General features: G+C 42.2%; 2 protein-coding genes, 1 non-coding gene and 1 pseudogene across 3 annotated transcripts; 3 read left to right on the top strand and 1 right to left on the bottom strand.

Moving 5' to 3' along the window:
• Positions 1-102307: 102307 nt before the first annotated feature.
• Positions 102308-151539, bottom strand: LOC124607493 (pro-corazonin-like). The gene is made up of 3 exons (XM_047139873.1): positions 151472-151539; positions 105931-106183; positions 102308-102613 (listed from the first exon to the last, which is right to left on the bottom strand). Coding segments are annotated over exons 1-3 (402 nt in total). The 5' UTR covers positions 151474-151539; the 3' UTR covers positions 102308-102466.
• On the top strand, positions 148277-148360 carry Trnas-gga. The gene is given in 2 exon segments: positions 148277-148316; positions 148326-148360. It is a non-coding gene; the product is annotated as a tRNA-Ser (tRNA).
• Positions 151540-151955: 416 nt separating the features above from the next.
• On the top strand, positions 151956-473878 carry LOC124606228 (lateral signaling target protein 2 homolog). The gene is made up of 12 exons (XM_047138204.1): positions 151956-152189; positions 397782-397928; positions 410735-410866; positions 416650-416960; positions 418629-418800; positions 418883-420735; positions 437451-437531; positions 440543-440662; positions 441106-441302; positions 449736-449881; positions 455344-455486; positions 472116-473878. The coding sequence occupies exons 1-11, from the start codon at positions 152154-152156 to the stop codon at positions 455482-455484; spliced, it is 3336 nt and encodes a 1111-aa protein (XP_046994160.1). The 5' UTR covers positions 151956-152153; the 3' UTR covers positions 455485-455486; positions 472116-473878.
• Positions 340724-340841, top strand: LOC124607657 (annotated as a pseudogene).
• Positions 473879-533926: the final 60048 nt, after the last annotated feature.

Below are 533926 nucleotides of genomic sequence, written 5' to 3'. Positions count from 1 at the left end.
TTGCTAATTGGTGCCTTGGTATATCCAAATCAGCCTTAGCTCTGGTGTTGTGTTTACAAATTTCCCCATCCCCCCCCCCCCCCTCCAGCAGCAAATTTTGGAAAATTATTTTATATAAATTTATAATTTTGAGTATTCTGAGCCTGAAAAAAAAGAGGACAACATTGAAATGAAATGAAATGGTGTGTGACGACGGCCTCCCGTCGGGTAGACCGTTCGCCTGGTGCAAGTCTTTCGATTTGACGCCACTTCGGAGACTTGCGCGTCGATGGGGATGAAAGGATGATGATTGGGACAACACAACACCCAGTCCGTGAGCGGAGAAAATCTCCAACCCAACCGGGAATCGAACCCGGGCCCTTTGGATTGACATTCCATCGTGCTGACAACTTTTTTTTATAAAAACATTTATTAAAAAAAAAACAATGTTACACATTCCAAATACATACTAAGCTATACATCTATGAAGTTATTTAAACAAAACGGTTTGATCATTTCAATTACGCTGACGTTAAGGAAAGACAGCAGAAGATTGTGCTACTGACTAATTACCAGAAAGAATTAAGTTAAACATCAAGAAAAAAAAAATTTAAGACATTCAAACATCAACCTGAAGAAGTAAAATCTGCACTTTGAATTACATGAGCTGCAATCTTCACATAAGTATAATTTCTTTATGATGGATATCAGCAAGTTGGTGGGATAATTTTAAATATAAAACAATTTAATAATCATATTAGACTATTTCTGAAATACTTGAGAATGGCGGAAAGGAGATATATAATAAAGTTGACTAGCCTTCCAACTACACTTTCTGGACATTAATTGAATCTTAAGTATCTGAAGTGATCAGATCTATATAATCAGTCTTTCACTGCGAAACTGACTTACGCATCACAGTGCAAAAATGAACAGGGCAATGTGCCAGCCATTGAATATTACATTTATCAGATAGAATCTTATGGTTTTAACCAATCGATAAGGACATTTCTATAAAAACTGTCTATTTCCAAATTTCTAGTATAAGCCAATAATGCACCTTTAATGGTTTGTGTTTTGACACTATTAGACACACAATCTCAATGTCACATAAGTTCTGTGCATTAGCTTATAAATATCAAACTACTCTCTGAAGTAGAAAAAGCACACATCATAAATATACTGTAAAATCTTAAATAGTATCCTTAAGGTAACTACAATACATCACTGTCAACACAGTCTTCCTTTTTATATTAACCAATGCCCATTCTTTCAAAAACAATTTTTAACATATTACCGAACTATTTCTTGTGATTCGAATAGCTTCTAATTTTGTGGAACTCACACAGCATGTGTACCTTAAGCTCTATGATGCTATTGGATCCTAATTTGTTAAGGACGTAGTTAAAATTTCCCAGCAACCAGTACATAGCGTTATTTTTTGCTTCTGGGAAATAGCGTGCTTCAGGCCTGTGTATCAATGACAGCGATATATACTCAGGGGATGTTCTTGTAATAAGAGCTATTTCCCCCCGGATCCACTTCCAACGATTCATGTGACCACTGCAAGTATATATATATGAATTACTGTGTCAACTAGATGGCATTGTTGACATCAATTTGTTTCACAGAGTCCGATTGCATGCAGTCTTTCATTGGTGCTAACTATGTTGTTAACTGTCTTCTACCATGACGTTTTTATATTAGACGTGAGCACATTAGAACTAATGTTTTTTCCAAATCTCAGTCCACTCAATGTTTGGAAACTGTCGTTCTATTTTGTTTCTTCCTTCGCTTTTCTTTCATTCCCGCATTATGGCTCTCGATGTTAAGTGTCGGGACTGCCTGAGTTCGACACTGACATAACTAAAATCAACATAGAAAATCCTCACATGCTGTAAGCGACTGTTGATATTCTGCACGTCAATCTGAGGAAGCAGGCTCGGAGGTTTAATGATCTCGAAAAGTTGGCTGGTTACACTTTCTCATGAGTCTCTTATTAAATTAACTTGCCTTTTGATAAAACGGGCAGAGGCTTTATCTGTTATATCAGTTAATCCTAGTCCACCATTTTTAGGATCTAAAGTGGCTACTTTAGCAGGTACTCTGAACACTTCACCTCTCCACAAAAAATTGGTGATTTTGGACATTATTCTCCTCGCTATCATTCTTGCTATTGTAAACAGCTGGGCAGTATAATAAGCCTTAGTAAGGATGCATAAGTTGATATACTGTGATCTTTGAACTTGGTTCATATATCGAGTTAAATTCTCTACAATGGCTCCTTGCACTTTATCTGGTGCAGCTTTCCAATTTAAAGCCGTCATTTTCATAGGGCATGCTGTCAGAGTGATCCCAAGTGTTTTATGTCGTCAGACTAATTTTGCCCACTCGACGTTGATATTATCAAAACCTCTGAGATTTAATATCTTACTTTTTTTTCATTTGCATTGGCTCCAGATGCTCTACAGTACGAATCAATCACAGTTGCTAGCATGGTTACCTTGTCATTATTCCTTATAATGACCCCTATATCGTCAGCATAGGCTCTTATAACTGTTTTATTTCCTGATATGTTAAGCCTTTTAATCTATCATGGACATGTCGGAGGAAAGGTTCCAGTGAAATGGCGAAGAGCGACATGGACAGAGGACTTCCTTGAGGAACACCTCGTTGTATTTGCATCGGCCTGGATTGTTGACAATTCTCCGCTATTTTAGCATTTATTCCAGCTGCTATGTTCTTAATCAACTTTATGACTCTATCGTTGAAACCTATTTTCTTCAATGTCTGTAGAAGATATTCATGATTTACTACATTGAACGCTTTATAAAAATCTAAAAACAATAAAGCACACTTTATGTTTGTTACAGAAGTTATTGCAATGATATCCCTGAATTCTGCTAGATTTTGAAAAATGTTTCTGCCTTGTGTGCAGTTCTGATGTTGACTAATAATTTTATCTGTAAGGCATAAAATTCTCTTGTTTATTATCCTAGCTATTAATTTATAATCAGAATTTAGCAGTGAAATTGGACGAAAATTATTTAAATCTTTCTTTCCATTATTTTTTGGCACCAGAACAATTTTACTCTCCTTAAACTCAGCAGGAATCATTTTACCCTGAATAACCTCATTTACAATGTATGTGATTTTCGCACCTACTGTTGGCCAGTAACGGATGTAAAACTCTGCTGGCAGACCATCCAGTCCTGAGGATTTTTTTGGTGGTGAGGTGCACAGAGTCTCATACACATCTTCTTCACTGACAACCTCAAGAAAATGTTCGTTGTCATCTTCTGTCAGCTGTGGGGCTAGGAAGTCAAGGAATTCTTCCGAGGAAGCATCTCTACTTTGATGTACAGAATATAGCTCGCAATAATAGCGATAAATCTCATCCATGATATCCTGCTGGGTTCTGAGAATCGTACTGTGTTTTGTTCGAATTTCATCAATAAAAGTCCTTCTCCCGTTTTTCGTATGCTTCACTAAATGATATAGGGAAGTAGTTTCATCTTCTGACACCGAATTTGCCTTCGATTTTATTTTCAACTCTTCCATTTGACTTCTCTTGATATTAAGTAACTTGGCTTGGACTTTTTTGATGTCTGCTATCCGAAGTGAGGAACCTGCTGAGACTTGATCATATAGATCTCTCAAAACGGAATAGTAATACTCTATAGTGCATTTCATTTCCCTTGCGCTCTGGGCACTGTATTGAATAACAGCTTTCCTCAACTTTGGCTTTGCCATTTTAACCCACCAGTCAATAGCAATGGCATATCTACTACGGGCTCGCAGGCATATTGCCCATGTTTCTTTAATCAGATCTTCTAAACCATGATTTACTAACAAGGAAGTGTTCAAATTCCACTGATTCTTGAATCGGCGAACTGCCTTGTTAGATTTATGCAAGCTAAGACACTTGAATGGTCTGAAAAGTACGTAGGAATGGTTTCTACTTTGGTCACAGAAGTTTCAAGATTTTTAGAAATATATAGTCTATCAATCCTGCTACGTGATGTTGCCATGACGTAAGTGAACTCAACAGTGGAGGGGTATTTGATTTCCCATATATCCTTTAATTCTAAACCAGTAACTAGTTGTTTTAGTTCACTTGAGAAATTAAAATTAGGTAACTGATCTTTTCGATTTAAAACACAATTAAAATCACCTCCAAGTAATAACTGTCTTGGCGATTTCCTTAACAAGTGTATCAGCTCGTCTTTGAAGAAACGTGCCCTGTCAGCTCGATGAGAACTTCCTGAAGGGGCATACAAGTTGATGATAGTCACATCATAGATATTTAGTCCTATTCCCCTTCCGGATTCCAGTCGTTCCACCTCGCTTACTGTAATCCCTTCCCTATCTTTCTGTTCATTATTTTCCATTCGCATTTTGCCTTCAGGTTCCTCTGCATCCTCATCGCACTGTTTTACTTGCGAAGTGAGGGACAAGACAGCTCGTCCTCTGAACAACTATCAGTTACCTCCAGAGGTCGTTTTCTCGGTTGCATTTCAGTTTCACGAGTAGTGGCAACAGGGTTTCCTTTTGTTGTTAACGGGGGAAATTGACTGTTATCGTGAAGGGAGACATCAGCTTGGCCCGCTGCGTTAACATCCTCCACCAGTTGTTCTGGGCTATTCTTTGGTAACAGATCATGTAAGGTAAGCTTCTGACGCTGTATCAAATTACTTTTAAGAACAACAGTTCGCCGCGGACATTCCTGTCTGAAGTGGCCGGTTTCGTTACATATATGACATGTAGCTTTCTGACCTGTATAAACAATTTGTGCCTTATACCCACAAACAGTTATGTGAGACGGAATATTCGTCTTAACGTCCATCTCTACACAGCGGACCCCGTTAAAACACTGCAGTTTAAAGCGAGGTGACCATCTTTCATTTGCAATTGATTTAACGTCTCCGTAGTTTGAAAGAGCTTCCTTAATCTTATCATTTTCAATTTCAGTGGGAAGATTCAAGACACGAATGGTTTTGTAATGAATGTCCGCTCTACAGATACCCACAAACAGTTATGTGAGACGGAATATTCGTCTTAACGTCCATCTCTACACAGCGGACCCCGTTAAAACACTGCAGTTTAAAGCGAGGTGACCATCTTTCATTTGCAATTGATTTAACGTCTCCGTAGTTTGAAAGAGCTTCCTTAATCTTATCATTTTCAATTTCAGTGGGAAGATTCAAGACACGAATGGTTTTGTAATGAATGTCCGCTCTACAGATACCCACAAACAGTTATGTGAGACGGAATATTCGTCTTAACGTCCATCTCTACACAGCGGACCCCGTTAAAACACTGCAGTTTAAAGCGAGGTGACCATCTTTCATTTGCAATTGATTTAACGTCTCCGTAGTTTGAAAGAGCTTCCTTAATCTTATCAATTTCAATTTCAGTGGGAAGATTCAAGACACGAACGGTTTTGTAATGAATGTCCGCTCTACAGATACCCACAAACAGTTATGTGAGACGGAATATTCGTCTTAACGTCCATCTCTACACAGCGGACCCCGTTAAAACACTGCAGTTTAAAGCGAGGTGACCATCTTTCATTTGCAATTGATTTAACGTCTCCGTAGTTTGAAAGAGCTTCCTTAATCTTATCATTTTCAATTTCAGTGGGAAGATTCAAGACACGAATGGTTTTGTAATGAATGTCCGCTCTACAGATACCCACAAACAGTTATGTGAGACGGAATATTCGTCTTAACGTCCATCTCTACACAGCGGACCCCGTTAAAACACTGCAGTTTAAAGCGAGGTGACCATCTTTCATTTGCAATTGATTTAACGTCTCCGTAGTTTGAAAGAGCTTCCTTAATCTTATCAATTTCAATTTCAGTGGGAAGATTCAAGACACGAACGGTTTTGTAATGAATGTCCACTCTACAGATCGAAACCTTACTTTTATAACCATTTCTATGCACAAACTCTACTTCATAGCTCCACTTTCGTAACACTTCATCAACAGTCGAAGCACTGATTAACTTCACAAAAACACAGTATTTTTCCTGATCCAGTTGCCAGGTACGAACAGTTTCAGAATTTAGACCAATTACATGTGTAATCCAGGCATTTATTTCCAGGGACGTCGGCTGAACAGGACGGGATTCCTTGTCAAAAGCAAATACCAGAGTATTCTTCCTTAGGTTTGTAGTCATGGTTAATCCAGCGAAGCAATTTCGTTTAAACAACTGAAATTCCAAGTAGCAGCAGCAAGACCAGAAAGAGCGATCAGATCACAAGGAACAGGAACGAACACGGAGATTAACGGACAGACGGCACTCGGCGAAGCACAAGTACAGCGATGTGAACATTGAAGTGCAGCGCAACAGTTAACAGCGGCCACTCGCGAGCGCGGCAGAAACGCAACTGCCACTCAGCTACCGGGGCGGACGGAGGACGACAGTGCTCCATAAGAACTGTTTTACACATTATGTGTAAGCCTCCTGTCTCTATTTTTAAAATATTTTTGATGTGAGGGGAGTGTCCCCATACAATCAGACAATATGACGTGTCTGACTGGAACAGTCCAGAGCATGTCACCCTAAGGTAATCCAAGCTCATTACACTTTCAAAGAGATATGACACACAAGATGTTTTTCACATACCTATCTCAGCTGTTGTATTTTCCACTGCATAGGATTGAACTAACTGGATCAAGACTCTCTTTGACTTTCCAGCCAGACACATTATAGGGCTAGGCTATATTCATAACTGTGTCATTGCATGTAGAGCTTTGTTGCAACCTTTCAAGATGAAAAAGTATTCAACATCTGGAGAGGACATCTTTTCTACCCTGAAATTTTAGTTTGTTTTTTAGTTTTAGTAGGACTACAGAACGACATGACAATTTTTTCAGAGTCTACTATAATTTTTCGTCCACAAAAATGCATGAATATAGTCTCAAAAAGCTGTCACGAGTCTAGTTTGTCCATGGACAAAAAGATAAACTCCTGTGATGATTAACTTGGAGAGGAGGTGTTCTTGTGGGATTTGAGGATGGATATCCGACAGATATATTACAGCCTTGTGTATGTACCATACCACTATTGAGGAAAGGGTTGGGTGTCCTGCTAATTTCCACTGGACTCTGCACCGACTTTCTATCTAGTACTTTTCTACAGTCCAATACGGGCTGTATGATCAGGAGAGGGATGAAAGGTTGGGGGCTCTGTAACGATGTTCTGAAAAGATTTACAATCTCATTGGTTGTAGGGCACGCTAGAAGTGCAACTGCTCCAAGGGAACGGCATATTTTCCTATGAACAGAGTGACAACCAAATAAATTTAAGCTGCTTAGTGACTGCTAAATCTACAGATTTCCCTGTGTGTTTTTAATGACAAATCTGTGGTTATGTAGAATCACAATAGTTTCTAGAAATACATCAGAAATATTAAATGAATGAGAAGTGGAGATTCCAGGAGGGGGAAAGTGCCACCTCTTGCCCGGCACAGATCTATCCCCTTCATGGATGCCTATGGTCGCCATACCTGTGTAAGTGGTTTGAGGTGGGATGGATCCATAGGCTTTATGTAATTATTATGTCTACATCTACACTCTACAAAACCACTCTATAATGCATAGCAGAGGGTATTTCACACTCTGTCAGTTATTAGGGCTCTTTTCCATTCTGTTCACAAATGAAGCAAGGGAAGATTGATTGCTGAAATGCCTCTGCTTGATGTAATTAGTCTAATCTTATCTTCATGATGACTATGTGATTGATACATAGCAGGTTGTAGTATATGCCTAAATTCATCCCTTATAATTGGTCCTACACAGGAACGATTCTAGAAGTTGATCAATGTGGGGGGGGGGGGGCTAATGGCAAGGGGGGGAGGGTTGAGGGGAATGAAATATCGCTTAACAAAAGGAGAGTTGGGGTCCCCCACAGACAAATTGGAAAAATTTGGTGTTGCTTAAAGTAGTTTTCGGTAACTGTTTTCGAGTTCAGGGTAAAAACGTGTCTACAGAATGTGTGTGCTTGGGAAAATAATACAATTTGACCCAGATGTCAGTGATTTCAAAGTTTTTGTCTGGAGTCAGCAATTTAAGTGTTGGTACACATACCCAGCATATTCAGCTTTCTTGATTTTTGTAAGTGGTAATCGTACATTAATATACATTCAATGCCACTCTTATTCTTTTATTAACATGTATTTGAAATACATTGCAACCTATATTGCTACATAATTATTAAAAAATGATTGAATCTGTTGAAGTAATATATTCCCTGATTTCTGAAGTCATTTCATCCAGTGTAATATGAAACTCCATTTGGTGGGGGGGGGGGGGGGGCGGGCTATAGCCCCCATTGCCCCCCCCCCTCCCATTGCCACCGCCCCTGGTCCTACAAATTTTCTAACTAGGCTTTCACAAGATAGTTTATGTCTATCTTCAAGTGTCTGCCAGTCTAGTTCTTTCGTCATCTCTGTGACACTCTCCCATTGGTCAAACAAATCTGTGACTATTAGTGCAGGCCTTCTTTGTATAAGCTCCATATCCCCTGTTAGTCCTGTAGGGTAAAAGTCCTAAACATTTGAGCATTATTCTAGGATGGGTCATGCGGATGTTTTGCATGCAATATCCTTTTGCAGAGTGATTGCATTTCCCCAGTATTGTACTAACGAACTGCAGTCTGCCACCCATAGGATTATTTAGGCCTACACAGACTAGGCAGCTGCCTAGGGCGACGGATTTTAAGTGGCGGCCGATTTTAATGGGAGTCACATAAGCTGTTACTGTTTCTACAAAACATTTTACTCACAACTCTTGAAAAAAGAATGGAAGCTTATCTCACAATGGATTGGATATTAATAACATTGGCAACAATTCCATTATGCACTTTATTCAGTGTTGTGCTTTCTCGTGTAGTATATGTTTGGAACGGTATTCTCTTTGCTCGCAGTTACACTTTGTGATGGGAGACGCCGCAAACGCTATCATAGGAATAGCTGGTGTCGACACTCAGTCGTGCCCATTCGAACTTCCGATTTCAAAGAAAATACCGCCAGTCAATCTAACAGTGGGCCGCTTGATTGGCAGTTCAGTTTAATTCAAAACTGTAAAGAGTGCAGTTGTTTAGTGTTTAGTTTGTAATTTATATTTTAGTATAAATTATTTAATTACTTTAGGTGACAGACAGAGAAGAGAAACTGTTTCTTGGTACCAAAAAGCCCCGAAAGATAAGCCAGTGAAGAAAGAGGAAATTACGAGAAAGAGCGCAAAAATCATTATTTAAACATTATACACAGCCAGCTAGTTACAGCTCGAGTCTACAAACATCGGAGTGTGCAGTACAATAATGTGCTGAACAACAACGAAAATAGTGCAGCATGTGGTTTATCACAGTCAAACATATCCGATATTAGAAACAGTAATAGTGACACAGAAACAATCAATTCAGTTGACTCAAATGACGCATATAAAGCAAGTGATGATAGTGATTCTGTTTCTGACGATCCTGCGAACTGGATAATAAATTAATTCCTTCGCAGTCATATTGCTAAACAAAGTCATGTGGCACAGAGTAGGGGTTGTGATTTCAGTAATTCAAGCTGACTTCGCCAAGTACTAAAATAAAGATTTGTTCTTCAGAACCTTGAGGAATGGCGAGAAACAACAAATAGTATTTTTAGAATACTCTCAAAGCAAGGGTGGTGTATTTTGTATCCCATGTTTATTATCTAATGGAACATCACAGTTTGAAAAACCTATGGATGATTTAATGACTAGAAAAATAGTCATTCCCAAAGGACTGCCTACGAAACATCTGCTGATCACAGGAAATGTGAGTGAACTCTTAAAGCTGGGGGACAAATCACAGGGAGAATAGATAAGGAATTAATGTCACAGCTTATGACTAAGTAAAAATATTGGAGGGTCTTGTTGAAATGGATTGTTGCCATTCTCAAAAACTTCTCAACACAGGGCCTATTTTTAGGGGCTACAACTATGGGTTTGGATAAACACATTGCAGAACTTTCTAGATTGAACTACAGCTGACAGGAGAATTCTATTCTTTTGTAGCTAAACATATAGAATTTCATGGAAACAATGGAAAAGGGAGCACATCATATCTTTCTTTTTAAATGCATGAAGACTCTATATCAATCATGGCAAGAGGTGTGGTGAAGTAGTATGCTGTAGATGAAGTGAAAGAAACTAAGTATTTTTCCACCGTATTAGACTCCACCCTCGATATTACACATGTGAATGAGCTCCCTTTTATTCCAGGGTATTTATCAAAAGACAGATTCCTGTTCAAAAATTTATGTGTTTTACCTCAAATTCAAGGCTCAAATCAGAAGAATTAGCTGTTCATTAATAAATTTATTAAGTACATTTGATTTGGACATTCACTTAAGCAGGGGTCAGTCATATGAAGCACAAGCAATAAAGCTGATATTTGGTTCTGCTAAACATAGGGCCATAAAGTACAAAAAGAGATCGACATGAAATTGTATAAAGTATTATCAGTTCCGACATTATTCTACGGAAGCAAAATCTGGGTTACCACAGGAAAACAAGGAAATAAAATTCAAACAGTGGAGCTGAGCTTCCTGAGAAAGAAGAAGGGCTGCACAAGAAGAGACATGATTATAAATGAAGATATTATAACACAATTAAATATTATCAACATCAATGAAAAAATTCAAAACTACAAAAATATCGTGAAATATTGGAGAGAACACCTCATGAGGATGCCAGATCATGGAATTCCCCAGAACATCCTGAACTACAACTCAAGTGGGAAAAGAGATATTGAAAGACCTAAAAAAAGATGGGAATGATTTTGTTTGTGAGTTCAGAATAGGCAGCAGCCTAATCCCTGAAAGAAAGATGATGATGATGATGACTTACTCTGGTCTCCAAGCTAGAAATTTAAAAAAATCTATCCTCTTGCCAGGCTTTATTTCTTCATTTACTGCGACAAATTTACACTTCCTTCTCTGCTTCGACGAGCCATTTAAATATTTGCAGTCAAAATTTAATAGTTCCGTTTCTGTATAATGACCTTAGAGGAACATGATGGTCTGGGAGTCATGATGCCTGCTATCGCCTCAATGTTAATGGGTAGGAATAATATCAACTCTGGAAGGAAGCTATTCGGGATCCTGAAACTCAAAAGCCTTCACTAGGATGCGAGATAACTGGAAGGGTGAGCAGTCTGCACCGTCTGGAAACTGTAATAATGTCAACATCTTCGTCACCGATATTGAAGAGCTTTAATGCTAAAAATAAATTGCTGCAAAGTGTTGATGCTGGTATTGGGACTGTAGTAAAGTTGTATGATTCTCCAGTTGAATACATTCCAGAGAATCGTTCTATGTGTGACACATATAGAACTCTGGCGTCGAAAAGAGGAAGATAAATAAGCACAAAAAGACACAAAAAGGAAAAAGTCAAGAAAATTAAAAGTGACAAAACAGCCCAACATAATATTTCTGTTGAGGAAAGGAAGATTTTGGACCGAACACATTTCTCGTTATTACAGACATGTTGATATCTGAATAGGAGAAAAAAACTGTTGGAAGAGCTTTATAGCAATTTTGAATTCCTAAGTAATTTTCCTGGATGAGACAACACTGAACAACTGTAGTGTGCTAGAAAACTGCAACAGCATTACAAAGATGAGTTGGACGAATTTTTGAGTGATGAGATTATTCATTAGAGCATTATGTGATTTGGAGATTGCACTATGAGTATCTTTGTCAACTGCTGCAACTCAATTAGTCTTTAGTCAAGCGCTCTTCCTCATTCTTCAAAAGATGCAAGAATTACTTGCGATCATGCATGTCGCAGGATCAAGTTAACAGTCTCGCCATCTTCTCCACGAATTCTGACATGACACAGCAACTAGACTATGGAGATGTGGTAGATGAATTTGATACAAAGGAAGTATGCCATGAACATCTTTGCCTGATTTGAGTGTGGTGAGTTCAATATTTGTGTATTTATTACTGTTATTTTATTATTCTTGTTATTTTATTATTGTTGTTATCATCAGCCATCATAGTATTCAGTTACCTACAGATGTAAGTTAGTTAGTTGTGCGTTATGTCAGGTGAGGGGTGGAAGTATTTTTCTTTATCTAAGGGCAGCAAAAAGCTAAATTCTCCCCTGCTGCCACTTGCTTTACCTATGACTGTGCCTATGTGATAACTTCATTTAATAAACTTACAAATTGTCACACCCACGTATTTGTACGATTTGAACAGTTCCAAATGTGACTCATTGATATTTTAGTCATAGAACACTATGTTTTCTCGTTTTGCCCAGTATACAAGTTTACTTCATGCTCACTTGAAACAAGTTGCAAATATTTGAATTGCTCCATGCAGAAGGGGCCTCAGTCCATTATACCTAGTTTCAAGAAAACTAAAAAAAAACAATTTAGGCACTAGAGTATGAGATCAAAGCTAAGAGAAAAAAATATATGTTGTTTATCGACCGAGTATAAAGGTCCTTACAGAGTTTACAGGCATTTAAAGGGTTTTAATTTAGGAAAAAATGTTTTTGGTGATGGTATGAAGTCCTTTCTGCATTGACCAAAATAGATTTTCAAGCTTTTAGTAGTTTATTGAGGAAAATATAATGATTCCTATATTACTTTGAGGATATGCTTATAGTTTAGCAATGTGAAAGGATCATAAGCATTAGATAACGCAAAACAACTGGTTTTCAATCAATATTTAGTAAGAAAATGACTGAGAAGAAAAACAATTCAATACATCATTTTAAGTTTTTTTAGTCAACTTGCTCTTCACTGTTAACAACGTCACTTGTGGGCCAATGTGTCAGTTTGTGGTAGAATTCTTCATGCTCATTCAGTGTATAAGGTAGTAATCTAGTAATGTCCTTTATTTTTGCTCCTTTTATTGGAACTTTCCCCATGGGATATGCACAGTTGGGTAGAAAAGTAGAATGTGACATATGGCCAGGTTGAGATAGACTGAATGTGTGTTTCACAATACCATAAATACAGTGGGATGTTATTATACATCCATAGATTTGGCTACTGTATGAAAAGTGCATTATTGTACTGATTTCAAAATGTACTTTCTGGTCTCGTGGTATTGACTTCGGTATAGTTTCTTCTGATACGCAGTTTCTTTTATAAAAAATTGGCCACCAGTTCTCGAAATCCAAGATATCCTCTGTTTTAAATTCACATACTTCAAATTTCACAGATGCACTACTTTCTATGATCAGTTTTGTTATTTCATGCACACAACATAATCGATCATGTCTTCTAAGGGTGCATTTGATTGTAGTAAAATCCCTGTCACAGAGCAGAAAAGAATGACCTCTGACTGGAAAGAATTGCTCGATTTGTTTAAATCGGCCAGGGTTTCTTAAAAATAGAAGCTGCCTTACTAAAGTATGGTTCTTATTCTGCCCTGCACAGTTATCGGAATACAAATGTAGCTCTGTAATTTCAGCAGGAATGTCCTGCAGGTAATTATACAAGAAAGGACATACCTCATTACATCCTTTCCTGACAATTCCCTCGAGATAAATGTATATTTTAGCTTTATTTTTCTCGATATCATGAATGCAAAACACATTAGTAGTCTGCTGGCGCATGTAAAAAGTTTCCTGGACAGGGATCACTGGTAACTGAATGTTCTGCATAAAATCTATTACCAGAGATAATACACGGTGTTTATCTTTAATTTCAGTTTCCGCTTCAAGTTTATTATAGAATTTTTTAGCCTGTCTCCTGTGCACCATCAACTCAGCTACTGCACACCATTTAGCCGTATCATTAAGTGGGGATTTCGAATCTTAACTTTTAATTCTTCACGCAAGCAGCATGCATCTACCTGAGGTCGCCCAAATGACAAGGAGTAGTTTTCATTGAAAAACAAAGCAAATGTCTGGTAGCTACATTTAACGTCAGTATGTTTCTCCTTGAACATTTTATATATCAACTTAATATTGAGACTTGCATCTAAATACTTAGTTGTTCTCCTACTGTAGCAGCTGTCTCTTACTGGGTAGCTATTAATGTGCTCTCTCATGAGTTTATTTATTTATTTATTTATTATCATCCCAATAATCATATTTGTGATATAGGATTTGTCAGGGTACATTTTAACAACTATATAATAACTTTACAAAATTTGTATCTGTGCTGAATTCATATTAATTTATGTTATGTTTAATACAATATACAACTAATAAGTGTTTTTATAACATATTTTATTATGCACTGATGTAATTTCATTTGTCACATTAACTTAAACATATATTTTATACAGTTGCGCAGAGATTTTCGCTTATGCTGTAATAGCATTTGTCAAGCATGTGGTTCTTTAGAACAGTTTTAAATTTATCCTCATTTTCCAGCTCTTTGATATGTTTTGGTAGTGCATTAAAAAGTTTGATGCCTTGATTACATGCATGTTTCTGGCTTCGGGTCCTTGTTACAGCTTGTATGTGGAGATCTTTACATTGCCGTGTATCGTAATTATGGAAGTCTGTATTGGCTTTCATTTTGTCCTGATTTCTTTTGATCACCAACAGACATTTCAGAATGTATAATGATGGAATTGTTAAAATTTTCAATGCTTTAAAAAGGGGCCTACAATGTGTTTGAGGTGGGCTGTGGGTCATTATCCGAATAGCATGTTTTTGTAACTTGAAAATCTCATTTAGACGACAATTTGTTTTTCCCCAGAATACTATCCCATAGGATGCAATGGACTGAAAATAGCCAAAATATACTAATCTGGTACAGTCATTACTACAAACTCTTGAAATTATTCTAAGCACAAAACATGCTGAATTTAGTTTTAGTGCTAAGTTCATCACATGGTCCTTCCAATTAATCTTCTCATCAATGTGCATACCCAGGAATTTTGCACACTGTACTCTTTCAAGTTGTTTGCCCTCCATGGTGGGATTCAGGTCGTCCTGTTCACTTATTTTTCCATATTGCACAAAATTAGTTTTTTTTTGCATTCAGTGTTAGCTTGTTAGCACTAAACCATTTTTGTATATCTTGTAGGACATGGTTCACAGTACTGTGCAATGACTGCTTCGTATCACTAACTATTAAACTAGTATCATCAGCAAATAACATGATTCTAGCTTTTCTCTCTGACACCTGAATATCATTAATGTAAATGAGGAACAGCAAGGGGCCTAATACACTTCCTTGGGGTACTCGTACTGTGACCTCCCTTGGATCTGATGTTAGTTTAATTTTTTGATTAATATTTGGTGCTGGAATTTCAACCACATGCATCCTCTTTTCCAGATAAGACTCAAACCACTTTTCTACCGGTTCTCTGATACCTATAGCTTCAAGCTTTTTCAAAAGTATGCTGTGGTCAACAGTGTCAAAGGCTTTTGACAAATCTAGATTTATCCCAACTACACTATTTCCCTCTTCCAATTTAGTGATTATTTCTTTTGTGTATTCTAGTACAGCTGTTTCGGTACTTCTCCCAGCTTGAAATCCATGCTGATTACCATTTATCAGGTTGTGCATATTAAGATAATGTGTGACTCTATATTTCATTAGTATCTCTAAAACTTTAGAGAAAGTTGAGAGGAGTGAGACAGGTCTGTAGTTTTCTATTTTAAGTTTATCACCCTTTTTTAACAGGGGAATGACTTTAGAAATTTTCAGTTTTTGTTGGAACTGCCATCATACTGCTGGCTGCCTTGGGTGCTTCAATCTTAATCTGCTCCCCAAGATTCCTGCTTAATGTCTGGGGTACATTTAAAAAGTAATTGTTTATATAATTAGGCATGGCATATTTATCCACCATTTTATTCTCCTCATCTTTTAGAATAATTTCCTTGTCTTTGGTAGGTACCCTGGTTTCTTTTCTCACAATTTCCCATGCTATTTTAGTTTTATTTCTGGACTGTTTTATTTCCATATTATTACTTAATAACTTTGCATTTGCAATTACTCTGCGGTATATTTTCCTATACCTCTTTACATATTCTATAAAATCAATATTTGTACACTCCCTCAACTCTGAATTTAGTTTTTTCATGTTTTCACATGATTTCTTAATTCCAAGAGTCATCCAAGAACTTGATTTTACGTATCCAGTAGACTTGATTCTGGTCAGTTTCTTTGGAAAACATATCTTAAAGTTCATCATATAAATCGATGCAAATACACTATATGCCTCATCTGTACTTGACTGTTTCATAACATCTAACCAATTTTCATTTTCTAAGATACTTATGAACTGATTACCACTGTCCACAGAGAAGTTTCTTTTGTAAATGTTATTTACACCTTTATCTTCCTTCGACCTTAAAGGGATTTCAATGGTGAGAGCATTGTGGTCAGACAATTCTAAATCTATGTTTGTTACCTCTATGTCAGTTTCTGACATATTTGAGAAAATGTTATTTATGAGGCTATTGGAGGTGTTCGTTATTCTAGTTGAATTGTTTATGTGTGGTGACATGTTGAAACTCTTTAATATGTCCAAAAATTGCCTTTTTTGTTGACTTTCAACTAGAAGATTAATATTAAAATCACCACAAAGAATAATCACAGTTTCTTTTTTGTAAATAGTATTTAGCAACAATTCTAATTTATCAAAAAAGACTTCTATGTTTCCACATGGTGATCTATACACTGTTATGACTATGACTTTTTTCATCAGGCCATATAGCTGGACGGCACCTGCTTCAAAACACTTTTCACTACTTAAGTTCTCTGCTTCACATCTCTTCTTAAATTCTAACTCTTGTCTAAGGTAAATACCAACTCCACCACCTTTTGCAATTTTCCTACTATAATTATTTGCCAGTTTAAATGGATTAATATGAATACTACTAATTTCTTGGTCCTTACACCAATGTTCAGTAATACACAAGACATCAGGTTGGGTGTTACTTACTGCTATTTCAAGTTCACAATATTTGTTCTTGAGGCACTGCACATTTAGAGTCATAATCTTTAGAACAGGGGAGTGAGCACTGGTGGTATTTCTCCTTTCGTTTAACACTGTTATCTTGGAGATTTCATTATGGCTGGATACCAAAAATCCTGTTGTACCACAGGTTTCTTGTTTCTGTTGCTTTTCCTACTTGAAGTGGATGATGCTGATTGATTGTTTATACTAGCTGTGGCAGCTGATGACATTTTAATATTTACAATAGCAGATGATGATGTTTTTAGTGCTTCAGCAAATGTTGCTCTTGTTAAGGTTTTCATTTCTTCTGCTTCTGCCCTCATTTGGAGTGGGATTTTAGGGAACTTTTCTACTGTTATGCAGCTTATTTCTTCTAGTATCTTTTCACCCATCATCTTTTTTCCATAATAGTTCCTGTGCTGTCCATGCCTCGTGAAATGATTTCTCACTGAGCTGTTTGCATCCACAAAAGTTGCACACTTAAAAGCACAGCAGATCTTCCTGAATTTATTATTTGTTGACTTTATTTCTTTGTTTACACATGATTCCTCGATTAGATCATGTCTATGTGGCACACTTACAACGAGAACCTTTAAATTTAGATCTGACAGCTTTTTTAGAGTTGTTTGAAGTGCCCTTGTCGCTAGTTGGCTTTCATTTTTGTATATGTCATTTGCTCCACCTATTAGTACACAGCATGTTCCAGTCTTAACTAAGTTTTCACAATTATTTACTATTTCATTAAGGGGAGCAACAGGTTTGACAATGGCTGTTACTCTGAATTGCGAGTGCCGATCATTTATTATTTGTGCCACACCCTTTGCATGACTATCACCTAATACACAGACTTGATATTTGTTGTTCTCCAGGAGCCCTCGTTCTGTCGTTTTTATAGTACACTTTGGAGAAACATTTCTCTCGTTAGAACACACAGATGATCTAGATTCACTTTCATATGTCTTATTTTTTGAGTTCACATTTCGTCCTGTCGTGTCTTTATTACCCGTTTTTCTTTGCACTCTATTTACTGACGATGTCAAACCGCCTAAAAGATTTCGTTTACTACTAGCAGAAGTTTTGTTTGAAACGAAAATTGCCGGTATGTTTTCATTACACTCGTTTTTTAAATCGTCATAATTCCGCTGCTTTATCAGTTCCTCTAACTTACTTACGTAACGATTTGCAAGCACAAGGTCTTGCTGAAGTGATGTAGTAACACTTTCTTCTATGCAGTTATCGTATCTTGACAAAGCTACCGTTAGTAGATCGCAGCATTCCATGCCACAGTCACATTTCGCGTCCCATTCTTCCGTTCCCGCGAAACACTTTGTATGAATCCATTTTTGCGACACTGCACATAACTTGATACCTTTCGCGATGTAGTTATTGCACTTTATACAATTTATACTCGATATGTAGCCATTTACCGTGGAACTGTTTATACACACTTCGATATGCGACGCCATCTTCATTACTGTTGGCTGACAAAGCGTTTATCCTGGGACTTCTCCCTCTTTTATCATGTGGACTCTGATCTGATACAGACAGCTTTCTCGGTCGTTTCACTCTCTTGTCACTTAACGCTAGAAGAGCCAAAAATGCTTTGTAACATACATTCCTTTTGGTGTTACCCACAATTAGATGGTAAGTAAATACTTTGTCGACTTGTCGAATTGAATCGTCTTTTCTAGGTCGACATCGCTGGACGTTATGTTGTCTATAAGAGACTGAATGCAAGTTGTGAAGCCATACTAAAATAGATTCCATTTCATCTGCACTGATGTCTTGAAAGCACTTGATCCTCTTGCACCTGAAAACATAAAAGAATCCTATTTAGAAACATATTCTAATTGACTGCCATACTAGCAGAGGCGATGCCAAAATGTGCGTGGTCAACTAGAGCAGCGTCATGGACGATCCATAATAAAGTTTAGCCAAAATACTAGTTACAGTGTTCAAAAAACTGTCAGTAACATCCAATATAATTAAAAATTACCTTCAGTCACATCCTGTAATTTTAGCTGATATACGTTGTCCTTTATAGTTAATATATTCTTGGCCTTTTAGCTTTGCTGTTTTTGAAATATTCGTCTTCCATGTTGAAGGATTCCTTTTTCTTTTCTTCCCTTGTGTACTTCCTTCTTCTCGTGATACAGTGGCGCCTTCCATCGCTTTTGGAAATAAAACTGGAAATATTGTCAACAAACGAATGTTTAGGTTAACAACGTACACTTTCAGCTGTTCCCCTCAACTGAATAAGTTGTGCAGGTTAGCCAACATGCTGTGCACATTGAAGTTAACATTTCTGTGTGAAGTGTTCAACTTCGTGGCTGAAATGCAGTTGCTTAGCTAGAAGGGCTTCAGTGCTGGACTGTATTCCTTTCTGCATGTAACTCAAAACAAGAAGCCTCAGTTTGTGTATTTCCAAGCACTGGACGGAATACATTTTTGCTCAGAATGATGGGACCAGCCATAAAGATACGAGTTCCATCATAATCTCATTTTCACAATTTTGTGACTGAAGCATGCATAGAGCGATTCGTTTGCACTTCATTGGAAACATATCGAGACGTGACTGAATATCTGTGCAACTTTTTCAGACAGTACATTAGGGGAGTGTTATGGGACCATTGCTTTTCACAATATATATAAATGACCTAGTAGATAGTGTCGGAAGTTCCATGCTGCTTTTCACGAATGATGCTGTAGTATACAGAGAAGTTGCAGCTTTAGAAAATTGCAGCGAAATGCAGGGAGATCTGCAGCGGATAGGCACTTGGTGCACGAGTGGCAAATGACCCTTAACATGGACAAATGTAATGCATTGCGAATACATAGAAAGAAGGATCCTTTATTGTATGATTATATGATAGCGGAACAAACACTGGTAGCAGGTACTTCTGTAAAATATCTGGGAGTATGTGCACGTAACGATTTGAAGTGGAATGACCATATAAAATTAATTGTTGGTAAGGCGGGTGCCAGGTTGAGATTCATTCGGAGAATCCTTAGAAAATGTAGTCCATCAACAAAGGAGGTGGCTTACAAAACACTCGTTCGACCTATACTTGAGTATTGCTCAACAGTGTGGGATCCTTACCAGGTCGGGTTGACAGAGGAGATAGAGAAGATCCAAAGAAGAGCGGCGTGTTTTGTCACAGGGTTATTTGGTAAGCGTGATAGCGTTACGGAGATGTTTAGCAAACTCAAGTGGCAGACTCTGCAAGAGAGGCGCTCTGCATCGCGGTGTAGCTTGCTGTCCAGGTTTCGAGAGGGTGCGTTTCTGGATGAGGTATAGAATATATTGCTTGCCCCTACTTATACCTCCCGAGGAGATCACGAATGTAAAATTAGAGAGATTCGAGCGCGCACGGATGCTTTCCGGCAATCGTTCTTCCCGCGAACCATACGCGACTGGAAAAGAAAAGGGAAGTAATGATAGTGGCACGTAAAGTGCCCTCCGCCACACACCGTTGGGTGGCTTGCGGAGTATAAATGTAGATGTAGATACGTAACTGCAAAACTGCGAGAAGTCTCACGTTTATGGTTACTAGCAGAATCGCTATGTTGAATATGAGGAACAGTTCAAGCTGCTGCCACTAGTTGGTGTTGCATTAGTCTAAAAGTACAAGATGGTGATGGTGCAAAATTCAAAAACAAAGATGGATTCGGCAGGAAACTAAATGATGCGAGATAACGTTGGCAAGAAATCCAAAAAGGGGCAAGATGGCAGTTGAGTATAATTCAAATAATGAAGGATGGGGCAACTAGCCAAGGTGTGCTAGTGGGATATACAAAAAAATACAAGATGGCAGCAGTAACCCACTTGTGCTACCAGCCGTGATCTGAATTCTGTGTCATGTTCAAAAGTATCTGAAAGATCTGAATTATTTATCAACAACATGTATAGGGTGCGACTTCCAGTATTTCCAAGTCTATATTATTTATACTTTTATCAATCACCTCAGTTCTCTCGTAATGTAACCGAAAAATTTAGTTTGCTTATAGGTAAGCTCCCTCCAATAATACAGCAGTCGTCGGAGGAGACTTAAATCATCCAAAAAGCAGATGGGATAATTACAGTCTTGTTAGTGGTGGGCATGACAAGACATTCTGGAAACATTACTGAATGCCTTCTCTGAAAACTACCTGGAAGTGTGGTTCTTAACCTCACTAATGATATGAAGGGTGCAGGATAAGTGGTGGGGCAGAAGTCTTTTGTGGAAATGATTTTATCAACTTCAACACATGATGTAGTGAGGCAACAATGCCTCTCCCTGTTGTCTTTGGCCAGTGCTAGTGCCTGGGTGGTAGCATCTGTCCTGCCTGACTACAGGCTGTGGCAGGCCAGCAACATTTAGAGGCCACGGCCATTGACGTCAGTGGCGCGCTATTTGCATTGGGATTGTGGAGGAACAATAGCCCTTCGCCCCATCACATCACTATGACTACATGTAAAGACGGTTGTGTGCGGGTTGCGACTCGCTGCCCTCTGGCAGGATCAGATGGCGCCAAGTCCTGCTTAGAAACTCAGCAGGCATGATCGGCAGGTTAGCAGGGCTACGGCAGCTAGTCCCGTGAAGTACTTAGTGCTGGCAGCAAGTGCAGCCTGGTCTCGAACCCATGGCTGCTGCTGACAGAGCTTAGTCATCTCGCTGTTCAGCGCAGCTCTGGCGTTGTGGTGGCGCTGCTGGTTTCTGGTGATGAGGAGTGATCCCTGCCTCAAAATTCAGACTTACTTATATGCCTGTTTCATGCTAGTTTATTAGCCGAAAGATAGGCAAGAAATGTGTAAACCGACATACGCAAAAATCAAAGTGCTTTTCTGTTTGGGAGCCAGTCCATGGATCCTCAATCCACACCTGCAGATGCAAATCACCAGAAAATTCACTCCATAAGACAGAAATAGAATTTAGATACAGAGAAGCTACTGCAGTAAAATAAATAGGAGTCGATTAAGAATCAAAGTTTGAAACTCGGTTAATTCGGTGGGTGATACAAACATGTAAGCTGTGAAGCAGTATGGTTTTACTTGGCGCCAAAGACATTGCTTAATTTTCTCTCTCTCTCTCGCTCTCTCTCTCTCTGTGTGTGTGTGTGTGTGTGTGTGTGTGTGTATGTGTGTGTGTGTGTGTGTGTGTCTGAGGCTGTTTTTTATTTCTTTATTTTATTTTTTTCCCTGACGCTTACTGCACTGTAAATATTGTAGTAAATTGCCTATGTACTGCCTTTTATACTGATTAGAAGGAGCCTCGGTTCTGGGGTAGTGCACTGACTCTCCTTTTACCCCTCGCTAAATACAATACCTGACCCTGAGGGGGATGGGGAGACATACTGGAACTTCATGGGCTGAGAGGATACGTGATGTTTTCTTGGTGATCAAAAAATCGAGTCAACTTTACAAATAACATGGCGGTATGAACCCACTTATCAGTATGACATTGCACCCCTTCTGGCCTGGATACATGTGCTAAGTTGATTGGGAACGGTTCCCTGTAGCCACCGCGAAGGCCCACGTTTGAACTAAACCCGTGCGTCTAACAGGGATAGATTTGGGGCTCTTACTGGCCACGGTAGTACCTCAACATCACACAGACACTTCATGGAGACACACGCCACATGTTGATGAGCATTGTCCTGGTAAAAAAGAGTTCCCTCAATCACTACCAGCTGTGGCATGAAGTCACACCCGATGGCTCACCTCACCACGACTCCATGAGCAACACTGTTATGTCTTTCCAAAAAATAGGGAGAATGGGATTCTCCCCAGATCGTTGCCATACTCACTGACGATGCTTATCTGCAGTAGTGCAGAACCACGATTCATCGCTGAGCACAACACAATGCTCCATGTTTCTCAGTCGCAGCACCACTTGAAACAGCCTGTGTCGTCGTGTTGACTGTAGCCTACGCATGGGATGGTAAGTCCCTAGTCTGACTGCTGTTAGTCTCCGACCAGTGGCGTGGGATAACACAGAATGTTGCACGGATTCCAATACGTGTCTTTGGATGGCAGGCACAGATGTGAATGTGTTACTATGTGCTCGGTACACAATATGGCTGGAACCTTGACAAAGAGTACGGCTGACCTCAGATTCCTGTACAGTCCAATATCAGTACACTGTTGCACCTGCATGCCCCCACAAACCTGGTTACTGAACGACTCGATCAGCCAGCCAAATGGAGACCGACAATGAGATCCCTTTCGCTCTCCGTCAGGCACTCATAATGCTGTCTTCAGTGATCACTCAACATCTGGTGCTGTTCACGCCCCTTGTATACCCTGCCAGGCCCAATAATAGTACTAAAGATGAAGGACACTAATATACTCTGGTGGCTGCTCTCCCTGTCACAGAGGATTGCTTCTCTAATTATTTACAGGCAATGTAGGCTTCCGCCCGTGGTGTCCCCAGTCCTTTTGCAGGTGCCACAGGTGCCGTGGGACTTCCGTTCAAGCAGTTTTCCGAACAGAACCTCCCCCACTGCTAATTTACGCCAGTCGTTTCCCAGCAGCAGACTTGTGGTCAGGTAGTGTCCCCACCGAAAGCCTCCGTTTATGTATAGTTTAGTGGACCTAAGCTACACGAAATCTATACGCTGTGAGTAATGGAAATAATTACAATAACGAAAGGAAAACCGTGTCTTCTCAAGAATGGATATCGCTACCAGGTACACAAAAAGTGTGATGAGCATACGGACTGGTTGTGCTTGAATTCCGAACGGAGTACATACTGTAGGAAAAACAGTCTGCGAAGAACAGACAGAGCCTATTTTCCAAATTTTTAAAGAGGAACCCAAGATTTGAAATATAAAGGTTTAGATTTACTAGCAAATATGCCAAATTTTGAGATCTCCAAGACTGAAAATGAGCGTATGGCATTGTTGGCCGGGAGGCCCCATGCGGGCAAGTTCGGCCGCCGAGTGCAAGTCTTTTCAGTCGACACCACATTTGGCGACTTGCGTGCTGGTGATGAGGATGAAATGATGATGAGGACAACTCAACACCCAGTCCACGAGCGGAGGAAATCTCCAACCCGACCGGGAATCGAACCTGCACTGTGTAAAGAGAGAAGAGAAGCTACTGGGACGACCCAGAACCCTCGCACTGGTTCAGAGATTCAGCTCCCCGAAGGCATTTTGAAAGTAACAGAAGCTAATAGCCTTCTGAAAACTGACGATGTTCCTGTTCCTGGCAAAAGAATCCTTGGGTCCAGTTTTGAAGTATCCGAAAAAATCCTGTGTGAAAATGGAACTGTTCTTGCGGACAGGGCCTTTGACAGTTGTTTGAGATAACTTAAGCAGCTGCACACTGTACATCTTGACATCTGAAGCATAGACAAAGGTATTTCCTGTTTTATTTGTTCTTCTCCCAGATAAAAGTCCAAATACACATGAAACACTATTTTCTGGATTCAAAAATTATATGTCTGGATGGTCACCGAAAACTCCAGCGCTAGAGTTTGAAATGACTATAATTAAAACTGTAAAAGCAGTGTTCTCTGAGACATCCATTTCCGGTACAAATTTTCGTTTCAACCAACTTCTGCGGAAGAAAATATAAAACTGAGAATAACTGATGAATACGGGGATAGGAAAGAAGCCCGACTGTTTTGCGCCATGTGTGGTGCAGTGGCGCATCTTTCACCGAACAGTGCCGATGAGACGTGGATGGTAACAATGGAGGAAATGCCCAGTGGAGCATGAAATTCACAGACTGTACGGTCAGTCAGTGGACGGAAAATCGTATTATACCAATTGAAATGTGAAATGTTTTAACCAGCGCCACAGGACTACGAATGCTGCCAAAGGCTGGCATAGGAAACAAAACTCCTCAATAAATCAGAAACATCCAAAGATAAACTTTCTGATAAATAAGCTGAAGGAGGAAGCAGTAAAAGCTATAAGGGGTGATCAAAAAGTATCCTTTCGAAGGTCGTACAGTCCAAAATCGGTGTGCCAATGAGGCAAAATCACCGTGTACACTGAGGATTCTTCCCACCCACACACCAGGTTGAGGCACAGCCGTTTGGCAAAACACTGTGTCCTGCTGCGTGATGAAGTACGTGACAGCCTACTGCACACACTCGTCCGACAGGAATCGCCGACCCTCGAGGCCTTTTTGAAGGGATCGAAGGCGTGATAACCACATAGAGAGAGATCAGGACTATGGGGTAGGTGCTCGAGTTCTCTCATTTGAGTTGGCGTAATTCAACATTGCGACATTTGCGATTGGGGATAGCATTATCGAAAAGCAGTAGCACCCGTTGGCGCACCATTCCACAATTGTAGTTTTCGGCAGACATGCTGCCTATAAACAATCTTCATTCTACTAGTATTCGTTCTTCTGGAATCGAGAAAATACACGTTGGTCCTGTTTGGTCGCATTTGGTAATTATAACTCCATAGGTAACGTTCCCTCATTTACCGCATGCATGTCGGAAGGACACGTCTACCACACTGACCCCTTGCCCAGACGTCGGTGCCTATATTTGCATCAGAGTAGTTCCACATTGCATATACGCTGCAGGAACGCCCTCAAATGGAAATATTTTGATCGCCTCTTACATATTTGAAATGAAAAACAATTAGACTGGCGTTCCTCTTCAGAAAATAAGGAAAAGATACGTAGATCTTGACAAAGGGTTAAAAGAAATTATAAGGATGTAGCAGCTGGTCCACGCAAGCCGTCCTCTGTAGTTTTGTGTTCTCCGCCTACGACAGTGCAACAAGGATTGCCTCGTCACAGCTGTACAAAGGGAAAGTGCACGTACAGGCGAAACTCCACCGAGCTGTGCCGCCATCTGCGTGTGTTTTCCTCCTGGTTCCGCTCTGATAAGGTCGCGTGGCCGTCTATTTACAGTTCGTGTCAGTGAAACAGGTAACAACCGCAATGTACTTCAGCAAAGACTACACTGATTTGGTACCGATCTATGGGGAGACGCACCGCAAATGCACCTGAGGCGCGAAGGCTGTATCCATAATGTAAAGCGACGTCTACCTTCTGCACATGTTTTTAGACGTACAGCGATGCGTTTAAGGACCGAGGCGGAGCTTTCCTGAAACAACGTGTCATGGAAAGACCAGTCTGCGACGCACCTGATGTTGCACGGAACGCTGCTGAGTATTTTGCAGCATATCCCAAGCATGGTTTAAAGAAAAATAACGCATTCGTACAAAGTAGTATAAACGAAAGTCTTATCGTGCTGTTGCATTTAGGTTATTTGTAGCTATAATAATAACAATAGTAATAATAATGCTGTTATAGTTATTATTATTAACATTATGAAAGTCACTTGACCTCCCCCATACATACCTATTTCTCAGTAATTAGGACAAAGAAGAGCTGCATCGGAACTGGGGATATCGAAGTCTTCGATACAAACAATTCAGGAGGAACAAAAAAAGGGATCCCTTTAAGCTGAACCTACATCAACAGCTACATGGAAACGACTTGCAAAATCGGGTGTCGTTCTGCTGACTCTCGTAAATAAAGTAGCCGTAAATCCGAACCTCATGAGGAGGATTTTATGGGGAGATGAGTGCTACTCCGCCAACAATGACACTGTCAATAGACACAATCTACATTATTTGGCTCCTGCAAATCCTCGCTTGCTACGATCACCTCGCATGCAAGCACACTGGGGCGTTACCGAATGGTGCGGCATTTTAGGGGACAACATCACTGGACCAGTTTATTTCACTCCCAAACTAACTGGTCGGATGTATCTGCAATTCCTACAGAATGATCTAAATCTTGGGCATCTCCTAGAAGACATCCCACTAGTTGAGTCTGGGGCACTGGTTTTAGCAGGACGGTTCACCACTCCATTATTGTAGAAGGGTTAGGGAATGTCTCAACTGTGTGTACCCTGAACGGTGGATAGATCACGGTGGTTGCATTCTATGGCCAGTGAGATCGCATGATTTAACGCCCTTGGATTTTTTCTTATGAGGTTATAACAAAGCTAGGGTTTACGAAACGGAACCGGAAAATCCAGATGTGTTAAAAGAACGAATACATCATGCTTGTGCTTCAGTATCTGCAGAAATATTAACATCTCTCCACGCCAATACCGAGAGGCGCTTACTTCAGTGCACCCAACAAGGCGGACTGGCATTTGAATATTTTATTATGAATTGGAAACGGAATGACAGAGCGTAGGGGAACGATGCGGAAGACCCGCACTGCTGTACTAGGCAAGGTCCTAATGGAGTGGTTTGCCGTTGCCTTCCTCTGACGGTAATGGGGATAAAGACGACACAGCAATACCCAGTCATCTTGGTACAGGAGAAAGTCCCTGACTCCGCCTGGAATCGAACCCGGCACCCCGTGCCCGGGAAGCGAGAACACAACTACGAGACCACGAACTGTGGACTACTATGAATTACGCATTTATAATGATCTGTCAGTCTATAACATAGGTTTAAAGAAACGTGACGGGATTGCAAAGCCTATGGGTGGATACTCCATAACACCCAATTACGTACCCACTGATGGTTTATGTATGTAGGAAGTTACATTAACATCTGACCCTGTCTTCTGCGTGCTTCACATTTTTGGCAGGCGATGTATGGCTACCACCACACCTTATGTTGTACAGACGACTAGGATTTCAATAATAAGGCTAATAATATTTACGTTTTAATGTAATAACACCGGTAATAATCTGTTAACATTAGATGCTCAATAGATCACATTAATATAATTTGCAAGAAATTACAACAAAAATAAATAAATAATTTGGAAAGTATTCTTCTGAAAATTTTAGATTGATATGCGCTGTTATAGAAACAAACTCTCACAACTTTGACAGTGCCATAATTTACACAATAAACATCAGTGTTCACCCAGCATTATAAGTACTTCACTTAGCACTAGGATTGTAAATACAAGTCTGTAGGCTACGGCTGTGTGAGCACATAGATGGTGGAAAATGCTATTTCTTTTAGTCGTTTCCATCTGTTGAGGAAAGTTGGTCTTTCTTCTTTCCCCCTTGATGGAGGAGCCGTCCACTTCTGTCTTACCTTAAGGCTTCCATTCACAGCCCAGCTAGTACGCCCAACCATCTGCCAACCCACTCACTAACCTATCCGACTGTGGGTGGATTGGTGACTGCTTGGCAGATCATACCTTCCTGCACTGATGGAGTATGACCTGGTAGGCAGCAGTCAGGCAAACAGGTGGAGGTTTGCAAGTCGATCTGATGTACACACACTGTGGTTCTGATAGGGTGCCCATCACCCTAATACAGGTGAACAGGCGCGGCAGACCCACTCAGCAGATGAGTTGGTGGACTTGTCCACCTCTGAATGGGGGCCTTGGATTCCTGTAGACAACTAGTTCTTAGTTCTGCTTGTGGACTAAAGTACTGGGCTGGACTTGTAGTTGACAGCAGGTACAGTCATCCTGCGAAGGCCCCAGTGCACAGGTGAACGACACATTCTCTTGTGTGTGGACATTGGGTATGTGGTCAAGTCCGTGGTCTGGATATCTACCTGCTTAGCCTGACCGCCACCTGCCAACCCACACTTCCTGAGTGTGGGCAGACAGCACTCATCAAAGCAGTCACCAGTATCCACACACACAATCGGACAGGTCAGCAAGGGGTTTGGCGGACCACTCAGGCTGTGAATGGTGACCTCTCAAGCTGATTGTGTGCCATTTCTTGGCTGGAATGCTGCACCTGTATGCAGCATATCAACACAAAGACCCACTCACGTGGGCTAGCCCTCAGGTAATTAACTGAAAAGAACTCTTTGTCAAACATAGCTTGTAATTTTACAGAATCCTTGGCATTTTACTGAATAAAGGCTATTCTCGGAAAGTTAGTTAAGAAATTTGGAAACTTATATGTGTAAAGATATGAACTTCGTGTGAAATTTTCTTGAGGGGGGGTTTATGATCATTATGATCACTGAGACCTCCCTCTTGGATCCGTAACCAAAAAAAAGTGACCACACCTATGCCATTTTTGTAACGAGAATAAACATAGAGAATGTTGCAAGGTATCTCACGCCATTGGGTTCAAAATGGTTCAAATGGCTCTGAGCACTATGGGACTTAACATCTGAGGTCATCAGTCCCCTAGAACTTAGAACTACCTAAACCTAACTAACTTAAGGATATCACACACATCCATGCACAAGGCAGGATTCGAACCTGCGACCGTAGCGGTCACGTGGTTCCAGACTGAAGTGCCTAGAACCGCACGGCCACACCGGCCGGCACGCCATAGGGAAAGATGAATACAATTAATAGGGAAATTTAAAGGAAGAAGCCTGCATTAAAGTGCACGAGATGTTTATCGGTTCATGAACCTACTGTCGATAGAAGTCATCACTCTTCTGTCTCTTTGCAAACTGTAACCGAGCAACGAGTACAACCATGTGACACTACAGCGCGCAGCATGCCACTCCTTCCCAATTTAAGAGCTTTGCATCCGCATTCTCGGCTCACAATGGGACAGCACCTACTCATTATCACCGATTTTGTCCAAATTTTCGGTATCTGTAGGGCTTGGCCAGAATTGGAAGTGACAGAAGTGGGAGCTCCAGATGGTAAGACGTCTAGAAAAAACGGAAAAAAACGCGGGTTGGGCGAGGCATGGTTTTTTTAGATTAGTGTACTTGCCAAGCAGCACATGGCGCAGCGGGAAGAGTATAGAACGGTGAAAGTGATGGGCTCAAAACGCTCTGATGGAATCTTTCTTTTATTCTTAATTTTTATGTTACTTAGACTGCAAATAAACCGAAATAATGCCCAATGTAGTGTACTTTTACAATATTTTTAATATTTTTAAAATATTTTTTGAAACATTAGCATAAAAGACAAGAAAAAGGAAAGCCAAAGGCAAATCTGGGATTGCAAATAAATTTCCAAGAAAGCATTGTACTTACGGCGTCCACAAGGACTCTGTAAATAACTTTCTAAGAAAAGTATCTAATTAGTGATATAGTTTCATTTTTATCTTCGAGCAGCCCTCAACAGCTACAGACGAACAACGGGTTCCAAATGCAGGTAAAATCGGCCCATCGAATGAGAAAAGGAAATTACATCCCTGGAACACTGCATCAAAATACATTCAACTGTACATCACCAACTGTCCTCGGCAATATTTGGCGAAACGAGGTGTAAGGCATAGTATGCTGCCAAACTACGCGATGAGAGAAAACCTTTTATGAATGTGAATCAAGTCTGTTTTTCTATAGAAACTTTCAAACAACCACGTAATATTAAAAATGTGGTGTTTATAAAGTGTGGAAGATTCCAAGACAATTGCTGCTTTCCCTGTTTTACGATGAACATTACCCCAGCAGTGTAAACCAACTGTAAAATAGTAAAAGGATCTAATTTTATACACTAAGTTCTCATGTACGACATAAAATCCCTTCCTGGAATTTTATTTATGATCCCAATTTTCCTTTTCCTTTCCTTCCCATGCTTTTAATGAACCTATTAATTAATACAATGTCTTAATCATCATTTAGGTTTATTTACAGTGCAAGCAACGTAAAAACTGAAAATAAAAAATTGCTTTCCCCAGAGGATCTCGACGTCTCAGCTTTCGTAGTACCATCGTGTACTCTTTCCGCTGCGCCAACCAGTACACAGTAACTACGGTAACATAAGGACTAACGCCTCACCCGACCTGCGCCAAAAATGCTATTTTTTTAACGCTTGGTCATCTGTTACTTTCATTTCTGGTCAAGCCCTTTATACAGCATAAATCTGGACGAAATCGGCGAATACGAGTAGGCGCGGTCCCCTTGTCACTGTGTATTCCTCACTTAGCGCCTTTGAGTGTAGCTAGCCGCGAAACTGTTGGCAAATGCGATACAAGCGCTTCGATGGAGACACTGCAATGTTTTTGTTTGTATTGTATGTAAACGCTGACACCCTCTGCTGTGAACATGAGGCACACGGATTCGATGCTTCCGCTTTCCGATCCGCTGGAGTAGACGCACTCGATTTATTGCATCTTGGTATGAACATGCTATAGTCTGAAGGGTCAGTCTGCCTTCGGCAGGGAAGCAACTCAGACGTCTTGTTTACGTCCCTGCCTCGGTATCGTGTCCGCAGTGTTGTTGTGTACCTCAGCCGTCGTTCTGCGCTAAATTTACATAGAAGAATAATGAACTATTTACACCACAAAGAGCCACTAAGTTCAGTTTCTCTAACGAGATGCAAGGCCGAAGGCACTAGAAGTAGAACAATTCCCATGAGATCAAGTCCGGATTGATTGTAGGTTACAGTACGCTTGTTCGCCCACTGCTTGAATACTGCTCAGCAGTGTGGGATCCGTACCAGATAGGGTTGATAGAAGAGATAGAGAAGATCCAATGGAGAGCAGCGCGCTTCGTTACAGGATCATTTACTAGACGCGAAAGCGTTACGGAGATGATAGGTAAACTCCAGTGGAAGACTCTGCAGGAGAGACGCTCAGTAGATCGGTACGGGCTTTTGTTAAAGTTTCGAAAACATGCCTTCACCGAAGAGTCAAGCAGTATATTGCTCCCTCCTACGCATATACCCGCGAAGAGACCATGAGGATAAAATCAGAGAGATTAGAGACCACACAGAAGCATACCGACAATCCTTCCCACGAACAATATGAGACTGGAATAGGAGGGAGAACCGATAGAGGTACTAAGGGTACCCTCCGCCACACACCGTCAGGTGGCTTGCGGAGTATGGATGTAGATGTAGATGTAATGATCTTGTCAGCATCCGTCTCTCAATCATGAGCTCTGTGGTGTACATGAAGATGGTCAATAACACGGTTTTAATGCGACGCAAGATGGTCTTAAATTTCGACATTTGGACGGATGTATAAGTAATGTGCAGGTGGAACATAAGGAGTTCAGATAGAGGACTATTTGGGCCTTCGAATTACCGTTTGAAGCTCCTGCCAAGACGGTGGTTACTGCACTGAACGCCTATGGAAAAGTGATTAGCCGTATGGGCAAAAATGGGCGCACTTTATCAGATACCCCATTCTTAACAGTGTGCGAAAGATTTGTATTGAACTCTCCAAACATGTCCCGTCCTAATTGTACATCGGCTCCACTGTCATCATCATCATCATCATCACCATCATCATCGATGACGGTCAGCCAAAGATATGCTTGGGATGCGGACAAGAAAGTCACATATGTTCCAGCAGTCTGCAACGTCGTATTACCGAGTTACTTCCAGATGAGGAACAGGTAATGACTACACCATCACGTTCCCATTGAAGTAGATCCAGGCTCTTCAAGTCGACCACCACCTATTGACTGCGGCGTCGTCTTTGACAGGACCGTCACTATCTCTGGATCAGCAGCGGAACGATGCAGAAGGAATGGAGACGTCGACTGACTTCCCTCCAGCTATGCCTTTACCAGGAGACAGTGAGGTGACACAGGAAATGGTGATCTAAGTCGCCTCCATCGCTGTGCCAACTGAAGCTTTCGCCCCTTGCGATTAGGACCCTTAGGCGTCTTTGGACACTGACACCCAAGTGTGCAAACAAAGGGTTCTGAAGCGGAGGAAGAAACGCCAGCTGACCCAGTCGGATTCCTGCCAGACACTTTTTCAGGAGAAAGATGATCCCAATGGCGACTATCCTTACCCACAGGATGAAACAGTCACGAAACTTTCAGTTCGCCCTGTGAAGGGGACATCAATGGCAATGCATATGAACAGCAAAAAACCTGTGGATGTAGAATAGCAGTGAGAGCCAACTCACAACGCCATGGCGAATGAAACACTGACCGCTACAGGTAGAGTGCTTCAACGGCATGACCATGAATCCAGCGTGATGGTGTGGTCCGATGAAGTCGATGAAGGCGCAGATGACGGGGTGGCTGTGGCAGCTGCAACCATGTCATTCTGCAAATTCTAACTGATGAAAGTGGTGGAGCTATTTCAGAACTCTGTGGCTCTTCTTACTCTCATGAGCGCTTCTAACATCGCCATTCAGATGCAAGTTTATCGGATAGGCACCATTAATCTCACATCATCAGTACATGGGTCAAGATCCAGATGTTCTGTGACACGTCGAGGGCAGCGGACCTCGATATGTCCCTCCTGCAGGAAGCTCGCATTGATCTGCTCTCAACTATTTACAACCTCTACTATTCATTGTGCATGGATAACGGCTGTGGAACAGCCATCTTTTTGAAGTAAGGTATCGAGGTGGACAGCGAGATCTACCTCCCATCAGCTCAGGGCCTCTCCATCACCACTTGGAGCGTCAGTACTATCAGTTTATATGCGCTGTCTGGTACTGATAAACGAAGAGAAAAGACCCAATGTTATATGGAAAAGGTATTGCTATTACTTGGGGAGCATTATGACTAAATGCCACACTTCACCACATATTCAGTATTGAACTAGATGGTACATGAACTGCATCTCATAGATACGTGCGATGCACAGTGACAGGCAAGGATTCGCTTATGTCAGCATCCACATGGAGAGCCACCTGGATCATGTCTACATCTCCCCAGGACTTACAGCATCGATGCTTGATATGGAGCTATGGCCGAGGGCATTCTCCGACCATGTTGCTTAAGTCTGTGCATTGCCTTAACCCTGCAGGAGTTTTGGCGTGAACCGGGCTTATGGTGGTGGTGGTGGTGGTTAGTGTTTAACGTCCCGTCGACAACGAGGTCATTAGAGACGGAGCGCAAGCTCGGGTTAGGGAAGGATTGGGAAGGAATTCGGCCGTGCCCTTTCAAGGGAACCATCCCGGCATTTGCCTGAAACGATTTAGGGAAATCACGGAAAACCTAAATCAGGATGGCCGGAGACGGGATTGAACCGTCGTCCTCCCGAATGCGAGTCCAGTGTGCTAACCACTGCGCCACCTCGCTCGGTCCGGGCTTATGGAAACTGAATGTTGCGTCCCTCAAGGAACCAGAGTCCTAGCAGTTGATAACTGTAAAATTATGGGAATGTGAGAGGCGCCTACCGTCATATCTGTCCACGCTTATTGGCTCGAATGCACCGCCAACACTGACCCAACACAGCCGTGAAACAATACAATGCTGGAGTATTATTTCATGCTGCCATGTGAGATCTCCACCCAAGCACCATCTGATGCATGTCAGGTGGAATTACGGTGGATAAAGGCGAAGATCATCACGCTCACATGACACCAACTGGAGGGCACACTCAGTTGGGCACATTGTAAGGAATGGGTCGGAGGCAAAACCCCATAAATGCACATATCAACAGCAAGAAACAGATACTGGAGACCATTGTCACAAGCCCTTGACATGCCAGACGGGTGACACCTGACGGCCCAAAAGGATTTTGCAGATGCATTAGTGGAACGCTACCGGCGGTTCTATGAATCAGAGTATCATGACGCATCTGCAAAGAACGACGTTCTTCATTCTCTGACTAGCGTTCTCGATGAAGTGGCTACAGCGACGTTAACAGATCCGATCGCGACTGATGACATTGAAGATGTACTTCTCAAAGGGACTACCAACAAATCACTGTACCTGGATGGTTTCCCGCTAGAGTTTATAAAGGCACATTTGCATGCCGAGCGTGAGTTTCCTCGGAAACGCGAAATATTAATTAAATAAATAATCAGTGACAAATAAATAAAGCCTATGGCACACAACTGCAGCGCTGTGTCGCTGATAAAACAAAAGCACAATTACGTTACTCTTATGTTTGTTTAAGAAAGGGAGAGCTCTGGGTGAAGTGGTGCGAGAAGCACGTATTTTATTTTATTGTCTGGCACACCGCCATATTTCGTGTTATAGAAGAATACTGCGAGTTGCAACCACACTAGGCACTCGATTCTGTAAAGAATTTATATTTATAAAAGTAAGTAGGATTATGAACTGTAAGCTTATTCATTGAATATATCTGATTTAACTAACTGTGTAACTTTTTTATGTTTAGTAGACAATCACCTCTGTACGACGTATTGGCATGGCTGGCAAATTATTGTAATATTGAGATTTAGATTATGAGTCCGCACCTACCGCAGCAGTCTTTGGAAACGATTTAATTACGAAGTCCGATTATTCAGTTTTATTTCACGGTCAACTACGAGTAACATTGCCTTTACGAAAAAGCCATTGTCAAGCGTCTGATACCGAATAATTAAACGTCCACGTTCCAGATAAGCAAATACAATTGCAATCACAATCGCCATCATACAGATAGAAGAATTAACATATTTAAAATAACAATATATATTTTTTTATTTATTTTATTTATTTTATATTGGCGACTGCGTGTCGGACTTGTTATTTTGTCATTTGTTACATTGTTCTCTTTGTTTCATGTAAAAAATCAACTTTCTGGACCTGGACGTCAATGTATGAGAGATAACAAAATCTGAAGATATTTTCCAATTCTGAAATTTTGCGGGAAGACGCAATGAAACTTCCAGCAAAATAAGGTAAGACGCAGCATCTTTGCATTGGTAGGCTTGACCAGACGTATAATTCAGTGTATTAGCTTTTCAGTAAATTCTGTAGTGTTTCTTTTCTGCATAACAGTTTCAGTGATAAATTTCATTCTCAGTACTTTTCCCTAAACAATAACGTATGCAACAATACCAATACACGAGTGTACAATATGGCCGACTTCTGTACGATATCATGTAACATGGCCAGCAGCCATTACCAATAATCTCAAATTCAGTTTATATTTTTAAATTAACAGACAGCCATTGTTGCTACGAGCGATTCATGCTCAACTACACTTTATTTTAAAATCAGTGTCAAAAATTTTCTTGAAACATATATCACGTGTGGCATGGTAATAACTAGAAAACAATACGCAAAAATGGAACAGCAAGAACGTACTATTCAGACGCAATCCGACTCGGACGTGAGACAAGTGTTAGAAAATGACTTTACGACAGCAACCGGTAGTGACGATTCATCAAACATTGACGCAAGTGTTGACGAAAATTTTGACAATAGGCCGTCCACTACAAAAATTTCAAAATCTCAATCAGAGCCCATGTTAATGCATGACGTCACGTCTAATGGCGCGGCGGGGGCAGAGACCTTGCAAACGGTAAACATTGCCGACATGTTACAAATGCTAATGAAACAAAACGCCGAAAACATGGCAACCTTAAAGGCACAATTAGAGACACAAAATGAACAGTTAAAAACACAAAATGACGAAATCAAATCTGATCTCATAGCAATCAAGATAAGTAATGACACTTTGTGTAAACGTGTGGAACTTATAGACGCCACACTGACCAAACAGATGACCGAACTCAGTACTAAATTTTCCCAGCTCAATACGAGACAAGAAAAGACTACAACTGACGTAGCACTTTTACAGACACAAGTAAAAAACCTTAATGTCACGTGTGAAGTTCTTACTGAACAAATTCAAACATATCCTTCAGTACATGACAATCTTGAAAAACGAATTACTGACGTACAGAATAAATTTGACAATGTTGAACAACACCTGACTGACATCTTACAATCAGATGCCACAGCTCATTTTCAAAATATTAATAAAGAATTTCATGATTGGGTTGAGAACAAAGACAAACATTTTGATAGATGCTTACGTGAAAATTTACCAACAATTGTGCACGACTCCGTAGCGCAATACATTACTAATAACAAACAGCTGATCAGTGACGCAGTACAATCCGTCACTGCACCCATGAGACAATTCACCGATCAACTACAGTCTGAATGTAACGAAAATATCAGTCAAAATGTACAGTTCAGAAACCAATATACATTCGAGTATGATACACACATTCCGCACACGACAAATACACAAGAACAAAACACACCACGACTACAACACATACCACGATGTGGAAACACAAACACAAGCTATTATCATGGTAAACCACAGCAACATTATCGTAATTACTCGCCAGCTGAACATATCAGTAATTACAGTGGAATAAATCCATATCACAATGCGAAGGAAGATGAAAGCTTAATGAAACACAGGCAATTTCAGATTTTTATCCCAGAAAAACGAACCATTCATCCGGTGATTTTTCTTAAATCTTTTAGTAACGCATTTCCACGCACTTGGAGTGACCGGAAAAAGATTTCATATATTGTCGGTTACATCCAAGGCGATGCAGCTGTCTGGGCATACAGTCAAGCTGACGTATGTACCACGTACAGTGAGTTTGAGCGTGCTTTTCTGAACAAATTCTGGTCGCAATCCGCCCAGGAGCGACTCAGAAGACAAATTTTAGAACCTGAAACTTTTAACAGTAAAAATGGTAACTTACGCAGATATTTTGAAAAATACTTGAACATGGGACACTTTTTAGACGAACCAGTCGCAACGCGTGATATACTCCGTGCGTTGAAGGCCAAATTGCCTTTCAACATTAAAGAAAAACTCCTACATATCCCGGATGACGATTCAGATTATTTTTTAACAGCTTTAGATTCGGTTGACATGTTACTTGAAGATCAGCGCTTCGCGCGGCAAAACAGCAGCCACAATGTTTACACTAGTGGTATGCAAAACATGCAGGCTTGCCAACACAATTCTGGCGCGCCCACAGTTGGATACGCGGTACAACAAAAACAGCAAACTCACATGCCGTCTCAGTACGGAAATCAAAATCAACACGCGTATTCCAATACAAACAATAGTTACAACAGTAATAACATTTCATGCGGCAATCCATACAAAAGGCACCGCGGTAATAACTACAACGGTAACAACGGATACAAAGATAATAACAAAAACACAAACAGAAATAGAAATAATAGTAACTACGAGCCAAGACAGCATCAAGGTCGGACTCGTAACGATCAGTACTTTCATTCAAACTCTGCTTTACCACAGCAGCCACCAGGACAAAATTGGAGCATACCTTACGACCGACAGGTAAGTTATAATGCGCAACAGCAACAACAACCGCAAAAGCTTGGAGATCATAATAGGCAATATCCGAATGTGAATATAATAGAAATGACACCTGATGCACAACCTCAATCTGTGTCAGTACCTAGTACAAATGATAATCCAACAAACTAGAAACAGTCACTACTTTGCCCCAGGTCGTGGCTGAAGAATTCTTGGGGGGCGACTTCAATGTTAATCAGTTATTTGACACCACACTTGAACAACAGAATAATGATATGCCGAGTAATTCTAAACAAAAACTACCTGTTTTATTTATAAGATACAACCACAATAACAATATATCAGATGAACTTTTACAAGACAGTACACAATGTCGTTTAAACACAAACGAAATTGTTTTAGCATCTACTACTGGTGTAGTAGGTGGGATTCCAACTACTATTATCCTAGATACAGGTGCAGCTGTGAGCGTTTTGTCTTTTAATTTCTATAAAAAGATGTGTGAATTGGAACCTGTGCCTGAGTTTCCTGCCCAAAACTGTAAAGTAACTACTGCACTAGGTAATAAGTCATGTAGGGTTACGAAGCAAGTTTTTGTAAACATTAAAATAGGTAATGGAACCGTACAATGGCCATTCCTGGTTGTACAAAACCTTGTGACAAATTGCATATTAGGAATAGATATTATGAGCGAGAAGGACTGCATTATAGACTTCTCCAAAGGTAAATGTATTTTAAATGATAAAGGCAGTGTAATTATTATTGATTTGGACAGGAGAACTCTAAAGCATGACAAACACTGTACAGGGTACAGAGTTCAGTTAGTACTTGACAATGACATTCAAGACATGCAAACACACTCATCTGACACAGAGCTAATGGACTTGAAAACATTGCTTGATCATAAGATAAGTGAAGCTACAGCTCTCAGTGTACATGAACGTATAAAACTACAGGAAGTGTTATCCAAATATTTACAAGTTTTTACCAAACGATTAGGTGTTATCAACACGTATGTGTACAAGATTGAAGTTAAGCCTCACAAGATCTTCTACCATAAGACATATAACGTACCGTTATCTCAACGACCCGCTGTGTGGCAAGAATTAAAACAAATGTTAGACTGGAAGGTCATTGAACCATCCACCTCACCTTATTGTAGCCCTCTACTTGTTGTCAAAAAATCAAATGGAAGCATTAGGTTAGTGTTAGACGCACGAGCTATTAATGAAATAATTTTACCGGTTCACACAAAACCTGAAAATTTAGAAGAGCAATTACAGAAATTTCTAGATGCAAAATATTTTTCCACAATAGATCTCGCTAATTCGTTTTGGCAGGTGGGTATCACTCCTGATTCTCGGAAATATACTGCATTTATGTTCGGGGGGCGAACCTATCAGTTTTGTGTTCTACCCTTCGGACTGAATGTCAGCTCTGGGGTATTCATTACAGCCCTGGATACCGTGCTTGGCGACGATTTAGTTGAGACAGTCACACACTATGTAGATGATATACTGATAGCTACACAATCTTGGAATGAACACGTTGACACTCTTCAAAGAATTTTAGAAAAATTTGCACAAGCTGGAGTCACAGCCAACCTAAGAAAATCAAAATTTGGTTGCAGTGAGATAAAGTATTTAGGACATATCATTAATTCACAGGGCATACGTCCGGATCCCAGTAAATTAGATGCTATCAGAAACTTTCCTAGCCCTCGAACTAAAAAGCAGTTAAAATCATTCCTTGGGCTATGTTCATTTTTCAGACGTTTTTTGCCACAACCACTTTTGAACAGTAAACATCTGCTAAATCTACTCAGAAAGAATCAAGTTTGGATCTGGTCGGAACAGTGCCAGAATGACTTTAATACAATTAAACATGCTTTAGTGAATGCTAACATATTGAGCCATCCAGATTTCAATTTAGATTTTTGTATGACTTGTGACGCTTCACGTACTGGCTTGGGCTGTTGCTTATTTCAAGTTGTAAAGAATAAAGAGGAGGAACAGATAAGAATTATTGGGTTTGCGAGTCGCACTCTAACTGAATGTGAGCGTACATACTCCACTACTGAGTTAGAAACACTTTCCATAGTATGGGCATTCAAGAAATTCAATTATTATTTATTTGGAAAACATACGGTAATTTACACCGATCACCAGGCCCTGACATTTTTGTTAACTTGTAAACTTGTACATCCTAGACTATCACGATGGGCAGTTACACTTCAGAACTACTCTTTTGAAATTAAGTACATAAGAGGTAAGGACAACACCATTGAAGACACTTTGTCTAGACTTCCACAAGGTATGAATGATACCAACAGTGACTTAGAAAATATAAATGACTACAGGATTCTCTTAATGCAAGACAAGCAGTATCACCAATATTATATTGATATGTGCAGAAACATGGCTGAATTACAAAAATCTGATCCTCACTGGTATAAGATAATAACATTACTGGTAGAAAAACACAATCATCCTTTGACTAAGTATTACAAGTTACACAATGATGTGTTATTTTACCGCCGACATCCAAATGCTACTAACTGGTGTGTATGCATTCCCAAAGAGTCTGAACGTAATTCAATTTGGCACACACACTTAGTTTGGGGTCATTATGGGACGAAAAAGTGTTTGGCAAAGCTCAGTACATACTGTTATTTTAGCAATATGAGAAGAAAAATTTACAGGGAACTAAAAACATGTGTCATATGTCAAAAATCAAAACCTCAGAATTTATCCACAAAAACAGATTTACATTCTATTTTACCAAGTAAACCCCTGGAAATTCTGTGTACTGACATCAGTGGACCGCATCCAGCAAGCTCTGGAGGCGTCAAATATATCTTAGCTTTTTACGATATATTTTCTAAACATGTAAAACTTTATGCTTTAAAATCCGCCACTGCAAATGCTATAATACGAAGATTCTCAAGTGATTACCTGACGCACGTGGGAAAACCTAAAGCAATTCTATCAGATAATGCAGCATACTACTCTGGGTACAAATGGAGAAATTTCTTGAAGGACAATAACATCAAAAGTATATTTATTTCGAGGTTTAGTCCACAATGTAACGCGACTGAGAGACTTTTCCGAGAATTAAATCGATTCATGAGGACCTATATTTCATCAAAACATACTAATTGGGTGTCCTACCTAAGTCTTTTCGAAGACGTACACAATAACTTAAATATTTACGATACGAATTACACACCTAACGAGATCATGTTCAATTGCAAACAGAACGATCAGTGGATAGAACCATTAGCTAAGTTCTCAGACAAGGAAATCACACCTGAACAGAAAATAAAAGAAGTATTGACTACGTTGACACATCACGCACAAATACGAAACAAGCATCACAGAAACATAATAAAAAGAAAACAAAAATTCGAGGTAGGAATGCTTGTACTACTTCGTACTCATCATAAATCTGTAGCACTCAAACGACGCAACGCTAAGTGGCGTCTGCTATATGAAGGACCGTATATAATTGTTAACATACCGCATCCTGGTGCGTATCTGTTACAACATCCTAGAACTAACAAAATTATTGGGCTATACGCACACCGAGATCTTAGAGCATTTCATGCTGAATAATGTCAAAGTCATACCCATCAAAATATTGCTAAGCAACTCGAAAAACTCTGTTGTCACAACACAGATAATAAGTAGTATAGAAATTTTCATTTCAGCGGTTCCAGTGACGCAGTTGAAGACAGAAGAACTCTTCTTTCAGCGCGCGCCTCCACCTGAAAGACGGAATATTAAAGTAAAATTTATGATTACGTAGCAGTGGATGACATATTAATTTTTCACGGAACATTTGTTACTGAAGGTACCACTGACTTGGTGTGACACCTGACGAACTGACAGACGTCATCTGTGAAGCGATCTTTTACTTTGAGAAATAGATTAGACGCACATCTCTCAACACGAAAAGCATCTATCAGTAGTCAAGGCCACACAGACACTCTACACACACGCACAAAACGCGAGGAATCGAACATTTTCTCTCTCTTACTATTTTGAATATTTATTGAGTAGTGAAAACGCCTGGTCTTGCCTACTGATGTAATGAATGTTGTGTCTAACCTATCTTAATTTCAGATGACATCACAAAAAACATCGATAATATCCCAGCAAAACCGCTAAAGAGGATGTAAATATCGACAATTCATGTAATCAAATGTGACACAATGTAATAACCTATAGCGATGTAATGATGATGTAAACATGTTTATGTGCAACTATATTATGTTTATGCTAAGAAAATATGTGATGTGTGTATGTATAATTACTTATTTTTTTAACTGATGTATAGTGCAACTGTTACTATGTAAAAATTTGAACAAAACGAGTGCCAAAAAGACATTGCATAGTGAACCACTGTTCACGGACATTAACGAACATTACTAACTCTGCAACTACGCGGAAACCTATGTGAAAGAAACTGTTAATGCCATTCATTATGCAGCGTATCTATGTAAACGCGATGAACGATTTCCTTGATTAATAACTACGAACATTTAGGTGAGCTATATTCAGCAAAAAAAAAACTGAAAATGTGAAGTGCATAATTCGTGCATCGTCTAGTGATATTACTACAGTACCCAACTTCAAGATGTTAACTGGATTAAATGGACACAAAGTGCCTGTCCAGAAAACAACACGACGGGTGGAAGAATTTTGGTTGGAACTTCAGGGAATGAAATGTTCTCGAAATGTGACGGACACTCTTACCTGGACTGTCCAAGGATCGACGCCAGCTATGTGCCGTCCGAGGTTCTGCAGCCAAGCTTCCACGGAATGTAAAAAACGAACTGCACGTGGACCAATTACTCGACGGGTCACGTCTGATCTGTAATAAGCAATGCTTTTAGTCACAACGAACTGCATCACTACGACTATAATGGAAATGAGAAATGGACACGCTTATGTATTAATCACGTTGTTATACAACGATGTTACTGTGATCAAAAAACTTTACCACGACGATACTAACCTGTAAAAAATTATTGTGCAGCGGATGAATATGAACTGTAATAACGACGCGATGTGTATAGGTCAACGCACCTGAAAAATACGGACATTTTTCTTTGAAGTATTTCAAAACAATACTATGTAACTAAGAACATTCAACAATCTAAGTTGTATTGTGTTATAACAAATATTGTAAATTTAAAACTAAGTTACCTGTCATAGAATGTAGTCTTCATATGTAATCTTGGTTGAATATTTTCTTTGTGCAACGACTGAAAAACGCGCGCACACGAACAATATGATCTGCAATACTGTGCCGCGTGATCTAACTGTACGATATAACGGCAGTGCCGCAGTTACAGAGACGCTTCTGCGCATGCGCGCACTCTATCTGCCAACATTAGAACTTTTACGGCGCACCCGCGTCATTCAAATTTTGTATATAATGTGTAATGTAAGTCATGTAAATAGTTGTAGATAACTTAGATTTTCTTGTGCCTTTAGGTGAATTGCTCGCCTGCAGGTGTGTCCTTTCGCCTCGCAATTCAGGGGGCAATATAAAGGCACATTTGCATGCCGAGCGTGAGTTTCCTCGGAAACGCGAAATATTAATTAAATAAATAATCAGTGACAAATAAATAAAGCCTATGGCACACAACTGCAGTGCTGTGTCGCTGATAAAACAAAAGCACAATTACGTTACTCTTATGTTTGTTTAAGAAAGGGAGAGCTCTGGGTGAAGTGGTGCGAGAAGCACGTATTTTATTTTATTGTCTGGCACACCGCCATATTTCATGTTATAGAAGAACACTGCGAGTTGCAACCACACTAGGCACTCGATTCTGTAAAGAATTTATATTTATAAAAGTAAGTAGGATTATGAACTGTAAGCTTATTCATTGAATATATCTGATTTAACTAACTGTGTAACTTTTTTATGTTTAGTAGACAATCACCTCTGTACGACGTATTGGCATGGCTGGCAAATTATTGTAATATTGAGATTTAGATTAAGAGTCCGCACCTACCGCAGCAGTCTTTGGAAACGATTTAATTACGAAGTCCGATTATTCAGTTTTATTTCACGGTCAACTACGAGTAACATTGCCTTTACGAAAAAGCCATTGTCAAGCGTCTGATACCGAATAATTAAACGTCCACGTTCCAGATAAGCAAATACAATTGCAATCACAATCGCCATCATACAGATAGAAGAATTAACATATTTAAAATAACAATATATATATTTTTTTATTTATTTTATTTATTTTATAAGTTCTACAACGCTTTTAATGATCTTATGACTCCTCGCTGGGTAACGATGTACCAGAAATTGATGACCCCGGACGTCCCCCTACCACCTGAATTCGTTGAAGACCTCGTTCTCCCGGTTGCCAAGCCTTCACGCGGCAGAGGCATGCTTTCATCTGCCGAGCGTGCAGATGATGTGGTGCTTTAGGCACGATCGACTGATGAAGTGAATTTCCAGATATGGGACTGCTGCGGGCTGCTGTATGAGTTTAACAAAGTCCAGAGCAATGGTAATTTGCAGTGGTCTCCCAGAAGGAAGTGTGGCCCTGTTCTGATTACTAATTACACTTGAATTTTGGGTCTGGCTTTACACGTCACGTCAGGAGGATGATGGTCATTGATTAAACCCGACTTATTCAAGGGATACTCACGAGCATTCGAGGCAATCTACTGCAGACGACAGACATGATTCAAAGGGTTGCTTATGTCAATAGTCATCTGACGTCCAGAATACCCCACTTGGCTACCATTATACCGATGCCGAAGATGATGGCACACAGGTTGATGGCGGTCTTTGGTTCCGATACACTTATCCTACCTACCAGCGACTTCAGCATAGTTCGCGTCAGATCCAAGTATGAGCGGCGGCCCTCTATTTCAATATGATGATAATGATGTTGACCCGATGTCAGCACAGCTTAACGGGCACCCTGGCAAAAGAGCTGGCTCCCACCTCCCAATTACCGCCCATTGCAGTGGCGCATATATACTCATCAGTTTCTCACATTACGACCTTGAAATGTCGTGTGGCTAGGGGCTCCCGTCGGGTAGACCGTTCGCCTGGTGCAGGTCTTTCGATTTGACGCCACTTCGGCGACCTGCGCGTCGATGGGGATGAAATGATGATGATTAGGACAACACAACACCCAGTCCCTGAGCGGAGAAAATCTCCGACCAAGCCGGGAATCGAACCCGGGCCCTTAGGATTGACAGTCTGTCGCGCTGACCACTCAGCTACGGGGGGCGGACTTTTTCTGTTGACTACAGTTACATTTACGTCACTCTCCCATACACCAGGGCGCCTATGGTGCATGACGTTTACCATCTGATGACGAAAGGATATAACTGGAATGTGATGGAACGACGTCAACCTACGATACCTTGGCCCGAGTTGTGCGTGCAGTACACCATCCGCTTCTCGACTTGAAGACCGGACAACCTGGTATCTGGTGGTCAGCCAAAAACATGTAACAAGGCAATGGCTCCATGCCATTACTATGGCCAACTCTCCACTTTGCCGACAGTATCGTTTGCCAGACGTGGTTGGTCATCGCATGGAATGCGGATCCCGTGTAGAGGTGTGGCAGTTGATAAGAAAAATGCTTGTCTTCTTCTTCACACGATCCCACTCACAGTGGACCGACAGTCCATTTTGTTCCTGGGTGAGGCGTTTTCCCCTCGAATATGACTAATGCAGTAACATGGATCAAAGGAATGTCAGTATCTTATCTGTTCCATAACAGTGACAAGAGCATTCTTGATTTTTAGGATTCTCTAGAGGAGCGTTTTACCCGTCTTCAGCAACACCCGCGCTATAGGCAGTACTGCCTCAATTTTTTGGCAATGTGTTCTTGGAGCCTGTAATAAAAAAAAAGGAATAAATAAATTAGTTAAATATTACTAAATGTTATTGACTAAGCGTATGAAGACACAGTTTTGTAGGGTATAATACGATTGCGTTGTTAAAAAATGTTCTGTGTCTATTTGTATCTTTTGGCTATCGGACTTCGCTTACATTTTAATTATGCGGCGGACTCCGGAAACACTGGCGCTTGTCGTAATCAATAAAATCCTCCTTATATGTTTCTTCATCTACTTCAATAAATAAAAAAATACTTGATATTGTTGTTCAATACAATATTATTCACGTACACACATGATACGTAGAGCTCGCAATACTTCGTATCTAAAATCGCACATCTTCATCGTCCTTCTACCTACGAGAGAGTGTATGAGTAAAACACAAAAAATTGTACAAAAATTGAATGTTTTTTCTTTCATTTGTCTGCGCCTTATCGAGCACTCATAATTAATGTCTTTGCCAACTCTCTGGTCGCTCGGTGTTTCAACTTACTTTTCTTTTTTTTTTTTTTAAGAAATCTTAATTCTGCGGCATCCCAGGGCCTTTCATCATATACCTACACAACCCTCCCCGCGGCTGGGGGTGTGCCTTGCATAAGGAGGTGAGTGCGTAGTGAATGTCTAATTCTCAGCACATGAAAAGTGAGAGGGACCTACGGCACTATTCGAGACGTCGTTCCCGGACCTTGTTTGCAGGACAAGGGGATCAACTTGTAACCATCAACATACAGCCGCGGGTGTGCGGCCTTTTTGTTTCTTACGCAAGGCGAGCGGTTTATTTCTACTGTTCATCATTGTAGAATGGGTTGATTTTGTTTTCTTGCGAGAAGAAACCAACTGTGCAACATAACACTGAAAAAGAAATGATCCGGCTAGTGGGAAACCTATGGCGGCGGCGCTTGATCGCTAGCAATTATGTACTTCGTTTATTGCACCAGAGGACCGAAGTAAATGATATCCGGTGAGATTCCTGTCTGTCACAGTCGAGCGAAGTGCAGGGTGTATACGACCCGAGACAGCCGGGAGATCAGGGAAAAACCTGGGAATTATTTCGTCCGGTAGAAAACCGGGAAAAACCCGGGAATTTTTCATTGTTTTTATTTTCAGTTAAATTTTTATAATTTTGACTAGTAAGAACCAATACGCTAACAAAGGATATTACTGTATCCCGTTACCGGAGAATAATCGCGGGATAACTAAATCGATTATTCTGGCAGAGTTAGTGAAGTTAACCGACGAATAAGCTTTGACATTGGCAGGAATAGTTACAGAATTAGTGACGACAAGACCGTTTGTTAGAACGAGGAAGGAGAGGAAACGGGAACATCACACAAATTATGGAAGAATATGACGATTTCAAATTTGTATAAAAATTTTGTACTACTGCTTTTCGACCTCATGCTTGAGAAACTGGAGCGTATGAATGAAGTTTGAAACTATTCCTAACGTCAAGGCCTAATAGGCATTTGATATTGGTTCAAAAATGGTTCAAATGGCTCTGAGCACTATGGGACAACTGCGGAGGTCATCAGTCCCTTAGAACTTAGAACTACTTAAACCTAACTAACCTAAGGACATCACACACATCCATGCCCGAGGCAGGATTCTAACCTGCGACCGTAGCAGTCGCGCAGTTCCGGACTGAGCGCCTAGAACCGCTCGGCTACCGCGGCCGGCGACGAAATGTAAGACATGTTGTTTGGTCTTAAGTGTGCCAACGTGCAGTGCCATGCCCCTTCACACAGAATTCTTCTATTGCACGTCACAGTATTTCGCTCTGTGGAACTGAAACGTGTGTATTTTGTAATGGATGCCATCAAACTATATTCAAGACAGTGGAAATTAAATTGTACTGTGGTGCCTCTCCTGCTTCCAGTCGGCCGGTTTGACATCCTGCCGTTGTTCTTCTTCTTTTATTTTTTTTTTTTTTAATAAGAACTCTTCAGAAAATTTGCACCCTTTATTCCCTATTAGCTAACAACTAGCTACTTTGTGTGACATAAAATTAAATATAGGATACACAAAAACAAGTAAAGACAAGCTAGACAGCACACATTTCTTCAATCCTTAGCTCCTCGAATTTTTTTTTCTAATCTTGCTACAGCTTTACATAGCGTGCTTTCCTTTCTGCGAAAGAATCTGTTGCTTCATCGAAGTTCGTTAAACGTTTTGCTACATGAAACATCGAAATATCAGTGTCTAATACTGAGAAAGCTGTTAATACAAATAGGACCCAAGAGTGGTGTGGGTTCTCGATCTGATTACATGTATTTTGTCACTGTCTGCTGTATAAAACAAAATAGGCCTTTCTAATACTGCAGCTATTGTAACACCAAATAAATGAGGCTCTTTTGGCAAAATGGTCATTTTTATAAAACGACAGAATATAATTCACCAAGTACCAATATCAAAGCCGGCTTGAGTAGCCGAGCGGTTCTAGGCGCTACAGTCTGGCACACTATCTACTATCTCCCCGGTTCAGAGTAATAGTAGATTCGGGGCTGTTGCGCAGAGCAGTCTGAGTTATAGTGGGGAAATGGGTAGTCTCCACGTGACCCGTGTTTACATTTAGTGGTTTCGCTGTTTCCTCTTCGCTTAAGCTCTCACGCCAAATGAAAACGAAGCGGTTTTCTGTGGTCGGGAGCTATCAAGTGAATACATTCACATAATTACGGAAGGCTAAAATATGTTATTAGTTTCAGATTTTATTTTATTTCCATCTTTCTGACAGTCAAGCATTAATTCCTTTGCAGAACAGTGAAGTTATTTTCATCAGTTTGAAAGAAATTTTCTTTTATTAATCTTTTCCGCTGAGGCAGTCAATATATTTGAAACGAAGTGTTTAATTCCACTCTATTGGTTAGTTTCAACTGTTCGCTGCATTTCAAGTGCACGTTTTCATCTTATAGCACGTATGGCATTATGCCACAATAAAGAACTAAACATGAGATAACAAAGTACTGGCACTCCAAGAAAATTTACATCCCAAAAACTCTTTGATGACGAGTCATTTAGATGAATTTCGAGCCCAGAAGATCAGACATTTATGTCGTTATTGAAATTTTACTGGCGCATTTGTGTGATATATCTTAAAGTGTAATACGCACATAAAAGACCAACATTATATGTGAAAGCTTAGCTTCTCTTGCAGCCTATTAACCTTAGAGACCAATATTATATGTGAAAGCTTTGCTTTTCTTGTAGCAACTCTATGTATATTAATTTAAACCATTAACTTTTCCTGTTTGTGTGTTCGCGCTACTTAACATTGATGTTGCTGTTGGCTGACTACATCACGTGTCCTAAGCTCTGAATATCCGCTGTCATCGGAGTGGTCGCTAACATCCGAAAAGCTAGTAAGGGCATTGCAGGGTAGGTTGTGCTGAGAAATAATTGAGAGAAAAAATTCGATACGTTCGCGGTTTCCGAGTTGATTAACATTGAAGTTAGCCAATCAGGCCTTTGTGCGTGTAAATTCAGTAAGCTTTATTTCTATTATTTCTAGTATTCTATTATTTCCAGTAGTATTTGAGATTAAGTTCTGTTATAAGCATGTTCCGTTGTTAGCTTGGAATTCTCTGCTTTCATATTTCTTATATGTTTTATTTGCTTCCATGTTTTATGAGAGGTTTTCGAATGTTTGAATTGCTATGTATGGACATTTAATGCCTTGGAAAAGTGTAAAATTGCATCATCTTACGAGGCGGTGTACAGGTCAAGACTGGTCCTGACAGAAGCTAGCTGCTTATTGCAAACAGTGTGCATTGACGCACGTTTTATAAATTCCTTTAGAGCTTGTGGAGTACATTATACTAATTCTTATGATCCTATGTTAAGCCTGACGCCAATAACCTTATGCAAATTTTATTGTTTTTGCAAAGAGCAGCACTGACATCGTGTCAAACAAAATCAGGCGCTGAGAATCGTGGAGGCCTGAAGCACACCGCCGTCGATTTTGAGATCGCAGTATGTATGCACGTTCCTGACATCTGTGGATCTTGAGGTAAACAAGTTTTGTCTGTACTGCTGGCACACAAGAGCATATGAACAGTCACGAAAATTTGTGTCAACGATTTCTCTGACTTTCGTTTCCATATGGTCCCAAAGCACAAAGCATAATATTGTTGCCCTGCACAGCTGAGTTGTCATACAGGATTGCGAACATAATTTTGTATCTGCACCATTTACTTAGTAGCCGTACTTCGTAACTGGAGGTATATCGGCATTTTTATCTGAACCTCAAACCACAGAAGACTGTTAATGAAAATGATGATAACGAGGAACATGAAGTGTTGGAATGCGTCATAATTGTGTGCGTGGTGAATTTAGCATCTGTTCTTTAAGTTCTGATTCTAGTTTCACATTAATTACAAATTTTACAATTGCCAAAACACACAACTGTCACTAGCCTGTATATGGAAATATTGTGAATTAACGTTAATAATAAGTATAACCCTAAATATTAATCAAAATTCATAATGTAAAGAATGCATTATTTTTTCCCTCTGTATATATAAAAGGCAACGCGCTGACTTACTGACTGACTTTTCATTGCCCAGCCCAAACCGTTACAAATAGAAACTTGAAACTTGGAGAAGGTGTGCACCGTATACTATTCGCGTCGTTTAAGAGGGATTTTTCGAAATTTCAACCCTAAGGAGGCGAATAGGGAATGCAGTTTTTTTTTTTTTTTTAATGCCGCTTTTAAGGCAATTCTGAAGCTAGATCTACGAAAATTGGTATTTAGATTCCTGTCAGAAATACAGAAGTAGTGGTTTCGGTGAAAGCTTTTTTGGAGACATATCATTATTAAAGAACTACTAAAGTATTTTTAAAGATACATCTACGAACATTGGTATTTCTCAGTTTCACATAAAAATACGTGTTTCAGTGTTTTTGGAAAGTCAACGACAAAGAGGGTGAAATAGGAGATGAGGTTTCTTATGAAAATATTTTATTACGAAATCATTTTTAAAAGCTAAAGCTATGAAAATTTAAATTTGGCTTCTCAGCTAGTAATAAAAAATTACATGTTTCACTGTTTTTGGAAATTCAACCCCTATGGCGGTGAAACGGGGGATGAAAGTTATTATGGGAATATTTCGTTGTGCAAGCATTTTTGAAGCTAAATCTACGAACATTTGTATTTTACTTCTCTGTTAGAACTATGCAAGTCACTGTTTTGGAAATTCAACCCCTAAGCGGGTGAAATAGAGGGTGAAATGTATTACAAAAATATTTTATCGCGAAAACATTTTTAAAGTTAAGTCTTTGAAAATTGGTGTTTGGCTTCTCGGTTAGAGATGCAAAAATACGTGTTTCATTATTTTTGGAAGTTCATCCCTACGGAGGTGAAATAGGGTCACAATGATTCACTGATTCATCATCGCCAGCCCAAACCGCTAAGTATAGAATCTTGAAGTTTTGAGAGGCTGTGGATCTTATACTGTGGTCATCGTTTAAGAAGGAGGTTGTCCGAAGTTCGACTCCTAAGGGGATCAAATAGGGGATGAAAAGCTTTTTGAAAGCCTGTCGCTATTAAGGGAATTTTGAAGCTAGAACTAAGGGGGTAAAGTAGTGGGTGAAAGTGGTTTTTGAAAATAAATAATTACTAGAGAATTACTACAATATTTTAAGACTACATCTATGATAACTGGTATTTAACTTTTTGGTTAGAAATTTAAAAAAAAATGCATGTTTCAGTGTCTCTGGAAATTCAACCCCTAAGGGAGTACAACGGGGCATGAAAATTTTTAAGGCAATATTTAGTTATATTAAAAAAAAATTGAAGCTAATTATGAAAATTGGTATCTCACTTCTCGGTTAAATATTTAAAAGAATATTTGTTAGGTGATGAAAGTTGCTATGGAAGTATATACACAAGAACGCAAAAAGCGTGATTAACAAAAACTTTGGACTCCAGCAACCAGAATAGCTTTTTGGCCAGATGTACATTTGGAAAAGACCAAACTTAGATGGCCTTAATTAGAGTGAAAAGTTTAGCAGGTTTTGCAATTTGTGAACAACTTAAAAATTTGGTTAAATAAAAACAGAAACAATCTCTACAGCCCACATAGCTTAAGCAATCGAAGCAGCGGGCGTGAAGGTAGTAGGAAATAATAGGATATTGGGACCCCGTTAAAAAACAAGTCAGACTGTTGTTTTGTCTATAAATTTGATTTTCACAAAGATCTGTTTTTCTTAAATTTTGGGTCTGTGATTTGGACCCTTACGGTTCTGAGTGCCCTGAAATAATTCCGGTTTTTTGGTTAGATGAGTTTACCACTTCCAACTGCTCGCTCTTTACCTTTCCAGTGTGGTTATGAAAGCAAGGTATCTGTTTCCATTTCCCAGGTTTCTGTTTTCGCCAATTACACCGTTGAAGGAGGTTGAGTTGATGGATTAGTGCTTCTGGAACTGCGGCTGGAGAGAACACAAAGGCGGGGATTTCAGTTTCAGCAGCACATAAATTATATCTGGGAGAAGAGGACTGACGGTGTGTTTTGTAGCCACGGAGGCGGTAATCGCGGAAACAAGAGCCCGGAGGCTGCCGCATTCTCCGGTTGTTGCGTGACGCTGAATGGACGCAGAGAGCACAGCGCGGGGAGTTGTGGTGGCATCAATCACGCCCGTTGCACGGCCCGTCCGAACCCCTGGACCCGTCGGCTTCGTTCCGCGAATTAGATGCCGGAAGTACAGTGTGATTATAATTATATTTAAATTTCCAAAACGCTCTAGAAATAACACCACTCTCAGAATGACGTCAAATTGCAACGGAATATATTCGGAGAGGGGGGAAAACGTATGGCAGAAGAAAAAAAATAGTGCGAAATTTGATCAATAGATGGCGCTGTATGTAGCAGAATACGTAAATGAAAACACCTGTCATGCGCACGACCCAATGAAGTTGGTATAAACACTCTGGGTACACGGCTTTTCCTCCTTTCGCGTTTGCGACGTTCACCATGCAGGATCGCCTTTTCCTCCTTTCGTGTTTGCGACGTTCACCATGCTGGATCGCGCTCTGCTCGTAAATCTGTTACAAGAATGATGACTGTGCACACGTCGCTCTGCAGAAGTTCCGTGCACTGAAGGGTTTGGAAAAAGGCGTTGTTCCGATGACTGCCCTGGGTCTGGAGAAAATGATTCGGATACTCGAAAAGACGGATTCTTTTGGTTTCCAACATGGTAGCGGGAGGAAACGAATTGATTCGACGTCAGTGGAAGCAGTGGCCACAGCAAAGCAGGAGGAGACGAGTGGTGGTGTGCAAATGTGTAGTGCTCGGAGAATTGCCCGAACATTGGACATACCCGTCAGCACGGTGCGTAAAATCGTACGAAACATCCATCTTTGCTATCCGTTCAAAATTACCCATGTGAAAGAGTTGCTTCCTGTTGGCCTGCCAGCAAGACGGACCTTTGCTTTAGAATTTCTTGCTCGCATGGAAGTGGACAATGATTGGCCGTGGAAGGTTTTGTGGACAGACGAAGCCCACTTCTATCTGATAGGATATGTCAATACACAGAATTGTTGAATATGGGCAAACGAAAAATCCACACGCAGATCAACCAGTACCACCTAATCCTGAAAAGGTCACTGTGCGGTGCGGGCTTAAGGCATCATTTATCATAGGGCCACATGTCTTCGAAGAGACAGGTGTTTTCGGTCTTGTTACCTATACCATCACTGGTTAGCGCTATGAGTTCCTTTTGCGCAACCACGTCATTCCAGCTCTCCAACAGCGTGGATGTGTGGATGGGATCATTTTTATGCAAGATGGCGCTCCTCCGCACATTGCAAATCCAGTTAGGCAGCTGCTGAAGCGCCATTTCGGAAATGCTAGAATTATCAGCTGCCATTTCCCTACAGCCTGACTGTCCCGATCACCTGACCTTAATTCGTGTGACTTCTGCTGTGGGGCTATCTGAAAGATGTTGTGTTCAGTGTTCCCATTGCAAACTTAGCTGGATTGAAGGCACGCATTGTGCAACACATTCTGAACCTGACCCTGGAAACACTCCGAAGAGTGTGAAACATGCTGTTTCTCGATTTCAACTTGCAGAAAACGGTGGACAGCATATTGAACATGTTTTGCGCCAGTCATACGGAAATTAATAACAGGATTTCATTGATGCTTTTATGCGGTTTCTGGCCTCAGGACAATTAAACACCAGTTTTTCCCATTCGATGTGGTATGACCTTGCTGTGGTGGATGGGCTTAATAACTAACAGTATCACACCTGTACACTGAATAGTACAGTTTGTTTAACGTCAAACGTACACCTTAGGCATTGTTGAGTGATTCATTTGTCATTTGCAGTCGACCAATATTAAATTATGATGCTTAGAGCGGCATCTACTGCTACATTTAGTAAATATTTATTTTTCTTCTGCCATACGTTTTCCCCCTTCTCTGATAGCATTCCGTTGCAATTTGACGTCATTCTGACGAGTGGTGTTATTTCTACAGCGGTTTGAAAGTTAAACTTTAATTATAATCACCCCATATTCATCTAATATTGCCTCCACCAGACTTTCTCCAACGCTCCGATACAGAGTCCTTCAGGTTCCTCAATGCTTCGTTGCAATTACGGATTTGACGGATTGTACTTTGGTAAGATTTTCACTCGAAATTTGAGACTGTATTAGAGATTTCTTGGCAGAGACGACGTAGTATGTTATCATGGTTGGAGAGTCATCGGCAGGAATAGTAATAGTAGTAGTATTTTCATTTGTCCATACATAAGTTTTACAAGGGAAATTGTATGTGTCGTGACATTACAATGTAAAGGCATCAGTAATAAAATAATTCATATATACAGGCATTTCGTACTTACATGTCTAGTTTGACAGGCATGGGGCAGATAGCCGGCAGTAGTGTTATAGTAGGAACGATCCAGATATTTGCTTGAAGTAATTTATGGAAACCACCGAAAACCTAAATCAGGATGGCCCGATGGAGACTGGATCCTCCACCCTCCAGAATAGAAGGCTAATCTGTTTAAATCAATATTACCTCACTCGGTTTGCCCCTAGTAACTTCAGGCGTGATCCACGAACATATGTTGGGAGCCTTGCTGTTCGTATTGTACACCATCCTGTCACATTAGTGAGATCGCTTGTCAGAAGTCTGAGTAAGCACATTTCGCAGCGCAGACCGCTGCGAGGCGCGCAAGATGACTGTCAGTGAGGTTCTGGAAGGTGCCGATAGCGACGTGGAGCCATGCCGACTCGAGCGCCATGCTTATCAGTTGAGGCTCCATGGCGCAAACAGCTCGATCGAGATGCTCACACAGATTCTCGATTGCGTTTAAATCCGGCGAGTTTGGTGGCCAGGACAGTACAGTAAATTCATCCTGATGCTCTTCGAGCCACGTGCTTATACTGTCTGTAGCGTTGTTCTACTGGTAGATGCCATCGTGCCAAGGAAAAACCAAACTGAGTGCAGTGTTGGACATGATTCCCAAGGATAGATGCATATTCATATGATCCGTTGTGCCTTCCAGAATGACGAGGTCACACACGGAATGCCACGAAAATGCTGCTTCCTCCGGCCTAGACCCTTCCAACGATTGTTGCGGGGCCATAGACGCCAACGGCCCTCTGTACGATGGAGCACAGAATGTGATTGATGTGAAAAGGCTGCCCGGTCGTCCAGTTGCGATACTGGCGTGCAAATTTCAGCCTTCGTCGACGATGAACAGCAGTCAGCATCGGTGCACGAATATGCCATTCTGCCACGCATGTTACATTTTAGCCACGGTGGCACACGAACAGTTTTCGGAAATACTTCCACCTTGGTCCCGAAGCCAATGACCATGCCCTTTTGAAAGTGAGATACATAACTCCATTTCTGCATTAAGACAACGACTGCACTGTTTCCCGCACCCGCCCTTCCTCTGCTCTTCCCCCCCCCCCCCCCCCACGCCGACACGCTACTGCTACTGCTGCCACCTGCCGTTTGTGAGTTGTTATTGCACGTTGACGTCGAACATGGCCTGTGGTCACATTAATGTGATTGGACCGTGTATTTAACAACTTTCTTGTTGTAAGGAACCACACGGGCGCTAGATTCAGCAACAGTAATCCAGTATCAAAATCAGAGTATAGGTACACAATAACTCAACAGATCAGACACATTGACGCTATACAAGACGTACAAAATAGTTAGGCTAAACTTTGAGGAGACATTCCTCAAACGATAATATCTGTTTTGGACCTGGGCCAGGAAACATTTCATAACAATGTTAGAGCTCGTTTTCTATATCTGCGTCCGCATCTACACTATGCTAATCATTTTTGCTCCATCACATTCCACTATCATTTCTACCATTCTCTTGCTAACGTATGTGTCGTCCCGTCTCATGAAGTGTCCCTACTGTTCTAGTCTTCTCTCTTGAACCTTCCTTTATATCTCTGTCACTTTAAAGCTGCGTCTTATTCTCTCGTTTCCGGTTCTGTCGGATCTAACAACGTCTCAAATCTTTCTTGACATTCTCAGTTCAGCCACATCTACTTTCGTCAATGTCACTTAATTGGCGTCCATTTCTCTGCTCCATACAACATTGCAGATCTCTCTACTGACCTTTAGATTTATTCCTCGATCGCACAATACATCTGACGATCTTTCCCAGTTCATCCAACCTATCTGCTTTCTACGGGTGGTACCATATCTGCATTACCATCCCTAGACATTGTTGGTCCTAGGTACTTAAAGCTATCGACTTTCTTCTAGTGTTGTCTATCCACCTGGATATTTCTCCTCCCCCCCCCCTCTCTCTCTCTATTGTCCTAGGCATATGTACTCCGTTTTCATCCTGCTGATTTTCATACCTGTGTCTTCCAATGCTGTTCTTCAACTTTCTGATCTGTTTCCAACTCAGCCTTGTTGGTGCTTCGTAGCACCATAGCGTCTGCGAACATCATACACCAAGGAGCTTGCTCTCTAACTTCTGATTGTACATCGATGACCAGATTGAAAATATATGGGCTCAACCCTTCATGCGACTCAATCTTAGGTGGTATCCAGCCTGTTAGAGCTACACCCCTTCTTACCCGCTTTGTGGCATCGCTATATATGTCCTGTATTAGACGTACATATTTTTCTGGCACTCTCGCCCCTCTCGTACACCTCCAGATTTCTGGCGTGGCACACTTTCGCAAGCCTTTCGTAGGTCTGTACGTCTTTGCCTAGTTTCAATATCCGCTGTCAATCCGACTTGAGTCAGATACACTTAAGCAGAATTCAAACTCGAGCTGTACTAGTGTTTCGTCTGGAATCTGTTTTGTAGACATAGTACATTTTCCCAGTATCTGACCAGCGAATTGCCTTTTCTTTGTCTACAACTGAGCCTATGATGTCGTTCCAATTTATATTTCCAGATATTGTGAGTCCAAAATATTCGTATGACGTGACTGACCATAGGTTTAACTTATTGATCCCATACACAAAGGAAACCCCGCTTTTAGATTTTGTGAAATGCACAAGTTTTCATTTCCGTACATAATAGCTTCTATAATTGCATTTTTACACCACGTTGAATTTTTTCCGAGACCTAACAGGGCATTAGTATTTTTACAAGATGAAATTTGCCCATAAATCACTATATCATGTACGAAATGCGTGAAATTGCAACTAATAGTATTTCCAAATCGGTTAATATCTGTCATGACACAACACATAGTACTTCTGTATCTGTAGGTGTCTTCCATACATGATAACGTGCTGCGTCCCGCCTGACACGAAATTTTCCATCCAGTCGTAAGCCTGGTTAGATACCATGTGGGAATGAATTCTCTTTCAAAAGGCGTCAGTGTGATAGTACTTCAAAATCTTTTGAAAGTCTAGAAACATTAGATCAAATTGGTTTCCTTTTCATGGAAGTGGCAAAGACAAAAGGAACAGCATATCACATGAAACTCTTTCTGCCGGCCGGTGTGGCCGAGCGGTTCTAGGCGTTTCAGTCAGGAACCGCGCTGCTGCTACGATCGCAGGTTCGAATCCTGCTTCGGGCATGGACGTGTGTGATGCCCTTAAGTTAGTTAGTTGTAAGTAGTTCTAAGTCCAGGGGACTGATGACCTCAGATGTCAAGTCCCATACTGCTTAGAGCCATTTGAACCGTTTTGAAACTCTTTCTTACGAGGAACGTTGTTACCTCTAGTTTGGTTGTAGCTGTTGGATTCAGTGGTAGTTTATCTAGTTTCATAGCACCGAAAATAATTCCGACTTACTATTCACATCTCGTGGGTTGTTTCGAAGTCTAACAAGATCGCCTCGTCCTTGCTCAGAATTACTCCGTGATGTAAAGTGCAGTAATGACCCGCTGAACATTTCGTCACGTGAAATACGGTGTTGTGGATGTCTTTCGGCGTGACAAGGGTCTATCGATGAGCATCATTGGCCAAACCACTACTTGATACCATGTCTAACATTACTGGCCTGCAACAATGTTTGCGTTGTTCAAAAAAATGGTTCAAATGGCTCAGAGCACTATGGGACTTTAGATCTGAGATCATCAGTCCCCTAGAACTTAGTACTACTTAAACAAAACTAACCTAAGGACATCACAAATATCCATGCCCGAGGCAGGATTCGAACCTGCGACCGTTGCGGTCGCGAGGTTCCAGACTGAAGCGCCTAGAACCGCTCCGCCACACCGGTTGGCTTGCGTTGTTCGCACTACATGAATTCATCTTGTTTTGATACCATCGCAACAACACGGTACAGTCGCATTAATACAATCATCGTCTGTGTTCGACATCAACATATAATAACCACTCCCAGACGGCAGGTGTCAGCGCAAGCAGTGGAGAGTATATAAAGTGTGTCTGGGGAGCGCGGTCAACTGTGTAGTCGTTGTCATAAAGCAGAAACGAAGTGATGTATCCGACTACAAAAGGCCATGATCATTGGCTTTCGGGCAAAGGTTCAAGTGGCTCTGAGCACTATGGGACTTAACATTTGTCGTCATCAGTCCCCTAGAACTTAGAACTACTTAAACCTAACTAACCTAAGGACATCACACACATCCGTGCCCGAGGCAGGAATCGAACCTGCGACCGTAGCAGTCGCGCGGTTCCGGACTGAACGCCTTAACCGCGAGACCACCGCGGCCGGCTCGGGCAAAGGATGGAAGCGTTTCCAAGACGGCTAACTTTGTAGAGTTTGCGTGACGCCGTGGTTAAAGTATACATTGTATGGCAAACTGGTGCTATCCAAAACCGGCGGTGAGGCAACTGAGGTGCACGACGAGCCAAAAATGGCGGGTGTTGAAAAACGGCTGCGGAGATGTGTACGGACGAATAGACATGCAACTGTTGAGCTGCTGACGGCCCAGAAAACCAAGGGGCTACCAACAGAGTCTGCTCAACGACCGTTCAGCGGACATTGCTGCACGTGGGATTGCACAGCAGGCGCCTGGTTGAAGCATCCACGCTGACTGCTGTTCATCAGCGACGAAGGCTGGAAATTGCACGCCAATAAGAAACACAACTGAATGCCCACTGAGTGGCGACGGGTGGCTGTTTCAGAGGAATCGCGTTTAATGCTCCATCGGACAGATGGTCGCTGGCATGTTCGACGTGAAACGTCTGAAAGCAAACGCTCAGACATGCGTTAAGGCCTGACGAACGTTTTCGAGGTGTTCCCTGTGTGATGTTGTCATTCTGGAAGGTACAGTGGATCAACACAAGTAAGCATCTATCCTAGGGGATCATGTTCACCCCTACATGCAGTCTTTTTTCCCCGGCACAGTTGCACCTACCAGCAGGACAATGCAGCGTGTCACGCAGCTCACAGTGTACGTGTGTGGGTCGAAAAGCGCCAGGGTGAGTTTACCGTACTTTCCTTCCCCCCAAACTCCCTGGGTTTAAACCCAATGAAGAATCTGCGGGACCACCTCGATCAGGCTGTTCGCGAAATGGAGCCTCAACTGAGAAACCTAGCGCAGCTGACCATGTCACTGGAGTCGCCAGGACTCCTCATCCCTGACGATACCTTCCAGAACCTCGTTGACTCTCTTCCTGCACGTCTCGGAGCTGTCCGAGCTGGAAAATGTGGTTATTCAGGCTTTTTGACAGACAGACACATTAATATGACTGGGCAGCGTATAATACGTGAGGTACGGAACTGCTGATTTGGGAGCCTGTTGTACCTGCTACAATTGACATTAACAGCACAATTATTCAACTATGCACGGAGACAAAGTCACCCAACAAGAAACGAGCATGGGGCTTCAACAGGAAGACGTCCTGCATCTCTGAGTAACAACCCTTCTAGACACAAATAAAATCGTCCGTATTGTAATACGCAATTATCTCGGGTTGTTAGCTTACAGCTTATTTTTCCCCTTGTTTTGACAGGTATTGTAGATTAACAATATGCTAATTTTTTTCCTTGTCGCTCTGTCTGTCTGGCAGCGGTCAACCGTTGCTCCCGCCTTACTTGCACAAGTACTCACGTGTAGTTGTTGGTAGAAACCTATATTGACGCTGTTTTGCTTGAGATCCTCGATGGATGTTTTCAGTACTAAACTCATATTAGTTGGGCGAGTAGTTCGCTGTTATTTGAATGTCTGGTTAAATTCTGTTATCTTGTTTTGGCTACCACGTTCCGCACCGTTCGTTCGACGATATCACTAGGGTCACGCACCCAAATTCAATTTGTTTTCTTTCTTTTCTTTTCTCGCTTGCGTAAGTGGCGGAGATCTCGTAAGTACAATACCCTGCAACTGAGGAAGAATCAATAACTTAATAAACGTTGTCTGGGTCACGGTTTCTTTCATTAACGGCTACTGGTTTCGATGTACCTTGCAGATCATGTGCAAGTCTAAGTTGGAAAAGGAAAAAGAGGAGACAAAAAGTACAGAGCGTACCGTAACAAACAATACCATCAAATATAGCACAAATAACATCACGAAAACCGTGTATGCCCGGTGCCGCAAGATGCATTTTGTCAACAGAGGTATGAATAACGTAAAACAAATGCAAATATACAGAAGATGTAGTGGGGAAAAACATGTATAGTCAGTAGCGTGACATATGCACAAGATATTGGCTAGCTCACTGATAGAGCGTAACGCAGATTCTTCCGTCATAAAATGATATAATAAATAAAATTAAATGTTTAAAAACGCGTTAGCCTAACACGTTTTTGTGTGTGTGATGCGTTATGAAGTAAAATATAAGATACAAATACAAGAAATAACTTCACAGTAAACTGTAAATCGCATATTTTCGTTCTTGTTTATACATTGCGTAAGACAGATAGAAATTAACAAACACGTCTAATCTGCATCATTTCAGAGAAGCACTTGCACACCACGAGCTCAGTTACTTGCTGGATGTATTCCAGTCTCTGTCTCCTCCCACAATTTTTCCCCTGTACAGTTCCTTCTAGTAGCATGGAGGTTATTCGCTAATGCCTTAACACATGTCCTATCATTCCGTCCCTTCTTCTTGTCGTTATTTTCCATATATTCCTTTATTCGGCGATCTGCGGAGAACCGCCTCATTCTCTATTAGTACATCTGATTTTCTGCATTCTTCTGTAGCATCATATCTCAAATGCTTCGATTCTCTTCTGTTCCGTTCTTCCCACTTTCAACGATATAGCACCATACGATTCTGTGCTCCAAATGTACATGCTCAGAAATTCCTTCCTCAAATTAAGACCTATGTTTGAGACCAATGGACAGGAATTTCCTCTTTGCCTGTGCTAATCTGTTTCTTATGCCCTCCTTGCTTCGTCCGTCATGGGTTAGTTTGCTTCCAAGGTGGCAGAATTCCTAACTCCGTCTACTTCGTGACGACCAATTTTTGTCGTTAAGTTTCCCGCTGTTCTCATTTCTTCTGCTTCTCATTATTTTTGTCTTTTTCTCGTTTACACTCTTTCGATGTTCTTTACTCATTCAGCAGATTCTGCAGTTCTTGTTCACTTTCAATTAGGATAGCGATTTCCTCAGCGAATCTTATCATTGATATCATTTCACTCTGAATTTTAATTGCACTCTCGGGCCTTTCTTTTATTTCCGTTATTGCATCTTCGATGTACAGATTCAACAGTAGGGGCGAGAGACTGCATCCATGTTAAGACCCTCTTTTAATCCGACCACATCGTTCTTGGTGTTCCAGTCTTATTTTTTCCTCCTGGTTCTTGTGCATATTGTGACCGTCTTCCCCTATAGCTTTGGCCTATTTTCCTCAGAATTTCGAACATCTTGCACCAATTTACAATGTCCAACGCTTTTTCTTGCTCGACAAGTCACGTGAGCGTATCTTGATTTTTCCTCAGTCTTGCTTCCATTATCAAACGCGAAGTCGGAACTGTCTCTTTTGTGCATTTACCTTTTGTAAAGCCCAGTTGATCGTCATCTAACAGATCTTCAGCTTTCTTTTGCATTCTCCTGTATTTTACTTTTGTAGGCAGCTTTGATCCACAACGATTTTCGATTTCCGACGGAATGTTACCTATCCCTTCTGCTTTATTTGATCCTAGGTCTTTCAGCGCTCTATTAAATTCTGTCTCTAATAATGTATTCCCTTTGTTTTCCTTATCGACTCCAGTTTCTTCTTCTACCAAGTCATCAGACAGCTCCTTCCCCTCACTGAGGTCTTCAGTGGACTCTTTCTACCTGTCCGCTCTCCTCTGCGTTTAACAGTGGAATTCCCATTGCAGTCTTCATTTTACCACCCTTGTTTTTAATTTCGCCGAAGGTTGCTTTGACTTTTCTATATGCTATGAAAGTTATTCCGACGATAATTTCTTTTGCGTTTTCTTCGCATTGGCTGCATCGCAATACCTATTTGTTTTGTTGCTACAGATTTTTTACTTCCTCCTTTCGCTGAGGAATCGAAGTACTTCTGCTATCATCCACAGTTCTTCTGGGAGTTGCCTTCTTTATTCCTATGTTTTTCTTTCCAATTCCTTACCTTACAACTGCATTTCAGTCGTCCATGAGTATCAGTTCTACATCTCCCTTTACGTACTCAATTATCCTTCCGATGTCCTCATATACTTTCTCTTCTGCTTGCGACGTCCGTAAGTATATCTGGACTATCGATAGCGTTGGTTCGCTGTAGAATCTGATGAGAAGAACCCTATCAATGAACTCCCTCTCTGCCCTACTTTCCTGTTCAGAACGGATCCCACTCCCGTTATATCATTTTCTGTTGTTGTTGATATTACCCTACATTCGTCTTACCAGAAATGCTTATCTTCTTTCCGTTTCACTTCACTGACTCCCACTATATCTAGGCTGAGCCTCTGCATTTCCCTTTTCAGATTTTCTAGCTTTCCTACTACGTTCAAACTTCCGATATTCCATTCCCTTCGTTGGTTATTACCCATCTTTTTCTCATGGTCACCTCTCCTTTGGTAGTCCCCTCCCAGAAATCGGAGTGGGGGACTAATCCGGAATCTTTTGCCAATAAACAGATTATCAAGATACTTTCTCAATTACAGGCCGCATGTCAGGTGGATACACATTATGTGTCTTTAATGCAATGGTTTCCATTGCCTTCTGCATCCTCATGTCGTAGATAACTGTTGATTCTTGTGCATTTTAGGTGCAGTTCCCGCCTAAGGGCAAGAGAGTTTCCTGAACATCTGTCCGCTCCTCCACCCGTTTGACAAGGCCGCTGGGAGAATGAGGGTAACATGCTGGACGATTTTTATTGAAAATTTAAGTAGTGACTAGGTTCGGACCTAGGACTCAGGATGCTTTGATTACTATTGAAAAGCTTTACCCCTAGACTATTCGCTATAAACCGCTTCGATTTTAACTACTCCTTTTTTTTAGCAAACAGTATTACGACATATAAATATAGGTGTTGCATGATAGTAGTGTGGAGAACCCGAGTGCCTGCTAGAATGCACCACCTTCCATAACAAGTCAAGTGACGAGCGACGCACTAGTGTGTTTATGCGTGTCACAGGATGCAGCTTATGTTGACCACCTTCTACCTACTGACAACACGATCAACACGTTCCTGTTGGTAGAACGAGGGATAACATCAGGCATTGTACGTTTACAGAAGTACGTCATCGTAAATATTATAATAAGCACTACACGAAAATTCATCCTGTTCATTAACCCTTTCGGTCATGAATTATTTTTCTCCTGAAAAAGAATCATGGCTTTGCTATCCAGTTCTTCAAATTAAATTATGATTTTTCAGGTGTATAAACTACTCCGACGTGGCCCCCAAGGGGGGATAGAACGCGTCCCCAAATGAGGACACTGTGTTCAAGTGGGTGCAGTCGAAAAGTCAAAGTGTTTTATTTGAATTTATTTCACCAAAATGCATAAATTACGCGATACTTACTTAATGATTATATACATAAACTGATATTAAACGTGTGAAGAATGATAATCAAAGAAACAATTTTTTTCTATCCAGACATAATTGAATGTTACATTTTACACAATAAAATGTGGTTTTGCCTTTGCAACCCAGTTTCTTGCACCCCCAAATGATTTTTTGCCTCTGACCACTGGAAGATGCCTTGTTGTCCAAATGAACATCAGCTTCTGGACGAACTTCCGCATTGGCTCGTTTCGAAGTTCTTGGAGATGGCATTGGACTCTCACAAGTGGGACGCCCCCTTTTCCTGGCTGCTGGCTTATCTATTTTTGTCAGTACTTTGGCCACACATGCCCTAAAATGAAGCAAATCAAGGGAAGACCTAAACCTGATGCGTTTTTCTTGTACTCAATCCATGAATTTACACATCCAATATCAACTGCATGAGTGATCATGCGAAGCGTCCACTTTCGCGACCTGATGAATGTGCGATAAATTGTGATCAGAAAATCCATGTTGTTGACCCCTCCCATATGTTGGTTGTAAACTTGAATAACTTCTGGCCGGTAGATTTCAACATATTTCTCCAGAACCTATAATAAAAAATACTATTGCGAAAATAAAAACACATAAAAAAGTATATCTGAGTAACCCAGGTGAAAACGCTGCTAAATTATTTGTATGTCGATTTTGAGGTGGGCACACGGCCGTATAGATTTTTTCAGCGCCTAAGTGATGGAATATGTTTCAGGCTGCAAAACCTGAAAAATGGCTGTCGAAAATCGCGTTCGGTTTCAAAAGCAGCTAACTGCTGTCTTCGGGTGCAAAGCCCGCTAAATGCCCAATAGGCGTGCCTGTCGCCCTGCCATGTCCGGACGCAAAGCACGTGTAGTGAACAGACAGACTTACCAATTTGGACATTCAAAGTTACCTTTCAGTCTGTCACGATTAGAATAGATATTTCTCTTATTCAGCTTTAGGTTGGCTACGCTGTAACAAATTCGCACGCAACAATAACACTCTCGCTGCCAGTGCATAGTCGTTTGGATGAGACAAGTGTTCTGTGATTATCTCAGTGTAACTTATCATGCAGTTAGCGGGCTTTGCGTCGAGGCTACTCAGCTTACAGTATACTGTATGGTATAAAACGTCTTACATTACCTCCATCATTGTCCTCTTGTTCAAAATTATCCCCAGGATCATCGGATAGCCGGCCGAAGTGGCCGTGCGGTTAAAGGCGCTGCAGTCTGGAACCGCAAGACCGCTACGGTCGCAGGTTCGAATCCTGCCTCGAACATGGATGTTTGTGATGTCCTTAGGTTAGTTAGGTTTAACTAGTTCTAAGTTCTAGGGGACTAATGACCTCAGCAGTTGAGTCCCATAGTGCTCAGAGCCATTTGAACCATTTGATCATCGGATAGATCGTCAATTTCAGATGAATTAAGGAGCTCTATAACTTCTTCTTCTGTAAGTGGCCTTCGTCTACCTTGGAGTCGGGGCATTGTGAAATCACCTAGATGGCTAAAAAGACAGCGAAATAATGTCCTATTACAACCTTTCAATCACAATGTCCTCATTTGGAGACATGTATAAAGTTGTAAATACGTCACTTACCTTTCGTTCTGAATGACATCTTTAGTTTTCACCTTCAAGAATGCACATTTCCACGCACAAATAAATTTTTTTACCTAAACTCAGAAGATATCAACCGGCTGATGGAAGGTTCAAAGATTACTGGGAAGCGCCCATGTGACTGTGCCCATTCAGTTTTGTTTTGTTTTGTGGTACCCCAAATTAACAGGAGATGTCGACACTGTTCTCAAATAAACTCTCCGCTAGTGACAATATGAGGAAAACAATCACAAATGGTAAAATTTGATGAATTTTAATATACTAAGCATTTATTTAGTATGTCCTTATACGAGGACGCCATGACCGAAAGGGTTAAGATTCGTGTATGGTTCTTTTATTTTGGCAGCATAAATCTCAAGCACGTCAATATACCATCTTTTGTTTGCTTCATCCAAAATCTTCATGTTATTGCAGATACCAGTGATTTTATCGTAATGTGTTAATAAATGTGCATCTAGTGCAGTTTTACTATATGTACGAGTGTGTTAATTGAAACGAGTTCTTAATGTTCGATCCGTCTCTCCAGCATAGTTCTTTTAACGGTCATCGTGTGTCATCTTTTAACACCGAAATGTAAATACTTATTCTCTCGCTGTTGAGACCTTATAATGAAACATGTAACTATGTAACTTTTTCCCCCTACATCCTTTGTATTTTATGTTAGTTTTCTGTCTTTCATACCACTGTTGACAAACTGTACCTTGTGACACCAGATATGTGCGGGTTTCATGGTTTCATGGTGTTTGTGCTACTTTTTATGATATTGTTTGTAATGTTACACTTCTATAATTTTTTGTAACTTTTTCCTTTTCCAGATCTATCGTAGATCGAGACTGGTAGTCGTTAATAAGTGATATTATTATCCAGAAGGTCTTTATTTATTTACTGCGACATCTGAGATCAAAGTTCTCGAGAACTGCCGTCAGTTGTGAGACAAAACTTACTGAAAGTGTGCATCTGGTGCACAGCACTGAATGTAAGTGACACGCAGACCATCGGAAATTAGGAAAAAAACTATAATCGATTGAAGTGTGATGCTGTCGAGGTATGCTTAAAAACAGAGCGGACCTAAATTGCTATATAAAGAAATACTAAGAAGTGCAAGCGAGGAATGAAATCTGTGGAAGAAATCTAAGCAAGTTTTAAATCTGATCAAAAATCATTGGACAACTCCTTCTATTCCATGGACGAGTTTCTATTAAAAACTTGGTAGTACTGAAAAATAATGTATCTTTAATGTTAACACTAAACATATATATACACAAGTATCCTGTAAACGGACTTGTTCCACATCATTTCGATAAAAGAAACGTTCAAATGATCTATGAAATATGTAATTACCTAGTACTCGGATCAGACGTCCAGAGAGACTTGAAACTTGTTGCGGGAAAAGCAGATACGAAACTGAGACTCGTTGTAAGAAACTAAGGACGTGTAATTCAACGACGAAAAGATTTCTTACAAAAATCCCTGTTCGACCGGTTCTAGAGTATTACTTGTCAATTTGAGTGTGTTGCCTCACCTAGAGGTTTAGTAATGAAACTCTAGAACCGTACGTTGCTAGAAGAGTGAGGCCATATGTTACTTCTTCTCACGTATATCTTAACAACTGATCACAGTTAAAAAATCATTCGACTTCAATGTCATAGGGAGGCATCATTCTTTCCATGCACAGTTTGCGATTGGAACTGGAAAGGGGATAAATCGTAATAGCTCGTAGGTACCCTCTCTCATTTAAGGCGGCTTGCCAAGTATAGATCCAGATATTGAAAGAGGCTGTCTCTATTCGTCTTTCGTTCAGAACTTGTGTAGCTAACATGCCAGAATTAGTGCAGAAAAGCTGATATTAATGAGAAAGAACGCGTATCTCAACATTTATTATGCTCTGTAGCCTCCTGAAAGATAGACAAGTAGCAAAATTCACCAGATATCATTGGGCAACGTAATCAGAATAGAAACGACTTGAGAAACATCTGACGCACTGATAATGCTATACAAAGGGCAAATTCCTATCTGTAAACACCTCCTGCGGAATGAGGAGGTGGCAAAGGCCACGCACTTGCTCAGATCGGAAAAAAATCTGGGAAAACGCGACACAGCACGCAAAACTTTGCACCTGAAACGTCACTGACGCTCTGTCTGAAGATGCCACAAGCAGCTTACAAAGCGAAACTTTGTTTGTTACACGGACTGTAAGACACACCTTTCGATAGCCGGGAAGACATGCAACGTGTTATTTGTACAGCTCTTGGAGCGTGATAGTAAGAGATAACGCTATGCTACGCACTAGCCAGTACTCCTCAGCACTAAATCTTAACTTCCCGTTCACTACTTTCAGTCTGAATATTGCGATCCATTTTCCTGTTCTGCCTGCTCTGACATGGGCAAATTACTCTGCTTACCAGTGCTACGTGACAGGGGAAAATTTTTCTGCTAATTGTGATAAGTGCTCTTTATATGTGGATATCAAATGATACAATGCTGTCATACAATGTTTACGATAATGTCGTATATTTCAACGATACGTCTATATACGTTCATAGAGCTGTACAACTACAAAATATGGGCTATGAATGCTGCTACGCACAACTATGTATTTTACTGAGGTCAGTGAATCTCCAGTCGGCCTGGTGATTAGTCACAGCAATGTTTGTCTTATTTGATCGGAAGATGGCTAACCGAAACTAATTATCAGTAATTATAAACAATTTTTGAGATCTTGACTAATAAAGGATTATTTACAAGAATCCAGTAACTTTTACCACTTTCGTGAGATTTCGTTGGACTTGCCGAAAAATCGATGACGAGCGTACTGTGTAAAGTTTCATGTACGTCACTGTGATAAGTTCTTGCTTTAGTGTTGGTTATTTTACAGTTTGAATTCGCTGATGAGAGGTGAAAGAGGCAGATGAAAATGAACTGAGTGTGACGTAACGACGTGAACAAGGCTTAAAAGTCCAAAACCGAATTGTGATGAACACATCCTGATCAATGAGCATTTGTACAAGCCCAGATACCCTGTACAAAAATCCACGTTCGAGTCCCGATGTGCCAGTGATCTTCATTAATCACGGAAGGCTGTGTTCGAGTTCCGATCTAGCACTGATGTTCATTAATCACGAAAGATCTGTTGTTTATCTTGTTTTTTCTTCCTATTGAGCAACTAGGACTACGTAACAATGCCAATTCCTATTCTTTCTTTGATGTTGTTTCATATTTTTCCGGTAATCCTTCACCACCTACCCATGTTGTGTTTTCACTTTTCGTTTCTTCTGTCCATGTTGTTCCCGATTTCTAATTTCTTTCGCCTTGAAAGACTTCTACGTTTAGTATCTTTCTCATAAAAATATTTCTTTATGTTAATTTCGATTCTTTGTTGTTGTTTCTTTCTATTTTTTTTATTTCTTTAATGCGTACCGCTGTTCATTTCTTTCCCTATAAATACAGAAATATTTGTTTCGTTAAGCTGTTTCCATTTATTCGGTAGAGATTTCGAACGCTTTGCCATTACTTCTGATGTGTTCTGTATATTTATAATAGATCTCGTATTTACTTCTCGTTTTCCAACCATCTGTAACTCGTACTGCACCCATTATTTTTGTAAGGATTCTTCTCTCAGGTATGTCTATTCTGGACAACTTATAGCTCATCGATAAGTATTCACAAGTACGGGGTGGTTATAATTAAACTTCCTCTATTTAACACGTTATAACACGGAAACTAATTACCATGCGAGTACCGAGCTTGGCAGCATTAATGCACAGAGTAGAGGTGCATGATTTCCATGCGTCACAGTGCCACCGTCCAGTTCCGACTACGGCCACCAGGTGCCGTGATCAGTCAGCGCGATTCATAGTCTCACAGATAATCGCAGTGCACTTGTTGACCTGTCAACATGAGCTTGGACAAAAGGAGCAGGGCATTATTGGTGAAGCTCTATGATCAAAACAACAATAATGCTGCAGCTGCACTTCGAGAATATAGCTGGATGAAAGGATTACGTACGGGTCCTTTTCCTCCACCGGATGATGAACGATTCAACTGTAGAACTGGGCGTCAACCCAGGAAGAGGCCTACGACCGGTTGCACCACTGGTGGTTGATGAAATCGCTGTTGCTATGGCAGACAACGCTACACACAATTCCCGATCGTCAAGCAGTGCGCGTACTGTGTCACAACAGTTGAATATCCCGTGCTCCACTGTACAGGAGGTGCTTCGAACCATTCTGGAATGGAATCCGAACAAGATCCATATCGTACAGCGACTTGCATCACAGGACGCACAACGACGTGTTGACTTCGCTCTCCACTTTCTCGCAAGGATTGAAGTTGACGAGGGCTGGCCCTGGACCGACCTATGGACAGACGCAGCTCATTTTTCTCTGACGGGTGAGATGAACACACAAAATTCACCTCCAGTCACTGTGCATGGTTCCTCTGTATGGTGAGTGTGTCACCTTCTAGTGTGTATTCACGGCTACGTTAATCATTGGTTCATCCTTTTTTGACCAGGTTGGCGGCCAAGGACCAAAGACGTGCAGTGTAACTGGCCAGCGCTACTGCGATGTGCTTGGCCAGCTTGTCATATCCGCCCTACAGGAGAGGGACGCGTTGAACTCAACAATTTTTCATGCAAGATGGCGCCCCACCGCACATTACTCGTGAAGTTCACCTGCTTCTGCGAAACACATTTGGAAACGATCGTTTCCAAATACTTGGCCGGCACGATCACCTGATCTCACCCTCTGTGATTTTTGGTTGTGGGGCTACCTGAAGAACAGGGTTTACCAGGGGAACATTCACACATATGCTGGTCTGAAGCGCAGCATATCAAGAGAGGTAGCCAGCATACCTACGGAAATGCTTCGTTCTGATGTGCAGAATGCACTGCTGCGATTTCGGATTGTTCTGGACACTGATGGGTACCATACTGAGCCCCTTTTGTAGCAGTAATGGTACCGGTATGTAATGGTATGATGTACCGTAGCAGTACATTAAAAGTGTTTCAATTCAATTGATTCTGCATTATTTCTCTTCCCCTAGACATTATGTTACCAAGTTTGCACCTCGTACGGTAATTAGTTTCATTTTATAACATTTCAAACAGGGAGAGTTTAGTTATAACCACCTAGCACATAAAATTCTGGATTTACTGCTGTAGTATAGTGTTTTAGTTTCATATTTCTATTAGGTTGATGCGTAAGTTCGTAGCGTTTTTATTTTGGATGTTGGTATTCAGGTTGCTATGCGTTTATTATCGATTGTAATTTTTTGTTTGTAGTTCACTGTTGTTATTTGAGTTACATGTTGTCATTTTGTCATTTATAGGTAGTGAGTGGAGTTGTGGACGCTATAAAATGAAATGCCAAGTGGAGAAATCGGAACATTTCCAACACATTCTTCTATTTAAGTTAAATAGAGGGGTAACAGCAAAGGAGGCATCCAGAAACATTTGCGGCGTGTATGGGGACAATGTCACTGGACAGGGGACGGTAAGAAAATGGTTTTCTCTTCTTAAGAAGGATCTTTTTTTTGTTGACATTAGTGACTCTCCACGTTCAGGAAGACCTTCGGGATTTGATGAAGATCGTTGAAACACATAAATTCAAATGATTCACGTCAGTGTATTCTTGAACTGTCAAGTGTGATGAACTGTGATCATTTCACCATCGTGCGACATTTGCATGCAATGGGGAAGATTCAAAAATCGGATGTATGGGTATAGCATACTCTCAGCCAAGATCACAAAATTCAGCGGTTGGCCAGATGTGCATCTCTGCTTGTTCATCATCAACTGACTTCTGAACAACACCGACCTTTCCTATCCCGTACCGTTACTGGTAACGAGAAATGATGTCTGTATGCTAATATAAGGAAAAGAAAGGAATGGTTGAGTTCAACCAAAACAGCAGCTCCCCCGTGCAAAGACCTGCGCACATCCACAAAAAAGCATCTGGTGGAACAGCGAAGATGTGGTGTACTACGAAGGTATAACCATCAACGCTGACATTTATTGTCAACAACTGAGACGTCTTGCATTCGCAATCCAAGAACAACGACCAGGCAGACTGCGTGAAATGATGCTGCTCCACGATAACGACCGCCCACATTCTGTACTGACAAAAAACACTATACAGGAGTTGGGGTGGGAAGTCATCCGCACCCATCTTATGCCGGCCGCGGTGGTCTAGCGGTTCTAGGCGCTCAGTCCGGAACCGCGCGACTGCTACGGTCGCAGGTGGATGTGTGTGATGTCCTTAGGTTAGTTAGGTTTAAGTAGTTCTAAGTTCTAGGGGACTGATGCCCACAGATGTTAAGTCCCATAGTGCTCAGAGCCATTTGAACCCATCTTATTCACCTGGTCCTCAGATTTTCATCTTCATGGAACTTACTTTCCGATGAAAATGCGCTCCGAACATGGCTCGACGAGGTCTTCGCCAAAAACTACGTGATTCACGGAGTCTAAAAGTTATCCCATCATTGACAGAATGTAGTAAATAGTGAAGGAGAACACATTATCGTTGACTAAAGTCTCTATTATGTGTATCTGTTGTGTTTGTTTTTAAACTTATGGAAAAACGCTGCGAACTTATGCACCAACTCAGTAGATATGCATTTATTGTTGTAGATATTATTTGTCAAACCGTGCGCTTTTTCCATTTTATTAACAATTACAACTACTGCAAATTTTTCTAGTGTATTATGATGCTTGGTTTCTCCAAGATATTAAAAGTCATTAACTTGCTCTGTCTTACTATTGGTCTTACAGTGTATTTTGGTACATTTCTTGTTTTGTCATTAATTTTGTTTTTTCAGTTACAATTCTAATGCCAAATATATTTTCTATTATTCGCACAAGGTTTATTTGAGCAACTACTTCTGTCAGACTTTCTGAAAGCCTACGTAATTATATTGCAAAGTAATCTGCAAGAGTTAGACCATTAACGTTAATTCCATTTGATTTCCTTCCCAGAAGTATTGGTTCTAGTTTGTGATATTTTAGCTCCAAATTCCAAAACCTTAAATTTTTATATTTAATTATATTTATATTTAATGTTTTACAAAACACAGTTAAACAGTAAAGATGAAAATCGTCTCCTTGTCTAAGACCAATTTGTCTCGGAGGGCTGAGATATTTCTCCCATAAATTTCACTTTAAATATTGTAATTATTACAGTTTCACGAAAATACGTGTGCTGAAGATTTTCTGTTTTTCTCTGCCTGCAAAATCAAATGTTTTCTTGAAATCAGTAAATGATACTATTATACTTCTGCTACTTAGCATTACGTGATGAATTATTGATATTACGTTAAAAATCTTTCCTGTGTAGGAGTTTGTATTTCAAAAATCATACCGATACTCGCCAGTTATTTGTCAAAATGTCTTCAACCCTGTCCAGAAGAATTTTTGGTAGCAATTTGCATGCCACTGGCAGCAGTAACAATCCTCTATAACTGTTGACATCTTGTTTATCTCCTGTTTTATATAGTGGGTGAAGTAAAGTTGTTTGACACCTTTCTGGAATCTTATTTTTTCCCTGGGTCTCCATGGGGTCATGAGAGTCAACACAATTCAACAATGAAATAATTCAGAAACTCGTTGAAAGAAATATTATAAAAAGGTTTAGAAAAATTAAGAAAATTCCAGCACAAGATAACAGAAACAAGTTGGTAACACATTACAGCGAAGAGTGTTTTATAAGGTAATCCTTCAAGATAGATCTTTCAAATATTTCAGTTTTACTGGAAATCTGCTGGAAATGAAACCTGGAAGAGTAGTGCACCTCTTTCTACACAATTTCAGATAACTGTTATCTAAGAGCGAACCGTTTGGTTAGGGTGCCACATTCTTAAATTATTATTATGAAATATTAAATAAAAGCTGTTAGGGTCGATCATAAAGATCTACTTGGCAGATGATTTTCTCAGTTTTTTTGTGTCTACAAAATCAAATGTTTTCTTGAAATCAATAAATGATACTATTATATATATGCTGGTTAGCACTGTATGGTGAATTTTGATGCTTACAAGTACTGACTTATTATTCTCCAGACGCTTTAGGGATAGTCAGCTCTAGGAGACATCTCCATGTTGGGCAGCAGAACAGTGAATATTAATTATAACAAATATTAATTATAACAAAGTTCTGTCTGAGAAAAAACAATTTTCTCAAACTTTGGCTCACTATGTCGTATACTACTTTGTAACTATATTTATTTACCGTTCGGCCGAGTCTCGTTTCGCTACTTTTACAACGCTTTGCTCCGCTGAATTCTATCTTTTGTCGTCCATCGATTATAAAAAGACCTCACGATTTCCGAGTGACGTAAAATTTTGCACGTCATAGGCGATGAAACTTACGTGAGTTGTGCTGACAAATTTCCAAAAATTCGATTTGCATTTACGGACTGCTTTTATCTTTCGACTGAGGCAACCTACTGGAAAGAGTGCTATCACTGTGAGTTTGCGTTTTTGTTGTCAGAAGTACGTGTGTTAGACTATCACTCAAGTTAATCTGATCTGCATCTCACAACAAACAAACATTCCTAGTGCAAAGTACACTTGTTCGCATCGAGACTTGGTAGATGCGACATGAAGGCAGCAGCAGCAGCACAGCAGAAACGACCATCTTCTGCGGCGAAGTGGCTCGCACATTTTTAAACTAGTTGCTATAGATGCATTTCAGGCCCTGTAGAAAGAGGAGGAGTATATTTACAGCTAACAGAGGTATATAAATATGATAAACGCGTTGGTGCACATCGCTGATTCATAGCATAGCAGTGCAACATTTTTGGCGTGCCTTTAAGTTCTGTACTGACTTCCCCGTTTGTCCAAATCCCACCGTCGTGCTATTATTTCGAAACAAAACTTTCTGAGAGGTTAGAACTGTGGTCCAGTTATGAGGAATCTGCAAGTCACCGACGTATTTTCTGTCGCGCGCACGCATTCTATGCGCTGTCACTTTCTCATCGTCCTCCTTTCTTCTTTATATGTTTTGTCTTTTACTGTTTTGCCATCTCTCAGAATCTTGTATTTTTCTTTTCAACTCAGCACATCATTACACCGAACAGCTGACTTCCATCTCTCAGTATCTTGTGCTTTTCTTTTGTACTTCATTTCATTACACCTAACATCATCGAAAATCTGATTTATATATAGAGGCCGAACACAAAATGGAAACACTATAAATACAACACATTACCGTGCCTAATACAGTGTAGGAAACCCGCTGGCGTTCAAAATAGATTTCCGGCAACTGTAAGTCCCGGAGGAACTTCTGCTTTTTCCCAACATAGTGGGCTGCTGCTCCCACACTGTGCATTGTACTGGGGATATACAGGTTGTGAGTTAACGAGCATTGCGCTCTCATTTAAATATATGGCCGAAAGAGTCAGCCTACAGGAACTGCGGCGAAACGAACCCTGTTGTCCAAGACCATGTGCCACAAAGGGCGCAGATTCACCACGAGATGGGAAAACTCACAGATGTCTATTGAAGCCTAAGCGCTGTAGCGTGCTAGTGAGACAGACGAGAACATACGTCATAGGGAAACCCAGTAGAAGGCGTTTGTGGCCAGGGAGACGTAGCAGTGTTAAAAATGGCGGACCTAAGATCGGCCATAAAGAGAATCATTTATGAAAACTATTTAATTCTGTAGTAGTGCAGGGAATAAAGCCACAGTAATTTTAATCTGCCGTCTTGTATAAATTTTCATGGTGATCCCAATGAAACTTCAATATTGATCATATCGATAATAGTTTAGGATTTACTGTTAAAGTGAAATTAACAAGTTTCGTAACAAAGACCTGAATGCTAAAATCTGAACGCTTTGGTCGATTCCCCGATTGACTTTTCATATAGAAGCGCGACATTAAAATGACAAACGTTATAAATATCAACTTTGTAACTTTATTTGTTTAAAATACACAGTAAATTTAAATTATCAGTATTTTCAGTTAAGCATCAGATCATCATTTCCTCCACACAAAAGACATTGAACTATGACAGCATGACACCTTATTGAGTCTTTAGGTAATAGTATATTTTTTGTAAAGTTTAGTGCACAATAGTGACTTTCGTTCTTTATTTTTTATCAGAAAGCACATTAGTGCAAAGCTACTGACCGTGGCATTCAAAACTAAGAAGAAAATTGTATTGGTTTCATGTAAAAGAATTTAACGTTATTGTGTAGTGGATATTATTGCTACTGCGAAAGTGGTCAAGCTCTGATTATTTAAATATATTAAAATGTAAAATAGTATAGAATAAGCTGTAGTCAATCAGATGAACGGCTTCAGGAATGGGCACTGCGCCAGTCAGTTGAGCGAGGATATTAAGCGCTCTGGGAAACGCAGCCGGGGACGGGCAGAGGGACAGTGCTGTTGCAGACGCGAAAGCGGAAAGTTCGGCTGGAGACACCAAAGGAAGCAGTTCGGATCGAAACGCGAAAGCGGACAGTCGGTCTATAGGCAGCTAGGAAGTGAAAAGTCTTAGAAAACTTCGCGTTGTGTGGTAACGTGGGGCTTAGTCTCTGAGAGATGAGCAACCGCGCGCCTGGTGTGAACTCTTACTTTTCGTGTAAATATCGAGGTGGTGTATTGGACTTTCGTTTCGCAACGAGATTGTGAATGATCGAATTCTGTCAAATGGATATGCGATCGAGTGTAATAGTAATCCTAAATAAGGCCACTTTCGCTACTAGTTTTCTTTCTGAATAGACACTATTCTAACCAAATCGCAACTGTGTGGCCTATATCATTTATGGGTCGTTAATTTAGTTCCCGATATTATTATTACTGTGCTGTGCAGTTACTGTCGTAATGCGGAAACAGAGTGATGTATCTGACGTACGAAAAGGCATGATCATTGGCTTTCAGGCCAAAGGTCGAAGCATTTCCGAAACGGCTAAGTTTGTAAACTATTCTCGTGCTGCACTGATTAACGTATTCCCCGCGTGGTAAAATGGTGCTATCCACAATGTTTCCGAGGCAGCTGCGGTGCAACATGGGCCACAGATGACAGGGGTGAACGATGAACCAAGTGGTTACCAACAGTGTCTTCTCGACAACCGTCCAGGGCCTCTGCAGCAGGTGCCTGGTTCATGTACCCATGTCGACTGCTATTTATTGGCGTCGAAGACCGGTATTTGCAAGCCAGTACCGCAACTGGATGTCCGCTGTGTGGCGACAGGTGACCTTCACAGGTGAATCGCGTTTTATTGGATAGATGGCCGATAGCGAGTACGGCGTGAAACGCCTGAAAGCGAACACCGAGCAACAATCGTCAGAGGTGCGTTATAGCCTGGGGCTGTTTTCGTGGAATTCATTCAGTGATCTCGTAATTCTGGAAGCCGCAATGCATCTTTCCTTGGGCACCATGTCAAACCCTAGATGCAGTTTTTTTTTTTTTTTTCCTCGGCACGATGACATCTACCAGCAGAGTAGTGCAACGTGACATGCAGCTCTCAATCTATGGGTGTGGTTCAGAGAGCACAAGGATTAGCTTAAATTACTGCCCTGGCCACAAAACTTCCTGGATTTTCAACTTAATCGAGAATCTGTGGGACTACATCGATGGGGCTGTTCGCACCATGGATCTTTGTCTCAGAAACCGAGCCCAGCAGGCCGCGGCACTGGAGTCGGTATGACTCCAAATTCTTGTAGCTACTTTCGAGAACCTCATTGACTCTCTTCCTTCACGTATCGCAGCAGTCCGCACTGCGGAAGGTAGTTATTCAGGCTTTTGACAAGTGGACACGTTCATGTGACTGGACAGTGTAACACAGCGAACCGTGACACTTGCGGAAATGGCAAGTGTTACACAATGAACACTTTGACCGAATCCTACCAAACGGATACCTGAGTATTTTCGTGCTTGTGGAAAACGTGGATTAAAATTTCCTCCTGGTGTGAGGTTATTTCAGTGCAGAAAACAGTCATTCCTACAGGTGAAGGATGGTGTGGGCCCATGATCAGTATTGAGTGTAACATTACTGGCACTTTTCAGGTGGAGATCGAGACACAGCATGTCCAGACGACGTGCACATGCACCTTATCGCCAGCTTTCGGACTCTGAGATAGGTGAAACCACTGACATGAGAGACATGCGATCATCATACTGATAAATCGCACATGACTGCAGAATGGATGGTGTTGGTATGGACAATGAGGTGTCACGAAAAGCAGGCACTGTCAGTTCCGCAAATACCACACCTTGAAAAGGGCGTAGGACTGTTCGACTACATCTTCCGAATAGACGAATGACAAAAGCTCAAATCCCGGCAGAGACTACAGGCAATGTCACCACGAACCTTTTGGGAGCAGATTACTGGACGCTGTGGTTGAGGTCTCGAGTTGCCATGCCTCTTTTATCGCTTACACTTCGGGCAACAGAGACTTTCATGATGAAGTGCCAAGGTCTAATGGGTCGCTGAGTGGCAATCTACAGTGTTCAACGGAGAGTTCTCCTTTGCTTATGGCGGCCACATTGGCGCCAACGTGTACCTAAGCGATATGGTGAAAGATCACAGAATGCAGCGATTTCGAGAGCTAAATGTCTCCAGCTACTAGAATCATGGTATGGCTGGCTTTTCTACACTCTAACACAAAATAGTCGCACCAAGAAGGAGTTATGCAAATAGGTCACAAACTGATATTCGTACAGGAGCCACGGAAAACTGTAAACTTTGGCGACCGATGGATGAATGTGTGACGCTGCAGCGCAGTTTCACTGCGCAGCTGGCAAAGATAATAAACAGGGGACGTGTCGATACCAGGCTATAATTTTTTTGCGAATTTCATTCTGTGGACTCATTTGGACAATAACTATACCCCCCCCCCCCCCCTCATGAACCATGGACCATGCCGTTGGTGGGGAGGCTTGTGTGCCTCAGCGATACAGATAGCCGTACCGTAGGTACAACCACAACGGAGGGGAATCTGTTGAGAGGCCAGACAAACGTGTGGTTCCTGAAGAGGGGCAGCAGCCCTTTCAGTAATTGCAGCGGCAACAGTCTGGATGATTGACTGATCTGGACTTGTAACACTAACCAAAACGGCCTTGCTGTTCTGGTACTGCGAACGGCTGAAAGCAAGGGGAAACTACAGCCGTAATTTTTCCCGAGGGCATGCGGCTTTACTGTATGGTTAAATGATAATGGTGTCCTCTTGGGTAAAATATTCCGCAGGTAAAATAATCTCCCATTCGGATCTCCGGAAGGGGACTACTCAAGAGGACGTTGTTATCAGGAGAAAGAAAACTGGCGTTCTACGGATTGGAGCGTGGAATGTCAGATCCCTTAATCGGGCAGGTAGGTTAGAAAATTTTAAAAGGGAAATGGACAGGTTAAAGTTATATATAGTGGGAATTAGTGAAGTTAGGTGGCAGGAGGAACAAGACTTCTGGTCAGGTGAATACAGGGTTAAAATACAAAATCAAATAGGGGTAACGCGGGAGTAGGTTTAATGATGAACAGGAAAATAGGAATGTGGGTAAGCTACTACAAACAGCATAGTGAACGCATTATTGTGGCCAAGATAGATACGAAGCCCACGCCTACCACAGTGGTACAAGTTTACATGCCAACTAGCTACCCAAATGACGAAAAGATTGATGAAATGTATGATGAGATAAAAGAAATGATTCAGATAGTGAGGGGAGACGAAAATTTAAAAGTCTTGGGTGACTGGAATTCGATAGTAGGAAAAGGGAGAGAAGGAAATGTAGTAGGTGAATATGGATTGGGAGGAAGAAATGAAAGAGGAAGACGCCTGATAGAATTTTGCACAGAGCACAACTTAATCATAGCTAACACTTGGTTTAAGAATCATGACAGAAGGTTGCATACATGGAAGAACCCTGTAGATGCTAAAAGGTATCAGATAGATTATATAATGGTAGGACAGAGATTTAGGAACCAGATTTTAAGCTGTAAGACATTTCCAGGGGCAGATCTGGACTCTGACCACAATCTATTGGTTATGAACTGTAGATTAAAACTGACGAAACTGCAAAAAACTGGGGAATTGAGGAGATGGGACCTGAATAAACTGAAAGAACCAGAGGTTGTAGAGAGCTTCAGGGAGAGCGTTAGGGAACGATTGACAGGAATGGGGGAAAGAAATAAAGTGGAAGAAGAATGGGTAGCTTTGAGAGAAGAAATAGTGAAGGTAGCAGAGGATCAAGTAGGTAAAAAGACGAGGGCTAATATAAATCCTTGGGTAACAGAAGAAATATTCAATTTAATTGATGAAAGGAGAAAATATAAAAATGCAGTAAATGAAGCAGGCAAAAAGGAATACAAACGTCTCAAAAATGAGATCGACAGGAAGTGCAAAATGGCTAATCAGGGATGGCTAGAGGACAAATGTAAGGACGTAGAGGCACGTATCACTAGGGGTAAGATAGATACTGCCTACAGGAAAATTAAAGAGACCTTTGGAGAAAAGAGAACCACTTGCATGAATGTCAAGAGCTCAGATGGAAAACCACCTCCAAGCAAAGAAGGGAAAGCAGAAAGGAGTATATAGAGGGTCTATACAAGGACAACATCATAGAAATGGAAGAGAATGTAGATGAAGATGAAATAGGAGATATGATACTACGTGAAGAGTTTGACAGAGCAATGAGAGACCTGAGTCGAAACAAGGCCCCGGGAGTAGACAACATTCCATTAGAACTACTGACAGCCTTAGGAGAGCCAGACCTAACAAAACTCTACCATCTGGTGAGCAAGATGTACGAGGCAGGCGAAATACCCTCAGACTTCAAGAAGAATATAATAATTCCAATCCCAAAGAAAGCAGGTGATGACAGATGTGGAAATTACCGAACTATCAGTTTAATAAGCCACTGCCGCAAAATACTAACACGAATTCTTTACAGAAGAATGGAAAAACTGGTCGAAGCCGACCTCGGGGAAGATCAGTTTGGATTCCGTATAAATGTTGGAACATGTGAACGACTTATCTTAGAAAATAGATTAAGAAAAGGCAAACGTACGTTTCTAGCATTTGTAGACTTAAAGAAAGCTTTTGACAATGTTGACTGGAATACTCTCAAATTCTGAAGGTGGCAGGGATAAAATACAGGGAGCGAAAGGCTATTTACAATTTGTACAGAAATCAGATGGCAGTTATAAGAGTCGAGGAGCATGAAAGGGGAGCAGTGGTTGGGAAGGGAGTGAGACAGGGTTGAAGCCTCTCCCCGATGTTATTCAATCTGTATATTGAGCAAGTAGTAAAGGAAACAAAAGAAAAATTCAGAGTAGGAATTAAAATCCATGGAGAAGAAATAAAACCTTTGAGGTTCGGTGATGACATTGTAATTCTGTCAGAGACAGCAAAGGACTTGGAAAAGCAGCTGAACGGAATGGACAGGGTCTTGAAAGGAGGATATAATATGAACATCAGCAAAAGCAAAATGAGAATAATGGAATGTAGTCGAATTAAATTGGGTGATGCTACAGGAATTAAATTAGGAAATGAGACGCTTAAAGTAGTAAAGGAGTTTTGCTATTTGGGGAGCAAAATAACTGATGATTGTCGAAGTAGAGAGGATATATAATGTAGACTGGCAATGGCAAGGAAAGCATTTCTGAAGAAGAAAAATTTGTTAACATCGAGTATAGATTTAAGTGTCAGGAAGTCATTTCTGAAAGTATTTGTGTGGAGTGTAGGCATGTATGGGAGTGAAACGTGGACGATAAATAGTTTAGACAAGAAGAGAATAGAAACTTTCGAAATGTGGTGCTACAGAAGAATGCTGAAGATTAGATGGGTAGATCACGTAACTAATGAGGAGGTACTGAACAGAATTGGAGAGAAGAGAAATTCGTGGCACAACTTGACTAGAAGAAGGGATCGGTTGGTAGTGCATATTCTGAGGCATCAGGAGATCACCAATTTAGTATTGGAGGGCAGCGTAGAGGGCAAAGATCGTAGAGGGAGACCAAGAAATGAATACACTAAACAGATTCAGAAGGATGTACGTTGCGGTAGGTACTGGGAGGTGAAGAATCTTGCACAGGATAGAGTAACATGGAGAGCTCCATCAAAACAGTCTCTGGACTGAAGACCACAACAACAACGTACCTTGCTAACAGGCTCACGAAAAATATAATCAGATGTCAGCATTTAAGAAAGGACGTGTAGCTGAGCTCAATGAAGCCGTTTGGGTAAATCAGAGAATTGCTCGACATTTTAATAGGAGCGACGCCACTATTCCGTGATGTTTCGAGGAATGGGTGAACCATGGCCGAACATTGCGTCAAAAAGGAAGAGGTCGACCTAGAGAGACCACACAGTTTGAGGACCGAGCAATAGTCAGAGAGGCACTCAGAGCCTAGGGTTCATCATTATCATCGATCCGACGTGCAACTGGTGCTTCAGGGAGCAAAAGGATTATTAGCAGGCGGCTCGCGGAAGAGGGGGGCTGAGTTTACGGCACCCCATGCGGCTATTACCATTGACCTCTGAACACCAACAGGACTGTTTACAGTGGTGTCGAGCACATTCGGCCTGGAATCTCACTGACTTGAGTTGAACCGTCTTCAGCGATAAGTCCCCCTTCGAACCGAGCCCCGATGACCGGCGAGGACGTGTCTAGAGACGCCCCGGATAGCGGTGGAATATCAACCTCACTGGCGTCTGTCACACGGCCCGACAGCCAGGAGGGATTTCATTTCATAGCGGGACGGCTTTGGTTGCCATCCGCGGCACCCTGATAGTTTAGCGGTACGTGGACGATATTCTACGCCGCGTTTTGTTGCCCTCTGTGGAAGCCTCCCTGGGCCTACATTTCAGCAAGTTAATGCCCTCCAGGACACGGCGAGAGTTCTACTGCTTATCTTCGTGCCTGGCAAACCGTACCTTGGTCAGCAAAGTCACTGTATCTCTCCCCAGTTGAATACGTTTGGAGAATTACGGGCAGGTCCCTCCAAAGAGCTCGATATTATAATATCCCGAGAAAATCTCTGTTGGTCTGAGATATTTTATTCGTTTGTCATTTTCAAGCTGACCCGATCAGTTGATGGGTCAATGAACCTTCTATTGTTAACGCTAAAACTGGTAAAATACGTGGAGTCAATTCGCCTGCGGGAGGGATACGTTTACCCCGAGAAATGAAGTTTCTCCTTGGCGCGCGGTCGGCTGTAATTAAAATTTTGAGATCGAAAAACGAGTCGCTGTAGAGATGTGTTAATTAATAGACCTATAGGACTCAGAGACGCATAATTGTCGATTATTGAGCACCATCTCGTAAAAGAAGTTGTATAAAGAAGGAGAGAGAGAGAGAGATCTGAGACTTTCTCATTGTAAAACTGTGCGAGAATATATGGAAATTCTATAGAAGGTAATTCAATCGATCTCATTTATTTCCAGAAGTGAATTTTGAGGAAGTAAATTGTGCCAAGCTTCTATAGGAACTTCGCATGTTTAGTTGATGAAATTTTCTGGTGGATCTGTACGCACAGCCATGGGAATTTAGAAGTGTTTTCTCTTGGAAACCTGCTGACGGCTACGCATCGTATAACCAAATGTGGACTGAGTCGTACAGAATCGGTATCCAAGGATCCTGTACAGTAAAAGTTTTACAGTCCATCAGACGATATAAGCAGTCGCTTCTGCTCTATAAGATTAATGAGATTTCGCCACTAGAGATTAATATTGTTTCTAGGTTAAAATGTTATCGCCGGACGTTTTTTGACGAAGGCTGAATGATATATGTTCATGTTCTGTAAAACTGTGGAGGTACAATAACAACAGTAATTCCCGTTCTAGTAATTGAGAGTTTAAATCATAAGCAAGAGAAATTTTCCTTACTTACGACACAAACTTTCTCAGCGTAGAGCACTAGACACAGATTCAGAATTGGTGCATCTCTATTAGCTTCAAGTTATAATTACTTCAGTCTTAATTGTTTTCTTTTCACGATTAACTGAACCTTCCACACAATATAGCCGCACATACATAAAACAATACACACAAACACAATAAGGGATATACCATAATACACTGACAATCTAACGCTCCAGTTGGGCAGAATATGGCACGATTTCCGTCAGGAGGACATGCAACAACTCTGTTAGTCAATGTCAAGCCGAATAACTGCTTGTATAAGGGCCAGAAGTAGGCCAACGCGTTATTGAATTGCTAAGTTAGTGAAGCTCTTTCTCTTTTTCTGAAATTGTAATCATTTGTTTGTCTGTGCAAGTAAATCACAACTACCGATTTTCCTCCTATTCGGATTCTTAGCGCGTCGTTGTTTTGTTTTAGGGTGTGTGTGACAACGCGACTTATTCGGTTATTGTTGAAGGGAGGCTGGATGTTTGCCGGTATGGGGCAAGAACCGTAAAACCTGTTGTCATAGCCTTCATCACTAGAGTACAAATGGCATATTCCAACAGGATGTGGCAAGACAGTCTGCAGTTCACTCTGTAAACTTGAGTGAGGTAAGAATCGTTGACTATCCTGTCAGTTTTCCTGATTTTCACCCAGAGCATATGCGTAATGTGATGAGAAGACGCAGAATTTCATAACAGCCCACTGCTAGCAAAAAAAAAAAAAATGGTTCAGATTGCTCTGAGCACTATGGGACTTAACTGCTGAGGTCATCAGTCCCCTAGAATTTAGAACTACTTAAACCTAACTAACCTAAGGACATAACACACATCCATGCCCGAGGAAGGATTCGAACCTGCGACCGTAGCGGTCGCGCGGCTCCAGACTGTAGCGCCTAGAACCACTCGGCCACTCCGGCCGGCCACAGCTAGCAACCTTCATCAATTGACACCGTTTGTTTAGGGAATGACAAGAAATTTCTCAAGATGACAATGTGAGGCGGTTTGCTGGCATGGTCACACGTCATGTCGATGTTGACGATGGACATCAGTTCCTAATGGAATGTAAGTTCAATCACTTAGTACCCAATATTTTAAGACATCTACAGAAAGATCAATAAATGTTTGACTGGTGGTTCGCGGCGTAACACCTTCATTCGCGTCAGTTTATATATGGCCTCTGCGATCCCTCATAGATGTGAGCAGAAAGGCCATGTTGCTACAGAATTATTTGTAATAATCATATCTTGGTAGTTAAACTGACTGTTGACCGCCAGGATAAATTTTGTAGAGTAACGCGCAGGACAGTCACGGATTTGGTCTCGGCCGCAAAAATGTTAAGGAATATGTATCCGAAACAATTTAATATTCACCTCTAGGGCGAGTAAATTGTGTAGAAGTCGTTATGTCAGTTTGTTAATTGAGTGAAAACTCATTATATGAGTAGACACATAGTTTTTCTACTACCTTTATGAACACTGTCGTGAAGACAGCCTTGGGGAGGCATTTAGAACAGATGGGTATTCCTAAAGCTGCTTATTTGTCTGTAGCAAATATTTTTGATAGGCAGTGTATACAAAAGATTTCCATTAACAGTGTATCATCCATACATAATAAGAGGACTCAGTGTCACTTTGACCCTTGTTGTGAGCCGTTGTGCAAAGATGTACGGCGACCTACGTCACCAGATATAAAGACACCGTATGCTTTGACGCTCGTGCAAACAGAGTCTTACAAGGGAACCTCCCCATCGCACCCCCCTCAGATTTAGTTATAAGCTGGTACAGTGGATAGGCCTTGAAAAACTGAACACAGATCAATCGAGGAAACAGGAAGAAGTTGTGTGGAACTATGAAAAAAATAAGCAAAATATACAAACTGAGTAGTCCATGCGCAAGATAGCCATCATCAAGGACAGTGTGAGCTGAGGAGCGCCGTGGTCCCGCGGTTAGCGTGAGCAGCTGCGGAACGAGAGGTCCTTGATTCAAGTCTTCCCTAGAGTAAAAAGTCTGCTTACTTTATTTTCGCAAAGTTATGATCTGTCCGTTCGTTCATTGACGCCTCTGTTCACTGTAATAAGTTTAGTGTTTGTGTTTTGCGACCGCACCGTAAAACCGTGCGATTAGTAGACGAAAGGACGTGCCTCTCCAATGGGAACCGAAAACATTTGATCGGAAAGTCACAGGTCAACCGATTGCTCCACAGGAAAGCACGTCTGATATTTTCTATACGACACTGGTGACGGCATGTGCGTCACATGACAGGAATATGTTGTCGACCCACCTAACTTGTACACTTGGTGAATGGTAAAAAGATTCTTCTACCTTGCCTGATTTAGGTTTTCATGTGGATGTGGTAATCACTCCCAAAAAAGTAATGCAAACATAAGGGTTTGTCACATAAACTGAAAATAAAAAATTAAACTTTACACTCGAGGGAAGACTTGAACCAAGGACCACTCGTTCCGCAGCTGCGCACGCTAACCACGGGACCACGGCGCTCCTGAGCTCACATTATCCTTGATGTTGCTTATATTGCGCATGGACTACTCAGTTTGTATATTTTGCTTATTTTTTTCATAGTTCCACACAACTCCTTCCTGTTTTCTCGATTGATCTGTGTTCAGTTTTTCAAGGCCTATCCACTGTGCCAACTTATAACTAAATCTGAGGGGGTGCGATGGGGAGGTTCCCTTGTTAGTAAACTCCTTACACCGTCGTCAACGTTGCGTCAACTCGGACAAGAGTCGGATGAATAACGCCGAACTGACGGTAGTTATGACGTGGGTAGTATGGCAGCAATTTAGAGCAAAACAGGGATCTAAATTTCAAACGGAAATCTGCATTTTCGTTTAAGACTGACTGTTTACTGTACTAGTTGCCTGTGTAGCCACAGGCACTTGCGGGCGACACAACAAAGGCGCAAATTTCGTAGACAGTTGGAATCTTAGTGGTGGACGAAATTATCATCGCCTGTACGTAATGAACCTGGTAGTCTAGTGGGAAAGCGCGTCCCTGGAAACCGAAATCTCACAGGATCGAATCCCGGTAGGTCCATGGAGTACTGCCTTCACCTCTCAGCGATATGAAGATTCGTCAGGAACGGCACGCGCTTCGTCTTCCACGTTAATAAGGACTTCTCTGAACGGTAGGATCGCTGGGGTAGGTCGGGGACACACAAGTCGCCGAATTGGCGTCCAGCTGAAAGACTTTAACCAAGGCACTGAGCCACAAGGAATTATTAAATTTCCTATATTTAGCCCAAAGCTGGACTCTAAATGAGAGCATGCACTTCTCATAAGATTTTCACCTGCCTCGAGATGATTGGATGTTTGTGTTGTCCTTATCATTCTCGAATGTGGCGACATTGGACTGAGCACAGTTTGGGAATTTGTACGGGCGCTGATAACCGCGCAGTTGAGCGCCCCACAAACCAAACATCATCATCATCAACTTCCCCATAAACAGGAGGTACATTAGTTTTTGCCGTATTCTAGCACATCGCTCCCTCTTAGTTATTGTACATGTTGTGTATCACCCACATTTTCGCTATAGCGAATACCCATTTTTTCTGTGGATTTCAAATATATTACACCATTTTACGTTGTGGAACACGACCCGGTGGATAAATCGTAATAACACATCTCCTACTGAGTATCTGTAGGATGCCATCCATTGATACACGAGCCATTTGGTTCCAGCAGTTGACTGTTCATGGATCAGACTGACGCCACAATGCTTTTGGGCCGTGCGGGGTATCCGTGCGGTGTGAGGCGCCTTGTCACGGTCCGCGCGGATCCCCCCGTCGGAGGTTCGAGTCCTCCCTCGGGCATGCGTGTGTTTGCCCTTAGCGTTAAGTTACATTAAGTAGGGACGATGACCTCAGCAGTTTGGCCCCATGGGATCTCAAAAAAAAAAAAAAAAAAAAAAAAAAAAAAAAAAAATGCTTTTGGTCTCTCGTGCAGTCCTTGCTATGAGGAGTTTTCACCGTCGTCAGTTCGAAATGGGCTGCTAAACGTTACTAGATAGCTGTTGCTATCCATTTTCCTGTTGTTCTTGTCGTTGTAGTTGTTATTGTGTTAGTCAGTCTTTGGTGCAACATGCCATGCTGGTCTCTCCTATGAAAGTCTCTTCACCTCTAAATAACTGGTGCAACCTACATCCATTTGAACCTTCATACGGTATTCATGCCTCGGACTCACTCTGCTATTTACTTCCCCCCCCCCCCTTCCTATACATGCATTTCTAATCTTCAGCATCCTCCTGCAGCACCGTAACATTGGAGATAGAATTCTGTCTCAGTCCCTTCTGAATTATTGTTTCCCTTCCATGGCATTCAACCCCTTGAACTGCATTACGATTTCTGTAAAAGCGCTAAATAACTTTTCGCTCCCTGTATGTTATGCCTACAGTTAAAGGAAGCGAAGATTAGTGTTTAAAGTACAAATGTTCCAATGTGTGTGAATTTCTATGGGACCAAACTGCTTAGGTCATCGGCCCTAGATTTACACACTACTTAAACTAACTTATGCTAAGAACAACACACACACCCACGCCCGAGGGAGGACTCGAACCTCCGGCGGGAGGGACCTTGCAGTCAGTGACATTGCGCCTCTAACCACGCGGGCACTCCGCGCAGCCTCTAAAGTTCGTCGACAACGAAGTCATCGGAGACGGAGCACAAGCTCGTATTAGGGAAGGATGCAGAAGGAAAGCGCCTGTGTCCTTTAGAAGGAATCTTTCCGGCATTTGCCTTAAGCGATTTAGGGAAATAACGGAAAACCTAAATCAGGATGACCGGACGCTGGTTTGAACAGTAGTCCTCCCAATGCGAGTCCAGTGTGCTAACCACAGCGCCATCCCGCTCGGTGCTTGCTACTTAAAGACTTTCAAAGAGCGTAGTGCAGTCAAAATCGTTAAAAGATTTCCCTAAATCATCTAGTATTATAAACATAGGCTTGCCTTTCTTTAATCTAAGATATGTCGTTGTCAGTATTGCATCTAGTGATTCTACATTTCTCCGAAACACAAAATGATCTTCCCCGAGGCCGGTTTCTACCAGTTTTTCCATTCTCCTATAAACAATTTGTGTTAACGTTTTGTAACCATGACTTATTAAAGTGATCTTTCAGTAGTATTCACACACGTCACCAACTGTCTTCTTTGAAATTAGAATTATTAAACTTTCATCTTGCACACTATGTGGATGGTTTTGCCAAGGTGGGCTCTTCGAAGGATCTCAGTAAATCTGAGGGAATGTTGTCTACTCTAGGGCCCTAACCATTTTAGTGCTCTGTCAAGTTCTGCTTGTAGCATATGTTCTAACCATCTCATTTTCGTTTACTTCCACTTCTCGTTATATGATACTACCTCCACTTCCCTTGCACGACCCTCCTGTATATTTCTTTTACCTTTCAGCTTTCCCCTCATTCCTTGCCACCTAAGCTCTTGGTATTCACACACATCCTTCTTCATCTCTAAAGGTCTAACTAATTTTCCTCTAAACGAATATCCACCTTCCCTCGAATTCTGTGTGCTTCTACAACCTGTATTCTCTGTTCACCTTCTTCATTTGCTGCATTTTTATGGTTTCGTACCTCGCTCGATAAAAACGGAACCCTTATAGAATCACTTCGTTGTCTGTCTCTCCGTCCGACTTACCCTTTTTCTCAAGGGTATGAAGTTTATAAATTTGCGTCAGATACTAAGATCTATTGTATCTTGGCGGTATAAAACGTTTAAGCTTCTAAGTCAATGCTGTCGAAAGGTACGGGGCTTTGTGTCACATGTTTTGACTCTCGCAAACTCATCCATCAAACCTTTCAGGGTACTTTCCGTTGACCTAGAATTACGAAGTTTAGCAAGAAGCAAGATTTTACAGTGAAGTAAAAAAAAAAAAAAAAATCCGAAAATTATTAATTTGTAACTATATCACAGGAAAAATTTTTTTTGTCATTTGGTATCAGATTTTAATTCGTGCGTTTGTTAGATATGGATATTGGTAAAAGGCAAAAATCGTCGAGATTCTCAATGAAGTATCCATATACATGATTTTCGATGAACTGTCTATATACATAATTAACTTTGTACGAAACCCTGAGAGTCGTACCCACGCTTGGTCAGTTTTTATATTTTTTCCGTCCGTCAAATGAATTCTGTATCACCTGTGTTATCCAAAGACTTGTACTAGGCTTTATCTTTTTACCTGTTTGATCCTCAGCTGGCTTCGCTATTTCATCTCTCAAATCTACCCATGTGTCTTCTATTGTATTCCTCTCCCTGTTTCAGTCAATCGTTATTTAATGCTCCCTCTGAAACTCACAACAATCTCTGGATGTTTCAATTCACCCAGGTCTCATTCTCTTAAATTTCTACCCTTTTTACTAATTTCTTCAGTTTAAATGTGCAGTTCATAGCTAACAATATTATGGTCGGAGTACACGTCTGCCCGTGGAAATAACATACAGATTAACATCTGGTTTAGAAATCTCTGTAACTAATGAGGAAGTACTGAATATAACTGAGAAGAAGAGAAATTTTTGGCACAACTAGAGTAAAAAAGGGATCGGTTGACGGGACACGTTCTGAGACATCAGGGGATCGCCAATTTTGGAACTGCGTGACCGCTACGGTCGCAGGTTCGAATCCTGCCTCGGGCATGGATGTGTGTGATGTCCTTAGGTTAGTTAGGTTTAAGTAGTTCTAAGTTCTAGGGGACTGATGACCTCAGATGTTAAGTCCCATAGTGCTCAGAGCCATTTGAACCATTTTTCTCATCGCCAATTTAGTGCTGACGGAAAGTGTGAGAATTGTGATAAGGGGGGGGGGGGGGTAAAAATTCTGGAGAGAAACCAAGAGATGAATACAGCAAGCTGGTTCAAAAGCATGTACGTTGCAATATTAATTCGAAGATGAAGAGGCTGCACCGGATAGAGCAGCATGAGAAGCTGCATCAAACCTATCTCCGGACTGAAACCCACAAAAGTAACAACGATTCATTATAAAATAAATATGGAACGTGCTAGTGTCTCCAGGTCTTTTCCACGTACACAACCTTCTTACACGATTTCTAACACAAGTGTTTGCGTTGATTGAATTATTCTCTGTGCAAAATTTTGCTCTTTCAGTCTTTCCCTCCAGTCTTTGTTTTCATACTCTTTTTCGTGTCTTTCCTTTCTCCAACACAAATTTTCCCGTCCCTTAACTATCTGCATAATTTCTTTTATCTCATAATATATTATTTCAATCTTTTCGTCATCTGTGGAGCTAGCTGACATGTAAACACACTACGGTGGTGCGTGTTGGTTTCATGGCCATCTTGGTTACGAGAATACGTTCACTATGCTGTTCACAGTCGCTTACCCGCATTATTTTCTTATCTATTGTTAGCCTACTTCTTCATTGCCACTCTTAGATTTTGTTTTTATTAACCCCGTACGCAGCTAAATAAACTATTCTTTCTGCCACCGCACTTATTAATTCACACTACATCTAACTTCAGCCTATCAATTTCCCTTTTTAAGTTCTCTAAGGTATATACCCGATATAGGAATCTCACATTCCACGCAGCCATTTTCGTTTTTCCAGTGACGACACACTTCTGGGTAGTCCTCTCCTAGAGATCCGAATCGGGGATTATTTTACTTCCACAATATATTTCCCAAGAGAGGATGACATCATCATTTAACCGTGCAGTAGAGCTTCATGCCGAAAGGAAAAATTACGGCTTTACGCCATTCGCAAATGCCGGCACAGTAATGCTGGCTAACGTTACAAGGCCAGATAAGTCAATCATCGAGACTGTAGCCCCTGCAACTACTGAAAAGCCTGCTGCCGCTCTTCAGAAACGACACATCTGTATGGCCTCTCCACATGTACTCCTCCGTTGTGGCTGCACTGAAGGAACGCCATTCACCCCATCTCGACAAGGTCCATGAATCATTGGAGGCTGGGGTGGGGGATTACTTAGCAGATGTTTATAATTTATTTGCCCGCAAATGTACATCTAGCATATACGCAAATCAAAGGAAGGTTTGGGCAAACCGTCTGTACCAAGATATTATCAAGGAAGCCGTGTGACTTACTCCACATTGCTATATCTTTCAGTAATGATTACGCTTCAGTTAGTCAACGTGTTTTCCTTATAAACTTCCATTAACAATACACGGCCAATTGGAGCTTTACTGCAAACCGCAGTCTAGCGTCACAGTGACGTGACCTACGAACCAAGTAGGACCACGTGACCTCCGTCACGATAAAAACTTACGAGTCCCAATTGTCAAACCGTGTCTCCCAAAACCAAATGCAATGACGTTAGTTTCAAAGAGTGAACAAGTAAAATATCTGCCAGACACACAGTTTCCGATACAGGCACAGGAAACCTTGCGACGGCGCTCGACTGGTTCCATTTGTTTACCAGCGGCGTGAGTGTGACGTCAGAAGGGAGAGAGAAGCGGTTACCACATCGCTCTCCCGATCGTTAACGTGTTTTTCTGAACACGTCCTACTTGTATTCATATAGCTCCCCAGTCTCCCTTCAGAGTCTGTGTCCACACCAGCCTCTCAATAACGGAACTCTTTTTGCCAGTATGCATGAATTCGACCGCGAATCTCGCTAGTCGCAGTCTGACGCGTTGACCACACAGCTATGCAGCTGGAGCAGGAAGTGTACACCATCATAGCAATTCGTGATAAAATGAACTGACAGATATCGATCGGTACTGCCAGCCGTTGTGGCCGAGCGGTTCTAGGCGCTTCAGTCTGGAACGGCGAGGCCGCTACGGTCGCATGTTCGAATCCTGGTACTTTTTGCCGATGATACAAGTATAGCTATCACACCCAACAGTCAAGAATTAACTGGTGAAATTGTAAATCATGTTTTTCAGAAAATCAATAAGTGGTTCTCTGCAAATGGGCTCTCATTAAACTTTGATAAAACACAATATACACAGTTCCACACAGTAAATGGAATGACACCATTAATAAATATAGACTTTGATCAGAAATCGGTAGCTAAGGTAGAATATTCAAAATTTCTAGGTGTATGCATTGATGAGGGGTTGAACTGGAAAAAAACACACTGAGGATCTGCTGAAACATTTGAGTTCAACTACTTATGCTATTAGGGTCATTGCAAATTTTGGCCATATACATCTGAGTAAATTAGCTTACCACGCCTATTTTCATTCTCTGCTTTCGTATGGCATCATATTCTGGGGTAACTCATCATTGAGTAAAAGAGTGTTCATTGCACAAAAGCGTGTAATCAGAATAATTGCTGGAGCTCATCCAAGATCATCCTGCAAACACTTATTTAAAGAGCTAGAAATCTTCACTGTAGCCTCACAATATGCTCAGAGCCATATATATAATTTGTTGTTAACAATCCGAACGAATTCAAAAGTAATAGCAGTGTACATGGCTACAACACTAGGAGAAAGGATGATCTTCACTACTCAAGGTTAAATCTAACTTTAGCTCAGAAGGGGATAAATTATGCTTCACAAAAGTCTTTGATCACTTACCTAATAGCATCACAAGTCTGACAGATAGCCATATAGCATTTAAAAGGAAATAAAAGAATTTCTTAATGGCAACTCCTTCTACTCATTAGATGAATTTTGGAATATAGTAAGTGGGTAATTTCCCCAACCCCCACAAAAAATATTGAATATCATGTAATATTTTGTGTAATATAATATCTTGTATAGACACCTTTTATTAACCTGACACGTTCCACATCATTACGAAGTGTCGCATTATGATCTATGGAACAAGTACTAATCTAATCTAATCTAATCGGTCATGGATGTGTGTGATGTCCATCTGAAACATTTGAATTTCGATCGGTACTGGGTTATAACTTGCAATATCCAGAACTAAAACAGCTACTAAAAAAAAAGAAAATAAAAAAACTACGTGAAGAAGAAGCTCAAAAATAAAATTTCATCAAGACTCTTCTTGAAGAATTGAATTTGTTTAGGAATGTGATATACGAGATCCGGCTTTTGCCTTTCTTTTGGCTTTTACAGTTGAATTTCTCAGCTCGACACTTTCCTTCGCGCTTAAAAAATATCGCCGTCCGGTGTGGCCGAGAGGGTCTAGGCGCTTGTCTGGAACCGCGCAACCGTTACGGTCGCAGGTTCGAATCCTGCATCGGGCATGGATGTGTGTGATGTCCTTAGGTTAGTTAGGTTTAAGTGGTTCTAAGTTCTAGGGGACTGATGACCTCAGATGTTAAGTCCCATAGTGCTCAGAGCCATTTGAACCTTTTTTTTTTTTTAATATCTTGCGATCAGGCTCAGAGAACTGCGCGATGCTGACTGGCCGCCATGCGGTGACTTTCCATTCGCATGCGGTACGATGCGGCATGGGCTCAGCACACCGCTCTCCTGCCCATTGTCGCTTTCCAGACCTTACAGCCATTACTTTTCACTCAGATAGTTTCTCAACTTGCATGACGAGGGTAAGGGGACGGCGCACCATTCCTGCCACCAAAGAAAAACACCGGCAATGACCAGAGCTGAGCCCTGATCCTATGAAAGGAAGTCAGGCGCATTGACTACTCAGCTTCGAAGGCGGACGCCTCTCCTTCTGCCAGAACAAAATCTCTCTTCTGCTTTCCTATACTTGTAGCAGTTCGGTGGTGTACCTAACGATCCAGTACCCCCGGAAGAAAAGAAAAAAAGTGGAGAAAGAGATTTGAATAGGGTCGTGTGGTATTATTGCACGGGTTAGATAGTAATGCGATGTACGCGAAAGCTGAAAATTCCTGTTCGACGTTCTGTCTGGAGCAACCTTCTAACTCTCAAGAAGTCTCGTTAGGCCAGTCTTCGTATTGTCAGGGAACACCGCTCCCTATAAATGCGGAGTTTGTGCCATTGAGTATTCCCTGCCTTCCTCCCCCTCGAGCATAGACACGTGTTTTAAACTACCTGTTATTGTGTGTCGGTATGTTTCCTGACAAGCGAAAAATTAGAAATGACATAACTGAGTATGTAGCAAGATGATTTTCAACTACGGGAACAAAGTGCAACCGATTATCTTTGAGTGGAAAAGGAACCTTCAGGTGTAGTGAGCACATGTCTAGAAATGTATCGTTTACGCGCTGCAGGCCAGTTTTAGTGATAACATGCAGCTTGCTGCAATACCTTCACTTGGTGGGCCTCGCAAAAATTTTGGACCTGGGAGTAATCGGCTGTACCGAGACACACTGAGGTGTCAAAAGTCATGGGATACCTACTAACATCGTGACGGACCATGATGGATCAACTTTTGCAAGTGAAATGATACAACTTCCGAGACTTTACTGGACTCATACAGATATGACTTTATGTATGTAGACCGAAGCGGCGAGTGAAAATTTGTACCAAGGGAGGAAATCGAATCCGAGTCTCCTGCTTACTGAGGTGTGTGCGTTAGTCACTGAGCCATCTTGACGCAGCGGTTCACACCACTGCACAGATTACCCTGGCACGCCTCCGTCCTCTATCAAAATTCTCATTGCCATCCCAGTCTACTGCAAATTGCGTGTGCCTCTGTGCGAAGGTGGCTTGGTGGCTAACGCACCTCTCCAGTAAGCAATAGACCTTGATTCGATTCCCAGCCTTGGTACAAATTTTCACTCGCCGCTTCAGTCTGTATAAACAGGACCAACTTTTACCCAGCGTAGTGCAGCAGCTCGACGTGGCTTGGACTCAACAAGTCGTTGGAACTCCCCTGCAGAAATACTGAGCTATATTGTCTCTGTACACTTCCATTATTGTGGAGGTGTTACCATTGCGGGATTTTGTGCGCGAACTGAACTCTCGATTATGTCCCACAAATGTTCAATGTGATTCATGTCTGTCGATCTGGGTGGACATTACTATTATCTCGACCTGTCCAGAATGATCTGACATCGCGGTTTGTGATCCATAAAAATTCTGTCGTTGTTTGGGAAAGCGCAGTCCATGAAAGGCTGCATTTAGTCTCCAAGTAGCTGAACGTAACTATTTCCAGTCAATGATCGGTTCAATTGGACCAGAGGACCCAGTTAATCCTCTGTAAAGACAACCCACACCATTATCTAGCCACCACCAGCTTGCACAGTGCCTTGTTGACAACTTGGATCCATGGGTTAGTGCGGGTCTGCGTCACGTTCGAATCCTACCACCAGCTCTTACTAATCTGGACTCATCTGACCAGGCCACGCTTTTCCAGTCGCCTAGGCTCCAACCGATATGGTCACGAACCCAGGAGAGGTGTTGTGGGCGAAGTCAGCAAGAGCACTCATGTCGGCCGTCTGCTGCCACCGCCTGTTAACGCCACATTTCGCCGCACTGTCCTAACGGATACGTTCATCGTACGTCCCACATTGATTTTTGCGGTTATTTCAAGCAGTATTGCTTGTCTGTTAGCACTGACAACTCCACACAAACTCCGATGCTCTCAGTCGTTTAGCGAAGGCCGTCGACCATTGCACTGTTCGTAGCGAGAGATAAGGCCTGAAATTTGGTATCCTCGGCACACCCTTGACACTATGGATCTCAGAATATTGAATTCCCTAACGATTTCCGAAGGGAATGTCCCACACGTCTAACTCCAACTGCCATTCAGCGTTCGAAATCTATTAATTCCTGTCGTACGGCCGTAATCACGTCGGAAACCCTTTCACATGAATCACCTGGATAGGAATGACAGCTCCTCTAATGCACTGCCCTTTTACACATTGTGTACGCGATACTACCGCCGTCTGTATATGTGCACGTCGCTATCGCTTGACTTTTGTCACCTCAGTTTAATGCAGGCTGTATAGTCGACCATACTCTGTATACTGGCAGGTTCATGTGTTAAAACAACTGCCGGCCGGTGTAGCCGTGCGGTTCTAGGCGCTTCAGTCTGGAACCGCGTGACCGCTACGGTCGCAGGTTCGAATCCTGCCTCGGGCATGGATGTGTGTGATGTCCTTAGGTTAGTTAGGTTTAAGTAGTTCTAAGTTGTAGGGGACTGATGACCACAGCAGTTAAGTCCCATAGTGCTCAGAGCCATTTTGTTAACTAAGTTTTTCGGCTCATGATGATGGACATAACTGGACATTTAAGTGCTGGGCATCAGCGATAGGCAGTATCCTACAAAAAATTAAAAGTTATGAAGTCTATGTTTAATCTATAATGGTGAGGCAGCTAAAAAGCGCATACTACAGATACATCTAGAACGAGTAAATGATCGGGATGTGGTTTTCGCTGAGCTGTAATGAAAAATATGGCGAATTTTCTGACGTATGCAAATAATTTTTAAACTTAACAGCTGCCGGATTATGCCAAAGAGTTTGTTTTATTTATTCATTTATCCGAATAGCCTTCTCACAGATGGTTCCTTTGAAAGGGCACGGCCGACTTCCTTCCCCATCCTTCCCTAATCCAATGAGACCGATCACCTCGCTGTCTGGTCTCCTTCCCCAAACAACCCAACCCAACCGTTCTCACAGAGGACGTTACATGAATAATTCAATTTTTGCTGCATGCAGTTGTATTCCTCTAAGTTCACCTTCGTTTTATATATTGTGATTTCTACTTAAGGTGCTGTGCGGTGTTACGAGGCTGTTTTAATTTTCTTTCTTAGTCGTCCCTGAAGCCCACTTTCTGAATTTTGCTCCTAAATCAATTCCTGTTACGTGTGTATGTTATGTTGATGTTTGTCATTTAGTGCCTTTGGAAACCACGCTGGCTGTCCTTTCAACTCCATAGTCATCACCAATTTCAGCCAAATGTCCTAAGAGCGACGTTCTTCGTTTGCGCAGTGTGTGTAGTACCTTCTCAACATGTACACATATTTCTGTCTTTGGTCGTGGCATTGTATTGAGTTTATGTTGCCTCGGACCTCACAACTATATTACAATATTTAATTTTGGTGTCCCACGATAAAACTCCCTTGCCGTATATGTTTCTGGTGTTGGCTCTTATCTCTACTGTCCTTCTCATTGTTGTTTATGCTTGACCATTTACCTAGATATCTGAATGAGCCGACTTTCTCCTTCTGGCTTACATTTCGGCTGCGCTCAGTGCCTCCGCAGATCACTGAAGGAGATGTCTTATAGTCTGAAGATGATCTATTTACACTGAAACCAATCACCGTCAATAAAACATATCCTAGATTGCGATTGTGACTAATTATTTTACTACAATTGCGTTTAGATAACTGTTGTTGCATTTTGTCTTTGGGAAAGATAATCGTAAGCGAATTTTTCCGGCTTGTGCAGTTAGGTTTTCTATCTTGATTTCGGCATTTTCTGGTTTGTCTATTATTAAGGCAACGTCATTCGCGGATGCAGGTAGTCCACATAGGTATATGTCGCAAAATACGTTAATCCTGCAGAACACCGAAGTTCGTGTTGATACATATGAAATTATTCTACTAAGTAATGACGGAAGAGTCCTTTAGCATGATTAAGTTATCGTGCATTCCAAGGAGGGCCTGCGCAGAGTGCAGATACCGAAGTACTTCACTACAAGCAGCAGGACGACATCCCGTCGGTCGCTTGGCAACATTCGTGTCGCACGACCGCTCGTGGCCTGGCTGTCCTCTTCTACCTGGCTTTCATCGGCACCACTCAGTAACCGCCGCGACGCACCGTGGATCCATGGAACTGCTTGCTGATAAAGGGTAGTAACATTCTGTAATCCTCGTGGTGATTTGTGTCATTGTCTACCTGCCCTCCTAATTATTTTCTGGTTTGTACCCGACCCTCAGAGTTTTACTCGGTCGGCTCTTTGGTGGTAAATACAGGCCGTGGTATTGTACTAAGACTCTAGTTGTTTAAAAATTTGTCCTGCTTTTATATTGTCTTTCCTCTCTGGTTTATACCGATCATTAATGTTCTAATGAATCAGCTCCTGGTCGTAAATACAGCCGGAACAATTGTACTAAGGCACAGGATTCCGTTAAACAAAACAGGAGTCTTGTGGTTAGATTTAGATGTTAACAGGTTCAATTCTTTGATTGTAATTGCATTGGTAATAATCTGAACTACCTGTTGTACTTAGCAGTGCGTTGCTGTCTTTGAAAGAGCGGGTCATTGTTGATGTATTTTTAGCTGGATCTTGTGGTTCCACCGAGCGAGTTCTCTTGTAATAAGTGTTCAAAAGTAATGTTTTAAGACGTTTCTTCAGCGCTATCTTAGTAACTGACATTCAGTTTAACTTTGAAAATATTAACAGATAACTGTTATCAGGGATTTAGTCAAAATAAGATTGTCAAAAGGGACGGGTTGAGATCCACTCGTACTTTGGTTACCGATTGAAATTAAGAGGTTTATTGCTTTGAAGTAAGTCTTATCATTGTCATATTGTTTTCTAATCTGTTTATTCTTAAAGCACAGGTGCACATCTTAACCCCAAACCTTTCGACATACAGCTTTCAAATTAAAAGTTACGTCATCTGTTTTGAGTAATTGAATCACTCTTGTCATCAATGGTGCTTATATAGTTTTCATGTGCTGCAGAAGGGGATTTAGTAAGAAAACTGTGTCCATCGTCGTAGTAAACACCCCTGTTTCAGCCGATAACGGGCGGGCTGCAGGTAATTATTGTCATATTGTGTGCCGTTCTGATTTCTCTTGCAAAAGCTTATTCATTTGCAACTTCTGAAACAGCAAGTGAATATTTTGTAGGAAAAACAAAATTTATAGTTATACAGGGTGATTCAAAAAGAATACCACAACTTTAAAAATGTGTATTTAATGAAAGAAACATAATATAACCTTCTGTTATACATCATTACAAAGAGTATTTAAAAAGGTTTTTTTTCACTCAAAAACAAGTTCAGAGATGTTCAATATGGCCCCCTCCAGACACACGAGCAATATCAACCCGATACTCCACCTCGTTCCACACTCTCTGTAGCATATCAGGCGTAACAGTTTGGATAGCTGCTGTTATTTCTCGTTTCAAATCATCAATGGTGGCTGGGAGGGGTGGCCGAAACACCATATCCTTAACATACCCCCATAAGAAAAAATCGCAGGGGGTAAGATCAGGGCTTCTTGGAGGCCAGTGATGAAGTGCTCTGTCACGGGCTGCCTGGCGGCCGATCCACCACCTCGGGTAGTTGACGTTCAGGTAGTTACGGACAGATAAGTGCCAATGTGGTGGCGCTCCATCCTACTGAAATATGAATTGTTGTGCTTCTTGTTCGAGCTGAGGGAACAGCCAATTTTCCTGGGCTGCGAACAAATGCTTGCTGGATGCGTGCTACATTTTCATCACTCGTTCTCGGCCGTCCAGAACTTTTCCCTTTGCACAAACACCGATTCTCTGTAAACTGTTTATACCAACGTTTAATACACCACCTATCAGGAGGTTTAACACCATACTTCGTTCGAAATGCACGCTGAACAACTGTCGTCGATTCACTTCTGCCATACTCAATAACACAAAAAGCTTTCTGTTGAGCGGTCGCCATCTTAGCATCAACTGACGCTGACGCCTAGTCAACAGCGCCTCAAGCGAACAAATGTACAACTAAATGAAACTTTATAGCTCCCTTAATTCGCCGACAGATAGTGCTTAGCTCTGCCTTTTGTCGTTGCAGAGTTTCAAATTCCTAAAGTTGTGGTATTCTTTTTGAATCACCCTGTATATTGTTAAATCAACAGGTTGTGTGGAAAGAAAGTTATACTGGTGGGTCTTCCCATCCACTTTTTCCTTAATTCCAGTGACTACCACGTTTCACTAGTAACACTGTAACCGAACATTACAGGTTTGTTCTTCCTACTTCCTTTGTCAGTAACGCACTGATATTGGTAGCGGTAAGGGACTGGTAGTATTTTTTCTTACTATACCCTTCTCGTATCCAAAAAGTGCAAAATTTGCAACTTCTGAAACAGCAAGTGAATATTTATGATGTCAAAGGCAGTAGATGACCCTAAATCGAACTTTATGGTGCGCCATGTCTGGTTGCTTCAATTTGTGCGTGCCTGTCGTTATGCGACTGACATCGAATCGATATATATTGCTTTCCGTGATGTAGAAAATCGGATAACATTAGAGAAAGAGCGTTGACCAGAAAAAAGGACAATGGCAATATACACAGGACGGCAACTTTCCGCCTTTCAAATGTTCAAATGTGTGTGAAATCTTATGGGACTTAACTGCTAAGGTCATCAGTCCCTAAGCTTACTCACTACTTAACCTAAATTATCCTAAGGACAAACACACACACCCATGCTCGAGGGAGGACTCGAACCTCCACCGGGACCAGCCGCACAGTCCATGACTGCAGCGCCTGAGACCGCTCCGCTAATCCCGCGCGGTTTTTCGCCTTTCTCATTGTTTTAAGTGAGGTGACGGGCGGAGAAGAGAGCAGGAAAAGAAAAAAATACATTCACTGTGGGCGGAGAGGCTGTAGTGACGGGTTCTCCCTCCACCCCTAAACCTCCCAAAGCGCCTCTGCTCTATCCGTCCTTCCTCTCCCAAATCGCCGCTGCTGGTCAAGATGTTCTGGTTAATCAGCGTATTTAAGTGGAGGCGGTGTTTCACAACAATATGTAAGATTTGGCTGGAATGTTGCCTCTATACATGATTGCTGACAGCGGTGTGTTCGGTGTACGGCTGTGGCGCATCGTACTGCATCTGCAGCAGTAATTTGAGCACCATTTGGCACCACGGTCACACAACGAATTGTTACAAACCGATTACTTCAAGGACAGATCCGGGCCAGACGCCCTGGAGCGCGCATTCCACTGACCCCAAACCACTACCATTTGCGACTTCAGTAGTGTCAAGCGAGAGCTAATTGGAGGGCAGGGTGAAAGTCTACTGTATTTTCTGATGAAAACTGGTTCTCCATCGGTGCCAGCGATGACAGTGTATTGGTCAGGATGAGGCCTGCAGCCAACTTGTCTGTGTGCTAGACACACTGGACCTAGACCTGTAGCTATGGTCTGAGATGGAATTTCGAATGATAGCTGGAGCACTCTTGTGGCTACCCTATGCATCCTGACTGGAAATTTTTGCGTCAGTGTGGTGATCCGACCTGTTGTACTGCCATTCATGAACATTCCAGGGGGTGTTCTCCCGCAGGATAACGCTCGTCCACATTCCTCTATTGTAACCGAACATGCTCTACAGGGTGTCGACATGTGGCCTCGACCTGCTCGATCACCAGATCTGTCTCCAGTCAAGCAGATGTGGGACATCGTCGGACGACAGCTACAGCGTCTTCCCTAACTAGCTTTATTGAGATACCGAGTGCAACAGGTATGGAACTCCAGCCCACAAACTGACAACCGGCACCTGTACAACACAATGCATACACAATTGCATGCTTGTATTCAACGTTCTGGCTTTTACACCGGTCATTAATGTACCAGCATTTCACATTTGCAATGGCTTATCTCGCGCTTACATTAACCTGTGATCTCGCAATGTTAATCACTTATATGTGTTACCTAGACAAATGTATTCCCGAAATTTCATTTCTCTATTTTAGTTATTTTTTTTCTGTTGTGATATTTTTTGCGCCAGTGTACCTTCTTTTCTACGAAGTTCCAAAACATCAATTTGAAACTGATTACCGTATACCCTCTACAATTTTTACCCCGCACACTTTACTCCACTACCAAATTAAGTACTCCGCTGATACCTCAGCAAACTATCTCTTCTTTTGGTCCTGATATAAGCCCCTTTTATCGTCAGTTCCACTCAGTATCTCTTCATTATTTACGCTGTCTACCTATCTAATGTTCAGCATTCTACAGTAACGTCACAGAAGTTCTCCTCTTGTCCGCACAAGCTGAGACTCAAACATCGATGCGCTGACTGCGATCACACAGTCAAAGACTAATTAAAAGGAAATTTGATTACCGAATATACTCCAGTATACCGTTCTGGGAATTTCGCTATATTACGTAATTAATGAAACTTAAAAAATAGTTGTGTAAAGAAAGGGCCTTTATTTTCATTAAAAATCGATACATGAGAACACATACTGGACAGAAATAGAGATCAGCGTGTCAGTCGAGAAGTGAAGCGTGTAGCTGAACGGTGGTACTGCTGCTGTAGCGTGGAGGCGGGCGTACTTGCGCGGCATCACATGTCCTCGTCAGAGTCGACGGCGGCAGCCGCCCCTGGGGGTGGAAGTGCATGCCGGAGGCGGGCGCCGCCCCCGCGCTGGCGCGCCGCCATGTTGTCGCCCTCCTCGTCCACCTGCTGCCACAGCTCGGGCGGCACGTACAGCTGCAACACCACCAGTGTGTCAGCCCACAACACTCCCATTGTTTACTGAACCGTGACCGGAGTGTGAGCCCACATAGCACTCATCTGTGTATGGTAGGAAATTACACTTCACGATTTTCTCATGTGATCTTGCATTTATACAAGGTGGATGAATAAAATTTGCGGTAGGGGGGGGGGGTTGATGTTGTGTGTTCACCGCGGACCTAGAAACGACGGAGAGACTCCGTCCCCGCTGCAGCCCCAGTGGTCCACAACCCCACGACGACTACCGCAGTCCACCCCTCTGCCACCCCACATCGAACCCAGGGTTATTGTGCAGTTCGGCCCCCGGTGCCCCTCGCCCCCCTCCGGGAACGTCTCACACCAGTCGAGTGTAACCCCTATGTTTGCGTGTTAAAATGGTTCAAATGGCTCTGAGCACTATGGGACTTAACTGCCGAGGTCATCAGTCCCCTAGAACTTAGAACTACTTAAACCTAACTAACCTAAGGACATCACACACATCCGTGCCCGAGGCAGGATTCGAACCTGCGACCGTAGCGATCGCGCGGCTCCAGACTGTAGCGCCTAGAACCGCTCGGCCACACCGGCCGGCTTGCGTGTTAAAGTAATGGTGGTGTACGCATATGCGGAGTAATCGCCAACATAGTGTAGCTGTGGCGGAATAAGGGAAACCAGTCCGCATTCGCTGAGGTAGATGGAAAACCGCCTAAAAACTATCCACAGACTGGCCGGTTCACCGGACCTCCGCTGGGCGGATTCGTGCCGGGGACCAGGCGCTCCTTCCCACTCCGGAAATCCGTGCATTAGACCACTCAGCTAACTGGGCGGGTCGGGGGGGGGGGGTAATGCAGGGTGCAAAATTGTAGTACAGGCAGTTGCCACCTCTAGCAGCAGCAATGGCTGGCACTAAGTCGATCGGGCTGAGAGATACGAGTATCTCATTACTGGCTATGCGAACCTGAGGTTGTCAAATTCCCAATAGCACACCATGTAATTACGCTACATGCTGGGCTCTTACTATGATGATAAATGCAATCTGAAAGCGTTTGTGCTTCCCGTAGAGCTCTTGCATACACCCATCGTGATGCTACACGCCCAACTGGAACTCGGCTGAAAAGACCGTGGTGCTGCTCCTGTGTCTGACATCATCATAGAGCTTCTTCGACCGCACCTGTTCCTGTAGACAGTGCAAAGGACTGTTTCAGCTTTGTTTGGAATACGCTTGTCCGCCTCCGTAGCTCAAGGATCAGCGTGCCAGGCTGCTACACAGAGGACCTGGCTTCGATTACTGGCACTAGCAGGGACTTTTCCTTGGTGACAGTACTTGAACTGGGTGCATTCAGCTTCGTGAGGCCAATTGAGAAGCTGCTTGACTGAGAAGTAGCGGATCCAGGGTCAAGAAATCCGACATCGACCGGGAGAGCAGTGTGCTGACCAAGTGACCCTCCATACCGCATCCAAATGATGCCGTGGGTCTGCTGGTGGTCTGCTGGTTCCGATTAGCCCACCAGAGAGGTTTCTATACTTGTATTTCTGAGTAGTGTCGCGGGATGATAAACCGCAGTCTCGATGCTGCTGTCGAACTCCGACACATGTTTCTCCTTCTCACACGAGGCATACTCATAACACGATCTCGTTATAAACAACAAATGGTCAAATGCGGTTTCTGAATGAGGAACCTGCGCGTTATCGTTCCTCATATGCAGACTGAATATGGCGTTACTCCTACTACCTTTGTGCCCTTGCACCAAAAAGCTAATCTTTTGCACATCCAAGAATGTTGTACTTATCGTACCACTTTGCCGTTTGTTGCATCCCCCTCAATACCCAACAGTGTAGTTTCCTTAGTGCACCAGTCCTTCCACCAAGAAAAAAATCCTTGGCAGTATCGGTAATGGAGCCCCTGGGTCCTCCGCGCTGCAGTAGAATTTTTGAACATATACTATGTTTGAACATTATGAATAACCTCAAAAAAAAGATTTATTAATGGCCAACACGGATTCAGAAAATATCGTTCTACATCACACCTACATCATACTTCACAAGCCACCTAATAGTGTGTGGCGGAGGGTACTTTCGGTATCACTATCTGATCCCTCCAACACTGTTCCATTCGCGAATAGTGTGTGGGAAGTATGATTGTCGGTAAGCCTCTGTATTGGCTCTAATTTCTCGAATTTTCTTCTCGTGATCAATACGCGAGATGTATGTGGTGGGAGTTAATACGTTGTCCGACTCCTCCTGAAAAGTGCTGTCCCAGAACTTCAGTAGTAAATCTCTCGGTGATGCACAACGCCTCTCTTGTAACGTCTGCCAGTGGAGTTTGTTTAGCATCTCTGTAACGTTCTCTCGCCAGCTAAACGATCCCGTGACGAAACGCGCCGCTCTTCGTTGGATCTTCTCTATCAGTCCTACCTGATAGGGATCCCAGATGGATGAACAATACTCAAGAATCGTGCGAACATGCGCCTTGTAAGCCACTTCTTTCGTGGATGAGTTATATTTCCTTAAGATTCTTCCGATGAATCTCAGTTCGGTGTCTACTTTTCCTACTATCTGTTTTATGTGGTCAATGTACTTAACATCGCTCTGGATAGTTACGCCCAAATATATTACGGCAGACGCTGTATCCAGCTGTTTGTCATCAACAGTGTAACTGTACAGTAGTGGATTTCTTTTCCAATGTATGCTCAATATTTTGCATTTATTTATATTCAGGGTCAACTGCCAGAGTTTGCACCATTCATGATGCAGGTCGTTCTGCAAATTCTTACTGTCTTCTGGCGTTGCTACTTTGGTAAAGACAACTGTATCATCTGCAAATAGCCTTAAAGAGCATCTGATGCTTTCTACTAGATTATTTATATATATATTGTAAACAGCAACGGCCCTATCACACTTTCCTGTGGTACTCCGGATATTTACATCTGTCGATTTAGTTCCGTTAAGAGTGACGTGTTGAGTTCTGTCTGCAGTCTATCTTGTGAAAAAGGACTAGCTCATTATGCTCACTAAGTAATGTGTGCTATCCATAGGGGATAGCAAATAAAGCCCTTATTTTAAGATTCCAGAAGGCTTTTGACGCCATTCTTCAGAATCGACATCTAATCAAATTACGTGCCTACGGGTGTATCGTCTCAGTTGTGCGGCTATATTTGTGACTTTCCTGTCAGAAGAGTATGAGTCCTTATCAATTGACAGAAAATAATCGAGTAGGACAGATGTAACATCTGACTCTCCCCAAGAAAGTGTAAGCAATACCGTGAACTTCAGCGTGTACGTATGAATGTGTGCGCTTGTGTGTGGCTAGCTACCTGAGGGACTGCGCCTCCCTGAAGCAGCAGGCGCAGGCATCGCACGCGACACGGCTGTGCGTCCATGTCGGAGGCGGCAGCTGGAGGCGGGAGGCGGCCGGGGGGCAGCAGGGCGCCGGGGGCGGAGCTGGAGCCGGCTCTCTTGCGGCCGTTGGTCCAGCCGTGCGAGTACTGGAAGGTCTGGCCGTGCACCAGCGCACCCAGGCACCAGCACGCCACCAGCAGCAGCACCACGCTCACCCACGGACGCATCCTGCAACGCCACCTTCACTTCAGCAGGACCGCTGGCGGACGCCGAGGCTATTAGAGAGGTCTTGCGTAGTTGGAGGGCAGGCGAGGCAAAGGTATTCACTTTCGGTCGACTTGGAGGTAGTTACGGTAGGGACGAATTGAACGAGGGTACTTGAAGGAACTAGGAGAGGTTTTTCCAAAGTACTTGTGCCAACATTCGCTTGAAGGCGAACAACGGAGCACCAAAATTTAAAACTGGGTCCTTCTGTATATAGCGAACCCGAATTCCGTCGATAAAATTTCGGAGGATATTCAAGCATATTTTCTGAATACACTACCTAACAAAAAAACTTAAACCTCAGAAGAGTAGGAGGAAACTAAATGAAACTTCACATGTTGAGGGGTATGTGATGTTATTTGAGAGACTGCAAAAGCATTATCAGCCCAGTTACCAATATAACGTTGGGGAGTACGCCATGAAGCTGTTACAGCCGCTCCTGAGGTAAGATGGCCCACAACTATTGTAAATGGTCCTTGATATCCTGGGTACTGCCGCCGGGATGGAGTTGACGTCCGAGTTGGTCTCAAACATTTTATTTCGGGGGCAGGTTCAAAATGGTTCAAATGGTTCTGAGCACTATGGGACTTAACATCTGTGGTCATCAGTCCCCTAGAAGTTAGAACTACTTAAACCTAACTAACCTAAGGACATCACACACATCCATGCCCGAGGCAGGATTCGAACCTGCGACCGTAGCAGTCACGCGGTTCCGGACTGCGCGCCTAGAACCGCTAGACCACCGCGGCCGGCTCGGGGGCAGGTCTGGGGTTCTTGCTGGCCACACCTGAAGGTCAGCCGACATTGTCCTATTGAAAAATGGCACCATGATACTGTTGAATGTGAGATACTATTATGCTGACAGAATTCCACCAATCCTGCCAGCCGTGAACTGAAGTCATACCCAACGGACCCCCACGCAATTACGCCAGGAGTAACACAGCTGTGCCTCTCCAAAACATTCAAAGAATCGGAGCTCTCCAGGTCGTCGCCATACTCGCAGACGATGTTCATTCATGGTAGTGCAGATCTGCGATTCGTCACTGAACGCGAAGCACCACTCCAAACGTAGCCGTTTATGTTGTTGTTTTTAATGGTAGTTTACGAGTGGGAGAGTAAATCCCTAGAGGATGTCAAACTAATCACCTTTCAGCCGTCAAGTTTCCAACCTTATTTTTTGTTGACAATCAGTTTCAGTGGTTTACTACGCCACCTTCAGGCCCCTGACCGACGTGTAGGAAGAGTCTACCTCGGTTGTGATCACAACGTCCCTAGGTCGTCTGTTGCTAGTCTTCGACCAATGATGCAGGATGACGTAGATTGTTGTAGTGTACTTGTTCGCGGTCGCCGGTCTGAGATGTAAAGAGTTTACGATCTGCTTCGGGCGCAATAACGATCCTTCCTTGTAATGGTGAGACGTGATCGAGCAAAGCCTTACGACGAGTTTGCCTACCTCACGTTCCCATGCAGTCCAACATCAGGGCACTGTCACATCCGAATGCCCCACAGATTGATATATTGCACGATTCGACGAGTCAGCCAAATGGTTACTCAAAATGAGACGGTTTTCAAACTATGTCACTAGTGATACCACTGTCTCACACGACTACGCGGCATTTCTGTGTCCTTCATAGTGATCAATCAATATCTGACACTGTTCACGCCCCTAATGCAGGGTGGTCCATTGATCGTGACCGGGCCAAATATATCACGAAATAAGCGTCAAACGAAAAAACTACAAAGAACGAAACTTGTCTAGCTTGAAGGGGAAAACAGATGGCGCTACGGTTGGCCCGCTAGATGGCGCTGCCATAGGTCAAACGGATATAAACTGCGTTTTTTTTTAAAATAAGAACCCCCATTTTTATTACATATTCGTGTAGCACGTAAAGAAATATCAATGTTTTAGTTGGACCAGTTTTTAGCTTTGTGATAGATGGCGCTGTAATAGTCACAAACATATGGCTCACAATTTTAGACGATCAGTTGGTAACAGATAGGTTTTTTAAATTAAAATACAGAACGTAGGTACGTTTGAACATTTTATTTCGGTTGTTCCTATGTGATACATGTACCTTTGTGAACTTATCATTTCTGAGAACGCATGTTCTTACAGCGTGATTACCTGTAAATACCACATTAATGGAATAAATGCTCAAAATGATGTCCGTCAACCTCCATGCATTTGGCAATACGTGTAACGACATTCCTCTCGACAGCGAGTAGTTCGGCTTCCGTGATGTTGGCACACGCATTGACAATGCGCTGACGCATGTTGTTAGGCGTTGTCGGTGGATCACGATAGCAAATATCCTTCAACTTTACCCACAGAAAGAAATCCGGGGATGTCAGATCCGGTGAACGTGCGGGCCATGGTATGGTGCTTCGACGACCGATCCACCTGTCATGAAATATGCTATTCAATACCGCTTCAACCGCACGCGAGCTATGTGCCGGACATCCACCATGTTAGAAGTACATCGCCATTCTGTCATGCAGTGAAACATCTTGTAGTAACATCGGTAGAACATTACATAGGAAATCATCATACATTGCACCATTTAGATTGCCAACGATAAAATGGGGGCCAATTATCCTTCCTCCCATAATGCCGCACCGTATATTAACTCGCCAAGGTCGCTGATGTACCATTTGTCGCAGTCGTCGTGGATTTTCCGTTGCCCAGTTGTGCATATTATGCCGGTTTACGTTACCGCTGTTAGTGAATGACGCTTCGTCGCTAAATAGAACGAGTGGAAAAAATCTGTCATCGTTCCGTAATTTCTCTTGTGCCCAGTGGTAGAACTGTACACGACGTTCAAAGTTGTCTCCACGCAATTCCTGGTGCATTGAAATACGGTACGGGTGCAACAGATGTTGATGTAGCATTCTCAACACCGACGTTTTTGAGAGTCCTGATTCTCGCGCAGTTTGTCTGCTACTGATGTGCGGATTAGCCGCGACAGCAGCTAAAACACCTACTTGGTCATCATCATTCGTTGCAGGTCGTGGTTGACGTTTCACATTTGACTGAACACTTCCTGTTTCCTTGAATAACCTAACTATCCGGTGAACGGTCCCGACACTTGGATGATGTTGTCCAGGATACCGAGCAGCATACATAGCACACGCCCGTTGGGCATTTTGATCACAATAGCCATACATCAACACGATATCGACCTTTTCCGCAATTGGTAAACGGTCCATTTTAACACGGGTAATGTATCACAAAGCAAATACCGTCTGCACTGGCGGAATGTTACGCGATACCACGTACTTATACGATTGTGACTATTACAGTGCCATGTATCACGAAGCGAAAAAAGTGGTCCAACTAAAATATTCATATTTCTTTACGCACTACACAAATATGTAATAAAAAAATGGGGGTTCCTATTTAAAAAAGCGCAGTTGATGTCCGTTTGACCTATGGCAGCGCCATCTAGCGGGCCAACCATAAAGCAATCTGGTTTCCCCCTTTAAGCTAGACGAGTTTCGTTTGATGCTTATTTCGTGAGATATTTGGCCTCGTCACTATCGATGGACCACCCTGTATACCCCGTCACGCCTGGTAACAACGCTAAACACGAACAACGCAAATGCACTCTGGTGGCTGTTCTGTCACAGGGAATTGCAGTTCTAATGATGTATGTACCTGCCGATGGTGTGTACGTGTACGAAGCTACGTTCGCATTTGGCCGCGTTATCTGAGTGCTTCACTTTTCTTCCCACGCATTGTACTTTTATATAAGGGACCCGTGATCTCCAGCGGCTCGTTACACGGAAACACGAAACTATGATTAATCGATTTGTTACCCCACTCACTTTTGTATCTGTGAAAACGCCTCTCGAACAATTAAAAAGCACGTAATGCGCAATCATCACACCTTCACCATAAAAAGAAGAGTAATGCAACAAGCCTTAGATGGAGAAGTACTGTGATGTGGTTGCAGTCGCTGCAGAAACACCTAAACTCGGCGCAGTTGTTCCCCTCTTCCATTGTGTTCAGCAACCCAATCACGGGATACATATAGGCAAATTCTTTATCAATAAATCTACCCCTAATGATGTGTATCACCTACAGAAAAGCTCCAGAAAGAACCGAGTAGCACAGAATGCAAGATTGAGGGCGTAGGGTAAACTAGGTTTCACTGTTGTCAACAGAGAGTACCGTGAAATAGATGGAGAAAGTTTGTTTCCCCACAAGACACACAGCGCCCCTCCTCAACACCTGTGCAGATGTTTACAGTACAAAGCAGGTACAAAGAAAAGGGGGGGGTGAGAAACCAAACTAAATGCAATTACTCTGGAACGAGCCAACGCTGAACATGGGTTCCTCACACCAAAATACTCAGAAAATATTCCTAGCCAATGCCCGAAATTTTGTAGCTGGCGTTCAGATTATCGCTGTACACAAGTCAAATTACTACTTTTCTCATCGCGCTAGGGAGCAAAATTTGCCTCTTTCTGCATCTGTCTGAGCAAAATTTTAATATGCTGAGCGCATACACTGCTTCCACAGCATGATTTCAAGACATGGGGGTCATCGTCAGGGTCCATACCATCTCATGGCTTGCATATTGGTGGATCATCCGATTGGAAGAGGAAGTTGTGTGTCAGTAGAGAGTGTTTTTCATTCTTAACTTGTTGACTTCACTGTCTTCCACCGGTGTGCCATACGTCTCACAGACGGTCCAGTTACATTGCGACCACTGCCTATGTTCAACGTTGACGTGCAACGACTCATAGATGATAGGTGATAGCACTAACAATGAAGGGTATATAAAGCGTGTCGGGGAAGAAGGGAAGCGGAAAACACTGCAGTCCTTGTTGTAATGCGGAAACGGAGAGATTTATCTGACGTCCCAAAGGGCATGATCATTGTGTGTGTGTGTGTGTGTGTGTGTGTGTGTGTGTGTGTGTGTGTGAGTGTGTGAATTGCTAAGGGACGAAACTGATGAGGTCATTGGTCCCTAGACCTACACACTACTTAATCTAACTTAAACTAACTTACGCTAAGGACAACACACACATCCATGCCCAACGGAGGACTCGAGCCTCCGGCGGGAGGGGCCGTGCAATCCGTGACATGGAGCCTCTAAGCGCGGCCACTCCGCGCAGCTCATGATCATTGGCTTTTGGATCAAGGGCGGAAGCATTTCCGAAACAGCTGGGTGTGTAAACTGTTTGCGGGGCGTCGTGGTTACAGTACATCACATATGGAAAAATCGCGCTATCAAAAACTGGCACTGAGGCACTTGTGGTGCACCACTGGCCATAGGTGACGGGGCTGAAAGACGGCTGTGGAGATTTGTAAGGACAAATATATTTTCAACTGTTGAGCCACTGAACGCCCAGATGAACCAAGACGTCAGTAACAGCGACCCCTCGACATCCGTTCAGAGAAAGTTGCTGCACCTGGGCCTCCACAGCAGACGCCTGGTTGGTGCAACCTTGCTCATTGCTGTTCAACGGCGACGAAGGCTGGAATTTGCACCCCAATACAGCAACTGGAAGTCCACTGAGTGCGGACAGCTGACCTTTCCAGCCGAATCACGTTTTATGTTCCATCAGACGGCCGGTGGCATGTACGGCGTGAAACGTCTGAAAGCAAATATCCTGAAACCAGGAGAGAGCATTGTGGTCTGTCGAATGTTTTCGTGGCATTCGCTGGGTGATCTCATCATTCTGAAATTAACACAAGTATGCGTCTGTTCTTGGTGACCATGTTCCCCTCCCCCTCCCCCCCTCCCCCCTACACACACACATACCCATGAAGTCTCTTTTTCCTCAGCATGATGACATCTACCAGAAGTACACTGCAACGTGTCACAGCTCGCAGTGTAAGTGCGTGGTTCGAAGAGCATCAGGATGAGTTTATCGTCATATTCTGGCCACCAGACACCCTCCTGTTTAAACCCAATCGAGAACCTGAGGGAACACATGGATGGAGCTGTTTGCACCGTGGATCCTCGACACAGGAACCCAGCGCAGGTGGCCGCGGCATTGGACTTGGCACATCGGCACCCTCCAGAACCTCAGCAACACTCCTCCTGCACGTCTCGCAGCGGGGACCGCCGAGAGAGGCGGTTAATAACGCATTCGACAGGTGGTCACATTAATGTGATTAAACAGTCTATATTGACGTAAGGGGAATCCGCAGCTTGGCTGGAGGCCTGGTCACCTTCCAGGCATACAACAACTGTGTGACACGCATTTTAAAATTTTGTGAATTTTCACACCTCATACGTACGGTGTTGGGAGGGAGGAAGTCAGTCAGCACTGGGTAGATGGCTTGGTCCCTGTATTTTTGTCTTATTATTATTATTATTATTATTTCTTTACTTTCTCAGACGTTAAGTCTGGTTAAAAATGGAAAGTGACGCGGACCTTGATCAAGCGTCACTTCCTTTTAACTGTACAGTATATGTTATATTGCATTTAGGAACTTTCGGGTAATTGAACATGTATCAATAATTACGGATTTCTGTAGTTGTATATATAAGTTTGGATGTAGCTGTATTGTATTGATGTGCTGGTAGATATTGTGTGGTATGACTCCTGTAGTTGATAGTATAATTGGTATAATGTCAACTTTATCCTGATGCCACATGTCCTTGACTTCCTCAGCCAGTTGAATGTATTTTTCAATTTTTTCTCCTGTTTTCTTTTGTATATTTGTTGTATTGGGTATGGATATTTCGATTAGTTGTATTAATTTCTTTTTTTTATTGGTGAATATGATGTCAGGTTTGTTATGTGGTGTTGTTTTATCTGTTATAATGGTTCTGTTCCAGTATAATTTGTATTCATCTTTCTCCAGTACATTTTGTGGTGCATACTTGTATGTGGGGGCGTGTTGTTTTATAAGTTTATGTTGTAAGGCAAGCTGTTAATGTATTATTTTTGCTACATTGTCATGTCTTCTGGGGTATTCTGTATTTGTTAGTACTGTACATCCGCTTGTCATGTGATCTACTGTTTCTATTTGTTGTTTGCAAAGTCTGCATTTATCTCTTGTGGTATTGGGATCTTTAATAATATGCTTGCTGTAATATCTGGTGCTTACTGTTTTATCCTGTATTGCAATCATGAATCCTTCCGTCTCACTGTATATATTGCCTTTTCTTAGCAATGTGTTGGATGCGTCTTGATCGATGTGTGGCTGTGTTAGATGATACGGGTGCTTGCCATGTAGTGTTTTCTTTTTCCAATTTACTTTCTTCGTATATGTTGATGTTATGTGATCTAAAAGGTTGTAGAAGTGGTTATGAAATTGCAGTGGTGTAGCCGATGTATTTATTATTATTATTATTATTATTAATTACATTTTATTATTATTATTAACTGTTCAGCCACCTATATTTAACAGAAAGTATTAGCTCTTTTATTCAACTGATTTTCATTCCATTAAGTAACACCTCAAGTGGCGTCGCAGCTCATGGTCTAGTGGAGTCCACAGTCAGTGTGTTGGCTATCCTCCGTCACAAAAAAACTGAGTAAAGTACTCAAAGATCAACTTGAAAGGGGTTTCACGTGACGTCCGCCCAGATCAAACGCCGAGAACAATGAAGGGAAAAAAAGGTGGTTAGCGTCGCTGCCTCTAGATCGCGGAGTCGCTGGTTCGATTCCTGGCTGGGTCGGAGATTTTTTCGCTCGGGTGCTTGTGTGGTCCTAATCATTTCATTTCATCTCATCTCATCGATATGCAAGTCGCTGAAGTGGCATCAAACTAGAAGCCTTACAGCAGGCGGCCGAACAACTCCCGGCCAGTAATGCCATACGATCAGTTCATTCGTCTCATCTCAATCCAGTGTCAGTACAGTCGTGTTCAACCATAAAGGCGTCAGTCCGATTGGAGGCATTAATTAACCATCCATCCTGGAAACAATGAACTGAATGTTTTAAGTGTCATAGTTTAGTATGGCATAGGGAGATTTTTCCAAACGGTTGCTGGATTTTAATACGTGACAGGATAACCGATAAATTGATTTTATCAGTGAAAACCATGTGTTCGTATAGACGCAGCTAAACATTTTGGACAAAGCTGCTAATGCGTATTTCCGGAAATCGTCGCAGCAGTGTCGCTTGTGAGAACAGACGTTATTCAAATCACGATATATGCCTATCGATCTACAGTAAGAGCGCCAACAACCATCCTGTTGAGGGCCTTATCTACATCATAAGCAGCATTACAAACAGAGTGAAGGGTATTCTTATCACCAGAAAATGTACGGCTGAACTTCTTGCACACTATAACTTTTATGTGGAAGCACTTCCGACAGTGACTTGCAGAAATGCGCCGACACAATGATCATGATCTTTTATCGTTATTATTGTTATTGTGATTACTTACATCAATTCGTTGAGGAATGTACGCAACAAAAATATAGCTTTCATTTGATTACATCAAGAGTTCATAATTGAAAGAGGAGTTAGGCAAGGGGACTCCATTTCACCAAAACCATTTTCTACAGCCTAAAAAGATGTCTTTAATCATTAAACTGCGATGAAGAAGGAATCTGCGTAAACGAATATCATAGATGGAGGAAATGAACACAGTAACACAATAGACCTGTGGATTAATTAAATTAATACTATTACGTACAATCAGTACCGTGTTAGGAAAGTAAAGATTAATGACGAAATTATGGAGTAGATAAAGTTATAGAAAGTATAGAAACACTTCGCGAATCTGTGTATTTAAATGAAAACAACAAGCGCATAGATATTAAATGAAGTGAACAGAAAGGTGAAGATGGCTTGGAGTTTACGTGGGAAACTGAATGCTGCGTTCCGAAGTAAATTCCCAATGTGCCCTCCAGGAAATGAAACACGGACGTTAAATGCTCAAACTATTAGAAATTGAAGTTTCCCAAAGACAAAAGGAAAGATGCCTGTTCGGCATAACAAGAAGGAACACAAAAGCAAAGAAATAGGTACATGAAAAGAAAGGGAGGACGTGATAGCGACTATTACGAGACTGAAACTAGCGTGGGTCGTGTATGTAGCCAGACAAAACGTTAGGTTCCTCATGATAAAAAAATCTAGAAGACGACATAGCTGAAAATGGATTTATGGCACGGAAAACAAGCAGGAAAAACTTGGATCCGAAAAGCTGAAGGTTGCAATGAATGGAGAAGTCTGGAACAGGCCTATATTCAACAGTGAGCCTATACCTAAGAGTGCGTAATAACTGGCTCGCTATACTGATTACTGTTATTATTATTTATGACCACACACATTTTTTACATGGCATAGATAACGAGGGAAGGAAGGGAGGAAGGAAAATTAATGTTTGCCGTTGGCAACTAGGTCATAATAGACGAGGATCAAGCTCATATTGAGGAAGAATGATAAAGGAAATAGGCCTAGCCCCTTCAAAGGCACCATTCCCACGTTCGCCTTAAGTGATTTAAGGAAGACACGGAAATCCTAAATAGGGACGCCCGGGGGGTGATTTGAAGCGTCGTCCTCCTCATGAAACTTCCTGGTAAGTGTTCAATCACTGCCATCTGTTGTCGCCAACGGAAATAAAAGATACTAAAGCTCGCTTTTCTACTCGAATGTGATGCGGTTTGAAGTCTAAGAAAATTTTATACGAGACTGCCATGGTAAAAACTTTCGAGTCAGTAATGCAAGAGTGACACAACGTCACAGATGAAGTTGTTGCTAACTACTTCGCTAACCTTATCTAATCGTCGCTCATGTTAGCAGACATTAATTTTCGTTGCCTACTAATACGACAAACACAAAGTGCTTGTATTTTTGAAGGACATAGGTGATCCAGAGTTAGAATCAGAATTTGACAGAGGTTTAGAAAACTTATGACCAAACATGGCAGAAGGGAAAGATGGCACACCACCAGAATTTCTAAAATCGTTGGGACAATGACAACTAAAGGATTATTCAAGTTAATGTGTACAGTTTATGAGACGGGACACATGCCACTGGAAATTCAGAAGAACATAATTCAGACGATTCAGATTAATAGCTCATCCATCCAAGTTTTCTACCAGAATAACTAATAAGAAATACAAATACTGAAAGTCTGTTAAAAACGATTAGTTTAGCTCTAGGGGTAATAACGTCATGTTACGCTTGATAATGGAAGCAAGACTGATGAAATATAATGACACCTGCGTAGTATCTGCAGTTCTAGAAAAAGCATTTGACAATATAAAAAGAGTGTAACGTAAGGTAAAAATTTTATAAATGTGATACCGCGTCATATTATAAAACAACTGTCACAATAAAAGATGACGCGTTACCATATCCAGAAAACATTCATGTTAATTGATCCTGGTGGAGGAAGTCTTTGAACGTACGGGGACCAAGATGTTTGAAATCCTTAGGCGAACTTGCGAACACCAGTGAGAAATACTGGTAATGTACGACACATAGAAGAATCAAAAGGAAAAATAGGAATAGTAGAGCAAAGGACAAGAACTCAGATTAGAATAGGTGTAAGACAAGGTCTTTGTCTTCTACTGTTCATTCTGTGTACTGAAGAGCATTGAAGGAAGTGAAAGAAAGATTCAGTAGTTAGATTAAATTGAGTGTGAAAGAATATCGATGGTAAGATCCACTGTTCAAATTGCTGTTCTCTGTGAAAGCGAGCGAAACCTGTTGAACACGTTGAACATAGTAGTGGGTACAGAATAACGATTGAGAGCAAACCAAAGATAGATGGAAGTATTAAGGAGCAGCAGAAATGCGATTAGCATAAACTTAACGTCGAAATTAGGGACCATGTAGTGGACGAAGTGAAGGAACTCTGCTACCACGGAAGCAAAATAAGATATGACAGATGAAGGAAAGCAGTAGAAGAGGTAAAGAGGACAGTCCTTGCAAAAGGAGGTATCTACCACCGAATGTCGACCTTAAAGATACTTCTGATAATGTGTGCCTGCGTATAAGTGAATCAGAGACTGAGGGAACGTCTGAAAAGAAGAGAATCGAAGAGCTTTACAACGGTAAGATAAGAAATGAAGAATAATTCCAAAGAATCGCCGAGGAAAAGTAATTACAGAAGAAGGTGTAGGATGATAGGAGATGTGTTTAGGCATAGGGATAATAGCTTCCATGGTACTAAAGGAATTGATAGAGGGCTCAAACAGTAGGTGAAGATAGAGATTAATATATCCAATAAATAATTGTGGACGTTGGGAGTAAGTGCCACTCCGCTTGCTCCTCCATTAGCCGCCGCCTTCATTGTAGGCAACTTGTTTTCCACTGCAGCTATGCGGGCACCTTACATTCAGGGAATTACATATAGCTTGAGTGCGCTTGGTGGCAAGCACAACTCACTTCCAGCAGCTCACCGTTTTTCGTGCCGACTTGTATCGTAAAAACTAAACATAACGATCACTGTTCACACATACACATATAAAAGATGTGTTATTGGCCACAATCCTGAATTTAGCTATTACCCCTATCATTATAAAGCTCCTTCCGGCTTTTGCTGCAGTCGTGATCCTCCGTAGCGGTTTTTTGTATAATAACCATATCAATCTATTCGTGAAGGACGTTTTTGTATAATAACCATATAAATCTATTCGTGAAGGACGCCAAACATATATTTGTAGGTGAATTCTAAGGATCCACACCACTTGAAAAACAATCGTTCGACCAATTCTTGAGTGCAGCATGTTGGTCTGGAATTGCTCTCGTTACTGATTATGCTATTGAAATTGATTTAAGATAGCTTCAATTTAGATGAGACACCATGTTGAATTAACGGAAGAGGGCAGGGAACGTCCAAAGGAAAGCTTTGTCAATGCAAGAGCGCAATAACTGCTCAACAAACTGCGAACGAGAGGCACTATGCTCCGCTAAAAGCCCTACCTGCGAAATTCTGAAAAACTGTTATTCCACGACGGTTAGAGAAAGATATATCTCGCGTAATGACGACGAAGAATAACTCCGGCATATAATATGGTACTGAAAATGTAGGCTTACCGCACACCATATCCCTGTAGAATTGGAATGGGATAAAATTATTCTGATACCCTCTCTGCGACGTTCATGACGTATTATGCTGTTTCAGAGTATGCTTCATTGAGATGTAATATCTTGGGCAGGAGTCACGCATTTGCAGCGTGATGAGACACGTGCTCTTACTTTATAAGTTAATAACGCTTTCCCTTGGTGGGTGAAAATAATATGAGGCCATAGGAACAGACACATCACATTACCTTGCAAGAAAGGATTGCTTTTCCAGACTTGCAACGGTCTGACGAAGAAGGAGCAGAGGCTCCTGCTAAGTTCACGAAAGACAGAGACTACATTAACTTTGGCGCTCGTGGGGTGCGAACTTACAATGCTGACGAAAAAATTAAATACCTAGAAGATATGGTCTTATGTCAATGTTACTTCATACAGGTACACACAAACAGTGGATTTGTAAATGATTTACAGTTCTCTGTGACAGGTAGAACGGCCACCAGAGTGTATTACCGTCGCTCGTGTTTAGTGTTCTGATCAGACCTAGTAGTGTGTATAAGGGACGTGAACAACGACCATATGTCGAGTGATCGCTGTGAAGGACGCGGAGATGCTGCGTACTCCCGTGAGACAGCGTAAACAGAGTTCGAAAGGGAATTCATTGTAGGTCTCAAATTGTCCGGCTGGTTGAGTCCAAAGTCGGATTGCATAGGAACGTGAGGAGCAGGCATACTCGTCTTCACAATCAGCTTCTGTTGGAGCGGTGACGTGGCCGGGAAGCATGGACTGCTGATGGCTGACATCGCATTGTGTCGAACGATGAATCGCCTTCCTGCGCTAACCCAGATGGCGGCTACCTGGGGAGAGTTTGCGTTCTTCCAGTGTTTTGGAAAAGCACAGTGGTGTTACTCCAGTCGTCATGGTGTAGGAAGACACGTGTCTCTATGACCTGACTGCGTGATGTTGAGATGATCGCGTTGCCAGCATGATCCCCAGATCTAAAGTCTGAAAGAACTTTAGTGGAGCCAACTGGGACATCAGCTCCGTCTCCGTACCAGTGCCGAAGATATCAAGGGCCAGTTACAACAGTTATGTGTCAGCTTGCCTCCGGAGAGGATGCAATGGCTTTATGACACCCTTTCCAACCGAATCAGTGTACGCACCTAGGCCAGAGGTGGTGTGACGTCATACTGAACAGTGGAATCGTACAACCAAGTTTCTCGAAAATTTGACTAGTTATTGCGATCACTGAAACAACGTCACAAACCATATCAAACTGTAATGTTTCACTTTGTTTCTTCCTTCCCTGCTGGGCGTTTTTTGCTTTTTGTTCTTTGGTCAGGCAGTGTACTAGGTGTGATCGCGCACCTGTGAACATTGAAGATTATTGTTCAGAGGAATATTCGTATCTTGAGTAAGGCTACTGTATCATTTTCGGGGAACTTGTCAGTTAGCCATCTGAAATGAGTCAGAATGGAATGGTTTTATTCCCAGAGTAGCTGTATGGGCTGTCGTTCTACTCAACAATATACATTGGAAGTCTAAATCGTTAGTTAAAAGATCATTTCCGACTGCAATCTAGCGCACTTCTTTGAAGCAACCAGTGTAGCGTCAAAGATGAGCGATCAATGATCCGCTGACCACGGGTTGTATAACATGACAAGGGGCATTGTATGAAGAATCGAGGTGTCTGCAAATTACTATCCTGCACTGCGTATGCCAACTTGCCGACAGACCACGTGAACTGTAAAACTGTTGCAAGCAGCCACATTCTCATGTACCTGTCAGTAGTGTCATACGGAATCATTTTACAGAAAGCGTCACATCTGCACCTTCCAAAAGTACACCGTCCAGTAGCAAGCAGAGTCCTTTACCACATGTGGTTTTCCCAATTTCTCATACAGCTTATTTGGTTTCCTGTCTACTAAGTCTTCAAACAGTAGTAGCATTTCTATTAATAGAAGGGATTTTATGACGTGACTACACTACGTCGTTCCAAATCATGCAGAGCATACTACACATACAGGCAACTAATACAGCCACAAAATGGTAGGTGCACAACTCTCCGGCTTTCCCACTACGTTGTATCATCTGGAGTGAACACAGCATTCTCTTTTAAGCCTTGCGCCCTTCAACCACAATGGGTCGCATTCGTTATGGCGATGGTTCAGATCTCAGTCGTCCACTTAAGGCAAACCCCAGGTTGATTTCTTGAAAAGGATCTGACCAATTTTCTTCCCAAACCTTCCTCTATCTTTGTTTGTGCTCCGCCTACGACGGACAAAATTTATAGATACGCTATCTGAGAAAACTCTCCTTACATCCTTGTGTAAGGCGAGGGCAGGAAGTATTGTGTTTTCAATAGAGAAGCTGTAACGGCAACTTGGGTCGGTCAGCAGAGCTCAGTGACTTCGAACGTGGACTAGTCACTGGATGCCACCTGAGTAACAAATCCATCGTGAATGTTTCAAACCTTCTAAAGCTGCCATGACAGCTTTGTTTGTTACATACTGTCCTTATACATCCGATCACCAAGATCTTCATGGCAATTTGATTACGGATTCTTCCCGAATAAAGTCACTGGTTTATGAACTGGTGGCTTCTTATTTAGTGATGAAAACAGCGATTGTGCAGTAATTTGCAATATTGTCGCACTCTTCTTGCGTCACAATTACAAGTTAATTTTGTGTTGTGAGTTTAAATATTGTAGCAATGTATCAAATCGTCTAGTGCTTTTGTCATTATATCATCTCGATTAATAGTGAAGGTGTCATTAGTGAAGGTGTCAGACTGGTATTCCGGAGGAGAAGGATTCAGATCTCCCTCTGGCCAGCTGTGGGTTCCCTGCACAGTTATGGTATGGCTTCTAAAGCAGTCCCTCAGCTCGTTTTCTTTCCTGTCGTTGTCCAGGTGAGATAGTGGCCCTGTCTCTGGTGTTCTGAATGTCAACGAGACGCTAAACTTCGTTCTTTGGTTCGCTGAACTCTTTTGACACGAAGCGATGTCTGGCCCGTTTGCTTCTGAGAAGAGGTACGCCACCTCGCAGTGGAGCGAGGCAGCTACTGCGTCTCCCTATTACTGGCGCCAGTGAAGCGGAACTGTGAACGGAGGATCACGCGTCGCTGTCAGCGAACGCACCGGCGACCCCAAGGATACTGCGAAACGGCGCGGCCCGGGGGTGAGCTTGACGCTTGTGGAAGCGCTGGTCACATGCACGAACGGACGCGAGCACACGCCGTTACTGGCCGCATAGAAAGAGAAAGGAAGAAGGTAAGGCGAAACCAGGCACCTACCAGCCGACTGTCAACACTGCGAACGGTTCGTAACTAAAGCACGAAAGACAATGAAGACGAAGAATTCTAACGCGGGCGAGAAGCCATTGACATCAAAAACATTATGACGCTTGTAGCACAGTATTTGCAGCACAGTACTAAAGATGAGGTGCAATTAAACCACTAACCATTAAAATTTTACGAGGGATTGTCAAATGAAATCTCAAATTTTTTATTCTTTTTTTTTTTGTTGAACAAAAGTGGACCATAAGTGTATCATCCTTCGACACCTTCGTCGTAATCTCCCTGTCCTTCAAGACACTTCCTCCAGCGCGAAGAAGCGCACGGATTTCCCCGAAAACAAAAAAAAACAAAAAAAAAACTTTTGGGCGTCTGCAGACCTACTCGTTCACAGCCTGCTTCACCTCTTCATTGGAACGAAATTTCTTTCCTCCCATCGCCCTTTTAAGTGTTCAAACTGTAAGTAGGCTGTTTAGGTTTTTATATTGGTAACGCCACGTAGCGCTCTGAAAATCACTGGCTGTGCTGTGTGCAGTCTGTGGCTGGTATGCACTGTTCTTGGCCATTGTAGTGTTGGGCAGCTGGTCGTTAATAGCGCGTAGCGTTGCGCAGTTGGAGGTGAGCCGCCAGCAGTGGTGGATGTGGGGAGAGAAATGGCGGAGTTTTGAAATTTGTAAGACTGGATGTCATGAACTGCTGTATATATTATGACTTTTGAACACTATTAAGGTAAATACATTGTTTGTTCTCTATCAAAATCTTTCATTTGCTAACTATGCCTATCAGTAGTTAGTGTCTTCAGTAGTTTGAATCTTTTTTTTAGCTGGCAGTAGTGGCGCTCGCTGTATTGCAGTAGCTTGAGTAACGAAGATTTTTGTGAGGTAAGTGATTTATGAAAGGTATAGTTTAATGTTACTCAGGGCCATTCTTTTGTAGGGAATATTGAAAGACAGATTCCGTTGCGCTAAAAATATTGTGTGTCAGTTTAAGCACAGTCTTGTACAATTTTTCTAAGGGGACGTTTCAAAACATGTGGTTATCACTCGGTGCGATGTCTGGCGAGTATGGTGAATGTGGCAGAGTATCATCTACATCTACATTTACATTTACATTTATACTCCGCAAGCCACCCAACGGTGTGTGGCGGAGTGCACTTTACGTGCCACTGTCATTACCTCCCTTTCCTGTTCCAGTCGCGTATGGTTCGCGGGAAGAGCGACTGGCGGAAAGCCTTCGTGCGCGCTCGAATCTCTCTAATTTTACATTCGTGATCTCCTCGGGAGGTATAAGTAGGGGGAAGGTCATCGATGGGCAGTAGGAGGCCAAGAATTGTCGTGTTGCAAAATGACACCTGGAGTCAGAAGTCCACGTCACTTTGATCTTATTGCAGCTAAGCTGACTTTTTTAATACGAGAATGGTTGATAAGTCTGGTAACATTCCATAAAAGAATGGAGCATTTTTGTTGCTCCTTCATGGTTGGTAAGCTTCATTATTCCAAGGATCGTATAAAGAATTTCAACCATTTACAGCACACAGTTCATTGTTGATAGTCGCCTAAATTGATCAATGTGTCGACTGCGATCGAAAATGGTGAAAACTGAGTTTCTGTCTGTTACTAAACATTTTCATTTTAATTCTTTGACTACCATAAAAATTAGAACAGAAGTGGAAGAAGTTCACATGGACTCTGCACCATCATTGAAGACCTTTTACATTGGTATGAATGAATTTAAACGTGGCTAGACAAGCACCAAAGACGAAAAGAGCTCCGGCCGTCGAATTGATGTCATCACAAAGAAAACCAGTGACGAAATCCATGATACGGTATTGCAAGACAGCCAAGTAAACTAGTATGAGACTGCTGAGACTATAGGCACCCCAACTGAGCGAGTGCATTATATCCTGCACGGAGAATTGACTATGAAGAAGCTGTGTGCGTGGTGGATGGCGCGATTTCTCACAGTTAACGAAATGCGCATCCGGCAAAACATTTCAACACAGTGTCTGGCGATGTTTGATCGCAATCCACAAGGCTTTTTGCGCCGATTTATGACCATTGATGAAACCTGGAGCTATCATTGCACACCAGAGTCAAGGCGTCAGTCAAAACAAATGCCAAAGGCTGGTGAAAGTCCACCGAAGAAGCCAGACACCACTTTGTCAGCTGGTAAAGTGACTTGTTTAATTTTTTTAATTGCCACGGAATAATCCTCATATATTACTTGGATGAAAGCAGAACTATAACTGGCCCCTATTATGCTTCATTACTGGATCATCTGAAACTTGCGTTGGTGAAAAAAGCGCAAGGTTGGCACGCAAAAAAGTACTCTTTCACCAGGATAATGCACCATCCCACACATCAACGATAACAATGGCGAAAGTGCATGAACTGGGCTATGAATTGGTTCTTCATCCATCCTGTTCACAAAACATAGCCTCAAGTGACTTCTTCCTGTCCACCAACTAGAAACTTTGCGTAGCTGGGAAAAAATTTTCATCGAATAAGGAAGTGATAGTTGCAGTCAACGAGTATTTTGCAGAGTTTGACAAAACCGATTTTCTCCGATGGGATGAAAATGCTGGAGGATCACTGGACCAAGAGTATTTCCCTCAAAGAAGAATGTGTTGAGAAGCAATGGAAGTTGTTTACGAAACAAACAATTTTACTCCACTCATACACCTGCTGCAGTGATACACATGCATCCCATACTGGACCTACATTCGACGATGTATTTCCATTGGTTTCGTACCTCAATTGCTCAGAAAACGTGTGACAGACGCTGTTCTTCCCTGCAGATGGCTGCATCCAGAACTTCTTGGCCCTTGGTGATCAAATATGGCGCCTTTCCTTGTTTGCTCTCTTTGTTTCGGGCTGGTGGTGGTGCACCCAGTTTTCGTCTTCTGTAAAGACTTCCGCGAAGAAGCTTCTGCTTAAAATCGCCGCTAAAGCCCACAGACTTCAATACGGCGCTCTTTCAGTTCTGAAGGGAACTGACGTGGCACACGTCTTGCAGACACTTCGCAGAACTTAAGCACTTCATGAATCATGTGAAGTGCTGAGTCATGATTAAGTGTTCGGATCAGCGGCTGTTTCATCCACCGCTAGACTGCGATTCTCCAGCACTATGGTTTCAACTGCTGCAATAGACTACGGTGCCACAACGCAGTTAGCCCGAGCCGGGCGCTGAGCGTCTGTCACAGAAGTCACGCCATTTCCGAATTTTCTACTCCACTCATACACTTGCTACAGTGATAGACATGCATCACCATACTGGACCTCCATTCGCCGATAGGTTTCAATAGATTTCGTACCTTCATTGCTCAGAAAACGTGTGACAGACGCTGTTCTTTCATGGTACATATCGTTAGAGGGGCAGCCATTTTGAACTGCTATAGTGTCCGCGTTACGCTTGTATGTCACTACGTTTACATGGGGGCTCCCAAAACCGGATTTCGTAAACCGATTTCCCAATTCCGCTCTGGGTGGTCATGTAATCACTTCAAAATCGATTCTGGAAATCCGCTTCTGATTGCCGGTTTTCCAAATCCGCATCGATTTTCGCTATCATGTAAACGCAACCGGTTTTGAAATGTGTTTGGGCGGTCTGGTTTCGTCTTGTTTTTAAAAATTTTCGGCTAATGTGGAAGGAGTGGCTTTTAGTATAGTAAAGGACAAGTAGAAATATTAGATTGAAGCTGTTTACATCTAGTCTAACTGAAAAGAAATAGCGATTGTATAGAGTGTTTTCCAGGCGCCGTATTTAACTGGGCTAGAAAATCCGCTTCAGACCTTAACATGTAAACATGACAGCGAAAAACGGTTTCCTAAATTCTGTTCTCGTCTTTCGGAAGATGTGTTGTATGTAAACGTAGTGTATAGGGCATTCCTTACGTCGTTGGTAACAGTACTGCCAACTTAGGCCGAACAATGGTGCGAAATTACATTTTTATTACATTTTTAAGGTTTTCATTTCATTCCTCACGTAGAACCAGGAAAGATACCAAATAACGAAATTTTGCTTCTTGTGCGAATAAACTACAATAGCGATCAAATGTTTAGATGGTTTAGAGAAACACGCGGGTACCAGATTAAGCGCCCTTCTGGCAGCAACACTGGCTCTAATGACCTTGGGTGTTGAGTCGAACTGAACTCGGTTGACATGCTGGGAACATCATCCCAAGCTATTTCAGCTCTATGTCAGAGTACATCAATTACGGTGGCTGGCGAATGGTGTGCGCCAACTTCTCGGCAACTCATGACCAGATGTTTTCAGTGGGTGAGGGATCTATAGAGACCATGATGGCCAAGACAAAATTCGTATATCCTCCATATTTAGGTAAGTCAGGACCGCATGGGCCATATAACATGGTTTCGTATTATCTTACTGAAATACAGGGCACAGACACCAGTCTTAACGTGTCATAAATCTAACGGCTGTTGTCTAAATTACAGCCAAGTGAACCAGAGGAGGTCATCCTGTGTAGCCAGTAACATTCCCCTTCCATAACACTAGGTGCTGCGCCCACACGACGATGACGAATGGTCTAGCAACGTTCGTTCTCCTCGAATCCCTAACTAATGGCGCAAAAGCGTGAAATGAAGTGTTCATTTCAAAAATAAAAGCAATCTAGGCTGGACAGTAGCTTCCCTCATGAAACTGACAGCGGTTGTGGTCCGATATACACAAAAGACTATTGAAATTATTAACAACTGCACGTAGTTCCAAATAACTTTTAACTGCTGAATTCCATCTAGTGGATACTTCTTGAATTAATTTGAGATCTGATTCGCTTCTTAGCTCTCCATGTTCTACTACACATCGTTTACAGACGTGTTAACTTACGTAATTCGAAGTACCATTTCCAGCAATTTCAAAGCGCTTGAGAAGATTGGAACCCACAACCTTCTGCACGAAAATGGAAATGTAGAGCAGGCAATGGAATTAAGATGACAGAGGAATACCTAATGTGCTTCTGTTTGCAGATGATATTGTCATTAACGAGAGGAATGAAGATGACCTCTAAAGATCAATATACCAGTTGAAAGTAATACACAAAAAATAGAACTTAAAAGATTCTGGTATTAAAGCGAAAATAACGTTATTCCGAGGAAAATATCCAGTGAGATTAAAAATTGTTTTAGATATTTCCGTTTTATTTGTGCTGTGATATAAGTTTTGATTTTACTCTCATATTGAAAATAAAATACACGATTCCTAGCTGCCTGTGGTACCATTAGCAAAACAAAGAGATCATCATGGCATTCTATACACTGATGCCGATTCCTGTGCTATCCTATTACAGAACAAATAAATAAAATAAAATAAAATTCAAACGGCAGAGATGAGGTTCGTAAGGAGGACGAAGGGCTCCACAAGAAGAGACGAAGATATTAGAACAGAATTAAATATTTTCAACGTAAATGAAAAAATTCAAAAGTATCATGAAGACTGGAGAAAACACCTCATGAGAATGCCTGTTCACAGAGTTCCAAATGAGATCTTAAAATACAAGCGGACTGGGAAAGCGATCTTGGAAGACCAGGGAGAAGACGCAAATGACTTTAGCAGTGAGTTTCGAACTGACAATAGCCTAATCCTTGAAAGGAAGATGATGATGGTGAATTTTAGCAGTTAAAAAAAACTTCCAAGCAATACTACTTGACACCTAGAAACCATAAACCGAATGAACGATAAAACACATGAGTCCAGTCTTAGCTACAACTACAGTCAATGTTCCTACATTAGTTCGTTCAAAGATATTGTATAACACACACTTCCAAGACGCATTAGCATGACTATGGGCTATAGAAACTGCCACAGACTTGTTTCCAGCTCTTGAAACGACACAAAGAATGGTTAATTTCTTCATAACTTCCTTGTGTTTTTCAATATGTTTGTATTTTTCATATAGATGGTCGTAAAAGGTTACGTATCATTGGGAAACAATCTTTGTACAGCTATAAACTCTCGCAGATGTTGTGGGGACTATCTGTTTAGCCTTAAGTTGTCTGAAGATGACCTAAAAAGCCGAAAGATGTTTGACAGTGAACTCTAAAATATTATTGTGGTACATCAACACTGTGTATTTCACTTTTTAATACGCTCATTTTTTTATATTTAAGTCACTGTCCTACATGGTTATCTGTAAATGGTCAGCACGTAGCTATACGTAAAAATAATGTACACTTAGGTTCTTAACTGACTCTCTCTATACAATTTCAAAAGAAATAGTCAGTGAAGTATGGATTGTGGATATAGCTCAATAACCACTAAGAATTAGCCGCGTAGCTGGTCCTAACTAGTCATAATATACCGTATTGACATGGTTTCCGCAGCAGATCAACGGTGAAAGCCTGGAATGGAGAATATCAACCTTTTTTCTTTTTTTTTAAGCAAGACTTTTTATCTCTTAAAATAACTGCAGGAAGTGACGGAAGAGGGTGACGGGGGAAAGGACAACAAACAAGGGTTTTATTTTGAGAGGGGGAACGGTTATTGGAAAAAACTGAGCAGCGGTTAGGAAAAAAATTTGCCTGTAACAACGAAACACGATGAAGGGCTTTGTGAGGCGTTGAACGTGTCGCCCCTTCAAAGGCGTGGAGCCGATGCGGGGGCGTTCTTAGGCGAGCAGGCGAGGAAAGCCGCAGGCCGCCCGACTCCCGAGCCAGCTGTGTTCTCTGTGCCGACGGCCGCAACACGCTTACCACCGCAGTATCTTTAAGGGATGTCTTCGCATCGTAGAATCGTACCTAACCTCTGCCAGTAGCTATAGAAGATAACTATTTGGTAAAAGAACAAAAATTTGGCAGTTCCACTGCCGCAAGTACGCTGCTCTGCAAAACTTGAGGACGAGACAGATAAAATAACACAATACATTAACAACTCAGTGGGAATAAATAAAAGTGCGACAGCATTTTGCCTGATATCTCTCAGTCATGCACAGAAATCTGGACGTCACATGGCGTAAGTTCAGCGTGACTACAGCTCAAAATGGGCCTGGCCCCTCAAAGCGAGGCAGTTGAAGGAACGGGAAAAGACAGAATGTGTGTGTGTGTGTGTGTGTGTGTGTGTGTGTGTGTGTGTGTATGTGTCCGTCAGTGAGCACTGTGATGGTGTTCTTCATTACAACATGACCTGGAGATAGCTGTATCACTTCACAGGAGAAAGAATCATTTAGAATCTGGAAGAAGGACGAAGCGTGACGAGATTAGTCCATGAGTTTGGTATTGCCCGAAGCATTGCTCATGTGCACAGAAAGCATTCCAAACCACAGACACTGCTGCCCGAAGGAGAGGAGGTGGTCGACTGCAGTCAACAACACGAACAGGTGACCACTACATTGTGCAACAAGCAAGAACGGATCCACACCAAACAGAGAGTGCAATTAAAACCACATTTAACAGGCTGTAAGGGTCCCAGTCTCATGCTCCACAGTGCCACGATCACTGGATGGGTGGGGGTCCCACTGCCCGATGACGAGTGCGTTGTGTTCCATTAACGCATGCCCATCAGTGGCATCGTTTGCATTGGAACCAAAAGTGTAGGAACTGGATCAGTGAGGCTTGGGGTCACGTGCTCAGTTCGGATGAGGCCAGATTCAGTTTGAGTAGTGATTCTGGAGGTACCCTCATATGACGAGATGTGGGAACATGTAAAGTATCCAGGAACATTGTCGGGCATGATCGTTTGGGTGGTCCAATTGTTGTGGTGTGGGGAGGCAAACTGGTAAATGAACGAACTGATCTCTGCATCTTTGAACACGGTACACGCGCTGTTGTGACGTTGTACTCCTTCCCCAGGAATGATTTTTCAGGGGAGCATTTGACCTTGATTCCATTGTTATGGATGACAATGTGTGACAGCATCGAAGAGCGCTGGTGGAGGTGCTCTCGGAACTCGAAGATATTCGGCGAATGGACAGCAGTGCCCATTCCCCTATCGATGACGTGTGGGATGCACTACGGAGGCAAATTGCAGTACGTCCACATGCACCAAAGACCGTACAGTAGTTGTGAACTGCACCGGTGAGGAACGGAACTAATGGCTCTGAGCACTAAGGGACTTAACTTCTGAGGTCATCAGCCCCCTGCAACTTAGAGCTACTTAAACCTAACTAACCTAAGGACATCACACACATCCATGCCCGAGGCAGGATTCGAACCTGCGACCGTAGCGGTCACGCATTTCCGGACTGTAGCGCCTAGAACCACTCGGTCACTCCGGCCGAGGAACGAAACGCCCTACCACGAGAACTCCTCACCAACCTTGTGGCCAGCATGGGAGGGCGTTGCAGAGCATGCATTGCCGTCTGTGGTGATCACACACTCTATTAAGAACCTTGTTCCGCTATTTGTAATGTCCAAAGGACCACTATGAATCGCGATAAAGTGAATGTAATTATTGTTTTTGAATAAAAGTCTTATTTGTGTTCGTCCCAACGCATATGTCTTTCTGTTGCCTTCCGTACTACAGTGCAGCAGTTCTTTCTACACGTGTGGTCCAAGTTAAATAGAGCTATGTTACTTGGCAGCGACATACCGTGCGAAAGTTAGTTTCACCCTTAATTTTTGCATATCAGAGTACTTCAGAAAGCCACTTTTATTAGCATTTACACTCACGGAGATGAAGGGAAGGTCAGGCGCAGTTACGCATCGCTTTAGAGCGAGATAACATGAAACCAAAAGCTGCCCAATGGAGACGGCCACGTTCATTGCAAAGGGCGAGCTTTTAGCATTCCACACAATCCGCGCGATCAACTAAAAAGAGGCGAGCGCTGCGAACACTTTGGCGCTGCAGCTAATTCGATGAGTACGGGCTGTGCGAGGTGGAGGAGCTGATGGAAACAAGGGGCAGCCGCCTCGGGCGCGCATTATCCCCACCGGCGTGTTTGCGAAAGAGATTCGGCGGCGGAGAGCGCGCGAGGAGGCCCGAATATTAACACGGGGAGGGGATGGGGAAGGCTGGCGCCTGCTGCTGATTCTCTCAACACCTCGCAGGGCCGGAGTGGTTTACTCACACTGGAGTCTGTACACCAGCACCGACGATAACGTGCCACCTCGATGGCCAGTACGTGTGGCAAACACTAGACACGATGTTTCAAAAAGAATGACCTGATTTCAAAATTCCGTTGTTGTTGTTGTGGTCTTCAGTCCTGAGACTGGTTTTATGCAGCTCTCCATGCCACTCTATCCTGTGCAAGCTTCTTCATCTTCCAGTACCTACTGCAACCTACATCCTTCTGAATCTGCTTAGTGTATTGATCTCTTGGTCTCCCTCTACGATTTTTACCCTCCACGCTGCCCTCCAATGCTAAATTTGTGATCCCTTGATGCCTCAAAACATGTCCTACCAACCGATCCCTTCTTCTAGTTAAGTTGTGCCACAAACTTCTCTTCTCCCCAATCCTATTCAATACCTCCACATTAGTTATGTGATCTACCCACCTTATCTTCAGCACTCTTCTGTAGCACCACATTTCGAAAGCTTCTATTCTCTTCTTGTCCAAACTTGTTATCGTCCATGTTTCACTTCCATACATGGCTACACTCCATACAAATACTTTCAGAAACGACTTCCTGACACTTAAATCTATACTCGATGTTAACAAATTTCTCTTCTTCAGAAACGATTTCCTTCCCATTGCCAGTCTGCATTTTATATCCTCTCTACTTCGACCATCATCAGTTATTTTGCTCCCCAAATAGCAAAACTCCTTTACTACTTTAAGTGTCTCATTTCCTAATCTAATACCCTCAACATCACCCGATTTAATTCTACTACATTCCATTATCCTTGTTTTGCTTTTGTTGATGTTCATCTTATATCCTCCTTTCAAGACACTGTCCATTCCGTTCAACTGCTCTACCAAGTCCTTTGCTGTTTCTGACAGAATTACAATGACATCAGCAAACCTCAAAGTTTTTATTTCTTCTCCATGGATTTTAATACCTACTCCGAACTTTTCTTTTGTTTCCTTTACTGCTTGCTCAATATACAGATTGAATAACATCGGGGAGAGGCTACAACCCTGTCTCACTCGTTTCCCAACCACTGCTTCCCTTTCATGCCCCTCGGCTCTTATAACTGCCATCTGCTTTCTGTACAAATTGTAAATAGCCTTTCGCTCCCTGTATTTTACCCCTGCCACCTACAGAATTTGAAAGAGAGTATTCCAGTTAACGTTGTCAAAAGCTTTCTCTAAGTCTACAAATGCTAGAAACGTAGGTTTGCCTTTTCTTAATCTTTCTTCTAAGATAAGTCGTAAGGTTAGTATTGCCTCACGTGTTCCAACATTTCTACGGAATCCAAACTAATCTTCCCCGAGGTCCGCTTCTACCAGTTTTTCCATTCGTCTGTAAAGAATTTGCGTTAGTATTTTGCAGCTGTGACTTATTAAACTGACAGTTCGGTAATTTTCAGATCTGTCAACACCTGCTTTCTTTGGGATTGGAATTATTATATTCTTCTTGAAGTCTGTGGGTATTTCGCCTGTCTCATACAACTTGTTCACCAGATGGTAGAGTTTTGTCATGACTGGCTCTCCCAAGGCCATCAGTAGTTCTAATGGAATGTTGTCTACTCCCGGGGCCTTGTTTCGACTCAGGTCTTTCAGTGCTCTGTCAAACTCTTCACGCAGTATCTTATCTCCCATTTCATCTCCATCTACATCCTCTTCCATTTCCATAATATTGTCCTCAAGTACATCGCCCTTGTATAAACCCTCTATATACTCCTTCCACCTTTCTGCCTTCCCTTCTTTGCTTAGAACTGGGTTGCCATCTGAGCTCTTGATATTCATACAAGTGGTTCTCTTCTCTCCAAAGGTCTCTTTAATTTTCCTGTAGGCAGTATCTATCTTACCCCTAGTGAGACGAGCCTCTACATCCTTACATTTGTCCTCTAGCCATCCCTGCTTAGCCATTTTGCACTTCCTGTCGATCTCATTTTTGAGACGTTTGTATTCCTTTTTGCCTGCTTCATTTACTGCATTTTTATATTTTCTCCTTCCATCAATTAAATTGAATATTTCTTCTGTTACCCAAGGATTTATATTAGCCCTCGTCTTTTTACCTATTTTATCCTCTGCTGCCTTCACTACTTCATCCCTCAGAGCTACCCATTCTTCTTCTACTGTATTTCTTTCCCCCATTCCTGTCAATTGCTCCCTTATGCTCTCCCAGAAACTCTCTACAACCTCTGGTTCTTTCAGTTTATCCAGGTGCCATCTCCTTAAATTCCCTCCTTTTTGCAGTTTCTTCAGTTTCAATCTGCAGTTCATAACCAATATATTGTGGTCAGAATCCTCATCTGCCCCTGGAAATGTCTTACAATTTAAAACCTGGTTCCTAAATCTCTGTCTTACCATTATGTAATCTATCTGATACCTTTTAGTATCTCCAGGATTCTTCCAGGTATACAACCTTCTTTCATGATTCTTGAACCAAGTGTTAGCTATGATTAAGTTACGCTCTGTGCAAAATTCTACAAGGCGGCTTCCTCTTTCATTTCTTCCCCCCAATCCATATTCACCTACTATGTTTCCTTCTCTCTCTTTTCCTACTGACGAATTCCAGTCACCCATGACTATTAAATTTTCGTCTCCCTTCACTACCTGAATAATTTCTTTTATCTCGTCATACATTTCATCAATTTCTTCATCATCTGCAGAGCTAGTTGGCATATAAACTTGTAATACTGTAGTAGGCATGGGCTTTGTGTCTACCTTGGCCACAATAATGCGTTCACTATGCTGTTTGTAGTAGCTAACCCGCACTCCTATTTTTTATTCATTATTGAACCTACTCCTGCATTACCCCTATTTGATTTTGTATTTATAACTCTGTAATCACCTGACCAAAAGTCTTGTTCCTCCTGCCACCGAACTTCACTAATACCCACTATATCTAACTTTAACCTATCCATTTCCCTTTTTAAATTTTCTAACCTACCTGCCCGATTAAGGGATCTGACATTCCACGCTCCGATCCGTAGAATGCCAGTTTTCTTTCTCCTGATAACGATGTCCTCTTGAGTAGTCCCCGCCCGGAGATCCGAATGGGGGACTATTTTACCTCCGTAATATTTTACCCAAGAGGACGCCATCATCATTTAATCATACAGTAAAGCTGCATACCCTCGGGAAAAATTACGGCCGTAGTTTCCCCTTGCTTTCAGCCGTTCGCAGTACCAGCACAGCAAGGCTGTTTTGGTTATTGTTACAGATCAGTCAATCATCCAGACTGTTGCCCCTGCAACTACTGAAAAGGCTGCTGCCCCTCTTCAGGAACCACATGTTTGTCTGGCCTCTCAACAGATACCCCTCCGTTGTGGTTGCACCTACGGTACGGCCATCTGTATTGCTGGGGCACCCAAGCCTCCCCACCAACGGCAAGGTCCATGGTTCATGGAAAAAAGAAACATACTACAAACATAGGGTACGTTGCAAAATACTCTTAAAATCTTAAAGTTATTACAAACGCTCTACATGTCCACCGGCAGCAGCACGAACAACATCTAGACGATAGCTAATTCGTCATAAAATTTATACAATATATCTCCTTTTACAGAAGTTATGGCAGCTGTTATTCTGTTCATCGCTTTTTCTATATCACGAGGTAAAGAGGAGATGAACACACTTTCCTTTACATATCCCCACAAGAAACAACCGCATGGAGTCATGTTTGGCAATCTTGGGAGCTAAGAACACAGAGCAGGGTCTCAGGTTCCCACGCATCCTATCCAGCGTTGAGGCACAGTGTCATTGACAAACTGACGTATGTTGTTGTGCCAGTGTGGTGGAGCTCCATCCTGTTGGAAAATGTCATCGGAATCCTCCTGAAGTTGTAGAAAAAGCCAGTCCTGGAGAATTTGAAGATAGCTCATTCCAGTCACGATGTTTCCCTAAAAAAAACGAGGGACCCTACAATTTTTCAAGAGAAATGGCACAAAAAACTTTCACTTTAGGTGAGTCTCTTTCGTGCTCAATAGTTTCATGAGGGTTCTGGAGGCCCAAATGCATACGAAAAGCACGCTGTACTGAAATCACGGACTCACTCTTTGCGAACTGCGGCACACAAAACGCCTTCCGTCCTTCCGTTGAGTGTAATCCATCTTACTCTTGACTGACTTCAAACTGAGGAAACGCATTGACTGACATCTAAAGGAGATTTTCTGAAACTCGAGGCCACGCCCATTCAAACAAGACACATTTCCTTGCCGGCACGTCCCATATTTCGCCATTCATACGGTTCAAAATCAGCTCATTCTTTTTGAAACATCTTTTGTTTTAAAGTGTTGTTTCTCCCCACCAGTACTCCTTGCAATGCCATTGGCCTGGCCCTTAGGAATATAGAATTCTCTAGGTTGAGCACACACACACAGTATTCTCGTCGAAACGACTTTTACCTTTACTGCGTGGCTTTGCATTTCCGCCCTGATTCTCGTGATATCGCCCATCAGTCTTAATGGCGGGTCTCTGGCATTAGACGGCGAGTTTCATTTGGATTTACACTGATGAGCGAAAACATTATGATCACTGCCCACAGCCAGTGTTGTAGTCGCGTGACGCGCTACAATATTGTCCGGAAGTATTCAGTACTTGAGCTCCATCTACATCTAAATAGATATTTCGCAAGCCACCGCACGGTGGTTGGAGGAGCGTACCCTGTACCACTACTGGTCATTTCCTTTCCTGTTCCACTCGAAAAAATTGAACGACGGAAAAACGACTATCTGTGTGCCTCCGTACGGGCCCTAATTTCCCGTGTCAGTGGAAGAAGATTCCTCAGGCTAGACTTGTGGATTCTATGCCATCCAGGTGCTTCGCATTAATACATGCAAAGGGCTATGCAAACAAGTATTAAGCCAAGAACACCATGGGTGAAGATTTCATTATTGTTTTTTACTCTGTTTACTTTTAATAAATTACGTTTGAGCCTATGTAATTTCTTTCATTCGCGTTTTATCGTTGATGCAAAAATTAGACTTGTGTAATATGTGTAAGAAAATAAAGTACACATTATAAAGATTTTGTAATTAAGTTCTTTCACTTAAATTTTCTCCTAAATAATTTGTTTTCCGAATGTATTATATCTGCAAAATACTTTTGAGTGATACCGTATAAGCGCAGCAAAGACGAATGAGCAATCATTCTAGCGACGATACAGTCAGAAAATAAGGATATCTACTGACTTAAACGACTTTGACAAAGGGCAGATTGTCATAGTTTCGGGACTGGGAAAGATCATCTCGGAAACAGCGAAGCTGATCAGTTATTTGTGTTTTACTGTCGTGGACATATATAGACAGTGCTTGAAGGACGGCCGAATCACGATCAGGCACGTCGTACGTCCATGCCTCACTCATCACTGCGTACCGAGGTCGGAATCTTGCCGTTCTGTTGTCAGCTACTGGACTTACGGGTAAGTTATAATGGACAAGTTTTGGCAGGCTTCCCCTGTGTTCCACTGGGGGTTGAACTGCACAATAACCTTGGGTCCGGTGTGGGGCGGCGGTGGGGTGGGTGGACTGCTGTGGCCTGTTGTGGAGTTGTGAACCACTGAGGGCTATGGCGGGTCGAAGTCTCAAGGTCCCCGGTTTAATGCATACATACATACGTGCTTGTGATCGGGATTTACAAGTTTGGAATTACCAAAAAGGAAACATGACACAGTGTAACCTCCCCACCGATAGTTCACAGTACTACAGAAAGCTAGGAAACACATTTTGAACTGTCCACAGAAGACACATTTCTTTACCTTTAGAAACGTCTAAACTCTTTTTATAAGAAATCTGTAACTGTGAAAGAAGAAAAATGGGCTGTTTCATAATATAAAATATTTGAGCACACTTTTCACTCAAAATATGTCTCTGTTATGTCGAGTAGCAGTGAAATGGTGAAGAAATTGATTTCCTCTGGTTAAGACTGGGATAGTTCCTCATCTTCATAATTTGTCGAGATCATACATTGACATCATACCCCTGAAACCTGAGAAACTACAGGATGTTTCAAGCATGATTTACTCTATCCCTTCGTAGTTTCGTGAATATTTGATCATATTCTAAAGAAATGTGCCATTAATAAAGTGACTGCTGGAGAGGAAGTCAGCGAATCCGAAAGTGAAGTTTAGGACAGTGATCAACAGTGACAAGTTTATGAACATATGTGTCTCTCAAAATAAATAGGGCTATTTCATACGTAACAAAATTGGAATTAGCTGTCCCATGTTACAAGTCAAGGCATTAAAAACGATACTGATTTCCATTATAATGTGTTGTTTAGTTATGAATGTATGTACAAATAAAAGGAATGTTTATAAACATGTTGAAATTATTAAAAATAATATTTTGCTTGAATATATACTATTTTTCGTAGTTAGATGATATTTGTGATAAAATTAATGTTGTTTAAATCAGAAGGGAGATATCTCAGTCATTATCTGTTACCATTGTCTATATTTGCCTTTGTTCTATGATAACAGATTTTGGTGTACGATTTTATTCTCCCTGGTGAGTATGTAGAAATAAGCACAAGGTTTGGGAATAACACTGTTCAAGATTATATGGTTTGTTCAACATATCTCAAAACTACAGTTGAGTGAGATGTCTCCCTTTTGATCTCAACACCTCAATTTCCCATAGCATTTGAGGTATCAACGAGCTATTAACAGTACATTCTGCAGCTGCATGAGCTTGACTCAAACAGTCATATATTCTAATTTTCCGCACATTTGTCATTTATTCTGATTTTGCGCACATTAATATGCATCCGTTGTGGACTTAGCATTTCAAACTCGATTTATTTTTGAAAGCACATTAATTTCTTTATGCTTAAAATAAACAATAATTTGAGATGCAAATGCGTGAATACATATTCACTTCTTTTGCACAAAGACAATTGCACACTACCCAGTTGTGATACTAATCTGAGGAAATAAACTGACCTTAAAGCTTAGGATTGTACTCCTTTTTTTTCTTTTTTGGTCCTACAACAGCTCAGGTCAGGCGACCCTCATAAAAATATGGATATGACCGATTTCTTTTTGCATAACTAAATTCTGCTCTCACCGTGATGGTATTCCATTGCAAAACAGGCGCTCCTACTTGGAACATGTAATATATGTGGTAACAAATTTACTTCATTCAAGTTACTACTAATTAATGATAATTTCTCTCATTTGTGTTTACCACAGTGTTGAAATCACAGAGAAATTCATCTACTGCAACTAGCAGTTTGTTGGTTTAATGTTGCACAAGGCACGCAGTAGCTTGTATAACGTTTCTGTGTTGAGTACTTAAATGTGATAGGTTGTTTGCACACTCTACTGTCGAGACCCAGCACGTCAAACTCTCACACACCTCAATGCATAGGGCAAATATTTCACCGCTGTCATGCATACGAACGACTGCTCGGTACGAGGACCACACTACAGACGCAGCCTGGTGGGGACAGTATTATGCTATGGGGGACAAAAAAAATGTTCAAATGTGTGTGAGTTCTTAAGGGACCAAACTGAAGAGGTCATCGATCCCTAGACTTACATACTACTTAAACTAACTTACGCTAGGGACAACATGCGCACCCATGCCCGAGGGAGGACTCGAACCTGCGGCGGGAGGGGCAGCGCCGTCAGTGACATGGCTCCTCCTACCGCGCGGCCACTCCATGCGGTTATGCGGAACAATCGCCTGGGTTTCCACAGGACTTGTGGTACTAAGCGAAGGCATCATGACTGGTGTGAACCGAGTTAATGTTGTAGTAGACCTCCAGCATCCGTTCATGCTTGTCGTCCCAACTTCGGTGACATCTTCCACAAGGATAATTGCCTCTGTTAAAAGAGTAGAATTGTGCGTCAGTAGTCCTAGGGGCATGACGATGAACTCAGTGATATCTTCGCGACGAAATTCACCTGTTCTAAACCCAATGGAAAACGTCTGAGATAGTATTCGGGGGGTAGGGGGGGGGGGGGGTTAGCACCAAATGGCCTGACCTGTGCTTAGATATCTGATGCCACATACCTCTGGAAACCTATCAAGGACTTACCAAATCGGTGTCACGAGGTATCGCTGCTATATTACTTTAAGCAGATGGTCATAATTTTTTGGCTCATCAGTGCAAGTTCCTTTGACAACGCGACTTTCCAACATACCCCAGGATGTTTTTTTAAAAAAGGGTAGCACTTATTTATAGGAGATTATGTCACTAGTCAGTTCTTCACGCCCATGAAAGAGCACATTGGTTGTTGAGTAGCGGAGTAGATGGAGTGCATGTGGTAACAGAAGGTCACATCACCCTCCAAGACCGACAAATGTTGTGGCGGTGAAGTGATGTGTATGTAATTTTTATTTAATTTTCTCGATCGCACAGTTTTTTTGATTTGAATTGCCGGTTTCGCCTATGCAACAGCCATCTTCGGACTCTCTTATTCTGCTGAACAGCAACAACTCATTCTAGTACTCTACTTAATCAGTAATATCAGGACACCGTCATGTATTGCCGAATTGATCACTAGATGTCATGAGAGGCGGATCCGACAGCATAAAAGGAGGCGGGAAGCATTATATTGTTAGTAGAGCAGCAGTAAAAGCAGAATTGGTTGGCTAGGAGCACACAGTGACTCCGGATATGGACTAGTCATTGGACGTCACCTTAATAACAAAACCACCCACTTCTAAAGCTGCCCAAGTTGACCGTTGGTGATGTGGTTGTGAAGTGGAAAGTCGAAAGAAGAATGACTGCTACACTAAGATCTGGCGAACAGGTACCTTCAAGCACTGTGAAGAGTCGTATAAAATCGCCTCGTGAGTGCTACGAGCAATCCAGCTAGCACTGTGACAGAGCGCAGGAATTTAAAAAGAGTAGGGTGCAGTGGTCGAGCAGCTGCTCATGACGAACAGATTTCTGTAGTCAATATTACTTTGCGCCTCAGGTGGTCTACCCTGTGACGATCCGATGGTAGGGTTCAGGTGTGGAGAATGCCTGGAAACTTTACCTGCCATCATGTGCAGCGCTAAAGGTGAAGCATGGTACAGGTGATGTTACGGTGTGGAGACGTTTTTCGTGGTTGGGTCTGTGGTTCCCTTTATTGCGCTTAAGAAAGCGGTCAATGCGGAACACGTTCTCCAACACTGCGTTCAGTAGAGGAACACGGAGACGACGAATGTTTGTGTCGGCATCACAGTACACTCATTCATAAAGCAGCATCTGTGAGCCGCAGATTTGTGGACAGTAACATTCCTGAAATGGACTGACATGTGCACAGTCCCGACCCGAACCCAATGCAATACCTTTGCGATGGTTAGAACGACGACTTCTCTTCAGATCCTGGCGTTCAACATCAACACATTCTCCGGCTGTCATTCCTCCACAGATATCGAGACATCTCAATGAATTTGTCCCCCGGCAGAGTTAAAGCTGTTATAAAGGCAAAAGATGGACACATCACACAGTAATGTTTACTGATAGGTTCCAGATACTTTTGCTCAGATAGTGTGTTTGTAAAAAAATAATTATTAATGCACTTATGTTCCACATCTCCTCCTGAACTACTGGATCGAAACTACTATCTGGAAACAAGCAATGTTGAGGTAAGAAAAACCTACCTCTATGGGTGGCACTGGGCGTGATAAGCAAGTGACTTAGAAGCATCTGGGGAACGTCCAGGGAAATTTCAACAACTTTTTTTTGTATACACGACTTATTAATTGTATAAGAATATTGTGGGGTTCTATACCTCTACTATATTCAGGGATAGTATGAAAAGCCGTGAAATGTAAAAATTTTCAGTAACGACTGGTATTATCAAATCCCAAGTTTTCGGTGTGGCTAGTTTTATTGGTGACAGTAGCCATGACGTTTCACCACTAAGATTGAGGGAGGGGTGGCGGGGGAGGGGGGGGGGGGGGAGCTGGGTCGGTGTAGGGCACAGTGCCAGTGACAACACGGCAATTCTCTGTAACGCCTGAAGGAATTTCAACGAGCTCGGAGCACGCATGACTTGCTGCATGGAAAAAATACTGCGACAGTAAGACAACTATAGCACTCATGTGGCTGAGGGTGGAGGTGAAAAGGGATTATATAAAATTCACCAAATAAGTTATAAGGAAAATGATAATTTTAGAATCTTGCGCCGTCTTGGGTAAATTTCTCTGGACGTCCATGCCAGGGCAGTCAAATTCTAGTGCTGAAACTATCTTTCCCCACCAGTGTTTGAACTGGCTACGTTCAGGTCAAAAGTCAGCACGATTTGAACTATTCACGGAGGCAGATTTTATAGCTCGCGCACACCTCTGAACTTCACTCTGAGTTCTACTGGTGCACTGTAGGTGCTATCAATAAACAGCAAAAGTAGTTTTGTTGTCCCCACAGGCACCGTCCGTCCGTACACCCAAACAGTTCCGAAACTGATTTCATTCCCGACGTGAAAGCCACTTAGCGCAGTAACTACAGGGGCAGATTGAAGTAGCAACTATAAATTACGGGCGTGGATTCGACCAGTCAGTTGTGAGCGGGCAGTGTTAAGCAGCGGCCGTCGTGTTCCAGTGTTATGTCGTTATGGAGTGACATCTCTTAATCACCATATTGCAGTGCCTGTGTTACTCCGGGTTACGTCACAATGTTCCTTCGGACAAGCATCCGTGTCCGAAAAACATGTCGAAGTTGACCACATGCATGAGGCTGCGTCTGGCTGTGAGTCATGCAGGGATAACCAAATGGTAAGGAGACCGCTCGCGATAAGCGGCAAGTCCGGCTTCGAGTCCCAGTCCGGCACAACTTTTCACTGTCGTCATTCCATTATACAGCTGATGGTTGTCCATATCCGCAGTTGCGAGTACATCTCATGTATCTCTTAATCAAATGTTCCAGACATTCCACGGAATGTTTTGAAGAAGTGTGTACAGAATTTGTCCTGCACACTTTGACTGCCGACCAAAAACTACAACGCGCTGACACGTGCCGCGAACTCATTGAAATGCAAGACACGCGCAATTCTTTTCTGGAAAAACAAGGCTCAGTGTTATTACTACGGACATACCACAAAACCACGAAGTACATAAATCCACGTAACGGCATAATCGACATTCAGTACAATGAGACGAGCGAACTGAACACATCCCAAAGGACTTCGCTCACAGTTTCACATAATTGTACAATTGTTCTATGCGTTGTACTCAAGTTGGGGGGAGGGGGGGGACTATGCAGGACACCTGAAGCGTAAACACCATCTTAATTTTTCTATACTTTTTATTTATCCAGTAGTGAAACTTACTGGACTGACGGGGTATGAAAAAATTCTGATCGAAGGAAATAATTATTTCAGTAATATTATTGCCACTAATGAGTGTTCAGGCAGGTGTGAGATTTACACTATTATGAGAACGTCCGTCCGTTGTTGCTTCCAAACAGTCCTTACAATGCAGTCAGACATAGTGAAAACGAAAAGATCTCCACACTCCACAGAATTGCTTCACTATTTTCAGCTTCAGGAAAAAGACGAAAATTGAGAAATCACCCATCTTGCTGGGATTGGAAGCTCATATTGACACTGTTCCGAAAAGCCCAATGTTTTCCCTTTTTATTCTTTGCTCAAACGTGTATCGGCACCTACGCGTCAGTTTCAGTGGGTATTGTTTTATTTTTGAAACAGCGTGTCGCGGTTTCCGTTTTACTGTATGTCCTTGGAACATTTCTTTGTGGGCTGTAAATACATTTTAACACATTTTTTTACTTCGCTGTCTCCTGGTACTGCGAGTTCTCGCGCACAAAACGAAAATTTAGGAGAATATGTGTCTCCACGCTTAACGGGAGATGTTATGTTACTGTCTCATTTTTTAAAATTAAAGCAGTTTCAGGAATAAAACGAGACCTACTGATAGACAGGTGTCGAAACATGTATGAGCAAAGTACTAAAAAGGGGAACTATTGCGTTTTGCAGAAGAAACCAAGTGGAAATTACCTTTGACTTCCACAGTAATTTGTGATCTTTATGTTTTTTAGAAAATTATTACAACGCAAGATTTTTATTAGATATCAATAATGACTCACGTATCAGTCAAAATTATTAGGGAATGGTCGAGATACTGTCAGAAATCCTGGGGACAACGTTGAATGTGAGACAGCCTGGGATACAACCGCTCAGTATCACTACAGAAAGGGGAAGTTGTCCATTACAAAAACATGTTCAAGTGAGTGTGAATTCCTAAGGGACCAAACTGCTTAGTTTCTCTGTCCCTAAACTTACACAGTACTTAAACTAACTTATGCTAAGAACAACGCACACAGCCATGCCCGAGAGAGGAATCGAAGGCTTGCCCATTCCGCACATGTGGAATGGTAGTCAGCGGGCAGGGTAAATCAGTGGTAAGACATTGGACTCGAATACGGGATGGCGATGATTCAAAACCGTCTCAGGCAATCTAGATTTAATTTTCGGCGAATTTCCCTAAGAAAATTGAGAATATGCTAAATAATGATTAGCTTGACTTTAGGAAAGATGAAGGCAGCAGAGAGACAGTTTTGATGTTGAGCATGCTAATAGACAGAAGAAGAGGCAAGAAAAGTCGTAATACATTCATAGGAAAAATAAGGCGCGTTCGAAGACGAAAACGAGTGCATAAAGAAGTTCTAAATTCTCAAGAAAATAGAGAGTATGCTATAGGGAGACTTGATAATATATAATGCATGCAACAACCAAGAGAGGTGCACGTATTGGAAAGGGCATAGGGAAGTGATACAGTCCGCCTCTACACTTCAATCTCTGCATCGAAGAAGCAATAACGAAAATGTAAAAAAAAGTGCAGGAGTGTATAAAAGTTCAGCCTGAAAAGATAACAGCGATAACCAGAAAGAAAAATGCTCCTCTCTTAGCACCAAAACAAGGCGAACATATCCTGGGCAGGCTTACGAAAACAAAAGAAGGGAACTAGCTTTTCGACTTCTGGCTGCTTCAGAGACATTAAATCGAAACAGCCTGACATATCCGGAATTTTTTACTTGTCAGTATTGGCACCCATATCACGTAATATAAAGCATCGTGCCAAGTGAAGTAACATAATACATGATGTTATGTCGTACAACACGATACGCGCCATCATGTCATCCAACATGGCACTAATCATGTCGTACAATATGACACAAGGTGTCATTAAAGTTTAGGATGCATGCATTCCCACACTGAAATGCTTCCTGTTATAGATACACCCCAATCTCGGATACGTCCTGTTGTACATGCACCCCATTCTCTAGAAGAACATAAATTTGTGTCTGATTGTCCTTACACCCCCCACCATACATGTAATAGGATTGGTCTAAGGGAGTTCACTTTGCGGGAAAGTAAGGTTAACTCGTAAAAAAAAAACGCGAATATGTCAAGGTGTCTTTAAAGTTGCCAGACAGTCGAAAAGCTAGTTTTCTTCTTTTGCATCCCTAACTCTGCCCAAGACATATTCGCCTTTCTTTATGCTACGATAGGAGTATTTTTGGTCTGGTTCCTAACTTTACTCTGCCATAACTTTGGCATTAGACCGCCATAACTTGGCAACCCATGTAGATTTTTGACTCGGGCGACGACTGATCCGGTACAGGTTTCTTTGTTGTCTTTTGAACCACGTTGCTTATACTGTGGCAAAGGATAAAGCTTTCAAAACACAAGGGGACAGCCAATAATGACATGTATTTTTCTACCATCTTACAAAATTGTAACTGATTCGCACAATTTTGAAACATAGAATTGGTAGGCATAAGAAAAACCCACAGAAAACGTGTTTTTTGCATGTAAAATCCGAATGGAACTAGATTTTTGAAAGCGAATTTTCAGTTGTCGTACAAATGCATTTTTATTTATTTGATTCACTTTAAAGTTTCCTCGCTTTCAATTCACGTAAGAACGAATTTTAGGTGTAACATTCAGCTCGACTTCAAACCATAGTATCTCGAGAATGGATAAAGTTTATAGGACGAAAACATTTCATTTTGACTTTATCCATTTATCTACTTTTGTGCAAAGTTTGAACCGATTCGTACAAATTTAAAGCATAGGAGTGGTGCTCTTCAAAAACCTCCCAGGAAAATATTTAGGCGTCGTACGTCGACAACGGACAAAAATAAGTGGATATAAAATCGTTTTGACTTCATCCATTTATCTAACTTCGTGCAAAGTTTGAACCGATTCGTATAAGTTTAAAGCACAGAAATGGCATGCTTCAAGAAACTCCCAGAAGAAACGCGTTTTTTTGCGCCTATAATCCAAACTAAGCAAGATTTTTTTCAAACGGTTAAAAGTTATCTTACAACAAGGCCCGATACACCGATGGACCAAATTTGAACCATCAGTCTCGCTCCGGTCGGAGTTATTTAAGGGTGACTGTTTTTTTACACGTAAAATCCGAACGGCGCACATACAAATGGTGCCAACAGCTGAATAGTAATTTCAACTCAATTAAAATCTTTTGAAAGAGGAATTAATCGACTCGATTTGCCTGGACGCCAGCTCCAGTTCGTCGTTGAAACGTTGCTTAATGTACCTTAACATAGCTACAGCAAGACCTTCGAATGGCTACAGAAATGGCCTCTGGTCCGGGATAACCAAAAGATTTCACTCCATGTTCCTAGCTCAAATAGGGACCGGACACCAAGACCACCCCAAACCACAATTCTGCGCTCGGCCTTTATCCGCTGATGACATTGCTATCCTTAGCGAAAGTGAGGAAACTGCAGGACCTGCTGACTGGAATGAACAGTCTAATCAGAACACTGAGAGTGCTCCGAAGAAAGAGTAAAGTAGAAAGCAGTCGCAAATATGAGATTAGCGATAAGTCTAACACCAAAATTGGTGACCACGTAGTAGAAGAATTTAAGGAACTCTACTTCGGATGAGAAATAATTCATGATGGACGAAGCAAGGAGGGCATAAAATGCAGAATATTATAGACAAAGCAGAATATTATAGGCAAAGAGTACAAACCTGGCCAAGAGAAGTCCGGTAGTATCCAACGTTGGCCATAATTTGAGGAAAAAATTTATCACAATGTACACGGTGCTGCTCTTAAATGCGGACAAATGAAACTTTTTTTAAAAGCAAATTTATTACAACAAAATCCTTTTACATGTAAGTAGTGTTATCTTTCAAGAGTAACATTACTCGATAACCCCCTACCCCCTTCAGCCACAATGACCGCCTTCAATCTTGTCCTGAAGCGATCGCACGCACTCTTTAAAATAGCGCTGTCCATATTCGCGAATGCTGCTTCAATCGCGGTGCGTAGAGATGCGACATTACAGCGCCTAGTCTTAATTGGAAACTCTTTCGACTACGCTCCTAACGTAGTAGTCGAGGGGGTTCAAATCCAGGCTATTCGGGAGCCAGAGCTCCTTTGACCAGAGCCGGCAGGAATGGCCGAGCGGTTCTAGGCCCTACAATCTGGAACCGCGCGACCGGTACCCTCGCAGGTTCGAATCCTGCCTCGGGCATGGATGTGTGTGATGTCCTAAGGTTAGTTAGGTTTAAGTAGTTCTAAATTCTAGGGGACTGATGACATCAGAAGTTAAGCCCTATAGTGCTCAGAGCCATTTGAACCATTCTTCCTTTGACCAGAATATGTCAGTTTTTGACTAAATGGCTCGTACGAGGTCCTCCTCTGCCATCCGACGCATTGTTCGCTAGCTGACATTCAATACTGACGCCAAATTCCTCAGCGATTTCCCCGGGTCCTCTGAAATCAGTGCCTGAGCCTTTTCTATGACTGCCGCAGTTCGTGACACACGTTTCCTCGAATAAGGTTTCCTCGCCGGGTTAGCGGACCATCCCACAGACTTATTCGAAACGTTGTACTTGGCCACAATATCTTAAACAGTCGATCTCGGGAACCCGAAGAATCGAAATATTTCAGTGGGCGAACGCCCAGTGCGATGACCAATAATCGCGGCTCTTCGGTTGTACTTCGCACTTGTCCGTAACAAATGACTGTTTACTAGATGCCTATGGCTTTCAAGATCACCAATCGCGACTCCGGCGGAACTACGACATAGGGGGAAATTCAAATTGAAATTTATCCGGATTTAAACGCCGTGTCCTGTGCGTTTGGAGCACAGCATCGTACGAGTATTATAGTTAATTATGGGCCATAGAAAAACCCATAAAAAAGAGAAGCGAAGCTTTTGGGACGTGGTACTGTAGAAAGACGTTGGAAAAACGGAGGAGGTTCTCTGCAGAAGGCGGAGAGGAGAGGAACCTGCGTAAAACACTGACAAGAAAGAGGGACAGTATATTATGACATGTGTTATGAAACCCAAGATTTCAGTCCCATGTTATCTGAGGGAGCTGCAGAGAATAAAAACGGCAGCGGAAGAGATTCTGGAATAAATCCAACAATAAAATAAGGATGTTGGGTGTAATATGTATCTGAGATGATGCACTGGCACAGGAAATGAATTCGTGACAAGCCGTATCAAACCAGCCAGAAGACTGATGACAAAAGGAAAAAATCCCTGTATCGCTTTAGTTAAGTGCCGAGATTGTTCAGGGCCGATTTCCTTCCCAATCCGATCTTGCACCCAATCTTTGATGACCACACCATTAATGGGACGTTAATCCTTAATCTTTCTTCCTTCTCTAACGACAACCAGACCTGTATCTCAAAGTGAAGCAGTATCAAGTTCTGAACGTCTGGGACTGGTGTTGTGCTGGTGTCGATTTGGATACAAGAAAGCTAGTACGACGTCTTGGCGTTGCTGTTTAGTGGAATCTGCTCTGTGAGTGCTGTAATATTACTAAGGCGCTGTTTATGCTAATAAAAACGCTGAATAATTATTTCCGACCATTAGTTGACCTTAAAGTATTACTTTTAGGATGCTCTAATTTTTCATAATTTTCACAAGTTGCGTCATTGTCGCGAATACAACAGTGACCCGAATGTAGAATAAATTGCCTTTACCTTACATCTATGGTCACGGACTTTTTGTTAATTTGCATTTTTCATTTGACGATGCCACTATGGCTGCAGAACACTAGGACATTGTTTTTATAAAACAGATCTGAAGATGGTGATTATAGACCGAAACTGGTAATCTGTTGACAAAAAGTTTGTGACCATAGACGTAAAGTAAAGGAAATTTACTCCATATTTTTAGCCCAGAACATTTGGGATACACTGTATACAACGTGGATATTTTCCAAACCTCCACTCATCAGTTGTGAAGACAGAACTGTTAATATACGTTAGAACAGAAATCATTTTCTGCTGTATGCTTTGTCGTGATTGGCAAAGTATAACTGTTAATACAGATGTAAATGTTACCGTAGTGTAACGCCTAACAATCTGAAACGACCGCACTAGCAGGGGTTCTTTTAAAATTCCATGGACAAATCATCATATGGTTTTTTTGAAAATCTGGTGCTCCTTCCTACTCACATAAGCCAATGAGATAAAGCTCAAAAGTTTGCGGTAAGTATAAGTGTGTCGAGTCAGTTATTCTGTGGTGCATTCTTGAATGAAAGACAGTTGGATCAAACCCGAAATTTATGTCATTGATATTTATCGGGTCTATCTGGGTGTATGGGTGTATATTGAAGGGACGGGCTAGCAGGGGATGGCGATGGTGTGCTTGTCACAGCAGACAAGAAACTCAAATTCATCTAGATAGAAATTGAGGCCATGTGGAAGCATGTCTGGGCAAAAGACACTATAAAGGTAGTCTAATTGAGTCATTCTATTGACAACCAGGCTCAACCCCAGGGATAACCGATAACTTAAGAAAGATAACTTCAGCTCTCGAGAATATTTTTCATCCATACTGTCGTCAGTGAAGGTGACTTCGCCGGCCTGGGTGGCCGAGCGGTTCTAGGCGCTACAGTCTGGAACAACGCGACTGCTGCGGTCGCAGGTTCGAATCCTGCCTCGGGCATGGATGTGTGTGTTGTCCTTAGGTTAGTTAGGTTTAAGTAGTTCTAAGTTCTAGGGGACTGATTACCTCAGAAGTTAAGTTCCATAGTGCTCAGAGCCATTTGAACCATTTTTGAAGGTGACTTCAGTCATCCAACAAGCGGTCTGTAAGTCATCCTATGACAACATACTAAAATGATTGAGAACAAATAGTCCGTAAGGCAAGTCATGACGAAAATATACGGGTACTTCATCTAACGGCAACAAACAAATCTGACCTCTTTGATAACGTTCACATTGTAACTCGTATCAGTTTCCCTGAACCAGTTGTAACAACACTGATTTCATCGTATGAGTATATTTAGTAAATTAGACAAAGAGGAGCTCGAAATATTTAGCTCTGTGCAGGTGCATGTAGACGAACTAGGCTGAAGTTCAGAAAAGTAACTGACTAAGCACTGGACTGATATGTATCTAACAGAACAGTTCGTTCTGCCGCAGACCCACCATTGTATACAGTGTCTGTAAGGGAACTGCTATTGTAACAGTGACTACTGCACAATAACTATGAAAAAAATCACACAGTTATAGACAGAGATACCCTAAATGCAAGGTATTTGGCTGTCGTAAGTGCAGTGCGATAAGCCTTCAACAACTGCCGCAGGCAAGAACTCTCAGAAAACTCAAAGAAATTCTGATTGCATTTAAATGCTGGATTTGACGTCAGAGTAAGTGTACATACACTTACGGATGACAGGAATTGTAACTGAGAGTAGCAAAGTAAAAGCAGAAGTACTGATCACCGTTTTCAAATGCTCCATTACAAACGATGATCCATGATTACTACCCCAATTTTAATTCTCGCACCATTGCAGCAAAGGCGACCGATATAGCAGGGTAAGTGTGGTCGAGAAACGATTAAAACCGCTAAAATTGAACAAGGTTCTTCAGCCCTATGGAATCCGTAGCATGTTCTGTAAGAAATTGCTGCTGAGTTAACTCCTACGTTGATCACAGTATACCATACACATCTAGAACGAAAAACTGTTCCCAGCAGTTAGAAAGAAGCCTGTGTATAAGAATATAAGTGAAAGTGGCCAACTGAACTACTCTCCAGTATCTTCAACACCCCTCTATTGGAGAATCTTAAAACATATTTTGAGCTCAAATGAGGCACATGGCCTTCGAAACCATAGCTCATATGAAACCCTACTCTCCTTTTTATCTCATCACGTTATGCAAAGTGCGGAACAAGAAACTCAAGTAGATGCAGTAGTTCTGGACTTCCGAAAACGATTTGGTTCAGTAGCACATCAACGCTTACTAGCGTAATTATGATCGTCTAAATAATCTAATGAAATTTTGTGATTGGAATGCGAATTTACTGGTACGGAGGACTCAGCATGTTATCGTGGATGAAGAGTCGTCGATAGACGTAGAAGTAACCTCAGCAGTGCCCCATGGAAGCTCGTAAGGAACCTAGTTGTTTATGTCGTATAGTAATGACCTAGCAGGCAATGTTACTAAGAACCAATAGTACTAAGAACCTTAAATTTTTCGCCGATTATGTGGTACTATCCAAAAAAAAGTTGCAAAAATATTGTCAGATCTTGAAAGGTTTAAAAAGGCTACAAGGATGGGCAACTCGCCTTAAATGTTCCGAAATACGTAATTATACACTTAACAAAGGGTAGGAACATAAAATCCTGTGGCTATAATATCAGTTAGTCACAACTAGAATCACTCCACTCACACAAATACCTCTACGTTACAATTTGTAGAAATGCGAAGCAAAACGATTCCATAGGTTCAGTCATGGGTAAGGCATTTGGCAGAGCTCATTCAGTCCATTGGTAGAACACCAGAAAAATACAGTCTGTCTACAAAGAAGACTGGATACCTCTGTGCATCAGTCCTAGAATATTCCTCAAGTGTATGGGACATATACCATACATGAACAAAAGATGTCGTTGAAGGTATATGAATAATAGGAATATGAAAGGTAACAGGTGATATTGAACAAATATTAAGTAGTACGAAGAGCCACATGCTTTTATTTATTTTCATTGCGCCAGGATATCACTGAAATGCTGAAAAATCTGGTCAGACAGATGTGTGAAACTAGATATCACTAGATACTGTATTTGCTCTGTATCTTTTTGCAGTTCATGTTAGTTAAACTCGTAGTTGGATCATTTCTTTACCCACAGTGCACTTTAAATAGTTAGCATACGATACTTAAGGACTTCTAGTATATTCCCAAGTTCCTTACTTAATACTTTTTCTAGAAATAAGTAAACTCACACAAAGATTGACAAAGTTCATGTTGCCGCAGGTGCTGTTACAGTACCGAGTTAAAAGAAAGACAATGTTTACAGAGAGGTAGATGGATTAAAGATGGGTCAGACAATATACTTATCAATAAGTGAACAATAGGAAGAAGAATTTGGAGTAACAGAATTTTGTACTCAGTACTGTTTGATTAGCCCCTGTAAAGTCACATTGAAATAAAATTGCCGAAGTAAAGTCGTTAAGAAGCGAATTATATACTGGTAACCCAGTAGCTTCCAACTCGAACTTTCAATGCCTCTTTGATCTAAAAACATAACTGTGTTACTGTACAATGAGCAGCACACATATCTTAAATATAATGTGCAATACACAGACATGTGAAGCAAAATTAAAATAGAATTTACAGTGCTCAGTTAAATTTATTTCTATAGATTTCATACTAGACGAATCTAAATAGGTAGGTAGACATTCATGAATTAAAAAATTGGACGATAGTAATTTAAAAGAAAAATTAAAAGGTAATCAAAATTTGTAATGTAACATGAACCTTGATTGAAAATTGTCATTCAAGATTGGTAGCAAAATAAAAAGATAAAATACATAGACAAAGTAGAACCAACGCAGATACTCTATATTCTTTTGAAAATTAAAAACGATTTAAAGTATTAAAATGAAAAGAGTGTGCAAAGATGTAAATAGTGATAAATATTGAAACACACATTTATGTACAACACAGCAGGCAAGTCGCAATGCAGGATTTTCAAGTCGCAATGCAGGATTTTGGTCTGAAACAAACAAAATTAAAATGCGTTGAAATAAGTATAAATTTTTAAGTGCTCACATTATCTATGGCGCTCGTGAAAGAACCGCAAAACTAGGGGTGTTGCCCAGTAGATGATGATCCCCCAGCAGTGTTTTTCGGATATCTGATGCGGCAGCTGCAAACTGCGGCATTTTATACCCCCGTTTCGTGCATACCGCGCATGTTAAAGACTGCTTCGCCCACCCTTTCATCCCCCACCACTCGGCCAGCAACCCTTTGCAACTCCGCCCCCGCAAAATGAAATAATCAGCAATGGTTTTCTTTGAAAGTCCTCAAGATACCACGCACTTACAGGCACATTTTTTATGAGGGAGATAACTATTTCTAGGCACTAGAAGTAATCAGGATATTTTTTATGAACGTAAATTCACTAAGTTCGAAGCTAATTTTTCATCTTTGGGCATGGTACTCAAAGCGCTAAGTTGCTGCGACCATCTGGCAGTGCGGAGTACCATGGAAAGTCGCACCAGGCAGCGCATGCGCACAGCGGCAGAGTGTCATTTGTTTGTTAATTTCGCTCCGTGACAGTTTTCATTCGCGGAAGTTTTCAGGTTTTACAATGGTATATGGGTCAGTCGAGTGTTTTGTTCATGTGATGTGAAGTGAGCGGGAGGTGTTAGTGTGGAGAATGCCTTTCAATATTTCATTTTACAATAGATAGACGTTTCACTGCCCCTGGCGCATCTGAAATATTTAGAAGATGGAATCCATAAGGAAGTGGTTCTACAAACCGAAGGTATGACTTAAGCTGTTCTTTATTAACAGACTATTATTTATAAGAGTTTGTGCTTCATACGATGACAGTGTCAGGTCGAGGTTAAGGACGCTGCGGCAACTTCTCCCTGTAGAGTTGTGTTCGCTGTGATGTGTCACTCTCAGAAGATAACACTTCATAGAGAGAACATTGTTGATAGAAACACCTTTTCTATCTGTGACAGCATATTAGATGCCACAGTAATGTTAATCTTCACGTTTAGATGTGTTTGACCGCATTTATTCTTTAGTTAGTTGAAACAGAAGTGTCAGACCTATCAGAGATTTGTTACATAGGCCTTCTCCGACAGACAAAATATTTTATGTTGTTGCAGTACGTTTGCAGTCATGAACTTATATCTGATCCTCAACGTATTTAGCATGTTTGGTGATAGAAGTCGAAAGCTGACAGTTCTTCATTAATATATTATGACAAATTGACTGTCGCACTTTCTTTTTGTGGATCACTACTTCCAGACTGACTACGTACGTTCCTTTCGTCAAGTTGTATGCTGAGGTTTACGATCTGTTGCCCGCTCTTGTAGCACACAAGTAAGAGATCTTTTATTTTTTATATTTTTCGTGGCATACCTTTAAGTCCAAAACGGAATGTCTGTTGTAATGAACCTCCAAGAATTTTAAAAACTTGAACGAAACCAGTATGGTAGCTAAATACAGTAATAGTTATGTTTTTTTTTCGGACAACACTCGGCAGTTAGAGTACACATATCGTCGCGATTCAGTGATAAAGTCTTCCTCTGCCTACATCCATCTTTTATAAACACATCTAATGTGCTCTTCTGCACACATTCCTACTGTCTGCTTATGGTACAGCTTTACCTGTGATTTGTTCTTTTTTCTACCAATGTTCCTATGCTGTAGGGCAGTATTTTGGTTATCATTATTTTGAATATTTTGACAGATCATGGTTGTTACTTGAGGTTTATTGTACTGAGTATTTATTGAGCTTCACATTAAGTCTCTCAACAGCTACCCAATAGCTTATACAAACCACTATGAAAAGATACACATTGGGAACTATGTACTAGATAGGGAGCATTTATCACAACTAATCCGTGTGGTAAAACCAAATCATGATTAACAATGAAAGAACAAACTGCTGATTTTCAACAAGGTTTTTGGAAAAAAAGGGATTACTGTTAGATTTTTGTGCATAATACCCACATTTAGTCTGGTGACATTTATGAAGTATTATGAAAGTTCTACATCTTAGTTAGTGATTGGGGTAATACTGTGTATGGCCCACTCTCCTTAAATGGAATATTTCTAAGTGAAGTTGTAGAATTGTATTTGAAGGAATGTAGAAAGTACATCTAATTGGTCAACCATTCTACACTTATTTCCTATATGTTTATAAATTTTGATTATCAAACTTATCCAGCAGATTACAACATTACTTTGATTCTTTCACTCCACTCTTTCTTGTAATACACGATGTAGAGAATGGCTTTCTAATGTTTCTAATTAGATTTCAGTTTAGCACAGATCTGTTGGGCCTGACATCTCCTTCTCATCAGTGTCTGTTCAGTTCTGGTGCAGTCTTCCACATGTCAGCAAAGACATGTTTACTTGACAAATTTTAATCTTGCACATAAATTTGGAACAACAATTTCGTTTAGTTATAAGTAAGAATGATATATTTATATTATTTGTTTTCTAATTATTGTGATTACAATCATTTTCAGTCTTGTTGATTTTTTTTTTAATAGCTGCTGAGTGACTAATAAGAACAGAGCACACTATTGACATTAATGCAAGACTGTAGTCTGAAATAACAGTGGTGTTGTTTGATCTAACTAAACAGTAAATTTTACGAAAAAGCCAGATTGCCATTGATTACTGTATTTTGAGGAGAGCAATTGAGCAGGTGGAATGCCTCTCATTCTTTCACTTGGTTGTAGTTCTTTGAAAGTTGATACTGTAGAACAAATTGACACATAGGTGTGCTTGACAATAAACAGGTAACTTAATGAGGTTAACACACTAAAAATTCATTTTAAATTCAAAAATTGCTTTTGCTAAAGTATTAAACACACATCACTAAATGTAATTTACTCCTTTGTGTTAACATTCATGAGATACAGTATCATTTAAATACACCTCTTTATGCTCTGTGTTTTTTTTTTTTTTTTTCTTCTTCCATGTCGGTAAAGCTCATAGCTGCATCATTTCTTTCTCCACAGTACGCTTTATGTAGTTAGAGCACAGTACATCTCAAATTTTACCACTATCTAATTGACTGATTGCAATGGCATAATGCCTGCCCTAGAAATCTTGACTGTGGTAACATAGTCGTTGCTCTGAACTAGATAGGTAGGTGACAGTTTGGGGCCAAGAGAAATATTTGATATGAATTGTTGCTCTGACGTCACCTTTTGGTGCTTACATTCGCAGTTTTCTTGTTAGTTGGCAAAGTCAATGAATGTGAAAGAAAACCATGAATGTGGTGGCAGAATGTACTGTAGCTCTGACTGAGAACTAGGTATCTTGGAAAGTGACAGTTTGTGATTGGGAGAATGCAACAAACATGGAACTGTAAAATTCTGGTTGTGGTGACAGATTGATTTGCAGCTTAGATCATTTGAAAGTCTCCACTGATATAACTTTATAGTCACAATGTTGTTCAAGGCATTTGTTGAACATTTCCTACATCACTGGTCAAAGACAACAACTTGTATCAAATATTCCTCTGTATGATTGTAATTTGGGGAAGCTAACAAATGTAAATATGCAGTAAAGGTTGTGGTTAGATATTGATCTGAGCTCAGCCTGAAATCTACATCCATTCTATGTTTAACACACTATTGTTTAAAATTAAGTAAACTGTGAGGTTAATTCTGAAAAGCTATATTGTATTATAGAAAAAGTTGCTACTGGTATTTTGGTGTGCGTTATGTACATATATCCTTCATCAACTATGAAAAATACTTGGAAGGGGGTTACTATGTGATTTCTACCTATTAACCCAATTGCTGATAGTGCAAGATGTAGCCTACTGTGCTTAGCTTAAAGTGGAAAAAGTAATGGAATGCTGTTTATGATGGAGTGCATGACTGAAGTAAGACACCATTAATCTAAAACTATCTGAGTTTTGTTGGCTTTAAATTTTAATGTTAGCATTTCTAGCCTAGTAGGTTTTTCTTTTCAAATCGCTGTCCCCGTGTTACCCACAAAACAACTTTCACCATGCAGTAGGAGCAGCAGTGCATATTTTTAATTTCTGCACTATTCTGTGCAAATATTAGAAGGAAGGCTAGATACTGTTAGTTATTTCTGTTGTTGATGAGCTTGGGCATGACATTTGATGCTTCATCTGCATTTAAAATGAAGTGACTATACATTTTTACTGATTTCTTTGAAGAAGAAACTTGGTAAAAGTGTGTTTTTATTATTACTGTAGGTAGTTGTTAGGGTTTGGACAGTTTCTCTTATTTTAGCCTGATTAATTTATAATTTAGTTCCAATTTGTAATACATTTTTTTCCACTGGATCTGACTTTCTTCTTTTAAATTTCTTACTCCTATTTTGGTTCCCAATATTGGTAGACCTTATTGCATGAAAACTTTCACTTGAAGAAGGTAAAGTGGCGAAAAAGATTAATTCACTCTAGTCAGTTATTGCAAGAAAATGTAATATGGAGCATTGTAGTAGAAAACACCGTCAGCTGCAGGATGATGTAGTGTTGGAAAAGCTGAATTCCTTAGTGGATATTGATGAAAATATGAGACAGACATCTCTCTCCAGGTCATAAGCAGTTTCAGATGCAAAAAAGGGAAATGATGAAATTTAGTTGTTATCTGTTATTGTTTTGATCTTGGTTTGCTCTTAATCAGTTCTATCAAATCATAATTTTCACTGTTTGTTGCTTTGCCATATTGCATGCAGTGTGTGGGATTCATTGTTACTGGAAGAACCTTGTTCATCTTACTTAGCTACTGTGTAGATTTGCATAGTTCTGCAAGATCTGGTAACTGACTGCTCACTTGAATATAAAATTTTCCACACACAAATATTATGCTGTAAATGAATAACATTGATTTTTAATGTGTGTTTACTGTCACCACTCATATAATCTACGTATGTTTTAATTTTATGTATTTTGTAAAGAATCGTACAGTGGTACTAGTGTATCTTTGGGCATTTAGTTACGTGGAACCTAGGAAGCTGGGATCAGATGCTGAGTTGGTTGCTGGATATTTTCTTGAAGCTGTGTTAAAATCGCACATACAATAAAGCTCAGTGTATTTGTGGCAAATGCAAAGTATTCTCCATTTTTCATTGTTCATTGAACTCTTCTGTCCAGCAGTTCCTCGTGCTGTCAGAACAGAAAGGCACCCATCGGTCATCTTTTGCAACAACACATAGTGAATCTTTCACAAAATTATTACAACAGAATGTTAGTACATTTCTATGACTTGTAATTTTGTTAATCCATTTCTTATCTTTCAAATTAATAGAGAGATACCTGCTATTAGGTATATGTTGAGAACAGATGCTGGGTACACAAACAGAAGTTTGAATCCATTTAGTTGGTTATTCTCTTCACTTCTGTATCCACATAATTATAAAACTCAGCAAAACTGTTTTACTTACAATGGCTCGAAAACTTTGCAGCTGTTGAGGAATGTTGCAGTGAGAGAGGGAAAGAAGGCAAAGAGAGTATTGAGGCAGTTTTTTTTTTCTGTATCTATTTTTGTGCGAATCTCATCTTAAGATAACAGTTTACATTTCTTTTTTTAATTTCATCTGCTTCACAAAAGAGAACAGGTACTTGTTTAATAATTTATACTCTGTGCTATTTTAGATAAAGAACATGCCTTGTGAAACTTCCTGGCAGGTTAAAACTGTTCACTGGATGGAGGCTCCAACTCGGGACCTATGCCTTTCGCGGACTAGTGCTCTATCGAGTGAGCTACCCAAGCACGACTCACGACCCTTCCTCACAGCTTTAATTCCACCGGTACATTGTCTCCTACCTTCCAAACTTCGAAGCTCTTCTGCGAACTTTGCAGAACTAGCACTCCTGGAAGAAAGGATATTGCGGGGACATGGCTTAGCTACAGCCTGGGCAGTGTTTCCAGAATGAGATTTTCACTGTGCAGCGGAGTGTGACGTGATATGAAACTTCCTGGCAGATGAAAGCTGTGTGGTGGACCAAGACTCAAATTGGGACATTTGACTTTAGCGGGTAAGTGGCCTACCATGAGAACACCTGCCCACGAAAGCCAAAGGTCCCGAGTTTGAGTCTCGATCTGGCACACAATTTTAATCTGCCGCTGCACACTGAAAATCTCCTTCTAGGAACATTCCTTGTCATGTGAAACACACAAAATTAGCATAAGAAGTCTATGCTATCATGTGAGGTTAATCTGAAGTTTGGAGCTAGTTACAGAAAAATTGTTTATTAAATGGAATTGTAAGCGCTTGGTGTGTTTCCTTCCCACCGTTACATCAGTAAGTTCTGCTTTCTTTTCCATCTGGTATGAAGTGTGTAACATCGTGTTTGAGTAAATAGTGAGTGGTGCTTCTATTAAAATGCAATTTGAAAACTGAATTATTCTTTGTAATGTAGTAAAGGTACACCCTTAAATATGACCAATAGCAAATCATGCTTTCCAGACTAATCTTCAGTTTGAGAAATGGTTCATTTTGTCCTTAATAGGGGTCGACAGAAGCTTCCGATCCAACGCGTCGGCTTTGACCCGTGACGTAAGGGTGTTGTCGTGTGTGACGTCATGACGGCACAGAGTTTGGTTTGAGTGTGGCTGTCTCCAGTTCTGTTTTATCTTATTTTATTTACTTTTCTGATCTGTTCGTTCTATCTCGTGAGATTTTTTTTTTAATTTAAAGACACTTATTACTTATTTTAATTATCTGTTTCCTCGAATTTCTGTTTTAGATTATTATATTTATCTTTCTGATCTGTTCGTTCTATCCCGTGAGATTTTTTTTTTTAAAAGACAAAAAACACTAATCAGCTACTGAAGCATCTTTATCTTCTATGGGTTGCAGGGGTTACGACCCCTGGGGAGGTGGGTGGGTATTCATGCATGGCTGTCTTCACTTACACGTTGTAGCTACTCAAGGCGTCTAAATTTGTTTATATCTAGTTTGCCCCCCACCCAAAACACACCATTTCCCGCGCTTGTCCCGTTAGTGTCATTAGGCTTCTTGTGGAAAGTGTGTGTGTTTGTTTTTGTTTCCGCCATATTTGTGACGTCATGGGTCAAAGCAGACGGGTGGGATCGGACGCTTCCGTATTTCCCTTAATAGCATGGGTCATGTAGAATGGGCCTGACCAGCTTTGTTCTTTCTTTTATATTACGTGAGCTCTAGTCTGAGTGGTTTTTTTTCATGCGTAGTTGACTCCTCATGCACCCATAAAGCAAGCCATGATTTTAGCAAAATTACAAGTCTGTGTTATCAATTTTTTTGTTGTGTGTATTACATGTGGATCTTTGGTCATTGAAATGTTGAACATTATTAACAGATCTCTCGTCCTCTGTCAGATTCATTTAACTGCAACTTATTTTGAACTGTCTCAAATAATTGTACAGAAAAACAGCATTATGTCACAGGTGAAACAGTTGAATTGTTTTAAAATTTTATGGACAAAATAGTCTAAATCTTGATTCTTTGTTCAACAACGAGTTAAGGAGGGGGTCTGCCTTTTTGCAAGTGTACAAGTTATTGTTTTGCTTTAACACCCAAAAATATTTCACAACAGTTGTGGCCTGTACAGTGTTTCTTTCTTTTTTTGTTTCTAAAATACATACGGACAGATTATGTTTAGGATAGGAAATACGTTGCATCAGATTTTGTTGGTTTATAAATGCACTTCACCTTTTTGTTTTAAATTGTGTGCGGCCTGTACTTGCCAATCCAAGTAAGCCACAGATATAAATTTAGTACACCATGTCACCTGCAAACATGAGGGGATTTTAGAATATTGTCTGCATTGAATTTTTGTTTGTAATCAAAGCTGTAAATGTATGTTTATGGAAGAGTCATGGCATATGCACATTTTTGGTCTTACCATTTTAGTATCTGCCTAGTCCTGAGCTGTGACAGGTTTGTTCTTGTGTGCAGAACATATTTTCGTTTATCTTACCAAGCAAGGTGTCATAATTGTTAGCACACTGGACTCATATGTGGGAGGATGACTGTTCAAACCTGTGTCCGGCCACCTTCATTTAGGTTTCCCGTGATTTCCCTAAATCACTTCAGGCAAATGCTGGGATTATTTCTTTGATAGGGCACGCCGACTTCCTTTCCCATCCATCCCTGATCCGATGGGACCGATGACCTCGCTGTTTGGTCTCCTCCCCCCAAATCAACCAACCAACCTTTGTTGTTCTTGTGTAGTGTGACTGGCATGTGAATGTCAGTAAAATCTTTGTGAATCTTAGGTATGGAGAACTAATCTCCAAGAACAGAACTGAGTTGAGATTACCATATGATAGTCTGTATTTAACTGTAATTATCTGTTTCATTCGAACAGGGCCATCTTCAGATCTAAAATATAGGAATACCATTACTATCACCATTGTGATGACATGCACCAGATGATGCTGGTGGTAGGAACCATCTTCTTGTATTTAAGATCTGCCAGTGACCTAATTCTGCTTAAACTGGTAATTACAGATAAGGAAATAGGAAAAATAAACATGCATATCAAAGGAAATAAGCCAGCTGATAGAACAGCCAAAGCAGTTTCCACAACTCAGCAGTGTCTCTCTGGCAGTGTTAGCAAAAGATGAAGAGTCAGGAGATAAGTAACACAAAGTTGTGACTGGTGATTCACATCCTTCTGACATGACAAGTGGGTTAAAATAATCTTCAACTGTCATCTGTAATTAGGAAACTTACTAGTATGCAATGCACAATACCAGTACACTACACTGACAAATGCATTATGTTTCCTGTTGATACAGCAGGCCGTAGTTTGACGAGAGACATTCTTAATCAAAATTAGCATAAATCAGTACTAGAAGTTTTTGAAAGACCTTCATTTCAGTCACGCTGAAGATCAGCAGTGCTTTAGTGTTTTAAAAGTAATATATTTTCCAATGCAATCACACTAATTTCAAATGAAAGAACAGTTCTGGCCAGCATCGGCCATCCTCAATATGGTTTCCGCTGCGGTGGGACTGAACCACATCTTAATTTCCAGTGTCAATGAAATTCACCAACAGCCATGTAACTTAAGATGTTATTGTATAGGCTACCAGTATCAGCAATTAATTATGCCATCTTCAGGGCCCTTATGCATCTCTCCAAACAAAGAAGTCATATACAACCATAAATCACTGGATGTCATGAATTTAATTGTTACACTAGTGCTTCATTCGAAGACTTGATAGCACCAAGTCTTTGAATGAAGCATAACTGTAACAATTGAATTCAGAATTCATGCCATCCAGTGATTTATGGCTGTATATGATATCTTCATTTATTTATAGAGATTCATATGGGGCCTGGAGATGGCATAATGAAATGCAGAAACTGATAGCCTTCAAATTAAATAAAATAACATCTTAAGTTACACGGCTGTTTGTAAATTTAATTGACATTGACAATTACTTAACCAGTCGATGTCCCCTGTCCATAATAGGCCAACAGAGATTGAAACACATCTTGTGTTTTATGATGTGAGGATGCCCAGTGCCAGCCAAAACCAGTTATTTTGTTTGAAATTACTGCAACTGCACTGGACAAAGATTTCTTTTTAGCACTAGGGGATATTTGAGTCTGTAGATTAATATTCTATTTTACTGCTGTTATCAACATTACAAGTGAAGATACAAAGTGTGACACACTCATCTGCATTAAATTACATTTTTCTACATTTAGAGCCAGCTGGCATTCATCACATCAACTAGAAATTTTGTCCGTTATCTTGTATCCACGTACAGTCATTCAATGATGACGCCTTGCCGTACACCACACCATTATCAGCCAATAGCCGCAGATTGCTGCTCGCCCTTTCTGCTGGGTGATACATAACAGCGGTCCTGCCCTCGGGCACTCTTGGCGATACCCTGTCTCTGATGAACACTCTCGGTCGAGGACAGTGTACTGTGTCCTATTACTTCGAAAGTGTTAGTCACTCACATACCTGGGAATTTATTCTGTACGCTAGTACCTTTGTTAAGTCGGTTTTGGGGCACTGTGTCAGATGCTTTTCGAAAATCTGGGAATATGGAATCTGCCTGTTGCCTTTCATACATAGTTTCCAAGATATATTGTGAGAAAAGGCCAAAGGGAGTTTCACACGAACAAATGCTTTCTGACACAATGCTGATATGTGGAAAGAAGCTTTTATGTCTCAAGGCAGTTTATTATAATCGAACTGAGAGAATACGTTCAAGAATTCTAATGGCACTTAATTTGCTATGTGGGCGCCCTTCACAATGCACCAAAATTTGTTACATCCATCCTCGTTCATAATCCATTACTGTTAGAAATATCTCGTCCCCTACTGAAGTCAGAATTTTGTTGCTAGTCTACTGTACCGTATTAATCAATTTCGATAAGTTCCTGTGGCATTGGTCATGTATTAGACATAATTTTCACTTTTTTTTTAAATCTTCCGTAATGTTACACGGCAAACGACACCGCAGTTTTGTAACTTACATTCGTGATCTATTGAATTAGACGTAGGTCCAATGTTAAAGAGTGTCCTTTCCTCCACGGCGAGTGGAATAATTCGGCATAATGCCGACAGACTCGCGGCGTACCCAACGATGAGCAGGGTAGGTCAGCTACCTACCTACCTCCCTTCCACCACCAAAGTCATCGCAAACAGAACTAGTATCGTGCCCCGCCGGCCAAACAGCGTATCATTTCAGTATCAGTTTGAAGAACGCCAGACCACGTCATGGATATTGACTAGTAGTAGATGTACGCAGGCCGCAGCTCGTGGTCGTGCGGTAGCGTTACCGCTTCCCGCGCCCGGGTTCGATTCCCGGCGGGGTCAGGGATTTTCTCTGCCTCGTGATGCCTGGGTGTTGTGTGATGGCCTTAGGTTAGTTAGGTTTAAGTAGTTCTAAGTTCTAGGGGACTGATGACCATAGATGTTAAGTCCCATAGTGCTCGGAGCCATTTGAACCATTTAAATGTACGCAGAGCTATTTTCGGTGAAATCTCAAAACTGTTTCGTCACTCAAAGAGAAATTGACTTTAGTCCAGCCTTACTTCCTCACCCCCCACCTCTCTCACCCCCCGGGTACGCTCTTGCCCATACTTTGAACTTCTGTTGTGATTACAATTATGCAATATCAGGGTATTTTTGCGACGAGATCGTGGATACCTAAGGCATCAAACAGTCGGTTTCATAAGTGCTTTCTACGTGCAACCATGTTAAGGGCCAGAAATCCATTGCCTCCTGAATCAGCAGCCGCTGGCAACCAGCATCGTGTTGGTTACAGCGATCGCCGGCGGCTAGCTTAGATCGTTGCAAATTGCAACTGATCAGCGGCCCACAGTGTAGCAAAGTAACTGCTCCCCAACTGCTGCACAACCATGTGATCGTTCACCACTTCACTGAGACACACACGTACCCACTGTGCTATACGTGTACCACTGCCCACCCATGTCATACGGCACTGGTTGCAGCTCGGAATTTTTCACATTAAAAAATATTGTCAGAGTTGAAAGAAATAATAAGTGGCAGCTCGGAGATCGAACCCGATACATCCCCCCCCCCCCCCCCCTCGATCAATACCATCTCACTTTACCACTGGACCACCAAGCCACAGTCTTGTAAAGAACATCAAAATTTTCTTGTTAGTGTTCCATCTTACTTCCAGCTGTACTCAAATCTTAAACAAATAGCCATTTTTTCCCCGGAAATGTCATATTTAGTTTGCCCAGATAGACCAAAGTGATATAATTAGTATAATTTTTTTGTTTTATGTTTGCTACACACAAACCAACACATTATTTGCAGGATATAAGAAAACACTGATAAGCTTCTGTGTGTTGCAGTTTCCACGATTCAGCCTGTAACCGATATCATGTTACGGAAGGTCTCAATTTCCTTCGGTTGTGGAACGTATATGGAAACATTAATGGCTCGTGGAGGCTTGTTAATACATCATTAAGCAACCTATGTAAAAATAACAGCTGCAACAAGCAAATAATGATACAGATAACGACTGGTAAATATGTGCTAGGATCTCGTATCTAGCTCTTTTTCACAAAATATCGTTAACTGTTGAAAAATGTTTACAGTTTTTTTTCTCCATTAATAAACTCCTCTGATAAGCTTTATTAGATCGAAACGTAAAACCAGACACCAAAACATAAAACCAAGTCTGTTGAGTGTAAGTTCTTCATCCGAGTTGTCCCGCAGAACACGAGACTTCAATACAAGAAGCACGTTCGAATGGATGAAGAGTGCAGTAGTTACAAGAAAATAGATAAGTTAGATAGACGGGCAGGGAGAACAGCATCAGTCAAGCCATCGGACTGATGACAGCAACAGCTGATCTGCCTACCATGTCGGAAAAGCATGCAGAAACTTAAAGACCTTGTTGCAAGAGCATACGAAGGCCTCCAGATTAAATAGCTTCCAAAAATTAGCTATAGCGCAGCACATGGTCTCTACTGAAGTCGCTGTTAACGATGTACAAGAAAACATTACCGTACTACCGTTGCAGTCCCAGTGCTAAGAATTTAAGATTTAAAAAAAAAATAAAAAAATCCAGCGTCTGAAATGCTGCTAAATGAAGAAGTAGATTTCGTTAGCCACGGATATTTTAGTAATTCTAAAGATGTAGCTGTGCATTTAAAAATATAATGTAAGTGGGATACACACAGGGGTTGGACAAAAATACGGAAACACCAAAAACACAACACATTACGATATGTAGGAAACCCATAGGCATTCAAAATAGCTTCGAGTCGCCTCGGAATTGATAAATACAGAACCTATATGGTTTTCAAGGGAATCTTATCTTGGTTTTCCTGAAAAATAGTGGCAAGTTCAGGTAATTGTGATGGCGGTGGATAGCAATCAAAGCAGAGCACAAAGGCATTGAGATCTGGTGACTGGCGACCAGGGGAGATGCGACAATTCATCCTCGTGCTCAAAAAACGAGCCCTGGACGATGCGAGCTCTGTGAACATTGGCACTGTCATCTTGGAACTCAGCTATCGCTATTGGAGAACAAACATTGTACCGCTAGAAGAACCTGGTCAGTCAAAATGGTCTCACAGTGCTTGACAGTGATGCGACCTTACAGATTAACCACGGGGCTGATTTAATACTACGATATGTCTGCGCAAATCATGTTTCACTCTTGACAGCAAGCAGTATGCACCGTAGGTTTGGAACGGCGTACGGTGGACGTATACGTTGCCAGAAGTTGGATACAGTGAGAAACAAAACAACCAAATGAGTTCCTTCCATTGCACCAGACACCAGGTTCTGTGGCTTGTTGGCACCAGGTTTTCCTGTTACGGGCATTTGTGTCACTGGTGAGCAGTCTGGTTAGTGGTTTCGGAATTCCATCTCGCCCTGTAATTCCTTACTTCTGGAGCTCCTTCCGTGTTGTTTTGGCGCTGACAGGGTTCGCGCTTGCGACACTCAGTTCTGCAGTGGCTTTTGCAGCTGTCGTTCCTTTACTTTTCGTCACGGCCCTCGTCAGTGACCGTTCGTCACGATCACTGAGCACGCACTTTCGTGCGCTTTGTGACTTAAATGGATCATGTTCTTCCCACTGAACACTTCGCCTATCTTTGATACGGAAGGACCCATCATGCGAGCACAAACAATCTACTCACATTTTAATTCACCCAGCTCCGGCATAATGCGCTCACAACTGTGCGGAATGCTGTTCTGACCACAACGGGCACTCATAACGTCTTGAGGACACTGCACGGGCGCCTTTCATTGTCAGATAGAGCAGCGTAACTTGGAGGTTTGAGTAGCATCTGCATTTATGTTCAAGCACCCATTTCCCGCCGTGTTTCCACATTTTTGTCCAATCCCTTATGTCCACATATTCTTTAACATCAGATAAGAAGGTATATCAAATTGCGGGTCTAGTGTAGCAGGGGATACAACCCGTCGGCTTTGGACAATGACGTCACAAGTCGCCAGAGGGCAGTTTACCATTTTCGCTTTTACTCTTATGTTTCAGTTTCGTTTTTTTACTGATTGCTTAATAAAGTGGATCTGTTTATTCTATCTCGTGAGATTTTTTTTAAAAAGCCAAAAAACACTTATCAGCCACTGAAGGGAGCTACAACACTAAGAAGAATCGCTTCTCGATTGGCCACTTGTGACGTCATTGTCCAAAGCCGACGGGTTGTATCCCCTGCTGCACTAGTCCCCAAATTGCAGTGTCGCGAAATAGCGGAGAGAGTGTCACGGATATGATACGCTGGGTGGGGAGGCAATCTTTAAAACAAAGGCGTTTTTCGTTGCAGCGAGATCTTTTCCCCAATTTTTTTACGTGTTCTTTGATTCGCTATTTTCCAAATATAATACGTAAACTTCTCGCACTAAAAACCCACAATTCTACAGTTCCATCACGTACAGGAGCAAGAGATGTAATGTAAGAATCAAACCTACAGGGGCCGAAATAAAGTGTTTAATATATTAAAGTGCTAAGCTTTACTTGCCACACTTTCCTTACATCGAACTTTTTGTTGCATAAGGATAAGTATTTTAGTACCTGAACATAAAAATGGGTATTGGTGAATAAGAAGGCGTCGTTTTGGGAGAGAGAGAGAGAGAGAGAGAGAGAGAGAGAGAGAGAGAGAGAGAGAGAGAGAGAGAAAGAAAGAAAGAAAGGGGGGGGGGGAAGAAAGGGACAAGAAAAAGAAACTAATTTAAATTACTGACTAATTATTTATAGAAATTGTAAATGGTGGCTTGTGCCATTTGTGGTTTCGGAATCCACGTAGAACCTTGCGCATGTATAAGGAGAACTCCATGAGATTTAGTAAGGCTTCAAGGTGATCACACTGCTCAGGGAGGATCGGTTTCGCAAATTTTTCTACGGTGTGTTGCCTAAATAAGCGTAATTTCTCCACACGATAGTCGTAAATGTAGAGAGAATAGGTGATTCTTAGGGTGACATTAGCACAATTGTTGGCGTGTGCAACTCACAGTATTACTGTCCATTCACAACCGGAACTCTACTTCGACGATCAGATGGTCATTGTGGTAGAGTCTTTCCGCTTTTTGTTATTCGATGCCCGGCTGATGTGGCTTCCCCGCCTTTGCCAACTTACGCGAAAAGTCCTGGTCACAAATCAATACACTTCGTTGCCTCAGTGACACCAGCTGGGGCGCAGATCGCTCCACTCTTCTGTGGCTTTATAAGGTCTGATCGTGTCGCTCTTGATTATGAGAGTCTGGCATATGGCTTGGCATCGCCTTTGACGTTGCGAGTACTGGACCCTATACACCAAAGTGGGGTCTGACTTGCTACATGCACGTTTTGGACTAACCCTGTGACCAAACTACTCGCGTAAGGTGGAGTCTATCTTCTATGGACCAGGCACCAATAACTGTTGCTCCGTTATGCGGTGCACATTCACGGCGTTCCTGAGCATCCAGACTGGAAGACAAGTTTGACTTCGGAGAAACGCAGGAACACGCGAGACAGTACTACCCTACGATTTATCGTAGAAAATAAGTTGAAAAAGGCAAACTTATGTTTATAGCATTTACAGATTTAGAGGTCGCTTTGTAACAACCAGTCCACAGCAATCGGAGTCCCTTGGTGAAGTCCTCAGATCAGCGTTTTGCCGCGGCAGTTGGCCTCAACTTTCTTTTAAGTGTCGTGTGGATGTCTGTTCCACAACTGTCGCCACTATGACACGTCGAAAAAACTGACACTTTCTGAATCAACGCTGAGTTTCCGAAATCCCTTCACCAAAAAAGATGGTGTTCCATAATATGAATTAACAACAGCTGCCAACAGCAGTACCTCAGTAGTAGTATCATCGACGTAGTGAAGCAACTAAAATAACTTAGTAAAGGCAAGGTCCCTAGTCCAGATTGTATACAATTTAGGTTCCTTTCAGAGAATGCTGATACATTAACTCCACACTTAGCAATAGTATACAACCGCGCTGTAGTCGAAAGATCCGTATGTGAAGATTGGAAAGTTGCACAGGTCAAAACAATACTCAAGTAAGTAGATCAGATTAATCCGCTCGATTACAGCCCATATCACTAACGTCAATTTGCAGTAGGATTTTGGAACATATACTGTGTTCGAACATTATGAATTATCTCGATGAAAACGATTATTTGACAAGCAGTCAGTACGGATTCGCAAAATATCATTGTTGTGAAACACAACAAGCTCTTTATTTTCACGAAGTAATGAGTGCTATCGGCAGGGGACGTCAGATTGATTCCATATTTTTTGGTTTCCAGAAAGCTTTTGTCACAAGCGATTTCTCAACAAATTTCGTTATGCGACTAGATTCGTGATTTCCTGTCAGGCAGGTCACGGTTCGTAGTAAATGACGGAAAGTCATCGAGTAAAACAAAAGTGATAACGAAGTGTTACAGGCCTTCTGCTGTTCCTAATCTATATAAACGATTTAGGAGACCATCTGGGCAGCCCTCTTAATCTGTTTTCAGATGATGCTGTCATTTACCGTTTAGTAAAGTCATCAGAGGATCAAAGCCGATTGCAAGATGATTTAGACAAGGCGAAGAGTGACAGTTGACTGTAAGTAATGGAAAGTGTGAAATCATCCACATGAGTGCTAAAAGGAATCCGCCAAATTTCTGTTAAAAGATAAATCACACAAATCTACAGCTGTCAGTTCAACTAAATACCTAGGGATAACAATTACGAACAACTTATATTGGAACGATCACACAGCTAATGTTGTGGGGAAAGCGAACAAAGACTTCATTTTATTGGCAGAACACCTAGAAGATTCAATAGGTGTTCTAAAGGGACTGCCTACATTACCCTTCTCTGTCCTCTTCTGGAGTAATGCTACGCTGTATGAGACCCGCATCAGATAGAATTGAGGAAGCATCGAAAAAGTTCAGAGAAGGGCAGGTCGTATTGTAGTATTGCGAAACGGGGTAAAGAATACCACGGATATGATACGCGAGTTGAGTGGGCAATCTTTAGAACGAATGCGTTTTTCTTCGCGGCAAGATCTTTTTCACGAAATTTCAATCACTAATTTTCTCCTCCGAACGCGAGAATATTTTTGGCGTCCACCTACACGGGACGAAATGATCATAGTAATAAAAGACGAGAAATCAGAACTCGCTTGGAAATGTTTAAGTGTTCGTTTTTCCCGTGCGCTGTTCGAAATTGGAACGGTAGAGAAATAGGCTGTAGATGGTTTGAACCCTCTGCCACGCACTTTATTGTGAATTGCTGAGTAATCATGTAAAAGTAGATGGTTCGCGTCATTTCAGTCGAGTTGTTAGTGGATGTGATTGATGGAATTAAAGAGACCAAACTATGACGCCTTCGGTTCCTCAGTCCTATACGCAACAAGCTGGGGACAGTCCACAGGGAGAGAGGACACAGAAGACAAATGCAGATGAATCCGATTACAACTGAATATCAATAAAATCAAGAGACAGAAGCAAGTATGGATGAGAGAGGGGTGAGGAGGACTAAGGTGGGGAATTGCTCCACCCAGAAAGTACCTGGAGGCTCCCGGGACATGTGCAGTGTGAGACGCAGTCTGCATCTGACCCTTGTTTCCTCAACTTCCATTTCCACAAGAAAAATAGTAATGCGGACAATTTGATAAAATCTCAGGAAAGTAACAATGAAGACGAGACATTAAAACGACAAATTTAAAAGAGTTAGGGCAGGAGCCATGCAGGACCGAAAAGCAAGAGGAGTCATGGGCCTTCTGGGTCAGAACAGACGACGGGGCTCTCCTCTAGTCCATAAAACGGACGACGAGACCAAATTGCCGTACTTCACAGAAAGGAAAAAAAAGACATTCATGAGTGACAAACGTAAAATCAGGTCAGTCACTTTGGTGTCGTCTGCTAGCGCCGGAGACAGCCTATCAGTAGGTTTAAAATTTTGTCGTAAGGCAGCCAACTAGGGCAATCCACTAGGACGTTGGCCACAGTCAGTCAGGCAACACCGCCAGCACAGCAACAGCGTGCAGTCCTGTAGGGTGTGACCATAGGTTATCAGAGTGTTTCCAGTGCGAAGCCGGCAGAATAGTGGATTCCCTGTGAGAAGCACGAGGGGAAGACTGCCACATGGTCATGTTCTCTTTATTGCCGACAGTTTGTTCGGAGAAGCCAGGGCATATCATTTTGTGTTCCGAACTTCCAACAACCGACAGTGCAGTCAGCTGAAGGTCCGGATCCGGTAACCCCACCCCCTGATAGCCAACTTGCCCAACTGGTCATCCTGTTTGTACCCTGGGATCGCAAAGGGACCAGCGGTTCAGACAGAGAGGTTCCAGATGAAGAGTCACTGCCGATTAAGAACATCTCACTAGTCCAAGAACGAATGTGACTGAGGGCTTGAGTGATGGCCGCCACATAGCTTGTAGGCAAAACTAGTGCATCAGTCGACCATCGAGCCATCAGTGTGTACCACTTTCGAACCCGCAAATGCATCAAGGACAGCCAAGAGCAGGTGACGAAAAACCATGGAATCAACAGTCTTTTGGGCCAAAGATGTATCGAGACATGCAGAGACATGGTGCACGCCATGGGAGCATAAATGATCGCTTTCTGACAAGATATGACAGTGGGGGAATGTTTTAGGAGCAGGGACACTGTAAGCGAATTGCAATCATGACCCTAGTCCTGGGCCTCTGTGGCGAGAGATGGGATCCCTACCATGAAAAACCCGTACTAATATATAATCTCAAAAGTGATCTCTAATTGTGTAATAAATGATATACACGTGGGTTTGCACTTCTTCAACTTATCTTATAGGACAAATTGTAGGGTAGCATTGTCTCGCATTTTCCTGCATTTCTCCAGACATTTCCCCTGATCATCTTGTATTAGATTTTCCCATTTTTCTGTAAATAATTCCCGTCAGTTTATTCCAGCCATGGATTATTAAACGACGGTTCGGTGATATCACACCTGTCTGCACCTGCATTCTTTGGAATAGGAATTACTACCTACATTCTTCTTAAAGTTTTATGGTATTTCGCCTACCACATACATGTTACGTATCATGTGTAAGTTTTGTCATGGTTGGCTTTCCCGGACACACGAATATTTTATTATCGTATGATGACAGAGAAATATAAACTATTTGCAACAAATATACACATTTCTATGTAGCTGTCCACACTGTCAAGTTTGTAATGGGTTCGTAGCTCTAGAAATCCAGTCAGAAGCTTCTGCAGACAAGTCATGAATGTCTTCCATTGTCCCTTTGAATGCTCAGAGAAAACATTCAAATGTTGCGTGATGTACTGTTTGCTGCTCTCCACTGCAGTCACATTGAGGGGAGGACTTCTGTTCCCATTGGTGCAGCAAAGCTCCCCATCTGCCGTGGCCAGTTCTCATCCGATTGAGTATGCAGCAGTGTCGACGAGGTAGGTGAAAACTTGCTGGTCGTTCCAAGGGAGTTTTGATTAATCAGTGATGGTTCATGGAAAATTGCTTCTGCCTTCAATGGTTCCATGCTTCTTACACGTTGAAGTCTGCAGGCTAATTGTTGTGCGCCACGATGATCGTCCCATTGGGAATTTCAGTCCCCACTTCTAAGCCAGAGAAGCGTAAGTCTTCTTTGGCTCCTCTCGACAGGAAGGGGTCCCTTGTGTCACTCCCTTACCAGGTTTCTGCTAGTGGGAAAGATGACACCCGCCAGTTGCTGAATTTTCCTACAGGCGGCGTGTATGTCTTTGCCTTGTGCGTGCTTCATTTGCTGCATTTTTTTTATTTTCTCCTTTAGTCAGTTAACTTCAAGATCTTGTTTTTCCCTTGGGGATTTCTACTGGGCCTTGCCTTTTTGCCTATTTGATTCTTAGCTGTTTTCAGTACATCATCTGTTGAAGCTACCCACTCGTCTTCTGTTTGGTTCTTTGCACTGTTTGAAGCAATTGTTGCCTAATGGTCCCTTTGAAACACACTACAATTTATGGTTCTTTCAATTTATCAAGGTTTATCAGGTTTTGGAGATTTTTCATTTTTAATGTGCAGTTCATAAACTATTATTTGTGACGAAGTTGTCGTTTAATAATCCATGGCTGGAATACATTGACGGGAATTATTTACAGAAAAATGGGAAAATCTAATACAAGATGATCAGGGGAAGTGTCTGGAGAAATAAAGGAAAATGCGAGACAATACTACATCTACATCCATACTCCGCAAGCCACCTGGCGGTGTGTGGCGGAGGGTACCCTACAATTTATCCTATAAGTTGAAGAAGGGCAAACTCACGTTTACAGCATTTGTTACACATTTAGACGAAGTTGTAGTGAGACTCCAGTAAGCGAAACCTCATTATTTTCCGAAATGGGCTCATCGTGAATGAGATAAAATATAAACAATTTACATGGCAGTGTAGCTGGCTATCATTCATAATAATCATATAATTAAGATATATTTTGCACTGTGGGGCCCAAAATATAAAAGTTACGGAAATCTCATTGACTACACAGTAAACTGGTGACGTATTCTGACATAATATTGTGATCTGATAGAGCAGTGGCCCCCAACCTTAGGATAATTACTTCCTGCGAGATAAAATAAAATTTTCTGAGGGATAAAAAAAAGGGGTTAGAGCTCGTGTCGGACACGAAACTAAATTACTTATTAACGCGTGACACGATGTGGTGGAGGATATAGCTTGTGAAACGAATGCATGAACATGATCTTCTTACATGGTCCACCCACTCCACACGTATTTTGTGCTTTGTTCCATGCATATATGACAGCAACATTAAGACATGTACTTCACATACGCTGAAGTATCTCATGAAAATGCCTTCTCAGAGTGGTTGGTGGTTCCAAAACTGGACCAGTAATCGCTTCATTATTCTTTTCGCAACAGATAAACGAGGTAAGTGATAGCCAAACATAAGAGTAAGTCTTACTGTATATTTCTGTACGAGTATCATCATCATCACGTGGCGCGTTCACTAAGCAATGCAACACATTATTTCTCGGCTAATTTCGGTTGAAAAAATGCGGAATTTGTTGTGAGTCGTCGTGGAATACCCAGTTTCAGACACCATAGTTTCTTGACGTTCCGATAGGTGGCGGCGCTGTACATAGCCTGCAAAATGGGGTCTGTAACGGAAGGGCGTTTTAATCAGAGAGCTGTCACTGAGTTTCCTTTGGCAGAAAACGAGTGCATCGCAGATAGTCGTAGGCGCTTGCAGAACGTCTACGGAGACTTGGCGGTGAACAAGAGCACGGTGAGTCGTTAGGTGAGGCGTCTGTAGTCATTGTAACAAGATCACGAGCTCCCGCGTGCTGGCCGCACACAGCTGCTGACTCCCGAAATGTTGGAACGTGCGGACACTCTCATTCGAGGTGATCGACTGATCAAACACCTCGCAGCAGAACTGGACGTCTCTGTTGGTAGTGCTGACACATTAGCTCACAAATCATTCATCCTACAGCCCGAATCTCGCAGCTTCCGACTTCCATCTGTTTGGCGCAATGAAGGGTTCACTCCACAGGAAGCAGTACGTGGATGATGGGGAGGTTATTGATACAGAAGGACATTGCCTTCGACGTCGACCAGTAGAGTGGTACCATGCCGACATGCAGGCCCTCCCAGCAAGGTGGCTTAAGACCTTCGCATTGAACGGAGATCGTATTGAAAAATAGGATTTTATGGTGAAGAGAGTGGAGAATAGTGTGGTGTGTTGGAATCCTGGAAAAAACCAACCCACTTTCAGAAAGAAGTGTGTTGCATTACTTACTGGATAACTTCGTATTGTTTGCGCCATTGGTCATATACAAAACGTTGGCAGTCTGGTGTGTTCCCATTTGTGACAGTCCAGAAGTACTGTGTCCAGTAGTCAAGTGATAGCAAACTATAGTGCATACATTTTAACTCTGTTGATTTTCAATGACTGTACAGGTTATAGAAGAAGCAAGTGTCGCTAGGGAGAGAAGTGATGCAGAATTACATTTTGTATAGTGTGTACTCTGTGTGGATAGTTAGCTTTCTTTTCTGAGTAGGAGTTGTAGGTAACACTTGCGATGCGCTGAGAAGTGTTTCATCATTCTATAAAAAGTGTTACTTGAATAGGTAGAACCATTGTCTCAGTGGCTTATTGGGTCCTAGTTCAATAAAACACCTACATAAAATATCGTTTACCTTTTGTCATTTTAAAAATAAAAGGCTTCAAAGACAATTCTGTTTCATTCTAAATTGTATTCATGTGCTAATGTTGATGATTTGGGGGGGGGGGGGAGGGGGGAGTGAGTGAGTGTTGGGTTACTAGGTAATAATCATTTTATCTTGAAACTCTTCCACTGTTCCTTGTTTGCATCGAAACAATAATATGGAACTGTGGGTCCATCTTTTTGCAAAACACTTTTGTTTTTAATTACTTATACCTAAAGTAGTTTCAGCGACAATATCGCTATCGTCTGTGAGTTCAGTAATTCTAAAACATACAAAAAATGACTTAATTATAAACATTACAAAACATTTTTACATTTGTACCGTTTTATTCCAAACATTGTGTTCTGTGAATAGTTTCATAATACCTCGTTTACTTTGTCACTGTATGGTTTCTAAGTTTGTTACCGTTATTTCGTCATATTTTTTGTTCCTTCGTTGCCGTTTCTTCGGCGTACAGCACATCATGAGTGGCTATTAGTAAAGAAATATGAAAAAGTGAACGCACATACAGCAGCGTTATACTATTGGGATTGCGGTAGTGTGGATTCAGTTTTGATGTGCGCTAGTTTGTTACATAGTTTCTCATTTACTCACGTTCGTTGGTCGGCTTTCAGTTGCTTTTAAATATGTATTAAAAAAAGCCTTTGCACCGTGGTCGTAATCCAAAAAATTGCGTTATCTTGCTGTTAGCACATGTCGCGAGATTATATCGCATTGAACATTGTAGTGTGAGTTCTGACGATTTATGTTCCTTATTTATGACTGCCTCAGAGCGGTAAAGTGTGTATTTTTGTTACCAATGTTGTTTTCATTTATTACGTTTTCCCCTTCCATCACAGTCTTTTGTATGCAATAATTTTCTTCTGTCGTTAGTTCATGGCATAAACTGTTATTTTTCAGAATGTGTAGATCAGTTTCGCTATTAGTGGGGTGGTGGCTTTTATTTATTAGTTGTTGAGAATCTAGTTTGGGAAAAAATAAATTAAAATTTAAAAAAGTTTTCATCAAGTTGGACTGCAATCCCATATTGTCTAGGTAATACAGAGGGATCCAGAAAAGTGTAAACCCTCTTTGATAGTTAATACCTTCGTTGCGATTTTGCGCGGTAGCGTAATCCACAGTTTCGTCAAAACATCTCTTGGCCGCGCGCAGTAGACGACAGAGCAGCAATGAATGAAGGAAGATTGTCGTTCGAGCAACGCAAGACCCTATTGAATGGTACTGGAAGTACGAAAACGTGGAGGCACAACGGCAGTGGCGTAATGTGTACGGAACTCAGCCACCAACACATACAACAATTTATCATTTTCGGGATAAATTTTGAAACGGATGGTACTGTTCATGTTCAGCATGTGCCCAAGAAAAGATGTAGTTGATCAAAAAGTTCAACTTCCAGCGCTGCTGTGTTGCAACATTTTACTAGGTCGCCTCAAAAATCTGTGAAGCAGGGTGCACGTGAAAACGGGGTTAGCCGATCAAGCGTACGACGAATTCTGAAGGCTGCAAAGTCGAAAGTGTACGTTTCAAGATCTCTGCACACTATGAACGAGGAGGACCCCGATCGGAGGATGGAGTATTGCGAGTGATTTGAAGGCATGCTTCGCGAAAATGAACGGTTTTCATGGATGGTTGTGTGGTCTAACGAGGCGCAGTTCAAACTGAACGGTACTGTAAACCGACACAACTGTATGTACTGAGCTGCTGAAAATCCTCACGTTCTTCTGGACAAACATGTTAATCTACCTGCTGTTAATGTGTGCTATGGTCTGCCATCGTGCAGTTTGATTGACCCATTCTTTGGTGAAGGTAGCGTAACTGGTGAGATGTATTTTCATATGCTGCAGAGCGTACTCGTCTTGACTTCTACCTATGCGAGTACCACGAAAAATTAATTTCATCAACAGAAGCCAGCTATACAGAATGAGGTACTAGAAACCACCGAGGCGATCTGTGAGGTTATCACCTCAGCAACAGTGACAGCCGTAGTTCGGTCAACAGTTCAGCGGCATCGACGTTGTTTGGCTGGCAGTGGGGATCACATTGAATACACGAAATAACCCTCCCTCCATGCAAGAATTGTGACTGTATCATTTTGTTCCATTAATACTGGTTATCAAAGAGTGTCTACGTTTTTCTGAACCCCTCTGTAGTTGCTTGGGCCAAGAACTAATGGTCTCAGAGAGGTTGGGAACCAGTGCGATAGAAGCCCGTGCCGTGAGAGATTAAGGAGTGCGTTATTTTTTGCGCCTCCCGGCGTGGCAGCAGCAGCAGCGCCGGTGTGGAGATACTTATTAATTATTATCGAGCGGGTGCGCGGGCCGCTCACTTGGGCGGCTTCCGGCGCGGCCAGGTGTCCCCAGTTCCCAGTTGTGAGGGAATGGAAGGGGAGGAGCGTGGCTAGACTTACACATCCGGCCGACAGGGCCAAGGGCTCCCCCCTTCCTCGCCTTTTGTTGGGCCGGCGTCGCGTCGCCCGCTGTTGACATCGCCCCAGCCAGCCTGCCGTGACGGTCGCTGCCTGCGCCTCCGGCCCGGGGCGCGTTCGAGTGCGCCGATTCGACGGCGTAACCCGTAACGTATACTGCGGGAATGCCGGGCCCGCCGTGAAGACCCACAGTAGATACGGACGAAGAAGACCCACAGATGCGCAGAGGTATGCAGTCTGACGGCACAACGATGGTGCGCTCGGGTCAGCTACGGAGAGAAACTTGCCTTCAAGAAGAAAAGTTCTTCGTCAGCGCCTGCCAATGTACCGTAAGCCATCTTATTAGGATTAGGCAAGAAGAAACGTTCTTCGTCAGCGCCTGCCTATGTACTCCGTAAGCCATCTTATTAGGAGTAGGCAAGATATCAGGCATCTCTTACAAATCACAGTGACTGAGAAGTCGAAGTTTCCACGATAAAGCCTTTATCTAGCCGCGGTTTGTGTCACAACCGTAGGCTCTGTACCACTTTCAAAAAATGATTCTGTGATGCGACTACACCCCAGGTTTTAGCAACGCCGAGTGCGATTGTAAACACCGTGGCTGAAGCAGGTGCTACATAATGCCCGTTTTACACCAGCGACTTTCTGGTTAAAAGAGACTACTCAAACTGCGTGCGCCCTTTGTGTCTGCATGTAAATCAGCAACCAACCAAACGTGTGCGTGTCTAGGACGCCAGTCAGCAGCTGAATACTGCGCATCGGTGTCGCTAAGCAGCTCGCACGTGGGAAAAGTAGATGTGGTGCTAAATCAGATGATGTGAATAATAGCTAGAGCTATTAAAACCACTCCACTCTACTGGCTACCAGTCCTCAGTAGCATCGACCCGCCTTATATACGACGATGCGTAATACTCATAAGAGAGTTTAAAAAGATCTCAAGTAATACAGCCATGCCAATCCACCAGGATCTTACTGTATTTAGACGACTCAAATCCATAAATCCCCCTGTGAAGACTGCACAGCAACTTCTGAGCCAAAACTCCAATGGCGTTGAAATCTGGCGAACGGACTGGAGAAACAGAGCCAGTCCAAGACAGCATACATTGAGACTCCCAACCATCCAGCGGGCTTTCACCTCCCAAGGAAATCCTGGGCAACACTGAACAGAATACGCACAGGTCATGGCCGCTGAGGATCCTCGATGAACGGATGGAACTTGAGGCCTGACCATGTGTGCAACTGTGGTGCCAAAGAAGAAACCATCCACCACATCGTCAGCGAGTGTCCACTGATGACTACTTTCTGAGGGCAACACCACAAGCTGTGGAGTGGCTGCAGAATCGAAGTGTGGAATTGTGATTGCTAAAAATACTGGAATCTGAACTATAAGGAATCTTATTGTTTTGTAATGTAGTTATATATCTATTGTAATGTGCCAATGTTCAGTTTACATTGTTTTATTATGTTTGTATCCTATATTTTAACAATGTATATTCTTTTTTATGCTGTTTCCAATATAGTTTGTCATGCCATAAGCTAAATAAATAAATGTCAGTGTTCGGTAGATTGTGCAGAGTGTGGAGTTCTAAATTTACGAATATGCTGCACTCTGCGCATGTGTAGAATCAAGGAACATTGGCGGCGTCTGCTAAAATCTGAAATTAAATATTCTAGCCGACCTTACTCTTTTCATTATATTACTGTTTGTTTCGTCTTCGTGGAATTTTGAAAAGTTCCACTAGGTCTTGATACTTCCTCCTACTAATGTTCTCTTAAAAGATAGTCGTAATGGAAGTATTAAGAGGAATAGCCTATACTATGCAGAAATAAAAGCGAAAATACGTAAAGTCTTTTAATGAAAATTATTCCAACCGGAAAAAGGTCAGTTCTCTGACGAGAAAAAGAATTCTCGATGTTACTTGGCACTTAGCAAGAAAACAAGATGCCATTTACAGCTTTCTGGATATCGTTTCATATGTGTGCACTTTGGAAGTATATATTTTCTCTTGCAAATAAATGTATACCGGTGTGTTCTGAAATGTTTGGATGTCACTTTTCCTATTCTTTCAGTTCTCAGGAGCATAAAGAATTTATCACCCGACCTTCGACAAGAATTTCCACTATGGTTTTTGCTGTGGACGTTGATGAACTGTATTATCACTGCTTGTTCCAATATTTCCGTACTATATCTCGACTTTTTCGTAAAAAGGGTAGTCCCTCATAACCTCGCTTCCACCGCACAGCAGACGGCTTTCACAACACACGCAATTTTGGCGCTCATTTGTAAACGAAAACGACTACTCGAAAGGGACGACTCAGCACAGGAGTAAACGCCAGGGGCGCTGCAGTAGACTCATGTGTTTCGAGTAGCGAGTGGAGACAAGAAAGGCTATCATTCGAAAGGGGCTTAACTTTGCTTGTCAGGACGTTCACGAAAAAACATAGCGTTTCCTCGGTGCGGCGGCAGCGATTTCGGCGCTACTTTCAGTGATGGCGGATGCTTACCTAAAGTGAACGTTTCCGAAATATGATACCCCAGTCTTCTCTACACAGTGCAACATGCAGGCATCGTGTTACCAACTGTGCAGTAAATTCGATGTGGTTGCACGATAACGTATGAAACTGAGCAGACGACAGTTGTATTGGTTCAGTCCAGGTTGTTAGCTCTACCGGTCAGTTTGAGAATTGTTTCGGGTTTCTCACGTTATCTGTCGAATGCTGGCCTTGGGTTATATTTTACTCAAACAACCCGAAACACATTTTGTTGAATTTTAATTACGTCAATCAACATAAAAAAATAAAGCAATAAAAGTAACGAAATAAATCCAATATCATGATCAGAAGTGAAGTTTTGTAAGCAAAAAAGTATAATAAGCTTTTTTAAATTTTATTTCTTCTGTCTGTTAGAGGAATATGAAACAGAGGCATCCTTTGCTGCTTATTTTTGCTGATATCCAATAGGATTTCTTCAGAGGACCTGTTTTTTACTTTAGATTTTTTATTTTCAGTGCCAGCCTACCATTATCGACTTATGAACAAAATTTTGCAAATATTTTCGAGTAGTATTTCATAACTCGCTGTATTTCGTAATGTTAAAAAAATGTTCTTCTCAGATGCTACTGAAATAATATGGTTGACGTTTACGTATGAAAGTAATCATGTTTTCAAAAATACATTAAATGGCTACTGTCAAACTTCTGAGATGCAAGATGTTTTGTTACTTCCTGTCATATTAAGGTGTCAGGGAACAACACGTTCTCAAATGGTTCAAATGGCACTGTGGGACTTAACTTCTAAGGTCATCAGTCCCCTAGAACTTAGAACTACTTAAACCTAACTAACCTAAGGACATAACACACATCCATGCCCGAGGCAGGATTCGAACCTGCGACCGTAGCGGTCGTGAGGTTCCAAAAAATGGTTCAAATGGCTCTGAGCGCTATGGGACTTCACAGCTGTGGTCATCAGTCCCCTAGAACTTAGAACTACTTAAACCTAACTAACCTAAGGACATCACACACATCCATGCCCGAGGCAGGATTCGAACCTGCGACCGTAGCAGTGGCACGGTTCCGGACTGCGCGCCTAGAACCGCGAGACCACCGCGGCCGGCGTACGGTTCCAGACTGTAGCGCCTAGAACCGCTCGGCCACCCCGGCCGGCCACGTTCTCAAACTCGCAGAGTCACTTATACAAAAATGGCTGTTTCAGAACCTTGCCCCCTCTTAGATAAATTTATGCGGACACCAAGGGTCACAACGAAAAGTAGCAGGTAGAAACGAAATGCTGAATGTAACCGAGGTCTCACATTGCATTTAACATTCAACGCCATGTGCCACATGTTAACAACGTTCCAAGAACCTCGTGGCTCGGTATGGTTGTATAACATTACCTGTGGTACACTTGGTGTTTTACCTGACACCAGCTGTGAAGTTACAGTGCGACATTGGACATTGCTGGTCTAGGTTTGGTTGAAAGTTTACAGTACGGCTGAGAATTGAAGCCAACGATCGTGAGTGACAAATAGACTACGTGGTCACAGATTGACCTGTAGCGTTCCCGTCGTATTTAAGCATACCTACGGCACTTTTAACTATGCGAGTAAAACCATAATTGCAAGATAAATTCAGAATACTGTTATTACGTAATGGACAAGCCTCGGACGAGTATTTTGATGCTTATAATACACATATATCATATTAAAAATACGAAATAGGAAAACGTTGAGGGGGAGGGGGGGATGCGTACTACATAACTTTCACCAAGTTTTCAGCGGATTCACAAGGGCGATATTTTTTCAGTACTACATTTCACAACTAAAGTTTTGTCAATATCTTCAACTATTCCTCTTGAACTATTCTCGATTACAACTTTTAACTGGAGGACCCGTACTTTGCACTCTTTTCCCTTATATATCATCAACCTTAAATTTCGTAATCAAGTCTTTTTCACCAAATACTTGGCAGAAAATTTAGGGGTTGGTACGGCTTTAACAAGGAGGGAATGGAATTTTCATTATTCACTCAGAATGTATTTCACATGTATCATCTCTTTCAAATCGTACCCACATCAAAAAAAGCTTTGCATCAGCCCGGTTCCCAGAACCCCTGGAGATAGACGTAGACTGTGGATATTGTATCACAGACACAGGCCCTTTGACTGTTCAGAGATGTCGCTAAACCCGCCCAAAGATGTAAACAACCATGCATGAGTAACGCTTATTAGACGGAGAGGGTCCGACAGCCGATCAGTTCCAATCATTCTACCAGGAAGGATGTACACGGCTCGATAGCTACGGATTATGGCTCGGAGGAACCCTGACAGCATCGCCACCATGTTGAATAATGCTTTTCGCTCAGCCACAGGACGTTGTGTTACTACTCAAACTGTGCACAATAGGCTGCATGATGTACAACTTCACTCCCGACGTCCGTGGCGAGATCCATCTTTGCAATGACGACACCGTGCAGCGCGGTACAGATGGGCCCAACAACATGCCGAATGGACCGCTCAGTATTGGCATCACGTTCTCTTCACCAAAGAGTGTCGCATATACCTTCAACCAGACGATCGTCGGAGACGTGTTTGGATACGTGGATGCCATCCTCCAACCGATAGTGCAGCCATATCGGCACCATATTGGCGAGGCATTCGTCTTCATGGACGACAATTCGGGCCCACATCGTGCACATCTTGTGAATGACTTCCTTCAGAATAATGACACCACTCGACTAGTGGCCAGCATGTTCTCCAGACATGAACCCTATCAACATGCCTAGGATAGATTGAAAAGGGCTGTTTATGGACGACGTGACCGACCAACCACTCTGAGGGATCTGCACCGAAACGCCGTCGAGGAGTGGGACAATCTGGACCAACAGTGCCTTGATGAACTTGTGGATAGTATGCCACGACGAATACAGGCATGCATCAGTGCAAGAGGACGTGCTACTGGGCATTAGAGGTACCGGTGTATACAGCAATCTGGACCACCACCTCTGAAGGTCTCGTCGTGTGTTGGTACAATATGCACTGTTTGGTTTTTATGAGCAATAAAAAGGTCGGAAATGATGTTGATCTCTATTCCAGTTTTCTGTACAGGTTCCGGAACGCTCGGAACCGAGGTGATGCAAAACTTTTTGTGAAGTGTGTGTAATTATTTCAGTGACACACTGTTGAAATATTCGCTTTGCAAACTTTACAGGCGAGAATATATCCGTTCCGTTGCATTGACGCATTTCACCTTTCCAGAAATACCAGTTAGCAGATATACCTGCCTGTGTCTGTTAGTTGGTGCTTCTGATCAGTCACAGTGTAACATCTATGGTGATAAATCGCAGAAATCACATTTTAATGCTGGTGGAGTGCGGTGGGATATAAATAGTGAATTCGTAAAATGTTGTTTTAAACTGGCACTAATCGCAACCAACAAAAACAGTCACGGAAAAGTAGCATTCACAGAAATGACTGATTTTGGAAGTCAGAGTGTAGCCCGTCCTTACAACTAAGGGACTGCGATGGGAGGTACTATGTGCACCAGTTACTCCTTTCTCCCATGTTTTCTTTCCTGTTCCAGTCGCGAATAGGGTGCGCGAAGAACAACTGCTGGTAAGTCCCCGAACAAGCTCGGATTGCTCTATTTTAACCATATTCTTTTCGCGAAATAAACGAATTATGGGAAAAACAGATGCCAGGTCGAGAGTCATTGGAAGAATCTTCAAGAAATGTCATTCATCCACAAAATAAATTTCTCACGAGACACTTCTTCGGCCCATTCTGAGTATTGCTCATCAGTTTGTAATCATTGCGAGGTTAGAGAGAGAGAGAGAGAGAGAAAATAAATGAATGAATGACCAACGAAAACATAGAGCGGCTCGAGAGGACTACAGAGATGCTCGACAAACTCCAGTGGCATACTTCCATATATATGAATTAAACTTCTATTTGGCATGATGCTCGGATAGAAAAAAACTAACATCAGATAAATAATTTGTGCTCGTGGCAGCTTAGGGTGTTTCGATGATGTCATTCCTTCGGTTATTCGGAGTGCAGCCATGGAAAGGTATTGTCGCGCGTGTGTGTGTGTGTGTGTGTGTGTGTGTGTGCGTGCGTGCGTGCGCGCAGGATTTATTTCTCCATGCTGTTGACATGAGTTATCGAAAGATGTTATCTGCCCAACACACATTTTATTAGTCGTCACTTCAGAGCCAGAATATTCATTGTAAACTTGAAATGTGTTCAGTAACGCAGTCAACACGTGATATTATTTATCTATCGGAACAGGTTAAAATTCGTGTCAGTTTTAGTTCGGATTCGTATCTCGTGCTTAAGGCGAACTGTCAGCTGCCCAACCATTTATGCTCATTAGGCCACGCGTTCAAGCTTCCGGGATCGACCGAAATTTTCAGTGACAGATGTTTCCATCCTGTTATTTCGAACACCACGGCCAGTTCTTCCACAGCTAAAGGGCAGGGTTTGCAGAAGGGGTTACGTTCTTCCACAGATCCAATGATGATCATATTTATATGAACATTGAATTCCAAAAACACCACGAAATCAGTTCATTGACGATTGAGACTTGGCGGCGTATTTTGTTGGTCTCATTGGTTAAGATAGCTACTCGCAGCAGGATATCCGATTTCCAACTGCCGCGATAGATGAGTCAGGCTCAGAAGTCAGGGATGGTGTTTCTTCTTCAAGTTAGAGGCTTTTAAATAAAGTATTTCGGTCTTGTTGCTAATCCATGTTTGACTCTGAAGACTTCAAAAGACAGTAGGTTTCATCTGACAAGGGCACATCCTCCTGCGTATTTCTAATGTATGTAAAGCGGGCGCTGTAGTGCGTCGCGGACGTCACAGACGATGGGTTTTCGGTATGACGACTCTGTCTTAAGTATCGGCTCTGTTGAAACGTTAATCTTATCTCATGCATTGGTGAATAGCGTGGGGGGACCAGAAATTTACATGAGAATGTGGAAGCGTAAACCCAACGCTGACGTCATCTGGCCCGCCAGTGGAAGTCTACTCGCAGCGGTCCACTAGAAGTGTTCGCTTTACCCATGGTCGCAAGAGTTGGTGGAGCTAACTTACACACAAATTACTGCTTCTTTTACGTTTCGTTATTTCGTTTGGTTCTCTCGTCCATTGTCCACAGCCTTCTGTGCCAAACTGTTTCCTATTGCGGTTAGGATTTATGGCTCAAATGGCTCTGAGCACTATGCGACTCAACTTCCGAGGTCATCAGTCGCCTCGAACTTAGAACTAATTAAACCTAGCTAACCTAAGGACATCACACACATCTATGCCCGAGGCAGGATTCGACCTGCGACCGTAGCGGTCACGCGGTTCCAGACTGAAGCGCCTAGAACCGCACGGCCACAATGGCCGGCGGTTAGAATTTATGTTTACTCACCAATCTTCTCGAAAGCCCAAGACAAGTTTCAGCCGAGTAAAGAGCAAGAGTAACTGGTTAAACAGTAGTATTTTTATTGACTAATTAAATCCTATTACTTACATTCTGTATTCATGAATTCCCTCGAAATTTATAATATTCTTTACATATTAGACTGTGCTAATATCTCTTCACTTTTTACTTGAAATGTTTTAAACTTTATTGATAGCCTTTCTGGAAACACTTACTCTACTTGTTCATTGTGATATTACGTAGCTTAGTGACTCGATATTAAGACAATGGACTTGATTGCTGATTCATACCTCCATCCGGCTATCCAGATATAGGTTTTCCGTGATTTCCCTATATTATTAATGTGGTGTCACCGCCAGACACCACATTGCTAGGTGGTAGCCTTTAAATCGGCCGCGGTCCGTTAGTATACGTCGGACCCGCGTGTTGCAGACCGAGCGCCGCCACACGGCAGGTCTAGAGAGACTTCCTAGCACTCGCCCCCGTTGTACAACCGACTTTGCTAGCGATGGTTCACTGACAAAATACGCTCTCATTTGCCGAGACGATAGTTACCATAGCCTTCAGCTACGTCAGTTACTACGACCTAGCAAGGCGCCATTGATACTGAGTCATGTACAGTCAAGCGCGACGCTCATCATTAATGGATTAAAGTTAAGTATTCCACCAGCTACATCCGTTTTTCTAAAGTCTTAATTTACTTGTCCTGTTCCATACCTCACGCCAGCCTGCGTGAGCTAAAACGCGTGCCTTTCGGCTTCCTCTAATAATACGGTGTTGGCTCTCCTGCCAACCCACAACAATTAAGGCAAATGTTGCCGTAGTTCCCTGGCACCTATGAAAAAGATGCGTTCTATTTCCTGATGCATCATTTTCCAATGCGAGATAGTGCTCCGTTTGAAATTATCTCTTCCTGCCAAGGTCGGAGATTTTCTCCGCTCGGGTACTGTGTGTTGTTATCCTTATCTTCGTACTGTCATAACTGACACGATAATCGCCTGCACGGCGTCACATGACAAGTCTAAGTCTATGTAACTTTGTACTGGGGTATGGCTCGACCCTATTGTGAAGTGTCGAAACACACCGTCGTATCATCGTCCCATTGTTGAGATGGCTGCATGGGCACGCACCGGAAGCCAATAAAAAGTAATTAAAAAAAGATGTCGTCGACGGAATGTTGAACCCTAATATTGCTTTCTTTCTTCCTTTCTTCTTCTTCTTAGTTGCCTACTACGTTATTCTAACTGTCAATACATATTTGAAAGTTTTCCCTAATGGCGTAATTACTATTTCTGTTTGCCTACTTATATCTTTTTTTAATGCGTAAAAGTTTCATTTTTTAAATATACATTTTTTTCTTATAAGATCCTGTGACTTCCGTGTAGAAGTGTCAGAAGAGCAGTCGTTGATGCTACGGTATGACTTTTTATGTGACCAACCAAAGACTTTACTCTGTATAGCTGAACGTCTCTCACGTGCGTTACATTTGGCAACCAGGGTTCGATTCCCGGCCGGGTTGGGGATTTTTCTCTCTTCGGGGACTGGGTGTTTGTGTTGTCCTCGTGATTTCGTAATCATCATCCTCATCATTCGTGACAGTGGCTAGACTGGACTATGAAAAAAATTGGACTGAGAAACAATTGGGACTTTGTACGGGCGCTGATGACGGCGCAGTTGAGCGCCCCACAATCCAAACGTAATCAACAGAAAACGGCTACATAAATTGCATAAGTTGCAATTAAGTCTTCGAATAAAGCACTTAGGATACAGTTTTGAATTCACGACATCCAGGAATATGTGGCTCTTTATGATAATATCGTTTATTTTTTAGAGATGCATATGGGGCCTGAAGATGGCATAGTGTAATGCCGAAACTGGTAATCAAAGTAAATAACATTTCCATTACACGGCTGTTGGCGAATTTCATTGATAATTACTTGACCAGCTGAAGTCCCCTGCCGATGGTAGATCTACAGATGCAGGAAGAATGGCCCAAGATGCCTGCAGAGAGATGCTGTAAATTCTTTGGGAACTATTTGTAGAAGGGTAACTGTCGTCATAGCATCCGATGAATAACCCTCAGCTTGATGTCTTAACTCTTACAGGTAAACAGTGTGCAGAGAATATCTAGTTGCAGTGTATTGCATTTCTAGTAGCAGAACTGCCGAAACGCTCTGTAATGGTTCACACACAGGGTTAACCGAACTGTGCGATCCTTTGTTTACATTGAAGGTGTGTTACCGACATCGGTGATCTGTTCTGAAAATAAATCTGTGTGAGAAATACATCAACGATCTCTTGAATTAAGGACATCTCCTGTGTTGGCGTGAGAACGCTGCTGCCGCCGTGGCGAGGCGGGTAACGTAACTGGGATGCCGCCATGTCATGCCATGCTTTGTCTTAGTCAATCACAGTATCATGGCACCTTGGACTGAGGGTGCTTCGGTCGGCTTATCGTGAGTTTTTATCGTGATATGTCACAAGGACACGCTGAACCACTTGACAGTATATGCACAGCTGTCCTGAAATCATTCACAGTGCGATGCGTTTTCCTTAGTCACCACTGTACCTGTGTACTGCAACGGTACCGCTTGTTTCCCACAACGACCGTGGGAGGCCAACTGCAGTAATATCGTAGTCGGGTAGTACCGACTGCCGAGCACAGAATAGGCAAAGCAGGCGACATCAACGCATCGTGGTGCGGGCCACTGCGTCAGGGCTGCAACACGAGTACCTCGATTGGGAAAACAGCCGCTACCATCATCAACTGCTGTGGGCAACAAAGCGTTGGTGACAGAGGCTGCCGTCGCCTGCCATGGGTTATAACTGGGAATAAATGGACCACAGTGCCGTAAGCCACTAGGCAGTTCAGTGTAGGACAACAAGAACCATAGAAACAACACCATGCAAAAAAACTCTTTCGCTACAGGGTGCAGAAATTGTCAGCACACAATTTACCGTGCGCCACGGGGCTAACGGAATGGTGTGGTTGTCGTAACACTACTAATTCAGGCCCGGAAAACGATTTAAGGTCGCCGTACGGCACGTCCGGGTAGACATCGCTGGTGTTGTGAGAGTACAAAGGCTAGACATAAACTTTTAATTAGCACCACAAGACATAGTGATGTATTGATCGCACACTTTTACTTGGTCCCTGAGCGGAGGATGCTGGAGGTTGCAATCGGCTCGTAGCACATTGGCTACTGAGACAAACCACGACTCCTTCTTCCAGAACAGCCAGCTTATAGCGTATGAAGAATTGAACTGCTAATGGATTAATAAGTCACAGAAGTGGTATGAAAGTTGATGATGAGTCGCTATAAGGATCCTTTGACAGCCGGCCCTGGTGGCCGAGCGGTTCTAGGCGCTTCAGTCCGGAACTGCGCGGCTGCTACGGTCGCAGGTTCGAATTCTGCCTCGGACATGGATGTGTGTGATGTCCTTAGGTTAGTTAGGTTGAAGTAGTTCTAAGTTCTAGGGGTCTGAGACCTCAGATGTTGAGTCCCATAGTGCTCAGAGCCATTTGAACCATTTGATCCTTTCACTCATTTCTGAAAGTAGTATTAAGTCACTACGCAGGAGACCACAAATGAATCACCACTTCATTCACAACGGCTGCTTATCAATACTGTTACGTAGCTAAGGTTGTCAACGATAGTAAACATTCTGGAGCGGCACGAAGTCAGCAAACTTTCATCGATCGCAGAGGAGCCAAGATACTGTGAGGTGACAAGTCACGGGATAACGATATGCACATAGACAGAAGGCAGTAATATCGCGTACACACGGTATAAAATAGCAGTGCATTGGCGGTGCTTTCATTTGTACTCACAAGGGAAAGTTGCCATCACGCCCCCCTCAGATTTAGTATTAAGAGGTACCAGTGGACAACCCGTCAAAAATTGAACACAGAACAAGCATGAAAACAGAAAGAAGGTGTACTGAACTGAGAAAAAGCAAAATAGGAACAATGAATAGTCCAAGGACAAGAAGTGCAGTATACAGCAGCGTGAAACTGCAGCGCCGTCGTGGTCAAGTGGTCACAGTGTTGGACTACCAAGCGGGCGAGCCGTGTCCGAACCTTCGCCGCTCCATTTTTTTCCGCTGTTCCTCGTATTCAAATTTATGTCTTTGTCTTGATGTAACGTACGTTTGCAACAGCGATATGTAAGGCAGGGACCTATAATGACAGTTGAAAACAAGTGGTTTTCTAACGGGAAAGGCGACAAGTCAACCGAATCCTCCGCCGGAAAACACGTCTGGTGTCATATACGACTTTAGTGACAGTACGTGTGTCATCTGATAGGAATCTCTTATCGACGCACCTATTTCGTACGCCTGGTAAGTCAGATATGCCGCCTTGCCCGATTTAAGTGTTCGTACGAATGTAAATGTGATCACTCCAAAGGAAATGATGAAAATATAATAGTTTGTCACATAAGCTGCAACAAATGAGCGCAACAGTTTCACAATCACGCAGTTTCTGTGTGCTCTGTCAAAACATAAGTTTTTAACGTTTTTGAAGCTGCGTTCCGTTTTGGAAATTTTGACTCCTGATTTCATTTGTTGTAACACAGTGCACACCCGTTTGTCTGTTGTTTTTTCATTTCTGTGAGACGTTGTGTAGTATGTTGCCTGTCCTCACTTTTACTTGCGACAGTAACGTATTCCTACCACATAATTCATATTCTATTACCAGTGTATAGTATGACACCTGCCAAGACAACAGAAAGAGAACAAACATTTCAGTGACCGGATGGACAGTTCATAAAGTTCCGTATAAAAAAATAAAAAAAATAAAATAAAATGTTAAGAGAGAGTTTTGAACACAGCTCGTCCGGTTTACAGTCCAGCACCGTGACTACTTAACCACGACGCCGCAGCTGTTCAGTTCCTCTCGATATTGCACTCTTTAAGCTCGGACAATTCACTGTTTTTTAATTTTGCTTTTTCCACAGCGCAGTACACCGCCTTCCTGTTTTCATGTTTTATCTGTGTTCAGTTTTTGATGGGCTATCCACTGCGCCAACTAAATCTGAGTGGGCTGAGATGGAGTTTCCCTTGTCAGGTGATTCATCTGAAAAAGGTTTCCGATGTGATTTTGGCCGCTCGACGGGAGTTACCAGACACTGAACGAGGAAAGGTAGTTGGAACTAGACGCATTGGACATTCAGTTTCGGAAATCGTAAGCGAATTTTATATTCCGAGATCTACAGTGTTTAGTGTGTGCGGAGAATACCACATTTAAAGCATTTCCTGTCACCATGGATAACGCAGAGGCCGCCGGCCTTCACTTAAAGACTGAGAGCAGCGGCGTTTTCTAGAGTTGTCGGTGCTAGCGGGCAAGCAGCACTGCGTGAAATATCCGCACAAATCACTGTGGGACCTAAGACGAACGTATCCATTAGGATAGTGCGGTGATACCGGTTGGACCCTAGACGACTGGAAAACCTGGTCAGATGAGTCCCGATTTCAGCTTGTAAGAGGTGATGGTAAGTGTGCTGCAGACTCCACGACCGAAGTTGTCAACAAGGCATTGTACAAGCTGGTAGTGGCTCCATAATGGGGAGCCGAGACAGGACGCCCATAGACCGCGCGGCAGGCGATATTGTTGTCTCAGCAGTGCTGTACCAGTTCTTATGCCATGAGTTTGTTGCTCGTTTCTGTCACCGGTGTCGTTAAAATAGCACTGATCGCTCTTCCCATTTTCTATAATAACGCAAGATTTCAAACCAATGCGAATTTTGTGAATAAAAACTGCTCCTTTTTTGAAAAGGTTTATTTAGTCCTGCTGCTAGGTCTAATTGATGTTTCGGTTTTTTACTCTTGTTAGTAAAAAATCAAAACACTTGTTACAACCGAGACCAAACAAATACCAGTTAGTCACATCTAAAACACCGGTATCGGTCTTAAGCAGTCTCCCTACCACCCACAAGGTTCCAGGACTGCTCAGGCCCATTCAGAAAGATTTTCCCCCCCCCCCCTCCCACCCTTCACCCCCTTCGTGTACTGGAAATGTTGCAGCTGTGTCTGATCAGTCTAGATATATCTTATTTAACCGTCTCATCATCGTTTATGAGTGCGAGGTACTCCACTTTGAACTAGGGGCAAGACAGCAAAACAAGCAGTGGAAAAATGTGAGTTCACCGCCGCCGAAAAAGGCGAAGACTCAGTCGTAATTGGACAAAGTGATGCTTATGATTCTTTTTGGGCTTGTCCGGAAGTGGTGCAAATACAATAGTGGAAATCAGTATAAGGGCAGGGTTCCTACGAAAGTAAAAATGTTTGAAGCATACATGTATCAATTTTTTTATGAAAGTTGTAGGATACATACAAGAGATAAACAGTCATGGCCGAATTACATAATTTCTTTCATAACACAAGTAACAAAATTAGGAGTGTGCATATCCTGGATGGAAATTGGTATAAAGGCACTTACGGTTCTTTTGCGTTATTGCTTTTTTAGTACTTTGTCTAAACAGTGTTCTTTCAAATTATTTGAAAAATTCTGTTACGCTTTGGTTTTGTTAAATGTTTGTAGTTTGTGCAGTCAGATTGACGCCGTCTCTTGTCGCATCGCTCTTTTCAGCTCACATACGACCTCACGCCTTGCTAGTATTCCCCAAAGGCTTTACATGGGTCTCAAATCTGTACTACGTACAGGCTAGGGCAAGACATCGATATCCTTATCTTCAAACCACTTCCTGCTTGTAGGAGAAACATGCACAGATGCATTATCTTGTTGACACACAAGACTTTCGTCCCCTAGGTCGTCATACATTCTAATCAGTTCCGTCCCTCGGATCACAGTGTACTTATTAGAGGTCGTTCTAGTGTTCAATTAAGCAATAAGTGATTTATATTTAGCACAGAAGGCTGCGCAAGTCACACTTTCACCACGAAAATTTCTTGTCATTCTGATCTGCTGCTCTGTTCTAAGATTGTCAACTGTATCGAAATCCATTTCGCCCATCTAAATTAAACTAGTTCTCATCACTGAAGATCACTTTATCCCATTCTAAATTCCATGCTATATGTTTTTCAGTAAACTCCTGTTTAACCTGTTCATGTTTGGGTGTTATAGCGGGTTTCTGCAGCTGTTTCTTGAATGTAATGTGTTTGTCATTTGATAAAATTCATCGCACACGTCTGTCACTTACTCGCAATTCTAAATCAGCGACAAGTTGAGAAGAATAATGGTTTGTGGCTCTTGCTTTGCGGAAAAGTAACCGTTTCGGTGCCTCAGATAATTTTCTACTTCGCCCATATTTTCCATTCTGTCCATATCGTGCGTCCAGTCTAGTGAATTTATCAAACATTGTGCTTGAACGGTTCAGCTTCTCGGTAATTTGATGATTAGATAGTCCCATTTCATTGTACACATCGATTTTTGCTTTTTTATCACATGATGGCTGTTTTCCGCATGGAATTTGCACGATCTTGGTTTATGTAAACAACACGCACTGTTACTAGTGTTGTCTGTTTGTTATCTGCAATAAATGCACGTACACACACGCTAATACCGCACAGAGCCGACTGTTTTTATACAGAGTTCCACCTGAGTCTATGTCTTGTCATAAGCTGCACTACAGGCATCAAATGCGATGCCATTTTACTTGAGTTGGGCAGTATGCTGGATCTCGTTATTGCATATATACTGTGCACAACTATTCCAACCAACAACTTTAATTTTCGTACAAATGTCCATGCATTTATACTGATTTCCACTAATTTAGATTATGGATAGAAGGGACAAACCATGTAAGACACATACTACCGCAATGGTCGGACGTTGCGGTCGGTTGTCAAGGCGAATCGTCGCGGGAAGCTGGCCAAGGTGGTATTTTTGCTCCAGGACAACGCTCCGACTCATTCTGCACAGTACACAGACAAGCTGCTCCTCTGTGGCCCTGTGACTTCTCCGTGCAGAACTCTGCAACACAGGCGCCCGCCGAGTAATCTATCGTTTGGAAAATGCAGAGAAGGGCTAACACCATCACAAACTTTCTTGTTCACAGCTTGAGATCCCTGGTTCGAGTCCCTGTCGGGGCATACATTTTCAGCTGTCCCCATCGAGATATATCAACAACACCTATCGGCAGCTGAGGGTTTCAATTAATTATCATTTATTCTAGAGAAGCTGCACGGTCATCAATTGTATCTATTCTTTCGAGAACAGTTATTATCTTCATATACTTGCATTTATAACACATGTTACCCATTTTATTTCAGTAGATCATTTCATGCTATAGCCAATCTATATTTTACGTGTTCTGCGACCGTCTGTCATTTCGCTGTCCAAATAGTAAAACTTGACATGTACGCTTAGCGTCTAATTTCCTAATTAATTCCCATTAGCATCGCGTACAACATCTATGTACATACTCCGAAAGGCACTGTACTGTGAGTGGCAGAGGGTACCTTGTGCTCCTGCTATTCATTATTCCCTTCCCAGTTTCACTCGCAGATGGAGCGAGTAGAAAACGAATGTTTCCGTGTGAGACCTGATTTGTCTTACGTCGTCCTCGTGAACCTAACAGGAAACGTATGTTGGTGGCAGTATGTTCGTTCTACGTTCTGTCGCAAACGTCGGCTCTCTAAACATTCTCGGTCGTTTTTCATGGAAAGAACGTCGTCATCCCTCCAGGGAATGACATTTGGCAATAATAGCTTGTCGATCAAACCCATCGGTAACAAAAAAAAAATCAATGTCTCTCGGAATTGCTTCGACGTTATCCTTTAATCTGACCAGTTAAAGACCTCAAACGCCCTAGCAATACGCAAGAACGGGTCGCTCAAGTGTTGTATACGCAGACTCTTTTACAGATGAGCTACACTTTCCTAGAATTTCCCAATAAATCGAAGTTGACCATTCGCCTTTCCTACCACCAGTCTGATGTGCTCGTTCCATTTAATATCGCTGTTCAACGTCACGCTTAGATATTAAATAGACTTGACTGTGTCAAGCAGCAAATCACTAATACCGCATTCGAACATTATAGAAATGTTTTTCTTACTCATTTTCATTAACTTACTTTCTACATTTAGGGCAAGCTGCCATTCACGACGCCAAATATAAATTTCGTCGAAGTATTACACTTCAGCACCTTCAGCAGACATTCGCTGATCGCTGCTCACTCTAATCGTCAAATCATTTATATATGTAAAATGAAAAAGTGATCTTTATCATCCTTCCGTGGGGCAGTCGTGACACTACGTATTTCCCCAGTCTCTCCCCGTCCTGGGCAAAGTATTAGTTTATGTTACTTTAAAGTCTTTTTACCACTCACATCACCTCAGAACCTGTTCTGTATGCTCAGACCGTTAACAGTCAGCAGGTGAAGGTAGGCAGGCAGGCATGCAGACGTGTTTGTTAGTAGTTCTACTGCTCAAGGGTGTTTCTCGACATTCTGCAGCCTCTTCCTTGTTGGTCGAGAAGTTGGTTGCCGGGAGCGGTGTGCTGTGATCGGTAGGGCGGTTTATGTAAGGCAGAGACGTAATGGAGGCTTCGGTCACGAGACGTGTGTTTGCTTTTGGCGTCGGGCTGCGAGTTTATCGGTGAACCGCGAGCGATAAGGCTGACCGCCTGAGGCCGCTAGAGGGTAGCCTGTCTGGCTGGCTTTCAGCGTGAGAGAACCTGCCTGCCGACGCTCGCGCGGGTAAAACGCTTGATCTCCCGGGCTAGTGTACGAGCTCCAAAATGCTGCAAGTTGAGGTTAGCAGACATGAGTAACATGGCTTCTTAGGAGTCATACATAGTTGAGGCGGCCACACAAGTAACTTCAAGTTCAACAAGTTCGCATGTGCAAGGTACTCAACTCAGTACAAGTGTACTTCCACAGGCGTCAGTTTGTGCTTCTAATCCGAGGAAATCGGACGACGATTCGTTCATTATGGCCATCTTCGCCGTTTTGATGCGGAAGAAAAGAACATATGCCAAAGAGGAAACGTGACGTATGGCGTTAAGGCTGGTTAATGAAACTTTTTCTGACGTTAACTTGTTCTGTAATCCACACGACTGGTACAAGTATTTCAGGATCAGTACAGCAACATTTGTCAGTCAGCTATCACTCGTAACACCGTTGCTTAAAAAGCAGAATAAAATTGTGACATACGACATCGTCACGCCAAAGTCCGATTGCAATTTTCCTTGCAAGGTAAAGGTGCTATGAACCGTCACGGCTATACCCATTTGCCATGTGCGAGGTATAATTAAAAACCTCATCTCTTCCCGCGCGGGTTAATAAATACCTGTCTCCCTTTCTTCGTGTAGTTTATTCTGGGATAATTTATACTTTTAATTACGACATGTCTCTCTGTGGTATTTTATTCAGTGTCTTTAGGTATATAGCATGATCTGCAGAAACTCCTAATATATTTAAAGTTAAGTACGAGGTCATGGCGAAAAACCAGCACCTGATACAGCTGCAATCGTTGATCTTAAGCAAGGAACAGCCTCTCGAAAAAATATTAAAAAGTTTCACATTTGGTCTACAAGATACGATGTAAACTATCCGGTTATAACTGAAGCTAGCTTACTTCCCTTCGTAGTGTTGTCTCATATTATCAGTCACCCTGCACGCGGCACGGTATGGAATAAACAAGCGCAGATTTACATTTCAGCGCCATTTCTGTATTGTTCACATTTCGTCATCCCAAATTCATGTCACAAATAATCTAATCTTGTGCCTACGATCCATATGGAAGCAACATGTAGGGAGTTGTAGTATATTTTTATAGGTATGACTTAAAGCCGGTTCGTGAATCTGAGTAAGTAGGCTTCCTCGGGATAGTTTACATCCATCAAGAGTCGGCCAATTCAATTCTTTCAACATCTGTGTGACACTACCACGCTTCTCAAACTAACTCGTCACTGCTCATGCTGGCCTTCTCTGTATACGTCCCCTATTCCCAGTTAGTCCACGTGTCACGGGTCCCACACACTTTAGCAGTATTCTACGACGTATCATAAGAGTGATTTGTAAGCAATCTCTCCTGCGGACTGATCTAATTTCCCTATTATTCTGCCAATAAGTCAGTCTACTACCTGCTTTACCCACGATTGAGCCTATGTGATCGTTCCATTTCATGTTCATCCAAAGTGTTACACCATTTAACGATTCTGATTTTGATAACATATTTTGGTATTTGATATTGTAGACATCGTTACGAAGTTTTATTTTGAGAAGTGCACAATTTCACGTTTTTTAACATTTAAAGCAAGTTGCCAGTATTTTGCACCGCTTTGAAATCCTAGCAAGATTTGACTTAATATTTGTGCAGTTCCCTATAAATTGGGCTTACAGACAGCTGCATCATCTGCGGAAAGTCTGAGATTACAATTAATATTATTCGCAAGATCATTAATATAAAGCATGAACAGCAAGGGTCCTAGCGCACTTCCTTGGGACACACTCCAAGTTATTTCTACATCTGACGATGATTCTGTAGCCAAGGTAATATGCTGCATCGTCCGTACCAAAAAATCCACAACACACGAATTTCGCTTGATACCCCGTATGATCGTACTTTTGACAATCGGCCTAGACGTGGTACTGAGTCAAATGCTTTTCGGAAATCAAAAAATACGTCATGTACATTAGTGCTTTTATCCAAAGCTTTCAGTATGTCATGTGGGAGAAGACCGGGTTGTGTTTCGCAACGTCAGTGTTTTTCGGAATCCTTGCTGGATGGTATGGAAGATGTTATTGTATTCGAGAAAAATCATATTTGATCTCAGAAAATAATATTCTACACCACCTCGATGTCAAGGATATTGGACGGTAGTTTCATGGATCACTTTTATTACTTGTAACCAGGCGTGACCTGTACTTTCTTCAAACTATTGGGCGCGTTTTTTTGTTCGAAGGATCTACAATAAATTGTAATTAGGAGGAGGACTAACGTAGCCGCAAATTCAGTATGGAATCCGATAGGGATTCCATCAGGTTGGAGTTTTGTTCAATTTTAACGATTTTGGGTGTTTGTCTACACCACTGGCACTAACACTTTATTTCACATATATTTTCAGTGGTACGAGGGTTTAGTTGGGGGAAAACTCCCTAGAGTTTGTCTTTGTAAAGGAATAGTTTGAAACGAAAATACGCATTTCACCTTTCTCTTTGATATCCTGAATTTCGGTTCCTGCCTCTTGACCAGAATTTCTTTGGGTATTTTGAAAGATCATTTGACAATATTCTACGACGGTAATCACTGAAGGCTGCACGCATTGCTCTCTTGGCTGCCAAACGCGTTTCATTCAGCATCTCTCTATCTCTGACCACGCTTTGTTTTACAGCTATTACGCATTAGTCTCTGTTTCTTTAGGAGTTTCTTTACAGTGACTGTATACCATGGAGAAACGCCGGCCGAGGTGGCCGAGCGGTTCTAGGCGCTACAGTCTGGAACCGCGCGCGACCGCTACGGTCGCAGGTTCGATTCCTGCCTCGGGCAGAGATGTGTGTGATGTCCGTTAGGTTTAATTAGTTCTAAGTTATAGGGGACTGATGACCTCAGAAGTTAAGCCCCATATTGCTCAGAGCCATTAGAGCCTACTTGCTACCAACGTGGATGGCGGAAACTCAAGTGTCGACGGTATTCGTACTGTGATTGCTTCGCTCACCGCCCACGCTCGCATTCCGTTAAGTTCATGGACAACGCAAATAACAACACAGGGGCGGATTATTAAGAGGCTTTTCAACGAACGAAATAGGCGAAAGCGTGGGAAGCGGGTGCCCAAGTCTGTAAACCATACTCCACAAGAACATCCTATGGTGCATGGCGGAGGGTACTACCCTGTACGACTACTAATCACTTAAGTTTCTGTTCCATTCCCAAGTGAGCGATGGAAAAATATTATATATATGCCTCTGTATGAGCCGTAATTTCTCTTACCTTCGTGGTCCGTACGTGAAATATACGTAGGCGGTAGTAGAATCGCTCTGCAGTCAGCATCAAATGCTGGATCTCTAAACTTCCATAGTTGTGTTCCTCGAAAAGCACGTCATCTTCCCTCCAGTGATTCCATTTGAGTTCACGAAGCATCTCCGTAATACTTTCGTGTGACCGAACGTACCTGTAACATATCTAGCAGCCGCATCTGAATTACTTAGATCCTACATGGTGCGGATCCCAAACACTGCAGCAGCACTAATGAATAGGTCACACTAGTGTTCTATACGCGGCCATCCCCCCTTGCAGTGAACCACGCTCCTAAAATTCTCCCAATAAACCGGAGTCGACTATTCCTCTTCTCGACTACAATCCTTAAGTGATCATTCTGCTTCATATCGCTGTGCAAGGTTACGCCTAGATATTCAATTGACGTGACTGTCAAGCAGAAGACTGCTAATGCTTTATTCGAACTTTACGGATTGTTTTTCGCCGACCGCTGTGGCCGAGCGGTTCTAGACGCATCAGTCTGGAACCGCGCGACCGCTACGGTCGCAGGTTCGAATCCTGCCTCGGGCATGGGTGTGTGTGATGTCCGTAGGTTAGTTAGGTTTAATTAGTTCTAAGTTCTAGGGGACTGATGACGTCAGAAGTTAAGTCCCATAGTGCTCAGAGCCATTTGAACCATTTGATTGTTTTTCCTACTCATTCACATTAGCTTCCTTTTACAGCTAGCTGCCTTTCATCACTTCAACTAGAAATTATGTGTAAGTCATCCTGTATTCTCTTACAGTCACTCAACGACAAGACCTTCCCGTACACCGCAACACCATCAGCAAGTTGCCGCAGATTGCTGCTCACCCTCCTATCGCATGTCCTGGGGGCATTCCTGACGATACCCTTGTCTCTGATGTACACTCGCCATCGAGTATTACAGACTGGGTGCTACTGCATAATAAGTCTAAGAGCCTCTCACATATCTGGGAACCTGTTCCATACGCTCGCAAATTCGTTAACAGTCTGCAGTGGGCCACTATATCAGACGATTTTCGGAAACTCAGAAGAGTGAAATCTGCCAGTTGCCCATCTTCCCTGGTTCGCAGGGTATCATGTGAGAAAGGGCAAGCTGAATTTCGCACGAGCGATGCTTTCTAAAACCATGCTGATTCGTGGACATAAGCTTTTCGGTCTCTGGAAATGTATTATATTCGAACTCAGAATATGTTGTAGACTTCTGCAGCAAACCGATGTTAAGGATATTGGTCTGTAATTTGCGGATGTGTTCATTTACTCTTTCGTATATGCGGAAGTCACCTGCGCTTTTTTCCAGTCGCTTGTGCACAAGTTGAAGATTAAAAAACAAAATGCCACAAACCAAACCAGCTTGCCAAGACACATCAAAACTAAGAGATTCTTTTTAGTTTCCATGTGTCTTGCCAGATTGGTTGGGCTTGTGGCATATTACTTTTTAATCTTCATCTTGTGAGCATTATTCAACGATGGCTATTTTATACGCCATGGTGCATCATTTCTTTGTAAACCAGGATCTGAAGATAGTTGTTGGAGGCAACCGAAACTAATCATCAAACTTTAATTGTGTAACGTAAATTGCGGTCAATGCAGTAAGTTTTTTTGCATTAGAAGTGTTTTTTATTCAGTAAGTTACGTTAAGACCGTTGTCTCCTTTCTGACAATGTCAGGCTTCACCTACTCGTATGTCGTAAAGAAAAGAAAAATAGACTGGTCTGTGGTTTGCCTATTTTTAAGAGAGAAATCGTCATGTTGGCGAGGAATGCTGAGATCAAAGTTTGTAAGATGTTTAGACCTGCGTCGAGCTCAGGATGACGCTCGCTTAGAAGTACACAAGACCCAGAATAAGACGAAGAAGAGGGCGCGAGAGGAAGAGACTTTGATTTTTACAGTATGTATTCTGAGGAGTTAGGTGACCTGCGCAGTTCAGGGTATTATGTACTTGCTGAAATATCAGGGCAGCAGGCAACGAAGATGATATTATACTACCAACGAGTCAATCATTCGGAAATCAGAAAGCTGGATTGTCATGGTAAGAAGTTGAGGGCGGACGAAGAGCGCTGTACAGCTTAAGTCACCTATATACGTGCATACTTCTGGTTGGTACGGCATCGTATCGTCTGTAAATTTCAAGTATCACATGTTGATAAAAGGTCTGGAGTACATTTTCTTATATGTTAATTTTAAAATATGCTGTGTCAAGCATGAGAGAGATGATTTTTAAATGCCACGTTTGTAATTTTTGTTTTCCGTTGTAGTTTATGAAGGTCCGATCATAAGTAAAAAATTTTCGTGATTACATCAGACAGAAAATAAAATAAATGAGGATCACTTTAGATTGTAGAAGTTTTCACGTTACAGTTCTTGTTCTAGAACCTCCAGTCCTCTTCATCAGGCCCTCGTGTCATCTGCCAGCCGTGCAAGTTGTGGAATTCGGACGGCGGGATTCGTGGAACTAACTTCGACTTTTTCAGGATGCAAATTCCGCTGAGTGAATTTTACAGGACAGCGGGCCAGGATACCGAACAATTTTCAAGAATCGATCAAACTTCAGTTTAGTAAATGTCTGATTTTTGTTTGAACTACTCTTTCGTAAGACTCGCCAAATCTCAGTTTGTCATCTGTCTTCCTCAGTGTTAGATTAATGTAGCCTAACAGTCTTAAAATCTCTCTCAACAGATAGTGCTAGGATCTTGACAGTTGCGACCGGCTTCAGTAACTGCTTACCGACCACACACTTAGACGACATCAAGTGTTGTCGGCTGTTTTCACTCGTTGGATGACATTTATGTTAGGGGTCAGGTGCCATTCTTGCTCAGTAGGTGCTGATTGTTGGCAAGTATCTGCATTTCGTACCAATTTCTTAATGAAGTTCTCTACCTGTACACAACTGTAGCGTATGGAAACAGCCTCATAAACTTGCAGACGTTGTATGCCGTTTAATAGGTAATTTTATTGAACCTTCCGTCGGGCGCGGCTGTTCAAATTGATACACCTCGAAGTTTACTGTAAATTAATTGTCAACGAGTGGCAGCACTGGCGCCTACTCGCTAGTAGCTAGCCTTTTCCGAACGCTTGTCATTGTTGTGTGCTTCAGTGTCGGTACGACTGCTCTGTTGTCGATATATGTGCTGATTGATCAGTTGGATACATTGCGCCCGTTCGTGTTGCATTTCAACAATTCATTTCTTTGCTTATCAAATAACTTAGTAAGTAGTACAATGTTAATATACAATGTGTAATGCACTTATTTTCTTTTTGGGCCGTTTAATCGTCAGTTAAGAATGTTTGAGTATCAGGAATCAAATTGATACGTGTGAGACACTTGATCATGGCAGGCTAAAGTAAGACGTACAACCTCCTTGACCCAAATCATGTTGCAGAAATACAAAAAATGTTGTTCGAAGAGGATAATGATGAAGTTCAAGAGGATTTTGAAGATGAAGTAGACACAGATTGTGATGACGCAGTTGAAGTTAGGCAGGAAGATTCATAAACAGAGGAAAACGACGAGGAAGTACTTGACGAAAGCCAGCATTATTATACTGGAAGGGACAAAGAGACAAAATCGAATAAAGTTCCACCATCGGAGAGAGTACGTTTCAGGGCCCACAATATATTCGAAAGTTATCTGGTCCTATAGGTGCGGCGAAAGCATTGAGAAAGCCTTTGGAATGTTGGAATTACCTCATAGATGACATTTTGTCGATTATAGTTCTGTATACCAATCAATATACTGAGAGCATCAAAGCTTCTTTTCAGCGAGACAGACGTAAAACCTATAGATATTATTGAATTAAAAGCTTTCATTGGTCTTCTGTTGTTGGCTGGTGTTGACAAAAGTAACAGACAAAGCTTAGAAGATCTGTGGGGAAGTGATGGGGATGGAATTGAAAAATTTCGTCTCGTTATGAACATAAAACGTTTCAAATTCATCATGCGGTTCCTTAGATTTGACAATCGTGTGACTCGCGATGGAAGGAGAAAATTAGACAAGGAAACAGCGATTCGGGAAATATTTTCTCTGTTTGTACAGAATTGCCAGAAATCCTAAACCCTCGGAGAAAATGTTACAGTAGATGAGAAACTTGAAGGATTCCGCGGAAGGTGCAGTATTCGCCAATACATACCAGCAAACCGAACAAATATGGAATTAAGATATATGCTCTTGTGGATTCCCAAGTATTTTATCTCTATAATCTGGAAATATACGCTGGGCGGCAGCCAGAAGGATTGTACCACGTTAGCAATAAACCTTCAGATGTTGTTCTGCGACTATGTGAACCAATTTACCACTCAGGTCGAAATGTGACAGCAGACAATTGGTTTACTAGTAATGGTATGATAGAAGAGCTAAGAAGAAAAAATCTTTCTTTTGTTGGGACGATGAAGAAAAACAAGCGTCAGATTCCTCTGGAGTTTGCTACCAGTAAAGGCAGGGCTGTCCATAGTTCACTTTTTGGCTTCAAGAAAGGCTGTACTCTAGTTTCCTACGTTCCTAAAAAGGGGAAGTGTGTTATCTTGGCATCAACTTTGCATGAAGATAATTCAGTAGATGCTGACACTGGAGATAAACAGAAGCCATGCATTGTAAGATTTTACAATAGCACCAAAGTTGGCGTCGACACTACAGATAAGTTGACCGCTTCATACAATGTAGCAAGAAATGTGTGCCGTTGGCCCATGGTCATATTTTGTGCAATGATCAATATGAGTGGAATCAATTCATAAGTAATTTACTATGGCAACAACGAGAATTTTATCGAAAGAAAAGGATTCCTGAAGCAACTCTCACATGCGTTAGTTCTACCTCACTTGGTTCGTAGATGTTTGGACACCTCAGGAATTCACAGAGAGCTTCAACTGCGGCTACAACAATATAGGACAACGTGTGAAGAAGAAGCAGCAGAAGACACAAGCAGAAACGAAGAACAACGGACTGGGATCAAGAGGAAAAGGTGTAATACCTGCACAGAAAAAAAATACTAACAAAATATTGTTGCAAAACGTGTCAGAAGCCTATCTGTTTGATACACATTGAACCTTTTTGCTCTGAATGCGGAAAAATTCCGCATTTGTTACTATAGTCAAAAAGTGACGATGAAACAAATGAATGAGTTGTAATATCATTGCTGTTCTGCTCCAGTGTCATAATAGCCTCTCTGTAAAGATAATTGTCATTTGAAATGTATTTTATTAGTGAAATATAATAAAGAAGCAAATGAAAAAGCGACGTTTTTATCATTTGTTACTAAAGTCCAACATTGACGATAAGAAATCTGAATGATGAATATTTCTACTCCAGTTGTGATCGTATGTCATCTTTGTGTTTCTTTAAATATATTTGGCACTCATATGTTTTGTAAACAGAATTTAATACATGATCACGTGAATAAACGGAGTGATCAATTTGATACACCGCGCCCGATCTCGCTGCGACAAACACCGCGCCCGACAAAAGGTGATGTTGCAGTAATGGATCGAAGGCTCTCTGGAAGTCAAGAAACATGCATTTTGGATAGTATAATGAAACAGAGCAAGCTGGGTTTCACACTATGAGTGCTCGCAGAAACAGTGTTGATCCCATAGGGTACAAAGTCGTCCTATGCGGACACAAATCATGTTGCATAATTTTACTACGTGTTGACGTCCATGAGAAAGGGCTTTTGGTTCTACTCATCTGTGCTGCGACCCTTCTTATAAGGGTCGCATTTTTCCAGTCACTGTTCCACAAATCTACAGTAAACGTTTGCTTGAAGTGGGAGCAGTTGCCGGCTGGGGTGACCGAGCGGTTCTAGGCGCGTCAGTCTATAACCGCAGCGACCGCTACGGTTGCAGGTTCGAATCCTTCCTCGGGCATGGATATGTGTGTGGTGCCCTTAGGTTAGTTAGGTTTCAGTAGTTCTAAGTTCTAGGGGACTGATGACCTCAGATGTTAAGTCCCATAGTGCTCAGAGCCATTTGAACCATTTTTTGGGACCAGTTCTTCCCGAATATTCGATGTAGGAGCTTAATGGGCACCCTGTTAGGCTCAGTGGTCATTCCTCTATCGAGTTACTTCAACTGATTTTCCATTGTGTGCACGCTTATTTGTGCATTTTCTTTGTCGCAGAAATTTAGAAGCGCAAGATTTGGTATTTCATCCGTCATTTTATCTTTGGTGACACCATAATCATTTTTTGGCAACTCGTCAGCGAGATGTTGCTTTTCAATTCGTTGATTGGTCGCCGCATTGCAATCGTCTTATTTTGACTTCCTTCAGGCCGTCAACACAGCCGCGCGGGATAGCGGCGCCTTGCCACGGTTCGTGCGGCCCTCCCCCGTCGGAGGTTCGAGTCCTCGCTCGGGCATGGGAGTGTGTTTTGGCCTTAGTGTAAGTTAGTTCAAGTTAAGCGTAGTGTGTAAGCCTAGGAACCGATGACCACAGCAGTTTGGTCTCATAGGAACTTACCACAAATTTTCGTCAGCAGAGAAACTGTATTTTAATGTAATACGCAGCTTCGTTGGTGGCTACTGTAAAACACATGGTTTTGTTATGTAAAAGAATATGGTTCGATGAAATAGACTCAATTATGCGACATCTCCCTGTATGCGTAAAGGCCTGTTGTGAAGGTTTTTCTTATTGCGTAGTTCCTTGCGGCGTCTTGTTACTATCGTCGCTGGCCAATAACATAACTGCCTAAGATTGTTGTTCCCTAGGGTAAGTGGGAAGGGCATCTGCCACCCATTCGGTACCTCATATCCGATTGAGTAACACACACACACACACACACACACACACACACACACACACACACACGCGGCCGCGCACCCCTACAGTTGTTTTTTATACCCAGGTCTGAAAAACGCAATCCGAATAAACGACTGTTTACCAAGGTGGCTTTATAGCGGTTTTTGCCTTATCCCATCGAGGCTTTAGTGATCCATCCGCAAATAAATACATATCGTACTGTTTTGCAGAACTAACACGTTTCTCTAGTAAAGAACATCACGGATATACACCGATTTTGATAAATTGGATGTGTGTGGTTCATCCCTACTCCCTAGTAAAGCCTGTGGTACCGCACGGAAGAAGAATGTCTTCTAGAAAGGTAGTGATACTTTCGGATTTATATAATTTAGTGAAATGTCATAAACACTTGATGTCTACCTAGAGTACGTTGAAGTGCACTGTGTCTTGGTGCATTTTCGAACTTACTTCCTTAATTGACAACTTAAGTGGCATTCGTTATATTGGACGTACACGTTAGTACTATTGGGATATAAGTCTAGTTGTTATTCCACTTCTTCAGACTGTTGTTTTTAAGAGCACCTCCGTGACCTTGTTAGTGTTTGTCGTTATTCAAGGTAATTGAATTTCATAAACTGCTTTAATGCATGCAAGGCCGCTGACTGCTCTCGTAAAACGAGTTTTTTTCCAAGCGCAACTGTTCCTTCTTTGTGTGATTGGTTTTGTTTCTTACAACTATCTTGAGACAAATGGTTGAGAGAGAAAAATTTTCAGAGCAACAAAAGATTTTGAGAAGACATTCAGCAGTCAATTGCATTCTGGAAGAACGAAATGTGGTTGCGGTCAACTGTTGGTAGGAAACTGCACCTTTGTAGAGTAAACGATGTGGATTCCATATTTCGATAGGTGGTATAAACTGTTGGCACGTGATTAATGAAATAATTTTACCGGTACCTACGCCTTTTAATAGTACAGCCTTTTTTTCGGACTTATTTTACATGCGGCTTGTGGCACTATGGCGTGCCCTTTGTAATTTGACAAAGGCATGACTAACTGGCTGACGAAATATGTAGTCCACGTCTACATTTAGGTCAACAGTCTACAGTTTTCATCACTATGATGCTACCTTTGTCGCTTCGGTTCAGAACAGAAGGCATTACTATTCACTGTGTATTCTTCACTCATAAGTACGTCAAAATCATGGCCAAATTAGGGTAGCAAGAATTGCCGAAGCCGCCAGCAAGATTCAGTGGCAAACGTGACATAAGAAGTTTGAAGGAGGAGCTGCCAGACCCAAAGCTTTAAATAGTTACCGTCGAATGAGAGAGTAGAAGACACGAAGGCCCTTCTGCGACGAAAGGAAATCAGCCAGTAACTTCGTCACTCGTAGGTCATCGGTCCGTAGAACACGAGATGGCAATGTTTTTGTTGTCAGACCCGCACGTAGGTTAGTCACAAGAGGTTGAGATTCCGGGTGTCAACAAGACTGTATATTGACTAAGTTTAGTAAGCATCGTACATCTAATTGTTTATGAATATTGATTGGAGAGCATTCACTTCCGAGCGTAAAGTGAACATCGTGTCAAAAGGATGAGATCATCCAGCAGTGTAGTTCACCAGTAGATAGAGCGAGAGAACAGCGTATTTTAGTTAGACTAGCATTTTGAAGAACTTCAGACCACGGCCTGCGAACTGCGTTCAGGTATTGTAAGCCCATTTAATCATTTACAGCACTTGGAGTGACAGCAGCGGGTTATGAGCAGCTAATGAAACACCACTCTTCCTGCAGAGCCGAGAGGACTTCCATCAGGCTTCGATGTAGCTCAGATGCCTAATTTCACATTAAAATCGTCCCTGTGATGGATTCTTACACAAGCCGTACATTATCCGACGTTCACTCTAAAAGAGGCGAGAATACGTTATTTCGAAGCATGTAAGTTTTAATTTTTCAAAAATGGTTACCGTGACGGTTTGGATCCGCCTTCATCCTTCACCCCTCCCCCATATCTCTCCCCTCCCCTCCACCCCTCCCCCCCCCCTCCACTCTGACGCTACAAATTTTTATACCTGCTTTGTGGGAAAACTGAAATCATGAGCCCTTGGTTGTACGAAAATACAGGCGTTTCTTTTTGAAAAAGAAGAAGAAAAAGAAAAATCAGCAAATGTTTCTTTCTTGCATTTTTCGTAACAGTACCGTTTCTGGCGCCGTACCTCTAGGGTCGTCCTCAGATGACAGTGTAAGTTTTATTTCATGCCTGAAGCGAAAGCTATCGTCTCGAAACCACCTACTGCCCAGGTGTTACAAATTTAATCTCTTACGGTGACGTCACGGTGAGAATCTTTGGCAACGGTTTTGCCCGAACTACTGTTTTGGAGTGAAACCGTTCGTTGATTGTTTTGTATGTCGATACACGAAGGAATGAATTAGTAATAAAAATTGACTGGTTTAAATTTTTTTCTTGAAGTGTTTTGGCTGCTGAGTGCGCCAGTGCTTTTACCTTCTTGCCATTCGTCGCAAATAGGCGCTCCACCAAGTTATACGTAATCTCTCGAACAACCAGGAAGTAACGAAGCAGTAAGCCCCTGCCGTTAGGAGTTAATTGATAATTTGCGGTGTTAGTTCCAAATCGTTTCTTCGGTCTACTGGACACTGTATAGTAGCATTTATGTTACAGGTGTTCTTAGCATGTATTTTAGTTGCAAAACAGTAGGAACATAACATTGAGCACAAATTACATCCCTAACTGTGTCAGGATTTCACAGTGATAACACATAGGTCAAAGTAATATCATCACTTTGTAGCTTGGGAGACTTCTGAAGGTGTGGCAGTGAGATGCGTTTACAGTGCGCGGTGTTACGCTAGCTCTGACATTCATAACAACTCGCAATATTTTTCATCTACTGTCACTGTGATGTCCAAGGGTACATCCTGTCTTTTTCGCTTATCGTCAACTGTAATAAATTTAGTGCCTTTCGGTGACGTCACTGCTCACTGTCAAAAAAGTTGGCGTCGGATTTGTTCGAACTGCTGTAGTGATTGTTGTGTGTGTCGATCCACGACAGACATTGTTCTGCGCTGTTCCATCAGCTATACGTCTGCGATCCGTGCATGAAGTTCATTCCCAATTCAACAATTGTTGTTATCGCTTTATCTGTTCAATTGATAACTTGTATGACAAATAGTTCCCACGAAATGCTTACACTCCGATCACTGTTGGCTGGTGAAACATGTTCGGCGGTTAGGAATTGCATTACAATGTAAGTATGAAGCGTCGCGTCGTCTTTGGTTTGCTTGTAACCTCCCACATCCTTCGGTATGCGCCGCATCAACCTTAAGTGTGTCATGTTAATGGAAAGGCCTCAATTCCGAACAAAATAAACCGAAAGGATGTGGAATAGTAAACAAGTAATGGCTAATATGGCATGTGGATACGCTACCCAAATAACGGATGAGTGCAGACATGCGTAATTACAGATATTAATATTGAGTATTTAGTCGAATTTGTCATTAATTAAAGAAACCGCGATTGAATGAAAATTTAATTATGGATGCAATAAGACTGTCGCTTGTCCTAAAGTGGACAATTTATTCCTGAAACTAGTCGGATTTGATTGAATTTGTGCTTCTAAAACACTTAGTAATACGTGTATGGGCGACAAAGGTCGTTACTCATTACTCTTGCGGGAGATTGTTTGCATAGATAAGCAATCACAAGAAATCGTTAGTCAATTACAAGTACATATTCGAAGCGCGAGAGTTCATTAAAATCAAAACTGAATTATTACATTACGCGACGTGGTAGTAATTAGGTAGTGTAACCTTACGGTATCTATACTGTTACTGATTTTGACTAACCAGCCTTTCCATATATTTATAATTCCTTCTCAGGAATGACATCAAAACAAAAGAAAAATACAAAGGCAACGCTAAAATACCACAGCCAAGAAATCGATTTATAGATTTATTTAAACACAGAAAAGTGACTATTATAGTTTAATAAATCTTGAAATCCACAATATTTTGGTAGATTCAGTACTTTCAGTAGTTACTGAATATTACTTTCAAAAGTTAATTGAAATTTTTGTAATACAGAAATCAGGCAATGACTTTGATTACTTAGCAAGAACTAGTCGTTCAATTTAAAGGATAATTTTAGCTTTACTTTCTGGCAAAGTTATTTTATATTGAAATATTTTTCATTCATAATGCGATACTCCTTACTTAGGGTACTAGACGAAGGACCCTGCGTATTGTGACAATGATTTGATTTAATAATCACTGTAGGATCATGATTAAGTTTCATGTAATTAATGTAGTATCTAAAGAAAATTGATGCACTGGCAAGACTTTCAGAGAACTGAGTGTCGGAAGTGGTTCAGTCCTGCTTTCTCCGAAGCTGCTGGCTTGTCGTATTAGTAGTTCGGCGACAATCGTAGTATTAGCCATGGCTCGGCTTCCATTTGTAATTCTATTATGCATGTTTTGGTCAGACAGTACTCTCTTTTGATAAGTCTTTTGAAGTCTCTTCATACATAAACATTGCACTGTGATCTACAGGAATTACATGATACAGCCATAAAACATTGCTACACGCAGCCGCGCGGGATTAGCCGAGCGGCCTTAGGCGCTGCAGTCGTGGACTGTGCGGCTGATCCCTGCGGAGGCTCGGGTTCTCCCTCGGGCGTGTGTGTGTGTGTGTGTGTGTGTGTGTGTGTGTGTGTGTGTGTGTGTGTCTGTCATTAGGATAATATAGGTTAAGTAGTGTGTAAGCTTAGGGACTGACCTTAGCAGTTAAGTCCCGTAAGATTTCACACATTTTTGCTACACGCATCCACTAAGCCGGAGCCACACACATTCTTGCGCATTCTCTTACTCCCAGTTACTTCGTGTCTATACTCTTTCACTGCTACCTGCCAACACACTGCTCTCCGCTCGTACGCCATCGAGTCTATCGTAACTTTCAGACAATATCATCAACTAAAGACGGCAACATCCCTGACATTGCCAGTCCATCTACTGCATAAAAATTACAAAAAAGTTTTCAGTTACAAGAAATCATTACAATATTGAATTAGATAATATATGACAAAGAAACAACGAAAGCATTTACATTCGTGAAAAAAAACTAGCTCTGAATAATACAGAACCATATTGTATCATATTATGACTTGTGTAACATATGCGATTGGTCAACCTATTCCATTAATTTTTGGCTTTCGATTTATAGTTAACTTGAGTGACCTGTGATGTCTTCCGGCTCTGGTTCGCAGCGTTACTGCAGCGTGTCCGGTCTTTGGTGAAGAAACTGTTACTGTGTGTGTGTGTTTGTTTTGCGTTGGGCTGTACTTGTTCACTGTCTCAGACCGTGATGACCTTCTACCCATTGTGTCAAATTACCGCCTCCGGATCTGTCATGATTCACAGCAACGGCTAATATCGCTTCGCAGTAGATTGATTAAATGCGTGTGACTCAGCAACGCTGGAAGGACATTAATCTGTCAAATGAGTGCAATACTTTGATGTAAGGGCTTCACCATCATAGTAAACAAATCCCCAGTCAATAACTAAAGACCATGTAGTGGCCTCCAGAGTGACAAGCCCCCCTGCATGTCGTAAATTACCTGTGTACGCTTGAGGCTTATGACCGTTTGCTGTTCACATTTAGAAAGAGTGGGCTGTACTACGCAAGAAAAGTTAAAAGTATTCCAGGATCCGTAATATGAAGCTGTAGCAGCAGATGAATTAGACTACCAATTCTCTCTTCCATATTAGTGCTGTCGAACACGTTTTTAGTCAGCAATATGGTATCAAGCGAGGTAGCGTGAGGCAATAGACTTGCAATCGAGAGGAACAGGACTGATAACCCAGACGGGTCGTAATGCATTACATTTTCCGAGATTTTGCTGAATCACTTTCACACCTGTACGTTAAACGAGCAGTAGAGGAAAGTAAGGAGGTTTTTGGAAATCGAATTGAAAGTTCAGGATGATAAAAATAAAAAAAGCTAAGACTTGTAGATGACGTAATTTTTTTAGAGACTAGAAAGGACATGGAGTATTAGTTCAACGGAATGAATAGTGCCTGGAATTGTGGTTTTAAGATGAATATCAACAAAAGTGCAAGGATAATGGGATGTAGTAAAAGTAAGTTAGGTGATGTTGAAGGAAGCTGATTAGCAAATGACACTGAAAGTAGCAAGCGCGTTTTGCATTAAATGCAGACTGGTTGTAGCAAGAATAGCGTTCGTGAGAAAGAGATAGTATTTTTAAATCTAGTATAAATTTAGGTGCCATGAAGACTTTCCTCATTTGTTATTAGTGTGGAGTGTAGCCTTACACCGAAGTGAAACGTCAACGATAAGCTGAATGGACAAGGTGGTCGAACCTTTTGAAAAGTGGTGCTACAGTAGAATGCTGAACATTAAATGGATAGATAGCACAGCTGATAGCGACGTCTGAATCGAATTGAAAGGAAAATTGTGGTGAAACTTGACTAAGGTGTCAGCTGACAGTACACTTCCTGAGGCAACAAGGAATTGGCAATTTGGTAATGGATGAAGGTGTGGACAGTGAAACTTGTAAAGGTATGCTTACGCTTGACTACAGTAAGCTGGTTGTGGTAGATGTAGGTTGCAGTAGCTGTGCTTACGTGTACTAGCTTGCACGTGATAGACCGGTAGGGCCTCCGCGAGGACGCAGAAGTGCCGCAACACGACGTGGCATGGACACGACTAATGTCTGAGTTAGTGCTGGAGGGAACTGACACCATGAATCCTGCAGGGTTGTTCATAAATTCGTAAGGTAACGAGAGGGTGGAGTTCTCTTGTGAACAGCACGTTACAAAGATCCCATATATGGTCAATAATGTTCGTGTCTGGAGAGTTTGGTGGCCAGCGGAAGTGTGTAAACTCTGAAGAGTGTACCTGGAGCCAGTCTGTAGCAATTCTGGTCGTCTGAGGTGTCACATTGTCCCGCTGTAATTGCCCAAGTCCGTCTGAATGCACAATGGACATAAATGAATACAGGTGATCAGACAGGATACTTATGTACGTGTCACCTATCAGAGTCGTATCTAGACGTATCAGCGGTCCCATATCACTCAAACTGCACGCGCCCCACACCATTAACAAAGCCTCCACCAGCTTCAGCAGTCCCCTGCTGACATGCGGGGTCCATCGATTCATGAGGTTGTCTCCATACCCGCACGCGTACATCCGCTCGATATAATTTGAAACGAGACTCGTCCGACCAGGCAACATGTTTCCAGTGTTCAACAGTCAAGTGTCGGTGTTGACGGGCCCAAGCGAGGCGTAAAGCTTTGTGTCGTGTATTCATCAAGGGTACACGAGTGGACCTTCGTCTTCGCACGCCCATATCGATGATGTTTCGTTGAATGGTTCGCACGCTGACACTTGATGGTGCCCCAGTATTGAAATCTGCAGTAGTTTGCGAAAGGTTTGCACTTCTGTCACGTTGAACGATTCTCTGATTCTCTTCCGTCGTCGGTGGCCCCGTTGCAAGATCTTCTTCCGGCCGCAGCGATATCAGAGATTTGATGTTTTATCGGATTCGTGATCTTTTTGACACAGTCGTGTAATGGTCGTATGGGAAAATCCCCACTCCATCGCTTCCTCGGAGATACTGTGTCCCATCGCTCGTGCGCCGTCTATAACACCTGTTCAAACTCACTTAAATACAGATAACCTGCAATTGTAGTAACAGTAACCGATGTAACAACTGCGTCGGACACTTGTAGTATGTAGGCGTTGCCGACCGCAGCGCCTTATTTTGCCTGTTTAATTATCTCTGTATTTGAATGCGCATACCTATACCAGGTTCTTTGGCGCTTCAGTGGATATTCATCGTCAACAGGACTGTAAATATCAGTCTTCGGTCCATTGAGCAACGCGAACTGACTTTAATGGTTGGAAGTCTTGCAGCTGGCGTGCCCCATGCATGTTGCTGCCGTCCGTGTTGCGAGCGTGAGCTGCGGGGCTGGTGGGACGTCACGCGCGCCCGCAGTTGCGCGGACAGCTGCGGCAGCTAACGGGAGGAGCTCTTTTTTGCCAGCCTGGACCCGCCCATGGGCGACCTGCACAGTGGACGTCCACGGCGTGAGCCAGCCCTAGCGAGCGGACACTGACGCCAACGAAATGACACCCGGCTTAAACTCCTTACTGTGGAACGGAGCGCCTGAGTCATTTCTTTACTCAGCGTGGAGAGCACATGCTGAGTAGTCAAGTGGAATGGTACTACGTAGAATGTCAAGGAGACGAGTACGTAGTTACGGAGAATCGATAATGCCAAGAAATGTGAGGTCGCACGTGCCTCGTGGAAGTGCGCAGAGATTCCTACTGTTCGCAGGTGCTAAGGCTGTTTTGTAGTTACGAGCTTGCAGCTTCAGCGAATTCTAACATCGGAAGTAAATGCGACAGCTATCAGGAAAGTAACTTCTGTTTTCATGTTGCATGTGAAGTAACGAGTAGAATGAAATGTCTTGAGTTTGTCGATGACATCTTAATTCTGTAAAAGACGACAAATGACCGAGAACATTAGTTGAATGGGATCAGTGTCTAATGTCCAGAAAAGAGATTAGAAGATGAACATCAACGGAAGTAAAACAAGGGTAACGGAATGTAGCCGAATTAAATGAGGCGCTGCTGGAGGAATTACGAGGGCGTGCAGAACGGTAATCTCGCCGAATATTTTGTTAAAGCACTTACAGTTCTTTAAATATAACAAACGTTTCAACATTCTACATCATTATTCTTCATATCTAATATTTGCTTACTGCTGCCGCTAGACGGCTCCAAATTGTAGTGTGTAACATGGCGGTGTGTAACGTAGCTATTTCGGCGTGGGAGAAACAGCCTGCTCTAATCGAGTTTCGAATTCGAAGAATTCGTCCACACATACAGCACTCTCTATTTCAGCGTGACAATGCCAGACCATTCACGATCACTGCGATACGTGTAACAATCCGACGTCTTGGGTTCGCGGACATCGATCATCATCCATACAGTCCCGACTTGGTCCCATCAGTTCAAATGGTTCAAATGGCTCTGAGCACTATGCGACTTAACTTCTGAGGTCATCAGTCGCCTAGAACTTAGAACTAATTTAACCAAACTACCCAAAGGACATCACACACATCCATGCGCGAGGCAGGATTCGAACCTGCGACCGTAGTGGTCGCTCGGCCACAGACTTTAGCGGGTAGAACCTGCATGGCCACTCCGGCCGGCAGGTCCCATCGGATTATCGTTTGTTTCCAAAACATAAAAAACACCTTTGAGGTCTTCACCTTGGTAATGATGAAGCAGTGCAAGCAGACGTCCATCAACAAAATCAACATTTCAACAGTGACTGTATCAATTAACTGGTCTCTCGTTAGGACAAGTATGTTCGTCACCAGGGTGACTATGTTGAGCAATAAATATGTAGATATGCAGAATAAAGATGTAAACTGTTAATAAAGTCTGTTTTAATTGAAAATATCCGTAGTTTTCATATATTTTCGGAGGCATTATTTTTCAGCACGTCCTCATAGATTAAGTAATGAAGCACTGAAAGTAGTGGACCAATTGCCGGCCGCTGTGGCCGAGCGGTTCTAGGCTCTTCAGTCTGGAACCGCGCTGCTGCTACGGTCGCAGGTTCGAGCTCTGCCTCGGGCATGGATGTGTGTGATGTCAGTAGGTTAGTTAGGTTTAAGTAGTTCTAAGTTCTAGGGGACTGATGACCTCAGATGTTAAGTCCCAACTGCTTAGATCCATTTGAACCATTTGAAGTGGACGAATTCTGCTGTTTGGGCAGCAAAGCAACTGACAGTGGACGAAGTACGGATGATACGAGAATAAATTCCAAACTGGTAATAGCAGTAAAAACGTCTCTGAGAACAAATTCGTTCACATCGAACACAAATTTAAGTGTTACGAACTATTTTCTGAAGTTATTTGTCTGGCTTATAACCACATACGAAAGTGAAAAGTAGAAGATAAACAGTTCAGAGGACAAGAGAACAGAAGAATGTAGAAATTTAGATGGACAGTTCGAATAACTAATGACGTAGTTCTGAATCGAATTGAGGGGGAAAACTACTGGCGCAGCATTACAAGAAAGCAGTGGTTGGCGGAGCACATCATGAGGCATTAGTGAATTGACAGTTTTGTTGCTTGCAGGTCCTCAGCCATTGAGAATATTGTAAATGCGAACTTCATTAGACAGCTTGCTGAATTTGTAACCTTTTTTTGTGCTTCTACAGTTCCGGCTTGAAGCCTACTTTCATACAAGTAGAAATGTAAGTTTCGTCAACATACAGTTCAGTGAAAATTACACACCATTTACAAATAAAGAAAACCTAAGATGGCAAATGTTGATTGAACTTTGGTAATGAAGGGAAGTGTGGGGAGGTGAAAATTGTAGTTGTGCAGATTTGAAGGGGGTTGAACAGGATAGACAACGTGGAGTGCTGCATCAACGTTGTGAAAACGACAAAATGTACATGGTTGATAGGTAAGAGATACCTAAAGACTGGAATTGATTCATAGCCCGCCTTTAAATTTTTTCATTGTGTGTTATATGTTAGGTTGACAACAGCACACAGAATTATGATTGTTTGATACGATACTGCCCAAGCATATTTGCATGTGTTGATATCACTAAACGAATCTAAATGACGATTTTACTTTAGAAGTTAACAAATTCATCTTCTACTTAGTGTCTCATTTCCTAATCTGATTCTCCCAGTGAACTAGCCTATTAATAAGGCAGAGACCTCACAAGCTCAGTATGTAGCAAGCACCTTTTCTTGATAACGTTTTCAAAAATAGCAGACTGGAGCTGCAGCACGACCGTTGCAGCGAAAGATGATTTCGTCTCCCCTGCAGGGAAGTTGGCAGTACGTGACTGTGATGATAATTGATTCACCTTCAATGCTTACACATCCAGCCAATAACGTAACCTTTCCTTTTGTTGTATCGCAGATGATGAAATAAACTACAGATTGCTTTTAGATACAAATGCCGTTACCAGACACTGTTGTTCATGACTTCAGTATGCAAAACATGTTATGAACAGTAGTATCTGTAAGGCGATAAACGGAACTCGATTCACATTCGTCGCAGTCATGTCGATTTGACGAAACAGTTTAAAAAATCGTAATCTTTTACAATCATACTTTTTGAGCTAGAGAGCGACATTAACAAGGATATAGTCTTATCACAAATAAAAGTATAAACAACAGAAGTATAAAATCGCAGCATTCGGTGATGGAGCCCACAGATACAGCTGTGATACTCTCATTCTGTTTTTTCTCCGTGACAGGACAAGACCCGACGCTGCAGCAGCATCCACAACCATTTACATATCAGAGAACAACATTAATATAAGTTATTGCCTGTTGTGAAGCGATTTAAAATGAAATGGGCATGTAATTGAAGTTACAGAATCTTTGGTAGAGTTCTAAAAAGAAAAAAAGACACTCAAATCTCCGGTGCGATAAATATGAATTATTTTTTTCCTTGCCAGAAATGCTTGCGGAACAGTATCTACAGTAGAGGTTCAAACAGCAACTGTGCGGTTCACTGCAAGTCTGTTTAATCAGAGTGAGAGCTCCTGATAATGCTAAAGAAACCGCACTGGGACCTGCAACAACAAAGACGTCGTGTGTCATAAGTGTGTGTGTGTGTGTGTGTGTGTGTGTGTGTGTGTGTGTGTGTGTGTGTGTGTGTTAGCGCGCGCGCGTTTTGGGGTTTACGGTTAACGGACGGTTTCATGCAGATCCTTACACCATTATATCCTCTGTAAATTTCGTAATATCTGCGTAACTACACAACCTACATTCACTTGAATCTGTTGATTGCAGAAAAGCCGTGGTCTCCATTTGTAAATTTCACCCTACTCACTTTCTTCCATTATCAAATTAACAATTCCTTGATGCCTCAGTATACACCCTATCAACGTATCCGTTCTTGTAGTCAAGGTGTGCCACAAATTTTTGTTCTATTCCCGAGCACGATACAGTACCTGTTATTAATTCTCCTATCGACCTATCTAATCACCAGCATTCTTCTGTGTCACCACAGCTCAAAAGATTCTTTTCTCTTTTTGTCTTTACTGTTCATCGTACACTAGTCACTTCCATATGAGGCTATACTGTAGACATACTTTCGCAAAAGTCTTCCTAACACATTTATATTCGCTGTTAAATATATTTGTCTTTTTCTGTAAAGATTTTCATGCTATTGCAAGTTTGTATTTTATATTCTCTTTACTTCTGCCATAGCCGGGATTTTTTTTTTAATAACAAAACTCGTCTATTGCTTTTGTAGCTTTTCCTAAACTAATTCCCTCGGCATCACCCAACTGAATTCGACAACACCATGATACTTCTCGTTCAAAAATGGTTCAAATGGCTCTGAGCACTATGGGACTCAACTGCTGAGGTCATTAGTCCCCTAGAACTTAGAACTAGTTCAACCTAACTAACCTAAGGACATCACAAACATCCATGCCCGAGGCAGGATTCGAACCTTCGACCGTAGCGGTCTTGCGTTTCTAGACTGCAGCGCCTTTAACCGCACGGCCACTTCGGCCGGCGATACTTCTCGTGCTCTATTTGAGAGGGAAAGTTGGCTGTTGATAGAAGTGTACACTCAGGCAGATTTTCAGACGACAAACGTAAGAGAAAGTTAACAAACAGCTTCCAGTAAGACGTTTTTCCTGTGATGATAGTGAGATTCCTTCCATCATTCCCAACACTTACAAAACATAAGAGTCGGGAAAATTTGTACATAGATTGACTTGAGTCCTGTGTTCAAGGTTACGGTAGATATCATCATCTCTCTCACAATTTTCGCTTCGTAGTTCACATAGTTTCATCCGGTAGTGGTGATTCGGTTTGCCCCTGTAAATACTGCTGAATTAATGTGAAAGTCACACGGATAGCCGTGCGCCTTAAATCACCTGTATTTGGGACAGGGTGACGCGCCAGCCCCGGTTCGAATCCGCCGGGCTGATTAACGACAAGGGCTAATGTGGCGGCAGCATGGATGTAGTTTTTAGGCGGTTTTCTACCGAGCTGGTGGGCCTACTCGCCTCAGATACGCGCTACCAAACATTTTGAACACCTTCTCACACGTGCGCATAGAGTTTGCTGTAGACCCACACCGGTGGGGTGTACAGATTCCGTCTTGGAGGGCAGGTGTATAGGACGCTGACGACCGTAGACAGGTAATCTCGTTTAACCCATAATCAGCATCAGTAGGTAGGAGAAAGGCTGTTTTTCAATACGTGGGGAACAATTTAGCCACAAGGATACTTAAGAATTACTCAACATGTACTCGTAACAGAATAACGAGTAAAACTTACAAACGCATGCAAGATAAGGGCGAGAATCGCTCAAAACTACTGAACATTTTAATCTGTGGTGCTTTTAGCTGGCGACAGTTCTTGATATTTGCGGAACGGTTAGGCGACTCTAGTACCATTACTGTACACTTAAGTAGTTACCCGTGCGTCGTGTATTCTGCCAAACGCAACGAAGTGATTGTTTCTCAACAAGCGTTGATAGTAAGGATGGTTCAGGAAAGCATATTTGTGTTCAAAACAAAAGGATAAGGCTTCCTCAAAATAGTCACCGCTGATACTAATACAAATGTTGGGATGAATATGGAATAAAGGGAAAAAACTGTTCGCAACTTGCCGCCTTAAAGTGGTGTACAGTACCCCCCGCCCCGTAAGATGGTTCAAATGGCTCTGAGCACTATGGGACTTAACATGTATGGTCATCAGTCCCCTAGAACTTAGAACTACTTAAACCTAACTAACCTAAGGACAGCACACAACACCCAGTCATCACGAGGCAGAGAAAATCCCTGACCCCGCCGGGAATAGAACCCGGGAACCCGGGCGTGGGAAGCGAGAACGCTACCGCACGACCACGAGCTGCGGACTGAAGTGTAATATAGGAGTAATAAATAAGGCAGTGAAGCCAAAACACACTCGCCTCGGTTTACGCAAAACTTTGGCAGGAAATGTTCTTTGTTATGGTAACAAGACACAGAGTTTGCGTTGAAGTGATGAGAGCAGGACATCATCAGATGAGAAGTGCATGCGTCGAACGTTAGTTTATACAAAGTGCGACTGAAAAATCGATGGAAAAAATCCTGCTTCAACTTAAGCTACAGCCAGTATTCAAGTGCCTACATCATTTCCGAGAAAAATGACTACAAGGAAAACTTTAAATTATAGATCGTAACGGTCCTTCTACGACTATAACGTGTCAGGATGACGTAAGTGATGGAAAACACATTACATATTATTTTCATTTACTTCAATTTTCTTCGTTTCTTTGAATTCGCAAAACTGTTTTCTATGCAGTCGGTCAGATTTTAGTAGTACTTATGCACGTAGTACTTATGACTAGTGTATTAGCAGAAATCAGTGGTCGCGGTCTTACCGAGAAGATTCCTTCCTGTTTTGTAAGAGATCAATACAGTCGAACGCTGTAAGTCCTTTCCTGTAACAACAAGAAACACGTTTCTCTTTGTTAAATACCTAAAGTGATAATACACTCGACTTCTATAATCATGCTATGACGCTCCCCCTGTTGAAAGAGAAGTTGCTTACGTTATGTTGGACAGCGGATGTTCCACAGAAACGATAGTAACAGCTTGTGTCCCACCCCCCTCGCCCTCCCTCCCCTGCCCAAAGGAAGCGTAATATCACCTCTAATGTTCTCAGTATACACAAACGATTATCTATAGGATCAGCACACTGAGATTGATTGCTGACGATGCTGTTTTGGTTGCTTACAGGAAAGCATTGTTGTTGCAGAAAGACGTGGAAATAAATTTCCACTTGATGTAAAGAATATCAGCTTTCTTTAAATGCGGATGAAAATAATATAGTTCCTGTGACAGAAAGAAGAATGTGTGGAGAGTCTGTATTAGTGGTGACCATCTAGACAATGTGGCGTCGTATGGGTATTTAAAGTTAGTACTAACTTGTGATATAAACTGGGAAGAGCACGTAAAATCAGTATAGGGAAGGGGAATGGAAGACTTCGATTTGTTGGAAGCGTTCTGGGGAAATAAAACGTATCGTCAAAGGAAATCGTGTGTAGGACGCTAGTGCTACCAGCTCTAGAGTATTCTTCGTGTTTGTAGATTTTCTGAGGTAGGCGTGAGAAAAAGCAGTGGCGAATTCAGAGACGTGCTTTTAGGATCGTTAACAGGTCAGTGCAACCCATTGAAAATGTCGAAGAAATGCTCTGGGAATATGAATGGAAATTTTTGAACGAAGCCGGTGTAGACCTCGGGGAACTCTGTTGGATAAATTTAGGCTGTCCGGCGGTGCATCTCATATTGGGATGATGAGAATAACGTAAGAGAGATTAGGCATCCAGAGAGGTACAGATAATCGTTTTTCCTTTAATCAGTAAGCGAGTGGAACAGGAAAGAAAGCCGATAACATTGGTTCGGTGTACCGTCCGCTATGCACGGCACAGCAGCTTGTGGAGTTTATACAGGGCGTTCTAGGAGGATGTTCAATATTCAGGTGTATGGCAGGAACGATCATTCGAAGCAAAAGTGTCTAGTAAACATGGGCTCTAAAATGCATACCTGAAGAGCTATGTGCACTTCATCAGTAGAGGAAATGTGCTTCACTGTACCGAAGATGAACAAGTGGTCATAGGTCTTAAAGTGTTGATTTTCGAGACCACTTCGTGCTTCGTATGGTCGTTCCTGTCATATCCCTGAATACTGACCATTCCTGCTGGTACACTCTCAGAGCAAAGAATAGTGTGGCAACCGCACGCAGTACACTTTCCGCTTGAAGCACGTGAGCTTATGAGCGCCCCGCAACCTCTGACGCCTGTTCTGGTGCTCCTTTCTTACCTCTAGAGGACTGGTAGGAACGTTGTTCACGGCAGTTGAGGACGTTCCTAGAAGTTAGCCAGTGATGTTTGCCTTCACTGCTGTCTCGGCGACGACCGAGAAACCTGCAGAGATTTCCTTACAAGGAAGCAGTCATCGAGGCTGCCGGGCAGCCCATGTGGCGTGTGTGACTATCGCGGTACTCGCGTTACCAGGTCGGTGCTAAATCAGTTTGAGTCCCGCGTAAATCACGCTCCAGTTTCGTGCTCCTCGGGCGCTCACCTCCTCAGCACAGTTTCCTGTTTGCTACCTGAGCAGGCACAGGTGTCACAGAACGTCGCCCCAGTTCTTCCGTCATGAACTTCCGAGATCTTGATTGACGTCAGGTCTTACAAGTAGGCGCAAGCGTGACAGCGAAAAGCTGCCTAGCGTGTAGTACCTATGTCACTGCCTCTAGTATAAATTCTTTTCGCGGACGCTTTCCAAGTTCTAAGCCAGAGATTTAAAAAGGTTCCAATACATCGTCTCACCCGCACAAACACACACACACACACACACACACACACACACACACACACACACACACACACACACTCCCACTCCCTTGGTGTTTCATTTCTTCTTCGAACATGTGTTTAATTTGACCATGTGATTCACACGAATTTCAAGGAGCATAGTGGTAAAGATAATGCACATAGGAGAAACTAGTACTCGTGACTAACAAAACGTATGTTTGTTTTTGTGACTATCTTCCGCAGTGGATGTTATCTATCAGTTACTTGTTTCCTGTCTTAAAGAGCACTGCAGTTTAAATGTTACACCAGTCGCATTTTGCTGTTGTTTAGAAAATTTCTTCATTGGTGTTTGGTGTTACTATTTTTTACATGTTTTAAAGTCGACAGGCTATTCCCTGGTCGCTAGCAGAGGCAATTGTTAAAGTAACGCGATTGCACTTTCAGCCATCGCAAATTTTTGGCTTTCAGAAACTCGCTTTCTTCTTGTTCTGCATTTGCTTTCTTTGTACTTCATTTCAGTTTTCTGAAATTAGCGTGTGTGACGTTTTACAAAACGTAAGTACACATCACGCAAGTTTCCACCACATTTCAAATTTTATTAACTTTAAAGTAAATACGTGTTTCTGCGGAGGTCGAAAAGAAAAAAAAATTGCAAGTTTGCCGATTTTGAATGAAAACCTTTTTTGTTTGTTTTTAGTGCACAAAGCCAGTTACGACGACAAAACGACACTCCATCATGAAAGCAAGAGAATATGTAAATGCCACCTGAAGATGAATTTTAGTTGGAAACCGATAATGGTTTGATTTAAATGCAATTTTTTAAACCATACTTGTCTGGTTCCTGTTGTTATTGTACTACAGCCACGACTCTCCTAATGTCTGCTTTCGACTCAGTTATCTGCAGTTATCCGTCAGCAAGGTCTTTCGCGCTAGCCGAACGATCCATGTGACGTCGATAGACCGAGGCAATTTGTGCAGTTGATTGTATCGGAAATTTGGCTTGATGACCTGATGAGCGCTGACGGCGGCTGCCCTATTTGACCTCAGCAATCCGCTTGAACGCTTATTCTAGTTCCTCTTCTAGTGCGTGTAACTTCTTCGTCGTTTAGTAGTGCTTACCGAAAGATAACCGACATTACGAGAGGACAGTTACTTCCGCAAAGATAGCCTTGGTCTTGTATAGGGCGCAGCTTACCTTATGGGGTAGAAAAGAAAGAGTATATGCTTCCTCCGTCTGCTACACACATTGGTAAAGAGAAAAAAGTATTTTGTGTATTTTGTCGGAAGCCTACATGACGTCAAGTGTATTTGATCAATACCCTGAAGCCTTGTAACGGGGAATATCCCCCTCATATATGTATGTGTTTGTGTGATAGAAACACACACACACACACACACACACACACACACACACACACACACGTGAAATTTATTAAGCACCGGCGAATGTACCACACGTATATAATACTGAAGGTTTCCTTGCTCTACTGTAACGTATAGGCCTATAGGGTCTAGGTTTGTGAGACTCTAGTCAGTGCTTGCTTGCATCTAATTGTATGGATGGTCTCATACACATCCGCAGAAGTTGTGAACCAATCTCTTCAGAGGCTAGCTATTTGCGACAATATGTGTGTTTGTCGTTGCATCCTGTGAGTGTCCAGTGACTGTCCTGAAACAAAGCGATACTTTGGTTCCTTAGCGGCATTATTACGATAATGATATTCCAGTTACACTGCTGTTTGAGTTTTATTGGGTAAATCACAATGACCTCATTTCGGCATAATCGTCAGGTTTCTGTAAATACATTTATAAATGTGATAGGCTTGATATTGTAAATTGTTACTATAATCGTAAAAGTATTACACATTCGGTTGGTTTTCTTACCTGACGTGTAACGTCGATGTTCCCGTATGCTGTCCGCTGGTATTTAGACGTTACTTGGACGTTCGTTGTGGACGTGCTGTTAGCTGGTTGTCAGATATAGTAAGTTTTCATGCGTTATTTTCGCTCATGACAGTTTGGATGACAGTGTATAAGCGATATTACACGTATACGTAATTCCACTAGAAGGTGGTGATCTGTGTAAATTTTATAATGTTTCGATTTCTTTCTTAGGTTTCTTTCTGAATTTGTTTTTCAACTGAAAATTCATGTGGTTTGCTTTGAAATTATTATATTTTATTTTATTTTTATTTTTACATAATTTTGTTTGGTTTATGATTTGTGTTGGATTCTTGGTATTACAACATTGTTGTACACTGTTTATATTGTTACTGTGGATGTGTGTTACTTAGTATGTAAAGTTTTCAATACATATTTTGTGCTTGAAGTCAGTTTGTTCATTCAGTAAATTTAGAGGGTTATTGTGTGTACGTGAATATACATCGCTTTCTTCAAGCATGTTTATGATTGCTCTCTTTGCATAATATGGAGGATTTCCAGCGCTTCGGTTATGGAGTTTGCGTCGTGTTTTTCTGTTTGTATATGTTGAAAGAATGTGGACGGATAGTTTTCCCTGTTTCTGGTGTGCTGTTTGTATCCAGTGTTGAAGTTTCTGCCGGTTTGTCCTATACAGGATTTATGGCATGTGTGCACAGCTGACAAGGCTCCATAAACACTACATCACATCTACTGGTCGATGAAGACAGTCCCATGCCAATAAATGGAACAAAGTAGGCAATTCAAATTAGGCAATGCCTTACGTGTTCATTGCTTACTGCCTTGCCGTTATTATGTTTTAAGATGTAGACATGATGATTAAAAGTATGCTCTCACTCTTTTAACGATGTATGATCACTTGAGCCTGGCTCACGTCCTTTTCCTCGAGTTTTTTGTTGTCTGATGAACTCTTCGCTTGTGATAGGTGAACATCTTCCTACAGTCACACATTCAACAATACTACGGTTTCTCTTACGTATGTTAGGGCAGTCATCTAGAAGCTACTGTTCCGAATAACTCTTCACAGAAAATGTTGCTTGTGCGACGTTCACCGACAGTGATAAGCGATTAACACAATCTGATCGCCGCTGTCATTATGACTATCTGTGCAGTGGAAGATGAACTTAGGCGATCCGTCGATCGTACAGACACAATAAACATGGTCATTCCTACTGCAGTCGTAAAATTTCAACCAACACTTCAAAAAATTACGTAATTAAATGTTGTTTGCAGGTATGTATTAAAATCCCCATGTCACAGTACCCGAGTGCTCCACTGCATGAACCAAATCAGAACAGCGAAGCCCATCTCCGCTTTTTCGAGCTGCGCAGTTTCATTGAGGGCCCTCTAGCGGCGAGCTGCAGGACTGTGATGCGGAGATTGCAGTGTGTTAGGACTGCGGTTACGTCCCTTAGTAAAACAAAAAACAAACAAAAAAGTCCATGTAACTGTACTTTCTTGAAATGATAATTAAGACCGATTATTTCTCGTTCCTTTTCAAGTACGGCAGCAAGTATGTGTCCTCCTTGTCCAGTCTCGCTTCTTCCGCCTTCATAAACAGAGCAATTCGAGCGTTAAACCCTACCCGTCGTCACCACTACTGCCAGACGTCAAATATTTTATATACTCCCGGCAGACATCGAAATGACGTGACAACACGCCTAACACCAACGAAAAGGACACTGAAATATGTTAAACCTGTTTAATGCTGAATGAGTTAGTGTCTGATAAGTTTATCTCAGTCCTTTGGTGTGTTCACCGCAGCACGAAACCTTTGACTCCATGCCTATTTATCGCCTTATACTTTTATCGTCTGACAATGCATGAATGCTGTCAGCTCTCACAGACTGTCACACTGCGTCGTTCTTTCCTTCGCAACGAGGACAGGATCATCTCCCTTGTGTTCACCTCGCGTGTTGTTAAGTCAGGTGGAAACCAGTATAAACCTGCTTTCTACACGCAACCAGGTATGGGTCTGGGCATTTCTGTCGTCCTTCCACAGAGGTATCACGTCACCTAGAAGGATGCTGTTGCTTGTCTCTCAACTTACTATGATAGTAGTTGACTTTTCACCTACGCGTTCTCTATAGCCGTCGTTAAATTTCCCAAATTGATCTGTTGAATTTTACAATATTTTTTCCGTAATTTTTTTCCGTATGTCTTTCATAAAGTCTTGTAATACTCAGGCTGAAGTATCGTTGTCAACCAAAAATTAAACATTTGCGACATCTTTAATCTATATGCCATATCCTAAGAAACGGATCTTGATAGCTACCTATACTGTTCAGTTCTTTCCCAGTTCAGGAATCTCAACATGGCACAGTACCTTGCCACGGATGAGAAGTCTGTTTTTCTTTATTAGGTTTCCTTTAGTCGTAATCTGTCGGAAAGAGGTTTGATTGCAATAGGCAGACACTAGAAAAAGCCCAGACGATAACGGAAGTTTCGTGATTTTAGGCTTTCCCAGCATATCATGGTTTTCATATGTTCTCCAGTATTTAGCCCGGTAGTGTCGTCCAAGTGGTCGACGGCACCCGAATGAATACACGAGAACGCTTCAGATGAAGTTTTGCACTTCCAAACTATTCTTGTGTCCGTTGAACATTCATTCGCTTGATTGCTTGATATCGTGTCGGAACCTCAGGGTTTGGACATAAAATGTTCAAATGCGTATGAATTCCTAAGGGACCAAACCGCTAAGGTCATCGGTCCTTAGACTTACACACTATTTAATTAAACTAACTTATGCTAAGGACAAAACACGCACACACACACACACACACATATATATATATATATATATATATATATATATATATATATATATATATGAGGGGGATATTCCCCGTTACAAGGCTTCAGGGTTTTGATCAAGTACACTTGACGTCATGTATGCTTCCGACAAAATACTTTTTTCTCTTTACCAATGTGTGTAGCAGACGGAGGAAGCATATACTCTTTCTTTTCTACCCCATAAGGTAAGCTGCGCCCTATACAAGACCAAGGCTATCTTTGCGGAAGTGATGCGCGTGCTTTATTTTCGCTCATGACAGTTTGGATGACAGTGTGTAAGCGATATTACACGTTTACGTAATTCCACTAGAAGGTGGTGATCTGTGTAAATTTTATAATGTTTCGATTTCTTTCTTAGGTTTCTTTCTGAATTTGTTTTTCAACTGAAAATTCATGTGGTTTGCTTTGAAATTATTATATTATATTTTATTTTTACATAATTTTGTTTGGTGGCGCGCGCCCGCGGGAGGACTCAAACCTCCGGCGGGAGTGGCCGCGCAGTCCGTGACATAGCGCCTCAAACCGCGCGGCTTAGGGCTTAGTAGTAGTGCCAATGTATGCAAACATTAGTCATATATATTTATTGTCTAGAAATATGTGAAAGTATAAGCGACAACTATCTATTTTTGTTTCATGCGTAGAACAAATATGAAGAATAGCGTCAAATATCTAAAGTGTAATTGTAAGAAACGCTAAACGTGCTGGAAACAACGTGACAAACTAATCACTGCATTGGAAAAATAACCATGATGGCTAATAACTGACAAACGCCGTATTTAGAAAAGCTCTCAGTACTACATAATAGGTCGTGCGGTAGCGTTCTCGCTTCCCACGCCCGGGTTCCCGGGTTCGATTCCCGGCGGGGTCAGGGATTTTCTCTGCCTCGTGATGGCTGGGTGTGGTGTGCTGTCCTTAGGTTAGTTAGGTTTAAGTAGTTCTAAGTTCTAGGGGACTGATGACCATAGATGTTAAGTCCCATAGTGCTCAGAGCCATTTGAACCATTTGAACTACATAATATGATAAATATCAAAGAGACATTAGTGCCATAAACCAGCTGAACTGAATCAGAGCAAGATAGTGTAAACATATGAACCAACTACAAGTAAAACAGAAGCATGTCAAGTATTATCTGTAGAGATACCTTGTAACCTGTAGGGGAGTCCGCAGATAAGAAATAACTCATGAATTTAGGGTGACACACAAGCCTAAAAGTAATAGTGGTAACCTGAGACAGCGTCACCAGTATATCCATATTCATCCTTTAACGTGCGAACCTCAATAAAAAGGTCAACCTGACTCTGTTCATATTTATTCTACATAGCCGAAAACGGAGCCTTGTCGCTCACGTATTTGTAGAGAATGAGCGTGTAAGACTGATGTTTGCATTACATTGACATTACTGTTTTATTATTTCTGTTAGGTGATTGATGTGCTTGCTTTAAGGATGCATATCCTGTTATACGTTCATAGCATATCTTTCATTATAACCTGCATATTTTACTTCAGTACAATATGCATTAATATGTATCATTTATTTCGTTTATTTAAAACTTTGTGTGACATCCTACTGTGTGTTTATCTGCTGTATTGTAACTTTATTGTATAGGCCTGAAGATGAAGATGATGTGATTGAAACGTCGAAACTGCTTGTCTGATAAAACTATATCAAAATAACGGTTAATTGTGCAGTATTATTACATTCCATCGACTAGCCGATTTTCCACGCTCCTGAACCCAAGATGGGGTTACGTCAACCTCAGACGTGGTCTCCTGGCCAATAATGCAATACGATCATTTCATTTATATATTGAAACAACTTGTCTGTTGGCCACACAGGGCCGTCATAAAAAAATAAAGAAAAAGAAACCTTTGATCAGCGGAACCCACCAGCACTTTGGGTCTGTTGGCTGTCGACGCTGACCATCTCGTCTGGTTGCATAGCAGACAGCGGGTGTATTTGAGACCATTGCTCAGAGCAATATTGTGTCAAAAAAAGAAATAGGCAACTGGGCAGGAAACGCGAAAACATATCGTATAACCGTGTTTCCCAACCTCGTCGCTCAACGCTGTTCTCGAACAAAGCTTCTAAAGACATCCATTTCCATGTTCCCGTGCCATAAGACACAAACGTGGATTTTACTCGCCGTAGCCTGATGGGTATGTTATCCCATTGGCATCTTCCAACCTTTGAACTGAGGTGCTAAGCCAGTTACAAGGCGGCCAATAGCTAAATGTGGACTCCGAACCATGGTGAAACGAGTGATTGTCACAAACGAAAGAAACGATAAGTGTCGTAAAAATCCTAGGATTGTCAAGGTATTGAAGATTGTACCTTTGGACTTCTAGTGTGGCACTTCCGCAGTTATCCACAGAGTCAAGAGATTTCGTCTGTTAACGTTGCTCCGTTCCTGGCTCTGAAGCGAATAGGTAGCCGCGCTTGTGTTAATCGAGGTGCTCCACCGAGGAAAAGTTTCTTGTTCTGTGACAGCGTGGATTTCAGTGTTCCGTAGACAGATGACTTTTTTTCATCGTCCTCTGTTAATCAGCATAGGTCTAGAGGAAGAGAAACCATGAACAACAAATACTCTACAGCCACTGTCGGGAGAATGAAATTTGATGCCGGTAGCATTGTGGTGTTAACATTGCTGTGGCAGTTGCTGAGAACATTCGCCTCTGTAAACACAGCAAAAACTTTAAAGTACTTCCCCAGTGAGCAAGTATTAGGCCGTCCCTGGCTTCGCGTTCGCTCTCGGGTTATATTACGCCACCTCTCCAGTTGCTGTGGGATACGTTATATGCAACATTGGCCCTGGTAGGTGTCACAACTTAATAGACCTTACTGTAGCTCGTTTACAAACGCATAGGCTGTTACTTCAGAAAGAGAAGTAAAAAAACTAAAATCATCGCTGTAACGTTGCGAAACTAAACAATATAGGCTTTCTTTGCACGATGATTTCATGTCCCGCTGATACGCTTGGTCCGATTAACACCTTAATTCGCTCCGTGTCGTTGTTGTGAATCCTCTACATAATCTAGTACCGCGTTGTCTTCGTAGTTAGGTGAGATGTGTCATTGTCCGGTCGAAGCTGAGTCAGCGCGCTCACCCGACGGAACACATTTACTTCACCGGCAGCCACTGGAAAGTTGGCATTTCATGCTGCGGGTTTTGAAATCACGACTGGAGTGTGCGTCATAACGCCAGGACGAGTGAAGCTATGGTATCTCTCAATGTAGGAAACTGTAAGTTACTGGGGATGAGTAGGAAAAACAAACCCGTTATGTTCGGATACAGCTTAGTAGTGTCCTGCCTGACACAAGCACATCGTTTAAATTTCTGGGCGTAACGTTGCAAAGCGATATGAAATTGAACGAGCTTTTGAGGATTGTGGTAGGGAAGGCGAATGGTCGACTTCGGTTTGTTGAGAGAATTCTAGGAAAGTGTAGTTCATCTGTAAAGGAGACTGCATCTACCCAAGACGCTAGTGCGTCCTTTTCTCTGGTACTGCTCGAGTGTTTGGGATCCATATCAGGTCGGATTAAAGGAAGACATCGAAGTAATTCAGAGGCGGGCTGCTAGATATGTTACCGGTAGGTTCGAACAACACGTAAATGTTGTGAAGATGCTGGAACTTAAATGAGAATTCTTGGAGGGAAGGCGACATTCTGCTCGAGGAACACAATTGAGAAATTTGGGGAACCAGCATTTTAGGCAGAGTTCAAAACGATTCTACTGCCTCCATCATACACTACTGGCCATTAAAATTGCTACACCACGAAAATGACGTGCTACAGACGCGAAATTTAACCGAAAGGAAGAAGATGCTGTGATATGCAAATAATTAGCTTTTCAGAGTATTCACACAAGGTTGTCGCCGGTGGCGACACCTACAACGTGCTGACATGAGAAAAGTTTCCAACCGATTTCTCATACACAAACAGCAGTTGACCGGCGTTGCCTGGTGAAACTTTGTTGTGATGCCTCGTGTAAGGAGGAGAAATGCGTACCATCACGTTTCCGACTTTGATAAAGGTCGGATTGTAGCCTATCGCGATTGCGGTTTATCATATCGCGACATTGCTGCTCGTATTGGTCGAGATCCAATGACTGTTAGCAGAATATGGGCTCGGTGGGTTCAGGAGGGTAATACGGAACGCCGTGCTGGATCCCAACGGCCTCGTATCACTAGCAGTCGAGATGACAGGTATCTTATCCGCATGGCTGTAACGGATCGTGCAGCCACGTCTCGATCCCTGAGTCAACAGGTGGGGACGTTTGCAAAACAACCACCATCTGCACGAACAGTTCGACGTCGTTTGCAGCAGCATGGACTATCAGCTCCGAGACCATGGCTGCGGTTACCCTTGACGCTGCATCACAGGCAGGAGCGCCTGCGATGGTTTACTCAACGACGAACCTGGGTGCACGAACGGCAAAACGTCATTTTTTCAGATGAATCCAGGTTCTGTTTACAGCATCATGATGGTTGCATCCGTGTGTGGCGACATCGCGGTGAACGCACATTGGAAGCGTGTATTCGTCATCGCCATACTGGCGTATCACCCGACGTGATGGTATGGGGTGCCTTTGGTTACACGTCTCGGTCACCTCTTGTTACCATTGACGGCAATTTGAACAGTGGACGTTACATTTCAGATGTGTTACGACCCGTGGCTCTGCCCTTCATTCGATCCCTGCGAAACCCTACATTTCAGTAGGATAATGCACTACCGCATGTTGCAGGTCCTATACGGGCCTTTCTGGATACAGAAAATGTTCGACTGCTGCCCTGGCCAGCACATTCTCCAAATCTGTCACCAATTGAAAACGTCTGGTCTATGGTGGCCGAGCAACTGGCTCGTCACAATACGCCAGTCACTACTCTTGATGAACTGTGGTATCGTGTTGAAGCTGCGTGGGCAGCTGTACCTGTACACGTCATCCAAACTCTGTTTGACTCAATGCCCAGGCGTATCAAGGCCGTTATTACGGCCAGAGGTGGTTGTTCTGGGTACTAATTTCTCAGGATTTATGCACCCTAATTGCGTGAAAATGTAATCTCATGTCAGTTCTAGTATAATATATTTGTCCAATGAATACCCGTTAATCATGTGCATTTCTTCTTGGTGTAGCAATTTTAATGGCCAATAATGTACATTGCGCGTTATTACCAAGAAGATAAAATACGAGAGATAAGGGCTCATGCGGGGGCGTATAGACAGTCGATTTTACCTCGCTCCGTTTGCGAGTGGAACAGGAAAGAAAGACTAGAAGTGGCACTGGTAACCTACGCCACGCGCCGTACGGTGAATTGCGGAGTATCTATGTGGATGTAGGTGGTAACTGTCTCTGTAATCAAGAATTACTTTAGAAACTGTAAAACGCCGAATTGCGCTGTCAGCATCAACAAGGAGATTCTCGGCATTGGAGCGAGTGAATTTTTACTCGAAGATTCTCACGACCTTTCTCAGTGCTTAAATTTTTAAAAAAGGCATCTGCATTGGTTGAAAAAAAAAAAAAGAAAAGAAAAGAGGAATGCTCTTTCCTCCATTATCTCGTGGATGGGAAGCATGCCGGTTCGAACCGCACTCAATGTCTACAGTACTTAATTTCTGAAAATTTTATTGCTTCATTAAAATATCTAAGGGACGGTAGAAGAAACCAGCAAAAAAAGCAATGCAGTATAGTAATGCTGTGAACCGTCCTCTCCCGTAACACCGAATACCATAAAAATGCCGATGCATACGTCTTCTGGAAGTCTCCTTTTGGATAACGAATAGTAACATATGTTGCAGAGCTGAAATAAGATACGCAGACTTTCGAAGATGCTACTTAATTTCTGTGATAAACCACGCATCAACAATATAGCAGGGAAGTTAAACTAGTCAAATACATGATTATCGATACAGTAGAAACGAGAGGAGTATTTCTGTTAGACCATTTGCATATTCCGGACGCCAACATACGGTAAAAGTGAATATGAAAATGGAAAAATGTAAACATAACGTCCACATGCCAAATACACTTTATCACAAAGCTACTTGATGTTGTGTCTAAAGTATTTCAGAATATAATTCAGTTTATAATTGTAATAGCATGGTCGACCGATTCCCCCCGTTACGCTTCAAATTATGATTGCACATACCCACGAAACCTTTTTAGAAGTCAGTGTCACTAACACATTATACCAATATTTTGGATGTTATGTCTTGAATATTTTTATTCGAGTAGTTAGTAAATAACAGTGGCAGTGATAGCTCCCAAACTTCCTCATTTGTAGCAGAAAACTCTGTCGTGCTGCTCCTATGTGTTTACTAAAACGAGAATAACTTACTTTCCTCAGTTATGTGGGCTTTTAATATGATAACATTCATTATTTCATAAGTTTATACAACTTTTTAAAAAACTGATGTTTCGAGACATTTTTACACATGCAGCTACAGCAGCTAAGCGAGGATGAGTTGAAGGTAATTATTAAATTACTGAAGAGTAGATATAAGGAGCGATCGAAAAGTTTTCCATAAAGACCGTGCAGTCCAGAATCTGTATGCCAATCTGGCAAAATCGCCATGGCATTGAAGCAGTCATCCATCTGACTCACCAGGTTGAAGATACCCGTTTGGTAAAACACAGTGCCCTGCTGCGTGAAGAAATCCGTAACTTCCTGCTGCACAGCCTCACCCGACAGGAAACGTCAGCCCTACGAGGCCATTTTTTAAGGGACTGAAGGCTGGTAATCGTATGGGGAGGGGGGGGGGGGGGGGGGGGGGGAAGAGAGATCAGGACTACAGGGCGGATGCTCGACTGTCTGCCACGTGAGTTTGCGTAACTTCTGCGTTACGACGTTTATGATGTGGGGACGTGCGTTATCGTGAAGGAGCAGCAGCACTTGCGGTTTTCCCGGATGTTTCGCCTTAATTGCATACACATTCTTCATTCTCCGATGGATGTCTTCCGGTGTTTATCCTTCGGCATTTGGTACTAACTTTGCCATAGTTTGTGTTTCCGTATTTACCGCACGCACGTCGGAAAGACAAGAATGCCACACTAATCCCCTGCCTGCATGTCGTTGCTTATGTACTCACATCGGAGCTGCCAATGTTGCCTATACGCTGCAGCAACGCCCTCAAATGGAAATATTTTGTTCGCCCCTTATAAATACTGACATGGATGTGATGTAATATCAACTAAGCGTATGAAAAGCGTACATTTATCTTTGTCAGTTACTGGCCACGTTTCTGCGTATCAGTTTTTCCGAAGGTTTTCAAGAGGATAATGTATGACAATGTAGTTCACTCATTCGTCTGGGAGGCATTTGCATTTTGAAGTGGTAAGTGGAGAATAGTTGGGATCGAGTTCTAATTAACAAAAATATTTGATTGTGCAGCTCTAGCTAAATTTTTATGTAACTGCTCCTGGTTGTACACCACATCCTCGATAAATTCAAAGGGTGACATGATTTTCTCCAGGCTGTTGGATTAGATTGATTATTTTATTAAACACTGCTAGGCAGTTTTGAGCTTCAGCTCATTGTCAAACGCAAAAGTTTATGTGGACACGCTATCTTCGTAGGTACAGAACAAGCTACATGCTGTGCACAGTCATACATGGCATAGCTGTAAGCGGGACGCAACCTTGAAATAAATATTCAGAAACCAAATATACGCAACTGTTTGCAATCTAGCTACACCTGTTAAGAAGTAGAAGCGAGAAAGTTTAAAACTGAGTACATGTCCTTCACTAAACATGTCAAATAACGTAAAGAATTTTCTTTTCCCAGATGTCGTTACTGTCGTTCGCAAAGAGTTGGAATGTGATGTACATACTACTACGAGCAATACCGCCTCTGTTTCATTCGGAGAATTATTATGTAATTTTTCAATAGAGAGAACGATGTTTCTGCCTGTTTGCTGATGAAATTATTGAACTGACTCTATGTCCTTGTAGGTGTAGAAAACAAAATTAGAAGTGAGGTCGCACCTTGTTTAGCGATGCTATCGAAGTCTCACGCGACTCTGCGTGAATCTGCACGTACCGCGCTTTGAGCAGACGTGGAACGCAGCTGTCTACTGAAAAGAACGTATCAGCTCGTCAACACTTGTTGAAACTAACCTTATCCTTCGCTTTTTTACTGTCGGAACAAATTGACGTAGTTGAGATAGTACAGGTTTTGACCCCAGACCACAGCGTTGAGTCTACGTGAAAACTACAGTGTAAGTCCTCCACGTGTGCCTAGGGAGTTGGTTGCTGAGGCGGAGAAATGCAAGGATATATTGTAATACATGTTTCTGGCTTTACAGCGATCGTATTCAGCTACAAGAAGCTGCTCTTAGAGCAGCTGAGAAAGCAACGGTGGGAAGATGACGTAATGTAGTGTGAGGTACAGGTGACAGATGGTTTATTCGGTACCGCTTAAATTGTGGTCCTTCTCCGCGATTGGCTGCTGTGTTCGGAACTAGCACGCCAAAATGATGAATATCTGTTATTAATATTACAAAAACTAAACAGTGAATTTACTTGCATTTCATACAGAAGTATCTCTCAAATTTAGCAGGTTCAAAAATGGTTCAAATGGCTCTGAGCACTATGGGACTTAACTTCTGAGGTCATCAGTCCCCTAGACCTTAGAACTACTTAAACCTAACTAACCCAAGGACATCACACACATCCATGCCCGAGGCAAGATTCGAACCTGCGACCGTAGCGGTCGCGCGGTTCCGGACTGTAGCGCCTAGAACCGCCCGGTCACTCCTGCCGGCAAATTTAGCAGGCGTAACAATATTTTCTTTCAGTATACAATTGTAAATGTATTCACTGTGGCATGTCACTAAGTATTGACAAGACTAAAGTTTTACAACAACCTGTTCCAGCGTTTCATGAGCGGAAATCGAACGCAACAGTTAACTAATACATCATCCAGAAAGTTAACTGCATTCAGTACCTGGAAAGCCACCTCTTTGGAAGCCAGTAGTATGTTTTAAATTCGACACGCATACAAACTGAAACAGCATTTGATGGACTGCATGTGAGAGTGTATGTAATTAACATAATAAAAGCATCTCCACCAAACTTAAGCATCTCGGATATACGAGACTCGGACGTTTTACACGCACCTCATTGAAATGCTTGAAACGTCTATAAAGATGGCTCAGAAACGTTTGGAAACTAATTCACAAGCCAGTCGCGCCATTATCAACAAACTGAAGGATGCCGATTGGCAAGAATACACAGGCTATGCTAGCTCAACATCTAATCCAAGGTACTACATGGGTTTTCTATATCGGACCATTGTTATCCTCGAGCGTTTTATACTTTCACACAGAGTATGGTAGCCTTGTTGTTAATCAGAACATGTGCAAAGACACAGTCATAAAGCTAACCTAAAGCAACGTTACAAAATTACTGACAACTAGGAAACCCGCATCCTTGACCGCCCAACTCGAAACACCCGAAACAATCAAGGAAAGGCGCTCTTCAATGAATGGATACAGCGTACAGCTTTGGTAAAGTGCACAACAAGAAATCGGAAGAGAAACCCTGAGGGGAAACGACATCACCAAGTGGTCTCCCTGACAGTTACTTGGGACTGTGTGGTAATATGTGCTTACCACGGTTCGGACTGATTAAACACCAAAACTCATTGGAAGATCGTATTCTCGCTCAATGGTGATATTTTAGTATATTAAACACAGGGTAATGAACGTGCAATGGATGGAATATAGCAGATAGGAAGCTCGAAGTGAAGGGTTCTATCCCTGATGTAGGCAGGCATGGTTTGGTAACAAGAATAACATTGCAATCGTTTTATTATGATTTCACTTTTAATACGTATTAAACTTTTAAAGATTCATTCTGTGCGTTCTACAATCTCTACACTACTGCATTCTTTCCAGTCAACTGTCAACATGGCTTCCCACTTCTTTAACAGTGCTTCTTTCCAAGCAATAGGTTAGAAATTACGCGGTCCGTATTGGTCCCTGTGATGTGTTCATTTGACTCTCTAGACAGGGAACTGCCGTCGAGAGACATCTCATGAGCTTCAATCCGACTCCAATATGCAGTGAATGTTCAGTTTATGAACGGTTATTCCAAAGTTTTATCGCGTCACTGTCTTAGTAATGGAGTAGTTGGGTGACGACAATTCAGCTGTTTCTTAATGAGGGGGGTTATTAAAGGTCGCAAGGACGAAGTATGAGATGGCTGTGTTGTTGCATCTTGTGACATGGTCCTCGTTAAAAAGGTTGGGGTATATTCAGAAGAGTGAACTTCAGAAGTAAAACAACGGCGTGAATAAAAGCAAGATTCTTGCGGGGTTCAAACCTCTGGTTACATTGGTGGTAGAAAGTTAGGGCCAAGTGCTTCGGAAAGCCCGTGGGCTAGGGACCATGTGTATACCCGACAGAAGGATCGTATTGCTGTAAGTATCATTCAGTACAGGGCCAAGGTTTGAATATTACACATTTCCTCTAGTTTAGGCGAATAGTGCAGATCCGTTGCATCTTTCTGCGTTAGATGTAGTCTCCGGTGCGTCTTAAGGGGCTCATGGAGGCACAATTTAGTTCGCGCCCGGTTCCTGAAAACCGAGCCGCGGGTTCCAAGACAGCTATGCGCTGCAGATGACTGAAATTTGCGCTGCAGATGGCTGAAATTTGTGCTGTATATTCGTAAGATCCCTATCTCGAACAGTCTTGAAAATGTTTGGTGATATTTTTATCCGTTTTCGAGAGACAGAGGTTCAACGTTAAACTACTGGTCCACGTAAAATTCTTTGCAGGGTGAAAACGTAGTTTGTGAAGTGACGTAGCACGGAAAAATGTGCCGTAAAGTGTTTCAATTGTCATCAGAAGGGTTCTGGGAACACCATGTGGTGGTTGTTGCTATACTGGCGCGCGCACAAAATTTTTGTGCACGTAAAATCCGGTCTGAGGTGTAAAATTATATAGCTTTGCGTTATTTCAATTTAAAATAAGTAAAGTTATTTTCATATGAGTGACATGCTCTGCTGTAGCAGGGAAAAAGAAGGGAATCAGCGGAAAAGTGCTGCTATCGGAGCACGAAAAGGCGAATGCGCTCCTGTTTATTAGAAAACTCTTACTGGAAAGTGGGGTACCAACTGCCTCATTCTACCTTCTTCAGTACCTTTAAAAATGATCCCAAAAATCTTGGCATGCGAAAATATTCATGCTTTTTTATGCTGAGAGAGGAGGAGACAGTGGCAGTAGGAAAGAGACGGAAAGATAATAAACACTGGAAGATAGTAGGCAGTGGTTGTGGTATAGAACGAGTGAAGGAGACAGTGACAGTGTGAGAGAAAGAGAGACACAGTGGAAGTGGGCCATTGTTGAAGTGACGGAACAGTGCTAGGAAAAGAGTGAAGGAGACAGTGCCACTGGGAGAGGAATAAAGAGAAGGAAAAAGTGGAACCAGTGAGAATGAGAGATAGTCCATGACAATGACGACGAGGAAGAGAAAGATAGTGACAGTGAGAAGTGACAGCAACAGTGGGAAGGAGTGAGATAGATAATAGCAAGGGGGAGTCAGTGACAGTGAGAGGGGAGCAGCAGCAGCAGTAGTAGTAATACAGATCGGAGGAGACTGTCGCTGAGAGACAGGGGACAGTGACATTTAGAGAGATACAAAGAGATAATGACAATTACTTGGGCTGGATGAGTGGAAGTTGAATGACTTAGAGCTACAGGCTGGCGTGTGTAAGCGAGTGCGAGTTACAGTTAGAGGACCTTGCTCGGTAAAAAGAGAGTGAGATGTTCGCATAACAAAATTTTGTGAAAATTTTTAAAAGTGCAGAGAAAGGTAGCTGTCTTTTAATAAACGGGAGCATATTTGCTTTTTTTGTGCCCCGATAGGAGCATTTATACGCTGGTCGAAGTAGTACCGGTACCAGGGATCTTCCGTTCGGTGTACAAGACGGACCCACCACCTTCTTCTTCATACTCCGGCGAAGAAAGACGGTACTCTTGTCTACAGCGAGGCCAGCAGGCGGATCACGTGCTGTACGCCACGCACTTTACCTTTTACTTATCTACCTCTCAGTATATGACAGGGAGGGGGAGGGAGGAAGAACTACGCTCTTCTGTCAATCTCAACGTAAGCAGCTACTTTTGTTGTTGTGTGCGTTGTCAGAGCTGCGCAGAACTGCCTCCTCTGACGCAATCTGCGCTTTGCTTTGAAAGGAAGCCTGTCCATTCGTGGAAAGCCGGTTGACCGGTTGTCCGCAGCGGGCTGGCTGGAAGGGAGGTCTGGCCTCCTCCCGCTTCCTGGAAGGCCGCGGTCCGCGTACAGTGTGTTCCATATGAGAACGCACTAACTAGCCACTGTCTTAACCTTCCCCAGTCAGGTTGCCTGCGTTAGAGAGGACTGTTGTCCTCAAGAATTAGTAGTACTCAGACAAAGATCACAAAGCCCTCAGGAAAACGTAACGCTGGGAAACGCATGTCTTGACATTTTCTAAGCATTGTTTGGAGATAATAAATGAGTAGTTATTTACCATTGTTATCCCAATAATCGTGACATCTTTATAGCTTTTTGTTCAGTGTCAATAAACTTCACCAACAGCCGTATACAAGCAAACAGTTTCGGCATTTCATTTTGCAATCTTCTGGTCTATACGCTTTTATCCAGTTAAACGAACATGTCGTATAGCGCCATAAATCACTGGATATCGTGAATTCCAATCGTTATACAATTGATTCGATCGAAGTCGTGACAGGAACTTCATTTCTACTCAGTATGCTTTATTCTAAGAGTTGCTGTCACGTTTTCGATCGAAGCAATTGTATAACGATTGGAATTCACGATATCCAGTGATTCATGGCGCTATACGACAATTTCGTTTAATTGGATAAAAGCATATGCGATCTGAAGATGGCAAAATGAAATGCTGCAACTGGTTGCTTGCAGAATAAAATATCTTAAAGTATTGACAATGAAAATTGCTCACCAGTTGATATCCTCAGGCCATGATGGACCAACAGAGATTTTATTTGGTTTATTGTTGGCACTTATTCAGTAGTAAATCATATTGTAACTACATTGGATTAATCAGTAATTTGATTCTAACAAAGACGACTGTTCTGTTAACACTCTCTCAGCATTTATAGTAGTTAGCGACCTGTCACTCGTTTTTGTTTTGTGGCTTTTTTGTGCTGTGGTCAGGAGATGTCCACACATTCCCTGAAGCGGGAGGGATTGATTTTGGAAACAGTCCCCTACGTAGTGGCCAAGCCTTTCCTACTCAGTATACTTTATTTCAGGAGTCACATGGTTTATGGGAGAACACTTGAAGGCACGGAAGAGGTGTTTCACGAAGACCCGGATCACAGCGTGCTCGTGGTGTACTTGACATACACGAACCGAGAGGTGAAATTCTCGCTAAAGGACCTTGGAACTACTTGCAGCTATCGAGACGCTACTTGGAGACCAACCGCGCACTATACTGTGGACTTGCATGGCTCTGGAACTGGCGGAAGGAACGATAGATTGGACTGCAAGAGGATTACTATTCTTAAAGCAGAGTAGTAGGCTAACCACGCTGCATTTAATGACATAGGTTACATATCGTAGTAACAAGAGAGGCCATAGAAGCTTCAGTATGTGAAAAAACATGGAAACGAGCCATAGTTTCTTCGAATGAACGACTTAAGGATGGATAATTAATTTCGAGGCTGAATCCATTCTCATAGAGTGACGTACTATTGGCGCTCAGTGTTACACGTATCTCATAAAGTGACCTTATCTTTTTCTAAAATGAAAATTATTCATGTGAAATGGATTGAGATATCCGCCAGAGAAGATGTAATTTCTCGTCGTGCCGTAAATAGCTAAGGCAAGTGCAGGAATGATGTCTTTGATAGGACACGATGTATTTCTTCCCCGCCCTTTTTCCCATTCCATCCAAATCTCATTGGAATTTGTGCTCTGTTTCAAGACCTCATCGTCGAAGTACGTTAAATTCTACCTTCCCTCCCTTCCCTTCCCTCTCTTCCCTTCCCTCCCCTCCCTCCCTTCCTTCCTTCCTTTTCTTTCTTCACTGAGGCACGGCACGACACGACACGGTCCTCCACACATCGCCCAAGCACACAGTAGTCGAGCTGTAGTTATGAAATCGTAAAAGAAATAGTGTTAGGAAAAAAAAGGTGTACGGATATTACAGTGCCGTTTTGCATAATGTGTTTTCTGCAGCTGATTCGTCAATTCTCACAGGATAATGCAAATCGAAGTATTGCTTGCTGTGACTAGTGATTGTTAAACCGATGGTACAGGAAATGGGCCTTTAGAGCAGGGGTTCCCAAAATTTTCCTCAGAAGTAACACTTTTAGAAACCTGGTACTTTGATGAAGCATCTTCTCTATTTTGAAGCTTGACAAAATTAAAAAAAAAAAAAATTATTCAGTGATCACTTCAATTTTAAATCATAACCCGGCTTCCACGAATGTCAGTGTGTTGGATCCATTGTGCTGCGACACTGTGTGTGCGCTCCTCGCCTCAATGGCTTGAGAAAGTGGCCCCGAATCTTGAGAGGGGGAATCAAACCCCCCTCCAGTAGCATTTTTTTTTTTTTTTTTTTTTTTTTTTTTGCCCCGCTGAGACCATAAGTCATCTCAGATAGAATCGTCGAGACAGAAAGATCACGCGTCAGTAGGAAGATGAGTGGGCGGAGGTGTAAACAAAACAACTGCGAACAAAGTCTACACATGCGTGGAGAACCTCTTGCCAGCCGCCTCACCGATGGAAGGAAATCGTGCTCACCAGGTTGACAATAGAACATTGCCATAACGCACAGTTTTCTCCTCTGGCGGGATGACCCACCAACATAGAAAGTTTGTGGAATACCACTTTCAGTACAGTATGTTCTAACTAAACGTGTTACATAGATCTCTCCAACGTCCTAGCTGATAAGGTAACGGTGTCGGCAAATTTTAAAGTTTTCTGGATTAACACGTTCGCTGCCACTGTAATTGGCCTTGCGTTGCCATGTAACCAATTACTTTTTTAATAGAATCTCGAACTGTATTGAGAAAATTAATATAAAATATATTTATTTTATGAATAAAAGATAAAACTTACTCTCGTGAATCAAATTTTTTTTGGGGCGCACTAAGGCGTCAGTGGCATACCAGGCAATTTTTTTCGGTGTTTTTGATTTTCCAGTTTATTCTCGTTTTACCGCAACATGTTGGGGATTTCTGATTGGTCGTTCTACCTACTTTTGTGGCAATAGTGCTCTTATAATACTGAGTCTGAATTCTTGGAGGGGCATTTTTGCGCCAGAATATTTATTGTGTAGGGCATGCGCGTTTGTCAGCATCATTTCAATAACGTGGATAAAAAGTTTCTTGTACCAGCGTATGGTTTTACGTTCCAAGAGGTAATATGATAACATCTGATCGTGCCGATCAACTCCCCACATAAATTTATTGCGGTTTACAATGGCCAAGGGCTTAGATTTCTTCTTCTCTCTTTTGTTTTCAGCCTCAACCATTTCATTTGTAAATGCATTAGAAATGTAGCAAACCACCCTAACTAACGTGTCATAACTCCTTCCGCAAATCTGGCAACTGCTTCACCTTTTCGTAGCTTTGCCTTCTGTATTTCCTTGGGTGTATCCTTCCTATTCACCCTATTCCCGTGCAGTGAGTGCTCTTATCCAAGAGCAACTTAGCCAATGCGAAGCTATTATAGTAATTGTCCATGTACATGTGCTGACCAGCATTCAACTTTTAATCCAGTAAATGAAGAACAGTTTTTTGCGCATGGCCTCTTCCTCCTGCATCGTCCAGCATGTCAGTGTATACGCGAATTTTAGGACCGTTCCAGTGGGAGTTGTCAAAATATATAGCTTTATGCCATATTTGTGCTTTTTATTTTTGATATATTGGCATAGAAGTAATCTTCCACGCCAAAGGATCATTGATTCGTCCAGTGACAGTTCCCGTTCAGGATAGTGCACTTGGCACATCCATTCATTGAAAACATCGATAACTGGACGTATTTTACACAACCTGTCGGATGGTTTTGGTTCGCCCTGTTTTGGATTTTCAGAAAAATGCAATGCACTTAGTATAGGAAGAAAACAATTACGTGAAATACTATCGGCAATTCCTTTCACATGAAATAAAGGGTCCCTTTTTCCAATAGTCGTGCAACTTCCTCATCTTTACATTTCCCATGCTCAGGAAAACTTCCAAGAACACTAACAATTCGCCAACTGTTACACTTTTCCAACAATTTATTCGTGATTGTTCTTTGGTTCCCGCAGAAAGGACTAATTCAATTGCGTTTCTATTTGTTCCTTCTACAACTTTCAATAGAAATTCGCCGGCCGAAGTGGCCGTGCGGTTAAAGGCGCTGCAGTCTGGAACCGCATGACCGCTACGGTCGCAGGTTCGAATCCTGCCTCGGGCATGGGTGTTTGTGATGTCCTTAGGTTAGTTAGGTTTAAGTAGTTCTAAGTTCTAGGGGACTAATGACCTCAGCAGTTGAGTCCCATAGTGCTCAGAGCTATTTGAAGCATTTTTTTAACAGAAATTCGCCCGTTGGCAAAAGACGAAAATAATCTGAGGAAGTGTTTCCCTTTAGTTGAATGAGCAGTCCTACATTTTTTATAAACGGCAATTTACCATTCCCATTGGCTCGCTTTCCCATGCAACACATGTATCAGCTACGCTACCACTCCTGCCCTTTCCCTGTCGCTTGGATTCACAGCCATTTCTACAGTCTCATCTAAAGCAAACTAGGCTCCGTCAGACTCTTCACTTGATTCCCACCCGTCCTCCCCACTGGCCAACTCCGTTTCCGAATCGCTTTCTTCTAATATTCGTAATAATTCCGCAGCCGTTAGTTTTTGTACGTTTATTGTGGCCCGTATTTTACGTTTCTTGGTTTTAGAAGGGCCCGCGTGCCACGATTGTTTTCCACTTTCAGTCCCACAACAGAGAAAAACTGTAGTGAAAAAACGCGAACCCCACCCGTAAAAATTGAAAACAATATGTTCTTAGAGTGCCTGCGCAATAAACCACACCGAATGGCTGTGCCCGGCTAAACCGTGGTGCCCCGCAACAGCTGAGTCTCTCGCCGCGCAGGCGCGTCCACGGCGTGTGCAGCAGTATCGGCCGGGCGCGCTGGTGCGTCGATGGCAGCGAACGTGTTAAATAAGTGTCACGGTCCCTCTTCTTAGTTTTAAGTAGGTAGCCGTGCATATAGCAGGCAGTGCGTCATAAAGACGTTTCTCCAAGTGATTGCTGGATTGTAATACATACGGCCCACATATTTGTGTCAACATAGTCAGGGATCTGAAGAATTCTGCAAGTATATGTTTCTGGGGAATTGCCACAGAAATTTCCCCCTTCAGATCAGACACAATTCAAACATCGAACTGCATATATTGATATCCAGAAAGGGCACTGATGACTATGCTGTTGTGTCCTAAATCCAGCCTCAACATACGAAAAGGTTGCATCAAGAAGGAAACATCCAGTTTCCTACACAAACTAGTGCTCGTATCTGTAACTGCCTCTCTACATGAGGGCCGTCAAACCGTAAACTTCCTTTTCTCATTCTTTTCTGATGTGTGTGCTGCTGGACTTAAACAGGAAACACACACAGATTTCTCTGTTGTACATAGACATGTTAAATAACTTTATCTTTATTGGTAGTTTGTCACTGAGACGGACTTTTTTACATTACATTTTTCAAACAAAAGACATAAACTTTTATTATATCTTAAAATACCAAGTGTAAACTTGTGACCTCTTTTCTTGCCTCCAGTTGACAGTTTCCGGCAGTGTGAGTTGCTCTGCTTTTTTTTCTTTCTAAGAGACTATATTATTTTGTGTACCAATTTCTCCAGAAAGAACTATTAAAGCGAGCCTCCATGTAATATCCCAAAAGAAAAAGCCAGAAGTGGTATAAACAATAGTAGTTAATAATACATGAGGCGATCAAAAGCTTTCCGTTAGAGGGCCTGCTGCGTGAAAAAGTACGTTTCTGCACGTCCTCGTCCGACAGGAATCGTCGACTCTCGAAGGCTTTTTTTAAGGGACCGAAGGCGTGGTAAACGCATGAGGAGAGATCAGTAGTATAGGGCGGGTGCTCGAGTGTCACCCACTTCAGCCCCCGGTTGAGACTGGCCTCAGAGGTCGACAGACATGCTGCCCTGTACACGTTCTTCATTTTCTGATGGATGTCTACCTGTGTTTGTGCTTCGGCAGCCAAGAAAAGAGTAATAGCGCGTTGGTCCAGTTTGGACGCAGTTTGGTAATAACGTCGCCGTAGTCCATATACCGGCATGGGAGTAGCGCTACGTTGCATACACGCTGCAGCAACGCTTTCAAACTGAAACTCTTTAATGACACGTTACATTAATAATAATAATAGGGAGCAAATGGAAAGAACAGGATGGGAAAAAATGAGAGAAATTTGTCACTATTACGAAAACATGAGAAAGAGGCGGCAATTGCCATGAAAATTTATTGATCTTTCTTAATCTCAAGTGTTGCGAAGTGGTAAAATGCCTGAGCTTCCATCTCCAAACAAACCTCTCATTTTTACCTGTTACTTACCACTTCTTTATCTCTGGAAATTTACTGTGAAAATGTCGACTTGCACCGTTCTTTGAAGTCCATATTAAACTGTAGGTACCTCTGTAACTGGCTGGCTGAATCAGTTCAAAGGTTGGAGGAAGGCAATGGCAAAACATTTCCAATAGGACCTTGCCTATCAAAGCAACATGGTGTTCAAACCAACTTTCGGATTGAGGACAGCTTTACGTTATATATTGTGTGGTGCTCTAGGTCCACTTTCGTTTCCTTACTAGTTTCGGGTATCTGGTGGATCTGAAATAAAGTCGACGGTGTACTGCAGTACTTTGTGTTTCATCACTTGCGCGGTAGAACCGGTACTGAAGAGGGAGTGTACCTCTCATGGTAGACTTCGAATGAGGAGACAACTGAACTTTGGAAACCGAAGACAGGTGTGACGGCTTGCTAGACGCATTTCCCTTCATTCCTTTCTGTTATGAAGCCGTTCTCTTATTTCGCAGCGTGTCACATCGTTCTACCCTGCGTACGTAATAGGGCAAAAGGATGTGCCGTGGAGTAAATGACGCCGCATATGCTTCGTATGTTACGGCTTTAACTCTTGAAATATGCCCGTTCTGGCGTGAAACTTTCCTAGCGGTGGCAACTATACAGGAGAATTCTGACTGCTGCTCGCGATCAACCAAACACACGGATGACAGAATTCCTCGGCAGCTACAGTACATTTGTTTGCCCTGATAACGGAAGCTGTCCATCCACAGCGCTTTGCCGCTCTGCCTCTGGAGGGAGCTTGGAGACGCCATATTGGAATATGTCGTTGGCAGTTGAAGCCCGTATTTTGTGGTTTGTATTATATGACTTACGTGCCATAAATATACGCTATTTCAAGGCACCGGCATACACAGAGTCTCTAAATCGACCAGTTTTTGGTTAGATTTATTTCAGAATGATGGACCGGTGGTTACAGCCTTCAGGGACGTGGACTAAGGTAATATGTATTTTTAAAAAAGGCTATCGACCAGCAACTTCATGACGTTCTTCTCTAGCATATTCTGTTGTTTCTTATTGTTACCCATTTTGAACGTTTTGTTCGGCGTCAGAGGTGAGTTGAAAGAGATAATGATAATCGCTGTGTCACCTGTAACAAAAATGTAATACGTTGAGCAATAGAAACTAAATAACTATAATTGAAAGATGTTATAATCGTATTAACAGTATTTTCTGGTGTAAGTTGTGATACAGTACTCTTCCGTCCTCCTCACCAGAGTCATTTTGTTATGTGTACTTTTCTTGGGAATTGCGAAATGTGTGTGTTGGTGCTTTTTATTTTCGTCGAGTATTAGATATTATTAAAAATAATGTATATTTAAAATACATATGAAATAGTTTTGCTTAAAATAATAGATCTTACACTTGTCAGGTTACCTTCCATTCAGAAAGCTGTTGCACTCAGCGACTGTTATATTGACTTGTAAATTATAGATTGCAGCGATCAGTCGTCCTTTTTAAATTTTATTGTGCGGATCTAGATGTAGGCTAGAAGCTAGCCATTGTCAATGCGAAAATAATAGTACACTGAGAATGGCTAGCTTCTAGCCGAAATCTATTAAAAAAGGGCGACTGATCGCAGCAATCTGTAATTTACAAGTTCTTACACTGTATGTTGCATATGTATTGTAATAGAAAGAAGTGACGTATCTGTATAAGAAGCTGGCGGTACTCGTGTCGCGCGCGCGCGCGCGCGCGCGTGTGTGTGTGTGTGTGTGTGTGTGTGTGTGTGTGTGTGTGTGTGTGTGTGTGTGTGTTACCTGTAGTGTAGTGGATAGGGGTGCGGATTGTGAACTGTTTCCTGCAAATATTTTTTATTTACCTTCATGTCCTCTGAAAGATGCTGAGAGTTCGTTATTAATTTAAGAGAAGCATATACTGAAATATTTAGTGTTACTTACAAATGAGAACGATATTTGTTAAAGAGTGAGCTTATCATATTTTGTGAATGTGCCAGGGAACATCGACCAATGAATTGCAAGATTATTAGCTACGTCACTGGCAGATTCCCTCGCAATTCAGTACAGTGTACACTACAGGCAAAACAGCAGGGTTAATAAGTGGAAAAGGGGGGGGGCTACATTTTACTGTTATGTAGTGGACCCAGTGAAAGGAAAGAGCAGCAGCGTTTTTGTTTTATTTAAAAAGTGCCAGTTACCATAATAAACAGTGTGAGCTCATGCGCTCATCCGGGTACTTGAAAAGATAACCTGCGCTAGACCGGAGTTTCTGGCTCATAAGGAATGCCAAAGCAACTTTTTAAAATATGAGCAACAGTTCGTTGTTCAGTTCGTTGTTCAGTCCATTGAGATGTCCTTAATGTTTTACACGATTTTCTCAGCTCATTTCTGTAGAGTGCTAAAACAGCTAAATTAGCTATTTTATGAGCGTCCATTTTCACAAGCAAAATTTGTAGTTTATGCGCCAGATGTAGCCGACAACAGCCGCAGGAGAGAGCCGCGGTCGGAAATCACGTTGAGGAGCACGTTCCGTGTGACGTACAAGCTTTCCGCATGTGTACCAATGACGTTGGAAACAAAGTGTAGCTAGCATACTTCACGATGGCAAACACGTTTCGTGCGAGGACGGCTTAAGGCTCCGGTAAACACCGCTCCGTATCACCATTCGCGACTTCTCTGGCCTTTTGCTACAAAGTAACATTCCGCAAGTCAGCCTGCGTACTCCTGTATCACGAAACAGCTCGCACGTAAGATCTCATAATTCATTTTCTGTAGGGTGTCGGTACAGCGTAGCTCAAGTGACGCATTTTCAGTATTTAGAGTAGGTTAACCTCTCTTCCCGGGAGAGAGAGGCTGGGCAGGAGGAGGGAGGAGGCAATTGATTGTTTTATTTTATTCAATCGTCCCATTTGACTGACAGTTATTGGCTTTCTGAATTGTATTCAGCCAGATTCCCCTTTGAAGCAGTAACTTGTCTATTTCACAGGGCAGTGATTGGGAAAGTAGTGAACGGCTTTCGAAAGCATTTGCGAACAAAAACGAAGTAAGTCGCTATTGTCAGCCAGGCACACTGTGTGGTACTTGTATGTAGATTTATTGCAGGAAGATCACCATTGTATGAGCTGCTTAGGGATTTATTTGCCGAGATGTAATATGAACTTCGTGTCATTTCCTTACCTCAGATCGATCCAATGGAGAAAATGTTCCTATCATTCCAGTCCTTCCTGCACGACATAAATTAGTCGCTTTGTTCGCTCCCGGGATACCCGGCCATGTGTAAACTTAATTTTTTTATAGTTACAAGAAATGATTAAAGTATTCTAACAAGTTGGCTTAGTGAGAAAATGGTTGATTTAAATTGTCGCAGTACCCAGAGTAGCATATGCCACGGACTAACTAGTATAAACGTTACATCTCATTAAAGTAAACTTAATGACATTATGATACTAAACATCATCAAGCTATCTGTTATGAAACTTATACATAAAAGCCATTAATGGGATGAAAATTTAGAGTTTGATGCTGACGAAGTAATTACAGCAAAATTGTACATTTGGGCGAAAGTATAGCAAGCATGTAGGACGTGAAAAGAGCGGAAATTAACAATCTTTAGTATTGATCCTAAAATAGAGCCTTAAGCCATTTGGCGAAGGTCAGCAGGCTCCCTGTTTGATATAGTTGGTTCGTGGCCATCCAGAAGTGAAGTTTCTCTTGGAGAGAAACCTTCACTTTTGCTGCGTAATCTGTGTTCCGGCGAAGCCAGTTCGCTCTTTGCTGACCGGCAGTTGGGATCTCTCCTTTATTCCGCTCCGGTGGGTGGTTTCACTGCAGTGCTGTTGGGAAATGGAGGTGGGCACCTCAGCCGTTCTGGAGTGATGGTAGAAGCTGTTCATTGCCGGAGAGGTTCACTTGGAATTCAATACTAAGTCAACACGAAGACTTAAGTCTTGGTGTTGACTTAGTACTTATTTACCGCATTTTTAAAATGTGACTACGCCTATTCAGGCTGTTTTAGTTTTATTTCTAGACCATGCCCTCTTATACAAATTATAGATTCAGGTATATCTTCTGAAGAAGGCTCAATTATTTGGGCTGAAACCTAGGTAAAGGTTGATTTCATTACCACAGTCGAGGCTGATAGTTTCTTATATATTATCACGATTGCTGACTGTGCTGCAATCTTCAAAGTACAAAAACTGTAGCCATGAAGGCAAACAGAGTTACAGCTAGCTGGAAGACCTCTCGAGAATGTGCAACATTTCCTATGTTAGGGCAGTGTGATAGGTTCTAAAAACTTAACCCGAAGTGGAGTCGTAAACAGTACACACAAGGCTGTCCAATTTTACAGTCAAGGAAGGTACCACCTTTCGGACAACCAGATACCACACGAGGCAAAATTAAATATCTTCAGTGCCTACTACATTCCCATTTTGACCTACCCATTAGAGACCCGTGCCCGTACAGACTGAATAACCAAACCCATGCTGCTGAAACGAAATTTGTTGGATCTGTGCTGAGACGAACATCAAAGGTTTGATAAGGAATGGAAGGAACAGAATGGATGGAGGTGTAAATTGCAGTGTACTGGAGAAACCACACAAATCTAGATGGAGTTGGTGTAGTCATGTGAAGCGGATGGAAGAAACCAGGATAGCAAAGAAATTCCTTAAAATTGCTGTAAATGGAAAAGACTCGTTGGTCGGCCAAGGATAAGATGAATCGACGTAGTTAAGGACGTCGCCGAAACCGCTGTCACTAAGGATAAGGTCCATGAGAAACAGCTGTACAAGGATAGAAAAAGAATGAGATTTTCACTCTGCAGCGGAGTGTGCGCTGATATGAAACTTCCTGGCAGATTAAAACTGTGTGCCCGACCGAGACTCGAACTCGGGACCTTTGCCTTTCGCGGGCAAGTGCTCTACCAACTGAGCTACCGAAGCACGACTCACGCCCGGTACTCACAGCTTTACTTCTGCCAGTACCTCGTCTCCTACCTTCCAAACTTTACAGAAGCTCTCCTGCGAACCAAGCAGAACTAGCACTCCTGAAAGAAAGGATATTGCGGAGACATGGCTTAGCCACAGCCTGGGGGATGTTTCCAGAATGAGATTTTCACTCTGCAGCGGAGTGTGCGCTGATATGAAACTTCCTGGTTCGCAGGAGAGCTTCTGTAAAGTTTGGAAGGTAGGAGACGAGGTACTGGCAGAAGTAAAGCTGTGGAGTACCGGGCATGAGTCGTGCTTCGGTAGCTCAGTTGTTAGAGCACTTGCCCGCGAAAGGCAAAGGTCCCGAGTTCGAGTCTCGGTCGGGCACACAGTTTTAATCTGCCAGGAAGTTTCAAGGATAGAAAAAGTTGGAAGAGGCTATCACCAGCACCCTGGAAACGGGAATTGGGACCTCGTGGGGTGATGATTTTCCGAGATCCAGTCGTCACGACGTATGAATAATATCGCCGTAACTGCGGGCGTAATACTGATTTTATTTCAGTCCTTCCAATAATCGGAGATTCTTACTCTACTTCGCATTCAAAATCCGCGTTGTATCATTAATGTAATTTTCTGTGGATATTGATTGGCTGGTCGTATTTCCAACGAGGGAGTTGCAGCGGAAGCATACACGCAAGGACTCAATGATTTTGGCAGTTGTAGTAAGATACATTCTTCGATGTAACAAATACTGCTTTGTACGATGCACTTCTCAAGCGTTTTCAAGAAGGCGAAGTTCAAAGTTTTTCGAACCTGTTGAATACTAAACTGAAACCGAAGAAACGTGATTCATCGGAGCGATATATGTATTTGGCGGAAGAGTAGGACAAAAGAAAAATGATGAGTCTGGAACACTTAGTCTGGCGTCTTATCCGGTTGCGCTGACATTTTGGTAGAAGCGTTTGTATGTTAACATACGTCAATTTCCAAATTTCACGTTTAACTTCGTTTCGGTTGCTTGAGCGAGGGCCTGCCCACGGAGCTGGGATTTCGGCCTGATTGGTAACATTCCAGTCAAGTAAAGGTGAACGTTCACTGGCTGGCCGTATCTGCTGTCAAAAACAAATCCGATACGAATCGTGTATCCGCATGTAGAGCCGGCAAACCACACAAAGTTGACTAAGGGAAGACAGAATGGAAAATACTCTACAAGGAGAGGAAGAAACAACAAAAGAAATAAATGAAGAAACTGACTTCGCAAACGCGGTAGGCAACGAGTGAAAGAAACTATTTCCCTTCGTTTATACGCTCGCATAGCCATTTGCGGGGATGCGGCATTTTTGTGGCGGGGTGTTGTGTGTATTTCTACTTCACGGAATTATGTACCTAGTGAGATATTCAGGTGTCTACGACATTAACGTTGCTTTCCACTCTACAGAGGCGAGCACGTGCGTTTGTGAGCGGCATTAAAAAACACACTAGGTAAACAGTGTCCCCGTACGACTTCATACTGTAGACTCCCTTCAGGTGTCTTACCCGAAAACTACAAACTTCTTCGTCACAGCAGCTCTGTAATAAAAGTTCATACTATACCCGAGCCAACGAGGAGAAATAAAGGGAAAAAATCGTGTAGCTGCAAATTTTTGCATAGTGCTGGAAGAGAGTGTCCTGAACAACATACTAAATATCCTAACTGGTGGGAGCGTTGCGATGGGGTAGAGGGGTGGCGTTTAAAACCACGTTTCTATGTTTTTCTCAAGTAACTCGAAAACTGTGGCTCCTAGCTAAAATGTTTCCCAGTACAAAATTAAACTAAATTAAATTTCCTACAAAAAACGGTGCTATGCATTTTTTCTGAAGCACTAATAGTTTCCGCTTTGCAGGGGATGAAAAAAATCGGAGATTACTAAAACATTATTCTAACAATATAAAATTGTTTATCTAAAGTGGGTTAAAAACAAGTATTAAATGCGTGTACAACATGTAAACGCCGAAGAGCCGTATGAAGTGATAAATTGTGTGTGGTGTAACAGGGTGGAAAGGGGAGATCGGTGGATTAGAAGCTTAGGTGAACGTAGGTTGACGGATTGTGTTCATGCACACCCCTCATTCGTAGATCTGCAAAGTGAAGTTCCAGCAGATGATTCCCCACTCTGTCTAATCCTCTGAGTCACAAGAAGGAATTACAGTGTGTTTCACAAAGTTATACTGACACTCCACACCGCGCTTTACAAATAATAGGCGAGGCAGTGAGCAGATGTCCGAAGAGAGTTTATTTTGCAGAAAATGCGTTAACACTGCTTGGAAGGCAGATATTAGTAATAATACTACCGCTATTAATGCATATGGACAGAGTCTACTTAAATCTCTGCACACTGTTCTACTCGGCTAGACGGGAAATTGGTCGTTAGTCATCCTGTACGGCAATTGTAATGTTCTTCCGGGAAAGGCAGTTTCCTGCAACATGAGGGCTGCTCGTTTTTCAGATTACAGACTGACTATACCTCCACAGCATTTCATGTCGAGTTCCCTTATGCGAGTAAACAAAACTACGTCACTGAACTCTTGTTTATTCAGAGTTATTTTCAGTTTATTAAATGAGATCTTATTTGCAATGTCCTGTGCGAGCCTCATCATCTCTGAATAACTACTACAACGCACATCCATTTGAACCTCCTTACTGTATTCGAAACTTTGTCTCCCTGTACATTGTAACCTCCCCCCCCTTCCCTCGCTGCCTTCCCCCCCCCCCCCCCCCCCCGTTATACACACACACACACACACACACACACACACACACACACACACACACACACACAGTCTTCGTACAGTTACCAAATTGAGAATGCCTTGGTGCTTGAGGATGTGTTCTGTCCACCAATCTCTTCTTTTAGTAAAATTGTGCTATAAATTTCTTTTTCTCCAATTCGATTAAGTACATCCTCATTAATTGTAAATCCATCTACCGATCTGATCTTCAGTATTTTTCTGCAGCGTTTTAAAAACTTCTACTCCATTCTTGTTCAAACTACTTGTGATCCACATTTCACTTCTGTACAACGCTACACTTGAGTCGAGTCCAGTATCTACAGAAAAGGCTTCATAACATTAACATCTATATTAAATATTAACGAAGTCCTCGTTTTCAAGAATGCTTTTCTTGCCACTGCTTGCCGTCATTTTGTATCCTCTCTACTTCGGCGACTACCAATTATTTTTCCGCCCAAAGAGCAAAACTCAACTACTACTTTGTGTCTCATTTCCTAATCTGATTCCTTCACCATATTCCGATTTTACAACATTCCATTAACTTATTTTACTTCTGTTGATGTTTATCTCGTTTTCTGTTTTGAAACCAGTATCCATTCCGTCCAGCTGCCCTTTAAAGTCCTCTGCGTTTGACAGAATTACGGTGTCCTATGCATACCTCAAAATTTTAAGTCTTCGTCCTGAACTTGAATTCCTACTCCAAATTTTTTCTTTGGTTTCTTACACTGCTTGTTCAATGTACCGACTGAATAACATCGGTGATAGGTCACAATATTGTCTTAATCCTTTCCCAACCAATGCTTCCCTTCACCTCCGTCGACACTTACAAGCACAGTCTAGTTTCTGTACAAATTGTGGATAGCTGTTCGCTCCCTGTGTTTTATCTTCTTCAGGATTTCGAAGAGTATATTGCGGTAAACATTGCAAGAAGCTTTCTCTACGTCAACAAATGCTATAAACATAGGTTTGCTTCTTTTCAACCTTTCTTCTGGGGTAAGTCGTAGGATAAATATTGCCTCATCTATATATACGTTTCTCCGAAAGCGAAAGTGTTCTTCCCAGAGATCGATTTCTACCAGTTCTTCCATTCTTTGTAAATAATTCGTGTCAATAATTTTCAACTATGATATATTCAACTGTTGGTTCGATAATGTTACAATCATCAGCACCAATCTTGCTTGGGATGGGAATTGTTACATTATTTTTGAACTCTGAGAACTCACTTGTCTGATGTATCTTGCATACAGTGTGGAATGGTTATGTCGTGGCTGGTTCTCCCAAGACTTAGTAATTCTGAGTGAATGTAGTCTACTCCATGGCCGTTGTTTTTACTTACGTCTCTCAGTGCTTTGTCAAATTCTTCTTGCAGTATCAAATCTCCGATCTCAGCTCATCCCTTTCTAAAATGCTCTTTTCAAGTTCATTTCACTTGACTCTTCATTTACTATATCGCTGTTGCTATGACGTATTCCAGCCAATCGGAAGCCGTCCTTTGTATATAGAAGTGGGAGCCTCGCTAGTTCACGACAGTCAGTTTTAGCCCTGACGACGACCATGGTGGTAGTGGTCGAAAGCTTGGAGTTTTATCCTGAATTGACGCGGCATGTACACCGAGAGATTTTTATTCAATAATGATGATAATTTGTTGTTCTCGTCAGCAATTGCACATAAATCGTGTCATTATGCAGCTGCAATAGGCATGGACGGCATTAAGGAATGAATGAAATGATCATGTCGTATGATTCGCTTGGAGACCCCATCTGGGGTCGCTCAAGACTTACTTTTTGATGCCACCTCGGCGATTTATGCGTCAGACAGATGAAATGTCGTGAACGACACAATTAGCCAGTGCCCATGCGTAGCCATTTTAGAAGCACTTAAGAACGCAGGAAACAGCACTGAGGGCAAAATTATCTTAACGGACTCCCGAACAGCAGTCACCATCTTTGCGAACCATTTTACACTGCGACACAACAACCCAGTCGTTACGAAATAATGCACCAATTCAGTAGGCTACAAAGCTAGTAAAAAGTAGTAACGTTAACTTGGGTCAAAGGCCGCGGCGACATCTGCGGCAACGAACAGGCTGACCGACTGGCTAAACAACGCGCAGCTTCAGAAACGCCATGCCATCCAGCGGTACCGCACAGGGACTAATACAAATATTTAAAAGGACGATGCGAATGAGGTGAGATCAGGAATGGAGCAGATGAACTAACGAGAAAGGGAAACAATAAAGAGCAATACATCTTGTGATCCTGTCAACGAATTGGTGTGAGAAGCGCACGGTGTAAAAAAGTTTTTATACAACCACTGCATGAATGAAATTCAGTCACCATCATTTTGAGAAACATTTGCATCTCCTGGGACTGATCGGCAGCTCCTTTTATAGATAGGATAGGTGGTACATTAAATCAAAAGCATGCTATGAGGCACAGAGACCCCCACCCACACTCTGCGTTACCTCTCTTTTGGCATCAACTGACGATAGGGCGTATAAACTGATGTACACAGCTCTCAAGGAATTAGGAGTGTCCAAATAATCACCCACGTCAAAATGTAGATCCAACGAGTAGGGCAGGATGGAGAGGGAAGCCGGTAACAGAAGACCATGGGCTAGACCGGCCAATCCGAGGGGACGTAGCAGGAAGGAAGAATTGCATTGCCTGGAGGATGGACCCCATTTACCGAATTCATCGGAAGACACATGGGACTCATGAAGTGAAGGGAATTGGTAGACATTTATTTAGTTAAAGTAACATTTTGTTGTAATTGACTTTGAATTAAATTTTGCACATAGACAACTGTAATGTATACATACCAATTTTATAAAATTTACACTACTTTCGGTAGAACTGCAATTAAATTACTATATACACTAGGTGATACCCAATATCATATTGGACTTCCTTTTGACTGACGTGTTGAAGTAGCTTCACGTGGCATGGACACAATAAGTCGTTGGAAGTCCGCTGCAGAAATAATGAGCCATATTGCCTCTATAGCTGTCCATATCTGCTAAAGTGTTGAAGGTGCAGGAGTTTGTGTACGAACTGGATGGCCAAATCATTCGCTCGAATTGTCCAGAATGTTCTTCAAACCAATTACAGACAGTTGTGACCCGGTGATGCGGCGCATTGTCATACAAATTTCTCCGTTGAATGAATGCAAATGGTCTCCAGGTAGTCAGTCGGTGATCGGTTCAAGTGGACCAGAGGACCCAGTCCATTCCACATAAACAAAACCCTTACCATTATGGACCTACCACCAGCTTGCATAGTGCCTTGTTGAAAACTGGGGTCCATGACGTCGTGGGGCCCTGCGCCACACTCGAAACCTACGATCAGCTCTTACAAACTGAAGCCGGGACTCATCTGATCAGGCGACTGTTTTCCAGCTGTCTAGGCTCCAACAGGTGTGGTCGCGAGGCCAGAAGAGGCGCTGCTGTCTTCTTCCGCCGTAGCCCATTAACGCCAAATTTTGCCGCACTGCCCTATCGGATACGTTCGTCGCACGTCATACATTGATTTGTGCGGTTATTTCGCGCAGTGACAACTCTAAGCAAACGCCGCTGCTCTTGGTCATTAAATGAGTCGTCGGCCACTGCGTTGTCAGTGGTGAGAGGTGAAGGCTGAAAAGTGGTATCCTCGCCATACTCTCGACTCTGTGGCTCCTGGAATATTGAATTCCCTAACGATTTCCGAAGTGGGATGCCCATGCTTCTAGTTCCAACTATCAGTCCGTGTTCAAAAATTACTAATTCCATAATCACGTCTGATGCCTTTTCACATGAATCACCTGTGTAGAAAAGAAGGCTCCGCCATGCACTGCCCTGCACCTTGTGTACGCTCTGCTACCGTCATCTTTATAGATGTCACCTTGGTGTGAGTAATAATCAAAACTGAGACTCATTGCTGATGTGTTTTAACTGCCGTTGGTTGTATGGTCATGAAACCAAAAGCAGAACAAATAAATGAATGAAAAAATAACCACGCCTCCTAGGGTGTCTAATTGAGAAATTAACGAATTGTTCTTCAGCTCAGTCTTGTAGCACTCATGCGGGCAGTGTAGCCGTATTGTTGCTATTATTGTTTTATTATAACCTTTATTATTATTAAACCGTATGCATGTTGTACGCTAAACGACAGCATGACGCCAAGTTATACTTGCGTGAGGAGAGAGTAAAAAACCGTTATCACTCCTCTCCCCACCCGTGAGAACCGAACCGTAGACCCGCATCTGAATTGCAAAAGGTGCGTATAACATTGAAGCTAGATTTTTGGAAAACGCTTGAGGCGCGGATCGTACTAGAACGGCATTTGTTATTTGTACGTACGACGACCGTGGGAAAGATGAGCAAAGTCAGTGAACCGTTGGGTCTGTCCTTCCCTTGTGTGACGACGCGTAAGAGGGCCTTACGAAGTAGACCTGGAGGAGGTAGGTTTCTGACAGAGGCGTCCGTTTTCTTGGAGGGAGAGTGAAGGCGTGAATAGGAGCGACAGAGCGGCGTGAGTTCTTCGGAGAAGGCGGCAGCTGCTCGTGCAAGCGGGAAGTGGCTGTTGTGCTTCGCGGGCGGAAAGGAGACGAGGCCAGGTTGTAGGGGGAGGCCCGCCTAAGAGGAAACAGCTGTGCTGTGCCCCGCCGTGACCGGCCCGACACGCCGAGGTAGAGTCGCCGCTTCATGTGCTGTTCCTGCATGGTGAATGCTGTCCCTAGTGTCGTGTAGCTCTGTCGAAACGGAACGCAGTGATGTAGGTAGGGACACGGTATCTAACGAAAAGCACCGCTAAATTCCGCACGAGTAGCGTAGTAAGAAAAGTATTGAAAGAAAACAGTCGATACCTTCAGGTTAGAGCTCTATTCGCTTTCGTCGCCCCCTCCTTGTTTCTAAGATAAGTAGATAGATGAGGGCAGATAGAGAGAGAGAGAGAGAGAGAGAGAGAGAGAGAGAGAGAGAGAGAGAGAGAGAGAGATTGAGATTCAGCGAGTAATAAACAGAATTATACGAGCGGTGAATCAAACAGTAGTTTTATTTTTTTACATATTAGCTGAGAAATCCGGCGTTGCCCGCGTCAGAATATATGGTATGGGAGAAAGCATGAGTACCATTCTAGATATGAGATGCATACAGACGTAAATGGAAGACATTATGAATGCAGGTACCTTGTTGGTAAAGTAGTTCGGTCGCGGTGCGTCGCAGAGGGTGAATATGGTTGGTAAAAATTCGCGAAAGAGGGAGCAATAAATCCTCTTCGGTATAGCTAAATAATATATGACTTACGAGCTTTATCGTATACGTGAAAATGTTTTTATTGTTTCATTCACGATGAAATTAATGGTGATAATCCTCAACGTGTTTCATGCCCACTGTGGTGGGTGGCGATGTGGAGCACTTAGCTCTCTTAGAAAAAGCTATGTTCGCAATGACTTTCGAACTTCACCGTAGTAGTGAAAATACTCGCTTATACAATTCTCACACGGTTCCATCCATGCTGACATTAACATTGCGTTACGCAGATATATTGAACTGTAGCACCACGAGGCCAATGCTAGTTTAGTAATATCGTCTTAACGTAATAGTTTTCAAATGACCTGGAAAGGAATAGAAATTACTTCAGTTTGTTTTATTAGGCACTAGCGAAGTGATTGACGATAACGCGCTGCATTATGAAAAGCATTTTAACGAAGAATAAGGAAAATTTTACCCGAAATCACTACAGTGTACCTTCAGATTATTCATTTCTTAGTCACGTGTATTTTTATCTTGGAGTCTGTCTGCATTTTTTCTGTGCCTCTGTTGATCGTCGGTAAAGTGTTGTTGACGAAAACGCGCTGATAGGTTAAAAGCTTATCTATTTGATATTACACGCCGTTATTAAAGTGCGAATGACGCAACTGCGCAGGCATCGTAGTATGTCGGACGAATGAAACAAAAACGGAATTTCACATCTACGGTAAACTTCGTAAATCACAGAGTATGTACCTTTTCCTAAGAGTCTGTATTGTTCCATCTTTCGCGGCTTTTTGCTCACCATTCTCACCCACTGCCAAGTACCGCGACCAAACTCGCTTACTAACAGCATGAGACCAAGGGTTATGTATCCGCACAACCACAAGTGGCTGACAGTGGGTGCTCATGGAGAAAAGTCTTTAAGAACGTGCACACACCAGCCTTTTATATATTGTGAAGGTATAGATTACAATTTAAAAAAAAAAAAATTGAGTTTGAAATGACATTACGGAACAGGTTATCAGAAAAACAGCTGAATTGTAGCCAAAAGCAAATGCATGAAATCGTGCCTAAACTTCCTTTTCTTTCTCGTTACTGTGACTCAAAAACAATATTTTATACAGTAGTTTCGCCGATAATCTGCTACTCGACTTTGACAGCGAGCTGCCTGTCTTTGTAAATAAACCTTTGGAGAGCACTGGTGACAGTGGGAATGTCAGGTACTCGTTTACTAGCTTACGCAACTTGGGGAATAAATCTTTCATGTCCTCCCTTTGCTCTAAAGGACTGGTTCACAGTGGTTACCCACCAAGTAAAGGCTTATTGCATCTTTTAGATCAGCCAGAGCGACCAAAATTTTGGTAGATGACAAAAATGTAGTAAATAATTGTTAGAATCTTTTTAAAGTACGCTATAGTCGCCATTGACGGTAGAAATTATTTTCATTATTGCTATTTCGGCGTGCCGTCATCAAGTGCACATGTCGAACTTTAAAGCTTCTCACATGTTCACACGTCATCATCATATCTGAACCTTTCAGCGGACTGTCCCTTTTAACAATCTGACCCTTTTAACAATGTTACCATCTTTGACATGAATCCCAACATGAAGACATGTCAAGAGAACATTTTTGTAGTCTGACATGTACTAAATCGGTCTGCTGCAGTACACCACTTCATAACGGCCTTTTAAGTCGGAAACTGCAATAATGAAAACAACTCGTACAGTCAATGTCAGTGGCGACTGTGACGCCTTTTTAGAAAGTATTACATGACTGTGAATCCCAACCATGAAGTTAATTACTAGGTTCGTTGATACCATTGGAGGCAGGGCAAAAGGTGGAACGGCTGTTCTCATTGATGACAGATGGCGCTCCTCTTACCGCGGCCATGAAAGTTCTAGCACCATTTAACATCACAGTGTGTTCTTTTTATGCCCCATATCATGATGCTTTGGATGCACACGCATACAGAACTCTGCCGGTCACTGCCACACCCATCTCCTTGTGGGAGACTTCAGTGCACACAATGTGCTATCTAGCACGGCTACCACTTGCTCCAGGGGTCGAATGATCGAGCGAACGGTTCATTCTGAGAATATCTGCCTTCTGAGCTCGGGTCAGAAGATACACTTTTCTACAGCTACAGGGTTTCTTTCAGTCGTCGACCTTTTTGTTCCCCAGCAATTTTAGATTCAGTTCTTTGGGAAGTCGTTACAGTTTTACATTATAGTGACCACTTCCAAGTGTGTATCCGTCTGCCGACTTTGACGGTGGCCGACAGGAGACCATGAAGATGGATAATTCAAAGGGCAAATGGGTTGCAGCACAGTCTACAGGCTATTTTTGAACAAGAGGATTATGCACAGGAGACTGTGGCCCATATCACTTGTGAGCCACAGAGTCATCCCCCAGTCTAGTAACCACCTCAGACGACGGCCTGTATCGTGGTGGAATGACGACTGTCGCTCGGAAATCAGAGCCAGGACTAACAGCTGGGCTCAGTAAAGGATGATTTAGGTTTGAGCAAGCCCAGAGTCTACAAGATTCCCTGTCACTGCGGGAGGGTCTATATTGGACAAACAATTCATACGGTCCACGATCGTTGCGTGGAGCATCATCGCCACACGCGTTTATTCCAGCCAGAAAAATCTGCGGTGACGGAACATTGGCTTACGGAAGGACATAAAATGCTTTACGATGAGACACAAGTTGTTGCCCCTGCGTCGTAGTACAGGGACTGCGTAGTAAAAGAAGCTATTGAAATCCGGCTGACAATGTTATAAACAGAGATTAGGGGTATCCTTTAAGTAGGAGTTGTAACCCAGTTCTGTTTGACATTAAGGTCCTTGTCTCGGGCTTCACGAACTGTCAGTTAGTGTTTGATTCTGATTTATCGTTTTCACGAGCTTTCACCACCGGTGCGCTGTTGTGCCTGTTGCTAGAGGGCGGTTATTTTCGCGTGGTGGTCCAACGGTCGTTGTATGAAGGATCCGCCGCGGCGTGTTTGATAAGTTCCGGCGAGATAGTGCGACGGCCTACTCACCTGAAGATGGCGGCCAGGTGGACCGCCGAAATATTGTGTCCAGATAACGAGATGTTCCGGCTGGAGACCCGATATGAATACAATGAATTATTACGTCGGGAAAGTTTACGGAGCCACAAAGTGAGATCTGTCTGCGGTGTTGGTCTATAATGACGAACGTACGAGATCACCACGCGGCGATAACGAAGTCGTTGCTTGAGAAGTCTGGGGCCTAGACACATCACATGCACCGCGTAACGGTGTGACATATTCATGTTCCCAGAGCCAAAGAAATCGCCCACTGTCGTCGATTTGAGTCTCCTGAAACACTGATATATGCGTTTGATGATTAGCTAAATGACCTACCAAATGGTTTGAACGGATACAGCTGTGCTTGGGACGCCGGGGAGAGTACTTCAAAAAGATGTAAGAGTTTCAAAAGATAGCTATCAAGATTGTGTGCCCCTCGTGTTACACACATGCTGTCTACCTACACACTCCCCAGTATTCCATAAACGTACAAAATTATACGTTACCAGTTGTGTAGTGCCTAATTTTACTTGTAGGATACGCATAATAAAAATAATCATAACAATGGTTCGAGCAGAACAGTCGAACTTCACCGAGCGAGGTGGCGCAGTGATTAGGCACTGGACTCGCATTCGGGAGGACGACGGTTCAATCCCGCGTCCGGCCATCCTGATTTAGGTTTTCCGTGATTTCCCTAAATCACTCCAGGCAAATGCCGGGATGCTTCCTCTGAAAGGGCACGGCCGACTTCCTTCCCCGTCCTTCCCTAATCCGATGAGACCGATGTCCACGCTGTCTGGTCTCCTTCCCCAAACCAACCTACCAACAGTGGAACTTCGAGTAGAAGGGGTTTTGTATGCGCGAAGCGTGCTGATGACGTATGTAACACTGTCCTGTGGCCGCAATGTATTAGAGCTTTCCCGTGTCTGTTTGCTATGCAGGACACTAATGGCGGTAATAAGCACGTAAGGTCCGATAACCCTGCGTCTGCTTGCTTCTGTGGTCCTTTTCGTCGTCGAACAAGATCGTCACATTCCCAAAGTACTTCACTGGTAGTTGAGTTGAACGTACATTTTCAGCCGCAAAGTGTTTCGCTAATATTTTTCGCCACGGGAATCTTGAGTAGAAAAGCAGCTTCGAAACTACCTTTGATACTATTTCTGAACGGGTAGGAAACGTGATGTATCCTGTAACAGTAGAATGCTCCTTAATTTTAATTGAATTCTGAGCAGTGATGTTCCGTACATGGAAATTTGTTACAGGTATATTGCATAATGAATCACCGAACTAAGAGTATGACAGGAGAGCAGATAAGAGGTCGCAGAATGCAGCTATCAGTGGAAGTTGTCGACAGTAAACAGTGTGAGATTAAAAACGAGCACGGAAAGATAAGATTGTAGGTGTCATTGTGGGAAACTGCTTCACGTAAACACAAATAAAAACACGAATACTGCCATGGAGTTAAAACCTGCTAGAGGAGTTAAATTACAACTTAAATTTAAGATTGCATGTGACCATTTAGTACCCATTGACGACTTAAATGTTGGCCAAGACAGTTTTTCAAAGAAGTTAATGAAATAAAGTTTTCAGTGTGTTTCCAGTGTGCAGGTGTTTTGCCTCTCGTCGTGATACCGTAGTATTTTACGTGCATTATTGCCTGCGCTGAAAGTAGCTGATACGGCGACGCTTACATTTTTAATGTTTTGCTTTATGAATATGCATTTCTCCGTAGGTTAATAACTTTAACCTACAGTTTCCTTGGCTGAATTACAACAGCTATCCAGAAACCAAAGATACCAGTTAATAAAAACGAGAAAGTACATGTTTCTACAGTTAATCGCCTTCGTAGCTTTATGTGCGAGACGTTCGTAAGTCATGACGGCTAGTTGGCATCGTGAACCATAAATTTTATGTTGAGAGACTAGTAGAAAACGAGACAGGGCCAGTATTTTCTCTTTTAGGGTGTGAATACCAGATCTTTCCGTCTATTTACGAAACCATTGTCAGAGTTCAGCACCTATCTTTTCCTAGTGGGCGCCAATCGCAGATTCCTGAAGCAATGGCTTTCGAAAATTGAGTTCCGGATGGCCATATCGATTCCAAATACGAACAAGCGCAAATTTCGCACTGGAACGAGACACGAATTTTTCGGACGGCGGTGTAATTTGTACTTGATGTTTGGTAACACACCGTACACAGGGAAGTAAGCGACTGTCAATAGAACATCATTTATAATGATGATAATAATAAAAAGGAATGGTTTCTGAAAAGAGACAGAAGACGAGGACTTCTTACTGATGTTGCCTTTTTTTATCTTCTAAACTAATTCTTGCTGAGAAAACTGCGTCTGGCCGTTGAAAACAATCGAGAAATGCTACAACGGGAAAATGAGTTTATTGTACAGCTAACTTGGCAACGCAGCACGCTGTTGTCGTACTTAAGGTGTTCAGTTCTGCTGGCTTCGTCATACAGCCCAGATCTCGCGTTCATTTGTTAACAATCCAAGAACTATCTCTTGCAGACGACGAAATCAGTGTTGGTGATAAAGCAGTTATGAAAACATCTGTCGTACATCTGTCAGATACAGATATCAGATGATAAAGCATCTAATTTCGAACTTCAGGTACAGTGTCGATGGTTATCTGATGAAATAACTAAAAGTACGTTCTAAACGTACATGAAATTGTAAATGGAGAAACTTGACTGCATTGTTTTATGGTAATATTCATTACTTCCACAACTAGCTTCATGTGCCATTTCCGTAACGTATGATACTTAAAAAAGGGTAATAAATCAGGTAAATTACGTAATGCTACACAATACATACAGTATTATAAAATAAAATTACAGATTAAGATACAAATGTTCATACTGATCGGCCATCGGTATTAAACATCAAATTAAAAAGAAGTATTGCGTTCCTGAACAAGCTCTGAGAGAGACACACACATTTCTCGGTACTCTCTGCGAATCAATACTCCTGGCTTACGCAGACTTATCGCATCAGTTCGTAACACCTGTGATGTTAATTTATTATTTAGTGTTGCCTGTATGCAATACTGTAACTCCTTCCTTTTTCATGCTTGATCTGTGTTCTGTTTTTGACGCGCTATCCACTGGGCTATCTGACCATTAATTCTTCGAGGGGTGCGATTGTGAGTTTCCCTCGTCAGTATTGTTTGTTTACTCAGCTTACGTCGGCAACAGTATCTTATTTAGGTAGCAAATATTATTTCCGTTAAGAGTTCATCCTCAATTAAGAATAACTGGGTGTGGTCACGTATAACACCACGTAGGAAAACTTGAAAACACGCTGTACTGTGAAAAAAGAAAGCAAAATAGAAACAGTGAACGGTCAAAGAACACGAAGTACAATATAGAGCAGCCGTGGAGAGAATTGGCGTCGTGGTTAAGTGGTGGTTACGGTGTTGGACTGCCAAGTGAGCGAGTTGTGTTCAAATCTCCCTCCTGAAATTACGTTTTCCGCTGTACGCTTTATTCAAATTTGTGTGTGTCTTGGTGTAACGTCCGTTTGCAACAGCGAGATGTGAAGTAGGGACCTATAATGACAGCTGATTCTGCACAACTACCCCGTTAGCAGCCGAAAGTAAGTGGCTTTCGAATGAGAACCTTTGATGACCGAATCCTCCACCGGTAAACACGTCGGGTGTGCCATACACGGCATTAGTGACAGTACGTGTCGTATGATAGGAATCTCTTACCGACACACCTAATTTGTACGACTTGTGAGTGAGTGAGATATCCCTCTTTGCCCGATTTGTGTGTTCGTATGAATGTGATAAGTCGCAAAGAAATGATGAAAACACGTAATAGTTTGTCGCATCAGCTGCAACAAATGAATGCAACAGTTTCACAATCACACAGTTTCTCTGTGCTCTGTCAAATCATTTTTGTAACGTTGCGTTCCATTTTGTAAGTCTTGACTCTTGAATTCCTTTGTTGTAACGTAGTTCACACCCGTTTGTGTTTTCATTTCTGTGAGATGTCTATATTGTGTCTTGCCTGCTCTCATTATTCGTCACATTTACTTGCAACGGTAACGTATTCTTACCTCATGACTCATGTTCTATAACCAGTGTATCGTACGACAACTGCCAAGACTACAGAAAGACAACAGACATCACGTGGAAGTTTTGAACGCAGCTCACCTGCTTGCAGTCAAACACCGTGACCACTTAACCACGACGCCGTTGCTGTTTCAGGCTGCTCTTTATTGCACGTCATGTTCTTGGATCGCTCACTGTTCCTATTTTGCTTTTTTTCCCACAGTACAGAACATCTTCTTTCTGTTTTCATATTTGATCTGTGTTCAATTTTTGACGGGCTATCAACTGGGCCATCCTACTACTAAATCTGAGGGGTGTTTGATGGGGAGTTTCCCTTGTGAATATAAGAAAGAGAGAAACGTAGATGTTTTACATATATATTAGAGGAAACTTTGGCGATATAAATAAAAATGCGCATACCAGTTAAAGATCCTCCTAATATAGTTACACCGCATGTATTTATTGTTTACCACAAATATAAATTCTGCACGTCAGGACTTTACTCCAAAGTCGTTACTCGTATTGATTTCGACATTGGGCATGAAGAGGGAGACACTCAGAAGATTCTCGGTACTGGAGAAGAGTAGTCTTAGTGATAGAAAGGAGACATGCGTTCGCATAGTCTCGTCACTCGCGTTGCGGGGTATGTGAACGCGGCTGGAGCAGCGACAGAACCTGTTTACTGTACCGCTGCAACCCGAGAAGTGACACTGCATCGTGTCGCACACCAAGAACCAAAGCACCTGCCAAGGTCAGGAGTAGCGAAAACTGCGTCTCTGGCCGCTGGCGCTTCAGGCGACAAATATTAGCGTTCCTGTGTTATATCCTGCCCTTGTGACCTCCTTAGATTCCGGAAAGGCCTTGGTGACCCGGTTAAGACCACTGGGTCACAGAAACCACGTAAACGTAAATCACGAGTGGCTTCCTTCTTGTGCAGAGGTTTTACGCATCGAACTACGTATATGTGCAATGGAGGGTTGTTGTGACTTGGAGAGAGATTTTCTAGTTTATGAATAACCAGGTTAACGTGTCGTCTTGACACAGTAGTCTCGGCGATACAAGACAGCTATGTCACATCGTTTAACATTCTTTTATTGACGTTAGATCTACTCTGTGGGCAACTACTGTTCGCCTTTATATCCACGGCAGAGATTTAATGACAGTTTCATCAATTTTTTTTTCTTACATTGTATGGAGATTTGATTCTTTCAGTTTTTCACGCCATAGTGAATACTCTTAATAATTTGTGCCTTCTTAATTAAGCAATTTCGGTGCTCACACCGGATGTGACGTGTCAAGAGTGAGGCGAATACAAGTCGGAGTGCCCGCAGGAATCCGTTTTCTCACCCTGCTGTACTGCCTCTACACACGTCTGACGTCCCAAAGATAGATAGGATACAGCACTCGTTATATGCGGTTAACAGTCCACATCCGAAGCCTAAAGGTCAATGTTATGTGCGTGTGGCGGTACAGATATCGATCCTGGTCCGGAAAGATCGAATATACCTATTGGCATCTTTGAACGTCGCTGACGGGGAAGCCCCATTGTACTATTTAAGGATGCGACAGCTCAATTTTTAACGAGAGGTTCGTGGGTGTACGCGCGGTGGGCGATAGGGAATAAAAGGCATTGCTTCATGGAGCTGAAACTATCTAGTCAGATAACGATTTTAAATTATGGATGACTGTAAGGAACTTAGCAGCAATGAAAAACTCGATTAAAAAATGTTGAAAACATTAATGCGTGCGGTTGCAGAGCGAGTGTCATTAGGCTCCGAAGGATAATCTTGTTTGTTTGATTAAAGTACAGTAAATGGAATGTTGTCAAATCGGCGTCAACAGGTCGTTTAACTCAGCGATATTGATGACAGTGTTTTGGTGGGGGTTTTAAGATTAAGGGAATTGTAGATAAGACACGTGTCAGTAGGCACACGACTGAGGTTTCCTCAGACTGACGCGTGTGCGATGGGAGTAAGTTGCTCTCCATAATGTGTAACCTACAGGTCTGAATGCCTGTTACAATTCAGACAGCCAGAAATCGCGACCTCTAATAAAAGGAGCAGCAACTTACAGTCGTTTTAGGCGCCTGGGCTACAAAGTGGCGTCTCTAGTTTAATGCTGCTGATAGCCAGGCCATTATAATGACGCGCCGTAGAGTGCTAATACTCGTAGACCGCCAATCAGTGCGGACATGGAGGACCCATTCCATGACCTCTCACTGCGAAAAAGCTACAGGTGGCCTTAGGCAGGCATCTCACCTCGAAGCAACACTTGACGAAGGTCACAGGTAAAGCGCTAGGACTCTAAAAGGCTTCTTCTTTGTCCTCACACTGCGCTGTCACGTTATGTCTTGCAGTCATCCGAGAGTAACTGACTCTCGTAGCAGCTTAGTGGTCAGTCACATAAAATGTTCTAACAAACGTGAAGGTATACCGAAGCGTTAGGACAATAAACCTACCACAGATCCAGGAAAAGGAGGAATAGCGCAAAGCGCTTAGTCTGCACAAACGCAGACACAGAGGGCTGTCCCCTAAGGAAAAGAGCGAGTTCAGCCTGTCACCATTTCCTACCACGCTCGATATTCCATTTGGGCGCATGGCATACATCCTCAGGTGAGGCGCCGAAGACCGACGTCGACGATAAACGTCGCCCAATTGGTTAGCGCCTTTGTTTTGGCCATACGTCAGCAAGCAGCTCCCTTGATAGCGAAGCTCAGATGTATGGAGGGTTCCCGCTCGCCATGGCCCTTGGCGTACTCCGCCGTTTTCGCTGTTAGAGAGAGCAAATCGTGGAAATAATGGGCTTCAGTGCGTTACCCAATTAATTACCGTTGTCCAGGTTGATGAGGTTTTCCGCCATACATAATGGAATCCCAAAAAGAATTAGTTGTGGCCAGAATTAAATCCTTTAATTGTGTTGCGCAATGTATTCCATTGTATGCGCAACAAAATTAAAGGATCATTTTTCGAAACCCGTAATTGCCTGCCATTGCGACGCATAAGTTTGAAATTTGGCTCTTGAGTGCGTACAACCTTCCCCTGTAGTTAATGGTGCAAAAGCGTGGCGCTTTGCGACTTAACACCCGGGCTCAGCGACGCTTCAAACAGCAAGGTGTCGACACACACGAGGAGAGGGGGGGGGGGGGGGGGGGGGAAGGAAGCCAGAGCTCAGAAGTTCATGTGATCTGTAAGGCGGGGTAATTGTGCCACATTGGGACTAAATTTCACTATTATACTGCCCAGTGCCACTGTCAACATGAACATGTCACGTGATTAGAAGGTCGTCACAGTCGCTCGTATTCACATTTCACCCCTGCTTTTCATGCCTCCGCGATGGAGGTCACATCCTTGACAAACAGCGTTGAACTCTCTGTTTCCCGAGTAAAACATTGAAGACACACTATCGTTCAGAATCGACACAAAAAAGCCTCAAGGGGTGGCATAAAGGGCGTCAGTGAAACCACCTATTTCCTAGGGGCGTTGATTCCCGTACATTTCGCTGTCGAAAACGACATATCTCAATACGAGGAGCAACATGAAGACGTTCTGGACAACTTTTGCCATTGCTGACACCCTCGGACATTTCAACCCTTGTCTAGGAACATTACGGGGCTGCATGCTCGTTCAACGTGCAGGGCAACCACAGTTTATGCTCTCGTGTACAGGTTGGAGCCATTAGGGACAGTTCAAAGTCAATCAGCGAAATTTTACGTTGTCCTGTGGCGTGATTACGGGGCAGTGCAACATTAACATGTGCGTGAATAAAACAGCAAAGCATCCCTCTAAGACCTCCCAGTTCGGCATCACCCTCGGTGCCACCCCACCAACGCACATTTGTTGCGAAGGTAGGCAACCCCCACCTAAGAGGTGCCGAAGGGGTTGCCTAACCATCAGGCGATGGAGCAGCCTCGTGGCTGAATTGGTGTCGAAATTTAACGTACTCAACAAAGGTGCGTGGGTGGCATAGCGGGTGCTGCCGAACAAGGGGGCGGGGGGAGGGGGGCGAGGTGGTTTAGAGGGGCCTTTAGCCATTTGATTCACGCGCATGTTAATGTTACGCTCCCACGCGATCACGCCACAGGCTGGCCGTAAAACAAAAGGGCTGAAAAAGCGTATGTAGTACAGTCTTGTTTATTTCAAAAGCACAAGCTACGAACTCTCATTACCGCCAGAGGTTGCTCTGCGAAGAGGTGTGAACGTATCACAAGGTTTACTGGCACAAGAAGTTAAATTTAGGCAGTCGTTATGCAACAGTTTTCCAGTTCTGTTATCAGTTTCGCTGCGTGCTACGTTCTGAGGTGTTAAGGAACGCCTATATTTTCTGTTAGTTTATACTGAAACACCGACCGTTCTAAATATCGCCTCACCCACCCGCTTCCAGCTGTTCAGATGACAAAGAAATCCATTTATGGTGGCGATAAACATCATGTACTGATATTTTATTAATAAAAATATCGTAACGTTTATTTTGCTGCGCGACACCACAATATGTTTCATGAACTGGAAAAGAATGCTATTTAGAAAATATTATTAATTCCGATTACTGCGGCGGCGGCGGCGGCGGTGGCGGCGACGACGGCGACGAAGACGATGACTTCATCTACCTTTATACTACGCAAATCACCTTACGGTGTATGGCGGTGGGTACTTACCCTTTCCGTGTTACGCTTTGGTAGAATGATTTTTTAATAAATCTCCGTATCAGTTCTAATTTCATGGATATTTTCGTCGCCTCATTTGCGAGACGTATCTCCTTGATAAAAGACTCCTATCATGTAATATCTGCCACTGTAATTCGTTAAGCATCTTTGTAACGCTGTCGTGCCGACTAAGGTGTCTTCGTTGGATCTCTCTCTCTCTCTCTCTCTCTCTCTCTCTCTCTCTCTCTCTCTCTCTCTCCCTCGTTAATTCAACGAGGATCCGTATCGATGAGCAGTATTCAAGAGTCAGTTTTCAAAATGGTTGAAAACCACGTATTTGGTGGACCAGTTGCATTTCATTAAGGTTTTCCCAGAGAATCTCGGCCTGATGTCTGCATTTCCTGCAGTTCGTTATATGTTGGCATTCCACTTTAGATAGCTCGGTTTTTGTTACTCCGAGGTACTTCACTGTATTTACTATTTCCAGTGATTCATCATCAATAATGTGGTGACTGCTTGACACAGATGAATCAAATGTTTACTTCTTTCATGAAAATTCCGGAACTTTCTCTCTTTCTGTGCTGTTGGATTTGCAAGGCGTTGGTGTGATTTTTCCCAACAGGGACTGCCGGCTTGTGACAGTCGCTGAGCCCGGTGTTGAAGACGGTGCCCATCATGCGTGTGACAAACTTCGGTATACGTGGAAATGAGTTTCAAAGCTTCCCCAAGTATATGTCTTTGTGAGGGTGTTCATTACTACATGCGATTCCTCTTGAATCTTCTCCGCTGTATCAAATCTTCGCCCCCTACAATTTTGATGTTCATCCTGGAGAGCTATGTCTGGTGAGTATGGCTGGTGGGGTGCAACTGTCCTCTTTTTGTTGAAAATACTGACAAATGAAGGGTTATGTGGACGTGCATTGTTGTGGTGGATTACCGTGGGGGCAAAATTCAAATTTTGGGAACTTACATGTAGCGCCTCGTTTAATTCGATCCTAGATTGCAGCATAGGTGTCAATGTCGCAGTCCTCGAAAAAATGTTTTGCAGCTTAGCCACACAATTGTCTAACGATGTAATTTTTGTATACGCATTGATTTTCAGATAAGTACCATAACTGTTCCTTCAGTATTAATTGATTGATTAATGAATGAATAAAGCACAATTTTTCTTTTTTGGCTGCTTCCGTAAGCAGAAGACGTATAGCTGTTTTCTGTTCGAGGTTTATTGTCTAGTGCCTCTAACAATATTGTCAGCACAACCAGGAAATGACAGTAATTTTTCTGAAGTGGTTTGCCTGATGAGCGTTATATCAGGATACATTTCACTATTGGCAAACAAAAAAAAAGGTTTTTAAACCCTGATCTTATTGATTGTGGGTTTTGGCCGTTACTTAGTATGCGTTAAGTTATTGTTACAAAAATTAATTTCGTTAAAATATTTTACTTTACATAACGATTAATAATATAAGTTGGTTCTTCGCATTCAGCATGTGTCTGTCTACATCTACATGCCAACTCCGTAAGCCACTATACGGTGTACGGCCGTGTGGCGGTAGTGACTGGAAAATTGTAGATGAACATCGATAAATTAACCCGCTTAATGTATAACACTGGCCAACAAAATGTTTGGAACTCAGAAATAGCTGCTACGTACGTATTTCCACCCGCTGAATTCATAAATAACCGTAAGAATGACCGATTAGTGCTTGTTATCGCGATAAAGTAGCAAGTCATTGTTTTAGAGTCTACATTTTCTGTTTGGGGAAAATTCTATTTTTTGAAACTTACACCTGTCAGTCGACAAAACACAACGTCTTTCGGCTGTTTATCGGCTATAAACATAAATATTGTTGCTGTGAGTGTAAGTTTAATATTGTTTCCGTTGTAATTAGTCCAGAATTTCTGGTGTTTTGAGTCATTTAAGGTGTGAAATTCCTTAAAATGCCAAGAAAATGTGAAAATTCAGTGAATAAATTTTGTTACAGTTTTGATAAAGTAACATTTTCATCACAGAAATGGTATCTGACACTTCTTGTGAAGACTGCATATTTTGCATGATTTTGGTAGGGGACTAGGATAAGTCAAGGGCTCCACAAATATGTCACTACTGTTGCCCTGTTATACTATGAGAATGGCTGAAAATTAGAAAGCTATCTGTGGCTTCTGCTGTACCTGTAGTTCGGCGAGAGCCTTCAAGCCATGTAGATGGCTGCTATTTGTGCTAGACTCCGTCTATAAAGGGCAGGGTTGTCTGTGGGGAAAAAAAAAACTCGAATCTTCCATCTGCTATTCGACCTACTCTATATTCAGATATTTTACAAGTTCCTGCTCCATCCACAAATCATGAGGTGAGGTGTAATTAGAACAACAAGGCAGTGTGGAAGAAGAAACCAAAGGCTTTGTGCGTCCCATGACCGTGATTGTGAGGGAAAAGATAATTAACAAACCACACCTACTTAGTCAATCGGAATTGAATGATCTCATTCGAGACCTCGGTTTGTCAAAAGAAAAAGCAGAACTGCTAGGATCAAGACTACAGCAACGGAATATTCAACTTGTCAGGGTCTGACATTATAAATCGCGTCAGAGGGATCTGGTTTCTTATTTTAAGCAGAAAATCTATCTTAATGAACATTTTTTCTCTTAATGATGAATTACTCCAAAATATGACGCCATATGATAACAGTGAATGAAAATAGGCATAATAGGCTAATTTACTGATACATTTATCACCAAAATTTGCAATAAGCCTAACAGCATGAGTAGCTGAACCTAACCGTTTCAGCAGATCGTCAGTGTGTTTCTTCTAATTCAATTTCTCATCAATGCACACCTCCAGAAATTTTGAATATTCTGCTTTAGCAACAGACTTCTGTTCAAAGTCTAAATTTATCAATGGTGGCTTGTGCCATTTACTGTACAGAATTATATGTAATGAGTTTTCTCAAAATTTAGTGAGAGTCCAGTTGCAGAGAATCATGTAATGATGTTCTGAAAGACATTTATAATTTCCTCAGCTAATTCTTGTTTTTTGGGTGTGATTACTATACTTGTATCATTAGCAAAATATTTAAATATGCTGTATTTCAATCTTTCTGATTAACTTCGAAAAGAAGTTAAATGTTTTGTGATATTATTTGTCCAACAGTAAGTAATAAAATACGCATCTTCATGTTTTCGCGGCGTAAAGACAGTTCCATAAAATTTCTGGCGTGCAGATGCATAAATTCAGCTTCAACCTCTAAAATTTCGGCTGGACGTTATTCAGCCGAAATATTAGAAGAAGAAGCTGAATTTATGCGACTGCACGCCCGAAATTTTATGGAACAAGTAATAAAATGGTTTAGAGAAACATTTGACGCGCCTCACTCGCTATACGTGATTTCAAGCATCCTTCAAAGGCGCGTTAAATACTTCTGTAATCTGTTTTATTTCTTTCTTTTAGACAGATCGTTTCACAAAAACTGTGAAATGTTAAAATGATACTTAACGCCATAATACTGGTATTATGGCTTTAAGCCCTTGCTGATTTGAAATAGGTAAAATGATACTTAACGCCATGATGCCGGTATTATAGCGTTAAGTATAATTTTAACGTTTTCAAGTCCGCAGTGGCCTATACTTTTCAGGTTAAATAGCATGTATGACATCTGAAGTTGCCATAATGGATATATTTCCACTGTGAAGAAGGGCCATGATCGAAACTGGTAGTGAACAAATATATTGTAAAACAGTACAATATGTATCGTGCATTTCTCCAAGTGACTTCATACGATTTCTTCTGTGGCTTCAGTCGTGTTGAATGCAAAACACGTCCACAGATACGAAGCTGATGCAAAACTTTTTGTTGGGCCTTATGTACCGTTAAGTATAAGGGAATGAAAATTTTAGTCTTGCTTTGCAGTAGAGCTCGCTGCGCACCAGCTGAAAGGGTCTGTTGTTCTTTACTTATCTGCAGAACCATTGGGAACGATAGAAAACAGCAATGAAGTATCATTATAAAACGACGCTACATCATGCTCAGTAAGAACGCAGTTCTGAAAAGAACTGAAAAGATAGAGTAACGCGCCGTGCAATATTTTTTTTTTTTATGGTGATATACTGCACTGCCTGCATTTAGCGGCTCCAAGGCCGTCCGGTTATCATTTGACTTTCCAGAATAGGCTGGCCGCCTCACAAGGCGCCTTGTAGTCTATTATAGATACGTTTCTCAACACTGCCTGAACGTGCTGCTATTTTTTCCAGTCATTGGCTAGTGACATTACTGTTGTGCACAGTTGCGCCTGCTTTCCGGAGCTGACAGTGTGTTCATGACAGGCACGGTGTGCAAAACCTGAAGCTTCAGTAGGGCGTATATGGCACGGGGCGTGCTGCCAAGGTGGAGCAGAGGTAGAAATGAGTGTGTTCAGTTTTTCAGTTCAGTCCCTATCATATCGGCATGAATATTTTGTACTTTTCCTTCCCCAGTCCAATCCTTGTCAGCATTAAAGACATCTGGTTGACTTGTACGTTCGTGATGTTTGAGGAGAAATTAATTACTTAATTTATTACAGGATGAGACTTTAATTTTGTTGCACGCTGAACATTAATGTTAAACTTTCAGATAAATGAAAACTGTGTGCGTGAGACACGAACCCAGACTTTTACCCTTTCGCGAGAATTGCTCCTACCGATTGAAGTATGCAGTCATCACTCGTCTTCGGTGTTCAGATTCTGTCAGCACCTCACTGCCACTTTACACTCTCTACAGAGCTCAACTGCATACCTACTTGGACTTGAATGTCTATTAGAACGAACATGGGGGAAAATTCTCTCTTTATCCGAACAGGTCTCGTAAGACCCAGTAGTACCGACCAACTGCCCGCCCTGTTATCCTCTGCTGAGAGGCGTCACAGGATGCGGATATGGAGGGGCGTGTGGTCAGCAGATGCTTCTCAAACAGGTATCTCCTCAATTGGCATCAGGATGGCAGAGTACACTCCCTTTGCCAACAACACTCGGCAGAGGCGGACGGTGATTCATCCAAGTGATAGGCAAGCCCAGCAGCGCTTAACTTCTGTGATCTGGCGGGAACCAGTGTTCACACTGCGGCAAGGCCTTTGGCACCTGGGGATAAACAGCTAGAGATCATTGCTGTATCGGGTGTTCTTTGTTCTGTCTTTCTGTCAATCTCTTTCCCAACGCTAGGATAGTGCCACATAATGAATAAATCTGTTCCATTAGATCCGAAACTTAAAAAAAAAAAATGGCTCTGAGCACTATGGGACTTAACAGCTATGGTCATCAGTCCCCTAGAACTTAGAACTACTTAAACCTAACTAACCTAAGGACATCACACATCCATGCCCGAGGCAGGATTCGAACCTGCGACCGTAGCAATCGCGCGGTTCCGGACTGTGCGCCTAGAACCACGAGACCACCGCGGCCGGCTCCGAAACTTTCAAGTAGTTTTTAAAGGCGGTCTCTGTCTGCAAACGTGTTTTTCATTCAGTACGGATGAAGCCACAAGACAAATCGTATGAAGTCATGTTTTTTTGTGGGATCACTCGAACAGTTCATACGGTCAGGGCGTCTTCATCGAAGCGTAATGGACCTTGCAAATTTCGTGAACCATTCACCACAAAATGGTCTCTCTTAAAATAATAATGGCTCGAATTTGCGCTACCTCTTTTCGCCTTTCCAATAAGCAAAAGAGCCGGCACATGTCGAAAGTATTCAGTTTTAAACTTTTTATTTTTTATCTTAAAAATGGCGATAAAAATCTTAAATTACTCAAATTTGTATTTCCAAGCGCAACTTTCCCAACTACAGATAACCGATGACAAACTATAAATACTGTTATTGAAAGTCACTGTAGTAATGGACAAATACACCACGAACTTGATCGTATTTCAGATGATACGAATTCTTAAAATGTTTATAATGACGCCGATGCTGTAGAACCATCAAAGCTTCTCATATAAATGTGTGATCCGACATGAAATGAACATCGTTGAATAGATTTCGTAGACTGTGCGCATAACGACGATAACCTTCAGATCCGAAGAGGCTTTTATGAAGCACCACTTGACAGGGCAACTCGGATCCTTGCAACAGAGAAGAAGTGGAATCCGTTAGTGCCTGCAGTGGCCCACTTCCTCCGACCGACTGACCCGCGTCTTCTAGGAGAAGCAGCCGGCAGGTGGGGACTAGCCTCTGGTGGACAAAGACGTGCGCGCCCAAGCAATAGCAAAGCTTGAAGGGCCTCTACATGAGTCTCGTCATCATTAACTTAACATTTAACTTAATGTAGCCACTCTGGCACCTCAATTCGTGGCGCAAACTATAAACTGCATAAAAAAAGACTGAACAGCTGAGTGTGTATAGTGGCCACAAGATATATTATCTTTATTTCACTTCACATTTTACTAAGATTTTTGGTAATTACCGGAACCCCACACGCATATTCAATACGTTACGTGGAATATCTCAATGTATACACCCTTTCCTCCTCTCCTCACCTAATGAATGAAAAGCATGAACGAGAGTGCACAAGATACATTTCAGTATCTATAGCTGTGGTAGTGAAAGTAGTCTGCTACTATGGCAGAGTAGTCAACCCTTAAAGGCACGTACCAGCTAGCAAAGAGTCTTCTGTTCGTCTTGGACGAAACTCTTTTACAGGTTGGCACCACAGAATAGGGATCTCTCTGAGCCCTTTCGGACGGGACGCGTGGGTTCCAAATGATTCTTTTTGGAACGTAAGACTATGGTGCTGTTCATGTGTTTAATAAATTATGAATGGGGCCTGCAAGTACATAAAAAATCTAAAAAAAAAAAAAATTACAGAGTATGGCTGTACATAAAGCCGTTGGATGTAGAGAGACCGACTGAGTGTGTACTATGCTATAGTCTTTGGTGGTGTTACTCCAGAAACCAGTCACTAGGAAAATACGCACCATCAAAGAAAAACAGTGTAAGATAAAATTTCATAGCCGATAGTATGGTGTCGTCTTCTGTAACGCCACAACAAACATTGCTATGATTCCTCTTGTGCCTTTAAGGGATAACTTGGGAAAGTTTTTTTTCAGTGAGGGTAAGCCTATGAAGCAACTACTGGATGTGCCAGAAAAGTGTCGGATATGGAACGGTAATACAGGCTATTTAGTTCAGACCGGACTCGCATCTGGCCATTTCGATGTAAAGATGTAAAGTTTTCGTGGTTCCCCCATATTTCTCAACGCAGCTGGCAGGCTGATTCCTTTGAAAAATACACGGCTAATTTTCTTTCCCGCTCTTCTCTCATCCGAGTTTGTGTTCCCTCTTTAATAACGTTGTTGTCGACGAGACGTTAAACCCCAATCTTACTTCCCTCCAAGACGTTCAACGTGCAGAGGTAGTGAAAAGTATCCAGTCGGGTGAAAAAGAAGCGTATGAAGTGGGGGCGAAAGAACCATTTGATAGCACGCCTCCAGAGATCTGGCCAACGTCGCCTTAGGCTTTAAGCTCGAAGTGTTTACGAGCGCCTTTCTTCGGTAGGCGGGTGGTTCAGGCCGTCTAGCCTCCGTAAATAATCCCCGACGAGTTTCTGGGTTAATGCCTGCATTCGCTCCACTTCCGGCAGCCTCAAAACGAGCTAAACGCCTTACGTAAGTCTTCTGCTGACGAATCTCGTCAAGACTAGAAAATATCTCGCAGTCTACAGATCTTATTTTCTTCGGTGTGCATGTATTCAAAGATTCTATTTATCTGTCGTGGCCATGCTTTCCCGTACCAGCGAATTTCGGGAGTTAACTAGTATGCTGCGGTCCCTTGTAGGAGTTACCTACTTTTTTGTTTACACTCTGTTGCGTATTAGGACCGTATTGACACAGTGTGGAGAACGGGATTCCATCCCGGACACCAGAATTTCGCTTATTAGGTCGTTATTACGAACTCCTTAAACGCTCATTACATACAGAATCGACGCTTTAATCTGTTCATGCTTACAAGGGTGGCGACTCGTGTGGAAAATCGAGAATTCTCAGGGAAACTGAAATTACTGTGATAAGTTGGAAAAATCTGAGTGACTCTGAGGAGGAGGGAACTACAATGTTAGTTGACAAAAACTGAAATAAATGCACTAAGTTGATTCGTTATATCACTCCGACATTATGCTCTGGGAAGCAGTGGACTGCATAGGAAAATACAAAATGCACTGAAGTGGCGCTGTGTTCGTTGTTCGATCGCGGCTATCTCGTGCGCGCTCCGACCTAAATCTTATTGTCTGGCGAGCTTCAGGTCCGTCTCTCATAGCATGATTGTAAGTGCGACGGACTGTAAAGTGGACTTAAGAAATTGTCACGTAGATGTGATTTTATCTTTTGCACAACAGTAAAACTTTTTTTAAAAAATATAAATACCTGTCCGTATTTGAACAGGCATGTTTTATAGATCAGAACTGAATATTTAGATTTCGGTTTTCTTTACTAATTCCAAGGCAAAATAATACTTGGTCGACTTTTTTTTTGCAGAGTCATGTTTCAGGTTAACATTCGTCATACTGTATTTTATTACTGTCAAAGTATTCCTGGCGGGGTCAGGGATTTTCTCTGCCTCGTCATGACTGGGTGTTGTGTGATGTCCTTAGGTTAGTTAGGTTTAAGTAGTTCTAAGTTCTAGGGGACTGATGACCTCCGATGTTAAGTCTCATAGTACTCAGAGCCATTTGAACCATTTTTGAACTGTCAAAGTATGTTGATATCACATTCCGGTGACAACAGGTCGAAGCGTGTCCTGCGAAGATTGCTCACATATTAGAGGGTATTGCACAGTGACAGTCTCAGGGGACGGACGACTGTAACGATGTAATTCGCGTAGCAGATTTAACAATAGTAACTATCCTAAGAGTGGTACTGAAGAATAACGTATTCATGAATTTCGTATGTATCTTGCTTTTCGTATGTATCTTGCTTTAAATCCTTGCTGAACTTGGAATAATCACTAGTAAGTGATCTGACAATTCAAATTTGCGGCCGTGAAACCAAGTAAAGTAAAACTTGCTCCCCCATAAAACAAAATTTAAAAGTGTGTTACGATCCAAGGTACACGTCTCAGTGGTCCCATTGGAAGAGAAGAGTCTGCAAAATGCTGAGATCCAAAGTGTTGTCCACGTCACGAACACTTTTTTAAGCGGAGTGCTTGCTTCTTATTTAAGAAAATGGGAGAGAACTAGAAGTATTTGCTTAGCTAAAACTAATGATAGGAACACTTGCGTTGTAATTTTTGGAGTACTGTGCTGAATGCTAGTTAAGGTATTTGTGGATACCGTGGGATACCGTGAGGAGAATGGCAGCTCCCGTATCAGAACGAGACTCCATCGTCTATGTGCTCACTTGTAGACCAAGTAAATTCTCATACTACCATGTAAAAATGAATTTATGTTAAGTTGTAGCACACTTGTTATCTAAATTGTCTTTTTATTTGCAGGTAAGGAGGAATTCGATGCCTCTTCTCGGAACTGGCGCGACTGTGTTCCGTATGTAAGTAACTGGTGAACTAATTTGTATGGCTCCGCACAGATAACTGTTTCATAGCGTGGATGAGTATTTCAGTGGTGAAGTACCAGTACAGACCCAACGGTTTCGGTTTCGATAGTCTGGCGCAGGACTTTGCTCTGTCACATATAACTTCTTTCACCTCTAACAAGGTTTGTTAATGTGAGAAACGCAGAGTTGGATCATGGTTTGGAGTCCATGTCAAACAGTAGGTCTTCCGTGTAACTAACTGTACCAGTTCGAAGGACCGACATAGGCAGTGGCATTCCATCTCCAATAGGATCTCAGGGGTGCTCAAAGTAATCTTAGGACTGATGACAGCTTCACTTTTTAATGTAAAGACATATCATAGTGCTAAGTGTAGCTCCCACATTCAAAATGCGTCCCCCTTTTCCGTTCTTTACACCAGTTCGTAACACTGTCGATGAGAGTACTTTTATGTGTGACGTGATTAAAGTCGTGCTTGTTCTACTGTACTTAAGTTTCTCACAGACTTCCAGACTTTCAGTCCAAATTCTATTAAAGGTTTCCAACCAGAACTCTTACTATAAGTGTTTCAAATTTGTATTTATTTTTTCTCTGACAACTTGTCTTCACATCTTCCGCTAAACACTCGTTTTTCTGATGTGTATATGCTGGCCGAAGCAACGGATGAAAACTTACACCAAGGCCGGGATTCGAACCCGTGTCTCCTGCTCACTAGGCAGATGCACCAACCACTATGCCCCCTGGCGCATTGGCCCAACTGCTCGGACTGCCCTAACACGCCTCCCTCTTCAGTCCAGATTCCCATTCACGGCTCAGTTCGATTGGTATTCTAGGCCTAAAGTCGAACAGTATTGCAGAGGACTGTGTTGGAATAGCACCTCAGCGTCGAATGAAATGGGGTCGTGCCTGAAACCCAGGCGTAGGCGCTTAAATCAAATGAACTATATGGATCCACAGACGTTTTCAAGTCTCAAACGTGTATTGTGTTATATGCAGACAAAAGCGATTAATGAATATTTGTACCGGAGATGCCTCACTTCGAATCCCACCTCTGGTACATATTTTTATTCGTCGCTTAAACGTGCATATATGCGTCATACATATGTGAGACTTGAAAAGGTCTCTGGAATAGTATAGTTTCATTTGATTACTCATATTTTTGTTGGTATACTTGTCTCTTTGGTAAACAAGACGCGGTTATCACTATCTTTTTTTTTGGAAAACGGCAGTAGATACGCACGGACCAATTTTCAAATTTTTCAGAGTGCTCCCACATAGCGCTCACAGTGCAGCTGGTAGATTAGTTTTGTTGCAGGCGAAGAATATACCAAGAAGATGGCGATAGTAGTGCTATCGATAGCTCGCTGTACTGTCACATTATTACAAGATTAATCTCGTCCCTTGTCACTTGTTTGTCCAGGAAGTGGCCTTCCAGGTGCCGTTTCTTGCCTTCGCCAGCCAACTGTGAACTCTCAATTGAAAAACATTGTCTGTATTTGCCTAGGAGAAGCTCCTGAAATCATTTCATGCTTTGTAGAAGCTGTTGTTCCTGCGTGTGGGTCTCTGCCCAGTAATATGGATAACCTCAATTCAAGTCTCATGTATTTCTGAAAATAAAAAAAAAAAAATGTGCCCTTCATTGTTTTGCATGACACAGTTTTACAAACTGCAATGTTCTTAAAGATGTCAATGCAATTTCTCATACGTAGGTGTTGACGCTGTTCGATACCAACGCGAAAATTTCAACAGCGTGTTTAGGAAGCATGTAAATAATATGAAACATTCAGATTATGGATAGCAGGATGTTGCATGTAGTAGATTTTAATTGCAGAGGAGTGGCATGGATGTGGACAGAGGAGCATTTCCTCAACGATTACAATGGATGTCTCAAAAGAATGATCATATTTGATGTGTCAAAATAAAGTAGAGTTTGAAGTCTATTGACAAAATCTTTATTATTGAAGTGCACAGTTTAGGAAGTTATTTCTTAAAAATGTCATTTAAATGCAATCCAGCACGCCCAAGGCACTCATTTAAGCGATGAACGTGTTGCATGATGGCTCGCCATGTAAATACTGGAATGGCTGCCACTTCGCTACGGATATTTTCTTTCACTTGCTTTAGAGATTTCGGATTTTGACAAACACTTTAGATTTCACCTAACCCCGCAAGAAAAAGTCCATGGGGCTCAAATCTGGGCTGCATGTCGACCAAATTGCGTCACTCCTCCTCGAAATTAGTTTGCCAGGGAAAACTTCACGAACACGCAGTATAAACGTGTGTGCTGTGGCTGCTTCTTGCAGGAACGACGCTCTGTGTTAATAACGGGGAAAGTTTCTCAGTTCACGCAGCAAAATGTAATTCGATATCGTCACATAAGGTTCCGAATTCACTGTAACTGCACGGCCGCCCTAGCCCTCTAAAAAGTACGGGGCCAATTATTTCTCAAGCCGACATCGCAGCCCATACAATAACTTTTGGCGAACGAAGGGATTTCTGTCATTAACGATATGCAGCCTATGTCTGGCATAATTCCAGAGGCATGTGGATTTTGTGAGGGTGCAGTTTAAGGTTTTTTGCAGAATTCCGTGTAGTGATGGTCTGTGTACATTGAAAGAACTCTCACGCTTACGAATGGAGAACTTAACGATTGTCACCAAGAGACCGTTTCACTCTGCATTGATTCGTCCGTTCTTAATGACCTTGGTCGCCCCGATTACGGTTTGGCCAGTGTTCAGACCGGTCTTCTCCAACTTTTTGATCCGTTTCCGAATAAGGTGAACACTTGGAACACCATTTACATTACGCATTTCGCGATCTCTGCAAAATTTAATCCGTGCTACAGTCGCCGAATCACCGTTTTCCTAAAATTCTCCCACACACAACGCGCGGTCCGCTCCCGAGAAGCGCTCCATAGCGACTGAATTCCTGAAGGCCAAGCAAGCGACGAATATACTCCTACTCTCCTCCGATTTGTTGTGAATACGCAGAGAGCTCTTCAAATATAAACTTTTTTTTGAGACACCCTGTATTTGGCATAGTTACTTATACGTTCCATAGATCGTATGTACAATTTTTAGAGTCAGTGGAGGGAATTTGATATGATGTATCTTTGTCCGCAGTAAAAAATAGTTTTATAAAAGATCACTCTGACTGGTCGTTCTCAAAGGGTGAAATATCGCCAAAGTTCGGTCCTTGAATAGGACCGAAAGGTCGACATACTTGAATGTAGTTTGTGTCGTATTATGAAATAAAGAAATCGGACGACTGTGTGGTTTCACGAGTAGACCATGCTGCTTTGAACTTTGATTATGCTCAGCAGCGATCGCTAAATCGGAAAAGTTTTCTATCTTTCCTTCACAGTTTTCGTAGAACTACGTGGAAACAGGCAAGTGGTCGTTGCAAAGAGCCCGAAAACTGTCCTTGCATGATAGTTTCCTCTTCTTTCTTGATGTGTCCACGTGTCAGCCTCTAAACTTCGGGCAGTCGCAACTTGTTCCTGACGTTCGTTCAGCGGCTATTGCTACTGAACCGCTCGCCCTGCTTGAAGATATTGTCTCTGGCGTGATATTCCCCCCAGAGGCTCTAAATTCTTGCTACATTTAATTCCACGACGTGCAGGGGTCTTGCAGTAAGTTGCGGTTTCTTGTCAGGTGCTCTTGACTAAACGTGTAATCGTTTCTTGGTGTAATTCAGTATGATAATTTTATTTATGGATTCTTTATTTAGTAGGAATTCAAAATTTCAAACGTCATCATAGAACATATTGCCCAAAATAAAATCCATAGATGAATGTATCAATAGTAACAACAACAACAACAACAATAATAATAATAATATTATAATTATAATAGTAATATTTAAATAGATTAGTGAAATAATTCAAGTAAATGGAATTGAAAAGAAAACTAATGAAGTCAGTGAAAAAATTGAAAATAGCAAATACTGTCCCACCCAAAGTGTCTAAAAGAAGTCCATTTCTATTAAAGTTACGCCATTACAGCAGAATGTATCTGTTTCAGAAATGCTAATTCTGAACAGGAAGCAGACATCAAAATCCAGAAGAAGAAGAGATCAAAAATTGCAAGCAAAATCCTCGGACGAAACTGCATGGGCGATCAGCTCGGGCTAAGCAGCACATTAGAGATCAGCAGACATATACGACATTCAAAGTGACGTACGGCAACACAGTAAAATTTTACGGCCATATCAAGAGAAATAAAGTAAAATTGTTGAATTTTATGAAATCAGAAGTAAAATAAAAATAGATACAATTTAATGGATTGGAGAAATATAGTATCTGAACTGGAGGGAATAATATGCGAAGATATACAGAACAGGAACATTTTTATATCCAAACTTCAAGGTAGCATATTAACTAAGGGGGAAGAAGAAGAAGAAGAAGAAGAAGAAAGAAGAAGATGACTGGTACAACTTAGTCTGAAGTGTGGTAAAAAACCCACAGCGAAAGAATGAAAGAAATGTGGACACAGACGAACGGCTGTCAACTCTGCACAGACCTGATTATTCATTCACATTTTTAAAAAATCAGTGTAAGAATATGCTTCATTCACAAAGCATAATAATGGAAACGGAATGGGGAAGGCGATGAGCATGGCTTGTAAAAGCCATTCCAGTATTCGCTTAGTAAAAATTTGAGTAAATTCTTGAAAATTCAGCTTGTGCGGCAGATTTATGTAAAGACGATTAAATGTGATTTAAATGTTAAAGTTCTAATAGTTCTCGATTCATGTTGGTTATTTGCAGCCTGCATAATATAATTAAGTGAACGTGAAGTGTCCGTGTTGTGAGTAGGAATTGATGCAGACAAACGTTTTTTAACCTGGGTTCGAAAGTTAGTGGTACGTCACACACAGCCTCCATTTCTTATGGAAGCCCATTGAAACTTAATGAAGAAAGGTTCTGAACTTTTTTCGGAAATGTAGTTGAATAAGTAATTTCTTAGATTCGTGAGGATTCCTCGGTGCTACAAGTTTCGTAGACAGAATCGTAGCGTGGTACGTGCACGATGGCTAGCGAAACACGTGGTGTCCATTCGCATGTTCGAGGAACTCTTTTACAGTGAGGAAGGTCGGTCGCCAATTATCACTGGCGGATGTCGTTACCCAGGCGTCAGGCTCGTGGCTTTATCGGAGGACGAGCGATGCGTTGCCGTCCGTGTCGCCGACGAACGTGTTGGCCTTTCTTTTGTCCGTCAGACTAACTGGTAATCACACACTATCGAACCATGCGAAAGAAAATGAGAGATAGCGTAGACGCCTGCGAAGCTGTTCGTATAATTGCTTCCGCATTAAAAAAAGTCATTAAGGTTTCTAGTGTTTTAACAATGTCGACCTGCCACGTGGCAGTCTGTGCATATCTTTGGCATTCTAGCTACTCCTAGATACCTTAGGACCAGTTTTCCAAGAAATCGTGATAGGACTGCTCGTATTCCGCGAGTATACAGTGTGATGTGCGTGGACATAACGCCCCTTTTATTTCGTCAACGGTTCAAGATGCCGAATAGATGCTTTTGGTAAATGATAGTACGCAATTACGCTGTATGGTTAACCGAGATTTAGAAGCAAATTTTTTTTTTCAAGTAACTGCACTTTTTAGCGGCATTCGGGAGCTACTGAAAAGTGGAGTATTGTGGTACAACTGTTGTTACTGTTGGCGTTGAAACATTTCGCAAACGTATTCGTGAAATTTGCTGAAGTTGAAAGGCAAGGCAGCCGGGGACGGTTAGCACCTTGAAGCGTGCTTCTCATGTCTGGCTTCGTCGTTACACATATACAGCCTTTCGACTTTACTTGGTTCCACGAAAGCTCTTCACTTAACGTACACATCTGAAATAGTATCCCAAAGTCCCTTCCGATATATTAGAAGTTAAATACAGGGTCACCAGTTACTGTTGTAAATGGAACTATGGTAGAAAGTAGGGCCAAGAGAAAATCCGTTTTGTAAGACAATTCTCATTTATTGCTCAGTCTCAGTTTCACAGTTATAATTAGATTACTTGTTTCCATCACTCTGGATTATCTTTAGATCAATGTCATCAATCTGTCTTGTCTACTCAGCACCACATATCAGAATTTTGCAATGAGGTCAGTGTTCTAAATATTTATTATATATGTAGTTTAGAAGTTGTTTTGTCAGGTTCATCGTAGAGCTTTGCAGGGAACGCCTGCAGGGTGTAGAAACAACCATTGTAACTTTGAAATTGCTCTTTCGATTCGCGTCTTCGTAAAACAGAACGGGTTTGTGGGTCAACATTGGGGACCCACAGTCCCATATTGTTTTACACATAAACGGAACAGCAGGAGAGGTTTCAAGTTAACAACGATTGTGTCTGTGTATATCCATAGTCTTCTTGGATGGCGTGCATGTTGCTAAAAATCCTTCTCTTAGCTCCTTATACGAGTACTCCATTAAGGAAGTTACTTCACTTTTTATGCTGTATCTTCCCCCGTTTTAATGTACAAGACACTGCTATTCTGGTGTCTGTTACTACGTGTCATTAAGCTGTTCAGCACCAAATAGCTACTAAAAGCACCTCATTTGATAACAGGCTTTCCGCGAAACCTATTATAGGACAAAATTTCGTAAGTAAATATGACCATTCTTCTCATTCTCGATCATTTTAGCTAAATAATAAGACACGGAATTTTATGTAGGATTTCCTCTGTGTGATTGACGAAGTGCTTCCAGATGTTTAGCAGAGTTGTTTGTTCCATTTCATGAACAGTTTTTCGACAGCCGACCCAGTCGTCTTCTTCAGGTACTGCGAGCTGAGCTGTTAGTGTACTCAGTGGCTTGAGTGCTGGTCTCCCGCAGCTTTTAGTGTAGGGCTAGACTCATTGACGCCTCTGCGCCGTTTTATGCTCGTTTGCTCTTCAGAGCCCAGCATTCAGTTTATTAATATCTCCCCGGCTGTCACATTTACCAGAGCTTGGGAACGCTGAAGGAATTTGCATTCCACGAAATATCTGTACGGGCTCCGAAAAACAAATGAGTATCAAAGGGCGTAATCGGCGTCGAGAATCGAACTCTGCTGTAAATACGAGACCAAGAGTAGTTCAGTCTGGACGGAGCAAAAGCAGTGAGTACACATAAAAATCTCGCCCCAACCTGAGGACGAAAACTGATCGGTCGTCGAAATATTGTGCATAAAATGGAACGCCCGAAAGCACACCATTGATGACTGTATTGACGCAGTCGAGGAACTCATGTCCTTGGGTCAGGAAAGTATAAATGATTTTGGATATTTGAAAAAATTAACGTGTTCAAAAGTAAATAATCTGTTGTAACAAGATGTGGAACTTTTATGCGCAAAAGATCCAAAAATTGAGGTTTGTGCAACAGCTAAGGTGGATGGGCTTCACGAAAAAGGCATGAGCTGCTTGGATTCATAGAGCTGAGCATGGGGGTGATCTTCAGCCAGCAGTAGGTGCAGATGTGGCACCGATAACTGCTATCAATTTATTTTTCTATTGAATATGTCTGATACTTGTACAGCTTCATATTGAAGTATTTAAGCAATTTTGTATGAAACAATAGACACTGACACAATGGTGGCTCTCCATACGTATGTGTTGTGTTCAAATGTGTGTTAATTCCTAAAGGACCAAACTGTTGAGGTCATCGGTCTCTAGACTTCCGCACTACTTAAACTAACTTATGCTAAGGACAACACACACACCCATGACCGAGGAAGGACTCGAACCTCCGGTGGGAGGCCGCACAATCCGTGACATAGCGCCTCAAACCGCGCGGCTCAGCAGTGTTGATTCTGTAAGTATTGCACATTAATATGTTTCTATATTTTCTATCTTATAGATTAAAACAGTTTGTAAATGTAGATACATATATCTACGCAGTATTTACAGAACTACCACTGACGATGCTTTATCATTAAAAGCAAATCGCGTCACGTCTAACATTGTCTTAAGTTACAATACGCATAAGACAGGAAGATGAATATTAATTTATAAAAATTAGAGCTGCAGAAAATGGTCGTCCAAACAAACGTAACGCAGAACAGAATTTATACGATTCGTCAACACTCATTACAGTCCTCGGCTTCAGGTACGGGGCTGGGTGGCGCAAAGATAAGACACTGATTTCATATTTGGGAGGACACCGCTTGAAATCCACGTGTGGCCGTTCAGATTAAAGTTTCCCGTAATTTCTCTAAATTGTCTAATGTAAGTGTCCAGAATCTTTCCTTTGAAAGGGTACAACAAAATTCCTTCCCATGTGAGCTTGTGCTCCATCTCTAATGACCTCGTCGTGGACGGGACGTTAAAACGTAATGTTCCTCCTTCCATTAGTTAAAGACGACTATAGTGTCACGAAATCGGAAACAACTGTCAGAGGAACGAAACGTGAAGTCTTGTTAACTTTGTCCACTACGGTGGGCAGCAGATCTCCAGAAGTAAATGTGATAAACTCGTAATTGTGAATGTATAAAACTGTTTGAAGACGGGGTACCAGTTCAGAGCGCCCTATCAGTCACTGAACACTTATACGCGGCAGAATATTGGCTGGCTCTTGCTTGATTAGTAAATTGTATAATTTACAGCCTTTCTGTTAGAGGATTTTCTCGACCCTCCATTCAGGACGGCGCCAGCGTGCAGAGGGGCCGGCGGTGCGGCTATGCAGCGGGTCCACTTGCCAAATGAGCATCTTCGGCGGGCTCTATCGATCAGGCCGTTGGCGCCCCACCGCCGCTATGCGGATCCCTGCGCCTCGGTGCAGGAGCCTCCTGGTCCTCGGACAATCGCCGCTGAGGTGCCCTAGTCTGTCTAGCAACTTGCGAACTACTTGCCATAAACACTGCCGAGTGAACTTCGCAGGCGGGAAGTAGCTGCAGACGTCTCTCCAAGAGAGATCCGTACCAATGCGCGAGAATGTGAACAAGCTTTAGAGTATCCAACTGTAAATTATACTGCAAAAAAAAAAAAAAAAAGTGAACACTTGTATCAGCGTTTGGTTTGTTAACTCTATTTTAATACAGGCGGTACCTATGGTCTTACTGCACGGCTTGAGATATTTGCTTTCAGTGTAGGCAACAGGTAGAATCATTAGCCACCTATTGGCTGTGTAATGTAGTACAGTGTCAGATGGCCCCTCAAAAGAGAGAGTTACGGTGTCCCATTGTTTTCTAGTGAGTTACACAGATGGCAGTTGTCATTTGTGAGCATTGTATTCAAACAAGCAAATGCAATGCAAAGCAGTGCAAGTTGATCCAAAAAGGATTGACTTCCGGTCGTTTTGCTACAGACGCCAATGCTTCTCCATACGTTATTCACAGAATGTCCCGCACACGATGACAGATCAGTACACAAGGTGATTAGACAAGGTCGCCGACGCATTGCATCCCCACACGAATACCGGTATCTGACCATCTCTTCGTTGCGATATCGTACCGATACCGCCAGAACAGTGCAAAATGATCTCAGAAAGTGCCTCTGAAGCCGCTGTGTCCGATCAGACTGTAATGAACAGGTTACGAGAAAGGACCTTATGACCTAGAAGTCCTGTTGGAGTACCTCGCTTGACGAGGCAACATTTTGCAGCTTGCCTTCATTTCTGCCCTTTGCAGATCAGGTGGCAACACCGTCACTGGCGAAACGTGTTATTAAGAGACGAGACCAGATGTCCTCCAATGCAAGGTGTGATGGTCGTGGTCGTGTGCAGAGAGCCGTGTTAGAGGTACCAGCCAAATGTTGTCCACATCCTGTGATGTTGTGTGGAGGCTTCAGTGTTGACAACCATACGGATCTTGTCATTGTCCATGGTCGCCTTACCGCCAGGTAGTACATCCAACAGGTCCGACAATACATACTGTGGTGTCCCTGAATTCCTTCTGATGTCAGGGCCTATGTGGCTGGCGTCAGCAGGGATGTCTTGCGAAGCCTAGACATTGAAGTAATAGAATGGCCGGCGGCAAGCCTCGACCTAAATCTGATATTGCATGCTAGGACATGCTTGACATACGTGTTCGTGGTCGTCCTGTTCCACCGCAGAGTCTCCAAGAACTCTTATAGGCTCTCATTGGACAGCACAGGGTGATCTCTGTAGGCTTACACGGAGGATGCCGCGATCACGGAAGGCGTACACATTATTGAAGCTCTCCAAAGTCCAAAGAAAAGCTTATAGGATGAATGATTGTTTCCACTTTGCTTTCGACACCTGTCTGACATTTCAGTTCTTTCTATATAAACGACAGAGGATGTAGTGATGGTTTGTTGTGAACTCGTATGTAATGTATGAAAAATAAATGTAACAACCCTAGTCCAATTATTGCTCAGTGGAGTATGGCAGACGCTCAGTCACGTTCCTCTAATTCTTTTGAGGTGTGTAGTTCCTTGCACATTCTTAAAAAAAATCACGGTAGTTGGATTGTGCTAAGTTCTTTCCAACTGTCTTGATGCAATTTATACGTCTCACAGTAAAGATTCTGCAAATCCTCATTTCATCCCGACATGGTGCATTCAGCTAGGACATTGTCGTTTCTCATACATGTTAAAGCTGTTATGCTTCGTAATCCATAAGTAAACTATGATTCAACGAAATTTACCACTTCAGTACATTCTACCAGCGACACGAAATTCGTTAGACGAGCGACTTTCCGATGGTAAGTTTCGTCATCGTTTTTCACACGAAAACTTCATTGCCAAAAACACATACACCATTTGGCATTATGAACTATACACCGTGCTGTGTTTTTCGACACAGTCGTAGCGTGCAATCAGTTTGTAGAAGCGATTCCAGTAATACTCGGTATCCTGCGATGCAAGGACTTGTCGCATAGCGTGCTTCACCCCAGCACTGGTTTGGATGTGACGTCCGGAGAGTGCGACTTTCAATGCAGGTGACAGATGAAAGTCTGATGGGGCAAGATCGGGGCTGTAGGCCGGGGGATCCAGTATCTAGCATCCGAAGCGAAGAATGTGATCCTGTATGAGTCTTGCTGTGTAAAGTTCTGCATTGTGGGCCAAGAGCACACTAACTTCACTCAAGAGCCCTGCTCTCTTTCATCGAATGTCGAACGTGAGTTTGGTAAGGGTGTCTCAGTAGCGTGACGCATTTATGATCCCTTATCGGAGGAGATCAAGGAGCACCGCACCATGTCCTGTACTCCAGCAATGTTATTTTCATTCGTGGAGAGACGCCCGCTTAGACCCTCATCCTCCACACACTGCCTTCCTTCTCTGAACATGCAACGCCGGCGAGCAACTATCTAACAAGACACGACCAGTTCACCATACACGGTCTGTAGGGGTTCATAGATGAGACAGACACACACACACACACACACACACACACACACACACACACACACACACACACACTCTAATCCCATGTGCCAGTTCATGCCGGATAGAAGCGCGCACTTGCATAGGCGACCTCGTTGTCGATACACGTCGGTCTCCCATCGTGAGGTGTACGTCAGTAACCTCCGCCGGGCTGTTGCTACTCTCACTACTTCGGCGTTCTGCGCATGCGTCATTCCTCCTCTGCTGACACACCTTTCGTCGTTGGACCAGTAACGGGTGTGGATTCGTATGACGTTTGTGTCGCCTGGTGTAGCATCTTCTCTTTCAAAAACAATGACGAAACCTATTTTCGGAACGTCCCTCGTGCCTCAAGAAACTTTGCTTACGTAAACAGTATTTTCATTGCACTGATTTAAAATCATCCAAGCCTTAACTGAAAAAGCATTTTTTTTTTATCCCGGAGACGCATATTTCCGTCTAGAGGTGCGTAAGTTTCCAAGTGGTACGTCATTAAAACGACTTCAATGACAACAGGAGATACCAGACATTAAATATATTTTTAGTTTGTAATGTACGTGAATTACGAGCAGCTGCATCACCTCAACGAGAACTGCTGCTCTCAATGCGGAAAAAAGCGGGCGTTATTCGATTTCAATATTGACGTACTTCTTGTTAGTAAGTTTACAAAAACACATAGATGACCATTTTGTGAGGCCATTGTGGTAATTTTTCTAAATGAAAGCAATCGTCCATATGTTTAACGTTTTAAAATGGAATTTGATTTGAAAAAGTTAAGAGGAACACGTTATTACACATGTAGATGTAGAAACTGCATACACATACGCAGCTAGCACTCATAACATAGTTTACTAATGTGTGATTTTCAATAATTATAACACTTAAATGTAGGCTCCTGTAGCTACACGGGTGATGCCCAGTTGTATTCCGTTCGTCGCTTACGCTTTTTACAGCCTCCCACCGCAATGATCGACGGTTCGTGCCCATCAGTACAAGAGAACTGCCTGGTCTTGTTGTATCTGTGGTTGTTTCTTCGCGTTTCCACTTCAGCCATATCTCCAACAATCGGCTGGGATTGCTTTAGAGAAGTTGAAATACTCCTGGTGGATTTGTTGCTCAGGTGACACCCAGTGACTAGTACAGTTCCGAAGTCACTGGTCTGTCCTGAAGGACCTATTCTTCTGCTGCAGCTTCTCTAAAGACAACACAGTAGTCCTCTTCTCGCCCCCTGCCTTTTTATACAGACAGATCCTCCTCTCGTGACCTATAGTAAACAAATATGCATTACATAGGTATGCCCAGATACTTCTGTTCAGGTAGTGTACTGCAAACAGTAATGATCCTGAGACCCGAGTTTCTCCCAGGGTACACGATGTTCAAATAACAGCCGGAATGCAGCCGGGTGACGTCGACAACCGCCGGTATTTCGACAGGAGCACACCCAGCCATTTCCAAGGCATAACTGAAACAAGTAAGCGCAGTACAAGGAAATTTAAACCTCGGTTATCAGAGAAATTCCGGAAAAAATAAAACACACAAACACACCGTAAACACTAGCGCCATCACAAACCAAAGATGGCTGACGTCGTAAGTTAGCGATAGTGAAACTAGTAACCAACGGGGGAGTAGCGTTAACTCTATTCATCTGTTTTTTGACTGGTTAGAGAGCGGGGTTCCATGCAGAATTTAAACAAAAATCACTATTTCTATTTATGAGTTGCTAATTTAATTTCAACAACTTTCTTAATAACTCTATCCCAATATATGGAAATGCATGCCAGAATCTCCGTGTTATATTTCATAGGATGACTATTGCCAGGACATCGTTCTGCAGTGGCGGATTTGCTCGGCTCCTGTAAGTGTGTGTGACGCTTATGCTCAGTACACCGGCCTGCTCAGGCGTGATAATATGACCAGTATATGACACGCAACATCTGAAGGAATGCTGTAGATACCGGTTTACGCGAACCAAGATCATCCTTTACGGAATCTAAGAGGACTCTGATCTTTAATGATGGTCGAAAAACACACTTCACATTATATTTCCACAAAGCGCGACCAATCCTGTTCTAAATGAACCTTGCGTAAGGCAAAAAGGTTGTAGACGTCGGTGCCACCTCGTTATTATCATCACTTACACGGTGAACAGTTGGTCTATGCCGCAACGCACGTCTTTCACTATAACCATTCTGACGAAAAGTGACTTAGAGATGGGCTGACAAACTTGCAGGGCCTGAGAGGACATGTGGCCGGTGAATTGATATTCGTTGAGCCGGATGAACTTGTAGATACAAGTCAATGATTGGGCTTACTATAAACGGCATCCGCCATCAGTCTTTCTGACCAACACATCAAGGAAGGGAAGGTGGCCATCCTTTTCCGTCTCCATCATGAAACAAATATTAGAGTGGATTGAATTCCGGTGTTCTAAAAGTCGTTCAAACTCTCACTGCTATAATGTCAAACAACAAAAGTATTGTCTAAATATCAGGAGCGAAAAAAAGAAACACACGCAAGTTTAAACGCCGCCGACTCCCAGACATGTTCCTCGAAGTCTTCCATAAACAAATTGGCAATAATAAGTGGCAACGAGCTCCCTATCGCAACTCCATGTATCTGCTCGTAGTACTAGTCACTGAATAAATAAATAATTGGAGTCAACGCACGTAGAAATAGGTTCGTTAAATCAGCACCAAACATATCGTCAACCATAACGATTCAGGCAAAGGAACAAACAACAAAACTTACTAGAATATGAGCGTCATTCAAACGCATTCCCTTCAATTGACGTCAGAAACCTGCCGAATTCTTAATGTGGTGCTCACACCGACCTACTATAGGGCTCAACAGAGCAGCAAGGTGAGTTGCTACACGATACGCCGGAGCACTAGTTTTGCTCACAATCGGACTAAGAGGAACCCCTTCCTAATGAACCTTTTGGAGGCCATGTAACGTAGGGGGAGCAACACAAGTGTTGATAGTGTCGTACGATGAGCAAGTTTTCTTCAGGAGGCTGTCGGTCTTTTTCTCCACAATTTCTTCTGCCGTCTTTGGTTTGTGATGGCGCTAGTGTTAACAGCCTGTGTGTGCGTGTGTTGCCTTTCCGGAGTTTTTGTGAATACCGAGGTTTTAAATTGTATTTCATAGCGCTTGCTTGCAGCAGGTACGACTTGAAGATGGCAGGGTGTGTTCCTGTTGAAATATCGGCGGTTGTCGACGACGTCACCCGGCTGCATTATCGTAAGTTATTTGAACAGTAATGGTTCTGTCACAGTTCCCTGGGATACTCTTCGATACTACGTTTGCATCTCTCGGTTTTGTTCGTTAAGAGCGACGTGTTGAACTCTGTCTGCAAGGAAGTCGTCAATCCAATCACAGATCTACTCCGTCACTCGGTAAGCTCGTATTTTGTTTACGGAAGGACAATGCCTAAACTGCCGTAGCGCTGGCGGGACATAAATCCGGCCCGTTTGACATGTGCGTTCAGAGCGTGTTACAGTTCATCTTCCGTCGTACTATCCGGCAAGTCTCGGTCCCCTGACGCTAGCCAGAGGCCGTCGGCGGTATTTTTAGACTTCGCGGCGCCGCCGCGCACACGTTCCAGCGAGAGGCACGCTGGCGAGATAGGAGGGCGGGCAGGCGCCCGCTGCCGAGGGCGCGGGACGAACTGCGGCCGCGGCCTTGGCGCGCCCGGAGCTCGGCTGCCTTGCGGCTGATAGCGGGGGCCCTTATCGCCGTCGTAGCGTCACCCGCCGCGCGTGGAAATTCCCCGCCGTGCGCCGCAGGCACAAGTTTGCACAGCCATTAATTACTCCACTCCGTGCTGCTGTCCCGTTCAGGGCACCCACTCTCCGCTGGTCATCGCCGGCTTCCGGCGTGTACGTACGTGCTACACGCGCTCCAGTACAAATCGCAGGTCAGCTGGTTGTGACGCTACAGCCTGGTCTTCCGACAGTGGCCACCACTACTACTACGCTTCTGGCCATTAAAATTGCAATACCAGGAAGGCGTGGCACGTCAAATTGGCATGAAGTGTGCTACATGCTTACAAGGGAAGGCCACGACGTTTGAAACGCGGATGTACTGCAGACTTCGTACACTCGTAGTACTCTGTTAGGACAACAAAATGTGTAAGCAATAGCGCGTACTTCTCAAGCGTTATTGAGAAAATAGCAAGATAATTTCGGTAGTCAAATATATACCTATGCGTGGCCATTTTTACCAGGAAGCGTCGGCAGCCGAGTGGTCGTCGGCACGGTAGCTCAGCGTGTTCGGTCAGAGGGTCAGCTGTCCTCTGTAGTAAAAAAACTGTGTTAACCGGTCAACGACGAACTTAAACGGGTGTCTTATGACGTCCGTCCCTAGCAGATGCAACGAACGATATCAAACAAAATGAGATTCCTTTAAAAAAAGTGGTTAGCATTCAAGCCCCGTCATCGCTGGGTCGCTGGATCGAGTCCCGCTCGTCAGATTTTTTATTCCTAACATAGTCATTTTCTTTACTATTTATATTACAATTGATGTAATGGGAAAAATACCTGTAATCGGATGAACTTTTATTAAATTTACAATGTTATTTGGCAGTCTACAATTTTTTACTTTGACAAATAATATAATGTTCATAACTTCCGACTAGTAAACGACCAAACGCATAAAGTGTTACTGAAAATGTATGCTTGTCCGTGTCTTCGAAATTGTTCGTATTTAATCGATACGAGAAATTGCTTCTCTATTAAAATACACTCGATACTGCATGACCAATGATCAGCGCCGATATTTAAGGAAATGCTGCGTTATGCATGGTTTGCTTCCAAATTATCGGCTGAAAGAGAGGTTTTTGAAAATGGTAACGAGGTTTGTTTTTTCGCGGAAAACCTCAAAAGATCCTGCGTGTGCGGAAACATAGCATTTATTCAATGCAGCTGGTGCCGTTTAAAATTGTTTTTCATGTTTTTACGAAAAATACCATCCTGCAACTTGTACTCCTAATGTCGAAAGCGACAATTAATTGTACATCTTTCGAAAGCCGTCTCTGCCGGTCAAAACTTGGAGGTAACCGTCTCGGGCTCCTTCCAGGTATACGGGATTTCTCAAATTACGGACAAGCATACATTTTCAATATCACTTAATGCGTTTGGTCATTTAACAGTCGGTAGTTATGAGTATTACATTATTTGTGATGATAAAAATTTGTAGACTGCCAAATAACATTGTAAATTTAATAAAAGTTCACCCGATTACACATTTCCCATTACATCAGTTGTAATACACCCAGCGATTACAGGGCTTGAACGCTAACCACTCGGCTGCCGAGGCTTCCTGGTTAAAATGATCACGCACAGGTATATATTTGTCGACCGAAATTATCTTGCGATTTTCTCAATAACGCTTGAGAAGCACGCGCTACTGCTTACACATTTTGTTGTCCTAATGGAGTACTACGACTGTACGAAGTTTGCAGTAAATCCGCCTTCCGAACGGTGTGGCCTCCCCTTGTTAGATATGTAAATGATGACCATATCAGCATAACCCCGTAAAATACATACTAACGCCATGTATATTCTGTGCACGCAGCGGGTGTCTCATCCAGAAGTCACATTTGAACGTCGGTTGTGAGTAGCACTAACCTAAATTTGCCAGTGTCAGGATCGTGGCCTATGTACGCCATGACTGCTTTCCATCGTTCGGCAATATTGCTGCCTACCGTGGTCGCCATCCCGCGACTCACAGGTGAATGTACACTGAGGTGACAAAGTCATAGGATATCTCCCAGTATTGCCTCGGATCTCCTTTTGCCGGGCGCAGTACAGCAACTCGGCATGCCATGGACTCAATATGTCGCTGGATCTTCCCTGCAGAAATACTGAGCCATGCTGCCTCTGTAGCCATCCATAACTGGGAAAGTGCTGCCGGTGCAGGATTTTGTGTACGAACTGACCTCTCGATTATATCCCGTAGATGTTCAATGGGATTCATGATTCATGTCGGGCGATATGTGTGGTCAAATCATTCGCTCGAACTGTCCAGAATGTTCTTCAAACCAGTCGTGAACAGTTGTGGCCCGGTGACATGGTGCATTCTTATCTGTAGACACATGAAGTCCATTAATGGCTGCAAATGATCTCCAAGTAGCCGAATGTAACCACTACCCAGTCCATTCCATGTAAACTCAGATCACACCATTGTGGAGCCACTACCAGCTTGCACAGTGCCTATTTGACATGGGTCCATGGCTTCGTGGGGCCTGAGCCACACTCGAACCATACCATCTGCTCTTACCAACTGAAATCGGGACTCACCTGACCAGGCCACGGTTTTCCAGTCGTCTATGGTCCAACTGATACGATCACGAGCCCGGGAAAGCGAGGCGATGTCGTGCTGTTAGCAAAGGTACTCGCGTAGGTCGTCTGCTGCCGTAGTCAGTTAACACCAAATTTCTCAGCACTATCCTAATGGATACGTTCGCTGCACGCCCCACATTGATTTTTGCGGTTACTTCAAGCAGTGCTGCTTGCCTCTTGGCACTGAGAACTCTACGCAAACGCCGCTGCTCTCGGTCGTTAGGTGAAGGCCATCGGCCACTGCGTTGTCCTTGGTGAGGGGTAATGCCTGAAATTTGATATTTTCGCCACTCTCTTGACACTGTGGATCTTGGGATATTGAATTCCCTAACGATTTCCGAAAAAGAACGTCCCATGCGTCTAGCTCCAACTACCATTCCGCGTTCAAAGTCTGTTAATTCCCGTCGTATGACCATTAACCACATCCCTATCACGTGAATCACCTTAGTGCAGATGATAGCTTCACCAGTGCACTGCCCGTGCGTGTGTGCCTGTGTGTGTGTGTGTGTGTGTGTGTGTGTGTGTGTGTGTGTGTGTGTGTGTGTGTGTGTATGTGTGTGTGTACTACCGCCGTCTGTATATGTGCATATATCCCATGATTGTTGTCACCTCAAATATGAATACAACTTTCGTCCCCCCAGGGGGTCCACAACTCTTTTGTGGATACGTGCGTGGCGGGCACGGGGCCCCGAGCTATTGCAGCCTTCTTTCTCTCCAGGGCTGCATTTCCTTCCCCTTCCCCTCCTTTCCCTTGCTCCTTTCCCGTCGCCGTCTCCTCTCCCTCTCTTGGTGTCCTTGCTTATGTTGGCCCCCGCTATCCTCCTGGTTCTGTTGGTTTTACACTCCGGCTTTGTTGCGTAATCATCTCCTCCTTTTGGCATTCGTTGGTCCCCCTCTGGGGTTTGACCTCCATTACAAAATTCCTCCTCCGTAGTGTGAGCCATTTGGGGAAGTGCACCTTGCCTAGTGTCTCCGACGTGCGCCCTCCTAGTACATTCCACCTTTTCTTTCACGTCGTTGTCTGATGCTGGGTGCATAGCCAGCACGGTAGCCAGCCCGTGTGGTGGGGTCGCTATGTACCCTTTCGGTTGAGCCCCCTGAACACACAGGTATCACACTTCTGATACCTGAGCTGTGACCACCACATGCATGCCTTGGAGTGGTTGCTCGTCATCCTGGAGTATCGGAACTCCCGTGCCAGACGGCCCTTGCTGTGGCTGGGTGGCGCCCGTGAGGAGAGCCCCTGATCGGAGTGGGTGGTATCAGGGCGGACGCTATGCAAATGAAACGCATACGGGTACAGAAATCTGGCCGTTCTTCTGCGGCCGTCTCTCTGCGTGGAACTGATTCCTCAAGTGCTGCTTCTCTTGCCCCTTCGCCCTTCCCTTCCATGGCTACCCCCTGGGAAGAGGGTCAGGCCCGTCGTCTAGGGGCAAAACCTTTCCCCCGTTATCTAGTTTGCACCAGGACTGATGGAGATACTTTCACCAGTGTCAGACCTTTATTCTTTGTGGAACACATTGAAGACAAGTTTGGCGAAGTGAATTTCTTGAGCAAGATGCGGTCGGGTTCGTTGCTGATAAAAACTACTTCAGCTGCCCAATCTGCGGCCCTTCGTGTCTGTACCCATCTTGGCACAATTCCTGTGCCCATTACCCCCCACCAGTCTCTAAATATGGTACAAGGTGTGATTTTTCACAGGGACCTCGTCCTTCAAACTGATTAGGAACTTCGGGACATTCTCGGACGGCGGGGTGTTCACTTTGTTCGGCGTGTTCAGAAGGGTCCTAAAGACAATCGTATTGATACTGGTGCCTTTATCCTGGCCTTTGAAGGGGATACCCTTCCTGAGAAAGTTAAGATTATGGTCTATCGCTGTGATGTGAAGCCGTACATCCCACCTCCTATTAGGTGTTTTAAGTGCTTGCGTTTTGGACACATGTCTTCCCGCTGTTCACAGGCCCCTCTCTGTAGTGACTGTGGACGTCCACTCCATGAGGGGAGTCCCTGTGTTCCCCCTCCTGTATGTGTAAATTGTCATGGTAGTCATTCTCCACGTTCACCAGATTGCCCCGTATATAAGAAGGAAAAAAAGATACAGGAGTGTAAGTCCCTCGATCGTTTAACCTACACAGAGGCCCGTAAGAAATATGCAAGACTTCACCCTGTGTCCATGACATCTAGTTACGCCTTGGTTACATCTTCACCCCTTCCTCCCCCTTCCTTACCCCCATCCCGGACCCCTCTCCTCCCCCCCCTCCTCCCCTGCGGCTCCCACACCTTCTCCTCTGGGCACTGCTCCCCCTCCCCAGCCGGAGAAGTGTCCCATTCCTTCGGCGTCTGCCGGTCAAGGGCGCCTCTCCCGGGATGCCCCTTCCCGGCACCTTCCAGGCCAAAGGTCTGCTGCCGCGCGACGACCGCGAGAGCCGCGGTCTGTCGGCCCCCAGGTCGCCCGGTCTCTTTCTGTTCCTGATCTTGCTGCAGCTGGCTCCTTCATGCCACACAGCCCTCCTCGATCTCAGCCTGAACGGAAGAAGAAACATAAGTCCCGGGACAAAGAGCTTCTGGTGTCACCGGAGGTCCCTTCCCCGACTTCACAACCGGATTCTGACCTGTCGTTCATGGATGTCGCCCCCTCCTTGTCGGTGACGGGTGGGGACCCGGCGGTATGACTGGGTTTAAAGTGTTCAGTCCCCATTCAAAACATCGTTCTGTGGTTCTCCAATGGAATTGTAATGGATACTATCGTCACCTTCCGGAATTGAAATCCCTTCTTTCGTCCTACTCTGCAGCTTGTGTGGTTCTCCAGGAATCTCATTTTACTGATGCTCACTCACCGACCCTCCGTGGGTTCCGTGTTTTCTGTCGAAATCGGGTCGGACCCCTGCGGGCTTCTGGTGGCGTTTGTACATTGGTCCGTACAGACATTGCTAGCACGTGGATTCCTCTTCAAACTACATTGGAAGCGATTGCTGTTAGGGTCCACTTCGACTCTGCAATCACAGTTTGCAATCTTTATCTCCCTCCTGACAGGACTCTTACACCTGCTACCTTAACCGCCCTTCTTCAGCAACTTCCTCCTCCCTTGGGGATTTTAATGCTCATCATCCTTTATGGGGCAGTGCCTTTCCATCTAGACGAGGTTTTCTTATAGACCAATTTATTGCAGACCACGACCTGTGCCTTCTTAATGATGGCTCCCGTACTAATTTTAGTGTCGGTCATGGTACCTTTTCTGCCACTGATCTTTCTCTTTCTTCTCCCTCTCTCCTCCCTTCATTACACTGGTCGCCACATGACGACCTTTGTGATAGTGACCATTTCCCGTTGATTATCACGCTCCCTTCCCGTTCCCCGATGGCCAGGTTGCCTCGTTGGTCTTTCCAACGCGCCGATTGACCTCTATACACTGCACAGGTCGCGTTTTCTCCCTCTTTGTCGGGTTGTATTGATGACGTCCTCCGTGACGTGTCTGACGCGATTGTTCGCGCTGCTAGCCTTGCTGTCCCGCGCTCATCTGGACCTTTTCGTCGCCGGCAAGTCCCGTGGTGGAGTACGGCTATTGCCATTGCCATCCGTGATCGCCGTCGAGCTTTGCAACACTTTAAGAGGCACCCATCCGTAGCCAGCCTTACTACCTTTAAACGCCTTCGCGCTAAAGCCCGTTATTTAATCAAACAGAGCAAGCGGATATGTTGGGAACGATTCGTTTCTTCCCTTGGTTCCACTGTCCCTCTGTCACGGGTTTGGGCTACACTTCGCTCTCTCCAAGGTTGCCATCGGCCGCCCACCCTCGCAGGCCTTCACCTCCCAGATGGCATTTGTACTGACCCATTAGTTCTTGCAGAACATCTTGCGACCCATTTTGCAGTGGCATCAGCGTCAGCCTTCTATCCAGCTGCTTTCCTTCATCAAAAACAGCAGGCTGAAGGTCTCCCCTTATGTTTCACCACTTGTGAGTCAGAATCTTACAACGAACCTTTTACTGAATGGGAATTTCTTTCTGCTCTATCTTCCTCTCATGATACGGCCCCTGGCCCAGATTCCATTCATAACGAACTGCTTCAACATCTCAGTGCTCCACAACGGCAACATCTTCTTCGGGTGTTTAACCGTATCTGGCTCCAGGGTGACTTCCCTTCTCAGTGGAGGGATAGCATTGTGGTTCCTGTCCTTGAGCCTGGTAAGAACCCCCTATCTGTTGACAGCTATTGGCCAATTAGTTTGACCAATGTTGTTTGTAAGTTACTTGAACGGATGGTAGCCCGTCGGCTCAATTGGGTCCTCGAATCTCGGGATCTATTGTCCCCTTACCAGTGTGGCTTTCGAGAGGGACGATCTCCAATCGATCATTTACTTCGCTTGGAATCCGCAGTTCGGCAGGCTTTTTCCCAGCGCCGCCATTTGGTTGCACTGTTTTTTTACCTTTGTAAGGCCTATGACACGGCCTGGCGCCATCACATCTTACTAACCCTTCATCAGTGGCGTCTTCGGGGCCCACTCCTGATTTTTATCCGCCAGCTCCTGATCCAACGGTCATTCAGAGTTCGAGTTGGTACTGCTTTTAGTTCTCCACGGACCCAGGAGACGGGCATCCCACAGGGTTCTGTCTTGAGTGTCCTTCTTTTCCTCATTGGTATCGATGGACTTGTGGCCTCTGTCGGTCCCTTGGTCGCCCCTGCCCTGTATGTGGATGATTTCTGCATTTGGATTAGTTCCTCCTCGATGGCATCTGCAGAACGCCAGCTCCAGGTGGCTATACGGCGTGCCTCTGCATGGACCCTCTCACACGGGTTTCAATTCTCTCCTTTAAAATCGCGGGTGGTCCACTTCTGTCGCCGTACTACGATCCACCCTGATCCAGAGCTCTATCTCGCTGCACAACGATTGCCTGTGGTTCCACAGTTTCGTTTCCTGGGTCTTCTTTTCGACAACAAGCTCACTTGGCTGCCCCATATCAGACTCCTGAAGGTAGGATGTTTCCATAAACTCAATGTCCTTCGCTTCCTTGCCCACTCCTCTTGGGGTGCGGACCGTTCCCTCCTCCTCCGTCTTTATCGTGCTCTAGTTCTGTCTCGCTTGGACTATGGTTGTCAAGTTTATGGTTCAGCTGCTCCTTCCACACTGCACGTGCTGGATCCAGTCCACCATCGTGGTATCCGTTTGGCCACCGGTGCCTTCCCTACTAGCCCTGTTGATAGTCTCCTGGTTGAAGCTGGGATCCCTACCCCTTTCTGTTCGGCGATCCCAGCTTCTGGTGTCTTATGCCCTCACTATCCGTTCTTCTCCCACTCATCCTTCCTATTCTATCCTGTTCCCAGACCATGGACGTCGCCCACCCGACTTCCGCCCTCGGGTGGGTTTACCAGTTGGGCTGCGCCTTGCGTCTCTTTGCCATGATTATCAGCTTCCTTCTTTGTCCTGTCTTCCTCGCTCCCTCCCCTCCACCCCTCCTTGGTTAGTTCCTCGGCCTCGAATTCGGATGGATCTCCGCCGAGGTCCGAAAGATTCCATCCCCCCGGTGGTATTCCGTTCCTTTTTCCGCCAAATTTTATGGGAGTTTCGGGATGCTGTTGTTTTTTACACTGATGGCTCTAAATCTGCTGATCATGTTGGGTATGCCTTCACGTCCTCTGTTGGAACGGAAAGTCATCTGCTGCCACCTACATGTGGGGTGTTTACTGCGGAATTGATGGCAATTTCCCAGGCCCTTACCTTTATTAAACAATCCCAACACAACCGCGTTTTGTTATCTCGCTGATATTCACCGTGCTGCTTGTTCCATTGACTTCCTTTGGCTCCCTGGCCATGTGGGTATCCTGGGTAATGAGCTCGCTGATCGTTTGGCTGGGGGAGCAGTTACTTACCCCCCGTTTTCTGTAACCCCTCCTGCAGTGGATTTACGGCTTCACATCAAATCCCACTTCGCACAGTCATGGGCCAATTCTTGGGAGGCTACTCCCCTGTCTAATAAACTTCGTGCAATTAAGGTGACACCAGGCCCATGGCGTTCTTCCTTTCGCCTCTCCCGAAAGGACTCTACCACACTGTGTCGTCTCCGCATTGGCAATACCAGGCTGACCCATGGTTTTCTTTTGCGTGATGAGCCACCCCCGCTATGTGGTTGTGGAGCCTTCCAGTCAGTGGCCCACATTTTGGTTGAATGCCCCCTTCTTTTGGCTATGGTGCTAAGTACAGACTCCCCCACGCTTTACCTTTGATGTTGGCTGACGATTCCCGGATGGTCTCTCTGGTTCTCGGTTTCCTCCGGGAGAGTGGTTTTTATTCTCAGTTTTAAGGTTTTTAATCTCTCTCTGGTGTTGGGGCAGGGCGGTGAGTGTTTGGGTGTCTCCCACTGTAGGCAGTGTTTAGAGATTCCCGATTCACCTCCCTGACCGGAATCCTCTTTTCTTCCCCTTTTACTCTGTTTTTACCCTTTTTTTTAAGGCTTGGTTAGTCTTCCTATTCCCATACGTAGTTTCTGCTTTATAGCAGTTGTACCTTTAAAGTCACAGGTGGTCTTGCCTATGCGGCTTCAGCATAGTGTTGGGTTCGTTACTCTTGCTGACTTCCCTCATTTTTTTTTTTTTTTTTTTTTTTTTTTTTTTTTTACCAATGACAACGTGACTGCCCTTTTACGTTTTTCCCTTTTTCCGTTTTATTGTTCTGACTTTTCTGAGATGTCCCATTAGCAGAATGGAGTATATTTGAAACAAGGGACTGATGACCTTGCTGTTTGGTCCCTTAAACCTCAACCAACCAACCAACTTTCGTTATTCGGCCCCGTAAACGAAAAAGAGGAGTGTTTGGGATATGGTGTGTATGCACGCCTCATTGAACGTCACACATTTCCAGCCACTGTGTGAGTTTCTTTAGCTCCAATTTGTGTACAGTTCTGTAGCTAAGTTCACCATTCAGTGTTACTGGTTCTGTGTTTCTTTCGTTTAGCATTGTGTCGTCCTGGACGAGACTACTATAGCGATCAGTTGCAAAGGTGAAGTCGGTATGTGAACATCCACAATGTTTCCTTACGAGGAATATCGGGGCAGGCACTTTGTTCACGGTTTCTGTGATGGTAATGCGGGTACGGCTGGAAGAGAATACCGAGAGTGTTTCCCGCAGTGACGCCACCCAAGAAGACGAGTGTTTCAAGCACTTCAACAACGCGTGGGATGTTAGTCGATCGGGACATGCTCTGGGTCGCGAAGAAGAAATTCTTAATATTGCATCTCGTCCATTAGTACAACGCGTCTTGCACGTCTTATTGGACTCCCTCATCCACCTGTTAGGTGAGTACTTCATCGACAAGGTCTTTATCCGTGCCATCTGAACCCCGTGCAAGAGTTAAAGCAACAAGATCGTGGACTTCTCACAACTCGGGGGCGTGACATATGCTATGGTATAAACTAAAAGGAAGTAGCATGGATCCATGGATGGGCGTCACAGAGACGATCATTTTCAAGTGCGGTACATAATTTTATCAATGACTGTGAAATTAAATTAAGACTTCTGCAATACATCGCAATGAGTAGACGCTAAATGACATTCAAAACATATAGTAAACATTTGTGATCGTCACTCCTATTGCATAATGCATTTAAAAATAACACACCTCTACTTCGTCAGACAATTACAGTGTCACAACGTTGGAGTCGCTGTAGGTGGCAACAATCTGAAACAGAGAACTTTCGAGAGGAAGTTTTCTGAATGGTGCCTCTTTTAAAGATCAGTGCTTGGGGACCGGCTGCCAACTTCTCGTGCCCTCGCTAAAGCTAGCCTATTGGCGGCTCATAACGTACTAGTTTATGTGTGTCCATTGACTGACTGGTACGGCAACTCTTACGAATTATTTAATAAAAAGTCTTGGTTGCAAAATAATGATTGTTTAATAACACGTTTCATCCTTAGGAGGCATCGTCAGATTATGTGATATTCTCCAAAGAAGCATTCGTCAGTTGACATAGGCGGCGTGGATCTTAAACGCGTGTAAGGCCCACACCCTATCTTAACGTATTTTGACGAATGCATCTAGCCGGCCGGTGTGGCCGAGCGGTTCTAGGCGCTACAGTCTGGAACTGCGCGACTGCTACGGTCGCAGGTTCGAATCCTGCCTGGGGGCATGGATGTGTGTGATGTCCTTAGGTTAGTTAGGTTTAAGTAGTTCTAAGTTCTAGGGGACTGATGACCACAGCAGTTAAGTCCCATAGTGCCCAGAGCCATTTGAACCATTTTGACGAATGCATCTGTGCAGAATACTACATAATCTGACGATACCTCCTAAGAATGAAACGTATTACTAAACAATCATTATTTTGCAAACAATACTGTTTCCTGTTTGAAATTTATGTAGTTTACGAATTAATAATAAGATCGGTACAGATGCGGCCGGTGGTGCCGCGCCACAATGTCGATGGTTCAAATGGCTCTGAGCACTATGGGACTTAACATCGTAGGTCATCAGTCCCCTAGAACTTAGAACTAGTTAAACCGAACTAACCTAAGGACATCACACACATCCACGCCCGAGGCAGGATTCGAACCTGCGACCGTAGCACCACAATGTCGCTATTGGCTCTTACGAAAAGAAAAAAAAAAGTGTTTGACGACCCTACTCTTTGCATATAGGCACAACAAGTAAAAAGCCTTCCTGTTTCGTCAATATAGTCTTAAAAGCGGGAAAAAATACTGTCATCTCGATTTGGAGCACATGCAGAGCAGTTCAACAATCGAAGTGTTTCAATCACACGTCCTTGGGTATCTGGAGTCATGCCGCGTGCAATCTTCAGCGGCTATTGAAGGACGGTTGGCGCCGGGTTTCACTCGACAGTTCAGTCACTCAGATTTTTCAGTTTTGTTAAGTTCCGCCTTTTTCTTTTTCCGAGTGAGGTATCACGTTAGTTGCGACACCTTTACTTGGATTCAGGACGACGGCGGTCCAAATCCATATTGGGGCGTCCAGATTTAGCAACAGACTGGCACAAACAAACTAGAATATTTTAAGTAACTCTCACAAAAGTAAAAGAAACAAATTTAAAAGGTTTGCTGTTGAAAGCAAACAGTAAATAGTACGCCATTAATGCAGTAACGAAAAAAAATTACATTCGTAAATAAGGTCTATAGCCTCTAAAACACAAACTCGTGGAAGCGAATGCTGAGATTTTGCAGTGATTTCTTCTAGAATCCTTGTTTCCATTCAGCAACTGTTGTTGGACGAGTGGTGTGTGCTTGCTGTTGGGTTGGCCCAACAAGCAAAAATTGCACGCCAACGAATCTGGTGGTCAAGGGAGCCAATGGAAGTTTCTAAACTGTGGGATTAGGTGGTTACCGAAGGCCTGTTGAACAGCGATCTTCGGCGCTCTGTGGCAATATGGCTTGTGGCTTCATCGTCTTGTAACCAAGGATTTTGAAAATCGGGAAGTTTTCAATTTTCTGCCTCAGAAAACTTTTCTGGATCTTTTGCTCTTTTGCGAGGGAGGATACACTACCGATTTTGGTTTCCTATTTTCACTTTAGTGCAGAGCACTAGAGATAAAGTGAATATTTTTATGTGAGTGGTACTTACTTTTTCCTTGCATGATAACTATGGATGAGGGCAGCCACAGCCTTTTGGCGGTTCCGGAGTTGTTCTGCTATGTTGCCACCAAACAAAAGCTTGCCACATGTTTTATTACAAAGGCTTTGTGATCCATTCCGTATCACCACGCATGTTTACCTCAGAGTATTTATTGGATGTGGATAACTACAATTGTGACTCAGTGCTTCCGCAGTGACTATTAAGCCCTACATTATTAATTTTTTTTTCGAATTGAGCGTCTATGGACTGCGTGGTAACAACCAATTTCATTTTAGTGTCTAGGTCTTGTTCTTGTTCCAGCTTTGACTTGCTGCCAGTATCTTCTGAGCCCACCAAGAAGTCCCTGTTTATGCTCTTTGGACAAAGGTCCTCTCCGTCTTTTGGACGTTGATACAATTTTAAAACATTGCTAGTTGTTCGCCAATCTTCTAAATTTTTTCCTGTCGGGAATTCTTCTCTCTGAGATACCAATCTGTCTAAGATCTTTTTCACATTCTTCTAACCATTTCGGCCTTGTTTTCTTAGATTGGAAGAAACTCTATATTCTTTTTGTTAGTCGGTCACCGTCCATCCTCATGAGAAGACCGTAAAATAACAATCGTCTCTTCTTAATGGATACTGCGATACAGTAGGTTCTGTCTTGCTGTACAAGTCCTCATTTGCTCTCATTCGCCGTTGTCCATCGACCCATCTGTTACCTAGGATTTTCCTTAATATCCTACGCTCTCACTTTTCCAGCCGCGACCTTGTCTATTCATGGTCAAAGTTTCGGACGCTTGTAAGCCTTCAGGTTTTACAACTGTATTATAATGGCGGAACTTGGCCTCTGTGCTCAGAGACTTTATTATAGGTATTCACTGTCAGTTGGTATGCCTGGTCTAACTTCCTATCCTGACATTAATTGCTTCTTCTTATAACCCATTGTCCTGGATGACTTCACCGAGGTACCTGAAATTCTTAACTCGTCCGATTTTTCCCAGATTGCTGATCATCTATTCAGATCCATCACAGATGTTCGTCATATATTTTGTCTTTTGAATAGCGATCTGGAGTCCAACGTTTTCAGCAATTTCTGACAGCCTATTGATCTTGTTGACTGCAGACCACGTTGTAAGCAAAAATGGCCAGGTCATCCGCAAAGGCCAAGCAGTCAATGTACACCCCGTGGTTCTTAGGACAACGTCCGAACCGCTCTTCATTTGTTTCTTCTTGGGTTAACAACTTTGTCCACTATCGAATGACCTTTTTATATTTATGAAACCCGGATCTTTACCTTTCTCTACAATTGTACCCGGTTGTATGCTTTTGCACCATATTGATACACCCAACTCTGACTAGCGTCTCGTATAAAGACCAGCCGAAATTTTCGTCGGGCTCACACACATTTACGTCTGTGTGACTCTCACTTCAAATGGTTCAAGCCCTATGGGACTTAACATCTGAGGTCATCAGTCCCCTAGACTTAGAACTACTTAAACCTAACTAACCTAAGGACATCACACACATCCATGCCCGAGGCAGGATTCGAAACTGCGACCGTAGCGGACGCGCGGTTCCAGACTGAAGCGCCAAAACCGCTCGTTCACAGCGGCCGGCTCTTAAATGTAAATCGACCTCTCTTCCAGTCTGCGATAATCTGCTCAGAGATTTTCGCAAATTTTGATGTAAGTAAAACTAACTCAGATTTAAATTCTGCGTGGACATTTCATGACAAGCTGAATTTTTTCCCAACGATCTTACAGGTTTTCAACATCAGTGATAGTGATAAGGGAGTCGCTAGTTAATGTATCTCACAGGCACACGTTACTCGTGGTTCTATGCACACCATGTGCCATAATCGGATCCGGTATCATTGCGTGTCAATAGCCACAATTTTGACTAATGAAAGTCAACGTTTGCGATTAGGTATCCAGTATTCCTTCGGAGAAGAACGGCCCGTGGACACGTTTTTAAGCTACAATAACGGCCTCGTGAAGTTTATCGCTGCATAGCACTCACTCACTTTTCAGGTCCTGAATATAAGAATATTGATTACCTGTGATACTATCAGGAATAAATATATGTTAGTGTTTGTCCTTAAGTTGAAAAACAAAGTGGTGCAGTTTCCACAATCGTTCTCTTGGTTGTGGTAATGAAACAAAAGGCTCGATGTCTTTTATCCGGTACGCCTTCTGAGGTATTTGTAGAACAAACAGATACTCTCAGCGTATTTAGTGTTATTGTGTGTTAGGTGAACTATAGTAGTTCAACACGGTAATACTCGTTCCTCCGGGGCAAGGTCATGTGTGGCACCCTTCCATTCAATAAATGGTTGACTGTCAGGGGTATCCCTGCACGAAGCGCTTCGCTCTCAGTGAAAATACTGTATTGTTGGATGACTAACAAAGATAGACTTTCAGTGACTTACAAGCTCAATATTTTTTTTTCTGCCCCTCTCCCCTGCTACCCCTTCTTCTTCTTCTGTCCCTCTCCACCTCAGCCTTCGGTTTAACCTTTTTAATATCACGTAAATTTTTATACTATGTTTTTCGTTCCGTCGTCTGTAATGTTGGGGCTGTTTATGATTCACTATAGTCGCTTAAAACTGACAGATCTGTTCAGCGTTAGTTTGCATGACGTGTGTATCTAATGTTTTTACACGCGTAAGGATTTATCTTAACGTTTCCGTTCATTTACCGAAATCATTTTGACAGCTTCAGTTATTGTGATGATGTCAGTTCTGGTTTTAAACTTTTGTTTTTTGAAATAGACCAGGTCTAGGTTGCTTCAGTTACATTTATCCCTTCCGAAAGATACATTTTGCGGAGCCGATACTTTAGTTTGCAAAAAAGTATGTTATTCTGCGGCGAAGAGATTTTGTTTCTGATTTCATTGCCATTGCGAGTGTTTGTTGTAGGTGGAGAGAGTAGGAAGAGAAGTTTCGAAAAGGCCACTGCAGTGGGACGATAGTGAAATGAAGTGCTTCCGTTCTTGGGCACTTTTCATTCTAAGGAATTGGAAAGTCGCGTGGGGGCTGATAAGCACAGTAAGGTGGGTGCAAAACCGTTGGTACTACTCGAAGTATGGCTGTTGTGGCGGAGGAGTGAGTCTTTTGATTTCCCCAGTACAGTGCTTCACGCAGTGGATGTAGCACCTGAAGGTAGTAATGCTGTTTAACTGTGGTACAGTGTCAACAAATTTGTGGCCGATTATTCCTTTCATACGGGAAGGAAAAAAATGCTTTTGCATTGGTGTTGGTCAGTTTTCTTCTGTTGTGGTGACAAAGCAGTCTTCCATTGGCGTCTAGTAGCCAGCAATTTTTTTAAATTAATAGATGATGTTACGATGTTGCTCTGTCCTGCCGCAGTTACAAAACCGCTGAACTCGGGAAAGAGACATTCCTACCTGATGGTTTCACACGGAAGATTTTTGTTCATTTGACTCAGAACAGTGTGGGGTTGAGGCATCTAACAGGAGAGCCCTTCGCTAGTATGGAAGAAATGGTATTTATTTTGGAGAACCTCTCCACCCCCACCTCCTCTCTCATCTATACTGTGACAGTAAAATTTACAGTTTCATTGAAACTGAATTGATTGTGTACCATTACTGGCCGCAAGACCCCGTTTGGAGTCGTTCGGTCGCATTTTGTAAGTGTTTCTTTTTGTCTCCACATAAGTGACTAGAATGTGTTTGTGATGAGGATGACATGAAATGATTAGGGTAAAACATACAGGCGCGCGCAGACACACACACACGCACACACACACGCACACACGCACACACACACACGCACACACACACACGCACACACACACACACGCACACACGCACACGCACACACGCACACGCACACGCACACACACACACGCACACACACACACGCACACACACACACGCACACACACGCACGCACACACACGCACGCACACGCACGCACACACACGCACACACACACACGCACACACACACACACGCACACACACACACACACACACACACACACACACACACACACACACACACACACACACACAGTCCTCCCAACAAAGACCTATATGGCAGGAAATCTAACCTGGGACCCAACAATCAAGAGGCAGCGACGCAAACCACTAGACCACGAGCTGCGGATTAAGTTCTATTGTGATTCTCTCCTGCTGGTCTTGTGTGCACGCAGCTCTCAAATAGTCGAGCATAACTGACAGTACTTGCCACGTGACGCAATGTAGTCTGTAGGAGCTTATTTCCTCAATCAGAGCGCTTAATGTCACGCTCGAACCGTGCGCCGTGCAAACTGCCACAACAGTTGGTCGGTTCACCTCCAATTCCAAGTCCGGCATTCTTGGTCGATGTATTTGGACCCCGAATCACGGGTCTGGCGCTGTTATTTCGTATTTCATCACACATGAAAACCACACCAAAAACACACATTGTCAATAATGCTAATGAAATACACACGTTTCAGACATACCACTGACGGAACATTGCTGCATACTCCCGCACAAGACGTGATTTAGTGTCACCTACAGTTATTATTATCACAAGAGATCGGCTTACATTAGATAGCTTTGCACGACATTGGCTGAAGCCGAGATTTTGTAGGCTGCAGTTCATCGTTGCGACTGGATCACTACAATTTATAACTGCTTAACTCATTGTTGTCACGTAGAGTGATGGATAGCGTATAAACTTCACCATTAGAAGGTCATAGGTTCGACTATCGTCAAATGAAGCAATTTTTTTATTTCTAGATCAGGTTAGAAGAGTTTGATTATTATTTTTACTCGATTAATTGGTATTTTTTGTTTCATTATCGTATTGACATTTTTATTTGCTCTTATTTTTCTTCCTATCATTCTTTTTTCAATTTTAGTCTGCGTGTCCCCTATAATCTGCCAATCAAGTCAAACGAGCGCTGCTCGTCTGTTGGTAACGCGGCAACTCGTGTAGCCAGTGCGAAGATAGTTTCATGTAACCCATGATAGCAAGAAATTAGTTTTCTTTTAGCGCTGAAATGGAAATTTTTTCTGGTTTCGAGTTTGCTCTAGATGTTAGCTTTAATCGCCTTGATTTTAGTCCTGCCGCAGACTACTGACCGCCGTTTGCTTTCTTGGATACATTGCACATCATTACTTAGGACATCAGTTAAAATTCAGGACTATAAAACGCCTCGTCTGCCGCAGTCCAGTCATTGGTTACTTAAAATTAGCTGCTGACAGCATCTCGGTAGCCTGGAGCCGATGTGGCAACACTTTAGCGGCAAGTGACAGACGTCAACTATCAGGTAATTTTAATCAGACTACAGTAGTTGCTCCAATCACGCGTGGCGGTAATCAGACCGTGGGCAGGACCGGTATATGGAGAGTGCGTAACTGAGTCACATCGTTCGACGCCCAAATCGCCGAAGTGGCGTCAATTCGAAAGACTTGGACCCGGCGAACAGTCTACCCGACGGGAGGCCATAATCACACGACATTTATTTATCGTGCTCTTATCGTGTTTTCTGTGCACGTTGTGTGTGTAGTGCTGGAAAGCTGCCGGTACCGAGGCCAGAGTTCGACTGCTCAAGTGACCTGTTCAGCTGATACCATTGTGTAACTCGTCAGCGCATCACCCTAGCTCGGATCAAGCGAGTTCAGTTACTCTGACAGAGGGGTCAAAGAGGAAAGAAGGGGCGAGAAAGTCCGCGTGCGTCCTCTGCTTGTAGCCAACAAGAAAACTGATAACCTTCTAAGCCAAAATAGTACGCTATCTTACGAAGGTTAGTCACTCGAACACCTTTAATTGATGTCTGTAATTTAGTATAGCAGAAAATCACAGAGTATATAAGTCTGGAGTTAAATAACAAAATGGATCTTGTGTTAAAAACCAAACGTAACTTTGTAACAACTGCGACAAGGAAACCAAAGATACATGTTTATAACGTCTCAAGATGGACGTACGTAAGAGCCCTTTGGTGTGCTCCCATTAAGAATATTAAAAACAAGGCCATCAACAACCAAATTAAACATGGCAAGCTCATTTTTACAGCATTAATTCGTAATAAAAAAACTGTAAATCCCTCGACATCATTTAAAGTGATAGTGATGTTAGTAATTACGCAAAGACTTCCTTATAAGTGGCTGCTTCGCCGAAAATGACGAAACTCTGCATTTCGCCCTGAACATGAATCTTGGAGAGAAATTGAGCTTCAATATGGCTGTTCAGTTTTGACACACAACTGTGTGCGAATGGTGTATAAGGTTCACAAATGGTGACTCAAAATCGTCGTATTTTCCCAGTTAGTCCCATCAGTTTGTAAATTGTACTGTAGTTTAAGCCACAATGGTGGTAAACCACTGATTGGTAGTGAAGGAAACTGCAGTAAGTTTAAACAGGAGTCTTGTGTAGTCACCCGTTGACTGCTCCATTTTCGTCAGGAGTCAACAAGGTGACACGTCACGTACAGGGTGACAATTACTAAACTGCTTGGGGAAAAAAAAGTAAATTAGTTACAAACTACGGCGTGCACACACTTTACTCGACATGCAAAAGGCACTACAGATACTCGGATTCAGGTTATGGCACGTTCAATATGCCTGCCATCATTGGCAATGATGTGGCGCAGACGAATAGCGAAATTCTGCGTGACCCGCTGAAGTGTCACAACATCGAAGCTGTCGATGACCTCCTGAATGGGTGTTGTCAGCTCAGCAATGATTTTGGGGCTATTGCTATACACTTTGTCTTCAATGTAGCACCGCAAAAAGGAATAGCATGTGTTCAGATGCGGAGAACATGACGGCCAATCGAGTCCCATGCCAATGGTCTCTGGTTACCCCAGAGCCAGAATGCTGTCCCCCTAAGTGCTCCTGCAGGACATCGAACACTCTCCTGCTTCGATGGGGTCGAGCTCCGTCTTGCATGAACCACATCTTGCCGAAATCTGTGTCACTTTTTGTAATGGGCATGAAATCATCTTCCAAAACATTCACGTACCGTTCGTTAGTCACTGTGCCATCAAGGGATATCGCACCGATTATTCCGTGACAGGACACTGCACTCCACACAGTCACCCGTTCAGTGTGAAGAGACGTCTCGATCGCGAAATGCGTATTCTCAGTTCCCCAAATGCGCCAATTTTGCTTATTGACGAACCCATCCAAATGAAAGCGGGCTTCGTCGCTAAACCAAACAATACCATGCGCATACTGATTCTCATCATGCCTCGCGGCCAACTGTGCAGTTTGAACGTCCTACCGCAAACCGTTCGAAAGTTATGACGATTTTATTTCATATAGTTCAATAATTGTCATCCTGCATATAAAACGCCAAACTAGAGAAGTGTGGCAGAAATTGCTTCTCATTTGTATCACACATCAAGATTGTTTCTGTTCCATCCACGAATGGAGCCTGGAGAGACTACTTACATACCGCTGTCCTAGCAGTTTCCTGTAAGTTTTATTTTCTTATTTCTGGTGCTGTTGACATGTTTTGGTGTTGGAAGAGTGTCCATTTGTTCCGTTTCAAAAACATATTTTTGTGCGTATTCCTCTGTATACTTGAGCTTGCGTTGCTCGACGCACTACTTTTGGCCCATCCGACTTACGCGTTCCAGAATACTGAACTCCTTGAGAGCGAAGAAGGCATAAACTGCAACGCCTGCAGGGAACGTTACCTGTACCTCAACAGTGGACTTCCAGCTGCAGTTAAAGTGACAGTGTTCTAAAAACATTCTTAAATATGTTGTATGTGCTATGTCAGCAACAGTCAACAAGAGATCTGAGCCCCTCTCGCACCAACCATTCCCGCCAGTTTCAACTGCCTGTGCGTGTGGGCACTCGTCGTGATCTCTCACTCCTTAAAATATGCTGTGGACACGGTGGACGTCATGGTTAATCGCAAGGTGGATGGGTCATTGGGGCATTCTGTCTATCGAAAACCCACGCATACGGACCTGTACTTGCAGGCGTCAAGCTGTCATCACCCGTCACAAACTATGGGCGTCCTTCGAACGTTGGTGCATAGGGCACATGTCGTGTGTGATAAAGACAGTCTTGCAGACGAATTGGAGCACTTGAAATCTGTATTTCAACATAATGGATATTCTGCACATCAGGTCAGTACTGCTTTAAGGATGAAAAAACGTGATCACGCACAAGATCAAGAGGATAAGAAGGTGTTTAAGTCCAGAGCATTTCTCCCATATGTCGGTAACATTTCGGCTCAACCAAGGATGATCTGGGATTACGGAAGGTTGGAATTTATAAAATACCTTGCGAGTGTGGGAAAACCTACATTGGTCAGACCACACGCACAGTACACGACCGCTGCGTTGAACATGAGCCATAGCCGAACATTGTATTTCCACAGGACATACTATGGATTATTCTGCCACGAAAATTTTGGCCCCATCGAGATCCTTCTGGGATTCAGTTGTTAAGGAATCCGTGGTAATACGTTTGGCGGCGAATCTCATTAATCGTGATGGCGACTTTCAATTGAATAAGGCCTGGAACCCGTTGATTTCTTTAATATCAACCAAAAGAAAACTTTTTATGGCTGCTGACATGTCGAGCGACAAGTAATTTTAATTTTAATATTGAAATTGTGCATTTTATTGTTTTGGACACGTCTGCGTGCATGTTTTACTTGTATCACGCATTCGTTTGTGCTCAATAGATGCAGTAATATTGTAGAGGGCCTTGGAATCGACAGGTGGCGCGCATGCAACGGTAACTTGCGCATGCGCGTCTTGCGGCACTTTTACGTGTAAATAGAGCGACTTGCACTAGCAATTTCCAGTCTCAAACACTCGCCTGAAGATGGCTGTAAGGTTGTCAGCCGAAATATCGTGGAAAGAAGTCGACGAGATCCGGCTGCAATCTCGAAATCTTGTGGAACGGTAGAATAGTTTTTCTGTCTGCCTCGAAGGATACTTCTTTAACTCTTCCAATAAATCGATGTCTTTACCATTATTTCAGTGCTTCGTGAGCTTACACCCAAATTTTTGGCGGGTTCGAGTGAACCCAGAACCTTACCGCTAATGACCGTAATGACGCTCTTTGTTTTCCTCGCTTCTACGATGCTGATTGCGGCGGCGGCGGCGGCGGCGACGATGACGATGACGACGACGACGACGACGACGACGACGACGATCACAGCGTGGTGGTGATAAGGTGGTAAAGAGCGCACGACAGCCAGGTCTTTTAACGCCCATTCTCCTCGAGGGTTCAGATACATTTCACACGAGAAACCACCCAGAAATAATAAAATTTTGATGCTTGTCGTTTCGGATTTCCATAGCAGTTCGGCAGTAATAAGCATGTTGTGTAATACGTAGTTTTGGTGTGCATAACATGCATATTCGTTGTCTCTGTCATGGACATCCTTGTCGTTTAAGGAAGCAGTGTAACAGAAGACGCAGTACCTAGCGATAATGTCTCAATTTCCGACTCCATCATGAAAAGATTTGGGACGGACGTTTACTTGAAGCGATCTCCCGTTAGAAATATTCATAACGACTTCGGGTATGTTTCGCTCTGCAGTTCTCTCGTAGGAAAACAATGTAAGGCACACAAGAAGGCAGCGCTCTGCTTTATGACGAATCAGGACGACGGTAGCCTGTGTTGTTTCCAACGATATGTTGTTCCAACTACTTTTGGCAACAGCATAGCAGAAGAGGGCATGGAACACGAGCTTCACACCGACTATTCTAAATTTTACGTAAGTGATGCATCTGACGATCAGGTGTCGTTGTTGTCGTCGTCTTCAGTCATTAACTTGGTTTGATGAACTTCCCACGATATTCTGTCCTGCGCAAGTGTCTTCATTTCTGCTTTATTATCAAACTGACATCTCCTTGACATATTTACAGTTCTAAAGTCTTGACCTCCATCTTCAATTTTCACTCTCCCCCCCCCCCCCCCCTCCTCCCGCCCACCTCTACCCCACACTTCCCTCCAGTACTAAATTTGTGATCCTTTGACGTCTCAGAATGTGTCCTATCAACCGATCCCTTCTTCTAGTCAGATTCTGGCATAAATTTCTTTGCTCCCCATTTCGATTTAGTACTTCCTCAGTAGTTATTCAATCTGCCCTTCTAATCTTCAACATTTGCCTATAGCCCATTTCGAATGCTTCTGTTCTTTTCTGAGCTGTTCATCGTTTATGTTTCACAACAATATAAGGCCCCACCCCAGACAAATGCCTTCAGAGAATACTTCCTAACACTTATCTTTATGTCCGATGTTCAGTTTTTTTTCTCAGTAAAAGTCGTTTGTCTTACAACTGTGTCGTCTCGCTAGGTACGGAGTAAACACCGACGACAGTGCTTGTCGATGGCTATACGATTTGTAGTCGAAACATCGTAAATTGAGTAATACCTGTACAGGAACATCAGGAAAGTTGTTGGGACAACCGTAACCAGTGATTGCTTACGGTTTATCGAATATAGGTAAGTCTGTCAGTGACGACGTTCTTTGTATCTGACTGTACATTGACTGTTTGTATATTTATTTCGCCTTCGGAGAAAGGATTTTGCATCTTAATTTGAAAATATTGCTTGAAAGTTCTTCGATTTCGATCGGTTTTGTAGTTTTTGTTTCTTATTACATTAGTTTTCGTATATGGCTTTCGACTCGCCGTGTTTACATCATTTGTAATGAATATAGTAGTCGTCCTTGTATGTAATTTTTGTTGCTTTGCAGCCAGTAATGAACAATACGTTGAAGAAGGGTTCATTAAATGATGTTGTTGTGGTCGTCAGTCCTGAAACTGGTTTGATGCAGCTCTCCATGCTAATCTATCCTGTGCAAGCTCCTTCATCTCCCAGTAACTACTGCAACTTATATCCTTCTGAATCTGCTTAGTGTATTCATCTCTTGGTCTCCCTCTACGGTTTTTACCCTCCACGCTGCCCTCCAATGCTAAATTTGTGATCCCTTGATGCCTCAGGGCATGTCCTACCAACCGATCCCTTCTTCTAGTCATGTTGTGCCACAAACTTCTCTTCTCCCCAATCCTATTCAATACCTCCTGATTAGTTACGTGATCTACCCACCTAATCTTCAACATTCTTCTGTAGCACCACATTTCGAAACCTTCTATTCTCTTCTTGTCCAAACTATTTATTGTCCATGTTTCACTTCCATACACGGCTCACTCCATACAAATACTTCCAGAAATGACATCCTGACACTTAAATCAATACTCGATGTTAACAAATTTCTCTTCTTCAGAAACGCTTTCCTTGCCGTTGCCAGTCCACATTTTATATCCTCTCTACTTCGACCATCATCAGTTATTTTGCTCCCCAAACAGCAAAACTCCTTAAGTGTCTCATTTCCTAATCTAATTCCCTCAGCATCACCCGACTTAATTCGACTACATTCCATTATCCTTGTTTTGCTTTTGTTGATGTTCATCTTATATCCTCCTTTCAAGACACTGTCCATTCCATTCAACTGCTCTTCCAAGTCCTTTGCTGTCTCTTGACAGAATTACAATGTCATCGGCGAACCTCAAAGTTTTTATTTCTTCTCCCTGGATTTTAATACCTACTCCAAATTTTTCTTTCGTTTCCTTTACTGCTTGCTCAATATACAGATTGAATAACATCGGGGAGAGGCTACAACCCTGTCTTACTCCCTTCCCAACCACTGCTTCCCTTTCATGCCCCTCGGCTCTTATAACTGCCATCTGGTTTCTGTACAAATTGTAAATAGCCTTTCGCTCCCTGTATTTTACCCCTGCCACCTTAAGAATTTGAAAGAGAATATTCCAGTCAACATTGTCGAAAGCTTTCTCTAAGTCTACAAACGCTAGAAACGTAGGTTTGCCTTTCCTTAATCTTTCTTCTAAGATAAGTCGTAAGGTCAGTATTGCCTCACGTGTTCCAACATTTCTACGGAATCCAAACTGATCTTCCCCGAGGTCGGCTTGTACCAGTTTTTCCATTCGTCTGTAAATAATTCGTGTTAGTATTTTGCAGCTGTGACTTATTAAACTGATAGTTAGGTAATTTTCACATCTGTCAACATCTGCTTTCTTTGGGATTGGAATTATTAAATTCTTCTTGAAGCCTGAGGGTATTTCGCCTGTCTCGTACATCTTGCTCACCAGATGGTAGAGTTTTGTCAGGACTGGCTCTCCCAAGGCCGTCAGTAGTTCTAATGGAATGTCGTCTACTTCCGGGGCCTTGTTTCGACTCAGGTCTTTCAGTGCTCTGTCAAACTCTTCACGCAGTATCGTATCTCCCATTTCATCTTCATCTACATCCTCTTCCATTTCCATAATATTGTCCTCAAGTACATCGCCCTTGTATAGACCCTCTATATACTCCTTCCACCTTTCTGCTTTCACCTCTTTGCTTAGAACTGGGTTTCCATCTGAGCTCTTGATATTCATACAAGTGGCTCTCTTTCCTCCAAAGGTCTCTTTAATTTTCCTGTAGACTGTATTTATCTTACCCCCAGTGAGATAAGGCTCCACATCCTTACATTTGTCCTCTAGCTACGCCTGCTTAGCCATTTTGCACTTCCTGTCGATCTCATTTTTGAGACGTTTGTATTTCTTTTTGCCTGCTTCATTTACTGCATTTTTATATTTTCTCCTTTCATCAATTAAATTGAATATTTCTTCTGTTATCAAGGATTTCTACTAGCCCTCGTCTTTTTAGCTACTTGATCCTCTGCTGCCTTCACTACTTCATCCCTCAGAGCTACCCATTCTTCTTCTACTGTGTTTCTTCCCTCCATTCCTGTCTATTGTTCCCTTATGCTCTGCCTGAAACTCTGTACAACCTCTGGTTCTTTCAGTTTATCCATGTCCCATTTCCTTAAATTCCGACCTTTTTGCAGTTTCTTCAGTTTTAATCTACAGTTCAAACCAATAGATTGTGGTCAGAGTCCACATCTGCCCCTGGAAATGTCCTACAATTTAAAACCTGGTTCCCAAATCTCTGTCTTACCATTATATAATCTATCTGATACCTTTTAGTATCTCCAGGATTCTTCCATGTATACAACCTTCTTTTATGATTCTTGAACCAAGTGTTAGCTATGATTAAGTTATGCTCTGTGCAAAATTCTACCACGCGGTTTCCTCTTTCATTCCTTACCCCCAATCCATATTCACCTACTATGTTTCCTTCTCTCCCTTTTCCTACTGTCGAATTCCAGTCACCCATGACTATTAAATTTTCGTCTCCCTTCATTAAATAGTGAGCTGCATTGCTCTTGTTCGAATAACACGGGGAGAGGTTGCCTGCGAGGCAAGAAGAGCTGCCAGTCCCAGCTCATATCCATCCGCCTGAAAAACGGCTGTTTGTCTGCCACGCCAGACGGCTTGGGCGTGGGTGTACCTGGTTTTCTTCACGCGATTAGGGAAATGCCAGGGTGAACCTCCATTTCCACGACAGTTATAGATACGAATACACGGAGACTCGAACTTACAAGTCTCACAAACAAATGACAGAACAATTCCATCAACAAAAGGAGAAACAAAGTAAAGAATAACGCCTGTAATACTGACGGAGAAAAAGAGTGAAGGGCATGACCATGCACATTACGTAAGATCTGATTATCACTCCACAACCATCTTTGAAAGTCCAAAAATGATGTTAGATTTCGCATGTATGGGATTAGTAAGCAAGGTGTTACGAATATTCAACCGACTGCACAATACTAATCTTCTGCTTGTACGAAACAGAAAGTTGGCGTAATTTTTAAATTAGCAATAGTATTTCGATGTTTTTATTTTTAAAAGAACCATCCGATTTTACAGATGTATCTCTTTTACATGAATGCACTTCAGATCTTGATATACTTTTACAAATATTTGAGGATCAAAGTTTTCGTTTAACTTCCGTAAAAGCTCAAAATGCCGTCCACCGGACCCACAGCAAACATAAAGTCGATAGTAAAAATTGTCTCATACTTCTCCGAGCATGTCTAGAGTTACAGCATTCACTGCTGCTGCTGTGCGGCATTGCAGTTCATCCAAAGTTTTGGAAGGGGAAGCATAAAGACTGAGACAAACACCACTAAATGAGATCAGCCGACTTTTGAGGCAAGTGGTGCATTGCGATACCTGTACGTCTCTTACTGCCTGTCAGTCGCTGAGACCATACTCCTGACGGATATTAAGCTGTACTATTATGGCCATCTCGACTTGACTGCTCTGGGTAATGAACGAGCGATAGAGCTAGCTGCAACGGGGAGACACCTCCAGGAGCGTAATCCAGCCACAACTGGCGCCGAGGGGAAGGTTTCATTGCGCAAATTAAAATTCGTACAAAGTTTCTGTTTTCTTTCATCTAAAAGGTAGAGACTTGTCAAATCGAATGAATCTTTCGGAAAAGGCCTATATCAATATAATGTACTAGCTGTACTCGCCTGCGCATTGATGTGGCTCAGTATGGTTAAATCGGAAAAAAGAGAGAACACACGTTTCTAATATGTATGGGAATTGTATACAAGTCTAACTCTCCTTTTCGCCCCGTCTCTGACAATCTCCTCCGTCCCCCTTTAGCTGTCCATCACCTCCTCCCACCTCCCCCCCCCCCCCCCCCTGTCCATTCTCTCTCGCTCTCTTTCTCTTCCTAAGTACTCTCTCACCTCTGTCCATCTCCTCTCCCCACCCCCTTATGATCTTGCGCATTTTTTATTGTTACGGCGAAGCCAGATTCTACCTGTGATGAAGAAAACAAAAACAGCACGTTGTTGTGTGTACAGTTTATATTTAAAATATAACGCATGCCTTTCTGCGGCACTCTCGTTAAGATCCCGGGTGTCTCTGCTGTGAGTTGTGTACAGTGTCTGTCTGCTGGTCAGGGGTGTACACTGTTTATCACCCGTTGCCATGCGTGCATAGAGACTGCCTGTCGTCACTTGAACAAACAATTACGATGAGCTACGTTGCTATGAAGTGTACGCAGTGTGTGTCCGGAACACAATAAATATGCATTTCCAACCATTGGTTCTCTGTCTTAGCATAATGGGCTATAGATCCACAGTCAGCTGTCTCACTCTGACGCAAAATATTTGAGACAACTTGTACTTGTATATAAAGATTAGTACCGATCGTCGTATTCTAAGAAATTTGAAGGGGCACAGATACCGCATTTGGCACAGAGAGACACGGAGACTGGAAGTTTCCTTTACATAAACAAATAATTTGAAAGAGACGCTCACATCTATGTAATTTTGACATAACTTATAAAAAAAAGTGTGTGAAATCTTATGGGACTTAACTGCCAGGGTCATCAGTCCCTAAGCTTACACGCTACTTAACCTAAATTATCCTAAGGACAAAAACACGCGCACACACACACACACACACACACACACACACACACACCCATGCCCGACGGAGGACTCGAACCTCCGCCGAGACCAGCCGCACAGTCCATGACTGCAGCGCGTTAGACCGTAACTTATGATCATTTATGTTGGTTTCGCACTAGGTATGTGGAAGGTCATTTTGTTTTAATGCAGAAAAAGGAAAGCTTTTATTTTCATCCATTTGGTATACTATATTACGAACCTCTAAAGTAAGAAATTAGAGCCATGACACTACATCTACATCTGCATGACTACTCTGCAACTCACATTTAAGTGCTTGGCGGAGGGTTCGTCGAACCACAATCATACTATCTCTCTACCATTCCACTCCCGAACAGCGCGCAGGAAAAACGAACACCTAAACCTTTCTGTTCGAGCTCTGATTTCTCTTATTTTATTTTGATGATCATTCCTACCTATGTAGGTTGGGCTCAAGAAAATATTTTCGTATTCGGAAGAGAAAGTTTTCGGAAGAGAAAGTTGGTGACCGAAATTTCGTAAATAGATCTCGCCGCAACGAAAAACGTCTTTGCTGTAATGACTTCCATCCCAATTTGCGTATCATATCTGCCACACTCTCTCCCCCCTACTACGTGATAATACAAAACGAGCTGCCCTTTTTTGCACCCTTTCGATGTCCTCCGTCAATCCAACCTGGTAAGGATCCCACACCGCGCAGTTATATTCTAACAGAGGACGAACGAGTGTAGTGTAAGCTGTCTCTTTAGTGGACTTGTTGCATCTTCTAAGTGTCCTGCCAATGAAACGCAACCTTTGGCTCGCCTTCCCCACAATATTATCTATGTGGTCTTTCCAACTGAAGTTGTTCGTAATTTTAACACCCAGGTACTTAGTTGAATTGACAGCCTTGAGAATTGTACTATTTATCGAGTAATCGAATTCCAACGGATTTCTTTTGGAACTCGTGTGGATCACCTCACACTTTTCGTTATTTAGCGTCAACTGCCACCTGCCACACCAAACGGCAATCTTTTCTAAATCGCTTTGCAACTGATACTGGTCTTCGGATGACCTTACTAGACGGTAAATTACAGCATCATCTGCGAACAACCTAAGATAACTGCTCAGATTGTCACCCAGGTAATTTATATAGATCAGGAACAGCAGAGGTCCCAGGACGCTTCCCTGGGGAACACCTGATATCACTTCAGTTTTACTCGATGATTTGCCGTCTATTACTACGAACTGCGACCTTCCTGACAGGAAATCACGAATCCAGCCGCACAACTAAGACGATACCCCATAGGCCCGCAGCTTTATTAGAAGTCGCTTGTGAGGAACGGTGTCAAAAGCTTTCCGGAAATTTAGAAATACGGAATCAACTTGAGATCCCCTGTCGATAGCGGCCATTACTTCGTGCGAATAAAGAGCTAGCTGCGTTGCACAAGAACGATGTCTTCTGAAACCGTGCTGATTACTTATCAATAGATCGTTCCCTTCGAGGTGATTCATAATGTTTGAATACAGTATATGCTCCAAAATCCTACTGCAAACCGACGTCAATGATATAGGTCTGTAGTTCGATGGATTACTCCTACTATCCTTCTTAAACACTGGTGCGACCTGCGCAATTTTCCAATCTGTAGGTACTCTATCGGTGAGCGAGCGGTTGTATATGAGTGCTAAGTAGGGAGCTATTGTATCAGCGTAATCTGAAAAGAACCTAATCGGTATACAATCTGGACCCGAAGACTTGCCCGTAGCAAGTGATGTGAGTTGCTTCGCAACCCCTAAGGTATCTACTTCTAAGAAACTCATGCTAGCAGCTGTTCGTGTTTCAAATTCTGGAATATTCCATTCATCTTCCCTGATGAAGGAATTTCGGAAAACTGCGTTCAATAACTCCGCTTTAGCGGCACAGTACCATCGGCACTGCGCAGCGAAGGTATTGACTGCGTCTTGCCGCTTGTGTACTTTACATACGACCAGAATTTCTTCGGATTTTCTACCAAATTTCGAGACAATGTTTCGTTGTGGAAGCTATTAAAGGCATCTCGCATTGAAGTTCGTGCCAAATTTCGCGCGTCTGTAAATTTTAGCCAATCTTCGGGATTTCGCGTTCTTCTGAACTTCGCATGCTTTTTCCGTTGCCTCTGCAACAGCGTTCGGACCTGTTTTGTGTACCACGGGGGATCAGTTCCATCTCTCAACAATTTATGAGTTATGAATCTCTCAATTGCTGTTGCTACTATATCTTTAAATTTGAGCCACATCTCGTCTACATTTGCATAGTCAGTTCGGAAGGAATGGAGATTGTCTCATAGGAAGGCTTCTAGTGACACTTTATCCGATTTTTTAAATAAAATTATTTTGCGTTTGTTTCTGGTGGATATGGAAGAAACGGTATTGAGCCTAGCTACAACGATCTTGTGATCACTAATCCCTGTATCAGTCATGATGCTCTATATCAGCTCTGAATTGTTTGTGGCTAAGAGGTCAAGTGTGTTTTCGCAACCATTTACAATTCGCGTGGGTTCGTGGACTAACTGCTCGAAATAATTTTCGGAGAAAGTATTTAGGACACTCTCGGAAGATGTTTTGTGCCTACCACCGGTTTTGAACAAGGACTCTGATTGGCAAGAACATTTCCAAAGAGATTCTGAACTGCTGCCTATTGCCAGTCTGATTCAAAATACGGGGGGGCTTAAACAGTAAATTACACGTGATTATGGGAGGCCAAATATCTTTTATTGAATGCTGCACTACATTCCAGAGTGACACAGATACATGTGACTCACTATATTTCAACATGATAACCATGTCTCTGTAAAAAAAAAAAACCGGTCGGAGCGTTCTACTTTCCGTTCTATTTCTCGGCAATAGCAATTCGCCCGTGGGTCACAGAGCTATTCGAGAACCGCTGTTTGAACGTCCTCATCATTGGAAAATCCTTACCCCTGCGATTGCTGCTAATCGATTCCTGGATTGGCTGGAAGTTGTCTACGTCGATGTTGATTGCTTTCCTTTCCGATAAGTACCACCCACGCGTGTGTTGCCATGGTCTATTTATTGGCTCCATTTCACGACTGGACGCGGCGTTGCATTTGGTCCATATGCCGCCAGAATTTCGCGTTGAATCAGTGTGGGGTTTAGAAGTTTTGCGCACAAGAGTCATATTGTCCTGTGTACTTCAACAAAGGAGTATATTTCTACTTGCTGTGCCGTTTCAATGGTGCACTGTTAAGTACATGTTATCCATATCGCATCAGAACTGTCTGCAGGAAAATCGATGCATGTAGTTTCTTCTGACAGTGCGGCACTCCTCTTACATAACGGTCTTTGCGTGGGACATGTGTTGCGTGCTTATTTCGTAGATTTTTAGATAACATGATTGGAAATTCGTTTGTCAATAGTTTTGTTCCCTCATTTTGACACCATTGAACTGATGGCTGAAAATTCTGTGGCATAATTTGAAAATCGACAATATCTTGATATCTGTGGTAGTGGGCAGATCTTTCTGTCTACTGTCAGGATTTTTTGCACGACATTTGAACACAGATTGGTTTACTGTGTAAAAAAGTAAGAAAAGAAAAAATAACAAATAAAATTTGCCACAGGCTGTGATCGATTTCGAGAAATCGCATCTCTTCTTGAGATGGGCCTTAGTACACAAATAATTGATGTCAGTTGTATAAATTTCCTAGAATAGAGCAGGCTTTCAACCGATTTGCAGGTATGCACACTCTACGTCCACAATGCTACACAAAGCTATGCATTACCGGCGGGCAACAGACTTTTTTACTGATTATGAAACCGAGAATAATCTACTGACCACTTCCAAGCTTTGGAATGAACCATCTTCCAGACCATCATCCCAATACGAGAGCTGAAACGTGTCTACCAGCATCGATAACTATTAGCCATATTTTTGCGTGTAATTATTATTATTATTATTATTATTATTATTATTATTATTATTATTATAGTCATCATCATCATCGTCATCGACGTTCCTGAGCCGTTAATTACGTTATTGGATAAGTGAATACCTTACTTATAACTGTTTTCAGAATGTATTTTCTTCACGGCAGTGATTAGCTTAAGCCCCGTACAGATATCAGCAAATAATGTTTGTGACATATTGTGAACGTTAGATTGGAATAGGAAGTTGCTTTTCCAGTTCTATTAGGTTACCTACAAACCGAGCAAGGTAGTGCAGTGAATGAGACATATTGTACTCTTATTCGGAAGGACAGGCGTTTAAAGCCCCGTCCGGTCACCAAGATTTGTTTTCTCTAAATCACGTCAGACGAATGAAAGAGTACATCCTTAAAAACCCGAACTTATATCCTATTCTTGTGCAGCCCGACTTCTGTTTTGTCACTACTGCTCAGCCAAACGAGTTGAGTTCCTGGCGACGAGGGCAACACTGTACTATTTTTCCCCTGAAGGAAACGGGAGGACGACGGTTCAATTCCGTCTCCAGCCATCCTGATTTAGGTTTTCCGTGATTTCCCTAAATCGTTTCAGGCAAATGCCGGGATGGTTCCTTTGAAAGGGCACGGCCGATTTCCTTCCCAATCCTTCCCTAACCCGAGCTTGCGCTCCGTCTCGAATGACCTCGTTGTCGACGGGACGTTAAACACTACCCGCCACCACCACCCTGAAAGAAAGTTTATCTAGGCTAAATGTGCTGCTAAAATTCGAAACACGCTAGGTATATACTTCATCTGAGCGGCAGAACCTCGTTTGTTGGGGTCGATGGCCGTTATTGAGAGTAGCTTTTTTGAGGCACTAAATAATACACTGTTATTTGATTATAATTTGTGCCTTTGGACTGCTTTGTAATTTTGCGTGACAATAATGACTCGTGAAGTGAGCTCCGTGGTTCTGTGAACGTATGATTCGCGTCTACACGAAGAGACCCCACGCTGCGTCTGCTTGCTTCCTTAACTGCTTAAATCTATCGTCATATTGGCCCTAATCGTTTCTCTGTGTATACCAGTAATTCTGTACATGAGACACTTCAGCAGTGGCCTCTTAGCACTATGTGACGTAATGATTTTATGGCCTAAAATTCGACCTTCCAGTCATTGAAGAACCGTTACTAGTTCGTTTTGACAATGACCATCATAGACTTTGATTATCGCATCCAAAAGGTGAAATTAGAAATATGTTCAGATCTATGTAAATGATAGAAGTTAAATTGAATTACGAACAAATGGCAAGAGATACGTTTTTAGTCTGTATTTCCTTAAACTTACTTTACAGAGCCACGTTCTCTGCTTGAAATGTCTCTTTCAGCATTCCTTGTCCCCTGTAAAATTTTTACAGAATCATCGTGTAAACCTGTCCCGTTACGGTATTGTGTTTTGTGTGGGTTAAAAAAGTATGTTCGCTGTGTAAAGGGCACTTACGCAATCATATACTCTTTTTATGTAGAATCTGTTCAGTTTCACAAATAGCATCTCTGAACTGTCACAGTTATTTTTGATACTTGCCCCTGCTGTATGTTTGTAGTGATAGTCGATAGACACTCAGTTTGCCCTCGAAAAGATTGTAGTTGTTTTGGATTGCTCGACGATTTAATCTTGTGCCAAAAATGGAACAAAGAATTTGTGCTAAATTTTACTTTCAGAGTGGGATTAAATGCAGCTCTATGTTTCAGATGTTGGGTATAGCCTTTGGCGTGTCTTTCACGAATGACACATATGTGCATAATATTATGAAAAGGATAGATTGCTACTCACCATATAGCGGAGATGTTAAGGCGCTTGACGGGCACAAGAAAAAAAGACTGCTAAACATAGAAGTGAGAGTTGTGTTTACGTGAATATCTCTCTCTCTCTCTCTCTCTCTCTCTCTCTCTCTCTATATATATATATATATATATATATATATATATATATATATATATATAGAGAGAGAGAGAGAGAGAGAGAGAGAGAGAGAGAGAGAGAGTGTGTGTGTGTGTGTTTTTTGATTCAGACGAAGGCTTCAAATGGCTCTGAGCACTATGGGACTTAACATCTGTGGTCATCAGTCCCCTAGAACTTAGAACTACTTAAACCTAACTAACCTAAGGACATCACACACATCCATGCCCGAGGCAGGATTCGAACCTGCGACCGTAGCAGTCGCGCGGTTCCGGACTGAGCGTCAGACGAAGGCCTTTTGGCCGAAAGTTACATGTTAAGCAGTCATTCTGCTGTGCCTGTCTGCATCTGAACATCTCCACTATATGGTGAGTGGCAATCTGTCCTTTTCGTAATATAGTCATTAACCCATCCTGAATTTTCCACTGTTTCACATACGTGCATAACTGGTATAAACGATTCCAAGAGAACCACGAAGACGTTGAATATAGCGGGCGTCCTAGACGAGCAAGCACATAAACAGTCCATAATGAAGTCCAAAGTGTTGAAAGTAATTTTCAGTCATCGGACCTCTACCAGCAGGGTTGCTTATGGTGTCAAGATATAATCTGACTCGTGCCGATCAATTTTTCAGCGGTTTTGTAGGTACATGTAATATGTGACAGAAAAATTTGTCATGAAACTACTAAATTTTGAGAAAAAATAGTGACGGATGAAGTGTGTTAATGATTCGTTGAATTAATTTCAAGACGACGCAGAACTGGTCAAACGAATGTAAAGGTTCTGCTCGCTGTTTTGTTCAATTTCAACGGCGTAGTACCCTGGTATCTAGCTACAAGGTCGTTAGTCCAATAGGGTCGTCCCACTACCTGGAGGTTCTACCCTGTTTGGCTGAAATAATCCAAAGAAAAATCGCTGATTAGTGGCTAACAATTAATAAAATTGCTCGATGGTAATACAGAAGTCCATTGCTTTATTCTTGAATTTTTGGCCAAACCCAATACACTTCTGACACTCTTAGTCTCCGTGTTTGCCAAACATATGTTACGTCTTCCTACTGCTGAAAAGAACCATTATATTGCTAAAATTAAAGAGAGAGACAGAATCACTGAAGGAGCTAAACCTCATACGGAAAAGACGTATCTGCAAGTGTTTCAAAGACTGAAAAACGCCGTAGAGCACGTGTATAATATCTCACTGGTAATATTCGTAAAATAAGAAAATGGTTATCCCTGACTAATTAAAATTCACTTGCATTACTTGCTTTTATGGTTAAACTATCGCTTGTCGCGGTTACCATCGTTGGGTGAGCAGCGCAGGAACCGCGTCTCGACAAGCAGACCTCCAGCACTTGCTATGAGTCAGCCGCAGAGCCGCTTTTGCAACCTGTATTTACATTATTCTTTTATTTCCTCATGGTGAGTCATAAGGAAGAGTCGCAACTCGATTTTCCTCAGCTGCTGCAGAGCTACACAGGCTTCCCCATTCTTTACGCGTGTTTATCCAACCGTATGCATACCACAACGTATGCTTTCAGCGATTTGTTCTGAGAACTGTTCTTCCGCTAATCTCTTAAAGCTTGCGCTTATAGTGCGCAACTAACTACATTTTCCTTAGTTATGTCTTTTCGTAGTCATTTTCCATGCCATGCGTCGTGACACACCTCAGTTATCATGTCTTCTTCTTGTTAAAAGGCTACGGCGTGCTAGGAGCTCGTGGCCTTCGATAGACTATCGCGACATCTACTCAGTAACTTACGTGGTGAGTCGAACATGCCTCGCCCAAATTGCAGTCGAAGCGTGAGGAACATGTGTTTGGGCGCCGTGTTGCATCGCACCTCATATCCCTGACTGTTTTGCCGGTTAGGTGGCCGAGCAGTTCTAGGCGCTACAGTCTGGAACCGCGTGACCGCTACGGCCGCAGGTTCGAATCCTGCCTCGGGCATGGGTGTGTGTGATGTCCTTAGGTTAGTTAGGTTTAAGTAGTTCTAAGTTTTAGGGGACTGATGACCTCAGATGTTAAGTCCCATAGTGCTCAGAGCCATTTGAACCCTGACTGTTTTGCGTCAGGTAGTTGGTCGAGGCGACATGGAGGAGGTTAAAAGAAAGCAAGTATTCACGCGATTTAAGAGGAGTTAATAGGTTGGTGCATAAGTGCATAGCGTATTTTTTTTCATGTTATTTTCTGGTTGCCATGGGTGTTCTTTCCCAATTGCCATTTTTTATTTATGATTTGAGTTTACATTTTGTCATTTGGAAATAGTAAATGGAGCTGTGGACATTGGACAGTTGAGTGCCAAGTGGAGAAATCTGTACATTTCCGGCACACTTTCGTATGAGTTCAGTAGAGGGGTGGCTGCAGCAGAGGCAATTAGAAACATTAGTGTCGTGTATGGGAATAATGGCATTGGACAAAGCACAGCAAGAAATTGGTTCTCTCGTTCTGTGGAGGGTCGTTTTGATATTAGTGTCTGTCCCCGTTCGGGAAGACCTTCAGGACTTAATAAGATGGTTTAAACGCATCAATCCACAATAATTCACTTCATCATACTGGAGACCTGGCAAATGTGATCATTCCACCATCGTCAGACACTTGAATGCAATGGGGCAGATTCAAAAACAGGGTGTATGGGGTACCTCACGATCTCAACCAGAATCACAAAAATCAAAGGGTAGCCACATGTCCTTCTCTGCTTGCTCGTCATCAGTTGGCTCCTGAGCAACACCGAGTATTTCTATCCTGTATCGCTACCGTTGACGAGAAATCGTGCCTTAAGCTAAGATCAGAATAGAAAGGAATGGTTGAGCACAAACAAAGCAGCAACGCAGACCTACGCGCATCCACAAAAGGTGGAACAGCGATGGTGTGGTGTACTACGAATCATTTCCCTCAGGCGTAACCTTCACTGCTGACACGTATTGTCAACAACTGAGAAGTCTCGCAGACACAATCCAAGAACAACGACCTGGAAGACTGCGTGGAATGATGCCGTTCCACGATAACGCCCGGCTACATACTGCTCGACTTAACAAAAAACCACTATACAGATGACTGTTTGGACGTCATTCCACACCCACCTTATTTACCTGATCTTGCGCCTTCATATTTTCACTTTTTTCGGTCTCTATCGAACTTCCTTTCCCGATGAAAATGCGCTCCGAACATGGTTCGACGAGTTGGTCTCCTCAACACCACATGATTTCTACAGTCGAGGCATCGAAGAGCTACCCCAGCGTTGTCAGATTGTTGTAAATAGGGAAGGAGAATATATTGCTGATGACTAGTCTCTGTTATGTGTATCTGTTGTGTTTATTAAACTTACGAGAAACGCTACTTACGTATGCACCAACCTAACATTTATTGGCCATTTCCGTTTGTCAAAAGCAGTAATGTTTCATCCTTTCTCGTGTTCGGTAAGATTTTGACGATACTTCAGTGGTACAAGTACGAAGTAAGGTTTGGCATGAGTCACGTTGTATGTAGGTCATCTTAGAAACTCAGACAAGTTGTGTGTTTCAGATCTCTGGGATTAGCTGGGTCTTTCTTACAGAACGTGTGCAGCAATGGAAAGTCGGCAGGGGCACTGTGCACAACTAGATAATAAAATATTTCCCATATTGTTGAGTGGTTTGTTTGTAGTTGCTAGCAGTTTCATAGTTGCATTCCAAAAAGGATGCGTTTACATAGGTAATGAATACTGCACTCAATGCACCTGTGGAGAAATTACATTGGAACGGTCTGGATGTCCGTTGACTTCAATATTCCGAAGAAAGTACACCATTTTATGCAGGTACCCCGTGGTCTAGGAGTAGCGTCTTTGATTCATAATCAAAACGTCTTCGGTCCCGGGTTCGATCCCCGCCACTGCCTAAATTTTGATAAATAATCAGCATTGGCGGCCGAAGACTTCCGGCATAAGAAGTCAGCCTCATTCTGCCAACGGCCTTGTCAAAGAGGGTGGAGGAGCGGATAGAGGTTCAGGGCACTCTCTTGTCCTAGGGGTGGGAAATTGCCCCTAAAGGCGGAAGAATCAGCAATGATCAACGACATGAGGATGCAGAAGGCAATGGAAACCACTGCGTTAAAGACACGTAACGTGTATCCACAGGACATGTGGCCTGTAATTGAAGAAGTGCCATGATGATCTTTCCATTGGCAAAAGATTCCGGAATAGTCCCCCATTCGGATCTCCGGGAGGGGACTGCCAAGGGGGAGGTTACCATGAGAAAAAGATTGAATAATCTACGGAAGGATAACGTTCTACGAGTCGGGGCGTGGAATGTCAGAAGCTTGAACGTGGTAGGGAAACTAGAAAATCTGAAAAGGGAAATGCAAAGGCTCAATCTAGATATAGTAGGGGTCAGTGAAGTGAAGTGGAAGGAAGACAAGGATTTCTGGTCAGATGAGTATCGGGTAATATCAACAGCAGCAGAAAATGGTATAACAGGTGTAGGATTTGTTATGAATAGGAAGGTAGGGCAGAGGGTGTGTTACTGTGAACAGTTCAGTGACCGGGTTGTTCTAATCAGAATCGACAGCAGACCAACACCGACAACGATAGTTCAGGTATACATGCCAACGTCGCAAGCTGAAGATGAACAGATAGAGAAAGTGTATGAGGATATTGAAAGGGTAATGCAGTATGTAAAGGGGGACGAAAATATAATAGTCATGGGCGACTGGAATGCAGTTGTAGGGGAAGGAGTAGAAGAAAAGGTTACAGGAGAACATGGGCTTGGGACAAGTAATGAAAGAGGAGAAAGACTAATTGAGTTCTGTAACAAGTTTCAGCTAGTAATAGCGAATACCCTGTTCAAGAATCACAAGAGGAGGTGGTATACTTGGAAAAGGCCGGGAGATACGGGAAGATTTCAATTAGATTACATCATGGTCAGACAAAGATTCCGAAATCAGATACTGGATTGTAAGGCGTACCCAGGAGCAGATATAGACTCAGATCACAATATAGTAGTGATGAAGAGTAGACTGAAGTTCAAGACATTAGTCAGGAAGAATCAATACGCAAAGAAGTGGGATACGGAAGTACTAAGGAATGACGAGATACGTTTGAAGTTCTCTAACGCTATAGATACAGCAGTAAGGAGTAGCGCAGTAGGCAGTACAGTTGAAGAGCAATGGACATCTCTAAAAAGGGCCGTCACAGAAGTTGGGAAGGAAAACATAGGTACAAAGAAGGTAGCTGCGAAGAAACCATGGGTAACAGAAGAAATGCTTCAGTTGATTGATGAAAGGGGGAAGTACAAACATATTCCGGGAAAATCAGGAATACAGAAATAAAAGTCGCTGAGGAATGAAATAAATAGGAAGTGCAGGGAAGCTAAGACGAAACGGCTGCAGGAAAAATGTGAAGACATCGAAAAAGATATGATTGTCGGAAGGACAGACTCAGCATACAGGAAAGTCAAAACAACCTTTGGTGACATTAAAAGCAACGGTGGTAACATTAAGAGTGCAACGGGAATTCCACTGTTAAATGCAGAGGAGAGAGCAGATAGGTGGAAAGAATACATCGAGAGCCTCTATGAGGGTGAAGATTTGTCTGATGTGATAGAAGAAGAAACAGGAGTCGATTTAGAAGAGATAGGGGATCCAGTATTAGAATCGGAATTTAAAAGAGCTTTGGAGGACTTACGGTCAAGTAAGGCAGAAGGGATAGATAACATTCCATCAGAATTTATAAAATCGTTGGGGGAAGTGGCAACAAAACGACTATTCACGTTTGTGTGTAGAATATATGAGTCTGGCAATATACCATCTGACTTTCGGAAAAGCATCATCCACACAGTTCCGAAGATGGCAAGAGCTGACAAGTGCGAGAATTATCGTACAATCAGCTTAACAGCTCATGCATCGAAGCTGCTTACAAGAATAATATACAGAAGAATAGAAAAGAAAATTGAGAATGCGCTAGGTGACGATCAGTTTGGCTTTAGGAAAAGTAAAGGGACGAGAGAGCCAATTCTGACGTTACGGCTAATAATGGAAGCAAGGCTAAAGAAAAATCAAGACACTTTCATAGGATTTGTCGACCTGGAAAAAGCGTTCGACAATATAAAATGGTGCAAGCTGTTCGAGATTCTGAAAAAAGTAGGGGTAAGCTATAGGGAGAGACGGGTCATATACAATATGTACAACAACCAAGAGGGAAAAATAAGAGTGGACGATCAAGAACGAAGTGCTCGTATTAAGAGGGGTGTAAGACAAGGCTGTAGCCTTTCGCCCCTACTCTTCAATCTTTACATCGAAGAAGCAATGATGGAAGTAAAAGAAAGGTTCAGGAGTGGAATTAAAATACAAGGTGAAAGGATATCAATGATACGATTCGCTGATGACATTGCTATCCTGAGTGAAAGTGAAGAAGAACTAAATGATCTGCTGAACGGAATGAACAGTCTAATGAGTACACAGTATGGTTTGAGAGTAAATCGGAGAAAGACGAAGGTAATGAGAAGTAGTAGAAATGAGAACAGCGAGAAACTTAACATCAGGATTGATGGTCACGAAGTCAATGAAGTTAAGGAATTCTGCTACCTAGGCAGTAAAATAACCAATGACGGACGGAGCAAGGAGGACATCAAAAGCAGACTCGCTATGGCAAAAAAGGCATTTCTGGCCAAGAGAAGTCTACTAATATCAAATACCGGCCTTAATTTGAGGAAGAAATTTCTGAGGATGTACGTGTGGAGTACAGCATTGTATGGTAGTGAAACGTGGACTATGGGAAAACCGGAACAGAAGAGAATCGAAGCATTTGAGATTTGGTGCTATAGACGAATGTTGAAAATTAGGTGGACTGATAAGGTAAGGAATGAGGAGGTTCTACGCAGAATCGGAGAGGAAAGGAATATGTGGAAAACACTGATAAGAAGAAGGGACAGGATGATAGGACATCTGCTAAGACATGAGGGAATGACTTCCATGGTACTAGAGGGAGCTGTAGAGGGCAAAAACTGTAGAGGAAGACAGAGATTGGAAAACGTCAAGCAAATAACTGAGGACGTAGGTTGCAAGTGCTACTCTGAGATGAAGAGGTTAGCACAGGAAAGGAATTTGTGGCTGGCCGCATCAAACCAGTCAAAAACAAAACAAAAAATCGAATAAACTAGCCGCAGCCGAACTCAGTCGGAGCGGCGTGGTGCTCGTCTTGTTGGGTGCAGGGACGTGAAGGTTCTAGCTACATCTAATGAGGCCGGTGATGCAAGCATGACGACAGCTTCGACGTGGAAGAGGAAAGAGTCAGAGTACACGGTACTTGGATTCCCCTTTTACAGCAGCCTTTCCGTGGAAGAGTCGAACGGGAAATTACACCTGCGACGCCTAACGAATAGCCATGCCGGGACAGTGACTACGAAACATCACGCAATTCAGACCAGAGAGGCTTCTCAATCCATTACTGGTGCTTGCAATTATTCTGAGTGTCAATAACTTGCTGTGATACAATTAACAATTAAATAAACCATCTAAAGTATTCGGTGGCCGAAGAATCTCCACTGTTACACTTATGCTAAGGTCGGGATCATTGCTGTTCTGTAGGTAATGTAATTGCTATAGACTGTTGATGATAACATCCCATTTCACTCGTAGTCATTAGAATAACGTAAAAGTGACTATACTCTCTGGGCAACACGGGTGTGGGAAGAGCAACAAAAAAAAAAAAAAGAGCTCTAGATCTCCTTACTGCTATCTTCCTGAGATGTATTACATGCATAGGTACTGATCCAACATCACATGCAAATCATGCTAAACGTAAGAATCAGCCTCGCAAACGACATAAAACGAAACTGATTCAGTACACCAGCGAACTTGTTCATGTTAATCACTGCTAATAAGGAACACAACCGGTGGCAAGGCAGCGCCTTAGTGAATTTTGAGATTCCGCATGGTTTATTGACGTTTCATAGCCTTCTCAGATTTTATGGCCAGTTCTTTTTGTTTAATGTGCACACCACTTCGCTAGAACACTCTCAGGAGTCTTGCACTGTTGCAAGAATAAATTGATAAAACATAAAGTTAAGCAGCGGTCAAGCTGAGGATCTTCACAGAGAATTCGGCGACGTCTTCAGTAGAAAACTTGTGTTTATTATTGAGACAGGTGGAATCCACGCATTGTTTAATTGAAACTCTTTTTACGAATCAAAATTTAACTGTTCTTGAAAAGCTTATTGACTCGGTAGTAAATATTCCGGCCTGGTTCCATTATCTGTTAATAACCCGCTGTACTCGACAGTCATGGTAACGACTGTTTCAGTTTGTGCGTCGTAAAGGCCATAATTGTATGCAGTGTAATCACACTTAAGACTGAAGTGCGTTGCTATGAGCTTCTGCAGCTCACAGCAGATGGTAGTCAATACCCTTGCCACATCTCTCAGCTGTTTAACGTTGGTGTTTCGGGAATATCGTTAATTCTGACAATTGTAAAGGATCATCATCATCCGCACTCGTAGTGGAGTAGATTTGTCTTCCAATCATCTTTGAGTCCGGTGGTAACTGTACAGTCTGGAAGCACGCACACACTAGGCTAACGAAGGCCAAAGAACGACAACCGATGAATTCGGCCGAACATTGGTTGTCAACGCATTCGCTTTTGACCTCTCATTTTCACTAAACCAACGGATTGGGGCCAAGGGATTCGCCCATGTGGAATCGCAATTGGCTCTGTGTACATGTCGAGGTCTCCCTTTTTGTTATTGTTACAAAAGTAGCGTTTTAGTTACAATTTCGCTGGCCGATATTGTAAATAGTGTTATCGAATCAGGTTATTCTGGTCCCACCCGGTTTTTAATGCTGTTATTTCAGTCTCCTGTTGTAAATTTATAAAACAGTAAAAAAAAAAAAAAAATGGACTCCTGTATCGAGCTGCTGTTCTGTGACGTCAGGTGCCATCTGGCGGACTGAAATTAAATCTGACCATAAACTGGGAGAGTTTGAGTTGGCAACACTTCTGTCGTGGCACGGCGACTTGATTTTCAGTTTTGCTCCTCTGAGTAGCGTACGCGCATCGAGTCGCGAGAGGTCGTCCTGTCGACATTGATATTAACTGTTGTTTGTCCGTAAATGCAGATTTAAACTTTGCACGTCTGTAAAAATGTGACCCATCGTGGTACACACAAAGGTCTTGTAATACTTCCCGGTTTTTTCATTTGGAAATATGGTAGCCGTCATTATAAGGGATGCAGAGGATTTAGAAGTTGTCTCATGTGAAACATTTATTCTACTGCAAGCAGCTGATCACCAGAAAGAGAAGAAATGACTGGTAGACGATCTCTCTTTTAAACAATAGGTAGTAGTGTGGTGCGACAAAATGTCTGACCTTAAAGCTGAATTGGAATATGAGCTATTTCATATTTTTTTCAGAATGATAATAACAGCTTTCAATAAATACTCCATTTCGTTTTTCACATTGTGCACACTAGTTTCCAACAGCTCACTTATTTCCCTCCAACCGTCTAATCATTTCAGTTTGTTTTTAAAATCGAAGTTCGTAGGGTCCCATAAACGATAAAATTATCAGCTTTAATGCTGTGTCCATGTTGTCCCCATATTCCAGCACTTTTAAACATGGTAAATACAGAGCCCTTCAACAGACACAGAAAATCGCTACTTAACCTACGAACTTTCTACCCGGCATCCATCGCCGACGCTTTGATGTTACCGCTGGCAGTCCAAACGGCGGACAAGGCCAACCGTTTCGTTGTTAGATTTGCCACCCGTACACACTAAGCTAACTTCACCCAACGTAGCGGTTTGTTGTCTTCATTGGCCTAGTGCAGGGGTTTCCAACAAAATTTTCTCGAGGACCCCCTCATCGGGCATGATTGGTATCTTGTCGTATCACAGTATCAAGTACCTAAAAAAAGCCAAATTAAGAGTCTTTTTATACGTTTTCTATTTTTGGTACTTAAAAAAAATTGACATATTCATTATTGAAAAAATATTGAGCTTAAAACTTTTTCAATTTAGCCATCATTGTTATTATTAAATTTTTGATTGTCTATCTAATTCTAGTTTTGCGCTAGTGTGTGCTAGTGTCAGTTGGCGCTAGGAAGACGCTAGACGCAGAAGTTAGCGTTCGCTAAAGCTCTGCTGATGTAGCAAGCGGGCCAAAACAAAAAATCTGTTATTATACGAAATGTATTTAATATATTTTTTATTCTAATAGCATCTTGCGGACCCCTCTGGCATAGCTCGCGGACCCCTGGGGGTCCGCGGACCACTTGTTGGGAACCACTGGCCTTGTGTACGTGCCTGAATGAGAGGGGCAAATAGTTGCCGGAGCGATGACGGATGGTCGCAGGTTGGGGGAGGGTGTCTATCCTTCCAACCGCCACACCAGCTCTTTTTTTATCCGCTGCTACTCATCAATCGCAATTCATCTGCTGTTTACTTCGAAAATAACTGTCCCCCAGCGGGTTACTGATATGCAAGATGAACAGTCGATGGCTGAGGTACCTCACTTTTTAACAATGAAGGAGGTACTAAGACCTTATCATTAAGCTGATGTTAATGCAGCAGTAGTTCACTCAGATGAACTAGGGTTAATTATGAACGCCTTCTCTGCAGCATACGAACAGATTGCTCTAAAACTGAGTACCAATAAAACTGAGACTCTTTACCTCCCATCACTTAGGGAAGGACGAAGAAATGTCAGTCACCAGTTAACTTTCATTACCTTGGCAGCGTCTTATCAGGTGTAAATGAAAATTCGGTGATTCAATACAGAATTCACCATGCTGGATGGATTGATTGATTGATGGATTAATTGAGAGGATTTACGGGACCAAACGGCGAGGTCCTCAGTCTCGTGATTCCGAAGTTACTCACAGAAGAAAGAGCGTCCACTAACAGTGGATGGATCCAGTCATGGGAGACAAATTATAAAATAATGAAGGTAAGACACACGCAGTAAAAGGCATAATGCTGAGACTAAATCTAAAAACTGGAAAAAAACGGCGGTCTTTCCATGAGGGAGTGGTCATGGGGTCCCAGACGGGGAAGACATGAAGAGAGGTCCCAACCACAACCACCCTGCCCATGCTCCAGGAGTAAAGCCAAACCTTATATCTGGAAATGAAGACCACTTTCACGGAGGAAACAGAGGACCAGTTCAACCATCCGAGAATCGTCTGCTAATATTATATTTAAGGAATCTGGAACACTATACTTACCACGAAGGACCAAAAGAAGGGGACATTCCACCAATATGTGGGCTGCTGGAAGTCTGGCTCCACAACCACATTGTGGGGTGGTTCGTTACGCGGGAGGACTCCTTGATTGTGCGGAGTTTTTACTATGAGCAGTAGCGCAGCAGACGTCATCCCACTTTTGAAGAAAGAGAGATTTGACATACACACCATGCTGGCGCATCCTCCGGTAGAATAAGATGAAGTATTTGACAACCAAGGTGCCAATGGCGCAACGACGATCCTTCGCGAACAGTTCAGATGTAGTTCTCACTCTGACTTACTCATCTGAATCCTGGAACGTTACAGACGGCATCTTAAAAAGCTGGAACACTATCACCAGTGATTCTTGAAGTGGATTATGTACATAATATGGCCAAACAGACGCACAAATATCAGCGTCCTTGAAGAGGTACATACAGTCAGGATAAAAGCGATGGTTTTAAGAGACCAGTTACGAAGGGCAGGGCATTTAGTCTGCATGCACAATAATCGGCTTCCTGACCGTGTTTTACTCTGGGTCAACAACGAGCAAACACTGAGTGTGAGGTCAGAGGAAACGATTTGAGGATGTAATTAAGGCTAAGACCTTGAGGCGAGGACACTTCGTTCGACAGAACTTAAAACAAAATTCGTCTGGCGATATGTGGATGACACTTCTGTAGTATGTCCCCCCGGTGGAGAACTGTCACGCTTTTTGCAGCATCTGAATTCTACGCACGAGAATATCAAATTTAGGATGGAAGTGGAGAAGGATGGGTGTCTGCAATTTTTGGATGTCTTGGTAAGTCGGAAAGTGGGTGGATCATTGGGGCATTCCGTTTACCGTAAGCCCACACATACAGACGTGTATTTGCAGGAGTCTAGCTGCCACCGCCCATCACAAACCATGGGCGTCCTTAGAACGTTGGTACAGGGGGGCACACATTGTTTGTGATGGAGCCAGCTTTGCAAAGGAGCGGAAACACCTACAGTCAGTGTTCGTAGATAATGGACATTCTGCACATGGGATCAACACAGCTTTAAGAAAGAAGAAATGTAATCACCCACAAGATCAAGAGGAGAAGAAGCGGTTCAAGTCCATGGTGTCCCCCCCGTACGTCGGCAATATTTCGTCAAAGTTAGGCAGAATCTTAGGGAAACATCATGTCAAAGTAATCTTGCACCCACCTACAAAGATCTGCTCTTCTTAGTTTGGCAAAGAAGGATCTGGGAATGCGGAAGGCTGGAATCTACAGATTACCTTGTCACGGTGGCAAAGCCTACATTGGGCAGACAACGCGCACAGTGCGTGAAAGATGCGCTGAATATGATCGACACACTCGCCTCTCGCAGCATCATACAGGGTGTTTCAAAAATGACCGGTATATTTGAAACGGCAATAAAAACTAAACGAGCAGCGATAGAAATACACCGTTTGTTGCAATATGCTTGGGACAACAGTACATGTTCAGGCGGACAAACTTTCGAAATTACAGTAGTTACAATTTTCAACAACAGATGGCGCTGCAAGTGATGTGAAAGATATAGAAGACAACGCAGTCTGTGGGTGCGCCATTCTGTACGTTGTCTTTTATGCTGTAAGCGTGTGCTGTTCACAACGTGCAAGTGTGCTGTGGACAACATGGTTTATTCCTTAGAACAGAGGATTTTTCTGGTGTTGGAATTCCACCGCCTAGAACACAAGTGTTGTTGCAACAAGACGAAGTTTTCAACGGAGGTTTAATGTAACCAAAGGACCGAAAAGCTATACAATAAAGGATCTGTTTGAAAAATTTCAACGGACTGGGAACGTGACGGATGAACGTGCTGGAAAGGTAGGGCGACCGCCTACGGCAACTACAGAGGGCAACGCGCAGCTAGTGCAGCAGGTGATCCAACAGCGGCCTCGGGTTTCCGTTCGCTGTGTTGCAGCTGTGGTCCAAATGACGCCAACGTCCACGTATCGTCTCATGCGCCAGAGTTTACACCTCTATCCATACAAAATTCAAACGCGGCAACCCCTCAGCGCCGCTACCATTGCTGCACGAGAGACATTCGCTAACGATATAGTGCACAGGATTGATGACAGCGATATGCATGTGGGCAGCATTTGGTTTACTGACGAAGCATATTTTTACCTGGACGGCTTCGTCAATAATCAGAACTGGCGCATGTGGGGAACCGAAAAGCCCCATGTTGCAGTCCCATCGTCCCTGCATCCTCAAAAAGTACTGGTCTGGGCCGCCATTTCTTCCAAAGGAATCATTGGCCCATTTTTCAGATCCGAAACGATTACTGCATCTCGCTATCTGGACATTCTTCGTGAATTTGTGGCGGTACAAACTGCCTTAGACGACACTGCGAACACCTCGTGGTTTATGCAAGATGGTGCCCGGCCACATCGCACGGCCGACGTCTTTAATTTCCTGAATGAATATTTCGATGATCGTGTGATTGCTTTGGGCTATCCGAAACATACAGGAGGCGGCGTGGATTGGCCTCCCTATTCGCCAGACATGAACCCCTGTGACTTCTTTCTGTGGGGACACGTTAAAGACCAGGTGTACCGCCAGAATCCAGAAACAATTGAACAGCTGAAGCAGTACATCTCATCTGCATGTGAAGCCATTCCGCCCGACACGTTGTCAAAGGTTTCGGGTAATTTCATTCAGAGACTACGCCATATTATTGCTACGCATGGTGGATATGTGGAAAATATCGTACTATAGAGTTTCCCAGACCGCAGCGCCATCTGTTGTTGACAATTGTAACTACTGTAATTTCGAAAGTTTGTCTGCCTGAAAATGTACTGTTGTCCCAAGCATATTGCAACAAACGGTGTATTTCTATCGCTGCTCGTTTAGTTTGTATTGCCGTTTCAAATATACCGGTCATTTTTGAAACACCCTGTATTTCCACAGGACATGCCATGGATTATTCTGCAATGGAACTCTTGGCCTTGACCGTATCTTCCTGCGTTTCAGTTATTAAGAAATCGGTCGAAACACGTTTAACCCAAGATCCCATTAATCGTGATGAGGGCTTTTAGCGGGGAAGGCGTGGAACTGGGTGAGTTATTCAGTTTCTTCAGAAAGAAAACATTGTATGACCAATGATACGTCTAACCGCGACTGCGCATTCCGTCAGAGAGCGCGCATATATTATCAAATTACAGTTGCGCCTGCGCGCCGTAGATGGAGCAATATTCGAAGAGGGCGTGAAACTGGACTTAAGTTGCTCATGTAGCAGCTGCCTTTACGCTTACATTTGCGCGTCAGGCTTTAGTACAAAGGTAACTATGTGAACTAGCAATTACCAGTGCAAAACACTCACCTGAAGATGACTGAATGGTTGTCAACTGAAATATCGTGGCAAGAAGTCGACGTTATCCGGCTTGCAATCCAGATACTTCGTGGAATGCTCTTCACGTCACTAAAACTTCAAGAGAATCATTTTTTTCCATTTTGGAAAATGTACCCTTGTGGTGCAGACTCACCGTGTCTCGCCCACTACTTCGATGATTTTTTTTAAGTATGTGGCCCACGTCCCAACCGAAGTAACAAATGTGTACACAGAATCCAGATTGATTCTTTCTAGAAATGTTCAAACTTTGCTGAGAAATTCTTTTTTGCGTTTTGTTTGCGCTCAACCAACCCCTGGTACATAAGTTTCTCACACACAACCCTTCATGTAAAACGTGCCATGTTCTTTCTTCTGATATGTCAGCGGCATCACCTACCTCATACACCTTTAATCTCTGATTGTCCAGTAATTTGTTGGCAACGGCATTGCCGCAGTGGTAACACCGGTTCCCGTCAGATCACCGAAGTTAAGCGCTGTCGGGCTGGGCTAGCACTTGGATGGGTGTCCAACCGGTCTGCCAAGCGCTGTTAGCAAGCGGGGTGCACTCAGCCCTTGCGAGGCAAACCGAGGAGCTACTTGATTGAGAAGTAGCGGCTCCGGTCACGTAAACTGACATACGGCCGGGAGAGCGGTGTGCTGACCACGTGCCCGTCCATATCCGCATCCAGTGACGCCTGTGGGTTGAGGATGATACGGCGGCCGGTCGGTACCGTTGGGCCTTCCAAGGCCTCTTCGGACGGAGTTTAGTTTTAGTTTTTAGTCCAGTACCTTGTTACGCATTTCATGTGGTTCTAGCTTTGGGATGCACTTCCCATGAACAATCTTCAAGAGAATTAAAACCATGTTTGAATTCTATGCCCAGTTTTTAATAGTAGTAAATGAAGGGAGAGACTCTTTATAAACGTTCATGGCCTTTGGTGAATTTCCATTGGCGACAAACTACTCAAAACAAAAATCTTAGTGGCTATTGAACTATTTGAACGAGACACACAACACGAGTGTTTTAAAATACCGCCTAAAAAACACACAGCAGCAGAGATTAATTTCATCGATGCATGTGCTGTCTCTGTTTTCGATCGAGAAGTTTCCTTCTTGTTCTCGTAAATGAGTAAAAGATGACGAGAATCGAATTTTGCGAAAGGGATGTTATGAAACGTCTGATTGCACACACCATTTCACCTAGTAGATCCTTCATTTAGCTGCTTGTTGAACTATACTACAGTTTGTAATCTTAGACACATGCAGTTTAAGGCTTTCTTAATAGTATAAGATATTGACCTAGTAAAGCAGTGTCGTAAACGTGCTATAGGTTTCGGTAGTCCAGTTTTTCAAATTCTCATGTTTTCGAATCATTCATCTGCGTAGCGTTCAGAATGGCTCATCTCGCGAGTACAACGAGTAATATTTACCCACCACATGTATGTCTCTCCTCAGTCTCAGTCGTCATCAGAACACTCCGTATTGTTTCTGACAATTTGTTGCACATGTGGAAGGTACTCTAATTTCATCACACGATGGGAAACACTGTCCTGTCTTCTCAAGTCATTGGGAATGTGTCTAAATCACCATTTAATTCATGTTTTTATTCTTTTAAAGTTTCTCATTCCTCATAGTCACTAAAGGAATATGCCGACCGCAACTCTGGAGTTTAACAATAACTTTTTTGAAGAAATAACCTTATCGCAAGCATTAAACTGCAGTGTGTTGGAAATTGAATATTGGCAACTATTTATATAAAATTTTTACAAAATAGATACATGTTTGTGTTTTTTTGTGCTCCAAAGGAGTCAACAGAATCGTGTATAACTCATTGCCAGCGATGTGAAAATCGTAGGACACCTGTAACAGCACCAGTTGTGTCGATATGCGAGTGGAGCTGTCTATTTCCCGACAAATAGTAATGCCCGTGGATACAGGTATCATTTACGGTTTAGAGAATGTCAGAAGTCTTAATGCAGTTTAATGACGCGCTCTGCGTCCAGTTTCGAAAACAAGTATCAGTCATGCAGCTTTCATATTTTCCTCGTGTACACGTAGACGTTCGCGGCTCGCATTAAACGCTGTGTGTTTCAAAGCCACATGCCCTCAAGGTCTTCGTGCTTTGCGGTAACCCATGAATACTTGGCGGAGACTCGTTGTACTGAGAATTGTGTTTTTGTTTTCTACGAAATAATTTAGCCACAATACTCAGGACTTATTGCGAATAGTAACAGCAGAAGGTAGGATTCCTTGCGACTGCAGATAGTTTACTAACATGAAATGGGCACCAAGCTTATAATGTGATAAAGATGAGAGAGATTGATGAGTGATTTGGAGAAGTGGCTGATACTTGTATCTGCCTTTATAGCTCAGCTGGGTTTAATATCAGGCTAGTAAACTGAGATTTCGAAAAATTTGTTGTGTGTAAAGTGCTGAAGAGCATTTTTTTTAGAACTACACTTTAAGCTACAGGTCTACATATAATTGGATAGGTCAGTTCGTGTCAGCAAACATAAAGAAGTGACATGCTGCCTTTGTGTTTTCAATCATTCATTCATTTATTTGTTCAGTTCATCAATTGTGGTTAGCAACATAATACAGAAGTTGACTGGAACTGCCTGGAGAGCGTAAGCAGATATTCTACTCACGACAGAGCAATCCCTTATTGTACTCTGTTGCGCTGTATTTGTCGCCAGTAGGATACAATAGCCAGACATACCAAGAAAATAGATGAACATCTTCGTGAGTCAGTGCGCATTGTAACTAGAACGCTGAAATCCTCATAGATACCCAAACCATTGCAGATCGCTCCACCAAACCTGAGACGACGACAATATGCCACAATTTTTGTTGGACAAGTTTAGTGATATTGTGCTTCCAAGAGTACTTCCAACCCACACCGTACTGGTTACAACTCAACGCTCTCGCCTGTGTCCCACAGACCTTGTGTGGACAACACTTCCTCCTGAGTGGGCGCCTTTCGTGCTTGCATGTAAATTAGCAACCAGCCACAACACGAGTATGTTTATGACGTCAGTTACCTGAAGATTGTGTCGAGTGTGGAATTCTGAATGTCGGAGTATATTGCCCACTGCGTACTTGATTGGAGAGCAGTCCAGAGATCGTGCTGGCCGGGGAAGTTACTACACGTCTTGCAGAGCACGTTGGATCTTCACAGACGGTCTGTGGGCGAGTATTATCGTTTTGGAACGACACATCACCTTCCTGTTGCAAGACCATAAAGGCCTGGCGTGGAGCCAGTGTGTCTTGGACAATTACATTCTATGAGACAGCTCTCACCACGTCTACGTTGCACGCTCAAACGATCATCACTTGCGTGCAGGCAGAATCTGCTTACATTACTGAAGACCGCGGCGCTCCCGTTCATCTTCCAAGTGATCCTCTGATCGCATCAGTGGAGCCGTGCACTTCGATTTTGTGACGTGAGAGGAACACAGTCTAGAGTTGTACGTGCCCGTTGTACCACTGCTAATAACCGGTTCGCAACAGTTCGTCTTGACACATCGAGGCCCACAAGCCCCTATTATCATCGCTGTAGTAGCCGTACGATCTGCCATTGCTCCCCCTACAGTAGGACGATCCTTGCGGGTCGTCCAGAACCACATCTGCGGGTGTGAGAATCTTCACGTGACCACTGGTACCAGCATCGTTGCACAGCTGACGCAGCCCCTCCATCCTGTCACTCGGAAAGCGACATTTGGACCCCTTTGAAACTCGTTCAGTTGCCTGTAGAAAGCACGAGTGCGTCTGTGTGGAATGGTTGCTGCTTGCTTCTCACGTTTGCACCTCGTTGAGTCTTCTTCCATCCCAGATAGATTCAGGGATTTTTTTGTCACTCGCCATTACTTCTACCTGTTGCAGTACTCGGTGTGTTTGGAAACGTTCAAGTTCCGTCAGGTTGTAGTCTAAGGTAGTATGTAGTCGCCACTACAATCTGGCTGGATAAGTCATTTCAGTGGTCGTAGGAAGGTAATGACATACCGTCTCAGGCACGACCATGCGTGGTAACAAACAGCAGTGTTCAAAGTCACCCTCTGTTTAAGGATAGATATATTTCTTTTAGTCTTATTTATCTACGAATAACAGTTACCTAGGTCTCTAAGAACTCAGGTCTGTTTATGGTGAAAATTGTTACATACCTCCTAATTAAGAAAAACCTTCAACTATTGGAGCGAGAAAAATCAGGTTATATGCAGGTAGTGTAGCTAATACGATGCATTGGTCGTTAGTTTCTTACTGGGCCTGCTAGCAACTTAACGAATATCATTTTGCCAGAATGCAGAACCACGAATCCTAAACTAGGAGTGAACCCTATGTGAATTCTTTTTTCCGGATTGTCGTTGTGTAAATCGCGGTTCATATAAAACTGATTTTCCTTTTAATCACACACTCTTATACCATTATGAAATAAATTACTTGAAAGCAACTGTGAGAGTTTCAAAGCCTTTTAAAAAGCTCTGCAAGATCAAGTTACCTACATTCTTTTGCTCACTTTTTGTGGATACACACTTCATTTAAATATGCTACAACTCTCCGACAAGATAATTCCGAAACATAACTGGAACCTAAAATATTCAAAATAAGACAGAAACAAAACACACCGAAGAAAAGCTCACCTATTGTTCGAATTTCCTTCTGCGGTCGGTTTTTTTTTAGGATGACAAACATCTGTAGAGTTGCCCGAGGTATAGGCTAGGTTGTAAAAGTGCACTTCGGTTGAGTCTTGGGAAGATAACTAACGTGATGTCATTAACAAGGAAGTCTGTTACTGAGTAAAGAATTGAAGAACTTGTTCATTAAACATTTATACAGTACACACCTTTCACATTACTTTGAATTGTACTCTGCTTTAATTTGGTACTATCACACTGGTAACGTCACAATTATATTATATAGGAAGAAATTTTGTCATCAGTCATTTTACGTACTCACAAGCTTAAACCGTTGCCAAAGGTTAGCTTGTAAATCTCATGTCTTTCTTATTTAACCAAGTGTCGTTTTCGTTATGCGCTCCCAAAAGCTCGAATCAGTTTCCACGAAACTATTTCTCGCGAAGCCAAACGTTTAGGTTAACGTAATTTTGAGAACTATTCAGTTTTACAAATTATGCGATCACGTTGTATAATATCAAACTGTACAAGCTACTTGTGCCAAATGAGTCTCGATATCGCGCGTTTAAACTACAGACGTATAGGTCGATGGTAAACAAATGACATACACATGATGCTAATATCGTCATTGAAACCTACTTTTTGGGGAGGGGATAGGACCCACGACAAGTAAACATCACATCACGTTCAGTCATTCTTATTCGTTTCTCATCGCATCTTAGATACAGAGTGCTTTTTTCTAGCTGTAGAGTGCAGCACCACATTACCATTGCGACTTGCGGGGCTTTCCTGGATGAAAAAAGAGAGTTGGCAACTGATGGACCAACGAGAAAGTGTTGAGTATGTCCCGAGAGCTGAAGTCAACGACGTAGGTACTTAGTTTCATCTGTAAAGGGGGTGTGGATAATATGATTGCGTAGAAATCTTACCGTGTTGGTCTCTACGTGTTGTTGCTTTCAGCTCCATGTGTTGATGCTAACTATTGTTCGTGATATTAACAATCAGCGACTTCAGATACTAAACTGGGGCACCGACGTGTGCTTGCTAAAATCCATCACAATATTAGAGGGTTAGTCTGTCAATTTTTTCCACATCTTCTCTGGTTTTACCCATTGCCCGCTCCCAGGGTACGAATTTAGAGAGTGTGTGAAATTACGAGCTCTTGGTTGGTCCCGTTTTCCTCGCTTGCCACAAAAGAACAGTTCCAATGGCTGCGGCGGAAGCCACAACTCTCTCTCTCTCTCTCTCTCTCTCTCTCTCTCTCTCTCTCTCTCAGCATCTGGCGGCTGCTGTTCCGTGTGTGACGTCATGCCTAACTGTACTCATCAACGCGCGCCTGCTCCGGTCCTGTTACAGCGTCCCTGACTCGTACGGTACGTGCCAGCTTATCTTTAGCTGACTGCAGCCTATCTGTACCATAACAGTTTTTAATAATGCCGTCACAATGAGCTCACATACGTATTTTTTACTGTACGCAGTTTTTTGCAACCGTAGAACTCCATCTGTTTTGTCATGAAGGAACCTGCCCACTTCGTCGAAGATTCGTAATAGGTAACTGACAATTATCCGTGCATATGTTTCGTGGTCAAGATCAAAACGGAAGGAATTCTAAGGTCGAAAAAACCTGCACACAGTGAAAAATATTCATTTTTTGATAAAACTAGCAAGTCATGCCAAATAAAGAACGGTCGAAAACAAGGATCTGTCCAGCCCTATTATTGTTAAACCTGTAGGTGTCTTGACGGAAACTTTATGCAAGAAATTCTGCTACGTAGATGATACTGCCATTGCATTTCAAAACAAACACCTAGAGGATGGAGAAAATGTGCTCACACAAGACCGGAAAGTACTTCGTGATTATAGCAGAAACTGGGGATTGTCCCCTAACCTTACAAAAAGTGAAGTGATACGTTCACTTCAAAAACCGCATAGCAAACCAGCCGCTAAAAGTCACCTTCTATCTACATCATCTACATCTATACTCCGCGAGCCACCTTACGGTGTGTGGCGGAGGGTACTTATTGTACCACTATCTGATCCCCCCTTCCCTGTTCCATTCACGAATTGTGCGTGGGAAGAACGACTGCTTGTAAGTCTCCGTATTTGCTCTAATTTCTCGGATCTTTTCGTTGTGATCATTACGCGAGATATATGTGGGCGGTAGTAATATGTTGCCCATCTCTTCCCGGAATGTGCTCTCTCGTAATTTCGATAATAACCCTCTCCGTATTGCGTAACGCCTTTCTTGAAGTGTCCGCCACTGGAGCTTGTTCAGCATCTCCATAACGCTCTCGCGCTGACTAAATGTCCCCATGACGAATCGCGCTGCTTTTCGCTGGATCATGTCTATCTCTTCTATTAATCCAACCTGGTAAGGGTCCCATACTGATGAGCAATACTCAAGAATCGGACGAACAAGCGATTTGTAAGCTACTTCTTTCGTCGATGAGTCACATTTTCTTAGAATTTTTCCTAGGAATCTCAACCTGGCGCCTGCTTTTCCCACTATTTGTTTTATGTGATCATTCCACTTCAGATCGCTCCGGATAGTAACTCCTAAGTATTTTACGGTCGTTACCGCTTCCAATGATTTACCACCTATGGCATAATCGTACTGGAATGGATTTCTGCCCCTATGTATGCGCATTATATTACATTTGTCTACGTTTAGGGAAAGCTGCCAGCTGTCGCACCATGCATTAATCCTCTGCAGGTCCTCCTGGAGTACGTACGAGTCTTCTGATGTTGCTACTTTCTTGTAGACAACCGTGTCATCTGCAAATAGCCTCACGGAGCTACCGATGTTGTCAACTAAGTCATTTATGTATATTGTAAACAATAAAGGTCCTATCACGCTTCCCTGCGGTACTCCCGAAATTACCTCTACATCTGCAGATTTTGAACCGTTAAGAATGACATGTTGTGTTCTTTCTTCTAGGAAATCCTGAATCCAATCACAAACCTGGTCCGATATTCCGTAAGCTCGTATTTTTTTCACTAAACGTAAGTGCGGAACCGTATCAAATGCCTTCCTGAAGTCCAGGAATACGGCATCAATCTGCTCGCCAGTGTCTACGGCACTGTGAATTTCTTGGGCAAATAGGGCGAGCTGAGTTTCACATGATCTCTGTTTGCGGAATCCATGTTGGTTATGATGAAGGAGATTTGTATTATCTAAGAACGTCATAATACGAGAACACAAAACATGTTCCATTATTCTACAACAGATTGACGTAAGCGAAATAGGCCTATAATTATTCGCATCTGATTTATGACCCTTCTTGAAAATGGGAACGACCTGCGCTTTCTTCCAGTCGCTAGGTACTTTACGTTCTTCCAGCGATCTACGATAAATTGCTGATAGAAAGGGGGCAAGTTCTTTAGCATAATCACTGTAGAATCTTAAGGGTATCTCGTCTGGTCCGGATGCTTTTCCGCTACTAAGTGATAGCAGTTGTTTTTCAATTCCGATATCGTTTATTTCAATATTTTCCATTTTGGCGCCCGTGCGACGGCTGAAGTCAGGGACTGTGTTACGATTTTCCGCAGTGAAACAGTTTCGGAACACTGAATTCAGTATTTCTGCCTTTCTTCGGTCGACCTCTGTTTCGGTGCCATCGTGGTCAACGAGTGACTGAATAGGGGATTTAGATCCGCTTACCGATTTTACATATGACCAAAACTTTTTAGGGTTCTTGTTTAGATTGTTTGCCAATGTTTTATGTTCGAATTCGTTGAATGCTTCTCTCATTGCTCTCTCTACGCTCTTTTTCGCTTCGTTCAGCTTTTCCTTATCAGCTATGATTCGACTACTCTTAAACCTATGATGAAGCTTTCTTTGTTTCCGTAGTACCTTTCGTACATGATTGTTATACCACGGTGGATCTTTCCCCTCGCTTTGGACCTTAGTCGGTACGAACTTATCTAAGGCGTACTGGACGATGTTTCTGAATTTTTTCCATTTTTGTTCCACATCCTCTTCCTCAGAAATGAACGTTTGATGGTGGTCACTCAGATATTCTGCGATTTGTGCCCTATCACTCTTGTTAAGCAAATATATTTTCCTTCCTTTCTTGGCATTTCTTATTACACTTGTAGTCATTGATGCAACCACTGACTTATGATCACTGATACCCTCTTCTACATTCACGGAGTCGAAAAGTTCCGGTCTATTTGTTGCTATGAGGTCTAAAACGTTAGCTTCACGAGTTGGTTCTCTAACTATCTGCTCGAAGTAATTCTCGGACAAGGCAGTCAGGATAATGTCACAAGAGTCTCTGTCCCTGGCTCCAGTTCTGATTGTGTGACTATCCCATTCTATACCTGGTAGATTGAAGTCTCCCCCTATTACAATAGTATGATCACGAAACTTCTTCACGACGTTCTGCAGGTTCTCTCTGAGGCGCTCAACTACTACGGTTGCTGATGCAGGTGGTCTATAGAAGCATCCGACTATCATATCTGACCCACCTTTGATACTTAACTTAACCCAGATTATTTCAGATTCGCATTCGCTAATAACTTCACTGGATATTATTGAATTCTTTACTGCTATAAATACTCCTCCACCATTGGCGTTTATCCTATCCTTGCGGTATATATTCCATTCTGTGTCTAGGATTTCGTTACTGTTCACTTCCGGTTTTAACCAACTTTCCGTTCCTAATACTATATGCGCACTATTTCCTTCAATAAGAGATACTAATTCAGGAACCTTGCCCTGGATACTCCTGCAGTTTACCAATATTACGTTAACTTTTCCTGTTTTTGGTCTCTGAGGACGGACGTTCTTTATCAACGATGATAATGTCCTCTCTGGTAAGCCGTCAGGTATTTTATCGTTTCGCCCAAGGAGGGGTCCCTCTAACCTAAAAAACCCCCGTGTGCACGCCACACGTACTCTGCTACCCTAGTAGCTGCTTCCGGTGTGTAGTGCACGCCTGACCTGTCTAGGGGGGCCCTACAGTTCTCCACCCAATAACGGAGGTCGATGAATTTGCAACCATTATAGTCGCAGAGTCGTCTGAGCCTCTGGTTTAGACCCTCCACACGGCTCCAAACCAGAGGACCGCGATCGACTCTGGGCACTATGCTGCAGATATTAAGCTCAGCTTGCACTCCGCGTGCGATGCTGGTTGTCTTCACCAAATCAGCCAGCCGCCGGAAGGAACCAAGGATGGCCTCAGAACCCAAGCGTCAGGCGTCGTTCGTTCCGACATGTGCTACTATCTGCAGCCGGTCACACCCAGTGCGTTCAATAGCTGCCGGAAGGGCCTCCTCCACATTACGGACGAGACGCCCCGGCAAGCACACCGAGTGCACACTGGCATTCTTCCCCGACCTACCCGCTATTTTCCTGAGGGGCTCCATAACCCGCCTAACGTTGGAGCTCCCTATAACTAATAGGCCCGCCCTCTGTGACTGTCGGGACCTTGCCGGAGAATCGGCCACTGGCCCAACAGGCGAGGCATCCTGTGGTGGCTCGGAAACGATGTCATCACCACTAGGAAGCACCCCGTACCTGTTGGAAAGGGGTAAGGCAGCTGCCACGCGGCCAGATCCCACCTTTGCCTTTCGGCCAGGCACGCGCGAGCCCACCACTGTCCGCCATTCACCCTGGAGTGATGGCTGACCGGTAAGATGCTCACTGCCGGAAGACGCAGCGACATCAGGGGTTCCATGTGATTCCAAGGCCACCGAAGTAGGCATAGGTCTCACCACAGTTGCCCCAACGCCACTACGAGCCGACGCCTGCGCCTCGAGCTCGATGAGCCTAACAGACAAAGCCTCCACCTGCCCCCGAAGAGTGGCCAATTCTCCTTGCGTCCGCTCACAACCACCACAGTCCCTACACATGACTATGTTTACCCTACTCTATACGGTGACAAATTCCCAATATAATCTTCTGATGAGCTACTCTGATAATCAAGAAACACTCACTGAAATACGAGACGCGAAAACTACGCTAGGTTTTCCCAGAAAAACTATTTAAAAGCTAAGCGCAGCAAATAAGTACAAAAACGCTTTATACAAACAGTACTCGCTGCTGCTGGTGCTCTCGCTCTGGCTGTCACAAGACAACTGGTGATTCAAGTGACTAGTGGCTAACGGCCGCGAAACAAACAAAAGACGGTTTTAGGGCGCTTTCTGTTCTAAACGATCAAGAAAACACTAAGAAATCTAACACGAAAACTACGTAAAGTTTTATCAAGAACTGTTAGTTACTATGCAGAGCAGATAAACACAAATAGAATCCCTTCCTTAGTGGATGGTCGTACACAAAATGCAAAATAAACGCTTTATACAAACAGTACTCGCTGCTGCTGGTGCTCTCGCTCTGGCTGTCACAAGACAACTGCTGATTCAAGTGACTAGTGGCTAACGGCCGCGAAAGAATCAAAAGACGGTTTTAGGGCGCTTTCTGTTCTAAACGATCAAGAAAACACTAAGAAATCTAACACGAAAACTACGTAAAGTTTTATCAAGAACTGTTAGTTACTATGCAGAGCAGATAAACACAAATAGAATCCCTTCCTTAGTGGAAGGTCGTCAACAAAATGCAAAATAAACGCTTTATACAAACAGTACTCGCTGCTGCTGGTGCTCTCGCTCTGGCTGTAACAAAACGTTTAATAAGTCCTCACTCTATATATCTCGGAATCAGACTGGATCGTTTACAATCATTTAGGACTCGCCTCATGTCACGAGCAGTAAAGTTTAGATCAGGAACAACATTATCTGGAAACTAGCTGGAACTTTTTCTGGGTCTTAAGCTGACATTCTCCGTACAGCTTCATATACTACGTAGGTTCAAGACGCATGACACGAACAGAAATTCGATGGGACAAGTTCGTGTTTTGTCTGAGGTATTGTAAATGGTTGACCCGTAATAAATATGTGTTACTCCAGATTACTGATTTCGTACTAACTTGCTAGGGATCTCTGAGACCCAGGGACAGTTGGTTCGACGAATACTGGTGTGGTGTGAAATTTTCATCGATATGATGTTACAAGGAGAATAATCCTGTCGGCATTCAATATCTACTCACGAGATTGTGCACACATATCTTGCCGGCCGTTGTGGCCGAGCGGCTCTAGGCGCTTCAGTCCAGAACCGGGCTGCTGCTACGGTCGCGGGTTCGAATCCTGCCTCGGCCATGGATGTGTGTGATGTCCTTAGGTTAGTTAGGTTTAAGTAGTTCTAAGTCTAGGGGACTGATGACCATAGCTGTTAAGTCCCATAGTGCTCAGAGCCAGCCATCTTCGATCTTTTCAGTATCACAGATTCATGTAGCTGATACACTGCATCGCCTTTATTCATGTCAAAGTTCAGACGAGGACCGATCACCGAACTGAGCAGTGCCCCCTTGTCAGCCAGGTAAGCGTAATGGTCTTTTAACTCTTTCTGTAATAGAAATGACAGGGTGTACTCGAAGATATCCAGGACACCACGTTATAACCAGGGTTTATCTGGATACTGTGACATCTGAGAGCTCTTAGGACAGTGGTGTTGAGTGTCCTACATCCGTAAATGATTTACAGACACCAATTTGATCAGTGTACTTCGCGGAAAATTCCGTCAGGGAATGAAGTAAAAGCAGAGCTGGGAAACCGAGGAGCGCCGAGTTTGAAATTGTAATCAAAGGAGGAGGGCTAAAAGAGTGTACGCTGACTCAACAAGTGGAAATAACACGGTCGTCAGGTCGGCACTTGGCGGTTTGAGATTGCAGTGGGAGGGATCGACGTCTTTACAGTCAGCAGTTTCCCCTTCCGGAGACGAGCGGCGTCAGCGGATTCGATAGTTCTGTGATAGAGGTTGCAGATTTTCTTTTCCCAAGGAGAATACGTGCATTAAGTATTTGGTTTCGGTGGCGATATCTCGGTGCTTATTTTCTGGTGACGTTCCTCCGTCCTAGACTCCTCGTAGGCAAGTAAAGAAACTCGTTCCCCACACCGTCGCTGGCACATGAACAGTCGTGGTACAAATTGGCTCATTGTATTGGAACAGTATTATCCGATCTATTGTTCTGCTTGGATACTAGTGCTATATTTTTTTTGAACGAGTGTGCCTGTTCCCGTAGAGCTCATATGGTTAGCCGACGTACCAGAAATGATGACCTGAAATTGGGATCTGAACACTTGAATGACGGCAGGTAAATTGTTCCGTTCTAGTGGTAGTCTTTTGACTTGTAACTGTTCTTTCAATGTTGCCCAACCAACGCAGAACAGCGAAAATATGTCTTGCCTGTCACGATTTGTGACTGTTGAGATTTCAGTACCTGTAATTTCTGAACTCGTGACTGTGCCTCGTGCAGATAACGAATTCTGTAACAACTTTCGAGAAAATCGAGTACGGTTGTGTCTAACGGTTTTCGTAAAACTATTTCGACAACTTTGGTCCAATTACGACTCCTTATTACACTGTACTACAAATTTCCATTCAAAATTAGTAAATTACTTACATTTGGGACTTGTACATTAGTTTAACCGCAGTAGAATTAAAAAAAAAAGTTAAAAGAAATATTTAGCTCCAGCTTCAAATATGCGTGTTCTATTCAACGCGACCAGTACATGTAGTCAAGTAGCAATATACCGTAGAAATATCCAAATTTTTAAGTAATTGCGAAACCATTAACTGAAGAAACCCTCGAATAATGTAATTACTTTCACTGATGAAATTCACTAAATACCAACTAAAAATATTAAATTAAAACAAATTGAATAATTTTTGTTTTTCTCAGTTATGTAAATTATAAAGCATAAACATTCTGTTAACTTATAATAAATGAAATAACGGTGGGTGTAGGGTACACAATATTCAGAGCTATAAACTGTGTTGTTATAATCAATGTTTTGAGCCGACAGTTGGAAGAATTTGTGATCAAACTATAAGTGACAGGAAATCACGAATCTACTCGCACAACTGAGGTCGTCTTCCATAAGCACGCAATTTGATAAGAGGTTGCTTGTGAGAGACGCTATCAAAAGCCTTTTCGAAATCTAGAAATATGGAATCAATTTGAAACCACCTATCGGTAGCACTCATTACTTCGTGAGAGTAAAGAACTAGTAGTGTTTTACAAGAACAATATTTTCTGAATTCATGCTAGCTAACTGCGTGTCAATATATCGTAATTCCCCCCCCCCCCCCCCCCCCTGAGATAATTCTTAATGTTCGACCACACACATCAAAAATACTACTGCAAATCGATGTCGGTGATTCATCGGATTACTCTTACTTCCGTTCTTTAGTATTTGTGTGACCTATGCAAATTTCCAGGTACGGATCTTTCGTTGAGCTAGCGGTTGTACATAACAAGTGCGGAGTATTATCAGTGTGTTGCGACGTGCCTTTCTTGATTTAAGCTGCTTTGCTCCACCGAGAAAATCTGCTTCTAACTCATGTTGGCAGCAGTTCTTCATTCAAATTCTGGAATATTTACTTTGTCTTCTTTGGTGTTGGAATTTCGGAAGACGGTATTTAGTAACTCCGCTATAGTGGCAATCATCGGTAACATTACCATTGCCCTCGCGCAGTGAAGGTATTGATGTGCCAGATTTGGAGACAGTGTTTCGTTGTGGAATCTATTAAAAGCATTTCGCATTGAAGTTGGCGCTAAAGTTTGAGCTTCTGTAAAACTTTATCAATCTTGGGGATTTCGATTTCCTTTAAAATTTGACGTGCTTTCTTCGTTGCTTCTGCGACAGTGTTGGTGCTTGGGTTGTCTACCATGGGGGGTCAATTCTGTCTCTTTTTAATTTTTTTGCTTTAAATCTCTCCATTGCTGTCGATACTATTTCTTTGAATTTAAGCCATGCGTGGAACATAATTCCATAGTTCGTTCGGAAGGAATGGAGGGTGTCACTCATGAAGCCGTCAAGCGAATTTTTATCTGTTTTATTAAATAGATACATTTTACTTTTATTTTTAGTGGGTTTGGATGGTGCGATATTCAGTTTCGCTATAACTACCTTGTGATCACTAATTCCCGTATCCGTCATAATACTTCAGATTTCCTGGGAGTTATTTGTTGCTAAGAGGTAGAGTATGTGTTCGCAGCCATTTGTACTTGAGAGTTGCTTCCTGAACTAATTATTCAAAATAATTTTCGGAGAAAGTGATAAGTACGATTTCGGGTAATATTTTATGCGTACAACCTACTTCAGACATTTGTTTGCGCCAACGTATTGCGGGTAGATTTGTCACCACAATGTGTAATTGTGAGAGTGGGGTACCTATTAGAAATGAGACTCACGTCGTCTTTGAACTGTTCAGCAGCTGTATCAACTGAGCCAACTATTAATGCTTGTTAAGTGTAACCTCTGCCCGTACTAATTCATAGGAACTATCTACTTCAGTTTTGCTACAAGATAGACCGACACACACACACACACACACACACACACACACACACACACACACACACACACCACTACCAACTGTATTTAACCTATCGTTTCACAACACCGTAAGGTCCTTTGTAAGAATTTCGGCCGAACTTACATACATAATTTATCCAGATTTCAGTACCTATAACGATTTGTGTTTCCGTGCTTTATGTTAGCACTTGGAGCTTTGGTTCTTTTCCAAAACAGCTACGACAGTTTACTACAATAATATACTTTTGCTTCGTAAGCCAACCCTTGTCCTGTATGTGACCTGCACTCTTCGAGATTGAAACCTTTTTTGTTCTTCCCCGAGACCCTCTAACCTAAGAAACCGCCGCGTCCACTCCACACAGCCCCCCACTTGGCTTAACGCTTATGAATGTAATCGCTAGTCATGTTCGTCAGACTCTGTTCGGCAATTTACAGGTTGAAGCCGGCTGGGAATGAAGGAAGTGTGTTTCAGAGATTTGTTCAAAACTTGCGACAGGTTACTTATAATTTTGTATTCCATAATTCTTAAGAAATTAATAAAAGAAGAACCTTTCTACAACTTGCCATGTAAGATTTCATCAAATTGATTCTATCTGAAAAGCCCTCGGATCTGTAGGCCAACCAAAATACTCTCTCTGAATTTTGATTCGATAAATCCCGAGATTTTTTTTCCTCGAGTGCTTTTAGACCTCGCATTCGTAATTAATATAGGATATGTCCACCATTCGTCTATATGACGGCTTGAACTCTGCTAGCGACTCTTTCACGGAGGCGTCTGAATGTCTATGAAGGAATAGGAGCCCATTCTTCCCCAACAGCCGAATTCGGAGAAGATAGTGATGTCGAACACAGCGAAGTCGACATTCTAACTCACCTCAAACTTGTTCCTTTGCGTTCGGCTCAGTCCATTTTAGAAATTTCATTGACCGTAAACTACTGCCTCACAGTTACTGATTTATGACTGGGTGCATTGTCGTAATGTAGTAGCAACCCGTCCGAATCATTCAACTGTTGTACGCTATTCACAATGCTGCATAATGTGTCGTAGTCCGCCGCTATTTGCGTTTTCTTAAGCGTAATAAGAGGACCACACTTTAACAACGAAAAATACCCCCATACCATAAAACCGCAACCCCCTCTGTACTACATTGTTGGCGCTACTCAAGACGGCTGCTGACGTTCTCCAGCCATTCACCAAACACAAACACTTCCTGGGGGTTGTCACAGAGTATAGCGAGAGTCATCGCTCCATACCACTATCACTCGTTTCTAGTCACCTGCTGTCCATTGGCGTCGCTCTTCGCACCACCTCAAGTGTGTCCTAGCTTAGATTACAAAATGGCTCTGAGCACTATGCGACTTAACTTCTGAGGTCATCAGTCGCCTAGAACTTAGAACTAATTAAACATAACTAACCTAAGGACATCACACACATCCATGCCCGAGGCAGGATTCGAACCTGCGACCGTAGCGGTCGCTCTGTTCCAGACTGTAGCGCCTAGAACTGCACGGCCACTCCGGCCGTCGCTTAGATTACAGAAACGTGTGGATTACGAGGAGCCACTCGACCTTGTCACCCCATTCCTTTCACCTCCCTGCGCACAGTCATTGAGCTAGCAGGACTAGTGGTTCCATTTTGGAGCTCACGAGTAATTTCTTCCGCCAATTTCACACAGTCCTTTACAACCACTCTCCGCAGTGTTGGACGGTCGCTGTCCGTCAGTACATGATTGCCTGGTCTTAGTTGAGTTGTTGTCGTTTCATCGCGTTTCCACTTCACAATCATATCAGCAACTGTGGATGTGTACAGCTTTGGAAAAGTTGAAACGTCCCTGATGGATCTGTTACTCACGTGACAACAGGTAACTAGCCCACGTTCGAAGTGATTGGCTCCCCCGATCGAGCCATTCTGCCGTTACTGCTTCTCTACTGACAACACATCACCCCCTACCTCCTTATATACTGGGGCACTCTCTTGTCGCGGCATACAGCGGTGAACTCCGCACTACGTAGGGGTGTCCGGATACTTTTGATCAGGTCTTCTAAATAGAAATTTTTTTAGAACAAAACATAACGAGAAATTAAATAAAAATTTCCAACAGTACCAACTGAAGTTAAGTCATAAACTGGTATGACCTAAACGTCGAACAAAATTTGTTTATATTTTTCTTTCTTGTCGTATGTAACGGTATTCTACATGTTGGCAATAAATTTCTTCCATTTTCCTTCATTGATAACAGTTTTTGTAAAACAAACCAGAGCGACGTTTCAGTTGTCCTTGTGATATTCGTTATCAGCACAATGGAATGGATAAGATTTAGCTGGTTTCATGAATATAAGATTTTTCATTGCCGCGCTGTGTTCTGTATGTTGTTTGTATGGCATTCCGGTTCAAGCATTTTCTCGTACGATATTTGGGCGGCGTGCGTGTCAGTTTCGCTACGTATCTACACAAAGAGGTCATTTGGCCTCACGAGTGTGGTTACCGAGAATAGAATCCCCTATCACGGTGGTAACTAGCTAAATGAACATCAGGTCACGGCCGCAATAATTACTTTGCTTGAACTCTTCAATTTTACCTTAGAGTTGTCAAAGTTATCACCTTCCTGAATTACCGCTTGAATTAATGACTTCCTAAGGGAGTGTGCATCGCGCTTTGTGTACTGTCTATCCAGAAAACTGTTGAAACGCGTAAGCATTCAGCAAAAATATAGCAGTCCTTTCACTTGAGACAGGTAGACATTATTACAAAATTCTGTACTTGAAAGTGGAAGAGACAAGCATGCGGCTAGCGTTGTTATCAACTGCGACGTTAATTCTACCATCATAAGAACCATGACAGATTTTTTTATAAAATCACTTGTTATTTTGCAAGACAATACAGTACGAGGGTAATGGTTACAGGAATCCTTCAGAAACTGCACATAAATAATACATCAAGAGTCAGGTGAAACTCATACTCTCTCCGATGTTGTGCTATTCGTAATGTGTCACACTGCTGATCTCCTCTAGCATTCTAGAAGATTGGCATATTGCTTATACAGTCCATGCGAGAGTCGAATGGAGCACTGGCTGTTCGCCTAACCCCAGGGATAATAGTCTGGTAAATGGAAATGCCGTGAGGCAAGGGCCTCCCGTCGGGTAGACCGTTCGCCTGCTGCAAGTCTTTAGAGTTGACGCCGCTTCGGCGACTTGCGTGTCGATGGGGATGAAATGCTGATGATAAGGACAACACAACATCCAGTCCCTGAGCGGAGAAAATCTCCGACCCAGCCGGGAATCGATCCCGGGCTGATAGGTATGACATTCCGTCGCGTTGACCACTCAGCTACCAGGGGCGGACAGTAGTCTGGTGACAGGGAACGTTACGGGACAGGGTCACTACGATCGTCTGTTTGTTGTACGAAGTGTATATCCATTAGTAAAGCGTACTTGCGCCTCCTGTTGTTAGAACAACCAAACCCAACGAATTTCAGAGACGCAGTTTTCTGAAGAAGTAGGGTCTCCAGTCACGAAACGTAATGTAGACATCTCCGTTCAGTTGCTCGGGAAATGCAGTCACTGTGTAACGGACAGTTGGGTGTCGTAAATACTTGATATGAATCATGACACTCAGCAGACACCCCACTCTCTACATCACACAAAAATCTATTGCAGTCTTAATTCGTAGCATATTTTGAAGGCTTTTGTATTAAGGATCTGTTAGACGTAACTCTCACTCTTGGCAGTGCGTTAAGCAGCATCCCGTTTCTTTTGTTAACCTGCATAGTACGGAGCATAATTAGTATACATTGTGCATGGAGAAAGAGACTGTTTCCTACGTTAACTGCGAATATGGACATTCTCGACCAAAGGGGTGAAAAAATAGTATGTAGCTACAATCGTACGGAAAACATTCTGGTAATAAAGGGACTTGGTTGGTTGACTGATTTGAGGGAGGGGACCAAGCAGCTACGTCATCGGTCCTATCAGATTAGGGAAGGGTGGGGAAGGAAGTCGGCCGTGCCCTTTCAAAGCAACCATCTCGGCCTTTGCCTGAAGCGATTTAGAGAAATCACGGAAAACCTAAATCAGGATGGCCGGACGCGGGTTTGAACCGTCGTCCTCCCGAATGTGAATTAAGTGTTCTAACCACTGCGCCACCTCTATGGGTGAAGGGACTTGAAAAGACTCGTAGCACCCACTGAACGGTAATTAATTTAATATTTTTCTGATTAGTAATATAAGGAATAGAACAGCCTGTACAGCTTCCACAATAGAATTTTTATTCCACTTTGAGAACATAGAGCTAGCTTTTCCGTAATGTCCTCCAAATATTTATGATGTGAATAGAAACACAGAGTTCTTATGCTTGGTGCAACATCTTCCATCACTTCAGAACAACCATGGAAAAGAGCAAGAGGCAGTGCGCCATTTATCAATTTTTCATCCCTTACCAGGAAGAGAACAGGAAAAAGACGAACATTTTCCAGCCACAAGATTCGATGGATCTGCATCATCTTAGAAACGTCATCCTTCGGTTGCATTGTACAGTAAATTAAATATTATTGAAGAAAATGGAATGACGAAGTGATAAATTTATCTATTTTCTAAAGGATTGTGTAGAAATGGTGTTGACAGTTGAACATCATGAAGTTCGCGGCTAGTTCACTAAAGAATTAAATGAAAGACGGCACTGCACTGCGTACCTGTACCGCCTGGAGAGGTGTCAAGTGTGAACAATATTTTGGTCCATGTGAGCCGTGGACGATAGCACGAACTGTAACGTGATTCAGGGCCCCAGACATGGATGACGCGCATTTCCTAGTGTGCTCGAAAGATTAGGCGGTGAGACATCATCCCGCTAAACAGGATGATGGGTTAATACGAACACGTGTCGTGGGGGACGTCATTTTTCCTCTAGGACAACGCCCATCGTGTTGGCGCGCGTGGTGTGTGTGTGTGTGTGTGTGTGTGTGTGTGTGTGTGTGTCTGTGTGTTTGTTTTAATTAACCGGTGTTACCTGTTGTTCGACAGGGTGTGGCATATAAGTTTATTCAATGGCGCTGGAAGCTTCTATTATCTCCTGATAGCACAGAAAAGATAGTGTCATTTCCTCGACGAATCGTAGTAAACATTACAGAGATGAGTTCTACGTAAATGAAGCTAAAAATGAAGGAGGGGTGGCTTCATTTTCGTTTAGTGTTAAGCTGAGGATTCTAAAAGCTTCTATTTTTAAATAACTTCAAACCGGTGTCATTCGGCTTAGTGTTAGTAAAGCTAGACGTTCCGTACAACGACACAGTTTAGCAGATACTTCGACCCAAGAAAATTACATCCAGCGATGTGTGTAGATGTTGCAGCAGGTGCGTATCAGTGAAAGATACAATTTCCGTACAATTGTGACGGTACGGCAACTATATCGAAAATACTTCAACTTGCCGCTATTGTTAGGTAGGTCGATTTATGTACCGATATTGTGCAAAAGTATTGGAACCACTGTACAGTGACAAGCGAATTTCATATGGGTGTCAACAAACTGCATCATGAAAACGGGCGACTGCGTCCAGTTACTAGGTGCTTATTATTTGTTGCCTACTACTATTAGTAAAATGTTGGAATATCATCAAATAGCAGATTTAGCACCGAATGGCGTAAAGATGAGATGTGAATCCCAGGGCGTGTGAAAAAAAAAGCAGCTTTACGTCGGTGAAGAAAGGCAAAACATCATTCGTACAGCAAGTAATGTAGCTTGGACCTGAGCCGTTGGCAAATGGACAGGATTCATTAGGTCACAAACTTCAGATTGTCATCTGAAAGTGTTGTAAAGTGTCCCAGGTGAATACTGGAACGTTGAAAGAGTATCGTATATGGTCGACGATAACTATGAGAAGCCGCCTGTGTGGTTTACAGCGTATGTCTTTTCCCTGTGATTTGGTATTGGTTCATTGGTTTTGGTTCTCTGAACGGTGAATGCCGGATCCTATCGGGCAGTATTGTTTAACGGCGTGGCAGAAATTTTAACGAGCTCCTTTCAGTTTCACCATTGCTATACTCGTCGTGGATAAAACAAAATTTTTAAACGAATAATGCGGCAAAATTGCCGGTGCAGAGCCATGATCTAAAACCAGCGAAACATCTACAGCGCTGGTTGGAGTCTACATTCGATCCACTTTTAAAGGCCATATGAAATGTTGCATTATTACTGGGAGGATGTAAGAAAGTCTGTCGGAAGATAGTGGAATATCTTGCAAGGAGAATGGGAGTCGTGATAGTTCTAAATATTGAATCTCTTCAGAGGGATGAATACCAGTGTAGGAACATTATTGTACACACAGAACGAATCTCCGAGGGATGATAGACGGGAGAGAAATGAAACAATGGAATATTATGCAAAATCTCACACCCTTATTGGTTTCTTCTTTTAAATGCTTTACTCGAAAGAATCGATACGAAAGAGATCGCCCTTACAAGGAACTCCAAGTTCAGATTTCCCTGTGCACGTCAGTATTAAGAGTACGAGAGCGTGCTGAAAAATAGTGCCTCTGAATATTTTATGTGAAAACTCTAAACGCTTTTTAAACGAAAGAAACATTATTAACGTCCTACGACCTACATCTTTATTCTTCATGTCTAACCCCCTGCGGGTTCGGGGGTTAGAATAGGCCCGTGGTATTCCTGCCTGTCGTAAGAGGCGACTAAAAGGAGTCTCAAACGTTTCGGCCTTATGTGATGGTCCCCTGTCGGGTTTGACCTCCATATCTCAAAATTTTTCCGAAGAGCGAGCCGATTGGGGAAGGGCGCCTTACTTGGTGCATTGTGTCCGTGTCGTGTTGAGAACTTTCGCCATCTTATTCGTCGTTGCATTGCAGTCTTGCCCGCTCTCCATCTCTTGGGCATCGATGCGCCCCTGCGTGCACTTTCTGCCAAGCACTGTGCAGGGCCATTTTCTGCACTGACGACGCCCATGGACCACATGTCACCTAACATCCAGCACGGTAGCCAGTCCGTTGTGGTGGGGCCGCCATGTACCCTCTTCGTTGTAGCCCCCTGACAACACAGGGATCGCTCTACTGATGCCTGCGCCGTTCACTCCCCACGTATGCCAAGGAGTAGATGCCCATCTCCCTGGGGCATCAGGACTCCCGGCAATGGCCATCCTGCCAGGTGGCTATTGCTGTGGCTGGGTGGCGCCCGTGGGGAGGGCCCTTGGTCGGAGTAGGTGGCATCAGGGCGGATGACCCGCAATGAAGCGTGGTACATCATCTCTCGCTGGCGGCCAGCCGCCAGCAGTCTCTAAGCGTTCTCGGGCTCAATTTAATGCTCAGAAGTACGATCCGAAAACGTTCCCTTCCCTGGCCACGCCGTGGGAAGAGCGTAAGTCGCAGGATGGAGTTAACAGTTATTCGCCCCGATTCTTAGTTTGCACGCGAGCTGATGGGGAGTCTTTTCTCTCCACAAAGCCTCAGTTCTTCGTCGAGCATTTAGAGGACAAGTTTGGGGAGGTGGAGGGCTTGTCTAAAATGCGCTCTGGGTCAGTACTGATACAAACGGCATCCTCCGCCCAGTCCCGCAGGTTACTTGCTTGTGACAAGTTGGGGGATGTTAACGTTTCTATTACACCACATAAGAGTTTAAATATGGTCCAGGGTGTTATTTTCCATAGGGATCTCCTTTTGCAGTCTGATGACGAGCTGCGCGCCAACTTAGAACGTAGAGGTGTTCATTTCGTCCGGCGCGTTCATCGGGGTCCGAGGGACAATCAGGTTGCTACCGGTGCCTTCATCTTGGCCTTCGAGGGTGATACGTTACCGGAAAAGGTCAAGGTGATGGTCTACCGATGTGACGTCAAGCCCTATATCCCTCACCCGATGCGGTGCTTCAAGTGCTGGAAGTTCGGCCATATGTCTTCCCGCTGCACTTCCAGCCTCACATGTCGAGATTGCGGACGCCCGTCTCATCCCGATACTCCATGTGCCCCGCCTCCCATCTGCGTCAACTGCGGGGAGCACCATTCACCTTGCTCGCCTGACTGCAAAGTCTTTCAGAAAGAGCGCAAAATCATGGAATATAAGACCCTGGACCGGCTGACCTATACTGAGGCCAAACGGAAATATGACAGACTCCATCCTGTGAGAATGACATCTTCGTATGCAGCTGCTACAACAACTGTGCTAGCTCCATCAGTTTCGAGACTTCCAGCCAGCTCGATAAGCAGTACGACTCCTTCTGCCCCCTTGCCCGTGGGGGGCTCTCCCCAACCGGTTGCTCCTGCACCACCTACCTCAGGAGCAACCTCCTCCCACCCGTCGGGGACGTCCGTCCCCGCTTCTCAGCCGGAGAAGCGTCTAACTTCTTCGGCTACTCTCGCCCGTAAGAGTTCCCTTGGGACCCTCCCTTCCCAGGGTTCCACCAGCGGGAAGGATGACGGCCACCAGTGGCATAAGTCCTCACCAGCAGCCGGGTGTAGGGCTTCACGATCCTCCTCTGTCCCGGAGACTGAATCGGTGAAGCCTTCCCAGCCGGTGAAACCCAAGGTTCAGCGAGAGAAGTCCAAGAGAAAGCCCTCTAAGGCTAAAGAACTTGCGGTGGCACCAACCCCACCGCACCTTTCGCGCTCTGCGTCTGAGGATGAAGTCGAGATTCTAGCGTCCGCTGAGGACCTTGATCTCGCTGGTCCCTCAGACGCCATGGATGCCTCTCGTACGGGTACTGAATCGGTGGCAGTGAGTGAACAAGCGGCGTAAATTGCCTTCCCAGTCCTTTCACGCCTTTCTCAGCCATGGACAATACCATCCTCCAGTGGAACTGCGGCGGTTTTTTCCACCATTTAGCTGAGCTCCGCCAACTTCTCAGCCTTCGCCCTTTCTTCTGCATTGCTCTCCAGGAAACTTGGTTTCCAGCGATGCGAACCCCCGCCCTCCGTGGCTATCGGGGTTATTACAAGAACCGAGCAGCTTATGAAAGGGTGTCTGGTGGCGTCTGCATATATGTCCTTCACACTCTGCACAGTGAGTCTGTCCCTCTCCAGGCGCCTTTAGAGGCTGTCGCTGTACGCGTGTGGATGCCACAGGCTGTTACCGTCTGCAGTCTTTACATTCCACCGGATGGTGATGTCTCGCAGCATGTCCTGGCTGCACTGGTCGCCCAATTGCCGCCACCTTTCTTGCTATTGGGCGACTTCAACGCTCATAACCCTCTGTGGGGTGGGTCAGTGGCAACAGGTCGAGGCGCCATCGTTGAGCATTTATTGTCGCAGCTCGATCTCTCGCTGTTAAATGATGGTGCCTTCACACACTTCAGTGTGGCGCATGGCACCTACTCCGCCATTGACCTTTCAATCTGTAGCCATAGCCTCTTACCGTCTGTCCAATGGAGTGTGCATGACGACCTGTGTGGTAGTGACCATTTTCCGATCTTTTTGTCACTACCACAGCGCCACTCTTCTGGGCGCCCTAGCAGATGGGCTATGAATAAGGCTGACTGGGACTTGTTCTCCTCCACTGCCGCTTTTGAGCCTCTCTCTACCGATGACATTGATGCGGTGGTTCAATCGGTCACCACCGGCATCGTTACTGCTGCCGAATCTGCCATTCCCCATTCCTGTGGGTCCCCTCGGCGGAAGGCTGTGCCTTGGTGGTCGCCTGAGATCGCTGAAGCGATTAAAGATCGCCGGCGGGCGCTCCAGCGTCACAAGCGACACCCCTCCCTCGACCACCTTATCGCCTTCAAACGGCTGCGTCCGCGGGCCCGCCTCCTTATCCGCCAAGGCAAGAAGGAGTGCTGGGAGCGGTATGTGTCCACCATTGGCCTCCATGTCACTCCCTCGCAGGTCTGGGCCAAGATTCGACGCGTCTACGGCTATCGGCCACCTGCCAGCGTCCCTGCGCTCTCACTGAATGGAGCAGTTTGTACTGACTCCGACGTCATTGCCAATCGCTTAGCAGAGCATTTTGCTATGAGTTCCGCTTCTGCGAATTACCCCCAGGCCTTCCGCTCCATTAAAGAGCGGATGGAACGTCGGAGCCTTTCGTTTCACACCAACCACCCAGAATCTTACAATGCTCCATTTAGTGAGTGGGAATTTCGCAGTGCCCTCGCTGCTTGCACTGATACCGCTCCTGGGCCAGATGGCATCCACTGTCAGATGCTGAAACACCTTTCAGTGGACTGCCAGCGGCGCCTTCTCGATCTTTACAACCGTCTTTGGGTCGAGGGGGAGTTTCCGTCGCAATGGCGGGAAGGCATTGTCATCCCCGTTTTGAAACCTGGAAAGAACCCTCTGGAGGTGGACAGCTACCGTCCCATTAGCCTCACCAACGTTGTTTGCAAGTTGCTTGAACGGATGGTGAGCCGGCGCTTGCATTGGGTACTGGAGTCTCGGGGCCTTCTGGCTCCATCTCAGGGTGGGTTCCGTAAAGGCCGCTCCGCCGCCGACAATCTGGTGAGCCTGGAGTCGGCCATCCGTACTGCCTTTTCCCGCCGTCAGCACCTGGTCGCTGTCTTTTTCGACATGCGGAAGGCGTACGATACGACGTGGCGTCATCACATTCTTTCTACGCTTCATGGATGGGGTCTTCGGGGTCCTCTGCCGATTTTTATCCGCAATTTTCTGTCGTGTCGTACCTTCCGCGTGCAAGTCGCGGCCTCGTATAGTTCCTCCCACGTCCAGGAGAACGGTGTGCCACAGGGCTCTGTTTTAAGTGTCTGTCTGTTTTTAATAGCCATTAACGGGCTTGTTGCGGCCGTGGGAAATTCTGTCTCCGCTTCCCTGTATGCTGACGACTTCTGCCTTTATTACAGCTCTACTGGCATTGCAGCTGTTGACCGTCAGCTACAGGGCGCTATCCGTAAGGCGCAGTTTTGGGCTGTAGCGCATGGGTTTCAGTTTTCGGCAGCCAAGACCTGCGTTATGCATTTCTGCCGGTGCCGAACAGTCCATCCTGAGCCGCGGCTTTATCTTGCCGACGAACTCCTTGCTGTGGTGGAGACCCACAGGTTTTTGGGGGTGGTTTTCGATGCCCGGTTGACTTGGCTGCCTCATATCCGGCAGCTGAAACAGACGTGTTGGCGGCATCTAAACGCTCCGAGATGCTTGAGCAACACCCACTGGGGCGCCGACCGCTCTACACTGTTGCGGCTCTACCAGGCGTTAATCCAGTCCCGTCTGGATTATGGGAGCCTGGCTTATGGCTCAGCATCCCCATCTGCGTTACGGGTGCTGGACCCGATTCTCCACAGCGGGATACGCCTTGCCACTGGTGCTTTCCGCACCAGCCCTGTGGACAGCGTACTAGTGGAGGCAGGTGTACCTCCACTGCGGTTCCGACGCCAACGTTTGCTGGCCGCTTATGCTGCCCATGTTCTAAGCTCGCCCGGGCATCCAAACTATCGTCTCCTGTTCCCGCGGTCGGTCGTCCGTATGCCAGAACGTCGGCCCCGGTCTGGTTGTACAATAGCGGTCCGCGTCAAGGAGCTTCTCTCTGGGCTCCAGGGTTTCACTGTTCCACCTCCTTTCCGGGCTACTTTGCATACACCCCCATGGTGTGTTCGTCGCCCTAGCCTTCGGCTCGACTTGGCACAGGGCCCTAAGGACTCAGTCCCTCAAGAGGCCTTCCGCCGCCGCTTTTATTCCATCCTGGCCACGTATCAGGGCTCTGGTGTTGTTTACACTGACGGTTCGATGGTTGCTGGTCGTGTCGGATATGCGCTCACTCTAGGGGACCTTTCCGAACAACGTTCCTTGCCGGATGGCTGCAGCGTTTACACTGCTGAACTGGTCGCCATCTTTCGTGCCCTAGAGTATATCCGCTCCTGCTCAGGTGAGTCCTCCGTTATCTGTAGCGATTCCCTGAGCGGTTTACGAGCTCTCGACCAGTGTTTCCCTCGTTCTCGTTTGGTGATGGCTATCCACGAGTCTCTGCATACTCTCGCCTGTTGCGGCCGCTCTGTGGTCTTTGTGTGGACCCCCGGTCATGTCGGTATCCCGGGTAACGAACATGTTGACCGCCTGGCGAAAGAGGCCACCAGTAAGCCATCTCTGGACGTTGGCCTCCCAGAGACTGATTTGCGGGCAGTCTTCCGCCGCACAATCTTGGCGCTATGGGACGATGAATGGCGCGAACTGCCAATGCGCAATAAACTCCGTGCTGTCAAGGAGACGACGGCTGTGTGGCGGTCATCCCTGCGAGCCACTCGCAGGGACTCAGTAGTTCTTTGCCGGCTCCGCATTGGCCACTCCCGGCTGACACACAGTTATTTACTGCGCCGGGAGGACCCTCCTCTATGTCGCTGTGGGGCAGCTTTGACAGTGGCCCACATTTTGCTGGCCTGCCCCCTTTTAGCAGTGGTCAGGCAGACATTTGCGCTGCCTGCTACGCTCCCTGCCCTTTTAACAGACGACTCCACTATGGCTGACTTAGTTTTACGTTTTATTCGGGCAGGGGGATTTTATCATTTACTTTGAGTGTTTCTGTTTTATTTTATTGTTTTGTGTTGACTCTGGCCTTTGGCCTATGATTTTCCACTGGTTTTTTAATGTGTTTCTAAGTGGTTGGCTTTTCCTTATTTATTTCTATGGTCGGCCAACCACCGTCACACTCTGTGTGGTTTTAGTTCGTTTTGTCTTGTCCTTGTCTCCGTTTCTCTTGTTCTGTATCGTCTGTGATCTCTTCTGTTCCTTGTTTTTATTCTCTGTGGGTGTTCTTTGTCTTTGGAAAAAGGGACCGATGACCGTTGCAGTCTGGTCCCTTTAATCCCTCCAAACCAACCAACCAATCTTCATGTCTACATATTTGCAGCCCCCTGCCGAATTGTAGCATGTAACATGGCGGTATGTAATGTTACTGTCGGTGAGCGAGAAACACATAGAGCACTCTCTTCTTCAGCATGACAATACCAGACCGCACACGAGCATTGATTCATATTCAATAATCCGACGCCTTGGGTTCACTGTCATCGATCTTCCTCCATACCTACCCTCTATCCTATTTTCTTCTGTTTCCATAACTTGAAGGAGACCTTCGAGGACATCACTTTGATACTGATGAAGCGGCGCAAGCGGAGGTGACGTTGTGGCTTCATAACAAAATGAAAGATTCTCCAATTACCGTATCAACAAACTGGTGTCTCGTGAGAAATGTGTTCGTCGCCAGGGTGACCACGTTGAGAAATAAATACGTGACATGAAGAATAAAGATGTAGAAGTTAATACTGTTTACTTGATAAAAAAAAAAAACTATACTACTTTTCACATAACGAATTCTGAGGTATTAGTTCTCAGCACGCCTCTGTAATATCTAAAGCCGTTGTGTTCAGATCTGCAAAATAGCTGACAAGGTAGGCATGCATTTGATCGAGTATACAACATCCAACCCAATGTATTTTTTGCATCAGAAACTGGCAAGAATCCCGCGGACTGGCCACCTTGGAGTTTCTTCGTGCTTGAAGGATTTGAGACTTAGTGCTCTGACACCACTTTCCTAAACCAGTAAGACGCAAAAAAAAAACTCTCAAGAAAAATTGCGTGTGAAGGTTTCAAGCTTTCCGAGCGGTGTTCACCATTAAACATTTTCAGCATGATTAAATATTAACTGGTGGCTGAATGCACAGCATGTAAGTGTTGAATTGATGTCGTTAGTTCGATTCTCGCCAGTAGCGAATTTCTTTTTACTTTCATTTATAAATTGTTTATTATCAAGTGAATTGTTAATTAACAAGTATTTAATCCTAATTTTTAATAAAAATTGAATCTTTTTATTTTAGTCACCAATTGCATGAAATGCTAAACATTCAAAATAAATTATAATTTGACATAAAAACGCGAAACATCCAATAGAAAATAAAGTTTTTCTGTTTTTACAGAAACATATTATCGATGTATTTCATCATTTAACAATAAAGCGTCATGTGTCTGAATCAAACTTTATTTTCATCCAATTAGTGAATTAAATAGTGTTATGTTTGGTAAAATTCACTATTCAGTGTTTGTTAAGTAACATTTCCCTTTGATAATAAATATAGGATTTATAAATAGAAATAAAAAAGTGGTGTCAGCGAGGCTAGAACCAGTGATCCCATGATGGCAAGTATTGTACGCAACGTATTCATCTACCTGTGGGTCTTAAAATTTGCAGTAAATGTTTTGTAGTTAACAGCGCTCCAAAATCTGCTTATCTTCAAAGGCGACTATGTGGAGCTTTTTGATTGCTTCGTACTGCTTTAGGAGAATGATATCCGGACACTGATCTTCGAATTCTGTAAGTAAGAAGGAAGTCGGCTCGTAAGGACTCCTTGTGAGCTCGAATTCGGGCCTTTACTAATACTGCATACGGTTATAGTTCTGGCTACTACAATTACACCACCATCAAGACACCATGCAACAAACGTCAAATAGGCATGATATGCACGAGGGGTGTCGAAAAGTTTGTAGCCTAGCAAATAAAGATTGACAGAAATTTCATAATATCAATTTATTTTTCAATATCATACCCGTGTACACTAATACAGCTGCGGGCTCGTGCAGCTAACTTCCGCAAACCATTCAAATTGAAGGTCTTCGATTTATAGTCCAACCAAGCTTTCACTGCATCAGTCACTGCATCATTATCATATCGTCGTCCTTTGAGGTCTTTTTATTAGGTTAGAGAAAAGAAAAGGTCTGATGGAGCGAAATCTGGAGAATATGGCGGATGACGTAGCAATTCGAACCCGCATTCACGCAGAATTTCCAGTGCTGCGAGGGCTTTGTGCGCCGGTGTGTTGTCCTGATGCAAAAGAAAATCGCGCGCTTATTTTCCGCGCCCTTTTTTTTCTTTCTATCTTTTCTCAAACGGAGCAAGGGGATGCAATAGTGTGATGCGCCATTTTGCAAATAGTCCACCATAATTACCCTTTCTGCATCCCAGAAGACCGATGCCATCACCTTACCGACTGACTTTTGGATCCGTGTTTTTTTTTTTAGGGGATGAAGGATGTTTCCATAGTTGTGACTTGTTTTGCCTCAGGATCGAAGTGGTGAACCCACGTTTCGTCCATTGTCACATACCTGCAAGAAAACCGTCTTCATCTGCTTCAAATCGGCGGAAGATTTCTTCACAACACAGCACACGCTCCGTCTCTGATATCACTGTTTCATCAGTGGCAACGGTGACAGGCCTTACACTCCTTGGCGTATCTTCCATACTCATTCTTCCACGTTTGAAGCCGGACACACAATTTTTGACACTCGCATAAGGCTGAGAACTGTCCTTAAGTGTATTCTGCATGTCCTCCGCAATTTCCTTGGGAGTCATTCTCCTCAAATGAAGATATTAAATCACAGCACGGTTCTTGATTCTCTTGATATTCGCCATTTTGCTTACACTGCGGTATGCAACGCATCCTAGCGGCAAAACTAACTGAGCTGAAGCCGCGAAATTTGACATGCATACCTATAAAGGGTCACCGTAAAAGTAGATGATGGTGTTGCTTGTGCGAGACATTACGGTAACTATCTCGGGATAGAAACTTTTCAAGCGCCCCTCGTATTACGTTTTTGGAAACGCAGATAATGATCTTTGGAGCGCAACTGCGCAAAATAAGGAGTATTGCCTTATATATTCCGTGTGTATGAAAACATTACGCACAGTTATCATTGGGAAATGGCATTTGAAAATTAGTTATTAATGACAATCTCGTTTTAGCCCTAGTGGAAGAAGGAGAAACGTCTATCATGTGTCGGAATTCGATAGTGACAGGATTGTGGTCTCTCGGCACTGCGGTTTATCGTTCCGCGATATTGCTGCTCGCCTTGGTCTGGATCTCACGGCTGTTAAGTGATTGTGTAATCGATGGCTTATGGAGAATCATACTCAACGCCACATAGGCCCCACGCAACTAGCGCCCGAGAGGAAACAAGTATGGTTCGCCCTATAATGGACGGATCATAAGCTCCGTTCTAAATCCGATAAGCAGTGGCGTAGTGAGCCTTTGAGACAGCCCGTGATGAGTGTTCTGTCGAAACAAATGCAAACTTGAAACTTGCTGGCAGATTAAAACTGTGTCCCGGACCGAGACTGAAACTCGAGACCTTCGCCCTTTGAGGATAAGTGCTCCGCTGACTCTACCGAACCAGGACTTACGATTCGTCCTCACAGCTTTACTTCCACCAGCACCTCAACTCTTACCTCCCAAACTTCACAGAAGTTCTCCTGCGATGGAGATGAGATACTGATGGAAGTAAAGATGTAAGTCGTTCTTAGGTAGCACGTTAAGTTGACGACTTTCCCTCGAAAGGCACACAGTTTTAATCTGCGAGAAAGCTACGTACCAGCGCACACTACACTACAGAATGAAGAATCATTCTACATCTACATCCATACTCCGTAAGACACCTGACGGTGTGTGGCGGAGGGTACCCTGAGTACCTCTATCGGTTCTCCCTTCTATTCCAGTCTCGTATTGTTCGTGGAAAGGAGGATTTTCGGTATGCTTCTGTGTGGGCTCTAATCTCTCTGATTTTATCGTCATGGCCTCTTCGCGAGACATACGTAGGAAGGAGCAATATACTGCTTGACTCTTCGGTGAAGGTATGTTCTCGATACTTCAACAAAAGCCCGTACCGAGCTACTGAGCGTCTCTCCTGCAGAGCCTTCCACTGGAGTTTATCTATCATCTCCGTAACGCTTTCGCGATTACTAAATGATCCTGTAACGAAGCGCGCTGCTCTCCGTTGGATCTTCTCTATCTCGTCTATCAACCCTATCAGCTACGGATCCCACACTGCTGAGCAGTATTCAAGCAGTGGGCGAACAAGCGTACTGTAACCTACTTCCTTTGTTTTCGGATTGCATTTCCTTATGATTCTTCCAATGAATCTCAGTCTGGCATCTGCCTTACCGACGATCAACTTTATATGATCATTCCATTTTAAATCACTCCTAATGCGTACTCCCAGATAATTTATGGAATTAACTGCTTCCAGTTGCTGACCTGCTATTTTGTAGCTAAATGATAAGGGATCTATCTTTCTATGTATTCGCAGCACAATACACTTGTCTACATTGAGATTCAATTGCCATTCCCTGCACCATGCGTCAATTCGCTGCAGATCCTCCTGCATTTCAGTACAATTTTCCATTGTTACAACCTCTCGATACACCACAGCAGCATCTGCAAAAAGCCTCAGTGAACTTCCGATGTCATCCACAAGGTCATTTATGTATATTGTGAATAGCAACGGTCCTATGACACTCCCCTGCGGCACACCTGAAATCACTCTTACTTCGGAAGACTTCTCTCCATTGAGAATGACATGCTGCGTTCTGTTATCTAGGAACTCTATACTCGAAATCAACACCTGTTTGCATTAAAAATAGGAGTTTGGGTCCGAGGCCCGATCACTCGCATCGTTCTATCCCCCACTCCTTGTAAATAGGCGTTGCGCAGCTCTGTTTGAGTAACTTTCCTCCTTTCCCCATTGGCGCATCTGGTTGGTTGTGAAGGAGTGGCAACAGAAGACACGAGAGAAATTCTAAAACTTCTAGAGTATTTACAGCAGTGGGCGTCATTTATCCCGTTCCGCCCATAGTTTCGCGTCAAGTGACCTATTGTTTGCCGCATGTTTCAGTCGATCGCGGACGTCCTTGAAATTGAAAGTGAAGCGTTCCCACCGTGATTGATGCTGAATCGCTTATGGTGGAGCAGTTTTTCTAGAATGTACTTAATACATAAATAGCGAGTTAATTTTGCTGTGTGTATGTGCTACCGAGCTCTCGGCTGCTGTAGCTAACGACTTCCTTATTTTAAAAAAATTAAAGAAAAGGTTCCGTTGAAGAAAGTTTTGATAGCCAAGATCTGATTCAGTGCTATTTGTTTCTGATGACGGCTTTCAACAGTTAAGATTGTCATCTTTTGATGTTCAAGAAAACTTGGCATGTAGTGGATAGTATTTAGCACACTCCAGACAAGTTTGTTAAAAGTAAAAAAAAAAAAAAAACTTTTTATTTTTACACAAGGTTTTTTAACTGTATTGTTTTTGTGACTAATCTGTTCTTAAGAAACCCATGTGGAATGTGTGAGATGTTACCCACTATAATGTCAACATGGCATATGTTAGACCAGGGGTTGGCAAGTAATTTCAGATGGGGTCCGTATACTTTTGAAAAATTTTATAGAGGTCGCATAAAAAGCAACTCGTACCCCCTTACTACTATTAGTTTGCATAAACATTTGGACATGAGAAAGGTATCCGCCAGATGGGTTCCGCAATTGCTCACGCTTGACCAAAAACGGAATCGTGTGAATTGTTGCAAGGATAGTTTGCAGCTGTTCAGGAAGAATCCATAGGACTTTAAGCGTCGTTTCGTCACTGTGGATGAAACATGGATACATTACTATACTCCTGAGACCAAAGAACAATCTAAACAATGGGTTACCAAGGGAGAATCTCCACCAAAAAAGGCAAAGACCATTCCTGCGCCCGGAAACGTTATGGCGACTGTCTTTTGGGATTCACAAGAGATAAGCCTCATCGACTATCTGGAAAAGGGTAAAACTATTACGGGTGCATATTATTCATCGTTATTGGACCGTTTGAAAACCGAGCTGCAAGAGAAACGCCGGCGATTGGACCGCAAAAAGTCCTTTCCCATCACGACAATGGACCAGCACACACCTAAGCAGTTGTGGCCGCAAAATCAATGGAAACAGGATTCCAACTCGTTTCACATCCCCCCTATTCTCCAGACTTTGCTCCCTCGGACTACGGTTTGTTCCCCAATTTGAAGAAATAGCTGGCGGGACAAAGATTTTATTCGAACGAGGAGGTGAGTGCAGCAACGAATAGCTATTTTGCAAACTTGGACAATTCCTGTTGATCCCTTCCGAATAACAAATTAGAAAAACGTTGGACGAAGTGTATAAGTCTAAAAGGAGACTATGTCGAAAAATAAAAAAGGTTTACCCCAAACATGTAAGTAGTTTTTATTTTTGCACGGACTTTTCAAACGCCCCTCGCATTCACTATCAATATTAACACACTTGTCCCATTGATGAACTATTTTTATATACTGATGCAAAGAAGTCTTTGTCTTCTTGCTTGAACCACTTCCCCACAAATAATTTGACCTCTTCGTTGTTGCTGAATTCTTGTGGCATGTAATGCCTCCTTGAGTGGAGCAAACAAATAAAATTCCGCGAAAGCCTAATGTGTACTGTAGGGAGGATGAGATAGTATCTCCCAACGCGCTTTTTTTTTTTTTTTTTTTTTTTTTTTTCAGTCGTTACTTGGATCAGCTGGACAGTGTGAGGGCGAACATTGTCGTATAGCATCACTCCTCTTCTTTGAGATCTGTGACATTGTCTTTCACTGCTAGCTTTACTGAGTTCATCAGCATGTCTGAGTAGTAGCCACGCTGATGTTACATATAACCACAAAAGACAAGATGTTGGGCATTCCCAAAAGACGGCCAATATGACTTTTTCCCTCTGATACTTGCGTTCTGAATCTTTCGGACAGGAGAGCCAGAGTGATCGATTCCATGCTTTGTCTTTTGAACTCCGGTTCAAAATGGTGAACCCAAGTTTCATCGCACACTAAAATCATGTATAGAAAATGGACCCTTTCACAGCGTTCTTTGAAGTCTCTACACATTGAGTTTTGTTTCCGTATGTTGTGGCATCATCTCTTTCGGGAACAACTGCCACTTGTTTTGCTGCACTTGACCTTATTACTGATAACACTTCCTGCAACGATTTTTGTTCTATGTTGGACTGTAACGCGTCGGTCTTCATGAATAATGTCGTCAATGCATGTTTCTAGGAAAGGACTTGACACTTCAACTGGCCGTGCAAATTATTTACGAGCTGAACGCGGTGTGCTGTTGCATTATCGCGTAGAAATTAAATCCATCGCCGAAATGTTAACTGTTTATTGCTGGACAATAGGTTGTAGGACCCTATCCGAGTATTGTACAACCCTCAAATTACCCTAGACAGCGATGAGAGACGTCTGACATTGGTACTTACACCAGTTCAAAAAGTAAATGAACCACCTGCCTATTGAACCCGTAGGACTGCATTCATGAGACAAACGGGTGCGCTCTGCAACCTCCACATTTTTCTACAGCGACCATCAAGGATCAGGCAAATTCTGCACCCATAGTCGAAGCGAAACCGGCGTCATTCAGTCGGGTATCATTCCAGATGCCCCCCCCCCCCCTTCCGGTCATTACGATGCTGGGATCTGGACGCTGGGATGTAAAACTGATCGTGTAAAAACAGTTGAGTACTGCCTGAGGCGACTCAACTCTCTCAGGTTCGTGCAAAATGGCGGTGTGCTGTTATATTGCGTTCTCCTCGGATTATCTAAGAGTCGTAACGTTTAGCCTAGGTAGCGGTCACCAGGTGGTAATGACTGCAGGCGACAGCTAAGGCATATCGTCAGTTGTTTGAGTTTCACTGCAGTATTTACGTGATGCCGCTGTGGGGAACGCAAATTCGGTGGTAAATCTACTTTGCTGGCAAACCTTTCTTCCAGTAAGATAAAGGTGTACACCACCAATCGATCTTTGAAGGGTCGCCGCGCTCTTCTGAACTGCCCTGAAAATGCAGCATAACTGTTACCTACATTACGTAATTCACTGCATGTAATGATTCCTGTAGTCAAAAGTGTGTTGAGAAAGCGGTTTCCGATTTAATAAGCTGTGCAAGTACAGAGTATGGTGCAGAACACTTTCTGAGTACTTTATAATTGAAATAGTTGGTATGAAAGAAATGGAGAACTGCATGCAAATTTATGTTGCAGCTCAATCCGTGTTTTACGTTGCGCTAGAACGAAATATTTAGGTGGAAGAAAGAAAGCACTTTCAGCTAGAATCGATTGAATGCTACAGCATGGTGAATTCAATAGAATTGTTACACCACTTTGAACATTGTTATCCACCCTCCGCAACACTGTGAAGCATCTTCGTTCCATCCTCCGGCTGTACGAGTTATTAAGGAATAGCAGTTTATGGTGCATAAGTTTCCATCTTATCAGAGGTAACGAGCTTTAATGCTTTGTCTCTCTTTTTTATTTTTCTGTTTAGCAGATATCATCTCCCCCTCCCCTCCCCACATGAATACTTTCCATGTCGTTACGTTTGGTACATTAGCTCCAGGTTACGGTAACAGCAACAGCCTCACAGTCAGCAGTAATTCTTCCTTGTCATGAGCCTGTACGTCCTACGTGACAGTGGATCAGCACATTAGCATTGCGGTGACAGACGTACCGCCCGCTCAGTAGTCCCAGAAGAAAACACAAAACAAAAATACCATTCAGCTGCAGTACAGACTTAACACCGTGTGCCGCACCGGAACTCGGACCCAGGACCGCGTCTTTTGCTAGCATTGCTCTTTCCGATGATCACAGCAAGAAAGTAAGATAGGACCGCTACTGCATGTCTCATCTAAGGGTCGTCAGACACATTTTCTATGGGGTTTCAGACCATATTTGCAATTTCGTTTGTTCAGTGTGGAGCTGGAGTCCGTCCAAGCAAATGCTGCTCCTCAAGTCTCTCATTCGACTCTGAATATCGACGGAAATCGTTGTTTTGTTTTCGGTTGCATACAAAATGATTTTTAAAGCGGAATTTCTCGTGCCCATTCGATAGAGCGCTCTCAGATTAGTCTAGAGCGATATTCGAAAAAACACGAAGAACAGCCACACGCAAACAGCGACTGAGCAGCAGCGCCGCCTCTGCATGGCGGAACAGTCATCGCGGACCATGGCGGTGCTGTCACTGCTAGAGTACTCGTTACGCGTTGTGGGTTGCTATCCCTGGGGCCGCTCTACCGAATGCGCACGAGAAATTCCGCTGTAAAAATCATTTTATGTGTAACCGAAAACAAACCGATTATTTCTGTCGATTCTGGCTGTCGCATGGGGGACGTGATAAGCAGTATTTGTTTGGGATGACCACAGATGCACACTAGAAAAACGAAATAGCAAATATCTTCTGAAGCAACAGAGAAAAAGCGCCTGAAGACTTTCAGCATAGACAACCCTGTATACAAATGATCTAGTGAACAACGTTGGATGGTTCCCGATGCTGTTCGCCGATGCGAGAAGACGGTAACGAATTGCAAGAATATCTGCAGAGGGTCGTTGATAGGCGCGGCATTGGCAGATCACTCTAAAAGTAAATAAATGTAACGTAGTGCGCATGAATAGACCAAGTAGTTCGCTGTTGTACAATTACACTAATCGCGAGAAATCACAGGCAACAGTAATGACAATAAAATACCTAGAAGTAAACCATCCGGAGGGATGTGAAGTGGAATGGAAAACAAATTGCCGGAAAAAGTAGATGCCAGGCTGAGATTATTGGATGAATCTGAAAGAAATCTAGTTCATCCGCGAGACATGATACTTACACTCCACTTGTTCGGCTATGCCTTCGATTCTTGAGTATTGTTCCTGGGTCTGGAATCTTCGCAGAGTACGATTAATAGAAGTGATAGATGAGATACAGTCAAGAGCGGTGCGCTTCGTCGCGGGCTCGAGAGCATTACGGATATGCTCAGCAAACTACAGTTGCAGATGCTGCAAGAGAAGCGATGTGCATCACAGAAATGTTTAGTACGGAAATACCAAGAGTGTACGTCCAGGAAAGAGTCGGGTAACGTACTAATTCCTACCTCATACGTCTCACGAAATGATCACAACGGGAAAGTCGGAGAAATTTTAGCTAATGTGGAGGTTTACCGACAATCATTCTTCCTCTGCGCCATTCGCGAATGGGATGAGGAATGGGAAGTCAGGTAGTGGTACCAGAAGTACCCTCAGCCACACTCTGTAAGGCGGTTTGTGGAATATAGATAAAGAGATATCCAGGCGTCACATATGAGCCTGTCCCGCAGAAGCTTCGAGTCCTCCCTCGAGCATGAGTGTGTGTCTGTTTCTAAAGTTAGTTTAAGTAGTGTGTAAGTTTAGGGACGGATGACCTAAGCAGTTTGGTCCCTTAGGATTTCACACACATTTGAACATTGAGAGGAGCCTGGCTGATAGCTTCTCTTGCATCAGTCACCTTTCCTGCTTTCCCATCTCCTGCTGGGCTAGCACTCCCGGAAGGAAGGTTACTGCGAAGAAATAACATAGCTACAATCTAGCAGATAATTTCCAGAATGTATATTATTAGTATGCATCGCAGTGCGCACTGTCTGGAATCTACCTGGCAGATTAAAACCGTGCGGCGTTAGTTGATAGGGCGGGTCGATAGCTTAGACTATAAGCGCATTCTCCGTTAAATGCACAGTTCCCCGTTCGACTCCCGGTTGGACACACAGTTTCAATCTGCCTAGGAGATTAAGATCAGGTGCAGATTAAATGACTATTCCTGTAAACAAAAATGTTAGTACGATGAGTACACCCGAAAACCAACATCTTCAGCAAATTTTGTCAAAAGAGTCAGTGGCGAGGGACAGTCAGTAGCAGCCGCGTTCTGTCTCTGCGTTAGCAGCCTTCCGTGAACGTTGTCCTGCGACGGAGCGCGAAGCGAGGCAGAAATAGCGAGCTCGTTGCCTGCGGCTGTATTAGCGGGCGGAGCCACAAGGCGGCGCTAATTCGACGTAATGTGAGGCCGCTAACGAGTTGCCGGCGAGTGCGACGCCGGAGTCCCACCACTGGAGTCTCGTCTGCGATCGATTCCCGGCGGCGGCGGCGGCTGGGTGATAGTGCACGGGGACTTCCTCACAGCCTGTCGAACGCTGAAGTAGCGGCGCGGCGTGACACTCGACGCTGTAATAGAGCCCACGAGAAGAGCGTTCGCCCAAAATGGAGACGGCAGTTGCGGCCTTGGAGCTGGGCGGTCTGAGTCAGCGACAGGAAGGCCAGCGAGTTACCGCTCCTCCCTTCCGCGTTCACTCCAAGTTCTTGTTCTCCGCCTCCCATTGGGACGTAGGTTTGGCGTCTGGAACAGAGAATAATACAATTTTTTTTGTGTGAGCAAAGTGAATACACTTGCCTCCGTAGCAGAGGTATATGTGTGAGATCAGCCAGGACATTGTGACTCCACCTCCCTAATAGCCGGTATGTCCACCTTTCGCATGGATAACAGCATCGACGCGTCAGGCGTGGAAGCAATGAGGCATTGGTAGGTCCTGGAGGGAGTTGGCATCTAATTTCCGTAGTTTCCTGGGAGGGGGCTGATTGAGGTCTGAACGTTCAATCGCATCCCATGTGTATTCAGTTGGGTCTAGATCTGGCGAATGAGAGACAGCACATTAACTGTAACTCGCTACTGTGTTCCTCGAACCACTCGACCACGCTCCTGGCCTTGTGACATGTCGCATTATCTTGTCGAAAAATGCCACCGTCATCAGGTAACATGATCGTCACGAAGGGGTGTACGTTGTTTACAACCAGTGTACGATTCTTCTTGGCCGTCATAGTGCCTTGCACGATCTCCACTGGATCGATGGGTGCCCAAGCGAACCCCAGAGCCGCCGCCAGCTTGTCTCCGTCCCATAGTGCAGGTGCCAAGGAGCTCTTCCAGTGGAAGACGACGGACTCGCACCCTCGATCGGCATGATGGAGGTATCGGGATTCATCAGACAATGCAACGCTCTGTCACTGCGCCAACGTCCAGTTTCGTTGGCCATGAGCTCATTTCAGTCATAGTTGCCGATGTCGTGGTGTTAACATTTGCACCTTCGTGGATCGTTGGTTACAGAGGCCCATCGTTAGGAGTGTTCGTTGCACTGTGTGTTGAGACACACCTTCACTCTGCCAATCATTAAAGGCTGATGTTAGTTCTGCCACCACCTATCCTGTTTTACCAGTCTGCCCAGCCTTCGGCGTCCGACATCTATAATGAGGCGTGGCCGCCGAACCCCACTACGTCTGGATGTGGTTTCACCTTGCTTTCGCCATGTGTTGAAGACACTAACCACAGCACTCCTCGAAGACACGAGAAATCGTTCAGTTTCCGAAATGCTTGTGCCGAGCCTCCGGGCCATCACAATATGTCCTCGGTCAAACATAGACATATAGCACGCTTTCGCGATTCTCCAAACGGAGAGCGCGCGCACACTGATACTGCATGCGCCGTACGTGTGTGTGACCAGTAGTCATTCCTCGTCAGGTGACACTGCTATCACCTGGACGGCTTTATATCGATAGTAGTGTGGTTGGTGGTCATAATGTTCTAGCTGATCTGTTCTCCATGTATAAGGGGAAGTCTAATTAAAAAGAGTCACCCGACGCAACAGGACCATGGAATGATTGCATTCCAATCCAAAGTAATCACAGCACGCATTAAGACATTTATCCCATTGGGAGACGGGACAATTAATTCCTGTGCCATAAAGGTCTCTGTCGAAGGGACTACTCTGACAGTCATTTAGGGAACAGGCTGCAACCGCTTCCAGGTAGAGGTTCACATTGGAACAGATGGTGCCAATCTTTAGGGCTCCAATGTCGTGCTTGGTTCATTCCAGCGAGTGGCAGAGAAGTTTGAGAAGACCAGTCTTGCTTACGAAGTCTCCACTAAGCTCTCAACTGCAGTGTTGCCCCAGAATCGGTTGCAATTTCCCTGGTTCTGAGTCTAGTGAGAGGACTGATCCAAAGACTTCAAAGATTCTGTGAGCAGCTAGGTTGCGACTTTTTCGACTTCGGCCACCGGGTTGAGAACTTTAGGATTCACTAAATGGGTGAGGTGAGAACTACACACCAGAGGCCTCTATGCAGGGGTTGGGTGCACACAAGAATGTCAGTATAAGATCCAAAGGAAAAACCCCTACAGGTGAGATAGTATTAAAGTACTGATCATTAGCTGCCGAAACATTCGCTCCGAAAAAACGCATTACTAAGTACAGAAAGCTGTTTAATCATTTCACCGCCATTGGGGGGTAATTATTCCACGATAGATTATCAGGGACCAGTGGGAATTTGCTACGTGTTGTTGCTCATATATCAACGTCCCGTGATAAAGGAAAGCCTCCAGAATTCTTATAATTACGTATAGCATCTGTAGCTTGAGCTGTCTTAACGTATCATTGTTAATACTCTATTCCGTATTGTCTCATCTAATTAGTTGGCGCCACAAGTAGGCAGCCCGATAAACTTACTTGCAAAGCGGGCTGCTGTGGCACCTTCCCGGCAGTTGACGTCAGTGTACTGCTCACAGGTAATTACGTTCGCCGCGTATCCAACGGTGCCCTTATTGAGCACCTGCAGTGAGAGTCACAAACTTTGAGAGCTGATTTATACATTGATGGATGTCTGCCATCTGTGTGTTCAATACAACAAATAGACCCGATCTCTTGTAGGATGTCCACGCAGAAATGGGTGTCGGTGACCAAGAGACAGTTGCAACAACAATTATTGCCAACGTACAAAACTAAAACAAGTAGAAGAATTTATATTTTCAGCACTGGTTCTTCTGAGGAGCATGTAGAGGGTCTGTGGTTCAAGTTTTGAAGAATAGTCGACCATGCACTTAAGAAAACTGTACCTAGTAGAACAATTCATAACATTCATTGATGTACGATCACTGTAAAGAAACTGAGACTACTGGATGTGGGTGTGAAACAAAGCATTTATTTATAGATTGGGGGTTACTTAGTGAAACGCGTTTGGCTGTCAAGAGGCCAATATGTGAAACCTTTAACGACTACAGCAGCAGAATATTATCGAAGGATCTCCTACAAAACCCAAATAAATTCTGGACATATGCAAAGATTCGGTCTCGTAAACTGACATAGGTTGGGATAGCGGTGTGCTGACCACATGCCCCTCCATATTCGCATCCCGTGACGCCTGTGGGCTGAGGATGACACGGCGGCCGGTCGGTCCTTCGGCCTTCGTGGTCTGTTCGGGCGGAGTTTAGTTTTTTTTACGTGCTAAGGTTTTTGGTGGTACCAGAGTTGGTGTCGACACACTCGAGGACGAGAAAGGGATTTAAATTGAGGTTAGCAAACCAAAAGCGGAAATTCTGAGCTCCGTTTTCAAATGTTCCTTCGCAAAGAAAAATACCTTGGTATTGTCCCAGTGTAATTCTCGCACCATTGCAAAAGGAATGATACAGTTACTAGTGTCAATGGTGTTGAGGAGCAGCTGAAATCGTTAAAGTCGAACAAAGCCCCAGGTCTCCGAACACCTGGCACCTTATATGCCGAATCTGTGGCTGAATTAGCTCCTCTTTTAAGCATAATTTACCGTAGATCTTTGGAACAAAAAACTAGGCCCAGAAGTTGGAAGAAAGCACAAGTTACACTCCTCTAGAAGAAGGGTAGGAGAAGAGATCCACAAAGCACCGCCTAATATCCTTGAAATGCAGCTGTTGTAGAATTCAGGGCATATTTCGCGCTCAAATTGCGGATTGCAAAAACATCGATGACTTGAAACCGCTGATACATTTTTCACATGAAATATTGAAAGCCATGGATCAAGGTAGTCAGTACCCACAGTTTTATGTCATTTCACTTTTTGAGAACGGGGGAGGGGGGGGGGGGGTTTCATTACGAAAACGGGCGCAGGGGACCAGTGTGTTGCTTCTTCCTTTTGTCAACTAACAGACAAACATGTACGTGAAATTAATTTCTTAAAAATTGGTATAGTAGTACATAACAGCTGACACCTGCGCCATCGACTCAAATACCAGTTACTTTAAAATTGTGACTAGAATAACTTAAAAAGACACATCAACACGAAAATGCTTTTAAATACATTTTTCTAGGAACTAACGCTTTAACTTCCACCAGCAACTAAAATGTCTCAAATACTGTCCTGCTGTCAGTGCGGCGCACGAAGTGACCGTGTACAAACGGGGGCAACGTTGCGACAAAGTAATCCCGTGAAGTAATCACCGATTACACCTGTTGTATCAGTGTTGAGACTGCTGAAGCCAAGTATATGAGAAGTAGACTAACTGATGATGGCCGAAGTAGACTGGCAATAATAAAAAAAAAAGGTTTCTGAAGAAGAGGGCCGCTGTTAGCCTGAATCGTGCGAGGTAGCGCAGTAGCTATATCTGTTTAGAAGCTGATGAGTTCGTCACGGGATTCGAACGCGCTGCTGAGCAACGTTCTGCACTTAATATTCAGTTCCCATTAGGTACTACACACCGACGATCTGGCATAATATTCAGTTCCCATTACGTACTACACACCGACGATCTGGCATAATATTCAGTTCCCATTAGGTACTACACACCGACGATCTGGCATAATATTCAGTTCCCATTAAGTACTACACACCGACGATCTGGCAGTGGGATCTGCTGCGGTCCCGCCGGTCTCCCCGATGTTGCCGCCTTTAACCTTGTAGACTGGGCTGCGTGTGGTAGACTGTAAATCTAGAAGGAGGTTGTAAAGACCTGCCAAGCTGCGCTGTGCATGTTGTTTGTCAGTGATTTGTCATTTTTCAGCCATGTGCATATTAACAATTTTGTTTTTCTGTGGGAGTGTGCGCTGATTTGAGACTTCCTGGCAGATGAGATGAAAGCTGCATGCTGGATGGGGTGCCGAACGTAGGACGTTTGCCTGGCACGCGCAAATGCTCCATCAGTTGAGTTGCCAAGCACAACTGACGACAGCTTAAAGTTCACAAGTGCCTCCTATCTTCCGAACTTCACGCAAGTTCCCCCGCTCACCCAGTCTCCTGTATAACCACTCCGGCACATTGTTTCTTCCTGCCAGGGCGTTTGAAATCAGCGCACGCTCCGCTACATATTGAAAATTTTATGTGAAAATAATCTCCTAGGTTGTAGTTAAAACATTTCTTCAAAGTATCCTTTCTTCCAGTAGTGCAGAAGTACGTCTGTGAAGTTTGTAAGGTAGGAGACGAGATGGTGCCTGAAATAAAGCTGTGGACAGCTCAGTCGGCACAGCACATACCCACGAAAGCCAAAGGTCCTATGTTCGAGTCCCTGTCCGGCACATAATTTTAATTTGCCAGGAAGTCTGATGACTGACAGTGCTAAACTTTTGATTACAAACACAGAACGTTGGCCATTAATTCGGAATGCAGGTATTAAGGAGTATTGCAAAAGAGTTAATAATTTCAATGAGATGAAAAAAATGTACGATAATCTGATTTCTATTACACATTTTGGTTTGTATTTGCCAAGGCAGCAATTGCTTCGGTGCTAACAAAGTCATCAATAAAATTAACTCGTACACTCGCCTTCGTACTTTTTTCGAATTGTTAATACTGAATGTATCCAATACTGTTGAAGTCTTTATTCTCTTCTCATTACTGAAGCAAAAAACAATACTTCATCATCATTCATCTCGATACTGGCGGCTCGCATAAGCTCGCAACATTGTCACAAATTATTAGCTGCATGGTGCCTAGCGATTCAGTCGCGCGTTTCAAAAACAGAATCTCTGCTCTCAGGTCGTCAGTATGAAAACAGATGTAGCCCACGTTTAGCCATCCCGATTGAGTATTTCTATAAATCATGACAAGTGAATGCCGGGATAGTCCCTTAAACATGGGTACGTCCGATTTTTTTTCCATGTTCCCTCATCAGAGCGTGTCTTCCATTCCAGTGACGTCAAAGGGACGTTAAACTCAAAGTATCCTCTCTATTTGGACTTTACGTGATCTTTCATAAAAATATTATACCAGTTTAAAAAAACGCTCCCCCCTCCCCCCCACGCTGCACTGGGCGCCGTTAATAGCGAAATAATTTTGAGATTTCACGAAGAACGCTGTGGTTAAACTTCCGACTAGTCGTGTCCGTTACTTGTTCTGTCTTTCTTCAAAGGGATACGTCTGTCTTCCTGTAGGGGCAGGATGCGTGTTCGGTTGGCCAAGGGAAAGGCTAAAGGGAGTGGTGCAGAAGTGGAAGTACCATCCTCTGTCCCACGATGGCTACACCCATCCATCATCATCATCACAATCACCACAGCACAAGCATGACATTGCACTCCTCACTGCACTACGCAGTCACCTGCACGAGACAGAATTGAGACAGCTGAAACACAAACAGCTCGAGCTGCATCGACTGGTTAGTAAATGCCTGTATGAAAACTTGAGAAGCTAGAGTGAATAAAAGGAGGCTAAATGTATACCTCATAGCTCATGACATGTCGTGAATGTTTGCTACTGATGTGGGGGAACTTATAAGGAGTCTGCATTTATGTTGTCCACTACAGTCGAGGAAGAGTTATTCGATTTTGGGGAAAACCATTGACTTTCGGGCCAAGGTGTCATATTTCGGAAAAGCCCAAGTTGGTGCGTGCTGCTTCAGTTGGAAGTATCACGAGAAAACCAAAGGCTCCATTGTGAACAACTGTCGTGCAAACTGTGGACTGACACTTTCCATTAATGTCTGAGTTGAAAGTGGGTTAAGTAAACGGCAACTGATTTATTACAGTAACGCAGCTCACCTTGAAGATAAAACACAGGCGACCAGAACATTTCAGAGAACGTTGACGCGTAAGGGACTCTGACGCAGGCAGCTGGTGTATTGTGGCACGACAGTGCATCCACGAGCACTTGAAATTGCTAAGCTCTGTCTAAACCGGTCAGCAGCTGAGTGGCGACAGGCACCGCTCTCCCATGAGTCACGTTTTCTGCTTCGTAGAGCGGGGGTGACGTCGGCGTGCCTGGCAAGAAACGTCGGTAGAAAAATATTTAGAATCATTTCTGCAAGAACAAGAACCACCACAGGAAGTAGATGGCTACAGAGTCGTCATAGAAAGCGTGTCCGTTACTGCTGTTGCCACAAAGGGTACTACAAAAGTCTTGCAATACGGCGCAACAGTAAGTCGCAGGAGGCTGATAGTTGCTGTGTTCTGAGAATACTTAAGGCTTGCATTATAGCCCCTGTGCCAAGTCTGTGGCCGCAGTCCTTCGCTACAAGGGTTGGTTTGAAATGCTTGCTATGGCATTATGGTCACGAAGTAAGATTCGGGCAGTTTTGTGGTACAACTTCGCGCTTGGTTTAAACATAGACCACTGCTTTGAAGGAATGACTCTTGCGCCGGCCGAAGTGGCCGTGCGGTTAAAGGCGCTGCAGTCTGGAACCGCAAGACCGCTCCGGTCGCAGGTTCGAATCCTGCCTCGGGCGTGGATGTTTGTGATGTCCTTAGATTAGTTAGGTTTAACTAGTTCTAAGTTCTAGGGGACTAATGACCTCAGCAGTTGAGTCCCATAGTGCTCAGAGCCAATGACTCTTGCACTCGGTGATGTGTGTCCACAGCGTACGACTATATTCAGGTGGTACAGAGAATTCCGAAGAAGAAATTTCACTCTGGAGGACTTTGAGAAGGTGGGAAGGTCACGATCATGAGTTACGGAGGAAAACGTTGGTGCTGTGAGGAAAATGCTAGACGAAGACAGACGAGTGACATGTAAGCAAATAGAGGAACCTTTGGACTAAATGCACCAGCAATTCGTTCGTTTCTGCATGATCATATGCAAGTAAGGAAACTTTGTTTCTGGGTGCCGCATACACTGACGGAAGAGCAGATGACACGACATGCGTCTTGGTGCCGGGAAATGTGAAAGAAGTTTTCTAAAGGACAGTGTAGTATGTGAATAACATCGTGACAGATAACGAGACTTGAATGTACTATTATGACGAGCCGATTAAGACTCAAAACAAAGTTTGACTCTGTGAAGATGACGACACACTCGTAGCTGTCAGCAAATCCGATAAGTGAAGAAGAAAATGATAGCTGTTTTTCTTTTTCTTTTTCCAAATCGAATGGAATTGTGGAACGTGACGTTTTGGACACACAGAAGATAGTCGCAGCTAAATGGTACATTGAGCATGGCTTGCTCAACGACATCCAATCTTTGAAGAACCTGCGATCGAAGTCAGTAATGGACACTTGGTTCCTCCATCACGACAACGTTCCAGCTCATTGCGCCAAAGCATGCACCCAATAGTTGCGGGGTACAGGACTGAAACTTCTTGGGCACTCTCTTTACAGTCCTTGTGACTTTTCACTGTTCCCGCATGTGATAACGAAGCTGAAAGGAGTGCACTTTTCAGGTGAGGACCTCCGGAGGGCTTGGGACAACGAGTGTGCCTTACTCCCTGCAGAACTTGGCAGAACTGGTTTCGGAGGATGGAGAGGTGTATTCAGTGTGGCGGAAATTACTTCGAAAAAATTTAATAAATAAAGCTGTATTGCAAAAGTCTCCTAGTACCCTTTGTAATTCATTCGTTCTTACATCATGTTCCATAAGGAGCCTTCAGAGATGGGGGCCGAGTAAAGATATATAAAATCCGGATACTTGCGAGTAAGACTCGCGCGCCGAGGGTTCCGTACAAACTTAATTACTTACATAGACTGAAGTGCCAAAGAAACTGGCATAGGCATGCATATTCAAATATGGTGATAATGATGATGAGGTCCCATACTCCGAGGAGCGTAGGGGACGATACGGGCGACCCGCACCGCCGTACTAGGCAAGGTCCTAGCGGTGGTGGTTTGCGATTGCCTTCCTCGGACCGTAATAGGAATGAATTGATGATGATGATGATGATGATGATGATGATGATGATGATAAAGAAGATGACACTACAACACCCAGTCATCTCGAGGCAGGAAAAATCCCTGATCCCGCCGGGAATCGAACCCGGCACCCGTGCGCGGGAAGCGAGAACGCTACCGCAAGACCACGAGCTGCGGACGGATATGTAAATAAGCAGAATACGGAGGTGCGGTCGGCAACGCCAGTATAAGACAACAAATGTCTGGAGCAGTAGTTACTCGGTTACTGCTGCTACAATCGCACGAGCGATGGGACGCGGCATCTCCGAGGTAGCGATGAAGTGGAAATTTTCCCGTACGACCATTTCACGAGTGTACCGTGAATATCAGGAATGCGGTAAAACATCAGATCTCCGTCATCGCCGCGGCCGGAAAAATATCCTGCAAGAATGGATCCGACGACGACTGAAGATAATCGTTCAACGTTACAGAAGTGCAACCCTTCCGCAAATTTCTGCAGATTTCGATGCTGGGCCATCAACAAGAGTCAGGATGCGAACCATTCAACGAAACATCATCGAAAGCTTTACGCCTCGCCTGGGCCCTGCATCCATTCATCTCCGTTGTGCATTTCGACGGACTTGGGCAGGTCCAGCAGAACAATGCGACGCCACACACGTCCAGAATTGCTGCAGAGTGGCTCCAGGAACACTCTTCTGACTTGTAAACACTTCCGCTGGCGACCAAACTCCAGACATGAACATTACTGAGCATATCTTAGATGCCTTGCAACGTGCTGTTCAGAAGAGATCCCCTTCCCCTCGTACACTTATGGATTTATGGACAGCCCTGTAGGATTCATGGTGTCAATTCCCTCCAGCACTACTTCCGACATTAGTCGAGTCCATGCCACGCATTTATGCGATTGCAGTTTTCTCGGGGTATTACACTGATGAATTCTTCTCGGGTTATCAGCCTAGTGGTGAAGATGATGGGTACGAAACTCGTTGAAACGTTGCGACAAGATGACGCCACCACGCGGCTGATAACTCAGGAAGAATGCAGCATGCCACGCATTTTCGTGGCACTTCTGCGTGCTCCCGGGGTCCCTACACGATATTGGATAGGTGTATCAGTTTCTTTAGCTCTTCAGCGTAGATAGATCATTCGTCGCAGGACTCGAGAATTTCAACGATTTCTGCGTGTTACTAATAATGATACTGGCAAAATATCTATGTGACATAAATGGCCATATCTTTCGATTACATTGACTTGGAAGCTTAATTTTTATTATTGTTTCTTATTTTCTTATTTTTTTATTTTACATCAATTCCAACTTTACGTCTACTCATTTCTGAGACACAGGGGTCTTCGCAGGCAGGCGGGCAGACGGATGGGCCGACGGCACCGGTTTCCGTTTTTACGAGTTGAGATGCGGAACCCTAAAATGAAGGGCAAGCAGATCTTAAAGTTTAATAGGTACACTCCATTAATAATAAGCTATCTTTACACCATCTAAATGTAATATATTAAATTAGAAGGAAAGCAAGGGTGAGGGGGTGTTGCCTTGCTGCTGCTTCCGCAGGAAATTCTCGCGTCCGTCGGCCGTCGTAATTTAATATATTATTATTGTTATTATTATTTTTTGATTGTTGCCGACTTACGTGGCGGGCCTTCATAAAAATGATATTTAAGTTGAACAGTGTAATAAACTTTTCATATAAATTTCCTCGGCTAGTCAGTTGACGTTAAAGCAAAAGATCTTTAGTTATTAATTACAATTGCGGCCCACACACGCGCGAGAGTATTTTTCTTACCTCCGTTAACCATTGTATTGTAGTCAGAGTCCTGGCTCTGGGTCTCGGCTATGCTACTGAAAATAAGAATCTTAAACCTAAGTATTTCTGCAACTTTGTGCGGCTGTGGAGAAAAATTAATATTATGCTAATAGCGGGCGAGTTTTCCGCTTCCGCTAATTTTTCATAAGTTAATATCGCCACGTAATGGCGTCGTTGGCTGCATCGGCCGCTGCGATTGTTGAGCTGTAAATTACTTGAATGCAGGTTAATTCAAGGAAGGCGGACATGAAATCGGGATCACCTCTTACAAATTAAAAGTGAACAATAATATTAAATCAGTATATTATATGCTTAACTCATACAAATATGCTTACATTCGTCAGCACACGCAAGATGTCCCTCTTGACACATTCAAGACAAGCGAAGAAGTAAGGTCGACTCAAAAATTAACAAAAGAGTGTAACTGGGCGTCTCTTTAGATCATTCTGTCATAAATTATTTCTTTGCAATCTAAACCTACACAGAGAAATTATTATTTTAAGGCTACATGAGAAAAAAAAATCTCTTACAAATTATGAATGTCTTCTTTATAAATATTGTCTTTTCGTAATATGGCACTGGGGACGCTATAAAATCCTTGTTTCATTTTTACTCGACAACGCGAACCGTAGACCAGACAGCAGCAGAAACTAATTTGGACATGTGACTGCATACAACCACGTTCCGGTTCGCAGTAGTGCGTGTCACGGGCTTGCACGGCTGTGAAGATATGGAGACAGCTGCCTCTGCCTCTCCTCCACCCCCGTCTCTCCCCCCTAAAAATAAGCTTTTTATAAACCGAACTCGCATGTTGCGCCGCCAAACAGGGAGGCGTATCAGTTCAGTATCAGTTAGAAGAAAGGCAAAAGATATAATGGACACTGAAGAGTAAGTCACCTGTTATGAAATACCAAAAGTAAGAGGGGCTTTTCTTTTTCTCGACACCCAACCAGTCACAAAACAAAAACCACTGTGAAAATGAAAAGTCATTTATTTACAGCATTTAGGTACACCTTCCTGGGAATAGGTGCCAGTATTTACGCGCCAGCATTTTGGAATGGTCCACTTCCGGAGCTGTTCGATGAAGGATCTGAGTGATTTGGGGATCCTATTTTGGCAATATTCTGTAACTCTTCACGTTTGCCTTGGATGCAAGACAACGCCGAAATAAATACCGTGCACAAGAAAAGAAGATACACGCTGAGATCACAAAAGTGATGCGATACATCCTACTATCGTGTCGACCGTCCTTTTTGCCTGACGTAACGCAGCTAATCGACGTGACATGGACTCAGCAGGTCGTTGGAAGTCCCTTGCAGACATAACTGAGCCATACTGCCGATATAGCCATCCATAACTGCGTAAGTGTTACAGGTGCAGGATTTTGTGCACGAATTGACCTCTCGGTTGTGTCCCATAGATTTTCGATGGGATTCATGTCGAGCGATCTGGGTGGCCAAATCATTCGCACAAATTGCCCAGAATGTTCTTCAAACCAACCACGAACAATTGTGACCCGGTGATGCGGCGCATTGTCATACAAACAAATTTCATCGTTGAATGACTGCAAATGGTCTCCAGGTAGCCACTCGGCGATCGGTTCAAGTGGACCAGAGGACCCAGTCCATTCCACGTTAAAAACGTCCTCACCATTATGGAGCTAGCACCAGTTTGCACAGTGCCTTGTTAAAAATTGGGGTCCATGGCTTCGTGGGGTCTGAGCCACACTCGAATCCTACTGAACGAACTGAAATCGGGACTCATTTGACCAGACGACGGTTTTACGGTCGTGTAGGGTCCAACTGATACTATCACGAGCCCAGGTGAGGCGCTGCAGGCGATGTCTGCTGTTAGCAAAGGCACTCGCATAGCCAATTAACGCCAAATGCCGCAGCACTGTCCTAACGGATACCTTCGCCGTACGCCCCACATTGATTTCAAGCAGTGTTGCTTGCCTCTTGTAACTGACAACCGTACGCAAACGTCACAGCTCTCGGTCGTTAAGCGAAGGCCATCAGCCACTGAGTTGTCCGTGGTGAGAGGTAATGCCTGAAATTTCGTATTCTCGGTACACTCTTGTCACTGTAGATCTCGGAATATTGAACTCCCTGATGATATCCGAAATTGAGTGTCCCATGCGGCTAGCTCCAACTACCATTCCGCAGTCAAAGCCTGTTAATTCCCGTCATGCAGCCGTAATCACGTCGGAAACCTCACATGAATACAAATGACAACTCAACCAGTGCACTGCCCTTTTGTACCTCGTGTTCGCGATACTGCTGCCATCTGTATGTGCATATCGCTGTCTCATGACTTTTGTCACATCAGTGTAGTTTGCGAAATAGGATGAGTCTGCTTGATCGTCTTGTACTTTCACTTCTTCGCTAACGCCTTCTGCCATTATTACACACTTAAATGAGCGAATGTAAGGTTATCGCGAAATTCACTTTGGGTCGAGAGAGTGCTGGTGTGTATTGCTCTGTACAATATTCCATAGGGAGTAGGCTGTGGACTAGGGCGCTGTCAAGGGTATTTCCCCGGCGTTGGCGTGAGGATTGATCATTCGAGCTGCGCGTGACGTGCGTTGTGTTAATGCTTGGGACACTCCTCCGTCATATGCCTTTCCAGACCAGCCAGCGGACGCAAAGTTTCTTCACAGTACTTTTTTTACAAACCGGATCGCTAGATTCTACACTGACAAGCGAAAGCGATCCCAGCCGCGCAGCGTTCCGTAACGGTGCCTCTGTGACAGTGGGACTGCAGATTGCCATGGCCCCGAAAATTTGTAGGCCGAATAAAGAAAAATGCGTGCCAGTTTCTTCGCGGGCAGATGCAGATGCGCAGTGCGAAGAGCGGTTGAAACATCTGGAGTTGTAACTGGACATACATCCCCTATTATTCTTCAGCTTATTTCACAGCCGTATTTTGTACGGACTCTAAATTGTTGAACACATGCTCGCTTATGACTACTTTTTTTGAATATCGAACAACTTTCCTATTTCCGCATGAGTGCGTGGATATTTGGAACTTCTCCATGTACACAGTATTTCTGAAATGTATAATTAAGTGAACTGTGTTTGCTCCATTTTCTTCGTCTTTCGTACTCGTTTTTATGTTGCGTTGGCTCAACTTGGACAATAGGCGCTGGAGTGCGTGTTTCATTTATAGTTTCAGTGGCTTTGAGGTGGTGGATGACCTTCGATTTTGGTGGCACTTAGTGATAACGGCGAAATGCCGAAATCAGCCGATTTTGTACACGTGATTAATAAAATAAATGTACATTCATTTTACAAACTTAAACAACAGCAGACAGCAAAACTCTTTCAGCCACTAGTCGTAAGAAAACAATCTTCGACATTAAATGACAAAAATTGCTATAGGACGAGTCATGTAAAACTTAGTTCGCACTTTTCGTGCACGGAACGCAAAACATTGTTGAGAGCAAGTACGAAGTGCATCAGGTATCTTGACTTAATTTAGCAGTGTGTCAGATGAAATACGTCCTTTTACAGGAACTAGACGTCCGTCAGTGGCGAGTCAGCATCAAGCAAAAATGTATAATGAAGTGAGCTGTGTTTGCGTCATTTTCTTCGTCGTTGACAACCTGAATATTCGTACTTCTTAATGCCTAAACGCCTTAGTGAGAAATGACGGTACCCTAAGTATTCTTGTTATAGTAGAGACCGGGACAGGTTGGCCAACTTTTTTCTTGATTTTTTCCTGCTTGTATTTTGAATGTTTCCACAGCCCTTTTTATGTAGAAACATTGTTGTATTGTTTCAGCATGTTTACAACTACATAATTATGGCGTGTAATTGATTTTTTATTCATTAAAAAATATGTATCACAATATTATCACCTGGGGCAACCTACCCCACCCATGGGGTAAGTTGCCCCAGCAATTGGAGCAAGCTAGCCCATGTGATTTTATAATTTACGACATTGGTTATTTAATTGAAAACATATCGACTTTCATATACACAATTTAATTTAATTTAATACAAATTCTTACAGCTTTATAACAAAAACTACAATTATAATTCGTGTTACCATTGTTGCAATAACAGTTTCACAGAAGAGCATCTCCAGAACTTTAATCAGTGCTAGTCTTGATTGTTCGATAGGATCTTCACAGTTGAAACATTCATGAAGTCCTTTCACGTAATTTTTTTACACACGACAGTCGTGCCAACCGTTTGCAACTTGTGTATTGAATCCATTCATTATCCGGATTGCTGTGAGAACATTGTTTCACACCTAAGACACAGGGCATCTTCATTTTGAAGAATCTTGTTACGAATGCCTGCTTTCTTTCTGCGCATTATTTGAGGAGCTTTGTAATGACGACAGCCACTTCTGCGCAGAACATCGATATTTCTCTGTAAAGTGTGTTTTCTTTTCTCACTTTGGAGGCTGGTCGTTCGCTCTGTGATGCGTCTTTCGCTGGAGTGTATGCCAGTATTGCTGAAGTACTACTTCGCGTCTTTGATGTCTCTTTTCTTTGTTGCGACTTCTGAAATTTCAACTTCTTCAGGCATTAGTAAGCACGGTTTTTCACGCGATGTGACGTTTAACTTAACAGGCGTTGTTACTGACAAAATAGGGCTACTATTGTGTTCTTGAGCAGTTGAAGGGCCAGCTTCACCAATCAAACCAAAACCAACAGCATAAGGACCAGGTCTATTTGTTATGTTTGAAGACAGACAGTCACTATCTGTGAAAATGTCCCTGTTTAAGGGGAAAATATCTATCACTTTGAATCCAAGCAAGTATGTTTCTGGGCGTAATTGTGTTTGGTAGTGCAGTTTTGAACTTAGTTTTATATATTTCTTCCATTATATTTGATGGTATTATTAAAGTAGCTAAAATATGAAGTACAACACTGCAAAACAAAGAAACATGCTACTTGAAATATTTCTGCGTAGCCAAATCTATCCCAGAATTTTTGTGGCTTTTCAGGTTCTAAATCTTTGAATTTTTTGCAGTATCATTCTAAAACCAAAACGACAGAATGGCTGTGAGGAAAAATATGATCACGTTCGAAGATGCGTGCGTATCTGATACTTTAAAATATTTGTCCTCCAATGTGCCATAAGTAATAATTTCAAATTTGTATTACAATCGTTAGTTGCATACATGAAGACAAGTTATTGGTTTTGGAAGGAAAAAAGCAAATATCGAATAAAGTTACCAGTTTAAAATCAGTTCAAGATACAATTTTCTTACATAAAAGTGCATTGAATATGACCTAGACTTTGATTACGTTTGACCTATTAAGGTTAATTAGAGCAATCACTTAGAAGAAGACAGCGCCGCAGGTTGGCATGTGGGCCGACTTGCCGTATTTAATTGGGCCATTGTGGCTCATCGCCATATTGCAATTTTACAGGGTGTTTCAAAAAGGACTTTACAACTTAGAAAATTCATATAAATGAATTCATAGTACCTACAGAGGTGATAGTAATGTCAATTTGTAGGGAAATACGTAAAGTTTGGTCTCGCGTATTTCGCTAGTGGCGAATCGCACATTAAGGATCACTAGTGGCAGTTGCGTTAGGAATGTCTGCCTTCACTGGACCCGAGCGTGCTAGCTGTGTGTTTTGGTTTGAAGAATCGAAGTCGGCGACAACAGTTCAGCGTAGCTTACGTACGCTAAAAATCCTCCTAGTAGGCCCACGATTTATGAGTGCCATAAATGGGAAATCGTCAGGTCGTCCAAGCACATGTGACGGCGTAGTTGGGCGAGTGAAACAACGTTTTGTCAACAGCTCTATGAAATCGACCCGCCGTGCATGTCGCTATGTGCAAATCCCGCTTGCGTCTGTTTGGTGAGTGTTGAGAAATCGTTTGCATTTGAAACCGTAGATATTGACGATCGTACAAGGAATAAAAGGCACTGATAAAATTGCTCGCAAGAACTTCTGTGCTGATATGTTAAATCGATCACATGAGGATGGAAAATTTTTTGCACAAAATCATATTTTGTGACGAATCGTCTTTTCACTTAAGTGGCAAGGTTAACATACATAACTGTAGAATTTGGGGCAATGAAAATCCACATCAAACACTGAAACATGTTCGTGATGATAACCCAAAACCGAACGTTTTTGGTGCATTGAACAAGATGAGATGTACGGCCCTTCTTTCCGTGAGAGAACCATCAACAGAATAGTGTACCTGGACATGTTACAACAATTTTTGATACCACAGATCGACGAGGATGACCAAGAACTAAATGTTTACTACACTCTAACGTCCGGGATTTTCTCAGTGACTGCTTTCCAGGTCATTCGGTTGGTCATGATGCGCCAGTTGCATGGCTGCCACATTCCACAGGCTGACACCACTTTTTTTTTTTTTTTAAAAAAAAAAAAAGCAGAGATTCATCAAGGATATCATGTTTGTACCTCCTATGCCGGCGTCTCTACCTGAACTTACAGCAAGAAATTACGCCGCCACTGAGCAAGTTACACCCGCAATGCTACAGCGAATTTGGGAAGAAATTGACTTCCGATGGGATGTGTGCAGGATAACAAACGGTAGCCACTTGCAACATCTTTAAGGCAGAGAAACTTGATATGTTCCCCTACAAAATAACACTAAACCCAGCTCTAAATCTTCTTAGAATAAATTTATATTAATTTTTAAAGTTGTAAAGTCCTTTTTGAAACACTCTGTATTAGCAACACCAACTGGGTTGCGTCCTTGTGGAGGCCAGAGTCCCTCCATTGCAGGTTGTTTTTACCCCTTCTCCCTGTTTCTTGCTTCTCTCTCTGTGGTTTTTGTTTCTTGTCCATAGTAGTGTTCGTCGCCTTTCTGTCGTTCTTTTGGTTCTTCCTTTTCTCCTGTTATTGTGCTGTACGTCTCCTTTCTTTTCTTCTTCCCCTTGTGTAATTATTTTACCGATGACTTCGCAGTTTGGTCTCTTCCCCCCCCCCCCCCCCCCCCCTCCCTTCCTCTCTTTTAAACCAATCAACCATTACGCTCTTTCACTTTTGTTTATTGAATGCAGCTAACCTTACAAGTGAGAAAGTATCTTGAGGTACCTGCACTCCTGCTGTATTCACTTTCACAAATTTAAAAAAAAAAAAAAAATGCCAACGGGAGTAAAAACTGAGATTAGAGGACAAACCTTATACTAGAGACACGACCATAAATGTGATAAAAGCAGCAGTAATAACCATTGACAACACTTTTCTCCTTTTTATGTTTTTTCGTCTCCAATTCCGCTCCCGAAACCCATTTCTGATTATCCACTTGTCCACTTGTTTTGACGCTTGTAATGGAAAATTTTCTTGTGAACGTTAGAAAGAAAAAGTTGTTATTAGCAAATTCTTTTGAGGAAGCAAAAAATGATCAGAAACTGCATACATGAGGAGCAGATCAGTATCAGTTCGTCACATGAAATTTCGTATGTTAATTACTCTCGCCACTTTGAGAAAATTTTTCTAAGTTAATAAAAATGGGTAGAACAAAGTGACTCGAATAAAATCACAGTATTATGTAACTTATTCTGAGAATTATAAATCTGTAATAAATATATTGCACATTTAAGTTTATTGTGCAGTGCAATAACTGAGTACGGTGTTGGTCATTCCGTGTATTGTTTATTATTAGGAGAGGAGATATTAAATTTTCGTAAGGCAGCCTAAGTTATGAAGTGACTTTACAAATTGCCCTCAGAGATAATTGTTTTCCATTATTTCAGCTTGTAGGGCAAGTAAATGGAGCTCATGGAAGAAGCACAAAACAGATTTTCTAAAGGCCCCTCCCAACTAATAAGCAGCCAGCTATTCAGACCTCATAGTCTGATTTAAGACGCACAATTCACCGTCAAAATTGCAGTCCGGGGAACTACATTCTTTCTTGTAATTAACCCTAGCTGTGTTGTGTTAATTAATAATTATTATGAAGAAGAAGAGTTCATAATTACAAATGACTACTTCATTATTCCTTACTGTGACTGCTACTGTTTTTTTTTTTGCTCAGCCAGTGTGGGAGTAACATCGGAACATTGCTTGACTTCACATTTGTGAATATAAATTTTTTTTTCCAAGCTCAGTGTTATTTTACTTAATTATTAACTATCATTTATAACGGAAACCTTACAATTCTGTGCTCTTTATAAACTTCTACTTTTTAAGTTGTACATTAATTAATCAAGTACTTTCTAAATATTCAAATTGTAGTTTACATGTTTACAGTGACACTGTTTCCAGGTTTTGAGAGAAAATTTCTTTGTGTCTTGCAGAAGGATGATCCATCACTGTTGGCACAGTTCTTCTACGCTGATGAAGCATTGAATGTGGTGGCTGCAGAGCTGGATAGTTTTGATGGAAGGAAAGATCAGGAGCGTTGTCTGGCACTTGTTAACCACCTAAGACAATGCCAGCACAAGGTCTGTATTTTACACGAAATCCCCATATACTGTCACAGAACACATTATTGGAAAAGAACGAAAGATTTGGCTTGATCAGCATTTTAGGTGTAGTAATATTTTGGTGGGCAAGAATTGCCTTTTGTTTTCAGTACTGTGTAGCTGTAAAATCCAGAATATAAATTGTTCATACATTGGCGGAAAAAAGTGCACCCTTTTAGGGCATATGGAGTACACGAAATCATGACATTTAAAGATCAGTAGCATAAGCGATTCTGAGATACCAGGTATCGACTTAAGCTGCAACACTCACATTAGAACGTAGTCTCAATTGTCCGCAATGCAGGCGCTGGTTCTGGCATCTAGTAGATCGTAAAGATGGCGAATACTGTCTCGGGATACCTTATGCCACGTCTGTTCGATCGGTTCACACAGTTCTGTAAGAGTTGTTGGTTGACGAGTCGCACTAGCCACTTCTCGTCCCATCGTATCCCACACGTGTTCGTTTGGAGACAAGCCCAGATATTGTGCTGGTCAGGCAAATTGCTGCACGCCTTCTGAGCATGTTTGGTTGCACGGATAGTGTGTGGGCGAGCATGATCCTGTTGGAACAACACATCACCATTGTGTTGCAAGAACGACAAAAGAATGGATCTATCAACATTCAGCACATGCTGAGTGCTGGTTAGCGTCGCGTCCAGGGACACCAAAAATATGAGAGAGTTGTAGCTTATCGCACCCCAGACCATTATGCCTGGGGTCGGGCAATTGTATCATGAACGAAGGCACTCCACGAGACACCACTCACAAAGTCTTCGTCGTACGCGCAAACGATGAGCAGGTGTGTGCAGCAGACTGCTTTCTTCGCTGAAGACAACGGTGCACCATCCTCTGACGGCAACAGTCGAGCTGTGTACGTCGATGCTATAGCGTGAGTAGAAGACAGATTGGAGGTATGAATGCCGGTAGCCGTGCTGTTAATAACCGGCTCGCAACAGTTCGTCTTGACACGTCTTGGCTCACAAGCCGTATTACCCGTGCTGTGGTAGCATTACGATCTGCCACTGCTGCCCTTACAATACGACGATCCTGGCGGCCGCCTGTGCATGGGAACATCCATAACCACGTTTACAGGTGTGGGAATGTGCACGTGACCACTGCTACCAGTATTGTTCCACAGTTGACGCATCACGTCCAACTTGCGTGGCAATTCTCCGAAAGGACCGTTCCGCCACTTGGAAGGCAACTGTTTGACATCTTTCAAACTCCCTTAGTTGGCTGAAGCGAACCGAATGTGTCTCTGTGTCGTAGTTGCCTGCTTACTTCATACTCTTGCACCACACGGAGCCTTCTGGCTGTGAGGATTATTTATTAGAGGATAGACACAGATGTTGCCCTGGTAGCTATGCCAGTGCGCTGTCTGTTGTTGGACGTCGTCAGAATCATTATCAGTACATTCATTCTCTCCCATGCAGCATATGCCGTCAACGGATCAAAATCGGCGTTCTCTCTCCAGGTGTACTATTTATTTTGGGCTGTGTACACTGACGGGAAAAAAATTGCAGTATCGTGAAGGAGTTGTGCGACATAAACAGAAGTTGGTAGGTGGGTTTCTCCATCTGAAAGACTATGTTAATTCAGATTTCGTGACAGTCGTAGAAGAGTGGCGCTAATAGTGCCACTGTCAGGATGCCAGTCAGGTTCGCTTTAAATGCATGCTGTACCGGTCGTGGAAGTTAGTTACCTCCGAGATTAGATGTGGTGAGTAGGTACTAGTAAAGAAAGCCTTTAAGGCGACATAGGTGCCATTTATCAACAAGTCACTGAGTTCGAATGAGGTTGTGTAATAGGTCTACGAGAAGTTGGACTTCTTACCCTCTGGGATATTGCAGAAACACTTGGCAGGGATGTCATTGTGTGCGATTGCTGGCAGCAGTGGTCAGGAGAATGTATGGTCGCAAGAAGACCGGGTTCTGGATGGCCAAGAGGCACTACCAGGAGGGAATGGTTCAAATGGCTCTGAGCGCTATGGGACTCAACATCTGAGGTCATCAGTCCCCTAGAACTTAGAACTACTTAAACCTAACTAACGTAAGGATATCACACACATCCATGCCCGAGGCAGGATTCGAACCTGCGACCGTAGCGGTCGCGCGGTCCAGACTGAAGCGCCTAGAACCACTCGGCCACACTGGCCGGCACCAAGAGGGAATACAATCGTTTTCGGTGTATGGGTCTGCTGAGTTGTACTGCCTCTGCAGCAGTAATTTGCACAGCAGTTTGCACCATAGTGTCACAACAAACTGTTGCAAATCAGTTACTTCAAGGACAGTTCCTACTCAGCCGCCTTGTAGCATGCATTCCAATGACTCGAAACCACCGCCATTTGCAACTTCAGTAGTGTCAAGCAGGGTGGAGATCTGTTGCCTTTTCTCATGAAAGCTAGTTCTGCCTCAGTGCCAGTGATGGCCACGTGGTGGTTAGGAGGCCAGTTGAGGGCCTGCAGTCAGTCTGTCTGCGTCCTAGACACACTGGACCTACACCTGGAGCCTGGAGTTTGGGAGGGGGGGGGGGGGATGCAATTTACCTCACGCACCCTGACTGCAAATATGTAAGCATTCGAGGGGCCTTTTCCAACAGTATAATGCTCGCCAACATACTGCTTTTGTACCCCAACATGGTTTGTAGAGTGTCGACACGTTGGCTTGGCCTGCCCGATCACGAAATCTGTCTCCAGTCGAGCACAAATGGGACATCATTGGGCAACAACTTGAGTGTCATCCACAACCAACATTGCCCGTCCCTGTATCGACCGACGACATGGGAGGGAGAGGCTTGGGACTCATCACATAAACTGACGTCCAGCACATGTACAACACAATGCACACACGTTGGCATACTTGTATTCAACATTCTGGTTTTTACACCGGTTGTTAATGTAACAGCATTTCACATTTGCAATGGCTTACCTGACACTTACATTATCCTGTGATCTGACAATATTAATCACTTAAACATGTTACCTAGACAAATGTATTCACGAAATTTCATTACTCTACATTAATTATTTTTCTGTTGCATTTTCCCCCCCCCATGAGTCTATGTTGACTGTTACACAATTGTCATGAGTTACTCTTTTACAATATACACTGATGATCCAAAACATTGTGACCATCAGCTTAAAAGCTTGTTTGTCCATATTTGGAACGAAATACATCAGTGATTTTGTGTATCACGGATCTGGCAGCTTGTTGGTAGGTTTGTGGAAGTATGTAGCTTTAAATGTCTATGCACAGATGATGTACTTAGTGAAAATAAGTAGTCGCTGATATGTGTACGCAGTGGTGGCACCTGATAATGATTCAGATGGGTTTTGTTGGATTTATATCAGGCGAATTTGGTCTCCAAGACATCAACATGGGTTCCCTATAATGTTCCTTAAATCACTGTAGCACGGTTCGAGCTTCAAGACATGGACATTTATACTGCTACAAAGATGACATCGCCATTGGGGAAGACATAAAGCATGAAGGGATGCAGGTAGTTTGCAGCTGTCAGCACGTGTTCGACTACTAACACAGGCCCCATGCAAATGCGTGAGAATGTCTCCCATAGCAAAATTCTGCTCCCACCAGGGTGTGTCCGCGGTGCCGTGCATTTTTCAGGCCTCTGTTCTCCTTGATGAGGGCGTTTATAGAAGCGACCATTGACCTAGTGTAGCAAAAATGTGGTACACCCGAAGAGCCGACACGTTTCCATTGATTGACGGTCGACTCCCGATGGTCTTGTGCCAACTGCAATCGTAATTGACAGTGTCATTGGGTCAACATGTGAACATTGAGGGGTGGTCTGCAGCGGATCTCCGTGTTGAACAAGGTATGATGAACAGTGTCCTCTGAAATACTTGTGTGAGCACTAGAATTGTTTTTTTTTTGGCAGAGATGCCACAGCTCACCATCTATCCGACTTTACAGAGTAGACAAGCTTCCGAACCCCACGTTCTGTGAAGAGTCATGGACGTCTAACAATTTAGTGCCTAGTGTTAGTTTCACTGTCCTCTTACCTCTTTCTGTAGATGCTCACAACAGTAGCATGTGAACATTCAACCAGCTTCGCCCTTTTCGACATATTCATTCACAGGGTTTGCATTACCATGTATAATCATCTGTCCTTTGACAGTCACTTATCTCAGTGGATTTCCTCATTTGCAGCCCATACCTTTGCTATGGTGATCCCCTCCATCTTGCCTCTGCTGCACTTACGTACTTTTCATAGCGCATCACATGCCTACAATGTCACCAGGTGGCGTCCAACCTCCGTGGCCAGTGGTCATAATGTTTTAGCTCATCGGTGTACATTACATATTCTAGATGATGATGATGATGATGATGATGATGATGATGATGATATTCATAAGAAATACCAATATGTGATGACTTCATATGCCAATATCCAGTGGCTAGTAATTGACAAAGTAGATAATAGTTCAGACATATATGCCATAGTGGCTGCTTATGGTAACCACTAGCTTTCTCCAATGAACATTACCCCTGTGATGTCGAGGGCTAGAATAGACTTGCAATAATTCCTTGCGTGTCAGAAGCAGGGTCTCGGAGGAGTGTTCTTTGACTTAAGTCCACTTTTATGGTTTGACCTCTACTTTTCTAAATTTCACAGAAGTGCGGACTATTTGGAGGAGAACACCTTACATGGTGGATAATCTACATACCGTGTGCTATGATCTCATGCTCCTGGAGAGAAGTGTCATGATATATCCTCATGGTTATAGCTCCCTGACAGTGCAGGGACCACACTGCTAATTCACCAGTTTGTGCCCCTGCGGCAGTGTGATATTTACACAATGTTTGCAAAGTTTGACGTCACATCGATTGCATGGAGTCATTAACACCTTTTCTTAAAATAAAGTGCCTTTTAATCTTGCATTTTCTTTTCCCTCTTGAAAACCAAAGAATACTGCTGGTAGGTTCTACCACTCAGTCTAGCAAGAGGGCTCTTGTAGTAAGTCCTCTTGATTCTGGAATATCTCAGAGTTCCAGGGTGTATAGTAACAGAATGCATGCTGCTAGGTAGAATGTGTTTTTGTTACCTAAAAGGAAAGAGGGTAGCTTTGAAAAAGTTGCACTTTTTTACATTCAAAAGGGTTTAAATGGGATTGCACGTACATTAAAATCTGTTAAGTGGTTGCGAAATGGACACTCTTGATCGAAAGCTCAAGTTCCCAAATAGCGACAAACCTTCAAAAAGACAAAAGAATCAGGGAATATGCCACTGAGATTGAGATCCATACCACCTTTAACTACAGCAAATGCGTTTTGACGTGTAGGGATCTGGTTGACGTTCCCAAAGATGAAATTAAAAGCTGAATCGGCACAAGAAGGCATTGTTGATGTCCATAGTATAATGACAAGGGTTGATGGCGATCTGGTGAAGCGAGGCTCATTTATACTTACTTTCTTACAGCATGAAACTCTCAGGGAATGTCAAGGCAGGTTTCCTTCACCTAAGCATGCAGCCTTACGTCGCCCAACTCATTGTGCTGTTTCATGCTACTGTTGGTTGTAAGGGAGAAGCCACTCGTGGCAAATGAAGTAAGGCCATCCAAATATGAGTTGCTCCTTTGAAGTGTGTGAATTACTCTTGGGATCACCGTGTCTGGAGTAGGAACTGCAGCGTATATCTCGAAGAATGAAAGACACAAGAACTTAAAATTATGAAGCACATCCCTTATGGTGAGATGGAAAATATGTTCAAGGCCATGGCCATGCCAACAAATGTGCCCTCTATTTTATGTGACTCAAATGAATATGGTGCCCATTGTGAAGTTTTGTGATTTATTCAACATGTTTCCTAAGATTTTAGGGAGATCCTCTTAATGTGTTAAGAGTGAGTGACTGGCTCACCCCTGTTGTTTATAAGTGGTCAGCCAGTCATATTTCTCTGTGCCATGCATATAGCTCCTCTGTCATTTTACTTATGTTGTAATTCTATTTCCATTGTCTTAAGGCATATGAGATAGTGGTCATGTGGGTCAGCATGAGTGAGATGGGAGTGAGTGTCATTTTATAGGTTACCTCCTCACTGTGTGACAAAAATTTTAGCCATTTTATTCCCATTCATTTCTTGTAATAAGTGTAATCTCGCCATTGCATGCACGCGCGCACACACACACACACACACACACACACACACACACACACAAGGGAAGCGACATCAGCTCCCTCAACTCCCACACCAATGGCATTGTCAATAACCTCTCTGTCAGTGCAGCTAGAGATGCCTCATACTCCCCAATATCACCAGGCAGGAGGATACGTGCTAAGGTGCCCCCTCCCTTCCAGGATGATATGGACCAGAAGTCTACTGCCAATAAGTGGCTGAAAAAGCCACAAGCTGTGGGTCATAGAAAAGAATGGGTCTCTTTTTCCCAGAAGTCAAGATAGGAAAATCCTCACAGGAATCGAAACCTTAGAGGAGCAAGAAGGGAAAAATTGAAGGGTATACCAAATTCTATGAGTCTTCATGGCACTCTAGGAGACATGATTTTTAGAAACCTAACCTCCTTCTGTTAAAAATTTCAAATCCTACAGTAAAAACCGTGTTAACACTCAGAGGGTGTCTAGATGAGTCTGTACACTCATAGGCTCCTGACAACTTCATTGAGCAGGTGCCAATAAACACTGTATTGGAAGCTGTGGCTATTAGTGTCCACTAGTCATTTATGGTAGCAGTATGTAATATCTGTCTACCCCCAGACACACATATAACATATTGCCAGCTGATGGAGCTAATGGAACAGCTGCCTCCACCCTTCCTTCTATTGCGGGACTTCATTGTCTACAAGCCTCATTGTGGTTGTCAAAACACATGTAGCAATGTCCAACTAATAGAGTATATAAGTTCAGAAATGGAAGTCTTCCTACTTTACACTGGAGCAGCAACACATTTCGGAACAGCCCATGCAATGTAGTGAACCATAGAAATTACAGTGTGCACTCCGAGAACCTCACCCTTAATCTGGTAGTACGACCATGACAACCTCTGTGACAATGACCACTTTTCTATCACTCATTCTGTGTCATATCATGGCTCAGTGGAATACATGCCACGTTGGTCACTTTGAAAAAGCAACTGGCAAGCAACTTTGAAGCCAGTCATGAGGAGTGTATTGAAGGAGAGGTGCAAGATACTATTTACATGATTATACATTGCAGGAGCAACATTATCTTAGGCTTCAGGTGCTCCACATCAGAAACACGTCCCATGTGGTATGAAGAAATTGCTGTAGCTATCATCAAGTGTCGAAGTGCCTTTCAGCAACATAAACACCATCGTTCTACAAAAGTTTTATAGCATTCAAGAGACTTGTGTGTAGGCCTGGTTTTTAATTGAAAAGTGGATGTGGAGTTGTTGGGAACAGTATGCATCATCTATGGGAGCCCACACCCATTGCCTCAAGTACAGACTAATTTCTGCCACATTTGCAACTGCACATCATTCACAGTAGTTCATGGCATCTTCCTCAGTGGTGAAATCTGTATTGAGCTTGTGGCCATTGCCGAAATGTCCACACACAGTAACTACCAGTTTTCTGATTTCCTGACCTAGTTGTGTGTACAGGACCTTCAATCAATCAATCAGTGTTCTATTTAGTGAATGGGAGTTCCACAATTATTGTAAAGAGTGTCGACACGCAAACCCCTGACATGATAAAATCCACAATCAGATGCTAAGACACTCTAGCAAAGGCAGCGTAAGACACATCCTCAGCTTTTTCAATCATATTTGGTGGGAAGAGAAGTTTCCCTCCCCAATGGTGGAGGGTATTATTATTCCTAACGTGAAAGTGGGAAAAGATTTAAATTTTAACAGATTGAAACTTCCTGGCAGATTAAAACTGTGTGCCCGACCGAGACTCGAACTCGGGACCTTTGCCTTTCGCGGGCAAGTGCTCTACCATCTGAGCTACTGAAGCATGACTCACGCCCGGTCCTCACAGCTTTACTGGCAGAAGCGAAGGGCAAAGGTCCCGAGTTCGAGTCTCGGTCAGGCACACAGTTTTAATCTGCCAGGAAATTTTATATCAGCGCACACTCCGCTGCAGAGTGAAAATCTCATTCTTTTAACAGATTGTTGAGCTATCTCTCTTACTAGTGGACTGCGCAAATTATTCATAAGAATGGTCGATCGATGACTGTGCTGGTGCCTGGAAGCCAGAGAATATTTATTGCAGTTTCAAAGTGTCTGTTGGGCACTCTGATCCACAGCAGACCTATGATTCATCTGGAATCTGCAGTGTGCAATGCTTTCATGCTTTGCCAACACGTCGTCATTGTGTCCTTCGATCTGCAGCAGGCGTACGGTACCAGATTGTGCCCTCACATAACACTGCATGAGTGGGGCTTCCAGAACCGTTTACAAATTTTTGTACAGAATTTCCTATCTCTTCCACCGTTCCAGTTCTGGGTAGCAACCCTCAGCAGCCAGTATTATGTATAGGAAAGTGATGTCCATCCTGGATCAGTCCTGAGGGAAACTCTCTGTGCCATTACCGTATATGTTATCGTGACTGCAGTGAGTTGCAGATTCTCACTGTCACTGTATATGGATGACCTATGCTTGTATTATAGCACTACATCATTGCCCACCACAGAGTAAGCCTGTTGATAAAATATCAATATAGATATATTAATACTTTTCCAAAAAAAATTTCGATGTGAATCAGCAACATCTCGTTCCCCAATATATTGATATCAGAAAGGCAATACCAAGTGCCAATATTTTCATTTTACATTATGTTTTCAGTATATACTTGAAACTGTTCTTTTGAAATTATAGTAGAACATCATTTTACTTTCATTGTGGGATGAGTCTTACTATTTTTTGAGCTTTCAACACATCCAGCCTTTCTCTTTGACTATGTGAGGCAATCATAGGCGGCACAGAGTAGTAGTCCAATTACACTGGGGTGGCATTGTGAATGGAATAACAAGTTTTAACACAACTAGTGTGCTATTTCTTCACATCAGCATTCTTCAAAAACAGTTGTTGAAAATGATGAACAAAAATCTAAATGACAAGATTGGTCTTTGCGGTGTGCAGACACATGAGGGGAAATGCTGACATAATCAGGGCTTGGCACTATGAATAGAAATGGCAACTTCTAACTTCACCATGCAATTTTGACACTACAGCTGCTAGGTGCTGGCGTTTGTAGAAATGAAAAAAACAGTGAAGTCGATATGATGTGTTCTGGACAAATCCGATGTGTGACGAAACTGAACGACGGACCCACTAAACACCTTTCATTGTGCCAGATTCAGACAGTTAACATTGTTAGCAAAATGGTTGTCACCAAGCATGAATGAATGTGCATCATTTTCATTTCAGTTCATGCTATAAGGGGGATAAGAAGGCTTTTAGCTTGTTGATTTACAGAATATCTAATAATAAATCAATACGCAGCTCTAAAACCAGCACTGTATTAACAATGTGCAAGTGATATTTTTATAGGCTGATACATCAGTATTTTTATGGCAATATATTGATACTTTTTTTGATGTATCAAGTGCCAATCGTGATATTTTTTAAATATCGGGGCCCTGAATCTTAGATGGTAATTTTCTCCCACAAAAACACATGCCTCGTGCTGTTTTGTTGACTCGGGACTCACATCCTCACCCAGAACTTTACCTCAGTTACCAGTTACTGGAAGTAATTGAAAGTTTAAAATTTTTAGGCGTTTTATTTGACAATAAGTTAACATGGTTACCATGTGTATGCCAGCTCAAGGCAAATTGCGTGAGGAAACTAAACACCCCCCAGGTTTCTCTGGAGTTCTCCTATTGGTCAACAAAGCTTTGATTTATACTGCCTGGACTAAGGATATTTTGCCTTTAGGTTTCTGAGCACAGTCAGTGCTGAGATTTTTAGGCCCTGTCTGCCTCCGTTGTGTCCATCTGGCAACTGGAGCCTTCCGTGTGAACCCCATAGACAGCCTTCAGGTGGAAGCTGGTATCTCACCACTGAGGGTCAGATACCAGCAACTTGTAGCAAACTTTAAGGTTACAATCTGTCAGTTGCCTACCCATACATTTTACTTAGCACTATTTCAGAATGATCAGTTCAGACCATTCACTAATCTCCAAAAAATTCGGTAGACCAGCTGGGATATTACTGATGGCTCTGCAAGGATCTCCACCTGTCCTGTGTACAGTGTCCCGCCTCTCAGCAACCCCCCCCCCCCCTCCCCCAAGGCATGCATATCTTAGTAGTACCCCAGAAATCTTTCAATTACCCAGACCCAAGACCTATTAATTGACCTTCAAAACTACTGAACCACCGTAACATTCATCTGGAACTGAGCCACAGGGGCAATCTGGGAAATGAACTACCTGACAAGTTAGCTAAAGAAGCAACTATAGAAGAGAAATTTGAACTGGGTAGAGACCAAAAATTGGAACTGCGACATCAAATTTTAAAACACGGGATACAGAATGGGAGGCTACCACTGCACTCAACAAATTGAGGGTAATCAAAGGGACCACTAATATGTGGCATCCTTTCCTCCAAGCCTCTCATGAAGATGCCATTGTACCATGCTGACTATGTTTTGGCCACACTAGACATTCCCATGAGACCCTTCTACATCAAGAGGGCAAACCCCCGCCCCCAATGCAGCTGTGGTATCATTTCATGATAGTTCATATTCTCTCATTATGTGTTCTGCTGGGTGACCTTAGACAAACGATCAACCTGTCTAGCTAATAAAGTCATAAGTTTCCTGAGAGTAAGTGGATTTTATAACAAAATATAATTGATCTCGACATTCAGTGTCAAGGAGTGGATGTGAGGGGAGTACCTCTCACTGTAGTGTGTCCTGAGTGCCTCCCCCCCTCCAAATATCTCTCTCTCTCTTTCTCTCTCTCTCTCTCTCTCTCTCTCTCTCTCTCTCTCTCTCTCTCTCTCTTTCTCTTTCTCTCTCTCTCTCTTTCTCTCTGTTTCTCATCTAATAAGCCCTCTAATCATACAGTATTCTTTTTTCCTCACCCCATTGTAAATGCGCCGATTACGAAATTTTGTGGTGAATCTCTCAGTGATCAGGTATAGTTTTAGCAGCTTGGGTCCCATCTCTCTTTTAACCATCTGACATAAGGTACTTTCTTGCAGATTTTTGACTGCAACAACCAAGTCACAGAGCCTGTAGTTGACAATTCTTCTTGTCTCATTTAACATCATTTCACTTGAGTTTTCCGTGCGTCAAGGGAATGGTAACTGAGATGTTTAGTCCCTTTAAACCCATAATGATATCGAAATGGTGATTATGATGTTGGGTCACTGTGGAACGATGACTGAAACACCCATAGCAATTCTGACAGCAACAGACATGCAGTTAGTAATACTCATGTATAATATGTCATTCATAGACAGTGCAACAAGCACAATGTGAGGGGCTAAGACTTTTGTCTCCTGTAACATATGAATCATGAAAGGTATTTGTAATCTCTTTTCATGTAAATGGAAATTTTTGGAACTTTATTAATATTGAGATACAGCCCTTAACTTTTGTTTTTTAAGTGGAACTGTTGTGTTTTTCGGTTTTGAATAGCTTATCTGTTTTAGAGTGATTCAGTTGGTGTAACTGTCTTGTAAGTATAACATGAAATTAGCATGTAAATTCATATTGATTGTGGGATTTTTTGAGCTATTGCTGCAACCATCTGAATGGCAAACCACAGGGAAGTTTATACCATTCTACATGTAAAATAGTTGCTAAGGCAAGCAGTGCAAGATGTTTACAGCTAAGTTGATAGTATGGAGATCTGCTGGGCTGTGCTCTATTCAGTTGATCACAACATCAGTACAAAGATCCAAGTATTAAATGTAATTTTACCCTGTAATTTCTTGTGAGATCTACAAAAGAGTTAAGACACTGACATTTTTCTTTTACAAGAATGCAATTCTGGCTCAAAAAATACCAGTATTCTATTTCTATTAAAGCCTGTGTCTCAGTAATGTATGAAGTCATCCATGAAGTTAGGTGAACATATTGGTCTTTCTTTTATGAGCTCCCAGTCACTATTTCACAATGTGAAAAGAGATAAAAATGTCTTTAATAAAACAGGAATTATTTGAGCTAAATATAATTGTTTCATTCAATTCAGAACATTATTCAAAAGAAACAGCTTTTCAATTCCCTTTAATATTACCTGGTTTATTAGTTCCAATTTTTGGTTAAAGTCCTTCAAACTAGGGCAGTTATGACATTTTGTGTCAGGGTTTGTTCTCCCTGCCCCCATCCCTGTGGTCCCCCCCCCCCCCCCCCCCTACCTACCACCTCTCCATACACTTGCATATGCGTGCACATGCACTGATTTCAACCATATAGAAATTATCAGTAACAACTAGCAACCTAAATGATAAATTTAGAAAGTTGCATGTGTATTTTCGAGTATCATGATGTTAAGACATACCGTAATTTATTTCTTAAGAGAAACTAAAGTATTGAACACTGTGTTGATGATATGTTGTCAGTGAATAAGTGTGCCTGCTATGTCAAGTAAATTCATGTGTAGTTGTTGGACATGATAACAAAATATTATTCATCACTTTCAGTATGATGCATGTAAACAAATAACTTGAGCTAAGATGTGATTGAGACCTGTTTTTGAAGTAGGATGTTAACTGTGAGCTTCACATAGTTTGAGATGTGTTGCTGAACTATTTAACACACAGTATACTTTTAAATAGTTCATATTTAATTAAGACATTTAAATTAAATATAATATATAGTATGGATATCTTTTTAGGTACTTACAATCTGCAACCGCATCATGGATGATGTAATTCCATGTGATCGAGCAAACAGAGATTTCCGTGTGAAGTTTCCAGATGATGTAATGCAAGAAAATCTCGCAGGACAGCTCTGGTTTGGAGCAGAGGTTAGCTATTGTTTAAATAATGGGAGTGGTATGACACACACTACACCTTTCTCCATTATTTTTTCTTGCCATCTGGTACAAAATATTTGTGATCCATTTACCGAACAGCGGAGGCGTTGAGTCGGAGGTATGCACAATGAAAAGACTGCTGTATGTTTAAGATGTCGGCGAAAAGGCCTTTTTCCGAAGTGAAAAACACACACACATTCACACAAGCCCAACTCTCGCCCACATAACCACTGTCTCTGTCCTCCATGGTGGCCATAGTGGCCAAAGGCGGTGTGTGTGAGTTGGCTTATGTGAATATGTTGGTTTTTTCTACTTCAGAAGGAGGTCTTTCGATCAGTAGCTTAATTGTATAGCAGCGTTGTTGTTGTGCCTGTCTGCGACTCAGTGTCTCCTCTATATGTGAGTAGCAGTCTACCCTTTTCCTAATATTGTTGTGATTCATTTACTGTTTTTATATTGTTCTTTAAATAGTTTGACAGTCATAAAATGCAGCAATGGATAACATTTGCCTTTGTTGTAATGTAGTTTTGTACAAATTTGTGTTTGCATGTTTCAATCATGCAAAAGAACAAGCAGATTGTAGAAATGGGTTTAACACAATGCACCTCTTACAAGTTATGAACTAAAGTATAGAAATGAAAAGTTAGTGTAAATTGACACTTCGTGTGGAATTCATAGACTTTGAGAAAGCTCTCAACTTGATTTCAGTGGTATCATTACTGACAATCCCTGAAAAACAAGGCATTGTTTTGACATATATTAGTACTCTGAAGAATATGAGTTCTGTTCAAAAAAAATTCCAGAACATTTGTAATTTTGTGCCAATGGTGTGTTGGAGTGAACTGCAGTTAGCATCCCTGCACATGCTTGCATTGAATGTGTAACTGCTGAAAGTTTCATTGTTGTATGTCTGTTAGTTATTGTTCAGCACTGCATTGAGTATAACATAGTGTCACAGAGTTTGCGATTTTAGAGATAGCAGAGCTATAGGAGCAATGCATCTGCATTACATTTTGTGTGAAACTCAAGAAAACCTTTACAGAGAAACACCAAATGAAGCACAAAGCTTACAGGGATGACTGTCCTCAGTATTACGAGTAACTTCCGTCTGGCTGTTTTTAAACTGTGTGAATCAGAGATGACGCTTGTTCAGGATGCCCTTCGACATCTACCGATGATAGTGATGACAAGAACGTCAACGAAATTGTGTGCGCCAATCGAAGACTGACTATCTGAGAGTTTGCACAAGAATGTAACATTTCAGTTGGATCATGTCATGAAATCCTGACACAGCATCTTGAAATGAATTGTGTTGCCACCAGATTCATTCCATGGTCCGTGAGCCAAGAACAGAAAAATCTTCACCTCACAATCTGCGAAGAGTGCAAATGAGAATAACATGTTCCTTAAGAGGATCATTACTAGTGATGAGATATTGTTCTAAAGTTACGATGGTGAGACCAAGGTTCAATCTTCACAATGGGTCGGGAAGAGTTATAGAGGCCAAAAAAAGCTCGTCAGGTCAGGTCAAATGTCAAAGCCATGCTGATAGTTTGACTTCGAAGGATTACTTCATGATGAATTCATGCCACAGGGATCAACAGTTAATTAGTTGGGACTATTGGGATGCCTGGAAGAAAATGTGAGAAGGAAACGGCCTAAAATATGGTGAGGCAATTCACGGCTCTTGCATCACGATACCGCACCCACACGTCATCCCTGTTAGTGCATGACAGTTGCATGAAAAACGAAATCACTGTGCTTCCTCATCCTCCATACTCTCCAGACCTGGCCCCTGCAGACATTCTTTTATTTCCAAAGTTGAAAGCCCCACTGAAAGGACAAAAAGTTGCAGTGATAGACGAGATAAAAGAAAATTCACAACTGGCTCTTCACACGATTCAGCAAGGGGCATACCAAGACTGCTTCCGGAAGTGGAAACAGCGTTAGGAGCATTGTATCAATTGTGGAGGAGAGTATTTCAAAGGAGACAATGCACAATAAGTGAAAGGTAAGCGTAGAAAATTTTTATGGACGAAGCTCCGCAATATTTTGAACAGACCTTGTGTAAACCTCGGTGCTACAGCTTCTAATAGAATTCATCAGGACAATGGGGACTTAGTAAGAGGAGATGTGTAAATATATTTTACATTCCCAACAGCTCTAGATCTGTAAACTGAGGAAATGAAGAATGAATGTGTTAGTAGGACATGTTTCAATCTCCCTATGAATGTAGGAATTTTTGTATTTTGGAGAATTACAGACAATGACTAGGTGGACACCAAAAGAATAAAGCTAAGTAACCTGATGTACCTTTGGTGAATTTAAATTGATGAAAAAGCCAAGCTTCTGAGGTGTTTGAAAAGGAATGATGGCAGTGAGTGTGTCTTCCCATTTTCAAACTGAAGATAGCCCAGTGAAATGCTTGTGGAGAAATGTATGTTGGCTATTACTGGAATATATAGAAAGAAAAATGTCTATTTAAGGAGATAAACAATGTAGGAGAAGATAGATTGCTACTTACCATAAAGATAACACGCTAAGTTGCAGACAGGCAGAATTAAGAGAGAGCCACACATAAGCTTTCAGACACAGCCTTTGTTGGAAAAAGAGAAATGCACACCATTCATTCACACAAGCAAGCACATCTCTTGCAAACATGATCTCCTACTCTGGCAGCTTGGGCCAGGATGCCCGAGCATAAGCCCAAGCCTGAGCTGGCGGTCATGTGTTTATGAGGTGTGCTTACTTGTGTGAGTGAATAGTGTGTGTGTGTGTCTCTTTTCTCGATGAACGCTGTGGCAAATAGCTTACGTGTAAGTGTTGTTTAATATTGCCTGTCTGCAACTTGGTGTGTTATTTTTATGATAAGTAGCAGTATATCTCTTCCTACAGTGTTTGTATTTCTACTTGGAGTTTGTATTGTTTTATTTAAGGAGTTAGGCATTTTGACTGTTGCTTCACAATATGTGTATTCCTTCATAAAGTTAGTTAGAAAGAATCCACTACAATTCAGAAGGAATAGTGAAGCAAATAATTGCAACACCAGAAGAAAAAAAAAGATGTAAAAAGAATCTCTCATTTTTCTTGTAAGTGGCCAGCATGTAGCCGCATTTACATATGGATGTGTAATATGAATGTGAAATGACTTACTTGACATCGTTAAGAGTAATCGTACCAATGAGTCATGGTACATAAAGCAAACTAACAAATGGATCAGGAAACAAACTAGAATGTGAGACATACTTATGGCTGTAATAAAAACGAAATGGCTGTGGGTAGTGTGTGAAGCCATTTGAATGGATCATAGGTGAGTGAAAGAGATAAGAAAAGACAAAGATGATGGTGTAACAGAAGAGAAAATTGGCAGAAGTAGCATCGATGTGTAGCACTGAAAATCATCGAAAATTTTAAAGGCAGCAGTTGATGTTGAATGGCTAGTTGTGATAGTGAAGACACATCAGATCAAGAGAAGTGTTGTTTGACATTGTAATGCGTTACTTTGGATGTAAACAAAGCAAATTTTTCTATGGCTAACGTTCTGCAGGTTTTGCTTAAACGTTAATTACACAGTTTGGCTTCAAATCTCTCGCCCACCGTTACTTCTAACAAGTGAGAGATACAACTAACAGTCAATAGGAAATTTGTGTTTGGAAAATAACTCTCTATGGAAGCACTTCAGATTACAATGAACAGATTGATGCCTACATATGTACTTTCTTAAATTCTAGTAGTTAATCCAAACCAGCCACCTGTTAAAGTTCCATTTAAGGGAAGTGCCACAGGTACACATTGTATGAATCACGAAGATGAATTATGGGCGTTCGTGAGTGTGCGTAAGTGGATAAAATGTAATTCACTTGTTTGTGCAAAGAGACAGCTCAAAGTATACATAGAAAAAATGCAAGAAAAAGAAAGTCAATTTCCTGAGTTGGTATCTATATGTGGCATCTGTCTGTGTTCTTATAATTAATCACCCTTTTTGCTGTAAGAAATGTCAAGAGTTGCATGAATTATTCGCTATTGACAAAGAGTGGTGGTGTTCAACTGATTTTGTGTTTTCATACTCCATATCAAGGTCAGACAAACATTATCACTACAAATAACATGTAGGAAAATAATTTGCCTTCATGTGACGCACATACCTCATCTTTGAAGGTATATAGAGAGACAACCAAAATCTTTCAGTGAATCATTTGACAACCATGATGAAACTGTGCTAACCTCAGTTCATGGGTCTCTCCATATTTACCTGTTGGCAACATTGCGAATGACCTATGTAGGAAAGACTGCACTCTCTTGCAGCAAATAGACTACTACCTGCCGCAGTGTGAGCATTGGAGTCTGTGTACAGTTGTCGGACATGTTATGTGAAATAACTAGTGGGGCAACAGTGATATATGTGATAGTAGTTACTTACCTTGTTGTTCTGCAGACTAATAAAGGGACTTATTTTTCAGTGAGGTGTAACATTTTTAAGTACCTACAAACCAAATTACTGCCAGAAGTGATTTATTTTAATAATCATAATGTTGACACCATGTGTTACAGTCTTTCATGTAGTTTGAAACATTTCATTCTAATGAGGTCTTAGACACGACTAACTCGTATCTAATACCCATCTTCTAGTGTTCTTAAAAGTCCACTTCCTGTATTACAGGCACTGCCTGTCTGTGTGGCTCTTCCAGCAATGTGTCTAAAAGCATGGTATTGCTCACTGACAAAGATGAGAAATGCCGCCTTTGATGTCCTCGCAGTTTGGAAGCACTCGTATATGTGAAATGTGCCCTCTGAAGAATTTCTCAGAAATATAGATAGTACTCAAAAAAATTGGCTGCTGTGGCATACCAACCAAATAGCAATAGTAAATTAAATCTCTCTGTTTCATTACAGAACATGGTATTGTGTGTATAATTGTAGTGAACAGTATTGTGCACTAGAGCACACTCACCAACACCGTGGCAGTACCTTGGTGCCAGCTTCCGATTAGCGTTACTTCATCCTGCCTCAAACACTTCTGAACTTCTTAGGTCAGAATTTCATGTACTGTGTGCACTTGGCTCTAGGTAATCACCTGGCAAAACTAAAGTTCCTTATTGCCTAGTTCTTCATGATATATATAACCCCCCCCCTCCCCCCCCCCCCTAAATTCATATTTGGTGGGTTATGTTACCACTTTTCCAACTTCCTAATTTACTTCCTATCTTCATTTATAGTATATTATGTTGTACCTGTCTTTTTGTTCCTTCACTCCAGTATCGTTTTCTTCTTTCTTTATGTATCAGCTTTGTCTCATCTGCACTTCTTTTCCAAGTGTCTGCATCTTTTACACTTAAAAGTGAGTACTACTTTCTCTGTCATTTCAGACTTTTAATGTTTAAGTATCTTGTGTATTATTGTTTTTGTAGGTTCTCTTGACCTGTTGCGTTTTCTTTGACTTCCAGACAAAGGGACTTTAATATACAGGTGTTATAAAGTGCCATTCCCTTCATCCCTCTCCTGATATTCTGCCCAATGATATGCTCCTAAAATCCAAAAGTTAATAAGTCTTCTAACTTTTGTATGTCTCTGTCCTTGTGCTGCTGACTGGTAAGTGAATGTTTTCTCTCTTATTCATTTCTGATTATTTGTTAGTTATTTAGATATTTTATTTGCTGAAGAAGTGTTGATTTTCACAAAGATTTGTGGCAGGCTTGAGTTGTAATGTAATAATTGTAATTTTTATTCCAATAAATACATTTTTAATGAAAATTGGTTTGTTGTCTTGTTTACAGTGTCTTGCTGCTGGTTCTAGTATTATGAATCGGGAGAGTGAAAGTGCAGCTATGAGACCACTTGCTAAGGCACTAACGAAGGCCTTAGAAAATGTAAGGAATCTTCTGCGTGAACAGTGCTTGCGTGGAGGAACGAGTGGAAGTGGTGGTGAGGCCTTTGGGGAGAGACTTCAAGAGGCTCTCAAGATATTTGACAGGCTGTTTGCCGAGTTTGAGTTGTGCTATGTGAGTGCTCTGGTTCCTGTCAAGACCCCACGTGAATATGAGCTGCAGCAGCTTGTTGTTGTACTCTTCTCCGAGACACTGCAACGGTAGTGAATAGTTGTTCATTTAATTTGGTTTTCAAATTGTCACTTGTTATACTACCATCTCTTTGTTTGGGGGTAGGGAAAGGTGATTCTTTTCCTCGATATTTTCATCGAGGATAGCTTGTAGTACACATTGTCTTCTGTCTTGTTGAGCTGTACATCTCCATGTAAATAAACTGTTTAGATTTTTATGTAACTCACACACTGATTTCTTAACTCGACAAAAAGCGAGATGCTGTGACTGCTTTATGGACTATCACAAACACATTGTGTATATTCATACAGTGACAGTAAGACAATGCTGTATAAGTTGTACATTTTTCCTGTAATGCACTTTGTCCTAATGGCTTACAGTTTTTCTTTGTGAACTGTAATCACTTCTGTTACCTACAACTGCATTTTTCAGTGGTGTTGATTTGATTGCATTTCTTTAAATACATCATCTGACAAAAAAACATAAGCATGTAAAGGAGAGGAAGAAGTCAAACTAACTTATGGAGTTGAGAGGCTATGTGATTATATTTCAGATGAACAATGAAACTGCAATACAATCATGTTAGTGGGTTGTTGCACAACATTAGGCCTGGATTTTGTTGGAAAGGGTGTCACGCAGATGTTGTGTCGTCACCTAAGTGATTTGGCCCACAGCTATTGTAACTGTGTCTCAGATTATTTCATGATGCACGTATATGTGAATGGCTGTTTTTCTGTTGAAAGATCGTACCAGGATGCTGTATGATGAGATTTAAGACATGAGAATGCAGGATTACATCACATACCTCTTTATCACCAGAGTTCCCTGTCCCTCTCAAACATTGTCAGTGTGTGTACTCTCCTCCTGGTGCTACCGTTCTCAAGGCAGTGGTGTTTTGAGGTAGTATGAAACAGGTTTATAACTGAAACTGCTGTGAACCCACTCATCAGCAATCAGTGTTCCCTGGTGTCACTCCAAATGCAGACTTCTGTGCTATGGAGTTATGAGCTTCTTATGCAAGTTTGGTAATTTAGTAGTCCACTTTCTTCCTGTCTCTGGTCAGTGGGGTGGGCCATCGTGGGGTGTTTGAGTTCCCGTAACTGGTACTCCGATTGCAGGTGTGCTGATGTGAAGGAGGTACAATGTGCTTGGCACACAGTATGGTTGACCACAACTTTGATGGCATGTGTGATTTACCTCAGGTTCCCATTCACTGTCATAAGGCTGCTGTCAGATATGTATACCCTAGATCACTGGATACTGCACAATTTGACCACCCAGCCAAGGTGGTCCCACATTGATCCCTTTTCAAATACACTCAAAAGCTAGAAACATTTCCTCACATGACATGTGGCATTCTCTGTTGTCCTCCACACTGTTAACTAACCACATGACTCACTACTCACTGATTATTTATTTAGTCAGACCTCAGGAGGGAATAACGCTAATGCTTTCTGGTGATCACCCTAACTGTTGTGCCTGTATTGGACCGCTTTTTCTAAGTGCTTCACTATTTTTGTCAGACATGTTATTGAGGAATACACAAAGAAATGAAATGTGACTATTGTTTATATTCTAAACTTGACTTCGCATTATTGTAACAACTGTTCTTAGGAGTGCTCTAGTTAATATTAAACAAGATCTAGAAATGGATTTTGCATGTACAGTGAACTAAAAAGGCAAACATCATGTTCCAGGGCCCTAAACATGAAACTTTTAACTCAGGAAATGGTGGATGACTATGACCCAGCACTCATGTTTACAATTCCGAGGCTAGCAATTGTTAGTGGTCTTCTTATTTTCCCTGATGGTCCTCTCTGCTTGGATAAAACACCAGCAGATATGTCTGAAATGTTCAGACCATTTAGAGTAAGTATATACTTACTTCTTAGATTATTATTTTTAAATAATTACAGTTGTGTGCTTTATTTTTTGTTTTGTATTTTTCTAGACCTTGCTCTACAAGATAAGAGAACTGCTATGGACACTTAACAAAAAGGAACTCTACACTTTGGAGAAGTTGCTCTGCTCTGCTGAAGAGCCCAGTGATTTCTGTACTGCAAATGGTGGTCAGAGCCTGGAGTCCCAGATTACACCAGAAGAATTAGAATCAAACAATCTTTCTGATCTTCCTGCAAAATACCCAACAGTTCCTGATCTAGATGACTTTGTTAAGCGTTTTTATATTGATTATCCTAGTTGCAAACAGTTTGTATCAGATTTCTACAGTTCTACAGCATCTGGACTAAATGAAAGGCTGGCAGCATCTGAAAATTGTGTTGTCGGTAACTGGGAAAACCAAGATGAAAGTGAAGATGACACTGAATGGGTTACTGAATCCTCAGAGGGAGAAACAGTAGTGACTGAAGTATGTTATGGTGAAAATGGTGCCGTAACTCAGGGTGAAACCAGCGGGAGGATGTCTGCCAGCATTGCAAATATGGCAGAGCATCTAAATTCAGTGTCAGATTCTTCCAGACAACCCAAAAAACATTTCCAACCAGTGAATGGTGCTCCTTCGGATGAGTCTGACGCGTCCACTGTTTGTGGGGCATTAGAACAATTGACAGTTGTCAGTACACTTCCGTTTCCCTCTTCAACTCTTATAGCATCAGACTTTACGGTTCAAGATGATGACAACTTAATATTTCATTCGAGGCACCGTTCAGCGGAAACTGAGGAAAGTATTAAGAATACTGCCAAACATCTTGGACACATCAGTGCTTGTGCCAGTACTGCTGAAGGAAGAGTTGGGCTCTCAAATAGTACTTCAGATAGACACAGGTGGGCACTGCAAAGAACTGGTTCTATGGATGATCACCAGGGATCTTCTGCGAGTGGTTCTCAGGAGGTCCTCTCACCAGCTAGTGTGACAGTGAGCAGAATACATGGTGAAGAAGAAGCAAGCACACAGTCACCAATAGACTCAGGAGTTGGTACAGTAGTAAGCTGCAGTGATACAGGAAGTCTTTCCGACAGGTCTCCAGACACTCCTGCAGCAGCAGAGCAGAGGGTCCAGCCTGAGCAAGAGAGCAGTGAACAGCAGCAGTGGCATTTGGAAACAATCCCGTGTACGTGTACCCTTAGCTCCCGGACAGTTTTGCATTCCCCACAGGGTGTGACACAAAGTGCAGTTGACACAAATGTTGACTCTGTAGTTAATATTAAGGATGCAGGTGAGCTGAGAATAAAAATTTTGAATATTCCTGCTAATGAGCATAAAATAAATAATGTGACAGAAAGTGATATTTTAAATAATCTGGATTACCAGAGTACTGTGCGTGCAGCAACTACTTGTTTATCTCCTTCCTATAACTATGTTGATAATGTTCCTAATGCTCATGCCACAAGTGAACATTTATCAGAGAGCAGCACTTTTCATAGACATGATAGGTGTGTTTTGAGAACTGTAAGTGATTTGCAAGGTGCTAGTGCATCAACAGAAGATCTTTCTAGAAATGAAGACCAGGATGGAAGGGAAAAGTGGGTCGGTGTAGCTACAGGAGACGGTCAGTGTTCCCTTTGTAGTGGAAATGAAGTTCGTATTCAAAATCAGACAAGGGTTCTCTTACTCAGCTCAGAATTGGACTATGCAGGAAATTGGGATTATCTCAGGAGGCAAAATTCCTCTGAGGTTGCTAGTTCTTCTGGATTAAAGCCAGAGGCCTCATCTGTGCCTGAGCGGAAAAAAGCGACTGGAACACGATGGAGAGGGAAGAGGAGAGGATTGTCTCCTGGAAGTCAACGCGTGGGAAAGAAGGAGATGTCTACACCTCCGATGGCTGTTCCAATACAGTCATCAAGGTAAACAGCCAGTAAAAATGCATCTTTAAAATCTCTCTCTCTCTCTCTCTCTCTCTCTCTCTCTCTCTCTCTCTCTCTCTCTCACACACACACACACACACACACACACACACACACACACACTCATATGCGCGCGCGCGCGCCCACACACACACGCGCGCACACACACACACACACACACACACACACACACACACACAGAGAGAGAGAGAGAGAGAGAGAGAGAGAGAGAGAGAGAGAGAGAGAGAGAGAATGTGTTAAAAAAAATTCAGTTGAATCTTCATTAGAGTGATAAACAAGGATATTGTTACTTGAGATTCCTCACCTCTACTCTCATTAAGTACAGCTGTCATAAATCTGGAGGTTGCTTTGAACACCAGTGTTCGCTAGGCGTGGTCCTATTGGAGGTGGTACGCCCATGCCTTCCTCTGAATTTTGAACTTATTCAGTTACAGTTATAGGGAGAGGTCTGAAGTGACTTCCGAACCATAGTGTGGCTCAGCATTTTTCACTTCAACAAAATTGCCAGATGTGAAAGAAACGATAAGTTTAAGATGAAATTCTTAGGATTGGCTGGGAATCAAGTCTGTGAACTTTGGATCTATAGCCCGGAAACTTACTAGTGAGCCATTGAAACACAACTATCCTCATTACTTTTGCATTTTCTTAAAAACTCATATGTTCATCAGTCCTACTCTTGTGTTTCTGTATGGGTAGCCGTCTTGAATAGCATCAACTATGTAATTAAAGGTTCTGTGTTAAATATCAAAGTTAATTGTATGGCGTATGACCTGAAATGGGGAAAATTAGAAGTTTGGTTTGCTAGAAATATTCAGTTCCATTTTAATTTAGAGAGTACTGTTGAAAGTAGACTAAAATATAGCATTTTTTCCTCCTCTTTGTCCTTCCTTCTCCTCAGCCACCCCAGCTATTACATTCCACATATACATCCACATACAGACTTCTTAAACTTCTGTCAAGAGTATAACACAGGGTACATCCCTTTCCATTCATTGTTCAGTGGGGGAAGAATCTTTACTATGCCTAAGCAAGTGATACGTAGGGAACTGTAGTATACACCTGGCTTCTTCACATAATACTGGCTCTTATAATTTTATATGTGGTGATAGTTGGCGATTTCCTTCTAGTGTCTGGCAGTACAGCTTTTTCAGTTTTTATGTGATGCTTTCCAATGAGTCGGAGAAACATTTGACCATTCATGTTGTCCTTCATTGTCACTTTCGGTCACCCCTGTTAGTTCTGTTTGGCATGAGTCCCACACACTTGAACAATATTTTAAAATGGGTCACAGAAATGCATTATAAGTAATCTCCTTTATAGAGTGGGTGCATTTTTCAACTACTAAGGAACTAAATTCTGCCAACTGCTTCCAATACAATTAGACTTATGTAATAATTTAACTTTATAGCCCAAGAACTGTTACATTCAGTTATTTGTAGTAATAGTGGTGGTGGTTGTGGTTGTTGTTGTTGTTGTCGTCGTTGTTGTTTTATTCATCTTTAGACCAGTTTTACAAGGATATTGAATTTGTCATGACATTTTAGCAAAAAATATTACATACATATAAGCATTTGCATATTTAGAGGTTTGTTTTGAAAATGATGGAAAGGTCATGGTTTAACAGAGTCCAATTGTGGCTCACTGATATTGTAGTCATAAGATATTACATTCTGCAGTTTCGGTAGTGCACAATTATCAATTTCTAGCTCCCAGTCTTTGCACCACTTTGAAATGTTATTTAAGATCTGACTGGCTATTTGTGCAGATTTTTTCAGGTAGGTATTCATTATGGGTAACTGTATCATCCACTAAAATTCTGAGGTTGTTAATAACACTGTCTTATAGGAGATTAGTATGCAACAGATAGGGTCCCATCACATTTCCATAGAGCATGTTACTTACACATTTGTCAATGACCATCCATCTAAAATAATGTGCACATTGCCCCTACCAAGAAATATTCATTCAAGAGAAAAATCTGTTTGCTACCGCATATGATCCTACTTCATATAAAAATTAATACAGTCATAGAGGATGAAAGACTTAAATCCCATACCCATGCGAACTTCCATTGAGAAAGTTGAGTATGTTGAGAGAACTGCCAATTCCTTTGTCCATTTAATGCAGACTGAGGGGAATGAAATTTGACAAATTTACTAATTATTGTGGACACAATAATCTTGCACTTTCCCCACACCATTCAGAATTTGTTGAGAGTGCGTTTCTCAAAGTCTAAAAGTTTAGTCAAACTCTCTGACTTTTGGATCAAGAAAAAAGGAAAAAGTCACAGTGTCACTAAACATTCATTAAAAGTTAAACTATATTTCAGATAGGAATATGATTTAGAAAACTGCCTTCCAATTGCTAAAGTCTCTGGGAATGACAAATGTCATGGCTTGCACACAGTTTCAACATGTAATACTGTTGGTGGTGGTGGTGGTGGTGGTGGTGGTGGTGAAGGCTTTGCCATAATTTTAAAGAATTTCAACAGAATATTGGATTTTATGAGAACAGCTTTTGTTACAAAGGTGATCGGATAGCTGTAAGGAAACCTTATACATTATGGGAATGGATGAGTAATTGGAAAATAAAAAAAGATTACAGACCTGTTGAACCATGCCCTCATCAAGGAACAAAGTGAATTGTACTCTGCACGGTTTTTCTGTATTTAGCTTCATTCTAAACACTGTCTCTGTTTTTACTTTTGGTGGCTTATACAATTTCTTCAGCATTCAAGAGTAGTAAGTGATGGTATTGTTCGTACCTTCTGTCAATAAAAATGTGATATCTGCTGTTAGACCGTACCAGACAAACACAAAACATGATACTTTTTTCTTCAGGTGCCATTAGTCACTATGCTTCAGCTGACATTTACAGCCTGGAACAGCGCGATCGCTACGGTCGCAGGTTTGAATCCTGTCTCGGGCATGGATGTGTGTGATGATGTCCCTAGGTTAGTTAGGTTTAAGTAGTTCTAAGTTCTAGGGGACTGATGACCTTAGAAGTTATGTCCCATAGTGCTCAGAGCCATTTGAACCATTTGACATTTACATGATTATGATGTCGGCCTTAGTTTCTAATGAGTCTAGTCAGATAGGAAGAAAGTTGCTGCAGCTCTCCCAGTACAAGGCTAATGAGGCCCAGCAGCATTTGAGTAAGATCTGGTATTCAAAAGTCAGGAAAGTGAGAAGTGTTTTTAGTTTTCTGATTGTGTGAATAATGTATTTAGTTTTATTATAGGGACTTTGGATTTTAGTATTTTTTTTTAAAAGTTTGGTTTGTTTGTTATGTATGTCATTCGTACACTAGAACTGCATGTCCTCAGGAAACATAATGGCTGTAGTTTCCTCTTGCTTTCAGCCATTCACAGTACCAACACAGGAGGTCACGTTGGGTGATTTTACAAGACCAGATCAGTACATCATCCACACTGTTGCCCTGCAACTACTGAAAAGGCTGCTGCCCCTCTTCAGCAACCAAAAGTTTGTCTGGCTTCTCAACAGATAGCTCTCTATTGTGGTTGCACCCAAGGTACAACTATCTATATCACTGAGGCATGCAGCCACCTCACCAGTGGCAAGGTCCGTGGTCTGTGGTCCGTGATCCATGGGTCACAACTTGACTAAAAGAAGGGATCAGTTGATAGGACACATTCTGAGACATCAAGGAGTTGTCAGTTTAGTAATTGAGGGAAGTATGTGGGGGAGAAAAATTGTAGAGGGAGACCATGAGATGAATACAGCAAGCAGGTTTGTAAGGCTGTAGGTTGCAGTAGTTATTGGATATTGAGACACTTGAACATGATAGAGTAGCATGGTGAGCTGAATCAAAACAGTCTTCAGTCTGAAGAGAACAACACGACATATGTATTGATGTGGACATATGTGAAGTGATGGCAAACTGTTCAGTTAATCGCAAATCATTATACTTATTTCTAAATAGTTCAGCTGTAAAATTGGCTTTCAGTTACAGATATGGGGAAGATTTCTTTACATATAGTCATTACAGTAGCATAAAAATGTTGTGAATGTGTGTCTCATGTTGTGTGTAATAACAAGTTTAGAGTGACCGAGAGACCTTCCCCATTCAGAATCTTTGACTATAGTTCCTGAGTAGTGGGTAGTATATGCAGGGATATTCAGAGATATATATATATTGTTATTGAACCTTGAAATCAAAATCTAAATAGGTGCCCACCTGCTTAAGTTTTTTGCTATTTTGGGATGGTATACCTAGCACAAGGCCAACCCATATACCCTCAGTGATGAAAAGTATCTGGACACCTGGCTGAAAGTGACTTAAAAGTTCATGGCACCCTCCATCGGTAAAGGTGGAATTCAGTATGGTGTTGGCCCACCATTAACCTTGATGACAGCTTCCACTCTCACAGGCATACGTTCAATCAGGTGCTGGAAGGTTTCTTGGGGAATGGCATCCCATTTTTCACGGAGTGCTGTACTGAGGAGAGGTATCAATGTTGGTCGATAAGGCCAGGCACGCAATCGGCATTCCAAAACATCCCAAAGGCGTTCTGTAGGATTCAGGTCAGGACTGTGTGCAGGCCAGTCCATTACAGGGATGTTATTGTCATGTAACCACTCCACCACAGGCTGTGCATTATGAACAGGTGCTCGATCATGTTGAAAGATGCAATTGCCATCCCCTAATTGCTCTTCAACAGTTGGAAGCAAGAAGGTACTTAAAACATCAATGTAAGCCTGTGCTGTGATAGTGCCGCACAAAACAACAAGGGGTGCAGAGCCCCACCTTGAAAAACACGACCACACCGAACCACCACCACCTCCGAATTTTACTGTTGACACTACACGCTGGCAGATGACGTTCACCAGGCTTCACCTTACCCACACCCTGCCACTGGATCGCCACATTGTGTACAGTGATTCGTCACTCCACACAACATTTTTCCACTGATCAATCGTCCAATGTTTATGCTCCTTACACCAAGCGAGGCATCGTTTGGCATTTACCAGCACGATGTATGGCTTATGAGCAGCCGCTTGACCATGAAATCCAAGTTTTCTCACCTCCCACCTAACTGTCATAGTTGAAGTGGATCCTGATGCAGTTTGGAATTCCTGTATGATGGTCTGTATAGATGTCTGTCTATACACATTACAACCCTCTTCAACTGTCGGTGGTCTCTGTGAGTCAACAGACGAGGTCGGCCTGTATATTTTTGTGCTGTATGTGTCCTTTCATGTTTCCACTTCACTATCACATTGAAAACAGTACACCCAGGGATGTTTAGAAGTTTGGAAATCTCACATACAGATGTATGACAGAAGTGACATCCAATCGCCTGACCACGTTCAAAGTCTGTGGGTTCCACGGAGCGCCCTATTCTGCTCTCTCACAATGTCTAATGAGTACTTAGGTCGCTGATATGGAATTCCTGGCAGTAGGTGCGGCACAATGCACCTAATATGAAAAATGTATGTTTTGGGGGGTGTCTGGATACTTTTGATCACATAGTGTAGGTTTATTCATTACTTTGTTTATCTGTTGAGTGCATCATAAGAGTGCATTTAGACTAATGCAAGTTAACATATATATATATATATATATATCATATGAAGAGTGCACAAAAGTTTTAAGTGAATTTTTATTTGCATGTGGTTGACCTGTCTCAAATCCTGAATCACCTCATTCCAAGTAGGCAGAAAAATTCTACATTTTAGAACTAGCTCAATGGTTGCTTTTATCTGCCACTGTTAACGGTCAGCAAACTCTGTTCCACGTGTGTTTTGAATTTTGCCTTTCTGTTCTTATTCCAATGAGAAACAAGGACTGTGTGGAGTATTATTGCACATTTCCTTGATTGTTCTTAGTTCCACAGACTACAAAGACAGACTGAAACAGGATAGATTTCGGTTGCTATCAAAATTGGAGAAGGAAGGGAAACGTAGGGTGCAGTAGAATAATGTTGAGAAACTTACAGATAAACTAGGCGAAAAACAGAACAGGGTAAGGAGAGTTCTGCTGCTAGGTAGCAGTAATGGGAGGGTTGTAGGTCAGCAGCTACAAGAAAAATTAGGTGCATAGTACTAGGTCACAAGTTTTGCGAAACCAAATGCTAGTCTGTCAGGTAATGTAAACATGTAGAAGGATTTCAATAAGGAGTATCAGATGTAGCTAGTTGGGGAGCTGTAAACAACCTAGCTAAAAACAAAAAATACAATATTAGGGGTGACCTGGACAAAACAGCAGCAGCTACCAAGTAAACAAATGTTGGTTTTTGGAGTTTCTGTGGCACAATGAACATGCCTGGGTTAACTCTGCTATTAAGTGAGTAATCATAGAACTGAGAGGGCTGCTTCAGAAAGCTGCAAAATCTCAGTTGATGCTGTTCCATTAGTTACTGTAGAAAGATACGGATATATATCTTGCGGCCTACACCTGAATAAGAGGGCTAAGGACAAGTTAGAGGATCTATCAGCAGAAAACAGGAAAAGGACCACCAGCACATGAAGGCAAATCCTTGTGGTTATTGGGGTCAGGTGATATACATCAGCATTGGTCAAATTCAGACAGACAGCATGAAAGGAAATTGAATTGACAGACTATCAGTTCATCTTTTAATAATAGAGGGAAAAGTGAAACCGTCTTGCTTCATCAGAATATAAGGGTGTTGAAAAATAAAGTAAATGAGTTGTCAATTCGTTTGCAAAATCTTAGTAGTTGGAAAGAGTGATGATGTCATTTGTCTATCTGAATACCATAAAACTACAGGGGTAGAAAATCTTATTGGAAGTGGTTATAAGTGAGGTGTGTCTTCATGCAGATCCAGTCTGGATAAAGGAGTTGTCACATTCATAGGAAAGAGATGTTGTTGTCTTCAGACGAGAGACTGGTTGGATGCAAGTCTCCATGCTGCTCTATCATTTGCAAGCTTCTTCATCTCCCAGTGCCTTTTGCAATCTACATCCTTCTGAATCTGTTTAGTGTATTCATCTCTTGGTCTCCCTATACGATTTTTACCCTCCACGCTGCCCTCCAGTACTAAATTGGTAATCCCTTGATGCCTCAGAATATGCTCCACGCTGCCCTCCAATACTAAATTGGTGATTCCTTGATGCCTCAGAATATGCCCTACCAACCGATCGCTTCTTCTAGTCAAGTTGTGCCACAAATTTCTCTTCTCTCCAATTCTATTCAATACCTTCTCATTAGTTATGTGATATACCCATCTACTCTTCAGCATTCTTCTGTAACACCACATTTCGAAAGCTTCTATTCTCTTCTTGTCTAAACTATTTATCATCCACGTTTCACTTACCATTGGCAGTCTACATTTTATATACTCTCTACTTCGACCATCATCAGTTATTTTGGTCCTCAAATAGCGATACTCATTTACTACTTGAAGCGTCTCATTTCCTAATCTAATTCCCGCAGCATCATCCGATTTTATTCGACTACATTCCATTAACCTTGTTTTGCTTTTGTTGATGTTCATCTTATATCCTCCTTTCAAGACACTATCCATTCCGTTCAGCTGCTCTTCCAGGTCCTTTGCTGCCTCTGACAGAATTACAATGTCATCGGCAAACCTCACAGTTTTTATTTCTTCTCCATGGATTTTAATTCCTGCTCCGAATATTTCTCTTGTTTCCTTTACTGCTTGCTCAATATTTTTGATTGAATAACATCGGGGAGAGGCTACAACCCTCACTCACTCCCTTCCCATCCACTGCTTCCCTTTCATGTCCCTCGACTCTTATAACTGCCATCTGGTTTCTGTACAAATTGTAAATAGTCTTTCGCTCCTAGTATTTTACTCCTGCCACCTTCAGAATTTGAAAAAGAGTATTCCAGTCCACATTGTCAAAAGCTTTCTCTAAGTCTACAAATGCTAGAAACATAGGTTTGCCTTTCCTTAATCTATTTTCTAAGATAAGTCGTAAGGTCAGTATTGCCTCACGTGTTCCAACATTTCAACAGAATCCAAACTGATCTTCCCCGAGGTCGACTTTTACCAGTTTTTCCATTCACCTGTAAAGAATTTGTGTTAGTATTTTGCAGCCATGGCTTATTAAACTGATAGTTAGGGAATTTTCGTATCTGCCAACACCTGCTTTCTTTGGGATTGGAATTATTATATTCTTCGTGAAGTCTGAGGGTATTTTGCCTGCCTCATACATCTTGCTTTCTAGATGGTAGAGTTTTGTTAACACTTGGATCTCCCAAGGCTGTCAGTAGTTCTAAAGGGATGTTGTCTACTCCCGGGGCATTGTTTTGACTTAGGTCTTTCAGTGCTCTGTCAAACTCTTCATGCAGTATCATATCTCCTATTTCATTGTCATCTACATTCTCTTCCATTTCTGTAATATTGTCCTCAAGAACATCGCCCTTCTATAGAACCTCTATATACTCCTTCCACCTTTCTGCTCTCCCCTCTTTGCTTAGAACTGGGTTTCCATCTGAGCTCTCGATATTCATACAAGTGGTTCTCTTTTCTCCAAAGATCTCTCTATTTTTCCTGTAGGCGGTATCTATCTTACCCCTAGTGATATATGCATCTACATCCTTGCATTTGTCCTCTAGCCATCCCTGCTTAGCCATTTTGTGCTTCCTGTTGATCTCATTTTTGAGACGTTTGTATTCCTTTTTGCGTGCTTCATTTACTGAATTTTTATAGTTTCTCCTTTCATCAATTAAATTCAGTATTTCCTCTGTTACCCAAGGATTTGTAATAGCCCTTATCTTTTTACCTACTTGATTGTCTACTGCCTTCACTGTTTCATCTCTCAAAGCTACCCATTCTTCTTCTTTTGTATTTCTTTGCCCTGTTCTTGTCAATCATCTCTAATGCTCTCCCTGAAACTCTCTAAAACCTGTGGTTCTTTCTGTTTATCCAGGTCCCATCTCCTTAAATTCCCACCTTTTCACAGTTTCTTCAATTTTAATCTACAGTTCATAACCAATAGATTGTGGTCAGAGTCCACATCTGCCCCTGGAAATGTCTTACAATTTAAAACACGGTTCCTAAATTTCTGTCATACCATTATATAATCCATCTGACACCTTCCAGTGTCTCCAGGCCTGTTCCATGTATACAACCTTCTTTCATGATTCTTGAACCATGTGTCTTAATAATTTCTTTTATTTCATCATACATTTCATCAATCTCTTCATCATCTGCGGAGCTAGTTGGCATATAAACTTGTACTACTGTGGGCTACTAATACTTGTTGGGCTTTGTGTCTTATCTTGGCTACAATAGTGCGTTCACTATGCTGTTCGTGGTAACTTACCTGTAGACCTACGTTTTATTCATTATTAAATCTACTCCTGCATTACCCATATTTGATCTTGTAATAACCCTGTATTCACCTGACCAGAAGTCTTGCTCCTCCTGCCACCGAACTTCACTAATTCTCACTATATCTAACGTACCCTATCCATTTCCTTTTTTAAATTTGCAACCTACCCGCCTGATTAAGGGATCTGACATTCCATACTCCGATATGTAGAACACCAGTTTTCTTTCTCCTGATAATGACATCCTCCTGAGTAGTCCCTGACTGGAGATCAAAATGGGGGACTGTTTTACCTCCGGAATATTTTACCCAAGAGGACACCATCATCATTTAACCATACAGTAAAGCTGCATGCCCTCAGGAAAAATTACGGCTGTGGTTTTCCCTTGCTTTCAGCCGTTCACAGTACCAGCAGAGCAAGGCCATTTTGGTTAATGTTACAAGGCCAGATCAGTCAATCATCCAGACTGTTGCCCCTGCAACCAATGAAAAGGCTGCTGCCCCTCTTCAGGAACCACATATTTGTCTGGGCTCTCAACAGATACCCCTCCGTTGTGGTTGCACCTACGGTACGGCTACCTGTATTGCTGAGGCACGTAAGTCTCCCCACCAAGGGCAAGGTCCATCGTTCATGGGGAGGATAAAGAACAAAATGCTTACACTTCCCAATAGGAATTCACAAGCATAAAGAACAACATGCTTATAAATTCCGGTTGGGAAGTGTAATGTTTGTAATTCTTGCAGTAAACTGATCTCCACTGGATAAGTGAAAAATTTGACGATTTATTGTGCTGTCTGTCAGACAGAAGGAAGGGATTATTAATTTGTGGTTATTTTAATGTAAAATTCTGGAAGGAATCTAACGGCAAACATGATTTAGAAATTCTTTGAGCCATTTACAGTTTGGTATTAGTCTTAAATTTCGCAACCAGAGTTGCTGAAGATAGCAGTGCTCTTACAGATAATAAGTTAGATGCATGTGTATCCAGTGGTAAACAGATTGTTTGATCATGATGGTAAGTCAGTCACTTTATATAACTTCGCTTCATGTACTGTATGGAAACAGGAAACAGTGAGACAAAACTACTGAAGATTTTAAGAAAAGCTTGAAACAAGTTGACTGAGGTAAAGTTTACTGAGATGAAGTTTACAATGAACCTAATGCCAACCCTTAATTAAAGTATTTCTTAAGGACTTTGTATCCATTCTTGAAAGTATTTTTCCCAAAAAGATAATTAAATGTAATACTGGTAAGTCATTAAAGAAACTTTGGATCACTACTGGTATTAGTCTCTTTGAAATGAAGAAAGGATTTGTACAAAATAGACAAGCTAGTAATGACCCAGATACACTTTCTTATTATAAACAGTACTCCAACATATGTAGAAAAGTTGTATAAAGATTCAGGGGTGTGCACATCTTGTCTGGAATTGACAGATGATATAATAAAACCAATATGGAATATTGTTAAAAGAGAGACTTGAAATAAAGCCATAGAAGATGAGATTATTTCCGTTAAAGAGACTGGGAGCACTGTAAAAGAAAGTTCATGTGCAACAGCTATTTTTTATCATTGCTGATAGCTTTTAAAAATGGGCGAGAAAATTGGTGCAAATAATTCAGATGAGAAAACAAAACCGTACATTGAAAAAGAAATACAGATGACATTTAGTGAATTAAAACCTAAACTCACATCCTCATCTGAAATAAGACAGATCATCACCGGGTCGGACATTTTCTCCACTCAGGGACTGGGTGTTGTGTTGTCCTAATCATCATTATTTCATCCCCATCGATGCGCAAGTCGCCGAAGTGGTGTCAAATCGAAAGACTTGCACCATGCGGGCGGTCTAACCGACAGAGGCCCTCGTCACACGGCATTATTATAGGACTCTAAAAAGTAAGTCAGTATGGGGTGGATGATATCTCCAACAAGACACTAAAAAGTTGTGGCTGTGTAATACGTAACATTTGGAGTCAATTTCGTAATACATTATCAACTGCTCGCTTGATGAAAGATCCATACCCAAAGATTGGAAAGTTGCACAGGTAACACCAATATTCAAGAAAGACGATGGGAGTAATTCCTAAATTACAGGCCCATCTCGTTATCGTTGATATGCAGCAGGATTTTGGAACATACATTGTGTTGGAACATTATGAATTATCTGGAAGACAACGGAGTTGACAAACAGTCAACATGGATTTAGAAAACATCATTTTTGCGAAACACAACTAGCTCTTTACTCACATGAAGTGTTGAGTGCTATTGGCAAGGTATTTCAAATTGATTTCATATTTTTAGATTCGCAGAAGGCTTTTGACACTGTAGTTCACAAGTGGCTTGTAACCAAATTACTTACTTACAGACTGTTGTCTCAGGTATGTGACTGAATTCAGAGAGGCAACAGATTGTAGTAATTGACAGAAAGTCATAAAGTAGAATGGAAGTGATTTCTGGCGTATGCGAAGGTAGTGTTACAGGCCCTCTGCTGTTCCTTATCTATGTAAGTGATAAAGAGACAATCTGAGCAGTCATCTTAGGTTGTTTGCAAATGATGCTGTTGTTTATTGTGTGGTAAAGTCATTAGAAGACCAAAACAAGTTGCAAAACGAGTTAGAAAAGATATCTGTTTGGTGCAAAAATTGGCAATTGACCCTAAATAATGAAAAGGTATCCACATGAGTGTGAAAAGGAATCCATTAAACTCCAGTTATTTGATAAATCAATCAAATTTAAAGGCTGTAAATTCAATGAAATACCTAGGAATTAACATTTACAAACAAATTAAATTGGAAAGAACACACAGAAAAAGTTGTGGGGAAGGCAAACCAAAGACTGCCATTTATTGGAGAACATGCAGAAGATGCAACAGGTCTACTAAAGAGACTGCCTGCATGATGCTTGTTCATCCTGTTTTGGGATATTGTCACCTAGTGAGGCATCCTTACCAGGTAGGGTCACTGGAGTACATCGAGAAGTAGGGGAGAGAGAGTCACAGACATGATACAAGATCTGGGGTGGACATCATTAAAACAAACGCATTTCTCTGGTGGGATCTTCTCACAAAATTTCAATCACCAAATTCTCCTCCAAAGGCAGAAATATTTTGTTGATGCCAACCTACATAGGGAGAAATGATCATAATAAAATAAGGGAAATCAGAGCTCGCTTGGAAAGGTACAGGTGTTGGTTTTTTCCGCACGGTGTTAGTGTGGAATAATAGTTGACAAGCCCTGTGCTAGGCACTTAAATGTGATTGCAGTGTGTCCATGTAGGCATAGATGTAGATCATTAACTGCAGGTGTTTTCCCAGAGGGACAGTCCCTAGAGGGACTGAAATAGGCCATATTCGCTGTAAAAAGGATACCTCCACAGAGGTCAATAACTGCTGCCCAGCTTTTCTCCTTACATCATTTTCTAAAATTTTCAACTTAATATAACAGGAATAATAATAAACAGGGTAGAAAATTGTAAGCTTTCAGGTGTGCATGTTGATGAAAACCTAAATTGGAGAAACCTTACATTTGATCAGCTATAATGTTTAGGTTTGTCTACTTTTGCCATAAAAATAACTGGCAACTTTGGGGATATAGAAGTTAGTAAGTTAACATATTTTCATCCATTGATGTTTATAGGATAATATCTTGGATAAATCCTCACTTAGGCAAAAACTATTCATTGGACAAAAGAAAGTAATTAGAATTGTGTGTGAAGTTTAAGCATGTACATCTTGCAAGTATCTCTTTAAACACATGGGCCTATTAACCATAGCCTCACATGATACTTATTCACTTACAGAATTTATCAACAATCCATCTAAGTTGGAAAGTAACAGAGATATTTGCAAGTACAGCACGAGAAGGAAAAAGATCTACATTCACCTTTAATGAATTTAAGTTTGGTACAGAAAGGGATGAAACATTCAGTTACAAAACTCTTTGATGACCTACCCTTGGAAATAAAATGTCTGACATGTAGTAGAAGTATTTCGAAATGTAGATACAAAGATGTTTCTCCCAGACAACTCCTATTCCAGAGAGGAATTCTTGAGTATAGATAGTCATTAAGAGAAACCTGTAAATGGCCAATGTGTAGCCATATAAATATTACTTTTGTTTTTAGACAGGCACAGTTAAAAGACACTAATTGTGCCTATCTGCAACATAATGTGTCTTCTTTAAGGTAAGTATCAATCTGTCTTTTCCTAAATTGTTGATTTTCCTGCCTGGGGTTTGGATTGTTTTATTTTTTTTTTATTTTGTTGTGTATAATTGGTCAGTGTTTTTCTGTTGACACATTTTACATCATAACATTTATTTTGTATTTGATCTATATAACAAGTAACTAGCTAACTATCTAAAACAGTTTCTCAGAAACAAGTATCACACAGAAGCAACAAATGCAACCTTGAAAAAGAAATAACTTGGTTTCATCTGCACTTACAACAGGAACACTGTGAATATAAATCACAAAAATGAAACAGGGCCCCTGAATTAATGAAGCTAAATTGACTGTTTCATATGTCACTGTACTGTTAGCAGCGCGACAAGATGTATAATAGGTAACAGAGGTCTAAATGTGTGTTAATGGGGTAATTGGTTATATTTATGTTGACGAAACACTTAATCTCAGGAAGAAGAGAGAAGAATTTATAGAAATGAAGAAAAATTACAACTGTTGTAAATTACAGAATTTTCAGAAAAATTTGAATGGAACCAGGGGGGACTTTAATGATTTGGAATGATTTTGTGTCGCTTACAAACTTTACAGCAGACTGGTGAAATTTATGTAGCGGAACAGTAGTTTAGACATGGGGTTCATGTTTTGAAATGAGTGTGGTAACACTGCAGTGAAGCCACTGTACTTACATTCTAGAGGAGAAGGACTTCAATTCCGATTTTGCTGTCCAGATTTAGATGTGTGGTTTCTCTGCAGTCATTAAGTTATATATCAGAATGTTACTTTGAAAAGAATGGAGCTGATTTATTGCCCCATCCTTATCCTATCCCTTTTATTCTGTTTCTCTATTGTCCTCATCATTGATGTGACTTTAAACATTAATCTTCCTCCTTTCCCTGTATTTACAAGGGATGCTGTTAAGACAGGCCTGTCCAACCATAGTTCAAGTTTTTCTGTTGTTAAGAGTCTTCATTGTTTAGCTTCCTTTGCCAGCCTCATTTGATGGAGCAAGTACTCTATATCCAATGACCTCGGTAAATTGTACATTAAACTTGAACAAAAGGAACTATTGAACACATTAATAATTACTTAAAATTTATGTACACGTATTTATAGTGGTAAAGTATCATTCCTTTCCTTTGATATAAATGGAAACACGAGCATGTTAGATCTCTCTTCTCTTTAATGAATGTATTGATAAATGTGTAAATAATTAAGCAGCCCATTTATTTGAAGTGCTTTTCATATAGAGTATGACGGTTGAATGAAAAGTAATGCCTCCACCTTCATTAATTGGGTTTGGATGGGAATATTTTAATAAATCCAATGCAGAAATAATCCTTAGAATGTTATCTTAATTAACAATATTCACTTTTCCACATAATCACCAGCCAATTGGATACATTTCTGCCAACAATGAAAAAGTTCTCTGAAGCCATTACAGAAGAAGTCGACACTCTGCTTCTGCAACTACAGTCTCGCAGTTCTCTCAGCGTCTTCATCAATACATAAAGATGTCCCCGCAGATTGTTTTTCATTATCGAGAATAGATGGAAGTCGGGCAGTGCTAAATCTGGACTGTATAGAGGATGCCGTATGGTGGTGAGTTTCAGTCTCCGAAGTTCTGCTCTGGTGGCATGTGAAGTGTGTGGTTTGGCATTGTCATGCACAGGAAAACATTTCCCTTTTCCTTTTGGACCCTTGTTAGCCGTCGTTTCAGAGTTTGCAGTGTTGTGATGTAACGCTCTGAATTTATTGTTGTTCCATGATCAAGGAAATCAACATGGATAACACCATCTGCGTCCCAGAACACTGTGGCCATGATTCTTCCAGCTGAGGGCTGCGTCGCGTTTTGAATTTCTTTTTCTGGGTCGAGTCTGTGTGTTGATATTCCATAGATTGATGCTTCGTCTCCAGGTTGTAATGGTGTACCCACACTTTATCTCCTGTCACAATTGAGTGGAGAAAGGTGTCACCTTCATTCTCATAACATGAGAGGAGTTCCTGGCAAATTTCAGGTCTGCATTTTCATTTCAGGAAATAGCATCCAGGGTACTCATTGTGTACATATCTTGCGATAGCCAAGCAAACCAATAATGTGACCCACACATTCTTGTGAAATGCCGATTGTGCTTGCAGTTTCTCTCTGAGTGATATGACGATTGTCCTGAATCAGCCCGTCAACATTTTGCTTGTGAAACTTGGTGATAGCTGTTGCAGGATGTTCAACTTTTTGTTCGTCACACAGGTCAGATGTTCCCGCCCCAACGTCTTTAAACTTACTCTCCCAACGATGCACAGTCACCATAAACTGCTTTTATTCTCTGATGAATCTCCTTTGGGGTGACACCTTCTGCTGTCAAGAATTCAATGTTGCTTAAATCACATTGACCGACCATCTGTGCAGGGTTCCATACTTTACACTGTGACAACACAACCGCTCAATGCTAAGGCTTTCCGCCAACTAGAGCTGTAGAGAAGAGGCTATGGAACAAGCCAGTACCTGCCACATACCAATGCTGCCAACTGTTGAAGAGTTATGAAGGTGGAGGCACTACTTTTCAGTCAACCCACATACATATTTTAAAGATGGTGATACATGTTGATAGTGACAGGGTTTTGGCATTGTGTTATGATTTCTTCAGTTGGAATTTACCTGTGCCACTGAAGTTAGAGGGATAGCTGTGAGTCTGCAAACAATGTCTTGGCAATCAAGGTAATCCATTTGGTGGGGGTTGTTCATTATGCATAAAAGACACTTTCACTTTAAGCATACTATGCGGAAGTACCAGAGAAATGAAATTAAATTGGTCACCCTCAACATTGAATGGGGGAAAGCAGTTTTATTACAGTATTTAATCTATGTAAGATTCCATCATTGCTGTTGTTGGCACTCATACATTGATCTTATATAACTTGTTTAATACATGTTTTCTGTTTTTATCACTTTAAGTGGCTTTGTGTTTCATTAAATATCCATTCAGTTCTTTGATACAACACATAGAAATTTTGAATAAACCTCAGTATCTTTTTTCCTTGCTGTCATTATATCAGTCTGATTTACATTATTAAAAAGTTTTTCCACTTCTTAGTACACATTAATTATAATAAATTACTGATTCAATCTATATTATTACAAGAGCACAGGAACTGGGAAACACATTAAAGTGAATGTTTCTACATTTTTATGACCTTGTTGCCAGTTGACTGAAGCATTAATTTCTGTTCAGGAACTTGGAGGTGCCAGTAGCAGGCAGCTACTCATCTACTTGTTCCAGTTGTCCCAGCTCCGTCACAGTCAGCTCAGACAGGTGAATGTCAATATATTTGTCCGTGAATTTTGGATGGTTTTTACCAGATTTTTTGTCAAGGCTCCTAAGCTAATCAGACCTGCTTAAATTTTGGAAAATTTATGTATGTGCATCAGCTGTCATTTGTCATCTTTATATGAAATGTGTTTTCTATGAATTTGAGCTCAAGTAAACTAGTAAATTTTGATTCTCATTTGACAAAATAGATAATATTGTGGAAAAAAGCTATAACTGGTGAAGAATAACCTAGAGTTTTAGCTGATAGTGACTTTAAAGAAGAATAAAATTAAAAGCTTTTAGTCCTGCCCTTCTTCAGGAGATGCTGTGCCTTTCTGTCCCTTGTTTCTTTAGTTTCCCACTATGTCCTCTTTTTTGCTGCCATAGAAAACATGTTTTATTATGTAGCTAACTATTACTCAGGTTTGTCAGTCAGAAGATATTAATTTTGTATGCCATAGTTTTGTTCAAAATCCTCCCACTTATTCCGTGGCTGACCTTATTGAAATGCATTTTAAATTTTCTTAAATATCAATTACTGTGTAGTTACAGTCTTTAGTTCATTTTAGTGATACAAGCAGGATATGGAAGGACTGCTCGTGTTGTTTACATTTACATAATCCAAAATCCACAATGTCTGAAGAAACAGTATTTGGAGACTTGAATGATGTCTCTGCATTCCAAATTGAAATCTGGTTCTTGGAATTGTGTAAAGAGGTATGAAAAGTATTGTCAGCATTTTCCTCAATGTGCATTGCAGATTTAGATTTGCCATAGTTTCCCTAGATTTCTTAAGATGAAAGCTAGGATGATTGCTTTGGAAATGGCAAGACCAATTTCCTTTCCCCATCTTTTCCAGTCTGAGTATTTGCTCACTCTCAAATGATGAGGTACTCCATTAATATTTCAGTTCAGACTTTAAGTGAAATTTTATGAAAAATGCATTTTGGAAGTAGATTGCAATTTTCCAAAATACTACCACTGTAATAATCTCTCCTTACCTCACCTGTGAAAGTGTCTACATGTAACTGCTCAAATTTTGTGCCTCCAAAGACTATTGCTCCGAGCTATTACAAAGCTCGCTTCAGCTGTGCTTCATTAGTCCTGTAGTAAACGGTTGTAAACTCTACAGTTTATCGGAATGCATAACTTAAAGTTTTCCTAAAATGAGACCTGTTACTGGTTTCTGGAATTTGTTTTATTTCGTCTGGATGATTAAAAGTCTCATGTCAAGTCATGTCAATCAGTTTGTTAATATTCAACAGTAACAATTTGGATACATCCACAGTAAAACACAAAGCAACTTAAACAAGTTGTTACTTACATATAGTCACTGAATTTCATTTAGTCCTTCAGTATATCCAAATTCAGTCTTTCCTGAAACACCATGCCTTAGGCCAGGGGTTTAAGAACCACCTAGGGAAACTTTTCAGCTCCTTCTTCTCTTTACCTATGAAAGAAAATCTGCCCACAGACTTGTAGTGTAGCACGTTTCTTTGATGGGAGTGGCTTAATGTGTGTTTAACATCTGGCTTCTCCTCGATTACTTCAAATTCACCTTACTTTTAATAGCAGCCCAAGCACTGCCACCTGCAACAGCCTTGTACATGTTACATAATCTTTGGCTTTATCATGGCAAAATTTCTGTACACAAATCTTGCTGCACTTCTTCATATGTCTTCCAGGCCCGAATCCAGATAAGATGGTTATGAGTCCCATACAGAACAGCAGTACTCAAGATGAGCTCTTACCAAGGACCAGTATGCCTTTTGCTTCCCCTTCCTTGAACAAACCTTCAAGATTCTCATCACTTGGAAGCTGACCCTGTTTGCCTTGGAAACTGTGCCTATCACATGAACACACCAGCATAATTTGCTATCAAATATCACTCGTAGATACTTAAAATTAGTTGACATAGAGAATGAATATTCCCGTACCTTTAGCTCAACTGTCATTTTGCATTTTCTGGAACAGAAACTGACAAACTGAATCTTGATTCCATTGGTACTTATTCTGTTTGTTTACCTGCTTCTCTGTTGTTGCAAGGCTATTGAGTCTCTCAGTCCTGTAAGTGGCTAATTCTGTGATATACTACCAGATCATCTGCAAAGATTCTGATATTAGAGTGATTTGTGTGTCCATGTCATGAACAGCAGTCACAGCAAATGTTCATGTGGCATCTCCAAAAATTCCTCCTCTTTCTCTGAGACATCTTTCCGTACTGTTACCCTCTGGATTCTGCCCTGCAGAAACACCTTTATCCAAGCCATACTCTGCTTCCATCCCAGCAGTTTGTAATTTATGTAATGAGACCCCATTATGGAGTTCATCAAATGCATTGATGGGTCTAAAATCGTGCAGTTTAGTAGCCCCCCCCCCCCCCCTCCACACACACACACACACACACACACACACACACACACACACACACACACACACACACACACAAAACCCTCATGTAATGTGTTGCATCATTTATGTCAAGAAATCCTAATCCCTGTGGCAAAGCAGGTTACTTATTCCATATGAATATATTTTCTTGTATTGAGTGATGGGTGACAGAGAAATAAAAAGGTTTAAAAAGTGGGGAAATATTGAATTTGTGTGGTTATTTAGACCCATAGCTTTTGGGAAATATCAATCCACACTAGTAAAAAAAAATGAACATTTGATTATCTTTCCACTTTGAAGTTCAGCTTTCATTACAGCTGTAATGTCACATACAGCAACATTAAACCCACGTAGTCATCCTAATATTATATTTATTGGCTGTTGTCAACAAATTGAGACTGACTGACTGCACTCCCAATTTATCTTCACTTCATGTCCTCCTCTTCTTTCACAGCTCCAAGCAAAGAATATTGCCTTTCCCACACAAAAAATTCTAAACCTTGACAGTTTCACTGTTAGTGAAAGTCATATCATAGCTGTGTTCTTTACCATTTTTACACATTATAGAAGTGAAATAATTATTCTATATTCACCGCTATAAGCTGCTTACTTTTCTTTCTTAGCTGTAGTATGAGCAGTGATACATCATCGTTCAACTCAGAGTGCCAAGATGATGAAGAAATTGCTTTAGCTATGCAGGCTGCGGAAATTGCAAATCGTAATGAAGCAAGGGCAAAATTTAGGTATGTAACATTATTGCATGTTGGTTATAACATAACAATTGTTACTACATTTTATACCCCTGGAGACTGTTCTAATGAATGTTAGTGTCTTTGTTCATTCGTATGATGGTTATGAATAGAACATAACACATTCTATAAACCTGTGGCAGTATAATGCTGTTGTGCAGAAAGCCTTTGTGAGCTTTATATAATGTTAGTGTAATTACATTTCCAAAAATAAAGAACTTCGTTATGTATAGTTTTATGCTTGCTATATTTCAGCCAGAGTTCTGATTACAGGACCTTGATTCCAGTGACTTTTGGTTGGTTATGTTTATTTGGAGGGTGTAAAAATTAAAATGTTTGAAGTTTTCTCCTTTTGACTCTTGTTAATTTCATCTAATATAATGTTGCACTCCAGATCAGTTAGTAAGTACAGAAAGAATTTCTATTAATGTTTATAGGTCAAGTGAAGATTTGGTACATCGCCTCTTTGTTTGCATTGCTGGTGTAGCAGATCAGCTGCAGACAAACTTTGCTGGAGACTTGAGGAACATTCTTAAGTGTGTCTTCCTAATGAGTGCGTCTCAGACTACTGATAGCAGTGAAAGCTCAGACCAAGATTTACAGGAACAAGAATGCCCGTCTCCAGATGAAAATGGTGAGCATCATCTGTTGAAAAGAATACCTGTTGTGTGATGTTTTAGCTGGTAAAGTTTTCCTTGGAGAATTGATGTACATTTATTAACTTGTAAAGCATCTGTTCAGCCATAACCATTCCTGGTAGTCTTATGAATATAAACATAGGTAGGCCTGTAGGTAGTGGGGAGCAGGCGTGGTAATTACAACGATAAATAATAGCTCCCTCCCTTCCTTTTTCTCCTCCCTCTCAGGTCCAGTACTACTTCCCTAAACATCCACCTGACACCAACCGAATTACCTCTGTCATTATCAGTTTGACTGACTGACAGTTATGTTTTTTTGGAGGCCAGTAGGGGGATTCTGTGTGAAACTTTTTAGGGCCACCTAGGAGACTAACCTCTCTCCAGCCAAACTCATGAATGACTTGTTCAGTTCAGATGTGTTGTTGAACCCTTCATATCCTTCAGAACTTTTAACACATCATCCCAAATTCATTTTACTTCATGTTCCTCTTTCCAATAAGCTACCTGACCTCTACCTTTCTTGTTGTGCAATAAGTTCTGCCTTCATTAAACCTATGAACAGTACTCGACACCAGCACTTTAACGTGTGCTACCATTGAAAAACCAAGAAGTTATCAGTGGGAAGCAGTCACTATTCAGATGTGTAGGCTTCTGTAAGTTTTGCAACCCATTCTGTTGAAGGAAATGTAACTGTTGAAATAAATTTTGTTAATTCCTAATGATTTTTTTTTTCTTTCTTCTCCCCGTCTTGTAATGATAAATTTATTGTAAAATAAGGCCATTTCCAGAAAATGATTAACTTTAAAATAAACGAAGTGTTGAGACTCACTGAGTTCTGGCTTTATTTTAATTGTTGCAGCATTTTTGCTGTCTTAGTGACTTACAATTTACTTCAATCACACACAGAATATATCAGCAGCTTAGTCAAGGCCCTTTCTTGTTTCTAGCTATCAGCCTAAGAGTAATGTGGCCAGGTGCTAGCTTTTATGAAGAATATAGTATTATTTTACACAATTGTCCTTTTGGGCCATTAATTTTACATTCTCACCAACTCATACAGTGTTTAATAAAGGCATATCATGTCCTATTCAATTGGCCCATGTGCAATACTAGTGTGCTTTGCATAAATAGCAGTTAGCTGAAAGCTTCATGAATCACACCTCCACACCTAATCACAAAAGTCACATGTTCCTGTTATGCTGTCTGAACTTTTTTAATCAGCCACAAAATAGCACTCACCTCATCAGACAATATCACCAAGCACATAAACAGCTTTGTCAGTTTCTTATGGCGAGAGTCTTAATTTCAATTTTTGCATTGATTTATGTTTATCATTTTTATTTAATCAGTGAGGATATTGCAAAATGATAGTATAATCAAAGAAAGATAAATACCTGTATACCTGCCTGATTCTAACAGCAAATGCCTATTACATCTTAAAGTAACTAGATTGGTAATGAATTTTTCCTGTAATATAATGCTTTTAATGTTGTGACATTCTTAGTTTTAAGATCTTTTTCAACACATCACAATATTATGAAAGACATTTCATCATGGCCATTGTCATTTTGAACAAAATAATTTTGAATACTAGGCAGTGTCATTGTAAAACACTAAAATGACTAAATCACCTGTGTTTCGAGTGACTTGCCACGGTCCTCTTCAGAGCGGTTAACTGCTTTGTACTGGTGAATGGCTTCCCCTAGATACTATCTGTTTGTTTATCAGTCTTAGCAGTCACCAATGAGAGTTGCCTACCAATCACTTACTAGAGTGGCACAGGCAATAGCCTGCTGTATGCTATTTCACACTAGTCACGTACTGGAGTTTTATTTCAGTGGGCCACCTGAGTTGCACAGTCCTCCAACTCCATAGCAACAGCTGTGCAAATTGTCTAATGACATACTAGATACGTGATGTTTGTAGCTACCAGATAACCGAAATAGACATTATGTAGGGAAAGACATTCAACAGTATGCAGCAGTTAACCAATCTGAAGAAGACCACAGCAAGTTGGTCAGAAAGTCAGTAATTTAATTGCTTTAGTGTTTTACAGTGGAGCAGCCTAAATTATTTTATTCAAAATTTCATCATCTGTTCAGTAGCTAAGCATTAAAATGCTAATTTGTCTAGAACAGGCTGGATTTGCAAGTTAAGGAATATCCCAGACATTCTCATGTATGGTGAAAATTTATATACTGGTTGGCTTTGATCACTGTCTTGATAGCAGTAATGTTATCATGAATTTTCTACAGTGGAATGGAATAGATGTCCAGATGGATATCTCTGGGATGTGAAAAATGTGTTGATTGGTGACTCCATGGAGTGTCCTGTGCACCACGACCAGATAATGGATATACTTGGAAGGAGAGACAGCATTGGTCGTATTTTTTTTTGTTTTATTAACCGCAAAATCGATTTTCGGTCACTTAGTGACCATCCTCAGTGCTGTAATATACAATTTAAATTGGTAGGCACTGGTGTCAACAAGCTTAGATCGCTCTAAGCTTGTTGACACCAGTGCCTACCAATTTAAATTGTATATTACAGCACTGAGGATGGTCACTAAGTGACCGAAAATCGATTTTGCGGTTAATAAAACAAAAAATTACGACCAATGCTGCCTCTCCTTCCATGAAAAATGTGTGTTTTACTTAGAGTCTAACCCAAGAACTTGTTGTAAGTGGCCAGTGTAGCTGCTCATAAATCTCTGTGTAAGCATAATTTTTTCTAATTTTACCGTTGTTGTCTTTGTGAGATGGATGTTTGGCAGAGGTAATACATTGGGATGACTTTTCCTGAAATGTTTGTTTTCGGTATGTTGCCTGTAAATGTCCATAATCCACAATACCTCTCTTCCAGCATCTGCCACTAATACTGGATAAGTTTCTCCTTCACTCCTCCTTTAGTCCTCTTGGGAAAGGGCTTCAGACTAACAAAAAATACTAAGGGTATGGTAAGCTGCTGTTATCATTGATGAATAACATTTCAATAGGTTCATTCCACTGAATGTAGTTTTGTCATCTGCCTTTGCCACAAGTAGTTTTATATGGTCCCTCCACCACAAATTGTCAGAATGCTTAATCCTTTTTATTTTAGAGGTATGACTGCTTTCACCTGTTGACCAATGATGATGTAATCAAGTGCTGATGTACTGTTTCACCTGTTTGCACACACTATACTATTTTTATTTTTGTGGTTCAACAGGCAGTCTTTGCACCAAATGTTGACCCTCAGCAGGTCTTGCTGCAACTGGCTAGAATCATCTGCATATTACCTTGTGTAGCTCTTAGTGTTATCCACCTGCTCATTTATTATATGTCAAAAATTTTAATAGGTACATAAAACTCTGGTGGAGTACACCCAAATTTACTTAAAAGATCTGGTGAATTCTTTCAGATTATTGAGCTGTCGTGTTCAAATTCTTGTCCTGTAAAACTAAATATTATCTCATTATTGTAACATGATAAATGAATTCATGAGTGATACCCAAAAAAATTGAGAAACAGACAGTGGGCAAAATTATGACACATTATTTCTTATATCCACAGGTTGCATTTTGGACAATAAATGTCCAATAATTCTGGTATCTGTACTGCCCATATTAAATTATTTTCAAACATATTCCTCTTCTCATCAGTGGAGTGCTGTGTATGAGTACTTTCGGGTCCAATGTCAGGCATGTCCGACATATTTCCATATTGTACTATAAAGAACAGTTGGGGAGAATGCAGTGAGGGGAAACACAACAAAGCAACAAAAACTCTGTTCACAGTGAAAAACTAATAAAAAGTTTCTGGTAGATTCAGACACAGAACTGGGCTGTCAGACATGTTTGGATAATGTAGGTGGTACGTGTAATATGTGTCAGGATTCTGTTGCTTGGTTGCTAAATGTTTTCTTTAATGTAGCTGAGCAAAAACCTGTTTTACTTTCATCTGTTTGAGCTACAGAAGACCCCAGAATTTTCTAAATGATCTGATTATAGTTAAAAGTCTGTGCAGATAAGAAGAATGATACATGGATCCACGAGACCCTTATTTGCATCCAAAAGTTGCTTATCCATATCTGCAGATATTAGAAGCTTTGTAAAGTAATTTAAACTGCTACTGATTCAACAAAAGGCTTGTCCTAGGCCTGAATTTTTGTCTGCTTGAAGCGCGCACTTGGCTTTGATGTGAATTAAGGATGGACATTTTGTGTGTAAGTGGTGAAGAAAGCTGTTAAACATGTATATAAAAGGTGCATAGCTATTGTCAGAAGCAGAGCCATATTACATGCATTTCTAACTAAAGTCACAGACATAAGTATGAAAATATGAAACACACACACACACACACACACACACACACACACACACACTCTCTCTGTCTCTTCTGTGTAGTGAGTAATAATCTATCCATTTATTAAACAATGGAAGTCCTGGCAATTATAAAAGTATAATATGATGTAAACATGTATCGTATTCTCGGCTTTTAGTTGAAGTTAATTGAAATTTTCAAGAAAGCATCTGGTTCAGGTGATTAAGTGAATAGTTCATTACATGTTTTCTTTTATAATGTCCCTTTGGCGTAGGAAAATCGTTCAGTAAGTAATGATATACAGGACATAAAATCCCATCTGAGGCCTGCAATCATTTTTATGTTAATAGTTCGCTATCAGTGCTGTACAATCGCAATAAAATCATGAGGTGCTCAATTGACTTTTTTATTAGAACATGTTATGCGTTTTGGGATTACACCCATCTTCAGACGTCAGTTACAAAAAAGTACAAACCATAAGTGAACAGCACACTCAACATGTCTCAATGTTACAGAAAATGAGATCTGGTCATATGAGTTACATACCACAAAACTTCAACTCCTTCCTAACCAAGCCATAAGCTGGCCCCAATAGAAGATAGCCTAAGGATTCTGCATTTAGAACCAAAAGGGAAGATTTTAGATAACCTTGAAGATCTGGAGATCTACACTCGTATACAGCACGCTTTCCACCCAGTCTTTAATGAACATGCTTCTGGTGGGAACAACTGGTTTTTTGGCTTGTTTGAATGGATACTATTTTGAACTTGGTGTCTACTATCCCCTCATAAGTAGTATGATAGTGAATTTTATAGGAGCTGGTGGTGTTCTGTGCATGTACCGTTATGACAGGCTAGGTTTTTTGCTGTGTAGTTGGCTAGTTGAATGTCATACGGGGAAAGTTAGATGGACGGATAGGTTGGCATATACGGATTTTTTCACCACCTTACCCTTTGGGTGGTCTTTGGTGACACAGTGGTTTATTTGATTGATTTTAGACTTAGGACCCAAAAAATTCATCTTCCCCCATGAGCCCATAGTCCACTGTATAGGCAAGCCAATGGTGATCTCAAATTATCAAGGAAAAATAGTCTGATAATGAAAATTAAAGATAAATTATCATGACTTTTGAAATAACAGTTTAATCAACTTGACATGCGTATGAAATGAAAGGTAATTTTCTGAATAACCTGAATCTGCTGTTAGAAGCATTGATTTAATTTACTTGGTGCCCTCTCCCTTTGTCACTGAGCTGAACCGTGCTGCAGTGGAGCTGGTGGCAGGCATTGTAGACAGTCCATGGAAAGTCTGCAGTCTACAAGCTCAGCCCGCACCACACACATGACCCTAGTTGTTTTTGTGACCTAAAACAAAACAGACAGACATCCCGTACTGTTGGTTCTATGCCATGACAGAGCTTAAATGGGTACTGGCAGCCTTTGGGTTTCTTCTCCAAGAAGATTGCAGACAAGCATTGCTGTTCGCCACCATTTTACTTGTAACTCTTAGCAGCCTATGAAGCAGTTAGATACCTCAGTTTTGTGTTGGAGGGCAATGTATTCGCTATATACATAGGCCATTGGCCACTGTCTGTGAAAATATAACAGTTATGAAATAATTATCCCCAGTGCAAGTCATCTACCTAAATTTTATTTCACAATAACAAACTGACATTTGGCGTATAAGTGGTTCAAAAAGTCTTCACCTCTGAATCTCAGAGAGTAGTTAAAGGACCTGCTGAAAGGGAAGACGGCTCTGCACTTGCGTCACATGCCACTGCCAGGTGCTGAGGAGCTGATAAATTGCAATGCATCAGCAGCCCAACGGCGGCCACATGTACATGCTCTTCTGTGACAATGGGTTTTTTATTCTCTACATGGATTCAGCCAACTGGGCATTCACACTATGAGGGTGGTAGTAATGCAGCGTTATGTGTGACCCAGTATACAAGACTGCCGTACATGGACTCAAACCAGCATTCTCTACCAAAAGCGCAAAGTAATAACTGCATGTCCGAGGTCCACTCATAAGTTTTGACAACTTGGAGGCACGATTCCTGTGCCTGGACTTGATAGGATCTGTCCAAGTTGAACATAACTACCAGTCCTTTGTCAAAATGATTGACAGTACATCAGTTAGCTGGAGTTATTGCCATGGGAAACACAAACTGCTGAGAACATGGTGTGCACCTTCACCAGTGGTTGGATTTCACATTTTGGCTGTCCCCAACAAGTGACATCTGTCCGGGATAGGTAGTGGGATGAAGATATCTTTCGTGCAATGGCCCATTTGTAAGAGGTACATCTGATAAGGACATCACCATATCATGCACCTGCAAACAGCATTTTTCAGCACCTACACCACTACTTGAATGCGGGTGTAATGTACCACACAAAGGATTCGTGGATTGGTGCCTTTTTGGCAGTGCTGTAGGGGTTGCACGGTGCACTAAAAGAAGACCTGGAGGCCTTCGCAGCAGAGCTGGTGTAGACTGAACCTCTGCATCTACCAGGAGAGATTTTTCAAACAACCACCTGGCTCCCAGCACTCTGCTTAAGACTTCTTCGTGGAACTCCAGAAGCAAGTGAATACCACACAACAGAGTGGAACAGTACAGTATGGAAAATAGACTACCATCATTTTCAAAGATTTGGCAATCGCAGAGCACGTTTTCCTCTGACAGGGCACACAGCGCAGAGCGTTGAAACTGCCCTACTGATGCCCATATGCAGTTATGGGATGAAATGATGGGGACACTCCCTCTCTGCATTAAAGGGATAGACACATTAGTGTCCATTGATTGGTGCAAGACAGCCTATCTAAATGCAGAAGATGCCTCCGAAATGCAGACGATCACTGGATGTAGAGCATCTTCCAGCCACCAGCCTTGCAACATTGTTGAGAGCAGTGCCGCTCACCTGGAAACTGACCAGCAACCTCCCATCTAGTTGCAGTAGTCATCTTGCAACATCAGCTGACTTCCCATCACACACACACAATAACAGCAACATATTACAGAAGGAAAGTGGGGTTCCATTTCGATCCAGGAGACATTTATAGTTCAAGCCAGTAAAAACTTTTTTATTATTTATTTATTTATTTATTGTAAATTTGTTCTCCATGTAGGGGTGTGGTTTAGGGACTACAGCTTGCAGGTCACTCCATACCTATCCGTTGGCAATATTGTGAACAACCAACACTGGGAAAACCGCATTCCTCAGCAGTCAGTATGCTACTGTGTGTTGCATCATGAATATTGACATGTGAGCAGTTACCAGACATGCGTTACGTAGCAATAACACATAAGACTGGAATAGTGTATATGTTGTCAGTTTTGTGTTATATTGTTGCGTTGACAAATAAAACAACATTATCTTAAAGTGGATTGTACTATTTATTAAATGCCTACTCACTTCATATTGGTATGCACACTATCAATGCAGATACAATGAAGTAATTTTTCCTTGGATTGCTAGTGTTAGCTTGTATGAAATTAGGGTGATTGGGATCCGTGGGTAAACCATGTAAAACGTGTGCTTTGAGTGTTAGACACATTTGGGCAGCCCATGCATTAGGATACACAGAAATACATCCACAATAGAGGACGACTTCATTGCTTCATTGCATTAAATAAAATGTATATTTTTTTTCAAAGAAGTTACTGTTCTTAAATTCATTATTTTCTTCTCATAACTTTAACATTTTATATGTTTTATCCAGCTTTGCTGAAGTGAATATGTGTCATCACAAGACTCTAATTGTTGAATCTCTTCAGACAAGTTCTCCGCAGACTGTCTTGTAATGTCTTTTCTCAATATGTCTTTCTTCCAGTGATGAAACTGTGTGAAAGTTACCAGTACTGCAGAATTCTGAATGTCCAGTATAACACAGTTTAAACAATTTTTTCACTTTAACAGTTCCAGCATGAATTTATTGTGGCCTGTATCTCTTGTTAGAGATGTTAGGGTTTAGTCTCTCAATCACTTCTAACTCCACTTCTTTTGAGTAACATTAAGTGTGTTGTGTACCTGTTGCCCACACGCAGTCTATGATGGCTGTCAGTGTGAGGAAGTGTATGAGGACACACACTGTGTTTTGAGACAGAACAACCAACGCTCACGCCAACAGGTGTGGAGCACGCTGAAGAAGCATGGGAGTCAGCAGTGGAAGCGCCGCCGCCGTGGGTTCCTGACATCATGGCTCCCCGTTGTATGGCGTGTGCTGCCGCGTTCACTGTCGTCCGGCGCCGTCACCACTGTCGCAACTGTGGAAAGGTTTGTGAGACCGTACTTTTTAGGGCCATTAGTATATCTGTCCTCCCATATTGTGCTTGTAATTTTTTGCAGAAATACATTAGAGAGACCTTAAGAAGAATGAATCTGTAGAAAAAGAAACCAACTTCACAATGAATGCAGCGTTTTGAACACTTAAATATATATTTGTAAAAACAAAGATGATGTAACTTACCAAACGAAAGTGCTGGCATGTTGATAGACACACAAACAAACACAAACATACACACAAAATTCAAGCTTTCGCAACCAACGGTTGCTTCATCAGGAAAGAGGGAAGGAGAGGGAAAGACAAAAGGATGTGGGTTTTAAGGGAGAGGGTAAGGAGTCATTCCAGTCCCGGGAGCGGAAAGACTTACCTTAGGGGGAAAAAAGGACAGGTATACACTCGCGCACATACACACACATCCATTCCCTCGTACACAGACACAAGCAGACATTTCTTCTGAGTTTAATACACTGCAGATCTCCCTCATTCTGGCATAATGTCACAAATATACAATACAATTTGATTGTTGCACTCCTTTCATAGGAGGGTTTTTAAATATTGCGTCAAATCAGTCACAAATGGATTAAAGACGTAACAAATTCATGCTAGTGGCACAATGGGAAGCTGTTTCCACATGTCCTCTGCTCCATATTAAAATCAATTCAAATATATATTTTTCTGCTTGTGTCTGTGTACGTGCAGATGGATATGTGTGTGTCTGCGCGAGTGTATACCTGTCCTTTTCGCCCCCCTAAGATAAGTCTTTCCGCTCTCGGGATTGGAATGACTCCTTACCCTCTCCCTTAAAACCCACATCCTTTCATCTTTCCCTCTCCTTCCCTCTTTCCTAATGAAGTAACCGTTGGTTGCGAAAGCTTGAATTTTTGTGTGTATGTTTGTTTGTGTGTCTATCAACATGCCAGCGCTTTCGTTTGGTAAGTTACATCATCATTGTTTTTAGATACATTTTTCGCACGTGGAATGTTTCCCTCTATTATATAAATATATATTTGAATTGATTTTAATATGGAGCAGAGGACATGTGGAAACAGCTTCCCATTGTGCCACTAGCATGAATTTGTTACGTCTTTAATCCATTTGTGACTGATTTGACGCAATATTTAAAAACCCTCCTATTAAAGGAGTGCAACAATCAAATCGTATTGTATATTTGTGACATTATGCCAGAATGAGGGACATCTGCAGTGTATTAAACTCAGAATAAATACTTCAAAAAGCCAAGATTGTTCATAAAGCATTTATTTTGATAACCAGTTTCGGTAGGACTACGTTACCATCTCTGGATCTGCAATGAACAGAAAGTAGTCAAGAGGATAATAGGTTTAGAATCCATGTAATAAAAATGTACTGAATGAATTGTCCACACATTTGGAAAATTAACGTACCTTATGCTATAAAAATTAACATAATCTCCTGATTTATGCTATGTTTTGTGTCACATCACATATACGCATGTGAAGATCATTAAATCACTGGATATCAGCATGTCAGATATAAAATAAACAGTGTGTACCAACAGTAGCTGAGTACAGACTGAGGTGCAGAAAAAACACAGCTCCATAAGCCTGCCAGGTGGCACTGCATTCATAGAATTTAGAATTGTTTTGTGTAAAACAAAGGCATGAATATACAATATCGAGTAATTGTTAATATGCTAATTGAAAAAGAGCTTTTAAAAAACCATTACCGTATTTATACAGAAAGCATAATTGAAATCAAAAACCATAGTGATATTAAAACAACAAATGTTTATAAAAAGTTGTAGGGGAGTCTTAAGACTTGGTTTGTATAATCAATTTATGACATAATCCAGTAAGTAATCAAGCCAAACATTCTTCATACTCTATAATGTGCATCAATAAAACAGGCTCCAGATTGGCATATTTGTATTTGGAACAACAAACTTGGTAATTTATTCATGAAGTATTCAGATTTGAAGTATTCAGAATCTATACCTAGAAATTGCAATATAAATCTGTGGTGACAAAAGCCATGGAAAAACTCCTAATATCATGGCAGCCCTCCTTATGCCCAGTGCAGTGCAACAGTTCGACATGGCATGGACTCAACACGTCATTGGAAGTACCCTGCAGAATTACTGAGCCGTCCTGCTTCAATATGTGTCCATAATTGCAAAAGTGTTGCCAGTGCGGGATTTTGTGCACAAACTGACTACTTTCAGTATTCCCATAAATGTTCGAGGGGATTCACGTCAGGCAATTTGCATAGCCCAACCATTGACTGGAACTGTCCAGAATGTTCTTCAAATAAATCATGGTGAGAAGTAATGCCCAAAATACAGTATTCTCTGCACACTCTTGACACTGTGGTTTACAAAATGTTGAATTCCCTTATGATTTCTGAAATGAAATGTCCCATGTGTCTAGCTCCAACTAACATTCTGCATTTGAAGTCCGTTAATTCCTGTTGTGCAGCCATAATCACATTGGAACTTTTCACAAAATCACCTGAATGCAAATGTCAGCTCCACCAATGCACTGCCCATTTATACCTCGTGTACGCGATACTGCCGCCATCAGTGTATGTGCATTTCACTGTCTTATTACTTTTGTTATCTCATTGTATACCATTATTATACAGTGGAAAATCCAGGATGGAATGAAACAATATCATGAAAAGAAAAGTTGCTACTCACCATATAGCGGAGATGCTGAGTCGCAGATCGGCCCAACAAAAAAGACTGTCACCCCCCCCCCCCCCCCCCCCACACACACACACACACAGTCTTGGGCAACGTGAGTGGCAACTTTCCTTTTCATAATATTGTTAAATAATTATTCATCATCAGTTTTCTGCTATATTAGCAGGTCCTTTGCCTCTCCATTTTCTGCGATCCATTGCTTCCTTCTTAAGGCTGCTGTATGTTGTACCGTCCATCATGTCATCCAGTATCTGAAATCTCTTCCTTCCCCACTTCCTTTTCCCTTCTACATAACCTTCTAAAACTGTTTCTATCAGTCCATCATTCTTTCTTAATATATGCCTAATCCAATTTCTTTTTCTTCTTTTTATTACATCTAGTAACTGTCTTTTCTCTCCCACTCTTCTCAGTACCTCTTCATTTTTTACACTGTCCATCCAACTTATTCTTCCCATCCTCCGCCATGTTCCCATCTCAGAAGCCTCCAGTCTTTCTCTGTCTTTCTTCCTCAAAGTCCATGTTTCAGCGCCATACAGAACAACATTCCATACAAGACATTTTATGAGTCTTTTCCTGAGTTCTTTGTCCAGACTGCTGCAGAAAATTCTCCTTTTCTTATAAAATGCCTCTTTTTGCCATTGCTATCCTTGTTTTAATTTCTGTGGTCCACTTCCAGTCGGGTTTATCCTGCTTCCAAGATACTTAAAATTTTGCACCTGTTCTAATATTTCTCCATTCAGCTTAATTTTTATTTCTTTATTTCCTCCTAGTGCCAATACTTTTGTTGTCTTTGTATTAATTTTTATTCCATAATTTTTTTTCTATTAGCTTTAATGGTGTCCACCAAATCCTGTAATTCTTTTCCCCCTGTGGTTAGAAGGACCATGTCATCAGCAAACCTCAAACACTGTACTCTTCTTCCTCCAGTTTCTACTCCTTTGTCACCTAATGAGCATTGGTCAGTCATATTTTCCAAGTAGAGGTTGGAAAGGGTAGGTGATAGACAACATGCTTATCTTACTGCTTTTCCTAGTCTGATCCAGTTTGTACTTTCTCCTCTCACTTTAACTGAGGCTTTTTGATTAAGATATAAGGAGTTTACAGGTCTTCTGGTTTTCCAGTCCACTCTCTTTTCCCCCATTATAGTCACCAGCTTGTCCCAAACCACATAATTATTATGGTATCTTACATGTTACATGACTATCAATAGAGTATGATGTCTAGATACATCATAATGCTCGCTTGATGTGTAGGTTAATTTATGTTGTGGCTAGACATGGGGCATTAAACAATATAATTTACATCATAGATACAGTATAAGTTCACAGTTCATTATCTTTACATGCATATTCATGATGTAACATGATGCATAGCACATATGGAGAGGTTATGTGAATTTGTAGAGCATAAGAAGTGTATGGACAATTAATTTTGTACTTAATTATACTTCCCTGTAATGCTATTACCCTGTCAACTTGGTTCTATCCACTGCAGGTCTGTGGATGGTAATGTAGACTTAACTGAAACCTGTTATCAAATTATACACTTTACTGGTGATCTTCGCCTTTTGAAGCTTTTCTTCTGAGTATATTAACTCAAATCAGAATGGCTGATTGGGTGCATTATTTCTCCTGTCCTTCCCTTAGCCTTTCTGTAGTGATGGTGATGCCCCATTTTCCAGTCTCCGTAGCTGCTGACAAGGCACAGTATTCTGTGCATGATTTGCATCCATCAACTGTTCCAGGTGTCTAAGTACTATATAATAGTTGTGTTTCCCCCAGCCATGGGCTGCTCCAGCACAATTGACAGTCTTCCCTAGCTTCCCATATACCACTTACATTTTATTACACTGTCAGATGTCTTTGCTAAACCTTTTATAATAGCTAGGACCACCCTCTAACTTTCATGAAAGATATGATAAAAATGCCCTGGTATATTGTCAAGGCTTTTAAAAAAATTCTTTTATGAAACAAGTTTGACATAGTTCTTTGTAGAATAATATGGGGTTTGGGAGAATTGGCTACATATTGTGCACTATCTGCAATATGAAGATCAGCTGAAAAAGTGCATACTTGGTTCCCATTCTGGCAGCCTTATAAGTTGTGTTTGTGTGTGAATGTTGGTACTCATTCATTAAATTCCAGGTGGATTTCCAATCCTCATTTTACTTGTAGTCTGTGTATCTGTTGATCTGGTTTTCATCAGCTTATTTGCAATTGTGTCTTTTACGACACCGTCCTAAAGCCTGATAATATGAGCCATAATTGATGAAGTGGGAGTGGCGTTAGAGACCATGCATTGAGCTTTCATTTGATTAATTGTTCAGCCATTGCATGACATAGCATGTTGACATGGAATGCAGTAATTCCTTGGCTTCTGTAAATCTAAGTTGTCTTTAACATTGTAGAACAAGATGCTTGTTGTGGCTAGTGGGCTTGCTGCACATTTAGTGCTATACTTCTACACAATTTTCTAAGTTTTCATGGTATACTACTATAAAACAGTGCTATTTGTAGTTGTATGAGAAAATAAACTGAAATATGCTATGTGTTTTGTAATGTGTCTGTAGCAGTGCAAATGTTGCAGCAGTGAAAATGTTGAGACACAGCTGAAAAAGCAGTTCAGACATTTATTCTTATTTTTTTGTTAATGCATTAGAATTTGTTTTGCTTCATCCAAAATAATCCAATGTTTCATAGTCTGTTTACAGAAATTTATCTTTGACATAATAATACTTGGAACATCATGAAATTTTATTCTGAATGTCCATAGGTTTTCTGTGCCCGATGCAGCTCCAATTCAGTCCCACTGCCGAGGTATGGGCACGTCAAGCCTGTCAGAGTCTGCAACCGCTGCTTCGTGTATCAGGTGACGCCATTCACATTGGAGGAGTCAACTCCTACACGATCCTAGGAGTAAGTGCTTGTAACAGCCAGTGTGCTGTTCATAATAACCACTGCCATAATGAACATAAAGATGTCTTTGTTTTGTGATACTGAAAATTGAAGGAAATAAGGGTATAAACTTAAATCTAGAAGACTAGATACATTATGATGTGATGTAAACTTGGAAAACAAATACTAACATTTGAATTGTTCCATTCACATGTTGGGGAGATTCTTACAGATTTGTTTTTATATTCTAGTGGGTTATGCAAAAATATGCACGCCTGCCTCAGTACAGAATGATCAGTAGAGGTTGAAAATACCACTTCAGTTGTAAGGTTATTTTTATTTTACAGTGCTTAAACCACAGCTGTTTTCAGCCTCTATGCCCATCATCAGATGTGATAGTGAAAAGAAACATGGGACTGAAGCTAATAATAATTTTTACATGTATTAGTACGTATGAGAAAACAAGAAAGAAGTACCATGTAACATATTGGAAAACAGCAGCCGCACTAGGTGTGGTAAAACCTAAGTCAATGCCGTAGTGACACCAGACAATACTGTGGACGAGTGCCTGGATAAAGAAATAAGCAATGAACATCAGGACATGTATTTTGTGCTGTGACCCCAAGTGCCATGAAAAGACACAGTGTACCACCAGCAAGTGCAGAGCATGGAGAAGTGTACACGAAGGAGGAAGCAAACTGGTAAACCTGATTGGCACAAGTACTGCCATCTGTTGATGGGAAGAACAACACGAGACCAACCAGCTCAACTGTTAACAATTGGAGTTAGTGATTTACATGCGAAATGGGAAAAATTTACAGGAAAGTTGCATGATAAGCATTAAGAGTGGTAAATAAACTTATTGAACACAGGCAGTACAGAACTGTAGTAAAACTCCTGACTGCAAGCTCCTGAATTAAAGCTTATGTATAAACCTTAATTTTTTTTCCCTTTCCATGAGTGGCATGCAAATTTTTGATTTATATGGGACACACAGATGATGTGGAATAATGTGCCACAGTCATGAGGTGAAAGTACATACACATGTGTCACTGCTATTGAAAAACATCTCACTACTAAACAAAATGAATGGTAGCTAAACCTTAAAATCCTTACTGCCAAAACCTTCTTTACCAATTAATAGTTAGCAGCAACAACACCAAAGGAACATGTTAAAAGTAAGAGCAATTCAGAAACTGCTAACAAAAAGCTGGCAACTCGAAAAGGCTTATATGAGGTAAGATGCGAGAAAAAGTTTACGTCTTGAATGACAGGCAAATTTTAATTTATTGAGTACAAACATAATGATGCACGATAACATGCCATAGTCACAGGATAAAAAATTAAAAATATGCAAACTTTTATTAAAAGAGGGCATTTTTCAGCTATGTAAAATACAAACTGGTCCTTGAAGTCCACACAGTAGGAAATAGGCATATGCCAAATAGTAGCTAAGCCTAATCAAGGGCCATGAAAAATTGTGAAAACACTGTCCCAGTGAAGAAGTATATGTGTGTCATGAACAATAATCAGAAGCCAGAAGATGTGCCACGTAGAGAAGCATTGTCACTGAGAATACTGTTGTTTCTAAATGGGAACTACTGTGTTAGTTGGTGACTGTGATTAAGTGATAGACTACAGATCCCTTGGTATGGACTTCAGTCCATAGCTGATCCTAATTCTTTTTGTTATTTATTACTACTTTAACCTATGGCATTTCTTTTGGGGTGAAGGCAACTTCAACTTTTGTATAAAAATCAAGGGCAGGTATGTAGCAGTTGTTCGAAAGAAACAAAAGGTCTTTTTATGTTTGGAAATGATTATTTAACAGTCACTGCAAACTTAATGCTGGTAAAAATATTTTATTCTCATGCATTCATATGATGAGACAGTTTTATTATTCTCTGTGTTCCTAATTCTCTCTCTCTCTCTCTCTCTCTCTCTCTCTCTCTCTCTCTCTCACACACACACACACACACACACACACACACACACACATTCATTTCGGAAGCTTATCGTATACATATGTATCAAAAAATCTGATGGAAACAGAAGCAGACAGCTGAACCTACCTACTTGACTTATTTCCCTGTGCATGCTGTGAAACTGGAGCAAGTTGGAGATTCTAACTGAAATAGTGTTGAACCTCTGCCTCTGGAAAATCTGCTATATGATTAGCATCAAAATAATTTATGGACTATGTCGAAACCATAAAAGAAGAGAAATGAAGCAGTTAGTATGTGGTGTTACAGAAGCATGTTAAAAATTAAATGGACTTAAAAGATAAAAAACAAGGATATTCTTGACAGAGTTCATGAGAAACTGAATGATAAGACATGAATTAATAAGATATCAGTGAAAAACTTCCATTCTGCTGGAGGAGCCAAAGAGGACAGACACTGTAAGGGCAGAGAGACATTGAAATATATACAACTAATCATTGAAAACGTGTGGCGCAGGTGTTGCTGTTAGATGGTGAGAATGGCACAGGAGATGAAAGTGTGTGGCTGCATCAAACCAGTCTGATGATTGATGACCCAAAAGGAAAAGGGGATGTGGGAAACTTGAATAAGGTGTAAGACTGCATACTCAGAGTGAAATTCAGCATGTGACAACTGTCTCATTTCCTTTCAGCAGTTCTCATCATTGTCAATTGTAGGTTATGCTTGTGTGTAGGTATTGCCCACAGTTAGTTTCAAACATGTAATATTGTTCTGTATGCAATGTTAAGTCCTGGTTGTGTTGTTATTGGCTACAATTTATACTCACACATTGGGGAGTGATACTGAAATGCATTACTATTTTACTGATTCATGCTGGGACTTGAGTCATTGATGTGTGGCCTTGTAATTTTGAAGAGGCCAAGCACTGTTCAGCTGAAGTCTGTTGTCTTATTGGAATGTTTATAGTTTTTCTCTTTCTTTCCATTGAGGCCACTCCTTTGTAAGTGTATGTTACAGGACTTTGACCTGACAGTTATAGATAACAACTTTGGATTTTTGTGTAACAGTGTTGCATACATTTGCAATAAAGGAGCACTTACGAAGTTTTTGCCATTAGAAATGTTCATAAGTTTTCAGATTGCAAGGAGTGTAGTTTGTGATGTAGATAACACATTGTAATTAGCCTGGGTTTAAGTCTGTTCCATTTGCAGAATTCTGGAAATTTTCACCTATCCTGTGGCTAACCTTTCCTCCAGGACTGCTAGTCCCACAAGGGATGCAGGAGAATGTACATGAAATGTGGAAAATGGGAACAAGTGCTGGTTGAAGTAAAGTTATCAGTGAGGCTTGTGAGTTGTGGCTTGGGTACCTCAGTTGACAGAACATTTGTGTATGAAAGGCAAAAGTTTCAAGTTTGAGTCCCATTCTGGTACACAGTTTAACCAGCCAGGAAGTTTCATACTGTTCTTTTGGCATTGTTTCAAATCCAAGTGTGTATGACCTTACTTTTGAGGCTGTATTATATTTTCTTGTCAGCATCACCCTGTTCAACTTCATGAAAAAATGCACTGGATGTCAATTTATGTTTTACATCATATACATAATACAAAATTTTAGAACCGTTCTTAATCAGGAATTTTACAGTGGTAAAGAAATTATCAAAGTACTGCAACATACCTGAAAATTTAAAGAGTAAGAATACAGATAAACCCAATTGTTCAATTTCGTTTGCTGTTGAGTTGCAGAACAGGTAAAAGAACAGATCCACGTAGACCAATATCTTTAACATGGAACAGGGAAGGAAATGACGAGTAACTGTACACGGTACTCTTCACCATGCACCGTATGGTCGCTTGTGGAACATGTATGCAGATGCACATGATGTCGGAGGATTGTGCTTTTATCAAGTGTGGTTACTTATTTTTGCCAAAGAACCCAGTGTCAGAAGACTTTGTTCTCACTACAGGTTCTATATACAGTTTCGGACCCGGACACACACACACACACACACACACACACACACACACACACACACACACACAAACTCGCACTCGCTCTCTCGTGACTACCTCATGTATAACATGTCACAGGAGAAATCTTTGAGCGTTGAATGTGTTTAGCTCAAGAAATGATGCTGGCATTTACCAGTCATCTGATAAAAAATTTCATTGTTTGTCTGAGTGGCTGACAACAAAGAGGAACTGAAAGGAACCAAAAGTTGTGTTAGTTAGCTCATGCCATTTCCATCGTCAATGTCGTCCTTACTGGGGACGAATTATTGCTTGTGTTTCACAGGGTTCAAATAATCTACGACCACTTCTGTTTGTGCAGTACGTAAATTACATTCCATGTTGTACTAATAAAGCAGAGCTAGTGCTCTTTAGAAATGATGCAAGCATTGTAAATCAAGCAGATCACAACTGCAACCACAAAGGAAATACTCAAAAATGTTATTGATTGGTTGTTGGTCAGTGGTCTGTCACTTAGGGAAAAAAAAGTTCTTTCAGTTCTGTACAAGGCAAGATGTGTTATCATCAATAATAAAATCTCATGAAGGAAAGAAAATGTTGAACCAAATAACATGGAGGAGAGGAACTATTGATCAGAAGCTGAATACAAAATCACCTGTGATAGATCTTCCCAAAGACACAATTTCAATGTTGACCCCATTTGTGATCACTGATATTGCTGATGAAAGCATTAAAAAATTGATGTACTTGTGTACTACCATTCATTGATGCCACAAGGAACAGTTTCCTGGGGCAATCCTGCATGTAGATAGTGTTCGTCACATAGAAATATTCTGTAAATATATCACCTGGTGTCTATCCTCAAACTTCATGTAGGCAACTGTTAAAGAAATACTGTAAGCAGTTATTTGTACTGCTAGTAGCAATGCTCACTGTGTGAGAGCCACTGTTCGTATGACAGGTGAGTAACCATTACCCAATAACATTTATTGTTGTACACTGAGGTGGAAAAGTAATGGAATGCCTCCTAATAACATGTGAGACCTCCTTTTGCCCAGCATAGTGCAACAATTCGATGTGGAATGGAGTCAACAAGTCACTGGAAATCCCCTGCAGAAATACTGAGCAATGCTGCCTCTGTAGCCATGTATAATATGGAAGTGTTGCTGGGAGGATTTTGTGCACAAACTGATCTCTTGGTTATGTCCTATAAATGTTCAATGGGATTCATATCAGGTGATCCAAGTGGCAAAATCATTGGCTCGATTTGTCCAGAATGTTCTTCTAAGCAATTGTGAACAATTGTGACCCGGTGACAAGGTGCTTTGCCATCCATAAAAATTCCATCATTGTTTGGCTGCAAATGGTCTCCAAGTAGCTGAACATAACCATTTCCAGTCAATGATGGGTTCAGTTGGACCAGAGGACCCAGTCCATCCCATGTAAACACAGCCCATGCTATTATGGAGCCACCATCACCAGCTTGCACAGCACCTTGTTGACACCTTGGGCCCATAGGTTTGTGGGGTCTGCACCAAACACAAAACCTACCATCAGCTCTTACCAACTGAAATCGGGACTTGCCTGGCCTGGCCATGGTTTTCTAGTCACTTAGAGTCCAATCGATGTGGTCAGGAGGCCAGGAGATGTGCTGCTGGCAATGTTGCGCTGTTAGCAAAGGCACATACATTGGATATATGCTGCTGTAGCCCATTAATGCCACATTTTGCTGCACTGTTTTAACAGATAAGTTCACCGTAAATCCTACTTCAATTCCTGAAGTTACTTCACCCAATATTGCTTGTCTGTTTGCATTGACAACTCTATGCAGACGCTGCTCTCAGTACTACTTGAAGGCTGTGGGGCTACTGCATTGCCTGAGGTGATAGGAAACACCTGAAATTTGGTATTCTTGGCTTACTCTTTACACGGTGGATCTCAGTTTATTGAATTCCACAACAATTCCCAAAATAGAATGTTCCATGTGTCTAGCTCCAACTACCATTCCACTTTCAAAATCTGCTAATTCCTGCCATGTAGTCATAATCATACTCATAGCCTTTTCACATGACACACCTGTGTACTAATGACAGCTTTGCAAATGCAGTTTTCTTTTATACCCTGTGTACATGGTAGCATCGCCATCTGTTTGTGTACATACCGCTGTCCAACGACTCGTCACCTTGGTGTATTCCTTTAGTAAGAAATCAGAAGTGAATAAATATTACTGCATACTAAAACTGGAAAAGAAAAAGCATGTTCGTAAGTGGCTGGTAATTGTATTGTATTTATTTTTAGGTGTTTCAACACCATACAAAATAGGAGATTAATAATAACAAACTGTAAATACATTCTGTAGTTGTGTTGTGATAGCAACTTCTCTCTTTTTATTTATCTTTGATAGTTCTAAGTCACAGAAAGTTTTCTTAGTAAAATGGTTACAGAATATGATACATTACTTACTGAGGTGGGGAGGGGAGGGGTTGTTATTACATTGTAAGTAATGTATTTATAATTTCAACAATATCATCAAATATCACGGATATGTGTGAAGACAGTATTGTGTGTTGTAATTTGCTGTACCCATGTGCCAAAAACCTTAACTTTGTTGCAAATGTGTTCTGATATCCCACAGGCCTTTATAGATACCCGTGCATCTTTTTGACAGACATAAAGAATCCACCTGTAGATTTTGATTCATCGCTTGTAGCTTATTGTGCGAAAAGTGCAAATTTTGTTTCTCTCAAGTGGTGCTCTTTTTCATTGGCACACAGCCCCCTCCCCTCCTCCCCCACCCCTCCCCCTTTTGTCCCCTCACCTCTACTTTTGCCCGCCTTGTCCGTTCCCCTCCCCATTTGTCCCGTCCCCTCCACTTTTGCCCTTCACCTCCACTTTTGCCCTTCACCTCCCCTTTTGCCCTCGCCTCCCCTTTTGCCCTCGCCTCCCCTTTTGCCCTCGCCTCCCCTTTTGCCCTCGCCTCCCCTTTTGCCCTCGCCTCCCCTTTTGCCCTCGCCTCCCCTTTTGCCCTCGCCTCCCCTTTTGCCCTCGCCTCCCCTTTTGCCTTCCCCTCCCCTCCCCTCCCCTTTTGCCCTTCCCTTCCCCTCCCCTCCCCTCCCTTCCCCTTTTGCCCTTGTGTACCCTCCCCTACCATAGTGTGCCCTCCCTCCCCCTCCCGTGCTCTCCCCTCCCCTCTCCTCTCCTCCCCTCGTGTGCCATCCCCCCACTTGTGTGCCACCTCCTCTTCCCCCTTGTGTGCTCTCCCCCCTTTTGTCACCCCCTCAACTTTGTCCCCTCTCTTCCACCGTCTCCCTCCCTTCGCCTCCCTTCCCTTCCTTTTTTCTCCTCCCCCCTCCACTTTTGTCCCATCCTCATTTATTTCCTCTCTTCCCCCGTCATAGCCTCCCTTTTTGTCCCCTCCTGTCCCCATTCCTTTAGAACAGAGCTCCCAGAAAGAATGGATATTTGTGGTGGATGGTTCATCCAGCTTTGGTATGTACTGGATGTAATGTTAGAGAAACAGATTGAGTGTCCTGCGAGTGTCCATTCTATGGCAGTGTAGCATTGTCAAAAGCTATGTCCGCAGGCATTAGTAGTAGAGGATTGATTCTGTCTGGGTTGGTTGGTCAGTTGCAGCATGCTGCAACATATGTATCTGTAGGCAGCAGATGAGTTGGCCTGCTGCATTGTCTGTCTGGAGCCACTTAAATATGCCAGATTACAATATAAATGTGACTAAAATTGGTGGCCCTGTTACATCGACATGCTCACAGGATGGCCAGACCATGCAATCCATGAGTTTAGAAATGTTTGTGCAATAGTTTCTGCGGAGCTGTCTGCGATGGGTACAGTTTCTACCCATCTGGTGGATCTATCAGTTGCGGTGAATACATATTTGAAACCTTGCATAGAGCTGAGTTGCCCTATGAGGTCGATGTGGGCATGAGAAAAATGCGTATGTAAATTTTTTGAATGTACCTTTGTGTTGTGGACCTGTTGTCCGTAGCTCATTGACAAGGCAAACAAATTTTAACCCATAACCGACCATCACACTGCACACCTGGCCTCATGAGTCTGTCTGTCACTATTTCTGTTGCGGCGTTATCTCGTGAAAGTGCGAATCCATGGATTGCTTAAGCACACAATGAAACAAACACTCGTGGATGGTTTTGGGATATGTCACTCCACCTTCTGCAGATAGGCTCCTGTGTTTGTTGAGTTGATGAGCACCTGTAGCTGTGCGTTGGTTTCTTGTGTTGTAGCCAGTTGTGTTAAGTTGATGTTCATGGAAACTACCTTTATTCAGGAGAAGTAATCAGCCACAACGTTATCAACACTGTGCAAGTGATGAATGTCAGTAGGGAGTTGACTGACTAACTCTGTGTGTTGGAACTGCAGCACTGAGAAAGTCCCAGGTGGGGGAGAGCGTACTGAAAACCAAAGAAACTGGTTTGTGATTGGTAAAAACTATGAAATGGTGTACCTCTACATCCAGTCTAAAATGCTTAATGGCTTTGTAGACCACCAAAAGTTCCCTGTCAAAGCCACTCCATTTTGTCTGTGCTTCTGTAAATTTATGGTTAAAGATACCAAGTGTCTGCCACATACCATTCACTTGCTGTTATAGAGCTGCTCCAGTCACAATCTGGCTGGCTTCAACAACAATGTCTAGTGATGCTGAAGGGGTAGAGAGTGCTAGGAGCACTGAGCCTCTGACGCTTGCGGTGGTGTTGTAGAATGCAGATAACATTGCTGAGCTCCATTTTGCTGAACATTGTCCTTGTAAAGTTGGGCCAGTGAATGTGGTGGTGAGTGGTGCTTGTACGCTATGTGATCAAAAGTATCTGGACATCGGGCTGAAAATAAATTACAAGTGTTGGGCCCACCCTTAGCCTTTGTGACAGCTTCCACTCTCACAGGCATACGTTCAATCAGGTGCTGGAAGGTTTCTTGGAGAATGGCAGCCCATTCCTCATGGAATGCTGCACTGAGGAGAGGTATCGATGTAAGTTGGTGAGGCCTGGCACGAAGTCGGCATTCCAAAACATTCCAAAGGTGTCCTGTAGGATTCAGGTCAGGACTGTGTGCAGGCCAGTCCATTACAGGGAAGTTAATGTCGTGTAATCACTCCGTCACAGGCCGTGCATTATGAACAGGTTCTCGATCGTGTTGAAAGATGGAGTTGCTCTTGAGTAGTGGGAAGCAAGAAGGTGCTTAAAACATTAATGTAGGCCTGTGCTGTGATAGTGCCTCCCAACAACAAGGGATGCAAGCCCACACCATGAAAAACATGACCACACCATAACACCATCACCCCATAATTTTACTGGCGGCACTACACATGCTGGCAGATGGTGTTCACTGGGCATTTGTCACGCCCACACCATGCCATCGGGTTGCCACATTGTGTACTGTGATTCATTACTCCACATAGTGTTTTTCCACTGATCAATCGTCCAATGTGTATGCTCCTTACACTAAGTGAGGCGGTGTTTGGCATTTTACCGGCACGATGTATGGTTTATGAGCAGCCGGTTGACCATGAAATCCAAGTTTCCTCACCTTCCGCTTAACTGCCATAGTACTTGCAGTGGATCCTGATGCAGTTTGGAATTCCTGTGTGATGGTCTGTATAGATGTCTGCCTATTACACATTACGACCCTCGTCACATGTCGGCGGTCTCTGTCAGTCAACAGATGAGGTCGGCCAGTATGCTTTTGTGCTCTGTGTGTCACTTCATGCCTTCTCTTCACTATCACATCAGAAACAGTGGACCTAGGGATATTCAAGAATGTGGAAATCTTGCTTACAGACGTCTGACACAAGTGACATCCAATCACATGACCATGTTCAAAGTCCGTGAGTTCCGCGGAGTGCCCCACTCTGCTCTCTCACGATATGTAATGACTACTGAGGTCGCTGATATGGAGTACCTGGCAGTAGGTGGCAGCACAATGCACCTAATATGAAAAATGTATGTTTTTGGGGGTGTCCGGATACTTTTGATCACATGGTGTATGGTTGAGCTCTGGGACACGTGGTGCATGTAGAAGTTATCCATACCCAGAAAATGGCGGAAGTGCTGAAAGTTCCCTGGGAGGGGCAATGACTGAATCAAGTCAACCTTAGTTTGTAAAGTGCCCCAAAAATTCCACCTCCTGTTGTCAAAGCATGCACTTGTCTGTTAATATGTAATGAGAACATCTGTAAAAAAAATAATTTGCAGGTTTTTGCCATGTTCAGTGGCAGAGTTGGGGAAAACTAACACACAATGCAGATACACAAAGCAGGACTTTGTCGAATTGCTGCCATGTTTGAGCCGCATTCCTTAGGCCAAACAGCATTCTGGTGTATTCAGAGAAACTGAAGGGCATGGTTACTGTTGCCTTTTGTGTATTGAATATGGTGATTCCCATTTTGAAAAACAATCGTGCTGAACAGCTAAATGCCTGTTAATGTGACTGTGAAATCCTGGAGATGCAGAATGGGGCAGCAGCCAGTATAGTTAATGTGCTTCAGGTGTGAGAGTCCCCACAAGCAAATGGAGGGGAGATGTCCATGGACTATCTCAATGTCGAATAGTCCCTGCAGCCAATAGTTCTAGAAATTTTTTCTTCCCTGTGGCATATTTTGCAGGTGCTGACCGGTAGGCTTTGGAAGCAACCATTGGTCCGGTAGTAGTAGTAGTAGTAGTAGTAGTAGTAATGATGAGAGGCGGAGTGTTATGCTGTATTCCCAGCAATGAGCAGATTGCTGTCTTGCATCATCCAGGATCTCGGCAGAACTGATGTCATTCTGTAGCATACAGAATCCAAGGAAGTTGAAAATAATGATGAGAAACAGAAATAAGATTAACAACAAACTTTAACGTTAAAATTGGCGACCACAAAGTAAATGAAGTTAAGAAATTCTGCTACCTTGAAAACAAAATAACACAAAAGCAAAACAACACAACAAATGAAGCAAGGAAGGCATAAAAAACAGACTGGCAGAGGCGAAGAGGGAATTCCTTGCCAAAAGAGAACTTCTGCTATCAAACATAGCCCTTAATTTAAGGAATAAGTTTCTGAGAATGTAGGTTTGTAGCACAGCATTATATGGAAGTTAATCTTGGACTTTAGAATAACTAGGAAAAAAAAAAGACGCAAAGTGTTTGAGATGTAGTGCTATAAAAGGATGTTAAAAATTAGGTGGACTGATAAGCAGTGCATTGGTTCTCCGCAGGATCGGTGAAGGAAGGAACATGTGGGGAAACATTAACAATGATATGGGAGAGGATGTTAGGACATAAATTAAGACATCAGTGAATAACTTCCGTGGTACTAAAGGGAGAATACAGGATAAAAACTGTAGGGAAAGACAGAAATTGGGACACATCCAACAAATAATAGAAGAGATAGGGTGCAAGTGCTACTTGGAGATGAAGAGGTTTGCACAATCAAGAATTTATGGTGCGCCAAATCACATAAGCCAGAAGACTGGTGACAAAAAAAAAACCATCAGCATCTGTGAACAGTCTTGTGGAACTTTGTCATAATTATATCATTTTCTCGGGATATACTCAAAGCTACATTTACACCTGAAAAATTCCTCTCCATTAAGAATAACATTCTGTGTTCTGTTTGCTACAAACCTTCAGTCCCCATCTTTTGTTCAATACATGGCAATGGGGAGCTGTGTCGTAAGCACCCCTGAAATCACGAAACATGGCATACGTTTTTCTTAGTCTTGCGAAGGAGTAAAACAAAGTGTGCTTTGTGAGATAATTGTTTGCTGCATCTATGTTTATTTCTACACAAGAGATTTTTGCTGTACAGAAAGGTTATAATATCTGAGATTGAAATGTTTTCCTAAATTCTGCAGCAGATTGTCAATGATGTGCACCATCAGTACATACATCTGTTTGACAAGCATTCATGAAAATGTGAATAATCTGCACTATTTTGTAATCATTCATTTCTCCAGCAACCTATAGTGATGCTACAAGAGGAGCAAGCTCTTTCATGTAGTCTTCTGTAGAATTTTATACATTTACCAATAGGTCCAGTTCCCTTACCATTGTCGAGCGAGTGATTTCCAATTTTTATCCTGCCATTACATATCTTGCTATGACTTTTACCATGTAGCAGAGATACTGAGCCGCGATAGGCACAATAAAAAGATTCACATATGACATTCCATCCTGGATTTTCCATTGTTTGCTATGTCTTTTGGTATTCATGCAATGATTGAAAGGAGGAACCATTGTACAATCGTCCACAGTGAAAAAAATTTTAGAAAAAGGAATTTATTGATTCCGCATTTGTCATAGTCTTCCATTTTGGTGACCGTGTGGTCACTAACAGCCTAGATAGATGGCTTTGATTCATTTACTGCCATAACATATGACCAGGACTATGTAGGATTTGTGTCAGACTGGTGGACAGAATTTTTATTTTGAATTCTTTGAAAACAAGTAAGTCACTATGTCCAGATTGAATCCCAGTGTGGTTTTACAGAGAGTGTTCTACGGCATTGACCCCTTGATTAGCTTGCATTTATCATGAATATCTCACTCAGCACTGAGCCTGAAATGGTTGGAAAGAAGCCATTCCCATGTATCATGAGCATAAAAGAACAGATCCACATAGTTACAGACTAATATCCTTAACGTCAATGTGCAAGAGAATTCTTGAACATATTCTGAGTTCAAATATAATATATTTCCTTGAGACAGAAAAGCTTCTGTTCACATCTCAGCACAGATTTAGAAAGTGTCACTCATGTATTTCTCATATGATAAATATCCTACAGACCATGGATAGAGGCAATAGGCAAATTCTGTGTTCCTAGATTTGGGAAAGTGTTTGACATGGTGCCCTACTGCAGATTGTTAACAAAAATACGAACAAACAAAGATATGAACATACGGAATAGGTTCCCAGGTATGTTAGTGGCTCAAACACTTCTTAAGTAGTAGAACCCAATAAGTTGTCCTCCACTTGAGTGTTCCTCAGAGACAAGGGTATCATCAGGAGTGCCCCAGGGCAGTCTGATAGGACTGCTGTTATTTTTTGTATACATACTCCCTTTGCCAGAAAAATTCCAGGAAAGGTTGTTTTCACTTTTTTTCCCACAGATAGTTACATTTACCAAATAATGATTCTAGCTTATGTCAAAGTAGTCCTCTTGGCTATCTACACATAGTTGCAAGCATTTCTGGAGGACTTGGAAGCAAGCAGCAGCGAAATTTTCAACTACAATGCTCGTAAGCTCATTTGTTACAGCCCGTTGAATGTCTGCGATATCTTTATGAAGCTTCCCCTTCAGCCGCCTTTTCAGTTGCTGAAACAAGAAAAAGATAACAAGGCGAGAGGTAGGGCAAATATGGCAGATTTGGAATGGCAATAACAGAATGTCTGGCCAAATACTCCGTAACAGGTAAAGCAGTGTGGGGCCCTGCATTGTCATGCAGTAAGAACCAGTCCTGACAATGATGCCACAAATAAGATTTCAAGATTTGGTTCATTGTTTGACCTGGAGGGAGGTACTGCTCGTGAACTATCTAGGAACGCAATCAGCATTGCCTTTGTTCTTGAAGGTTGTTGTTTGACTTTTTTCAAGGCTGGTGATCGAGGACTCCGCCATTCCGCACATTGATGGTTTGTGTGAGGATCATACTGGTAACACCAATTTTCATCCCCAGCAATAGTCTTTGACAAAAACATGGAATCACGTCTGGTTCTATCCAGTAATTCAGCAGAAATTCCTCATCTTTCCCCTTTCTGTTCGTCTGCTCGTGTGTGAGGGACAAATTTTGCAGAAAGTCTCCGCTTCACTAAATCTTTGCGTAAAATCTTATGGCACATTAAAGTTAAGCTCTTCTGATATTGCATGCACAGTTACATGATGGTCTTCTTGCAATAACTGTCTTGCGTGCTCCACGTTCGCATCAGTGTGTGTTGTAGGATGGGCGACCAGCTCTGGGATTATGTTGCACTGGATCTCTGCCTTTATGAAACCTTTTGTGCTACTCGAAAATGTGTCTTCGTGAAAGTGCCTCACCTGCATATGTTTGCTTAATCATCGTCCACATTTCATTATCAGTTTTCCGGAGCTTAACACTCACTGTTCACTCTTTGCTCACAATAAGTATCCATTGTGTCAGCACAACTAATCCACCAGGAATCAAAACAGCATGTTGCTAAGCACAGCCCTGCTACCTAGTTAGCTTGCACAGAAACATGGCCAAGGTCATTTCAATGTAACATAAAAACATTTGTCTTTTTTTTTTTTTTTTGCAATATCAGAAATAAAAAAAAAGCTTGTCCTGGAACTTTTTCTGACAAAAGGAGTAAATGATCTGGCAGACAGGATGAGCAGCAATCTTCAGCCTGCTGCTGCTGATGGTGGTGTGTATGGAAATGTCATTGTTGAGTGACTGTAGGAGGATACAAGATGATTAGAGAAAATTTCTAATTATATGATGACTGATAGCTTGCTCTAACTATAGGAAAATGTAACTCAGTGCAGATGAGTAGGAGAAACAATCCTGTAACATTTGAATACAGCATTAGCAGTGTTCTGCTCGACACAGTCATGTTGATTAAATATTGAGATGTAACATAGAAGAGCAATATAAAATGGAACGAGCATTTAAGGATGGTAGCAGGGAAGGCAAATTGTACACATTGTTTTATTGGGAAGTGTAACTCATCTGCTGTAGCAAGGAGACCATGTGCAGAACACCAGTGCAACTTGTTCTTCAGTATTGCTTGAGTGTGTGGGATCCCCACCTAGTCGGGTAAAGGAAGACATCAAAGCAGTTCAGAGGCATTCTGCTAGATTTTTACTGGTAGGCTCGATCAGCATGCAAGTGTTATGTAGATGCTTTGTGTACAATTTATAAGTGAAACAGGAAAGGAAATGGCTAGTAGTGGTACAAAGTACCCTCTGCTGTGCTCCATGCTGTGGCTTGTGGAGTATGTAGCTGCATATGTGTTTACTTCGTTAAGCTTTTGCTTGTCAACAAGGTAATGTCTATATTTAAATCAGTGGGGCAGATCTCGCTGCATTTGAAAGAACTTTGTAATGTGGCTGTTGGAAAATTCTGCCCCATCTCTTGTACCATTCCTGTTAAAAGTACAAATTAACATTTTCATGCTTTGAGGTGGATGTTTAATGTTGTCTGCACAGGTACACTTACTAGGTAGAAATGTTTTTGTACTTCACTTAATTCATCCCACCAATGCAATTACATATCCCCCCCCCCCCCCCCCCCCATCTCTCTCTCTCTCTCTCTCTCTCTCTCTCTCTCTCTCTCTCTCTCTCTCTCTCTCTCTCTCTCTCTCTCCCCTCCCCCTCCCCCTCCCTCCCTCCCCCTCCTCCAGGGAAAGAGCTATGAAAGGATGTTGAAGAATGTTGCAGAAATTGACTATATTTGTCCTGCAAGTTTTCTGTTTTGTTGATATCTTGGCAGGTTTCCCATTCGAGATTGGCTTTAAATATCTCTGTTTCATATAGACTCCTATATATGGACCTTTTGATTTCCACATTATGATATTTATCTTACTGATATTAATATTTGCTGCTCACCATAAAGTGGAGGTGCGGAGTTGCAGAAAGGCACAACAAAAATACTGTCACACCCACTCACTCATAACTCATACACATGACATCAGTCTCTGGCAGCTGGAGCCAGACCATGAGCAGCAGGGCATTATGGGAGAGGCAACTGGGTGGGGGTAGCAGCTAGGTGCAGTCAGGAGGTTAGACGAAAAGAAGGGGGATGGGTGGTTTGTGGAAAAGGAGAGAAGTAAAAATACTGGGTGTGTTGACAGAATAGAGGGCTTTGTACTACTGGGATAGGAACAGGGAAGGGGCTAAGGATAAGAACAATGACTAATGAAGATTGAGACCAGGCTGGCTACGGGAATGTAGGATATATTGCAGGGAGTGCTCCTTACTTAACAATTCAGAAAAGCTGGTGTTGGTGGGAAGTATCCAGATGGCACATGCTGTGAAGCAGCCATTGAAGTGAAGAATGTCATGTTGGATGGCATGTTCAGCAACAGGGTGGTCTGGTTGTTTCTTGGTCACAGTTTGTTGGCGGACATTGATGTGGACAGACAGCTTGTTGGTTCTCACACTCACTTAGATTGCAGCACAGTTGTTACATTCCATCCTGGATTTTCCATTGTTTAATATTAATATTTGTAGCACGATATATTGTGCTGAGTATGAGTTTCCAAGTACAAGGTGTAACAATCCAGTACCAACGAACTTTGAAGGGTTGTAGTGGGTGTCTTCAGGAGCAAATTGAAGATAGGAATCCAACAATGTTACAGAGCTTCAAAGTTAGAGTAGCCAGTGCCTGCTGTTAGATTACCCATGTCAGTGAAAAGGAGTTTTTACATTGAGGTTTGTGCAGTCGTTGTTTATACAAGTGTCTACATCGTTATTGCAGCTGGTGGAATGCATTACATACAGTAAAACGTACTGAATCCATTACAAGGACACTTGTGGTCCATCAATGGACAAAAGCATGCTTTCCAACAAATGAGTGGCATAGCGGCAGATATTGGTCACAATGTCTCTGATTCTCGGTAACAGTGTTTGGGGATGTCCCTTAAAGCACCGTCTATGAACCCTTGAGGTTTGTCAGTATCATTTTGTTACACCCAGTAGAACTCTGTTTGATAAAATTGTCTTGGTGTGAGATTTGATGAATTTTGAATTTACTTTTACTTGATATTTTCAGATTACTTCAAGAGTTGACACCATCACAGTAATCCCTTCTCTCTGTGCAGGTGTGCCAGTAACTTTTGTCTGCAGAACACAATTGAGATTCCATTCCTGTGGTCTTCACTTGTTTGTTTGGTTGGTGGTTGTGATATTTTTTGTCCAGTGTACTGTTAAGCATAGTTTGTATGTATTTGTATAGCTCCAAAATATTTCTTAAGACTTGTGGAAATCCTAGAATTCCTTCTTTTGTTCTGGTCTGGGTCTTTTTCAACTTAATTCTTTTGTTAAAGTAATCTCAGTTATGGCCAACCATGTACTGCCTTATGTAAAGTGTATGTGCGAACTGAATTCTTCATGATATTCTCAGAACTCATTAAATGTGTGAGCCTTTCTTTGTGATGATGATGATGATGATGATGATAAGATGCCTTAGACTTACCAAACTGTGAGGGGTAGAAAAAAATCTGAAAAATTCTTGAGTACTAATGTATATGGACTTTACTGCTGAGAAATAACTAAAGCTGCCTACAATCATTTACAACACATGTACTGTTGCCAAATATTCTCCACAGGATTACTTAGTATCTAAGATGCTGCAGAAGTTCTTAGTGTTCTCAAATAGCTGTAAGCTTTAATGTGATATTTTGTTACAGGTACAGTGCCTGTTAAGAAGTACTAATTGTGTAACTGTCTGCAGCATTTGGCTGTTACTCTTTGTACAATAGAAGTAAAATATGAAATGTGCTATGAGTTCTCAGTTGTAAAAATGCTTTGGAAGGCCTAAAAGAGTGTTTTATTTTGTATTATATGGATTTACATTACAGTTAAGTGTGATATTTCACACAGACTTGATGAATGACTGATAAGTTTTATATCATGAGATGTATGTATGTACATATATAAATAGCTGCAGGTGAGAATTTTATTTATATAATTACTTTTTTAAATGTTTCAATTGTGCTGATGTTTTTGAGATCATTTGCTCTAGTTTTTTAATTATTATATTGCACCAGTTCATAAATGGGAATTACCATTGATTTTGTTACTACTGACTATTGAATGCTCTTGTAAATGAGACTGTAAAAGTCATGTTGTGTTTCATCTTTACTGTGTGTGCAATCTGCATGTTGATTCAGTTATGAAAGACTTTTCTTTTATTCCTCCATGTAAGCACTACCTCTTTTCAGGAGATTATTCTCATGCAGATTAAATTGCAACAAAACCATTATGGTCTGAATTTTAAGTTTCTTTTTAAATTTTTTTTCATATCTTTATTTTCTCTCCCATTTGCTGATATGTCCTTGCAGTCCCATAAGCCTCCATTTGGTGTGATGATTATTATGCTTAAGACAGAGCCAATTTATAGACTGTATTACATGAATTATTATAACTATAGCAGTTCAGTTGCTGACAGATTTTCTTTAACATTTTATATGACACGATACATTGAATTTTTATAGTTTTCTCATTTCTGTTGATTGCTTACATTGACATGGGCTGTACGAGTGCTGGTTTTTGTGGTGGACCGATAAGAGTAATCTCATCCTTTGGTGTTTTATGCTGGCGAATGAGGCACAGAATGGTGAAACACATCATGGAAAAAAAAGTCATAACCATTGTTCTTCATTGCCTATGTGAAAAGCAGCACACTTTCTTTCGTAAAACATGTTAAAATATTTGGATTACTGATCTTTCATAATAACTGTGTACTTGCATTCATCATGTAAATAAAATTTGTAGCGCAAATATGTTGAAAGATTTTGTTTGGGATAAACACTTCCTGGTTTTTTATTTTATCAATTTTATTTATTTATTTACCACAAATGAAACATTAGCAAAGAGCATTGAATAATAATCTATCGAGAAAACAATATACTGAAGTGCTGAAAATGTGAGTATTGCAAGTTTTCGCATTGAAGGTAGGTACAGAACAACAAAGCACCATAAACAGCATTATGCTACAAGTTTATATTGACAGAACAAAAACATTCAAATAACTTCCGGGAATTCAGCCAGGTAACACTTTCAGCGACCGCCGATATTTCGGCAGGAGAACACCCCGCCATTTTCAAGGCAAACTGCAACGGACAGGCGGCGTACATGCAAATTTAATACCTCGGTTCTCAGACCCAAGCAGGAAAGATAACACACACACACTGAACACTAGTGCCACCAAAGATGGCCAAAGTCAAAGCTATCGATAGTGAGACTATGAATTCGCAGGTGAGGTAGCATTGAGTCTGTCCCTCTGTTTCTTGACAAGGGAGAGAGCCGGATTCCAAACAGAGTTTAAACAGAAACCTCCATCCCTGTTAACAAGGTTGCTCGCTAATTTAATCTCAACTGCCTCCCGAATCACACTGTCCCAATAGCTGGACGTGCATGCCAATATCTCGGTGTTATTATATAACATGGAGTGACCAGTATCCAAGCAATGTTCGGCAATAGCAGATCTATTTGGCTGCTGTAATCGTGTGTGCCGTTTATGCTCAGTACATCTGTCCTCCACGGTCCTGATAGTTTGACCAATATATGCCATGCCGCAGCTACAAGGGACACGATATACACCCGCCTTACGCAGTCCAAGATCATCCTTAACGGAACCCAAAAGTGCTCTAATTTTAGATGGAGGTCGGAAAACACATTTCACATTGTATTTCCGTAAAATACGACCGATCTTATTGGACGTGTTTCCTACGTAAGGCAAGAAGGCAGTAGACTTAGGTGTTGACTCAGAATTATCATCAATCACCTGATGTACAGTTGGTCGATAGCGCAACGCACGTTCAATCTGTCTATCACTGTAACCATTTTGACAAAATGTAACTTCAAGATGGGACAGCTCAGCTGGCAAAGTCTCGGCGTCAGAAACGATATGTGCCCTGTGTACCAAGGTACGAAGTACCCCTTCACGCTGAGCCGAATGGTGACAACTATTAGCTTGTAAGTACAAGTCGGTGTGAGTACGTTTCCTGTAGACTGCATGTCCCAATGATCCATCATCCTTCCTCCTAACCAACACGTCGAGAAAGGGAAGGCAACCATCCTTTTCCACCTCCATCGTAAAACGAATGTTCGGGTGGATCGAGTTCAGATGTTCTAGAAAGACATTCAAATTCTCCCTACCGTGAGGCCAAACAACGAAGGTATCGTCAACGTATCTATAGAAACAGGCAGGTTTTAAAGGCGCCGACTCCAATGCACGTTCCTCGAAGTCTTCCATAAACAAATTTGCGATCACAGGAGACAACGGACTACCCATCGCAACTCCATCTGTCTGCTCGTAATACTGGTCATTAAATAAAAAGTAAGTGGATGTCAACACATGCCTAAAGAGATTAGTTAAATCAGCACCAAACCTGGCTTCAATTAACCGCAACGAATCAGACAGAGGAACACGAGTGAAGAGAGAGACCACATCGAAACTCACTAAAATATCAGAGTCATTCAGCCTCAGTCCCTCCAAACGACGTAAAAAAATCAGCTGAGTTCCTGATATGATGTTCACACCGTCCTACTTGTGGACTCAACAGAGAAGCAAGATGCTTGGATACACAATATGTCGGGGCGCCGATGTTACTCACTATAGGACGGAAAGGAACCCCTTCCTTATGAACCTTTGGAAGGCCATATAACCTAGGGGGAACCGCACTATAGGTGTTAAGCCTCTTGATTGTGTCCTGCGACAAACCACTTTTCTTCAGGAGGCTGTTGGTCTTTCTCTCAACACTTTTCGTGGGGTCAGCATCGATTCTGCGATACGTTGAATCAGATAGTAAACGTTGCATCTTTTGTACATAATCATGTTTATTTAAAACAACGGTGGCATTGCCCTTGTCAGCAGGTAAAATAACAATACTGGGATCAACTTTGAGAGAGCGTAAAGCAGCCCTCTCTGCTGCTGTTACATTACTCTTGGGTGGACGAGCCCTAGTCAAAACACGGCATGCCTCCCTCCTAACTTCCTCAGGAGGTAGTTTGCAAACTGCCTGTTCAATTGAACTAATAAAATCAACTACCGGCAAATTCTTCGGAGTGGGTGCAAAATTTAATCCTTTCCCTAGCACGGATAAGGTTGCGTCGTCAAAAGATTTCTCTGTGAGATTTATCACAGAACGTCGAGATATAACATCCGACTCCGCACGATGAAAACGTTCAAACTTTGCCAAATGCCGGGCAGTAACGGAGTTGTACTCCCAGTCAGCTTGGGTCCATGAGGCACCGTCCAACCAATCCCAAGTGAAATCAGACACTTCAGATGCAACCATTAAATGAAAACGATACAATTCTTTGGAAACAGAATCCAAACGTCGACGAGTAAAACGAATCCTTTCATGAACAAGAGCCAAGCCAGCACGTTGCTTAATTCAATTGGCGGCAGGAGAATTAATATGGTGCACAACCTTAGCAAATGTTGGGACATGATTTTCATCACGACACCTCAATAAAAACAACAAAGCACATTGCAGTCTAACTCAACAGCTACGAAGTTTATCCAACTTACGTAAACACCGATACATTTCCTCCCCGTAGAGGTAAACAATGTGAGACCTGAGTTTCTCCTGGCGTATACAACTTTCAAATAACTTCCGGGAATTCAGCCAGGTAACACTTTCAGCGATCGCCGATATTTCGGCGGGAGAACACCCCGCCATTTTCAAGGCAAACTGCAACGGACAGGCGGCGTACATGCAAATTTAATACCTCGGTTCTCGGACCCAAGCAGGAAAGATAACACACACACACTGAACGCTAGTGCCACCAAAGATGGCCAAAGTCAAAGCTATCGATAGTGAGACTATGAATTCGCAGGTGAGGTAGCATTGAGTCTGTCCCTCTGTTTCTTGACAAGGGAGAGAGCCGGATTGGGACAGTGTGATTCGGGAGGCAGTTGAGATTAAATTAGCGAGCAACCTTGTTAACAGGGATGGAGGTTTCTGTTTAAACTCTGTTTGCATGTACGCCGCCTGTCCGTTGCAGTTTGCCTTGAAAATGGCGGGGTGTTCTCCCGCCGAAATATCGGCGGTCGCTGAAAGTGTTACCTGGCTGAATTCCCAGAAGTTATTTGAAAGTTGTATACGCCAGGAGAAACTCAGGTCTCACAGAACAAAAACATGTCGTGCATAATAATTTCCCCTCTCTCTTTTGCATTCCTCCTCCCTCCTTCATCTATACCATCGTATCTTTCTCTCCCTCCACTTCTGCACCAGACTTGCACCTTAGACTACAAACATGACTCAGTTAAGAATTAGAATGATTTTTCCTTTGCGTGATGTTAACAGAAGCATACTGGCTAAGTAGCCACTTGCTTACAGTTGTCCATGGTTAGCATTCTTGACTTCAAATTTTTATTCAGTGAGTTCAAGTACGGTGAAGGTGAAGTCAAACTGTTTCAGGAAGTCTATGCTTTGATTCTAAAATAGGATGGTCCAGGTTCCTCAGCTACAGATGTGAACAATTTGACATCAGTTATTGATTTTTCTACTTGGGTGGTACAGGAAAGCAGCACACTGATAGATAATGTTTTCATAGACCAAGATAAGTTTAATCAAATAAAAACTTTTCCTGTTACGAATAGTCTGTCTGATCATGATGCACAGCTAGTTACAGTATATGATATAGCTCTATACAGTAATGCAAAACAGTCCTCCAAAATAGTTCATTCCATTAATGATTTAACACTTCAAAATTTTAGGGAAAGCTTGCAACAGTTAGACTGGGATGAGGTGTACAGGGAACGTGATGCTAATTTAAAATTTAACTTATTTCATGATACCTTTGTGAGTATATTTGAAAACAGTTTCCCTAAGAAAACAGTGAAATATAATTATAAGAAACCATGTAAAAAGCCATGGCTTACTAAAGGGATAAAAGTATCTTGGAAACAGAAAAGGGAAATGTATCTTACAGCTAGGAGGAGTAATGATCCCGAAACAATGAAACATTATAAAAACTACTGTACTGTATTAAGAAAAGTTATTAAAAAGTCCAGAAGTATGTGGATTATGTCTGAGACTAGCATATCTGATAATAAAATTAAAACAATTTGTAATATTGTGAAAAGGGAAACAGGGCAACCGAGAGCACAGGAAGACTGCATTTCTATCAAACACAATGAAGTCAGAAGTGGAAAACTTTACTAACAATTTTTTTAAGTGTTGTAGAGAAAATAGGTTCCAGCTATTTATTAGAAAAAGCAAGGCAGTATATTGAAGAGGCAGTACGTATGCAATTTGATAAAATTGAAATTCAACCCACCTCTCCTACTGAAATTAGGAAAATAAAATATTCACTCAAAAGCAAAAGCTCACATGGAAGTGATAGCATTTCCAACAGAGTACTAAAAGCTTGTTCCAACAAATAAGTAGGATTCTCAGGCACATATGTAGTAGCTCACTGCAACAGGGAATTTTTCCAGGTAGACTGAAATATGCTATTGTTAAACCATTGCATAAAAAAGGGGATAGATCTGATGCTAACAACTACTGCCCAATCTCACTTCTGACAGCCTTATCCAGAATTCTTGAAAAAGTAATGTATTCAAGAGTAGCATCACATATTTGTAAAAATGAAGTACTAACAAAATGTTACTTTGCTTTTCAGAAAGGCTTTTCAACAGGAAATGCTATATATGCTTTAACTGATCAAATATTAAATGCAATGAATAACCGAACATCACCCATTGGGATATTTTGCTATCTCTGAAAGGCTTTTGATTGCGTGAATCGTGAAATTCTTCTAGATAAGCCTAAGTATTGTGGTATGAATGGGACAGTGCACAAATGGTTTAATTCATACTTAACTGGAAGAATGCAGAAGGTTGAAATTGACAGTGCAGATAGTCTACAAAAACCAGCAGAGTCCTCTAACTGGGGAGGCATCAAGAATGGTGTCCTACAGGGTTCAGTCTTGGGTCCCTTATTGTTCTTAATATACAGGGTGTCCCAGCTATCTTGTCCACCCAAAATATCTCTGGAACAATAACAGCCATTGGAAAACGACTTTCACCGGTATCAATGTAGGGCTGGGGCCCATATTTGGAAACATTCTAAAACGAAAGCATATGTGTTTTTTAACACAAACTTATGTTTTTTTAAATGGACCTCCTAACCTCCTATATTTTTTCTTCATAAATCCATAGCATGACAAATCACATACACAATGGCATTGATTGCATCACAATATTCCCATTACATCCCGAGATATTAAGACGCGAAGTTGACGCTTGAAACACCCGACATGCGCTGCTAGTGCACGTCCTGAGGCTCAGGCGTGAACCCCATGCTGCCCGTAATCGCGATGTGATTGACATGTGTAATCACACCTCCATACTTATCAAGAGGTTCGAAACAACGGTAAAACTTTTAATCCACTTGCTCGTTTCACTAAAACCACCAACAAGAATTTTACTATTACGAGTGAATGATTAACTTGCGCTAGATCTACAGTAAAGTAAAGTTTTAACGTTGAACAGCATTACCTTTTTAGTAACGGATTAACGATAAGCGAAGTTAACTTTGTGACTAATGTTGCGGTACACAGATATGTTACAGAACCGCATCACCCCTAGCCTATGGGATAAATACCTGCTGGAATGTACAACGTTAATGCAGGATGGCAGCAGACCGTATTATTCATTTCGGACCTCTTGATAAGTATGGAAGTGTGATTACGCATATCAATCACATTGCGATTACGGGCAGCATGGGGTTCACGCCTGAGCCTCAGGACGTGCGCTAGCAGTGCATGTCGGGTGTTTCAAGCGTCAACTTCGCGTCTTAATATCTCGGGATGTAATGGGAATATTGTGATGCAATCAACGCCATTGTGTATGTGCTTTGTCATGCTATGGATTGCTGAAGAAAAAATATAGGAAGTCCATTTTAAAAAACATAATTTTGTGTTAAAAAACACATTTTAGAATGTTTCCAAATATGTACATTCAAGGGCCCCAGCCCTACATTGATACCGGTGAAAGTCGTTTTCCAATAACTGTTATTGTTCCAGAGATATTTTGGGTGGACAAGATAGCTGGGACACCCTGTATATTAATGCCTTGCCACTCTATATTCATGAAGATGCAAAGTTAGTTCTTTTTGCTGATGATACAAGTATAGTAATCACGCCCAAGAAGCAAGAATCAGCTGAGGAAATTGCAAATAATGTCTTTCAGAAAATTATTAAGTGGTTCTCTGCAAGTGGACTCTCACTAAATTTTGAGAAAACACAGTTTATACAATTCTGTACAGTAAATGGCTAAGGTAGAATACTCAAAATTTCTGGGTGTGTGCATTGCTGAGAAATTGAATTGGAAGAAACACATTGATGATCTTCTGAAACAGTTAGGTTCAGCTACTTATGCTATTATGTTTATTGAAAATTTTGTTGATGATCATATCAGTAAATTAGCCTACTATGCTTATTTTCATTCACTGCTTTCATAGGGCATTATGTTTTGGGGCAATTCATCACTAAGAGAGAAAATATTCATTGCACAAAAGCGTGTAATCAGAATAATATCTGGAGCCCGCCCAAGATCACATTGCACACATTTATTTAAGGGACTTGGGATATTCACAGTACTTTGGCAATACATATATTCACTTATGCAATTTGTCATTAATAACCCATCCCAATTCAAAAATAACAGTGAAGTGCATAGCCACAACACTAGAAAAAAGGATGATTTTCACTATTCTGGATTAAATCTCGCTTTGGCACAGAAAGGGGTGAAATATGCTGCCACAAAAATCTTTGGTCATTTGCCAAATAGTATTAAAAGTCTGACATAGCCAACCAACATTTAAAAGCAAATTAAAAGAATTTCTGAATGACAACTCCTTCTACTCAATAGATGAATTCTTAGATATGAAGTATTAACTGTAAAAAATTAAAAAGTAAAAAAAAAAAAAAATATTCAATTATTTTGTGTAAAGAAAACTTATGTTAAAGTGACACGTTCCATACCACTATGATACGTCGTATCCATGATCTATGGAACAAGGATTAATGTATGTATGTATGTATGCATGCATGTATAGGCAGATCACTGAGTAATCCTGATTGAACTGAGATGTGATGAAAGTTACAAAAAATAAGTGTGTTGAAAATATTGCATTACACACTCTACACAAGTTGCTTTGGTCACAGTGAGAACCACGATTATTGAAGCTTGGACAAAAAGTGGTGCTAGTTAAGATTTGTCAAAACCTGGAAATAAAAGAAAGCAAATGTTGATTGTTCTGTTGACAAGTTAGAAGCAAATTCCTCCTCTAACTGCTGCAGAATGACACTTCAGCGTGAAGTCTTGTAGGAAATAGTCACTAGGCTCCATTAAGCACTGATTTTAAAAACTATGATTGAGTTATTATTTATTTATTTATTTGTGATAGTTGTTTACTGCTTTTTAGACTATTTCTTGCAACTTTGTATACAAGCCCTGTGATCCTTATACTATATTTCTTTAAAATTGTTTCACTGCCTATCCTCCTCCTTTTGATTTTTTCCACTCTGCACAGGGTTTTCCCCTTTTTCTTCCATATGGAGTTTGCCAGCATAGTCCTCTTTTCAGCCTTCATTCATCCCCTAATCTCATCACATGCACAAAACATTTCAAATGCCATTTATCCACCTCTTTGGTGATGTGCATGGGTGTTCTCATTTTCTTTATTTCGGATCTTCTCTCATCTTGAAACATTACAACTTCTTTGCAAAAACTTCACTCGTATGGCTTCAAGTTGTCTTATTTTGTTTCATTATTTCCCAACATTTGATACCATATAAACAAAGTCTTTGTGACATTGGTTCGTATAACCTTTTTTTGCCTATTTCTTAATTTTTTCTGACCAAAGGATGGAGAGGGATTGAACATACGTGATGGAAATGTCACTACCTGAATTTGGTCTTCTTTGCACTTACAGCATGATACATGTACTGCTTTATGTTTCTGATGTTTTAAGCAAGCATTTGCAAAAAAAAAAACAGCACTAACTTTCAGCCACGCTGTCAGTTTAGTGCAAATGTTGTGCTGTGTGACTTGGTTCCCTCTCTCTCCACCACTTTATATCAGACCTCATGTGGCCTTTCTAAAGTGACAAAGGCAGACAGGCCACTCTGCAAACAAAACGGATGACCATGACCAAAAAACCTTTCATCCTATGTAGCTTCAAATATAGCTCTTAACTTTTAGTCAGGACATGCACAAAGCTATAATTCAAAATGAATTTTCATTCTGCAGCAGATTTTGTGCTGGTTCGAAACTTTAGGGTAGATTAAAACTGTGTGCCACACTAAGACCTGAATTTATGGCCTTTGCCTTTTGCAAACAAATGCTCTACCACTGAGATGCCCAACCACAACTTATGACCCACCCTCAAAGCTTCATTTCCACCATTACACCTCTCCTACCTTACAAACTTGATGGAAGATATCCTGCATACCTCGTGAAATTGACAGTCCTGGGTGAAAAAAAAAAAGTAAAGCTGTGGGGGTGTTGTGAGCTGTGCTAGGATAGCACAGTCAGTCTGTAGCAGTTTTGCCTGCTTTATTTATTTCGTTTATTGTCCTCGGTGTTGATGTACTGCGTTGCTACACTGGCTGAAACATGGGGTTTGTAATTTGGACACTGACTAAGGTAAGTAGTGTAACCGACATGTGCACAGTTGCGTTTTACAGATGTCTGCTTTCACTTTTCACAACCAACCACATACACATTTAATATGGCCAGTGCACTATTGTTTAACTTTCCATAAGCCTCATTGATAGTTTACCATCAAACATCCACATACTGCTACAATAGTTTCCTGTTGAACATCAGTGAGCAGTAAAAGCCTAACCACACAGTTCAGTCTTTCTAGTAAATTGAACAGACACTGTCACTGCTTTAACACATGGCCTGTTGTTGTAACACTTATTTCATTGTTAAGGTGATGCATTGTTGTCACTCTAACCAACACAGGTTCCTCGTCTCAAACTCAGCCATGGACTGTCTGTCTTGTGACCAAAAATTGGTCATTTATATATCATCACAATAATAGGTACTGAAACTACACACTGTTTGAAGTCAAATTTACAGAAATTACAATTAAAACTTAACTCATTAAATTAACTGAATACATCAAAAAATTGGTTATTTTTAACAGTTTCTTCTACTTTGAGGGTTAAGCCGAATTATTTGTTTAAATGTTGAAATTAACATATGTAAACAGTGCTTTTGACAAAATTGGGAATTAATTAAGGGCTGGCTTTGCTTACATGTTTTCGAATAGAGACAATTAGATGCTTTAAGATTACTAGCATTTCGTCTTCCAAACGTTTATAATAAGTGCAGAATTTATAAGTCAACAATACAATTTAAGTTACGAAACAATTACTGATTTTGCCCTATAATGAAAGATACTAACTAGTAATAATCAAAATAAATTAATGAAAATACACATTATATTCATGTATGTTAATGCTAATAAGTTAAAAAATGAAAAAACAAATTTGAGTAGGCAGATGGCAAAACAAGAGGGGAAGTAAAAATATCCCAGCTTGCTTCATCACATCACCTCCTCATTGGATTGATCAGATAGATATTGCAAATAGCTAAATGGGCAATTCCATGACCACAAGTGACGCCAGAAAATGGGTATAAAATCTACCCACAAAAAATATTACATAAGAAATCTTACTGAAAACTGCAGGAAATATGTTTTCCAAATTCTAACTTACATGAACTGGCTGTACGAAAATCCCCATACAAAATAATTACATCCAGTGTATTGTACAATTACATAAAATATCCACAAGTTATACTTTTAATAAAAAAATAGGTATCTTCATCATAAATGATGTCCTTTTTGGGTTAAGGGATGATTACATTTTAAAATACATATCACTTTGTACAAGACCTGTCTTGCCAAACAAAATAAATTGTCATGGGTTGCAAAAAGTTTCAGAAGCACTTTCACACGTTTAATGATCTTTAACACACTTTCTCACCAAGCTGTCCATGCCTTCAACAGGTCCTATTGGCAGTTAGTTAGGAAATGCACTGTGATCTGTTCCCCTGGAGGTGGTTCTGCTCCACCACAGTGCACGGAAAAAATTAGACAAAATATCGTAATTTAGTACACTTACTTTTACTTCTAAGTAAGTAAAAAAAAAAGAATGTTTAAAACTAATGGCAAATGGTAGTTGTTACATCACAAATAAATACATAGTTCTCATAACAGTATTTACCACTAAAACTGACTATAGTATGAAAGGTGGTGACTAGAAAAAATTTTAAAATCAATTGTGCATTATACTACAAAACATTACTGTAAGTCATAACTGTCTGAAACTGGTTGGACTTGAAAGATTTAGATCTCTCTTTTTCATTTGCAAAATAGCAAAAACTCAAGATGTGCAGTAGCATAAATTTACTAATCATTGTGTTATGAAAAAAGAAGAGAGTCACCATCACATAAGTTAATTACTATTCAAATCAAGATTAAGGGGATGGAAGTTGTACCAAATCATTGCTCTATTTGTCCACTCAACTCTGAGCACTACTCTCATTCAAACAGAAATTTAAATCTTCACAAAATCACTAAATGTTACCAAATAGTTGACCTGTCAGAATATTCACATTAGTCTAGCACCACATTTATCATTTAATCAGCAAAATTACTGTTTTTTGTTTCCAGTATTACCACTCTAAGCTTATAATTCCTCAGAACACAAATAGAAGTTTTCAGATAACCTATAGATACAATGATGCAGCATTATATGACTTGCACCTCAGAAAAACATTGCTCTTTTTGTTAAGCTCTCACTCCCAGCTGTAGTGTCATGAATTGCACAATATAAACAGTACCCAGTGTTGCCTAGTTCACAATTAGATCATCAATACAGTTACACCACATTTGTTTGTATACAGTTACCTTTTTCATTCACCATGTCTTTCAGCCACATTATTTTACTTACATTTCTTACCTTGTTAGCTAGTGGAGTGCATTGTCAAAAGATGTCCATACTGCAGAGACAGGTTCCCTAACCATTAAGATGCTAACATTGCTCATTGTTTTACTATTCCTTTATTGTTTCATTATCTAAGAAAGAAACACCTGCCCTGCTTATCTAATGAAAAATTGACTCTACTGAAAAACAACCCACTCTTGTTACTGATCAGACAAGATTATCACTTTGAAAAACTATTATTTCACTGTATTCCATCAATTTGCTTGAGATTCTAGTCTGAAGGGCTGTCATTACTCCAGGCAACTATGTTTAAAATTTGGAATCCCTTCATGTTAGAAAAGACTTCACCATGACACACCTCTGTGTGTAGATAGTTATCTCCATATACTGATTGCACTGAACACAAATACTTCTATTATACCACAATTAATATTAAGACCTGGCATCCAAGATGGTTTATACTGCTGGCATCCAAGATGGTTTATACTGCATAGTGCCTCTGCTGCTGCACTAAATTATATTAACTTCACACATGAGCTGATTACTTCAGATGTTAATTATCCTATTATCCTCCACATAAGCTGACACCTTTCACAGTACCAGTTTACTTTCTTCCATCCTCTTATGCTTCACTACTTATAACTTATACAACATATATACAGCTGGGGTAAGCATTATCACCACATTATGAATCCAACACAGAATGTTGAATGCCCTACGTCCAGTAAACACTTATCATGTATACTTTGTACACTTGCTGTTAATTACAGGTTGACACACTTTCTTTTTACTTACCAAATGATCTTTTTCATACAACAAATCCTCGTTAATCCTCTCCCTGGAAAAATTTATCATCTTGCTTATCAATTTGATTATCAGACACAGCCAAATGACAGATAGCATGGTCCTCTTCCTCATTACCACTCTAAAAACTGTAACTCTTCACTAGGCCTAATATTATCCTCCTTTATTCTCTCTTTACTTACCACCTGGCCATCATTATCTATTATAAATTCAAATACCCTGTCCTAATCAGTACTGGATTCGTCACTGCTATCATCATTACAACCACTGTCAGAATCAGACCCACTGTCACTTCCACTATTCTTCAGATTTTGTACCTCTTCCAACTTTTTCTCCATTTCAATCAATTTTGAATCTACATTTTCATTTACTTTTTCCAGCTTTTCCTCTACCACTACTGCACACTTGATATCTACCTCAGTTTTTGAATCATTCTTAATGTGATTGATTTGGCTCTCAAGTTTAACTCTACTTTCAGCACAAAATTTCTCAGAAGCCTTGACTTCATCTTTACACTGATTTTCAGAAGCCTCCACCTTCCTACTATTGTCATCACAAAGCCTCTCTCTCTGTCTCCTCCTCTCCTCTACACATTTACTACTTGACATTAATTTCTCATTAGTATTTTGTATTACTTTCTTTTTACTATTTCCCAACCTATTAATGTCTTCTTTAAAACTATTGGTATTACTCAAAATTTGCCTTAACATCGCTTCCAAATTTCCGTAACCACTATTGTCCTGCGACTCAGTCCCCATTAAGTCTTTCTGTTTATTTAAAAACTTAACCTCTACAGCTTTCTTTTCAAGCACACTGTCTTGTTCGTTAAGGCCACTCATTATGTATCATGTAATACAAAATAGCTTATGCTATGTAATTGCCATATTCTCATTCACGCTTCTTCTGCTGCTCTGCTGCTGCCACTGCTGCTGTTGTGGTTGTCCTCTTGGTCCATCATCTGCATGGCTGCAGCAAGTCGTAATTCTCTTGGCGAGGTGTCTTGTTGATCTCGGTCAGCTGTGTCCACCTGCGTGTGTATTGGCTGCTTCCGTACTCAGTGGCTGCTTTCATAGAACCTGCTCGCTGACTGGCTGCTGCACCTTCCTCATTATGAAACCCCAATGCTGATTGGCTGTATCATCTTTTCCATTTAAAACAGTATTGTAAACCACTCGACTTCACACTTCACTCAAAGTTCATGAGTTCTACTTTATTGTGCCCACATACAATATTCCTCACCCGGGGCACCACATGTAGTGGTTCTGCCTGCAATATTTATTTCGTTTGTTGTCCTCGATGTCGACATACTGCATTGTTACACTGAATGAAAAATGGGGTTTGTAATTTGGACACTGACTACGGTAAATAATGTAGCCGACAGGTGCACAGTTGCGTTTTATAGATGTTTACTTTCAGTTTTCACAACCCACCATGTACACATTTAATATGGCTGGTGCACTATTGTTTAACTTTCCATAAGCCTCATTATAGTTTTCCGGCGAATATCCACACACTGCTACAATAGTTTCCTGTTGAACATAAACGAGCAATAAAAGCCTAACCACACAGTTCAGTCTTTCTAGTAAATTGAACAGACACTGTCATTGCTTTAGCACAACGCCTGTTGTTGTAACATTTATTTCACTGTTAAGTTGATGCATTGTTGTTGTTCTAACCAACACAGGTTCCTCGTCTCAAACTCGGCTGTGGACTGACTGTCTTGTGACCAAAAATTGGTCACTTATATATCATCACAATAATAGGTACTGAAACTACACACTGTTTAAAGTTAAATTTACTGAAATTACAATTAAATCTTAACTCATTAAATTAACTGAATACATCGAAAAATTGGTTGTTTTTAACAGTTTGTTCTACTACAGGGGTTAAGCCAAATTATTTGTTTAAATGATGAAATTAACATATATAATTACATAAACAGTACTTTTGACAAGACTGAAAATTACTTGAGAATTAATTAAGGGTTGCTAACATGTTTTCGAATAGAGCCAAATAGACACTTTAAGATTACTAGCATTTCGTCTTCCAAATGTTTATAATTAGTGCAGAATATATATTTGTTCATAAGGCAACAATAGAATTTAAGTTACGAAACAATTACTGATTTCGCCCTATAATGAAAGATAATAACAAGTAATAATCAAAATAAATTAGAAAATCAATTACATACATAAAACTAAGCACAAAATTAGATCTGGTGTTATATTCTTTAAAAGTGTGGGCCAACCTTCCTCTTTAATGAAAATACAGAGTACATTCATGCATGCTAATGCTAATTATAGTTAAAAACTGAAAAAAAAGGCAAAACAAGAGGGGAAGTAAAAATATCCCAGCTTGCTTCGTCATAAGTTCAACAGTTACCTGCAAAAGGCGGATGTCCCAGTTTAGAGTTCTGGTCCAATGCACAGTTTCATTCTGCCTGAAAATTTCAAAGTTTTAATTTAACACTCAAATAAGTCAGCACAGATCTTCAAAATACAGTCTGTTAGTTTCAAAAGACATTGGATTTTAGTCTATGAAAAAAATATATGAGTGGAAACAGCATTTTATTATTAACATACCTTTTTTCATAAAAGCAGCACTCAAGCACTGTTCAAAATGATGAAATTTCTGTTAATAACATTTGTTACAACACTGTTCTGAGCTGTAATCCATTCTACCACTACATAACGCAAAGCCGAATAATATGTCAACTTCGATAACGCCATATCTTCATACTTCCATTCAGGTTACCTAATACTTTGTCCAGTGTCATCATAAACTACACAGTAGTGCTTGGTCATGGGTACCAGTACAAGGACTGTATTCTTTACTATCCTGTAACTTCAGACCTCATGAAGATAGATGTAGATAATAGAAGAGGCAAAATTTTTAGCTGGAGGTTTAAAGCAATGAGAGCCTGTCATCAAATGGAGTTTAGATTTAGGAAAATTAGCAAACTAATCAACAACAAAACAATTTTTTTCTAAATTTAAATGTGGAAATCATTGAAAAACTTAGAAGAGTAAACTGGTAACTCAAAATTATTACTCAGTAATATTTTTTCACTAAATAAAAGTAATCAACAGGTAAGTACAGTGCTCCCAAATTATTAATTAGAAATGGGTAAGTGTGTGTGTGTGTGTGTGTGTGTGTGTGTGTGTGTGTGTGTGTGTTTGTGTGTGAGAGAGAGAGAGAGAGAGAGAGAGAGAGAGAGAGAGACTACAAATTTATTTTGTGTTGTTTTCGTGTGGAGTTACGCTGCAGTGTGATAGATAGTCCAGCATTCACTTCCAGTCACGTTTCATTACTAAAGACATTCATTCACTGATTTGGCTGAGCTTAGTTTCACATTTGTGCACAGGTTAAATGTACACAGATTTATTGCATTGTCTGTGGATAATTCACCCATCTGTATTATCTCTCACTCCATATAACCAAACAAAGAATATAACAAGCCACTCGCAGCTCACAGTTAAAAAACATGATGTAAGACTGATAGACTAAAAGAATGTAGGAAAAAAAACTTCCCAAAGTCAGTTAAACCATTGACTTTGGAACTTAAAGAGGATGTAACATTGCAAAATACAATGGTGCACTTGACAATCAGATTATATTGAATATCAATGAAAATAATCAGTTTTTGAAAATATTATATAATTGTATGGATAAAAACAAAATCTCGCCGAGTGGCGCCAGGAGAAAACACACACAAAGGTGGAAAAAATGTGCAAGCTTTTGGAACCAGTGGTTCCCCCTTCTGGCAGAAGGATTGAATGAAAAGGACTGGTGAGGCTTAGGAAACGGGGAGAGTTCAAAAAAGTCACACAGAACCCTGTGTCAGGGGAAGCTTATTAGACAGGATCAGAAGGAAATACTCATCCCGTCTGGTAAGTCTCCCCTGACCTGGGGTTATTGTTTACTGTTTTGAACTCTCCTCATCCCTCTTTCTTCCCCTTCAACCCTTCTACTAGGAGGGAGACCCACTGACTCTCACAGCTTGCACATTTCTGTAACCTTTATACATTGAAGCCCCACTTTTACACTTTTCAAGGGACCTCAGAAAAAAGGTGTAAAATATGGGAAAATGTAAAATGTGGGAAATAACATTTTAATCTGTAGAAATTATATATAGGTTACCCCTTTGCATTTTTGTACTTTATGTATAATATATGTATATAATAGGCATCAAAATACTTGTCAGGGACTTGTTTATTATCTCATAAAGGTTTATTATGTATAATAAAAACTCCTGCTGTAACTGGTAACTGTTTGGGAAGTATAAATGTTTGATTCGATTTCATACATCATAATCTATGTTACTGGAAAACCTAAATCTGTTGTTCATTATTAAATAGTAAAACATTGCAATAGTCCCACATTCTTTCATGCTTAGCATGATGCATTTTGAGAATTTTTTCTCGTTGTCTGGTGTAAATATTTGCACAAGTATTTCACGTGATGTTTGCTTATGTATTGTTCTGTGTGTCTTCCACTGCAGTTGTCTTTTTGAGGTTATCAGGTACTGTGACTCCTCAGTTGCATAGAAAACAGTAACACACAAACTATCACTCACACTGTTTGTTTGTGTAACATTACATTAAATACATATGTAAATAATGTGATTGTCAACAAGAATAAATTCTCAAAATACGTTTTGATCAGCATGAAAACATATGTAATTGGCACTGTGTTTCGACCAAAAACATTCGAGCAACAGAAAGTGAAGGTATCAAATAGCACTGCAACTGGCCAAATGATGAAACACAGAAAATATGGTTGAACAAAGGTGTCATGACAATTACAAAACTGCACATGCATGGTAGAGAGAATTTGGAATTGGTCGAGGCTGGTCATGCAAATTTTTTTTTATTATTATTATTATTATTTTTTTTTTTTTTTTTCGAACGAACCTAGCCATCAGCCACCATGCTGAGAAGATCTTGGCAACGGCAGGAGATATGGCACGAATTGTTCTGACTTTTACCTGTTTACCAGTTCAGTCCAGTGAGTAGAGCGCATTTGCATCAAAAGCTTAGCAATGTAACATTTGTAAACACTAATTGATGGCCAATGCCAGGACAACAACATTTTGTATCAGTTTTTTTCTCCACGAAAATTTTTTCATAAAGCGTAAATTGCAGGAAAATTATAAATATGTTGATGCAAAATGAGATGCCATTTAACATTGTAGATGTAGGAAATTTGACATGAGCAATAAAATAAGTCGTAAACAGTGGGAAGACGTTAATTCCATGAACGAAAAAGAGTAGTTATGGTACCCTCCTGGCAGAAGGGTTGAAGGAAAAGGACTGGTGGAGCTTAGGAAACAGGGAGAGTTCAAAAAAGTCACCCAGAACCCTGGGTCAGGGGAGGCTTACCAGGCAGCATCAGAAAGAAAGACCAATCCCATCTGGTAAGTCTCCCCTGACACGGGGCTATTGGCAACTGTTTTGAACTCTCCCCATTTCATAAACCTTGGCAGTCCTTTTCCTTCATCCATCTTTATTCCCCTTGAATCCTTTTGCCAGGAGGGGGAGCCATTGACTCTGAAAGTTTGCACATTTCTGTGATCTTTATGTGTGTTTCCTCCAGCTGAGATTTGGAGAGTAGATTTTTTATGTATCCAATTTCTTTATGGTCTAACATAAAATTGTCCTACAGGTTCACTTAATATTCTTCAGGCTGTAACACTACTGCTTCCCTAACACTTTTACTGGACTGTTTCATTCTGTAGCGAACATTGTGCAACATTTCATTCATACTGGAGGTGCTCAGGTGGAGACAACTGGCTAATGTGAATCCCCGGACCCATGAGGAAATCACCTATTGCCTTGTTACACATTGTGAATTCCTTTTTGTATTTCACTAATACTTAGTTTCCTACACTCAATTTTGTTACCTTTTATCTTCTGGTGATGTTTTTACTTTCTTGTTGTTGTTCTTGTTGTGGTCTTCAGTCCAGAGACTGCTTTGATGCAACCTATATGCTTCTGAATCTGTTTAGTGTATTCATCTCTTGGTCTCCCTTAGGATTTTTACCCTCCACACTGCCCTCCAATACCAAATTGGTGATTCCTCGATGCCTCAAAAAATGCCCTACCAACCAATCCCTTCTTCTAGTCAAGTTGTGCCACAAATTTCTCTTCTCTCCAATTCTATTCAATACCTCCTCATTAGTTATGTGATCTACCCATCTAATCTTCAGCATTCTCCTGTAGCACCACATTTTGAAAGCTTCTACCCTTTTCTTGTCTAAACTATTTATCATCCACGTTTCACTTCCATACATGGCTACACTCGCTACAAATACTTTCAGAAATGACTTCCTGACACTTAAATCTATACTCGATGTTAACAAATTTCTCTGCTTCGGAAAACCTTTTCTTGCCATTGCCAGTCCACATTTTATATCCTCTGTACTTCGACCATAATCAGTTATTTTGCTCCCCAAATAGCAGACATGACTTATTAAACTGACAGTTCTGTAATTTTCACATCTACCAACACTTGCTGTCTTTGGGATTGGAATTATTATATTCTTCATGAAGTCTGAAGGTATTTCGCCTATCTCATATATCATGCTTACTAGATGGTAGAGTTTTGTTAGGCCTGGCTCTCCCAAGGCTGTCAGTAGTTCTAATGGAATGTTGTCTATTCCCGGGGTCTTGTTTTGACTTAGGTCTTTTAGTGCTCTGTCAACCTCTTCACACAGTATCGTATCTCCCATTTCATCTTCATCTACATTCACTTCCATTTCCATAATATTGTCCTCAAGTACATCGCCCTTGTATAGACCCTCTATATACTCCCTCCAACTTTCTGCTTTCCCTTCTTTGCTTAGAACTGGGTTTCCATCTGAGCTCATGACATTCATACAAGTGTCTCTCTTTTCTTGAAGGTCTCTTTAATTTTCCTGTGGGCAGTATCTATCTTACCCCTAGAGAGATAAGCCTCTACATCCTTACATTTGTCCTCTAGCCATCCCTGCTTAGCCATTTTGCACTTCCTGTCGATCTCATTTTTGAGACGTTTGTATTTCTTTTTGCCTGCTTCATTTACTGCGTTTTTATATTTTCTCCTTTCATCAATTAAATTCAATATTTCTTCTGTTACCCAAGGATTTCTACTAGTCCTCGCCTTTTTACCTATGTGGTCCTCTGATGCCTTGACTATTTCATCTCTCAAAGCTACCCATTCTTCTTCTTTTGTATTTCTTTGCCCTGTTCTTGTCAATCATCTCTAATGCTCTCCCTGAAACTCTCTAAAACCTGTGGTTCTTTCTGTTTATCCAGGTCCCATCTCCTTAAATTCCCACCGTTTCACAGTTTCTTCAATTTTAATCTACAGTTCATAACCAATAGATTGTGGTCAGAGTCCACATCTGCCCCTGGAAATGTCTTACAATTTAAAACACGGTTCCTAAATTTCTGTCATACCATTATATAATCCATCTGACACCTTCCAGTGTCTCCAGGCCTGTTCCATGTATACAACCTTCTTTCATGATTCTTGAACTAAGTGTTAGTTATGATTAAGTTATGCTCTGTGCAAAATTCTACCAGGCGGCTTCCATTTTCGTTTCTTACCCCCATTCCATATTCACCTACAACGTTTTCTTCTCTTCCTTTTCCTACTGTCGAGTTCCAGTCACTCATGACTGTTAAATTTTCGTCTCCCTTCATTATCTGAATAATTTCTTTTATCTCATCATACATTTCATCAATCTCTTCGTCATCTGCGCAGCTAGTTGGCATATGAACTTGTACTACTGTTGTAGGCGTGGGCTTCGTATCTATCATGGTCACAATAATGCATTCACTATGCTGTTTGCAGTAGCTTACCCGCATTCCTATTTTCCTATTCATTATTAAACTTACTCCTGCATTACCCCTATTTGAGTTCGTATTTATAACTCTGTATTCACCTGACCAGAAGTCTTGTTCCCCTGCCATCGAACTTCACTATTCCCACTATATCTAACTTTAACCTATCCATTTCCCTTTTTAAATTTTCTAACCTACCTGCCCGATTAAGGAATCAGACATTCCACACTCCGATCCATAGAATGCCAGTTTTCTTTCTCCTGATAACAATGTCCTCCTGAGTTCTCCCCACCCAGAGATCTGAATGGGGGACTATTTTACCTCCGGAATATTTTACCCAAGAGGACGCCATCATCATTTGACCATACAGTAAAGCTGCATGCCCTTGGGAAAAATGACGGCTGTAGTTTCCCCTTGCTTTCAGCCGTTAGCAGTACCAGCACAGCAAGGCCGTTTTGGTTAGTGTTACAAGCCCAGGTTAGTCAATCATCTAGACTGTTGCCCTTGCAACTACTGAAAAGGAGGCTGCTCCTCTTCAGGAACCACACGTTTGTCTGGCCTCTCAACAGATACCCCTCCGTTGTGGTTGTACCTACGGTACGGCTATCTGTATCGCTGAGGCACGCAAGCCTCCCCACCAACGGCAAGGTCCATGGATCCTTAAAAATTGTCCCGTTCACAACTGGTTGCAAGGTAGCTATGTAAATTTCCTTAGTAAGTGGTTATAGTTTTACACCTCCATTTCCCTGTTAAATTTAGTACAGCTTATTGTCATAGGAATTTCATTCAAAGTCTGTCAAAGTGTGTAACGAGTCTGACTCTTCTAAAGTGGTGGCAAAATTCAAACATGGCTTTACTTCTCCTGAAGATGAGCTGCTTGAAGTGGGACCCAGAAAAGAGAATGAGAGAGACAGAGAGAGAGAGAGAGAGAGAGAGAGAGAGAGAGAGAGTGCATAGTACTGGAGAGTCAGTGCTCAGTATGTGAAATAGCTTGACCCATAGAGACATCAAAGTAATGGGTCACACCATATATTACATTAGTGTCTTGAAAAGACTCACTTCAGGGTAATATGCTGTAGCCCAGGAGTTCCCAACCTTTCTGAGAACATTACTCTGGGAGTGTAATCACATACTAGCTAATCCCCCCTCCCCATTTCAAGCTAGTATCATTTCCACTTTACCACTATCAACATCAGAAAGTAAAGTTTAGAACAAAAAACAACTTTCTTCGAATACTTCTGTTTTTAAAGTAATGAAAGATAAATGATACCTATTTAGTTTTTGTAAGTGTTTTATTAAATCGTAAGCTAATGACTCTATGAGACAATTGGTACTGCTTATACGTAGCAATGACTTTTTATAGAATGATGAATCAATTCTCAGTACGTCACAAGTAGTGTCTTACAACTTCTCAGAAAAGAAAATTAACTATACAAATTGATAGTAGACAAGTGTTACAAAACATGCTTTCGCCACAACACTCTTCTCCATAGCAACACTTGCTTCATTCACACCATGCACGCCTATTTAAAATTAATTAAGTTGAAATGTGTGCATTATCCTTACTGTAAATCATTTATTTGCCAGACTCCTTACTTCCGACCTGGTAGAAATTGGAGCCAAATGATTTCTGTCTGAAAACTGTTGCTAATAATAATAATAATAATAATAACTTTGTGTAGGGCCTATAGCAATTTAGTAACCATTACTTAATTACTGTTGTGTCATGCTGTCAGTTCAATCATCTATTGCGAAATAAATAATGAAGCAATTTCAGTTCCTCTGTATGAACTTCCTATAGCTTGAAGAATGCATTTTCAAGAGATATGTAAGAATATGTGACATACGTGTCTCAGTTTTACTGTACAATGTATGTAGTGGATGGTCTATTTGGCTATATGAAGGAAATGTTGTTCATACATTTGTTTCACAAGCCATAGCCTCCTCTACACTGTGTCACACATTAATGCAAGTATTTGAAAAAAATTGGCCAAGTGGGAGTAAGATTCACACCCTGTGAGTTCCGTACAAACTGAATTTTGTATGTACACAGGTCATCCATCTCGTGAATCAAGTATGTTGAAGATTTTTGCATGTATCAGCACTGATAATGGCATGTTATTGGTTGTGAGGATTCCTAGACTTTTGAAAATGTTTTAATTTCATACCTGAAGTTGGATAACAAATGACAAAGAAATATTTTTTCATCTGATATAATCACAAAATAGCAATTTTCTGATTTTTGTCCTTTACTTATACTGTGAAACTTTGCTTCTTGCCAAATTTCAGGATTCAAGACCACGGGGAAGTCTCCTACAGATTTTAATGATAGTCTGTGAGCATCAAAATATGTGACATAAATGAGTGTATATTTGACTGCAATGACTTAGAAATTAATGATTATTATACTGCCATAGATCTTACTATGCGACATAAATTTTGACTTGATATGTCTACCCATCCCTGAGAAAAACGATTTTGAATAGTTGAAGAGACAGGCAGACAGCAGACAGATGGACAGACAGAAAATTGATCTTACAATCATTCCTTTTTAACTGATTGAGGTATGGAACCCTGGAAATGTAATTATTGGTAACTTATGTAATCAGTATTACAATCTTACAAAATAGTGAAAATAGTAATTTTCTCAGATTAATATAATTTTATGACTGTTAAGCAACTGAACCCTTTCATTTTTATCCCTCAAAAAATTTCATTTCACCCTTCAGGGGGTAATTACCCCCAGGTCGGGAACTGCTGTTATATTGTTTGTCAGGGAATTTTCAGACCAGTTAAAATTTCATGCAAACAGGCTCCTTAAAAGCCACTGATGTTGTTGTGAATTGATCATTCTTGGAATGGAAAGTGGAGAAATGTTATTTCAACCTCTTTGCCTGTGTCCATGGCACTGAGGATTTTGTATGTGAAGAGCACAAGTTTAGTTTTGCATGGTCAGTGTCTTCAGGTAGGGTCTTCACGGTTACTAATTCAGTATGCTACACTGCTTTGCAACTCTACCATATTTACTTAACAGTACCTTGTCAAATTGTTCATAAGTTTGTGGGGCGGCGGGTTGGTGGTAATACTGATAATCATTAGTCATTAGAGGAAATTGGAATTGTTGTAAATATTGTTCACCCAATTTTATTAGAGCCTGGCAACTATTTCTGTGGTCAGCCTGAAAGCAATGGAGAACATACTGACCATAGTTCCCAGTCTGCAAGTTCACATTCTTGTCCAGCCCACTGAAAGAAATGTTTCTATTCTCTATTTGGTCAGCAGGATGAGGACTATGATTATAAATGAAGATTTTGAGTTCCAGTTGGTACATACATTTGGTAAACACCCAACATTGTAATATTCATTATGTTCATAGAGTGACCTCTACGGTAAGTTCCTACTAAATTGTCTTTCACCCTGACACTGATAATCAAAATAAATGCTCGCCACAGGTCACCACTTACCACGCGGATTTGTTAACATTATGGGCAGCACATTAACAGTTACTTTTGCAAAATATAAGTGATCCAGCATGGTGTACAGCCCTCACGAGTTCACTATCTATTGTTAATGAAAATAAGCGTTTTGTAACAGCCTGTTTCTGATGTCATCCGAGACAGCATGCACTCCGACGTTTGAGTGATGCAGATCTACAGTGGCTGGGTGTGAAGTGAAGCCTAGTGTTTGCCATTGTGGAAGACCTGCTGTCATCTGCTCTAACCCCACAGTGGCAGTCTCCAAACGGCTGCTTTCTCGGACACACAATATTTAATAACACCATTATGAATCAACTTGGAATCTTCGCAATTTTTGCATGTGTGTAGGTAAGTTGGTTAAAATCATGGAAAATGTTTTAGCTCGCCTGCATTAAAACTTTGCCTTCAAGTACTTATAGAATGCCGAACTACAAGTTTAAGAGACCTTGTATTGGTTGTTGTTAACCTGAAGGTCCTAAAACTTGTTACAGCTGTATTATTTAATAGGTTTCATCATGTGCTGTAACTAGGGTGACCATACTTTCTTCAGACAAAAGTGGGACTTTCATACATTTTCTTGGCCAAAAAGTGGAACAATTTTTATTTCTCATTAAATATCACTTTTAATGCTAACATTTCTTCTTCCTCTGCAAATATAGCCTTCACTGATATTTGTGTATGTGTGTGTGTGTGTGTGTGTGTGTGTGTGTGTGTGTGTGTGTGTTGGAAAGAAGTACATTTCAAGTTTTCAGAAAGTTACTTATTAAGAAATGTAACATTTATAACACAGAATGTAGAAAGACATACAGTAACAATCACTACAAAAAAGTTCTTAGTGAACACAAGGAATTTATGGTTTTGCGGATTCCACAATGCAATCATATTTCTTCGAAGATGAAATTTCATTCAGCAACTCAGGTTTGCCTAATAGGGATGAATAGAAGTCAGTGCAACTGTATTTACTTAAGTTTAAACAGGTCAGTAAAATACACTTAGCGCTCCTCACCATAAATCTATTCCTCTCATCTGTCCACTGTGACGATAGTAAGCTGAAAACTCCTTCAACATTTGCATTGTGGGCAGGGAGTCAAAAGAAGTACTGCGCTATATTAGGCGATTCTCTGAACTGTTCATTACACTGGCAAGATCTGAAAAACCTACACCATTTTTCATGTGCCATCAACTGATTCCACTGTTCACTGTCTGTTTCCACTTTTTGTTTTACAAATGACTGTATATGAACTATTTCATCAAATAAGAGGTTGTCATTTACTAGAACGCCCTTTTCATTTAGCCACATTAAAGTATTTTCAACTACTGACCATTCTGGTGGTTCTCTGAGCATCAAACCATGAGAATACAGAAAACTTAGCTATTCCCTGTAACAATGAGGATAAATAGTTTACTGAAGCATCATTAAATTTTGATACTGCTGTGTCAAATTTCCTAACAGACTGGTCATCACAATCATGCAGCAGTTTTTTTTACACTTAGTGGTACAAAATGTTCACGTTTCCTCGAATTTAGACTTGTCAAAGCTTTATTTAAGACTGCTAATACTTCACATATGGAATTATTCTGTTTCTCAGTGCTCAGAATGGATTGTTGGAAAACACTCATTTGTGAATGTACAAAAAGTAAATAACATTCATTTATAGGATCACTGAAAAAACTCTTTAAGACTGAAGGGTACTTTGAGTTAGACTGTGACAAAGAGTAAGATTTCAAAGGTTCATACATTTTCAAGATCCTTTCTATGGCTAGCAACAATGAAAGCCACCTTGTTTTGGAAAAGGAAAGTAAATTTTGTAAGTGACACCAACAAATTCACAGAATTCAGTGAGTTCTGCAACACGAATAGAAAAAATATGAAAATGGTTGTACAACTTCATGACAATGCAGTCAATGCCAACAGGTAAAACATCACAAGCACTTCGAAGTGTGTTATGAAAAACATGTGCTGGACATTCTATGCCAACAATGTTAGAGTTTTTTAATTTTTCTTTCAGGTGTGTGAAAACATTATTACCCTCTTTCTTTATTAACCCCCCAAAATTACATTTTGTATTGTCTGCACCAGATGCAACACACTTTGAGATGATACTGAATGACTGTATAACACGAGAAAGATAATTGGAAATTGTTTCGGACTTTTCGTTCTGCAATTCATCAAGATCATGCAATTTCGTCTGCAGTCCACCCTCACTTACAGAAAAATACTGAACACAGGAAAAATTTTCTGATGCCCATGGTTGGTAGCATCAGTAGATATTGAAAAGTATTTTGCACTGTTTACAGCAGCTATTACCTGTTTCTGGGAATGCGGAGCTATAACATTGTTGATAATTGCTTCATACTTTGTTCTTCCACACGAAACATTTTCTGCAATCTTAGAATCAGGAATTTTTTTTTTGTTTACTTGAACACTGCAGTCATTAGAACGATAGCTTTGGTAGTGTTTAACATCATGGACTGACAGGGTTCCTTCTACTGCAGCTACGGTTTTCTGTTCATGTGTATTTGAAGTTACAAAATATCTCGTCATTTTTTACAAGGAACCTGCCGATCGAAGATTCTTCCTGTGTTTCTCTGATTCCATATGATGCTTGAGATCTGCAGCACCACCGTGAGACACGGATACGGCACAGTTACATACGTTACATTTTGCTGAACAGTCATTGTCTGTAGCAGTGAAGCAAGGAAATTTCCTCTGAAGCTCTTCCGAAAACTTTGATTTTCGTTTCGGCATCGCCACGACGTGCTAGCACTTCACGAAACTGATATTGAGTGCTGACAACAATGGCAAGCAAAAGGAAAGAAAATAAGAGTACGCAACAATTATAGTGTTTAAGCTGTACATCATCAGAGGGTACCAACGTACGGAATGTCAGTTTCAATTGATAGTTTATAAAATCGACACTCAGAAAATATCTTAAACACTTTGTAAATGTCTGAAAATAATCCTTGAAAATCAGGACAAATTGCTTGTTTTTTAAAAAAAAGTCGGGACAAATTTTTGAGCCTTAAAAAACGGGACAGTCCCGATTAATCGGGACGTGTGATCACCCTAGCTGTAACCAAAACTTTTAGTATTAATATAACAGATATTTAATCTATTACAAATGAGGACGTTTTTGTTCCAAATTTATTTTTCAGTAAATTACTCGAAAACTATAAGAGGTAGCTTAATGGGGACTCGTAGTTATTATTTTTATGTTGAAATGAAGCATCATACAAATTTTCACATCTAAGTCTAATATTTAGCACCTTAAATTTTTCGTAAAAATGTGGATTTTGACCAAAATATTGCTTTAATCACGTTGAGACTTGTACCAGTTAATTTTGACATCCATCTGCACATTATAACCAAATTTCTGGCTTCCTAGCTTTATTTTTTAGCACCACTTATTTTTTTCTTAAAACGATATATTTAGGCAAAATTTTTGACCTAATCAATCTGAGACTTGGCAGATTAAGCATTATTACACTGAAACATATGATAACAAAGTTTGAAAAAGCAACTTTAACTTTTAATTTCATTCTTAATTATGGTGCAATACTTGTGTGTTACGCACAGATGCGTTACGGCGACGTGGCGCTACTTTAGCAGTGAACTGGGGATAGTCCCGGCACACTCGCTCGCGTCTGTTGCGGCACGTATGTCCTTTTTGCATAGAGGCCGCTGCTCTCGCATTGTTGTCCTGGCGAGGAGTGGTTTATTGTGCAATTGGCAGACGTCTTCTTCACAGACCCCTCTGCTCTCTCGTTGCAGACTGGCGTGCTGGCGCTTGACTTTACGCCGTAACAGCTACCACAAAAAATTTAATTGGCACCACTGCTTTAGCCTTATGAATTAAGAATTTCATCAGCAAATCTCATCCATTTAAGATGTTGGAATTTACCTAACAATAGTCAATCCAACGAATTTGTTACAGTAATTTGTGGCTACTCGAAGCAGCACTCTCTTTTGCTTGGAAATAACACTGTTAATAGTGTTTCTACAATTCCTCACTACTACTATATGAAAAGGTAATTTACTGCTAGTTAAACAACGATAGAAGCCTTCGTTTCACCATCAAACCTTTGCAGCTGAGCCTTTTCCGCACTCATTTAGAACTACCCGCACTCCATCAAACACACTCACAAAAAGCCAGTAACCTTTGTCAATAGAGATGGTTCTGCCACTGGATGCCTGCCTGAAACCGGATAAAGATCGACAATAGTAGCGATCTAACACTATTCCGACTCAAACATGTATGTAAGCTGTTAGAGACGTTATTGACGCAAAGATCATCTAGTAATCACTCCAATTTTACTCAACCAATGATACCATTATCAGGATTATCTCTCACCCACCATAGTAATAGTCAACCACGGTTTTCCGGAAAAAGTTAATCCGAAAAACCCGTTTAGTTGGAAATGGTCTATAAAAATAGCAGATTGTACTTAATTGACCACAATAAGCTTACTTTCCCGTAACACGATCAAACCCTCAGCTCCACTCGAGAAACAATTCTTAAGTAGAGCCCGAACATGGTGAAGAAAATCTTCCGCACTGGCTTTTCAAATAATTTCATTAAAAAGTCACGACCGCTTTCGCGTCAAAGGACATTCTTCTTCAGATGATAGGTTTCTTTATTTTTATTTTTTAATAGTTTTGGCGAAGCAAAGTAAATGCTAAGAGCCAATTCCCATCGTTTATCGTCAAGATCAAACCAGTAGCACGCTAAAAGCGGGTGTTTATGATTAAACTGACTGAGATCACGCTGCATTATACCGTAGACATAATAGAAGTGTGCACGGTGGCAGCGTTGATGGCTCGTAAGACCAACCCATTAGTACCGTTTACATTGGTGCCGTGCACACTTCTACACTGAAAGCCAAAGAAACTTGTATAGGCATGCGTATTCAAATACAGAAATATGTAAACACTGTGCCGGCCGCGGTGGTCTAGCGGTTCTAGGCGCGCAGTCCGGAACCGCGCGACTGCTACGGTCGCAGGTTCGAATCCTGCCTCGGGCATGGATGTGTGTGATGTCCTTAGGTTAGTTAGGTTTAATTAGTTCTAAGTTCTAGGCGACTGATGACCGCAGAAGTTAAGTCGCATAGTGCTCAGAGCCAACCAATATGTAAACAGGGAGAATACGGCGCTGCGGTCGACAACGCCTATATAAGGCAATAAGTGTCTGGGGCAGTTGTTAGATCGGTTACTGCTGTTACAGTGGCAGGCTATACATATATAAGTAAGTTTGAACGTGGTGTTGCAGTCCGCGCATGAGCATTGGGACATAGCAGCTCCGATGCAGCGATGAAGTGGGGATTTTCCCGTATGACCATTTCACGAGTGTACCGTAAATATTAGGAATACTATAAAACATTAAACCCCCGACGTTGCTGCGATCAGAAACGAGATCTTGCAATCACGGGACCAACGACGACTGAAGAGAATCGTTCAAAGTGACAGAAGTGAAACTCTTCCGCAAACTGCTGCAGATTTCAATGCTGGGCCATCAACAAGTGTCATCCTGCAAACCATTCAACGAACCATCATCGATATGGGCTTTTGCAAAAACAATGGCTCTGAGCACAATGGGACTCAACATCTTAGGTCATCAGTCCCCTAGAACTTAGAACTCCTTAAACCTAACCTAACCTAAGGACATCACACACATCCATGCCCGAGGCAGGATTCGAACCTGCGACCGTAGCGGCCGCGCGGTTCCAGACTGTAGCGCCTAGAAGGGCTTTTGCAGCCGAAGGCCCAGTCGCGTACCCTTGATGACTGCACGACACAAAGCTTTATGCCCCGCCTGGCCCGTCAGCATCGACATTGGACTGTTTATGACTGGAAACATGTTGCCTGGTCGGACGAGTCTCGTTTCAAATTGTATCGAGCGGATGGAGGTGTACGGGTATGGAGACAACCTCATGAATCCATGGACCCTGCATATCAGCAGGGGACTGTTGAAGCTGGTGGAGGCTCTGTAATGGTGCAGTTGGAATGATGTGGGACTCCTGATACGTCTGGATACGACTCTGACAGGTGCCACGTACGTAAGTATCCTGTCTGATCATCTGCATCCATTCATGACCATTGTGCCTTCCGACAGACTTGGGCAATTCCAGCAGGACAATGCGACGCTCCACACGTCCAGAATTGATCAGAGCGGCACCACGAACACTCTTTTGAGTTTAAACACTTCCGCTGGCCACCAAACTCCGCAGACATGAACATTACTGAGCATATCTGGGATCCTTGCAACGCGCTGTTCAGAAGAGACCTCCACCCCCTCGTTCTCTTACGGATTTATGGACAGCCCTGCAGGATTCGTGGTGTCAATTCCATCCCGCACTACTTCAGATATTAGTCCAGTCTATGCTGCGTCATTTTGCGGCACTTCTGCGTTCTCCGGGGGGCCGTACACGATATGAGGCAGATGTACCAGTTTCTTTGGCTATTCAGTGTATGATGTCTACAGCATGGTGCGACGTGATCCCAGTCAGTTAAGTCATAGACAACCACTTTTAGCGCACTATTGATTTAATCTTGACGGTGAACAGTGGGACTTGGCATTTACCATTTACTTTGCCAAACAGTGACTATTTAAACATATCACCGGAAGATGCATATCCACTGATGCTTAACCGGTCGTGACTTTTTAATGCCAGTGTTTTAAAAGCTATTGCGGAAGATTTTATTCAGCGTGTGGAATTTTGGATGCGGTTTCTCGACCTCTAAAATAATAGAGTTCGAACAGATCAAAAACAAAGGAACAGCGTTATTAGCATTTTTAACAATAGTAAAACTGTAGGTAGTTGCCGCCTGTGCTTTATCTAGCAGCTACCTTCGATGCAAAGGGCATCTATTATCTAACATCCATGGTACCTGTGCACATGGTGCTTTCATTTTTTCCCGTTTCACCAAACGTCTGCCTTTCTCATATTACTCTGTACGATTATCATAATAATTTACATACCTATAACTATTTCTTGTAATCGATAACAACAAAATTATTTATTATTCCACTTGAAGGCTATCTGTATCTAAGGTGTTGTCACTAATATTCTCGTGACGTCATGTGCTCAATTTTTTGCCCGTCGCAGTAGGATGCAGTTCAGGCTTATACAAATGAGAAATACCGTGTTTTTCTCCGTCTAATATTTTGGCGCAACAATTTTACTTAAACTATTGTCTTATGTTCACATATCGAAGGCGCAAAATCTTCAGGTAATATCAATTCTCTGATCTCACGACAAAAATAAATGTGCTAGTAAACCAAAAGGGTTAAGTGAGCTGATTTCTGGGTGACAGTGTTTAAGTGTGATTTGATTCCATACGATGGCGTGGGCACGACAAATTCAGTCTAGTGATCGTGGGAAAGGAAGAAATACTAGTCGATAAAGAAAAAGTCTTCCTTGGAACTTCCGATTACCTGTTAGTTGGCAGACAGCTTGGCTTAGCCCTCCTAAGCCTTACGCTAACCACTTGGACACAGGAAACGTCAGTCCCTGGAGAATAACTGAAGCACGGCGAAACAGCTACGCCAATGGTGCACTGAAAAGCAGGCAATCAATGAGAACTTGGCCATCACTGGAGGAACCATCTAAAACTGGAAGCATGTGACAGCCAAACATGGAAATTCCTATCACAACGTTTTTCCTAAAGTTTTTTCTGTTTTTTTAATCTTTTTTATGAAGAAAGTGATACGAAGAGGATTTAGTACAAGCCACCGTTTGTTGTAACATGCACCCCCTTTGCCTGAAGAACGTACAACGGACGAACTAATGAGAGTAAGCCATGGGTAAAGAAGATCCGGAGCAAGAGAATATTTTCCAATATAACCTCGTGCCACGAAAAAATTATGCGCGTGAATTGTAAATTTTTAAAGTTTACTCCTAAAATGATTCAAATGGCTCTGAGCACTATGGGACTTAACATCTGAGGTCATCAGTCCCCTACAACTTAGAACTACTTACACCTAACCAACCTAGGGACATCACACACATCCATGCCCAAGGCAGGATTCGAACTTGTGACCGTAGCGGTTGCGCGGTTGCAGACTGGAGCGCCTAGAACCATTCGGCCGGCGAGCGCGGAATAGAAAACCAACCACAATCGCTTAGCAGAGGAAAAGCATCAGACCTAGATGAGATACCTGTAAAATTCTAGAAAGGTTGTGAGAAAGAACTTGCTTCCCTTGTAGCAGCAATTTATCGTGGTTCGCTAGAGCAACAAAGGGTACCTAGCGACTGGAAAAAGTGTAGGTCATTCCCGTTTTCAAGAATGGTCGTAGGCCAGATACACATAATTATAGGTTTACGTTGTTAATGTCAATCTGTTGTAAAATTGTGGAACATGTTTTATGCTCCAGAACTATGACTTTTGGACAACGAAAATCTCCTCTATAAAAGTCAACGTAGATTCCGCAAACAGAGATCTTGTGAAACTTAGCTCGCTCTGTTTCTCCATGAGATCTACACTGAGGTGACAAAAGTCACGGGATAGCCGTATGAGCATATAAAGAAGGCGGTAATATTGCGTAAACAAGATATAAAAGGGCAGGGCGTTGACGGAGTTGTCACATGTACTCACTTGATTCATGTGGAAAGGTTTCCGATTAGATTATGTCCACGTGACAGGAGTCAACAACTTTGAATGCGGTAGGGTAGTTGGTGATAGACATGGAACTCGCCATTTCGGGTGTAGTTACGGAATTCAATATTACGTGATCCACAGCGTCAAGAGGGTGGCGAGAATACCAAATTCCAGGCATTGCCTTTCACCGCTGACAATGTAGTGGTCGACGGCCTTCACTTAATGACAGAGAGCAGCGCCGTTTGCATAGAGTTGTCAATGCTAACAGACAAGCAACACTGCGTGAAATAGACACAGAAACCGATGTAGGACGTACGACGAACGTATGCTTTAGAACAGTGCTGCGAAATTTGGTGTTAATGGGCTACGGCAGCAGATGACCGACGCGAGTGTCTCTGGTAACAGCACATCTCCTGTAGCTCCTCTCCTGAGCTCGTGACCATATTGGTTTACCCTAGACGACAGGAAGACCGAGGCCTGGTCAAATTAATCCCAATTTCAGTTGGTACGAGCCGAAAGCAGGGTTCGAGAGTGGCACAGACCCCACGAAACCATTGACGCAAGTTGTCAACAAGGCACTAGGCAAGCTGGTGGTGGCTCAATAATGGTGTAGTCTGTGTTTACATATAGTGATCGAGGTCCTTTGATCCAACTGAACCGATCATTGAATGGAAATGGTTATGTTCGGCCACTTGGAGACCATCTGTAGCCATTCAGCGATGGCACTTTTAATGGATGACAACGCGCCATGTCACCGGATGACAACTGTTTGCGATGGGTTTGAAGAACATTCTGGAGAATTTGAGTGCGTGATATGGCCACCCAGGTCGCCCGGCATGAAACACCTCGAACATTTGTGGAACATAATCGAGAGGTCAGTTCGTGCACGAAATCTTGCACCGGCAACACTTTCGCAATTATGGACGGCTACAGGGGCAATATGGCTCACTATTTCTGTAGGGGCTTCCAACAACTTGTTGAGTCCATTTGACGTCGAGCTACTGCACTGTGTTGAACAAAAGGAGGTCCGACACGTTATTGGGAGGTATCCTTTAACTTTTTGTCACCTCGCTGTGTAGTGCAGTACACAACGGCGCTCACGTTGATGGCGTGCTCCTTGGCTTCGAGAAGATATTTGACACCGCCAAGCACTACAGCATAGTGAAACCAAGTATGAGTTTTGCGTATCCTGGACCAGGTTTGCGACTGGCTTCAGGACTTCCTTGCAGAGAGAGCCCACTCTTAACATAAACAAAATGGACGGAAGTGGGGTACTTCGCAGAGTAGTGCGATAGGACCATTACTGTTCACTATGTACGTAAATGATGTAGTACGGGATGTTCAAAAAGTCTCTCCGCAGTGCCGCATGATCGTTAGCCGCGCTTGCCGTATCATTGTTCTCATGCCTGGGTTACTCCCCTTCAAGTGGACTCTCCCAATATTCCACTGTTTCGTTTATCTCAGCCAGCGTCAGTAGTATCGTTGGTGTGTGTCGTTACGTGTTGACGTGAACGTTTAAATTTGCTTGCTTTGTTTCGTTTTTGTCACTGTTAAAATGCTAACCATTAAAGAACGTGTGTTTTTAGTCGAACCAGTGTTCAAAGCTGGAGCTAAACGCACAGTTTCAGTTCGTCAAACATTTAATTCAGTTTTCCCAGAGACAACACTCCCACAGCGCGATACTGTGCGAGATTTGATTAACAAATTTCGAAGTACGGGTTCAGTGACAGATGCACCGAGAAATGGTCGTCCTAGCGTTTTGTCTGAGGGTAAATTACTCGATATTTCCGATAAAATGTCCATGAGTCCGAACAAGTCAGTAAGAAAACTTGCCTAGGAAATCGATGTTAGTATCGGAACGGCCCACACAGCTGTAAGGAAAAAAATTAGAACTTTTCCCAAAGTGACAGTCGTGCAAGAACTGAAAAATACTCATCATGGCGAAAGAGTGTATTATTGGCAATGGTTCAAAACCGTCGTTCAACAAAATGGAAGGGATATTCTTAATGAAACGTTTTCCTTGATGAGGCGTGATTTCATTTATCCGGGTACATGAACTCGCAAAATTCTCGTATGTGGAGTACTGCAAATCCATTGTGTATTCGTGAGGAACCACTTCATTCTATGAAAATAAGAGTTTGGATTGCAATTTCCAGACGTCGGATTGTGGGTTCCATATTTTTCAACGAAACAATAAACGCACAACGATACTGCAGTACCAATTCATAGGAGAACTTTTGTTAAGTGAAGTACTGAACGGTTATTTTCAACAAGATGGTGTACCGCGCATACAGCTAGCGTTTCAATGTCACTGCTCGCTAATGTTTTTGGTGATCGCATAATTTCACAGGGATTTTGGCTTCCACGATCGCCTAACCTAAAAGCACCTGACTTTTTCTTCCGGGGGTGCAGCGAAAGCAACTGTCTGTAAAAACCGTCCAAAATCCAATAAATGAACTAAAAACTGCAATATCCATTCCACTGCTTCTGTTACAGAAGAAATGTTACTTCTTGTATTTGGAAACATGATTAGACGAATTGAATTGTGTTTTCAACGACAGGGGGGACACTTTCAACATATAATGTGAAAATTTGTAAGTAAAAATGAATATTCAATAAATTAATAACTTATATTCCACTGAGTTTCATTTCGGTATATTCACTGCGGCATACGGCACGCACGGCTAACAATCATACGGCACACCGTAGAAGGCGTGGGATGCTCTTTAAGACTGTTCGCGGGTGATGTGGTTTTCTATAAGAAAGTAGCAACGCCAGATGACAGTAGGTCTATCAATTTGCAGACGGACATGCAGAACATTGACGAACGGTGCAGCTTCTGGCAGTTGAACCTGAATGTAAATAAATGTAACATACTGCGCATGCATGGAAAAAGAAATCCACTAATGTACAAGTAAAGTACTGATGATAAACTGCTGGAAACAGCATCTACCGTAAAATGTCTAAGAGTAACTATCCAGAGTGACCTTACGTGGAGTGACCATGAAACAAATAGTGGAAAAAGCAGACGCCAGACTGAGATTCATATGAAGAATTTTAAGGAAATGTAACTTACCCAGGAAAGAAATGGCTTACAAGGCGCTTATTCGATTGATTCTTGAGTGCTGTACTTCAGTATGGGATCTTTATCACGAAGGACTGACAGAAGAGATAGAGAAGGTGCAACAAAGAGTAGCGCCTTTCGTCACGGGATAGTTGAGTCGGCGCGAGAGCGTTGCACAGATGCTCAACAAACTCTAGTGGCGGACGCAACAAGAACAAGTTGAGCTTCACGGAGCCTTTCCGGGAAGAGTCGGCAACATATTACTTCCTCCCTCATACATGTTGTGAAATGACCACGACGAAAACATCTGAGAAATTATAGCTAGTACAAAGGCTTACCGATAATAATTCTTCCCACGCGCCATTCGGCAGTGGAACAGGGAATGGGAATCAGTTACATACTGTCCTCAGCCAGACAGGCTTATGTAGTACTGATGTAGATGTAGAAGCCGCGTAACAATTGAACGATCTTTGTTATGGCGCACCGTCAGGCCTGAGTCTGGGTTTTAAGTGGCTTTCCACATTCGTTTACGCGTATGCTAGGTTGATCCCTAGTCTCCACCTCAGCAGATACAGTATACGAACAGTTAAAATACGGCAATACCCAGAACAAATTTAATAGGATTCACAGACAGATGGTGCGCACGGTTTCACTCCCGAAAATTAACTGAAGACTCTAGCGGCAATATCGGAATCTGACTGCAAATTAAGTAAAATATGACCTGACTTATCAAGAAAACTGTATATTTGCTTGTTTGTCATCGAATGGTTCAAATGGCTCTAAGCACTATGGGACTTAACATCTGAGGTCATCAGTCCCCTAGAATTAGAACTATTAAACCTAACTAATCTAAGGACATCATACACATCCATGCCCGAGATAGGATTCGAACCTGCGACCGCAGCAGCAGCGCGGTTCCGGACTGAAGCGCCTAGAACCGCTCGTCCACAGCGGCCGGCGAGCCCATCGAGACGTAACATTTCGATGATAGTGGTAGTAGAAAGGGGGGGGGGATGCCGGATACGAGAATTTGGGGGGGGGGGGGGGGGGGGGATTGGACGCGATTTTATAAAGGTGATACTCACTAGAGACACATACTGCTGTAAAAGCTCTCCGTATGTGACTGTGGATAGTGGTGTGTAGATTTGTATGACACTACAGCGCTTGTTGCGCATCACAATTATATGGAATGTGTATGTGGGAAGACCAATATTATGTGGTAACAATATGTGTCTTTTACTATTTTGCATTTGCATACGTTCATATTTTGATTGCTTGACTGATGTGAACGTTGCACAAAATTTGTACCCGCCCAGATAGTTGCGCGCTTTAGCACGCCCTTCCGGGATTCGGGGAGTTTAGTGGCTCCGGATCGAGACCGCCCAGCGTGTCAACAGCGAAGAGCGGTGTGCTGGCCAGCGTGGGTGATGTGGGTGATGATTTTAGGCGTTTTCCACATCCATCTAGGCGGATACCGAGCTGTTACACATGTCCCATCTCAGTTACACAGTTTGCAACCATTTCTAAAACGTGCTCACACTTTCGCATGGGTTGATACTAGATGCAGAGGGATGGGATACACAATTTCCGACTCGGGATGAGGAGGAAGTGGCGCAGGGGGAGGAACGGGTGGCGATAGGAAGAACATTGGCCATCCTCAACCACAAACATCGCCAGATCCAGGACCGTGGCGATCCTATGAAGATACGGAGCAGGAAGGAATAATAAGGAATTTTATACCATTTTCAGACGTAATGAGATTTTTTAACGCTGATAGCTTATGCTCTGAACATTTCGTATCTGATACCCTGTTCTTATCTCTGCTAGAACAAGTTTTACTCTGTCCTGAATACTAGTTTTTGTATCTTTCAATTCACATTTTAGTTCCTGTGTATCAGCGAACATTTGTGCTTTCATTTAGTTCTTCGTTTGGGTGCCTACGAGTGTATTCTTCTCCTAGCAGAGTTAAACTTGTTTTATTTGTTTGTCCGAGCGTCAAATTTTTCTTTTTTTTTTTGGTCTGCCGCTCTATTAATGGTGATTTTTTCCAGTCTTTTTAAGAGCTCTGTTGAAACACTTCCGGTGAGTCTCATGATCGACGTCTAGTTCAATTTTTCGCAAATACAGGGTGGTCCATTGATCGTGACCGGGCCAAATATCTCCCGAAATAAGCGTCAAACGACAAAACTACAAAGAACGAAACTCGTCTAGTTTGAAGGGGGAAACCAGATGGCGCTATGGTTGGCCCGCTAGATGGCGCCGTTGCCATAGGTCAGACGGATATCAACTTGCTTTTTTTTAAAATTGGAACCCCCATTTTTATTACATATTCATGTAGTACGTAAAGAAATATGGTTGTTTTAATTGGACCTCTTTTTTCGCTTTCTGATAGATGGCGCTGTAATAGTCACAAACGTATAAGTACGTGGTATCACGTAACATTCCGCCAGTGAGGACGTCATACATTACCGTGATAAAATGGACCGTTTACCAATTGCGGGAAAAATCGATATCGTGTTGATGTATGGCTATTGTGATCAAAATGCACGACGGGCGTGTGCTATGTATGCTGCTCGGTATCCTGGACGACATCATCCAAGTGTCCGGACCGTTCGCCGGATAGTTACACTATTTAAGGAAACAGGAAGTGTTCAGCCACATGTGGAACGTCAACCACGACCTGCAACAAATGATGAAGCCCAAGTAGGTGTTTTAGCTGCTGTCGCGGCTAATCCACACATCAGTAGCAGATAAATTGCGCGAGAATCGGGAATCTCAAAAACGTCGGTGTTGAGAATGCTACACCAACATCGACTGCAGCCGTACCATATTTCTATGTACCAGGAATTGCATGGCGACGACTCTGAACGTCGTGTACAGTTCTGCCACTGGGCACAAGAGAAATTACGGGGCGATGGCAGATTTTTTTTGCACGCCTTCTATTTAGCGACGAAGCGTCATTCACCAACAGCGGTAACGAAAACCGGCATAATATGCACTATTGGGCAACGGAAAATCCACGATGACTGCGACAAGTGGAATATCAGCGACCTTCGCGGGTTAATGTACGGTGCGGCATTATGGGAGGAAGGATAATTGGCCCCCATTTTACCGATGGCAATCTAAATGGTGCAATGTATGCTGATTTCCTACGTAATGTTCTACCGATGTTACTACAAGATGTTTCACTGCATGACAGAATGGCGATGTACTTCCATCATGATGGATGTCCGGCACATAGCTCGCGTGCGGTTGAAGCGGCATTGAATAACATATTTCATGACAGGTGGATTGGTCGTCGAAGCACCATGGCCCGCACGTTCACCGGATCTGACGTCCCCGGATTTCTTGCGTCAGCGCATTGTCAATGCATGTGCCAACATTACGGAAGCCGAACTACTCGCTGTCGAGAGGAATGTCGTTACACGTATTGCCAAATGCATTGAGGTTGACGGACATCATTTTGAGCATTTATTCCATTAATGTGGTATTTACAGGTAATCACGCTGTAACAACATGCGTTCTCAGAAATGATGAGTTCACAAAGGTACATGTATCACATTGGAACAACCGAAATAAAATGTTCAAACGTACCTACGTTCTGCATTTTAATTTAAAAAACCTACCTGTTACCAACTGTGAGCCATATGTTTGTGACTATTACAGCGCCATCTATCAGAAAGCGAGAAAAGTGGTCCAACTAAAACATTCATATTTCTTTACGTACTACACGAATATGTAATAAAAATGGGGATTCCTATTTATAAAAAAAAACGCTGTTGATATCCGTTTGACCTATGGCAGCGCCACCTAGCGGGCCAACCATATAGCACCACCTGGTTTCCCCACAAGTTTCGTTCTTTGTAGTTTTTTCGTTTGACGCTTATATCGTGAGATATTTGGCCCAGTCATGATCAATGGACCACCCTGTATAAAAGAAATTTACAGGGGCTAATCATAAAGCTTTAGCCATCGACTCGAAAAATTGACGTTACGTCAAACTGAAAAACAGTCTGGGTTGCAAAGTTATTTGTTTCAATAACACGTTTCTCCCTTTTGGAAAATCATCAAATCGTGTAAAAGTAGCTGGATATAAAGCCCGTCCGTCATAAATTCATACAGAATTAAAGATGGACCTTAATCATACTAGCCAAGTTCGTCGTAGTAGTTCAAATGGCTCTGAGCACTATGGGCCTTAACTTCTGAGGTCATCAGTCCCCTAGAACTTAGAACTACTTAAACCTAACTAACCTAAGGACATCACACACATCCATGCCCGAGGCAGGATTCGAACCTGCGACCGCAACGGTTCCAAACTGTAGCGCCTAGAACCGCTCGGCCATCCCGGCCGGCACCAGCATAGTACAATTGAATGTAAGTAATGAAAAGTGTGAAGTCAGCCACGCCAATATTAAAAGGAAGACACTAAATTTCGGTTGCACAATCAATCACACAAATCTAAAGGCTGAAAGTTCAGTTAAATACTTAGGGATTACAATTACGAGTAACTTAAATTGATAATGTCACATACATAATGTTGTGCGGAAAGCAACCCAAAGACTGCGATTTATTAGCGGAACACTTAGAAAGTGCAACAGTCTGCTAAAGAGACTGCTTATACACACTTGTCCTCCGTCTTCTGGCGTACTGCTGTGGGGTGTGGGATCCGCATCAGATGGGACTGACGGAGGACATGGAAAAAAGTTCAAAGAGGAACAGCTTCTTTCGTTTTATCGCGAAATAGGGGGGAGAATACCACGGACATGATATGTGTGTGTATTGGTGTGTCAATCATTAAAACAAAGCTGTTTTTCGTTGCCGCAGAATCTTAATTTATCGTAAATTTCAATCACCAGCTTTCTCTTCTGATGGCGAAAATATTTTGTTGACACCCACCTACATAGGGACAAATGTTCATCATGATAAAATAAGAGAAATCAGTGCTCACACAGGAAGTTTTAAGTGCTCGTTTTTGCCGCGCGCCTTTCGAGAGTGGAACGGTAGAGGACTAGCTTGAAGATGGTTTGATGAACCATCTACACGACACTTAATTCTGAATCGCAGAGTAATCACGTACATGAGGAGTCACTGTACCTAACAGTTTTCTTCGGCTGTTTCAGTATCCGAGATATGGTTTTTGAACTTCCCCAAAACCGTATAACATACCTAATTAGAGATTCAAAATAATTGCAGTTTTTCTTGAATTGATGTCAGTAGCATTTTCTAACACTTTCATTGCAAATACAAAACTGCTTATTTTTTAATAAGAACTCAATATACTTGTTATTGTTGTGGTCTTCAGTCGAGAGACTGGTTTGATGCAGCTCTCCATGCTACTCTATTCTGTGCAATCTTCTTCATCTCCGAGTAACTACTGCAACCTACATCCTTCTGAATCTGCTTAGTCTCTTGGTCTCCCTCTACGATTCTTACCCCAAACGCTTCACTCCATAACTAAATTGGTGATCCCTTGATGCTGCAGAACGTGTCCTACTAACCGATCCCTTCTTCTAGTCAAGTTGTGCCACAAATTCCTCTTCTCCCCGCTTCTATTCAGTACTTCCTCATTAGTTACGTGAGCTACCTATCTAAACTTCAGCATTCTGCTGTAACAGCACATTTCGAAAGCTTCTACTCTCTTCTTGTCTAAACTATTTATCGTTCATGTTTCACATCACACATGGCCACACTCCATACAAATACTTTTAGAAAAGACTTCCTGACACTTGAAACTATACTCGATGTTAACAAATTTCTCTTCTTCAGAAACGCTTTCCTTGCCATTGCCAGTCTACATTTTATATCCTCTCTACTTCGACAATCATCAGTTATTTTGCTCCCCAAATAGCAAAACTCCTTTACTACTTTAAGTGTCTCATTTCCTAATCTAATTCCCTCAGCATGACCCGATTTAATTTGACTACATTCCATTATCCTCGTTTTGCTTTTGTTTATGTTCATCTTGTATCCTCCTTTCAAGACACTGTCCATTCCGTTCAACTGCTATTCCAAGTCCTTTTCTGTCTCTGACAGAATTACAATGTCATCGGCGAACCTCAAAGTTTTTATTTCTTCTCCATGGATTTTAATACCTACTCCGAACTTTTCTTTTGTTTCCTTTACTGCTTGCTCAATATACAGATTGAATAGCATCGGGGAGAGGCTACAACCCTGTCTCACTCTCTTCCCAATCACTGCTTCCCTTTCATGCCCCTCGACTAACTGCCATCTGGTTTCTGTTCAAAAATTGTTCAAATGGCTCTGAGCACTATGGGACTTAACATCTTAGGTCATCAATCCTCAAGAATTCAGAACTACTTAAACCTAACTCACCTAAGGACATCACACACATCCATGCCCGAGGCAGGATTCGAACCTGCGACCGTAGCAGTCCTGCGGTTCCGGACTGTAGCGCCTAGAACCGCACGGCCACCGCGGCCGGCTGGTTTCTGTACAAATTGTAAATAGCCTTTCGCTCCCTGTATTTTACCCCTGCCACCTTCAGAATTATTATGTTGCTTAATTCACTCTTAAAGGTGTACAAAGTTTGAAGTAAATCCCTGATCCGAACATTGCATCCTCTCGTTGTAAGCGTCATCAAAATCCACGATGAACAGATCTGATGGTCCCCTTGTTAGCTGGGCGGCCGATGGACCCATAAGCACGCACACGTTCCAGACGATTTCGGCGGCAGTGACAACTCGCGCTACGTTCTCCTCGGCACGGGGCCATTACCGGGGTATGTGTGCCGCGGTTATTGAGGCATGCCCCACATGACTTCCCACGGCCCGCGCCACATACTGGGACATGCAGCTCCCGCCGCGGGCCTTTCCGCAGCTGGTGGGTCGCTTGCTAGACTCGAGTCACGCGAGCTTCCGCCGCGCTCCCGCTGTCCCGGTTGAAGACAATAAGTAGCCCTGTTACACCGCAGAAAGGGCGAAGCGCGTGCCTGTTAGGAAAAAGACATGTGCTGAAAATCATCATCAGCGTTCCTTTACGAAGACGAGATTATCACAGGAACAAAAAAGGTCAAAGGGTGCTGGAAGTGATGGAATTTATCCTGAGTTATATAGTTCATAGTACATATAAATGACCAAGCGGAAAACGGGGGAAGCTCGTGAATGATGCAGTTGCACGCAGAGAAGTCGCAACTCTAGAGAATTGTTGCGAGATGCAGCAAGACCTGCAGAGTATCGACTATTCTTAGAGTTCCCCCCTAGCGTTGGGAAATACCGACTCGTTAAAGGCGATGCCTGAATTTTAGTTCTGAGCAATGAATATTTATCGGTATTTGTTTGGTCTCGGTTATAATAGGTATTTTAATTTTTTACTAATAAACGGGCCGGCCGCGGTGGTCTCGCGGTTCTAGGCGCGCAGTCCGGAACCGCGCGACTGCTACGGTCGCAGGTTCGAATCCTGCCTCGGGCACGGATGTGTGTGATGTCCTTAGGTTAGTTAGGTTTAAGTAGTTCTAAGTTCTAGGGGACTGATGACCACAGCTGTTAAGTCCCATAGTGCTCAGAGCCATTTGAACCATTTGAACTAATAACCGGGAATAAAATCGGTATATCAATGGGCCATAGTGTTAAAAGTTTTGGTTTGTAGATGCAACTTTTTTTTTTTTTTTTTTTTTTTTTAACGAGTTTGGTTGGCAGTTCTGTGGCCCCTGAAAGATTGGTATCCTCTTTGAACGATATTGTTTCTAATGAAGGGAGTTAACTTACAGATCAACACACTACAGAATGAGTATTTATGAACAGACTGGACAATGGTATTGGCCAATGGATTAATTCATTATTGAAATTTTAAATATTGTCATGTAACTGTTCCTGGTAAATGTTAACTATCTATCTATATTGCTCATTCGAAATTTTTGAGAGAGTATTTTTGGTTTTGTCAATAAATTTCAACTGTATTCAAGTTATCATTACAAAGTAAAAAGATTTGTAGCTGAATAGCTTAGCGCCCGCTGCTTCGCTCATGTGGTGGTGGTGGTGATTACTGTTTAACGTCCCGTCGACAACGAGGTCATTAGAGACGGAGCACAAGCTCGGATTAGGGAAGGATGGGGAAGGAAATCGGCCGTGCCCTTTCTAAGGAACCATCCCGGCATTTGCCTGAAGCGATTTAGGGAAATCACGGAAAACCTAAATCAAGATGGCCGGACGCGGGACTGAACCGTCGTCCTCCCGAATGCGAGTCCAGTGTGCTAACCACTGCGCCACCTCGCTCGGTTTCGCTCACGTGAACTGTATGGCCTGCAAACATTTCTTTCTTCTGTTTTTCTTTAATTGAATTTTTATGTTGTTCACAAACTACAACATCTTCTAAACTTTTCCAGATAATTAAGGCCGTGGAAGCATGGTCTCTTCCGAATGAACTTGTGACTTAAAAGCGATTCTGTTAGCTGGAGTCTGAGGTCTTCGTTAATACTGCCTTTTGAGTTCTTGAGGTGATATTTTCATAAAAACTTTCATCCCGTAACACATATATGTCTTTAGAAGTCAGATACCAATTTTTGTGGAGTTATCTTTAAATATGTTTTAACATAACGAAATATTTTCATAAAAGTTTTCGTCTCCTATTTCATCCTTGTGGTCTTCAGTCCAGAGAATGGTTTGATGCAGCTCTCCATGCTACTCCATACAGGAAAGCTGGATGCCGTCGGGAAAAATTACGGCTGTAGTTTCCCCCTGCTTTCAGCCGTCGCAGTACCAGCACAGCAAGGCCGTCTTGGTTAATGTTACAAGGCCAGATCAGTAAATCATCCACACTGTTGCCCCTGCAACTACTGAAAAGGCTGCTGCCCCTCTTCAAGAACCACACGTTTGCCTGGCCTTTCAACAGATACCCCTCCGTTGTGGTTGCACCTACGCAACGGCTATCTGTGTCGCTGAGGCATGCAAGCTTCCCCACCAACGACAAAGTCCATGGTTCATGGTTCATGGGTGGAAGTTCACCCTCTTAAGGATCGAATTTCTGTAAACACTGAAACGTATTTTTTTTATATATATTTCCATCCGAAAAGTGAAATTCCAGTTTTCGTACACATAGAACTGAATGTGCTTCAGTAATACTTTAATAATGATTTATTTTAGAAATAAACTTCCACCCACTGTTTTACCCGCATAGTGTTTGAATTTGCAAAACTGCTGATGCATGTATTTTCTTATTTCTGACCGAGAAACCAAATATCAATTTTCATAGTTCTGTCTTCAAAATGGTCTTAATAGCGACATATTTTCAAAAACCTTTCATCTCCTACTTCGTCCACTTGGGGATGAAGTTCAAACAAAGCCTAATTAAATGATACGTGTAGTATAAGATGAACACCCTCTCCAAATTTCAAGTTTCTATCCTTAGAGGTTTGGGCTGGGCGATGATGGGTCGGTCAGTCAGGACTTTGGCTTTTATACATAGAGATTAAAAGACGGATTTTTTGATTCGAAATAAATAAAGAAGAAGAACGTTAGACCTATATAATTTGCTTATAATTGCTTATTACTTGTCGGTCGTTTCTATGAAATAATAAAAGAGAAAGGAAGTTAGGCCAACAATAAATTAAAAACTTAACAATGCAGTCACACATTACAATAATAATACAAAGTAGCTGACCTGGTACCTGTGCCTTCGTCAGGTTTTTTTTTTTAACTTGTTGGAGAAGGCCAGCACCGTAGATTTAAAATGGCAACGTAACTATAATTAGCCGCTGCGCCACCACCAGTGAACGTCATAATGTGTGAACAACGTGATGCGATGGGCAGCGGCGTGAGACGAGGTACTGCGTGTGCGTGTACGTGTGTGTGTGTGTGTGTGTGTGTGTGTGTGTGTGTGTACAGTATACCCAAGATAGCTGAGCTTCGTCCCGAAGTTGTGAACGGCATATATCGCCTTTTGTTTACCACGGCCAGCAACCTCAGAGCTCTAGCAACATGCTGACGTCTTGTGTTTCATGTGTGAATGGGGAAATGACAAGTGGAGTGCATGAACTTGAGCGTCCGCATAACGTGCTTTCACGAAATCTTGTTTCATCCGTTTCGTAATTTATGTCATAGCTGCTGATAAAATGCGCGCACGGCAGACACAAGACTAAAAGTTGGCAGCCGTTCGTACGTACACATCCTCCCCCTCACTTCCTTTTGCCCGTGGCGCTCAAAGAGTTTTCATCTTTCCCTGCCTCGTACTCTTCTTAGACTATAGGTCGATGCTCCATTTTCAAAACTGGAAATTTGTAACTTTAATGGCGGAGGGGTGCGGGCGATGGAGCAGGTTGGGGGGTGGGAGATGCGGGAGGACGTGTACTCGACCCACGAAGGATGTAACTTACAGGATTCTCGTTCGACCGTTAACTAAATATTGCACTTCTGTCTGGGACTCTTACTAGACAGGAAATAGAGAAGATTCAAAGAAGCGCAGCACATTTCGTCACAGACTCTTTTGGTAAGCGCGAACACAGGACGAGCGTAAGCCTAGCAACAACTGGCGTTGTACGAGTAGTCGTAAATTGTCGTAGCTACGCTGGGAAAGAACCATGACTCCAAGCGCTGATTGAGAACACTGAGCTTCAAATTGTTATAGGAATGGCTAAAGCCGGATATAAGCTCAGCCAAAATCTTTACTAAGGAAGTAATGGTGTTCAGAAAGAATGGATTAAATACAATTGTTTTTAATAGTAGTTGATTTTGCAGTGAAACTGAAATAGTCAGTTCCTCGGGTTAGTATAGGTAGAGGATACACTGGCAAAACGTAATAAATTAATAACTGATTTCTTTTATCGATCCCCTCGTCACAGATGATATAGTTGCTGAAGAGTTCAAAAGAAGTAGTGAGTCTCATTTAGAACGGGTATCCTCTCACACAGACGTACGTAGCGGGACCAGATGTAATGTGTCCTGCACCCTGTTTCGGTTCGTACACTCTCGGAATTTTTACAGCGAAAGCCTTCTTGTAACTGGAGCTGGATGAACACCTGCCTGAGGTTATGGACCTTACCAAATGGGCCCATGACGAAACGCACTGTTTTTCGTAGGATGTTCCCCATTTCCTCCCCAAACAAGGTGGCGCAGTAGTATGGTAGGAGATTTGTACTCGGAAGGGACGGTAGCTGAGATATCCCCGTCCAACATTTATAATTTGGTTTCCTGTTGGTTTTCTAAATCGCTTAAAGTGATTGGCGCAATCCTTCCTTAGAAAACGACACCGCCAATTTCCTGCTCCATCTGAGTTTGTGCTTCGTTTTTGATGACCTCTTCGACGGCGGGACGTTAAATCATAATCTCTCTTCTTTCATTTTTACTGCTAGTTTTATATGATCGTTCGATTTCAAATCGCTCTGAACGCCGTCAAACCATGATTAAGATAGATGACGACAGAGTTCTACGAATGCGTTTACAGAAGCTCGTCCTCTGCATTACTGTAAGTGTATTCATATCGCAAGAATGCTTAGGAGGAAGAGTACAAAGAGGATAACAGGAGTCCTGTATCCACCCCAGAAAGCACTAAATCATACTAACAACAAATAGGCTCCCATGTTACGTATAGATACTTGACAGAAAACTAAAATCTAGAAAGTATCACCAGCTTTCTACAGTAGGAATACTGTAGCTCACAATTTTTCAACAGTAAGAGGAAGCTTTTACCTTTGGAGACATTGGAATTCATGAGATTTCGTGGAATTTGTATTGCAAAGAACATACAGATCGGTAAGGTAGGGATACAACTACTAGACAAACCGAACATGAAAGGACTTTGAGAGTAAAAGGAATGATTCCACTTTCGCTGAACCTGCTCTAAACGAATGCCATCCTTGTGATATTAAATGCAATGTTCTCCATAGATCAAATGAAGGCAGAAAACTAATATTCCTGGAAATTTTGAAAGTCAGTAGACAACAATAACGGAATCCTGATTTATTTGTTAATTATCAAATACATAAGTACATTTCCATTATTCACCCTTGCTAAAGCAGAAGCAGTCAGTTGACATTGTTCTCACTATAAGGTGACACGCTTGTTGTAAATAGTGTCATAGCTTCCCACTCCACTCACTGTATTGTCTCTTTCCTCTGCAGGCCTGTGTGGCCAAGCGGTTCTAGGCGCTTCAGTCTGGAACCGCGCAACCACTACGGTCGCAGGTTCGAATCCTGCCTTGGGCATAGATGTGTGTGATGTCCATAGGTCAGTTAGATTTAAGTAGTTCTAAGTTCTAGGGGACTGATGACTTCAGATGTTAAGTCCCATAGTGGTCAGAGCCATTTGAATCATTTTCTCTTTCCTCTCTTCTTTCCCCATTTTTACTGTTCATCACATTCACCAAACTATGCTTGCTATTATAATAATCCGTGCCATTACATGCTTTGTTTACTGTTTCCCCCTTTTACAGTCATATACTTTTATCTTTGAGCAGAACAGAATATAAGGCTTGTTGATATGTCGCTTCGCTGTGTGTATTTTCAATATTATGTCAGTTTAGCAGTTTGTGAATAGTTTAGAAGCTTTAACTAATATCTGTACAACTTGTGGAGCACAGTATGTTTAGGTGAGAAAGTCAGGACGTTTAAGGATTTGTAGTTCTATCATATACACTGCTGTAAAAACTAATACACCCTTCGCGAGGATCCCAATTCACTCAAGATTTATTGTTGCAACAATGCATATGGGGTATATGCAATGATTACTTTTACTGATCAATAGCACAAACAGTTCTGAGGTACGAGGTATCGGTCTATGCTGAAACACCCATATCGGTACGTGGTGTAGCCTCCACAGGAGCTGACCCTGGCATCCAATCGATCGTACAGATGGCAGATACTGGCCTGGGAAACGTTGTGTCGCGCCTGCTCCAACTATTCGCATAGTTCTGTAAGGGTCGTTGGTTGAGCAGTCACACGAATCATTTCTCATCCCATCATGTCCCACACATGCTCGATTGGAGACGTGTCCGGAGATAGTGCTGGCCAGGGAAGTTGCTGCACGTCTTGTAGAGTACGTTGAGTTTCACAGGCAGTGTACGGGTGAGTATTATCCTGTTGGAACAACACATCACCTTCCGGTTGCAAGACCGGCAACAACATTCTGCCTGTACCGAGCGCTGGTTAGCGTCCCCTCCAGAAACACCATCTCGGACCATAAGGCTTGAGTTGCGACCAGTGTGTCGTGGACTAATGCACTCTACGAGAGAGCGCTCATCAGGTATACGTCGTAAACGCAAAAGACCTCCACTTGCGTGCAGGCGGAATCTGATTTCATCGCTGAAGACCACGTCGCGCCATTCCATTTTCCAAGCGCTCCTCTGACGACACTAATTGAACCGTGCACTACTGTGGCGTCAGTGGAAGACGAGCTAGAGGTCTGCCTGCCCATAGTCTCACTGCTAATAAACCGTAACAGTTCGTATCCTCTGGGCTCATAAGCCCTCTTATCTGTGTCGTGGTATCTGAACGATCTCCCACTGCAGCCCTTGCAATACAACGATCCTGCCGGGCGTCTGTGCTGCGACGACGTTCAGAACCTCGTTTAGGGGTTTGAGAATGTCCACGTGACCACTGATAACAAGCATCGTTGCGCAACTGACGCATCATGTCCGTGTTGTGTGTCAATTCTCCGAAAGGACCATCCCACCACTCGGAAGAACTCAATTTGACCTCTTTTAAATTCGCCCAGCAGGCTGTAGGAAGTACGAGTATGAAAGCTTCTCATTGGAATCGTCGCCTGCTTGCTTCACACGTTTGTCCCACACAGAGCCATCTGGCTGTGAGCATTCCCTATTAAAGGGGTGAGACAGATGGCGCACTCGTAGCTATGTCACTACGCTATCTGTTGACGGACGACGTTGAAGCTATTGTCAGTACATCCACTATCCCCCAGGTGACATCTGCCGCCATCGCATCAAAGTCTTTCCAGGTGTACTAACTTTTTTTCTGGGAGTGTATACGTCTATGAACCATAGACCTTGCCGTTGGTAGGATGGCTTGCTCGCCTCAGCGATACAAGTGGTCATACCGCAGGTGCAACCACAACGGTGGGGTATCTGTTGAGAGGCCGGACAAACATGTGGTTCAGAAGAGAGTCAGCAGCCTTTTCAGTAATTGCAGGGGCAACAGTCTGGATGATTGACTGATCTGACCTTGAAACATCAATCAAAAACTCCAGCCATAATTTTTCAAATGGTTCAAATGGCTCTGAGCACTATGGGACTTAACTTCCGAGGTCATCAGTCCCCTAGAACTTAGAACTACTTAAACCTAACTAACGTAAGGACATCATACACATTCATGCCCGAGGCAGGATTCGAACCTGCGACCGCAACGGTCGCGCGGTTCCTGACTGTAGCGCCTAGAACCACTCGGCCACTCCGGCCGGCCCATAATTTTTCCCAAGGACATGCAGCTCTGCTGTGCTCAGGACGATGTCATCATCAGGAGAAACAGAATTGTCGCTCCATGGATCGGAACGTGGAATGTTAGATCTCTCAATTGCCCAGGCAGTTACAAAATTTAAAAAGCGAAGTGGTTGGATTGAAATTAAATATAGTAGAAATTAGTGAAGTTCAGTGGCAAGAGGAACAGGGCTTCTGGTCAGGTGAATACAGGGTTGTAAGTATAAAATCAACAAAGCCAACCACCACAGTAGTGCAAGTTTAGATGCCAACTAGCTCTGCAGTTGATGAGGAGATTGAAGAAATGTATGATGAGATAAAAGAAATAATTTTTTCAGGTACTTACGGGAGACGAAATTTTAATTATGATGGGGGGATTGAAATTCGATAGTAGGAAAAGGAAGAGCAGGAAAAATTGTTGGTGGAAAGGGGGGAAAGGAATGAAAGAGGAAGCTGCCTGGTAGAATTTTGCACAGAGCATACTTTAATCATCGCTAAAACCTGCTTTAAGGATAATGCAGAAAGCTTATATACGTTGAGAAGACCTGGAGACTATGGAAGATTTCAGATTGATTATGCAGGGTGAACATCAATGAAACCGGAAAGGACGAATTCCTGACTGGAAATTGAGGGAAAAAGGTCCTATGAACAGGTGACCGGAAATCCATCGTTTCCACGGTACATGGCGCTGTCGAATGCGCCTTCCTCTGACCACATACTATGTGTTCCTTGTGTGTTGAAGGCTGTGTGATTGACACAGCGTACTGTAAGCAGCAGAATGGTCCGGTATTCATGTAGGAAACAAGCCGAGATCGTGTTTCCATATGGGCAAGCAGATGGAAGTATTCTGTAGAACCCGGTTGTCCAAATCCGGTGTATGCACGTCCGCCGCACATACGTCCAAAAATGGCTTAGAATGTTGGGTGATGTGGTTGGCGTCTGTAAGGGTACTTGTTTTGGCATAGCCATGCTGCCCCTCGGCCGTTTCCATCTGCTTGGTCGTACACAAACACCATCCCGGCTTGTTATTTATTTGGCCTCGCGAGTAGCAAATCGATTTAACCATCAACAACAGATAGTTAAAATGAATATAGAATTTACTAAAAGAATACAGAAATGCATATTTACAAGCAGAGAAAGCGCAAACCGCCACAGCTGTGTCCACTATATTTTCGCAATAGTTAGATTAAAAGGTTGTCAAAATTGTGTTGAGTTACAGTTCACACCATCCCTGAAAAGTCTTATGAAGCAAAATAAAAAAATAGAATATGTACCCATTAAAACCTACAGATTGTGCCCAGTACTCTTAATGAACTTAAAGATGACTTAATAAAGGCGAATTTCTTTGGTAAATAAAAGAGAAGTAACTGATTGAGGAAAATGGCATACCATACTTAGCAACGTGTTCAGAAAGTCCAACCGTTCGCAGTTAAATTTGGGTCACATAAACAAGATCGGATGACATCAGCTTCTGACTCAGGATCACATCACGTGCCGGCGAAGCATAAACGTTGATCCGATGTAGACGCTGAAGAAAAGAGTCGCGAGTGAAGGAAGTCGTGTGATAGTAGAAATCATGGATCGGTCCAAATGCGTCCTCGTGAATCACGGCTGTGAAGGAAGACGAGGTTGGAGCACTGAGCAATAACAGCTTTTCATTTGCTGGGAAACGTTCCATATATCTTGCCATTGTTGGTTTGCGTGACCCTTGGCTTCATGTAAGTAGTCTGTGTAAGGTAATTTCAAATCCAGGACAGTGCCTAAAGATGTCGCTTGCTTGGCTAATGCATCACCATCCTCATTGTGCAGTATATCTGCGTGGGAAGGCACCCATAGCAAACTCATTGTCCGCCCCATCCGCGTGCTGCGAATGTATTCCGAAACAACATTCAAGATTTAGCGATTAGTTGTTTTGTTCCAGCTCCAGTGTTGGATATTTTGAAGGACGCTTTGAGAGTCATACACAATTACTATCCTGGGGAACGAAGTGGAACAGACAAACTTAAGAACTTCCAATTGCAAATATAGGAACGCCTGGGGGCAGTTTGAAGGTTTTCCGTATCTGAATCAGGGGCAGAGAAATGCACATCCAGTATATTCTTCCTGTGGAATTTTGGATCCATCGGTATATACATGTAGAAGACCAAGCCACTGAGCCGTAACGAGATGACTGAATCCAATAATGACGTTAGCACTTGCCAAACAGTTTATATTAAAACGATAGACTGGAATATGACAGCCGAGTGTCTGACGATCTGTGATATTATTGGATTGCAGACATTTTGCATATGAGAAAAGGACAGCCATCGAGCTGTAGTTTGTAATGATACTAAGCATGACAACGCGAGAGTAAAGAAACGAAATCTGTTTATAACGTGCGCCTATACCAAGACGCGCGGCCAGCGTTTAAAAGGTACTTTTAAACACTATGGCTCGCTGGGCGCATATATTTAAAATCATTGCCGCAGCGCTGGATAGCAAGAAGCTGCGAAACAGAAGAAAGAACAATTTATCATTTGATAGGAAAATTCTAGAGTCTTTATAGTTAGTAGTACTTCTGGTCGCCGATATGTTAACATGTACTTCATTACCTTTGATGTTTGGTCGCCGACTTGTTAAGACGTGTTGTGTAGCACCGCTACAAGTTATATTTCATTTAGTGTGAAAAACCACGTTATCACCAAGAAAACAAAAACGCTTTTGTAAACTTTGTGACGATAAAAAATACTTACGGGCACGACAGGACATTTAATTTTTACAAAATATCACACATGCAAAAGCAGCGATTGTTGGACTGTTCCACGTATGAGAAAAACATAAGAGTGTAAGTTTTGTATTCATTGTAAATTTGTTAATGTTTATAGTTTAACGCCTTTGTTCTTTGAGAATATATTGATGCTTCACTGTACAGAAAATCTATGCTTATTCTTTTCTTTAAATTAACCACAAATAATGTTTATGTTTAAATGAACTTTGTTACAGGTTCGCTCTTTATCGCGGTGTCTCGATTGTATTTGGGAGACCATTAATGTGTTCAATTTCCGATCTGACAACTTTTTTACAACATTTCACTGTTTTGCATTCATTTCCAATTTTTTATTATTATTTAAATAGGTCCCTTAGGTAATTTCATTGAAGAGTCTGATTATGTGAAAGCAATCCGGGTTAAGAAGTCATTTGAGAAACTATTTTCACGCAATCAATCTGTACGTCTCCTGAACGCAATCGAGAACCGACGCATCGTCGATCATTCATTAATTTTTCTCTCTTTCCAAGTCGTACCAAAAAACGGTAGAGGAGAACTGCCGTGAGTACGCAATCTAGTGTTAAAGGTTACATTCTTTATCTTGTCGGCAAACATTGCCATAAATTATCATCATCAATGTTATATTTGGTTAGATACGAAAAGCAAAAAACCTTTTAACGCTAGAGATCGTAGGCAAAAAGAGGCAAATGCGATGAACTTCGTATAGAACGTATGAGAGATGACCAAGTGTCAGAGCTGGCCAAAATGGCCGGAGCTTTATTTCTTCTGTAGAGCGCAGCCCGTAGACATAACTATCCATAAAGGCCATGCATTTAATTTAGAATGTATCCGATAACATTTGGCGTCCACTGCTCAAGGGCATCTTCCATACTTCCACTAAGAGAGCGTTGGTGGGCGTCGATCGCGTGGTTCCAAGACACGTGATAATGACTCTGTATTGAAGACTATTTAGTTTGTTGAGATGAACCTTTGGTGCATTGTGGCACAGTTGACAGCCACGGTCTAGCCGAGGTCGAACAATCCGCCGGTACATGGTGAGTAAACTACTCTGGTGCGCTTCCCACCACACACGGGTGACTGGTCGAATAACATACAAGCCCTCTCACACTTGGTAACAATGGATCGGATGTGAGACGCCCAGCCACCATATCGGTTTGTTCCCGACGTGAATATCGGACCATTCTGCTGCTTGCAGTACCCTGCGTCAATCACATAGCCTGCAACACACAGGGAACACACTACACGTTGTCAGAGGAATCTGAATTCGTCAGCGCCATCTACCGTGGTAACGAAGCATTCCCGGACACATGTTCATAGGACCTCTTTTCCTCCATTTCCAGTCAGGAATCCATCTCTGCATTTTGTCGGTTTTATTAATGTTCAGCCTGTATAATGGCAAACCAGAGGATTCGGAACCAGATTTCAAATTTTAAGATATTTCCAGGACTAGATGTAGACTCTGACCACAGTTGATTAGTTACGAACTATAGAGTACAACTAAAGAAACTGCAAATACGTAGGAAAATAAGGACAGGGGACCTGGATAGGTTGAAAGTACCAGAAGTTTTTGTGTGTTGCAGAGGGAGAATTAGAACAGGACAAAGGGACACGGTAGAGCACAAAGTGGTAGCTTTGAGAGGTGTAATAGTGAGGGCATCAGAGGATCAAATAGACAAAAAGACAAGGCCTTGCAGAAATACTTGGATGACACAGGAGATATTGAATTTAATTGATGAAAGAAGAAAATATAAAAATTCAGAAAATGGAGCAAGCGAAAGAGAATACAAACGTCAGAAAAATGAGAGTAACAGGAAGTGCAAAATGACCAAATTGGAATGTATATGCAGACTGAAGAGCCTTGAAAAGGTCTCTGGAGGTATATAGTTGCATCTGATTAAGCAGGAATGTCTAGAGGACAAACTTATTATTTAGAAGCTTATCGGTCTTTCACTAGGGGAAAGATAAATACCCCCCACAGAAAAATTAAAGAGGCATTTTGAGAAAAGGGATCGGCTCTAAGAATATCAAGAGTTCAGGTGGGAAACCAGTCCTAAGCAAAGAAAGAAAAGTTGAAGGTTGGAGGAGTACATAGAGGGTCTATACAAGGGAGATGAAGTTAAAGGCAATATTATAGAAATGGAAGAGGACGTAGATGGAGATGAGATGGAGATATGATACTGAGAGAAGAATTTAACAGAGCACTGAAAGATCCAAGTGGAAACCATGCCGCGGGAGTAGACGACGTTCCGTCAGAAGTATTGACAGTGTTGGGAGGGCCACCCGTGACAAAACTCTTCCATCTGGTATGCATGATATATCAGAAAGGCGAAATACCCTCAGACTTCAAGAAGGATATAATAATTCCAATTCCGAAGAAAGCAGGTGCTGACAGGTGTGAATATTATCGAACTGTCAGTTTAATTAGTTAGGATTGGAAAATACCTACATGAATGGTTTACAGCAGAATGAAAAACGGGGAGAACCCGACCTCGGGGAAGGCCAGTTTGGATCCCGGACAAATGTAGGAGCACGCAAGGCAGTACTGCCCCTCCGACTTATTTTAGACAATGGGTTAAGGAAAAGCAAACCCACGTTTATAGCATTTGTACACTTAGGGTAAAAAAATTATGGTCTTGGGGTAGCACCATTGATTCATAATCAAAGCGTTTTCGGTTCCGAGCTCGAATCCTGCCACTGCTTAAATTTTAATTAATAATCAGCATTGGCGGCCGAAGGCTTCCGGTATAAGAAGTCACCCTCATTCTCCCAACGGCCTTGTCAAAGAGGGTGGAAGAGCGGACAGAGGTTCAGGGCACTCTCTTGTCCTAAGGGTGGGCAACTGCTCCTGAAGGCGGAAGAATCAACAAAGATCAACGGCATGAGGATGCAGGAGGCAATGGCAACCACGGCATTAAAGACACGTAACGTGTATCTGCAGGACATGTAGCCTGTAATTGAAGAAGTGTCATGATGATATCTCCTTTAGCAAAAGATTCCGGAATAATCCCCCCTTTGGATCTCCGTGAGGGGGACTGCACAAGGGGGGGGGGGGGGGGGGGGGAGCGGGTGACCATGAGAAAAAGATTGAACGAAATAATAACATCCTACGAATCGGGGCTTGGAATGTCAGAAGCCTGAACGTGGTAGGAAAAATAGAAAATCTGAAAAGGGAAATGCAAAAGCTCAATCTAGTTGTAGTAGGGGTCAGTGAAGTGAAGTGGAAATAAGACAAGGATTTCTGGTCAGATGAGTATTGGGGAATATCAACAGCAGCAGAAAACAGTATAACGGGAATAGGATTTTTTATGAATAGGAAGGTAGGGCACAGAGTGTGTTACTGTGAACAGTTCAGTGATAGGGTTATTCTTATCAGAATCTACAGCAGTTCAAAACCGACAACGATAGTTGAGGTATACATGCCGACGTCGCAAACTGAAGATGAAAGAGAAAGTGTATGAGGATATTGGAAGGGTAGTAATGTAAAGGGAGATGAAAATCTAATTGTCATGGGAGACTGGAATGAAGTTGTAGGGGAAGGAGTAGAAGAAAAGGTTACAGGAGAATATGGGCTTGGGACAAGGAATGAGACAGGAGAAAGTTTAACTGAGTTCTGTAAAGGCCGGGTGATACGGGAAGATTTCAGTTAGATTACATCATGGTCAGACAGAGATTCCGAAATCAGACACTGGATTGTAAGGCGTACCCAGGTGTAGATATAGACTCAGATCACACGATAGTAGCGATGAAGAGTAGGCTGAAGTTTAAGACTTAAGTCAACAAGAATCAATATGCAAAGAAGTGGGATACGGAAGTACTAAGGAACGCCGAGATACGCTTGAAGTTCTTTAAGGCTATAGGTACAGCAATAACGAATAGCTCAGTAGGCAGTACAGCTGAAAAGGAGTGGACATCCCTCAAAAGGGCGATAACAGAAGTTGGGAAGGAAAACATAGGTACAAGGAAGGTAAATGCGAAGAAACCGTGAGTAACAGAAGCAATACTTCAATTTATCGATGAAAGTAGGAAGTACAAAAATGTTCCGGGAGACTCAGAAATACAGAAATACAAGTCGCCGAGGAATAAAATAAATAGGAAGTGCAGGGAAGCTAAGACGAAATGGCTGCAAGAAAAATTTGAAGAAATCGAAAAAGAAATGATTATCGGTAGGACTGACTCAGCATACAGGAAAGTCAAAACAACCTTCGGTGACATTAAAAGCAAGGGTGATAACATTAAGAGTGCAAAGTTAATTCCACTGTTAAAAGCAGACGAGAGAGAGGATAGGTGGAAAGAGCACATTGCAAGCCTCTATGAAGGGGAAGGTTTGTCTGATGTGATAGAAGAAGAAACAGGAGTCGATTTAGAAGAGATAGGGGACCCGGTGTTAGAATCAGAATTTAAAAGACCTTTGGTGGACTTAAGATAAAATAAGGCAGAAGGGATAGATAGTATTCCATCAGAATATCTAAAATCGTTGGAGGAAGTGGCAAAAAAACGACTATTCACGTTTGTGTGTAGAATGTATGAGTCTGGCGACATACCATCTGACTTTCGGAAAAACATCATCCACACAATTCCGAACGGCAAGAGCTGACAAGTGCGAGAATTATCACACAATTAGCTTAACAGCTCATGTATCCAAGTTTCTGACAAGAATAATGTACAGAAGAATGGAAAAGAAAACTGAGGATACGCTAGACGACGATCAGTTTGGCTTTAGGAAATGTAAAGGCATGAGAGAGGCAGTTCTAACATTGCGGTTAATAATGGAAGCACGCCTAAAGAAAAATCGAGACACGTCATAGGATATGTCGACCTGGAAAAAGTGTTCGACAATGTAAAATGGTGCAAGATGTTCGAAATTCTGAGAAAACTAGGGGTAAGCTATAGGGAGAGACGGGTCGTATAAAATATGTACAACAGCCACGAGGGAATAATGAGTGGACGACCAAGAATGAAGCCTCGTATTAAAAAGGTTGTTAGACAAGGGTGTAGTCTTTCACCCCTACTGTTTAATCTGTACATCGAGGCAGCAATGATTGATATAAAAGAAATGTTCAGGAGCGTAATTAAAATTCAACGTGAAATGATATCAATGTTGCGATTAGCTGATGACATTGCTATCCTGAGTGAAAGTGAAGAAGAATTACATGATCTGCTGAACGGAATGAACAGTCTAATGAATACAGAGTATGGACTGAGAGTAAATCGAAGAAAGACGAAGGTAATGAGTAGTAGTAGAAACGACAACAGCGAGAAACTTAATATCAGAATCGATGGTCACGAAGTAGATGAAGTTAAGGAATTCTGCTGCTCACGCCGTAAAATAACTGGTGACGGACGGAGCAAGGAGGACATCAAAAGGAAACTAACAAAGGCATAAAGGGTATTCCTGGCCAAGAGAAGTCTACTAATATCAAATATCGGCCTTAATTTGAGGTAGAAATTTCTGAAAATGTGATTCTGGAGTACAGCATTGTATGGTAGTGAAACATGGACTGTGGGAAAACCGGGAAGGAAGAGAATCGAAGAATTTGAAATGTGGTGCTACGGACGAATGTTGAAAATTAGGTGGACTGATAAAGTAAGGAATGAAGAGCTTCTGTGCAGAATCGGAGAGGAAAGAAATATGTAGAAAACACTTATAAGGAGAAGGGACAGGATGATAGAACATCTGTTAAGGCATGAGAGAATGACTTGCGTGGTACTAGAGGGAGCTGTAGAGGAAGGCAGAGATTGGAATACATCCAGCAAATAATAGAGGACGTGGGTTGCAAGTGCTACTCTGAGATGAATTCGTGACAGGCTGCATCAAATCAGATCAAACCAGTAAGAAGACTGATGAGCCAAAGAAAAAAAAAAAAAAGAAAACAGGTTTAGAGAAAGCTTTTGACAATGTTGACTGGAATACTCCCTCTAAAACTGTGAAGGCGGCAGGGGTAAATTACAGGGAGCCAAATGTTATTTACAAATTGTTCAGAAACTAGACGATAATTGTAAGATTCGAGGAGCATGAAAGGGAAGCAGTGGTTCACAAACGACTGAGACAGGGATGTAGCCCATCGCCGATGTTATTCAATCTGTACACTGAGGTAGTATTAAAGGAGTAGGAATTAAAGTTCAGGAAGAAGAAATAGAAGCTTTGAGGTTTTCCGGTGACATTGTAGTTCTGTCAGAGACAGATGGAAGAGCAGATGAACGGAATGGACAGTGTCCTGAAAGGAGGATATAAGATGAACATCAACAAAATCAAAACAAGGGTTAAGCAATGCAGTCGAATCAAATCAGGTGACGCTGAGGGAATGGAAGTAACAGTCTTTATACTAATAGAAGTTCTCACTGATGTTGAGTGGACTGTCTGTTCGGTCTTAAGGTGTCAGATGATGACCTAGAAATCCGAAAGCCGGTTGATAACAGATTGTAATACAAATATTATTGCAGACAGACTGGGTGTTTCAGTTTTTAATATATCCATGTTCCTTCAAGCACCGACGGAATATGCTGGAAATGTTAACAGGAGGCAGCTTAAGGTTACGTGTCTTATAAGAATTGCGTAAAAGTATCGGTGTATCCTTAGCAACCAAATGGAAGTTGCTCTTCGAATTTCCCTGGTATCTCTACATATCATAAATTAAAGCCACCTGCCGAGTTTTTCTGTGCTTGTGTGAAGATCTACCAGCAGTACAGTGCGAGATGTCCCAGAGTTCGCAGCCTATGTGCGTGGTTCGAAGTGCACCAGGATGAGTTCACAGTACTCTCATGGCACCCAAACTGTCCGGACTTCAACGCAATCGCCACGCCAACAAATTGTACCTCAGAGCACGCGTTTTTGAGAATACATTCATTTTATATTCGACCTGTACGAAGAAGGTTTCTGTATATAATTTCTAAATATTTCGTGTAAATTGACTGAAATATGATGATGGCGTCGATTAAACAGAGCCTTCTGAGAACTTTCCTTACGTGCGCTTCTTATGTCGTTTAAGTTAAACTAGAATTTGGAGTCAATATTCCGTTACCTAACGTTGTTCTCCGAAGTGTAATTACACAGAGGTGACAATAGTCATCGGATACCTCCTAATATCGCGTCGAGGAAAATGAAACTGCATGTAGGGATGGACATGATCCCCAAGGTTAGATGCACACTTATGTTGATCCATTGTGCCTTCTATAACGACGAGATCGCCTAGGGAGTGCCCTTAAGCCTGGACCCTACTGACGACTGTTGCAGGGTGTTTGCTCTAAGACGTTTCACGCCTCACACACCAACGGCCGATGGCGCATAAAACGCGATCCATCTAAAAAGACGATCTATCGCCACTCTGACGAGGCCCAGTTGCGGTATATTGGTGTCTAACTCAAGTGCCTGGTGCTGAGTCCAGTACGCAGAGAGGTTCGCTGGACGGTCGTTGAGGAGACAACGTTGATAGCCCCTTGGTTCGCCTGGGCGGTCAGTTGCTCAACGGTTGCACGTCTATTCGCCCGTACACATCTCCGCAGGCGTCTTTCACCCCTGTCGCCTATGGCCCGTAGTGCACCACGGTTGTCTCGGCGCCAGTTTTGGTAAGCTTTAACCACGGCGGCATGCGAACACAAAGTCGTTTCTATAGGGCTTGCACCCTTGGACCGAAAGTGAATGGTAATGCCCTCTTAGGCGTCAGATAAATCGCTCCATTTCCGCATTACTACAATGATTACTGTGTTTTCCTCGTACCCCGACACGTGTTTTTTATACTCTCCACTGTCAGTGCTGCCATCTCTCGTCTGTTAGTGGTTACTGCACGTTGACGTCGGACATAGACGGTGGTCACATAGATTAGATTAGATTAATACTAGTTCCATGGATCATGAATACGATATTTCGTAATGATGTGGAACGAGTCGAATTTTCCAATACATGACATAATTAGGTTAATTTAACAACATACTTAAGTTAATATAACAACTTTATTTTTTGTGATTTTTGTTTT

This window comes from Schistocerca americana, chromosome 3 (assembly GCF_021461395.2).
Source record: "Schistocerca americana isolate TAMUIC-IGC-003095 chromosome 3, iqSchAmer2.1, whole genome shotgun sequence".
Classification (NCBI taxonomy): Eukaryota; Metazoa; Arthropoda; class Insecta; order Orthoptera; family Acrididae; genus Schistocerca; species Schistocerca americana.
Note: the sequence above shows the minus strand (reverse complement) of the source record. Positions and strands in the feature narration are given on the sequence as shown.

Bases quoted from the DNA above. Each gene is read 5' to 3' on its own strand.
- LOC124607493 (XM_047139873.1), bottom strand. The intron at 102,614-105,930 runs GTAGCTAGCCAC...GTGGTGTTGCAG, and splicing joins AGGGAGGCGCAGTCCCTCAG to CTGTACGTGCCGCCCGAGCT.
- LOC124606228 (XM_047138204.1), top strand. From the start codon at position 152,154: ATGGAATCCATAAGGAAGTGGTTCTACAAACCGAAG. The intron at 410,867-416,649 runs GTTAGCTATTGT...TCTTGTTTACAG, and splicing joins AGCTCTGGTTTGGAGCAGAG to TGTCTTGCTGCTGGTTCTAG. The intron at 440,663-441,105 runs GTATGTAACATT...TAATGTTTATAG, and splicing joins GAAGCAAGGGCAAAATTTAG to GTCAAGTGAAGATTTGGTAC.